Raw genomic sequence first — 511,853 nt, forward strand, 5'->3', positions numbered from 1 at the left:
AGGGAGTCATGAAACAAATACAGTGTGTGTGTAATTTCACATACAGTGTAATGATCAGCATAGCCTTTTCCGGCATTTTCTTTTGCGGAGGAAATCTCTTCAATTGCACATGTATGGGCCGAGCAAAGGGTTGTTGGTCCCTTGCCCACCCCCCAATATCTCTTGTGCATCTAAGAAATGAATTAACAGGCAGAGAAATTCTGCATAGTTTGTGAATGTCTGCCTCTCAAACAGCACAGCTTTTTAAAAAATTGAATCGGTTTTTGAGATGCGGTGGGCATGAGTAAATGGGAGTGAGATGCCTACTGTCTGTGCATACGTGCACCTGGGTTTTTTTTAAAAAAAGGCATAAAAACCTTCCAAACATAATGTAGACCCCCCCCCCCATTTTAAAACTGTGCTCTCCAACAACACCCCTGGCTCATGTTATAAACGAGGAATACCCCTGGCTCATGTTATAAACAATACCCCGGCTCATGTTATAAACGAGGAACTTATAGCGAAGTATTCCATATAATAATGGGCACTTCCAAAAGACCTGCCTATGGAGCATTCATCCCGATTCGTTTGCAGGGAGGTCAGACAAAAGCCAATGAACCTTTCAGCGCATCCGTTCCACAAGAAATCTGAAGACCTCCCAATGGCGCCACCGCAATTTGCGACAGCCTGGAGACCCTCTTAGCTATTATTTTAATATATATAATTTAATATAGGACTTAATGTATTTTTAAATATATTTAAATATAATATATAAATATAAAGTGTATAATATATATATAAAATTATATATTCTCATATAAATGGGAATCTCATCTATATATGTGGGAATTAAACCCAGATTCAATGGGACTGGGATATCAGTCTATTCTGACGCCTCCGACGTGGCGTGCAAGCTGCGAAATGTTCGTGCTCACGAGGAGCACTATAAACACGGGTCTGGAGGCGCCTCGTGTTGCCGGACCCCGAGTGAGGAGGCGTAGGGAGAATCCCGCCCCCGCAGCACCGCTCTTGGCTTTATAAACCCGCCGGGCCCAGGATGAGGCCTGCCTGCCTGCCTGCCTGCCTGCGCGGCGGTTGCCAAGGCCTCGCGCCGGCCGTTGCCAAGGCAACCAACGGCGCGCGTCTGGCTTTGCTCAGGGCCGGCATCGGCGGCGGCGGCGGCGGCGGGAGCCCCGAGCTGAGGAAGGGGCGCCATGAACGCCTTGGGCGACCGCGGCCATGGCGGAGCCGACTCCACCGCTTCGATACTGGCCGAGCTCGACTGGGACGACGGCTTCGCCATCCCCGTGGCCAACGCGGAAAACAAGGCTCTGGAGGACGAGGCGAGTAGGCGGGCCGGGGTGGGGTGGGGTAAGACAGGCCAGGGCGGGTGGGGCGGGACCCCCTTCCTCTTCCAAGCCCCCTTGGCTCCATCTCGGAGTCTGCCTTGGTCAGGCCGCACCTGGAGCGCTTTGTCCCGTTTTGGGGCGCCATCACTGAATAAGGACATGGACAAGCTGGAACACAGGCAAGAGACCAAGATGATGAAAGGTCTGGAAGCCTGGCCTGATGAGGAACGGTTGAAGGATTGGCATATGTTTAGCCTGGGAAAGAGGAAATACAGTGGTACCTCGGGTTACATACGCTTCAGGTTACAGACGCTTCAGGTTACAGACTCCGCTAACTCAGAAATATTACCTTGGGTTAAGAACTTTGCTTCAGGATGAGAACAGAAATTGCACAGCGGCGGGAGGAGGCCCCATTAGCTAAAGTGGTACCTCAGGTTAAGAACAGTTTCAGGTTAAGAACGGACCTCCGGAACGAATTAAGTACTTAACCCGAGGTACCACTGTATATCCACCTTTCACATATCTCCAAGGGTGTCTCATGGAAGAGGGAGCAGGCTTGTTTTCTCCTGCTCCGGAGGGTAGGACTCGAACCAGTGGATTCAAGTTACCAGGAAGCAGATGCCGAAAAATTTCCCGGCAGTGAGAGCTGCTCCATGGTGGAATGGCCTCCCTCTGGAATCTGCGGACTCTCCTTCCTTGGAGGTTTTTCAGCAGAGGTTGGAGGTTTTTCAGCAGAGGTTGCATGGCTATCTGTCCCCTGGGTGCTTCGGATGAGATTCCTGCATTGTAGGGGGTTGGACTAAATGACCCTCGGGGTCCCTTCCAACTCTACATTTCTATGATGCCAATTAAAAATGAGTGGGGCTGTAAAGGCTCCCCACTCCAAATGTTATTGGAGCTTGGAGGAGTGGGATCTCCTGGAAAGTGAGGTGTGGGTTGGGTGATTTTGGCCGACCAGCCCCCCAAGTGCAGGAATTTCCTCAACTATGTGCTTAGTGTGCCACAACCATTGCTGATAGAAGAACTGAAACCAAAGAATCCACCACCCCCCAAAAAAACCCCACACAAAAGTGTCCGCCTGCTTTCTCATTGCATTATGCTCTGGCGCAAAAATTCTTCTGGTCAAACTCTACTTCCAAGGATGCTCTCTGTGTGTGAAAGATGTGTGCCTCATCTTTGCATAGGGTGTGATGGGGACATTTCAGTCTTTCCCCGGTACAAAGATGCAGCAATATGGCACTGGAAGCGAATTTAAAGAAGAGCCTTGCTTCTAGGCCCTCAGTCTCACTTAGGGGTCCATCTAAAACTGAATTCCAAGCAGCAGCTCCCCCTGTGCCTCCCGGCAGCAACTGGTTTTCAGAGGCATATACTCTGTTAGCTCTGGCTAAGAGCTGTTAATAGACCTGCGAGGCTGCTGCTCCATCTCTGCATAAGTACATCTACTTTGGGCTTGCTGCCTTCCAATGCAGAGTGACTAGTGCACAGCAGAGGCGGTTCAAAATAGGAGTTTTCTTCAAGGGCAAGAGCGAAGTGTTCCTGGAATTCAGAGGAGAAAATAAAGCATGCCTCAACTACCTAGGGTTTGGGAAACATTGTGCTGATGCAGTATGGTGCCTCGTAGGGCTGTGTTCTGCTCTTTATATTTATATTTCTGGAGCTGTCCATAATTGGTCAGAAAAGTTGGCTTAGGAGAGCACTGCTGGATCAGAGTAAAGGTCCGTCTGCTTATTTTAGTTCAGCGTTCTGTTTCCTTACACTGGCTAACCAGATGAGGTAGGAACATGAGCTGGGTGTAAAGGCGGCCTTTATTGTTTGTGCCCAGCATATGGTATTCAGAGATGAATTGACTTTGGACATGAAGGTTCCAAGTTAGCTATAATAGCTAATAGGTGTTAAGAGAGTAATTTTCCGTGCATTTATGTAATCATTTTAAAAGGCCATTTAGGCTAAACGCCATGTGGCAGTAAATTTTATTATATATGCATTATGGTTGGAGTTTGTCCAGTCTCCTGCACGAACAAATTTTATATCCAACCCAGCCAAAATCTATTTTTACACAGGGTTAGGATGCGTGTATTGGTTAAACTGTGACAAAGTACGGTAAACAGGGAAGGAAGTAGGGTTAACTTGTCTTTAAAAGTGGATATATTTTATGGATGGCTGCGCTGACTCCCATTTACTGTGTGTTTCCAGTGCTGGGCATTTAATGCATATGTATCCTGAAATTTGGTGTAAAATGCTACTGTTTGATGTATTGTCTCTTAAAACAGCTTCACACTGATTGGATCCTTAAGCCTTTCTTAATTGCTAATTCGTTTCTAACCAAAGTGTAAACACCTTTGCATGGGGTAAAGACATCCCCACCCTGTCAACATACCTTGGTGTGTACACAAACAAACATATCTGATGAATTGAAGATGTGGTGATATAAACAGCTGATAAGGGGAGTACTGTGAAACATGCTGGGCTTCTAGTGGTGAAACGTGAATACACCAATTTATTTCTGAACAAATCACCAAATATGTTCATGTATGAAGACTTTGTGGTTTTTCTTCCCCACCCCTAAATGCAATAGTATCTAAAAGACCTGACCATCTTCTGATCTTCTAATACTTCCAATATTTTGTAACACTAAAATATATTGAATTTTGTTTACAGCTGCAAAAATTGCAAAAAGAAAAGGCAAACTTACAAAATCAGTTGACTGACTTTGAAGACCGTATTGCTGCAATGACATCACATTTGAAGAACGTCAGGCAAGAGTTTAATTTGACACAGGTAGATGCTTAAGAGTGCTTCTTTGAAATACATGTGTAATGTAGTCCTGTTCGTGTTTATTTTGAAGTAAATCCCACTGTGTTCAGTGAGGCATACTCCCAACTAAATTGGCACTGGATTTCAATTTTATCTGAATATATGCATCTTTCTTCCCTTCAAGGTAGTAAACATAAGATTCCATGTGATCTCCCATCCAGACACTAACCAGAAATGTTGCTGTATTACAGCCTTTCAGGCCTGCCATCCTATGCACACTTATTAAGCATAAATAAACTTAATGGAATTTACTTCTAAGGAAATATGCTTAGGATTGTTATGCAGAGCTGTAATCCTGTGTGCGATTATTTGCAAATAAGACACATTTAACTCTGTAGGGTTCGCTTCTGCGTAAACATGCATAAGATCAGGGTACATGAAACAGAAAAGGGGTGTTGATCATTGTTACTTATGTTCATTGTTTATCATTGTTGCTTGTGTTTTGCATTGATTATTTCCAAACATAATTTTTAAATGAGTTGTATTCCTCGTTTGTCAGTAGGCAATGCATGGCGGGTTCATAATATTTACAAAAGAAATGTTATAAGCAAAATGATATCATTGATAGTGTGGGCACTTAAGATTTAATGGATTTTTATAAGTCAAAGGGATTCTAGCAAAAACGAGAGATCTTATAACTGGTTATATTTAATATGCTGGTTCTAGATAAGATTACGGAACTTCTTTGTAAGAGATAGAACATTTTATCTGGAAAAATAAATGATTATTAATCATGACAGTTAATAATTTCTGTCAGTTAATTTATATAGCAGCTCTTGATATTAAGATGTTTGCTGCAGTTATGTTTTTTTGAATGAAATAGACTCCAAATTGGTAGAGAAACCCACATGAATATAATTAACACTACATTTGTTCTGCTCTGGACTACAGAAAAATAAAATAATGGATTCAAAATCTCATTTGAAATGTTTGCATCACTTGGATAGCTAACCGTAGGAAACTGCTTCAAGAGAAGATGCTGGATCTTTTGTTATACAAAACTCGTACCTTTCTAAGTCTCAATGCCTATCAGAAAGGTTCTTGGATATTTACTTAAGTGGAACTCCTTAGCTGTATGTTTTATAAATTTCCATCCATTTTTAACTTCAATTTCTTCTAAAAAGGAAACAAACACAAAAGGTGCCTTTAAATCATCACTGCTTGTTAACCCTGAAAAATAATTAATTGCCTTTCTCTTTAGTCTCTTTTCAGAGCCAGGCAGAATGAAATTGAAACTGAGCAGCATTTTAAATCCCTCGCAGAGAGAGAAGTGGGGCGACTGAAAAGCGAGATTCAAAGACTGGAGAATGAAATGGTTTCATTACGAGAGAAGAAAAATAGTCAAGAAGTATGTTTCAAGTATTTCATCACATATCTGAAAAATATATTCCTAAAGTTGGAAGCTTTCTCTGCTGCTATTCTTGCGCTGAGCTTCTCAGCTGCATCAAACAAAGGACTTCACACAGCAACAGTTTTGATATTCATACTGTTTTATTGCAGCATTCCCTCCTAAAGTATTTTAATGATCCAAGTATTTAAGGTTTTTAATGCAAGATTAGGGTACAATGTGGAAGTGGTTATCTGAACTACTGTCTTGGTTTGGTCACTTTAACATGGTTGATTTGAAACTTAAAAAGTTGTCAGACATTTAGTTCATCTAGCTCAGTTCTGTTTATGGTGACTGGCAGGAAATGTTTGTTGTCCCCCCCCCCCCCCATTTATTGGTTTTCACAATATTATAAATAAACAAACAAATACACACACACACACACACACACACACGACAAACAAACATAGCAAACATAAATCATAGCCTTATTGAAAATTACAGTTATTAACTTTGATAAGTGACTTCCTCGCTTCCCCTTAGTTGAATTTCATTGCATATCCTTTTAACGGTTTTCCAAATCCCAATTTTTATGAAATTTAACTTAAATATTAACATCCTTAAATCTTCACCTTATAGAATTAAACATATTAATTCATCACTTAACATAAATAAAATCCTAAGCCCATTAAGTATCTGCAAGCTATTTCCGGTTAGTTTAACTTAACAAATTTAACTAAATTATCATTAAATTTATTCCATTCTTCCTGATATTCCTCCTCCTTCTGGTCGCGGACTCTTCCGGTTAGGTCGGCTAGCCCCGAAAAATCCATCATCTTCATCTGCCATTCTTCTATTGTTGGTAATTCTTGGGTTTTCCACTTTTTAGCTAACAAAATACGAGCAGTAGTTGTGGCATACAAAAATAATTTAACATCTTTGAATGGCAGGAAATGTTTGGGATTGAATCTGGGACCTTGGGCATGCAAAACATGTTCTCTATTGCTTATCTATAGCCTGTCCCTGCTTATCACTCGATTTTCCAGGAACTATTTACTTGGGGCAAAACTGTACTTAATAAGAAGCAGTCTCTTATTGAGGCACTCATATTGGGCTATTGTAGAATCGCCTTGGGATGTTTTATGAGGTGTAACTCATAAATGAAGTAAGTAAATATTGTTACAGGCCACCCTAATCTTTGCTGAGCAGTAGCAAGAGATTCTGGGTTCTTCGTACTTAACCAGGGTTTTTGATTCCTTGGAAAAATGAGGCACAGCAGAGTTTGTGCGTCTTAGAAATATGGTTTATTCACACATATTCACACCTGAAGCCTTCAGTGGAGGGGGAGTTCACAGTTTTAACATTCCAAGAGGGGCTTGTCCTTCCCAGCAGCACAAGCAATGAGTTCAGAGGCTTAGCTACATAACTTATTCATCCCAACTGAGCCAAAGCTGGGTAACCGAAGGCCAGTGTAAATTCCTCAAATGGGGCAGTTCAGAGGCGTGACAGAAGTGGGACCAGAGAGGGAGGACTTCATCTGCATCCTAAACCCATTCATCTTGGTCACTTGCCTTGGCAACCCAGCACAGAACACTATTTTAAAGGCTTGTTTTCCCTCTGCCATGCTTAGGCAAAGCAGCAGCAGGCCTGCTGCCACATGAGGTTTAGATCTGGTGTAACTTTATGCTGCATTATTTTCCCAGGCTTGCTTTATGTGGGTTTCTTGTGCATAGGATTGCTCCCTCAGTAATAGTTGGTGTTTGGCATGGATTTGTAGTAACAGATGGTTTTATGCATATTATTGGTATGTTATACTGATGTTTTCTCATATGGCATGAGAATCCACTGTGTACAATTCCACTGAACTTGCAGAAGAAGTAAGAAGTGTCAAAAGAAGTCTTTGGATCCCAGCAATGATAATGATCATTTTTATCTCCTCCAAAAGGGTCAAACTAGAGTGACATGTCAGTTGTGCTAGGTGTGTGTCTGCTTTTATGCAATTTCTCCTAGCCAGCTCCAATGCCAGAAACTAGTTGGGTAGAGAGAGAAAATGTTTAAAGCAATATAGAAGTAAGGTTGGAAAAGGGGATTGCTTTTTGTCCCCTTCTTCACTCACCTCTTTTGCTGTAAAGTAGTAGATCCACTTCCAGTTCTGGTTTTTATATGAACACGGTAGATACATGCTTAAAACACATGTGACTGTCCCGCCATGTCTGGTACAAATACACATATATAGGAAAGATTTGGAAGCAGCTAGTCTGTCCCCTTGACGCGGGTGGCGCTGTGGGTGAAACCTCAGTGCCTAGGACTTGCCGATCATATGGTTGGCGGTTCGAATCCCCGCAGCGGGGTGAGCTCGCCGGAGCAGCTTTTTCACGCTGGCCACGTGACCCGGAAGTGTCCTCGGACGGCGCCGGCTCCCAGCCTCTAGAGTGAGATGAGCGCACAATCCTAGAGTCGGTCACGACTGGCCTTCGGGCAGGGGTACCTTTACCTTTTAGTCTGTCCCCTTACCTTTCTTGGAAGCAGTCATGTGAATTAAAAGTCCTTTCAACGTTATAAATACAACCTGTTTTTATTTATTCGGGCCCATCACTCTCATCTACTGTAACTCAGTGTCTTCAGACTAGTCTTCAGAGTAGGATTTCAGATTACTGGAGGGGGGAAAGGCAGAGAACCAAGAGATACACAAAACAGATTCTGACAGTATTTAAACTCCATATTTTCCATAGGTAAGCAGCCTCAAGTTAGCCATAGCATAGTTGTTTGTTGGGCTAATAAAAATATGATATTGTATGGTTTTTTTATTACATCTCCTCCCCCCCCTTTTTCCTTCCTACTATATTAGAACAATATTTTCAAAGTGACTCAGAAGCTGGAAGCCTTAAGATGCCAAATGAACTGGGACCAACAAGCTTTGGAGGCTTGGTTAGAAGAATCTGCACGCAAAGACAACGATGCAGTTGCAATCCAGAAGTATGCACAGCAAGATGATAGCAAATTGCAAGTATGTATATATTTTATTTAAAGGTCACGTGTAACACACCCCCAACCCCAGCCCCCCAAGTCCATATTACTTGCATCATCTGGTTGGATGAGAAAGAGGTGTAGTGCCATACTAAGATATGAGATGCGAAACATGGATGTTTGCAACTATTATTTCTTTATTAACGGAATTTTACAACAAAATAAGACAATATCAAATGTGAAAATCTGGAGTGGATTATGAGGGGTGGGGTGCAGAATGGAGGAGAAGAGGTTTGGTTGTGCAAAGTGGTATTTTGTTGCATGAGCAAAACAGCCACATTGGATACTTCCGATGGGGTTATAAGTAGATGGTCCAGATAATCTTTGAGCTCTTCCTAGCCTTAGGATTTTATGACCTGATGTTTTCTGAAAACATGGCAGTGGTAATGCCTTATTAACTTCTAACTATTTTATAATTAGAGTTCAGTATTTTTAAAAGTATGTTTCATTATCTTTTCAGATGTTAACTCTACAGATCGAAATGCTGACTGTACAATGTAATAACAGACGCAGAATTCTTGACAATGAGCTTACAGAAACCTTGGCTGCTCAGGTTTGTCCACTGGAGAATGGGTTTTGCGGTAATACTTCAAGTGCTTCTTATACCTGGAATACATTGTTATTAGTTTCTACTTCTCTTTACAGATAGAGTTGGATAAAACAGCTGAGGATTTCCGCAGGGTTCATCATGAAAGACAAGAACTTATCAGGCAGTGGGAGAGCACCATAGAACAAATGCAGAAAAGAGATCAAGAAATAGATAAGTGTGCCTTGGTAAACTATTTTCTGGCTTTTTGACCTCTTAAGATATGTAAGTTCATCTGGGCTTCCATTTCCCAAAGAGCTGAATGTCATATGGGTTTTATCATATTGGTCTGAATATAAGCCACCCCAAAATATAGACCGCACTCGTAAAATGAGTTCTCTTTGGAAGGAAAAAAATGTCATGAATCTCTGGCACAATTTTAAAAACACATGCAACCTCTAGACTTGTCTCACACAGAATAATATTGGGGAATCAGTGCCACCTATTGAGAAGGGCAGGTAATCTTTTTACAAAAATTAGTAAAGTTCTCTGTGGTTCCTGAGGCCTCATCTTAAATCACACCTTCTCTACCTATAAGTGCACAACTAAAGACTGTACTCAGGTTTTATACAAGCCAGATTTTGGGGGGAAATGTGGACTATATTCGTACCAATACAGTATATAATTGGGTTTTCCCACCATTAACTGTTAAAGCAAGAAAACAAAACAAACAGTCCCCTGAACAACAAATTTAACTAGCATATATATATATATATATTTTGCAGTTCTTGGTTTGTTGATCCAGCAGCATGTTTACAACTGATTTGTATATTTTTCTGTGCCTAGCTTTTAGCACAGGCAAGGCGGGCAATCCGTGCAAAGGAAAGTTTGCTTAAAGACAAGGTTCAGTTTTTGGCAAATGAGAGCGGTAATAACATGGAGTACGAGAAGAGAATCGCCGTGGCTGATCGGCTGGCTACCAAACTGAGGCTAGATTACCAAAAAGAGGAGGCCAATCGAAATCAGTTCCAGGATGAGGTAATTTTAACATCATATATAGTCTGGAGACTTTAATCTTTTTCAGTTTGGAATGTCACTTTGGAACAAAATGTTTGCCCATGCTGTCATAGCAGAAATATGCTGTAAACTTGAGAAAGTTAAAACGCAGCAAAATGAAGACACCTTTCTAGAACTGATAGTCCCATTATGTATGATGTTTACTAACAGATTCATCAGAAGAAGTTATAATCAAAACTTGTTATGGTCAGTGCATGTAAGGGATATTTATACATATGTATAAATGGCTAGCGGAGCGCTGCATTAATCCCGAAGCTTGGGGCGTGCGGAGCTCAGTGCGCCCCAAGCTTCTGGGTGCCGGCAAGGTCTCCGCTAGCCCTGGGAGAGCCCCGCGACGTCGCGCGGCTCTCCCACGGCTAGCGGACCGCTGCGCTAATCCAGAAGCTTGGGGTGTGCGGAGCACAGCGCGCCCCAAGCTTCTGGGTGCCGGCAAGGTCTCGCTAGCCCTGGGAGAGCCCCGCGACGTTGCGGGGCTCTCCCAGGGCTAGCGAAGCGCCGCGCTAATCCCGAAGCTTGGGGCGTGCGGAGCTCAGCGCGCCCCAAGCTTCTGGGTGCCGGCAAGGTCTCGCTAGCCCTGGGAGAGCCCCGCGACGTCGCGGGACTCTCCCAGGGCTAGCGAAGCGCCGCGCTAATCCCGAAGCTTGGGGGTGCGGAGCTCAGCGCGCCCCAAGCTTCTGGGTGCCAGCAAGGTCTCGCTAGCCCTGGGAGAGCCCCGCGACGTCGCGGGGCTCTCCCAGGGCTAGCGAAGCGCCGCGCTAATCCCGAAGCTTGGGGCGTGCGGAGCTCAGCGCGCCCCAAGCTTCTGGGTGCCGGCAAGGTCTCGCTAGCCCTGGGAGAGCCCCGCGACGTCGCAGGGCTCTCCCAGGGCTAGCGAAGCGCCGCGCTAATCCCGAAGTTTGGGGCGTGCGGAGCTCAGCGCGCCCCAAGCTTCTGGGTGCCAGCAAGGTCTCGCTAGCCCTGGGAGAGCCCCGCAACGTCGCGGGGCTCTCCCAGGGCTAGCGAAGCGCCGCGCTAATCCCGAAGCTTGGGGCGTGCGGAGCTCAGCGCGCCCCAAGCTTCTGGGTGCCGGCAAGGTCTCGCTAGCCCTGGGAGAGCCCCGCGACGTCGCGGGGCTCTCCCAGGGCTAGCGAAGCGCCGCGCTAATCCCGAAGCTTGGGGTGTGCAGAGCTCAGCGCGCCCCAAGCTTCTGGGTGCCGGCAAGGTCTCGCTAGCCCTGGGAGAGCCCCGCGACGTTGCGGGGCTCTCCCAGGGCTAGTGAAGCGCCGCGCTAATCCCGAAGCTTGGGGCGTGCGGAGCTCAGCGCGCCCCAAGCTTCTGGGCGCCAGCAAGGGCTAGCGGAGACCTTGCCGGCGCCCAGAAGCTTGGGGCGCGCTGAGCTCCGCACGCCCCAAGCTTCGGGATTAGCGCTCTGCTAGCCGTGTCTAGGCTGCGGATAGCAGCCTGCTTCCCAGAGCGTCGGGCACCCTGAAAGCAGAGCTCCAGGCGCTTCGGGAACACATCCGCAGCGTGGGGAGCCTTGCAGGAATTCCCCACAGGGCTCCCCACATGGCGGATAGCAGCCTGCTGCCTGGCGGGTGGGGCGCCCTGAAGCAGAGCGCCCCTCGCGCCAGGCAGACATCCGCAGAGTGGGGAGCCTTGCAGGAGTTCCCCGCAGGGCTCCCCACGCTGCGGATAGTAGCCTGCCGCCCGGCGGGTGGGGCGCCCTGAAGCAGAGCGCCCCGCGCGCCAGGCAGACATCAGCCAGCCCCACAAGCTCGGGGGACAGCAGGGAGGCGCAGCGCCACTATCCCGCTGTTCCTCGACCTGGTTCGGTTTCCCTGACCTGCTTTTGGGGGGGAAATAAAGGGGAATTTTTTTTCCTTTATTTCCCCCCAAAAAAAACTAGGTGCGTCCTTTGGTCCGGTGCGTCCAATCGTGCGAAAAATACGGTATTTGAACTTGAGTCACCCAGATCCTAAGATCAACATTTGTGGCCTAGTGAAGTGAAATCTGTGGACTCAGTCCACTGGAGTGGACTTTGTAGTTTATTCCTGCACTTCACAATCAAGTAGCATAAACTGAGAAAAAGCCAATACTATACATGCTTTCATTTCAATAAGGTTTTTGATGGGAAGTTCACAGAGAAATATACATAAAATTTAAAGTAAAAAGGTATGAAAACAAGGGGTGCGCACCTAAAATTGGGAATGTTTGCATGACAGAAATGCAGGTTTTCTGTATCAAAGTAATATTTATAATAGCTAGCTGTTAGTAATAAAAAATAAAGTCTGTGTTACAAATACAAAATCTGTGTTACAATACAAATGTGGGAAGTTGGTGGGCTGCCTGACAGCTATGATTTCAAAATGACCACAGTACTCTGAATAAACACTTATGTTTTCAATATTCATGAAACCTAACCATTAGCTGGATACCTTGAAAGCTACTGTGGATGGAACTGCTTCTGAGTTAGAAGCGATGAGGATGAATGTAGCTAACCTTAAAAAGGAAATCCAAGAGAAAACTTTAAGGTAGGCATTATAAATGGTGAGATGACTGCCATAGTTATTTTAAAAATACTTATGTAACAAGTACTAGAAGAATAGATACTTTAGACAATGATGAAAAGCAATGGCATGGGCAGAGTCACAAATATGACTATTTAACATTTACTGAACCATTTTTTGTTAGCTAGGTGTTTTTTTTTTAAAGACTTAGGGAAACTTCAGGACTTGGAGCATAGTTTAGGACAAGGTGCCGTATTACCTGGACGCTAAACATTGTCTCCCCTACCTCCCCAGCTAGAATTTATTCTCTTGTCTTCTCTTTTCCATACCAATCTGTAGATTCTCTCTGAATGGTACAGTATTCCATCCATTCTCTTCTACATTCTGGAAAAGTATGAGAGTTGACCAGGAAATTCCCAATTCCATTTTTGATAAAGCTTTAAAGGTGTTTCCTGATTCATATCTTAATATGTGATAAGCTATTAAGTGTAATAAAACTATCTGATTTATTTTGTCTTTAAACTATATCAAAACAATGGCTGAAATTTGGGCTCCTTACTAAGTAAGTTGTTAGAGGTCCTAAATAGCAAATTACATTTCTTAGAGTTACATGTAGTTTATATTAATTTGAGGGTTAGGGATATTAGCTCCAGTTTTCTCTTTTGAAAATTATATGTAACTTTCCTTCTCACCCCATAAATCTGTGCTCAGACTAAACGTGATAAAGGACCAGAATGACAGTCTTGCGAGTAAACTGAAATATGTGACAAACCAAGCACTGACTTTAGAAGAAAAAGCAGCCAGAATGGAAGAGCTCCTGAAAGAGAAAGAGAAAAGTGTCAAGGTAAAAGCAAATATATAAAAAAGCATACTTTCTTTCACTGTTACCAGCAGTTTGTCAAAGTGCCATTGGACATGGATACCTTTGACAATTTGGTTTCAGTTTTTATATGTTACTTTACAGAAATATTTGTTGTCCATGTGAGCTCTATCTGATTAATCATTTCCGCAATACTTTGAACTTCCATTAAGAACCGAGATAAACGTATTAAGAAATTTTGAGATGAAAACCTGTAAGATCAGGTGTATGCCAGACAAATGTGTTTTGACTGAATTGGGAATGAGATTCACAGAGGAAAGAGAATCAACAGTTCTAAGGTGAAGGAACTCAAATGTTATAACAAGCACCACAAAAGCAAAAATCCTTGAATCACCCAATGAATCACAGAGGATGTAAGGAAAGTCTGGTCATTATTTCCACATGGGATTTTTTTTAATAAGTAATTTAAGGAAAACCTAGAATAATGATCCTTACAGGAACTGTTCATACGAAGAAGCATGAAAGGTAAAAATGAACGGTATTTTAATAATTGAGAGCCAGTGTGGTGTAGTGGTTAAGAGTCTCGTAATCTGGGGAACCGGGTTCGCGTCTCCACTCCTCCACATGCAGCTGCTGGGTGACCTTGGGCTAGTCACACTTCTTTGAAGTCTCTCAGCCTCACTCACCTCACAGAGTGTTTGTTGTGGGGGAGGAAGGGAAAGGAGAATGTTAGCCGCTTTGAGACTCCTTAGGGTAGTGATAAAGCGGGATATCAAATCCAAACTCTTCTTCTTCTTCTTCTATTCAGTTGTGCAAAGCTTTAATATTCTGGATGACATTTTTTCTGGTCTAAGAGGCTCACAATCAATGCCTGTTATAAAATCATACAATTATAGAGTTGGAAGGGACCACAAGGGTCATCCAATCCAACCCCCTGCAATGCAGGAATCTTTAGTCCAATGTGGGGCTCAGACTCAACGACCCTGAGATTAAGAGTCTCATGTTCTACTGACTGAGCTGTCCCAGAATCTTCATAAGGAACTTGAATATCAACAATCTGTATAGACACAAGAGGTAGATTAGTGCCCTTCCTAGCACTGACAAAATATTTTATTGAAATTACTTAAGATGGGAACACAGCTCAGTTGTCTCCACTCCTTAAGCTTAGCAGACAGTCTTCCAAAATGGCTATTTTTGCATAATGGTACTGATCTTGTAGTATTGGTGAGACAACATGGACCGGTTTGTGACACTGGACTGTGCTCTATTCTAAATGCTATTTTTTTGGCATATGATACTATAACACTAGACCTCAAGTGACTTCATAATTCAACAAGAAGCACTTTAAATTCTTCTTTGAACTTAAGTCTAGAATTTTCTAAATGTGGATTAATAGTAGTTGAATTAAAATAACAATAAGGCAGAGAACCTGAAAGCACTGAAATGAAACAACCTGACTGCAGACTGCAAGAGATTATCCGTAATATTCTTAGGAGGGCAGCTAAACCATGTGCAGTGCTTTTTTCCTTACACAGGAAGTGGATAACCCGAGAGCATAGCAGTTCCACAGCTGAGGGGTGATAGTTTAACTAGGATGAACAATGTCTGTAATGTGTTAGTCATAAGTACGCTTTCCATCAAAATTAGCCATGCATGTCTATTTGCCACATCTATTAATTCATGGTGAAAAGATATGGGCAGGGAATAATGCACTCAAAATTGCTTTCTTTCCACTTGGGCTTCTGTTCCTCAGTGGCTGCCCCCAGTCTCCCTTGTAGGAAAGCAGTGTTGCTGGGACTGAATCTTATTTAACACTGTATGTTTTAGGATCGCTATGTGTTATTAAAATATCTTAATCATTTAGAAAGAATGAGATCTCATTTCAGTCAAAGTGAATTATATTTTTGTGTTCAGTTATGGTAATTGCTAACGGTGTTTGGTAGATCAGTGGATGAATAAGTTAAAACTTATTTTCTTAGGGACATAGTGGTCTGCCCTTTAGGTAGATGAGAGAGATAGAATTGTCTGAGTGGTTGTCTTTCAGGTGACACTTTGCAACAAGTTATAGTGGGAGTGAGAGTGGGAATGGTCTATCTCTAGAAAGAAAAGGGAGAGGCAAGATGGAGGTGTCAGGTAAGGGGTGGCCTGGGTGCCAGAGCAGAATAGGTGCATATCCCAAAGAGGGACAGACCCATCCAAGGTAACTAATCTTAACTCGGGTTAAACTTTAAAGTGCATCCTTGTGTAGTCATTTAAATTCTTAGGGTGCTTTCTGGTTATCACTGTTTCACTGGTAGGATTCAGAATGAATGCTTAATAAATAGCGAGTGTCATATAACCTCCATGCAAACATTCTACAAACAAATTGGTCACCTGGAAGCAACCTTGGAATTGGAAAGATTGATAAAGCAACAGATAGCACAGCATTCACATTTTGAACGTTTTTAACACCATTAGGAGAGAGAGGCACTGGAACAACATCTGCGAGACAAACAGTTCAAAAGAATTAAGGAGCTGCAGAAACTTAAAGACAAGGAGAAGTGTTGCTCATCTGAAATAGATGGACGCAAAGGACAGCTGAAAAACCTACACAGTCGCTTATGCCGGGTGGATGCTGAGACACTCAAACAACAAGAACTCATGTATAAGCAGGTAAGGGATAGCAAGTTTTGTGTGTGTGTGTGTGTGTGTGTGTGTGTGTGTGTGTCTGTGTGTGTGTGTCAGCAAAGGGACATCTGCTGCAAGAGAGGGTTTTTAAAAAGAACGGGAAAGCAGAGGTAGACATTTAAGAACTGGGAGAACACCATGGGCTGAGCACTCCTAATTCTTAAACATTCACTTTTGACAGGTGTCCCCTTCCTGACAAATTTCTCCTTTCTTTGCACAGTCTCCTAGACTTTTGTGATTTGAAATCCAGCTGTGCTGTTGATGATGGTCAAGAAATCATTTTCAGCCTTTCACTGACATACATATAATTGTGTGTATATTTTCATTGTGTAGTTCTGACAAAATCTAAATCAGAAGTGTTTGCAAAATACAGCATTAAGTAAGAGAATATTTATTTGAGTTCAGAGTTAATAAAATTGTTTTACCCTTCAGTTATAAAATATATTTATCTGATAGTAAGTGTCATTGATATTAGAGGAAGCTATTTCTAAAAAGGAAAAAAAAATCCATTTACTTGGAGACTAATTCCATTTACTTCCAAGTAAATATGTTTGGAATGGGATTGTATGATTTCCAAATCAGCTTTTTGCTATGGCTCCTCTGAACCATGGCTGCTTCAGGGTAAATTTTTGAAGCGATACAAGAGATGAACATGCCCAAATCCTGTTATTTGTTAATGGGATTTGTATGCATAACTCCTATGCAGCACTTTGAAAATTTACCCCTTTTTATCAGCATCTACTGGTAGTGGTAAGATTGCTACTCAGCTGTAAGCCTCCCTAAAGCAGACTCTCTCTGGGTTGGGGACTCTTTGTTATATTTTTAGAAGATTACTTGGGAGCCAGCATTGCACACCATCCATTTTAAGACAGTCTACAAATGAGAAGGCCTATAGGCCTGAAACAATTGTACAGGAACAATTACTTAATTAGGTGCCTGTCCTACAGCTAATTTTTTTGTGTTAATGTTTTAGCATGTATAGAAATGACTCTAATTGTTTGCTTTTCAGCCTCTCTGTTCATTTTATTTCTTGCCTAAAATATTTTTAACAGGATTTTTACATACAGCAAGTTGAGAGAAGGCTGTCACGCTTGCATGGGGAGCTTAACACAGATGAGAAGCAAGTTTTAGAAGCAAAAGTTGCTGAACTTTCGAAGATAGCAGAAGAAAAGAAACAAGCATACAATACTCTACAAGCACAGCAGAAGAAACTCCAGGTAGTATGGCTTTTCATCTCATGGGATTGCACCTACAGCGATGATTAATTTATAGCCCACATAATGGTCTAATCAATGTAACTCATTGTTTGGAACTAAGCACATTTGTCCTCAGCCAATATCAGGACAGAGGTGTGGTTGGGAATGCCAGTTCTATAGGGGGAGATCTCATATAGTATGAGCAGGCATCCTTGCACACTTCTCTTTCCTCTTCTCTAGAGGATCAGGGACCATTTGAAGCAGATTTTGGGGGTGCTTGGGGAATGCTGGAGTGGGGAAAAGAGAAACTAGACATCTTGTTGTGGTAGTAGGTTTCTGTTATGCAAGCAGATGGACATCAATAGATGTCACCCATGTTTCTGAGCTTCTTGGACGAAGGAAGGGGTTTAAATGTAACCATAGATGCCTGAGACCTAAATACATTTTGCTCAGGTAAGGATCTGGGATGTGGCAAGGGTCTGCTGATAACAAAACAGTATTTATGACCAAACTAAAAGCAACTCTTTTTTTCTTTCTTTCAGAATGACATCCATTTTATCAAGTTGGCTATGACTAAGACTGGAGAAGAAATGGCTGGCTTGACAACCAGAGTAGATGAGCTAAATCTTTTCACTGAAAAATCAGAGAAGCTACTCAAAAAAGCCAGAGCAGATAAGCAGGTATAAATAAAAAGAATTATTATAATGCTGACCCACACAGATTCTTGGGTTCTTTGCACTGACAGACTGTCCATGGCCCTTGGGCATACCTAAATTGACGTGTCACAAGTTTGGAAACCAAACTATTAAAAAAAAAAAGTTACATCTCAGGAGGCTTTGGATTTAGTGCTGAATATGCTTTTTCTTTTGCCAACTGAAGGATATGTTGATTGAAGATAACCTCCTGAAACTGGAGCTGAAACGTGTAAGAGATACCCTGTACAACAAGGCAGAGCAAGTTCTTTCCCTGGAAAAACGGAAGCAGCAACTTCAAACAGCAATGGAAGAAAGAACTGCGGATATCAAAGTTCATAAGGCAATGATTGAGACACAGATAAGGATAATAGAGCAGGAGCGTCAGACTTTGAGGTATTTGCCCTATGTGCTGCGTGGAGGTGGGAATGGATTTCTCTTTTCCAGGAAACACATGATATTGAAGGAATCACTTTGGAAGACCAACTTTATACTTGCTGCCTTTCTCAGCCTTGGTAGTTAGCTAATTACTGATGTACCTGTGTGATTGGTTGTCAGGAATTGCTATTACTTTGCTGCTTCTAAATTTCCTTGCACAATAACTCTAGACAGAAGCAAACACACTCAATACTTATTCTCAGGCAGGGTTCTGTTACTAGGAGTCTGCTTTTATGCCTGCGTGCTTCCTTGTTTATCGCATTTGTACCCTATCTTTCTATAAAAATGTAAATCAGCAAAGGGCCCAATAAAGGCTAGCTACAGTCAGTTACAGAAACTAAGATACAAGCTGCAAGGGCCTGTTTTCTACAGCTTTAAGAAATCGGGAAGTAAGAATCTTTGTGCAGCGGGTGGTTAAAGCCAAGTGGGAAATGAACACTCAACCAGCTGATTTGGCAGCCCTTTTTTTCCATTCTCCTCCTTCCATCCACAGCCCACGCAATAGGAAATTAGAGTGATTTAGTGTGACTGGAGCTTAACCCCTCGCCAAGCAGGCAGGCTCTGTGTGTTTTTCCTGTGATAATTACATGACTAATTGGCACTTGCATATAATTTGATTTGGGGTTGCTTCCTGCTGTTGCTTATTCTCTCTGAGCAGTGGCAATATTAAGATACAATCAGCAGGGGGCAGCTTCTGCAGCTGTAAGACTGAAATGCCAAACCTTTAAATATTTGGGTAAGGTTCCTTGGATGGCGGCTCCCCACAATGCAGGAATTTGCAATGTAATGTTGAATTTGTCTCCTTCTGTGTGTGGGGATTTGAGACAACTGTGAGTCAGGAGGACTGGGTACCAGCAGCAACTAGAATAGATGGGTATACCACTAGCCTAAGTACTGTGCTGTCTGTTTTTAATAGCGACATCATCCACTTTGCTATAGGGTTCACACACAGTCTCACTCACTAAAGGGAAGAGGTCCCTCAAGGATGCATCTAGATGGGTAGCATTTGGAAAGTCTTTTACCAAGGCAGCACAGACTTCATCTCAATCTACAATTGTTAAATTTAACAAAAGAAAGGTAGCTTTGAAATAGGGCAGTTCTCTGCCCCAAACCATCTCCTCTCAAAGCAGCTTCTCACTAGATGAGCTGACTGCCAGGATTTTGTGCATACATTTGTGTGTAGTTTGTAGCCCTGCTCTTACTTGGCAGTCACAGGAAAATCAAAAAGACATTTCAAAGAAAGGATCACATATGTCTGTGGAAGCTCCATGGTCCAGGTAGGAGGGACTGCCGGGAAACCCAATCTCAGTGATGCACAAAGGCTTTCCCCTCTAGCCTTCAGCACTGTCCATAGGTTCTATGGAAATGGATGGGCCTGTAGGTTTAATAGCCTTTTTTCTCTCCTGATTGGAAAGGAGGATGCTTTGAGCTTTCTTTTGTATAAAGCAAGTAATAAAAGCAAAACATGATAAAATAATTACTTTCAAGTCAATTCCCTGTTCCCCCAAAAGGCCAACAGGTGTACCTGGTTTCTTAGGAAATGTCATCTCACATATTTATGACCATGAGTTAAATGATTTTCTTTCAAACCTGTTAGTCAGTTTCTCCTATTCTTCTCAAATCAGTTCTGAGTTTCATGAGCGACTGGGTAAAATTGAGAAATTGAAGAGCAGATATGAAATCATTACCGTTGTCATGATGCCCCCAGAAGGAGAAGAGGAGAAAACTCACACTTACTACGTCATCAAGGTAAACTTCCAGCTCGGATGCTGCCCATGAGCTTGTTGAATTATCCATACTTCATCTCCAATCTCTGCTGTTTTCATTACTGGGTATCCTGCATCTATCCAGTGTGAGATTGGACTATGGGTTGGTTCCTAACTTCCTGATCTGCCACTTTAATTTAGAGATCACTCAAGTAATCTCATGAATTTGAGGGATTGTGCAATCATCCCAAGTGTAAATGAGAGAAAATATCCACAACCATCTTCAAAATCAGAAGGAATAGACAGGGAGGTGGGCCAAACAACTTTTTGTAGTATTTCTGACTACACTTGTTAGTGAAGAAGGAAAATGTGGCACTTTTGACATTGGCCTAGGAAGCAGAAGTGTGTGTTGCCATTCAGCCTAATCTTTCCACTGGTGGGCAGGGGATGTTACAATTTCAGTGCCATTTAACAGTAAGGGTGTTGCTTTATAAGAAGAGTCTGTGGTCAAAACCTTGAGAGAGGTTTCATGTGACCATGTGCGTGGTGTCTCAGAAAAGGCTGTGGGGGGGGGAACTAAACATGTTTGTTTTAAGAAGTTATGAACCATAACAAAATCTCCATCACTCCTCCCCTCCCCTTGGATCAACCTTTTCATTGGGTCCTGATCCAAAGTTGGTAGACCGGAGTCAGATAAAATGACTTCATTGGCCACTGTTTGACCATAAACCCACACTTAGTTAGGGCTTGTTAGCAGCCCCTTCCCCATTTAACTGAACTCTGATTTATTCAGCTGTTTTAGGCATTCTTTTGAACTGAATAGGTTGCACATTCTCTCCCCCTGCTTTTTCATAGCTTCCTCACACACTTTTCCTGCATACCTCATTCAAAACATGCTGGGTACTATTCATAGGGTTTTAGCTGCACTTTCGCCTGCCCTTCTGCAAAGTTGTTTTTAAGAAACTATGCTGCACTTTGTTCCCATGCTGCTCTTATTATTATTTAGGCTTGGAATAGGTTTGAAAAATAAAAGTATCTATTAAAGGTTGAGTAACTGCAGCCTATTCCACTCCTTAGGTTCTGTGGCCTATGCCTACCCTACCATTTCATGAGTCCTTTGGGGTGACAGGCAGTACAGTGGTACCTATGGATGTGAACGGGCTCCATTCCGGAGCCCCATTCACATCCAGAGCAGAACGCAACCCGCGTCTGCACGTGCCGCGATTTGCCGCTTCTGCACATGCGTGACATCATTTTGAGCGTCTGCGCATGCGTGAGCGGCAAAACCCGGAAGTAACCTGTTCCATTACTTCCGGGTCGCCACGGAGTGCAATCTGAAAACACTCAACCTGAAGTGACTTTAACCTTAAGTATGACTGTAGTTTTAGTGGAAAACCACAGGGTTGCTGGGTGGCCCTGTTAAACATTTTCACAGGTGATTCACAGAACCTTCCTGTTGTTGAATTGCCATGTATCAAATGTTCAGCACATTTGCTGTTGATTCACGCAAGCCTAGAAATCTTTGCATATGTCCAGATTTTCATCCAGGATTGAAAACAAGCAGTGTTATGAGGTGTTATTAGACAATATGCACTTGTGCTTAACTACTTACCCCTTTCTGATAGAGGATTCACAAACCCTCCAAGTGTCCCTATTTTCCAGGGACAGTCCTGGATTTACAGAAGCTGTCCCAGTTTCTGATTTGATCCCAGAATGTACCAATTTTTCTTACGACGTCCCTATTTTCATCAGAGAAATGTTGGAGGGTATGGAGTTATGTGACCCCCGAGCCAAGGAGATAAGTAACTATACAACCTTAAGAAGACATCTGAAGGCAGCCCTGTATAGGTTTTTTAAAAAATGTTTAATGTTTTATTATGTTTTTATATATGTTGGAAGTCACGCAGAGTGGCTGGGGCAATCCAGTCAGATGGGTGGGGTATAAATAATAAAATTGTTGTTGTTGAATAGGATGTCCCTCTTTTCATTGGAGAAATGATGGAGGGTATGGATTCTTTAATAAATACCCAAGTGTAATACTGCAGTGTAAGGCAGATGGGGACTGGGTATTAATCTTAAGATTCTGAAATCTGTCAATACTGATTTTTCTTCTTTCAAGGCTGCCCAGGAAAAGGAAGATCTTCAGCGTGAAGGAGACGATTTGGATGCAAAGATCCAGCTAGCTGAGAAAGAATGTATTGCCCTTGAGAATACTATGCATGTGCTTAATAACTGCAACAGCAACTATCGAGACACATTCAAGGCAGTCACAGAGAAAAGTAAGTAGGGTAAAAGGCTAAAGTCCAAGAGCAAAGGGAGATCAGGAAAGGACTCTGCTTACTAACTGCTCTGCCACAAACACTGCAATGTAATTTACTTTTTTAGTCCTTCTAGGCTCAGAACATGCAATCTTTTCCATGTGATGCAGTGAAGTTATGGATGAAGATGATCAGAGTTACAATCTTTGCACAACCATGAGCCTCGCTGCATCACCTGGGGCTGGAAATGCTTGAGCCACCTAAAAAGATGTTGGATCATTGGGACTTGAAATGCAGGTTGCATTAAGCAACACAGTTCCTTCCAGTGATTTCAGATGTGCCTTTTTCTCAGAAGCAATCGTTTCCTAAGTATAAAAGGCAGGTTTAATTACAACAGAAGTAGGCTATGCTACTTACACTGAAAGTGTAGCAGACTATAATATCACAGTACAAACTAGTTTGGAAAACAAACTAAATTGGAACTTTAAAATCTCCCCCTTTTATTTGTACCTGAATATTAAAATAGTGTTTTGATGACAGAGAAAGCATTTGCAGTTAACTTTTGCTCCCTCTGCTGGCTCTATTACTTTATTATTATGCCATCTTCATTAATCAGTTGTGAGGATTTTTGAAAAACTGCCATGTTAGGCAGTTTTAAGAGAGGAACTTCTTTAGCATTTATTAGATAAGGCATTAAAATGTTATTTGAGTTGACCATAGAGCTGGTTCACACAACACAGTAAGCCATGCTATGATTTAGCAAGACTGAACATGCAGACTCCCAGGGACCCAGGAGTTCACAGATACTTTGTTCTGCACCAATCCCTTTTACCACCCTGAGACGTGATGTGTCATCTGAATTTTGATTTGCAGTTAGGGTCTCCCTTAACTAATTACAAGCTGCAACCAAGAACAAACCTAGAAAGGACCAGAGGGGAGCAAAGCAAGAACAAGCACCTATTGGGGAACCTGCATATTCACACAGAGGCATAGTCTCCCTAAGTCAGTTTCACTTACTATGTTGTGCGAACCAACTTATGACTACAATCAACACTGAACCAGGGTTAAGCAATGTCTCACATTAGGTCTGCATTAGCCCATAAACTTTTCAGTCAAGCACACTGCATAATATTGTCATTCAGATTAGTATAAGGTACTGTAAAAGAGAATTTGTGTAGATCTGATCACTTTTGACGTCTCATTGCAGACTAAATGTTTTGAAATGCATCAGTTTTGTTATGCTGGAAACGATTCATGCAGTCTCCTTTGCTGGAACGCATATCCTTTCCACAGTCCATCATTAAATGAGTGTCCTAGACCTTTTAATAATTTAAACATTTTTAAATTAGTGCACAACTTTAACATCTACTTCTGTTTCTGATCATGTGTACGGTTGATTGTGCCTGTAGCAGTGTGGACTTTTGCCACTTTAAAAAACTCTTGCTTAGTTTACTGTAGTTGGTTCCCTGTATTTAATAGCTGTATTGGACTAGACTGGATGTTTTAAAAGTAATTTTTCCTGTATGTTGCCTAGAGGTAAGGCAACCAATAAATTCAATAAATAATTGTATTTTTAATAGGTGAGGAGCACCAAGAGAAGCTGAAACTGGAAAACGAGAAAAGAGCTGCGGATGAGAAATACAGATACAAGAGAAGACAGATCAAGGAAATCCAGGAAGATATACAGGTAAAGAAACTTCTGTCTTAAGCTAAGGTTTAAGTCACTCTATAATCCTTATCCAAATTTAAAATTTGCTAGCAACTTTGTTCTTATATCTATCCACTTCCTCACACTGTGAAGTGCCACCTTTGCTTTTTAATTGGACAGGAAGAGGTGTAAAGGGAAGAATAGAATGAAGCAAATTCTGTGCAAATATCGTAGGAAGGGTATTTATTCATTCCATCCCTCACCCCCTCATACACTGTATTTTTGCTTTCAATGATTTTGCAACTGTCACTGTCTTTCTTACCAGTTCTTCTGAAGTTGTGTAGATTTTAAATTGCTTTATATATTATGGCAGGAGAAAATCAGGACGGCACCCACTTCCTCCAGCCCACGCGTTGGGTGTCACAAAACACAGGGACCAAGCCCTCTACAAGTCAGTGTTGGTGATGCTATTGGTGATAAAACCACATCTATGCATTTGATTACACAGATAGGACCCCTGACCATTAGGTCCAGTCGTGGCTGACTCTGGGGTTGCGGCACTCATCTCGCTTTATTGGCCGAGGGAGCCGGCATACAGCTTCCGGGTCATGTGGCCAGCATGACTAAGCCACTTCTGGTGAACCAGAGCAGCACACGGAAACGCCGTTTACCTTCCCGCTGGAGTGGTACCTATTTATCTACTTGCACTTTGACATGCTTTCGAACTGCTAGGTTGGCAGGAGCAGGGACCGAGCAACAGGAGCTCACCCCGTCGTGGGGATTCGAACTGCCAACCTTCTGATCGGCAAATCCTCGGCTCTGTGGTTTAACCCACAGCGCCACCCGTGTCCCTTACACAGATAGAGGCTCCTCTAAAAACATTAGAAGTAGCAATGCCATTTGAGAGTAGAAGTCGGAGGAAGGCATATTGTTCCAAACTACACAGCCCCTACTAATTGTGTTACCCTTTGTGCTTTTTTATTATGGAGTATGTCTTACCTGGTATATGACCCAGAAATTTGCAAGGGTGGAATATAAAGGAAGTAACAAGTAAATCACTAGTTCCTTGAGCTTTCTTCTAACTCTGATAACATACTGTTGTTCTCATATTACAGATCTGAGTTACAACTCAAGAAAGAATGTGCCAATGTATATTTTATTTTATTGTGTAGCATTTATTTATTGTTATGGATTTTTAAAATGGCTTCAAAACAGGTTTATGTACAAACTTGTATTTCTCCAGACCATTCAGGGTAATCTTGATACTCTTTTGAAAGAGGAGGCTCTCTGCAGAGAAAAAATACAAGAGAAAGAAGCACAAGCTTTGCAGTTAAATAAAGACATAGATGACCAGAAGCCAAAACTAGAAAGAGCCACAAAACAGGTTAGTTTAAATGAAGATAGCACTATCATTATTAAATGAATTGTTTCAATTTCAATTAAAAAAGATAAACATTGTCCGTTACTGCTAAAATATTTACTATATAAAATCTGTTAACATGAAATCTAATTGTTACCATAGCAGCATCGATTAAACAATACTTGTAATACTTTCCTGTCTAAAAAGGTGGCCCGAGTAACTAGAGAGATCCGAGCATTAAAGAGGACTCAATCAGAAACACAAGAAGAACAAGATATCGAACTTCGTTCATTGAAAGAGTTCAGCAGATCAATTGATACAATGTTGCACGAAGTTGCAGAATCAGATCCAGATTTGAACACAATACTTCAGAGATACTTCGAACAGGTACTCTCTCGTGTTGATAAATCTGCTTCCAAAAAACACCACTAAAAACCTTCAGAGACTTGCAGACCTTAAAACCAAACCACAAAATACGGCCATTTCAAAGTAATAGCCTAATATGAACTCGGTATGGTTGTTTATATCCAGTAATGGTTAATACCACAATACTTTTTTTTTAGGCTTCCCTCCAGCTTCAGATTTCTTCTCGGCTTAGCTTTCGGTCATCTCTTCACAGCTCATCCTCTTCAAATATGTAAGTGCTATTATAAAAATGTTTTAATCTTTGTTACTGTATAGTGACCACAACATTTATCCAAAGAGGATGGGGGAAATGGTCTGTATGCAAGGTAACTAATCTTTCCTGACTGACCACTTGGCAGGAGCTGGGAAGAGAACGCACCAGTGACTCACAATTTCAGTGGGGAATAAAGGGGAGAGTTGATTTGTTACTGGTACTCTGCACACAAGCTGTCACTAAATACAGCAAGTAGAACTTGATGATCTACTGGAAAAGGAGCCCCACTTAATTTTGGCCCTGACTTTTGACCAAAGAACAGTCGTTCAGTGTTTATGGAGCTTACTTTTTCAGCTAGAGCAAAATACAACCATATTCACACTAGTATGGCACTTAAATCACCCTCATGGGAGTACTAAGGAAAGGAGCTTTAATTATTTTGTGAACCCCCCTGAGATCTTTGGATGAAGGGCGGTATACAAATTTAATTAAATAATTAGGCCAGGCATAGGCAAACTCTGCCCTCCAGAAGTTTTGGGACCACAACTCCCATGTTCCCTAGCTAACAGGACCAGTGGTCAGGGATGATGGGAATTGTAGTCCCAAAACATCTGGAGAGCCAAGGTTGCCTACGCCTGAATTAAGCCTTCAACAGCATCTAATATCTGGCACACTTTTCCCTGTGGATGGACTTCAAAGGCAGGAGCAAAGGAAAACATGGCAATATTCAGTGCTAGAGAAAACCCATTATCATTGAAATTTGTTAGTCACTTAATTTTTCCCAAGGCAATCCAAAGCAACTTAAAACCAAACCAACACCCCCCAAATGCATTAAAACCAAGGGGCGGGGAGCGGACATTAAAAACATCCCACCCACTTCTAAAAGGCCACAGATAAAGGCCAAAGGCCTCGTTATAAAGTTTTTACCTGGCACCTAAATATATGTAATGATGGCTCCACAAGAGGGGAGAGCATGCCACAAACGGGGAGCCACTGCCAAAAAGGCCTGCTTTTATTTTCCACCCTCCAGACCTCTCATGGAGGGGAACACATGAAGAAGGAAGGACCTCGATTATGATTGCAGGGTCTGTGTCGGTTCATATGGGAAGCGGTGGTCCATGTGTGACAAGCATTTGATAGCAGTAAAAATAAGCTCATTTCAACGATCCTTTTGAATGTGGTGTAAAATGGACTTTAAGGGGCCATTCTTGGCCTAATGCTTTCGGAGTGTAGTGGTTAAGAGCGGTAGTCTCGTAATCTGGGGAACCGGGTTCGCGTCTCCACTCCTCCACATGCAGCTGCTGGGTGACCTTGGGCTAGTCACACTTCTCTGAAGTCTCTAAGCCCCACTCACCTCACAGAGTGTTTGTTGTGGGGGAGGAAGGGAAAGGAGAATGTTAGCCGCTTTGAGACTCCTGAGGGTAGTGATAAAGCGGGATATCAAATCCAAACACTTCATTCATTTAAACATACTGAGCTCCTTTCAATAAGCTGTTTCTTAGCGTGTGCTGAGGTCATCTCCTTTTGGTAGTGGTGGGGATCTTGACTGATTGGAGCAAGGTCTTGCAACAGTCACAGCAAGTACTGAGAAGGGATCCACCGAAGACACTATGGAATCAGATAGTAGGGGCCGGTAGAGCAGTGTTGGCCACCTGCCCTGCGTGGTTGTTGGCTACCAAGAGAAAAGGGAGAAAGGTAGCTGGGGGCTTGGCGTGGGTATAGTGGCAGGAGTGCCCTGCCGCTGTGCACTCCCTACTGCCATGCCCTTCCCTCTTGGTAGTAAGTAGCAGTGCACAGCGTTAGGAAGCAACGTGAGCAGCACTGCCTCACTGGCCGCAACTGGAATCAGACAGTAGCAAAGGCAAGAACCTCACATGCCAAGAAGTATAGCAAAGATAGGGAACAGCACCAAGAGTACTTTAGGGGGGAGGCCATGCCAAGTTTACCACCGAGAAGACCCTGTCTTCTTCCCCTGCTGCTGGGACAAGTGCTCAGGGAGGTTCATTAATATCTTCCTGTACTGCTTAAGATAATCATGTAAGATTCAGAGGAGGGACCAAGGCAGGGACTTCTCTTTACATTAAAAAAAGAAGAAGACAGGATTTCCCCCCCTGCTAATATGGATGTTACATCGTATTGTTTTCTGCAATATTCAAGATACATTTATAGTGTGACATCTTTCCTTTTGTCTTCTAGGTCCCCCAAGAGTTCAGCTTCATCTGGTGCTCAACTCAAAGTTGTATCTCTGACTTTGAGTCCCAATGCAGAAACTCTTTCACGTCCTTCTAGCCAAAGCAGCTTTTCTGGAACCTCTCGTAGCAAAAGCCCCAATTAGCTTTCAGTGTTATACTGCAGAGAATGTCTCAGAGCTTTTTAAGACATAAATGATTTAATGTTTTATCCCCCTATTTAGAAATACTAATTTGCTAAACTGCAGTAGAGTTTCTTTGTGGATAAGTAATTTAAACATTGTTTACTTTGGTTTATATCAAACAAGCTGAGTTACTGGAAAATAGAATAAAAGTTTTTTTAATAAAAACCCTCAATGAACATGAAGTCATTTAATAATTTCTGTATCCTAAGAATACTCACTTTAATGTTTCACATTTCTTCAGCTTTTTTAAAAAGATTCTGTAGCTTTAGCTAATGGTAATCTTTAGAAAACAATATCAAACTGTGCTCCCCGCCCTACCCATCTCAATAAACTTCCTCTATTCATGACTTGGCTTAAGTAGCATCTTTCACTTAAAGATTCTGAGAGTGTTAGGAAAACTTCCCCAAGTCTTCTTGCTTAAGAGGCCCCCTCTTGGCCCACCCCCAAAAATGATTCAAGTGAAAAAGCCACTGGATGATCCACAGACATTAAAGAAAACCAAGGAAGTTTTATAAAAAAATTAATGGCAAGACAGGCTATTTACACACTAATGGCACATGTATGTTTTTATTAACAATACAAAGTTAACAGTCATTGATGCCTTGGAAATATTCCTTCTGTAAAGTGCAATTTAGATGCCATTTAAGCACAGGTGGCAGTCTTAATAGTAGTAAAGTTTCTCAGCCAATCACGCTATCACATATTAATATCCAAAACAGCAAAAGAAAATCTTTTTTTTTTAAAAAAAGATATGATGTAACTCTTGCATATTCGCCATTCCCTAAATCAATATTAAGTAGAGGGAACAGAAATACACACACCCCTATTTTTCCCCATTAAGAGTACAGACTCATCAAGTGATTAGAAGCTGAACTATACTTGCACCCTTTTTTTATTAAAAAAAAAAATCACTGGTTTTTCTGTTTACTTCCCTTTTCTCGCTCAAATTCAGCAATCTGATTAAATATGTTGACCAAATTCTGAGGCAGTTGTTTCTTAGCACCAGTTCCTGACTGTCCTTTACCATTGAGTGTTGCTTCTTCGTCTCGCTCCTTGGCTTTTGTGGTTTCCCTTTCCCCGCTCTTGGGTTCTCTCTCACCTTTAAGCCACGCCAATTCAGGTCTGTTGTCAGCACTGTACCTACTAGGCTCATTTATCCATTGGCTAGTATATCGGTTGTAGTGTTCAACTGATTTTGTTGAGTAATCGGACCCTGTTGGAGAAGTGGAATACTTTGTTTGGCTTGGGCTGTGCTTCTGATAATGCTCCTTCTTTGATTCTTTTTCTAATTTTCCTGAATATCTCATCTTGCTCCTGTCATCAGGCTTTCTACGATACGAACCTGTACTATCCCTCCTATCGGAAGAAACTCTATCTAACTTACCCTGTTTTTCAGTTGTGTTACTGTTTGCCTGAGTCTTGGAACTGCTGTAGGACTCTCTGGAATCTTCAGACCTACCTCCATAAATATCTTCAGCAGCAGAAGTCCTTGATAGAGAGTGATCTCTCTCTCTTACCTCTGTCTTTTGATAGATTAACCTGTCCTGTCTCTCCAGCAGTTTCTCCATTTCATGCTTTTGATTAAGGAAGGAAGCAGAGGTATTGGCTGGAGGAGAGTAGCAGTCATCTTTCCTACTTTGATGTAAGAAACTCCTAGACGTGTGCTTTTTAGAGCTGCGTGAGGTCTCGGACCTGTTCCGATTCCTTTTCTTACGCTTTTTGTTATCAGAAGAGGAAGAGGAGGAAGGCGATTCATCTGATGAAGAACTGCAGGAGGAAGAGGAAGTTGACCTTTTCTTTTTCTTCTTCAACCTAAAAGTTTTAATTAACCATGAGGTAATGCCGTTAGCATTAAAAATGCAGTATTTGTTGGCAAATCTTTCCTACTTAGCTGCTGAACTACATACATTTTATGGTTTAAAAATTTCCTGGTAGTCAGGTTCAGAAGTTTGACTATTACTCCTCATCTCATCAAGATGACCAAAATTACCCACCAAGTAGCAACACTAAAACAGGCATCACTAACCTGCGGCCCTCCAGATATTTTGGCCTACAACTCTCATGATCCCTAGCTAACAGGACCAGTGGTCAGGGATGATGGGAATCGTAGTCCAAAACATCTGGAGGGCTGAAGGTTGGGGATGCCTGGACTAAAATGTAAAACAGTATTTGAAGACCATGCAGCTGCTGTAGGAATTGCTTTACCCTCCCTTAAAAAAATAATCAACAGTGGATTAAGTTCAGTTGATAGTGTCTGATTTTGCTTACCAACACTCATTAGATTCCTAACTGAAATGCCATATACACTTCCTTTCTTGCCTTGCCTTATGTTCCCCCTTCCTCAAAACTAATATTTTTCCAATAAAGTTTTGCCTCAACCCCTTAATCTTTAAGCTCTGATATGTGGAACTCTATTTCCTCACATTCATCTCATACTATTTTTGTCTCTTCCCCTTCTCTTTTCTGCTTTCTTCACCTGGGTCACAACATAGACTGTAACCTTACAAGAGTATTGACCTATGTTTATTCTAAAGTACTATATACATTTATGGTACTGTATAAACCATTTTGGCAGTTATTCAGCTTTACCTATGAAAGACTAAACTGAGTGATTCAATACTGGTGCCTAAAGATTTGAAATTGGGAAAGGTATGTTTTGCTTCTTCACCTTAAAACAGATTTTCAGGACTAAAAAGCATTTGGTACACAAATCAGAAGCACACAAGGTTTGCTTGCAGCCTAAATATAGCTGGAAGTCCCACTTATTTCAGTATCTTTAGACTGACACTTAAAATTGCAGTGGGAGAGATTATGCTCTTAGAAAGAATTAGCTACAAAAGAGACAGCCAAAACCAAAATTTTAGTTCTGATATTAAGGAATCAACTAAATAGAGAAACGAACACTGATGGATCTGTTCTACACAAAATGTCTTAATTGTATCCAACTAAGTCAGAACAACTTCTACAACTTCCATTTCCCTCTCATTTCCCTGGCTTGCCCACAAATCTGGGTTCCCCCACTAACCCTCTGGAGCAGATCCATGTGTGTGCGCACAGCAGACATAGGAGAAAAGAGAGGGGAAGTTCTGAAACAAGAGTGGAAATCATTCTGTCCAGCAATGACTTAGTAGTTGGATTCAACCCCAACAGGTACAATTTGCGATTCACTGTGTGATACAGAATTGCAGTACTGTTGCAGTATGGTTATAATAAGCAACAGTGTTACTAACAGAAGGAATACAGTGGCACCTTGGTTTTCGAATGTAATCCGTTCCAGAAGACCGTTCAAGTTCTAAAACATTCAAAAACCCAAACTCAATAGCCAACAGCTAGGCCTCAGGATCTTGTAGTCAACAGAAGCCACGTGGCATGTTGGACTTCTGAGGCGTGTTTGAAAACCGAAGCATTTACTTCTGGGTTTATGGCGTTCGAAAACCAAAATGTTCGTCATCAGAGACGTTCAAAAACTGAGGTACCACTGTACCTCCTAACACAAGTAACCTATAGTTCCTTGACACAAAATGAGTCAGGCAGCAGATTCTCTACTGCTGAGCTACAACACAGTTTGCTTCTGGGCTCAAATTCAAAGTGCTGGCTTTGACCTGCAGAGGTCCTCTCTTGATTATATAACAGGGTTTATATTTCGTATCTGAAGAAGTGTGCATGCACATGAAAGCTCATACCAAGAACAAACTTAGTTGGTCTCTAAGGTGTTGCTGGACTATTTATTTTTTAAATATTTAATGATTGTGTTTTAATAGTGGTGGACTCAATCCTAATATAGACATGAGTGTAATGACTGCACAGGTTGTTTCTGTTTAATTTCTGTCAGGTTCCCAAGGATTGTATGCTCCAAGAAACAAAAGGTTGCATATGGTGAATGGTACAAAAAGGAGTAGGGCCAAAGGAATTTTCTTTCCATTGTCTTCTATATATTATCCTGTATCATCAATGCAAAAGAGTACAAGACTTGCTTATAACCAGATATTTTGTATATAACAAGAGGTCACATTTTCCCCACCCTCTGTGGTTAAGATTCCTTAATGTCCATGTTCATGTCACAGTAAGCCATAATGGGTTACCACGCATGAATTACTTGCACTCACTTCGCTGCTCCCCAATACCACTAGAAGGAAACAAATGACGCCAGATTTCATGGTTAGTTTCATTCCATACAAGCCACTGTAAGTCTAGGCTTGTTCATAGTGTACTGATTGCTGTAACCCTACAATGCAATCTGACTAGATGGCTAAATACCTGGTTAAGAGCAACCCATTCTGTTCTCTTATGAAATGTGAATAAAATAATGCTTAGGGCATTCAAAACCATGCCTCAGAGTTCAGCTGTCATTACAAAGGAACTTCATGCTTTAATCTTCCTCATTTATTCCCTGAGACTTTAAAAAAAGAAATAACTCTTGTGAAGGTTCTCATTAGCTTTTCCCACTAGTAGGGAGACACACTCACACACGCGCCACAAAATCAGCTCACCAATAACCATGAATGCCTTACTATACTTACAGTACCAACAAGGCTCTATAGAAGGTTGAATATAATGGAGGTTACCTTTTTTCTTCTTTTAAGAGCTTACGCAGTTTTTCTGCACTTGTTTCTATTTTCTTCTCTTTTTGTCTCTCTTCTTTCGCAGCTTGTTTCTCTCTCATTTCCAGAGATTTCTTTTTTGAATCCCAACATTGAAAATATTCCATTAACAAGCCAGTGTTGACCCAAGGTTTCCCCCCCAAATTCCACCCAATATTCACACAGTTTACACCAACCCCAAGGTATCAGATCCAAAAAGAAAGGTATTCAAGGCAAAATAATTGTGTTCAAATGGGATGTTAAGCATTGAGATGAACAAGTATGGCATTAAGGACCATATTTGCAGTTTAAAACCCATACATTAAAAGAGAATAATAGTAAAAGGACCAAGATGGGAATTAGCATCCATTGCCCAATACAATGACAGAAGGCATAAATGGAAAAAATAGCAAAGTGGTGGGCCATACAGAATTAACCAAATACAGAGGCATCAAGGAAATAATCATTATTTGGATTTTTGCGTAAAACGTGATCCAAATTAAAACATAATTGGAAGAGGCCATGTATGAATACAAACCATATGGCAACCGTATCACAGCCCAGTTTGATGCATGGTTTACACACGTAATCATATTCCAATGGGTTGTTGATGAGCAGCACCAGAGGTCAGACACAGCAGCAACAGTTCCAGTCCAGAGGAAAATGCATTGAAGAAAAACATATCATCAGTATTACAGGAGGGCAACTGTTAAGTCTCAGCAGTAACTCAAGTCAACTTTGCATGTGCTTGTTTAGATTTCCCCCCTCACTGTCGGATGCTCCCCACCAAGGGGAGAGAGGTGCATATACGAAGGGGGACACAGAGTCTATTTTTAACAAGCTTCCATTTACAGGCTGCTTTTTGCTGGCATGTTATGTGGAAATGTCTCGGTAAAAATAGACATGGCATCCCGCTTTGCATGTATTCTTCTCTGCATGACGGAGGAGAGGCAGCATGTAGAGGGGGAAAGCCCAATACTGGCACGTACAAAGTGACCCTCAATGTGTTTCAAACATGCACGCTATAAATAAATCTCATCTGGAAAACTTTTATTACCAAACTTTGAGGGCATGCTAACTAACCCTGTAGGTTAAGGATCTCTGAAAATTATATTCAGTTGTAGGTAATCAGCAAGCTCATGGCACAGGAGGAAAGCTGAATCTAGTGGCTGGATCAATATCCCAAGTTATTGGCACCAGTGCCAAAAGAAAAGGCAACCTTTTCTTTTGCAGGATTTATTTTGGTTCTGCTGGAATCAAGTTCTTGTAAGCCTCCCTGTGCCAACCTTGCAATCTGATCCCAAGCATACACGTGCTTCAGAAACAAGCTTAATTCCAACAACACTTATTTCCGAATAACTGCTCTAAAGGTTCACTTAACTACTCAATACAGGTAGGTCCCGTTGGCAGAACTAGTCTGATTGAGGCATCTTGAATCTAGCTTCAGTGCCATATTTTACCTCTTCACTCAAATCATCCCCCATCCCTGACTTAGCAGCAGTTCAGAAACTCCGCACACATCCAGTTTGATAGCTGCAACCATGCTCCCAGTAAATGACCCATGGAAGCTTGCAAGGACAAAAAGTAATGCATGCCTCTTGATGCATTTACCTCAGTCAACTAAGAGAAAGTAAAGAATCACCTGCATCTGCTTACGAAGTTTCAACAAGGCATCCTCGGCTTCTTGAAAGGTCTCATCTATGTTTAAAGCCTTCTTGTAGTAACTCTCAGCATTCAACAGCTTATCTTCCTCTTCTAACCTGGCAGATGATTTTATATGACATGTAAAGTATTCTGACTACCACAGTTAGCCTCAGCTACATTTTTAGAGTGAGATCACTTTATGCTTAAGAAACGCTGACATCCTTTGCGATCAATCCATCAGCATTATAACAATGTGGGAACATGTTCCCATGTACCTCCCGCCATGCAAATGCCATTGGGCTGAACCTGCGCACAGCGAGGCATAACAAATTTCATAGCAGAGGTGATTGTGTGACATGTTACTGCACTAAATAATCAAGCGACTCCTAGGTATGGTTTAGTTAAGAAATCCTTAGGAAGAGATGGCAGTGAAATGACAGTTCCGCTATTTGAATCCAGCATTTTGCATGATAAAAAGAAGTTACATTTAAAACAAAGGTTAGGATGCAAGATGCAGCAGATGCCCACAACCATATAGTAGGAAGGACAGCAACGAAAAAAATAGATGCCAAGGTATGGTGGGTATGATTGGAGCTGGGTTTTTCTGGCAAACCACATAGTGGCATTAGTAAAAGGCACCTGTGCCTCAATCCCAGCCCTCTAAAACAGCAAGTTTTGTTGACACAGATAACTTTTCCCACCTCTCCTTTGTCTTTGAGATAGTAATGAATGTGTGTGAGAGTCGGAAAAAGCACTGACTTCCCTGAGCACGACAGCTTTGGCTAAGGATCCTGTAAGTACAGTACTGCGGGGGGAAATGAAAGACGCTTATATGTTTGGCCCAGTCACAAGGCAATACTTACTGTCCTCCCCGTTCAACAAGCGTTTGGCAAAGGTATTTCCTGGCATTTCTGTGTGTTGGACAGTTTTCTAGAGCAACCTGAAAATCATCAATTGCTTTATTTAAGCTTCCTTTTGTTGCATACCTAGAAAGGGGGGGGGGGAAACCTTGTTAAGTACAAATATTTTAAATTTGCTCATAAAATTATTTAAAATTCTGCATTCCAGCTACAAATCAAACAGACACTTACAGAGCTCCACGGGCTACTAAGGCTTCAACATTTTGCACATCTATTTCCAGCGCCTTGTTGTATTCATTCATAGCATCCACATGGCGGCCTTCTTTGAAATAATCCACACCAATCTTGACACTAAAAAAAATGGCAGCATGAATATTATGGTTTCTATATGCAAATCAATAATTGGGTAATTTTCTGCAGTAGTTTACACTTGATAAGCTGTGAAGGCTAGTGACATTCCTAATTTTCTTTAGCTCCTAAATCTGCCTAATGCACTTTTTCTCATTATCATTGCAGATTTTCTCCAAATTCCTTAAAAATCAGTTTTAAAATGCAGTGGAGTTTCCTCAAGTTACATGAAGATAAGGACAAAATTCTTTGGGGACTAACCTTATTTCTCATCTATCCTCCATGGGGAACAAAGTAACATTGAACACTTTTATCCACATGTAGACAAACAGCACATGCAATGATAGGAAAGCTCACTCCAGTCTTGTGAGCCAGAAGTACATGATCTAGAAATATGGCTAAATGGGAAAACTAGTTAAGTATCAACACACTTAAACAATTTTTAAGTGCCTCCTTAAATATCTACGTTCTCACATTACAAGCACCTCAGCATGGTTCCCAATCATCAACCAGAGGAACTTGACAAATAGCTAATGTCCATTTCAAGCAAATATCACGATCCTGGGAGGAAAATGATAGTTCTTTCCAATCTTACATAAAACATTTGCCTATCAATATGAAGAAGTGCGTACCATTTTAAGGCCCAGGAGGCTGATTGTTTTTTCCTCAAAGCAATGGCAAAATCTTCTTCGTTGAAATTTTTACTAGGGGAGAAAAATAAATCAAGGAACATTTAAATCACAGATGCCTAAAAGCTGGAAGGTACCTCCCAGGGTCATCTAGTCCAACCCCCTGCAATGCAGGAATCCCAACTAGATCATACATGACAGGGGCCATCCAACTTTTGCTACAAAACCTTCGAGGAAGGAGAGTCCACCACCTCTTGTGGGAATCTGTCCCACTGTCCAACAGCTCTGACTGTCAGAAAGTTCTTCCTTTCTTGCAACCTGAATCGACAACACCCTTCTTAAAATCAGTAATCTTTACATAGACGACTCAAAGCTAAGTTTTGGCCCCTGAGATGTCCCCATTAATTCCTTCTTTATTTCACCCTGCCTTTAGGCAGAAAGGTAAGTATCAGAAATATAAAGTGTGGTAGGTGAAACAGAGGTCTTTACAGAATATGGGACCTACTGCTCAAAGGTAAACTGATCACTAAAGGAGGGCTAAAGGAAAATCTAAAAAACCTGTACCCTAACTGGCTCCAGCTGCAGCAGTCTTGTTTGTCCGCAAAACATTTAGAATGAAAAGCAAAAGGACTAACGGTATTTTAATTGATGTGTACCAAGTCTCACTGCTTCATTGATTTAGTGTATGCTTGTGGAATATTATATGGGAAATGCAAAAATGTTAACGTTTAGTATGTGAGGCCAAAATAGGCAAAGGAGGACCTTGCCACTAAAAACGTCTTTATCTTGCCTTCAATAAGTTTCTCGGAAGGTTGTCCTCAGGTGGCATTTGACTTTGATTCACTTAGCAAAAATCAATAAATCCTTATCCTCTCTCTGCTGGAGGGGCTGTGGTAATTTTGGATCCCATTTCCATGTTTTGTGGGAATGCAAAATTGCTCATGTGTTCTGGACCACAGTTTCTGATATTATTTCTAAGATTATTTCCAAATCTGGCTTTAGCTCGGCTTTCACTAAAATGGATTCTGACCTCACTATCTGATAAAAAGATTTAGGGTTCTTTTTATTGACAGCCGCACACTTGGTGATAGCACGCTTTTGGAAATCTAAGATTCAGCAACATATGGGAGATGGTTATTTCAGAGTAACTACTCAGGCACAGAAAGGTAGCAAAAGGTATAGCAAAAGGTACCAAACGATACATTTATTGAAACTTTTGTCTCCTTTCTTTTTGTATGTAAGGGCATTCCACCGACTACCCAGATTTGTCTATGGAGAGGCTATATTAACCATTAATGTATTAAGAGTATGTTTGAGATGACACCACACAATTAACGTAATTTTAAGTGGATATAGTATTACGTAAGTAGACTTGTACCCAATTCTTATTACAGTTTTGTTATTTTGGAAAATAAAAAAAATATTTTAATTTTATGCTGTAAGCTGCCCAGAGTGGCTGGGGAAACTAGCCAGATGGGTGGGGTATAATGATGATGATGAGGTTGTGTGGTGGAGGGAGGTGATGTACATGGTTTTTTTCCCACCTCTTCATTTAATTCCCACAATAACCCTGTGAGGTAGGTTAGGCTTTATGGCCGAGGGGGAATTTAAACCCTGGTCTCCCAAGTCCTTTAGTCACTAACCCACACTAGGTGGCTGAATTAGTTTAAATCTGGTTGTGGATCAGAACGTTAACCTGTTGCCCAATATAAACTATTTGCTTTGTTTGTTGAGGAAGTTTAATAATAATTTAGTTGCAAATGGAAAAAGAGCTTTTCCTGCACTCTTTTTTGTTTTTTTTTAAAAAGTAATGGAAGTTTCACTTTAGTGAGCAATCTCAAAATAAAGTAAACCTGGAAGCTGCCTAAGGTTTAAAAGAACTGCAATACTTTCTGTGAAGAGGTGCCTTATATACCTTTGTAGTCCTCTCATTAAGGATGGTGGGCTGGATTCATTCAATCCTAGTTTTCCTACTAGAAACTCAACTACAGCTGGATTGGCAAAGCCCAAGGAATGATGTAAAACTTTATCATATGTTTCCAAACTGCTGGCTATTTCAACACTTTTCCTGGGGAAAGAAAAAGAGAGGTAGCAATTATGAGCATTCTGTCTTTGGTTCCACCTTGACAGGGACATATTTCCCATTCTATTTCTAACACAGAACTGATGAGGGACAAGCCTAAAGATACATGGAAAATTTGCCAATGGAATATGGCCAACTCACCCACCTCCTCAAGGGCTACTGGCACAACCACAAAATAGTTACTTTGTGAGGAGTTGCTAGTCATAAAATGTTCGTAGCACTTCCTGTTCTGTGCCTCCATTTGTTTTCTGAGGGGAACAAACACAACTTCTCTGTCTCCATTGACTGGATAGGGCAGCCTGCCTCAATCTAGCATTTAGATACTGAATGTAAAATGTTTCTCCTCTTCACAATGAAGTGAATGTAAAACTCATTAATGGGCTAGAAACACACTGCATGTATCTAAGAAGTCACTGCATGAAGAATGAGAATGTGCCACATTAAATATTTTGCCAGCTGCTTCTGAACTTGTGTTCATCCCCAACTCCTATTGCAAGGTCAAGGAAAACCTTAGAAACTTTTGCTTTTAGATAACCATGGGTTCCTGTTGTCTGACTGGTAATAATGGTCAGTTACACAGGCCAGCTTCAAGCCACTGGTTGTGAAGTTGGCTTGTTTAAATTAATGATAGTGATGACTAGTTTAGACAAAAGGGCAAAGTGTCATTAACTAAAAGGAAATGAAAGCTTCAGAAATCCTCCTTCTAAACTCACAGGAGGAGCAGAGGGAAAGGGACAAAGTGTGAAAGCCCAGAAGACTAGGATGACTTATGTAGTGTGAAACTATGGTTTAACATTATGTTCAAATGTGGCTAAATATTTTATTCTATTCAGGAAAGCCCAGCATGTGCCAAAGAGTTTATTGAGCCACTAAAGAAGGAAGATGCAGTATATTACTGTTTCATACCTGTAGTGCAGAGGCAGATCTTCTGAGCTGATTACTCCTAATTTGGTACTTGCTAGACTGGGTGATAGAGCAGAGCTGTGCAGTGATACTGTGAGCTTTTCATGGTAGCGATCAATATCCTTGATTGCAGCTATTAAAACACAAAAAGGCTTGATTTAAGCAGCAGAATATCCTGTCAACATATCCTGAAAATAAATATTAAGGGGGAACCTAGTTGTGAGGCTAAGTCAAATTAACTTGCCTTGGATAAGGTCACCTGTTTGATAGTATGATAACGGGTCACCATGGCTGCTCTGGGAAGGCACATCCCTCAATGGACAAAGAGCCTGAAATAGAAACCAAATGACCAAAAACTTTAGCATCCTTTACCAGACCAGTAAATGTTCTTGCTGGGGCAAGGGGAACACATATAACTTGTATAAATGAATACTCAGGCCAGCTATATTTATTGTAGGGAGGGGTTCACTTAGGAGAAACCATGTTGGTCTGAACTTGCTGTAACGGCAACACTGAAGATTCAGTCCTGCTGACATTTTAGCTCCAAATCACAAGGGGAGGGAACAATATGCGCAAGGGAAAACATGGTAAGAGAGGTGGATTTGTGTTTTCTTCCTATTTTTGCAGTGTTCACCAGTGCGGCTGTTGCTGGTCCACCCCGTAATTCTTCCAGTGTCCCACGTAGGTTAGGAATTGCTGTAAAGCTGAGAAGCTCTCAGTAAAATGAGAACGTGATTTGACAGAGAGCCTTATGGTAAGGCAGTGAACATGAAGTCACCTGCAGATCCCTCTTTTTATGTTTACAGGGCCTCATGAAAATCTTTGGCCTCTCCTCCAGACGAAGCGGCGCTTCTCCAAGCATAAATGCTTCTTGCACATTTTCCAGTAAGATACATACAACTTACACTTTTGCATAACACCCTTGAGCACAGAAAAAGGAAGCAGAATTTGAAAACAAATTCTACTCAGCTATTGCAAAGCAAAATGCATAAATGCTTGCAAGAATGTCATTTTGAGATGTCTCCCGTTTTAAAGAGCCGCACAAATGCTATCAAAACTGCAACAGAGTTCACTTGAAGGCTTTTATGTCGTCAAAATAACCTTTAAACAGAAAAAATGAGAAACATTTTGCTGAGGTAGCGAAACAACTTCTAGCTCACCACTTTTCAAGGCCACACTACAGTAAAAGCTTTAAACTACTGACTGTCCCACAGAACACATTTACTTTTCCTGAGCAAGCAGCTCCCAATTTGTTGTACAAAAAGCTAACACAAAACAAAATGATCCATCAGAAGGTGTCTTCAGCGCAAGAATTCACATGTGAATAGTTATCATCAGACTTACAGTGATCTCTAGATCTGCTATCTCTCGAGTGACGCCACTTCGAAGGCAGAACAGCACCATGAAAAAACCAAATTCACGAATGGAACTAATCCTTCCAATCACTATGTCCCCACGCTCAATATCACGGAAAAACAGCTCTCTCCTCTCTGCACTGGGAACATCCATGAACTGCTCCAAAGGTGGCATAGTAGCATAATAATCTTCAATTGAGATAAAAAGAGTCATGTTGAAATAAAATATTATACAGTTTTTAAAATATGATATCCACTGTATCACATAAAACATTTTAAATCAAAAACTGCCACCTTACAGTGTAACCTTTCATATGCCTACTTCAACGGGACTAAAACTCACAGTTAAGTGGGTTTAACATTTCACTCTTACAGAACAATCCTAAACATGCCTACTTAGAAGGAAGTTCTAATGAATTCAGAGGGGCTCACTCCCAGGCAATTGGGGTTAGGATTGTAGCCACAGCTTCTTACAGCTATTCACAATTTTGACACACAGGCCACTTAGCACACTCCTCCCCTGGCCCAAATTAGTTTTTAAAGAACTTGTCTACTTGCACCAGAGCTGGGGCTTGACCCCAAAGAGAAGAGATCCCAGCTCTGGTGCATATATTAAAACCACATTTATTATATAGTGGGACAGAGCACAGAATAACGGAGAAAATACTAATAAAACTATTTCCCCAATGAAAATTGGTGTCTGAAAAGGATCTGTAGTTTTTAATTCAAAACATCCACTTTCAAGCTTCACAAACTTCAGAAAATTGAAGATCTACACACACTGAAAACCAAGTCCACCTGTTAGTATGTTTCTTGATGATATATGCATATATTTAAACATTTATTGATTTGTTTTACTTGATATAGGAATCCTAGGCAAGTGAGAAGCAACAGACATCAAATGATGTGTTGTGCAAAGGCTTTGGCACTATGAAGCTACTCTGTACTCTACCACATTTGCAAATACTATTCCAACTACATCTGAAAAATGTTGCTTAGCATATTACTGTTGACTGGAATACTAACAATGCTTGAACTCTAAATCAAGAAGTAATGTGAACGGATTATAACAGTACTGTTTTCAAAAACTGCTTTAATAAATATTTCACTTCTAATACTTAAAAGAGCAAAATATTTCATATGAAGGTTTTCCTCAATTTTTGTAGGTGAGAGAAGAAAGATAAAAACATTAAGGAGATGCACTTTTCAGCACGTACCACTAATCACAATATGACTTACAACTTTTGCCTTGTCTTAGTAGAAATCTTACCTTCATTCTCTTCATTTGCTTCTGTTGCTGTTGGCACATTTGTTTTCCAAGCATGAGAAAAAAGGAGATCAGCTTTTTTTGCAATGAAATGCTGTATCTCAATATTTTCAAGTCCTCTCTCTTTCCTGAAACAGCAAAGAAAAGAGATTAGCACCTCCTAAATCAGGGCCCACCAACCTGGGGTGACACCTCCCATGCTACCCACAGAAAGGTCTCTTTACATTGATAAAGGTACCTCTGACCGTTAGGTCCAGTCGCGGACGACTCTGGGGTTGCGGCGCTTGTCCACAGACAGCTTCCGGGTCATGTGGCCAGCATGACTAAGCCGCTTCTGGCGAACCAGAGCAGCGCACGGAAACGCCATTTACCTTCCCACTGGAGGGGAGCTCGCAGTGGTGGCTCGCAAGACGAAAAGAATCCGTTCCACGATTCTCTTCGTCTAGCGGTTTTTTCGTCTTGCGAAGCAACCCTATTAGCGGCTAAGCGGATTAGCGCTATTAGCGGCTATTAAAAGCTTAGCGGCTTAGCTGCTAAAAGGCTATTAGCGGCTTAGCGGCTTAGAAAAAGGGGGGGGGAGCGGGAAAAAAATCGCAAGACTTGCAAGACGTTTTCATCCTGCGAAGCAAGCCCATAGGGAAAATCGTCTTGCGAAGCAACTCAAAATTGGAAAACCCTTTCGTCTAGCGGGTTTTCCGTCTTGCGAGGCATTCGTCTTGTGGGGCACCACTGTACTACTGTACTTGTACTTTGACATGCTTTCAAACTGCTAGGTGGGCAGGATCTGGGACCGAACAACGGGAGCTCACTCTGTTGTGGGGATTCGAACCACCGACCTTCCAATCGGCAAGCCCTAGGCTCTGTGGTTTAGACCACAGCGGCACCCGTGTCCCTTCTTTACATAGACCTGAGTAAATGTTCCCTCAAAAGCCACTCTCCAGCCCCAGGAGCCTTCATAAGGGAGCCATTTGCAGAGAAAGAACTGAGGGGAGAGAGACCCTGTATTGGACAGAGGGGGTGGTGGGTTTCACTTGTGCTGCCCCACCTCCAGGCCAAGGAACCTTCAGAAGGGAGTTGCTGCCACGGGCATTATGTGTATTTTAATGAGCTGAATAGAGTAAAACATTATGAGTTGTGGGTGTGTGGAGGGAGTGATGTATGAACTTAACAGTGCTTAGTTTATTTTATGGCTGCTATTTTGTTGATGTTGTCAATATTGTTTTACGGATTATAAATGCTGTATTGATTTGTTAAGCATACAATGTGACTTTTGCTTTAACTGTGATGTTTAACTTATTTTTTAGTTGTTGTTTTGGTAACAGTGTTTTATAGATTGTAATTGTTTCACTGAAGATTTGTTAATTGTTCTGTATGATTTATGCTATACGGGCAGTGACTTTGAGGTGCGTATGATATGTGTGCAACCGCGAAGCACATCACGCCGAACCCAGAAGTGACCCGAAAATGTCACAAAAGGGGGTGGGGAAGGAATGGCGTGTTTGTAGGCTTTTGCAATGGGTGTTCCAATTATACACGATTTCACGTAAGCGTGCAGTGCCAAGGCATGCAACCCCCACGCAAATCGGTCACTGCCTGTATTTGTGATGTTCTAGTATGTTCTATCATGTTGTTATTATTTACTGCTTATAAGCTGCTTTGGGATTCATTTGGATGAAAAGCAGCACAGAAATGTAATAAACCAAATCAAACTCTCTGCTTTTACTGCTCAATTCCTGTCTGCACTGACTCAGCCTTTCCTACTTGCAGCATGCACCCTTCAAAACGTGCAGGTTTGGAAAGTCAGACCCCCCTGCCCCGCTGTGAATGGAGGAAAGGTGTAAGGAGTTTCTCCCTCTGACTGCAAGGTGGCTGATGCAAGTGCTTTCCCCACAGACGAAGCAGGTGATGACAGGGGCATATCCACACTCTTTTGTGGTCCTATATATTTTTCCTGCTCTTTCAGATGTAGCAGGCTTGCATTTCCTCAAAGTTTCAAAAGGTTCCCTACCCCTGCCCTAAAGGAACACTGTTCCAAATGAGCACTTGGCAACTTGATTACTATAAAAGCATTGTAGATAGAAAACACACCATCTCATTCTAGTAAGTCTGCTGTAAAGTGCACAACTTTGCTCTTCCAGCTGATGCTTTGTAATTATATGGTTAGGAACATGATTGTCTAATTCTGCCTTGAGCCACTTTTGCATTCAAAACACATTAGCTCTTAGTCAGCTACCCTTTCAGCCTTTAGCATATCATTAAACATGTTTCTTTCTTGATGCCATTAAACTGATATCTGTACAGTCCTCAGTATGTTTATTCAGAATTCCTATCCAATTTAAAGACGCTGCTGTCCTATACGTTCTGGAGTCTGACATAGCTGGTTGGTGACTGCCAATGCTATATATGTACACACACACCCGTATATATATGCTCGTGTGTGTTATTTGTTTATAAAAATATTCCTATGCCACTTTATCATAAGAATATCAAAGCAGCTTACAGTAGTATCTATATATAATAAAAGCACATAAAAATTAAAACCAGAGACCATCAGTTAACTGTTATGGAAAGATGTGTTCTTAATTGCCTGCATAAGCTTGGCAGAATAGAAGTTTTTCAGCAGACATTTAAAAGTTTAAATAGATGTCCCTGCTCAAGTTCTCATCATTACCACCATCAACATTTTACTTGTATGCCACCTTTCCATAGTTAAAACCATGCTCAAGGCGGCTGAATCTATTGACACCAATATTCCACAGGACTGGGCCAATGACACCAGAGGCTTTGTTTCATGTTAATGTCAAATGACTGTCACCAACTCATAATAAAACCAGCGTCATTCCTGCAATGATCTTAAGTGATCAAGCTGGGATATGAGGGCACAGCTGGATGGCACAGAAGTACTAACATCTAACTGCTGTGCTGGAGGAGGATTGGGGCGTTACATCATACAACACAGAATGCCACATTGGGGGGGGGGGGACGGACATGTTTATGTTGTGGAAAGAGGGAGGGTGCTCCAGTGGCAAATTTCTAGAAAGACGCTGAGCAATGGAGCAGGTGCGTTGATCACAGAAGGCCCCGTGTTCAAATCCCCAGGTAGGGCTGGAGAAGAATCTTGTCTGAAACCCTTCGGTCGCTGCCAGTCGAGAGCCACCCACTTTGAACTAGATGCACCAACAAGCTTGACAGAGAATAAGGCAACTTCCTACAGCTACAGCCTGCTTTCAAACCTTATCAAGCAAAACCTGCTATGATATATTTAAGGTGTGTGTGTGTGTGTGTGTGTGTGTGTGTGTGTGTGTGTGTATATATATATATATATATATATATATATATATATATGGTACAGTGGTGCCTCGCAAGACGGAATTAATCCGTTCCGCGAGTCTCTTCGTCTTGCGGTTTTTCCGTCTTGCGAAGCACGGCTATTAGCGGCTTAGCGGCTATTAACGGCTTAGCGGCTTTAAGAAAAAGGAAACAAACTCGCAAGAACTCGCAAGACGTTCCATCTTGCGAAGCAAGCCCATAGGGAAATTCATCTTGCGGAATGACTCAAAAAACGGAAAACCCTTTCGTCTAGCGAGTTTTTCGTCTTGTGAGGCATTCGTCTTGCGGGGCACCACTGTATATGTTTAATGTTTAATAGGTTATTGTATTTTAGTGTTTTGTTGGAAGCCGCCCAGAGTGGCTGGGGAAACCCAGCCAGATGGGCGGGGTATAAATAATAAATAATAATAATAATTATAAAACCACCTACACATCTTCAGAGGCGCTCTTTCATGGGATAATACAGAGCCTCAGGGGCGGGCTGCAAAATAAAAGCAAACCCTGGGAGAGCTCAGGCGGCCAGACTCTTCCTCTCAGGGTCGCGGGTTCGAATCCCACGCCGGGCAAAAAGGATTCCTGCACTGAAAGGGGGTTGGACTAGATGACGCAACACGCGCCCACCCAGAGGCCCCGCCCCCTCCACGAGGAGCCCCGCCCCTTTCCTCTCCCCCCCCCCCCCCCAGCCAAGGCAGGGCCTGCTCACCTGGCTGGCGGCAGCGCCTCCAGGCCAGGCCCGCCAGGCGGCAGGAGGCCTCGGAAGTCGGGGTTGTCGTGCTGCTCTGTGCGGAGCAAGGGGAGCAGCGCCGGCCCGTGAAAGCCGAGCGCCTGGCGGAGCAGGTCCCGCTCCATCCCCCGCGCAGTCGGCCCGCCTGCTCCTCCCCCTCACGCAGAACGATCTACGCGACCCGGAAGGGAAACCTTTCCGTAGACTTTCCCTCACGCCCTTCTCCCCGCGCTGAAGCGGCGAATTCGGCGCAGGCGCAGAGGGGAACCCCGCTCGTCAGCATTAAACTCCGGTCGCGAGGAAGGGGCGGGGAGGCGGAGCTTCGCGAGGAAAGGGCGGGAAAGGCCGTTGCTTCGCCCTATTTACCTCACGAAGTGGTCGCGCCTCAGTAAAAAGGCGAAGTGCGTTTCTCTGTAGCTTCGCGAGGGGAGAACGAAGTTGGCCTTAAATAGAATAAAATGAATTTTTCTTGTCCTTGTGAAGTTTCTTTCTTTCTTTCTTTCGTGCAGTAGCCTAATGTCATTCAGAGACTCATGAAATACGACAGGCGCGCGCACTCTGCACTTTCCAGAAACAACTGAAGACATTTTTGCTCCCCATAGGCTTTCCCAGCTGGGCATGGGTACAATCCTAAGGATGAGAAACCAGAATAGAATAAGATTTTTTTTTTGGGGGGGGGGGGTAGGTGGAAATTCCTGATCTAAACTCCATTGAGGAGTGGCTGAGGGGGCCTAAACGGGAGCATGAAAACGAGCCTTTAAAATAGAGTTTCGTTTCGTAACGTCCTTTTCGGTGGCTTCAGTTGAGGCAGGTCAGACCATGCTGACTTGGTTCAGGGTGATTTCAGCCTAAAGCCCCTTCCTGTCTAGCCACAAATTTGGGGATGCCCTCCTTTCCAGGACTTAAGACAGTTTAAGATTTGGCAGGGCAGATGCTAAATTAGAAATCTCCAAGCACAGCTGGAGATCTGCTGGATCCCAACTGCTCATCCTGGTGGATCTATTCTAGCCTTAAGGTTGTGTCCTAAATGGGTCTTTGCCATGAGTGTCTATTTTGGATGATATTACTGGTAGTTTTGCTTTCAATGTTTATTTCTCTCTCTTTTTTTTTTTGCTATTTTTTATTGTACATCACCTTGAGATGTTCACATATAGGCGATTAATAATAATAATACATTTTATCTGTTTTTTTAAGTAGGGGTTTTTGTATATATTGCTGATAACATTTAAGTATTGCTGCAAACATTTCTGAGATCATGGTTTTTTTCCAGCTAGTGGCTCTTGTCCAGGTTTGTTAATTGTCTTACTTTAAATGATGTGAGGATCCTATGTCCTTTTAAAATGTGTTTTTTGGGAGGTGGGGAGTTACTGGGTTGTTTTTATTTTAATTATGTATTTTGTGGTTTTATATTTTGATTTTATTCTGTGAGCCGCTCTGAAACCTCCGGGTATAGGCAGTATATAAATAATAATAATATAATAATAATAATAATAATAATAATAATAATAATAATAATAATAATAGTAATAGTAATAATAATGGTTTGTGTGCTGTACCAGCAGGCGTTGCAACCTTCCAACAGCTTGATCTCATCCCCAAAACGCAAATTCTTCCATTGCCTCCTGAGACTGGTGGATGCCAGGACATGTATAATTAGACTTCGGCACCACCTAAATAATTTTTTTTCAAGCAAATGGTTTGTAAATTTCCAAAATAAATAAATAAATGCATAATGTAGGCAAAAAAATAATAATCAGAGAGCTGATAATGAGATAATGGGTTTCATCCAAAGCTCTGTGAGCAGCATCCTATTTGCACAAGGGGACTTCATCTTCTTTGAATCTGCCCCAGAGGGTCCCTGCTGGTGGGGGCCAAAGGAGAGAGGTTGGGGATGTTGCCTTGCACTAGTAGGGAGCCTGTCGTGCAAGTGAAACGGCAGGGTCGGATGCGACCTGATAGATATCATAACGATTTTTGAGAAGCAGGACGACGGTCCAGGAAAAAACACTTCCACGCTTCTCCCAATAGTAGATGCATCTGTAGGATCAAAAGCCCCTTTTGTAAGCACAAATAACCTATTTGAATTCTACCCACTGTCTTGTATCCACAGCCATGGAAGCATTAGAATGGATCGGCTTGTCTCCTGCAAGAGCACCCACACCTGCCAGCTATCTCAGCCAGCCCACACAACTTCCATCTCAGCTAGTGAGGCAGGATGTCGAGGAAAATGGAAGATTTAGCCTGGCGCTGTCCAACTGTTGCTGATGCTGCCTGCTATCCCGGTCACCCAGGGCTCTGTGTTTATTCTGCCTGGAGGAGGCTTTGGAAAGAATCTCAAAAAGTACTGAATTTAGTTTGCAGTCAAGCCACTGAAAAAAGAAACGCATTGATAACTGGCAGGGCATTTTTATTTAAGAAAAATGTCATTTGCATTTGTTGTTCGCCTCTTTGTTTTCCTGTGAAGAGTGGGATAAAATGTTCAACATCAATAAGGAAGTTAAAGAATGCTGTTCCTGATTGTTATTTTGTTTGATGAATTTGTAAATCACTCTGCCCTAAAGATGTGTAAATATTAGGAATATATACAGTACACACACACACACACACACACACACACACACACACACAAACCAGCTATCACATTAATACTTTGCTGTTCTAGAGATGATGAGAAATATACAATGGTATAACTGAATTTCAGATAAGCTACAAAACTTCATACATTTACTAAATTACCAGGCAATATGGAAATGAGAGCTGGATCATAAAGAAGGCTGATCGCCGAAGAATTGATGCTTTTGAATTATAGTGCTGGAGGAGACTCTTGAGAGTCCTGTGGACTGCAAGAAGATCAAACCTCTCCATTCTGAAGGAAATCAGCCCCGAGTGCTCACTGGAAGGACAGATCCTGAAGCTGAAGCTCCAAGACTTTGGCCACCTCATGAGAAGAGAAGACTCCCTGGAAAAGACCCTGATGTTGGGAAAGATGGAGGGCACAAGGAGAAGGGGACGACAGAGGACGAGATGGTTGGACAGTGTTCTTGAAGCTACCAGCATGAGTTTGACCAAACTGGGAGGCAGTGGAAGACAGGTGTGCCTGGCGTACTCTGGTCCATGGGGTCACGAAGAGTCAGACACGACTAAACAACAAATGCCAACATCTGACATCCCAACTTGCTAATTCTGAAAGGCAAACATGGCCTCCAGATTTTATAAAGCTTGATCTTAAATGGATTTTATCAAACTTTACAACCAGAATGGAAACTTTTATCTTCCTGCGAGGTTTGGTTTCAGAATAGGATTGAAGCCTAAAGCACAATGACATTCAGGGTCCTTGAAAAATCTGCAATGTGCAGATATTCCACTAGAGGGTGAAACAAGATCATGTGAGTCTAACCAACTGACATAATTTTTTTTTAATAAAAAAAAATACCCTTATTTTTGTGTATAGTCTGTAAGTATGTTCGGTATCTTTGTATGTGCAGATAGATACAGTACATATATGTTTCTATCTACTGAATAGATAGATTTCTACCAAATGTTTGTAATATGGATTCCAAATCTGTATGTTATTGTTGCAATCCTGCTTCTAGTCATGTTTTCACACATCTGACTCAGACTTAAATATCAATAAAAATATTGACAGGACACCTTTCTGAGTGCAACTCTTCCAAGACGGTTTACATAATACTATAAGGATACCAACAATACAAAGTTAAAGATAAATCTACTACAATCCACCCATAGTTAATGCTGTTCCATTTATCAATGAAAACAGTGATTGCTATAACATCAATAGTTCAAAACAAAACATCCCAGTTGAAAAAGATTGCCATCGGAAACGGATCTTCATAGCCTTCTGGAGATCCTTAGATCCTATACACAGTCAATAATAATTTTTATATCCTGCCATTCCTCCAAGGAGCTCAATGTAGCATGCATGCTTCCCTCCATCACCCCCCCCCAATTATCCTCATAACTCTAATGTAGAGATAGTGAGAGATAGTGATTGGGGTCAAGGTCACTTGGTATGCTTCATGGTTGAGCAGGGTTGGAACCTGGGTCTCCCCAGCCCTGATTCAACATTTAATCACTGCATCACTCAAGTTCTCAGTAAAGGGCGATTGCCCTTGTGTCCTGCTCGTGAACTTTCAGAGACATCTGGTTGGCCACTGTGGGAAAATAGGATGCTGGATTAATGAACCATTGCTCTGATCTAGCAGGGCTCTTTTTCTGAACGTGAGCTCCATTGAACACAGTGGGACTGGCTCCTTTGAGTATGCCTTGCCCGTCTTGGTCTTAATTCACTTGAGGATGCCTCTGCAACCTTCTGCAGAGGTTTTTAAGTATTTCAGAGCCCCAAGTAGCTTTTGGGTTCATTCACCCTTGAGCAATTAGCATTTTTTTCTCCCTGCCTTTGTGTTGGTTTAACTCACACCCCCACTTTCACAGCATGCATAACCAGTAGCCTCTAAAGAGCAATTAAATCCAAGTGCCCATTGAACATTTAATGAAGCAGAAGCTCCTATCTTGCCCCAAAGTCATTAGCAACCCCCATTCTTGTTTGCTTTAAATGGTATTGCGGTTTAAATTATCCAAAAGCAAAATAATAATAATCAAAAATCTAGAGAACACGATTAGTCTGAATAACTATCAACAAGAGGCAGTATTTAAGTTGTGGAGGAAATGAAGGAGGCACAAATTAACTGATATTTCAAATTCCAGACTGGTAATTGTCGAGTTACAGCTCGGCATCCAGGGAAAAATCAGTCTCACACCTTATTAGGTTCCGAAATATGGCTGCTCCCTAGGGCTGATGCAGCACAGCTTTTATTGTGTGAAATCAGAAAGATACAAAAAATACAAGTCAAGCAATTTGTTCTAGCAAGCAGATAAGGACCTTCGCACTAGACTTATGCGAGCATCAGGCCATGCCACATTAGCCAATCATAGGACAGCACGAGCTGTTCACGCGCTGTTCATGCTCCAAGGATGCTTCTAGCTATGAAATCACCCTGTAACAATAAGAACTTTGCTCATGCTCTCCTGTACAAGCAATCATTTTCCCACATGTCCCCTTTTCTTGTTTATATTATTTAGAGGAAAAGAGGGACCATTAGTCCAAATCGTACACTTCATTGCCTAAGCGTCTACACTTTGCAACATAAATTCCTCTTGTAACCCCTGTGGTGGGCCGTGGTCGGTACCACCATGCAGTGCATTGGGAAATCAAAGAGGGTATGCATTGAATGCAACAACACACCATAATAAAACCAACAATACATGCAATTACAATCAATAATACTTTTCTTAACCATACTCCATTGGGTAACCAAGAAGACAACCACTCCCATGGATCAAAAACTTCAGGTGGATTCAAAGGATTATGGGCTATCATTTGTTCCATATGATCAATAGTAGCAGAGATATTGGTCGATTGATCAGTTATATACATGCAGCAATGAGAATAAATTAAGGCACAAATTCCACCTTTAGAAGCAAGGATCACATCTAAAGCGTAATGATGTTGAAGAACTACATTTCTTATTTCTGATATTTCTTTGTTAATCATTTTTAAAGCCAAAATGGTGGAATTAAACAAATTTTCTGTCCAGTTTGCCAATTTATGTAAATCACGGTAATTCATGGCTGCACCTAAAGAAGGCAGAAGGGACCTAGAGATGGCTGTCCCTGTATATTGAGAAATAGGTGATTGTACTTCCCTTCTGTTACGCAAACGAACCGCTGGGAGCTTATCTATTTTATACACCAAGGGTACTACTATACCTAACGTGCAGGTACCAGAAAAGGCAGAGGGGATTTCTTTGTAGGCATGTGTGCCACAAAATAACCATAAGTCAGATTGAAGCAAACATGTAGTTCTGCTGCTCTTTCTCATCCAGTCGAACCAAACATAAAAGTCTCTACACGCAGCTTGTTGTTCATAGGTCATGTAAGTTGTAACATTATTAATTAAAACCTTTGGTCTGCCACTCATGGTTGTAACATTAAGAAAACAAGAAGATCCATTAATGTATTCATATGTCCAATTACAATATGGATAATGACCTAAAAATTTTTTGCTATTGTGATTAAAATGAAAACAATACGGAGCTAATTCTACAAGCGATAGAGATACAGGAGGTAAACTTATGCGATTGTCTTTCATATTATTGCTAATCTTATATGAAGCATTTATAGGAATACCATGTAATAAAATGCCAGATCTTTTTGATTGAGGAGGGATATGCATACACATCCAACAATCAGAAAGGTTAAGTATAGAAGCAAAATGATTAATGTCTCTAACGTAAGTATTGTTAGTCCAAATCTGATGATAAAGTTCAGGCCTCCTGGCCTTCTGCAAAAAAGCAGCACGACGAAAGCGGCGTTTTACAAAGTTCACGGAGAGGCTCCATCCGTGTGAAGTGGAATTGTGGGGCCACTCAGGACGATGCCATATTGGTTGCTCGGGGGGGCAATAAGGGTGAGAATGGTAAATTATTCCAATAGCTGTTTCCGAGCAACCTGCGTGATATTTCGTGGCTCGATTATTGGCATGTAAAAACCACAATCCAGGAGAAGCCACACAGCCATTTCTGCAGATACAGGAGCCCCTTGTCTTCTCAGGCCTTGATAAAGAAACACACACAACCTGCCCTCTGTCCGGGAACCATGCCAAAGCACAAGAATGAAACAACTGGAACACACTGAAATCCCCTCACCCCCTCCCCTGCCAAGAGTCCACAATAGTTCCAAGACAGCTTTCTGTACATGCTCAGGGGAACACATCATAGGGCAGGAATCCTGAGGGAGGAGAAAGGAAGAAGAGATCTGTGGGGTAAAATCCAAGCGATGCCAGTATAGCCAGGCTCACTTCCCAAAGAAGAGGCAGCAAAACTGTAATGATATTTGATGGTTGAAGTGGCTTGCCAGAGAGAAAGGGGGGCCAATGCGGTGGAGATGAAGATGGTCTTTCAACGTGCCAAGAAACACTAGAACAACTGTGGAAGGTGACTTTATCCAGGGCACATCAATATGGCGATGTCTCCAACTGCAGTGCAGGTTGAGATTAAGTGGGAGGTCCTCAGGAAATCAAGGGAGTTGGACCCTTCCACTGTGGATCTGGAAGCAACCTGTAAGACACTAAAGGACGCTGCAATACTTCTTCCTTCCAGAAATGAAGTTCAGCAGGCGTAAAATTCTTTTTGCCAAATAACCAGGGTGACCAATACGTGATCTAAGATGTGCTTCAGAAAATTGACAAGTCCTGGCCTGTATCAAAGATGGGGCACTTTGTGCTGGAGTGACATTGCTGTGCGGTAGATCTGCACTGTGCACGAAAATAGTCCACTTTGCCACATCCAAAGCAGGTTTTATCCTTTGCAGGAGTCTGGGACACGGTGGAGGACAAAGCTGTGGCTAGCAGGCAAGCTTTATGTGTCTCAGTGTCCACTGACTGGCGGACAATCAGTTCTTGGGCTGCTACGTCCTGAACTTGCCGCTTAAGAGTGTTATCCAAGCGATCGACAAATTGTCCATAGGGCTTTGTAGGGCCCTGTCTGATGCTGCCACCGCTCTCATTCTTGTCATCAGGAACAGAGGACAGGGCTTCTTGGGCGGCAGCAGTAGTAGCTGTCCAATACATGGAATCAAGGGCCAACTGTTGGGCAATAGTAAGAAAATTGCCTTCGCCAGTTAAGCCATCAAGAACATCAGTTTGGTTCAGCATAATGGGGGCTGGGGGTGCAGGGCCATTGTCCTTGGCAGAAGAATACAGTTCCTTTATGAATCTCAAATCAAACTGTTCGTGCCGGGCTGGGCCTCCCTCCGGGGCGGCAGGAGCAATCACAGGAAAAAGATTAGGAGTTGTAGAATCAAAAGCCAACAACGGAGCAGCGGCACGGAGAGATTCTTGGAGAGGAGTAGTAGAAGCAGTGCCAAATGCCTTGGGCGGAGGAGGTGGAAGAGCGGGGGGTGCTGCAGAATTTGAAGAATGCAGGGGAGAGACAGGAGTAGGCGAAGGGAGAATGTCCGGCGGTTTAGGAGGTAGGTTTGAGGCAGGCAGAGCGGGAACTGGGAGGGCGGGCGAAGAAGCTGTTTCAGCAGCCAGAAGAATGTTTGAAGGAGTTAAGCATGACATAGCTTTGTAGACGTTACCCCAGGCATGCAAAACCTTGACATCAATCTGAGGATGATTTTGAAAGAAGTGTCCAATTTTTTTCCAATCGTCTAACTCCCAATTTCCGTCCTGGGGGAACCAGGGACAGTGAGTGTCCAGGGCTTTTATAAGGGACTTAAGGTCAGCTTTCCGAACAGCAAGGTTGTTACTGGCCAAAAGGAATTTAAGGTCTTTAAAAATTTTTTTCTGTGGTGCAGAGAGAGACTTTCCCATGATTGCAAGAGTTGCAAAAAGAGCAGGGAGCAACTTACCAGGGATCCTCGGAAGGATGAATGGCGCCTGAAGCCCTTGCCGGGCGAGGTAAGTGCTGATAAGTCCGTAACGTAGTCCAGAATCACATTCACACGGGAGCTCTCACCGGGGATCCACTACGTGGATGAACGACGCGTCTACAGCCCTGCCGGGCGAGGTGAGGCTGAACGTTGCAAAACAGCATGAAGTCCGAAAGAAATCACACGGGAGCACTCACCAGGGATCCACTACGTGGATGAACGACGTGTTGGTGAGTGCTGAATAATGAAAAACAACGTGAAGTCCGAAGGCAGTCACACGGGGTAGCAAGGGAGCACTCACCGGGATCCGAAGCGGATGAAAGACGCGTGGTGAGCGCTGAACGATGAGAAGCAACGTGAAATCCGAAGTCAGTCACACGGGGCACCAATTGTCGAGTTACAGCTCGGCATCCAGGGAAAAATCAGTCTCACACCTTATTAGGTTCCGAAATATGGCTGCTCCCTAGGGCTGATGCAGCACAGCTTTTATTGTGTGAAATCAGAAAGATACAAAAAATACAAGTCAAGCAATTTGTTCTAGCAAGCAGATAAGGACCTTCGCACTAGACTTATGCGAGCATCAGGCCATGCCACATTAGCCAATCATAGGACAGCACGAGCTGTTCACGCGCTGTTCATGCTCCAAGGATGCTTCTAGCTATGAAATCACCCTGTAACAATAAGAACTTTGCTCATGCTCTCCTGTACAAGCAATCATTTTCCCACAGGTAATAATTCACGTTGCTGCAAAAACAGCCTTAAAAGCAGTGGTGGAGCTTCATGCTCCGGCACCGGGGGGCAGAGAGCAGGCAGGGAAGGGGCTGGCATGCGTCCTGGGGGTGTGGTGTGCCGCCCGTAGGGACGTGGTGCACATCTTGGGGGCATGGCGCCCAGCGCGGGCAGGGGGGGCAACCGCGATGGCACCCCGCCGGGATTGCGCTGCCGGGGGCGGTGTGCTCCCCCGCACGCCTCTTCCTCCACCAGTGCTTAAAAGGTAACAATTTCATAGCATAACATGCACAAAGTGCTATACTAGGATGCCAGAAACATAAACACAAGTGTGTAGTATATAAAAAAGTAAGCGATGAGGTAAGAGAGAAATGAACTGCCAAAATTACGGACTGTGATACTAAAGTTCAAATGTATGTAAAATAATTGAACATTGCTTTTATTAGATATTATATTATTGGTACCATTACAATCATCATCTTGTCATGGATGGGTTCAGTGCTAATTAAATTCAATGGTTCAAGTTGTGTCCACATGGCACTGGACGGTTCTCTATTAGTGCTGCAATCAATAATGGATGCTTAAAAACTTTGTAAACCAAAATTTCCTGCTGGATCAGACCTGCGGGAAACCTTTTGGTGTTTGTTGAGGTCTTCTTAAAAAAAAAAAAGCTCCTCTTTTAAACTTTTTGAAATATGGCAACCCTAATGATGTTGCCTCTTACCTTTTCTCCAAACTAAAAAATCCCACATGCAGCAACCTTTCTTCAAATGGTTTCATTTTGGTTTCCCTTTTCTGAACCTTTATCAACTCTACAATATCCCTTTTGCGGTTAGGTGACCAGAACTGTAGTCAGTATTCCAAATGTGGTTGTACCCAGTGCTATTTTTCTAGAAAAAGAGGTGCCAGAACTCACCATGAATGCCACCTTGTTCTCTTATAATGGCAATGATGCCCACCTGAGAGGTGCCGGAACTGAGTTTTATTGCAGTTTTATTGCATTACTATAGGAACCTGCTTTATACTGAGTGAGATGGTCCACCTCGTTCATTGTTGTCTACACCAGGAATGGGGAACCTGTGGTCTGCCAGATTTTGCTAGACTACAACTTCCGCCATCCCTAACCATTGGCCATGGAAGCTGGGGCACTGCTTGGAAAAGACACATATCAAAGCTAAGGTTTCAGAGAGATCTGCAACGCAAGCAGAAAGAAAATGAGTTTTAGATAAAGCAAAAAACAAACACAAAACAAAACCATCAAAACCTTTTGTTGTTGTTTAGTCGTTTAGTCGTGTCCGACTCTTTGTGACCCCATGGACCAGAGCACGCCAGGCACTCCTGTCTTCCACTGCCTCCCGCAGGTTGGTCAAACTCATGCTGGTAGCTTCAAGAACACTGTCCAACCATCTCGTCCTCTGTCGTCCCCTTCTCCTTGTGCCCTCCATCTTTCCCAACATCAGGGTCTTTTCCAGGGAGTCTTCTCTTCTCATGAGGTAGCCAAAGTCTTGGAGCCTCAGCTTCAGGATCTGTCCTTCCAGTGAGCACTCAGGGCTGATTTCCTTCAGAATGGATAGGTTTGATCTTCTTGCAGTCCATGGGGCTCTCAAGAGTCTCCTCCAGCACCAGAATTCAAAAGCATCAATTCTTCGGCGATCAGCCTTCTTGATGGTCCAGCTCTCACTTCCATACATCACTACTGGGAAAACCATAGCTTTTACTATACGGACCTTTGTTGGCAAGGTGATGTCTCTGCTTTTTAAGATGCTGTCTAGGTTTGTCATTGCTTTTCTTCAAAACCTTTAAGCAGGGGCAATTTTAACGAAGCAAGGGAAACTTTGCTGCAAGCACACTTCCCTGGCATCAGTTGATTTCCTGTTGTGGCCTGATGTCTGCTATAACTCTCCTATTCCAGAAGTCGTGGGGGAGAGAGTACAGCTGCTAGGCTTGACTGTCATGTTTCCTGTTTAGCAGCTGCTCCAGAACACATGCTGCTACTTAGAGCAAGGGAAAGTAGAGGCATCAACAGAATGACACAGCAATCTTATTCTTTGAAAAGCTAAATATGATTGCATCCTCCCCTCCACACAGTTAACTCCTAAAGAATGCACAGTGGAGGCAAGGAAAGGACAATCCATTGGGCCGAGAAACATACCTTCTTTCCTAGAATCCTTGATCCATATTTCCTTGAGACAGGAGTTTGCAGCCACTTAATTCTGCAGGCAGTTTCAGCGGGAGAAAGGGAAACCATTATGGAATCAATTGTGGCTTTCTATGATGAGGAAAATATACAGCATAAGCAGTTCAAAAATTTCCCCCTCGGTGCACTGTGCTGTCGCACAGTTTATCCACATGACACATCATAGTGATTAATGCCAACTGCATGGCAAACCTCCAGGATAAACACAAATTGCACATTTTCAACGGAGAAATTGACAACAATCACATCCTCTGGGATTTGTAGGAATCAGTCTCCAGCAGCTGGAATTGTTTTGTGTTACAACATCTTCCTTGCTCCTCTCGCTGCTGCTTTAGCACTGTAGGGTTGTCAGTCGCTCATAATTTATGGCTTCTTCGTACTTCAGGAGCTAAGAATGGAAGAAGAACCTGCTGGATTAAGCCAGCGTCCCATCTAGTGCGGCATTCTGTTCTCACAGTGGCCAACAAGATGCCTATGGGAAGCCTGCAAGTAGCTCCAGATTGCAACAGCATACTCCCCACCTGTGATTTCAGAGCAGCTGCCAGTCAGTCCCAGGGTAGCCAACGTGGTAAAGATAACTGCCTAGGTAGGAGAAGTGATTGACATTTTCCAACGTTACACCACTGAGTTGGATTTGTGGTATTGCAGAGGGGTTATTTTGTACTTGTTGGTACAGCACTTTGGTTTTTTGGATGTTGAGCGAGCAACAAGCCAAGCTTTTCATAAGCTTCTGCGAATATATTTAGGATGGTTTGGAGGTCATCCTCTCACTACGTTGTCATCAGCATACTGAAGCTCTATGACGGAAGTTACGGTGACCTTACTCTTTGCTTTCAGCCTGCTCAGATTGAAGAGCTTTCCATCTGTTTGATATATGATTTCTCCCCCAGTGGGGAGTTTCCCCACTGATTCAATGATTCTTCAACATCAACTTCGTTGGACTGGTCATGTTGTGTGGATGCCTGATGATCGTCTTCCAAAGCAACTACTCTATTCCGAACTTAAAAATGGAAAGCGTAATGCTGGTGGTCAACAAAAGAGGTTTAAAGACTGTCTCAAGGCAAATCTAAAAAAATGTAGTATAAACACCGACAACTGGGAAACACTGGCCTTCGAGCGCTCCAGTTGGAGAACAGCCTTTACCAAAGGCGTCATGGGCTTTGAAGACACTCGAACTCAGGACGCAAGGGAGAAACGTGCTAAGAGGAAGGCACTCTTGGCAAATCCACACCATGATCAACTCCCGCCGGGGAACCAATGTCTCCACTGTGGAAGGACGCGTGGATCCAGAATTGGCCTCCACAGTCACTTACGGACTCATTGTTAAAACCGTGTTTATGGAAGACAATCTTACTCAGCTACGAGTGATCGCCAGAGAAGAAGAAGAAGCCAACATGGTGCCCTCACCAGATGTTGCTCCCCACATCCCTGACGATTGGCTATGCTACCTAGAAGCTGGTGGAGGTTGTTGTACGACGACCTCTGAAGGGCACCCCAGGATTAGACAACAGTGTGCTAGATAGTCCAGTGTTATAGTGCAGCTTTTTATGTTCCTAAGAAAAGGGAGAGAGGGAAGAAGAAACTCAACAGCATCTGAACGTTTCCCCTCCTGATTTTTCTTAACATTACCTTTAAAAAAACCCCTCTATCCACTAAGGAATAATTACACTCCTTTGCAGTGTACTTTTGAACTAATTATTAATGAAAACACCAGCTAATTAATCCCTGCAGCTCTTCTGCCCACCGGGCCTCTCGGCTTGTGTGCCAAAAAAGGAACTGAGGAGGCTGATGGTTGACTGGGCAGATGGAGGAAGCTTTTAATGATAAACTCTTTAGCTTCTCTTTCGCTTCTTTTTTTGCTTTTGCAGTTTAGTTTTTTTAACAAAATTTAGTTTTTTTAAATTATTATTTTTTTAAATTATTCTTGGGGGCAGGATGTTGAATGTGTAAATTTTGTTTTTAGGATTGTTGGAATCAATTTGAATAAAAAGTGAAATATGTAGGGAGACTCATGTGCACCTCAAAATAGTGTTTTCTCGGGAAACCGTAACAGCAGCCACGCAGGGTAGGACCCCATAAGAATAACCCCAATGGGGTACATTGGGACAATTTTTCCTGTCCCCCTCCTGCCCCACCCTGCAGCATGCATAGGCTCTTAGCTCTGACAGAAGGGAGGGAGAAATTGTGAAGGATATTATACATATGCACAGACTTCCTATTCTCCTTCATGTACATGTGTGTGCAGAGGAAATAACAGAGCTCTGTCATATTGTATGGGCATTTCTCCACACATGGGTATAGTGCCCATTCAGGGAAAAAGTGCAGTCCTCAACATGCAAGTTGGCAACGGTATGGACTCTACAAAATTCCTTCTTCACTTGTATGGCTTGTGCACAGCAGAGATAGGGAATCTGTGGAGCAGCAGATGTTGCTAGACTACAAATCCCATCATGAACGGCCGCTGGTCATGCTGGATGGGGGTGATGGGAATTGGAGCCCAACACCTGGAGGCCTGCAGGTGCCTCATCTCTGGTGTGTGAACTGTTGCTGTTTTGTGGGAGGGATTCAAACAGATGGCCCCCCAATTCAGGTTGTGCAATTGGAGCCGATTTGGCACTTCTGGGCAACTAATCCGCTTCCAAAACAAATCATACTTTTTTACAGTAAAGAAAGGGAAAGGAAATTTCACTAAAACGTGCAAGATAAAAGTGAAGAAGCATGTAGTTGGGGTTTTACTTATGCAACTGTTTAAGCCCCATTTCACTGTGTTTGGATGAATCAGGGAAAGTTAAAGGGATTTTTTTAAAAACAAAAACTATATCAGTAGCAGCTACTGCTTTCTTTCTCTTTTAAGCACACATGTGGATCTACTGTATCTGGGTTACCCTTTGCTCATACATTTATACTGATGCCTGGTTCTGTTTTTAACTCAGTTTCTTGTTGACATTAGAGGGTAACACCCCCCCCAGCAGCAATCAATTTTTGTATGTGTAGATAGACTTTTCACAGTATGATCATTATTTCTTAATTACTTCATGCCAAGCCCTGGGAGAAAAGAAACGTTCTCCTGAAACATCAGAAAAGCAAATGGCAAGTTCTTTAAAAATAAAAAGCATAAATAAATAAATTTGTGTGCAATTCTGTAGAATACTACACTCAAGGGAGGATTAGGGTTGGGTTTCTAAGTGCTGGTCTTCATTCTGAGCCATTTTCACGATTCAATGCCACGTTGGTAGGAGAAAATATAGGTTCATAAAGCTTTAGCTTTCAGGGCTGTAGGTGGGGTACAAAACAGACCATCTCGGAAGATCCTGAGTTCAGGAGTACAGAATCATCTCCAGTATAACATGAATCTATTTGCCGAAACAAAATTCAATTCAGTTCACATTTAAAGGCAAATCTTCCAAATCTACACTTTCTGAAATAAAACACAAACACATCCATCCTTGGAAATGTGCCCTTCTGCGAATTTTGTAGTGCAGTTCTCCTGCCAAGTAATGTGTACAAAAATGCACATATTTGGGTAAAGTGTAAAAAGAAAACCACATATTTGTGAACATAACATGCAAAAAGCGTTGCCTACAAAAAATGTGCACCTAAGGAGAAAATCACACTAAGATGCTGTTGACAATTTTTATGAGGATTATTTTTTAAAAAATTGCAAACTGATGTGGAAATGTGGAGAACTTAAAATTGGAAAAATGAGAAACTTGGAGAAACCAACATTGATAGATGTGCCCATCCCTTCACAGGAGGAAGATTTATTGTCATATTTGTCATATTTGTGTGCATAAGGCACACAAAACAATTGTTTAAGGGGCTGTGACTCCAGGGCCCACTGGATTTCTAATAACATAGAATCTCTAGCTAGGGCACATGGTACCCCAAGAGAGGGAGTGGGGGCTGAATGCAAAAATGGCATAAATAAAATTATGGGAGGAATTCAACATTGCATTATTTGGATTGTTCTGTTACCACAATCCTTGCCAGACAGAATGATTCATGCTATCTTCCTCCCCAGTTATGTTTTGCAGGTTCTCCTGGCTGTCCAGATTGGATTTGAGGGGAGGCGTGTGTCTGGGGGTGCTGGGGGAGGAGAGGCTGGGAAAGCCCCTTTGCACTAGTGGAAGTCCTTGTGCCGACTTCTCCTAGTGCACCATTGTAGGAATGAAAAATCACAGGAGACGAGAGAGGCAGGTGTAACATGAGGCGTCTGGTCAGGGCGGACCCTGGGAGCCTCTTTTATTGAATATTACAAACATTGGCACAGGTGTGCTTGTCACTGATTGGTTGATACATAAGCATAAGGCGGGAATTACATGTGAGAGGTGGGGATTACGTGTGATCATTTATTATCGATGGATTAAAGGCTGGGAATCGAAGCTAGAACTAGACAGGCATGAAGCCTCCTAATTAAATTGTAACTAGAGATTAATATGGCACGAAACAATATAACAATCAAGTTCTGTAGATGTGGTCAGCTAGGCATAAAGAACAAGTCATCATGAACTTAGGGTGGACTGAGCAAGGAAAAGAATGTCCTGGTGTTTGGAACAGTTTTGTACAGTTTGTGCAGAAGCAGATTGTAAGTGAGACTTTCCAGAATGCAAGAAAAAGAGGTGCAAGGCTTCCCCAAAATGCAGCAGGTATGGGCAGAAGGAAAACTTCCCTTTATCTCCCCCTTTCTTTTCTTGTTTGTGAGGCATTCTGGGTAAATAAAGCAAAAATATTTCAGGATTAGTGGTGTGCCAACAAATGCCCAAAATAAGTTCGCCAGGGTCAATGGGACAAAAATATTTCGGGATACGTGGTTTGCCAGCGCATGCCCAAAATAAGCCCGTCCACATCTCACCTTAGGTTTACTGTTGGTGTTGCCATTTCGCAAAGTAGGCAGCAAGGAGTTTATTAGGTGGTTGAGGGGGAGAGAGAAGCCGAGAGAAAAGACTTATGAGGCCAGGAACGCATTGGAGGAAGCAACATAACAAAATTAAGATGCATATAATGACAAGGGCATATTGAAAGAGATTACGAAGCCAAGTAAGATTAGGTAGCCAAGCAGTAAGACACTGGGTGAAAGAACCCCAGAGGCCAGAAAATCCAACGTCTTGTTTAATGTGGTGTGTAAGATTTTGTAAATGAGAGATCTGCTTTTGGATGGCTTTGGAATTATCAGTAATATTAAAACAGCACATGTTGTCCACTTGTTCACAGCCATAATGATGAGGCATCAGCAAATAATCTATAGCACAATTTTGTAAAAGTCCATTATGTAGTCCACTCTGTTCTTTATTCAAAAGGTGAAGAGCTTCTGAAGTAAAATTCAGGGCTTTTTCTGCAGAACAAGCTAAAGAATTAACGTTCATACGATTCCGTACAGCCAATCCAGGGACTCCTAAGAGAGAAACAGCTAAAAAGATATATTCAGACCTACTGAGAAAAGAAACAAAAGCATCACAATCGTTAGTAAATTTTTCAGAGCGGCGATATCGAGAGCGGGATAAATGATGCTTCTTGGGTAAAATGATGGACAAACGGCTTAAACAGCAAGGTGTGCCATGGCTGATGTATGCTGGAATGTAATTAAACGTATAGCCAGGACACGACCAGAAGATTTCCAGTTGAGGGGAAGTGCAAGCTTACTCATTAAATTGAATGGTAGCTTGTAATTGTTGCAATAAATCTCGTCCCCACAGATTGAGGTGGATTTTCAGCACACAGGGTTGGATGTATGCAATGGTTTCAGAGCTATCAGGCAGAGAAACAGGCAGCCACTGTACGCTTTTGGAAGAGGTTTGGGGGCCGCCCACACCCCAAACTGCAGGAGCAGACTCAAGGGGCCACGTGGGGTCCCAGCAATCACTGGAAATTACAGAAATGTCTGCGCCCGTGTCAATCAAGCCTTCCAACACAATACCATTGATTCTATACTTACGAAGAAGTTTCTTCTCACCAATCCTCTGGACTACAGTTAAAAGCTGTGGAGGGAAAAAAGAAAGCTCGTGCAAATTAATATCCATAATGGAAGCAGTAGGATGAGAAGGGAGCACCACCAAATGCGCCCAAGACTCACCCTTTTTTAACTGCATGGGCATATGGCTCCAAAACTGAACCATTATTGTGCCCACATAGTCAGGATCCAGAACGCCAGGAATAACCTGGATTCCTTCTTTTGCCGCAGAAAATTTGGGTAAAATTAAACCTGCGACTTTAGGAGGTAGGGGGGCTTTCAATTGGGAAGGCATGAGCACGATTTCACCAGGTAAAACAGTGTCTTTGGTTTCCTGATTAATTAAGTCGATGGTAAAATCAGAGCGTGTATCCTTTGAGATGGTTTTAATAGTGGAGACTAACGGCGGGGGGGGGGGCTCCCTATTTGTCCTGGCCCGGGAGTGGGGCCCCTAAGGAGTTTCCCGAACTCCTGCACTGATTTGCCCAATGATAGCCTTTACCGCATTTTGGGCATTTTTTGGAAGGTTTAGCCTTATTGGCATCACCATTCCTGTGCGCCCCACCGCCAGGTGCTCTGCATTCTTTAGCAAAATGTCCTGGGCGCTTGCAGTTGAAGCAATTGCCTGTTGGCTTGTTGCCAGCTTGGATGGCGCCAGCGAGCAAGGACATCGCATGACTCTGGCTTCCAACATCCGCACATGCTTTTATCATATCCGCCAGGTCATATTTAACACGTTGGATGACGGACTGTAAAGCTTTTTTGCAATCTGTGTTAGAATTAATCAAATCTATATCTTTCTGAATTTGATTTTTGGCTGCATTTTTAACCAGAGCTTTTCAAATCAGCAGATTGCTTCAATCTTTTCTGGAGTTGCCCACAAGAACTTTTGAAACAGCTTCCTTTCGATAGCTAATACCTGACAGCAAACCAATAGAACAAGCAAATTCCATGCATATTCATTGGCCTCTCCCTGCCTTCCAAATTGTGTCTTTTGAATCGGATTGCCATATTTCTGCTGCTTTTTCCATCATGTTGCCATACATCCAGGTTTTCCCTGACGTTTTGCCAATTTAGCCATTTTTACACCGAAACACCACGACATGCCAAGAATTTTCCTGAACTATGGCAAGTCTACTTTTGAAGTTATTTTCATGCATAATGGAACCAACATTCAGTTGTCTTATTCTGTGTTAAGAGCACTCATAAACCTTTTAGTAGCTTGGTAAGATTCCCAAATGTGTTGAAGGTTGCTTCCAGACAGAGGCTTCATCTGCAAACAGGTCGATGAGAGATCACATGGTGTATGTGTGTTTCTTTATCAGATTTCTCCCAGAAAGAGGAAATCCAGATTATATGGTGGGAAAGGGGATAAAGGTTGGCATTTTTATGCCAATGAAATGCAGATGCTGTGGGGGGAAAGCCACAATTTTTAAAAGCATGAGGACCACTGAACTACAATAAACACCCAACTGGAAGCATCCTAAAAAAAAAAGGCTTTGGGTTTTTTTTTTACAGCCTAAACTCAAATGTCTGAAATCCCAAGCATTTAGCTACAGTGAATGATTAATTTTTGACTCTGAGACAAAGCACCATATTCAAGGAAATACTTGTGCATTCCCACTAATGCAGGCTTTCTCAACCTCGGCCCTCCAGATGTTTTGAGACTACAATTCCCATCATCCCTGACCACTGGTCCTGCTAGCTAGGGATCATGGGAGTTGTAGGCCAAAAACATCTGGAGGGCCGAGTTTGAGGAAGCCTGCAATAGGCCTTTCCTTCCTCTCCTCCCACCCCATACCTCTCATCTCCTTTGGAGGGTTGGGGAAGCCTCAGAACAGAGCATGGGGGAAGGAGAGAAGAGATCACGCCATTGGGCAAGCAGAAATTGTAGCACTGATGGAACAATCTCCCTAGCACGTTGTTGAATACAACCCAAGGAAGGTCTTCCTCATGCTGAAGTTTCGATTGTAAGCTCCTCTGGCCTTTCCTCTTTTATTTAATTAAGCAACATTTATATTCAGTACAGTGGACGCTCGGGTTGCGAACGTGCTCCATGCGGGAGGCACGTTCGCAACCCACAATGTTCGCAACCCGCAGCGCCGCGTCTGTGCACGCGTGGGTTGCGAGTCAATGCTTCTGCACATGCGCATAGCACGATTTAGCATTTCTGTGCATGCTCGAGCGCTGAAACCTGGAGGTAACCCGTTCCGGTACTTCTGGGTTCGGCGCAGTGCACAATCCGAAGATGCACAACCTGAAGCATCTGTAACCCGAGGTATGACTGTACTAGGGACGCAGGTGGCGCTGTGTTCTAAACCACTGAGCCTCTTGTGTTTGCCGATCAGAAGGTTAGCGGTTTGAATCCCCACAACGGGGTGAGCTCCCGTTGTTTGGTCCCTGCTCCTGCCAACCTAGCAGTACAAAAGCACGCCAAAAAAAAGTGCAAGTTGATAAATAGGTACCGCTCCGGCGGGAAGGTAACCGGCGTTTCTGTGCGCTGCTCTGGTTTCACCAGAAGCGGCTTAGTCATGCTGGCCACATAACCTGAAAAAACTGTCTGTGGACAAACGCCATCTCCCTCGGCCTGTGAAGCGAGATGAGCGGCGCAATCCCAGAGTCGTCTGCGACTGGACTTAACTGTCAGGGGTCCTTTACCTTTTTTATATTCAGTACTGGATCAAGTCCCCACCCTGGAAAAGCTGGGATCCCAATCTTCTCCCTTCCCTTCCCAAAATACGATAAATACTATTTATCAAATGACAGCAACATCACCTAGTATCATAGACAAAGCCACAAACTGATACCCTAGTTCAAAGCTACCTGCCTCCTCCCTAGGTCTAGATGTGCTTGTGGAAGTCTACGCTCTTTTGCCTTACTCACAGCTGTGAATTACTCACAGCTAATTCAAGGACACGGGTGGCGCTGTGGGTTAAACCACAGAGCCTAGGACTTGCCGATCAGAAGGTCGGCGGTTCAAATCCCCACAACGGGGTGAGCTCCCATTGCTCGGTCCCTGCTCCTGCCCACCTAGCAGTTCAAAAGCACATCAAAGTGCAAGTAGATAAATAGGTACCGCTCCGGCAGGAAGGTAAACGGTGTTTCCATGCGCTGCTCTGGTTTGTCAGAAGCGGCTTAGTCATGCTGGCCACATGACCCGGAAGCTGTATGCCGGCTCCCTCGGCCAATAAAGCGAGATGAGCGCCTCAACCCCAGAGTCGGTCACGACTGGACCTAATGGTCAGGGATCCCTTTACCGTTACCTTTAATTCAAGGATGCAAGCCAGTGAGGCAAAGAGGCAAAATTTGAGAGTATTGCAACACAGACTGTTCCAGTAGGCGGCGGCACCAAATTGGGTGCATTGCAAACATTTCAGCCAACAGGTGAAAGTAGCAAATACTATATATTCCTTCCAGCAGGTGGCAGCAAAAAGGCTCCTATACTTCCTTTTGGTCTCTGCAGATCTAGCCAATAGCAAGTGCCAAAGCAAGATCTGCTAGCGTGGCTCTCAAATCTATTCTGCTAGTGGTTTCTAGGGAAAATAAGCCTAATTATTTGCAATTTCCAGCAACAGGGATTTTTTTGCCTAATGCTGTGGTGATCCTTTGGCCATAAAATGTTGAAATGTGTCAGACATATAGGCTATTTATAGCAATTAGAGGTGTTCCAGATTCGTTCCACCAAACCCGGAGTAGCACTGCTTCATCTAAGTCAATTTTTGTCCTCGTTTTAGTCACCTTATGTTGGAAGTTCAAGCAATTATTTTAGTAATGCAGAACGGGTGACCAAACTTGCCTTATCAGGTTGTGCCCCTCCCCAGCCCCCGAGTCTTTAAATAGAACAGCTGGTACATTTGCAGGTTTGTCCACAGCATTTCCATATGGACTGCAAGAAGATCAAATGTATCCCTTCTGAAGGAAATCAGCCCTGAGTGCTCACTGGAAGGACAAATCCTGAAGCTGAGGCTCCAATACTTTGGCCACCTCATGAGAAGAGAAGACTCCCTGGAAAAGACCCTGATGCTGGGAAAGATGGAGGGCACAAGGAGAAGGGGACAACAGAGGACGAGTGGTTGGACAGTGTTCTCGAAGCTACCAGCATGAGTTTGACCAAACTGCGGGAGGCCGTGGAAGACAGGAGTGCCTTGCACGCTCTGGTCCATGGGGTCACAAAGAGTCGGATACGACTAAACGACTAAACAACAACAACACAGCATTTACATATATTTTTCTGCAATGGTGAGCTAGAGTGGCCATGCTCTCTTCCTCTTGTGTCTTGCTTAGATTGTGAGCCTGGGAGCAGGGCCACTGCAACCCGCCACTAACCACTAGCCACTCTTGCCTTGGGTCTTGGCTTGGGAGCAGCACACACACCTTGCTCCAGAAAGATCGTAGAATTCCGAGCTGCCAGGTAGCCTTTTCATGGGAAAGAAACACAGGGCAGCATCGTCTGCCAGAAAGAAAGCTAAGAGGAAGGATGGGGATGCGGTGTGGCTTCCTGAATAAAAGTGCATTTATATCTGATGAAATAATAAATTATTATTATTATTATTATTATTATTATTATTATTATTATTATTATTATTATTATCATCTTTGCAGCATTTAAAAAAATATTCTGGCAGCATGCTGAACTGCCTGTCAATCCTGGGTGTCGTAAGTGAAAAGGCCCAGCCAATAATAATGTTGCAAGCCAAAAATGGCCTATCATCTGAGTTTACGCCAATAAAACTCAGAGACAAGAGGAGTAAGGAGTCCATTGTTGTTTGTTGCAAGGCAATAGTTTACAGTCGAATTGCTTTGCAAAACTGCAACCCCGCCCAAGGGTCCGGGCGGTGGTATTTATAACATTTCAAACCAAGGATTTCAATTTTCACCAACCATGTACATCATTACCTCATTTCATGTTTAATACACATGCGCAATAAGCGTTAGCAATTTCTGCTGATTCAGCTCTGATTCCCACCGCTCTGTTAAAATACTAATTTCTGTTACATTGTGTTAGTATGCATGTTGGCAACCTGTGTTACGCATAGCCATTTGACCATGTATCAACTTATGTTCTAGCTTATGAGCTGTATCTTTGTGATTCACATATTAGCTGTACTTCTGCCCCAATGCGGGGCGGCAAGTTGCAAAACCATCAGTTTCATAAAGCAACAGAAGAAGAAGAAGAAGAGTTTGGATTTGATATCCCGCCTTTCACTCCCCTTCGGGAGTCTCAAAGCGGCTAACAATCTCCTTTCCCTTCCTCCCCCACAACAAACACTCTGTGAGGTGAGTGGGGCTGAGAGACTTCAAAGAAATGTGACTGGCCCAAGGTCACCCAGCAGCTGCATGTGGAGGAGCGGAGACGCGAACCCGGTTACCCAGATTACGTGACTACCGCTCTTAACCACTACACCACACTGGCTCTTACCCTAACTTCTCTATAAGAAGCACACTCAAGGATTTATAGGGGTTCATATTATCACATTTATTGTGGCCCTTTGGGCCACCACCACAATAATAATAATAATAATAATAATAATAATAATAATAATAATAATAATTTATTACTTATACCCTTCCCATCTGGCCGGGCCTCCCCAGCCACTCTGGGCAGCTCACAACAAAACACCAAACCTTAAAAACTTCCCTAAACAGGGCTGCCTTCAGATGCCTTCTAAAAGTCAGATAGTTGTTTGCTTCCTTGACATCTGACATCCACAGGGCGAGTGCCACTACTGAGAAGGCCCTCTGCCTGGTTCCCTGTAACCTCACTCCTCACAGGGAGGGAGCCACCAGAAGGCCCTTAGAGCTGAAAGGTGGGGATGGAGACACCATTAGGGATCTCTAATGGCAAAAGGAGATTAGGACATAGTAACCTGAAAGACTGTCTACTCCTGCACAGACCTATAAAATCATTTAGAATATCTGGAAAATTTTGACATGCCTCATGCCCTACAGATTATCATTGGGCGGTGACTCCCAAAACGGGCAATTTTTTCTGTGGCCCCTGTACTATAGAATGCCCTTCTCTCTGCCATACATGAAGCAGCAATCAACTGTTCCTTCAGACCATATCCACACCCAACGTACATTTAAAGCACACTGAATTCACATTTAAAGCACATTAAAAGGTAAAGGTAAAGGGACCCCTGACCATTAGGTCCAGTCGTGACCGACTCTGGGGTCGTGGCGCTCATCTCGCTTTATTGGCCGAGGGAGCCAACATAGAGCTTCCGGGTCATGTAGCCAGCATGACTAAGCCGCTTCTGGCGAACCAGAGCAGCGCATGGAAATGCCATTTACCTTCCCGCTGGAGTGGTACCTATTTATCTACTTGCACTTTGACATGCTTTCAAACTGCTAGGTTGGCAGGAGCAGGGACTGAGCAACGGGAGCTCACCCCGTTGCAGGGATTCGAACCGCCGACCTTCTGATCGGCAAGTCCTAGGCTCTGTGGTTTAACCCACAGTGCCACCAATGCCCCTTAAAGCACATTGCTTCCCTCAAATAACCCCAGAAACTGTAGCATAGAGCTATAATTCCAGCACATTTAACAAACTTCATTTCCCAGGATTCTTTATGGGAGGCCATGTGTGTTGGATGTGCATTGGATGTGATTTAATCATCTGGATATGCTGTCTTGAGTGGTGGAATACACGTCACCAATATAAAGAAGACCTTGGGAGGTTAGCCTAGCCCCCACCCAGAGATCTGCTTCTGGCTGGTGGTTGTTGTTGTTTAGTCGTTTAGTCGTGTCCGACTCTTCATGACCCGATGGGCCAGAGCACACCAGGCACTCCTGTCTTCCACTGCCTCCCGCAGTTGGTCAAACTCATGCTGGTAGCTTTGAGAACATTATCCAACCATCTCGTCCTCTGTCGTCCCCTTCTCCTTGTGCCCTCCATCTTTCCCAACATCAGGGTCTTTTCCAGGGAGTCTTCTCTTCTCAGGAGGTGGCCAAAGTATTGGAGCCTCTGCTTCATCCCTGGCTGGTGGTACACACACACACAAAATCTCTTCCAATTATTCTGATACTGCTTGGAAGGAAAGGACGGGAGAAAACACTTTTTAGCTCTAGGGGGAAAGAAAAAGGAAGCGATCAGGAAGGAAAGAATCGTGATAGTGTGGAACAATGGGGCAGCTTCTGAAGGCATCGGCAGGGGCTGCTAAAAAGTGAGGTCACAGCCTCCAGGCCAGAGGTTGCCCAGCTGTGCTACAGAGATAGCAGAGGTAGAAGTCTGTTGTGTATGCCAGGCCCAAATCGATCACGAAATTTTGTTGATGGCGCCACAGCCCATTATATTCCTCCAAAGCGCCTTCCCTACAATATACAAATAGTTATATTGCAGGGATAAATCCTCTAATTTACATGCCTTCCATGAATGCTTTATACATCCTAAACCTATTTTTAAGCTTTGGTGCCACAAAGATCACAACTATTCCGTCAGTGGGTATCTTAAAAAAAAGTAAAGAAGAAGCACACATTCAACAAAGATACGACGATATGTGAATGTTCAGCTTTGGGTTTTCAATCGTTCTTCCTCTCGGCTTGGTTGCCGATGTGAATGAAAATTAGTCTGGAAAGCATGGGGTGATAAAAGCCTTAGATGAATGGTAATTAAATTGATACAGCCCTGTAGCTGAGCCCTTCACTGCTCTTAAGGTTCCGACTGACACCGGCTGAAATATTCTCTGCTAACTCATCTGCTCTTTAGTATTTAAGTTGCATGAACTTGCACATTAATTCTAAGTGGCTCAAAAGGTGGCAATGGAGTTAGTGTTGAATGGGGATTCCATCTCCTCTGACTCCATGTGGTTCTTTCCCCCTGTGTTGGAGGAAGCTGCCTTGTATCAGGCCAAGTGTTTGCCCAGCCAGCCAGCATTGTCTACTCTGGCTGGCAGTGGTTCTTCAGGGTCTCAGGCACTATAAATGGATAAATGTGGTTTAAATGAATGGCGGATGTTAGACAAGGGGCTGTCCTGCATTTTACTAGCACATTGACCTTGGGTCCTTTTCTGGAAAAAACACATGTTCTCGCTCTGAAGAAAGTCATTAAAAAAAAATCTTTCATTTATTGCAAGCTGTCAGAACAAGCACAATGCGATCTGATGCGATCTCAAGGCCTTATATCAGATGATTTGTATTTATAGGAGACCATTAAGAGAAAATACAAGAGATCAGGAGGCTGGGAAAACAAAGCAGAATATGTAGGAGAAACTCTCTAAATGCTTCAAAGATACTCCCAAGATTCCTTGCATGATAACTTGACAGTGCTTATTGTGTGACATTTTCTGTTTTGCATGAAGAGGTGTCATTTTTGTAAGAAAACAGTAATTTATTCTTCGCTTATGTATGAAAGGAAAATATTAAAACCAGCACAGCTTTAAAATTGGGCAAGTGGAGTCATGGATAGCTGTAACTCAGAGAAGGGGAACATGTGGCGGCCTTCCAGAGGTTGTTCGACTCCAATTCCCATCAGCCCCAGGCAACATAGAATGATGAATGGCCACATCCAAAGGCAAAAAGTTCACCATCCCCTCTGTAACTGATTCTAGTACAGTTGTACCTTGGTTGATGAACGCCTTGCGACTCGAACGTTGTGGCTCCCGAATGCCACAAACCCAGAAGTGAACGTTATGGTTTGTGAATGTTCTTTGGAAACCGAACGTCCGACGCGGCTTCTGCGGCTTCCGATTGGCTGCAGGAAGTTCCTGCAGCCAATCGGAAGCTGTGCCTTGGTTTCAGAACGTTTTGGAAGCCGAATGGACTTCCGGAACGGATTCCGTTCGACTTACAACAACTGTACAGCAGGAAATGATATAGCTCAGTGGTTCTCCAAGGGTGCAACACAGCACACTACTGTGGCAAGAGAGGATGGCAAGTGTGGCGGAAAGATTTAAGGACAATCAAAGAAACATTAAAACATTTCAGTGCTGTATGGTATGGTATATACCATTTTTTTATTTGCAGAGCATGGATAGATACCTTTTCAAAATGAGAGCATCAGGGACAATCCTGAGGACCATCCTAGTTGTGTTTTCCAATGTATTTCTTATCAGTGAAAAATTCAGCGTGGCACAAGCAAATTTATATTCTGAAAGTGTGGCCCAGATAAAAAAAAGTTTGAGAATCACTGGTATAGCCTGCTTCTGAGTGTTAGCCTTAGGGCAGAGCCAGCATCTTAGCTTTGTAAAAACTAGGTGCTGTGTGACTAGATGGTGATACAAGACAGAATATGACTCTGCCAGTGACAGATCTATATTCAAATTTTATATGTGCAGCTATTCGGCTACAATCTGCATTCAAGAAAAATCAAGCTTTTTTAAAATAAATAACATTTATATGCAGGAACTCAAGGCCCAGCACTCTGTGTGGCATTCCAACTAATTAAAATTCAACTCCACGCCGGGAAGAGCTGGTGGATCAAGTGATATGCAGGTCTTGTTTCCCAGCAGCAATTCCCTGTGATCTTACAAAATAAACTCCTGAGGGTAGGAATTGCTTCTTAGTGCAACATGCATGTACCTCACAGGGTAGCTTTGAAGAGGAATGAGATGCAGGTTACAAGAATGCCGGTGGTTGCCACACATTAAGCTCGCTTATCTGAATGAATGGTTATCTTATTATTTCCTGGCAAATAGAAGGGGAAGAAATGGAGGCAGTGAGAGATTTTACTTTCTTGGGATCCATGAACACTGCAGATGGTGACACGAAATTAAAAGACGCCTGCTTCTTGGGAGAAAAGCAATGACAAACCTAGACAGCATCTTAAAAAGCAGAGACATCACCTTGCCAACAAAGGTCCGTATAGTAAAAGCTATGGTTTTCCCAGTAGTGATGTATGGAAGTGAGAGCTGGACCATAAAGAAGGCTGATCACCGAAGAATTGATGCTTTTGAATTATGGTGCTGAAGGAGACTCTTGAGAGTCCCATGGACTGCAAGAAGATGAAACCGATCCATTCTTAAGGAAATCAGCCCTGAGTGCTCACTGGAAGGACAGATCATGAAGCTGAGGCTCCAATACTTTGGCCACCTCATGAGCAGAGAAGACTCCCTGGAAAAGACCCTGATGTTGGGAAAGATGGAGGGCACAAGAAGAAGGGGACGACAGAGGACGAGATGGTTGGACACTGTTCTCGAAGCTACCAGCATGAGTTTGACCAAACTGTGGGAGGCAGTGGAAGACAGGAGTGCCTGGCGTGCTCTGGTCCATGGGGTCACGAAGAGTCGGACACGACTAATCGACTAAACAACAACAAAATCTGAATGAGATGCACGTGCAAAGATAGAGATATAGACCATCTTTGCAGGATAATTTTGGGCTGGGACGAAAGATTCCCCAAGTGATTTGCACATTCAATGTACTTAAGTAAATTGGTAATCTTCAGCATGAAAGCAAGTTTTGTTTGGGTGCCCTTTGTTGGACACATATGTTAAGACCGTTACCGAACTCTGATCTCCTTATAGAGTTGCCATATGTCTTCTTTTTCCAGAACATATCCTCTTCTTCATGGGCATGTAAAAGGAGAGTCATCACAGCGATCCATACTTAAAAGTAGAAGTCATCAAATGAGTCCTCTTTTTTGCTCTCCAAAATATGGCAAGCCTACGAGTCTTGTGGTGATGAATGCGAAAACTATTACAGATACACAGCAAAATCACACCAGGGCCAAAAATACAGCTGCCATTTAATAAATAATCTCCCCATAAACTTTTCCAAAGTGAGCAGAAAGGGCTTCATCAAGTAGGTGGCTGTAACCGTAAGAAGAAATGTCAGGTGGAAGGAGAAAATTATAGTTACCATATATACAAAAATCCAATAAAACCTTTGTGGGCCTTATTCAAAGCATTTGAAAGTAAGCCAAATGTCTTTAGTTACATCAGTGGTCTAATAAAACATCAGACAAGCCAAACACGAAAATCAATCGGATTTGACTCTTGCATATAAACTTTATAAAGGAAAAAGTATCCTTTTTCAAATCTCCACTGTAAACAGCCCTTTTTCACACACAAAAACATAAATATCTATGCACCAGAGGCTTTGAAGCTGGAGGAGGAAAATGAATAGTTGTGTATGGAGGAAGTTTTATTAATTGTCCTGGAAACATTTGTATTGATGGCTATATTGTACAACAACAAATTATTTCAAATGGCTTACGTTGAAATGCACTATATAAAATTTGACTTACCAAGGTTTTATTATTGGAGTGCTTGTATGTATAATAATTACTTTTGTAATGAAGAATTTTATACTCACCCCCCCCCCTTTGGGCTATATCCAATGTTAATCTTACTCAGAGTAGACTCATTGAAAATAATGGAAAGAACTAAACGGGCAATCCTATGGCAAGATCTACTGGAATGAACAGCTTAAGATGCAGTAGATCTTTGGCTCAGCTGGCTGATCCCCTTCTTGTCTGAGTCCCTTACTTTGGCACATCTAAACATATGTTGTCTCAGCTGAGGAGGCCAGTGTAAATCCTAAAAAGGAGCACTCCAGGGGTGTGGCAGGGGCAAAACCAGAGCAGGGACTGGATTCTAAACCCATTGGACTTGGTTACGTGAGCTGGCAACCTCACACAGAACACTATTTTAAATGCTTGTTTTCCCTCTGCCAGGCTTAGGCAGATGAACAGAGTTTGGATCTGGTGTAACTTTACACCACTTTCTTGTGCATAGGATTGTTTTCTAACTTAGGTCCAGTAATTTTAGTGGGTCCTCTTGGAGTATAACTTAGTTGGATGCAACCCTTTGCTTTGGGCTGCCTAAGCCTGCTTGGAAACAGATTGTGCCCTGGTTGTCTGAAGTTATCTACAGCAACACATCTGATATTCAACATTATGCAAAGCAACTATAACAAAAAAGGCTGGCACAAAATATGGATGAAAAATGTTGGGGTTCTGTTACTCGGCTGTGTATTCATCTGAAAGCTTTGCGCAATTGAAAATGTATGGAAGAGAAATGTAGAAATTACACACATCACTGACTCTTTTCTTCAATTACAGGTTCCATTCCCATCCCTTATGCTTCTGCGATAATGAAGTGTCAGAAAATGTCAGCAGCATATAACTGTGATATTGTTCGGTCCTCATTGCTTACCAGTTCATTTTGGGGCACAATTTGAAATGCTGGTTATTACACATAAAGCTTTAAGCAGTATCCTGCCCGATAATAATAATAATAATAATAATAATAATAATAATAATAATAATAATAATTTATTATTTGTACCCCGCCCATCTGGCTGGGTTTCCCCAGCCACTCTGGGCGGCTTCCATAGAAACCAAAAACCCCACTAAAATATCATACATTAAAAACTTCCCTGAACAGGGCTGCCTTAAGATGTCTTCTGAATGTCAGGTAGTTGTTTATCGTTTTGACATCTGATGGGAGGGCATTCCACAGGGCAGGCGCCACTACCGAAAAGGCCCTCTGCCTGGTTCCCTGTAGCTTTGCTTCTCGCAATGAGGGAACCGCCAGAAGGCCCTCGGCGCTGGACCTCAGCGTCCGGGCAGAACGATGGGGGTGGAGACGTTCCTTCAGGTATACTGGGCCGAGGCCATTTAGGGCTTTAAAGGTCAACACCAGCACTTTGAATTGTGCTCGGAAACGTACTGGGAGCCAATGTAGGTCTTTCAAGACCGGTGTTATGTGGTCTCGGCGGCCGCCCCCAGTCACCAGTCTAGCTGCCGCATTCTGGATTAGCTGTAGTTTCCGAGTCACCTTCAAAGGTAGCCCCACGTAGAGCGCATTGCAGTAGTCCAAGCGGGAGATAACTAGAGCATGCACCACTCTGGCGAGACAGTCCGCGGGCAGGTAGGGTCTCAGCCTGCGTACCAGGTGGAGTTGGTAGACAGCTGCCCTGGATACAGAATTGACCTGTGCCTCCATGGACAGCTGTGAGTCCAAAATGACTCCCAGGCTACGCACCTGGTCCTTCAGGGGCACACTTACCCCATTCAGGACCAGGGAGTCCTCCACACCAGCCCGCCCCCTGTCCCCCAAAAACAGTACTTCTGTCTTGTTAGGATTCAACTTCAACCCATTAGCCGCCATCCATCCTCCAACCGCCTCCAGGCACTCACACAGGACCTTCACCGCCTTCACTGGCTCTGATTTGAAAGAGAGGTAGAGCTGGGTATCATCTGCATATTGATGGACACCCGAGACAGTCTGCTCACCACAATTCCCACCAGAGACCCTGCTTCATATGATATTATTTATTTCGCTGAAAATCAGTTATAAAAGGCTTCATATTTAAAAACATCTAAGTGGTGAAAAACTTAAAAGCAATAAACAGTATAATAAAAAAATCCCCAACATAAAACAAGTAAAGCAATAATCTCTCACCACTCAGTAATTGGGGTGCCATGTAACAATGGCATTAGTAGATCAAATGAGCCCATATTCTCAACACATCCGTTACATCCTGTTATGTACTGAAGTTCTCACCCTGGGCCAGCAGGGGGATACTGTAGATAGTTATGCAAATAAGGGATCGAAAGTGATGTTCAGTGATTGGATAGTTTTAGAAAATTGTTACAGTTACATTGTACTGGAGCTCTATATAAGCAGGCTGACCGAACCCTTCAGTTCAGTTCTGTCCTGGCCTGTGAATAAACAAGAGCTGTTTGAAGAATCGCTGTGTCGTCTGATATGTTCACCCACAACTTAACACATCCTATGATCAACAATACAGTACCAAAAAGTGACTTTGGATTCACTCTAGTATTCCTATAAAGAAGCAACAAAGAAGCCTAGAATGGATTTTATACAAAAGCATATCCTGCTGCCTCCAAACCTAGGATTTCTTCCTGCCAATGATGATGCTTATAAATGTGTGTGTTGCTGCCCTGGAACTAGCTACAATTTTGCAGAATTGTCTTAAGTCACCCTGCTTGGAAAAGGGATGAGATATAAGAATAATAACTGGTCAAAATGTTAAATGGGATGAGCTCACAGGTTGAGGAGATGATTTCTCTTACAAATCTTTTACAGTAAACATCCATGCAAAGGAATATTTAATTGAAGTGCTCTTCAACAGAATGTCTCACCGCAATCCTTGGAACCCAAGCCAAGGAAAAGAAATTAATGCCGAATGAGTGGTAGTGGAACTTTAGTGGAAGAAAAAGCCCTGGACTCGGTTCATGCAGACAAACAGCGCATATATATATATATATATATATGTTTTGGTGTCCTCGGGTATCTTCCCGTGTAAAAGTTGGGGTGTCTAGGCGACGTTTCGACGAGGTCTCACTCGTCATCTTCAGGCTGGTGCTTTCGGCTTCTTGTTACTGGAACAGACCTCTGTTCCAGTAACAAGAAGCCGAAAGCACCAGCCTGAAGATGACGAGTGAGACCTCGTCGAAACGTCGCCTAGACACCCCAACTTTTACACGGGAAGATACCCGAGGACACCAAAACCTGCATTCCTGTACCCGTGAAAATCTACGAAAGCATATATATATATATATATATATATATATATGCAGGTTTTGGTGTCCTCGGGTGTCTTCCCGTGTAAAAGTTGGGGTGTCTAGGCGACGTTTCGACGAGGTCTCACTCGTCATCTTCAGGCTGGTGCTTTCGGCTTCTTGTTACTGGAACAGGTAACAAGAAGCCGAAAGCACCAGCCTGAAGATGACGAGTGAGACCTCGTCGAAACGTCGCCTAGACACCCCAACTTTTACACGGGAAGACACCCGAGGACACCAAAACCTGCATTCCTGTACCCGTGAAAATCTACGAAAGCATATATATATATATATATATTCCTGTATATTCAGGATTGTGTGAATCAATATATTATGTGGCTCAGCCCTCCAGAGATGCACTCTTGCTTTGTATGATTTATTATTTATCCATAGCAAAGGTCTCAGCATAAAACAAAGGTTGCCACTAAAATCTTATTTTTTTTAGTTAGTCTGTTTTCATTTTGCTTTTGCCAAGGCTAAAAAAAAATATGTTTTTATTAGTAAAGTGCCCAACTTTATAATGGGGATGAAATCTGTATTGCAAGTTCCTCTTCTTTCACTTGCAGACAAATGTTGCACCTACTTGCTTTCACTGCTAGGCTAGAATGCAGAAAGCCACCTTAAAGCAGGGCAAAGTTTGTTGCTCCATCTAACCCAACATTCTTACTGACTGCTCAGCTGCTCTTACTCACAAGAACTCACCAGGATCTTGGGCAGAGAGAGACCTTTCTCCTTGTTTCACCTGAGAATGCCAGGAATTAAACTAGGCATCTTCTGCATTGCAAAGCATTTTGCTCTACTACGTCGGGTCCTCCCTTAAAGAGGGCATGTATTGCGGTGAGACCTGGACAACCGACACCCTGTGTTGTGGGTGGGTATGTTTGCACAGCCACAACACCCGATTGGTAGGTCCCTCTAAGCTGAGTGCAATCTGGCCAATGGGATCTATTTATGCCCATGCACATGACCCAGAGCTTCCTCTTTCAGAGCGTGCATTCGGAACACCTGCCCACCTCTCCCTACTTTTAGGGCTTTGCGCTTGACCTTGCTATGCTGTCGTGTGTCTATCGTTGGGACAGGGGCATGGCAGGAATTTTCCCCACTTGGCTGATTGGCTGTTGCCATTTGGGTTTCGCCTGCAGCGTAGCAAATCATCACAACTTGTAAGGTTGCAGATAGACTCTGGTTCAGGTGATAGGGATGGGAGAATCCTCTCGCCATCCCTATGTGAAGGGTATTCCGTTAAAGGAATCCAGGGACTCGATGGTTTGGTCAACCCCTGAGAGGGGGTTGTGCCTGTGCCTGAGTCCAGGGGGACATTTGGGTGGTGGAGTTAGCCCGTTCCCGGCCTTCCACTTATCCAGGTGTTCACCCTTGGCTGACCTATGCTGGAACCCTGGGTCAGCGCTACCTGCATGGCGGGAAGCTAGTCGAACCAGCGCCTATGCAACCAGTCACTTTCTGTAATCAGTAAAGCTGTGGCCTAAATTCTACGAAAACCAAAAATGTGAGTCATGTGTGAATTTATTTAGGGGGGAGGTTTCTGGGTCTGAACACGCAATGAGTTATGGTTTGGATGCAACCCCATCACGAAAAGACTTGTTTATTTGGTATACAGGCGTCTCGCCTCTTACCTGGGGGTTACGTTCCTGGGTACCGTGTGTACAGCGGGGAATACCATCTAAAAATCCTGTAAACACCCTCTGGAAACCCTCTGGAAACCCTTTTAAAAAACCAGCAGCACTTACCAGACTGGCTTAAATGGTGGCAATGGTGGCTCTCGGTCTTCCTCATCACTGGAAGACGACGTGGAAACTATGACAATGGGGCTACACCGGTACCTTGGTTGTGATTCAAGATAGGCCGTGCCATTTTTGAAATTTTGCTGCTCTTTTCAGGCTGTTTTTACCTTTTCATGCTTTCCCCCCAGCTCCAATCAATTTTTAAAATTATTTTCCGTTGCTGTACGCATACGTGGTCGCACGAGTTGAAGGCACATAAATTGGGAGACGTCTGTATTTATGTCCTGTAGCATGAAGGAAAGTGAGGCAACTGCCTCAGGTGACAGGATCTACAGGGGCTGCAGCTCCCGATCTTTGTTCCTGATGGAGATCTTCCTCACCCCTTCTTCCATGAGGCCATTTTGTGGACTGCGTCAGGTGGTAGAATGTCTTGGGCCGGCCCTGCCCTGCAGGCAAGAAACCTTTGGCCCTTCAGATGTTGCTGAACTACAGATCCCATCATCAGGGGCCATTGTTCATGCTTGCTGGGAGCAACAGGAATGGTAGTTCAGCAACAATATGCAGCATCAAAGGAACCAAAGCTCAGAAACTGGAAACTTCAAGGCCAAAATTTAGAACAAGTCTCGAACTATAAATATTTAGGAATGGCGGTCCAGGCATCAGGAACCAACAAAATTCACATTAATTCAAATGGGAGTACTGGAGCAAGATCTGCAAATGCTATCCTTAAATTTTTTAGAACTCAAGGGGGTTTTTATGTCCCCGCGGCACTAAAATTATATTAAGCCAAAACGTTGGCACAGCTCCTTTACGGATCCTTTTTGGGCCCACCTCCCTCCTCGTTCATTCCCCTTGAAAGAGTGCAATCCAAACTCCTCGGAACCCTTCACCAAGTTCCCAGATGCGTTTCAAATGCATAGGTCAGACTAGAAACAGGCATGATGAAAGTCGAAGCTCATATTAGCCTAACATCAATATATAAGTGGCTAACTCTGAAACTGCCTCCCTGAGGAATAGCCCCATTGATTCTGAGCGACCAGTTTCAGTCTAGCTGGCAGACAGCAGTCTTAAACACGCTTCAGAAACTGGGCCTTGCTCCCCAAACCCTCATAACTATGGGCCTGGGCCAAGCTAGATCCGTGCTTAGGCAAAGAATCCTGGACATAGAGAGACAACAGGACAACAAATCAGGTCTTAGTTCTCCCACTTCATTTTTAAACTCTCAATTCAAAAAATTTCAGGGCTTCTATGGCTGCTTTTGTTTCCTTAGGTTCACTGCCTTGGTTTCCCTTATTCTGTATTAGCTATATGCTTAATACATTTAAGTAGCCTGTTGGGGGAAAACCAATACATATATCTTAGGGCCTGTTTCAAAAACATGAAATAAATCACAGACCTCAAATTCTGGCCAAAGTGGTGAAACTGCACAGAAGATGGCTTGGTGGTTATTTTTAGGAATGGAAGGGTATGTCAGCAAGATTTGGGTCCAAGAACGGGTTTAATTAAGTGAAATAGAAATTTGTAAAATGAAGCACTTGCTAATTGGGGCAGCAAGACGAAGCAACAAGAATAACCATTATTAATTGCTCATAGGCTCTCTCATTAATGGATTTCTTGCTCCGCGCACTGATTCCTGAATTGCTTCTAACATTCTGCTGATGAATCAGCAGTAAATTGGACACTTTATGTTGAGCTTGCCTAGAATTATGTAGGAGTGTTTGCTCTAAACAGCCAGATATGATGAAATAAAATGTGAACAGGATTTGGAGTGATCCATTGACCAGCCAACACTAGACACTTAGGCTGTGTTGTTGTTATGCAAACACTTAGCATTTTGCTATGACTATGAGGATATGCATGGGACTTCTTTCACACTAACATTAACTGCCATGGGTGTGACCACAGGGCACGATCCAGTTCTTTCACCCATTGTCAAGAGCAGAACATGAAATTCTCTGATGCCATTTGTGGTAAGTCACAGAACTATAGTTTTGGGCATCTCCCAAGGCAGTGAAGTATTCTCTGGCCCTGGATTGGAACTTGCCTGTCAGGGAACTGCCATCGGAAGGACAGGAGGTGGAAGGGCTCACAGAGGTTAGGAGAGACTTAGCAGCTGAAGAGGGAACCAGCAGGGGGAGAGAAGGAGCTCCGAGGGAAAGTGAGTCGGAGGGATGGCTCAGAGACACTTCCAGCGAAAACAGTGGGGAGGTTTCAGGACCTCCTATAGGGACACCCACTCCTCGCCGGAAACTGTCGCGCCGGGAGTCCAGAAGACGTGTTTCCGTCAAGGAGCTTTTATGTTGGAAGAGATTCCGTAAGCGCCCACTGTCGGATTCTGCTAGCGACTGACGGAGCCATGCTGGAGGGGCTCCGTCGTAGGCAGAGGTTTGCGGACTTGACCAAACTCTGAGGGACTAGGATTTTACGCACAAGCAGCTCATCATCCCATCACATTGCCCATCCAGGCTCACCATTAGACAGGAAGCACTATAAAAGACTTCCTGTCTCAGCCAAGACATTGCCAGAGCAACAATGGCCTTCCTGTCTCTGATGCGTTCTGGCATGTTCTTCAGCCCTGATTCCCTGGGAACAACTCCTGGTTTCCTTTCTTAACAGCTGCTGATGACTCAGCTCTGATTCTCACATGTGCACTGGGGATGTGTGCACGTGATAATATCCCTTTACCCATTCATACATTCATTCATTTTCATTTCCTTCATATTTTGTGTCACCTATGAACAGCTGCATTATTAAGCACCTAAAATTACAAAGAGTTCTACAAAAATTCAAAATATCACAGGTCCCTGCCTGCAGGCACAGCAGTTTAAAGCCCACCAGGTCCATTTTAACAGAGGAAGGCAATGGGGACAATTGCCCTGGGGCGAGATCGTACACACCAGCATTGACAAATGGGATATCCCAACTGAAAAGGGGGGAAATACATTGACAGAGGGTGCTGTTGTGAGTAGGAAGCATGCATTTCAACTGAACATTCAGTCTCCAGGTCAGGGCCAGCCCAAGACACTTTGGCACCTGAGGCGAACCACAAAATGGCGCCCTCCCCTGGGGTTCTTCTGAACAGAAAAGGAACCTATTCCATTATAACAGGACACAAACTGGCTTCGTTGCTGCGCTGTGCAACTCAACTGCTGTGACAAATTGTAAGTCATGAAGTCCTAAAGGCTGCCACTCTGATGGTTCATCAAAATACATACTGTGTTTTAAGACATGTTCCAGTATGGTCGCACCTCTCTGCTTTCCATATAACTTTGCATGCTGAAAGGCCATTTGAATCTTGCTCCAGAGAGGTGGGAAACACAGAGAAGGAGCTGAGGGACCTACTTTTGTGTTGTTACATAACAACTCAATCCCTGCTGAGTGGTAGCAGGATTCCAGCGGTTCCACAGGGGGTTGTGTTTCCTTTGAGAGTCCAGACATGGCAGAGGCTGTAGCATTTTAAGATAGATGGTTTATTTTGCACCTGTAGAGACCTAGAGTCTTCCACGGAGAGGGAGGGAGTTCACAGTCTTACATCTCCAGCAGACCTTGTTCCCCAAAGCAGTGCGATATTACAGTCCAAGGTATCCTGCACACCATTCCTTTGTCTCTCTCACAGCCTCCCAAGGTGCTTCTGCCCTTCAGTCGCCTGCAAGGAGTTCTGCCTACTTCCCTACTTCTTCCCAGAAAATCCTTTGCCCAAAACCCAGGCCTCCTTCCTGCCACCTCATACCCCTTCCTGTCACCTTGGCAACCTCTGTTTTGCACAGACCTGGGGGGATTCCCCTTGAGATGATATGGATTGTCTATTGTTTCATGATGATTTACATCCAGCTATTCCAGCCAGGCTACTTTGCATAGCCTACACCCAGGAGAACTGCTGCACTCTGTACTTTCCACTTCAATATCCCAGATATTAGCTATATACTGACATGCATTGATTTATTTGGTTTAGGGGGGCTTCCCTCCCCCCAGATTTATAACAGTATGAAATATTCCCATGGATCATGCTTAAAACCAAATAACATGTGTTTTCCAAATAATTAATTGCAGTGGGTCAAATACTCATCCCTTAAATCATTCATTTTCAGAGATTCTGATCGCTTCCCTCTTTTGCATAACTTACAGATTTGAAAATAAGGGACCAGCAGCCTTGAAAATAAGGGACCAGCAGCCAAAATAAGGGACCTGCAGCCTCACCTGTTCCACGCACTCCAGTCTTCCTGTCCTCCTGCAGTCTGGTCAAACTCATGCTGGGTAACTTCGAGAACACTGTCCAACCAACTTTGTAACCAGAGGTTCAACTGAATAGAATCTGAATCACATGCACCACAAGGCCTATGCAGCCTCAACTTAAGATGGCTCCCCGGCCTGGCTTTGCACTGCAAAGTTTGGAGCAGCACGTGCAACAAAATGGTGTCCAGCATTCAAAAAAACCCTCAGCTTGCATTAACTAGCCACACACAAGGCATGCAAGCTCCACCCCCCAGTCGTTCTTAGACTTCTTATTGGGTGAGCAACACAGCCAAGCAACACAGTTGGAGCCTCCCTCCTCCCTGGCCGGCAGGGAGGGAGGGAGGGAGAGGAGCTGCTTCCTTTGAAATTTAAGGGACATCATTTAAGGGACATCCATCAATAAGGGACAGCAGCGGGACATGGCGCTGGAATAAGGGACTGTCCCTTCAAATAAGGGACACTAGACAGCTATGCTTTTGTGAGTCTTGGAAGCAACAACTAATAGTTCAAAATGTTCATTTCAAGCAAGGCATCTACAGATTCCTCTGAAATATTTATCTATTGTTTCTCTGACATTAACAGATGCAAGTGGAAATTTAGCATTCTGGGCAGCAAATACTGAACAATTATTATTAATCACTCAGCAAATTTTTCTTTTAGTGCAACATGTCTTAAAACCTCCATCTTTTTCAGATTCACGGCAGTCCTGTTGAAAAATCTGTTAAGGGATTAAGTAAGTTGTTGTTCATTAAAAGGATCATTGTCCTATCTATTGTGCATTGCAGAATTATGATAGTACATTAAATCATATATTTGGCCGAGAACTCCATGTAATCCTAGTGCAGCAACATAAATTCAATGGGCAGCCCATCATAAAAATAATTGCCTGACCTTTATCCTCTCAAGATGAGCTTTTATTTTAGAACTTGTAGCAAAAGACCTCTTAGTGCTAAAGATGAGGTGATCCACCTAAAACATGAATTAAATTTTTAGTGCAGCTATATTTGAAGGCAAGATACTTGCTCATGCTGAATTTGGAGGCTTGATCTTATGGCTTTCAAATACTAATGCAGAATATTTTGTGTTTTGCTGAATATCATGGGTGGAACTGCAACACTTCTAAATTCAGGGCGTTGGCATATATGTATATATAGACATTGTGGAGGGCATGTGTACAATCTTTAAAACAACATCATCATAATAAACAACAACAGTATTTCGGGCACAACTGACAGGAGGTCCTACACACGAGTAGGAGTCCAGCAGAGACACATGCCCGGCTGGCATGTTCTCTCCCTCCTGGTCGTTCGTTGGGGTTTTTTTAAGCTTTCTTCTGCCCGAACATCACAGCGACTGATACCAAGAGGCATCAACACACTTCAGGATCAGCAGACTATAGGCAGTCAGCGTTCAGACTCAGTAGCGCAGCAAATTTGGCTAAACTACGTTTATTTACATATACATACACCCAAAGCAACGTAACTTAGCTCCTTCCTCCTTCTCATCAGACAGCAAAGAGAAAGAACAAAGGACAAAAATCCTCCATCATGGAAACACAGTAATAAAAGCATCCTGTCTCCATCACTTCCCACAATGTGGAATGAAAACATACACCGTCATGTGATAAAAACAATCCCATGACTGCAACATGGGAAAAGAATCCTAACAACAACCACCCAGCTGTGGTACCTGATATCATTTTAACTAGGATGGATGACCTGTGGCCCTCTAGATGTTGTTTGTTATTGACATGATCTCTCCTGAGTGCCCTCTCCTGCCTCGTTGAGCCTGCTTGAAAATTCAGAAGGTTACCTATCACTTCTTAATTATTTCTATTATTATTATTTCTATTATTTTTAATTGTTTATTAAATTTGCATTTTAATAAATGTAATCCAAGTATAATTTAAAATGTTGGTTTTCAGATGAGAAACCTCATTGCATTGCTCATAACATTAAATCAAAAAGTTTAAAAAGAAGATCACAGTTACTGGATTTTAATGTTGATGATGGGCTAAAGTAAATTGAGCATGAATTTCCTTGCACATAAGAGTCCTGATTGATCAAACCAAGGGCTCATCTAATTCAGCATTCTGTGTCTAACAGCAGGCTGCCAACTGGAAGCAATTCCTGCTTCTGTGTCTCTGAATATAATGTATTAGCTCTTATTATAATGACTCAAAGTTGTTGAGTTGTTGTTGTTTTAATTCCCTTGAATATGAACTGATGGTTCCCACTTTAAATGCAGTGGAAAATAATGGCATCTTGCTGAAAAAGCCACAGCAATCCTTGAATTAACACTATCCACTTATTTCATGGCCATGAAGGGAAGATTGGATATGTTTGCTTCCAGTTTTAAACAAACCACAGTTCCCTGTGACACTGGAGTTCTGTGAATGGTGCGTTAATGAGAACAAGCCAGAATCAAGCTGTGATTTCTGATTCTGGGTTGTACTGAAACAATGGTTTAAACAAACCACAGTCCCTCGGGTATGGAAATCACAGGGGGTTGTGGTCAGCTTAAAACTGGAACTGGATGATTCCAGTTTCTTCTTCTGACACATGAAAAGTATGGACCAATGCCTGTATTTGCAAGAAATACAGGTTGACACCTGAATGGATTTGTGTATTCAGTAGGAGATGGTAATTACCTATCTCTGAAAAATAAGCCCTTCTGCTTTCTTTTTTAACCTTCCCCCCCCCTTGCTAAGGAATAATAGGTTCCATGTACTAGTATTTTCCTCCTAATTCCTCCTAATTGCTGAGATACACTGAACACCAGAATCTCCTTTCTTGCTGTGATTTGTGCTAAGCAGAATTTTAAAATAAGATGTTCCATTTATACATTTATGGCTCAAATCTTTATTTCAGTGGTTTGTTCACATGAACTTCCTGCTGCTCGGAGAGCAGAAAGCGAAAGATGGCTATTGAAATGTATTATCTGAACAGTCTTCTCTGCTGTGTTGGAATTAGGAGGAAAATATTAGTACATGGAACCTATTATTCCTTAGCAAGGGGACAACAGGTTAAAAAGGAAAGCAGAAGGGCTTATTTTTCAGAGATAATTTCTACAACTGCTTTCTGACTACATGCCTATAAATATATTGAACTCCCCAGAGGAAAATAAGAATGCCATAACTGTATTGGTGAGAACTGAATGGCAACCCCTGTGGAGTGCCACCACTTTTCAACGCTAATCATAATGTTCCATCAAAGAGGAAGATGAGGCTCCCTTCTGAGTTTTTAGCATGGGCAACATCTTCTCTATCACATGGGAGGGGATGGTGATTATTTTATCCTATTCTTTCTAGCACAGCCTGAATTTGACCGTTTCCATGGGCACAGAGAGGCCTTCTCTATCCTTTTCCACGCACGTTGTCCTTCTGTCGTTGGATTAAAGAGGGAAGCAAGTCGAAGAGCATGATCAAGAGCAAAGGAACACCAGGATCCAAGTGGGAAAATGTACAACACAGCCTGGAGAATGGGTGCACTGACAAAAGCCCAGTGATAAAACATTAACGGCTGAATGAAGGGTTATGGAGTCATCGTAAGCTTTCTACAGGTCAGGTAGACTGTAATATACGCACTTGGAAAATCATACTTCTTGGTGATCTCAACAGAACTCACTTTCTAAATTGCACCCATGCAGACAGACCCTGTGCATGTTTACTTCTAGAGATCCAGGCGCTCTGATGTTCTAGATCCGTTTCAGTCGGGGTCTAGGTCTGGTTTTGGCACAGAAACTGCTTTGGCTGCCCTATGCGATGACCTCTGTCAGGAGAGAGACGGAGGGAATGTGTCCTTGTTAATTGTCCTTGACCTCTCAGCGGCTTTCAGCACCACCAACCATGGTAACCCTCTGGAGTGGCTATCCAAGTTAAGGAGGTGGGTGGCACCACTTTGCGGTGGTTCCAGTCCTACTTGAAAGGTCGTTTCCAGAGGTTGATGCTTGGGGAGTTCTCTTCAGCCCTGTGGAGCTGTCAATGTGGGGTTCGTAAGGGTTCAATTTTATCTCCCACACTGTTTAACATCCACATGAAACAGCTGAGTGGGGTCATGCAGAGTTTTCGAGGACATCATTAGCGATATGCTGATGACACTCCTTTATATCTACTGGTGTTGCGGCACTGGAGGCACTCCCCAGGAAGGCTTGCCTGGTGCCTTCGTTACAGATCTTTAGGTAATGAAGCGAAAACATCCCTCTTCTCCCAGGCATTTGGCTAATTAAATGATCTTTAAAATGGTGATTGTGTTGGGGAGTTGTTTTTGTTTGTTATTATGGTATGTATTTTTGTGCTTGAATATTGTAAATCGCCCTATAATATTCAAATGAAAGGCAGCATAGAAAACAAACAAACAAACAAACAAACAAACAAACAAACAGTCCCATTGTTTTCAGTGGGGCTTTATCCCACGTGAGTGTGCATAGCTTTGGTCCTTTAGAGTGTAATGGAGATATCAGGGAGGCTGATTAATCACTCTTTTGTCTGCTTTGTCATTTTGCAATTAGGAAAAATCAAAACAATGTAAAAAAAAGGAATAAATAAAGTTTTGCAGACTTACAAACAATGAGAATCAATTCTGGCGGTATTTGCTCAACTGATTTCTGTTCTTGCCCACAGACAAACATGCAAACTGCCGTACTTTCTGCCTCCTTTTCCATTTTCATCAGAATTGTCTGACATCTCTATTTGGAAGCTATGGTTGTAAGCATTTTTGGAAAAGGATTTACTGTACTGCTTCTCATGAGTATGTAAATGCTCTGACAGCACAAGTAAGCTTTATTTAACAGGTACAAAAGGTTATTTCTGCAATTGCTTCACAGGAAGAGTAACTTGGTGCATTTATATCAACCAACATTTTCAAAAATTAAATGTGCAGTACCTGTCATACATCTCTCCTTATGTTACCTAAAGTGTTCATTTTCTGTATTTTACTATTGATTGTCATGGTTGAGAGCAGTGGTGGATCTACATTTGGGAAGCCTTGAAACTTGAGCTGTCATCTTCTTCAGTGGGGTTGTTCCATGACAGATTGCAACACCTTTACAACATCTGTGCTGCTGACATTGTGGAAGTGCTGGAAGCCAAATAAATATTGGTTGATTATTATCACTATGGTTGATGAAATATTTCCAGTAGATATAGTTGTTGATTCTTTACTGTGTCTTCTGAATTATGCTGACAGTAATATGATATCCAGACAATTCAAAGTGCAGATATTATGCATCCTCACATTGGCAAGAATCCTCTGCAATAAATTTTGGAAGAAGAACTAGAAAGCAAGCAAGTTGGAATTGATCAGGGGTTCATTAAATTAACAGTTTAGTCGTTTAGTCTTGGGGGCAAAAGCCTCCCTTTAAAGAGCGGTCTTGGGGGCTTTTCCCCGAGGAGGGAGAAGGGCAGCCCGTCAGTGATCCCCAGTTATTATGGGATGCATGCAGGCTCTGCTCAGCGCTCCCTTTAAAGAATATTTTTTTTCTTGCATTCCCCCTTTAAAAACTAGGTGCGTCTTATGGTCAGGTATGTCTTATGGAGTGAAAAATACGGTAATTTCCCATATGAACTTCTAGTTGACAGACCTGCCTTCTACACAGAAGTCACTCAGAATTCCAGTACACCTCTGATTTTTCACTCTCAGCTGTGGGTGGTGGTGGTGAAGGAGGAGTGGGGGTGTTGCCAGGAAAACAGTCTCCCTCCTTTACGGTCCCCATCTGGATTGGACTCCTGTGATTGTTTTGGAGCTGAATAAGGAATAATAAGGGAACCATCTACTTTTTATTTAGTATTTGTTTTGGGAATTTCAAACTGTTATGCATTCAGAAAACACCCAAGTGGTATACAGAAATAGAAAACAATATAGCTATTAATGCAAGCTGCTGTTTTAGAGTAATTTGCTTGCAAGTCATGATAATGGCATCATAACAGATAAATACCATTAGCTGTTAAATGAAGGAGGCAGGATATATATCTCGACAGCTATTACGCATCCCGTAACTTTCCTAAGTAAAGGGTGCAAAACCTCATCAGTTCCTGAAATTTGCAGTGTGCGCACTGCCTAGACTCTCAGTGCAGACGGATGCCTTTTCATTTTCCACCAGCACAATACTTTCAATTTTTAAAAAAGCCGTGCTATTTAATCCAGAAAAGTGTTGGCTGCACGGTCATTATAATTACTTTTGAGAACAGCTTTGTCTGCTATGTGAGTGATCTAGCAAGCATATCAGAATAATATTATAATGTTCCATTAGCACTCCATTGTGCTGCAAAGGGGGTGCGGGGAATGTGGGCCAGGACGTTCCGAAGCATTTTCGCAAGCAGAAAAATGAGCAGAGGGTCAGGGGAGAAAAGAGAAAATGCCAGGTTTGGGGATTTTTAATTACAGCTTTCCACAGGAAAATGTGAGGGAGAGCACAGGAAGGATAGCTAGCCTGAGTACCACCTGATGCTCAAATACCAGGGAGCTAAAGCACCTTAGGTAAAGGTAAAGGGACCCCTGACTACTTGACTATGGGGTTGCGGCGCTCGTCTTGCTTCAGGCCGAGGGAGCCAGCGTTTGTCCACAGACAGCTTTTCTGGGTCATGTGGTGAGCATGACTAAACCGCTTCTGGCGCAACGGGACTTTGTGATGAGTGCCAGAGCACACAGGAATGCTGTTGAGCAAATAGAATCACTAGTGAGCCCAGAAACTCGTTTTTTAAAAAACCTTTCTGGACAAAAGCTTAAAGATAAATTCCAAAATTGATTGGGTCAGGGAAACATCATTTGTAGTCAGCCTTGGCATAGAGACTCCTTGGCCAGCATGATTAAATTTAAAACTTGGATGATGGACCTAAAAGGGCACCCTATTGTACTGATGGTTGACTGGACGGCATTGCCCAAGGTCTTGTCCAATGACATCATCTCCATTGAGGTGACCTGTTTAACTCCTTCCACTACTTTCCCCATCAAGACGGCCTCTTGCAGCCTCTTCCCTTTTGCTGAAAAGTGAACCAAACTGAAGTCATTCTTAAAACCCTATAGGCAATATTGGAGTGGACTGTCTCCCAGGCTCTTCAGCAGCATTCAAAGAGCTACCAAATCCCCACTTTTAGGAGCCTAAGATGATTTATTATTTTTCCTTACTCATAGCCAGAGCTTGAAGCTCTTTTATGCTGCCAGGCCCTCAATACCAGGAGCTGCAAGAATTGTCAATGAACCATGAAACTGAAGAGGTCATATTTGTCTTAGTCAGATATAAAAATGGGTGGTGGATCAGCTATTTATCCTGTGCCAGCTTGTCTTTTCACAGAGACGGTTCGTAATAAGTTTCTCCATATAACATTAACCTTAATCTTTGGCTTAAAAGAAAAAGAGATCAATGAATGTAGTGTAGGGTCCATTAAGCTTTCAGCATCACCAGTTCCTGTTGGAGGAATGCAGTATCTATTTTTATATTTTAAAAAAGAGCTGCATTGGGTCACTTTAAGGCCATGCGGCTGGAACCAGGAAAAGAAGGGGAGATGTAACAAACGCCTGACACGAAGCTCCAAAGAAGGAATGTTAAGTCAAGCATTTTGCAGATTCCTTGTACGTATTATGGTGTACACATAATGCATTTTTGAGAGAGAGAAAGCAGGCAGTCCTGACGGGAGAACACTTTTGTCAGTTACTCCTACCTTTTGAAAATGGCTCCCAGGTCCAGACCTGTAAACTATCTGTAAACTGAACACAATGGGATTCAAAGTCCTCCACTGGATTTGGACTAATCTTGAAAACACTATTTAAAAAAATACGCTATTAAAAAAAAGCTCCCAATGCAAGACAGATCGCTGCTGTACAGCGCCCTCTGGTGTCACATTTTTATAACACATTTTTAACGTTTTAACTCACCAGTGTAGATTAGTCCCTCTTCCACATCCCCTTAAAGAAATAAATAGCTATGTAGTTAGCAGTTTAAACATTTGTTAGTCTCTAGATCAAACTGTGCAACTTTTTGTGTAGCACTGCAAATTTAATTGTACTTATATTAATGGGTATATTAATAATAATAATAATAATAATAATAATAATAATAATAATAATAATAATTTATTATTTATACCCCACCCATCTGGCTGGGCCTCCCCAGCCACTCTGGGCGGCTTCCATAGAAACCAAAAATACACGAAAATATCACACATATTAAGTCGCAACTGGACTTAACTGTCAGGGGTCCTTTACCTTTACCTTTATATTATCTGCAGCTGCACCTACTATATCCAAACTCTGGAGGACAGCGGACCTGAAGTTGATCTGGCAGCAACTACACTAGAACTTGGCTTTAAACTTGGCTCAGTTTGAGCATGCTGAAATAACCAAATAGATAATTTCTACATCACCACCAATTTCCACATGGGCTATTGAATCATAGAACTGTAGAGTTGGAAATCCCCCCAAGGGTTATCTAGTCCAACCCTCTGTAACGCAGGAACCCTGCCCATAGCCGCCCCTGGCTGGGCTTGAACCACCAACCTTCTGCTTAGCAGTCAGACGCAGTAATCCATTGTGCCATTAAATGCACAGTTGCAAATGAGGTTTCTCCCTCCAGCAATGCATGAGAATCTGTGGCAGGTCACTTATAGCTGGAGTGTCAACTTGTGGGGGCCCAGGTACGCCCCGCCCCACATAATCAATCTCAAGATGCAGTGTACACACCCCATTTGAATGGCAGTGCCCATCAACTTGTGCCCATCAACTTTGGGGGGCCCAGCCCCCCAAACCTTTTATGGGGGGGACAGGGTGAAGCTACTTCAGACCCTAGAAGTTTGTGCCTATGCTTATAGCTAATGCAAGTGATGTGATTGTCTTCCTTGCACAAGATCTTGTGGAGTACAGGATCAGGTTTAAGGTGCTGGTTTTAACCTTTAAAGCCCTATATGGCCTAGGACCCTCATACCTAAGGGACCGCCTCTCCTGGTACGTCCCATGGAGGACCTTACAGTCTTCAAACAGAAACACCTTGGAGATCCTGGGCCACAGGGAGGTTAGGCTGGCCTCAACCAGAGCCAGGGCTTTTTCGGCTGTTGCCCCGATCTGGTGGAACGCTCTGTCACAAGAGACTAGGGCCCTGTGGGACTTGACATCTTTCCGCAGGGCCTGCAAGACAGAGCTGTTCCACCAGGCCTTTGGCCAAGGCACAGTCTGACCCCCTCTCTCCTTCAGTAATCTTCATAGAACTCTAGCCCAATGGTTGCCATTAATTTGATTCTGAACTGATTTTAGAATGTATTTTAATTAATTGACTGTGATTTTATGCAAATTGTGCTATTTTTACTGTTGTTAGCCGCTCTGAGCCCAGCTTTGGCTGGGGAGGGCGGGATATAAATTAAAATTTCTTCTTCTTCTTCTTCTTCTTCTTCTTCTTCTTCTTCTTCTTCTTCTTCTTCTTCTTCTTCTTCTTTTGCTGGACTCCCCAGAAGAGGAAGTCAAGCTCTGGTGTTCATCTACATGACACAATAAAATTAAGTTCTTCTTCTCTAGGACGGCTGACACTTCGATGGCTGCTCCCAAATTGACTTGGAGAACGAAGTCCCAAGCCTGGCAGGCAAGTGCCCAAGTCATAAAGGACATTCTTGCTGACAGCCTTCACCAAGAAAGGCTCAGGAATGGAGTTGTGTCCTGTCATTTCTTGAGGCTGGTTCCTCTGGGTCACACTTGAAGCCAGAATGGAACAGTGAGTAGTGATGCTTCTTCCACAGCTGTAACATGTGTTTTTTCTCTTCCCTTTTCCCAGCAATGAAACCAGACCTCAGGCCTTTAGGCTGTCAATCCTGCTGCTTTCAGGAGCACCAAACCTCCACAAATTCATGAAAACACAGGGAGGAAAGTCACTTAAAAACCACCATGAGAAAAGAATGGATAGTCTCTCTAAGACAGCTTGCTTACTTAATTTTTTTTCTTATTGTGTAGGCTGCCCACTAAAAATCTTATGTTTCATTTTGTTTTTAAATACTGATGCAAAATGATATCTGAGAAGAGGCAGGAGTGTATTAGCTATCTGTACAGTGGTGCCTCGCAAGACGAAAATAATCCGTTCCGCGAGTCTCTTCGTCTAGCGGTTTTTTCGTCTTGCAAAGCAACCCTATTAGCGGCTTAGCGGATTAGCGCTATTAGCGGTTCAGCGGCTTAGCGGCTATTAAAGGCTTAGCGACTTAGTGGCTAAAAGGCTATTAGCGGCTTAGCGGCTTAGAAAAAGGGGGGGGAGTGAAAAAAAATCGCAAGGCTCGCAAGACGTTTTCGTCTTGCGAAGCAAGCCCATAGGGAAAATCGTCTTGCGAAGCAACTCAAAAACGGAAAACCCTTTCGTCTAGCGGGTTTTTCGTCTTGCGAGGCATTCGTCTTGCGGGGCACCACTGTATTAGCTATCCCCACAAACCCTCTTTGTGTGCTTTTAATGGGTCAACATCCTTAGTAAGGGATCAAAAATTGATCTAACTAATTCATACTTCTCGGTTACAACCAAAGATCAGCTGTCCTCCAAAATTTTCATTTCTTTGAATTTTGCAGTGCAAATCTCCAACAGCAAAAGTGTGAAAAAAATGCAAATATTAGGATTTTTTTTAAAGAAAGAATAGGGTCAGAGACAGACAAAGAATTACTGTATTTTTCTGTTTATAAGACTAGGTGTTTTTTTTTACCAAAAAATTAGGTTTAAAATTGGGGCTCATCTTATACATGGGTAGTGCTCCAAATTTTCTTAATTTGGAGTCCCCCAAAATAGGGGGCCTCTTATACATGGGGGTGTCTTATACACGGAAAAATCAATTATTTGCTGATGACAGCCAAAATGGCCTAGATGTTTCATCTTTCCAGGGCATTTAGGAGCAGGAAGAATGGTGGCCATTCCCCCCCCCTTGTTGCAACTGCCATTTTTTGCCCAGAATGCTCTGGGATGATCTTGGAAAAAGAAAATGGTGACTGCTTTGGGCAACATTTTCGCTACCACCTTTAAAAAAAAGGAGTCCCACTGTCATTTGGCAGTGGCCTGTTGCCTGCCCCTCCCAAGTGCCGAAACCTCCAGCCCTCCCCCAATATACTGACTTAAAACGGAAGGCCAGTTTTGGCTCAGCCTTGAATGTAGCAATCCTGTAAGTACAACTGCCTGACTGCCTTTATGTGAGTAAGGGCATTTCTATGTGCACATGCATCTTTTGTTTGGGTTTTCTTTATTCCCTAGATTTTCTTTCCTTTTCTGTTAATGTAGGCAACAGAAGAGATTTATTCCATCTGTTACCAAGGTTACTTCTGATCACTTATGTTAAAATGCCCTTCTTTTTCTTAATATGCTCCTATGCAGCAAGGTTGAACAATCCCAAGGGCATCGCAAGACATTTCCCCTCCGTGTGATCCGCAAGCCTCATAAGCAAAAATAAAAAAATGGGTAGGACCTCAAGATTTCATTTTATAAATATTTCATTTTATAAATGTGGGGCTGGTGGATTGGCACTCGCCAGAAGTTAGAAGAGAGCTGCCACCCCACCTGATAATTCCACTGCCAGTAGCTATTTCATTGGTACAGTGGTACCTCAGGTTAAATACTTAATTCGTTCTGGAGGTCCGTACTTAACCTGAAACTGTTCTTAACCTGAAGCACCACTTTAGCTAATGGGGCCTCCTGCTGCTGCCGCGCCGCTGGAGCCCAATTTCTGTTCTCATCCTGAAACAAAATTATTAACCTGAAGCACTGTTTCTGGGTTAGCGGAGTCTGTAACCTGAAGCGTATGTAACCTGAGGTACCACTGTATATGTAAAGCAATCCCCATTCAACTGGTATAGGGTGGTTTACAATTTTGTATAAATAAATACATGGTTTTGTTTTGTTTTTGTTTTTTAAACACCTGTGCCAGGGATATAGCTCCCCTCCCACTGCCAACAGCCAATGCTGTGAGGCAGTGTGTGGAGACCACGTGCAGAATTCTGGTGTCCTATTCCAGGTTGAAAGATATTACGAGGAAGAGAAAAATTAAAAGGTAAAGGCAAGTCCAGTCAAAGGTGACTATGGGGTTGCGGCGCTCATCTTGCTTTCAGGCCAAGGGAGCCGGCATTTGTCCACAGACAGCTTTCTGGGTCATGTGGCCAGCATGACTAAACCGCTTCTGGTGCAACGAAACACCGTGACAGAAACCAGAGTGCACAGAAACGCTGTTTACTTTCCTGCCGCAGTGGTACCTATTTATCTACTTGCACTGGCATGCTTTCGAACTGCTAGATTGGCAGAAGCTGGGGCAGAACAACAGGAGCTCACTCCATTGTGGGGATTCGAACCACCGACCTTCTGATCAGGAAGTCCAAGAGGCTAAGTAGTTTAGACCACCAAGAAGGCAAGATTGGCACAATGGCTCCATCTATTCCTCTTGTAGCATCTAGTTTTGCCCTGAGACTTTAAGGGAGACGGTGGGGAGACAGTCATGTAAAACAAGCAATGCAGGGATACAAACAAGGGCTATAAATAAAATGGGAAACAGCTGGCAGGTGCATCATCCTAATGGCAATCAATGGGGGTGGTGAGGTATCATTTAGGCAAGGGATAAAATGAATGCAATCAAGTTGAAACCAGACCGGGCAGAGTAAAAATGCCACAAACACTATATATTGGTACCTCGGGTTAATAACTTAATTCGTTCCGGAGGTCCGTTCTTAACCTGAAACTGTTCTTAACCTGAGGTACCACTTTAGCTAATGGGGCCTCCCGCTGCCGCTGCATGATTTCTGTTCTCATCCTGAAGCAAAGTTCTTAACCCAAGGTACTATTTCTGGGTTAGTGGAGTCTGTAACCAGAAGCGTCTGTAACCTGTAGCATCTGTAACCTGAAGCGTCTGTAACCCAAGGTACCACTGTACTCTACAGTGAACCAAAAAAACCCAAGTTTATTTTACAAACATTAACAAGTTTATGGTTTCTCAGATAATATTCCTGTCAGTATTTTATCTTTAGTTTCTTTACCGGCCTATACCTTCCTAATAGTACGCGGGTGGTGCGGTGGGTTAAACCACAGAGCCTAGGACTTGCCGATCAGAAGGTTGGCGGTTCGAATCCCCGCGACTGGGTGAGCTCCCGTTGCTCGGTCCCTGCTCCTGCCAACCTAGCAGTTCGACAGCACTTCAAAGTGCAAGTAGATAAATAGGTACCGCTCTGGTGGGAAGGTAAACAGTGTTTCCGTGCGCTGCTCTGGTTTACCAGAAGTGGCTTTGTCTTGCTGGCCACATGACCCAGAAGCTGTACGCCGGCTCCCTCGGCCAATAAAGCGAGATGAGCGCCGCAACCCCAGAGTCAGCCACGACTGGACCTAATGGTCAGGGGTCCTTTTACCTTTACCTTTACCTTCCTAATACCTTCTGACTGATCATCTCAACTGTTTGACTGATTCCTCTTAACAAATTCTTTCACTCTCTCACACCAGACTAGCCCAACCCACAGACTTATCTTCTCTGTCTCTTCTAACTCCAGACTGTCTTCTCAACCACCCTAACTCTAACTCTTCCAAAAAACCTCTTTGCTTAAACCTTATACACAGTTAGCTCTGCCCCCTTGGGTTCCCATTGGTTAGTCATTTTACAATTAGTTAACCCTTTCCTTATGAACCCAGTATGATGTCACACCCAGTATGATGTCACACACCTAGGAGGGCAAACGCCACGCCTGTGGAGCAACGTTTCGCCATAACAATTCTGCGAAGGGAAAAGCGGGTGCAAAGAGGTAGGAATTGGCCTGTTAGTGGAAAGAGACAAGCAAAGGAACCTCGTTGAACATAGAATTAATGGCCTGGAACACTCCAGCAATGCTGCTTGCCAGAGAGAGCCATTTATTTCACAAACAATGAGACACAGGGTGCTTATAGCTTCACCTCCAGCATCCCTTCTGCAGAGGCACAAAGAAAACCACACAAATCAGGCCATTTGTCTTGCATCTTTCACCCTCTTAGGCACCGGCATCCAGGCTCAAGAAAACGTGGGACTTTGGAATACGAGCTCATGAATGGATTTCGAATGAATGACATACATAGAACGAGAGGTCGGTCTGAGTTGTTGCTGCTGTTACGGCTGCTGCACTCTCTGGGTCAAAGAGGGTGAGGAGGGCAAGACTTTGAGCATCGCCAAGGTGTGTACATTTTGAAAGCAATGACTGATTTTCATTCATTGTCATAAATCAAGATTGCTCTCCCATATGTCTGCTTTGCTCAGCGGACTTGCTCTCTGCCTTTGGTGTGGTCTGGGTTTATTTGCAAGTTGGGGGTGGCAAAGAGATGAATTTTGCAATACAGTTTTCCTGCCACGAAACCAAAAATGCATACACTAAGGCAAAAGCATGGGATGCAGGTGGTGCTGTGGGTTAAACCACAGAGCCTAGGACTTGCTGATCAGTAGGTTGGCGGTTCGAATCCCCGCAACTGGGTGAGCTCCCGTTGCTCGGTCCCTGCTCCTGCCAATCTAGCAGTTCGAAAGCACCTCAAAGTGCAAGTAGATAAATAGGTACCGCTCCGGCGGGAAGGTAAATAGCGTTTCCGTGCGCTGCTCTGGTTCGCCAGAAGCAGCTTAGTCATGCTGGCTACATGACTCGGAAGCTGTATGCCGTATCCCTCGGCCAATAAAGTGAGATGAGCGCCGCAACCCCAGAGTCGGTCACGACTGGACCTAATGGTCAGGGGTCCCTTTACCTTTTTTACCTTTAAGGCAAAGCATGCACAGAAATTGATAAAGTAATGAAATTACTCAGGATTTCACTTTAAGCATAATTTGTTATTCTGGTTTTTAAAATAGCTTTTTACTGGGTTTTATAAGCAAAGATCATAGGAATAACAAATGATACAAATAAGTAGACCAAGTCTTCTCATGTCATTTGTTTATCACAAAAATTGCACAATAAATTTGTACTAATATCTACAACAGGGATGCGGGTGGCACTGTGGGTTAAACCACAGAGCCTAGGACTTGCTGATCAGAAGGTTGGCGGTTCGAATCCCCGCGACGGGGTGAGCTCCCGTTGCTCAGTCCCTGTTCCTGCCAACCTAGCAGTTCGAAAGCACCTCAAAGTGCAAGTAGATAAATAGGTACCGCTCCAGTGGGAAGGTAAATGGTGTTTCCGTATGCTGCTCTGGTTTGCCAGAAGCAGCTTAGTCATGCTGGCCACTTGACCCAGAAACTGTACGCCGGCTCCCTCGGCCAATAAAGAGAGATGAGCGCCGCAACCCCAGAGTCAGCCACGACTGGACCTAATGGTCAGGGGTCCCTTTACCTTTACCTTTTAATATCTACAACGTTATTAGACGTCAATGTAAAGGTTCTTGGTTCGTGAGTTGGCTTATACTTTATACAAAAGAAAAGAAAAGAAAAAAAGGGGGTGGGACGGGACAGGATAGAACAGAATTCACAGATAACTTTCCATAATGCATAGCTAAATGCCAAGTCAGAAACCCTTGTGATTGTGCTTAGATCAGTTATGTGCAATGGTCATTTTTCCTCTTATGGTAATTCATTATTCTGTTCACTCAAATGGGTGAAACGTAAATGTTGGATAAGTCAAGAGTTTCAAGCAGCTTGGTTTAATCTAATAACCCTGGATTCCTACATAAAGATCACACACACACACACACACACACACACACACATTAGCATAACAATTATTAAACATACTTTTATATCTTATACAATTTTTTGACTTCCATCAATCACATCTGAAAATTTTCCAGTCTTTTTCACTTAATTTACATTTCTTACTTTTACTATTACATTTAAATATCAAAACTAATATCTCTCTCCTTTCTCTTCTTTGCAATATTTCATATATTCCTCCTTACAAAACTTCTTGTAGTCCTACTAGCGTAATTTGTTGATTACAGTTGCTCTTCAAATAGTTTGTATATTTCTTCCAATCTTCTGTAAATCTCCGGTCCCGCAGGTTTCGAATCCTTCCTGTCATTTTGTCCAATTCTGCGTAGTCCATTAATTTCGTCTGCCATTCTTCTTTTATCGGTTGCATAAAGATCTTCTTAAGCAACTGTGTACAGCAGTGGTTAGGTATAGCTACATGATATAATGTGGTTTTCATTATATGCTAAAGACGTAGCTCTTTACCCTGGCATTTGACATAATTTGTTTTAAACAGTGTTTTTAATATTGTGTTTTTAGATTGTTGTAACCCACGCTGGGAGCCTGTGGTGAAGGGTAAGTAAAAAATCTAAAGAATAATAATTTCAAGCTCCTCAAGCAACTTTCTGAGCAGCAGTGGACTGAGAACAAAAAATGGGAGCCCACGATTATGTACAAACTTACTCAGCAAGTGCAGCAAGCAAGGAATTCCAAATTTAAAAAATACTTCATTGTGCCAGCACTTTTATCTCATATGTGGAAGCTCTCCAAGCTTTTGATCACATTCCAGATATATATCTATTTCTGAATGTGACTCAGCTACGTAGCTGATAGATCAAGTCTCTCCCAAATTTCTTTCCCCTCTTTTCCTCTTAAATAATGAACTTGTTCCTGGTGCTTTTTTTTTTTTTTTTATAAAATTTTTTATTGCGTTTCTTTCCATAGTTTTGTACATTGCAGACACATACAATAGATACAAGAAACATTTTTTCTTTTTTAGCAATACAAAAAGCACAGAAAAAAATAAAGAAAAAGAAAGAATTAGATACATTTGGACTTCCCCACCCCTTCCGGATCTGCGTTCTTTAAATTAACCATGTCAGCAATTTGTTACCTTATTTCATACCTCACTGTAACTTTCAATTGTTATGTATCCAAAATCAATGTATTATATCTCAGTTTTAATACCTTTAAAATAAACATAACGTATTCAATTCAATTTGTCTCCTTTTCTCTTTTATCACTTATTTTACCATTTACTTAATCATAATTGCTAAAGCGTAACATTTCCTGATCGTGCACTATCTTAAGATTCGTACAGTTTGTAATATTTTTGCAAATAGTCTTTAAATTTTTTCCAGTCCCCCTCTTGTTCCTGGTGCTTTTGAGGACACCTCTGCTGTCTGCAAAGCCTTTGAAACACCCTCCCATTGTCATTTTGTGTAAAAGCAGGAACATTCACACCTTGGATTGATGTTTTTATGCTGTTGGCACAAAACCGAACCTGCGATTTCCTCCCTTGCGCAGTCTTCTAACATAAGCTTGAATCTGAGAGGGCTTTGTGAAGGACCCTTTGTGAGAAATCGTGCAGATTTGTGGGCATCCGTTTTAATTCTGTGCCTCCAGATTTTACCAAGGCCCTATAGAAAAGTAAAGACTATGTGTACACATGCAAACACACTTTCCCTTTTTACATCTGTTGAGGGGAGGAAGAGGTCCCAGGAGGATGAAGAAGCAGCAGCCTGAGATGGTGATGCCCACAGCAGTTTCAGGAGTCCAAACATCGGTGACCAATTGTAATGTGATGTTCTTCCTGCAAACGACCGCAGCGCCTAGAGACAGTCAGATTGTGTATCTACAGCAGTGACTGGAAGAGGAATGACCGCTGGGAGGAGTGCAGAGAGAAGAAACGTCATGGTGCATCTGCAGCAGCACAACTGTTATGTACTGATCACCCTGGGCCAGCAGGCGGATACTGTAGATAGTTTTCACTCAGGTCCACATATGCAAATAAGGAATTGAAAGTGACGTTCAGTGATTGGATAGTTGCAGAAAGTTGTTACTGTTGCTTTGTAGTTGAGCTCTATATAAGCAGGTTGGCTGAACCCTTCAGTTCAGTTCTGTTCTGGCCTGTGAATAAACAAGAGCTGTCTGAAGAATTGCTGTGTCGTCTGATATCTTCACCCACAACTTAACAACAACCATGTCCCTTCTTCTGCCCCACCTACAACAAAACATGACTCTCCTATATTGATCTCTACAGCCACAGCAGGCGCTGTAACTCTCCAGCAGTTTGACTTTGCCCCTGAAGGCACAGTCTTCCACCATCTTTTGAGACAGACGGATGCCTACATTTTCTTTTGTTCATTTTTAACTTTATGGCTTCTTAAAAGCCATTAAACTGCTTAGAAGCCATTTTGGCAAGCACGTGGTGTGAATAATATTGCAAAATTAAATGCTGTGTTTGTTTTTAAAGATAGCTTTGCAAAGTGGAAGCTCTATTGCAATGGTGCACCATGCAAATGACCCTGGGAGCCACCCTTTTGTGGGGTGCCACGGTTGGGTCCGGTCCTTCTCAGTTCCCACATCAGCCAGAACATTCTTAGAGGGCTGTCCCTTTTCTGCCAGCTTCCTCCATGTTTATTCTGAGCGGGAACAGCAGAACGGGTTAGTGCCAATGTGCTGGAGTAGACCATTGTTGGGCAGGTCCCACTCTGGTAGGCAAGAGTTTCCCACACTAATCAGCTTTGACAATACAACTGTTTTCCTTCGGCCTCTTAAGACTCTGTTGTCTTTTGTTTGAAAATGTGCTGGAGCTCCAGAGTTGCGTCATGTGGTGCAGCGATATTGAAACATTAAATAATTGTGCCACCTACAAAATTAAAGAGTCGCTTTTCAGGAGCTTAGCTATGCAGAGTACTGATGCATTGTTGTGTAATAACAAAGACCCAGGACAGATAAAAGAAAATATTTATTCACACCATGCATAAACTAGGGAACTCGCTCCCGCAGGAGGAAGTGATGGAAGATGAGGCTTTCAGTAGCAGTCAGCCATGATGGCTGTGCTCTGCATCCATGTTCAGGGGCAGTGATGCTTCTGAATACCAGTTGTGGGGGATTCAGCAAGAGAGGAAAGGGTTCTTGTGCTCAGTGTTGGAAAAACACCCTGGGAAGGCTGCAAACTTCCCCAAGTCTTCGGAGCGTTCCACGCTGGCTCTCTCTCTCTGGCCGTAAATCTTCTTCAGTCCAGAGCGGCTGGTAATAAGCGACTCTTCTCTCCTGAAAAGAGCACGCCAGTCTTCTGGCAGATCATAGCAGAAGAAAGACTCAACTGTAGTTCTAAAACTACTTTATTTACAGTCTTGAGTCTTGAGCCAGTGGTTAAGAGCGGTAGACTCGTAATCTGGTGAACCGGGTTCGCGTCTCCGCTCCGCCACATGCAGCTGCTGGGTGACCTTGGGCTAGTCACACTTCTCTGAAGTCTCTCAGCCCCACTCACCTCACAGAGTGTTTGTTGTGAGGGAGGAAGGGAAAGGAGATTGTTAGCTGCTTTGAGACTCCTTAGGGTAGTGATAAAGCGGGATATCAAATCCAAACTCCTCCTCCTCCCCCTCTTCTTCTCCTATACAGAGACTCCATCTGTACATATGTGCTCTCTGAACACCAGTACAGAACTGCAACACACACAGAAGTGAAAACAACTTCAAATAGTACTCAGAAGGAAGAGATAACACAGACTTCCTTTCTCACGCTCACTCAGACACTCACATGATGTATGCAAATCATAGTACTACTCGCTGGAGCAGCTCGGATAGATAAAAATCCTAACACTCAGGTCCTGCCTAAGTGTGATGGCCTGGGAATCCGATTCAGAGGATGAACCGGAGGAATCCCAGCCTGCACACGAGTCCCCGCCTCCAGGGCCGGCTGAACTGGGGCAGGGCCTTGATTCTGAGGCGCCTGCACCTGTGCCGGATCCTCAGGAGCAGGCACCAGGTGAATCCATTCTGGCTCCAGAGGTGGTTGAGGACTCAGTGCCTACAGGTGAGTCTCCCCCTGGGCCCAGTAACCCTTCAGCCTCTCCTGAACTGCAGAGGCTCAGGGCAGAGAGGTGAAGGGAACTGGTTTCTCCCAGGAGGAGTGCTCGCCTTAAGGCCAGGAGAGGCAGGTCTCCTGGGGGCCAGGACCGCCCCTGGCCTCAGAGAAGATAAAGGCCAGTCAGCCTGGTCCCAGGTTGCGGGAGAAACATCGTTGTTGAGTACCTGCTCCTGTCCGGACCCAGACCTGACCCTCCAGTGTTCCTGTCCCCGCTCGGCTTCCTGCTTCGGACCTCGCCCCGCTCCTTGTGAACTGTTTCCAGGCCAGTGACCCAGGACCGGATTTCGACTACGTCAACGGTAACCTTCCCCCCAGGACCAGCACACTAAGGGTTTCTCACAGGCATCAGGTTGGACACTGTGAGAACTGGATGCTGGACTAGATGGGCTAAGAGGTAACTTCAATTTTCACACATTGAAGAAATGGCCACTAGTCACTGCATCTTATCAATCTCTTCTTTCAGCCTTTGCTCGGTGAAGCTCATTATTATTCATGGCCAGAAAGTTCTAATCATCTGCCTGCTCTGCCTTTGGTGTGAATAAAAAAGTTTCAGATGCTCATTCACATGTTATCAGGCTCAGGCTTGTCATAAGCTTGGCTCAGTCACACCTACTGATGAGAAAACGCTGTTCTGTTGCTTGTGTTCTGCATTGGCCCTGCACAGTTGTGACGTCGGCTCTGGCTTCTTTCCAACATTTTGTTCAATCTGACAGAGGGTTGGAGAAGGATTCATTATAGGTATAATAATAATAATAATAATAATAATTTTTACTTATACCCCGCCCTCCCCAGCCAAGGCCGGGCTCAGGGTGGCTAACAAGCAATAATGGAAAAAAAGTTGAATGAATACAACTTAAAAACAAGATTAAAATACAACAATTAAAATACTGAAACATTAAAATATTAAAATGCAGCCTCATCACAGGAGGAGAAAGGAAAAAGAAAGAAGAAAGAAGAAAGAAGAAAGAGGGGGAGGGAATCAAACTGGCTCCAAGCCAAAGGCCAGGCAGAACAACTCTGTCTTACAGGCCCTGCAGAAAGAAATCACATCCTGCAGGGCCCTGGTCTCATGAGGCAGAGCGTTCCACCAGGCCGGGGCCAGTGTTGAAAAGGCCCTGGCTCTGGTTGAAGCTAATCTAACTTCCTTTGGGTCCGGGGCCACTAGGGCGTTGCTATTTATAGACCTTGAGGCTCTCTGTGGGGCATACCAGGAGAGGCAGTCCCATAGGTACGAGGGTCCTAGGCCGTGAAGGGCTTTAAAGGTCAAAACCAGCACCTTAAATCTGACCCTGTACTCCACCGGGAGCCAGCGCAGCTGGAAAAGCACTGGGTGAATATGTTTCCATGGCAGAGATCCCATGAGGAGCCTCACTGCTGCATTCTGCACCTGCTGGAGTTTCTGGGACAGCTTCAAGGGCAGCCCCGCGTAGAGCGAATTACAGTAGTCAAGCCTGGAGGTGACCATCGCATGGATCACTGTGGCAATGTAGAAGACATTGTAGAAGTGCACATTGCCAAAAATGAGGACTTGTATCCCCAATAAATGTTTAAATGTATTTCTCATTTCACTACTACTTATCCTTTCTTTGACTTGTGGATCATGTTTTGCATACATACCTGACACTTATCTGTGTCAACTCAGGTGTTTTCTCCACTCACTTCAGTGGTGTGGCACTTAAGTCTTATTCTATACCTAGCTTTCCCCCCATCCCATTTGTCAAAAATCCAATGGCTTTTAAAAGTTTATCTTCTAAAACAGAATTTATGAGGAACACAAAGTCATCACTAAGAAGACTCAGGAACAATGAGCTCAATTATATAACCTAACACTCTGTTTCTATTACAGCAGGTTCCCCATAGTTTCTCACTCTTTCTCACATACATACTGTTCCTTTAACTAGACCTTCCACTTTCTAGATATTTCACTGCCCTGGATTTTAAACCCTGTGGTTTAATTTAGTGGGCATTTAAAAACAAACAAGCCCTGTTCTTAACCTGGTGCTTTCATACAATCCCAGCTAACACTAAGTAGCAACTTTTTTTTTTTTATTTGTACCCCGCCCATCTGGCTGGGTTTCCCCAGCCACTCTGGGCGGCTTCCATAGAAACCAAAAACCCCACTAAAATATCATACATTAAAAACTTCCCTGAACAGGGCTGCCTTAAGATGTCTTCTGAATGTCAGGTAGTTGTTTATTGTTTTGACATCTGATGGGAGGGCATTCCACAGGGCAGGCGCCACTACCGAAAAGGCCCTCTGCCTGGTTCCCTGTAGCTTTGCTTCTCGCAATGAGGGAACCGCCAGAAGGCCCTCGGCGCTGGACCTCAGCGTCCGGGCAGAACGATGGGGGTGGAGACGCTCCTTCAGGTATACTGGGCCGAGGCCATTTAGGGCTTTAAAGGTCAACACCAGCACTTTGAATTGTGCTCGGAAACGTACTGGGAGCCAATGTAGGTCTTTCAAGACCGGTGTTATGTGGTCTCGGCGGCCGCCCCCAGTCACCAGTCTAGCTGCCGCATTCTGGATTAGCTGTAGTTTCCGAGTCACCTTCAAAGGTAGCCCCACGTAGAGCGCATTGCAGTAGTCCAAGCGGGAGATAACTAGAGCATGCACCACTCTGGCGAGACAGTCCGCGGGCAGGTAGGGTCTCAGCCTGCGTACCAGGTGGAGTTGGTAGACAGCTGCCCTGGATACAGAATTGACCTGCGCCTCCATGGACAGCTGTGAGTCCAAAATGACTCCCAGGCTACGCACCTGGTCCTTCAGGGGCACAGTTACCCCATTCAGGACCAGGGAGTCCTCCACACCAGCCCGCCCCCTGTCCCCCAAAAACAGTACTTCTGTCTTGTCAGGATTCAACTTCAACCCATTAGCCGCCATCCATCCTCCAACCGCCTCCAGGCACTCACCCAGGACCTTCACCGCCTTCACTGGCTCTGATTTGAAAGAGAGGTAGAGCTGGGTATCATCTGCATATTGATGGACACCCAAGTCCAAACCCCCTGATGATCTCTCCCAGCGGCTTCATATAGATGTTAAAAAGCATGGGGGAGAGGACGGAACCCTGAGGTACCCCACAAGTGAGGGCCCAAGGGTCTGAACACTCATCCCCCACCACCACTTTCTGAACACGGCCCAGGAGGAAGGAGCGGAACCACTGTATAACAGTGCCCCCAGCTCCCAACCCCTCTAGATGGTCCAGAAGGATGTTATGGTCGATTGTATCAAAGGCCGCTGAGAGATCCAGCAGAACTAGGAAACAGCTCTCACCTTTGTCCCTAGCTCGCCGGAGATCATCAACCAGTGCGACCAAGGCAGTTTCAGTCCCATGATGAGGCCTGAACCCCGATTGGGAGGGATCCAAATGGTCCGCATCCTCCAGGCGTGCCTGGAGTTGTTCAGCAACCACACGCTCAATCACCTTGCCCAAGAATGGAAGATTTGAGACTGGGCGATAGTTGGCCATACTGGCCGGGTCTAAAGATGGTTTTTAAAGAAGCGGTTTAATGACCGCCTCTTTCAGCGGATCTGGGAATGTTCCCTCACAGAGGGAAGCATTCACCACCCCGCAGAGCCCATCGCCCAGCCCTTCCCGGCTTGCTTTTATTAGCCAGGATGGGCAAGGATCAAAGAGACAGGTGGTTGGTTTCACGCGTCCAAGCAGCCTGTCCACATCCTCGGGGGTAACGGATTGAAATTGGTTCCATGCAACTTGACCAGACAGAGCTCTAGCACTCTCCCGCCCCAGCCCTGCTCCCACGGTGGTGTCTAGCTCCTTCCGAATATGAGTGATTTTATCTGCAAAAAACTTTGCAAAATCGTTGCAGGAGATCTTGGGGTCTTTACAAGGCCCCGGTGTTAAAGGTGGTTCCGTCAAATTGCGGACCACCTGAAAGAGTCTCCTGCTACTATTTTCTGCAGATGCAATAGAGGCGGTGAAGAAAGTCTTCTTCGCCGTCGCTATCGCCACTTGGTAGGCTCGACGTTGAGCTCTAACCTGTGTCCGGTCAGATTCGGAGTGAGTTTTCTGCCACCGACGCTCTAGCCGTCTCAGCGATTGTTTCATCGCCCTCAGCTCCGAAGAAAACCACGGGGCTGTCCGGGCTCCATGCAATCGGAGAGGGCGCTTCGGAGCCAGACAGTCGATAGCCCTGGTTAACTCCACATTCCAGCGGGCCACCAGGGAATCAGCTGAAAGGCCATCAACATGGGATAAAGCATCCCCTACCACTCTCTGGAAACCATTTGGATCCATTAAGTGGCGGGGGCGGACCATCCAAATTGGTCCCACCTCCCTGCAGAGGGGAAGGGTCGCGGAGAAGTCCAGTTGCACCAGGAAGTGATCTGACCATGGCACTTCTTTAGTTTCACTTTTACTTAGTGTCAGATCACCCACGTCACTAGAGGTGAATACCAGATCTAAGGCATGTCCATGACTATGAGTTGGGCCCAACTTATTCAGGGACAGCCCCATGGAGGCCATGCTTTCCACGAAGTCCCGAGCGGCCCCTTGTAAGGTCGTGTCGGCATGGATGTTAAAATCCCCTAGGACAACCAAACTAGGTGTCTCCAGGAGAACATCCGCCACGACCTGAAGCAGCTCGGACAGGGAATCCTTGGTGCAGCGGGGAGGTCGGTACACCAAAAGGAATCCTGTACTGCCCCTATTGCCCAACTTCCAGAACATGCACTCAGAAAACTGGGTCTTCCCAGTAGGACGCCTGATGCAAACTAATGACTTCCTAAAAATCACTGCAACCCCCCCTCCCCGCCCACATGACCTGGGTTGCTGTGCGTAAGAGAAACCTGGTGGGCAAGCGGCAGCAAGGACAGGCCCATCCGCTTCATCCAACCAGGTCTCTGTCACACATGCCAAGTCAAATCCTCCATCCACAATCAGGTCGTGGATGGCAGTGGTTTTATTCATCATTGACCTGGCATTACACAGCAACACCTTCAGGTTATGTGGGTTTCCCCTGTTGATTCCAGTATCCATCCGGTCAAGGCCAGACCCGGAGGCAGGGATAGTCTTCAAACAACGACTAAACCTGCCTCCTCGGTAATGACATGGTCTGGTCTTGGCGTAACTCCGCCTCCTGCCCATGATCACCGAGATCGGATGTCCCAGTGCTTCCCCCCCTGTGGAACTTGTCCCAGCCATCGTGTTGGCTGGGGCCCCACTCCCAGGCAGCCCTGATCCCGCCCCTTAAAAACAAAACGCAAACTATACAAAACCAATAAAACAACAGAAAACAAAAACAAAACAATTATACTAAAATTAATCCCCAACCAAATATCCATCCCACCCACCCACCCCCAACAAGGGAAAAAAGGAAAAAAAGAAATACAAATTTAAATTGCCACCGACTGCTTGAGGACATTTTAAAACACATTGGAACAGGGAAGCAATTGCAGAACACTTCCCAGCTTCCCCAAAAGTTTGTTCCAAATAAGGGCCTGGGCCACGCCCCCTGGGCCAGTTGGAAAAGGCCCTGGAAGGGAGCAGGCCCTGCAGTCCTCACCCAGCCGATGGTCCGAGGCCTCTCCGCAGCAGGAGTCCCTTTATAGCCGGGAGAGAGGGCCTGGGCCACGCCCCCTGGGCCAGTTGGAGAAGGCCCTGGAAGGGAGCAGGCCCTGCAGTCCTCACCCAGCCGATGGTCCGAGGCTTCCCCACAGCAGGAGTCCCTTTATAGCCGGGAGAGAGGGCCTGGGCCAGTTGGAAAAGGCCCTGGAAGGGAGCAGGCCCTGCAGTCCTCACCCAGCCGATGGTCCCTTCCTGGATTCACATCAACTTCTGTTAATCAAAGGCGAAAGCCATTGTCTTCCGATGATGGTAACTTCAGGGTTAGCCAATTCTGGCAAGGTTCATTGTGCTACAGCCAACTTCCCAGCTAATCCAGTTAAGAGTAATCAAGCATCCCGCTTTAAGGCATTAGGCGATTGTCTGTGGCTGACGAGACATAATTACTGACTTCTTGCTAAGTTGCACATGGTCAGCTCTCTGCGCTGTGAGTTGTGGGAGACAAGGAAGTTTGCTTTATGGATTTTCGATTAGATTTTCAGTACACAAAGTCTTTACAGACATTGCAAGTACTGCCAAAGTATGCATAAAGTAATGCTACAAGGACCATGTTTTAGTGCGGGTGGAAGGGTAGAAGCTGGATATATTTGATCCCTCATTAATGCCTTAAGAACGCAAGTACAAAAGAAAGCCAATGGCCCTTCTAATCCAACATCCTGCTCTCCCAGTGACCAACAAAGTGTCTGTGAGAAGCCTGGAAGCTGAAGCTGAGCACAACAGGTGAGGGGAGAGACTCCATCAGGCAAGGCAGGTGGAACGAGGCCTTGCCTGATGGAGTCTCTCCATCTCTATAGGCAAGGCCTCCTTCCACCTGCCTTGCCCCACCCTCCGACCCTAGGAGTCCTCATAAGGGAGCTGTTTCTGGACGAAGAACTGTGAGGGGAGAGACTCCATCAGGCAAGGCCTCTTTCCACCTGCCTTGCCCCACCCTTTAGCCTCTGTTTTTCAATTTGTATTGTATTATTTTATGTACTGTGGCTTGCTGTTGTTTTATTGATTATAGTTTAGAAATTATTTATTGTAACTGTTGAGTGGATTTCTGTTTAACTTTTATATGTTATTATTTTTCAATACGATTCTAATGATTATTAAATGTTACCTTTTGACGTAGGTTGCCTATTTTAAAGTTATGTCTTATTATCACATTTTTGTATTGCATTAAGTTGTTATAAGATGTACATTTTTTGTTTCTTCAGCTTGTAAACTGCCTTGAGTATTGTAAGAGAGAAAGACGGTATACAAATTAAAAATGATGATGATGATGATGATGATGAACAGCACTCTGCCCCCCTGTGATTCCTAGCAGTTGGTATTCAGAGGCAGAATGCCTCTTGACTGCGGATGTAGAACAAAGCCATCATGCCTAGTAGCCTCTGATAACCTTGTCCTCCACGAATTTCTCCTTTGAATGTTGTTTCTGCTATTTGACATTAGGGGAGTTTAAGTATAGCAATTAAATTCACGAATATTGTAAATGCTCGTATGTATTACCATGTGTTTAAATTTGATCGGTTGGTAACTGAATTCTAGAGAGTTCTCCAGTAGTTCTCATGTGATTGGCTAATGTTGGTCACATGGGAGGTATCTGGCGAAGGAGAGACATATTTTTATGTGAAGCAAGGTGACTGTGTTTTATAATCCACTGTGAACACTGCTAAGATGAATAGAGCGTTGGAGTGCCTATTCTCTGCTTGGAAGAAAAGAGAGCAAAGCTTCAGGAGAAGGTAGAATTGGAAATCTCTCATAGGAGCTGCAAGGCATGGCCTAACTAAGATACGGAAGACTGAGTGCTGAGCTTTGGAAAGAGGAAAATACAGTTGCTTGGAAGTTGGAAGAAGAGACTTGGAGAAGGATGCTTGGGGAAGGATGTGACTGTAAATATTATGTTTTAATTCATCTATAATTATAAGTTTTTGGAAGTAAAGTTTTTGAACATTAAAGTTTGGACGTTTGTTTAATTTCCAGAAGAAGGGTGTCAGTCATAATATGATTTGAGCTTCTTAGCTGCAATTTTGCTACTCTTACATGTGAACAAGTCTTCACTCAAATCGCCTTGTGTATTTGGAATAGCGTATAAGGCAATTGTTAGGCTGTACTGACCTGCCCCATGCCAAACTGCCTGAAGGGGTAGCCATGTCCCCCTCAGTCATAAGTATTTTAATGGAATGAGGAAGAGGCAGAAAATTTGTTTATTGCTCCTTACCTAAGAGGAACCTTGAGCAGATTCAAGTTGGGGGATGAGTGGCTTACAAAACATTAACTATCACCACCCCCCAGATGCTATAGCTATATTCAGACTCCACTTCCCCTCTTCCACCCACCTCTATTTGGAAAAAGAACAAAAATAACACAGAACTTCCATATTACATCCTATTTGACCCTGATGTGTCTATTGCCTGAGGATTAGGGTGATAAAATGTTTCGGCAAATAAAGCAGGGACTTCTCATTTATTTCTACTCCTCCATTAAACAATTGTCAATTAAAGGTGAATCAAATTACATCTGCTTTGACATCGGCAACTACTTCAAAGGATTTCTAAATTGTGCTTTCAGAGCCACTTACATCTCTGATTGAGATGGAACTCTCTATACACACACAATTAGACAATTATTTCTCTTATCAGTAGTAGCACTGCTGCTGTCAGACGTGTGCCAGTCACTATAAAAGGTAAAGGTACCCCTGCCCGTACGGGCCAGTCTTGACAGACTCTAGGGTTGTGCGCCCATCTCACTTAAGAGGCCGGGGGCCAGCGCTGTCCGGAGACACTTCCGGGTCACGTGGCCAGCGTGACAAAGCTGCGTCTGGCGAGCCAGAGCCACACACGGAAACGCCGTTTACCTTCCCGCCAGTAAGCAGTCCCTATTTATCTACTTGCACCTGGGGGTGCTTTCGAACTGCTAGGTTGGTAGGCGCTGGGACTGAGCAACAGGAGCGCACCCCGCCGCGGCGATTCGAACCGCCGACCTTTTGATTGGCAAGCCTTAGGCGCTGAGGCTTTTACCCACAGCAAGAATGGTTTGCACAGTTTGTTGTATGGCCTGGGACTGAATTTAGCCCTTTGAAACTCTTCTATGTTTTTCTTTGATCAAACAGTTTTCCAACACTGATTTTCTTCAAAATGAATGTTATATTTATATTTCCTTTTCTAAAAACAAGCATAACAAGCTGATTCCCTGTGAATAAATCACAATACATTACTGAAACCTTTCTTTCCTTGTTGATGACCCCATTTTCCCATCCAATAGTTTCTTTCCATAACTGGCCATGGGTGAGTGGCAGCCATGCTCTCCTTGAGGTGCACAGGCAATACATAAATGCCATGTATCATAAAATTTGTTTTCTAGTGTCCGAGTTCTCATTGCCCTCACTTTTTGAGTAAGCTTTTCCATGAGAGTCATTGTCCAAGTCTGATGATGCTGTTCCTCAAGCCACGTTTTCCAGTTTTTAGCTAAAGTAGGTCTAGCAGCTGCTAATAGAAAAGTCTGGTTGGATAGTGTTTTTCGAGGTTACCAGCATGAGTTTGACCAAACTGCGGGACGTAGTTGAGGGCAGAGGTGCCTGGCGTGCTCTGGTCCATGGGGTCACGAAGAGTCGGACACGACTAAACGACTAAACAACAACAACAACAACAATAGAAAAGTCAGTAAGCCTTTGTGCAATCCCATCCTCCTTTCCTCAAATCTCAGAAGCAGAGCCATATTAGGATCTGAAATCACCCATTATTATTTATATAGCATCATCTACGTACATGGTGCTTAACAAGGAACAGATGCTGCTGAAATCCAGCTCCCATAAGCCCCAGCCAAAATGGCTAATTGTCAGACATGATAGGAATGGTAGTCCAGCAACATCTGCAGGGACACAGGTTCCCCACCTTGGTGTAGACGAGCCTTCCCACCTGGGTTTCCTCCAGAGGTTTTGGACTACAGCTTCCATCATCCTTGATCATTATGCTGCTGGCTGGAGCTGATGGGACTTGTAGTCCAAAACATCTGCAGGGCACCAGATTGATTTAGACAATACTGAACTAGATCGACCAATGGTCTGCTCTAATACATGGCAGTTTCCTGTGTTCCCAAGTTTATCTCACAATATATTCATTTTAAGCTGTCTAACGATTGTCTTCACAGGGCTAGTTGAGCTCCCTTCCAGCTCCACTGAAGCAAGGTGGAAGAAGAGACTGCAAAATGATGACTCAGTCATTGCCTTTATCCCAGGGCAATGGAAACTGGGGGTGCCCTTGGTTCAAGGTTGCAAGCCAGCTGGTAAAAGTCAGATATAGGTGCTGGAGGGGCACAGAGGACCTTCCTGGTAAGCAGTTTCATAACAGATAATCTGGACACATAGTACAGCTGCCAGCAGATGGGGATGATTATTCAACCAACCTTTCTCGGGTGGGGAGGGTGTGGAATTATCCAATCTTCAATATAAGATGCAAACAAGATTTTAAGCACTATCCATTCAGAGGTATGATTGTGCAATGAAAGGAGAAGAGGGTTCTAAAGAGGAAGAAAGGAAGTTGCCTTCCACTGTCAGGGAAGATCATCCTAAATAGGAGCGTAAGGTGGTGCATTTTATTGAGTCAGGCTATTGGTCCAGGATTTCAGGAAGTGGTCTTCCCCAGCCCAGCTTGGAGATGCCAGGGATCAAACCTGGGGTCTTCTGCACACAATACATGTCATCTACCACTGAGCTACAACCCTTCCCTAAATCATGACGTTTAAGAAGAGATAGGCACCTCTGAAGAATGCATGCTTTCCGTCTTGTCACAGGAAGATTTGTTTTGTGACTAGAGGTAAAAAGCAGAGACATCACCTTGCCAACAAAGGTCCATATAGTTAAAGCTATGGTTTTCCCAGTAGTGATGTATGGAAGTGAGAGTTGGACCATAAAGAAGGCTGATCGCTGAAGAATTGATGCTTTTGAATTATGGTGCTGGAGGAGACTCTTGAGAGTCCCATGGACTGCAAGAAGATCAAACCTATCCATTCTGAAGGAAATCAGCCCTGAGTGCTCACTGGAAGGACAGATCCTGAAGCTGAGGCTACAATACTTTGGCCACCTGATGAGAAGAGAAGACTCCCTGGAAAAGACCCTGATGTTGGGAAAGATGGAGGGCACAAGGAGAAGGGGACGACAGAGGATGAGATGGTTGGACAGTGTTCTTGAAACTACCAGCATGAGTTTGACCAAACTGCGGGAGGCAGTGGAAGACAGGAGTGCCTGGCGTGCTCTGGTCCATGGGGTCACGAAGAGTCGGGCACGACTAAACGACTAAACAACAAAATAAATTTCCATATGGTGAAGAGAAAGTAAGCTTATGTCTGTTCTGGGGCTCTAAGAGCTACAAAACAGCAGCAGCAGCAACAACATACCTGATTAAAATATGAAACACCACAACTACCCACATAATGGGACATGTAGTTCAAGACCTCTGGAGGTCAGGAGGTTGGAAAAGTCTGCATGAGATAAATACAGAGCAGAACAGAATCTTACAGCTTGCTGATGAGTCTGCAAAGCACACATAATATACCTGTTCATATGTACCCCCAATTGCTCTCTTCCACACCTGACTCCATTTCACCAGGAGATGGAGAGGGGAAAAGCTTCCTATTTTCATATCTTCTTAAAACCCTGTGTATTTTAATTCAGTTCCCTTCCTCAGATTGTTTGCTGCATATGCATGATGCCTTTCAACATAACAGCCGATAAGTAATTTTATAGTGCATCTCATTTGCAAAGTAAAAAATCAAAACAAGCTTATTGGGATGGGAGTGTGTGTTGGAGGGATTGGAGCTGTTCTATACATTGTGCAGAATGAGTTTATAGAATTCTAGGCTGTACCACTTCAGACCGTAGGGCAGGTGTGAGGAGTGAGGAATATGCCATGAAAAGCTCCCCCTATGTGTAGCTCCATCCCTTGACATTTTAAAATAGGCCTCAAAGACCCATCTCTTTTCAGAGGCAGCAGAACGTAAATTGGGCAGCAGAAATGGTGTTGTGATTTCTTTACGCTCCAGATGTTTTGGACTCCCATTAGCCCCAGTCCAATACATCTGGATGGCACCAGCCTGCAATGACTGATGTACATGATGTAGATACATTTTGTCCCCTATCGCCCCCCCCTTAACAAAAACAATATGGCATGTAACAGGCAACACAGGATCCATGATTGAAAGTAAAGCAATGACTGTAAAGAGAAACAGTACCAACATAATACAGTAAAAAGTGAACTTTTCAGGCAGACATTATTATTTATTTTGAAATTTTTATTCATTTCCCTGTTTCCTTTATTACATACATATCATATCCATAAAATTTACTTTACATTTCTTCTTCCCTCCCCCTCTGGGCTTCCCTCAACTTCTGTTTCTGGTTTGTTTCTCCTTTCACCCACTTTGCTGCTTCCTGAAATAAAATAATACTAATAACATATTTATACAACAACATCAAACCTTCTCCCACACATTTTCTAATGCTAATGATGTGGATGTTTATTTAAATCCTGCCATCGAGTCTATAGACTTTCTTTGTTTCTGCAAGTATAATATAAATGATTCCCATTCTTTTTCAAAGTCACTGTTGTCTTTTCTGGCAGACATTCATTGCCACTCCATTGGAAGGCATGTGTTGTTGGGGGAGGATAATTTGCATTTGACCTTCTGGGGTCTCCCAGCTTTGAGCAATCTCCAGGCATGCTGTAGCCAAGAGCAGGGAAGCGCATTGAGGGTTTGGTTGGGCTTTCAGCAAGTAGCAGTGCTGCCAAGGAATCAGGTAACAAGTGCTGGAAAGTGATATTTGATGCCAAATAATTTGATATCTTTTTGGAGAGGGAATTATTTCACAAATTGGACCTACATGCATGGAGTGGATGTAGTGTAAGACTGGAATGAGCTTTTAAACCACCAGATGTCTGGAATGAATTGGGGCTGAAATTTAGCACAGCTCTGAGTTGCGGGCCAGCATTAAAAGGCTTCATTCCAAGTGGCATTCTGGGGAGGAAGTTGGTGGTTGCCAGTTAAGTGGAACTGTACAGGACCTCCAGGAACCCCCTTCAATGCACCTAACACCCCAAAACATTTGGCGTGGTAGTCCACAGGGACAGATCAAGACCTTCGGTGGCCTTAAGCACTAGAAAGGCTATGGAAACCTCCCATATGTGATTCAAAATAAAAACTGTTGAATAGTGGGTAGACATAGCAGACGACACAGCGATTCTTCAAACAGCTCTTGTTTATTCACATGCCAGAACAGAATTGAAGGGTTCAGTCAGCCTGCTTATATAGAGCTCCAGTACAACGTTACTGTAACAACTTTCTAAAACTATCCAATCACTGAACGTCACTTTAGATCCCTTATTTGCATAACTATCTACAGTATCCCCCTGCTGGCCCAGGGTGAGAACTTAAGTACATAACAAAAACAATACTAAACTGTAAAATAAAAAATTACTTTTTGAAGTGACACAAAACTTCACAGAATCACAGACTTGTAGAGTTGGAAAGGACCACGGGAATCTTTCAGCCAACATGAGACTCAAACCCACAACCCTGAGATCAAGAGTCTTATGCTCTACCGACTGAGCTATCACTCAGGGCTGATATTAAAATAGTTTCTAGATTTTCTAGATGACAACTTTAATGTTTGGGGGACGATGAATTTTTTTTGGAAACATCAAATTCTTCTTCTTTTAACACACTTTTTGTGCCCTTGCTTTGCTGGTGCCCTAAATGCATGCCTAGTCTGCCTATTGGGTAATCAATCACTGCTGGTTGACCATGTTTCACTCAATAAGAGGCTCATTGAAATGAATGCACTTAACTTAGTCCTGTTCATTTATTATTATTATTATTATTATTATTATTATTATTATTATTATTATTAAATATTTTTCATTTGATTTTTGCAAATTCATTTACACAAATAGTATTATCACAAATATTAAACTTTACCCAAGATCCTTCCAAAACTGAAGGCTTCGCTCCTCCCCTCTATGGGTTCTCTAACTAACTTTTCAAAACTGCATATTATAACTCTATCTAATTTATCACCCTTCATTGTATCCAAAGTCTATGGATCATTGGAAGAGTTATTTAAAGCCTGCCAAAGAGTTCAAGTGTTTACAGTGGTTTTTCAAGTACATTGCATATTTATCCCAGTCTTTGATCCTCCTGGTTTCTGATTTCCCCAGTTAATCTTGCCATCTCCCTGTTCATTTGTTTTAATTGATTTGCTCTGAGTTAAAAGTCAGTTGAATACCAGTCTCAAAATCCTCCCTCCCATTTAAACAGCCTGAAAATGGGACTGTGAAATGCGGGAAGGGATTTTGGATCAGCTATGGTGCTATGATACATTGTTATGGGGTGGACAGATGCACATGTGTGCATGAACCTTCAACCTGCAAACAGTGTCATTGGACAGATTACTGTAATTAAACAGCCACTTCATTCTTGCCTGAAACAAGCATGGCTCAGATCAGGACTAGTAACCTACAACAATCTTTCTAAATCATCCTTTATATATTAGGATTGCAAATTCCATTAACCAGCTAGTAATTCACACAGCGCGCCGCTTAAGACTTCTTTTCCTAGCGGACAATATACGGGAGTCTAAAGCTGTTCCAAGTTAAACCAAAATGAATTGCCACTGGCTATATATATAATTTTGCGCTGTGGAGCTGGGGACATGCCTCCCCACCCCCGGTGATTAAAGATCATCCAAATCCATTCATACTTCCTCTCTGTGTAAATGATGGATTTTTCACGTTAATGAAAGAGCCATCGGAGCCCTCTGGGGTGAGCTGTTCTATTTTTACATTTTGGCATTTTAGCTGGAGCAGCAATAGGCTATTCATCTTTCAGAAGGAGACGGGGAAACTTTACAACCCTGGCTCATCGTCCACACGTGAGCCTCATGGGCCTCCTTGTGGGAGAAGGGGATGAGCTGTTCCAGAGAGAGCCAGAGGAGGAAAGACGGGACCATTGTTTGCAGTAAGCAACTCATTTCACTCTCCCCTCCCCACTTTCTCTTCCCATTGTCATTGTCCAAAGCAAGTTTTGCAGGGGGTGAATTCCTATAAAAATTAATAATTGACAATAGAATTAGGAGAGAGGAAATTAGGAAACAGCCTTTTGTTAATATATAAACTGCCTGATCAGGGATGGTGAGCCTCCAGATGTTGCAGGAGTACACTTCCAAACATGCTTGATCACTGGTCTGGGGCTGATGAGAGCTTGAGTTCAAGAACAGCTGGAGGCAGTGGCATAGCATGGGTTGGCAGTGCCCAGGGCTGCACGGAGTGTAGGGTAGAGAGAATGGGATGGAGTAAACATGCACATTCAACTGCCTAACAGCGTCCACTTCACCCAGGAGATCGCAGTCGCAAAGATGAGAAAAGAAGAGTCGTTCTGTTGTCTGGAGAGGTCACTTCCTGGTTTCCATGGAGAAGCCGTTTTCAACTGAGCCCAGCGATGGAAGGGCCCATTTTGCTCCCGGGGCAACCACCCCACGCTATGCCACTCACTGGAGGACCGTGGATTCTCCATTCTGGGACCAGGTGGGTCTTTGATGTAATCCAGGATGGTAGTTCTTAAGGTCTTTTGAAGTTTTAGAAACTGAAATAAATACATAAACACCCACAATGAACTTTATTCTGCTTATTTATTTTCTGGCTTTGAAGTTGTCATCAAACGGCCACCATTTCCGAGACACTTATGGCACCGTCCTTTGAAGATGCTTATTTATGTCACTCTTTCAGAATAAAATAGGTGATTACTCTGATGCGTCGGAGGCTTTGCTATTTAGATTTCTTCCACCCACACTGAAATGAAACAAAATCTTCCCCAAAATCTGCCTTGCTCTTTGTTCTAAGACTTCTCAAAAGCAATGAGTAGAGAAAGTGCTTCAAACGATCTTTGTAGCAGTGACAGGAAGTAACCAGTCAAACTCTCAGAAATAGGTTGCTTTGATTGTCTGCTTGCCTGTGTTGATCAGGCCATGTTACGTATCTGAAGAGAGAAGCACTTACAGTTCTGCTCAAAAACTATACTCTTTGACCAGGAAACTTCCCCGCTGGAAGCTTGCAGTGGTGAGGGAAATGAACTTTTTCAGAGCGTTTGTCTGTCTGCCAGACAGCCAACACTGGTCACAGACCCTCCAACATTTATCTGGTGAAAACAGGGATGTCCTATTAAACAATAACAACAACAACAATTTTATTATTTATGCCCTGCCCATCTGACTGGGTTGCCCCAGCCACTCTAGGTGGCTTCCAACATCTATAAAAACATAATAAAACATTTCACATTAAAAAAAACCTTCTCCGTACAGGGCTGCCTTCAGATGTCTTCTAAAGGTTGTATAGTTACTTATCTCCTTGACTTTGGGTGTTTCTTAGTACAGAAAGTATTGATCTGATATGTAGAGATCTGTCCTATTCTAATTCATTCAAGAGGGTTCTGGAAGCTTCTCTGTGTGAAAGAAATAAGAAGAGGGTTCATGATGTTTGGGTTATTCCTTCAGAAAGGCTGAGTATCGCTGGTTTAAACTGGTTCTGTTATCTCTTTCAGTCAGGTCACGCGGACCATAAAAGTAAGACCAGAAGGAGCCTGGGTTTCACATTCTCCTTCTATCTCTCTTCCTTCTGGTGTGGTGTTCTGTACATAGTATGCTTAGTGTTAAGGTTTAGAGTTATTATAAGTTATTGTAAGATTAAGTTAAGTCTGCTGCAACTGGATTTCTTATAGACAGTGCCAATCCTGAACGTATTGGATTTGTTTTCATTATGCTCATTTGCCTTCAGTAGCAGTAAAGCTCTGCTGGATGAAATACAATTGCCTCTGGTCTATGTTTTGAGAATCCTGTAACGTGTTAACGTTTTTACTCTGCTAACTATACGTCAGAGTTCTACTCTGGATCAATATTGGGTAGAATTCCATGCCCTCCAATGTTTCTCTGATGAAAACAGGGATGCCCTAAGGAAAAGAGGCACATTCTGGGATCATATCAGAAACAGGGACACTTGGAGGATCTGTGATCATAATCAGAGTAGACCCACTGAAATTAAGGGACTAAAGCCCATTGGTTTATTCACATCTATTTTGAGTATGGCCAACATTAGATATTAGAGTGCTGAATATGTATGGTTCACCAGATGTTGTTGGACTACAGTTCCCATCAGCCCTGAAAGTTGGCCGTGCTGGCTGGGGCTGATGGGAGTTGGAGTTCCACAACAATCATGAGAACCACAGGTTTTCCCCTTCCTTGTGATTCCATATATTAGACTGGAGCAACTATTGACTCACACCCTATGGGGGGAAAGGTGGCAGAGAGGGTTGTAGCGGGGCAGCTGCAGGCCTTCTTGCATGACCCAGGTTATTTAGATCCATTCCAATCTGAGTTCAGGCCTGGCCACGGGACGGGGTCATCCTAGGTCATCCTGATGCACTCAGGCAAACTCCCTGCCACTCTGCTTAACATGAAGGCCAAGGGAGTCATCCTTTCTAGTTTACTGAAGATCTTGCTGGTGTTCAATTGCCTTGTTGTTGTATGTGAGAAATGTGTAACAAGCTTTGTTATCTTCCTAGCTAGCAAATAAAGTGCCCCATCAGCATTTAACCACCAGTGTGCTGGTGGGACATTACTTGTTCTGTTGATGCCTTGCAAATCCTCCCACCTGCAGGTTTGGGAGAATTGCTGATTGCTTGTGACCTGGGACCTCTTTTGCAGCATCTGAGTGATGTTAACCCCTAACATCACCACCACTGTAAAAGGCCTGTCCATGGGTTCCTATCCTCTGCTCAGTTTGCCATATTTCTACATCAGGTTCCAATTTATTTATTTATTGTTGTACTGTTTTATTGCTGTTAGCCACCCTGAGCCCGGCTTCGGCTGGGGAGGGCGGGATATAAATAAATATTATTATTATTATTATTATTATTATTATTATTATTATTATTATCCCCCTACACAAAAAACCCACCAGCATTTTTGTGTGCCTTTCTCCCAATATCCATGTTTTGTACGCAATTCTATTTATCTCATTTATGAATAACTTCCTAGCTAACACCTCCAACTGATTTAACAAAGCATCGATAAAACAATAAAACAATTTCATATATAAAATTCATTCAAACCACTTCATTGAAAACAAGGTCAGATCCAAAAGAGATTCGTTTTTCCTGATACACCCATTTTTGCAAGCTACGTTCTCTAATGTAGTGGATTCCAATGTCGTTTTCATTAATATGTGCATCTGTAGGAATATTTTGACCAAATATGTGCATTATTGTACTTTTTTTGTTTGTTTGGAGAATTGCACTCCAATATTTGCAGAATGGAAAGTTTTGAGAGTAGCTGCATTTTGTTAGCAAAGTGACTTGAATACAGCAAATGGAGTCCAGAAAGGAAAGAAAGTGATAATACTCCCCTAAGGGAAACTGAACACAAGGAGAAATAAACAGAGGCACTTTTTTTTGTCTTACTTACAGACCTTGAGAGCAGGGAGACATATTCCAGCTCACCTACAGGGGGAAAACTCCATCAGAACTATGCAACCTATCAGAACTCAAGTTACCTCAGCAAGGATCCTGCCACTCTGATTGGTTACTAGGCAATACCTACACAAAAGCACACATGCTCTTCTTGCCTACCTAAGTGTCAGCAGAATTAACCTGTAGGTTACTGACTGAATGATCCTTGCTGTTGTACTTCCAACATGTTTTAGTTTGCACATTGTTTTGAGAAGTGCAAATGGGGCAGATTCCTGTTAAAGTCCATATGGAACCTCATTCCTCCCCTATCCCTATGTTCTGGCAGGTAATTCTTGGCACCAATCAGAGCACAGGGACGGCAGCAGCAATTCTCTTTGTGAGTTAGCAAATGGAGCACATGTAAAATTGGGGGCAAGAGATTTGTGACAGTGGGGTTGCTAATACCATGGGAACTGACGTTTCAGCATTTAGATCAGGGGAAAGTCAGCAATTCCTGACTTCCCTGAGTTCCTCAGCCTCTTTGTGCCTCCTTGTTGAGTAATGATGGTTTCATTGCACAGTTGAGGTTGTGCGTATAGTTTTTGCCTTGCAAAGAAAAGTCCTACCCCCTACCCACCCTCCTTCAAAGCAATTACAACTCCATGCTGCTCCGATATTTATTACACATTATTATTTGAATGCCCATTTATGAGGTATAATTAGGACTTTAGCAAGCTATAAATAAGACAGATTTGTACTTTCTGGCACATTCGTTAACATGACTGATTACCCTTGGCAGAAAACTACACATGTGTGAGCCTCCTAAATAAAACCTAAACAATGATCTTTCCCCATCTGTCAAACTCTCGTAATTAAAGGCATCAGCAGTGCTTAGAATTAGCACCTTCGTTCTCAAGTCAGGATGGCATCTATCATTAGTTTGACAGATGGCATTATTTTCCACCAAACCACCATCTTGTTCTCACGTATTTGGTGGTACAAAGACACCTTGCGGGAAGCCATGCATTACTTGAGTAAATTATATTCTCCACTACACCAAGAATTATTATTTTTTAATGGGAGTCATTTCATTTGTGCCATATATGCATATTGCATTTGAATACTTGGTTGCTATGCCAGCAAGTAATCGGAGCAATTGCTACGGAACAAGCTAAGGACACAGGGCAGGTGAATCCTGATCTAGGTTTGGAAGGAGTCTTCTCCAGCTCAGAGTCCCTGATGCCTGAAAGTCTTGTTTTGTTGGTGCAGGAAAAGGAGAAGGCCAACCTGTTAATATTTAGACCAGGGCTGGCCAATCCAAAGGCTTCATACTCACAAAGGGGTGCTGTTAGGTGCCTAAAATACACAGGTCCGGGATAAATATGCATAAAATTTCCATATGCTAATGTGTCAATGTTCTACATCCACTGCCTCTGAATCATAGCTGTCAACTTACAGATTTGAAAATAAGGGACCAGCAGCCTCGAAAATAAGGGATCAGCAGCCAAAATAAGGGATTTTCCAAGCACAGGTATGTTCAACTTCTGAGCCCCTCCGAGCCAAAGGCAGAAAGCCCAGCCAGCAGCCAAACAAAGCCTCAAGCCTCAAGGAAAACCACCGTCATCTCTCCGCTGGGAAGCACTGAGCAAAGGCGAGTCCCCAGGCAACGCAGCCAATTTGATCAGCACAGGGCATGCAAGCTCTACCGCCCAGTCGTTCTTAGACTTCTTATTGGGTGAGCAACGCAGCCCAGCAACACAGTTGGATCCTCCCTCCTCCCTGGCCGGCAAGGAGGGAGGGAGAGGAGCTGCTTCCTTTGAAACCTGGGAAATTTAAGGGACATCATCAATAAGGGACAGCAGCGGGACATGGCGCTGGGATAAGGGACTGTCCCGCCAAATAAGGGACGCTTGACAGCTATGCTCTGAATACTAGTTGGTAACAATGCAAGTGACTCACACAATTAAATGTATGCTGTGATTGTTGTACTAGTTGGAAACTTTGCACAGCAGCGGAGCCTCAAACACCTCTGAAACATCAGCCTATGAATGCTTCCATGAATGCTTGGGCATAAACCCCCAAGAAACCTTGCTGGAAATATTATTGGAACTCTTTAATAGACCTATTCACAACAATGGCCATGTTATACCTCCACTGTCATCGGAACTATGTCTCTGGATGCCAATTGCTGGGAATCACAAGTGGGGAGTGGGCCGTTGTGTTCAGGTCCTCCTAGCAGGCTTCCCATGGGCATTTGGTTGGCCACTGTGAGAATACTCACCTTCAAAAAACCAACATGCTTAAGTCAAATTAAAGCATGAAGGTGTTAATACCATAGAGTTAGCTGCACTTCTAGGCTTAACTTTGTCCTCTTCCTCTCACCTCAGGAGGAACTAGGTAATTAAGCCTTTCTTCTACCCCAGACTACTCAAGGAGCTCAGTGAATGAAGAGGTTTGAGCTGGTTGCTTTAGCTCAGACAGCATGGCTCTCACAAGCCACTTTTGAGTTCCCATACAAAAAATATATTCTAGGAACATTCACCACAGCCACGTTTTACTGCCTGTGCAACTATTCTGAAGCACATGAATGTGACCTTTGGAGGGTTTGTAAGTAAACTTAAATTTATTTATTTATTTATTTATTTATTTATTTATTTATTTATTTAACGAAATGTGTGGTCATTTTTGGAAGAGCATATTTTAAAGGTCTAACAGCCTATATTTCCATACTTTACTTTGCTGTATATTTTGTGATGTTAAATCTCTGCTGGGCTTCTCTGACCAAAGGTTACTTGCCTCAAACCTGGATCTTGGCATCAAGGGAATACTCTTTTATACCTATTTTTCCTCGTACCAACAGATACACCCTTAGTTCATGGTGAATTGGTGCCAAACCTATAGGGTTCCAGGCTTGAGCCTTACAAAATATGACAGCACCACACATACGTTCATCAGATGTCTTTAAAGATATGGAATTCTGACTGTAATAGAATTTCCCTTGTTTGGAGATCCATGAAAATGAGTCAGTGTTGTTAGTTTAGGCTGGAATTGGGGGTTTCAGGTTAAGCCAACAACATTCTAGGGGATTTGAATGGTTTTAGCTGATTGAATTTTGTTCTGCCTTTGTGGGGTGATTTGAGATTTTTTACGATTTTTTTAAAAAACCAGGTTCTCTCTGGCCCATGCAATAGAGAGATGTGTGTTTAATGATCATGCCATTTTTCCTTTCGCAGCCGCCACACAAAATCAGCTTCTGATCTTGCACTGATTGTTAAGAGCTTAGAAATAAGAGATTTGTGAATCGGTCATCACTGAAGTGCATAACGCGAAGGAGTATGAGGTTATGAGGCTGTTTCCTGAGCCTAGTTCCACCTAGATCAGTATAGAAAGATTATTTGCCGTTGCCATTTCTCCCATCTTTTGAATCTGATACCATATGATCTTTCCTGGCGACGGCTTAGAGCTATTGTAAAATTGCCCTTTTCCCATCTGCCGCTAGCAGACCTCTTCGCGGGTTACTGAGGCCAGGATATACTTCACCCTTAAAAGCCAGGAAAGCAGGCAGATCAAGCCTTGTAAACGTCAGAGGACACAAAGCAAAAGCTTTTCCATTTCTTCCTCCCTCTTTGAGAACATATATCTAGGACCTGATAAGCTAATCTTCAGCCCATACTGTCATTTCCCCTCTGAATTCTAACTCTCTTGGCATCACTTAAATACTCCTACTCATTCTAGCAAGGCGAAGAAGGAAAAACAAAAACCAAATGTAGGATGAAGATGAAGCGAGGTTTTAACAGAACCATTAGTCCAAACCCAATCCATTTGCAATGGCCTGGCATCTGTTTCTCTTTAACACGTTGATTGTGAATTTGAAAAGAAAGGAAGAATCTGCCTAAACAATGGGAATAACGTTTCCATTAAGCAACAAAGTAAAATACATTTTGATCCTCAATTATTCCACAGCATGAAAGTTATAACATGGGGAGAGCCCAGTTTTTAGCAGTGCACATGCAAGTCACTCCAACACCTTGGTTTACCTGAAAGTAACCCATCACCTCCTGGCAAATAGAAGGGGAAGAAATGGAGGCAGTGAGAGATTTTACTTTCTTGGGCTCCATGATCACTGCAGATGGTGACAGCAGCCACGAAATTAAAAGACGCCTCCTTCTTGGGAGAAGGGCAATGACAGGCCTAGACAGCATCTTGAGAAGTAGAGACGTCACCTTGCCAACAAAGGTCCGTATAGTTAAAGCCATGGTTTTCCCAGTAGTGATGTATGGAAGTGAGAGCTGGACCATAAAGAAGGCTGATCGCCGAAGAATTGATGCTTTTGAATTATGGTGCTGGAGAAGACTCTTGAGAGTCCCATGGACTGCAAGAAGATCAAACGCATCCATTCTGAAGGAAATCAGCCCTGAGTGCTCACTGGAAGGACAGATCGTGAAGTTGAGGCTCCAGTACTTTGGCCACCTCATGAGAAGAGAAGACTCCCTGGAGAAGACACTGATGCTGGGAAAGATGGAGGGCACAAGGAGAAGGGGGCGACAGAGGACGAGATGGTGGGATAGTGTTTTCGAGGTTACCAGCATGAGTCTGACCAAACTGCGGGAAGTAGTGGAGGACAGAGGTGCCTGGCGTGCTCTGGTCCATGGGGTCACGAAGAGTCGGACACGACTAAACGACTAAACAACAACAACAAACGTTCTATGGATTTCAGAGAGACTTTCCAGATAACATTTCCAAATGTGGTAGAGGGTAATAATAATAATAATAGTAATAATAATAATTTATACCTCACTCATCTGCAAAACATTAGACATTAAAAATTTCCTGATATCCAACTGTGGAGGCAGAACGTAGCCAACTATGCACTGTGTGAAGCAGTACCTTCCAGTACAGGTTCTACACAGGAGGAGATGGGCATGTGTAAACTCTTTCCTTAAGACGAAAGCCTTGCAGAGCCCAAGCATCTCATGTATCCAATTTTGCTGCAAGAGAAGTCCTTCATGGGGCATTCAAAGTCACCAAACTTGGGTACAGGCCAAGAGAAAGCTTATGGTTATCAGCTACCCTTTCCTAAAGAGACAGATTGTCTCAGAGCCACTGTGTCTTATAGGAGAAAGCTTAATTACCCTTAGTGGGAACTGGAGGTGGCTCTGTGTCTCTCCCTGCTCTGTCTTTGCTCCTGCCAGATGTGGAATAAAGTGGAACAGCAGATATAAGGAGATTGTGAAATAATTACACCCAGATAATTTGACTACATTTCAAAACTGGGCAACGTCTTTTACATCCAGGCTCCGGCATGATAAATGACTCTCTCTTCTCTCTTCTCTCTTCTCCACAGAAAACCCTCCCCACTTTCCATCTGCTAGTAGTTTTGTATCAAAAGTAGGATTAGTTCAAGGGGGGGCACTTAGGCAAAAGTGCAACAGCTGGAGGACACGAGATTGGCGGAGGCTGCTCTGTGGAGTATCATTTATCATTGTCGTGTCACCTCAGCCATCAAAATGTCTTGGGTCAGCCCTGAGAAGAACAGCTGGAACGCTCTTGAATGAGAACCAGTTGCTGAAAAACACGGGAGGGGAGCATGTCTTTGCGCTTGGCTTTTCCATAGACACACGGTTGTCCATTGTGACAAGAAGATGCTGACTAGATGGACCATTGGCCGGATCCAGCAGGCTCTTCTTACGTTTGCATGTATAGGGATAGTTTTTCATGTAACAAAATGCTGTAACTTATACAGTCATACCTCAGGTTGAATGTGCTTCAGGTTGAGCGCTTTCGGGTTGCGCTCCGTGGCAACCCAGAAGCTACGGAGTGTGTTACTTCCGGGTTTCGCCACTCACACATGCGCAGACATCACGTCACACACATGCGCGGAAGCGGCAAAACGCGACCCGTGCACACGCAGACGCGCCGTCGCATCTTATGTTTCATTCAGGATGCGAATGGGGCTCCGGAATGGATCCCATACGCATCCCGAAGTACCTCTGTACAGTGGACGGTCAGGTTGTGAACGTGATCTATGCGGGATGCACGTTCACAACCCGCAGCGTTTGCAACCCGCAGCGGCACGCCTGCTCATGCGTGGGTTGCAATTTGGTGCTTCTGCACATGTGCAAAGCACGGTTTAGCATGTTTGACCGCTGAAACCCGGAAGTAACCCGTTCCAGTACTTCCGGGTTTTGGCAGGTGCGTAACCCGAAAAACACAACCTGAAGCGGCTGTAACCCGAGGTATGACTGTACTGCATTTTTGAGCTGGAATGAGCTAAAGACTCCAGTAAGGAGTGTAATCCCACCCAATGAGGGGCTTTTGGACTTGTTCAATAGCCATACAACCCTATATCTATTTTCAGCTTACTGCCATTTGTCACAAAGAGACAGACAGTAGAAATGGCAGGAAGAAGTCAGAAACAACTCCCAAATAATGATCAGCTCCTTGGCGTGGTTGTCACTTGGAGGGCCAGGCACCTACTGGCCTAAAGCTTTTCGTTTGGATTCCTTCTTGATCCCAAATATGGCAATGAAGGAATGTGCAAAAGCCACCACTGGTTTCCCCATCTTTATAGAGAATGGGTAGGCCAGTGTGGTGCCCTCCAGATGTTGCTGAGACACAACTCCCATCAGCCCCGGTAACCTTGGCAATGGTGAGGAATCCCTTGCAGTCCAGCACCATCTGCAGATGACCATGTTGTTGGCTTCCCCTGCTAAAGAGTCTGCTCTGTTACTCTCAAAAATACAGTTCTCTCCTCTCTCTCTCTCTCTCTCTCTCTCTCTCTCTCTCTCTCTCTGTGTGTGTGTGTGTGTGTGTGTGTGTTTAAAGCGATGTCCTTTTATCTAATCTTTGTTATGCCCACAGATCTCTGCACACGTTCATTTATTGCCAGTTCCTGCATTGAGAAGCAACCAGAGAACACACATTTTACATTTCTGCCACTTCCAACAGCCACATCATTTGCGTATCATTGGAGGACAGTGACACAAAACACACTCTGTGCAAAAAAGTGTGTGAGTGAGTGGTTGGATGTGTGTGTGTGAGAGAGATGTCATGTACATGGATAGATGTACCTCTGAAATGAAATGGACAGAGGAAAAAGAAGGAATGGGAAACAAAGAGAATGAGTGACACCAAAGTAAATTACATTTTTTTTAAGGGTTGAGATTCTGGCATGTTTAAAACCACCCTGACCTAAATGAATCCTATCAACAACAGGCCTCAGGCATTACTTAAGACAGTTTGAGTCCAGAAGGTGGAAGCCAAGCGGAGCTTGCAATAATACCGAATGCTTAAATGAGGCTCACTTTTACGAGGTGTGCTTACACACACACACACACACACACACGTTTCTCAAGCACTTGGTGTGGTACACAGAGGCGGAGGAAGGGGGTGCGGTGGGTGCGGTCCGCCCCTTGGGTGTCACCACTGAGGGGGGTGACAAAATGCCGAGTGGCACTCACTGCAGGGCCTGCAGGGCACCCAAGCCACACGTCTCTCCTCGGAGAGACACAGTGGTTGGGCGCATGCAGGCTCTGTGCTGCCCAAATGGTCTGCCCGCTGCCTCTCCCCCAGCTGTAGGGCGGCTGAGTGGGAGGAGGCAGGCAGACTCCAGAGGCCCCATGGTGCACCCCACCCCTATGGGTGGCTCGCCCTGCCCCTTAGCGCACCGCCCCAGGTGCCCAAGTGGTTTCCTCTGCCACTGGTGGTACACCCAGACAGCAGCTGTATGACATGACACTATAATGCTCAGCTTTCCCCCTCCCACACAAGCACCAGCCAATGTCTTCTATACAACCTTTACAAGACTTCTGAAGGCAGCCCTGTATAGGGAAGTGTTTTTTTTTTAAAAAATGAATGTTTAATGTTTTATTATATTTTTATATATGTTGGAAGCTACCCAGAGTGGCTGGGGCAACCCAGTTAGATGGGCAGTGTATAAATTAATAATAGTAATTAGTATATTGTTATTATTATCATTATTATTATTGAATAAAAAAAGGTAAAGGTACCCCTGCCCGTATGGGCCAGTCTTGACAGACTCTGGGGTTGTGCGCCCATCTCACTCAAGAGGCCGGGGGCCAGCGCTGTCCGGAGACACTTCCGGGTCACGTGGCCAGCGTGACAAAGCTGCATCTGGCGAGCCAGCGCAGCACATGGAAACGCCGTTTACCTTCCCGCTGGTAAGAGGTCCCTATTTATCCACTTGCACCCGGAGGTGCTTTCGAACTGCTAGGTTGGCAGGCGCTGGGACCGAACAACGGGAGCGCACCCCACCGCAGGGATTCGAACCGCCAACCATGCGATCGGCAAGCCCTAGGCGCTGAGGCTTCTACCCACAGCGCCACCCACGTCCCTATATTATTATTGAATAGGACGTCCCTATTTTCACTGGAGATATGTTGGAGGGTATGAACTCACCTACAAGGAAAGGTTACAACATTTGTTTTTTTGGGGGGTGTTGCAGTTTAGAAAGGCGGCAAGTAAGGAGGGCTGCTTGAATGAGATGTACAGAGGTACCTCTGGTTGCGAACGGGATCCGTTCCGGAGTCCCGTTCGCAACATGAAAAGAACACAACCCGCAGTGGCGCATCTGCGCACGCATGGGTTGCAATTCGCTGCTTCTGCACATGTGCGTGACATCATTTTGCTCTTCTGGGCATGCGCCAGCAGCGAAACCCGGAAGTAACTCTTTCCAGTACTTCCAGGTCGCCGCGGTATGTAACCTGAAATAACGTAACATGAAGCGGATGTAACATGAGGTATGACTGTATAAAATTATGTGGTGGTGGCGGCCCCCAACCTGAATGGCTTTAAAAGAGGGTTAGATAAATTCATGGAGGAAAAGGTTCTCTACCTCCACTGTTAGAGACCATATGCCTCTGGGTACAGTCATACCTCATGTTACGTCCGCTTCATGTTACGTTCTTTCAGGTTACATCCCACGGTGACTCGGAAGTACCGGAAAGGGTTACTTCCGGGTTTTGCCATTTGCGCATGCCCAGAAGTGCAAAATGATGTCACGCACATGCGCAGAAGCAGCGAATCGAAACCCGTGCGTGCACAGATACGCCACTGTGGGTTGCACTCTTTTTATGTTGCGAACGGGCCTCCGGAACGGATCCCGTTCACAACCAGGGGTACCACTGTACTAGTTTCTGGGAACCAGAATTGGGGGGGAGTGCTGTTGCAGTCTGGGGCTGCTTGTGGGCTCCTCATGCGCCTCTGGTTGGCTACTGTGTGAAAAGGATGCTAGACTTGATGAGCCTTTGGCGGGTGTCTTCTTTTGTTCCTATACATATTTCTTAATCTGATCATAAGCCAGATCCTTTTTTGGGTTAAGGGGAGTAGCAAAGTACCTCTCCCCCCCCAAAAAAAAATGTGGTAAGCCATCTAACACCCACCATATGCTGGACACAGCTTTTATACCTTTTCAGCAGAAAAAAAGAAACCATAACCAATCAGACCCTCTGAAAATAAAGACGAGGAAATGCATATATCCCCTTAATATGTGCATTTTTTTGTGCATTTGCCAAATGTTGTTTCAAAAGAATGTAAAGAAAACTGCTTACGAGAAGAGAATCTTCTAAAAATGATAATTAACTTTTAAAAAGTATCACATCCTGTGCTCTATTATCTTTGTACCGGAGAGGAACATTGAACCAAGGAGGGACTGAAAAAGAAAAATCCTTAATCATCAGCTAACTCTTCAGAGTAAAATGCTAATACTCTAACTGCTTAGGAACCATAGCTGCATTCCTTCTGAAGCAAATCAGTGTGATCTCATCATAACAGTGTTGAATAAAATTGGGATGTTCCTTAATTTCACTGTCTTACATATCTCACAACACATGGGTAGACCACCTGCAGCACAGGTGCCTCAAGTGGCAAAATAAAGGTAAAGGTACCCCTGCCCGTACGGGCCAGTCTTGCCAGACTCTAGGGTTGTGCGCCCATCTCACTCAAGAGGCCGGGGGCCAGCGCTGTCCAGAGACACTTCCGGGTTATGTGGCCAGCGTGACATCGCTGCTCTGGCGAGCCAGAGCCGTACACGGAAACGCCATTTACCTTCCCGCTTGTAAGCGGTCCCTATTTATCTACTTGCACCCGGGGGTGCTTTCGAACTGCTAGGTTGGCAGGCGCTGGGACCGAACGACGGGAGCGCACCCCGCCACGGGGATTCGAACCGCCAACCTTTCGATCGGCAAGCCCTAGGCGCTGAGGCTTTTACCCACAGTGCCACCCGCGTCCCCCAGTGGCAAAATACAGCCCTCCAATTCTCTGGGTCTGGCTTTGCTTCACATCCATAGTTTTTGCTTAGCTGAAATGGACCTGCTTTTATCTTATTTTGTAGGGAGTTGGCAGATTTGCCCATCCCCACTAACCACTACACCACACTATCTCTCTGTGGCCAGCCTAGCAGCATCCAGTTCTGTAGACATCAGCTGCAGACACCTGGGCTCTCTTGAACTCCTTGCCAAACCCCTTGCTGATAGCCTGGCTTTTCAGCAACTGAAGCTGTTTGCATAAAAGGCATCACCTTACCGACATTGTCTCTCATTCTTTTAGACGGAGCACATCAATAACAACCTCTGCTATTCCATCCCAAAGCGTCAGCTTACCATCTGTAGCAAAGTGTCCATTGATGGATTTATGCTGGATAAATGACCCGGAAATGACATCTATTTACTACCTTGTCTTCTTTTGGGTTGATGTAAAGATATAGCTCAAAAACAGCCGTATATCTTGCAGCCAGGACACATTGTGCCTAATGCCATCTATCTACCTATGAAGATGTATGAGAGAATGTTTGCTAAGCACGTTAATGTTTCGGATATTCACATAGGATCCTTTTATCTCCACAATAGGGATGTGATTTGAATTTCCTGAGCGACTGAAACAATGCAAATCCAGCCCCATCACAGAACGTGAACAAAAAACAGATGGAGACAATAATCTTTAGCAATTGCTTCCTTGCCCAGTTCATTCAGGACCATGAGAATAGACTGTTTTATACACTAATCTTAAAGGAAACTGTCAGAAAGGCTTTTTTTTTTTTTACGAAAACAAAACAGCTACACATGAAGCCCTAGGTAATGACTTCCCATCAGCAGGAAGGAGGTAGCAATCAACCTGTTTGTCTTTAAGGAGCTGAAAAAGAGACGTTGCAAAATGCATGCTGACGGGGGTTCCTCGCCACCCCTACCCCGTTCCAATCTCTGGCTCGAAATTCAGAGAGCAAACTCTTAATTGGCAAGCGTTCATCATTCCAGCAACTATTTATGTCTTGGTCTGATTCAGCGCAACATTTATTCCCTCGCTTGACTCCATGCAGGGGAAATGAGCTTCTGGGAAGCACTTCTTCATATGATTGCCCAGGCAGGATTCTCTGGGGATGTCGTGGGGTTTTCTTTGGTGCCTGGATAGAGTGTTTGCAACAGGTCCTGTGCGCCTGAGGTAGAGGGGCCTCCCCTTGCCTCATGGGTAGAGCAGTCCTACTCAGAAGGGACCCTCACCTGTCTGTGCCACCACTTATGGCCCTCCCCGATAAGGAGTCCGATTTAATTTTAAAGAAAACTTACTAATTTTTAAATCACCCATTTTTACTCACCTTGGTATAAGACAGCTCCTCGTTCATTGATATTGGGCAGATCAGGAATAGGAGAAGGTGGTTTCAACCGTGCTGTGCTTTGTACTGGTACAGAGAGCCATGAATCCCCCAAGTGATTTGAGAAGATTGTAGTCACCCCTGATCCCTAAAATAGGCATCCTATGCTTATTATGAGTCCCCAGTGGGTGGTTAAAGAAATGAAGTATCTTGATCTCACTTGTATCAAATCCAGGAGCCTGCCCAATGCTGGAAACATGAATGACCAGCTAGAATGGGAGCTCTCCAGGTGAGGGAAACTCTTATGACACTGGTTATCATGTGTGCTCCTGGCCTGATGCATACTTTATAGGTCTGTGGTTTAAGAAGAGAAGAAGAGAAGACTTTGGATTTGATATCCCGCTTTATCACTACCCGAAGGAGTCTCAAAGCGGCTAACATTCTCCTTTCCCTTCCTCCCCCACAACAAACACTCTGTGAGGTGAGTGGGGTTGAGAGACTTCAGAGAAGTGTGACTGGCCCAAGGTCACCCAGCAGCAGCATGTGGAGGAGCGGGGAAGCGAACCTGGTTCACCAGATTACGAGTCAACTGCTCTTAACCACTACACCACAAAGGCTCTCTTTAAGCCTTTGTATGCTTTCTTTCCAGTGGCGTAGCGTGGGGGGTGCAGGGGGTGCCGGCCGCACCGGGCGCAACATCTGGGGTTAGGGCAAATCCACAGGTTAGGGGGCGCAAATCCACGGGTTAGGGGGCGCAAATTACTTGCCTTGCCCCGGGTGCTGACAACCCACGCTACGCCACTGTTCCTTTCTACCCATTGGTGACCCATTATACTGTTTTTAAGGTTTTAAAAATTGTGGAAGAGCAAACAAAAATACAACAAAAACCAAACACAGCAGCAAGATTTAAGTGACAGCAGCAGACAACTGAGCCAGGCATTGTTTAGCTCAGTTGGTAGAGCCTGAGACTCTTAATCTCAGGGTTGTGGGTTTGAGCCCCACGGTGGGCAAATAGATTCCTGCATTGCAAGGGTTTGGACTAGATGACCCTCGTGGTAGACTTTCAAGTCTACAGCTCTATGATTATTTTATTTCGGGCTATTCAAGAGGATCCCCAAAGACTTTATGGGGTGCAAGGGAAGGTCTTAAGCAGGCAGTTCCTAGAAGGCCATTAGGAGCCAGACACTGCAGACAATAGTCACTGCGGACTATTTACCTGTAATGTGGGCCATTTCCCTAATAAAAGTTGTGCCTAGAAACATTGCCATTGACTATTAAGAAAGTTTCAAGTCATCCTTCCCACTCCCGTTCCTTCCCTTTTCAAACATACGCAACACAACCTTGTCTAACTAAAGTGCTGGTCTAGGGCTGACATTGATGCTGAAATCCAGCATTGCCTCAGCTCTGCGAGTGTAACTTTCTCCTGATTAAAGTGCAGAGTGTTTGAGGACCAGGACCAGGACATTTGCAGGGAAACCAAAATGCTTGTTTCCAAAGTTATTGTGCTACTAACCTTACTGTATGCTTGTGAAACATGGACCACTTATAAATGCCATCTCCAATTCCTCAAAAGATTCTATCAACAGTGTCTCCAAAAAAATTTACACATCACTTGGGAAAACAGGTGAACTAATGCCAGTGTACTGGAAGAAGCCAAGATCACCAGTGTTGAAGCAATGATTCTTCAACATCAACATCAACATCAACTTCGTTGGACTGGTCATGTTGTGTCCAAACTTTAAAATGGAAAGCGTAATGTTGGTGGTCAACAAAAGACTCTCTCAAGGCAGATCTAAAAAAAAAGTAGTACAGTGGTACCTCAGGTTACATATGCTTTAGGTTACATACGCTTCAGGTTACAGACTCCGCTAACCCAGAAATATTACCTTGGGTTAAGAACTTTGCTTCAGGATGAGAACAGAAATCGTGCAGCGGCGGCGCAGTGGCAGCAGGAGGCCCCATTATCTAAAGTGGTGCTTCAGGTTAAGAACAGCTTCAGGTTAAGAACAGACTTCCAGAACGTATTAAGTTCTTAACCCGAGGTACCACTGTATAAAAGCAACTGGGAAACACTGGCCTGTGAGTGCTCCAATTGCAGAACAGCCTTTACCAAAGGTGTCATGGGCTTTGAAGACACTCAAACTCAGGATGAAAGGGAGAAACATGCTAAGAGGAAGGCATGCTTGGCAAACCCTCACAATGATCACCCGGAAATCTATGTTCCCACTGTGGAAGAACTTGTGGATCTAGAACTGGCCTCCACAGTCACTTACAGACCCACTGTTAAAACCATTTATGGACGACAATCTTACTCAGCTATGATTGATCGCCAAAGAAGCTGATCTAGAAGAAGCAGAATGGCAAGTTTGTGAATGCTGTAGAACTGCAGCTTAGAAGCAGTTTGGGGTTGAATTTGGTAAAGTCAGCCGTCATGTTTCTTGTGCATTTGCTGACTGCACATGGCAGGAGGTCACATCACCCAGGGTTGCCTTTTAGTAGATGGTTTTGGGATTAAATTAAGTCCCATAAGAATGTGCTAAGTGTTGAGCAGTGCAGAACTAATTTAGCATTCTGAAGTCGCAGTTGGTCTGGGAAGAAGTTTTAAACATTCCAATATCTTGAATGAGACTTTAATTTTTAACTCAGTGACCCCATGTGGTTCTGGACGCTCCATCAGCAACTCCCACCGCACTTCATAATCTTGCCATCCTCATGAAGGTTTCATAAGCATAAAGAGAAAGCACATCTTTGGTTCAGAAACTGTAAGCTTGTCTGGGCAGGGACCTCGCGCTTTTACGCTCCTGCAAACACCAGAAGCGTCTTGGGCGCCCTCTAAATATTGAATGCTGACAACAATAATGGATGAGGAGCTGCAGTTGAAATGCATTGAAGGATATAAACTACAGGACCAAGGTTACTTAACAAAAGCTATAATTCATAATTCATTGTGTGGTTTTTCAGAACAGAACTCCAAAAGGGAAGAAGTTTTTGAAGCTTACGAAACCAGTCAAGTAAAATGTGCAATACAGAACAAAGATGATTTTCTAATTATAGGGCAAGAGACTGTGTAATTATAGGGCAAGAGACTGTGTGTTGGGAAGCCAGAAGGCACAGGAGAAAAACTGAATAGGGTAGAAAATCATAGAATTATAGAGTTGGAAGGGACCACAATGGTTATCGAGTCCAACCCTCTGCAATGCAGGAATCTTTTGCCCAGTGTGAGGCTCAGACCCTTGACCCTGGAATTAAGAGTCTCATGCCACCACTTTGAGTATGTTATGTTATAATCTACAATTTGTACTGATGGGGCTGTCAGTAATCATAATCAAGGTAATGGGAGAGTGTATACAGTGGTACCTCGGATTAAGTACTTACCGTAATTCGTTCTGGAGGTCCTACTTAACTTGAAACTGTTCTTAACCTGAAGCACCACTTTAGCTAATGGGGCCTCCTGCTGCCGCCGCGCCGCTGGAGCACGATTTCTGTTCTTATCCTGAAGCAAAGTTATTTTCCTGAAGCACTATTTCTGGGTTAGCGGAGTCTGTAACCTGAAGCGTATGTAACCTGAAGCGTATGTAACCTGAGGTACCACTGTATTGCATTTGTATTGTGATGCTCACTGAACCTTTATGGCCAAGAAAGGTTGCAAATGGAATGAGTGCGAGAGTATACATATTTAACCAAGGCAGTTCTTCCAAACTGTGAATGAATGAATGAGTGAGTGAGTGAGTGAGTGAGTGAGCAATCTTTACTGGAATCACAGAGGATTTTTTTTGGGGGGGGGGTATGAGGTAAATGTAAAGCTTGAAAACAACCTTCCATTGATTTTTTTTTTAATTTTAGTTCATAGCAAAAGTATTGGGATTGCTCGCAAAAGAACAGAGGCTTTAAGCAGACTTGGAAGCATGGAAGGATTTCTTGACATTTCTTCAGTAAAGCACCAACCGAGAAAGAAAGACAGAGAAAGAGATAAAGGATGAAAGGAGGTTTCTCGATCACCTGACTTTGCCAGGCTAAGAGAGCAGAGCAAATGAGAGAGGAATGGAATGGAAATTGGGTGAACTTTATATAGAAGCTTGATGGGAGACAAAGGCGTCATACGAAAAGCAGACCCCAAAGCAACAAATAAAAACCCTTATGTACAGTTTTATTAACCTTCAGATAGATAAACCACATCTCTGACACAGACTTAGTTAGAGTTCCCCTCATGAGTAAAGAGTTTACATTTTATTTTTGACAAAGAAGACAGCAAGTGTCTCAGCAGCGGCTGGTGGGGGACTGAACTTACAAATGCATGCCAGAAGGACAACATTTTGTCCACCCCAGGAAACAGGTACACACACACACACACACACAGCCAGTTTCCTTGGCAACCAGATTCTACTACAGATACTACCCATTCTTGACTGGCCACAAGTCATGTGTGGGTAAATATTTGGGTAAGTTTATTTTTCACCAAAGAGAAATGGACTAGGCATTTAAAATCAGGTAAGAAGGGAAAATGCCTACTCTCTATGCAACTGTAAAAGAACTTTGTGAAATATTAGGTTCTTCCACACCCTGCTAAGTTCCTCTGAAACTAGGCATCCTTTATTGACTGATTGCTAATGAAACAGCCAGACAGCATTCCTGTCAAAGTGTTACACTCCAGTGTTTTCTGTGCTCTCTGCTTTCTTCTTCCCAGAACTGGTTTTTGTTTGTTTGTTTTTTATAATAAAAGACAAGTGTGGACAGGCAAAGTGCTATTTTCAAGGGTCAAGTATCTTTACATTAAATACTTTGGGTGGTGTTCAACTGAGTTTTACTCAGAATCGATCCACATGAAATTAATGAACATGGCTAATCTAGGTCCATTAATTTCAATGGTAAAACTTGCTTGAATGTAACCCTTTCTCTTTGCAAATTCAGACCATTTTATTGCTGCCTGTAGTTCCTGAGATTTGAAAGCTGGTATCTGTACATGTTTTTCAAACTTGGTACCATCTGTATTGCATTCAGATTGCACTTACATTTGCGTGTTGTTGCTTTAAACTGCCTTGGGTGCCTTGGAAGAAAGGCAGGATATAAATGCAAAGAATTAAATGTATGTGTGTATCACATGCATACATATATACACAATTGTTTTTATATGCAAATATTTAGCCATCTTTACTTACACAGTTGTTCTGCATATATTTTTACTGCATTGTAAATAGCTTTGGGATGTCTCAAGGGCAGTGGTTAATAAGAAATAATGATAATAATGATAATAATGATAATAATAATAATAGTAGTAGTAGTTAAGTTGTGGGTGAACATATCAGATGACACAGCAATTCTTCAAACAGCTCTTGTTTATTCACAGAACAGAACTGAACTGAAGGGTTCAGCCAGCCTACTTATATAGAGCTCCACTACAACACAACACAACAGTAACAACTTTCTGTAACTATCCAATCACTGAACGTCACTTTCAATTCCTTATTTGAATATGTGGACCTGAGTGAAAACTATCTACAGTATCCCCCTGCTGGCCCAGGGTGAGAACTTCAGTACATAACAATAATAATAATAAATAATGTGATAAAAACTCAATAACAAAAACAACGAAATGTGTGCATAAACTCCCTTGTTATCTTGTGCCCTTTCTCTTTCCCTTTGCAGCCAGCAAACTCTTAGTGTATTAAAACTGAGGCTCACACCCTACAGGGGTGGGGCCAGAGCAACCACTTTGAATCCACAAAGCCTCAAGGTCATTCTGCACCAATCAGAAGGCTCAGTTAGCAGGAGATGGTAAAGACCTTCTGCTGAAAACTTAAAGAGCAGTTGCCAGGTGGGCAAGACAGACAACTAGGCTGCCCTAGTTATAGAGCAGTTCTCAACATTTTATTTAATCACACTTACAAAAATGACATTTTTAAAAAATAACCACAACCACACAGACACACACACACACATTTTCAGATTGTTTTTTCTTTGAACTGTCTCTAGAGATTGACCTGGATGGGGGCGCAAGAAGGCAGCAACGGATGAGCATAGGCAGTTAGCAAGTTCAGCGTAGGAGTTATAAGAACAGGATAACAGGAATCAAAAAGTCAAGGAACAGCTTGTGTACATTTGCCTTAAAATTAATGTTATTCGTCTCGTATGCCTAATTTGTCTCAACTCAATTAATTCCGGCGTCTGGAGTTCATTTTAATTAAGAGTCCAAATGTTTGAAATTGGGTGTCATCAGTATATTGACAGTGCCTAGCTCTCTTTTCTTTTGCGCCCACACAAGAGGAGCAGTTGACCAGTCTGCTGTGGTTGAATAAGTTGCAGTTGGATCCCAAAGGAGCAGAAACGATGATGGCTGGAGGTTCTGGATGTCTCTGAGAAGCAACCTGCTCGTTACAGCTACCATTTCTCCAGTGATCTTGGTGGATAATTAGCAATTATATCTGATTCATAGGCCACTGCTCTTTCAGGGTCTCAAAGCCTTGCTGAATTAAGGACCTCCCCTGCATGCAAAGCCAGGTTTGGGCAGATTGAGCATGCAAGACCAGTGGTGGGCCCAACAGTCAAGATGGCGGTTACTGCACAAGCTGTAGAGGGAAAGGAGGGGTCGATGGGGCTCCTCAACCTGGGAAGGTAGCCCATCTAGGAGAAGAAGAAAAACTCTGATCCTAAGCCTCTGCTGCCTTGCGGCTATACTCATTTGTGAGAAAGGCTTCAGGAATAAACCCAGAAGGAAAATCTGTACCCACTGCCCTGCAAGGCATCTTCAAGAAGAGAGAAGGCTAAAAAGTAATGGTTGGAGATGTGGGGACCAAACAGGCTCACTGTATCATATATGGTGGCAATGTAGCAAAATAAAGAAATTTTGGGAGGAAATCCACTTTGAACTAGAAAAAATGTTAAGAATCTCACTTATTAGGAAACCAGAGGCATATCTGTTGGGCATTACTGATTCCTAAAAAAAATTAAAGACCTTTTTTTGTATGCAACAGTGGCAGCGAGAGTTCTTGTAGCTACAAGGTGGAAGAGTGACATAATTCCTTCTAGACAAGAGTGGATACAAAAATTGACTGAACATGCTGAATTAGATAGTCTGTCTGAAAAAATAAACAATAAACCGAGAATTGAGTTTGTATCAAAATGGGAGGCCTTCAGAACATACCTTAAACAAAATTATACCGTGTTAAAATCTGTAGCAGCTTTTGAGTGATCCCAGCAGTTTTTATTCATTGCTTATATAAATATAAATATTTATAAATTGTGAAAATATTAATATAAAAATAGCATTTTGATATGGCAGTAAATTTATGTTAAAAGAATTAAGTAATAAATGGGAGGTTGGGTATAAAAATAATGAGATTTTTATTGTAACATGAAATTGCAATCACAAATTTATGTCATCATTTTTATCTTATTAACAGATTGTGTAAACTTTATTTTCTTTCCTTTTCCCTCCCCTCTTAAGTTGTACCCATTTTTGGTGGGGTTTTTTGTATGTAATAAGCATGGAAATAAGCATGGAAAAAATTTAAATTAAAAAAGAGAGAAAAGAAAAGGCTAAAGAGGAAACCCTGCACAAATGTGGATTAGAGTCCCTAAGAAGGCATCTTGTACGCCACTTTCCAGCAACCTTGTATGCCTACTTCAAGCAACTCCTGCAGCCAAGATGGCGCCAAATGGATTGCTCTGGTTTCCTTTGGACTACATCAGAGAGGCTGAGAGCAGGGTGGTATTGTTGTCTGGGCAGCCCAGGACCTCCATAGACACTGCCCAGGCAGTATCTGCAAAAGCAGATTTGGTGCAGATTCCAGTGTGTCATTGTTATGTACTGAGTTGAATAGGATCCAAAATGCAGCAGTCTGATTGGTCCTAGAACAATGCAGCAGTATGCTGGTACATGACCCCAGTCAAGCTCGCAAAAATTTACCATTTGCCCAATAACAAATGTTGGAAATGTAATGAGACTGAAGGTACCTTTTATCACCTTTGGTGGACCTGCCCGAAGATTAAAGCCTTTTGGGAAATGATCTATAATGAAATTAAGAAAGTCCTTAAATGGACCTTTTGTAAGAAACCTGAGGCTTTTCTCCTGGGCATGGTCGGCCAATTGGTGTCAAGGAAGGATAGGACGTTTTTTATGTATGCTACTACAGCAGCAAGAATTCTTCTGGCAAAGTATTGGAAGACACAAGAACTACCCACTCTGGAAGAATGGCAAGCGAAGGTGATCGACTACATGGGACTGGCAGAGATGACCGGCAGAATCCGCGACCAGGGGAGAGAGACAGTGGAAGAAGACTGGAAGAAATTTAAAATTTATCTTAAAAATTGTTGTAAAATTGAAGAGCGCTGAGATGTTAAGGTGTTAAGAAATAGAGAATTGCAGCTGTAAACAATAAGTTAAGGAAATAAGAATGTAATGAAAGTGAATTAATTAATTAGTTGGAGAGTTGCTGAAGAAAGGTAAAAACAAGGATGCAGAAAAGGGGAGGTATGGGGAAGTCCGCGAAGCAAGGTGCATGAAAATAAGATTATGAAATTATACATGTTTATATGTTTGTATGTTTTGTTCTGTTTATTGTTTGTCTTTATTATGTGTTTGGAAAATCAATAAAAATTTATTAAAAAAATAATAATAGAACAATGCAGCAGTATGATTGGTCTGCAGGAGCCACCCAATCCAGCTCCAGATGGAAGTGAATCCACAACCTGATTGGCCTACAGGAGAATTCCGGAATGAGCCAATCACGTGTAAATAATGTTTATAAAGCAGATACTTTGAGGGGACTTTCATTCCTCCTCACCACTATGAGCTGAATAAAGAGCATGAAATCTACTCTCGACTCTGAGTATATTTCAGTCATGTGGATTCAAAATGACATCTAGACCCAGTGGCGTAGCGTGGGGGGTGCAGGGGGGGCCGGCCGCACCGGGCGCAACATCTGGGGTTAGGGCAAGTCCATGGGTTAGGGGGCGCAAATCCACAGGTTAGGGGGCGCAAATCCATGGGTTAGGGGGTGCAAATTACTTGCCTTGCCCTGGGTGCTGACAACCCACGCTACGCCACTGTCTAGACCACATCCAAACATACTGTAGATGAAAACCAGCACCTCCACCCTGGGAAACCTCATGGCAAGAAGCATCTGAGAGGATAGAGAACAGACAGGCAGACAGAGAATTTTCCAAAATAAGTAGTAGACTTCTGTTTTTATTTTCTTTTTACAAAACAGGATAACAATCAAATAAAACAGTTATCTGAAAGAAAAGGTGGCAAAAAGGAAATTAGCACACACAGACCCCATTTCAGTTGGACAACTCATCCAAGCAAATATCCTGTCTTGTGTCAAACAGCACATTTCCTACAGCGTCATTACACAAATGCAACATTTCATTTCACTCCAATACATTTTATTTTGTTTCCCCCATGTTGCCGTTAACCGTGTCTTGCAAGTGGTGGTGGACGTTTTTCACTGGGACCCTAGTATGCAGGGAGTAAAGCTTTAAGCCTTCCTTTCGCAGCCAAGAACTGCACAAATCCACCCCAGTGCAGCAATTATCTTTGGGAAAGAGTTCCCATTGGTGCAAATGGAAGTACCTCCTCATTAGAGTAACTGCAGCCCTGGGTGGGGTGGGGGGAAAGGCAAATTTCATGGGGATCACAGCTGAAGCAAGAAGGATAAACCTCTCCTCCCTGATTATTGTGGTCCTTATGAAAATCAGCACTTGCACTCTGTATTATTATTTTTAAAACTGCTACTGATGCTGCATTTAACAATATATGCATTTAACAATATACAGTGGTACCTCAGGTTAAGTACTTAATTCGTTCCGGAGGTCCGTTCTTAACCTGAAACTGTTTTTAACCTGAAGCACCACTTTAGCTAATGGGGCCTCCCACTGCCGCTGCGCTGCCGCCGCACGATTTCTGTTCTCATCCTGAAGCAAAATTCTTAACCCGAGGTACTATTTCTGGGTTAGCGGAGTCTGTAACCTGAAGCGTATGTAACCTGAAGCGTCTGTAACCCGAGGTACCACTGTATTGTTCAGGTTTTCAGACCATGAGATTCTCCATTCCCTGAAGCTTACGGGTTGCATCTCTTACTGAAATCAATGGGGACAACTAATTTAAGTCCACAGTATTCAGTGGATCTGCTCTGAATATGAGTTAGCTGGATACAACCAAAGGCAGTCTTATTTATGGAGAGTGCATTGCTGGAATTAAGGTGTCACCAGCCAGTGCCTGCAAATTTGTCCTAGGGTGTGCATGCAGGGTCTCAGTAAACATACCCTCAAAAATGCCCTACACACAAGAGACTGTTTGTGCTTCCTGCTCAGTGCCTGCTTGCACCAGTTCTGCCTCTGCTGCAGGCAACAACCCCTCCTGAAACATGTCCACATTTCACTGAACGCCAGGATTGGACTCCCACCCTCCAATGCATTAAGAACAATGGAGAGGTGCCAAAAAGTCAGTCTCTCTCTCTCTCTCTCTCTCTCTCTCTCTCTCTCTCTCTCTCTCTCTGGCAACCATTTTGTCTTATGATGCCTCTACTGCAGCCATTTTGTGACTGCTGCCCATGGCACTTTCTCAAACTTCCAAATGCACCCACTGGCCCTAGAAGGCTGGTGAGCCTACAATAATCTGCTGTATTTCACAGGTTACAAGGACATAGCTTTGTGTTGCTGGGCCCTGATTTACTTGATAATTGATATGCAGCTTAATTACAACTAAGCAGCGTACAAGAAATTGGTTAAATTGGTTGAAAGTACAAGATAAGATTTCAGCCGAAATGTCTGCTGGAACAATAGCAAATGTCTTCAGTATACACTGGAAATTCAACAGAGACAGGGCCTGCTTGACCTCAACTGGGAGTTCCAGAAAACAGGGCCCACAATATTGAACCTAGTAGATAGAAGCCAAGGGACGCGGGTGGCGCTGTGGGTAAAAGCCTCAGCGCCTAGGGCTTGCCGATCGAAAGGTCGGCAGTTCGAATCCCCGTGGCGGGGTGCGCTCCCGTTGCTCGGTCCCAGCGCCTGCCAACCAAGCAGTTCAAAAGCACCCCCGGGTGCAAGTAGATAAATAGGGACCGCTTACTGGCGGGAAGGTAAACGGCGTTCCTTGTGCGGCTCTGGCTCGCCAGAGCAGCGATGTCATGCTGGCCACGTGACCCGGAAGTGTCTCCGGACAGCGCTGGCCCCCGGCCTCTTGAGTGAGATGGGCGCACAACCCTACAGTCTGTCAAGACTGGCCCGTACGGGCAGGGGTACCTTTACCTTTACCTTTACCTTAGATAGAAGCCATAAATCCAAGCCGCCCGGGATCACTAACTGTGACTCCACAGCAGACCTGAGTGATCAGGCAGGGATATAAGGGATCAGGTGATCCTTGAGGCATCCTGGACCCAACTTGTTTAGGACCTTGTAAATTAATACAGGAACTTTGATGCTCAAAGAAGGTTTGCAGTTGGTTAATATAAGAGAGAGACAATATAAAGCACCCAGGAGCCTCCATCAAGAAGGCAATTGTCTTTTGTTCATTGGGTTAAATCAATATATGATGGGAGAGCAGAAAAAGAAGCTTTAAAAAAAGAAAAGAAAAAGAAGCTTTTTTTAAAAAAAAGAAGCTTTTAAAAAAATATTTAATCTATATATTCATATCCTGACAAAAGCTCAGGAAGTAACAAAAATGGTGATAAAAACTAGTGCAGCTAGCAATACTGCAGACGCCAGAAATTATATCCCTCTCTATATAAAACACCACAGTTCTGTGTTTAATTGCTGAAGGACCCTTTTGCTTGAGACATTAGATAAATGGCTAGCCTTCAAATTCAAAACTGCCATTTTGCAGCAGCAGAATATTAATTGGGGATTCTTTTCCACTTAACGTGTTTTTCATAAAGGTCAGACAACGTTTACTCACATTCCTGATGCAGGCCCAGTTGTCTGTTAATCAATTTTAAGCCTCTGGAAATAGCAATTTGGAGCCTACAAATTCTGATGCATCTTAATTATGATTTGTTATCTGCTCTAGATATGGCTTCTGCTTTATTGACAATGCCTGGATTTGGGGTTGCCTTCTTTCAACAGCCTTGATAGAAATATATAAGGTCTGGGCTACATGCTACGTGGATCATGGGGATTGCCACCCCCAGAGTGAGTCCCCAACCAACCAGACTGTGACAGGTACAAATGCTCATCTCATTGCATAATTCCATCAAGAATTTCTCTGTCTCTGCTTCCTGCCATACCTACGGGAAATTCCGGACATCTCCTAAAATTCATTTTTTCCCCTAGGACTCCATATTAGGCACCGATTTCCTGGCATGTCCAGAATTTTCAGGTTGTATGGCAAGCCTAGTTTAAAACGGTATGACACTGCTTTAAATGTATGGTGTGAATGTGGTCAGTGGCAACCCCTGGCAGGAGTGGGGAAATGCTGAAAGTGAAGATAACATTGGATCTATTATGGCCAGTTTGGAATCCTTATGATAAGTATAAGGTGTAGCCCAGCCATAAGTCTTTGAATGCTGTCTCCTATCTGGAAAATTATAGTGTCTTGATATCTGTTGTTACTTAAGGCCAAACTTAACACAGCACTAATTGTGCAACTGCATATTTAGCGTCTCATGACCCCGAAGTCCAGCAGTGGTCAAGACTTGGAATCAAGGGCTGCTGACTTTCCAGCTATGGAGACAAACCAAGTGCAGAGGTCTGAGTCCAGTGCTGGAAAGGTTGAAACAACAGAAGCCAAGGAACATAAGCTCCCAGAAACACTTCCTGTATCTGCATGGCCGGATGCTGGAGTCTCAGGCACCTTCCTCTGAAGAACCAGTGACCTTCCCCAGGACCTCACCAGTCCAGAGGCACAGGGAGCACACCATGCAGGAGGCTAGGAAACAAAGGAGGAGGGCTCATAGTCAAATCAGAGGGTTGGCCCTTTAAGAAACTATAGTTAGTCACAAGGGGGTGCAGCCTGAGAGAGGTAGTCAGAGAGCAAGTGCTTAAAAAAACTCAGCTTGCTCTCAATCATTATTGAAGCAAGTGGCTTACTTGGAGCTATCCATGGTCTTGAAGCTTTTGTCTTCTTGTCTGTAGAATTCAGCATTGGACCCAAAAACTACAGAGAGCCACCATAACTTCTAGCAAAGCTTAGTTGCATCTGGTGGTTACTAGCAAAAGCCAGGGATTATGAGAGTTGCAGTGCAGTAAAATCTGGAGGGCCACAGCTGCTCTGTCTCTGAGTTATGGTAATATCTAGTTTGGCCTTCGTATTACTTGCTGCACTCTAAAATGTAAGTCCATTATTGTGGCAGACTAAAATATAAATTCCTAACTGATAACTTTCCCCCTTGATTGTTTCATCCATTATACTCTTGATCTGTTTTTCCATTATTTTTATTTTTGCATTCACAAATAATAAATAAAGCCATCTATTTTTTATCTGGAATCCTTAGAAATTCTGTTACGCATACTGTTTGGGGATCCATTGTGCTGTAACTACTGGAGTCACATTGAGCATTTTAGAAATATCACATCATTACGACTTATGTAAACAAGGACAGTAACATCCCAGAAAACCATTAAAATCAAATCTCATTAGTGTTTCTATTGCATAAATGCATCTGTTTAAATAATGGCTACAGGAACACTGTCAGATTCCAACCTGAGCCCAGATGCTGCTGCAAACAAGGTCAAAAGCAAGTGCTTAGTTGTCATGGGCAGAAATGTGGCCTAGAATCTCAAATTGCACAACCAGGAAACCAAAGCTCTATACAGTTCTACTACAATGTGTGCATTTCACTACACAAGGAACCTTTTCTTCCTATTTCCCCCTCACTGTCTACAAATGTCCAAAGCTGCTCTGAAAATATGTGACTCCATTTCCTAGGTGAATCAAATTTCAACCTCGTTCTTCTGAGATTATGCCAGAGCCCACAGGAAACCAAGTTGCCAGAGGGCGATTGTAGTCAAGCACGATGGTCAGCGCTGGAAGACCTTAGATAGCTCCTAATGAGCAACTTGCTCTGAAAAGGTCTGGAGTCCAACTGCAGCGCCTACATTTCATAGCCCAGACTACCCCTCAGGTCCTACCCCAGTCCTGGAGAATGGTGACATCTTCCTGGCTTCCTGTAACTTCACTTCTTGCAGTGAGGGAACTGCCAGAAAGTCCTTAGAGCTGGATCTCAGTGTCTGGACTGAAGAATGGGGATGGAGATGCTCCTTCAGGTATATAATCCAGAATGCGGCAGCTAGACTCGTGACTGGGAGTGGCCGCCGAGACCACATAACACTGGTCTTGAAAGATCTACATTGGCTCCCCCGTACGTTTCTGAGCATAATTCAAAGTGTTGGTGCTGACCTTTAAAGCCCTAAACAGCCTTGGTCCAGTATACCTGAAGGAGCGTCTCCACCCCCATCATTCAGCCTGGACACTGAGGTCCAGTGCCGAGGGCCTTCTGGCAGTTCCCTCACTGCGAGAAGCCAAGTTACAGGGAACCAGGCAGAGGGCCTTTTCGGTAGTGGCACCCGCCCTGTGGAACGCCGTTCCACCAGATGTCAAAGAGAACAACAACTACCAGACTTTTAGAAGACATCTGAAGGCAGCCCTGTTTAGGGAAGCTTTTAATGTTTAACAGACCACTGTATTTTAATACTTTGTTGGAAGCCGCCCAGAGTGGCTGGGGAAACCCAGCCAGATGGGCGGGGTATAAATAATAAATTATCCTTATCCTTATTCTTATTCTTAAGGGGCAAGGCCGTTTAGGGCTTTAATGCTAGTAGTTATTGAAGGATAAAGCTATCAATGGCTACTAGCCATGATGGTTGTGTTTTGCCTCCACAGTCGGTAGTAGCAATGCTTCTGAATACCAGTTGCTGGAAGCCACAGGAGGGGAGAGTGCTGTTGTGCTTGGGTCCTGCTTAAAGTTTTACCTCAGGCATCTGTTTGACCACTGTGACAACAGGCTGCTGGACTACCGTAGATGGGGCATAGGACTGGTCTAGCAGGCTCTTATATTTTTGTGATGCAAATGTAGAAATAATAGAACGCTCTGTCACAAGAGACTAGGGCCCTATGGGACTTGACATCTTTCCGCAGGGCCTGCAAGACAGAGCTGTTTCACCAGGCCTTTGGTCAGGGTGCAGCCTGACTCCCTCCTCTGGCAATCTCCACAGAACTTTAGCTTAATGGTTGCCATCAATTTGATTTTAATTAATTTTTATAATGAAATGTTTTTAGAATGTTATACTATTTTATTGTTGTTAGCCGCCCTGAGCCCAGCTTTGGCTGGGGAGGGCGGGATATAAATAAAATTTATTATTATTATTACTATAATTGAAATACAGTGGTACCCCGCAAGACGAATGCCTCGCAAGACGGAAAACCCGCAAGACGAAAGGGTTTTCTGTTTCGGAGGCGCTTCGCAAGACGAATTTCCCTATGGGCTTGCTTCGCAAGACGAAAGCCCATAGGGAAATCTCCGGGGACCTGTTTTAAATTGCTGGCGGTCGGGAGCAAAGACTTTCGCCCACAGCCGGCCTTCAGAAGAGGTCCTGGACCTCTTCTGAAGGCTGGCGGGGGGCAAAAGTCTTTGCTCCCCCCCGCCTGCCTTCCCGGGACAGCGGAGACTTCTCCGCTGCCCCGGGCGATCTTAAAATGCTGGCGGGCGGGAGCGAAGCGTTCGCTGCCGACCCCCAGCATTTTAAAATCTCCCCGGGACAGCAGAGAAGTCCCGCCCCGCTCGGGATGGCGGCGCAGAGCTGTCTGCCGTCCCGGGATCAGCGCAGCTCTGCGCGGCCATCGGGAGCCGGGGGCGAAGCCCGCCCCGCTCCAGATGGCCGCGCAAAGCTGCCTGCAGTCGCGGGATTGCAGGCAGATCTGCGCCACCATCCCGAGCGGGGTGCTAAGTCCCGCCCCACTCGGGATGGCGGCGCAGAGCTGTCTGCCGTCCCGGGACTGCAGGCAGATCTGCGCCGCCATCCCGAGTGGGGCGCTAAGTCCCGCCCCGCTCTGGATGCCAGTGCAGAGCTGTCTGCCGTCCCGGGACTGCAGGCAGATCTGTGCCGCCATCCCGAGCGGGGCGCTAAGTCCCGCCCCGCTCTGGATGCCAGCGCAGAGCTGTCTGCCGTCCCGGGACTGCAGGCAGATCTGTGCCGCCATCCCGAGCGGGGCGCTAAGTCCCGCCCCGCTCTGGATGGCGGTGCAGATCTGCCTGCCATCCCGGGATCAGCGAAGCGTTCGCTGCCGACCCCCAGCATTTTAAAATCTCCCCGTGTCCCGGTGAGATTTTAAAATGCTGGGGGTCGGCAGCGAAGCCCTTGTTCCCCCCCAGCCCCCCCCAGCCTTCAGAAGCCCTTGTCCCCCCCCCCCAGCCTTCAGAAGAGGTCGGGGGAGAGACTGTCCCCGGACCTGGTCTGAAGGCGGTTTCCCTTGGAACGCATTAATTGATTTTCAATGCATTCCTATGGGAAACCGTGCATCGCAAGACAAAAAACTCGCAAGAAGAAAAAACTTGCGGAACGAATTAATTTCGTCTTGCGAGGCACCACTGTATAAATATAAACAGAAATACACTACATCACATTGTAGTGGGGAAGGCAGTGGCTAGGTGATTTATGTCCAGCACTGTCTTGCGGTTCAGGTCCTAACTGTAGACAGTCAGCTTCAAGGCTCTAACTGCTCTCCCTTTATTTGGTTATCTTTCAACTGGATGAGCACCAGACAGCCTTTCAAACAAAGGGCTCTCCTTTCTGATGGAGGGCCCTTGGCCTCCTGCAAACCAGTTGCTTCCTTGGTGCTAGTAGCAAGTCAGGTAAATTAACTCGTGGTAGCATAGCTGTGTTGTAAAACTGTAACATGAGTGGCCTTACTCTAGCCCAGAACAAAGACCCCCATCCCCAAATGCTAATTACTAATGGGGTTATCCTCAACATAATTTATGAGCTAGCTCTCAATTAACCTGGCGAGTTCTCATTTCAGTGGGGAAATGTCTTATTATTTCCATGATTAATTTTCTGAAGAGGGGAGATAATTCATGTTAAGAATAAGTGCCAGATATTCCATCTATTATTAAATTAAATTTAAGAGCATAATGCAAGAAGAGTTCTGCTGGATCAGACCCTACCAAGCCCAGCATCCTCTTTCTTTCAGTGGCCAACCAGACACCTGTTTATTTATTAAGTATTGGTACCATTTCTTCTCAAGATCTGTAGCCAAAATAGGCTCCTATAAGAGACACTTACAAATACCAATAATAAGGCCTCAGGCTTGCAGTCTAAAAGACATGACACAAAAGGAAAAGACAATGGGAGAAAGGAGAGTGGAGAATCAAACTCAGACAGTAGTTCATAGTTACAGAGTTCATGAAATGACCAGTTGGAATGGAAAGAGAGAAAAAATTTGCTGGTGGCTCAGCTGTGGTGGTAGAGAGGTTCTGCAGCACTATCTCTCTGTCTTCTATAGGCTGGTGCAATTGGCTATTACAGTGGTACCTCTAGTTAAGAACTTAATTCGTTCTGGAGGTTTGTTCTTAACCTGAGGTACCACTTTAGCTAATGGGGCCTACCGCTGCCACCGCCGCACGATTTCTGTTCTCATCCTGAAGCAAAGTTCTTAACCCGATGTACTATTTCTGGGTTAGCGGAGTATGTAACCTGAAGCATCTGTAACCTGAAGCATCTGTAACCCGAGGTACCATTGTACTAGTCAATAGCAGAGGGCAACAGGCAATAGCCCTCCCCAGCAACTGGTACTGAAGGTGGCCATTCAGTAGCCATTGACAGCCTCCACATCCATGTATGTGTCTAGTTCCCCTTTAAAGTCATCTGAGTTTGTGGTCATCATCACATCACTGCCTGCCCTGAATCTCCCACTGTTCATCTCTGTTGGATGAGCTCATGATCCATGAGAGAGGAATGAAAATATGATGCATAATTTTAAATACCTCTATCATGTACCCAGGGATGTGGGTGGCGTGTGGGGGTTAAACCACAGAGCCTAGGACTTGCCGATCAGAAGATCGGCAGTTCAAATCCCCACGACAGGGTGAGCTCCCGTTGCCCGGTCCCTTCTCCTGCCAACCTAGCAGTTTGAAAACACATCAAAGTTCAAGTAGATAAATAGGTACCGCTCTGGAGGGAAGGTAAACAGCGTTTCCATGTGCTGCTCTGGTTCGCCAGAAGCGGCTTTGTCATGCTGGCCACATGACCCAGAAGCTGTTCGCCGGCTCCCCAGCCAATAAAGCGAGATGAGCACCGCAACCCAAGAGTTGGCCACGACTGGACCTAATGGTCAGGGGTCCCTTTACCTTTACCTATCATGTACCCACTTACTTGCCTTTTCCCAACATCAAATGTTGCAACTTTTACCCTGTGAGAGAGTTGTTCCGGTCCCACAGTCATTTTGGCAGCCCTTTTCTTAACCCTTTCCAGCTCCACAGCATCTTTTCTCAACATGAGGTGACCAGAACTATACACAGTATAATTATAAAGGCATTGCATGATTGGCAGCTTTGCTTTCCGCCCCTTTCCTAACGATCCCTAGCATGGGATTTCCTCTTCCACAGCTGTCTCATACTGGATCCAAGTTCTCATTGAGCTATCCCCCATGCCCCCCCCTTCCTGGTCAATCACTGACAGCTCACACCCCACCAGGGACCAGGATTTATTTAATTATTTTGCCTTACTTCCACTGAACCGCCACACTTGCCGTTTTCTCATTTTATTACATTGCATTGCGTTTTTATGTGCACTTGGCGTCTTTAGCTTAAGCCAAACTGTGACCTATAAATCACGGCCAGAATATATGATATCTTGGAATGCCTACAATTTAATTCACTTAAGCATTTTGTTGTCATACTGAGCTTATAGACTAATGCGCTGAATGAGTAGAGAGTTGGTGGCTGCAATCCAGAAAAATTGTGGGCATGGCGAGATCCCATAGCTGGCTATGAAAAAGCCAAGAACGGGCCTTTACCCTTCTGTAATGGTGGCGCTGTGGGTTAAACCACAGAGCCTAGGACTTGCCGATCAGAAGGTCGGCGGTTCAAATCCCCGCGATGGGGTAAGCTCCCATTGCTCGGTCCCTGCTCCTGCCAACCTAGCAGTTTGAAAGCACGTCAAAGTGCAAGTAGATAAATAGGTACCGCTCCGGCGGGAAGGTAAACGGCGTTTCCGTGCACTGCTCTGGTTCACCAGAAGCGGCTTAGTCATGCTGGCCACATGACCTGGAAGCTGTATGCTGGCTCCTTTGGCAAATAAAGTGAGATGAGCAAATAAAGTGAGTCGGCTACGACTGGATGTAATGGTCAGGGGTCCCTTTACCTTTTAATGGACAACAGCAACCCTGCACTCTGTGTGCTTATGGCCAGGATTTTTTTTAAATGGAATGAGCAGTGCAATTTGCATAGGACCAGCTCATCCATCGAGTGAATGGGCATTTGTCCTGAGCATCCACCCATCTGCTATTTGGGCAAGCATGTTGGGATGCTTCTCAGGGTTGTGTGGCAGAAACAGCTGGAGACACACAAGGTTGAGTGAAGGGACACTTCTACTGCATTGAAACCTCCTGCCGTCTGGCAGATTGGGGGTTTGGATTGCTCTGGCAAATGTTCCAAACAGGGATGGTTTGAGGCAAAACAGAAAATGGTGTCACTGTGTCATTGAGGCTAATGTGAGTGGTCTGGCCCTGGTTACAAATGCTTTAGACTGTTAAAAAAAATCATAATAATTTATCTTCAAAAAAATAAACGCCCACAACTGCGAATATTCACAAGAGGAAATAAACATATCCAAAATGCTCAACTTATTTGAAGAGGAGAGAGAAGAGAGAGGAAAGGAGGCGAGAAACAGATAAATGGGAACACATAGTGTAATTATAATAATCCCAACAATATTTGTGGCTCAGCATTCTCCTGTATTTCATTGCACCAGTATGTGATTAAAGGAGTCCACCTTTAAACAAAATAATTATCCAACCGCCTACCCTTACCCTAGTAATATTCATAGTTTCTTTCTCCTTCAGGCCTTTTCAGGGTTAACTTAAAAAATTTAAATCCTGGCGTTAGCCTTTATAACATGGTCTAAAACTACAAGATGGTAAGTAGATGTAATAGTGAGCTTTGATCTGCATCAGAATCCTTGAAAAACCAGACAATCTCAGTCTCAATTACTTATTTATAAAGTGGGAATAATTAGTAATCATGGATAAAGGAAATGATGTCACGTTAAGAGTGCTGAGGGATAAGGAAGGCCATCAATCTGGAACTAAAAATACCATAACGTTAATTAAGGCTTAGATTCAGAAAAGTCTTACTGTCCAGAAGAGGCACTTACTGAACCCCTTCAATTTTATAAGCATATGAATAATTCTTACCAAATGCAGCAGTCTATTCCTGAATAAGGATCTAAGGGTTGCGTCTTAACCACTTCCATGACTTCTCCAGCAAGACCAATGGCTATTAATGGCTGGAAGGTTCGTTAATTTAAAATACACAGCCTTAGTCACTGTCAACCACTGCACAACAAATCAATAATACTTCATGTTTACTTCCTCCTGCCCACTTTTGAAGGTTTTTTCGATGGGCTTCAAATCTTCCTGCGTTTTGTACATGTTCTAATTAATTCTGAGAGCTTCCTTGAGTCCTTGTGGAAAGGTGGGATTAAAATGTTTTAGGCTACCAGCCTGAACACACTGTATTTTTTCTTCTTCTTAACATAGCTAGAGCTAGCGATCCTCAAATGAAGCAGAATGATTGGAGATTTAAGACAAAAGAAGCGCTTCTTCACACAGCACATTGTGAAAACTCTGGAATTTGCTACAGCAAAATGTGGCGACTTGGACAGCTTGAAAGGGGGATTAGACAGATTCATTACCAAATGGCAACTAGTCATGATGGCGAAGGTCACAATTGTTTCTCCAGGACCAGAAGGAGTATGCCATGAAGTAGGGATGGGCACATCTGTGGAGAGCCAGCATGGTGTAGTGGTTAAGAGTGATAGACTCGTAATCTAGGGAACCGGGTTCGCTTCCCCGCTCCTCCACATGCAGCTGCTGGGTGACCTTGGGCTAGTCACACCTCTTTGAAGTCTCTCAGCCCCACTCACCTCACAGAGTGTTTGTTGTGGGGGAGGAAGGGAAAGGAGATTGTTAGCCGCTTTGAGACTCCTTAGGGTAATGATAAAGCGGGATATCAAATCCAAACTACTACTACTACTACTACTACTACTCTTCTTCTTCTTCTTCTTCTTCTTCTTCTTCTTCTTCTTCTTCTTCTTCTTCTTCTTCTTCTTCTTCTTCTTCTTCTTGTTTCTCTCAGTTTCTTCTTTTTCCAAGCTTAAATTCAGTTCTCTACATTTCTAGATCAGTTTACTATTTCTTTTTTTAAAAATGATCCTCCTGAAAATTCCTCAGCACTTTAGTATGAATTTCTCCTGCTAGGTTCATTTTTGCGAAGCAATTCCTACCATATAATATGGTTTTTTCCCTTCTGTATGTTATTTTCAGTAACATCTGCATGTTTTATCTGAAAGTGTGTGTTTTCTGTACACATTGCTTGGCTGGAGAACCGCACTGCAAAATTCAGAGAACTTGGAAGGCTGTCTGTGTTTTGGCCCGTTTCCGGAGAATTAGGTGAGTTCACCTTCACCTTCAAAGGTGAACTGAGTCAAATTTCTCACCCAAACCTTCTGAATACCAATTACTGGGGAACAGGATTGGGAGAATGCTGTTGCACTCATGTCCTGGCTTGTGTGCTACCCAGAAGCATTTGGGTGGCTAGTGTTGAAAACAGGATGAACGGCCAAATGGGCTTTCGGTCTGTGCTTGAGTGTAGCACTCCGTAGAACAGTGGAGGGGACACTGCCCCCCATACCTCAGTTGCCCCAAGCTGGCTTCCACCTGCCTATCTCCTTAATTCCAACCAATTCAATAGGTGGTCATAACTTTCAGCTCCCTCCTCCTTACACCCAGTATTGCCCTTGTAGAACTTAGCAGGGAGGATGATGGGGACAAAATGAGAACTCGTTGCTTCTGCCTCTGGCTCTATCTACTGTTTATTGGCAAAACCTATTTGGTGTTTCGCAATTTTCTGACAAGTTGCAGGACCTTAGCCAGACCTAGCAGAGTACACGGAGAATCCATGGAAGCAATTGGCAACTTGGCTGCAGACTGGATAGACGAAGCAGGAACCAGGAACTTGTAGTTAGGTGTTTATTATATACAGTGGACTATTTACAGGAACAGAACACGAATCTTTTGCTAGCTCTCTCTGACACGACTCACGACTCCTACACTGACACAGAACTCTGAACTCACAAACACTGAACTCTGAACTACCAGTTAGTAGGCCATTAATTATCACTCCCTTGAGAGAGCTTGACCAATCAGGGAGCGATCTCCATGTCTCTGTTATCTCCAGGCAGACTTACTCCTTCAGATTGCCTTCTGGCTGTCTGCCAAACCTTAATAAGTAGCTGCACATACAGTTTCCCAGCAGTGTTGGCCTCCCTGCCTTCCACCCTACCATCCTCAATGAACACCAGTCACCAGCACCATAGGATCAAGAAAATATCCTGCGGATTTGAAAAGCCATTCAGTTTGGGGGAAGGGGAGAACTACCCCAAAGGCTATTTTGTTTCTTCCATGCCTATCTCCCAGGTTAATTAAATATGGCCTCTCTCTTTTCAAAAGAGGACCCAACATTTTCCATTCCTGATTTGTTATTGCCCTCCATGTGATTTTCTTCCTTAATAAAGCTGAAAAGCCAACGACATCTGTGCCTCAACTAGCGGTGCTGCCATACCAGGAGCAAACAGCAGCAAATGTTTCTTTCAAGTACAGTCTTGAAATAGAGCCTTTGACAAGTGCAGCAACATCCTTGGAGATGAAAGAGTTGTTTGCATTTGAATCAGGAGCAGGATCAAAATATCACGACGGAGGGTGAAGATCCTTCAACCCTCTACTCAAAAAACCAAAACCAAAACAAAACCCCAACCTAGACTTTCTTGTTGAACAACAAGGTTGCATAACTCTAATGCTCCCCACCCCACTATGAATTATGTATTTAAATATCTTTCCATCCATCCACCCATCCATCTATAATGCTTTGCAGATGAAGAATAAAATATGTATTCATTTCAAACCAGGGACAGATGGAGAAAGAAAAGATCTTGACATTCATGAAGAAAGGCAAATTTGCAAAGAGATATGGCAGTGAGTGAAGGAACAAAGTGTACAGATGCTTCCTCTCCCCTTTGTATAAATACATATTTACAGAACAGCTCACGTGGAGGAGGATGTGCCATAAGGCCAGGTGAGACAGGGTGATGGATGTAGGGTGGCATTAAGGGCACCAGCATGTGGGAAACAGGCAGATCTATCTTTCAGAAGGAAAGGGCATGTAGCTCAGCAGCCTTTCAAGCAAGAGGTCCCAGCTGCAATGCCTGGCATCTCCAGGGTAGGGTTCTTTTCTGAAACCCCGGAGATCCGCTGTCAGTGTAGACAGTACTGAGTTAGATGGACTAATGGGAACTTATTCAGTATAAGGCAGCACTCTAAGAGCCAGTGTGGTGTAGTGGTTAAGAGCGGTGGACTCGTAATCTGGTGAACCGGGTTCGTGTCTCCGGTCCTCCACATGCAGCTGCTGGGTGACCTTGGGCTAGTCACACTTCTCTGAAGTCTCTCAGCCCCACTCACCTCACAGAGTGTTTGTTGTGGGGGAGGAAGGGAAAGGAGAATGTTAGCCGCTTTGAGACTACTTTGGGTAGTGATAAAGCGTGATATCAAATCCAAACTCGTCTTCTTCTTCTTCTAATTTCCTACATGTTCCAAAGGAGAGAAATGCGAAGGAAGTGATGTATGGGTGCCACAGGTAGCACAGGAAGTGAGAGTTTGTGGCACACCTGGACAGGAGCAAGGCAGGAGCCTTTGTACCTGGTTGTAGCACAAAGTCAAGTGTACACTCTCTGGCTCTCCTGCCCCGTGCTGGCTGTAGTTTGATTTGTGAGTCGAGAAACCGAACCCTCGTGGTGGTAAATAAGAGACAAGGATGCAAGAATTTCAGGTTAATGGGCTGAAAAAGGCCACAACTGTTATTGGTTACAGCATGTGAGTGGTATTGGCTTAGGCATTGGATAAAACAATGTATACATGACCCCACCTGTGCAGCGGGGAGTCTTTTGAAGGTTAACAAACAGTGGGGGGAGCTTGTTGATGCAAATACAACTGGAAGCTTCCCCTGATGTCACCGGGGGTCGTGCCATGGCCCTAGCCCTAGACAGGGCATCGGAAAGGATCCACGACCGCCGGATTCCTTTAAAGGAATACCCTACATTTTACTGCATGTTTGTTTGCTTGTTTACAGGATTTATAGCACACTCGTTATTGAATGTTTTCAATACCAGAGCGGGGAGCAAAGTAATAAAACCGAGAAAAAACAAAATACTGAAATACACAGAAAATACATATTCGTATATACAGGGCTAATAAACAACACAACAAATCTGTCACAAGCTGGTCAAGCAAAATTACAACAATGTAAATCAAAAATTCCAATTTTTAAAAAATACAGGTTGGTTTTTTTGCTTTGTGGGCCTCTTAGAGAATTCCCATTATGAGCTTTTTGTTATACAAAGTCAGTTAATTAATTGAATTTCTATATAAATTCTGGCAACAAGTCCTCTTTTGGCATCACATCTAGTTCTGCCCTTGGGAACAACTCTTAAAATTTTCAGACAACAAAGAGAGTATGGACAGTTTAAAGACTTATAATGCAATCCTAAGCCTGTTTATTATGTTCACTGAATGGACTCAGGGATCCTTTCTCTCTAGTATGTGTAGTTAGGATCGTAGCCCAATAGATTTATCATGGCCTAAACTTTCATGGGCTAAAGCGCACTCCAGCAGATGCACAGAATGTTTCTGTCAGTGGAGAGATATATGTGCACATGACTATTGAGAAAAAGCAACAACATTGCAGGCAGTGGAAATTCTATAGAAAGCCGAAGGTAAGTAACATCCATGCCATACTCATGCCATACGTGGAGGATTGGGGGGCAAGCTGCACACCCGCCAGCCATATGGTTGACGGGGCACAGCTGGCGTGCACGCAGGGAAAGGGGAGGCCTCCGGCAAAGCCGTGCAGCTCCCCCACTCGCTGGGTCGCCCCTGAGAGGCCGGCACCCTGGTGCGATGCACCACTAAGCTGTATGGGAAAGATGGCTCTGGCCATACTTTTAAAGCTCATGCCTTCCCCCAAAGAATCCTGGGAACTGTGGTTTGTTAAGGATGCTGGGAATTGCAGTTCTTCAAGGGGTACACTGTAGGCTTCTTTGGGGAAGATGTGATCTTTATGTGTTAAAATTCTAATGCTGTTACCACAAGCATGGTTACTTGGAAAGAAGCCACACTAAAATCCATTGGACCTGCTTCCAAGGACACATGACAAGGATTCGGAAATAAACCTCAAAAACAGGAGCATACAGGTGTGTAGCCACTGCTGTTATAATGAAATATTAAATTCAACAGATTCCTGTTTAAGGGTTACATGTCAAGCAACACCAAGGAGAAGGCCTGACCTGCCTTGATGCCGCCACATATGCTGAAGACATCCCCAACTAATGCACGACTGTCTCTGTCTGAAAAGAGCTGTATCAGCATGCATGGGTTTTCCTCCACTGGGACAGAGTAAGAGGGGGCATGATACAGCTTTATAAAATTGTGCAAGGTGAGGAGGATATAGATAGAGAAATGCTTTTCCCCCTCTCTCTAGAACTCAGCGTCATCCAGTGAACCTGAATGTTGGCAGTTTGGAATGTAATCCAATGGGAGCAGTCAAATACAACATTCCTTGTTTTCCTAGAGTGGACATGCAGGGCGCTGTTGGCCCAGCCAGTCAAACTTCCTGTTACACCTGGCTGGAGCATCCTTCCTTGCATGTGACTAGTGGGTGGGCATGACCTTTCCAGACCTGGTAAAAGGCTAAGGCATGCCGACACTCTCTCTCTTCTTCCATCTTGCTTTCGTCCTGCGAACTTCCTGGACTGAACCGCTGGCTGCCAGCCAAGCAGTCCCCCAGGTCATCTCCCTTATGGGGTAAACCTGTTTGTATATGTTTGTAACTTTAAGCCAAAAGCCTGCCTTCAGGGATCACACTGTGCTCTGCCTGATCGTGAGTAAACTTTCTTTTTATTGCTTATGAATTAGACTGTGGTGTCTTTATTCTTTTAGGAGGGATTCAAGGAGTCTTACCAGGAAAATACTAGAACACATTTCAATCTGGACAAGCCAGATCAAATTGCTTATTGTCTTAAGAAACTCACACGAGTTTGCAACGCCCTCCCACCAGATGTCAAAGAGAACAACAACTACCAGACTTTTAGAAGACATCTGAAGGCAGCCCTGTTTAGGGAAGCTTTTAATGTTTGATGTATCATAGAATTTCAATATTCTTTTGGAAGCTTCCCAGAGTGGCTGGGGAAGCCCAGCCAGATTGGGGGGGGGGGGTTATAAATAAATTATTATTATTATTATTATTATTATTATTATTATTATTATTATTATTAAACCAGTTTTCTGCTGTGTAAAGTGGGAATGCACTCTGCTAAGTAAAGGAGCTTGCTGGTGCAAGTTAGGAAGGATATTAATAAATAATATATCCTCTCCTGCCACAACATTCCCACAGGAAGATTGAGGACAGACAAAAGAAAGCAATTCCTCACATATCACAGGATTAAAACCTGGAATAACTTTAGAAGAGTAGAGGAATTCATGTAGGATAAAGCTATCTGTGACCACTACAGTGGTACCTCGGGTTACAGACGCTTCAGGTTACAGACTCCGCTAACCCAGAAATGGTACCTCGGGTTAAGAACTTTACCTCAGAATGAGAACAGAAATCATGTGGCGGTGGCGCAGCGGCGGCAGTGGGAGGCCCCATTAGCTAAAGTGGTGCTTCAGGTTAAGAACAGTTTCAGGTTAAGAACAGACCTCCAGAACGAATTAAGTTCTTAACCCAAGGTACCACTGTAGTTATGTTGTCTAGTGGTTTACCTCCACTGTTGGAGGTAGCATGCCTCTGAATGCCAGTTGCTGGAAACCACAGAGCGGGAAAAGGGCTCTTGTTCAGCTTATGGCCCTGGTTCCCAACATGGAACACGTGCCCCACGGGGGGGGGGCAATTTGACTTTTAAGGGGGGCAATTCGAGAATGAGTTATTAACAGTTAATGGCCTTTAAGGCTTCCTCCATGTGAACAGGAGTTGACTTTTTGAATAATAAGAATTATATGTCATAGGAGGGGGGCATCAGGATTTTAGAAATGCTTAGGTGGGGCATGGCCCAAAAAAGGTTGGGAACCACTGGCTTATGGGCTCCCCAGAGGAATCTAGTTGGTCACAGTGAGAATGGAATGCTGGACTGGATTGGCTCTTCCTATGTTCCTCATTCTGACCAATCAGAATTGTTGTGTTAGATAACCCTTCAGATTGAGTCACTTATGGGATAGCTGGGGACTGTGACCAACACCCACATCATCGGGGGTAGGGACATTGTCCCATATTTCTGGATTACATGTTTAGTTCCCATGGGTACAGAACACCTGAGTAGGAATTGTTTCCCTGATATGTTAGTTTACTCCAGGTAGGGTGGGATGTTTTTCAAAGTGATAGAAAATATGACAGACACACACCCAGCCCACACAACTGAAGTGGTATATTCCAGCATTCTACCTCAGCCAGCATAATGTTGCGCCTTGGGAATGAGATGGTACAAGCCTGAGGTAGCATCATGGAATGTGCTACAGCAAAGTACAAAGGGGTATCATATTTTTTGCATTGTTCCCTTCTTTAAAACCAAGTCAAGCAGACCCAATCCTCAAAACTCACCACAAGCAGAAAGCTAAAACAACAGGGGTAGACTGGGCTAGGACCTGTCTTTCCAATTTGCTGGTCTTCTCCTTGTGAGGAGCTTCCATTATTTTGTTTACGTGAGGTAGTGCAGTCCACTGTCCTTCCTTAGGATTTTGCCACCTTATTTTGTAGCTTGCGCAGACCATATGGGTGAGGTACACATACCAACAATTCCAGCATTGTATTCCCCACTGCCCTCTCTCTCTGTATGTGTGTGTATGCGCAGAAGTGGGTGCATCCACCATTCTTAGTAATTGGTTTACTGAGAATTATTTGTCCACTAATGCAATCCAGTTTGATGACTTCTTTGGTAGGTCCAGTGGCTGCTGAGCTAGCAACTCTGCAGTGCTATTGAGTCTTCGTGCATTTATTTCTTTCACAGAGAAACCAGACCAGAGATTGCTCATTTTTCTTTGCATATGCGAATCTAATTTGGGGTATAGGAATCTAAAATGGCCAGCTGCCGAACGCTGACTCATGTTCTCCACCTCCCCATCCATCCCAATGCTACACTTGCCAGTTTGCAACACACCTTTTTTTAAAAAAATTTGGAAGTTTAGTTAATACAAACATTTCAGAAACTGCAATTAAAAGACGGCAGACTCCACATGCTATGTAGAGTGACACTTCTTTTGAAAGGCTTTGGTGATATCTAAGCTCAGAGCTCTGTATGCTGTTTCACAGAAAGTTGTGGTGGCAGAAGGGCGGGAGGAGGGAGAGAGAAGTGAAGAAAGGGAAATTTGTCACAGATCCCAGCTTTGTGAGAATCAAGTTTCAATTTTATTTTTTTAAAGCAAGTTTCTAGCCTTTATGATTGAAAGCTTGAGGGCAATGCCAGCCTCTTGCATTAGCTCAGTGTTTCCCAAACTTGTGCCTCCAGCTATTTATGAACTACAATTCCCATCATCCCTAGTACCTTCATCCACAGCATCAAGGACTTGTTCATCTACACGTGTTCCAATGTGATACATGCTATATACCCTTCTGCTTTCTACAGGTTTTTGCAGGCCACAGGTCAGTCTCCTTGCAAAGGAATATTTGTTTTTATTTATTTATTTATTTATTTATTTATTTATTTATTTATTTTTATACTGCCCTCTCACAATATATCAAAGCAGTGTACAGCATCATTATTAATTTTTTTTTAAAAAAACCCCAAACATAAAAAGCAGTACAGAATCAGGCACTGATTTGACATCAGAAATGGCAACATTCCAAAACCACAAAAGCAACACAAACTCCCCTGGGACTTTCTACTGCTGACCTCAACGTCGCCCTTCTCCAAGAAGTTTGTAAAAGGAAACTCCACCCTAGCGCTGCTGAATGATAACTATCCATAAATTTGATTCTGTCTGTTTAGGTTTGAATTGTGATAATGGTTTCCTGCCCGATTACAACACTTGGCTCAACCCAACAGTGTTGGGGTGACTATGTATGGAGGAAGCACAGAGGAGTTTCAGGAAAGGCCAGCTGTTGGGGTTTGCACACAGCTCAAGCACTGATTCTGGTCAGTCATATATACAGTATAGTGCAAGGACCAACATCGCAAATGATGCCCTTAATTAGAGCTGTTTGGCCATGTCCTTAACTTCTTTGGTTTCAGCAAAGCCCTCAGAAGAATTTTCCTGTCCCGACCAGAATTATAGCCTCTTGAAAGGTGCAAACTGGAAAACCCTCCCTTTCACCTAGGAAAGCTATTTTGCACGTGCTCAGGAACACTTTGCCTTAAAGTTCTTTCAAGATTTCTCGGGGAAGCCAGGAACTCTGCACGAGCTCAGTCAGTCCTGCGTTTGCCAACAAAAGAAGGCAGACGGATCTGCATTGGCTACTCCATACAAGAGGCGTTTGGTGCGTCCGGCGTGTTCTCTGAAAGCACCCAGAGCCGAAGAGCTGGAAGCGCCTGGGCTCCCAATGTCACTTTTGCACTCCCGTAGAAACAGGTTTATTCTTAGTAATATTATATATAAAGAGCAGTGGAAGCAGCCAGACTCAGTCAGCTTGGCTTAAGCCCGGAAGAGGGATCCTGCAAGCTGGAACAAACAACAGAGGGAGAGACAGAGAGGGAAACGAGGCTTGCCTAACGGCAATGCCCGCTGCACCTTGCAGGCTATGCAGTCAGGCAGTGGCCGAGCGCGCGCTGGTATTTCGAACGATCCCCGGATGGCGCGCGCTCCGCTCTTTGCAGAGGGAGGGAGGGAAGGAAGGAAGGAGGGAGGGAAGGAGGGAGGGAGAGGGAGGAGGGGGAGGCTCCTTCTCCGTCCAGCAGCAGCAGCAGCAGCAAGAGGAGGGAGGAGGAGGAGGGGTCGCTTTTGGAGAGGAAGCGAAATGAAGGAGCCAAGCAGGAAGCCCAAAAGAGTTCGCCTGAAAAAAGAGACCAGCAGAGTTATAAAGGCAGCGGAGGCGGCCAGAGTTTGCTTGCAGTCCTCCCCGGGTTTTGCCTTGCAAAAATAAGAACAGTCACAGCAGCAGCAGCAGCAACAACAGAGCTGCATCCCCTCCCCTCTTTGCCTAGCTGCCTGCTTCCTCTTCCAGCACCCCGGGGGAGAAGGACAGCTCCCTTTGCCCGTTGGCACACTCTGCGCGCGAGAAATCCCCGGCAAGCCGCCTTGAAGGGGAAGGAGGAGGCGGCGGAGGTCACCGGCGAGCAACAGACGCGGCGAGCTTGCCGGGCACCTAACTCAGCCCTTGCGGGCGCCCGAGACTCCCGCTTCCTCCAGAGCTCCGCTCTCACCTTGTACCTGCTTGCAGTTGCCTAGTCGGGGAAGACGACCCCCTCCTCCCCCAGTCCCACAACCTGTCGGCCTCGGGGGGTGGATCTTGAAGAAGGCAAAGCAGAATGTACCAGGGACACATGCAGGTAAGAGGAGGCAGCAAGAAGCGAGCTTTGCAAAAGGTGGAAATCCAGGCTCCGGTTAAGTTTCTCTGGGGTGGTTTGGGGTGGGCAGGGGGACGCATAGCCTGCGCCTCGCGCAACAGGTGGACCGGGCTCTTGCCTCACTTCAAGAAAAGGAGGCCGGTGGCTAGAGGTTGCAGCAGGTGAACTTTGCAACTAACTTCGGGGTCTTGCCCCTGGACGCCGGTTGGACCGGTGACCTTTACGCACCAGGTCAGCCCTTCCCGGGAAGACAAAACCGTCTAGGAAAACAGCTAGTGGAAATCCGACAACGCCCCCCCCCCCCCCACTACCTCTCCTTTCCAGCGCCTGCTTTCAAGGCATCCTTGCATGTATGTCAGCTGAAGGGCAAACAATAAGAGGCGCTCTCCCTCTTTACTTTTTTTGCGTGGTGGTGGGCTTGGCTTTCCAAAACCTCGCGCGCAAACTCCGGCCCCTGTGCATCCTCTTTCCCTCTGCCCCTTTGTGGACGGAGGTTCTGCGCCCTCAGAAGCGCATCTGGTTCCCCGGCCGCTGTTTGGGGTGTGCTTGTTTTGTCTCTCTCACGCACACCGCCGAGCTCCTCTTCCTCTTCCGCCTCCTCTCCACGTTAAACGGGCGGCGCCTGATGTGGCCCAGCAAAAAGAGTGAATGAATGAATTTGGGGGCGGGCGGGGGGGGGGGGCGACGGAGAGAGAAGCACAATGCTTTTTGCAAAGGTTGGAATTTCAAACGCACGTCTTCCAGCATCTCTAGATAGAATCGCAGCCTCCGACTGCTATCGATCCATGTATATAGCCCTGAAAGCGGAGGATGCTGTTCTCCCTTGGTACGCTAGGGATGGTGGCTTTAACCTTGACTCCCTCTCTTCCTTCTTCACGTGGTCCTTTTCCCTTAAAGAAAACAGGTCTTATTGTGGAGGGAGTGCTGAAATATTGAGCCCATTGCTTGGAGCCTTTTTTCCTTATATGCAACCAAATCTAATTTCTTGGTTAACCTCCCTCCCTTGCTCAACTCCCTCTGCCAAAAGAAAACATCAGCAACAACCCACTTTTAAAATCACCTCTAGTATGTATCCAGATCGATATCTTAACATGCGTGAATAGGAAGGATAAGGACAGAGAGCAGAGAGGGAAAATCCTTGCCTTTCCCCCTATTTTCGGTACTTCTGGCTGATTTCAGGGCTTGTTGATCAGGCTTTTGCCCACGTCAATGTCAACCATAGGAGTGCATATGTAATGTGACACATGAAAGTTAAATGAGCATCCTGACTCAGCACTTCTTGCTTTATAGAACTAGATGCTGTAAGAACTCTTCATGGTCACTGAATTGGCTCTGTAATTAGTATATATATATAAAAAGACTCTGCAGCTCAGCAATATTTAAGAGCTAGGGAAGGCTTGGATCAAGAAAATCATGCACAGTTTAATATTAAAGAGCACAAATAAATGTTGATTTCACTCTATGCCTTAAATGAGGGGAAATGCACATTGCCCTGACCACTGAAATCGTGTTACCCACCAACCTGTACCTCTTTAGACTGATCTACAAGATAGTTAAGGGTTAGTTCGTGGTTTTAAGACTGCAGTTCAAATCAAGGAGTTACAAGGAATAACTTGCAATAAAGTCAGTGCACAAGATCAGGTCGCAAACTAATTTATGTTAATTTCATTTCAACAGGAATAAAGGTATTTTCACTTAACTGGACTTAAAGATTGGGTTCAGCGCCTAGCATTTGTTCATCTACAAACTTTGCGCTGGCATGGTATGGATTCTACTGGAAACTGCACACTTCATATAAGTGCAGAAAGGAGGCGTCACGTTAATTAATAGTAACGTGCTCATTTGTTTAATCAAGAAAAGCTCGCTTAAAGCTTTCCTTTACGAGATTTGCATCTAGGTGTGCAGATTTGGAAATTGTTCAGGCTAAAAACAGTTGGTAATGATGAGCTGTTTCAAGTCATAAAATATACTCCTAAATAGGCATTTGTCTGGTATCTAGAATAGGCTCAGTGAACAAATGTCTAATTAAATGATTAGAAAAAGTTTGCTGGCCACTTGTCCTCTTTAGTTTTATATATTAGGTATTTATGTAGACTTATAGGCAGTGATCCTTGACTCCTTTATTTGAAAATGAAAAATATTTCTGAATAATTTTGTTCCGAGCAAATATGCTTAGAGTCCCAGCTTTAAGTACTTCCCTTTCTTATGGTTGACCCAATGTAAAATGTTTTTTAAAAACCACAGCAGTTTCCCCATCCACCCACATACGTACATCATTTTTTTGTATATAGAATTTCTCCTTTTTGTGATTAACACAGTGTGTATGGGGGGGGGGGAATAGGCATAGCAAATTAATCTATAATGTGATATTTGCTTGAAGGTTTCTTTTCCCATCATTTCCACCTTTCCCCATCATGTCCACCTGTGATGTTGACAGTAACAAATCTGTAAAGCCTTCCTCTGTTGTTGTTATTTGCTGAGCTTTGTTAGCCAGCTACAGTTTTTCTTTGAAAAGTTTATCCAGTTCCTCTTTTCACTTAATTCACAGTTATGTCTCCTGTTAGGAAAAATTAGTTGTGGACCTTCAGAACAAGAGGGTCCAAATCAAAGGAGGATTGGGAGTTGAGGGTTAAATGTTTGGCTCCAAAAGCCGTTCAGCAAAGGAGTGAAGGAGAGCAGAGATGTTGTAGAAGATTTCAAGCAGGGTAAGATAAATTGGAATGCCTTGGGTATAAAACCTGATACATCTGAGCTTAACTTACAGTTCAATGGCCCGCTTTCTAAGCCTGTCTTTCTGGTCATGTTGAAGCCAGCCAGATCAAATCGGCTTACATTGCCTTTTGGAGCTCTTAGGCTCTTTCATTAAAAAAAAGTGTCCTGGTTTTGGAGAGAAAGGCAGCTCACAAGTTCCACAAGAGCAGTCAAGTTTTGTTTTTTGTTTGCGCTGATGCTCTAGGGTCAAATTGCATGTGATGCTGGATATCTGTAATTGGATCTCCTGGCGTTATTTAAAAAAACACACCCCAAAACTTAAAAGGTGCTGTGGTGTGCCATCGGCTTGGGTTGGCTTGCTCCCCTGCAAGCAGCTGTTAGCCCCACTGGGATGGGAGGGGTATAGATAGATAGTTATAATGTACATAGGAAGCTGCTTTAACTTTAATAGTGCATCAAACTATTGGTCCATCTAGTTTTGTGTTGTCTACACTGGCTGGCCAGAGACTCTTCAGGATTTCAGGCAGGGCTCTTTCTCAGCCATAGCTGGAGATGCCTGGGACCTTCTGAATGTAAAGCAGATACTTCACCACTGTGGCCCATCCCTAACCCTTGTTATGGCGGTGGATGCATTAGCAGCTTTCGGCGGGAGGGATTTTGATTGGCAAAGCAGTACGGAAGGATAGAATCAAACACTCTCTTTCCACAGTCCTGCGTCAACTTACTCCCCTTTCCCCATCGGCTGCTTTTAAGCCTCCTGAAGGTGTTGGGACTGCTGATCATGGATTTATTACATTTTCCATGACCTTCGTGTTGGGGTAGGTGTGAAACACTTCTGTGGGGCTATGAAGTTGCTCCAGAAGTTTTGTTGTTGCAGCAACTGATTGCGGTGTGTGCGGGAAGCTGTTTTGGCGTTTACTATGAGCATTTATGCAATTGTATCTCAGCTTAATAAAATGAGATACAAAAGCCTTTTACCCTGGCATGCAGCCCTTTTACTCCTCCCTTTGTGGCATGCCTCGATTAGCCAAGGAACCATAGTTTCCTGTGTCATCTGAACTAGGAAACCATGGTAGCCAACTTTGGGACAACCTAGGATCTTACGCCGTAGGTTGAAGTCGGTTTAAGATCCAGGCTTGCTCTGAAGTTGGTAGTCATAGTTTCCTGGTTCAGACAAACTGAGAAACTGTGGTTAATTAGGGACCTGCAGTAACGCAGGTCCAGATTTTACAATCAAAGCCTTACAGTGCATATTGGCATTTTGCCTATGGCCGTTTCGCCGATTAAGTCCCTGGTTGTCTGGGAGACATGGGGCTTTCTTGGCATGACAACATAAGTCTGGCAGGCCCCTGGTGGGGCCCCCAGCTGGCTTAGCTCTCCAAGACCTGGGGGAAGTGTACCCAGCTGCACCCCCACCCCTGAACAGGCTTGTTGGCTACACCTGTCCACACCAGCATTTTGCAACCAGAATCAGCCCCTGGACGCTGTGAGTTTAAAGGGCTAAGCAGAGGGACTTGCATGGCCATCCTCCCTCTGACCATTTTCTGGTTCAAAATAGCTGCACTCTCCTTCTCCCTAATCTGCTTGTCTGCTTGCAGTGGGAAATAAACACCTAACCACCCCACTCCCCCATAGAAATGTACCTTGCATGAGGTTGTCAGTTCTGAGCAGAAAGAGGGGAAAGAGTTAGGCACCCACTCCCTTGATGAAGCCTTACATCACCAATTTGGGTTGAAAAAGTTCTTGTGAATCGCTCTGGCATTTAGAAAGGAAGGGTGGAATAGACATCTTTAAAACAAATGAACAAATGTCAGGGTAAAAAGACATACACTGCGTCAAGTTTGGGCACCACAATCTATTCCAGTCACAGAATCATGTATACCAATTTCCTCATGGTAATTCTGCAGAGCAAGGACCAGGCAATCACAGCTCATGCATTGGGAAATACATTGTGCAGATCAGGCAATCACGGATATGTTTGTGATTGTGGCGGCTAAAGAAAGTGCTGCTACAATTGCAAGAAATTACTGCTGGCCTTACCAGAGATCAGCCAGCTCGCACAATATGATTCTGCATTTGAAATAATGGCTTTCTAGTCCTCCTTTGCCAAGGTGCCTTCACAATATACCTCCAGCCTTCTCGACTTGGATTCCAAATACATCACTGAGTGTCATCAAAACCAGCAGGACTTACTTCCAAGCATACTTTGGATCCTAAGATGTTAACTTAGGGAAGTTTAGGAGAAGGAAAGACTCTCATCCCTGTCTCTTCTCTGGAGCCCCCTGCCAAGTCTCTCTGAAGGGCCAGGGGCCCCTCTTAAACAATATGAGGACTGCTGGTGGAAGGAGGAATTGCCCCAAATCATGCAAAAACAATCCATATTGTTCAAGAGGTCCCTCATCCCACACGGTTGAGGAGGGTCCCTTGACCCACTGAGGATGTTCTTCTGGGGGTGTAAGTGATTCCAGGGGGAGGAGGAGATGTGAAAGTTTCCTTCCATGAAGTGCCTTATCTGAAGATCCAAGCCAATGTGTTTCAGAGCATGAAGCATAGGGCATTTCATAGGGCATTTATGAATGCCCCAAGCTCTGGGCAGTGTACTTTGGTTCCTCTCTACAATCAAAGCTGTAGACCTTTGTTGAACCCTCAACTCAGATTTATCAGACCTTTTAACTTAGGGATGGCCTGTTCAATTCAGTGGGAGTTCTTTAAAAAGAGCTCTTGGCTGCATTCAGATGTCATTCTTTGGATCTTGCAAGCCATGGTTAGAAGGTTCATGAATGAGCTTGGTGCTCCCTCATCCACTTCCACTTCCCTTCTCCTCTCTTCTTGCACAGGGCTGCAACAAATTACTCTCTGGTTTAATGAAACCACATTTTGCATTATGCCACAAATGTAGAGCTAACCCTGGTTTGCAATCCCAGTTCAGAGGACTTGCTGAAACCATGGTTTGCCAGTTCAGCTTTAAAAGCAAGCTATCATTTCATTAAACCGGGAAGTTGTTCATCAAGCTGTGTGTGAGGAGAGGTGAAGGGGAGGGGAGTGGGAAATAAAGGAGCACAGCTTGTTTGTAATCCTTCTAACCATGGTTTGAAGGACCAGAAACCTGATGTCTGGATGCTTCTGTTGACACTATTGCAATCCTTTTGTTTCCTTAAAGATCTTTGGAATCTTTTCAGTATGTTTCCACAAGCAGCCATAATGCACTGTTAGTTTAGAGAGACAATTAGTGAGACAATTAGTGAGACAATTTGGTAGGCTGAAAAGCTGCACCTCGAGATATGCAGTAGTGTGTACAAACCCAGTCTGTAGTCTCCAAGTAAACAGTACAGATTTAGCCCACAATGATCCTGTAAATATAAGGAGCATAATCCAGCAAGCCCCAATGAAAGGAAGGGAATAGGATTTTGCTGTGTTTGTGATTAAATTAAGTCCGCTGGTTGCAACAGGACTTGCGTCATGCCTAACTTTTGATGATTCTGTCATGCATCAGGAACATCACTTTCTAAACCTTTATTATAAATGTTGCACAGCAAGCAAACACCTGATTCTTGCCAGGAAGCTGTGGACCACCCTGAGATCTATGGGTGGCATACAATTGAAAAAGCAAAATGGAAGAAAAACTCCAACTGCCTCTGTCTGCTGCTGTTGTTGTTTAGTCGTTTAGTCGTGTCCGACTCTTCGTGACCCCATGGACCAGAGCATGCCTGCTCTGCTAGCTAAGAATAAAATAGCAGGTAAAAGAAAAACCACCCGGTGCATTATCTGAGATGGGGAGTATTGAGTTTTTATTGAATTCAATTGCACTTACTTACTGAGTATACTGATTAGGACTGCAGCCCCGCTACATATAGGTTGCCTCTAGCAAAGAAACGACTCACACTCACAGTCCACGAACAACAATTATATATCAAGGAATATGTAAAAAGCACACATTGGAAAGCAATGTGCATATCTGTTTGCATATAATGTGCATGATAAAAACTTTTGGTGCAGAGAACTAAGGCAAAAAGCATTCATAGCAGGAGTCCATGCCTTGGTGGGAAGTCTGCTTCATAGTCTTGTTTTCAGCTGTTCCTTTGACATCCAGGGGGGGGGGGAGAGAGTCACACTTAAATATCCAAATGCTCCCATAGGCCTTACAAAGTTGATGGCCCCTGGTGTGTACAGTAGAGAACAAGATGGACAGTCTGGTTATCTGACCTGGCCTAAGGCAGTTTCCTATGTTCCCAAAGTAATATGAGCAGATGAACTACAGATACAATTGAGAAAGAATTTCAGCCGGAGATCAGACTAGGGTAGGCATGTGCCCTACTTAACAGATGACCGTTTTCTGTTTCAAGGGCTGTCAGGGGACAGTCCTCTATTTGAAGAGCTGCATGGACTCCTTCAGTCCTCTGCTGGAAGAGCTGTCTGGTCTTGTTTAAAGATAATGTAGCATAAGAAAGAAGAATAAGAACCTTGAAGTTGCCCATCAACAATAATCACATGGACTGAGCAAGCAGAGACTTCCACCTTTTCACGTTTTCCCCTCACTATGGTGAGCAGGATTATATTTCTATTTCTATCATATTGATTATGTGCAGATCTGTGCCCTCTTTTTTTGGTGACGCATCGCCCCACCCTTTTGGCAATGCACAAGTGGCCACCCTAAATCATAGGAAGGGATTCTTGGAACTCACCCCAAAGCCTAAGGATTATTGTGGAAAAGGCTCCAGTTCCTTCTGTCCACTCCAAATCTCTCTCTCTCTCTCTCTCTCTCTCTCTCTCTCTCTCTCTCTGGATGATGGAACTCAGAGGGGGGGTATTTCCTACCTATTAAAGCCAAATGATTAGTCTTCACACTTGAGACTCCACTGCTGCAGATGTACTCTCGGTGATGGTCTGAGCAGTAAATTGACAAGAAATTCCTGGTAGAAAAGTGTACTCTTAAGGCAGAGGACTGTATAAAATCCAACTTGTGTTGATCTTCTTTTTAAAGAAAAACAACAACCAAAATGACAGAGGCCTCAGCTGTCTGACTAATGGTTTGAGAAATAGACTTGGACATGGAACCGACTACATAGTTAAATGAATGTAGTCTTCCCTGCAGCAGTATCTATGTGTGTGTGCATTTTTAAAGGTGTCATAAAGAACAAGTTGGGATGCGGGTGGCGCTGTGGGTTAAACCACAGAGCCTAGGACTTGCCGATCAGAAGGTTGGTGGTTCGAATCCCCACGACGGGGTGAGCTCCCGTTGCTCAGTCCCTGCTCCTGCCAACCTAGCAGTTCGAAAGCACATCAAAGTGCAAGTACATAAATAGGTACCGCTCCGGCGGGAAGGTAAACGGCGTTTCCATGCACTGCTCTGGTTCGCCAGAAGCGGCTTAGTCATGCTGACCACATGACCCGGAAGCTGTACGCCGGCTCCCTCGGCCAATAAAGCAAGATGAGCGTTGCAACCCCAGAGTCGGCCACGACTGGACCTAATGGTCAGGGGTCCCTTTACCTTTTAAAGAACAAGTTGCTGCAAAAAAAGATAATAAAAATTAAAAAATCACACAGACCCAGAGCAAAATCATATCTTTGAAAGCTATAACATAAGCCTAAACAAAGCTCTAGAACCAAGCGGCCCTGAGAAATCTCGAGTAATGACTGGAAGGTGTCTTTGCCAATCCTTAATAGCAGGGATTCATAAATTCCAAACTCCACTAAAATTTTCTGCATCCCATTCGTTTCTCTTCGAAGCACTGGGAGGTGGCGGGAACAGCTTGAAATCGCTTCATGTCCCAAGACCATCTTCACACAATTACTTCATTTCGACAACCACTTAATGCACTTTACTTCCCAAGGGATCCCCCTGAGAACCAATTCAAAGTTGTAGAAAGAGTAGGTGTTTGCTATGGCCACACATTAAGCTGCATTTCTAGACCATGTTGGGAATCTGTCAGTGGGTGGACTTGAAGCTGGCTGGGTTATGTATTTGCTCTTTGTCTGCATGAGCTCTATGGCTCTGTTCAGCGATTCATTTTTCATTTGTTTTGTTTTATTTAAATATTTATAAACTGTGCTCTCATAGAAAACAGAACCGGGAGATGTACAACTTAAAAACACAGTACTGCAGTAAAACCATCAACAAGAAAAAGATCCACGTTTCCAAAGGTCTGCCTGAATAACACAGTTTTTAAAAGACACCAACCTCTGCTTAAAAACCTCCAAGGAAGGAGAAGTCCACAAGGTCCTGAGGGAAACTGTTCCACTGTTGAACAGCTCTTACTGTCAGAATGTTTTTTCCTGATGTTTAGTCAGAATCTCCTTTCTTGTAACTTGAAAATATTGGTTTGGGTCCTTCCCTCTGAAGCAGAAGAAACGTGCTTGTTCCATCTTCCATGTGACAGCCTTTCCGATATTTGAAGATGGTTATCATATCTCTTTTCAGCCTCCTCTTTTCCAGGCTAAACATATCCAGCTCCTTCAACTGTTCCTCATCAGGCTTGGTTTCCAGACCCTTCATTATCTTGGTTGCCCTCCTCTGCTCACGTTCCAGCATGACAAAGATGGATCAAGGAGTTGGAGAGGCACTGAGGGGAGAGTGAGGGACTGTCCTCTCTAAAGGAGGACAAGTGGCTACCCTACTAATATGTGGGATAGTCCTAAAGAATGTTATTTCGTTGAGGTCTCTCCCCTCCCCCAACTCCCTGCAATGGATCTCCCTCTGTGCCTGAGATTAGTATTTCTAAGCAGATCCCAAGGTAAGGTTACCAGACATTCTAAGCATCACTGCTTGCAGTAATTTGTCACTTTGTGGCATGTATTCCATGACCAAACAAAAAACAGGCTCTGAAATATTCATGCTCTGGCCAGTGCTTCTTATTGCCTTTGGAGTCACCGTCCTCCATCTTTATTTTGTTGACCTTCGTTAGTGATGGACAGGGTAGGCATAGGTGTGTGATCAGGAAGCAGCCTCTTCCTGTTGTAGTGGCATTTTAGAAGATCAGTTATTTTGAGTCTGAACTGTACCATTGCTGCATTCAGAAAAAGGTTGCAGTAGGAGCTGATGCGTGGCATTGATGGATGAGAGTCTTTAAAATTTACACTCTTTTCGCTGGCCTAGTTTTCACTAGAGTGAACCCTTTGTCTGGGTTGTAGCACTTCAGGCAGAAGATAGCTCAGTCGGTTAGAGGACAAGACTCTTAATCTCTGGGTTGTGGGTTCACGCCCTATGTTGGGCCAAAGATTCCTGCATTGCAGCGGGGTGACCGTCGTGGTACCTTCCAGCTCTACAGTTCAACAGAAGGTGGAGGGAATCCAAGGTTTTTCCATGGAATAGAGAGATTCTTATGCATAAAGATTCATATACATAGAAAACTGTGTCAAAAATAAGGCTAGGCTAAAACCATTCTCAGTGTACTAGTTTCCCAAATGGGGATGGATAGATTGTGTGTGTGTGTGTGTGTGTGTGTGTGTGTGAGAGAGAGAGAGAGAGAGAGAGAGAGAGAGAGAGATGCTCGCCCCCACATTTATTGGTATGTCCCGCAGAAGACATGAATCCATGAATAATAATAGCTTAAAGGTCCTGGGCCCTAAGGAAGCCAGACTATCCTCCATCAGGGCCAGGGCCTTCTTAGCGATGGCTCCGACCTGCTGGGCCCTGCAGGACTTAATCTCCTTCCACAGGGCATGTAAGACAGAGCTATTCCGCCTGGTCTTCAGTTTGAATTAGCCTGATCCTCTATTCCCTTTTCCCTTTCCTCTTCTATGAAGAAACCCTTTCTGGGACCCCACATTTAAATTCTTCCCTGGTAGGACCAACTTGGCCAGTTAGCCCTGCTGAGCATTCGATGTCTACGGACTGGCCACCCCCCCAAAAATGACCCCTGAATTTTAGAATTTTATTGATATTGATGCTGCATTTTATGTTGTGTTTTATGATGTTTTATGCTGTTTTTAAGTCGCATTTTAATCAATGTTTTATATTTTCTGTTAGCTGCCCTGAGCCCGGTTTAAAAACCAGGAAGAGCAGGTTATAAATAAAAATTTATTATTATTATTTATTATTATTTGTAAGGAAGAGCATTCATTCCCACCTGCAGTCTGAAATGCTTCAACCTATAGCAGGTTTATCATCTCTGTTGTGAGACAGGATCATCATAATCATCAATTTATTTGTATGCCGCCATTCCATAGCTAAAACAATGCTCAAGGCGGCTTATAACATGACAAGATTTACATACAGTGGTACCTCGGGTTAAGTACTTAATTCGTTCCAGAGGTCCGTACTTAACCTGAAACTGTTCTTAACCTGAAGCACCACTTTAGCTAACGGGGCCTCCTACTGCTGCCGTGCCGCCGGAGCACAATTTCTGTTCTCATCCTGAAGCAAAGTTCTTAACTATTTCTGGGTTAGCGGAGTGTGTAACCCAAAGCGTATGTAACCTGAAGCGTATGTAACCCGAGGTACCACTGTAATTACCAACATAACAAATGTCATAAGCAATAACTAAAACACATCAAAAAGTACACAATCAAATGGAAAACAATTTCCACATAAATCATAAAATCTAAAACTAAGAATACAGCACAATTTAAAATAAATGCAATTTAAAAAACAAAAATGGAGCCCTCTCTGCCCAGCAGCAGCAGCAGCAGCAGCAGCAATCGTTTATGGAGCCCGCCAGGCCCCGCTCCAAGCCAGGTGGAGAGAAGCAGGGCAGGGCCCTTCAGGCTCCCAGCAGGTCAGTCCTGGGCAGCGGCATGGTTGAGGTCCCTTCTTCATATCTCACCTCAGCCTTTTAATCTCAGCCCATCACTCCCATCTCTATAATGCAATAATACCAACTTACCCAACAAGTTTGTTGGTAAGGATTACTAGGCCAATGCATATGAAGTTCTTCGAACAATCTAGAGCACCATGTAAACACTAAGCCGGGCAGCAACAATAATCAACTAAAAGACGATTGATTAAAATGTATGCTCAGTTAAATTGTAGATTTAAATGAATACAATGATAAAAAATACATCACTGTATTAGAGAAGATATCCCTCCTTCCTTTTAGTTGCAGGAAAAGTGTTTTAGATATTGTGGCTCTCTAGATGTTGTTGGTTTTCAACTCCCATGATCTCTGTCTGTTTGCCATGCAGGTTAGAGCTGTCGGGAGATGGAGTTAAATAACTTATGGAGGAGCACAGATAATCTATCTTTGTTTTAGGAGGCACCTAGTATGTGCATGAGGGGCGCGGGTGGCGCTGTGGGTTAAACCACAGAGCCTAGGACTTGCCGATCAGAAGGTCGGTGGTTCGAATCCCCACGACGGGGTGAGCTCCCATTGCTCGGTCCCTGCTCCTGCCAACCTAGCAGTTCGAAAGCACATCAAAGTGCAAGCAGAGAAATAGGTACCGCTCCGGCAGGAAGGTAAACGGCATTTCCGTCTGCTGCTCTGGTTCACCAGAAGTGGCTTAGTCATGCTGGCCACATGACCTGGAAGCTGTATGCTGGCTCCCTCGGCCAATAAAGCGAGATGAGCGCCGCAACCCCAGAGTCGGCCATGACTGGACCTAATGGTCAGGGGTCCCTTTACCTTTACCTTAGTGTGTGCATGTGTGCACATGCGCACATGCACAGAATCTAAATACCTTGTCTTTCCTCACATGCCAGTGTATGCAGATTTAGCAATTGATTGCAATTAATGAATATAATTAATGTAAGACATGTCAAATTGAGTGACAGCCTTGATGCATGTTATTTTGTATTAATTTTAAACCGTGATATGAGCATTTTCGAGTAAGCTAAGAGAAAGTCCAAAATAGATGTTTGCAGAACCTGGTTTAAACCGCACTTTTCATAATGCTGCCTTTAGTAATGATGATTCATTTAAAAGGATTGATGTTTTAAGGTTTCTCATATTAATTGGGGTATTTTGTTCAACTCTAGTGAATCTACCGACCAGTTACTCCATATGGCTGTATGGTCTATTTTTAAAATAGCTGACATAAAGGAAATGGACTCAAGTAGATGCCTTGTTCCAGATCAGGTGGCATAAATGCAAATTAACAGAACTTCTTCTATAACAACAAATTTTCCATCTCAATGTAGTTTTCATCTCTGTCTAGTGCCATTATTAAGCAAGCTATTCAAGGGCGATAAAGACCCCTGTTCAGCAAATTCTGTGACAGTGACAGAAAACTCTCAGAGTACCATTAATAGTTTGTGCCAATAAAATAACATAAACAGGACAGCACTTGAAATACTAGGTCAAGTTCAGTTAAGAGCTGGTTCAGACAATTTGTTGGCCACTTTGTTCGCCCTCTGCATAAGAACTGCAATGTGAAATCAGAAGAAGGAACTTACATGAGATCATGGAAGATCCTCTTACATGTTTAGAAACATCTTTTTAGAGGGAAAGGCCTGATCTTGTATGCCTGACCATCTTGTCTGCGAGTCCTGGAAGACCTGCTCCCTGCCTTGAAGGCCTTTTCCCACCTGGGAGGGCAGCGCCCTGACTGACTCCAGCTACAAAAGTTAAGGCTGCTGAATGGACTCCTGAGCTGTGGTATTGTCTAGGGCAAGCATGGGCAAATTTGGGCCTCGAGCTGTTTTGCGACTACAATTCCCATCATCCCTGACCACTGGTCCTGTTAGCTATGGATGATGGGAATTGTAGTCCCCAAACAGCTGGAGGGCCAAATTTGCCCATGCCTGGTCTAGGCGGTTTTGTTGGAGGTGGGGGATGTTGCTGTTAATTCTTTGTACAGTGGTACCTCGGGTTAAGAACTTAATTCATTCTGGAGGTCCGTTCTTAACCTGAAACTGTTCTTAACCTGAGACACCATTTTACCTAATGGGGCCTCCCGCTGCCGCCGTGCCACCACCGCACGATATCTGTTCTCATCCTGAAGGAAAGTTCTTAACCCAAGGTACTACTTCCGGGTTAGCGGAATCTGTAGCCTGAAGCGTCTGTAACCTGAAGCATCTATAACCTGAGGTACCACTGTATTTTTATTTTGGGTCTTCCATAAATCATGTGGAAATTGTTCAGTTTGGTTGTGTACTTTTTGTTGTGTTGTTTATTGTTTATGACTACTTTTGTTATGGTTATAGTTACATAATTTTTTATATGTTGTAAGCTGCCTTGAGCTTGATTTTAGCTTTGGAAAGGTGACATACAAATAAAATGATTGATTAATTGATTGTCCAGTTATTTAGCTGGTTAATGAAGTAATTTTGCTGGTTGTAAATTCGTTGTTGTAAATTCGCCGGTTGTAAATTTGACAGGCTCAAAAGTTACCTTCATGCAGTATCATATCTGGATATCTTCCATAATAATATTCTAGATAACTGTACACATTTTTTCTGTCTGTCTACTAGTATGAGCAGGCAACATGCCACTAAAACAACCAGGAGAGGTAGATAAAGCTGATATTGCATGTGTTGAGGAACTAGGGATAGAAGGATCTGTCCATTTCAGTTCTTCCCATTCCTCATTTTTTCCAATTCAGTCCTCCACATTTCTGCAGTGGTTCACTGGAAAAAAAATGCTAATGAAAATTCACTAGCATTTTAGTGTGAATTTCCCCTAGCAAGCACATTTTTTGTATTCAGTTTTGAATAATGTACACGTTTGTGCAAGCAGTTTTTCTTAATATAATGCATTTTTGTATTTATTAATGTTTATGCAGACTTTCCTCTAACACATTCATTTTTGTCAACATTGGCTGGCTGGGGAACAGCATTGCAAAAAATTGGAGAAGTGTGAATTTCAGTGGATTGCTCTGTTTCAGTTCTCGTGTTGTTTCAGAAAGTTTGAATTTGACAGATTTGCCTTTGAATGCAAACCAAATCAAATGTCTCCCCTGTCTACAACCTTTCCCCCGGGTGAAAGTTTCCCAAATGTCTCTTCAGCTTAAGAAAGGTACATGGGAATATTGCTGCTTTATGAAGGCACCAGTACCTTGGACATCAGCAGTCTTGACACCTATTCCCACCTGCACTTCAGTCCTATTTGCATGCCTAGCAACCAAGGGACAGGTTTTTGTTTATAAGCCTGGGAGCAAAAGGACAACAATAAATGTGGTCACGCAGCAACAAAGGAAAACCAAACATTCATCTAGCTGCTCAGCTGCCAGACCATTTTTATGGGCATATTTCCCCACATATTATGGTCATGTGGTAGGCATTTCACTAGCAGTTCCATGAGAAGAAATTAAAAGAAAGCAAGATTAATAAATCCAAAAACTTGTTTGTTCCAGCTTTGTTGGGCAGAAATTCCCAGGCTGCCTCCCTGCCTCTGACCATAATAGTTTCCACTGTTTTATCTCTCAGAACAACCTGTTATTTACTCCTGCTTTTAATTAACTTGTTTGTCCTTTTTATAGCCTTGATTTGGTTTGGCGTTTACCTTTGCCGCTCTGAGCAAGGTAGCATCTTGTGACACTTTTATTAACTGGGGCAAATCTACCACATATCATACTTCCAAATGGCAAAACTAAATGGTGATCTCTTGCATCTCTTTTTATTTATTTATTAATATTTATTACTTTTACAACAATTTAAACACTTACAAAAAAAACCAAGAAAAAACAATACATTACAATACAAAAACACTACATAACACTAAAAACATTAAACTAACAAGACAAAACAAAAACAATTTAAAAACACATTAAAAAAAAGAAATTTCAATATCTTATCTTTCTTTCACATATTTCCACGACCTCCTCTCACCTCCCTTTTTGTATTCCACTTCTATTAATAATTTCAGCAATTCCTTTCCATCTCCCCCTGTTTTCTGTCCTATAATTATCTTAACACATTTTAACCTTATTTTTCCTTTAATACTCTATTAATCTATTTGTACTTAATTCCTTATAACCTTTCTACTAAAGCCATATCACTTCATTCCAACATTCTTCTAGCATTCATTGATTTTACAATATTTCTGTAAATAGTCTTTAAACTTTTTCCAGTCTTCTTCCACCGACTCTTCTCCCTGGTCCCGGATTCTGCCAGTCGGTGATCTCTTGCATCTCATCCCGCCTGTGCTAAATCAAGTAAATGAGATGTTGCACAGAAGATCTGTGTATCAGCCTGCCAGCAGTTTTTTAAAAAATAAACAGATGAGTAAATTTCTCTACTGCTAAGGATATAGGACTTCCGCTTATATGCATGCACCCTGCGCCCTTCCTAAATCTGGGTGCAGGAATGGGTTTAGTGGGGAGGGGGGCAGAATATTCCATTGCAAAAGCAGAAATCCATGCCCTCACAGAACGTTCACATAGCAAACCCAGATTTGGTATAAAATGAAAGGTAACAACATAAAAAGGGAAAGATCAGAGGAACGTAAGATAGATGACATGGCAAGGGCAACTTGTGTAAATCAAAATGTTTTAAGCCAGCATCTAAGAACAAGCATAGAAGGTGCCTGCCTAATATGTAGAGACAACGAATTCCACACTATAGACACTGCTAATGACAATGATAATAGCATGTTGCCCATTTGACTGGTTGCCACAGCCACTTACAACAAATGAAAACATCAAGCACAGTAAAACATGAAAAACTTCCCTATACAGTGGAACCTCGGTTTTCGAAAGCCCCTGTAGTCGAACGTTTCGGAACTTGAATGGCAAAAACCCAGAAGTAAGTGCCTCAGTTTTTGAACGTGCCTCAGAAATTGAAACATGGCTTCTGTTATGAGTTTTCCATGTTGAGGATTGCATTTTGAGGCTTCTGCCTTTGGTTTTTGGTTTTTGAACTCAAACAGACTTCCGGAACAGATTATGTTTGAAAACGGTGGTACCACTGTACAGGTCTGCCTTCAGATGTCTTCTAAAAATGGCCCGTTCCTCTTGACCACTAAACAAATATAAAGGATAGTTTCTTAATGAAATGAGTGACAGGTGAAGGAGACATAAAACCTTTTCACTTCTGGCCATTTCCCCTCTTAAATTAACTTCCAGCACACTAAGGGTTGTTAGGGGACCCCTGTCTCCCCCTCCTCACAGAGCTACAATTCATGGAGTGGTTTAACAACCAATCCCCCCTCCCAGGGAACTCTGGGAGTTATAACTCTGTGAGGGGAATAGGGGTCTCCTAACAACTTAGTAACCTTAACAAATGGCAGTTCCTAGGATTCTTTGGGGAAAACCATGACTGCTTAAAGTGGGTTTAAATGTCAAGTGCAGACAGGGCCTGATGGAACCAAGAAGAAGAAAAAGTTGGCATTTTGAGAAGTTAGCTTTCCTTTCCAGTCACAATAAGTATGAAAGATGGTTGCAATTCTCCTTCTCCTGCTTTAAACTTTATGTCAGCTGCAAAAAGCCCTGACCAGACAGAAGTTATTCTTGGCAACAACCAATATGCTGAGGTAGCAATTTGAGTCAGCCCTTTATTTCCATATTTAATAAAGTTGAGAGATCCATGAGGTCACTGTAAGAGGAATGATCTGATTAGCCCAAAGTCACTGGGGCTAAAACAGACCCACCCCGGGCTATTATAAGACTAGATTTTCCATTAAATGTGGGCCTGGTCTCCACTGAAATACTTCTTAGGGATATGTGTGAATTCTCAACTATGGGCTGTGTGAAATGAAATATTTGCACTAGTGTAAGGATTAGCACTAGTGCAATGGGATTTACACACACACCATGCTGTCTTCAAGTCTGCTTCAGAGGGGTGGTGGTGGGGAAAACCCCAGAACAGATTTAGGGGGCATGGTGGGGAGGAGAAAGGGAGAGCATTTTGCTGTGCAAAGATATCACCCACTTATTCTCTTGCCCACTGCTTTCCCCATCTCAGCATTTTGTCCTGTTTTTTTGCCAGTTGGCCTCTAAAATGGCAAATAAGCTGAACTAGAGGAATAAGAGGCTGCAGGAATTTGTCTGAGGGGGAGAGGATTAAAATGCTAAAGGTGGGAGCAGGTTAGTGTCTCAATACAAAAAACAAAGAATAGTGCCTGTGCATTTTGCCTCATACCTCAGTTTCTGCAAATCCTTAAAAATTTGATCTTTAAGAGAGAGAGGGGGGGTAAGTTTTTTAAAAATGCTGGGTGTCTATGTGTGTGTAAAATGAATGTGTGGAGGGAATTTGTAAGGAAAATGCAAGCATGAAGGAGACAGTGAAGCACCTCATTCCCTGCCTGCCAAATCTCCCTTGCAAATGCCCCTCTTTTCCTCATTTAGCAAACACAGGATTGGAAACCTTGATTGGGTGATGTTAAGTTACACTCAAGAGTAGACCCATTGGGTGGTATTCAACTACTGTGTCCCTCAGTGCAAGGAGTTAGGTCTCACCTCCTTCCTCCCCTCTGTGTACCCCATACCCATCCCAAAGGGTTGGGGGAAACCCCTACAGCAAATTTAAGGGGCACACAACAGGGGGAGGGTAGGAGGAGAACATTCCACTGCACAAGGAGAAATCCTTGTCCTGGCAAAATGAGAACTGAGTTCCATTCATTTCAGTGGGTCTACTCTGAGTAATGTTGGATATCATCCACTGTGACTGACATAATGGCCGCATTTGGATGAGATATGATCGTCCAAACCCAGCCATGTGTAACTCTGCCATTAGCCTTCATGGCTGAGAACCTGTTTCTTGAATGATAAGCCATATTTCAGGCACTCTTGCTTTCTTGTCATGCAACACTATAATCTTGTTCCAGACAGAATATGGAACTCCTGTGATAACTAAGCAACACCCACACCCACCCACACTGTACTTGCTTTAACTTCGTGTTTTAGATAGGAAGTATTTCCTTCCTCCTATTTCTGGGTAGCTTAGTACTATGTTCTGCTGATTGCCTTTCCAGGGAGAAAGAAAATCTATTGGTCTTGTTTAAGTAGACTGAAAGTTCGGTCGATATATTCCGTAAAAGGAAAGTAGCTGGTGGCAGCACATCAGTAGCTGGTGTGCTATTGGGGTAGGGTAATGTTGCAGATGGTGACAGCAGCCACGAAATTAAAAGACGCCTGCTTCTTGGGAGAAAAGCAATGACAAACCCAGATGGCATCTTAAAAAGCAGAGACATCACCTTGCCAACAAAAGGTCCGTATAGTAAAAGCTATGGTTTTCCCAGTAGTGATGTATGGAAGTGAGAGCTGGACCATAAAGAAGGCTGATCGCCAAAAAATTGATGCTTTTGAACTATGGTGCTGCAGGAGACTCTTGAGAGTCCCATGGACTGCAAGAAGATCAAACCTCTCCATTCTTAAGGAAATCAGCCCTGAGTGCTCCCTGGAAGGACAGATCGTGAAGCTGAGGCTCCAATACTTTGGCCACCTCATGAGAAGAGAAGACTCCCTGGGAAAGACCCTGATGTTGGGAAAGATGGAGAGCACAAGGAGAAGGGGACGACAGAGGATGAGATGGTTGGACAGTGTTCTCGAAGCTACCAGCATGAGTTTGACCAAACTGCGGGAGGCGGTAGAAGACAGGAGTGCCTGGCGTGCTCTAGTCCATGGGGTCACGAAGAGTCGGACACGACTAAATGACTAAACAATAATGTTGTTTACCTGGCTTCCCAGTGCAGAGGTCACTGCTGGTACCCAACACTGTATGTAGAGGGATGAGACAGCAGCGAGTTTGGTGAGGTGCAGGTGCAACAGCGGAAGTGTTGGATTGGCTCTGCTGCTGCACCTGCACCATGCCAACCTCCCCACCACCTTGTCCTTCACCATATCAGTTGCCAGCAGCAACCTCTACGTTGGGCAAGTCAGGCAAGCAATGGCTCCCCACCCTTCTCCGCCCCACCAGACACTACTTCAGCATATGTTCTTGGGGTTGAGTTACGGTGCTCAAAATCTGGGGAGCAGGTCCTAGAGTTGTGCTGGAGTGAGGGAAGGTGGATACCCATTTGGGATCATTGAATTGTGTGACAGGCAAAGGGAGCAAAACTGTGGCACAGCATTCATGTTGAGGTATGATAGTCGTCCATTATTGGTACATTTGCGTTGATGAGCTTTCTCCACTGGCTCAAAAAGGCCTCTACTTTGGCCATTTCTTATGTATTGTTTTAAAAACTGTTAAGTTGTGGGTGAACATATCAGACGACACAGCAATTCTTCAACAGTTCTTATTTATTCAGAGGCCAGAACAGAACTGAACTGAAGGGTTCAGTCAGCCTGCTTATATAGAGCTCCAGTACAACGTAACTGTAACAATTTTCTAAAACTATCCAATCACTGAACGTCACTTTCGATCCCTTATTTGCATAACTATCTACAGTATCCCCCTGCTGGCCCAGGGTGAGAACTTCAGTACATAACAGAAACTATTTTGGGATCAGGGGTTGCACCATTTTAAAATCTATTTTAGCTGTTCGTATAATATGACGGTAAATCACATTGGAGACATATATGTAAAAGGCAATTCATAAATCAAGAAAACAACAACAACTGATTAGAAAAAGCTGGCCTGCTCTGTTTTTGTGCCTTCAGCAGCTCGATCTGTAAAAATCAGCAGGCGACATGCTTCACAACTGTGTGGAATGAAGCCATTATCACCTGCTAATGTCCACAGTTTGTGTTTCTGCTTAAGACACATCTATAATGGCCAGTTCAAAAGCTGGGGACTCTATTCCTAGGAGAACCTGTTTCAATTTTTGGAGTTGCCAGAGATCCTGCCAAAACTTTAGTTTCTTGCCTTGATTAAGTTTATCAGTTGTTTTCTTTTTCCTTTCTTTGTGCCTGACACAGAGAAATGACCCCCCCCCCTTCCTGGCATGCAGACAAAGTAATAAGAAAGGCTCCATGTACTGAATTTCAGGCTGCTGAATGAGCAAGTTGACGTTAAGGGACACAGGAGCAGGGCCACAATAAAGGTGACTATCCTATTCATTCGGCTTGCCTTAGAAAGATCCTGCAGTCCTGGCTTTATAAAATAACTTGCCTCACCAGTTTGTATTTCAGTCCATTAAAAGGCCTCCGCTTTTGTTTGTTTACTGCAGTGAAGAAGTCTGTAAATGGAACACTATTTACATAAAAGCAAATCAGAAGCAATCCCCTACTGAAAGTTGTTTTTTGCCCTCCGCCCCTCCCATTACCCCAAAGAAAATGCATTCTTCCAGTCATGCCTTCTTGATGCACTTCACTGTATAGCAATAAAACAAATCTGACCTCCTGAGAATTTCATGTTGTTAACTCAGGTGCATGGACACACACAAAAAGCTCCCCTATGGTCTTTAAAGACATTTACTCTTGCAAGGTGATGAAATAGCCAATAGTGTTATCCAGGTGTACAATTTGGAGTAACTTGCTTTAAAGCAGTTTTGGCAATGCAATGAAACACCTGAGGTGTGTACAAAGGGACCTGAATGATTCGGGCTTGGCTACTGTAATTTGCTCTACGCTGGGCTGCCCTTGAAACTGTCCCACAAACTCCAGCGGGTGCAGAATGCTGCAGCGAGGCTCCTCACGGGGTCCCTGCCATGGGAGCATATTCACCCAGTGATTTACCAGTTGCACTGGCTCCTGATGGAGTATAGGGTCAGGTTCAAGGTGCTGGCTTTGACCTTTAAAGCCCTTTGTGGCTTAGGGCCCTCGTATTTACGGGACCGCCTCTCCTGGTATGCCCCGCAGAGGACCTTAAGGTCCAGGAATAACCATAGTTTAGAGGTCCCGGGCCCTAAGGAAGTCAGACTATCCTTCACCAGGGCCAGGACCTTTTCAGTGATGGCTCCGACCTGGTGTAATGCTCTGTCCATTGAGCATTATGCACTACTGTCTATTGGAAACATCAACATTTTTCTTCTTAAAAAAAATCATTTATCCATGGGCAAATGTGACAAATTCACACAGAGAAAAATTAGACCAGCGTGACCTGCCTATGTGCTAAACTCCACTGTGTGGACACAAGCATGAAAGTGGGACTTTCCTCATGCAAAGCAGATACTCTGGCTCTGAATTAAATCCCTTCCCCAGGCCTGCAAGGTGCAGCCTTAGAAAGATTCTGCCTCTCAGCCTTCTCGCCTTGCTTGCAATCTGAGGAGAAAAATAATGTTGTGAGCATTACTAAATTAATGTACGTGAAGTGTTTTGAACACCGAAAGCTACGAGAATGCTAAGTATTTCTTATCCTGATGAGTATCATTTATCATTGTTCATGTTTTCCTTTATTTCTTTTTTTGGTAAGCTTTTCGGAAAATGCAAATGCAAAACAAAAGGGATGCAAAAGGGTAAACATGGCAGGCTAAGACAGCTCTGTAACTAGATACACTGATAAACTTAACACTTTCTGCTGAAAAATTTCTTCATGGGGTTTTTCTTTAAGGGTTTTTGAGATGAAGGGGAAATAATAGGTCCATAGTCTAGAATGCAGTGTGGGTGGAGAGCAGACATTAACCGTTGTTGTTGTTGTTGTTGTTGTTGTTGTTGTTGTTGTTGTTGTTGTTGATGATGATGTTCATGTTCGTAGCTTCGAGAACACTGTCCAACCATCTCGTCCTCTGTCGTCCCCTTCTCCTTGTGCCCTCCATCTTTCCCAGCATCAGGGTCTTTTCCAGGGAGTCTTCTCTTCTCATGAGGTGGCCAAAGTATTGGAGCCTCAGCTTCAGGATCTGTCCTTCCAGGGAGCACTCAGGGCTGATTTCCTTCAGAATGGAGAGGTTTGATCTTCTTGCAGTCCATGGGACTCTCAAGAGTCTCCTCCAGCACCATAATTCAAAAGCATCAATTCTTTGGCGATCAGCCTTCTTTATGGTCCAGCTCTCACTTCCATACGTCACTACTGGGAAAACCATAGCTTTAACTATACGGACCTTTGTTGGCAAGGTGATGTCTCTGCTTTTTAAGATGCTGTCTAGCTTTGGCGAAGGGGCTTGAATAACTCAGAGAAGCTATGAGCTATGCCATGCAGGGCCACCCAAGATGGACAGGTCATAGCGGAGAGTTTTGACCAAACATGATCCACCTGGAGCAGGAACAGGCAAGCCACTCCAGTATCCCTGCCAAGAAAACTCCATGGACAAAGACAACAGGCATTAACCATTACACTTGAATAATAAAGAAATGCTCTCCATGCTTTCTCAAAGAAGTCCTTAAACTTTTGTCCCCTTAGTTTTTCAGTCAGTTTCTCATTGCCAAAAAAATGATGCTACTGGTCAGTATTTATGTTCTGAAACATCTTCCAGTTCCGAGCCACAACTTATTGTGCAGCTGAAAGTGAATGACGCAACACGCCTTTGTGATTAAGATCTAAATTTCTATCCAGAAACGTCTTTAACAACACCAGTGTTGCAGATGGCTGTGTCCATTGGCCAGTAATCTTATTAATCTCCTTAATGAAATTATTACTTTTAACCGTTGCAGTTGCAATGAAACTGCCTGTCTCTGCCTTTGTCCGGCCTGATTCATATGACATTTTAGGCATGTTAGCTTAATGTCCTACAAATTGTAATGAAATCCAGCCCCTCAAAGGCTCTTTGTGCACATACAGATTTGATGGTGTCTAGTGCAGATAAAAAAAATAATGTTCTGTGGTTCTGCACCAGCATTTCCTGGGAAGAGTCAAAGCGGCCCTAATGGACACCATCCTTAGAAATGAAATGTAGCTTTCCCCCTTCGACAAGTAGGACTACAAGAGAGCACTCAAGGCAGCCTGTCTTGCCACCCTTACAAGGAAATTTCCCCCATCGACCTAATGAAAATGTTTTCTGCTAGTACTACAGGAACACTCCTTTTTTTAAAAAAAAGAAAAGAACATGAATCTACTTTTCTGACAATGTCATTTGCTGGAAACCCCACGGCATAATCAAAATTCATAATATAATTTAAGTTTGGTTCTCATTGATTGCTGTGACATTTCGGACCTTGCTCGTCTCATTTTGCATCTTCAGAGCATGCAGAATAACCCAATGCAGGTCACTGTTTAAGAACAGCACTCAGTTTATCCCTTCCCAGGTGGCTGGTGTTTCTTTCCCCCACTGGAATTTCTATTTGCTTATCACATTGCAGACATTCAACAGCTATGCCAAAAAGTGACTTCGAATATATGAGATCAATGCCTATTGACTTTTCATGCTTCTGGCATAAGTCTAGTGATAAAAAGACTTCCAATTTATTAAAATACTAATTTCATCCTGCACATGTCTAGGAGGCTGGGTCTTTCTGAAAAGTTCTAGTCTCATTTTTCTGTTCAGCAATGGTAGCAAGAACCATTAATAATAATAATCAGTTATTAATGAAGCAAGGTGCAGTTGTGGAACCGCAGTAGCGATGGATAGAAGGATCAAACTGTTTCTGGTCTGAATCACTTATTCATGTGTTCATTCATGTGTTCATTCATAAGTCTGTTCCATCCTGTTTCCACATTAAGCTGCTGCATTTAGTTTTTTTAAATCTGCACCAAAAAAATCAACTTTAAAGAAGTAGGTTTAAATGCATACTTGGAAACTATTTTCTCTCAAACGATGCATCTTTTCTCAAAACACATACTTCTAAACTTGGGAGAACTGCATTGCAAAATTCAAAGCTGTACGAAATGTAAAGGATTACTATATTCCGATCCATGCACCCGTCAAGGAAGCGAGGATTAGGCCAGTTGATTTTGGAATTCACAAAAATCAAATTCTTCAACCATCCCCAGTTGAATGTGTTACACATCTGCTGGGAACCTGCAGTTGTCATTTACAGCTGAATTTCTTTGCTAAGTATATAAAGATTCATTTGTTGGATCAGTCCAAGGTCGACTTGTCCATCATTTTACTTCCAACAGTGATCAGCTAGAGGTGATTGCAAGCAAAGTACAAAGCTGATGGCAGAAGCCTGCTACCAGATGTTCAGAGGTATACTACTTGTGCACATGGAGGTTTTTTGAAGCCATTGTGGCCAATAGGGTTTGATAGGTCCACTATTTCTTATGAGTGTGTCTAACCCAGCCTTCCACAAACCCTCCATATATTTTGAGCTACAACTCCCATCAGCCCCCACAAGAACCCTGTGAGCTAGGTTAGCCTGAGAGGCAGTGACTGGGTCAAGGCCACCCAGTGAGCTTTGTGGCTAAGTGGGGATTTGAACTGTGGTTTCCAAGGTCCAAGTCCAACAGTATAACCTCTATACCACACTAAGCAGTCAAAGCCTACAGCACCTGGAATTCCCAGGCAGTCTCCTAGCCAAGTACTAAACAGGCCTTGCAAGCTATTTTTATGGCTGTAGAATATCTTTTGCTTGCTTCTTCTGTGCTGACAGTTATGAACAAATGCACTCGGAGGCACTGGCTCTCCCTTTGCCAGTTCTCGGTAATAGGATTCTTGGTTGGTTTGCCAAGATCCAGATCTTGCCGAGCTTTGTCAACAATTCAGGAGCTGTCATGTTTGTGAGAAGGAAATGAAGGTGTAAATGAGGGCTTTCATTTGGTTCCTACCAATAATGCTGCATGCTTTCTGAAGCTACAACAGCTCAGTTTGAGGGCCAAAATAATATCACTTTGTTGTGGCAGGTGGGGAGTCAAATTCAGGCTGGTTAGAAGCAAGAGATGTCATTATGAGTTTCAGCAGAGCAATTGTGTAATTTAATGAGTGGGTTCTTCTGGTGATCCTGTTGACTGAGGAGCCCAAAATTCACCAGCACAACCTTCCACCCCAAAGTTGTGTGATGTTGACTGCTACGTTCAGCCTTGCGCTGGTCTCACTGCTCTTTAAATGGAAGCTGTACATTTAAAAGTCCACACAGAGCTGACGGTACTGTCAGCATCGCTCTTGAGCCAGTGCCACCAACTGGACTCACACACTTCAGCCCCGACTGGGCCAGGCGAACTGGGTAGCACTTCCAGAGACCACCTTCTGCACAGGAACTGGTCAAAGTGCTGTGGACTCACAGCTTAGAGTTGTGAGCACCGGATTCACTTCCACAAGAAGACAGTCGTCGCACAGCAGAGTATAGCAGAGCATAAATGACTCGGAGAGCAGCTCTGTAGAATATATTCTTTATTCTATCTACAACTATAATACACAACTATGTACAGAGCTAAATGAGGTCTAAACGAAAAATGCTGAACTGCACTGAGTGTCTGCAGCTGCTCTTAGCAGTAACCTTATCTATACACAGGATCTCTCTCTAACACACTCTCTCTCTCTCTCTCTCTCTCTCTCTCTCTCTCTCTCTCTCTTTGATGAGGCTGGAGCGAAATAAGTAGAGAGCAGAAATCGCCCCCTCCTCTCTGGAGAATCAGCAGAGAACATCAGCAGATTCTTGGATATGGGAGGGGTGAAATCTCCTTAGGTACCCGAGACATATGTCCATGATATGGAAATGCATTGGTTTTGATGCATCGATGGATTTCATCCCAAACTTTGACTACCACCCAGAAATGCAAGGGTTCCACTTGTAGTCAAGATGACATGGGTGGGAGCTGCCATTTTGAATTTGTTTGTGCATGCCCAGTGGAACTCCTCAAATGGCCAGCTAACTCAACAAGAGACTGGTTTGAGTTTTATGGGACAATCAAATTCATAATGGCTAGCCATTCTGAGCAGCAAAAGTAGACTTCAAAAACTGTAGAGATGAAAGGGGACCTTGTAAGCTATTAACTTCAACGCCTTGCTTGATGTTGCAAGGAATCCAGAGCAAGGGTACCTTAGGTCCCATCTGCACCATACATTTAACAGTCAAGAAACGGCCGTAGCTCAATGGCAAAGCATTTGCACTGCATGCACAAGGTCCCAGGTTCGATCCCTGCCATCTCCAAGTAGTGCTGGAAAAGACTCCTTATCTGAAAGCCTGGAGAGCTACTGCCAATCAGTGTAGACAGTACTGAACCAATGGCCTGAGCCGGTATAAGAAATAATAATAATAATAATAATAATAATAATAATAATAATAATATTTATTACTTATACCCCACCCATCTGGCTGGGTTTCCCCAGCCAATCTGGGCGGCTCCAACAGGAGATTAGAAATACATTAAAACACCAGTCATTAAAAAACTTCCCTAAACAGGGCTGCTTTCAGATGTCTTCTAAACGTCAGATAGTTGTTTATTCCTTTGACAACTGGTGGGAGGGCATTCCACAGGGCGGGAGCCACTACTGAGAAGGCCCTCTGCCTGGTTCCCTGTAACTTTGCTTCTCTCAGTGAGGGAACTGCCAGAAGGCTCTCGGTGCTGGACCTCAGCTTCCTATATTCCTACAGAGAATCCTGGAAAGTGTAGTACAGTTCCCAGGATTATTTGGGGGAAGTCATGTTCACTGAAGTGGTACAAGGATGCTGTAAATGCATGGTATGGATGTGACTTTCAACAGAGAGTTGTCCAGCCTCTGCCTGAAGACCTTCAGTGGAGGAGAGGCCCCACCACCACCACACTTACCATATTTTTCCGTGTATAAGACACCCCCATGTATAAGAAGGCCCCTTGTTTTTGAATCCAGAATTAAGAAATCAATATTTTAAACACGAAACAGAACAACTTTGATATTTTATTAAATATTCAAAGCACTGGTGTAGCAACCACCGCTGATGCCTGGGGTGGCGGCGGCAGCAGGGGGGGGTGCAGGCGCGTGGGCAGCGGAATGTGCCCCACCAATACCTGAGATCGCCCAAAATTGTTGAACTTTTTGGGGGAGATCATCGGGCACCCGGGAGGGACGGTGGCTCCAGCAGTTCCTGCAGGTTCTTCATGGCAGCAGTGGGAAGGTAAGTAGTACCATCAGTGTTTAAGATGATCCCCAAGTTTAACAAATGTAGAAAAAAACACCATTGTCTTATACACAGAAAAATACGGTAATTATAATAATATATGGTTCCATTGTCAAACTGCACTTACCAGTAAGAGGCTTCTCCTAATGCTCAAGCGAAATCTATCTTCCTGTAGCTTAAACCCATCAGAACTAGGTCTATCCTTTGAATACATGACAGTAGATGACGATGACAATGACAGTTACATTTATATCCCACCTTTACTCTAAGCTGCTCAAGATTTTCCCTCTGACTTGAGCACCCAGTTTTTTTATCATTCTAATTATTTTAGCTATTACTCTGTTCTAATGGGGTTTTTTGTTATATATTTTAATTATGGATCACTTTGATGAAATCGTTGTACTACGTGTCTTACATATATTGGTAGCTGTATTCTTATGACCAGTTTTCTTCTTATTAATTGTTTTTGCCTTTTATTTGTCTTTTTATGTGTGTACCACCTGGTATTTCTACTCAGAATGAAGAGGTGGTGTATACCTCCTTTAAATCATCCTCATCTGTGATGTTTGGTTCATTCACGCGTGCAAGTTGTTGGCTGATGCTGCAGCCATAAAGTGACTAACTTGCTCTCCATTGTATGTGATTGCAGGGCTGTGATCGCAGGGCTTAGTATTATGGGAAGTGCCGTGGATCAGTGCTAGTGCAAATACGGAGAGAGAGAGGGTTTTTTGGATTTGATATCCCGCCTTTCACTCCCTTTAAGGACTCTCAAAGCGGCTAACATTCTCCTTTCCCTTCCTCCCCCACAACAAACACTCTGTGAGGTGAGTGGGGCTGAGAGACTTCAGAGAAGTGTGACTGGCCCAAGGTCACCCAGCAGCTGCAGGTGGAGGAATGGAGACGCGAACCTGGTTCCCCAGATTACGAGACCACCGCTCTTAACCACTACACCACACTGGCTCTAGTTCAGTGGAGCTAGTTCAGTGGAGCTAGTTCAGACAAATTTTGGAGGACAACTACATCCTCAGCAAAAGTCAATTCAAAAGTTTTTGCAATCTTCACAGCACACTGATGGCCTCTGGTTTGAATCAAGGCTGACCATTCTTGTAGGGTTTGGGGCTAGGGAACACATCTTGGAGACCCAATACGTGTCCTTCCTTTTCCTCTTCCTTCAAGCCTATGCACACCAGCTTCCATAAATTCACACAAAGGGTCCATTGCAAAAATTTCAGGTCTCTGAAAATGCATGTGAGCAGGCACACACAAAAAAGAAGGCAGTGTTTGCTCTGACCGCTTCACTTATCTCTGCTAGGAATGCGCTGGGGAGCCGAGCCATTGCAAAAATCCCAAGTCCTTTAAGGCATGCTTGTTCAAAAGCTGTTTAAGTCCCTGTGCAGTAGTTTGCATCTATCACTTCTGACAGGCTGCCTTGAGTGTCTTGGCTTCCTTGCAAGATCATCAGTTCTAAAAAAGTTGCAATCCTATTTGGCAATATCAGCAGGGGAGGAAATAGTTGCTCTCGCTGCATTAAAACGTCTCCTGGATGTAATCAACAGGGAGAGGCAAAACCCAGCCACACTCAAATGGGAGGCTAAGACAGTGAGAAGCCGCAGTGTGGTACAAATGCTAACTGAAGAAGAATGGCTTTGCTCAGAAGCCTAGAAGGGGTTCCATTTCTTCTCCTCCGTTTCTCCATTCCTGATCCCATTAGCAGTGGCATGATCACCAAGTGAACCTCTCTGAGGAGGGCATTCCATAAAAGGGGTGCCACCACAAAAAGGCCCTGTTCCTCATAGCTCAGTGAGGGCAGCAGGAGAGGCTTCCACAGTTTCTTATCCTCTTCATACCCTGCACAAATGAGAGATGACCCTTGCCTCCCGCTGCAAGTCCTCTGCATGAGCTGGAAGACTTGAGGGAGTGGAGGGGATTGATGGCTGGCTGGCAAGCCACCCCAATATTTATGGGCCCTTATTTTTGTGGGCTTATTTGCAGACATTTCATCTTAGCAGACTCTGGACTGCTTATCTGCTTAATGTGTTAAATTTTTTGGAAGCTGCCCAGAGTGGCTGGGGCAACCCAGTCAGATGGGCGGCATATAAATAACAAATTATTATTATTATTATTATTATTATTATTATTATTACTCAGTCAGTAGAGCATGAGGGTCATGGGTTCAAGCCCCAGGTTGGGCAGAAGATTTCTGCATTGCAGGGGTTGGACTAGATGACCCTTGTGATCCCTTCCAACTCTATGATTCTGTGGTTCTATCTTATTTTCTGCTTCTGTGTTTGCTGGGTTTGGATCCATTTTATCTCTGACTACTCCCTGGTGGTCCCTAAGAAGATCAGTTCACCTGGGCCTCTGAATGCCCTACCTTTGAAGCTGATATTAAACCCACAGTTGGAGAACCCAGCGGAAAGTTCGCTGCCACCACCGACTGAATATTGGGCAGTAGGACACTATTTTAGCTTTGCTGAAAGGCCCAAGGCAAGATAATACTAGCTGTATGGGATCCCCTTGGATCAAATCACAGAAGCTGTACTTTAAACAGACCGGTTTGTTTTCTTAACAAAATAAGCAGAACGTGGAATTGCAGTGAAACAAACAATGAAAGGTTGCATTTAGCTTCTAAACTTGCCCTGCTTGCTAACATGGGCAGGTACCTTCTCTTACATGCTGCGGGCCTAGATCAGCCTAAAACCAGTAGCCTTTCCTCCTTCTGGAAGAAGACCAGCCTGGTAGTTTCCCCCAGCTAACTCCCACTGAGGGCTGGGTTGTACTTTTATGGGTGTTTGCCTGTGAAACTAACACATTGGCCTCTACTGCATCAGGATGCCTGGCAGGGCTGAAACAAGTGTCACAAAGACGATCCTTGGTTGCTCATTTAAGGAGGAAGGGGTGCAGGACATGGTCTTGGGGCGCGACAGAAGATCAACATCAACATTTTAGGCATTTTCTAACCTCCCAGCTTTCTATGACTGCACTGTACTCTGCTCTTGGAAACGTTTTGTTGAAAAATGGATTAAGAACAATTCTGGCCGCTGGATCAGACCAAAGGTCCATCTGGTCCAGCACCTTGTTCTCACAGTGGCCAACCAGAGGCCTATGAGAAGTCGGCAAACAAGACCTGAGTCCAACAGCATTCTCCCTACTTGTGGCTTCCAGCCACAAGTAGATAAATAGGTACCGCTCCAGCGGGAAGGTAAATGGCGTTTCCGTGCTTCTCTGGTTTTGGCAGAAGTGGCTTACTCATGCTGGCCACATGACCTGGAAAAACTATCTGCAGACAAACGTTGGCTCCCTCAGCCAGTAAAGCGAGATGAGCGCCGCAACCCCAGAATCGTTCACGACTGGACTTAACTGTCAGGGGTCCTTTACCTTTTTAATATACACACTGTGTGTGTGTGTGTGTGTGTGTGTGTGTGTGTGTGTGTGTACAGCAATCGCTTTCAAACATCTTTGCTAACCCTAATGAAACTACTTTTGGACACTACGTTGCTACTCAGTGTCAGCCGTAGTTACAGAATCTGAACCTTAACATATCCATTCAGAAATTTGCTTTATTACATGAATTCGTTGCAGCAATTAGAAGGTGCTGGGGACAGCAGATAAAAGATGGAAAGGTCATTAGCAAGTACTTAGTGACAGACGCAGCAGATGATTGTGAAGGAATGCTTGACATCATTAATTTTAAAGAAGAACTGAAGGTCGTTTCTGTGGTTGGGAGCCATTATCTCCCCTACTGCCACAGCAAGAGAGAAGCACGTGAAATACTAAGTGGCCTTTGCAGCCCAGTTGTTGTTTTTATAAGTTATTGACACCTTGAGTCTTTAAGAGTGGACCTTTTCGTATATCACTTTTTAGAAAGAAAGAAAGAAAGAAAGAAAGAGAAAGGAAGGAAGGAAGGAAGGAAGGAAGGAAGGAAGGACTTGAAATTGCATGTTGTAAGGGTGTGAGATTGTGAGACTCAGATCATTTACTCCAGATTGGTTGTATTGATTTCATTTGGAGTGCTCTAGAGCAGGACAGAATTAGCCACTTGGTAAAACTAACTGGTCCTGCCAACCTAGCAGTTCGAAAGCACTTCAAAGTGCAAGTAGATAAATAGGTACCGCTCCGGCGGGAAGGTAAACAGCGTTTCCGTGCGCTGCTCTGGTTTGCCAGAAGCGGCTTAGTCATGCTGGCCACATGACCCAGAAGCTGTCTGCAGACAAACGCCGGCTCCCTCGGCCCATAGAGTGAGATGAGCGTGCAACTCCAGAGTCAGTCATGACTGGACCTAATGGTCAGGGGTCCCTTTACCTTTACCTAAAACTAACTGGAAGTTCTGGAAGCATGCAGGGCGCTCTCTGTCTTTGGAGACAAAAGTGCAATTCCAGGGTCTCCATCAGAGGGTCTTTCACATCCCATGGTGCTAGGCTTTCCACAGATTAAATGCGGGACCACCTGCAGTCTGCGACTGAGTTATGGCTCTGCATTTACTTTCAAGCATGCAAATGGGTTTCAAGCTGCATATAATGTATAACCATTGCAGCCTGTTTTAATCAATATATTAGTCATCTAAAGCCTTTGCTGATTAATGGGTGGGTGCCAATTTTAATTAGGGGTGGGAAGTTTTAATCAATGGCTATGCTTAAGGCGCTTTTGACTTTATTAAAGTTGCCCTTTCCTTGTAATAATGAGCGGTAGGTTTAGTAATTTGTTTGTGACACACACACACACACACAGAGAGAGAGAGAGAGAGAGAGAGAGAGAGAGAGAGAGAGAGAGAGAGAGAACAAGCTTCCTCAGCTATATCCCTAACTGGATTCTGAAAGGCATACGCAGACTCATGCTGTATCCAAAGAGCCAGATCAACAAGCAAAATTGTAATCTTTTATTGCCAGAAATCTGTTCAGAGAAAGTGAAGGGTGAAGAATTCGATCCTTCTTGCCTATTCTCCTTCCACCCAAACAGATGTCAGGTACCATTGCCAGTGTTCTGTGGCTTGATCCGGCATCTCAGCCAGGACAAATACATGGACGGCTGTCCATTGTTGTGTGTGTATAATGTTGTGTCAACGCCCCGTTCCGAGGGAGCATGCAGAACACATTTTCCACAAGGCATCCTGCCACAGTGTGCAGGGAACCAATAACCTGTGCCAGGCGTGGGATACCTTTTTCAAGCCAAGGTCCGCATTCTGGAACGCTTCTAGTTTCCACACCTGCCCACACACCCCTCTATACCCTCTATGGTTTTCCTCACCATTTGGCAAGCTTGCCAAGTGCTTCCAAACACACTGAATGGTAAATGGCCCTCTGTACGGATCCTGTCTGAGGTAGCATCAGGGATGGTAGACAAACGTTCTGCCTTCTGAGATTAATCTGTAACAGGCCACTGAAACATACAAATCACCACTTAATGCTATAGGCAAGGAGTGATGAACAAACTTGTATAAACTGATCTTGTACTGTTCAGTTAATCTTTTTTCCTTTTTTCCAATGTCAGTTCTCCTTGTATAAAACCTCAAACTTTTGTCAGGTAATGTGGCACTTACTATAATTTTTTTTAGAATAATAAAATCAGGCCTGGCCTTAGCACCCAGCTCCCTCAGGCAGCTGCTAGGTCCCAGATGTAAGCTGCCATTTTGAATTTTTCTCAGTGCCTTCAAGTTAGCATCACTCTGAACAGACTGGGAAATTCAAAATGTTGTCTTGTAGCTGCCTGCTACCACCACAGGTAAGTCCAGGGCTGGTCACCCACCAACATAGGCCTGAAACCTGAAGTTCAAAGATCTTCTAGTCACTCAGCTTCAACACAAAACTTTATTTTTAAAATGTTCTTAGACAGGGGGATGATTTGCTGAGGTGCTTACTTTGGGAAATGACCCCTGTTGATTTCACTTGGGAAATTAGGATATATTGTGGTGGTGCATAGTTTGCCGTAGCTCTTGTAAGGCAGGGTTGTGATCCAAAGTCAGAAGAGACTCCCTGTGCTCATTTGACACCTGCTCAGAAAACATTATTGGATGCTTCCCAGCCAGGTTAAAGAGCTGAATCTTACACTGCATGCAAATCTGTCTGGAGGCTTCTTAGTAATAGCAAGGCAGGAAAGGGGGCTTGAGCTGATAATTGATCAGTGGTTTGCGTTAAAACAACAGCCACTGGGGTCGCAGTTGTGTGGACTGAGAGGGCTTCTGGGTGGAAATTTACTGCAGAATCATTGCTGCTCTCAGACATAATCCCCCCCCCCTTGTCCACATGAAGAAGAAGAAGAAAAAGAGTTTGGATTTGATATCCCGCCTTTCACTCCCTTTAAGGAGTCTCAAAGCGGCTAACATTCTCCTCTCCCTTCCTCCCCCACAACAAACACTCTGTGAGGTGAGTGGGGCTGAGAGACTTCAGAGAAGTGTGACTGGCCCAAGGTCACCCAGCAGCTGCATGTGGAGGAGCGGGGAATCGAACCCGGTTCCCCAGATTACGAGTCTACCACTCTTAACCACTACACCACACTGGCATTGTCATCAAAATGTCTACCCATTCGTGCCAGATTCATTCATTCCACATGAAATTCAATGAGTGAAAATAACCTGTTCTAAATCTGCATTCAGTGCTAGTATCCTAGCTGCTTTGAGACATTGGGGCAGGGCAGTTTTTCATTCATATGCTGGTGTTGGTGTGGGTTGCATGTGCTGCCTCAACTTTCCTTCCATTTCCTCTGCACCTGCGTGAGAAGGGGTCCACCATAACTTTCCTGCCAGCCTTGCTTTCTGAGGAGGGGATCGAGCGATTTTGTGTAAAGTGGCCCAAACCAATTCCCACAAATTTTCCAGGCATGTTCACATTTCAACAGCTTGATTCAGAGGAGCTGCCCTCACATGATCTCCACCCAGTTCACATGAGTGATTACTCCTTGAAGAATGTCACTGTATACATTGATCTTTTTTTATTTTAAAATAAACACTTAAGTCTTCCGCATGGCCTCTGCACCACGCAAGGCTTATTCCGGTAAATATCAGTTCTGATTGATCTCAGTATTATTATTTCTTTTTTAAAGGGTATCTCCCAACCCACCGCAAAAGCACAAGCCAGCGGCGAGACTCCTTACAGGGTCTTCGCTGCGAGATCACATTCATCCGGTGCTACACCAGCTGCACTGGCTCCCAGTGGAGTACAGGATCAGGTTTAAGGTGCTGGTTTTAACCTTTAAAACCCTATACGGCCTAGGACCCTCGTACCTATGGGACCGCCTCTCCTGGTATGTCCCACAGAGGAACTTACGGTCTTCAAATAAAAACATCCTGAAGGTCCCAGGCCACAGAGAGGTTAGGCTGGCCTCAACTAGAGCCAGGGCTTTTTCGGCTGCGGCTCCGATCTGGTGGAACGCTCTGTCTCAAGAGACTAGGGCCCTGCGGGACTTGACATCTTTCCGCAGGGCCTACAAGACAGAGCTGTTCCACCAGGCCTTTGGTCAGGGCGCAGCCTGACTCCCTTCTTTGGCAATCCTCACATAACTTTAGCTTAATGGTTGCCATCAATTTGATTTTAATTAATTTTTATAGTGAAATGTTTTTAGAATGTTGCACTATTTTATTGTTGTTAGCTGCCCTGAGCCCGGCTTCGGCTGGGGAGGGCGGGATATAAATAAAAATTATTATTATTATTATTATTATTATTATTATTATTATTATTATTATGTTTTTTGAAAGAAATACTTGTTCCCATGCATAGAATAGAGAAAGATGGTGGAGGGTGAGGGAGGAACAACCATGAGGAGAACCCCCCAAAACCAGTATGGATACATTCTGTCAAGCTCTACTGACTGGTCTTGATGGAAAGCAGCAGAATAGCAATGAATATAGTGTCTGGAAAAACTGGAGTTTGTGGGTCAATCAAATACAAGCCACTTAACTCCTGCAATGTTCACAGAACCTAAATGGAACAAAGGAGCTATTTCCAAATAAAAGCAAATCAGGAAAACCAGGTTTTGTCCGGAGTGTAATAGACTCGGCATTCTCAGGGAACGGTCGATGGCACGGTAAGGTGTTGACAGTTTCAAGGAAGCAATGTGCTGCGAAGGCTAAAATTTTACACACTAAAGAAACCCGAGCTGTGTGATGGCTAGAGGTGACAGGTGGCACCAGAGATTTGATGCTAAGGGTTTTGTCTCAGACTTCAGGCAGCTCTGTTGGTGAGAGGGAAGGGATTCTCTAGACATATCAAGTGACATCTATTCCTTTTTCCTATTTAGCAGAGGCTTTGAGAAAGTTTTGGCCTTGGAGTAGATTCTGATTTTTTTATTTAAAAAATTGACTTACGGGCGACTTGAAGATGCCTGCTTTGCACTTCTGTGGAAGGAGTTAAGAGTCAAATAATTTCCTCTGCAAGCCATCGCAATGGGTGAGATTATTCATTGGTGAGCACACTTGCATCTCTACATAATTGGCCCTAGCCATTGGGGTGGGGTGGGATTCATTTAGTTCATGTTTTAATGCAGACCTACTTGGTTTTCTCAAATACAGCTGTACTCCAAAATCCACATTGCTCTGAATCTCATGATGTAGTTCTGCAATGAAAGTGTTACATGAAAACTGGTATGCTAGTGAAAACAAAATTAATAACTATCATCAGTGAAAATAACATACACAACCACATTGTATGGCAGAAAATGGCTTGCAAAAATACAAGCTTCTCATTCCCCCCCCCCCATCTTAAGTTTACTTCTCCACATTTCCACATCAGTTTGAGACTTAAAAGTCCTATGAAAATTCACCAGCATTTTAGTGTGAATATCTCCTAATAATACACGTTTGCAAAGCAATGTCCTCTTCTATAATGGATTCTTGTTTGCTATTTTCACTAATATATATGTATTTTAATGCATATGCTTCCCCAGTACTTGCATTTCGTACACATTCCTTGACTGAAGAACTGTATTGCAAAATTCAGCGTTGTGTGAATTTCAAGGGATGGCTCTGTTTTGTTTTGTGCATTGTTTCAGAAAGTGCAAATTAGGTAGGTTTCACCTTCCAGAGCGAATTTCGCCCCCATCTCAATTCAGAACGCTTCAAGACCAGCCACATTTGGGCAAACCTCAGGGTCACATGACTGAAGGAGGGGAGGTAAACTTTCCCCTAGACTCCATCAGTTCAAGCGCACCAGTTCTGGCACCAAGAGAGGAAACAATATCTCCCCTTGGCAAGCGAGCGATTCGGTTTGCAGGTACCCGCTTTTGAGGGAGTAGCAGGACCTTTACGAAGGTCTTAATTTCTACCAAGAGCAAAGGAGTTCTAGGATAGAATAAGGATGCATTGAACTACATGAGGTCGAGAGATAAGTGGATGGCAGGTTTCACAGCCCTGAAGCAATTCTGCCTGGGTCACAGGGGTCCCATGAGCGTATTGTACAGACAAATCTCAAACCCAGATGCTGGAGGAGATGCTATCTAAATTGAGTGCGAGCTAAAAGATCTGGCAACAGAGCCGGGATTCTGTTACACTGAGTGCAGAAATATGGAATGTGCTGCTAGCATCTTAAAGCCATTAAGAGCGAAACGATTGTTAAGATAAAGCAAGGGAGTTGGCGGCGGGGAAAGGGTGAGGAGGGAACAGAGAGTACGGCTGCCAGCTAGATTTCGGTTAATTTTTCATGTGAATTTATTGCTGGGTCTAAGAGCGATTGAATTAGTAGGACTGGCAGGAACTAGGCCATGGTAAAAGCTTCCTGCTCTCAGTTTAACTCTCCGCCCATATGGAGCACGGCCTCAGCTGTCTACAGCAGCCTTGCTGCACTTAGATTGTTAGGGCGGCACAGCAAAATAGCCTGCTTTCCTGCGGTGAGACAGGTGAACGAGAACGAGACTCCCGCTGCTGCTGCTGCCGCTGCCTCTTCTTATTCTTACCCAAAAAAATTGGGGACTTTACTGGTTTTACCAGGTGGTTTCTCTCAGGACGCAATCCCAAGCTGCAGGTGCGATCGGATGCCCTAGCATGCTTCCAAAATATTGCAAGGTAAGCCACTGGGGGTGTTGCTACAAACAAGCGCCTTGGAAAACAAGGAAGGAGGAGAAATGCAGTGCAGAAAGGGAGATCTTGCTAAAAAGTGCATGTCCAAATGGAAGGGTCCTTCTTCATGGGCAACCACAGGGCAATGGCTTTCCCTAGAAATGTCTCGTCTGTTCTGTAAGGCCTACTTCGTATGCTGTTGGGATGGCTTTAAAGCCAAGGTCGGTTTGCCTGGTGTCTCCTGGCAGGTTACTGGGAGGGGCAAGGTCTGGGCTGCACTGGTGAACCTACGAAGCAAATATAAGTGAGTGTTTTCTCTTTAGACTCCATGGCAGTATTCAGAAGGCGTTACCTACTCCTGTGGGTGGAGAGCAAATGCACAGTCATTCAGAACTAGTTGCATCAGTTGCCACTGGAAAGAGGCAAGCCTTTTTGAAAACTTCATAGTGGCTTGCCTTTTCTGCAGAATCAAATTCCATAGCAGAAACAGGAAAGCACACAGCAGGGTACAGGACATTGTTGGTGTTTGCAATCTCCTTTGGATTGCTGGGTCTGCTCTCTGCTTTCCTCTGCAGTCGTAGCCATGCAGTTCGCGTCCAGATTATTAGCTGGGTTGAGTTTTGCTCCCCCCCCCTATATCATTTTTTAAAACCTCCTTAGAGAGTCTATTTGTAAATTTCATCAAAGATAACATTTATAATTCATCTAGCAATTTCAGTCACTTACTAACATAATTTCCACATTTCCCCCGTTTATTAAGTTTATTTCACTTCCCTGAAGTTATTTCACTTCACTTTCATCATCCAGTTTGATGAATTCCAGCATAGTCTTCCCTAAAGAGAAGATTAAAAATCTGTCCGTGTGGCAGGCAGACAATGAGGGGAGGGGGAGGGTGGGACTAAATGCTAATAAAATTACATTCTAGTAACATTTAGCAGTAGCTCTAAATAAAAAGAAGGTAGTAATGCAGCTGCTTCAAAGTTCAGACACCAGGACATATGGAGTTTAGAGGGGTTTTTTACTGCCATTAGCTTTCCATGCTGGTGTATGTGCAAACAGTCCCATTGCTTGGAATTAATTCAGTTCATTTCACTGGTCCTTTTTCAGTACTGTGTAGAGGACTTTCAAAAAGTTTAAGGGAGAAGTTTCAGTTGTTCAGGATCTTATTATTTTGCCTATTCTCATTATTGAGAGGGTATGTGAAATTGACTTTAGCACATTGTACTGTTCATGTTTTTTATGTGTGTGTGTGTGTGTTTTTAATGAGCCAGTTGGAGACGTATTTTAAATCAGGATTTCCCAAACTTGAGTCTCCAGCTGTTTTCAGGTTTCCCATCATCTCTAGCTAGCAGGACCAGTGGTCAGGGATTATAGGAACTGTAGTTCAAAAACAGCTGGAGACCCAACTTTGGGTCTCTGTTAATTGGATGTAAAATGCAATTCTATGCAAGTTTACTCAGAAGTAAGTCCCATTATGTTTAGTGCAACTTACTACTAGGTAAGCATGTGTATTGCTGTTGTTTAAAATATATAGATATAGACACACACGCACAACACTGGTGGGTTAGTGCTGTGAGGCCACTTTAGCTGCGGAGAACAATCGCTGGTAGCAGCTGATTTTCTGAGGGAGAAGGAAAGTTACGCTCAAATGGATTTGTTGCTTTAGATTACCGTTTGTTTTAACAATGCACCCGTGAATCCTTTCTAGGGAAATGCCCATTATCAGTGCTGTTTTTCTAGAAAAAGAGGTGAACGCCTCCCTTGTTCTCCTAGAATAGCAAGGGTGCCCACCTGAGAGGTGCCGGAACTGAGTTCCTGTGAGTTCCCCCTGGAAAAAAAGCCCTGCTCATTATTAAAATGGGTAGGGAATCTGTGTGGATGTGTAAGGAGGGTTTGTACAGCTGGCCACGGTGGAGAGAGGGCCACAGCATCAAAAAAAATTCTAGCTGTAGGAATTCTAAAGCAGTTTATGAAGTAAATTCAAACCAAGTCATCAGCAAAACAAGAGTAAGGGGGATCCAACACAATCTAGGTAAAGGTAAAGGGACCCCTGATCATTAGGTCCAGTCGTGGACGACTCTGGGGTTGCGGTGCTCATCTCGCTTTATTGGCTGAGGGAGCCAGCGTACAGCTTCCAGGTCATGTGGCCAGCATGACTAAGCCGCTTCTGGCGAACCAGAGCAGCGTACGGAAACACCGTTTACCTTCCTGCCGGAGTCGTACCTATTTATCTACTTGCACTTTGATATGCTTTCGAACTGCTAGGTTAGCAGGAGCAGGGACCGAGCAACGGGAGCTCACCCCGTCACGGGGATTTGAACCACTGACCTTCTGATCAGCAAGCCCTAGACTCTGTGGTTTAACCCACAGTGCCACCCGCGTCCCTCCCAACACAATCTCCTGCTCCCCTTTTTACCAACGTCTTATCAGCACAATTAACCATCTTTTTTACATCTTCCAATAAGGAAGGCAATTAGATTTTTAGCTTAGAACAATTTCTTGGTGTTCACATAAGCACATAATAGAAGCTGGCTCTCCACGAGGTAGTCCAACCTATAGAGGGCCATCTCTGGCTTTGCATTTGGGGACTCAGCCTTGAACTCCAGATGAAATCAGTTGCGCATGTTCTTTTGTACTGCGCCGGTATCAGTTGGTTGCTAGTAGGGAATGGTTTTCAGATGAATGTAAGGTAGCCTTCCTTACATCTACTCAGGGTTGGGACAGGAGGGAGAGAGTAGCCAGGTTTCTGCAACACGCAAGAATTCGTGAGGATTCATGAATGCTATACAACACTAACTTAAGTGTTAGATGTGAAATCTCCCCCCCGCCCAGCACTCCATTATCACTAAAGTATATGAACAACAAACTCCTTTTTCTGCTAACCATTCTTGTTATACTAATCAAATCTTACTGAACAGTTTCATGTCAACCCACTATAATTACTTGCAGGGCCGGCCTACCCACTAACCGCATGGAGACCTTTGCCTGCTGTTAGATTTTGAACAGTATTTGCTGCTTCCCAAGCAAAAACAGTGGCAGCGCAGGTGTTCTTTGGGGCCACCTCACCCACAGGCAAGGCATTATTGACTGAGAAGATGGCCCTGGAGAGCAGCTAAACACCACCAACAACATGAGGAGGAATCAGAGAAGGTTGTGGCACTGGTCTTCAGTCAGCAGAATGTTGAGTGCTGCCCCTGATTCCTTGTGGCTGTTTAGCATCCTATTTCCTCCATTAGCATAGCCTTGCAATACAATGTACAGTCTTCTTCTTCTTCTTTGTTCTCCCTTGCGTCCTGAGTTCGAGTGTCTTCAAAACCTATGACACCTTTGGTAAAGGCTTTTCTCCAACTGGAGCGCTCACAAGCCAGTGTTTCCCAGTTTTCAGTGTTTATACCACCTTTTTAAAAAATTGCCTTGAGACAGTCTTTAAACCTCTTTTGTTGACCACCAGCATTACGCTTTCCATTTTTAAGTTCGGAATAGAGTAGTTGCTTTGGAAGACGATCATCAGGCATCCGCACAACATGACCAGTCCAATGAAGTTGATGTTGAAGAATCATTGCTTCAACACTGTATAGCTAATCTATCCCTTACATACCCAATAGGTCACTGTGGTCTATGGGAGAAGTTTCCAAAGATATAAGAAGCAGGGCTTTCCGTGTGGCTTCCCCTGTACTGTGGAACAGCATTCCTGTCAAGATATGGCAGGCACTTTCCAGAAACAATTAAATACACTTTTGTTCCAAGAAGCTTTCCCAGGTGGATGAAAGGGTCTTTGCCATGGGTGTCTATTTTGAACTGTATTGTGTTGTACAGGCAAAAAAACCCCATTTACATGGGGGTTATCTTCTGGGTCATCGCACATGTTGGTGGAGTGAGCATAACCCCATTCCGCCCCCATTCCACTATCTTCTGGTGCCAAACAGAACATGTGCATGCGCAGTCGCATGTGTGTATCAAGTGTGCACAAATTGAGAGTTGTTTGTATTTGTTGTATTGTTTTAAGCATATCTGCTGTGTGTGTGTGTGTGTGTGTGTGTGTGTGTTCTTAGCTGTTTTTAATGGACATCACCTTGAGATGTTTGCATGGAAGGCAATTAATAAGTGTTTATCATTAGCAATAATAACATCCCCCTCGTTTTTCTTCTTCTGGATTTGCAAGTTTCTCCCTTCTTCCATCCTCAAAGGCCATTGTCACTTGGAGCTCATCCACACTTTGTGATCTCTAGGCATGGGTCTGAGAGGTTTTTCTTTCGTCGTCCCATTTCCGCTCAGAAAACTCTCTGTTGAACTGGAACAAGCGTCAAACAGGTTTTCTGTGGATTGACATCTGTTCTGATTCAGCAGCAAAAAGCAGGTTTGCTGGGGAAAGCGATGGGAGTCCCACCACAGGACAAACGAAAAACATCTCAGACCTGAGCCTTCGATCTCTCTTACTGAACTTGGATATTTCTCATTTCAGTGTCTCTCACCTTTTTGGTTTCAATGAAGTAGGATGATTGCAGCCATTTCTCTTCCCCAGTTTGGTAGCTAACACAGGTTCCCTGGTGTACAGATTAGAACCAAATATATGTTTTCCTCTACCTTGTGACAAAGGAAACACTTGGCTCACTATAGGGAATTTTGACCGCTCACTTGACTTGTTTATGAAGCACAGCCTGTTCGTTTTATTTAGATGAAGTCTCAATAGGTTTGAGTAACTCTTAGCATGTCCTTACTTGGTTGCGTTCCATCTCCTGCTGTCTTGGATACTTGGTTGGCCACTGCTGGTTAGGTTTGAGGGGTGTGTGGTGCAGAGTGGCTGATGTTTCGGGGCTTAGACCTGATAAATGTGGACTCATATTTGTGATCAGGTCCATAGCAGTCTTGGGTGGGCTTGGACAAGGCACTATCAACTGTGGATGGGAGAGTCAATGCAGTTCTCATTTAAAGGTAAATCTGCCTGATTTGCTCTTTCTGAAACAATGCACAAACCAAAACACAGCCATCCTTTGAAATCCATACTTCTCTGAATGTTGCTATGCAGTTCTACAGCCAAGCGATTTGTGCAAAAATGCAAATCCTAGGGTATAGTGTGCATATGTTGGTGAAAATAACATGCAAACGTGCATTATATTAGGGAGAAACATCTTCGCACAAATTTGTATTTTTTGGCAAAATTGCATACAAAAATTTGCAAGTTGGGAGAGATTAGTGCTAAAATGCTGATAATTTTTGAGAACTTTTGTTTTTTAGGGGGAAGCAAACAGATGTAGAAAGGTGGAAAAATGAGTTTAAGATAGAAAAACTGAGACAAACCAAAACTGACAGATTTCCCCACCCCTACTGTTGACCCAACCTACCTAGAACAGTTGTTGTGACAGAGAACCAGCCACCCATATTACTAGAAGACAAATTTTGGTTGGTGACTGAATGTGCAGTCAACAAGCAGCTGCAGCCAGCCACAGCTTTCTGATGAGTACAGCTTGTAGGATATATCTGTTTGAAATCCCATATTTATTGCATACACACTTTCTGGTTTGAGGTGGGCATTTAAAATATCTTAAGTGTGTGCTGGGGGCGGGGGGATGCAGTGAGCGAACTGATCCAAAGTTGTGGAGAATGGACAACTCAACTACCTCCCAATAAGTTCTGCTATTCCTACTGAAATCTTCTTGTTTCCTTTCCCCTTTGCCTTCCAATTACCTGGAGGAAGGGCTTCTTGTAACTGATGACTTCTTGTAACTGGTTGTAACTGGTTGACCACAAACTTGACATGAGCCAACAGTGTGACGCGGCAGCTAAAAAAGCCAATGCAATTCTGGGCTGCATCAATAGGAGTATAGCATCTAGATCAAGGGAAGTAATAGTGCCACTGTATTCTGCTCTGGTCAGACCTCACCTGGAGTACTGTGTCCAGTTCTGGTCACCACAGTTCAAGAAGGACACTGACAAACTGGAACGTGTCCAGAGGAGGGCAACCAAAATGGTCAAAGGCCTGGAAACGATGCCTTATGAGGAACGGCTAAGGGAGCTGGGCATGTTTAGCCTGGAGAAGAGGAGGTTAAGGGGTGATATGATAGCCATGTTCAAATATATAAAAGGATGTCATATAGAGGAGGGAGAAAGGTTGTTTTCTGCTGCTCCAGAGAAGCGGACATTAGGAAGAACTTCCTGACAGTAAGAGCTGTTTGACAGTGGAATTTGCTGCCAAGGAGTGTGGTGGAGTCTCCTTCTTTGGAGGTCTTTAAGCAGAGGCTTGACAGCCATATGTCAGGAGTGCTCTGATGGCAGGGGGTTGGACTCGATGGCCCTTGTGGTCTCTTCCAACTCTATGATTCTATGATTCTGCAGTGATCAATATTTTCCGTCACATTTAAGTTTTTTCTCATTGTTTACTATTTTTATGCAAGTGGGACCTGCAACAAAATGCTCCTTTTCAGTCAGCCAACCATGCCCTTTCCCAGGATACTACATTCCACCCCACCTTTCTGGCTTTCTTCCTGTCAAATATCTATGTCAAGAGGAATCCCTCTACTTCCTATGGGAGCTAGGGCTGAACTGCAGAGGCAGGCAGAAAGATGCGGCTGTCACTCCTTCAGTTTCTGCACAAATGCAGAAAACAATGCATTTGCTCCCGTGTGATCATGCTTGCAGCGATGCATGTGAAGCTTATTGAGTGCAACATGCCATCTAAAGCAGTGTTTCCCAACCTTGGGCCTCCAGCTGTTTTTGAACTACAATTCCCATCATCCCTGACCACTGGTCTTGCTAGCTAGGGATGATGGGAGTTGTAGTCCAAAAACAGCTGGAGGCCCAAGGTTGGGAAACACTGATCTAAAGGATAAGTAATGTGAAAAGATTGTCATTATTGTGATTTCTTATGAAGACAGGTGCTGTGGCCCACGAAGACACTTCAGTATGATACCAGAGGCCCTCTGTAGGTATACACTCACCTGTGACTTTTTTCAGAACAAAAATAACTACTCTCTGGAGGAACCCCGTGGCAGGCTGATTTGCGTGTAGATAGTAGGAACCAGCTGCTCCAGCGTCAGAAAACAAACAGCATCGTTCACCTGGGAATCCTGCTTAGTTCCGCTGCTAAACATTTATTTGTTTCGCAGAGATTCTGAGTCTCATTTTCCATCTTAAGCGAGCGCTCAAAATGGCACCGCGTCTGATAAATGATACGGGTGACACGGCGAAGCGATAAAACCATAGAGTCATAGAATTGTAGCGCTAGAAGGGGCTCTGAGGGTCATTCTCATTGCAGCATTTGTGTGCACTGCCTTAATGGTGCCTTTCGTTTATGCTGCCTTTCGTTGAACATCTTCCGCTGAAATATGAAGCTGTACCCCCAAAGCATTATAAGCGTAATGGGAACCCCAGGATTAAGCTAATGATGGCGCTTTTCCCAGGAAAAAAAGATTAGCAAGTATTTTCCTGAATTCCCCCATACCTGTAGTGGCCACTTCACTGGCAGCATCTGCTGGACTGCAGAGAATTTGACACCTGGAGTTAGATAACAGGGACTGTGGGATCTGAGAGAGAAGGCTTGTCACCAGAACACGGATGGTTGTTGAGTTGAAGGGTTTAAGTCATAGGTTTGTGTAGAAAACGCATAATTGAATTTGCATGCAATTTTTCTGTGTGAACATAGACATTCTTATTGGACTGGTTGAAATGAACATATTTATGTGTTGTATATATATGGAAAATGAACAATAAAGCACTTAAAACTTAAAAAAGAGAAGAGTTTAAGGGTGCACAGCATGCAGGTGACTGGGAATAATGGCAAAATAAGCAACACCTAAATATTTTCTTCCAGGAGCTTAAGGTGGTATACATGACTACAACTCCCATCATCCCATCCCATTGTTGGCAGGGGCTGATGGGAACTGGAATCCAACAACACCTGGAGAACAGAAGTTCTCTCATCTTTTCCTGGCCTCAGGGCTGCATTCACCCTTGTCCGACCCAATGGCAAGAGGCACATTCCAGTGGTGGGTGTGGCCTAGGTGGGTGTGGCCACAGCCTCCATCTCAGGTGATCCATGTAGATGAGCTGAGAGGGAGTTCTTGCAACCTCCCTGCTCATCAGAGGATCAGTCTGATGACCAGGATATGGGGCAGTTTGCACCCCCATCAAGGTGCTGTGGTAAGTGAAGTGTAAACTTCTAGAAAAAATGTCAAAATTGTCTTTGGTTTTTTTAAAAAAACTTTTTCTTGCCACCATCAAAATTGGTAGGCTCTTGCAATGGCGGCAACAGTTAAAAAACAATTCCTGGGAGGCTGGATGAAGCCCCCAAATTGAGGATTTGCTACCCTGGATCTGTTGTTGTTGTTGTTTAGTCGTTTAGTCGTGTCCGACTCTTCATGACCCCATGGACCAGAGCACGCCAGGCACCTCTGTCCTCCACTACCTCCCACAGTTTGGTCAAACTCATGCTGGTAACCTCGAAAACACTATCCAACCATCTCGTCCTCTGTCGCCCCCTTCTCCTTGTGCCCTCCATCTTTCCCAGCATCAGTGTCTTCTCCAGGGAGTCTTCTCTTCTCATGAGGTGGCCAAAGTACTGGAGCCTCAGCTTCACGATCTGTCCTTCTAGTGAGCACTCAGGGCTGATTTCCTTAAGAATGGAGAGGTTTGATCTTCTTGCAGTCCATGGGACTCTCAAGAGTCTTCTCCAGCACCATAATTCAAAAGCATCAATTCTTCGGCGATCAGCCTTCTTTATGGTCCAGCTCGCGAATAATCTGATATAATAATACTGATTTCATACTGTTCCTTATATTTATACACACACACAAAGCTTGATACATTTTTTTAAAAAGCTAACATTTAGAAAAGGCTCCTGGAATATCCTTTAGGAGGTTAGGTCCCCTTGTTGGCCGCAGCTCTCTGTGGGTGAGATCCCAAAGTATATTAGATATTGCCCCTACAAATGTCAGATGCCAGCAGCGCCCTTGGTTAGTAGAGGAGGCCTCCTGCTGAAACCCAAGACTTTTCTCTCGGCTGTTTGCTGGCAGAAGTTTTCTAAAGGGCAACTCTCTCGCTTGAAGCCATTCATAGCAGCCTCAGCGCATGTGGTTTTGAAGTATCCGGCCTTTCTTCTCAGCTGGAGGCTTACAGAAGAGTCGCAACCAGGAGTGGTTCATGTGTTAGTGCAGAGCTTTCCAAACTGTTCTTGTTGGGGACACACGTTTTAGACGTGCATCATTTTGTAACACAGTCATTCAGTTTTACTAGCAAACCAGAGGTTAAACTGACCCCTTTCCAGCTTGGGGAGTGTTTGCGTGACACACCTACACACTGCAGCCGACACACTAATGTTTCATGATGCACAGTTTGGAAAGCTCTGTGTTAGTGGGACAGAAAACTGGGGTTCAAGCTGCCATAGAATCATGCTCACCCCATTTCGATCAGATTTACAATCTTCTTTGCAGGATCAATAGGAGTATAGCATCTAGATCAAGGGAAGTAATAGTGCCACTGTATTCTGCTCTGGTCAGACCTCACCTGGAGTACTGTGTCCAGTTCTGGGCACCACAGTTTAAGAAGGACACTGACAAACTGGAACGTGTCCAGAGGAGGGCAACCAAAATGGTCAAAGGCCTGGAAACGATGCCTTATGAGGAACGGCTAAGGGAGCTGGGCATGTTTAGCCTGGAGAAGAGGAGGTTAAGGGGTGATATGATAGCCATGTTCAAATATATAAAAGGACGTCACATGGAGGAGGGAGTAAGGTTGTTTTCTGCTGCTCCAGAGAAGCGGACACGGAGCAATGGATCCAAACTACAAGAAAGAAGATTCCACTTAAACATTAGGAAGAACTTCCTGACAGTAAGAGCTGTTTGACAGTGGAATTTGCTGCCAAGGAGTGTGGTGGAGTCTCCTTCTTTGGAGGTCTTTAAGCAGAGGCTTGACAACCATATGTCAGGAGTGCTCTGATGGTGTTTCCTGCTTGGCAGGGGGTTGGACTCGATGGCCCTTGTGGTCTATTCCAACTCTATGATTCTATAATTCTATGATCGAGCTCAGAGGAGGACAGCTGTGTTAGTTTCCAAAGAAGCCAGTTGTGTGTAGCCCCAATATGTAAGGCTCTTCTTCTTCTTCTTCTTCTTCTTCTTCTTCTTCTTCTTCTTCTTCTTCTTCTTCTTCTTCTTCTTAAAAAAGAGGACATGTGAGGGGAGGAATGAAGGAGATTTAGGTCACATCCATACCACACACTATTAAAGTAAACAGCTTCTGCTGAAGAATATTAGTTTACATATTCAGGTTACATACGCTTCAGGTTACATACGCTTCAGGTTACAGACTCCGCTAACGCAGAAATAGTGCTTCAGGTTAAGAACTTCGCTTCAGGATGAGAACAGAAATCATGCACAGCAGCACGAGGCCCCATTAGCTAAAGTGGTGCTTCAGGTTAAGAACAGTTTCAGGTTCAGTACGGACCTCCGGAACGAATTAAGTACTTAACCCGAGGTACCACTGTACTGTTATGTACTGAAGTTCTCACCCTGGGCCAGCAGGGGGATACTGTAGATAGTTTTCTCTCAGGTCCACATATGCAAATAAAGAATTGAAAGTGACGTTCAGTGGTTGGATAGTTACAGAAAGTTGTTACTGTTGCCATGTAGTTGAGCTCTATATAAGCAGGTTGGCTGAAGCCTTCAGCCCTGTTCTGTTCTGGCCTGTGAATAAACAAGAGCTGTTTGAAGAATTAATGTGTCGTCTGATATGTTCACCTACAACTTAACAATTACCCCTCACAAAGCTGCAGTTCCCAGCGCCCTTGGAAAACTACAGTTCCCGGGATTATTCGGGGGAAGCCATGTGTATTAAATGTGCTTTAAATGTAGAGTGTGGCTATGAACTCAGTGCTGGATTTGTAAGGGAGTCTGTGTGTCAGTAAAGGCATGAGGAATTCACCCAGTAGCAAGATAACTGGACTGACTCTTGATTGCATAGATGTCAATAAGTACCTGCAAGGTCAGAATCAGGTTCTGAGTCTTCCCCGTGGTGGCCTGCAGGTCATTCTCTCTAGGACTGAAAGCCTCTGACAAGTGGCATAAACAGCATTTATGAAATCAGGCTCTGTCCATATTGTGTGCAAGCTCATGTATGAACAAACCTTTTGAGAAGTGCGCCGAAAGCAAAGGAGATGCAAATAGTAAACTGTGAGTAATTACAATGCAGCCAGGCAAAGCTGAAGCAAAGCAGGTATCGCAGTACTATCATCTAATATAATTACACTACAGAAAGAAGAGAAATGCAAACACGTTCATGCATTTGTAAACCCCAGGGGCTTACGAAACAGCAGACTTAAATTTCATGGCTCTATGGGTTAGGCTTACTAGGCAGCTTTTGTTTCCAGGGATGCTTTTGTTTAAAGTTCCCTCTTAACCAAGACCATCAGGATACAAAAGAGAATGGATGCCACCTTATTTTTGGAAATCGCAGCATTATGCAACACACACGAGCCTTCTCTTCTCCTTCCCTCCCAAATGCTGCTGCTCTGGTATATGCCATGTTCTAAGTGATTTTGGATTTGTCCGCCCTGTGTTTGCTGAATAGCCATGGCATTTTATCAGAGACTGATTTTTGGTGTTGTGCCAGCCTGGGAAAACACCTTGCCTTCATGTCCCAGGCGGGGTGTTCCGTCCCACAAAGGCACCCGACCTTGAAGGTGTGCATCGTTATCAAGCAAAGAGAAATCAAGAGATGTCGTTCCCTGCCTAAATTGTCCCGATCTTTTATCCCACCACTCTGTAATCCCACCGCTATTCCTGCAGGTGTGAATGTCTCTACACTTTTATATAGGAATGTCGTGCCTCTAGACCAGGCATAGGCAAACTCAGCCCTCCAGATGTTTTGGGACTACAACTCCCATCATCCCTAGCTTACAGGACCAGTGGTCAAGGATGATGGGAGTTGTAGTCCTAAAACATCTGGAGGGCCGAGTTTGCCTATGCCTGCTCTAGACCTTGAAGCCATTGTGTACCTGCATGGTATTTGGCACATGACATACCGATCTTTCCAAATGACTTTTAAATACCTCCCCAACCCGCCCGGTTAATCAATTTGTACGGTAGTCAAAATGCAATTTTAGGGACTTATTAACATCCATATAATTAACCTTAGTTTTCCCAGCTGCCTCTCTTTTAATTAAACTCACAGATAGGATTCAAACTGCCCTTTAAAAGCAGAAAGTTCCTTAATTATTTTCTGCATTAATTAGCAGACCGGTAGGCTTTTGTTATATATATAGTTGAATGACTATGCTTTGTAAACAAGTTGCATGAATGCGATGCATTGGAATTACTGCAATGATTAGCGATGAGGGCAGAGTCCGAAAAATTCAGGTGGGTACAGAATTTCACAGGTTTGCTCCCCGGTTCCTTTAGAGTTGGACCCTTAAATTCTCCAAACTAAGGGCATCCAATATTGTACCCTCCCAATGTTGTCGGACTACGACTCCCATCAGCATTAGCCAGGATAGGCAATGGTGGGTAGAGTAAAACCCACCCACCCCTCTTACTACACTAGAACACATGGGCATGCCATGAAGTGGAATGTTGGGAGATACAGGGCAGATAAAAGGAAGCACTTCTTCACACAGGGCAAAGTTGCACCAAGGAACAGGAGGCAGTGATGCTCACCAGCTTGAATGTCAGGGACCGGCGGGATGAGGCAAAGTGGTGGGAGCTCCAAAGATGACACATTCAAGCCTGGATCCTGGTGGTGGGACTCTGCGGAGCAGTCAGCAGAAGCGGCGAGCTGGGAGCTGATAGAAGCAGGAGACTTGAGTGATCAAGGGTGGTTGGGAGACCGCCAAGACCACATAACACCGGTCTTGAAAAACCTACATTGGCTCCCAGTACGTTTCCAAGCACAATTCAAAGTGTTGGTGCTGACCTTTAAAGCCCTAAAGGGCCTCAGCCCAGTATACCTGAAGGAGTGTCTCCACCCCCATCGTTCTGCCTGGATGCTGAGGTCCGGTGCCGAGGGCCTTCTGGTGGTTCCCTCACTGCGAGAAGCCAAGTTACAGGGAACCAGGCAGGGGGCCTTCTTGGTAGTGCCACCTGCCCTGTGGAACACCCTCCCACCAGATGTCCCACCAGATGTACTAGACCTTTAGAAGACATCTGAAGGCAGCCCTCTTTAGGGAAGCTTTTAATGTTTGATGCATTACTGTATTTTAATATTTTGTTGGAAGCCTCCCAGAGTGGCTGGGGAAGCCCAGCCAGATGGGCGGGGTATAATTAATAAATTATTATTATTATTATTTATTCTTAATATTAGGAGAAGGAGGACCCCCCAGGACAGGATTAGAAGCTGAGAGTCACAGTGTACAGGCAGACAGTCCCCGTCCTGATGACTCTCCTCCCCCTCTGACATAGGATGGCTTTAGGAGGGTCCTGCATGTTGCTGAGCAATGTGTCAGACAGGCCCAGAGGAGGAGCCCACCCCCTCGACGTAGCCTCCGTCTGCTTGGGAGGGATCCAGAGTGAAAAGCTAGAGGGGGGAAGCGGTGCCTAGAGCTTAGCTTCAGGAACGTCTCTGTTGAGTGAAGGCGAACCAGGGACACTGCTGTGTTGCTTTCTGCTAGTAAAAAGTGAATTGCATTCCATGCCTTCTCTCTCTCTCTCTCTCTCTCTCTCTCTCTCTCTCTCTCTCTCTCTCTCTCTCTCTCTGTGTGTGTGTGTGTGTGTGTGTGTGTGGAAACATAATAAAAAAATTCCTTCCAGTAGCACCTTAGAGCATAGCTGTCAACCTTCCCTTTTTTTGCGGGAAATTCCCTTATTCCAGCGCTGTTTCCCGGTGCTTCCCGCTGCTTTCCCAGATTGTTAGATATCCCGTATACTGTCCCTGGGACAGGTGAGGCTGCTGATCCCTTATTTTCAAATCTGAAAGTTGATAGCTATGCCTTAGAGACCAACTAAGTTTGTTATTGGTATGAGCTTTTGTGTGCATGCACGCCACAGGGATGCGGGTGGCGCTGTGGGTAAAAGCCTCAGCGCCTAGGGCTTGCCGATCGAAAGGTCGGCGGTTCGAATCCCCACGGCGGGGTGCGCTCCCACTGCTCGGTCCCAGCGCCTGCCAACCTAGCAGTTAGAAAGCACTCCCGGGTGCAAGTAGATAAATAGGGACCGCTTACTAGCGGGAAGGTAAACGGCGTTTCCGTGTGCGGCTCTGGCTCGCCAGAGCAGCGATGTCACGCTGGCCATGTGACCCGGAAGTGTCTCCGGACAGCACTGGCTCCCGGCCTATAGAGTGAGATGAGCGCACAACCCTAGAGTCTGTCAAGTCTGGCCCGTACGGGCAGGGGTACCTTTACCTTTTAAGGTGCTACTGGATGGAATTTTTTTATTTTGTTTCGACTACGGCAGACCAACACGGCTACCTACCTCTAACTCTCTCTCTCTCTCTCTCTCTCTCTCTCTCTGTGTGTGTGTGTGTGTGTGTGCGCCTGTGCCTGCCCTGTGGATGACCTGACTCCTGGACAGCTCCTTGACATAGGATGGCTTTTCCAAAGGATTTAGACGAATTCAAGGAGGAGAAGGCTATTGATGGCTACTAGCCATGATGGCTACATTCCACCTGTGGAATCTGTGCCTCTGGGTGCCAGTTGCTTGAAATTACAGGTGTGCAGAGTGCTGTTGCCTTCAAGCCCAGCTTTGTACTTCTATTGGCACCTGGTTGGCCACTCAGAGGACAGGATGCTGAACTAGATGGACACAACGGAACTGCCAGTCCTCAGAGGAGGGTGCCCATAGCATCTCTGCATGAGTCACGGTGCTGGACTTGCCTCCCTTCAATCAGGAAGCATGCCCAGTACAGTGATTCACACAGAAGTATTGGGAAGTGGTGCCCTTGAGGGTAAGCAATTTTTACTCTTAGGGCCCAAACAGACATGCATGCACGCTATACATTCAAAGCACCTTCCCCCTCCCTACCAAAAGAATAATGGGAACTGTAGTTTAGCTCTCAGAGATTTATAATTCTCAACACCCTTAATCAACTATAGTTCTCAGCAGTGTGGAAATGTGCTTTAAATGTGCTGCAAATTTATGGTGTGTGCACAGCTAATGGAAACTTCCCTCCTGGACTAATTTAAGCCTTTGGGTAACTTTCAGCCTACTCTGGCAGGAGAGAAAGAATTAACATCCCCTTCCCCATTTGGAGTTAAAATGGGGAGGAGACACATTAAATGTTGCTGTGTGTTTAATGTCACACCTGTTTTTGACCCTTACAGACTCTAAAACTAAATATTTTTCAAGCAGGCTGACAGTTTTAAATCAGAGAGGGAAAGAAATCAAGAGTTTGGCAGCTGGAGTTCAGTCTGAAAGGAGCTTGCAAATGAGACCTCTTCATATTTGGCAGGTCTTGAAGGCTTTCAAAGTCTCTTTTTTGTCTTGTGGTTCTCAACCGCACACAGACTTTTTGCTTCTTATTCATTGCCCTTAGGTCTGGGAACTTTTGCCACTAGCGTTGTAATGTCACGAATTTTACAGAACATGTGTTTAGACATCACATGTCTGCTCTCTGGAAAGGGTTTTTTTCCTTCTTCTTTTTTTGCAGAGTCATGCCTAACTGAGCAGCTGCCAAAGGGCAGCTACCGTGTGCTGGATTCTGAGGACAAATTGTGCGTTTTCAGTTTCCCAGCTGCTTATTCTTTCTCGGGGAAGATAAATTAAACTCCCTGCTTCATCTCTAAACGAGCTCATGTTTGTTGCCTACTTGCAGGCGAGGTTGTATAATTTCACTGACACACCTCTGTAGGGAGCGAGAGGCTTTCATAGAATCACATAATTGTAGAGTTGGAAGGGACCCCAGGGGTCATCTAGTCCAACCCCTGCAATGCAGGAATCTTAACTAAAGCATCCATGACAGAGGGCCATCCAACCTCTGCTTAAAAACTTCCAAGGAAGGACAGTCTGCAACCTACGGGACCGCCTGTCCTGGTGTGCCCCGCGGAGGACCTTAAGGTCCACAAATGACAACACTTTGGAGGTCCCAAGGCGCAAGGTGGTTAGATTGGTCTCAACTAGGGCCAGGGCCTTTTCAGTACTGGCCCCGACTTGGTGGAACGCTCTGTCACAAAAGACTAGGGCCCTGCGGGACTTGACATCTTTCCGCGGGGCCTGAAGGCAGCCCTGTTGAGGGAATTTTTTAATGTTTGATGTTTTATTGTGTTTTTAATATTCTGTTGGGAGCTGCCCAGAGTGGCTGGGGAAACCGAGCCAGATGGGCAGGGTATAAATAAATTATTATTATTATTATTATTATTATTATTATTATTATTATTATTATTATTAATGTGGAGCTGCTGCGACTGTAGGCAGGTGAACTGAGAGTCATGAATAGCTCCTCCATGGTGAACTTGCACCATCTCTGGACCAGTGAGGGAACATTCCCTCCACAAAGGAAGTGGAGGGAAATAATTTGTCCTCAGGTCCTTGCGGGGGGGGGGGAATGTTTCACCTTTAGGTGAAAGAATTCTGTACCTGCTCAGAGGTGCCCTGCCTGAGACACCGGGCTTTGGGCTCTGCATAATCTCGATTGTGTGACTTCACAGTGGCGACTTCATCCTTCACTGTACTAAATAATGTATAGCAACGGAGAAAGCAGAGATGCTTAAGCTTTCTGGAATCGGGAACTTTTAATAGCATGATGGCTTCAACGCTGAGAACGCTTTAAGAACCATTTCTCATTACGGGAAAATTCCCGTCAGTGCTGTTGTGTTCTTTTTCCTCTTTGTCCTCTCTGTTTAATGATACAGTAACATTAGAGGTCTTATTTCTCTTTTGAGATACACAGGCACCTGACTGTGAGTTGGCTGTTTTATTCAAAGGCTCCCCATGGTTGCTCCCGCTGAAGGAGAACAAAGCTGCCATAGAAAACAACCGCATATGGCATATCCAGTACAGAGCGGAAAATTAATAATGGATAAATAATTCAGGGTGGGCATAAATGGGGTGAATGTACCAAGACCAGAGGTGCCTGGCTCCTGCTATCATGCCACACAAGCAAATAATGCCAGCATCAGGTGGAGAAATCCTTTAAAGGAAAAGTTTCTAGCTTTTGAAAAGAAGTTTGAAAGTGAGCCATGCCTGGTGCAATCTCACTTTGTGTCTGTTTGTGTTTGTGCGTTAGCAGTGCAGATGGAGGGGGTTTTTGTTTGGTCTGCAGTTTTAAGAAAAGTAACCTAATTTTCAGCTCCAAGACTAGTGGGTGCATTGCAATGTAACTTATACTTTGGAATTTGCACGGCTCCGAATTGTGCGATGCCGCCCCCAGCTCAGAAAAGTACCAAAATGTATCTAGAAAAAATACATATTTAGAAATGCATACGTTGAGGCAAAATTGATATTTAAAAGTGTCGTTTGTGTTAAAATACTATTTAAATATGCATTTAATCTTAAATTTTCGTGCAGATGTGTGGGGGGGAATCAGAGATTTATATGGAAATGGGATGGAATGGTTTTATGAATGAACACGTGTAATTGACACGAATTGGAACTAGACTGAGCCTTCCACCCTTGGTAGGTTTTCTGGCATGCAGCTAATGGGATACATCAGTTGTTTGCAAAGCTCTGTGCACCACGATTAGGGGAGTCAACTTTGCAAATCACAGAACTTCAATAATTTCATTATAGGAAACTGACATAAACCAGGTTTATGTCAGATGGCTGCCAAAACACTCATTCATCTATACCCCAACACTTTGAAACACTCTTGGAAGCCACCCAGAGTGGCTGGGGAAACTCAGCCAGATGGGCGGGGTATAAATAATAAATTATTATTATTATTATTATTTATTTGAATTCCCAGACTCATTGACGTCTGCTGAGGATGTAGTTGATCTCCAAAATCTGTCTGCACTAGCTCCGCATTCGCATTAGCGCTGATCTGCTGCTCTTCCCATAATACTACTTTCATTCTCGGTAGCAACTATATGGAATCACTTCAAGGGTCAAAAAGAGAAAAGGCTAATAATCTGCAGGAGACTCTGCTAACTCCAGTGTAAATCACCAGCGCTAATACCAGTAGAGGCATGTCATTTCCCCTCTGGGAAACCTCCTTTCTTCTTTTCCCTGCACAGGCAGGTGAGATTAAAGTCCTGGAATTAGTCGCTTCGTGTGGGGAGGTGAGAGCCTGCCATTTCAGAATGGCTTGATTATCTCAGGATGTGTTCAAAAGGAAAAACATATACAATTTCCTGCCAGAAATTGTTTTGTTCAGGTTGCTTCCTTAATGCTGGCAACTTTCTGCAGAGTGGAAAAGCCACTGTTCCACTTTTCAGTAAGAAAAGAAATGCTACATCATTCACACACACACACACACACACACACACACACACACAGAGAGAGAGAGAGAGAGAGAGAGTAGTAGTAGTAGTAGTAGTACAGTGGTTTGATTTCACCCCCAGAAGCACACTCCATTGTCTCTCGAGACAGACGGATGCCAACAATAACAAAGGAAATGGTAGCACTGATGATTGGTTTCTGTTTTATCTATAAGGTAAAGGTAAAGGGACCCCTGACCATTAGGTCCAGTCGTGACTGATGCTGGGGTTGCAGTGCTCATCTCGCTTTATTGGCCAAGGGAGCTGGCGTGCAGCTTCTGGGTCATGTGGCCAGCACGACTAAGCTGCTTCTGGCGAACCAGAGTAGCACACGGAAACACCATTCACCTTCCCGCCAGAGCGGTACCTATTTATCTACTTGCACTTTGACGTGCTTTCGAACTGCTAGGTTGGCAGGAGCAGGGACTGAGCAATGGGAGCTCACCCTGTCGCGGGGATTCGAACTGCCGATCTTCTGATTGGCAAGTCCTAGGCTCTGTGATTTAACCCACAGCGCCACCCTGACCTATTCTAGAGAACATATCTTAGGGTTGCCTTATCTTGAAGAGCAAAAAAGAGGACAGCTTGGCTGCGGCCGCAGCATGCAGAGCAGACTGAGCCTGAGCCTGAGCCCGAGCCCCGACCCACCCACCCCCCGAAATAAAACCCAGACATTTCCTTTAAAATGTAAAAATCTGCCCAGATGGGCATGTGAGCCCCCCAAAAGAGGACAAGTCTGGGTTTTCCTGGATGCATGGCAACCCTGCATATCGACACCGGTCAGGACCAGCCTTGAACTTCAGCAGTCACCCAGGTCTGGGAGCCCAGCTCTGTGCTAAATGCTGAAAATCTCATAAGCGATTTCATACGTATGCGGGATCTTTTCCTGAAATGTGAACCTCTGCAAGGGAGTAATAATTATCCTTTGATCACCTAGCGTCTGGTACCCAGTCTAGGGTGAACATGTACGAAAAAAGGCTAGCAAGTGTGTAGAAGGGGAAACTGCAGCCAGAGCTTATCTGCAGACATTACCTTTTCTACAAAAGTGTTAAAGGTGCAGAAGCCATGGCCCCTTTTGCATTTGACCACACTAATCCAGCAATGATCTGAACATCAGTCACTGTTATTAGCATCACCGAGTTATGCATATTCCTGTGTGCCATACGTGGTCTTCCAGGATTACTGAGCTGTAGAAAGAAAGGGTGTGTGCAGATTTGTTTCAATACACTGAGTGAGTGAGGATGTCCGGCCAGTTCCTATCACTGTGTAAGAGGTGATATAATCATTATATTCAGTACCTAAGCAGCATACAGCCTTTGTGCTTCCTACTTCTGTTAGAATAACCAGAATATTCAGAGCCTTCTCGCAATTCCAATGTATCTGCAATAGGTGAGAGCTGTTGTTTTGTAATTGGGTCCCCTCTAACTGGCATGTGTTCAGGCCCTTTGGTTTCTGTTATGTCAGGGGTCAGCAAACTTTTTCAGCAGGGGGCCGGTCCACTGTCCCTCAGACCTTGTTGGGGGCCGGACTATATTTTTTTTTTGGGGGGGGGGGGAGAATTCCTATGCCCCACAAATAACCCAGAGATGCATTTGAAATAAAAGCACACATTCTATTCATGTAAAAACACCAGGCAGGCCCCACAAATAACCCAGAGATGCATTTAAAATAAAAGGGCACATTCTACTCATATAAAAACACGCTGATTCCCGGACTGTCCGCAGGCCGGATTGAGAAGGCGATTGGGCCGGATCTGGCCCCCAGGCCTTAGTTTGCCTACCCTTGTGTTATGTCATGGCACTTTATTTGCCTGACAAATACTTTTCATTTTCATTTAGGCTAGCCTAAAGATAGGAGGCGTGCCAAAAACACTGATAAGTCTTGACGTTTCTTTGGAAGTTGCCACTTAAGTTATAAAGAAAAATGGTTGAGGTGGGGAGAAATGATTCTTGAAATGTCTACCCTCATTATTTCTTCCCCGTGCAAACAATTAGAAACAGCCAGAACACACTTCGTTTGCTCTGAGGAAATTTTGGATTTAGTGGAAGAGTGCCATGTCCCTGGAGGCAAAATCTGTAAATGCTTGAGTAAAGACATTCCCTCTGCTTCAGTAAATTTCGAGACTTGCTGGGTTATTGGCAGAATAAAGCCCCTGTGAGGAGCACTGGAAACTTTTCTGAATAAATCTTGAATTCTACACATAAACATACTCTTGAGTGATTGTAAAAGGCACTGTTCTCTAATGAGTCTTCAAATGTTTGCGCGAGGCAATTTTCACTTGAGGATGTTTCTATGGGAAACGATTCACAAATGGGATCAAATGAATGAATGAAGTAGGTTGCCATGAGTAGCTGCGGCATGTAGTCTGAGGGGTGTATCCGGAGATCCCTTGCCTCACCCCAAGGCACAACTCTCGAAATCTGAACTGCACATTCCGACACGGGAAGCAGCTTGCAAGTTTGCAAAGGGAGAAGTCCCAGGAAGTCAGGCCCCATTGGTCCATTGATCTCAGGAGTCTCTTCAATGACTGGCAATGCGCCTCCAAGGTTTCAGGCAGGTTTCTCTCCCAGCACTACCTGGAAATGTTGCCAACGATTGAATCTTTTGTGTACAAAGCAGGTACTATGGCCCTTACCCTCTGAAATCAGGCACTGCACCTCCCTCACGCAGCCCTGCCAGATGTGCTGCACTGCATGCATTCATGTTTGTGCCAGCACTGCACATGGATAAAGTGCCTACCCGTCCTTTGGACGGCTCGGACGCTTCTCCCAAGGGTCAGTTGACCTTCTAGAATGCACTGAACCCTCAGTTTCTTGCTGCCTTGGCCACACCAGCTCTTCTTCCACCCCAAGGTCTGCCGCAGCAGTGCTTCAGCCCAGGTCTAACTGAGTCCAAAGAAAAGAAAAAGTTGCCGTTGTTTCCCAAAGAGAAACACAGTCCCATAAAGAGAACTATAAGGGCTTCTTCACATAGTTTGTTGAGGTGACAGCTCTCTTGCGATAAGGATTTTGGTATGCTTGTTTCCATTATCAGACGGTGCATTTGTTCGATCTAGCAATCTGCGATTGGAGTTTTACTTTCCCCATCTTATCCTGATGTGACTCAGCCCAAAGATACTGTTCCTTGAAGAATGACTCACCTGGAATTGCCGCAGAGAGGGGGCTTTCATTGTTCAAGCTAGGAATGAGCTCACAATTGCAGGCGCATCCTACCAGTGTTGGATCAGGTCAAAGGACCATCTTGTCCTGCATCCGGTTTCCATTGTGGCCAACAGCAGAACTTAGGGCCAGACTGCAACAGAGCTCTCCCCACTTAATAATTGTGTGGGCACCATGTAGGTGACCCCTGACATACCCTGGCTGTCTGCAGTTCTCCGTGGTTTTAGGCAGGGGTCTGTTGCAGCTGTCCCTGGAGTTGGCACGGATTCTGTAAGTGAAGTGTAGGGACTTATCCACACTTCTTGTTGTCCCGCTGCTTTCCCCCGGGGAAACTGCTGTTTCGCTCTCAATCGGAGCAAATGGCAAATTCCACCAGATTGCCATTTGTTCTGATCTGTCACTAAAGAGTGGGTTTTCCCTTGGAAATGAGTGGGGCAATGGGGAAACCACTCAGACCCATGCCTAGAAAGTGCGAGCCAAGCAGAAAACTGCTCGGACCTGTGCTTTCTAGGTGCAGCACAAATGAAGGTGTGAATGAGCCATGAATGTAGCTCTTGGTTTCCTGTATTCTTTTGAAAGAAAGTACTTCTTCAAAAAGGGATGCGGGTGGTGCTGTGGGTTAAACCACAGAGCCTAGGACTTGCCGATTAGAAGGTCAGTGGTTCGAATCCCCGCGACGAGGTGAGCTCCCGTTGCTTGGTCCCTGCTCCTGCTAACCTAGCAGTTTGAAAGCACGCCAAAGTGCAAGTAGATAAATAGGTACCACTCCGGCGGGAAGGTAAACGCCGTTTCCGTGCGTTGCTCTGGTTCACCAGAAGCGGCTTAGTCATGCTGGCCACATGACCCGGAAGCTGTATGCCGGCTCCCTTGGCCAATAAAGTGAGATGAGCGCTGCAACACCAGAGTCGGTCATGACTGGACCTAATGGTCAGGGGTCCCTTTACCTTTACTTACTTCTTTAAAAGGAAAGCACTTTTTCATGCAGTGTATTGCTAAATTATGGAATTCGCTCCTACAGGAGGCAGTGATAGCTGCAACATGAATGACGATGAGGATAAATTATATGACTCCCATCTGACTTTGCTGCCCCAGCCACTCTGGGTGGCTGCCAACAAATTACACATATTAAGCACAGTAAAACACCAAACATTAAAAGCTTCCCTATACAGGGCTGCCTTCAGATGTTTTCTAAAAGTCAAATAGTTGTTTATTTCCTTGACATCTGGCTGGAGGGCGTCCCAAGAGTGGGAGTGACTACCCAGAAGGCCCTCTGCCTGGTTCCCTATAGCTTCACTTCTCGCAGTGAGGGAAACACGGGTAAAGGTAAAGGTAAAGGTAAAGGACTTGTGGACAGTTAAATCCAGTCGAATTCATCTGTGGGTGTGGCACTCATCTCCACTTTCAGGCTGAGAAAGCTGGTGTTTGTCCGCAGAGAGCTTTCCGGGTCATGTGGCCAGCATGACCGCATGACTAAACCGCTTCTGGCGCAACGGAACACCATGATGGAAACCAGAGCACACAGAAATGCTGTTTACCTCCCCGCCGCAGTGGTACCTATTTATCTACATGTGCTGGCATGCTTTCAAATTGCTAGATTGGCAGGAGCTGAGACACAACAACAACAATTTATTCTTCATTCCCCAGCCACTCTTTTAAAACAGTTTTAAAACAGTTTCAGCTCAATTAAGGGAATCCTCTTTGGAACTTGTTGTTGTTTAGTTGTTTAGTCGTGTCCGACTCTTCGTGACCCCATGGACCAGAGCACGCCAGGCACTCCTGTCTCATGGTCAAACTCATGCTGGTAGCTTCGAGAACACTGTCCAACCATCTTACTGTGCTGGTCCCGGGGGGAAGGTCACCGTTGACGTAGTCGTAGTCCGGTCCTGGGTCACTAGCCTGGAAACAGTTTGCAAGGAGCGGGGCGAGGTCTGAAGCAGGAAGCTGAGCGGGGACAGGAACACTGGAGGGTCAGGTCTGGGTCCGGACAGGAGCAGGTACTCAACGACGACGTTGCTCCCGCAACCTGGGACCGGGCTGACTGGCCTTTATCTTCTCTGAGGCCAGGGGCGGTCCCGGCCCCCAGGAGACCCGCCTCTCCTGGCCTTAAGGCGAGCACTCCTCCTGGGAGAAACCAGTTCCCTTCGCCTCTCTGCCCCGAGCCTCTGCAGTTCAGGAGAGGCTGAAGGGTTACTGGGCCCAGGGGGAGACTCACCTGTAGGCACTGAGTCCTCAACTACCTCTAGAGCCAGAATGGATTCACCTGGTGCCTGCTCCTGGGGATCCGGCACAGGTGCAGGCGCCTCAGAATCAAGGCCCTGCCCCAGTTCAGCTGGCCCTGGCGGCGGGGACTCCTGTGCAGGCTGGGATTCCTCCGGTTCATCCTCTGAATTGGATTCCCAGGCCATCACACTTGTCCTCTGTCTTCCCCTTCTCCTTGTGCCCTCCATCTTTCCCAGCATCAGGGTCTTTTCCAGGGAGTCTTCTCTTCTCATGAGGTGGCCAAAGTACTGGAGCCTCAGCTTCAGGATCTGTCCTTCCAGTGAGCACTCAGGGCTGATTTCCTTAAGAATAGAGAGGTTTGTCCATGGGACTCTCAAGAGTCTCCTCCAACACCATAATTCAAAAGCATCAATTTTTCGGCAATCAGTCTTCTTTATGGCCCAGCTCTCACTTCCATACATCACTACTGGGAAAAGCATAGCTTTAACTATATGGACCTTTGTTGGCAAGGTGATGTCTCTGCTTTTTAAAATTGTATTTTTTTAAAAAATAAACCTAAGGTAAAGGTAAAGGTACCCCTGCCCGTACGGGCCAGTCTTGCCAGACTCTGGGGTTGTGCGCCCATCTCACTTAAGAGGCCAGGGGCCAGCGCTGTCCGGAGACACTTCCGGGTCACGTGGCCAGTGTGACAAAGCTGCATCTGGTGAGCCAGCGCAGCACACGGAAACGCCGTTTACCTTCCCGCCAGTAAGCGGTCCCTATTTATCTACTTGCACCTGGGGGTGCTTTTGAACTGCTAGGTTGGCAGGCGCTGGGACCGAGCAACGGGAGCGCACCCCGCCGCGGGGATTCGAACCGCCGACCTTTTGATCGGCAAGCCCTAGGCGCTGAGGCTTTTACCCACAGCGCCACCCGCGTCCCTAAAAAATAAACCTACTTTGTTATAAATCCCAATTTGCATCCCACAGCAAGTAGTTTATTAGTGTTGATTTTCTCGGGAGCTGAGATTGCTCCATGCACTATGACCTGCAAAGGAATAATGAAACACATGCAAGGGTTCCCTGCTTGGGTATCATTTTTCTTTTGCAGAACAGATGACACCTGGGATATAGGAGGTCAGTTTAATGAGAGTAAATGAGATGGGGGAAAGCGAAGAGAGGTGTCGTCATTATTTTTGACAAATAGCATCAGGGATTTAGCTCATTTGTGACTCTTTATTTTGGAGTGTGCAGAATTAAAATTGCTAAAAATAAACAGATAAAATGTGGTCCAGCTAGCTTGCTCTGTTACTTCCCTTCCTGATAACCATCCTTCAGTGTTGAAAGACTTCAGTTAACTGATAAGATATTAATCACTAGACGGCAAGATCCCTATAGGGATTGCTTGCTGCTATAGATCCAGTGTCTCCTTTTACGTATACCCACACTGACATTGCTGAGGATTACTGTAGTACCCAGAAGGCAGAGGGTGCTTTATAGAGCAATGTAAAAAAAATATAGCTCCCTGCCCTGAGCAGCCTACAGCTGAAATTTAGATTTTCCCTAATTCTGATAACATAGCTAGATTCTGCAAATGGAAAGTCCATATGTTAGGGATAGGGTTTTATTTATTATACTCATAATCCCCCTTGATTCCTCCGCCCCTTGTTCTTGATTTCTTTTTGGAAGGGGTGTTTTGATATGTGGGAACATGTATTTATTTACTTAAATAAGATGTATAGCATTCATAACCCACCTGTTCCTCCAAAGAGCTCAAGTTGGTGTACATGGCCTCCATCTCCCCGTTTCATCCTCACAACAACCCTGTGAGGTAGGCTAGGCTGAGAGACAGTGACTGGCCCAAGGTCAGCCGGTGAGCTTCATGGCTGAGTGGGGGATTTGATCCCTGGTCTCTCCCAGGTCCTAGTGCAACACTCTAAGCACTACACCACAGTGGCTTCATGTCCTCTCCGCCTGCATTGTGAAATCGTACATAGTCCATGAACTATTCCATATGCTTTTCCTGTATGCTTAAATTGGATTTGAGGCAGCGGAGATGAAAGGATACCTTTGTAGCTACCAAAGACCACATCAGGTGCTCAGGAACTGGCTCTCTCTATATAAACCTACCCAGACCCTAAGATCATCATCTGAATACCTTCTTAGTGTGCCTCCTCCATGAGAGGTCCAGAGGGTGGCAACATGAGAACTGGCCTTTTCTGTGGTGGCTCCTTGTTTGTGGAATGCTTTCCCCAGAGAGGCTTTCTTGGCACCTTCAATATGCACCTTTATATGCCAGGCGAGACATTGCTTTTCAGCCAGGCCTTGGACTAATTGACACCCACTACCTTTTTAAATGTGCTGTGGGAGAGGGGGTTATTGGTTTGTTTTTGTTCTTATTTTTATTGTGTGTTTTGTGGGTTTTATATTGTATTTTTACATTGTGAACCACCCTGAGATCTACGGATGATGGGTGGCATATGAATTTAATACATGCATACATAACCCAAAGAAGGTTATCAAAGGCTCTCTGCTCATCTTCTTTTCTACTTCAGCCTCAGAGTTTGTGTCCAACAGACAATCTTTCCTTGTTTGCAGGAGGAAGCATTGCAGAGCAAAAGCTCCGCAATGATGAAGGTGAAATATACTGGACAGACCTTATTAAAATGATCAGCAGTACCTGCCACTCAGCTGTCCCATTGCTGTCAGGGCTCAGCAAGAAGCAAATGCAGCGCTGCACATTACATGAGGCTGTCGCTGTGCGAGACAACTTGCATTGCCTGCCTGTTCCTCCAGCCCTTCCCCTCCTACACACACACACAGACAACCCACCGATTCAGTGTAATAATAAACAGCACTGTCAGACGGACATCATATGTGCATTCTCCATAGTTCTGGTTCCTGCTCAGATGGGCATCCGAAATCCCAAGCCTCTTTCCATGACAGAAGAAATCTGGTGGATGACAGCCTTTTTGCATTCCATTGAAGAGAAATGATGGCGTGCAAATTCCCAGGTCTGCTTGGGGCATTTGGAACAATTCCTGTTGTTGGTATTGAGCTGGGCAATATTTGGATTGCCCTGCGTTATTTTTTTAGCTGGAGGCAGACACTAGTTTGTTTATTCCCCCTCTCTCTCTTGGAGGGTTGAAGGAGGTGGGTAAAGGTGGTGACTGCTGGTGATGGGTACTTTTGTTTGTTTGACAGGTCTTGTTTGGTTTGACAGGTCTTTGTATTGCTTCAAATACTACCTTGATCAGAGACAACAGGGGGTGCACCCCATGGGAAGTGACGCCTCTTCCAACACCCATCTGTCCCTTGTCTTAATATCGTAGGCCACTTCTATGACTGAAGAACAAAGTAATATGTAGGGGTGACTGGGTGCAATGACTGCAGTGACTGGGTGGCGGGGGGTGAAGCTTTCCAGGGGGAAATGAGATCATTCTTACTGCAGGTTTGTGACTAAATAAATGGCCTCTTCCTCTATGGCAAGTAGGGATGCTTGATAATTTCATTTGATCCAGGCTGCATCTACAGAAGTATAGTGTCCCAATCAAGGGAAGTCATGTTGTTGTTTAGTCGTTTAGTGGTGCCCGACTCTTCGTGACCCCATGGACCAGAGCACGCCAGGCACCTCTGTCTTCCACTACCTCCCGCAGTTTGGTCAAACTCATGCTGGTAGCTTCGAGAACACTATCCAACCATCTTGTCCTCTGCCGTCCCCTTCTCCTTGTCCCCTCCATCTTTCCCAACATCAGGGTCTTTTCCAGGGAGTCTTCTCTTCTCATGAGGTGGCCAAAGTATTGGAGTCTCAGCTTCAGGATCTGTCCTTGCAGTGAGCACTCAGGGCTGATTTCCTTAAGAATGGATAGGTTTGATCTTCTTGGAAGTCATAGTACCACTCTATTCTGCCTTGGTCAGACCACACCTGAAGTTCTGTGTCCAGTTCTAGGTGCCACCATTTAAGAAGGATATTGACAAGCTTGAACGTGTGCAGAGGAGGGTGACCAAGAAGATAAAGGTTCTACAAACCAAGCCTTATGAGGAACGGTTGAGGGAGTTGGGTATGTTTAGCCTGGGAAAGAGGAGTCTGAGAGGAATATGATAGTCATCATCAAATATCTCAAGGGGTGTCACAAGGAAGATGGAGCAAGCTGGTTATCTCCTGCTCTGGAGGGTAGGACTTCAACTTCAAGTTACAAGAAAGGAGATTCTTACTAAACATCCGAAGAACTTTCTGACAGTAAGAGCGGTTCGACAGTGGAACGGACTCCCTTTGGAGTTTGTGGACTCTCCTTCCTTGGAGGTTTTTAAGCAGAATTTGGGTGGTCATCTGTCATGGATGCTTTAATTGATATTCTGGCATTGCCTTTTCTTCTTCTTTTTTAAATGGAGAGGAATGTATTTGAACTGGTTGTTGTTGTTTGGCATGTGTCACAGGTGGGTTTTTAGGCTTTTGTTTTCTTCTGGCTTTTCATATTTCATTTTAACGTTTGTGTTATATTTGCAAGTTGCTTTGGGTTGCCTTTTGTAAAAAATAAAAATGCAACTTAAAATGTAATAATAAACACATAGCTTCTCTTATGCACGCCTAAGAAATGCATTTCCATTGCAATATATCGCTCCCTTTAATAGAAAACTTCGATGGCGAGTGCTGACAGGAAAGGAGCTAAAAACAAACGAACAAACAAGCCAAATTGTAGGGAGGAAAGGAAAGAAGCTGTGCTGCAATCACGGCTAATGGTGAGTTCTGGAAACTGTTGTACAATGTCTAATCCCCCCGGGAGAAATTCTGTGAAATGTGCCCCGTCAATTTCCCTGTCCAAAAGCAGAGTGGCAGAGTTTTGAGAGGCCGTTTTTACACAGCAGTCTTCCTATCATTCTCACTCCATATTTAATCCAGCTGCTCCCACCAAGCTGCCCTGTCTCGTTTCCTTATTGTGTCTATTCATTCACATATTGCCCTGTTATTCAGAATATTAAACCCATAATTCAAGCTTGTCTTCTTTTCCCCACTCATTGCTTATCTCATGAAGAAGCTAGTAGTACACATGCCAGAAGCAGAATTATGTGCTTCGATCCCTGATGGAAAATGTGGAGTTTCCGAAATGAAACAGGTGACTTTGTTCCAAGGCTGCCGCAGCTAATATAACACAGAAAGTTATTCAAAATGCAAGATAAATATACTTTTCAACCTCAGCCATAGCCATCTGGCACCTCGGAATTTAAAAACAAAACAGAACACTCAGGTTCTCAGGAGATATTCTGTTTCTCGCACAAAAAACAGGATAAAAACACACACAGAAGTGTAAAAACATTCAGGCCATTAGTACCAGCCTCCTGCTTAAAGACATAACACTGAATAGCTCCCCCAACCCGCAAAAAAATAATAATCTAATCTTCTTTATTCTTTGAGGGAGCAATCCTATGCACAGGAAGCTGGCATTAAGCAAGTTTGCGTAAGTTAAGCAAGCATAAAGTTACGCCAGATCCAAACTCCATTCAGCAGTGGGGCTGCTGCTCTGCTTAAGTCTGGCAAAGCGTGTTCTCCTTCATGGAGAGCACGTGTTGCGGTGGGGGCCGCCAGGACACTCCAAAGTTGGGGGCGGACTTATTGATCGTTGGCCACTGATGCGATTGGGGCTTCCCTTGTTGTTGGGAAGAAGTTAATGTTGCCATTTGTTGACTGACAGCCAGAAATGCTAAAACTCCTTGCATGAGGCTAGGGCTTCCTCTTTTTGACCGTGCAGCGGATTGCCCGCCCCCCCTCCCTAGAATTAGGGTTGTGCGCTTTGACCTTGCTATGCCTGTCATGGGGTCGTCTGCTCTTGGGGCAGGGGCCCTGGAGGAATTTTGTCTATCTGATTGGCTGGGGCCATTTGGTTTTTGCCTACTGCGTAGCAAATCGTCACAACTTGTAAGGTTGCGGTTAGGCATTGGTTTGTGGTTTGGTTGGTTGAGGGGCAGTGGTTGAGTGCCTGCCCTTGGTAGGTTGAGTGCCTGCCCCTCTAATGCTGCTGCTGCGAGGGATTCCATTAAAGGAATAATAATAATAATAATAATAATAATAATAATAATAATAATAATAATAATAATTTATTTATACCCCGCCCATCTGGCTGGGCCTCCCCAGCCACTCTGGGCGGCTTCCAAGAGAATATTAAAATACATCAAACATTAAAAGCTTCCCGAAACAGGGCTGCCTTCAGATGTCTTCTAAAGCCTGGTAGTTGTTGTTCTCTTTGACATCTGGTGGGAGGGTGTTCCACAGGGAAGGCGCCACTACCGAGAAGGCCCTCTGCCTGGTTCCCTGTAACTTGGCTTCTCACAGTGAGGGAACCGCCAGAAGGCCCTCGGTGCTGGACCTGTGTCCAGGTAGAATGATGGGGGTGGAGACGCTCCTTCTTGAGACGCTCCTCCTTGGGGGCTAACTATTGCTTGTCCACTCTGTCAAGGGGGCTCGGGCCATAGCAATGAGCTCCTGGTTGCATTTGGGGTGAGGGCAGGTTCCCTGCTCCGTCGTTACCCCCAAGTGTATTCCCCTATTCTGACTTTCGCATCGTGCGGAATGTCAATCTGTCCCCCATGGTGGGGGCAGATAGTCGCAACCAATGCCTAAGCAACCACTCACAAATTTGTATTTTAATAAAGTTGTGGCCAAAATTATGCCAACAATCTTAAACAAAAAATTCTGTGTGATGTGTGAGTTATTGGGGTGGCCCTGGGGACCTCGACACGCAAAAGGAAAACAAGTGCTTAGTGTCAGGTCTCCAGGTCACATGACTGGAGTCAACCTAAGTCCCGCCTCTCTGCATTTTTGTGTGCATTGCCCCACCCTGTTCCACCCCCATTCTGTCTTTTTCCAGGTCCTAAAGGACCCGAGTGTTGGCAATTGTGCCTAAAATGGTTGTCGCCTGTACTGCGGGAGGGTGTTATTGGGTTATTGGGCTGTTGTTTTTATTTTGATTATGTATCTTGTGCTTTTATATTTTGATTTTCTTCTGTGAACCGCCCTGAGACCTCTGGGTATACAGCGGTATATAAATTATATAATAATAATAATAATAATAATAATAATAATAATAATAATAATAATGCTCTTTTCAGCAGCTGTTTTTTGTTTAGGCAAAACCTATCCAGACATGTTGACGTATTTTCATCTGGACTTAGCTTATTGTTGATTTTAATGATTTTCTGAATGTTTAAAATAGTTGCTGCCCCTTTTCACTTATATTGTTTCATTCTTCTTGTAAACTGCTTTGAGATTTTATTACAATCAAGCGGTATATAAAATTCATGCAATAAATATATCAATAAGTAGATGGATCAGTGAGAAGCATGAGAATGTGGGAAAGTTCCCAAGGGAATATGTTACTTGTCTAGTAATAACTCCAGCTGACACAGGAATGGCTCAGTGTAGCCAACAAGCGCTGAGCTCATCTATATTTTACACCCCAAAGAGATGGTAGAGTTCTGGGCCGTTCCTCCAACAAAAGCTCCCTGCAGGGGAGCAAGAGAGCACATCATGGAAACAGCTATAGTCAACTTTTCTGTGTGTGTTATTACATGCAGGGAATTAATGTTGTTTCATGAGGCAGTTCAATTAAAAAAGCACAGAATTCAAGTCACGGCTGCAAAGGAAGGGGCCTCCTGATTCTTCCTACCTTTTTCTTTGGTTTAACTTTCCTGCTCCTGTTACAGATAGGTAGCCGTGTTGGTCTGCCATAGTCAAAACAAAACAAATTCCTTCCAGTAGCACCTTAAAGACCAACTAAGTTAGTTCTTGGTATGAGCTTTCGTGTGCATGCACACTTGTGTATCTGAAGAAGTGTGCATGCACACGAAAGCTCATACCAAGAACTAACTTAGTTGGTCTTTAAGGTGCTACTGGAAGGAATTTTTTTTTGTTTTTCCTGCTCCTGACACCATATGGCATCAAACAGATTGAATTCAATGGGATTTACTTGTTTGCCCTGTGGAGAACCATCTATATGTACCTTGATTTGTATTGGAGTCAGTCAGTTGGTGAAACTCAGTGGGTGTTTGGTTCCTTCAGCCTTTGCTGAGTCCCTGTTAAAATTCGTTACCAACTATGAGGTTTTCCTCTCCTGAGTGCAGAGCTGCACTTTTTAAATATATATATATAATTTTTATTGAATGATTTTATGTTACAAAAAATTACAACCATACTACCACTAAATATAACTGAGAAATAAAAATTACATACATCAATATTTAGTTTATTTGTTATTTACCATCTTATTTCCTCCCAAACATTCCATACAAAACACACATATGTACAGACACACACGCACAAAAATGATAATAATGAAAGTAAATATTTTCCCCCTTTTATCTTACAAAATGTTTTCTTCAATTTTGACTTCCTGTCAAGTCCCTTTGCATATGTTTTATCTTACAATCGAATGTGCACAAAACAATAAACCTTTCTATATAAATTTTCCAATACATTCTGAAAACATAATAAATCCTTAATTGTCATCCAGCTCCTTTTACTTCCTTTGTCACTCAAATGCTAGCACGGAGTCAAAACTATTATTGTATTTTTGAACATATCTTCTATAACCATCCCATTTTTCTGCAAGTTTTTGCTTTGAGTTTCTTCTGAGTTTGCTGGCCACAAGTATTGCAGTTGCATACAAGAATACCTCTCTTAGATTTTTTTTGGTATCTCTTTATCTAAAATACTTAATAGAAATGCCTCCGGTTTTTTAGTAAAAGTTATCCCTATCATCTTTTTTAATTCATCGTATATTTCCCCCCCCCAAAAAAAATCTGCACTTGGCATGCATAGGAGAGCGTTGGCTATTCATAAATGTTTTCTAATTTCTACAATTTTTTTTGTTAAATGTTTTTATTGAAAGTTTTCAACATAAGGTACAATAAAAGCCAAACAACTAATCTAAAAGAAGAAAAAGACACTGAAAAGTCAAAATAAGAGGGAAAAACAAAAAATTGAGAAACAAGAGAGAGGAGAAGCTATAAAAACCCTTTATCACATTTGTCTCATATTCTTTATCCAGCTACAGAAAAGTAGAGCTGGGAACTTCTGTTTCTTCCCACAGCCTCCTACCCTGGGGGATCCTTTCTACCTGGTCTCCCACACAGGGACTAGAATATTTTCTATATTCTAAAGAGAGGGAGAAAGTATAAACAGGCCTGCTACAGAGCTTTCAAAGCATGGTGCGATAATGTAAATAAAATAGTGGCTATTCTGACCCCGGCAACAAAATGCACACTGCAAAGCGTATTGTTCCCCACAGCTAGGGGAGAAAAATTGGCTTTGCTGCAATAAAGGTAAATTGAAAATGAATCGACTCTTCAGCTTGTAGATCATTTACTTGTGACAATGCGTTAAGAAAAAAGGAGACTTTGTCAGGGCTGTCTTGGATCTGTGGCACGGTGTAATAAATGCCCTGCATTTTGAAATTCTGGCATCAGAGCTATAAATGAACCCATGAGGAAAATAATCACGTTGCTTCCTGCTCCGAAAATATTCTCCTTTATTGTGAGGAGGCTGAGGCTTAATAACAGAAAGGAAATCGATTGCTTCTAGTAAACTGGGATATGCAGAGATGCCGCATCCCAGAGAGTTCACCTTGTAATTGTATTTGAACTATAGCAAAGGGGAGAGTACATAGAAACTTCGCAGCTGCTTTATAGCAAGGCCATTATAGCACTGGTCCATCAGTCTCAGTACTGTAGACACTGGCTGGCAACAGCTCTCCTGGGTCTGAGATGGGACATTCCAAGTCCTACCCTGGAGATGCTAGGGTGAGTTGTGGGACTATCAGCATGCAAAGCAGATGTTCTACCACTGAGCTGCAGCCCTTTCCTTGAGTGTTGGGCATCACGCAATGCGCTCTACGTGGGGCTACCTTTGAAGGTGACCCGGAAACTGCAAGTAATCCAGAATGTGGCAGCTAGACTGGTGACTGGGAGTGGCCACCAGGACCATATAACACCAGTCCTGAAAGAACTACATTGGCTCCCAGTACATTTCCAAGCACAATTCAAAGTGTTGGTGCTGACCTTTAAAGCCCTAAACGGCCTCGGTCCAGTATACCTGAAGGAGCGTCTCCACCCCCATCGTTCAGCCCAGACACTGAGATCCAGCGCCGAGGGCCTTCTGGCGGTTCCCTCATTGCGAGAAGTGAGGTTACAGGGAACCAGACAGAGGGCCTTCTTGGTAGTGGCGCCCGCCCTGTGGAACGCCCTCCCTTCAGATGTGAAGGAAATAAGCAGCTATCTTCTTTTTAAAAGACATCTGAAGGCAGCCCTGTTCAGGGAAGTTTTTAATATTTAATGCTGTATTGTTTTTAACACTTGATTGGAAGCCACCCAGAGTGGCTGGGGAAACTCAGCCAGATGGGCGGGGTATAAATAATAAATTACTATTATTATTATTATATATTCAGATAATGAACTCCCTGATCACAGTGATCAAAACAACCTCAATTTACCAAGGCCATCAAAAACTAACTAGATTTTTTAATTTAAAAAATTACACCTATTCTAGGAGATGTTCATACTCAAGCTTTGGCAAGTTCCCAGTGAAAGGAAATTCTACAGTTGAGTATCAACCACCAAGGCTACCTTTCTGTATGCCTGCGTAACCTTGACTTGATGCACTCAAAGTGTGTCCCCAGTCAGAGCTAGTTTGTGATGGAGCCTAAGGATGGAGGTAGCATTGTCAAGTATCTTTTAGGCCCAGAATGTCTAGGGAGGAAGGTATGATGGGGGAAGGATCACTGGCTTCATTGTTACAAGGAGCTTAGCTAGCAAATTAACTGTGGTTGTTGTGTGTGTTTTTTACTGGTTCATTGCCATGCTTTTGCAGTAGCTACTTATCACTCAGTTGCATTCATAATCCGAGAAACTACACAAGACTGAACATCAATGCACTTTCAGGCGTAGTTCCTTCTATCAAGTGGATGCAAATTGTATTAGTTCTTACTTGTTTTTAAAATACCTTCTTCTGAACCAGATGGCACATTTATAGATATGCTATTTTTATGTAACGCTAATACTTTCAGTACTAGGTTATTTAAACATTTCTCCCATTATGAGTCATTGCATGAAGCGGTGCTTTTTAAAATAATAATAATAATAATCTCCCACGGTCCTAGGTATGTCACACAATACCTTGGGGCTAAGATAAACAATGATTTCATATTACCAGCGGCTCATCAAAATTGGATACACTTTCAAAGTAATGCGTACAATGCATCTGCTGCGTAATCAGTTCCCAAACCAAGCGGGGTTGGGGGTGGGGAGGTAGAAGGTCCCATAATGAAATCTGCGAACGTCATCCACTGACTTGCTCAATTTTAGCCAATCATGCCTGTTATGTACTGAAGTTCTCACCCTGGGCCAGCAGGGGGATACTGTAGATAGTTTTCACTCAGGTCCACGTCAGTTATTTTAGGCGGGAAACCCTGGGTTGTTGTTGCTACAATGTTGACAGCCGGCTGCCTATAAAAGCAGGCCGGCTGAGCTGTTTGCTGTTCAGTTCTGTTCCAGCTTACAAAATAAAGAGCTGCTTTGGAGAAATCGCTGTGTCGTCTGCCATGTCTACCCACTATTCAACAATGCCTTCCCTTATTAGAATAGTAGCCCCCCTATACTACGCCACTGATTGGATGTCCCCCAAGTTGTAGTATTATTGGGGAGGGGCTTATCACTGTTCACTTTCTTCACAGAATGCATAATTTTATATACCTCTTTCATGCTCCCTCTCGCTTTCCTTTTCTCTAAAGTCCGTCACAATACAGGTATTATGTTCACATGTGGGGAAAACCAAAGATTTGCTTCTTTCAATAAAATGTTTTTTCGTGGTTGTTCCTTTCCATTCCATACAGTCATAGGTCTCTGGTACCATTAACCTTGTAACATGTCAAAAACGGCTATATTGTGATCTCTTTTAAGCAGAAAGATCGTGACAGGTGGCTTGCAGAGCAGGAAATCGGACAAAAGAAGAAGCCAGCAGCAACTAAGGAGCCCATTGAGGAAAATACCTGTCTAACCAAGGGAAAAAAGGACTCTACCTGCCTGAAAATAGATGAGCACAGAAGTAATGCCATGTTAATCATGGGCGGTGGAGGGAGATATACAGAGAAGATAGATGTGATGGTAACTTATTACTGAACCAGCTTCTTTTGTGGTGGTGACTGGTATTTTGCAGAATCATTTCCTCTAGTACCAATTTTCAGAGTGAGTGATGATCCTTCTGTAGCAATAGCTGGCTTGAGAATGCTAAGTAGCTGTTGCGGGAAGTGGAGGGGAATGGGAGAATGAAACTTTTTTTGTTGCAGCTGGTCCAACTTGTGCTATGTTATCCCTAAGCCTTAACATGCTGAGGGAGAGATGCTTTAGAGTGGTATCAACATCTTAAGCAGTGAAAAACTCCTTTAAGTTCATTTAAGGGAGATTGAGGATTTGGAGTGAAAAACAGAGAAAGCTGGGGTGTGTTAGGCGAAGCGAGAGTAAGTAATGAGTGGAGGTAGTTAAGAGCCTGGTAGAGTCAGTGTAAATGAATTCAGGATTAATTTGTTGCTCAGTTTGTTTCAATAATCATTCCTATATGATAATGATTGTCTCTGCTCTTCTACAAATGAAAAGGAAATTTGCACCAGTTTCTTGTTAGTCCTTGGACATGAGAATTACTTCACACAGGATAATGCTGATATATCTTGGATACATACTCTGCAGTGGTATTTGCAGAAGATCTAGAAATGTGTATTTTCTGCATCCTAGAAAGACGAGCTTTTATGTTCATCTCCCCAGTGTGGTATAGTGGTTAAGAGCGGTAGACTCGTAATCTGGTGAACCGGGTTTGAATCTCCACTCCTCCACATGCAGCTTTTTGGGTGACCTTGGGCTAGTCGCACTTCTCTGAAGTCTCTCAGCCCCACTCACCTCACAGAGTGTTTGTTATGAGGGAGGGAGGGAAAGAAGAATGTTAGCCGCTTTGAGACTCCTTCAGGTAGTGATAAAGCGGGATATCAAATCCAAACTCCTCCTCCTCCTCCTCCTCCTCCTCCTCCTCCTCCTCCTCCTCCTCCTCCTCCTCCTCCTTGTCTTCTTCTTCCCCACAGCCCCCAAATGCAAGTTTTTAGCCATCAAGACTGCAAAAATATTTTAAATTTCAGCCCACCCTTCCTCCAATAAATTCAATGCAGCTTTCAGGGCCTGTTGTTGTTGTTGTTTAGTCGTGTCCAACTCTTCGTGACCCCATGGACCAGAGCACACCAGGCACTCCTGTCTTCCACTGCCTCCCGCAGTTTGGTCAAACTCATGCTGGTAGCTTCGAGAACACTATCCAACCATCTCGTCCTCTGTCATCCCCTTCTCCTTGTGCCCTCCATCTTTCCCAACATCAGGGTCTTTTCCAGGGAGACTTCTCTTCTCATGAGGTGGCCAAAGTATTGGAGCCTCAGCTTCACGATCTGTCCTTCCAGTGAGCACTCAGGGCTGATTTCCTTCAGAATGGATAGGTTTGATCTTCTTGCAGTCCATGGGACTCTCAAGAGTCTCCTCCAGCACCATAATTCAAAAGCATCAATTCTTCAGTCATTAGCCTTGCAGAAGCCCCGTGAAGTGGGTTGAACACAGACAGTAAGCATTTCTGGATGAGTTGGGATTTGAACTTATGTCACCTTGGACACTGACCCAATATCCCAGCCTAAAAGTAGCCATCATAGTGCCCGTCATCTCTGACTATTGTCCAATCTGACCAGGGCTAATGGGAGATGGTGGATTCCTACAGCATCTGAGGGGAACCACGTTAGCCACACCACTCTGGGTAGGTTTTTGGTACATGGAAAGATAGATAGTGAATGGATGGCAAAATCAAGAAGCTGTAAGAGGGACTGGAGATAATTTCCAGTAGTCGAGGGAAGAGTGGGACGCGGGTGGCGCTGTGGGTAAAACCTCAGTGCCTAGGACTTGCCGATCGTATGGTCGGCGGTTCGAATCCCCGCGGCAGGGTGAGCTCCCGTCATTCGGTCCCAGCTCCTGCCCACCTAGCAGTTCAAAAGCACCCCTAAGTGCAAGTAGATAAATAGGGACCGCTTTATAGCAGGAAGGTAAATGGCGTTTCCGTGTGCTGCTCTGGTGCTGGCTCGCCAGCTGCAGCTTCGTCACGCTGGCCACGTGACCTGGAAGTGTCTTCAGACGGCGACGGCTCACGGCCTCTAGAGTGAGATGAGCACACAACCCTAGAGTTGGACACTACTGGCCCGTACAGGCAGGGGTACCTTTACCTTTACCTTTACCTTAGTCGGGGGAAGAACTTCAGTACCCTGGACAGCTCTTTGCCTATCCAGTGGCATTGATATAATTATTTTTATTTTTAACATGTCTTTTGTTATGTATACTAGCAATCTGCAAAATAACAAAGCTAAAACATGTGTAGCATTTGTTCCAAGAGTTTTACAGACTAAGACTGGGGGACGCTACTGAGTGGCAAAGATAGCACAAGTTGGACATGAGCAAAAGCAGACTGTGGATGCTTTTCTGTCCCCAGCAGAAACAAAGCCTGGCACATGAGGCAGAGAGCCTCGAAGGAAACAAATCTTCTTATTTGTTACTGCCGGAGGGGCACAGAGTGTTTTTAAAATGTTTTTAAAAAAATTTCTTTTGGATTTTTTGTATGTGGGGGGTGGGGGTGGGATGGATGTTTGCTTGGGCTGGGGGAATTATTTTTTATTTTGATGTTTTTGTAATTTTTACATTTTGTTTGTTTGTATTGTTTTATTGGTTTTGTTTGTTTGTTTAAGGTCTTATTTTGTTCTTAGGGGGAGGGGTCAGGGCTGCCGGGGAGTGGGCCCCAGCCCACAAAATGGCTGGGGCATGTTCCACAGGGGGGGGGATGCACTGGGGCAACCGATCTCAGTGATCACGGGTAGGAGGAGGAGTTACGCTAAGACTAGACCATGTCGTTACAGAGGGGGCAGGTTTAGTCGTTGTCTGAGGACTATTCCTGCCTCCGGGTCTGGTCCTGACCGGATGGATACTAGAATCAGCAAGGGATACCCACATGACCTGAAGGTGCTGCTGTGCAATGCCAGGTCAATGATTCATAAGACCACTGCCATCCATGACTTGATCATGGATGGAGGACTTGACCTGGCATGTGTAACAGAGACTTGGTTGGATGAAGCAGATGGGCCTGTCCTTGCCGCTGCTTGTCCACCAGGTTTCTCTTACGCACAGCAACCCAGGTCATGTGGGCAGGGGGGGGTTGCAGTGATTTTTAGGAAGTCATTAGTTTGCACCAGGCGTCCTATTGGGAAGACCCAGTTTTCCGAGTGCATGTTCTGGAAGTTGGGCAATAGGGGCAGTACAGGATTCCTTTTGGTGTACCGACCTCCCCGCTGCACCAAGGATTCCCTGCCCGAGGTGCTTCAGGTCGTGGCGGATGTTCTCCTGGAGACACCTAGCTTGGTCGTCCTAGGGGATTTTAACATCCGTGCCGACACGACCTTACAAGGGGCCGCTCGGGACTTCGTGGAAAGCATGGCCTCCATGGGGCTGTCCCTGAATAAGTCTGGCCCAACCCATAGCCACGGACATGCCTTGGACCTGGTGTTTACCTCTATGGATGTTGGTGATCTGACACTAAGTAAAAGCGAAACGAAAGAAGTGCCATGGTCAGATCACTTCCTGGTGCAACTGGACTTCTCTGCGACCCATCCCCTCTGCAGGGAGGTGGGACCAATTTGGATGGTCCGCCCCCGCCACTTAATGGATTCAAATGGTTTCCAGAGAGTGGTAGGGGATGCTTTATCCCATGTTGATGGCCTTTCAGCTGATTCCCTGGTGGCCCGCTGGAATGTGGAGTTAACCAGGGCTATTGACTGTTTGGCTCCGAAGCGCCCTCTCCGATTGCATGGAGCCCGGACAGCCCCATGGTTTTCCACGGAGCTGAGGGCAATGAAACAATCGTTGAGACGGCTAGAGCGGCGGTGGCGGATAATTCATTCCGAATCTGACCGGACACAGGTTAGAGCTCAACGTCGAGCCTACCAAGTGGCGATAGCGACGGCGAAGAAGAATTTCTTCACCGCCTCTATTGCATCTGCAGAAAACAGCAGCAGGAGACTTTTTCAGGTGGTTCACAATTTAGCGGAACCACCTGCAACATCGGGGCCCAATACGGGCCACATGTTCTCCTGCAATGATTTTGCAAAGTTTTTTGCAGATAAAATCGCTCAGATTCGGGAAGAAGTAGACTCCACCGTGGGAGCAGGGCCGGGGCGGGAGAGTGCTAGAGTTCTGTCTAGTCAAGTTGAGTGGGATCAATTCCAATCTGTTACCTCCGAGGATGTGGACAGGCTGCTTGGACGAGTGAAACCAACCACCTGTCTCCTGGATCCTTGCCCATCCTGGCTTATAAAAGCTAGCCGGGAAGGACTGGGCGATGGGCTTCGTGGGGTGGTGAATGCTTCCCTCCATGAGGGAGCCTTCCCAGACCCGCTGAAAGAGGCGGTTATTAAACCGCTTCTTAAAAAACCATCTTTAGATGCGGCCACGATGGCCAACTATCGCCCAGTCTCAAATCTTCCATTCTTGGGCAATGTGATTGAGCGAGCGGTTGCCGAACAACTCCAGGCACGCCTGGAAGAAGCGGACCATTTGGATCCCTTCCAGTCGGGATTCAGGCCTCATCATGGGACTGAAACTGCCTTGGTCGCACTGGTTGATGATCTCCGGCGGGCTAGGGACAAAGGTGAGAGCTGTTTCCTAGTTCTGCTGGATCTCTCAGCGGCGTTTGATACCATCGACCATAACATCCTTCTGGACTATCTTCAGGGGCTGGGAGCTGGAGGCACTGTTATACAGTGGTTCCGCTCCTTCCTCCTGGGCCGGGTTCAGAAAGTGGTGGTGGGGGATGAGTGTTCAGACCCCTGGGCCCTCACTTGTGGGGTGCCTCAGGGTTCGGTCCTCTCTCCCATGCTTTTCAACATCTACATGAAGCCGCTGGGAGAGATCATCAGGGATTTGGGCTGGGTGTTCATCAGTATGCGGATGATACCCAGCTCTACCTCTCTTTTAAATCAGAACCAGTGAAGGCAGTGAAGGTCCTGTGTGAGTGCCTGGAGGCGGTTGGAGGTTGGATGGCGGCTAACAGATTGAGGTTGAATCCTGACAAGACAGAAGTACTGTTTTTGGGGGACAGGCAGGTGTGGAAGATTCCCTGGTCCTGAATGGGGTAACTGTGCCCCTGAAGGACCAGGTGCGCAGCCTGGGAGTCATTCTGGACTCACAGCTGTCCATGGAGGCACAGGTCAAATCTGTGTCCAGGGCAGCTGTTTACCAGCTCCACCTGGTACGTAGGCTGAGACCCTATCTGCCTGCGGACTGTCTCATCAGAGTGGTACATGCTCTGGTTATCTCCCGCTTGGACTACTGCAATGCACTCTACGTGGGGCTACCTTTGAAGGTGACCCAGAAACTACAACTAATCCAGAATGCAGCAGCTAGACTGGTGGCTGGGAGCGGCCGCCGAGACCATATAACACCGGTCTTGAAGGACCTACATTGGCTCCCAGTATGTTTCCGAGCACAATTCAAAGTGTTGGTGCTGACCTTTAAAGCCCTAAACGGCCTCGGTCCAGTATACCTGAAGGAGCGTCTCCACCCCCATCATTCTGCCCGGACGCTGAGGTCCAGCGCCGAGGGCCTTCTGGCGGTTCCCTCATTGCGAGAAGCAAAGCTACAGGGAACCAGGCAGAGGGCCTTCTCGGTAGTGGCGCCCGCCCTGTGGAACGCCCTTCCAGCAGATGTCAAAACGATAAACAACTACCTGACATTCAGAAGACATCTTAAGTTCAGGGAAGTTTTTAACGTGTGATATTTTACTGTATTTGTGGTTTTTATGGAAGCCGCCCAGAGTGGCTGGGGAGGACCAGCAGATGGGCGGGGTATAAATAAATCATTATTATTATTATTATTATTATTATTATTATTAATTATTATTTTGCAAATTTGCTTACTTTGCCTAATTTATGTAGGTCTCAAAATTTTTATTAGTGCAAACCCAATCCACGATGGTTGAGTTTTCTGAAAATGGGCTTCCATGACAGTGATATTTTTGGCCAAGGTGTTTGCCTGCTTGCCACTCGTGCTTTAGTTCACAGCCTTTTCAGATTTTTCAGCACTTCAAAACAGTGTGTTGACAAGAAACAATGTCAGAACGAAAAAGGAGACCTCCTGGATCAGGCAAAGTCCCACCCACTGAAGTATTTTCCTTTCTAAAGTGGCCAGCCAGATGACTTCAGGAGGCATGAATCCAACACACATGTCCCTGGCATCTGGTATTCAGAGGGACTAGTTTACTCGAAGGATCACCTCACTCCACAGGAGTCCATTGAACTTTACAAATACCATGTAATGTTTCTTCCACTCTTTCAAGAAATTAGCTCTTGAATGTGGAGCACCTACAATTTGAAACTCCCTGATATTAGGCAGCCGCCTTCACTATATTGTTTTCAGGACCTGCTAAAAACATTATTTGTTCCAGCAGCACTACCGAGGCACGTAATTTTAGCATGAACTTTTAACAAGTGATTTTTAGTGAGGATGAATGCTGGGGTTATTTAATATTTTAAAATACAGTGGTACCTCATGTTACATACACTTCAGGTTACATACGCTACAGGTTACAGAAATAGTACCTCAGGTTAAGAACTTTGCTTCAGGATAAGAACAGAAATTGTGCGTCGGCAGCACAGTGGCAGTGGGAGGCCCCATTCTCTAAAGTGGTGCTTCAGGTTAAGAACAGTTTCAGGTTAAGAATGGACCTCCAGAACAAATTAAGTACATAACCAGAGGTACCACTGTACTTATGTAGCCTTTTTCTGATCTTTGTTTTTTATTGGGTTTTTTAAAGGAAACTTTTAGGTGTCTGTTGTAAGCTGCTTACAAGACTTTTGCTCTATTAATCAATATATATGTAAATCATGTCAAATAAAAATAAGAGATACACTACCTCAAAGCCTAGGTGTACATGAATCTCTGTCAAAATGGAAATACCTTTTAATATCACAAATCTTTAGCGCATCAAATTAAAAAAAAATAATTATCAAGGAGTTACTGCATTTGGAGGCGGCTGCTTCCCCAATGCATAGAGGTGCTGACAGTGTTCTAGATACCAACCTTGTGGCCATCTTATGGTCCTAACGCCTGGAGCCTGAGATCAGCCACCTCTCTCTGAAATGCATTAGTTCGGCCTCTCCTTGGAAGGAGTTGTCGTAATAGGAATGTTCCAGTGATTTTCATGGAATTTATTTCCACAAAATGTACTTAGTGTCTGGAGAAACAAGCGCTACATTTGATTAGTGTGTGTATTTTATAAAGCCTCACTTCAGGGCCTCGCTTGGGTTTTATGATCATGACAGAGTGCATGCCAAGGATGTTTCTGCAATGCCTTTCTGTTCCGTTATGTCTTCCGCTTATCAAATGGGTACCAGGTTCCTTTTTCACCCCCTGACATCTTAACTATGTTTGCGTGCCTACAAACTGCAAGAGAAGCGGGGCCACCAAGACTTTGTCATTCAACAGAAGTTCAAATGCCCGCAGGGAGCCAAAACGCAAAAGTCAGTAATTAAAACCGTGCAGTCTATTTTGCTGTTGTCTGAGTGTTTTGACTGAAACAAATGCCTTGTGCATTAAACGGGAATTGTATTTGCACCCGCATTTGGGGAATGGGGATCAGGGACAGGAAGATCGCTGGACTGTTTCGGGAGCTGGTTTGAAATTTAACAAGGCAAAACACAGCACTCTGCCCTGTTCCCTTTTTATAAAAGCAGCATCTGTAATATCACTAGTGTAGGATGGAGGGCACAAGGAGAAGGGGACGACAGAGGACGAGATGGTTGGATAGTGTTTTCGAGGTTACCAGTATGAGTTTGATCAAACTCCGGGAGGTAGTGGAGGACAGAGGTGCCTGGCGTGCTCTGGTCCATGGGGTCACGAAGAGTTGGACACGACTAAATGACTAAACAACAACAGCATGGTGTAGTGGTTAAGAGCGGTAGTCTCGTAATCTGGGGAACCAGGTTCGCGTCTCCGCTCCTCCACATGCAGCTGCTGGGTGACCTTGGGCTAGTCACACTTCTTTGAAGTCTCTCAGCCCCACTCACCTCACAGAGTGTTTGTTGTGGGGGAGGAAGGGAAAGGAGAAAGTTAGCCGCTTTGAGACTCCTTAAAGGGAGTGAAAGGCGGGATATCAAACCCAAACCCAAACAACAGAAGGGATGTTGGCAAATGAGTGGGGACCTCAGTGCCCCTTTCCTGCATTTCCAAAGAACCACACAATCAGAGTGTATTAGTTGAAATTAAAGTTAACTGAGCCATCAAGAGAAAAGGTGGGTTTAAGCAATTGCTTGAAATTAACTTTCCCATCAAAACTGCATAATACACTTCCCGAAAAGCGGCATAAATGTGACCGCTAATACTTACTTGTTTCTTCTAATGGGGAGGAGGAGAACTATGTATAGCACCTTGAGTTTCTTGGAAGTAGGATATCAATGTAAAATAATAATAATAATAATAATAATAAATGAGGCAAGCTGTGAACAAAGTTAACCGTGTTTCATTCCTGTTGATTCCAGTGGGGAAATTGGGGAAGCGATTCATTCCCTCTTGCTGAACTCAAAAGGACTTAATGCTGGCTGGACTGCGCCTTTCATAAATGCTTTCTCCTGTGCTTTGGCTCACTGGGTGCCCTTGTGGTATAAAAGATGGACTACAGGGAACCAGGCAGAGGGCCTTCTCGGTAGTGGCGCCCTCCCTGTGGAACGCCCTCCCACCAGATGTCAAAGAGAACAACAACTACCAGACTTTTAGAAGACATCTGAAGGCAGCCCTGTTTAGGGAAGCTTTTAATGTTTGATACATTACTGTATTTTAATATTTTGTTGGAAGCCGCCCAGAGTGGCTGGGGATGCCCACCAGATAGGCAGGGTATAAATAACAAATAACTTCTTCTTCTTCTTCTTCTTCTTCTTCTTCTTCTTCTTCTTCTTCTTATTATTATTATTATTATTATTATTACATGAGATTGGAAATGAACAATCCTAGAATCCTAGAATTGTAGAGTTGGAAGGAACCCCAAGAATCATCTAGGGGACCACTTCTTATTCTTCCTGTTGTGAAGGATGAATCTATCAATGGATCTGTGACTACAGTGTGGCATAATGGTTAGAGTGTTGGACTATGGCCTGGGAGAGCAGGGTTCGAATCCTCACTCAGTCATGAAACTCACTGGGCGACGTTGGGCCTGTCACCATTTCTTAGCCTAACCTACCTCACAGAGTTATTTATGAGGATGAAATGGGGGGGTGGGAGAGAAAACCATGTACACCACCTTGAGCTCATTGGAAGATAAAGGGGGTATACAAATGGAATAAATATATAATAAAGTAATAAAGGAAAATAATGCCTTCTCAGTGCCAGTTTCCCATTTGTGGAATGCCCTCGCTGGTGAAGTGCCGCTGTCTTACTTACTGTTATATTACAGGAGGAATTTTAAAACATTCCTATTTACGCAGGCATTTAATGGCTGAAAGCTGCCATTCCTGGCAACCCTGAAATCATTGGCTGAGAGAATGTGGTTGTTTTAAAACGTGTTTTAGAATGTTTTTAATAGTTCTGATGTGTTCGGCTCCCTGGGATCCTTTAAGAGGATGTGATAAATAATAATAATAATAATAATAATAATAATAATAATAATAATAATAAATAGTAATAATAATAATAATTGCTGAAGAGCAACAACAGCAAAGGGCTTTTGCTTTCTTGTCCCTAGGGGCTACCCAGAGATGTGCAGGTAGCCATTGTTTGCATCAGGAGTCTGGACTAGATCTAAAGGTAAAGGGACCCCTGACCATTAGGTCCAGTCGTGACCGACTCTGGGGTTGTGGCGCTCATCTTGCTTTACTGGCCGAGAGAGCTGGCGTACAGCTTCTGGGTCATGTGGCCAGCATGACTAAGCCGCTTCTGGCAAACCAGAGCAGCTCACAGAAACGCCGTTTACCTTCCCGCTGGAGTGGTACCTATTTATCTACTTGCACTCTGACGTGCTTTCGAACTGCCATGTTGGCAGGAGCAGGGACCAAGCAACGGGAGCTCACCCCGTTGCGGGGATTCGAACCGCCGACCTTCTGATCGGCAAGTCCTAGGCTCTGTGGTTTAACCCACAGCGCCACCCGCGTCTAATCCAGAAGAGCTCAGCTTATGTTCTTATGGCAGGTGTCACACAGGGAGGGATAGCTTGCCCTTCTTCTATAGGAGAAGCACAGTTAGATTTTTCCCCACCCCACGCATTACAAGTAATGCTCCTTTGCTCTAGCTAATGATTTGCCAGCTTGGCAAATTTGAAATGGCCCTGGAAGACCCAGGTGCTAGCAAGGTCTTAAGCTCTTTCAATGGAAACCATGGTATTCCCGTGTGACTTGCTGCCCTGATCACCTGAGCGTTCTTTAAAAAGCACCTGCAGAATTTATAATGAGCAAGAAGGCCGCGGAGCCACACAGAGCTGTGTGCCAAGAGACCCAATTAGTTTCCAACGCAGCTGAAGAGCAGGATAGAGCCATATATAAAACCTTGGAGGAAATGTGAAAAGCAGTGTTCTGACACGTTAAAAATATACCTTGCGTAGCACCTCCATGATGAACTTTAATCCCAATCACTGCTCTCCATCTCAGAAAGGACCTCACTAATGTACCACCGACAAAACCTGCAAAATGTAAGGAGTGTGGATGACCCCGTGTCAGCTTACAATGCTGGTATCTCTGTTTCATTTTGTACATGTAGCCCAAAGAGTGTGCCATCTCTTTGAGAAATGAAAGCAGATAAAGGGCTTTGTATCCTGTTCCACCAAGCCATTCTTGGGACCACTTTGTAGGTTTCCATGCTCTCAGATGAACAAAGAGTTTTGTGATGCCTTCAGGACTAACACATCTGTCATGCCATAAGTTTCCATACAGTCCATCAGCAGATGAAATTGCTTATACCCTAACAACAAAAAAATATTTAATTTGTCTGCAATATCAGGGATCTGGTAAGGGGAGAGAAATTGCATGCTGGTTAGTTTGACATCAGTTCTGCGAAAGCTGGAAAGCATAATTAATGACAGAAAGCTGAAGGACAGAGAAGAACAAGTCTTGCTGGGAAAGAATCAGCATGGCTTTTTCAAGAGAAAGTCTAGTAAAACTACATTTTAGAGTTCTCTGAGAGTGTCATTAAGTATTGATAGCAACTATCTGGTAGACATTGTGTATTTATTTATATATTATTTCATTCATGGATCATTTCCTAAGAAGCATCTTTATGATATACTGACATTATATAAAACAGTTATATGTATGAAAGCAGTTTAAAACAATTGCATATAAAAACTATTTAAGAAATAGCTAAACTATAAACAGTTTTAGACAACAACACGTATCATAAAATCACTGCTACCAATGGGGATTTATTTATTTTTAGAAGGCTGGTTGAAAGAGGAACTTCTTTAGACGGCGCCAAAAACAGAGAAGTCTCCTGTCTGATATGAAATGGATATACTTAGGGACCCTGCCAGCTTGGGTTTCATGTGAGACACTTTATATGATGCATTCTGTGTAGTTGGTTGCATTGTACCTTTTGCACAAAGGAATACACAAAGGACCTACTTTTTTCTTCTCATTTATATAATAGCAGGCAATAGCAGGGCATCATTTGCGAATTGCAAACAGGATCAGTAGGAGCCTTCCTATGGATTCTCATCCATGTGTGTATTTTGGGGAAATGCCAACAAAAATTAGGGAAAGCGAAATGTTCCGAGCGGATTAGAAAAAAGAGAACACGTGAAAGCGATAGCAATACAGGGAAGTGATTAAAAAGTGCCAGTTTTGTTCTGTGTTTAATGTGTGTTACTTTTTTTATTAAAAAAAAGACTGTAGCAGGAAGATCAAGCAATTAAAACAAAGCTGCATTAACGAAGGTTGAACATTCATTTGTTTAAATGAGGATGGTTTGGGATAATGATCCTTAAGCTGTAGAAAGAGGGAACATGCACAGGAAGAACGGGGGGACTCCGCAGATGGCAATGTGAGAATATTATGTTCTAGCAATAACAGCTGGAGGAAACGATGCCTGACCAGCTGCAGCTTAAAACTCCCTTCTGTTTTGAAGAGGGCAGGGGGCATCAGGGCTGGGGGAAAGTTCCTTTAAACTCGCTATCCTCGTTCGTTGCAGTTCATGGAAATGTTGCGCTCTCATCCGCCACTCTGAAATCCTCAGCTCTATGCAAGATTAAGAGCATAAGGATTGCCTTGCAGAATCAGAGCGATATCCACTAGGGAGCCCATGTGGAAAGGTCAAAGCTTTGCATACTGGTGGTCCCAGCAATTGACACTGTATGGCTGCGGCTCTGCAGGGATTCAGGCAGAAGTATCTTACCTGGGGGAGTCAGTGATTGAACCAGAGAGCTTCTGTATGCAAAGTTGATACTTTACCATTTTATAGAATCACAGGCTTATAGGCTTATAGAATTGGAAGTGGCCATGATGATGATGATGATAATAATAATAATAATAATAATAATAATAATAATAATAATAATAATTTATTATTTATACCCCACCCATCTGGCTGGGTTTCCCCAGCCACTCTCGGCAGCTTCCAACAAAACACTAAAATACAATAATCTATTAAACATTGAAAGCTTCCCTAAACAGGGCTGCCTTTAGATGTCTTCTAAAGGTTTGGTAGCTATTTTTCTCTTTGACATCTGGTGGGAGGGCGTTCCACAGGGCGGGTGCCACTACCGAGAAGGCCCTCTGCCTGGTTCCCTGTAACTTGGCTTCTCGCAGTGAGGGAACCGCCAGAAGGCCCTCGGCGCTGGACCTCAGTGTTCAGGCAGAATGATGGAGGTGGAGACGCTCCTTCAGGTATACTGGACCGAGGCCATTTAGGGCTTTAAAGGTCAGCACCCACACTTTGAATTGTGCTCGGAAACGTACTGGGAGCCAGTGTAGGTCTTTCAAGGTGTTATATGGTCTCGGCGGCTGCTCCCAGTCACCAGTCTATCTCATGCATTTTGGATTAGTTGTAGTTTACGGGTCACCTTCAAAGGTAGCCCCACATAGAGCGCATTGCAGTAGTCCAAGCGAGAGATAACCAGAGCATATACCACTCTGGCGAGACAGTCCGTGAGCAGGTAGGGTCTCAGCCTGTGTACCAGATGGAGCTGATAAACAGCTGCCCTGGACACAGAATTGACCTGTGCCTCCATGGACAGCTGCGAGTCCAGAATGACTCCCAGGCTGCGCACCTGGTCCTTCAGGGGCACAGTTACCCCATTCAGGACCAGGGAGTCCCCCACAACTGCCCACCTCCTGTCCCCCAAAAACAGTACTTCTGAGAGTCATCTCAAGCCTCAAAGACTTTTAGAGACTGAGCACGCAAGCCAGCAGAGATAAGAACTCTGCAACAGAAGTAGCAGACAGAGACATATGTAAGCATATTTACAATCATTTATTCAGCAACAGGACAAAGGAAAACTATGTCTGCTTCCCTTCGTGTCCAAGCAAACAGCATTGGCAAAAGCTATATACAACAGAAGGTCCCAGCAGACTGTGCTGGAAGTAAACAGACATGTGACATACAATAACTCCACATGCCTGTTCTAAAGGTGGAACACAACTGTATCCTAACAGTCTAACCCCCTGCAGTGCAGGAATCTTTTGCCCAACATGGGGTTCAAACCCACGACCCTGAGATTAAGAATCTCATGCTCCACCAACTGATCTATCCCAGTAACTAGATGTGCTTAGCTGCAGCTTTTCCATAAGTGGCAAAGTTCCTTCCTCAAAGATTGATCCAGTCTTTAGAAGGGCATTTTCTAGACTGAAGTTTGAAAAAAGTGTTGGTCTAAACACTTCGTCCCAGCTTCAAACTGAAGAAGAGAAGAAGAGTTTGGATTTGATATCCCGCTTTATCACTACCCGAAGGAGTCTCAAAGCAGCTCACACTCTCCTCTCCCTTCCTCCCCCACAACAAACACTCTGTGAGGTGAGTGGGGCTGAGAGACTTCAAAGAAGTGTGACTGGCCCAAGGTCACCCAGCAGCTACATGTGGAGGAGCGGGGAATTGAACCCGGTTCACCAGATTACGAGTCTACCGCTCTTAACCACTACACCACACTGGCTCCTACTGAACCTTTGGCGAGTGCTTGGGCATCTGAAAGATGTTTGCATCATCCAACAATAAGGGAGTCACAGCTGCCGAGCACTTATACTCCAGCACAGCATTACATACAAATATGCACATTTATATATTACGTACATTTTGAATCTATGGAAGACATGTGATATTAAATGAACCTTTCTGAACAATGCTTTGGGCTGCCACCTGAACAAAGGGATCAGTTATTTGTTTTGGGGGCCAGATCTGGTGCAAAGCTTGCCAGACACCCATCGCTGTCCGAAAGTATTTCATACTTTACAATCTCTTTCATAGAATCATGAAACTGTGGAGTTTAAAGGGACCCCGAGGGTCATCTAGTCCAACCCCCTGCAATGCAGGAATCTTTTGCCCCATGTGGGTCTCAAACCCATGACTTTGAGATTAAGAGTTCCATGCTCTAGTCTACTGACTCAGCTACCAATCTTCTCTTCCTGTTACCAAGGATAGAGCCCCAAATTATGTTACATTTTGGCTGCAGTACTGTACCCATTTAATTGGGAGTAAACGCCATAGAACTCAATAGGACTTATTTCTGAGTAGATTGTTCTGTGACTTTTCTGGTACTTTAAAGAAAGTAAACAGCATTGATTTTCTTTCTTTCTTTCTTTCTTTCTTTCTTTCTTTCTTTCTTTCTCTCTCTCTCTCTCTCTCTCTCTCTCTCTCTCTCTCTCTCTCTCTCACACACACACACACACACACACACACACACACACACCAGAAAAGTAAAAACAGAACCTGCTAACATTCTCCTGTGCTTCTTCCTCAAGGCTACCTAAGGCGAAGTTATTCAGCATCTTGAAAGGCCTTAACGCCTGGATAAACTATATAAACTGCAGGTTAAGAACAGATTAACACAAACTGTCGCACAGAATGTGCTGTCCACAAATAGAACATTATATTTAGGTCTTAGGATTTAGCCTTTGGCTGGACTAGAGAAGAAAAGAAAAGCATAATTGGCTCTCTAGACATGCTAGATTTAGGCTTAAAGAGCCACGTAAGGTGAATTCTGTACTATAGGTTATGGGTCTGGTTTCTGCATTTTGAACGTTTACCTTATATTATGCTACATTAATATATAGAAAGAGGGGTAAAGAGGGCTGTGTGAGGTGCACATTCAAATACATGAGCAGTAGGGATGGGAGAGAAAGTTGATTCAGTTCACATTTATAGGCAAATCTATTAAATTCTCACTTTCTGAAACAATAAGAGAACTGAAACAAAGCCATCCTTTAAAATTCACATTTTTTCGGATTCTCTTATGCAATTCTCCGGCTCTATAATGTTGAAAAAAGTGCACATTTTAGGGGAAACTGCGTGTAAAAATGAATATATGAGTGAAAAATAACATGCAAAATTGCATTTGATTTGATTAGCAAAAAAAAAAAAAAGCTTGCAAAAATGTATAAATCTGTCGAAGCTGCAGATAAAAATGTGTTTATCAGGAGAAATTCACACTAAAAGGCAGAAATGTGGAAATTGAATTTAAGATTGGAAGAATCAGAAATGGAAAGAACTGAAACTGACAGATTTTTCCATTTTCCCTGAACAGTCAGGTCTGCACAAAAAAAGCACGAACAATTCATTATTGCTATGTTTTATTTTATTAGTAAACGTTACAGAGGGTTATGAGGATGCCATTTTCAGTGGCATCACTGTGTCTCCCAAAATGTGGAGTTCCATCTTTAAAATTGGTTTCATGGCCATTTCCTTTCCCCCAGAGCATCTTGGGAACTGTACTCCCACGAGGGACACAAAAGACCCTTGCCGAGCGACAGCTCCCAGAATTCTTTTGGAGGAAGCCATGACAGTTAAACTAGCATGAAATGGTGGTAATGTTTTAGTGCAGATTTATACTGTGCACATCTTGTTTGCCCCAAAACGTTTCCTTCAAGATAGCTTGGGAGCAAAGTTGATTGTGTGTCCCCTGTAGATTTCCCCATGACAGCTTTGACCATTTTCTTTTATTTCCTGGGCATTTCTGTCACTTTTGCAATGGGTACAAGTCCCTCAAGTCTCAGTGCCTATTGGGCTGGGTTTCCATACCAAACAAGCAAAGTTAATAAGGGGCAAAGTTGCATGGGAAAGGTTTTCTCTGCTTCCAGTCCTTACCCAACCGTACGGTTCTATAGGGAGACGCCATCAAAGTCAGCAATCTCTCAAGACCTGCGTGGCAAAGATTTTCTGCCTTCCCATAACAGCTAAGAAATCTCTTTACCTCCCTGTGGCCTTGCTGTTTTTCCACGGCCCTTTCAGCTTGCTCAGAGAACTCTGGTGAAGATGAGCAGTAAGAAAAGAGATATACTTTGAATGCTCCTTTCCACGAATGATGTCCCCCTGGTAACCACTCTTTCAAGATAAACCTTTCTCTGGGGTTGAGGCAAGGCAGAAAAGCAGGTGGGGATATGCATGCCAGGAAACTCTCCCACTGAATAGGAGTCAGTTGTTAGAATCCCATTGTTATTTTAATTTTTTTTATTATTATCTCCTTCTTCAGCTTTTCCTAGACTGGGACTCAAGGCCCAGAAGCAAATGTGGGTGGGGCAATGAATGCAAATTATGCCTTTGTACAGTAGGGTAGTTTCTGCACAGACTCACACATACCCAACTCCAGGGCTGGCCCTACCATTGAGGCTGAGTGAGGCAGCTGCCTCAGGCGGCAAATGTTGAGGTAGGGTTGCCATATTCCCAGAGTTGTTGAGTAGTTGTTGGTGGCGGTTTTTGTTTTTGATTTTTGTTTTGTGGAGAACATCTCCCCCCCCAAAAAAAGCTTTCCTTTTAAATAAATTATAAATAAAGAACACCCCACTTGCCATACGTCCAGGTTTCCTGGACATTTTGCCAATTCTGAGGAAAATCCACCTGGACACCATTTTCAAGCCCGTTTCCCGGCTGTGTCCGGGAAAATCTGAACATATGGCAGCCCTAATTGAGGGACCGTGAGTGGAGAGATCTCTGTGCATGCACCATACATCATGTCCTGCATCCACTAAACTAAGCCACTGCCCTTGGCGTGCCATGGAGAGTGTTGAGGTAAGAGCCAGTGGTCTACTGGGGTTTCATACATGGGACTGGAAGAAGGCAACTTCTTGCCCTTTGCTTCAGGCAGCAAAACCCCTTGGACCAGCCTTGCCTTTTTCTATTTTACCTGTAGTGTAAGGCTGCTTCCTAGGTTCTGATTGTGTATGGACACCCAAACAAACAGAGAATGATGGCAAATAAGACCTGTTGAATTTTTGTTGTTGTTGTTTAATCATTTAGTCGTGTCTGACTCTTCGTGACCCCATGGACCAGAGCACGCCAGGCACTCCTGTCCTCCACTGCCTCCCGCAGTTTGGTCAAACTCATGTTTGTAGCTTCGAGAACACTATCCAACCATCTCGTCCTCTGTCATCCCCTTCTCCTTGTGCCCTCCATCTTTCCCAATATCAGGGTCTTTTCCAGGGAGTCTTCTCTTCTCATGAGGTGGCCAGAGTATTGGAGCCTCAGCTTCACGATCTGTCCTTCCAGTGAGCACTCAGGGCTAATTTCCTTAAGAATGGATGTGTTTGATCTTCTTGCAGTCCATGGGACTCTCAAGATTCTCCTCCAGCATCATAATTCAAAAGCATCCATTCTTTGGCGATCAGCCTTCTTTATGTTGAATTTAGTGATATGCATCTCCAGGCATTTACCTGTATACCTAGGATTGTATACCTGTATACCTAGGTAGCCCAGTTCAATGTACTTTTCCCCACGGAAGTAGGCCACACAAAATTTGGGGTGCTTACTACTTAAGGCTGGAGATATATATGGAAGTGAATTATGCTTAAGTCAGTAGGATTTCCTTCCAAGAGGCAGCTCTCCCAAGAGGGGGAGGCAAAGAAAAATGGGAGGTGCAGGGAGCTAATCTGACACTCCTGTGCTAGGCAAGCTCCTTGCATCTTGCATCTCTCGCTCTTGGCAAGTCCCCCCGATCTGATGCTTTGGAAAGTCAGAAAAGCAGCAATGCCTCATCCACACCACCTCAACAGCCGCTACTACTTCCAAGATGTGGTCAGGATGGGATGTCAGGAGCTCGTCCTACTCTCGAATAGGACTCTGACAGAGACTCATGCCCGACTGGCATGTTCTCTCCCTCCTGGTCTTTCGTTTGGGAGCTTCAAAAGCTTTCTTCTGCCCGAACATCACAGCGACCGATGCCAACAGACATCGGCACACTTAGGGATCCGCAGAGTCTTCGCAGCTTGGGTAACAGACCTCAGCAACTCAGCATTTTGGCTAATCTACTTTATTTACATAGAAACACACATGGAGCACTGCAGCATGGCTCCCTCTCTCTCTAGCATCAGACAGCAAAGATAAAAAGAACAAGGACAATAGTCCCACTTCACGGAACACAGTAACACAAAGATCCTGTCTCTGTCACTTCCCACTCTGTGGAGTCAAAACATATACCGTCATGCGATAGACAACAATCCCATGACTGCAATCATGGAGCAGGAATTCTAACATGGGATGGGGTATTGGCAGCTGTTGTTTGTTATCCATATTTTCTCAACACTCATCTGTTGTGACCTTGCCTGTAACATGCCGTCACTTTTTAAAAAGATGTCCTTTGCAATTGCTTAGCAGAATTCTTATTGCAACATCTGACTACGCCTTAGCCTGGATAAGCTTTTAGATGAGATAAGGTTTTATTGTGTTGTACTCCTGACCTCATCTAAGAAGATACTGAAACTCAAGTGTATTTGTAATATATTCTTGGAGCGATTAAAGAACGAAAAGATTGAGTCCTCGCAACAGGTTGGCCTTGCAGATTCCACAAGTAATGTGTACACACACACACACACACACACACACACACACATTGCGGTGGCATATAGGCATGCTTCCTTTCAACACAGCTAGAATTTCCTGTACAAATGTAGCCCCTATAAGAACTCACTGCAGTACAAGTAAGGTACTCAAATTCATTCTGTCCTATTTTGGTAGAAACCTTTTTCCTTCCCTCCCTTATATCTCAGGGAAGCTGTTCTTCATAACTGTTTGTTCGAGCCAAGGGATTCAGCAGCAACCAGCAAAACCAAAAGAACTGTATAAAAAGTAAAGAAAATATGCAGATTCACATGATATTTACAGATTGGGGGGGGTTAATTTTTTTCTTCTTGCAGAATTTTGCTTGCCTTTGCACAGGTAGCTTTGCTTACTGCGTGCATACCCCAGTTTGCTTGTGTGAAGTTGGACAACAATTGTGCTGCATTCCCTTGATTCCAGCACTCAAAAATTGTAATTCAGAACTCCAGTTAACTTGCAAGATAAAAGTTGTGTTTTTCTGAGAATCGCAACTCATGCTACTAAAGAGGAGCGATGGCCAATAATCCATTGGAAATCAAAATCATTCTCAGTCTTGGGCAGCACTTATTGAGTCATGTTTCCATTATTGGTAGAACAGGAACTTCAAAGACATGGAGTTGCTCTCTGCTGCTTTCAGTTTGCAAGGATGCGTTCTTGAAAAGAACATTCTGTGATGTGCAAGGAAATGAGAAGGAACACCAAAACAATCTCAAATAAATTTATTCCTGTCATTGCAGGATTAGTAACTAAAGCAGCCTCTTTTTGGCCAGGAACTGAGCAATCGAGTTGCATTGTGTGTGCTTTTCATGCAGATCTTACGAAATGCTGGTCCTGCTGTGAATCATTTAATGGAGCAGTTGTTTTCAAAACTGTTCCAAGGAACCCTGGAGTTCCTGGGAGGATTGTCAGGGGATCCTCAATGCAAAAGTCAGTAATGGTGGGCAAACTGTCTCTGAAAGACAACTTGCCCACCTGTACTCATCTTCCCTGGGCAGTCACGGGGATATTCCTAGAAAAAAAGAGAGCATAATAATCTGCTTTATATGGAGTAAAACCACTGTATGCACTGACTAGCAGTGACTCTCCAAGGTTCCAGGCAGAAGTCTTTGATGCCCCTACCTGGACATTAGGTCTCAGACCATCTACATCCAGAGCATGAATAAGCCCTGGGTTCTGGCTTTCCCCCTTAGGCTATTGTGTGCAGGAGTTCCATTTGTCAATTCAGATATCATTGAGATAATGAAGACATCAGGTAAACTCCCTTCCCCACTGCTGCTGCTGCTTATACACTGAGATCCATCACCGAGGGCCTTCTGGCGGTTCCCTCATTACAGGGAACCAGGCAGAAGGCCTTCTCGATAGTGGCCCCCGCCCTGTGGAATGCCCTCCCATCAGATGTCAAAGAAATAAACAACTATCTGACTTTTAGAAGACATCTGAAGACAGCCCTGTTTAGGGAAACTTTTAATATTTTATGAATTATTGTATTTTAATCTTTTGTTGGAAGTCGCCCAGAGTGGCTGGGGAAACCCAGCCAGATGGGCAGGGTATGAATAATAAATTGTTGTTGTTGTTGTTGTTGTTGTTGTAAAATGAAAATGTTGGGAGAGCCTCAGATAAGGAAGGCAGCGTGTTATAGGCTGGATTGGGACCTTGAGCCTGTGCAATTGCTTATCCTTACTCTAGCTGAGGAATTGGGCCAGGAATTGAAGATTTACTTCAACTGGTATTGAAGTATTAGTCTTGTAGTGTGGGGGATGAGACCGCGTGTCACACGTGTCCACAGGATTGTCATGAATGATGAAATTCTGCCATCTGGCATGGAACTTGGATCTGCAAAAAGGTCAGCCTTCAGTCTTTTGCAAAGAAACACAGCAGGCTTCTAACATCTCTGCCCACAAATTTTTCTAGCTTTGTTCTGCAGTCAGTCAAGGCCTGGCGAAACTCCAGGTGCCAGAGGGGTCTAAACAGGGAGGCTTGTGATATGATGGCGTGACTTTAGCAACCTGCAACAGCTCTGCATTCCCTCCACTGCGCTTACATTCTGGCTCTTTCCACTCCAGCCCACCTCTGCAATCTCCAAATCCCCAATTCTTGACCAAAATAAATAAATAAACACATTTAAACTTATTTTTGCAACTGTAATTTTGACAGCAAAATAAAGTAAAATAGGCAAATATGTTGAGATACATTTAATGTGAAGGAACACCTTATGGGAAAAGAAGGTGAGTTCCTTGAATATAGAATTTGGAACCACACTTTTAAAGGGTGTTGGCAAGTTCAGACATGCTACCTGGGGCCATGTACAGTGGTACCTTGGGTTAAGTACTTACCGTATTTTTCCCTCTATAACACGCAGATTTTTCTCCTAAAAAGGAAGGGGAAATGTCTGTGCGTGTTATGGAGCGAATGTGTGGTCCCTGGAGCCAAAAAATCAGACAAAAATCAAATCGCGAGTCACGGAGAAGGGAAACCTGAAAAGAGGAAGTGGCTGCTTTCCTGCATTCTGCCTCAGGGTCTTACTGCCCACCCTTCTCTGTTTCGTTGCTGTGTTTGCTCAAACGGAACAAAGAGCAGGGAAAGCCCCTCCCCTCCAGGCAAGCAGAGGGGAAAGCAGAGTGTGTTCCTTCTAATTCCTCTCTGTGCTCCGGTGCTGCGTCTAGGGCAGTTTTTCCCAACCTTTGGGCTCCAGCTGTTTTTGAACTACAACTCCCATCATCCCTAACTAGTAAGACAAGTGGCCAGGGGTGATGGGAATTGTAGTCCAAAAACAGCAGGAGAACCAATGTTGGGAAACACTGGTCTAGGGACTAGCAGGCAACATGCAGGTGGGGGAGAGAGAGAGAGAGAGAGAGAGAGAGAGAGAGAGAGCGAGCTGGCTGGTTTAGGTGCTTGGGTGGGGGGAAACTTTTGTCTTTCTTTCCTCCCTCCCGTTAAATCCCTCTCCTGCATTCTTAGCCAGCTGCTTCTCTGCACACCCCTCTCATGCTCCTTTTCCCTTCTTTGTTTTTCCTTCCCTCCCCACTTAAAATGTGGTTACAAAGCATAGATCCACATGGATCCTCAGGATCTTTGCATTGGGTCACCCCAAATTCACCATCAGATCACATAGCATGTCCATGGCTACAGCCTACCCCCCAAAAATCACGCACCCACTGTTGCCTGGGGCTGCAATGGTGCAAAAACGTGGTTAAAAAGCATGGATCCACATGGATCCTCAGGATCTTTGCATTGGGTCACCCCAAATTCACCATCAGATCACATAGCATGTCCATGGCTACAGCCTGCCCCCCAAAAATCACACACCCACTGTTGCCTGGGGCTGCAATGGTGCAAAAACGTGGTTAAAAAGCATGGATCCACATGGATCCTCAGGATCTTTGCATTGGGTCACCCCAAATTCACCATCAGATCACATGTCTGTGGCCACAGCATGAAGCACAAAAATGATACATCCACTGTTTCATTCAGAATGTTTTTTCCCTTGTTTTCCTCCTCTAAAAACGATGTGCGTGTTATGGTCAGGTGCGTGTTATAGAGCGAAAAATACGGTAATTCATTCCGGAGGTCTGTACTTAACCTGAAACTGTTCTTAACCTGAAGCACCACTTTAGCTAATGGGGCCTCCTGCTGCCGCTGGAGCACAAATTCTGTTCTCATCCTGAAGCAAAGTTCTTAATCTGAGGTACTATTTCTGGGTTAGCGGAGTCTGTAACCTGAAGCGTATGTAACCTGAAGCGTATGTAACCCGAGGTACCACTGTATTCACTAAGCAGCATAATCCTATGCATGTCTTCCCAGAGATATGTCCCTGGATTTCAGTGGGAGTTGCACATGCATAGAACTACAGCCTAAGTCATTCCTTGTTAAAAGGCACTCTTTGGTAAGCAGGTATGTTTATTTTCTTTATCCATGCTTGTGTGAAAGGAGTTGTTCATTTTTGGCATGCGTTCTATGGGGTAATGAATGAAGAACATTTATTTGCACTCTGCTAAGTCTTCAGGAAATATTGTGTGTGGTTAGCACTCTACCAGTTGAAGACAAAGCCTTATCATACACTGCATGCCTGACTTGAGGCAAGCTCTGTTTCAAGGGGAATGGCTGGGCTGTATGGACCCTGGCTTAAAATGTATGCAGCCAGTCTTACTTGCTTCTGGGCAAAACATTTGGCTTTGAAGCTCAACACTGCCTCCAACTCATTAGGTCGCCGCTTTTCTTTCCTAACAAGCAAGCAAGTTGTGATTGTCCGCAGCTATAGCCACCAGCTCCCTCTTGACCAGAATTGATTTTGATGGATGAGAACAATGTCTTCTGAACAAACCTGCTCTTGCAGAAAGGCTCAAAAGCAGACCGTGTAGGACGCAAGTGCCAGGCTACGCTAATGGGAATTTTTGCTGGTGTTTCGTGAGTGCCTGAAGAGAAGCCAGCCTGACAACTGCTGTCACACAATTTAACCTCCCACACTATAGATGATTATGTCTTGAACTGTAGAGAACATTTTAGAGTTTACTCTTAACTACATGGGACAAGCCGTTGCCTGATTTGTCATCCTTGTTGAGGATTCTGCTAATTAGAGCTCCGGTTCATCGGAGGGATTTTCCATGTACTGTAATCCAATTTGGAAATACAAGCAGTATCAGTTACATTCCAAGAAAGCAAAGCTCCAAAGAGGCTTCCTGGCAGGTTTAATTGCTGGAATATCACAGGTCCGTGAGATAAACATAGCCAGCTCTGAAAGCCACTTCCAATGTTGCAGCATGTATTCTCTGTTTCCAATGTATGGGTTTCTGGCCAATCTGTTCGATTCCTTCAGAGGTCTGTAGGCCACAATTCTATTCACACTTCATTGAAGATACTTGGACTTACTCCCATGTGAAAATGCAATGAATTCACTGCCAATGATCTATAGCAGGGGTATTCAATGTTTCTGCCCCATGGGTCCACTTTCTAATGGAATTGGGTCTTGGCTTAATGATAGAACATCTGATTTGCATGCAGAAGGTCTCAGGTTCGATCCAAGTAGAAGCCAGTGTGGTGTAGTGGTTAGGAGCGGTGGACTCGTAATCTGGTGAACCAGGTTCACTTCCCCGCTCCTCCACATGTAGCTGCTGGGTGACCTTGGGCCAGTCACACTTCTTTGAAGTCTCTCAGCCCCACTCACCTCACAGAGTGTTTGTTGTGGGGGAGGAAGGGAAAGGAGATTGTTAGCCGCTTTGAGACTCCTTGGGGTAGTGATAAAGCGGGATATCAAATCCAAACTCTTCTTCTTCTCTTCTTCTAAAATCCTGGAGAGCTGATGTCCATCAGTGTAGGCCAGGCTTCCTCAACCTCGGCCCTCCAGAGGTTTTGAGACTACAATTCCCATCATCCTGACCAGCTAGGGATCAGCTAGGACCATCGTTCTGATAGCTAAGGATCATGGGAGTTGTAGGCCAAAAACTTCTGGAGGGCCAAGGTTGTGGAAGCCTGGTGTAGGCAATACTGAATCAGATGGGCCAGTGGTCCAACTAAATATAAGGAAGCATCCTAAGTTTTTTTCCACCAATGGCTAATAATCACTTAGGCCCACCTGTCACAAAATGGTGGCAGATGGATGCAGAGTTTGCCACAGTCAGCTGGCAGTTGCTGATATCATTTTTGTTAAGTTGTGGGTGAACATATCAGACGGCACAGTGATTCTTCAAACAGCTCTTGTTTATTCACAGGCCAGAACAGAACTGAACTGAAGGGTTCAGCCAGCCTGCTTATATAGAGCTCCACTAGAACGCAACAGTAACCATTTTCTGTAACTATCCAATCACTGAACGTCACTTTCGATCCCTTATTTGCATATGTGGACCTGAACTATCTACAGTATCCCCTGCTGGCCCAGGGTGAGAACTTCAGTACATAACAATTTTCTACATGTATCAAAGCCCCCTTTGGAAATTGGTAGATTATTTGCCACAGTGGGGATTACCGTTTTAGACTGTAAGCTTATCAGGGCAGGAAACTGCCCTCTTGTACTCTATAAAGAGCCATGCACACTGATGCAGCTATATTGATGATGACGTTGTTGAGATGTTTCTAACCAATAAAGCCCCAAATTCTCTAAGAATCACTGGTGGAGTGATTCACGTTGTTTCTGGGCTTTGGACTTGGATGCAGTGGGGTGAGGTGGGCTAGAAACAGTGAGAGTTGTAGTCCACAACATCTGGAAGCCGCCCTCTTGTAGGTTTGACCCAAGCTCTAAAAATGGAAGACATTAAAAGTCTAGAAGGTGCAGGTTTACATGCAGCATAATGTATTTATTCTTTCAGATAAAACACATGGGATTTCATTCCGACATACGCAAGAAAAATAGACTCAGAAAAGATTTGCTAGCATAGAATTCTCATCATCATGTAAAAACTGGGTCTCTTCCTTATTCTCATGCAAGTTTTATTATTCCCCACCTTCCTTTGTATTTCTAAATTTGCAGCATATAATCCATTAGGACCCGACTGAATAGCCCACAGCCTTCTTCAACAAAAGCATGAATCGTAACTTCCAAATCAGGCTGGTTTATTATGTGTTATTTCAATACTGAGCCTTCATCATCTCAATTTAATTAGCATGACAGACTCAACAAAGACTTCAATCTTCCTGGGCTTTTTTATCTGATAAACTGGAATAATAAGTGGAAGACACACAGGTGACAGAATCCACTGGGGGTGGGAGGTGGGGAAGAGAGAAAGACATTAGAAATGGCATGATTGCCTTTTACCAAACTTATACCAGTGAGATATACCGTATATTAAGAGATACAGTGACCAGATGATTTGGGTTCTTGATTGCGCTTCATTGTGGATTGAAGTCACCTAGTGATTGACTCTGGTAGCCAACCCCACCAATGAGAATGTCATGACCAGGGGCATACCTAGGTGTAGGCCAGATTGGCCCCTGCCAAGGGTGCAAGCCCAAGGAGGCGCAAAAATTGTGTCTCACCACACTGGCTTGGAGTGGCTAGGAGCCTGCTCACCTGCCTTTGCACTCCCCTGGCGACTTCTCCACTGTTCTGGGTGCCTCGGTGTAGAAATCCAGTCATTGGTGTGGGGCACCACAACAGCCTTCTCCTCAGTCGGCCAGCAGTGCTATTACACACACACCAACATGGTGGGGCCGCGCAATAAGTACCCCTTTTAGAAACCTTCTCTCTCCCCCCCCCCTGCACTACAGCTCAATTGCTGAGATATCGGGAAGGACTCTAGTAGTTAGAAAGTGTTAAAACTCTGAAGCCTGTGAGCACTTTCTGAAGTCCTTTCGCATGCTACTAGGACCAGTCTTTTCACCTTTGAACTTCTTCAGTGATGCACAACTTAGCAGAGTAGTGCAGCTTTTCCTAGGCAACAATAGTAACTTGATTTCATAGTTTATTATATAGGGCAGTAAACTCACAAGCTAGATACAAGTTACTATATACAGACACAAACTTCATCACACTCCAAGCACTCCAGATTACTCCTTACTAGCCAAACAATGTCATAGGTCATGCTGCCTATATGAGAGACCTCAGCCAATCACCGAGCTGTTACTAGGTCCTCTTATCTCCAGGCAAATTTCTCCCGTGCTCTGTCTCCCTAGCCCAGGCATCCCCAAACTCGGCCCTCCAGATGTTTGGGGACTACAATTCCCATAATCCCTGACCACTGGTCCTGTTAGCTAGGGATGATGGGAGTTGTAGTCCCAAAACATCTGGAGGGCCGAGTTTGGGGGTGCCTGCCCTAGCCTGTAGTCAAAACACTAATTGCTCACTTGCCAAGCTGCATGTAGACTATGAACTCCAACAGAAAGTGTGTCATGTAGGGACTTGGAGCAGGAGGTGGTGCTTTGCTGTTGAGTTGCAGGTGGTTTTTGTTTTATTCTTTTGCATTTCCTAAGAGGGGAGGCTGGGACATGGGTGACGCTGTGGGTTAAACCACAGAGCCTAGGACTTGCTGATCAGAAGGTCGGCGGTTCAAATCCCCGCGACGGGGTGAGCTCGGTCCCTGCTCCTGCCAACCTAGCAGTTCGAAAGCACGTCCAAGTGCAAGTAGATAAATAGGTACCACTCTGGTGGGAAGGTAAACGGCATTTCTGTGTGTTGCTCTGGTTCGCCAGAAGTGGCTTAGTCATGCTGGCCACGTGACCCGGAAGCTGAACGCCGGCTCCCTCGGCCAATAAAGCGAGATGAGCGCCGCAACCCCAGAGTCGGTCATGACTGGACCTAATGGTCAGGGGTCCCTTTACCTTTACCTTTAAGAGGGGATGCTTAAGGCTTTCAAATGGCTCTGCACTATAGTACATGAAGATGAAAATAAGCACAGAAGGCAATACTGTTTGTTGCGTTCCTGGTTTGTTTATGAGAAGCGGATGCCAAGATAGTGGCATCAGCAGCAGTAGTAATGGACACAGTCGTGTCAGAAGACTCAGCAGATGTAGGAGAAAAGGGCAATTTTCAATAGCCCAGGACATAAGGGTCAACGAAGAATGGTTCTTGGCCCTTGGGGAAATTGTGGAAATGGCAACAAATCAGTGCTTAAAGGGGGGGGCACCATTTTGGAGATAGGGTTTTGACATTTCTGTCCCTCTGAATCCCATATTAGGATTTTTAGAAGGCACAGGGTTGGAGGCAAGCAACTTCTACTCAGGGTAGACAGAAGGTAGCCATTCTTATTAATTACAATGGGTTTACTCTGAGTGTGCCTTGCATTGGATACAGCCCACGTTTTCCAGCACATACTGTATGTACTGGAAAAAATAAGCCCATTACCGCTGAGAGATGAATCTCTTCTGTACCAGGGAAAGTCATCCTTGACAGATTATAAAACACTTCCTTTAAAAGGAGATTGGCAGAGCCTGGTTGCCCTTACAATAAAGTCACTCAGAAAGATGAGCGTGTGCTAGAAGCGAGACTCATTTTGCATTCCTGCTTTCTGGAGAAGCGTCTTATCGTTTTAACAAAGACATTGAATATTGCTAATTTTCTCGACTCATTTTCATTCATCAGAAATTCGTGACTGAAGTAAAAAAAAAAAATAGATCCCTGCAGGCTTTTAAGTTTATTGTCACTTTGTTGTTGTTGGGTTTTGTGTTTTGTTTTGGTTTTGGTTTTGGTTTTTTGCTGTCGTGAGGTACTCACCTCTAATTTATCAGTTTAAGCTATAATGTAGCTACAGTATTATACAACTTGAACAGCATTTCTTGCTTAACTAATACAAGGTTTTTAATTATAGGTTATGTCCAAGCCCAATTGATGTTAGAAGTGTTAAAGGGTTTGTCCTTCTGGATCTTGAACGTTTTTGTGATAGGGCTCAAATTTAATCTTACTGTGTATATTTAATCTTATGAGGAAATTTAATCTCATATGGGTATGTATGTACATATACAGAAACATATCTCTATTTAAACTTAAAGAGAATAAAAAGCTTTAATGTGTCTGTGAAACTGTACAAATGGACACACTTTGGAATGAAACTTATTGGTGATCGTGGAAAGGGAACTTCAGTTTACATTTAAAGGTGAATCTATCTAATTCACACTTTCTGAAGCAATACAAGGGCCGAAACACGGTCATCCTTTGAAATTCTCACTTTTGCAATGCAGTTCTCCAGCCAAGTAATGTGTAAAAACAATCTATATCAGGAAAAATTGCTCTGCAAATATACACACACACCAAAATTGCATAGAAACGTGTATAAGGAGGAATTTTCACGGAGATACTGATTTATTTGTTTAACAAAAATTATATACGAAGTGATTGGAATAACACATCTAAACAGTTAAAAATTATCAATATGATAATTTGACAATTGATAATTATTGATAATTGATAATGATAATTTGACAGTAAGAGCTGTTCGACAGTGGAATTTGCTGCCAAGGAGTGTGGTGGAGTCTCCTTCTTTGGAGGTCTTTAAGCAGAGGCTTGACAACCATATGTCAGGAGTGCTCTGATGGTGTTTCCTGCTTGGCAGGGGGTTGGACTCGATGGCCCTTGTGGTCTATTCCAACTCTATGATTCTATGATAATTGATAATGATAATTATCAATATGATAATTTGATGATTTTCTTTTTCTTTGACACAAACAGATTTGGAAATGTAGAGAACTGAACATGAGATTAGAAAAATGAGAAGCTGACAGTCAAAGTCACCCACTGGAAACATATGGAAGGTTTAATTGATGATGAAGTAGGGTGACATAACCTGTCTAGGAAGAAGGGTCATAGCTCAGTGGTAGATCATCTGCTTTGCATACAGAAAGTCCCAAGTTCAATCCCGGGGATCTTCAGGTAAGGCTGCAGGTGTCCCTAGTCTGAAACTCTGGTGAACCACTGCTGGTCATTGTGGATAATACTGAGCCAATACTGAGAACTTGTGTGCCAGTTCTGAGCCAATGTTCCTGAGAGAGTTCCAAGACATTGACCCCACCACTTCATCAATTAACTGCCTCAGGATTGCATCCGGTGCTTTTCCCCCTAGAAAAATAGATGCAGGAACTCCCATCTTTCTTTTTTTCTTTTTTTTTGGTGGACAACCCTAAGTTGTTGAGCTTCTTTCAGGAGGAGATATTTTTAGGAAGTGCCAAAGCTGTTTTTAGGGAGCCGCCAAAAGCATGTGCCACATAGCCTCCCGTAAATAGCTTCTTTCAGAAAAGAAGCAAAGCTCCAAAAATTTGTGGATGCACCAACTTGCACCATCAGCGGGGGCCAAGCTCAGGAGAGGTGCTGCAACTAAGTTCCGGAGTGTTCCGGCTGAAGAAAAGCCCTCATTGTATCTAGTGGATATTGGATATTCAGTGGTATTTAGTGGTTTATAGAAAAGTGTCTGGAGGTTGGATAAAAGAGATACTAAAATAGGACAAGGAAGAATCCAGTAGCATAATAAGTTATGGAGGAGATGTGTGTACATGAGCGAGAGATCCCAGGATGGAGAAAAGAGGTTGCTCTATCATAATATCTTGGACTGACTCTTTTTAGAGAAGCGGAAAGGACTGCGTTAGAGCTGCATTATCATAGCAGAAAAGGCTCACCATGCACAGCCATAGTTATTTCAAAAGGACACTGAATGTAACGATTGGTTCTGCACAAATCTGTCATGAATAGCCTGCTTAATTGATACATTAGGTGTTATATCAGCCTCCCGGAAGGATTTGAGTTGCTACCCAGGCGCACAAAAGGATAAAGCACAGGGAAGCTTAACCTGCTTGCGTTCCTGGAATGAAAGTGTCTTAGGAAGGATTCCCTTCACATTAAGCTTTCATGAACCCTTCTGCAAGCTGAGCCCTGGAAGAGAAGATGCTCTCAAGGTCTCTCTGCACTTTCAGGGAACCTAACAAACATGGATAACTAACATGCCAAGGAGAGATTTTGCATAGGCAGGGCCCTGTCAAATGGGTGGTCCTCCAGCTTTTCTCTGAGGCCCATTGCTCTGAGAGGTTTGTACCACATATCTCATTGAATCACAGACGTGTAGGAAAAGGAGCAAGTAGGAGATCAAAGTAGGTCAATGAAGACCTTTGTGAGCATATTCAATGCTGGAACCCAGATAGTTCCTTTTATAAACCATAGCTACCAGAAGATGTAGCGATGGTCATCAACTTGGATTTAAAATAGCTTTAGACAACTTCATAGAGGATAAGTCTATCAATGGCAATCAGCTGTGAGGATCATGTTCTACCTCCACTATCAGATGCAGCATGCCTCTAGATACCAATTTTGGGGAATCACAAGCAGGGCGAGTGCTGCTATATTCAGGACCTGCTTCTGGGCTTCCCATGGGCATCTGGTTGGCCACTGTGAGAACAGGATTCTGGACTAAATGGGCCTTTGGTCTGATCCTATTGCAGATATTAATATTGTGTAGTTTGAAGCAACTAGAAGTATAAGAACTGACTCCTTTTGGAAGATAGCATTGCCCAGACCCATAACAATATTATTCAAACTTTTACTCACAGAACTCTTTAAAAACAGTACACAAGCCCCAAAGATATACCCAAAATATCCATACAATGTATTGTGCTGTCCAGAACAAGCTCAGTGTCTTAGAAATAAAAGATAACATCAAAAATCAAAATGCCCTTTCAAGATGGCGGATTTGCAGCTCAGTACCTTTGTCACCTGATCTAAGGTTACAACACTCACATGTTAGCTAGCAGAAAATTAGTTAATTATCAACTCAGCAAGAGCTCAGAGACCACTTAGAAAAACTACTGTGGGAAAAACTCCAGTGTTAGCAATACACATTTAGCCATTTTCCATTTTAAACCTTCATTAATATACAGGCACTTTCATTTCTGTGTCAATTAAACCAATTATACTTAACAGATCCTGCAGGGCTCTTCTTAGGTCTTTATAACTAAACAGGGATTTCCCATGTTTGCTAGCTGGACAGTTCAGATGTAGAAGGAGTCACTTCTAAGGATACTCCTGAATTTGACCTAGGCTTGAATCTAGGAAGGGATCTCAGGTGGAGGCTAAAAAATGGATTCATTTTAAAAAATATATATTTATTTTTTTGGCCCCAATTGAAGATGAACATTCCTATTCCGATCTTTCCAAAATTATACCCAAACCAAAACATAGTCATTTTTGCTTGGAAGCTTCTGTTCCACTGTCTTCACATTGCATTTTTTACAGTTTCCCGCTGTATAAAGAAATGCTTCTCAGTGCCAGGAAGCCCATTAAAGCTGAGTGGTGGTGGGAATGGGGCATGCCTGATCTCAGAGAGCCCTGATAAAAGATGAAATTGTTTTCCCCCAAACAAGTCAAGAGTATGAGATTTCTCACTCTGAAAGTTGTGCCGTATTAAATGGCCTTAAAGATTAAAGGCATTCTGAGATCAAAGAAAGCGAACGCGATAGAGATCTTGCTTTATATATTTATTATATATATAAGAAAAGACAGGCATTGATTTGTTGGCTGCCAGGGTCTCACTGCGAATACACAGTCCTCCTTCTATTCATTCTACCTCCCAGGAACTAGTATCAATTTAAGCCTATCTGGTAGGATATCACTATCGTGTTGTTGCTTCTGTTTTAGCAGTTAAAAGGACACAATACATTATTGAGTAGGCTTCGAGAGTGCAAGTCAAGATTCTTTTAAAATGTTAATGTGGTCCATACCAACAGATTTGCGAAGGTTATAAAAAATGGAAGGCTATAGGAGGCTAACGCTTGGGTTTATTTCTCACTTTGCTATTCTGAAAGCTTTTTGGCTTGGTTTTGCTTTTCTTCTGTGCTAGATATTTGTCATTTCTAGACTATACACAGACCAAGAACACAATGAGGACTGTGGAATGATTTCATTTAATTGTCCCTTTAAACAATTCATTGATTGAAAACCAAAGCTTAAACAAATTGATCAATAAAATGACCGTGTATAACATGCCCCCGTGTATAAAATAACCCCTGTTTTTTGGGACACCAAATTAAGGAAATGGGGGGGGGAGAGAGATTGCCCTGGGTTGTTGTGCTTTGGGGGGGTTGCTGAAAAGCCCTCACCCGCCCGACCGCCAATGCCAATCTCACGCCTCGCTGAAGCCACCTGTCATCTGCACGCTTGCCGCCAGCAGCCACCAGTCGCCCACCCAATTGCCAGAACAGCAGCCAATCATCAGCAGGCCTTGCTGCAGCCACCAATCACTTGCCCAATTGCCGCTGACAATCTTTTGCTCACAGCTGTCACCAATCGCCTGTCCCCCTCTGCACTATCTGTGTATAAGGTGACCGCATAAAAAAACATAGTCTTATACACGGAAAAAATGCGGTATGTTTCTAAGTTTACAGCCTTGGCTGAATTGGCTGCCTAAGCCTAGCAGAGGGGGAAAGAAAACATTTTTCATTTGAGTTTGAGTTTTTGCTGGGTTGGCAGGTCGCATCACCTAGCTGAACTGGCTAAGGATCCACCCTAAATCCCTCTTCTGGTCCCACCCCCCACCACACCCCTTTTTAAGGTCTTACTCTAGTTTAATATTCAAAGGGCTTGGATCAGCTAGCTGACCCCAGCAGAGCCAGGATTCGGAACAACATATTTCTGATGGAGCCAGGGATCTCCTGGTTTAGGCGAAATCCCACTGACTCCTAACTCAACTCATTGCGTCACAGCTAGCCTTAGGGTTGCACCCTTTTACTAAATAAACTCTCATGTTGGTTTATTTATTTAAAAATTAAGCCTCGGGGGAGGGGGTGTAGCCCCAAATGTGTGCAGCTGTAACTGGGATTCCATCACTGACTCTATGAAACAGCGCTGTTAGTGGCCCAATATATCTGGGTAACTTGTTACCAAATATATCGGATCAAAAATATTCTGCAGAACATGACCCACTTAACGAAACCTTTGGATATCAGGAATTTTAGAAGTTTCTAGGTATCGACTGTGGTCATGTGTCTACACTACTTCCCCTTTTTTTCAGATTACATTGAATTATCTGCCTAGATCAAGACAGCAGGGAGCAATATTTTACATGCAGGATGCATCAGTTTTAATCCCTGGGCTCTCCAGGTAACGGGGATAAGGTAGCACATGGTTTGAAAGATGTATGACCCCAGAGAGAGAGAGAGAGAGAGAGAGAGAGAGAGAGAGACTCAGTCAGAGCAGACAATGCCTGGGCTAAATCACCATAGAGCTGGTATAAGGCTTTGCTTCTACATCGTGCAAATTAAGTATGCCAGTTCAGTGGTTTTCTCGGCAAGAAGATCTGGAAGGCTATGACAGGCAAGCTTTCCTGAAAGACAGCTTGTCCGCCCACGACTGATTTTACTGCAGCTTCCAAAACTTACTGTGATGTACAGACACAGGATAGTGTTGGGTATATAGCAGAGTTAGCAGGCGCAAGGGCAAGGCACACCAGGCCTGGCCAGGGTCCCATGTCAGCTGAGCAGTGGAAACCAGTGCAACACAACAGCTTAGAGCAACATCGCACCCTCCAGCCCTACCTCAACCTCTGCACATTCCCACTGAATGGAGCCTATGGACATATGGTCCCTCTCTCTCCCTGCATGATTGGGATCCTCTGTCTGAATGCCCAGAGGCTGCAAGCAGGGGCAGAGGTCCTCTGTGTCTCCAGTGAATGGGACTATGTCATGAGAAGAGCCTACAGGGAATCTGTGGAAGATGTTCAGGGGTTCCTTGGGAGATCAGACCGTGTGGAAAAGAAGAAAGCTTGAAAGCCAATGCCTCCCTTTAAAGTTTCATTGCCTCGTCTGGCTGCAATCCAGAGAGCTGCTACTCAAGCCATGCCAAAGCTCTCTTTGAGATCTTTTCTCAGTGCAACAAACTGCTTTTGAAACAATCCTCCGTTTCAACTGTTGCTTGCCGACATATAGCATATAAGCTTGGAAGCTGCTTTTCAGGACACTCACATCCAAGTCCAAAGGTTTTCTATAGTGGTTTTTTTTATATCCTTGCATGATATTCAGTGTGGTCTGCCTCAGGCAGCCCCAAACTCAGCCCTCCAGATGTTTTGGGACTACAACTCCCATCATCCCTAGCTAACAGGACCAGTGGTCAGGGATGATGGGAATTGTAGTCCCAAAACATCTGGAGGGCCGAATTTGGGGATGCCTGGTCTACCTGCTTGTGCTATGGAATTTGAAATATACTCGGAGACGAGTGTGGATTTCATGCACTTTTTTCAGCTCATAGTAGTGAGGAATGAAAGTTCCCCCAAAATATCTGCTTTATATACATTATTTACACAATGGGCCGCACGTGATTGGCTAATTCTGGGATTCTCCTGTAGGCCAATCAGGTTGTGGATTCACTTCCACCTGGAGCTGGATTGGGTGGCTCCTGCGGACCAATCATACTGCTGCACTGTTCTAGGACCAATCAGACTGCTGCATTCTGGAACCTATTGTTCTAGGACCAATCAGACTGCTGCATTCTGAATCCTAATGTTCTAGAACCAATCAGACTGTTGCCTTTTGGATCCTATTCAACTCAGTACATAACAGAATTCCACTTGTGCAACAGGACTTCCGGTTCCTCTTGTCCTTCCTGCAGCTCACTGCGTGCCCCAAAAATCTGAGTCAGTCCTCCCAATCCCTTCCGAAGCATATTATGGCTGCTTCAGTAGAGAAGGAGAAGAAGCCTTCCTTTGCATGAGAAGACACTTGCTCACACTATCCTGGAATTCACCCCGTATTTCCAAGCTAGAAATGCTGAAAAGAGTTTCGAATTATTTGATGGCCATTGCTAAAGTGGCAGAATGTCAGTAAGGTTAGGAGCACAGACCTGGTAGCTACGTCAGACTTTGAGGAAGTGGCTCTGCACTCAAGGAAGTTTAAAGCAAGGCTGGTGGGGTGTGTGGCCTGCAGGGAGAGGATGTAGCTAGAGGTGTGTGGCCTGCGAACAGACCCAAGTGGCAGATTGAGAGTTCCATAAAGTAACATTTGACCCCTGGGGCTGAGGCATTATCTCTCCCCTTCGTGGTTTTTCTAAAAGGCAGTTTTGGAAGGGAAAACATGAGGTGACCTTTGCTTCTGCTTTGTGGGGGTTCAGATGACATCTGCTCCTGCTGACACAGAGGTATTCCAGGGCAACCATTTCTGCTTTGGCCCTGATGATCAAGAGAGAGGGTAACAGGTGTTATATATTCAGTGGTCTGTGTTTGCCTGAGCTTGAGTCTGGACTATGGATTCTGAGCTCCTGTGTTCTGATTCGATACATGATGTCCAATCACAGAACATTTCAAGATTTGGGCCTCTGCCATTGGCCCTTGAAATCTGAGTCGTGATTTGCAGCTTGGAAGTTTAGACAGCCAATCATGCTGGGAGTGGGAGTGGCCCAGGTTTTCAGGAATGTATATAAGCAGATGCTTTGCCCCTGTTTCCCAGTTATGTAGTTCAATAAAGGTTCTTTCTGTTATCGCTGTGTCTTGCCTCGTGGGAATCCACCTATACTTCAACAGAGGACCCACAATTAACTTTCTTTGCAAAGACCCTAATAATAGAGAATTGGGTTGTTGTTTTTTTGTTCTTCTTAAAATGTGCTTTCAAATGAGATGCCCGTATGCCAAAATGCTTTAAGGTGGTTGGGCTTACAAGCAAACAATCTGAGCTCTTGCTTATAAAAACATATTTTTCTATAGTCTTTCTGACTGGCCAGCTGGCTGTGGTGATAAGCATGAAAATAAGAGGCTGGCACCAGATAAAATCTCAAAGCGGAGCTTCAGCTCTTCAGAGGATGGGGTGCTGTTACTTTGAGAGGTCCATGACCCTCACCTAGGCAGGATTGGGAAGACTCTGCAAAAAATAAATAACTGCACGCACATTGGCTTGATCTGCAAAATTTATTCAGGCTTGCAGGATTTCACTTTGCTTGGCAGAGAATTGAGGTCACTGTAGTGCAGAATGCTATTTTCTCCTCTGGGTTGGAGATTTGGATATTCGGCCTGATGTCCCAGAAAATTTCTAAGCCAGGCCTTCAAACCTTGTGAGCCAACAAGCCAAATGCAGCTTTCTCTGCCTTGGAGAATGCGGCAGCTAGACTGGTGACTGGGAGTGGCCGCCAGGACCACATAACACTGGTCCTGAGAGATCTGCATTGGCTCCCAGTACATTTCCAAGCACAATTCAAAGTGTTGGTGCTGACCTTTAAAGCCCTAAACAGCCTCGGTCCAGTATACCTGAAGGAGCGCCTCCACCCCCATCGTTCAGCCCGGACACTGAGGTCCAGCACCGAGGGCCTTCTGGCGGTTCCCTCATTGTGAGAAGTGAGGTTACAGGGAACCAGGCAAAGGGCCTTCTCGGTAGTGGCGCCCGCCCTGTGGAACGCCCTCCCTTCAGATGTGAAGGAAATAAGCAGCTATCTTCTTTTTAAAAGACATCTGAAGGCAGCCCTGTTCAGGGAAGTTTTTAATATTTAATGCGATATTGTTTTTAACACTTGATTAGAAGCCGCCCATAGTGGCTGGGGAAACTCAGCCAGATGGGCGGGGTATAAAGAATAAATTATTATTATTATTATTATTATTATTATTATTATTATTATTGGAGGTGATTATCATCGTCGTTTTTTATCATTATTATTACATATACATCCCATGTTTCCTCCAAGGAGCTCAAGATGGTATATGTCGTTCTCTCCCCATTTTATCTTCACAACAGCCCGGTGAGGTAGGTTTGGCTGAGAGCCAGTGACTGGCCCCAGGTCACCTCAGTGAGTTGTGTGGCTGAATTGTGATTTGAACTCTGGATCTCCCAGGTCTGAGTCCAACACTCTAAGCACTACAACAGACTGGTTCTCCTTCAGTTAGCAAGGAGTTTAGGGCAGCGAAAAGGAAAGCCCAGAGTGAACAGCTTACTACAGCAAAGAGTGAACTGAAGGCTTTCATTCTCTCAGGACCAGATCCTTCCTTTCAGGGTTTGCCCTCTTGCTGGAGGAATGGAAGGTCTTAAAGGGACTGGGCTTCAGGTTTGAGCCTTAGCATGTTTCTTCCATTCCTTTCAGTAGGACTGGCAGATTGACAGGGGGGGAATATCTCCAGAGTGGAAGGAGCTGGTTCCTCAGAAGAGGAGGAGGAGTTTGGATTTGATATCCCGCTTTATCACTACCCAAAGGAGTCTCAAAGCGGCTCACAATCCCCTTTCCCTTCCTCCCCCACAACAAACACTCTGTGAGGTGAGTGGGGCTGAGAGACTTCAGAGAAGTGTGACTAGCCCAAGGTCACCCAGCAGCTGCATGTGGAGGAGCGGGGAATCGAACCCGGTTCACCAGATTACGAGTCCACTGCTCTTAACCACTACACCACACTGGCTCTGGCTATGGACACCAGAGGTCTGGATTCATCACAGTCTTAGGCTCAGTTCAGCAGGCTCAGATCCACTGAGCTCAGGCCCGGCCGTGATGCTGGGTCCAGGGTTGTTGGGTGCTGGTGGACTGGAGAATCAATTGGGCTGCTGGATCTAGCTAGATCTTGTTAGTGTTGGGAGTCCCTCTTCCATGTGACAGCTCTTGAGATGTTTGAAGATGGCTATCATATCTCCTCTTTTCCAGGCTAAACATACCCAGCATCTTCAACCGCTCCTCATAAGGCTTGGGTGAGGAATCTGTGGTCTTTTGAAGGTTGCTAGACTACAGTTCCCACCATCCCTTTCCACTGACCATACCAGATGGGGCTGATGGGAATTAGAGTCCAACAACATCTGGAGGGCTGAAAGCTGTCTACTTTGAGGGATTTGAGAACCTTATTTGTAAGACATCACTTTGTAAGAAAGCAAGGCAGTTTTGCGTATAAGAGTGATTCAGCTCCCCAGCTTGTTTCCTTTAACCTAAGTGCTTCTTGCATTCTACTAATATTAAGTTAATTCAAAAGCAAATTCCAGTTTGACCATGTTCACATTTTTCTCATGCTTGCCTTATATTAACATTAAAGCACTCAAGACTGAGTAACATGAATATTTATGAGAATGCAAATCTTTAAAGTCAACTACTTGAATATTCATGTTCACCAAAAGCAAATTTGAGATCACACAATAGATGACAGAATCTATGCCCCACCAAGTTATTGGACAGAAATGCCACCCACATAGCTTACAAAATTAACTTGTGAAGTATTTGCAACTAAATTATTTTCAATTAAACTCTTTACATTTTTCTTTCTGTATGCACGTGAAATTATCTCAAGGAAATGCAACATTTTTCAATTATTTTCTCCTCAGTCATGTCAGGCAGTGCTTTTTTTTTTCTTTAAAAAATGTTTAGGGTTACTTTCATTTCGACTCAAGAAAACCACCATTTTATAGTTCAAATCGGGGAAAATAAATACAGTAAATGGACAAAAGTACAAAGATTCACAAAATATTTAGGGGTATGCGTACCACTGCATTCCCCCCCCCCCCCCGGAAAAACCCCCACTGATGCCAGGCATACTAAAGATGTTAGATTGTGGAATTTAGTTCTAAGGATTGAGACCTGTTATTGGGCCAACCTAGGTAGCCATAGAACACCAGTTTCTCCAAGGGAACTATGTTTGTCACAATGTGACTGAGATTCCCATTCAAGCTGTAGCTCAGTGGTAGGGCACATGCTTTGTCCCAGGTTGATTCCCTCATCTCCAAGAACAGCTGGTAGAAACCGCTGTCTGAAATTCTGGAGAGCTGCTACCAGCTTCTGAGCTAGCTGAGCCAATGGCCCACGCTTCCTGTGTTAGGTGTCGCAGGCAGATGCATGCACGCATTGGGAATGAGTGCATAGAAATATCTGAAACGTTGAAATTGACAGGCATTTCTCTGCTTGCATTGGAACACCATGTGTGCATCTGAGTTGTAGCCTGGTGCAGAACTTTCAGCTGTTGAAGGACCCTTTTAATGTTTTAGATATGGAGATGCGTCACTGCAGAATTATTAGGAAGGTGCAAAAGAGAATTTCTCTTAAGATCTAGCCGCAGGTCAATCAGTCATTTTATTTGAATGCTGCCTTTCCAAAGTTCAAACCAAGCTCTATAGGGTTGGTGTATTTCAAAAAGTCAAAACCCAGACACAAAAGTTGTTGGGGGGGGATAACACTTATGATGTGAGCTGCAATACAGCTGGGTTTTCCTGGACATTTCTGCCAGTTTTAGGAAGTCCCGCCAGGACACCATTTATGACGGACGAATCCCGGCAATGCCCTGGAAATTATGGGCGTATGGCAATCCTACATAACTACAAACATTAAAAAAGTAAAGTTAAAGGTACCCCTGACCATTAGGTCCAGTCATGGCCAACTCTGGGGTTGCGGCGCTCATCTCGCTTTATTGGCTGAGGGAGCCGGCGTACAGCTTCCGGTTCATGTGGCCAGCATGACTAAGCCGCTTCTGGCGAACCAGAGCAGCACACGGAAACGCCGTTTACCTTCCCGCTGGAGCGGTACCTATTTATCTACTTGCACTTTGACGTGCTTTCGAACTGCTAGGTTGTCAGGAGCAGGGACCGAGCAACGGGAGCTCACCCCGTCGCGGGGATTCGAACCGCCGACCTTCTGATCGGCAAGTCCTAGGCTCTTTGGTTTAACCCACAGCGCCACCCGCGTCCCAACTACAAACATCACATAACATAAATACTTAATAAAGGACCCATAGGTGGCATCCTAAGTGTGGTCATGGAATAGCGCCTGTAGCAAAGGTTCCCTGCTCATCTAAGAGCATGCAGTGCAGTCGGGTGAGAGAAAGGGAAGAGCAGGCCCAGCAGCTGTGGAAACTAAGAGTGGCGAGAGGAAAGTAGTGAGATTTTTTAAAGGCTTCACAAAGTGGCCAAGATGCTTCACGCCAGACCTGTTCTTTGCAACCAGCGTGTTCCTAAAGGTTTTGAAAGTGTGCAACAGAAAGTAAGTTCAGGTGCTTGAGTACTACAGGGCAGATTTTGTATATATATTTTTCCTCATTTTCTTTGATTGGAGTTCCTGAGTGATGAATTACTTTTGCTCAGCGAGGAGAGCACTCTCAGATTGCCTCGTAACATCACATTAATATTCTGTGGCAGTAGCTTAATTAAATCCTCATTAAGCAGTACCATATTTCTTGCAAGTTCTGCAGCTTGGGCTGAAATTAATTGTGAGCTGTTATACAGAGGCACCAGCTGCTAGAAAAACGGAGTTCCCCGCACCCACCCAGTTGAATCCTGCAGGAATGTTTTCGATTAGAGTTGAGCAAAGGTCCACTGGGCAGTTTCAGGTGAGCTGCCTAGTTTTGACTCCCTGTATTTTTGCAAAGAATGCTGAACCAGACAGACCTGAATGTCTCTTTCTAGCACATCTGTGTTCTTAAGCAAATAATGCCTTTTGGGGACTACTTAGCACAAATTAATTACATTTTTGTTATAGCAGCTGAGAAATCCTAACCATGTCCCCTTGCTTGGTAAATCTAAAATGTACCAGCAGACCACGAGGATTCTATTATCATCATCATCATCACTGGTCATGCAAGAAATAAAACCAGCCCACCCCCAATTTACATGGTTTGCAAATATCAGGTTTTTAAAAGTCTCTTCTGCCTGGCCCACAACAAAGTGTTCTGCCAGTGTTCATAACAAAGCAATTATAACTAATAGAAGTGCCAACATATTTCAGAATTACTGGTTTAATCTAACTGTCTCATTAAGTCTCTGGCTCAAGGCAGCTTCACACACAACATTCTTTCTATATGAGTAGAGTGGGGAAACACTGTAACTATTATGATGGTGGTATGACAATTAGTGCATGGTTTCTAAAGGCTTGGTGCCATGCTAAGCCCTTCTGGAGATGAGCTGATGCTTGAGCTAAGCCATAGTTCGAGAGCCAGTGTGGTGTAATGGTTAAGAGCAGTAGATTCGTAATCTGGGGGACCAGGTTCGCGTCTCCGCTCCTCCACATGCAGCTGCTGGGTGACCTTGGGCTAGTCACACTTCTCTGAAGTCTCTCAGCCCCACTCACCTCACAGAGTGTTTGTTGTGGGGGAGGAAGGGAAAGGAGAATGTTAGCCGCTTTGAGACTCCTTCGGGTACAGTGGTACCTCGCAAGACGAATGCCTCGCAAGACGGAAAACTCGCAAGACGAAAGGGTTCTTTGTTTTTTGAGCTGCTTCGCAAGACGATTTTCCCTATGGGCTTGCTTTGCAAGATGAAAACGTCTTGCAAGTTTGTTTCCTTTTTCTTAAAACCGTTAATACAGTTGCGACTTGACTTCGAGGAGCAACTCATAGCACGCAGTGTGGTAGCCTTTTTTGAGGTTTTTGAAGACTTTGGTGATTTTTGAAGCTTTTCCAAAACTTTTCCGACACCGTGCTTCGCAAGACGAAAAAAATCGCAAGACGACAAAACTCGCGGAACGAATTAATTTCGTCTTGCGAGGCACCACTGTAGTGATAAAGCATGATATCAAATCCAAACTCTTCTTCTTCTTAGTGTGTCACATGAACCCGGGCTCATGATTTAGCTCTCTCCAGAGTCCAGACTCATCACAAGCTGTAATCAAGGTGTGTCTTGTGGTTTGTCCAGGAGAGCTAAGCCATGAGCCCAGGTTCAGACAACACACATAGTCAAACTGCAATTTAGCTCATGTTATAGCTGCATGGTATAGCTGCAGATCAGCCAGGCAGGAGCAAAGTGGGTACAATGTCCTTTGCTGGGGACTGTACACTTGTGCATTCATCCTAAACTATGGTTTGGCTTAGTGTGACATACAAATAAGGATGGAAAAGAAATTCCAGGGCTGGATCTACACTGATCTGTTAAAATGCTGTAAAAAAGTAATATAGCTCTCAATGCAATTTCCCATGGACAATGGGTCGCTATTCTACAGCGCCCTCTGGTGTCACATTTTATAACACATTTTTTATGTTACAACCAACCAGTGTAGATTCACCCCAGATTTAAATGTGAACTTTAAATTTATGCAGCTAAGCAATGTGTACACAAATGCATATAAATATGCACAGTGGTAAAGAAAAGCATACAAAAATGCATTATTTTATGGGAAATCGCTTTGCAAAAATGTGTATAGTTAGCAAAATTAGGTACAAAAAGCATGTTAGAAGGCAAGTAGCTTTGCACTTTTTATGCAAAGTAGATTGAGGAGCAATATGATTACATCCATACAGTGTTCCCTACTTCAGTAACTTAATCACATTACTCATTATCTGTACCTATAACCATAAATAATAATAGGATATAAAGGAGACAAACTAAAATTAGAACGAAAACGGTAACAGTTTTGAAAAAAACAAATATATGTGTCATTTGGGTGATACATAACTCTGGTGAAAAAGAAAGACGTTTCTAATCATTAAATTAGGACCTGGTTATATATTGGGCCCCTGTGAAACTATTGGAAAATCTAGTCTTTCTTCAATTAGATAAATAGGAAGATGAAAAATACCGTAATAGCAAGAATAAGATAAAAGAGAAATAAGAAGTGATGAGAAATAAGGATGAGGTTGTGGTTGAACAAGGAGTCTGATTCGCAGGACACAGCAGTTGCTGTTTGGCTTTAATCAAAGCACTCTAAAAGCTTATCCCAACATCCCTGTAGTGTTGTATGGAATAATAAATATTTTGTGAAGAGATTTCTGTGGCAAGTGGTTTAATACCACAGCATGCATGTTACTTCATTTCTTTTACAGATTTATAATCTGCTTCATGCCCTGAAGCCATCTAAGCAGTGCAAAAAAACCCAAACCTAACTAACTAACTAACACAATTTCTACAACAATTAATATTCCATATAATGACTCGGTCACACTTCAGGGAAAGACTTCTTGAACAAAAACGTCTGTTAAAATATTGAATATTAAATATTGAAAGTTCTGTCCTTCTGGCTAGCTTTCAGCTGAGGTGTAGCTTATAAATAAACCCAGATGCCCAGTATCCTGATTATGGAACTGCATGTTTCAGGGCATCCTTTGATTTCGTGCCACATTGGACATTACCATTTTTGCTAGAACCACAAGTCATTTCCTGGCATCAGCTAGTAAATCCAACATTGGTATGCTGTGATGTTTCTTGGGCTTTTCCAACATTACGATTTGACCCTCCTTGCGAACCCCACTGAATGAAAACTGGAACATTAGAAATGGCTGTTAAATTCGCTGAAAGTAGAGTTTACCCTGTCCCACCTCCCTGTAAAAGAAGCCTTGCCCAATCCTTTGAGCATTGCATTGTGTGTTATGCATGCTGATCTTAAAATCTGCACACTGCAGACCAAATTTGTATTTGTCAAGCTCATCCACCAAGTCCTCCGAGGTGCTGCATTTATGAAAAAACCAATCCCCTTGTTTCTCCAAGCAATGATGAGCTATTCATTATCAGAAACTGGCAAGTGTAAAATTAGTCATTTCAGAACAAAACAGGTAAAAGGTAGAGGAAGCCAACCTTAATGGAAAATATTTAGCACTAGAGAGCATCTGAAGCAAAAAAGAAAATTACAGCTAACTCCATTCTTCCATGGTTATTGATATGGGCACCATTAGTTTTTAACAGCAGCATCAAACAGATGATCAGTTGTGTTACATTTTCCAAACGTTGATGGACTAATCCTTTATTTTTGGTGATGGTCCTAGAAAGACTGGCTCAGTTCACACATAGTAGCTAAAACATGGGCCATGACTTGAGTTGGCACACTCCCTCCTTTCTTGCACAGTCTTGATTTCTTTCCTCACTTTCTGATTTGGGCAAACCATGGTTTACCATTGCATCCAATTAAAGCCTGTGTGGCCACAGTTCCTTTACACAAATACAGCCTATGGGCATTCAGCAGACATCCCTCCTTTCTTGCACAGTCTTGATTTCTTTCCTCACTTTCTGATTTGGGCAAACCATGGTTTACCATTGCATCCAATTAAAGCCGGTGTGGCCACAGTTCCTTTACACAAATACAGCCTATGGGCATTCAGCAGACATGCCTCCAACATGTGAACATGATGTGGGTGGCGGTGGCTTAGGATGTGACAGTTAAGGCAGGGCAAGTGCATGCAACCCTGCTCTCTCTCTGTGAGATGTTAAAAGACTGAGTAGGGGAGCTGTTTCACATGCAACAAATCCAGTTTTGGAAACAAGGACACATCTGGCAGAGATCCTAAGCTAACCCCGGCTCTCTGACATGTGTTACATTCACTCATCAAGTGTTTAGTGGTACATGAAAATATCTGAAGGGTACACCTTTAAAAAAAAAAAAGGGGAATATGAAGCATCCTCAAGGTTGTAATTATATGCATAGTTTGCTAAACCTCATTGATTTGAATAGGATTTAAGCACCCTGACTGTGCAATGGGTTGCAGCCCAGTTCTTTGAAGAAATGAGGCCCAAGTTTCTCTGTGCAAAATTCATATGTGATTTGGATCAAAAAAGAAAAGATGTCGCAATCGGTTGCTAAGCTTTTGATGCAAGATTTGTAGAAGATGGGGATTTCAGTGTTTGTTTTAAAAGATTAATCATGCAAGGCTTCCTAAGTCTCAGGCTGCCCATAAATGAAGCTCTTGAACACTGCGAAGAAACACTCATGCTCAAACATGCTGTGCGGTGTGCTCTCTTCCCCATTAGTGTCTAATCTTTGGAGCATCTAATTGTTGGAAGTCTAGAGATACTATAAACACGTAAGAGTCCTGCCAAAGGCCTGTCTTTCCCACTGATCTGTCTCCAAAAGTGTCCATTCAGATGCCTCCTGGAAACTGAAAAGCACAGTCCACCTTTTGCCATTTAATTTTGTTAGGTCACCCAACAGAATTTCTATCTGTTAACTTTCTTCATTATTCTTCATTGTTATAACCTGACAGATTTCTATAATTCTTTTCATTAGGCTGAAATGCTGGCTGGGGCTGATGGGAATTGTAGTCCATAACACTGAGAGGGCACCAGCTTTGGGAAGGCTGATTCCCCAATTGGAAGGTGCTTCCGCTACTCTTTTTCTGCATATTTCCCAGTGCTTTAATATCCCTGATCTCCTCTATAACCACCCGCTTAACTACTCTTCCTGGTCCATCTGTAAAACCAGTATCACAATAGCTCAAATTAGAAGAGTAGACCTTGCAAGAGGACAGTGGCTCATTTTAAATTTCTTTGTGTTATCCTGACTTATAGGGCTGATTCATTCAGTCCACTATTCCTGTTTTAGCAGCTACAAAATGGACTCACAGCTGTTCCTAAGTGTCTAGAGAGACAACTGCTGTAGCACAGAGCTTCTTTTCCAGCTACTCTCCCCTGTGTACTAGTAAACCTGCTATAAGGGTTTATGGATGGCTGCAAGTTCATCATCATAATAATAATAATTTAATACGGTCAAAGACCAGCTCGAAAAGCACAACTAGGACAGCTTTCACAAGGGCTAAAAAGGGCTGCAAGTTCTCTTCCCTTACCTTACCCCCCCCAAGCCCCCTTGTGACCAAAGTAAAGGGGGGGTCTCATGTCTTAAGATTGAGATAGCAGTGGAAGGTTTTGTAGTGTTATGATCGCAACCGTCCAATGGATTGATCATTTTAGAACCTGATATCAGGCACTAACATGGGTATCATAACTCTTTTCAGGCAGTAGGTGAGACCTTGAAGAAAAAGTGGCTCTGGCTTCAGAAATGTGAGCTGACCTTTGCCTTGGTGGGTTTTTTCCTCCCGTGCAAGAAGTAAAAGGCACTGCATGTTTTGTTTTTACTTCCTTTCTCCAATGCATCCTTCCCAGCTGACAGAACTTGCTTCATCCCAACATTCAGCACGAAAGGACTAACTTTGCCAAAGTCGCATGATATTTACCGCTAGCCCCACATATCATGTAAGAGGATGCTGTCACAGGTTGATTGACTGAATCACAAATGGAATCGTGCATACTTGGCCAGAGATCTTTTGTTATGCTTAGCAACTAGAATGTGCTTCTCATCAGATTAAAAACACCATTATAAGGCATTTTCTTTCCGGTTCTTCGGATATCAGTGGAGTGTAAAGGAACCAGCATGCTTATTAAATTGCCCGATATTTGGTATGAGCATGTCCTGTAGGGTAACCACACAAGCACTGAATGAATATGCTGAAATTTTTGCTTTGGTTGTAGATGTTTCCAGAAATCACATCTCTATGGGTGCATTTTACAGATATGAGAAATAACATGTCTTATTTTGCTCTCCATGGATTGAAAGAGTTCTGCATCGTAACCTGATAGGTAGATGCCAACAATGACGTTTTAGATACAACAGGCCCCAATGTCATTTTTTTTAAGCCCTCAATTAAGTTTGGTACCCCTTCCCCAGTAATAAATAACTGTTTCCCTTGGAGAGAAAAAAGCCAATTGAAAAGATGAAATACTGGAAAATAAAAGTCTAAACTCTGCTCATCTGAAATCTGGTTATGCAGGTTTTATGTATAAAAAACTACAGTCAGTTATTATAGCACAGTACAAATACAGTACAGTGGTACCTCGGGTTACATACGCTTCAGGTTACATACGCTTCAGCTTACAGACTCCGCTAACCCAGAAATAGTACCTCGGGTTAAGAACTTTGCTTCAGGATGAGAACAGAAATTGTGCTCCAGCGGTGTGGCGGCAGCAGGAGGCCCCATTAGCTAAAGTGGTGCTTCAGGTTAAGAACAGTTTCAGGTTAAGAACGGACCTCCGGAACAAATTAAGTACTTAACCCGAGGTACCACTGTACAAATACAGTATATGAATCCACATATTACCCTCTCCACCACAAAGGAGAGTTGTTTTTCCACCATGCTTTCCCAATACAGTGGTACCTCTGTTTATGAACTTAATTCATTCCAGAAGTCCGTTCTTACACCAAAAGCATTCTTAAACCAAGGCACGCTTTCCCTAATGAGGCCTCCCGCCGCCAGTGCCCTTCCACCATTCAGCTTCCGTTCATCTTCCGGGCCAAAGTTCGCTAGCCAGAACACCTACTTCCAGTGTTGCCGAGTTTGTTTCCTGAATCGTTCGTTAACAGGACTGTTCTTAGACCGAGGTACCACTGTACGTTGTCCAATCCAGGTGTCGAGCCTTTGATTATGAACATCACTACCGGCTTCCATCTGCATTCTTCCCCCCAGTTTCCTTGCATGGGGGGGGGGACCAAGGCAGCTGTAATATCCCCACATATTTAACCCCATGAGGCCCTTCCCACCCATTCTATCCTTTCACCAGCTGAGCCACAAAGAGACACAAAGCTGTGCAGTCATCTTGATGTCCAGTTCTGATGTATCATTATCTTTTCCACGCCTCTAGAATGAGCAGTGTGTGTGGTGTTCTGCCTTTCCACATCTACACGGTTTAGGGCTGTTTTGACATGTTCCGTTACCGCACCAATCTCAACCCTGAAGCCATTTAAAAACAACTGTGTATAAAATGCAGTGGTACCTCTAGTTACAAACTTAATTCGTTCCGGAGGTCCGTTCTTAACCTGAAACTGTTCTTAAGTAGAGGTGTGCTTTCGCTAATGGGGCCTCTTGCTGCCGTTGCGCCGCCGGCACACGATTTCCGTTCTCATCCTGGGGCAAAGTTCTCAACTCACGGTAACTCTTCCAGGTTCCTGGAGTTTGTAACTTGAAGTGTTTGTAAGCTGAGGCATTTGTAACTCGAGGTACCACTGTGTTCTCTTTTTTTTCCTGGTAATGTGAAAGGCAAACATAGAAGGTGCTTTAAAAGGTGGTGCAGGCAGCCCATCTGAGCAGAAGAGGGGAGAGGTCAAAGTGCAAGTCAATCCAAAATTTGACTGCATGCATCAGGCAAGCTGCAAAACAAGAGTTCACACCAAGGAACCCATTTTTATTCAATCTGTTTAATTTGCCGTCACCTAAGATCACACTGGCGAGATCCAATGCAACTTTGAAACCTTGGATGATAGCCCAGAATGCCTTGAGCTGGAAGAGATATACCTTAATGCAAAGGATGACTCAGCCATGGTAGGAGGTGCTTGAAGAAGCCATTTTGTCCATCACACAGTTTCCTCAGAGGACCAGGCTGATGTGGAGCTAGTCTTGGCACTGATGTGCCTCTATGAAAAGTGTATTTTTTTCAGGAGAATACCAAATAATATCATCAAAGTATTCGGGGATGGGGGGGTTGGTTAATATATGTTAAACTGGCAGGTTCTCAGTGCTATAGATACACATTTTAAGGTACACAAAAAAAAGGTTGGGTTTTTCCCCCCAGAATGCTATATCAGAACTGACTCAAAACTGACAATACTGCTTTTTAAAGAGATTCTTCATTGCTCAGATGCTTCTCTGTGAATGTGTATGAATGGCATTATGTCAACTCTGAGTTTACCATATTCTTCTTGAGCTTTTAAAGAGAAATTATACATCCTTTGAAAGAAGTGCTTTGTTTGATTTTCAATTGACATTCATGGTGTGAATGGATTCAGTCTCCACTTGCATTGGGGTGTTAAAACCAATGGGAGTTACGACAAGCTTTTTTTTACTTCTGAGAATTTAGGATCTCCTCTTGACCAATGCACTCTTCTGCATCTGACAGTAATTTTAAAATTCTATTTATTTTATAATAACTTTTTTCTTCTAAGGCGGCTTGTGTTGCTACTGTGACTTGCTCTTGTACTGAAAGGAGAACTGGTTCAATTTTCTAGGGAGAAGATTTTCCTCAAAGAAATAGGATTTTATTTCAAAGAGGTTTCTTGAAATTCTCTTTGGATACCGCTAGTTTTTGCATCAACTGTTAACTACAACTAAACGCTTCTTTTTAAGAATTCAAAGTTCGGAAGCAACAGGCAGCTTCTGCCTCAGTGTGAATGTTCAACTCCCTGTGCCATTCACTTGATAATTACAGTAATTGCATGATAGCCTGGCTGTTTGAAGCTTTTGTCACATGGTGACTTCCCGTGAGATTAATGTTTTGTCTTTTAAGAACAGCAGCTATCAGTGGGGTAAAGTAGATACCTGATGAGATTTTATGAGCATGTAACTGCATTGTTACAGACTGTTTGCATTCACCCCAAAACTACCAACAATGAATGAGGTCGGCTTGATGTCGTTTGCAAATGAAAGCTAGAAAAACTGTTTATGCCACTTGCTTTAACATCTCTTATAATTAATACCACACATGATGCTCAATTCTATGGCTTTAACTTCAATAATGCAAGGCCCAGTCATTCAGTTGGTAATAATACAGTTTTTTAGACTGTTCAAAGAGCTTAATGTGAACTTTACAAGAACCTGTAAGGTTGAATAATACAATAAGTTGCTTCAAATTGTTTCTAATGTGGTAACTGGCCCTGGGACCTTAGGGTGAAGGGCAGATAATAAATAAATTAATGATCAATTAATAATAATGTTATTTCCATATTACGGTTATCGAGTAAGTTCATGGCCGAAGCAAGATTCAAACCGGAGTCTTGCTGATTTGTAGCCTAGTCTGATACTTGTCCTGCACTAGGCAGGCCAGCAATTAATTCTGGGAAACAAAACACTGTACAATTGGCATTCCAAGAGTGGCTGGAGAAACCCAGCCAGATGGGCGGGGTATAAATAATAAATTATTGTTATTATAAATTATTATATCCCAAAGCTGAATGTCACTATCTGGCTATGTATCAGTATACCCGACATAATACACTGGATTTCTGTGGGGACCTGAGGAAAAACCACAGATCCCATGGCTAATGCTGATATGATATTGAATGGCTGTTATGAAGTAAGTGTGTAGCATTGGGCATCATATATCTATTCGTTATCACTATTAAGTACTTTACACTTGTTGTATTGATTGCAAAATTCACAGTTTTGTTTACAGTGACCGAAAATTGCTTTTTCTCCACTTGATGCCTTAGTTTAATTTTGTGTTGTTTTTAGGGGCTCAGTACTAATGATAACCATAATAATAAGCTATTTCTATATCTGTAACAGGTTGCTAAGTTTCCTCCTGACACGAGTCATTGTTGATTTCACTGTTATAGGGGAAAGGCTCTAGGGCGGCAGATAAGGCTGTTGCCATGGTGATGAAGGAGATACCGAGGGAGGAGCCTGCCGAGGAAAAGCCCCTCCTTACTATGAAATCACAGGTGGGCAGAATGGTAGGATTCCGAGGAGGAAGCTGACATATGTTGATTTTCATGGAGACCAACAATGAGCCGAGAATGATTTCTGTTCTTGGAGTCAAATGTTTCATAAGATTGAAAAACAGGGGTTGGGAGAGATATTTATGTAAGGCCACTTTCCACCCCAAATTACATTGGGGGCGTATTGGGGGGGGGGAGCCATTGTTTTTCAATAGTTAGTACTTCGGCTGATGCATTTTTATCTTTAGCTAATCGACTTCAGCTTGGTCTTTTAGAAAACCCAAAATGCATAATACGTAAAATACAGAAAGAGAGAGTGAAAGAAATCACTTTGTGTTTCCTGATCTTGTGTATTAGGGCTTGGGGCTTAAAAACCAAAAACGACAGAGGAGTTGAGGAAAATGATTTACAGAACCACAGTGTACATATGTCAGTTACCAGTAGAGTGTCTAAAACCAATTGAAACTGTCAACTGTGATTCATGCTGTCCATACTTGCATAACAGAGTATATATAAATGCACATTCACAGCAAAAGGTATGTTGATAAAACTTTATGTAACATCTTCCCCATAGAGGTGTGTGTCATTTTGCAAAATATGTTTTAGTGCCTGTAAAACACTGGACCTCCCTCATTTCAGTTTGAATCCCTTCTCACGTAACGAGTAAAAGTCAATACGTAGACCCATAGTTTGAAACGATTGCTGTGAAAGCGTAGAGAAATTTTAATAGGTTCTTCTGTAAACAACAACACACCCAATCAAATGAAAACTTGTTTTGTTGAAACTGTGTGCCTTTGGTCTAGCTGTTGCCAACATATGAGATTCTGGCTTCATTCAGATGCAGTATAACGAATGAGCTTTGCGCTTGTCAGCTCTGCTGTCTCCTCCTTTGGCACAACTGCGAGCAAGGGACTGAAACTTTCTCTTCTCTTTTTATCTAATCGCAGTTTAGTGTTACATCTGAACCCAGACAGTGTTTAATCTTAAGTACTGATTGCTGATGCAAGCCAGCTTCAAACAACCATGGTTGTTTTAATAAACCGAAGTTAAGATGAACTGCAATTTAAAGTTTGGGCATAAGCTCATATACATAACATTCAACCATAGTTTAGCATTATATCCGAACCAGGAATAGTGTAAATTACACTATTAAACATGAATTGGATGAAATGGCAATAACCATCCGTTTTGATCTAAGCTGTGATGCTTGTCACGTGGAGGCACTCTGTACTCTGTCACTCAATTTAGTTGGCAACTAAATTTAGAATATGCATGCCTGCTTGGTGATAGTTATCTTCCAGTGATATTTATCTTACTATATATCACACAGGAGCATAAGTTAAATACATTCTGAGTTGAATGCCATATCGGAGCATATGTGTAAAATAAAAGTAATGATTTTAAGCATACTACCCACAAGTGAGCAGGGTGGTCGATAGCCCCTGATAATCAATAGTTTAAAATTTTATTTGTATTAAAATTCCAAAATCATTTCCACAGACCCACTATTCTCTAAATACTGAATGGTTTATTTGACAAATCTAGGATAATTACAAAAGGTCAGCTCAAAATTTCCCCCTGGGTTGTCCAGATTGTATGTTCATGATCCATAACAACTGCCAACGTTATCCTATACCTAAAAATCACTTTCTCTCGATTGCTCTTACAGATTTGCAATGCTGCATTATATATACAGAAACTCAAAATGTCCCGTGTTTAGATTGCATTACACAGGGCAGTTTTCCTACATGGATTACGCTGAATGATGTGAAGATTGTGGCAGTCTGGGCTTCTTATGTGCACATGCCTTGGGAATCCACTGCCCACTGAGATTCCCCAACATATGAGACACATGAACAGTCTTCTTACATGGATGTACCCATGTAGAAAAAACATCCTGTGAAACATCTCTACACTGGGACATGACTGGGTGATGGAATAGGATGCTCTCCTTTCTTACATCCTATTTGGATTTTACATAAATCAGCTTATGAATCGTACCTGTCGAGACACCTGATTCATAATGTGTTTTGTGCCCCATTTGTATTGGTTGTATGTAACAGTTTGCCATAAATCATTTGTGAGACACTCCTTCAAAGTAAAATGTTGTATCTGTTAGTCTGTGTACACTTTTTTCTCACTGTGTACCAGTTGACTTCATCCTTGTAACGCACCAGTTGGCTACACAAAGCCAAGAGAAGGCAAAACCAAGTGGATGAGTGAGTATTTTCAATAATTGTCTCCACATTGCGTGTGCCCACGTTTGCAGTAGGGTCATGTTGCCTTTCTCCCTTGCATACCTGTTATATAAATGTCTTGCTGTTTTACGATGCCTTTGTCCTTTGCCTTCCCATGTGCACCTTTTGTTCAGAACATTTGTCTGGTATAATGTAATACCGCAGGGGAACCTGCAAGACCTGGACCCAATTTATGCATTCCTTTTGCAGCAAGGAACCCACACAAATAATGCTTTCCTGTAGCAGGACTCCCGTTTTGCATTAGTGATGTGTATAAGCATTGAACCAATGGGTTGTTTTGGTAATGTGACTATTTCCTGTGCCAGCTTGCCTCCTTTGGAGTTGTTGTTGTTGACTTGGGAAGTAACCAAACAATCCAAATGACTAAAACGATTCACAGGAAAGCTGTTTTTCAATAGTTCCCATGCCACAGTGGTATTATCAGGAATGAACCTGTGGCCCTCTAGATGTTGTTAGACTCCAGCATACCTCTCTCTCAGCTATGGAATGATGCGGGTTTTCTTTCAACCAAATCTGGAGGGCCACAGATTACCCAACCCTGGTTTAAATTGAGCCTTGGAATTATAGAACTGTAAGAATGACTAGTAAGTCCCAACTGTCTGCCCAAGGCAGGATTATCTGCCAAGTACTTTAGTGTGTTTATTTTGATTTCTGCATAAAATGAGGCCAACAAAGGTTTGCCTGCCTAGATGGCAGAATCTTAACACTGAGAACATAGTACGCAACAGGATTTCAAATATATATTTCCACCCATTGCAGAATGGATGCCGGCATATTTTCTAAGTAAGATCAGCTCATAAATATCAGGTATTTTGTAGTAGGGTATGCCCATTTGGTTGAGGGAGTGAAATACCATCTGTCAATTTATCAAGAACGTCCTTGTTTTGGAAACTGTGTAATACTTAAAAGTGTCACTTGTACTATATGATACAGCAGCTACATAATGGACAAAAATAAACAATAGTTTGTACATGGAATAGTTGTAGGGGAAACTACTACAACCCTGGCTGAATATACACTCCCATTAACACTGTATGCAGTAAGCTATCACCACTGGCTTAAAAAGTGGTGTACAAACAAATCTATTTCTAGCCTGTAGCTGCCATGTTGTTTCTTGTGGAATACTGTGTTTTGATACATTTTCCTCCAAACCAGCTTTGATCCAAATTGAGGAAAAGGATGGCCTATTTGTGTTTTAAGCCGGGAATGTGTATTGCAGCCCCCCGTGGATCTGCTTAAACTGCCAGATGTTATGTTGGTTATTTCATTTATTTATTTAAGGAAGGTCTTTCCCACTCTTCAGGTAAAACCTCTCTGAGTAGCTAAAATAAGGAAGGACTAAAACCATGGTAAAATGTGTTTTGGAAGACCCAACAGGAACGACAGAAAGCCAGGCGATTATGTTATATAAGAACTCGACGTCTGAGTCAATAAACAGGCCTGCACATCAGAGACAGCATCAGGCAAGACTCCTAAAGGGGAGCATTCCAGAGTCCATATTCCAGAGGAATGTGGTGCAACCGTCCAATGGGTTGCAGGCATCAGCACTGGCCAATGACATTTTGCTGCCTGAGATGGAATAGCAAATGCACACACACACACACAAACACACACACAACCCCACCTCAAGGTGAGTAGTACTCGAGCCTGGCCAAGCTATCTTGTACCCTGAGACAGGAGGTCTCACAAGCCCTTCTATAATACTATAATTATATTACATAAAAAATTACGGTAACCATTTGCCCTTTCATGATACCTAAAAGTAGCTGCTCGAAGCAGTTGCTTCCTTCTGCCTAATCGTAGAGATGACCTTCCTTGCTCTGAGTTTTGATCCTTGTTCCTCGTACGCCTAAGCAAACCAGATTTGTAACATAGCTTGAAAAATCATCTCTGGGCAACTGCCAGTCTCTAAGAACTCTTAAGCCATAACAATTAACAGATAACCAGACAGTTTGTAAGTTAATGTTTTATTGCCTCTTTTACTTATTTTTCGCGTATAATTTCTGCCAGACTATCCCCATGAGAATAATTAAAAAAATAAAATAAAAACTGCCTTGAAGAAACAGATTTCAGAAATTGGCTGGCTGCCTATAAGTTGAGTTGCCTTCCCTTCATATAAATGAAACAGATTTTTCTATTAGCTGGTTTTTATCATAAGTAAGCGTGAAAGAATGAGAGTCAAAGAACTTCAATTTAACTTTCATACACACACACACACACACACACACACATATAGTGACTCTTGTTCAACTAGAAGGAAAAACACTGAGCTGCATTTTAATATGAGGCTGTGTATTATTATTTGTACTTATTAAAAATACCGTATTTTTCACTCTATAGGATGCACCGGACCATAGGACACACCGAACCATAGGAGGGGGAAAACAGGAAAAATAATAATTCTCCCCCTCTCTGCTCAGCACCCCTTCAGCAAAGCGGCAGGAGAAACGGAGCCCCTTCCATTTCTCCTCCCACTTTGCTGAAGGGGTGCTGCGCAGAGAGGGGAAACTGCAGCGCCTCTCCAGCGAAGCGAAGCCTGGAGAGCAAGAGGGATCAGTGTGCACTGGCCCCTCTCGTTCTCCAGGCTTCAGGAGGCTATCCGCAAGCCTTCGGAGTGCAGCTGGAACTCCTGCTGCGCTCCAAAGGCTTGCGGATAGCTGCCTGAAGCCCCTGGAGCGCAGCGGGAGCTCCCGCTGCACTCTGGGGACTTCAGGAGGCTTCACAAAAGCAACGCGAAGTCTACAGAGCACGGGGGGAGCTCTCCCTCTGCTCTTCGGAGGCTTCACGTTGCTATCGGTGAAGCCAAGGAGCCTGCATTCGCTCCATAAGACGCACACACATTTCCCCTTAATTTTTGAAGGGGGAAAAGTGTGTCTTATAGAGCGGAAAATACGGTAATAATGTAAAAGCAGAACTGCTGAATCAAAGTAAAGGCCCGTCTAGTCCAGCATTCTGTTCTCACCAAGGCTAACCAGGTGCTCACAGGAAGCCCACAAGCAGTGTGTGACCCTAATAGCAATTTCAATTGCGTTTCCTAGCACACTGCCTCCAATATTGAAGGGAGCAGGCAGACATTATGACTAATGACCTTATCTTCCACAAAACTGTCTAGTTGCCTTTTAAAACCATCCATCCTGGGGTAGCAAATTTCATACCTTAACTATGCACTGTATGAGATAGTACTTGCTGAATCTTCCAAAATTAGGCTTCGTTGGACGGCTGTGGGTTCAAGTATTATGAGATGAGGAGGAAAACGTCTCTCTGCCTTCCTTCTCCATCCCTTGCTAGGAGTGGCTGAGGGTTCTCCCCAGCACCAGTGGTGAAGTTGACGCTATTACTTATCAATTTATATACCACTTTATGCCAAAATAGGCTTCTAAGCAGTTTACAAGTATAAAAACCAGTTACACCAACTTGAAAATACAAGCGCCCATAATTAATATGCACAAGGAAACAACCCCATTTAAACAATAGGAGGCTCAGGTTGAGAGATCAAAGGAATGCTAAAAATATTTTTGTTTCAGACAAGCCTACCCGGAAATGTTGAATGTGTATTTTAAATTGTTGTTTTTAACTGCTTTTACTGATAATTCTATTGTTTTATTCTCTTTATAAACTGCTTCAAGGTTGTCTTTACAATCAAGCAGTGTATACATTTTATGAAATAATAAATAATTTCCAGTACAGTGAATTGGGGCAGGAGGGTATAGGGAACGGGAAGCCCGTCAGAAATTCGGCTTCCGAAAAACGTTCGCAAACCAGAACACCCACTTCAGGGTTTGCAGCGTTCGGGAGCCAATTTGTTCGGGAGCCAAGCCGTTCGAGTACCAAGGTACCACTGTACCTTTGTTCCTTTTATGCTTAACCCAGGCTGCAGATTGCAAGCGATGAAACTTGAACCACTCATCAATTAAATAAATAAATCCCAAACTACAAATCCATTCATCCAACATAAACAAAACAACGGGGTGGAGCAAAACCTCACAGAATAATTATCTTTATTAATTGACAATTTACAACTTAAGGGAGGCTCACCTACCTTATCTTTAGGCACCAGGGTTTTTGTTGTTGCTGTTTTTTAAATCTTTTCCACCAGGCTTTCCTTTTATCAGTGGGTGGGCTGTTTTAGTCCTGCCTTTTAAAAAAATACGAACATATTTTACATGTTATTAGTTTTATGCCGGTTTTTAATGTATATGTTATTTATTTATTTGTTGCCGTAAGCCACTTTGAGCTACTTTTGCTTTTGGTTTTTTTTAAGTGACTAATGACTTCAATTACTAATAATGAATCAGAATAATGACATCAGTGTTCGTGCTCATAATGGAAAGTTTTTGACATCAGGGCATTTTAAGCTTAGAAAAGGACGCAAGATACTTTCGCAAGATGGCCTCCGTGCCCTTGTGTGGGTCACGTGACTCATGTGGTAACACAAAGAGGAAGATGTGCATCCCAGTTTGGGGAATCAAGGTGTTGGAGGGTATGCCATAGCATAGTAGACATTGCTGTCTAGCTAGACCACACGGTATTCTGGTAAAGTCTATGTACAAATTCTAAAAAATGTAGCTGTACTGGTCTGTTGTAAGAAAAACGGGAACGAGTAGTTAACAACATCTGTTCCACTGGCCTGCAAGGTTGAGGGGATCAAAACACTCTGAGGGGGCATCAGGAGATGGAAGCACATCCTTGTCAGGGGTTGGGCAGTTGAGGAGGACTGGTGGAGACTGCCTCCCCAGGAGCTTTCCAGAGAGGAGGAAGGGGCAGAGAGTATAGACCTACAAGCATGGTTTGAGACAGGAAAGGTAAAGGTAAAGACCCCTGGATTGTTAAGTCCAGTCAAAGGCAACTATGGGGTTGTGGCACTCATCTCGCTTTCAGGACAAGGGAGCTGGTTTTTGACCACAGACAGCTTTCCAGGTCTTGTGGCCAGCATGACTAAACTGCTTCTGGCACAACAGAACACTGTGACGGAAACCAGAGCACACGGAAATGCCGTTTACCTTCCCACCACAGCGGTACCTATTTATCTACTTGCAGTGGCGTGCTTCCGAACTGCTAGGTTGGCAGGAGCGGGGACAGAGCGACGGGAGCTCACCCTGTCATGGGTATTCGAACTGCCAACCTCCTGATCGGCAAGTCCAAAAGGCTCAGTGGTTTAGACCACAGTGCCACCTGCATCCCATGAGACAGGGCACAAGCTAGAAGAAGATAGGAGTTGGGAAATAATCGGTGGTGGAGAGTAGGAACAAGGTGGCATCAGACAGAGACAGCCTGTGCAGCAGCTAAATGACCGGCTGTCTCTGGAGAGTCTACCAGAGCCCCCACCTTCTCCAAAATGAGACGTTCGATGTGAATAGCTGAACAGAGAGCCCAAAGGAAGTTTGCCCTTAGCAGCCACCATAAGCAGCAGGAGGAGTCTCATTGATAGGGAAGTAACATTGGTTCTGAGTAGGTGCATTTCTTAGGCTTCTTTGAGTTGCTGAAAAGCTTGCTCTTTCTCTGCCTCTCTGATTTCCTGGGCAATTAGCCAGGAGCCACTGACAAGCACACTGACAATCCTTCACATTTTGATCAGGGATTGGTAATTTTGAAAAACCTGGGCCAAATCTGTCACTTCCCCAGCCTCCAGCCTTCTCTCCCTCATCTCATGGTAGACCGTGCCCACTTAGGCTGGTGGGGCAGAGGACTGGTAGAGAGGCCAGCAGTAGATGGTGCCAGAGGCAACGACAGGCAGAGGCAACTAGTTTTGCCCCCATTCTCCTCTCTGCTGGGTTCCACAAATGGCAGCACTGAGACTGAAGCAGGAGGAAGCCAACAGCCAGTGGGCTGAATGTAAGTAAGATGGTGGGCGGTGGGAGGCCTAGCTGAGCTTGGTGGGGCAGTGCCCCATCAGCTGTGATGGACCAGCATCACAGCTCCCATCCACAAGAAGCAAAGATGGGCCTGCTGGAAGGCGCATTGCAGGGTCTGAATGGACTGGTCCCACCTTGGCCAATGTGGATAGGTTTTCCAGCAAAGCTAGTTGGTGATTGAAGGCGTGCCTCAAGCATCTCATTTGGGAAATTCATATCTGTTGCAAGTCACCCCCTTCCTCCAACCAGTGCAGGTTAAGGGCTCAGGATATGAGCAATGAATCGTGTTACATTTGTACACAGCCCAGGGTTGTGTTGACATTGTTGCTCAAGCTGACTTCCATATTGCCCTCTGCACTGGTATCCCTCAGGAAACTCTCTTCGCTATCTTTACCCAAGCCATTTCCCAACCTTTCATTTCCTCTTAAAGGTAAAGGGACCCCTGATCATTAGGTCCAGTCATGACCGACTCTGGGGTTGCGGCACTCATCTTGCTTTATTGGCTGAGGGAGCTGGCGTACCGCTTCTGGGTCATGTGGCCAGCATGGCTAAGCCGCTTCTGGCAAACCAGAGCAGCGCACGGATACGCCGTTTACCTTCCCGCCAGAGCGGTATCTATTTATCTACTTGCCCTTTGACATGATTTCGAACTGCTAGGTTGGCAGGAGCAGGGACCAAGCAACGGGAGCTCACCCCGTTGTGGGGATTCGAACTGCCGACCTTCTGATCAGCAAGTCCTAGGCTCTGTGGTTTAACCCACATGCCACCCACGTCCCTTTCATTTCCTCTTACCCAACGCTATTTTTCTAGAAAAAGAGGTGCCGGAACGCCCTTGTTCTCTTATAATGGCAATGGTGACCACCTGAGACATGCCAGAACTGAGTTGCAGCGAGTTCAGGCTGAAAGAAAGTTCTGCTCTTACCCTTGATTTATGCAGCCCATAGAGTTCCACAGTAGAGCTAAACAGTTGTTTTTCCACCTCAAAACATGGCATTATTCATTGTCTCTCTAGCATTCTTTATTTTATTTTTGAAATGGCAGAATTCCGTTAAAGTTGCGGATAAAACTGTTGTCACTCCATCAGCAGATCTGTTTATTTTTAAAAATGCTTTACAAACAACAACAGTTGGCACCTGGTGGCAAACAGTATCATGGTACAACAAATTTCTTCTAAGATGACCTTTCAAAATAATATATTATCTGGTTATGTTCACTCATGAGATGAAGCAGTTATCTTAATTCAATAGCCTCAGCATAGTGCCACAAAATGATTTATTTTAGCCACTTAATGAGTTGAATAATAGATTGAAAAGTAGGACAGCTAATCAATGAAAACTCAGAAGCAGGTTGAGGGTTCTCAGTAAACTCTGTGTTCCACATCAGGGGGTCTGGTGTGGCCATGTAGTTTCATAGGCATAAGGAATGTCGCAATTGTTTCAGTACAATTACATGCGCAGAACATTTATTGGCCCTGAAGTGAGCAATGTAGCCACCATTTGCCCATCCAAATTCCCACATGTGCACTGGAGCTGATGGTTTAGCACATTGATGTGCAATCCAGAGCCTGATGGGTGTGCAGGTCACCCATGGATGGTAACAGGAGGGAGAGATTGATGTATCCTTTTTCTTCCCATCTACGACAGCAAATCTCCACAAGGCATTCACAGCCTGTATACATAAATATAAAGGATTGCAATGATCACAGGCAAGTGGGGACTGTGAGAAAATGTTGCTGTGCGGAAAGCTACTGTTTGGGATTCCAGGCAGGATCTTTCCCCATGACACCCTAATTTCCTGTATCCTCCGCACCCCACCGGTACATAGAGTTGCTTGGTCAGTCCACTGTGGATTGTTTTTGAGGCTCTCACCCCCAGTCCCACCCCTTTAAAAACAAAACCCCAATGGTCCTCTTGCAGCTCTTTAGCTCTTCCCAAGCCTGGTGGCTTGTGTGAGGATGGTCCCATTGTCCCTCAATAAGGATCCACACTCAAAGAATGAGTTTGGCATTTGGCTCTAGCAAGCTTTGCCAACCTGGTGCCTTCCAGATTTACAGTCCGTGGCCCCGTATGTCTGCCATTGGTGTTGAAGGACTGGAGTGTCCTAGTCAAGCGGTCCTTGAAAACCCTGAAAGGGGGTTTCTGAGATCTGCTGAGCTGCGTTCACAGTGTACATTTAAAGCCCATTGCTTTCTCCAAAGAAAGAGTTTGCCCCTTGCAGTACTAAAATTCCCAGCATCCTTAAAAAGCTACAGTGTCCAGCATTCTTTTGGGGAAGCCATGTGCTTTAAATGTAAGGCATGTATGCCGTCTTCAACATACTGTTCAGGGAAGTTTTTAATGTGTGATATTTTAGTATATTTTTGGTTTCTATGGAAGCCGCCCAGAGTGGCTGGGGAAACCCAGTCAGATGGGTGGGGTACAAATAATATATTATTATTATTATTATTATTATTATTATTATTATTATTATTATATGGATTGCATCCCCAACTCTTTGCTTGGTTATGCTGCTAGGAGTCCCTGGTTTGCTCTCCACCCAGCAGTTAGTCAGGTTTGACCCTACTTTATATCCACTGGTGTTTTGCTGCCCTTTAAGGTAAAGGTAAAGGTACCCCTGCCCGTACGGGCCAGTCTTGACAGACTCTAGGGTTGTGCGCCCATCTCACTCAAGAGGCCGGGGGCCAGCGCTGTCCGGAGACACTTCCGGGTCACGTGGCCAGCGTGACATCGCTGCTCTGGCAAGCCAGAGCCGCACACGGAAACGCCGTTTACCTTCCCGCTAGTAAGCGGTCCCTATTTATCTACTTGCACCCGGGGGTGCTTTCGAACTGCTAGGCTGGCAGGCGCTGGGACCGAGCAGCGGGAGCCCACCCCGCCGCGGGGATTCGAACCGCCGACCTTTTGATCGGCAAGCCCTAGGCGCTGAGGCTTTAACCCACAGCGCCACCCGCGTCCCTTGCTGCCCTTTAGCTCATCTCAAATGTCCTCAAAGTCCAAATTGGAAGCTCGCTTTTTGTTTACTTAGGCAATTGTACAGCTAAATTGGATGAGGGGAAAGCCGCAAGCACATCCCTGCCCCCATGGTCACATCCACACCATGCAGGATGCTGGGAGTTGTTGGAAAACATATCAGAATTACAACTCCCAGCACCCTTTAAAAACTATAGTTCCCATTGTCTTTTCTTCTTTTTTTACAGGGGGAGCCATAACTTTTAAAATGGTATAAAGTGTTTTAGATGTATGGTGTTGATGCGACTCTTCTTTTGCATTTCTAGCCTGAGTTGGAGGACTTCCTGAAGTTTCTCTCTTAATCTAGAGCAGCGTTCCCCAAGTTGGTGCCTTGCAGATGTTGCTGTTGGGCAAACAACTCTAACCTGGTGCCCCCCGTTGGCCATATTAGCTGAGGCTGATGGGAGTTGTGGTCCAACAACAACTGGTGGAGGAAGGTCACTTCAGACGCAAAGGCATGTTACAACACTGACTAATTACCAGGTGGAAAATAACAAATACAAAAATGTATCTGCCAGCTACTGAAGTGCCACGCAAAATCTGGGTTAATTTGGTCATAAATTGTGTAAAACATTTCTTTCGAATTCTGAATATAATGCTGAAATCTAAAGTTGAGTGTCGTAGGTATTGCTTAATGGTGTCTCTCTTTTTATTTGCTGCCTCACACCCAATTGCTGTATCCATTTTGTTTTGTGCTTTCGAAAGACTTCTTATGCATAGTTCGGCCATTCGAGAGACTCACACACAAACACACACATCCACTTTTGCTTTTCTGTCACTAGCTGGTGAATGAGCAACAAGAAAGCAGACCCCTCCTGAGCCCCTCCATCGATGACTTTCTTTGCGAAACCAAATCAGAAGCCATTGCAAGGCCTGTGACGTCAAATACAGCAGGTAACTGAAAGTTCTACTACTGTTGGTCATGTTCAAAGCAATTCTTGGATGTTGTCTGGCATTTAGCTGTTCCCCTACTCCACCACTCTTCAAAAGCTCATGAAATGGAGAGTTATGAGTGTCCAGCATAATCCTAATAAGAAAGGGATGCAAACACACACACACACACACACACACACACACACCCCTGAAGGCTTAATTCAAGGAAGGGCAAACTGGTGTTGTTAGCAGAGCCACTTGCAGGCAGAGTCCAGAATGCAAAAGAAACTGATAATATTTTGCTGGGTAAAAGGAACAAAAGCTGTAGATAATATGAAGGCCTTGTTCACAGCAGGAAGACTTACAACTACACGCACAGGAGAAAACTCCGTCAGAACTACACAGCCAATCAGAGTGTGCGGTACCTCAGCAAGTATCACGCCATTCTGACGGGTTCCTAGGAAACATCTCCACTGTCACCACCTCTCTTGGTTAGCTCCCTGTCAACAAAATTAACCCTTAGTTTACTAAGTGAATGATCCCTCTGTTAGGCTTCCAACAGTTGTCAGACTCTTGCCAGCACCAATCAGTATGGCCAGTCATTAGGCATTACAACAGTTGTAGTCCAACAGCAATTGAAAGGCCATAAGTTCCCCATCCTTGGTCTAATTGCTGGTCAAACTGCCCTTGAAAAGGAAAAAGTGAGGCACATTTACATCTGTCTTTTGACCTACTTTCATATTTTTAGCCTTTCATCTGACTCCCATCCTTCGCCATAGTCCTCTGTTCTCTGTGTCTTCATGTGTTTGATCTTGACTTAATCTTCTGCTTCCTTGTCCAAATATATCTGCTGTTGCATCATCTTCTTCTGCTAACTTCCTGGTGCCCATTGCTTCTTCTCTCCCTCGAAAGCCATTTATCAGCTACCTTCTCTCCCTCTACGAAGGAATAAAAGCTGTTTTCAAACAGAATTTTTACCTAAGAGGGTTGAGGGGCAAGTCATCACTTCTAAAACATCTATAAGTCTCCATCAGAAGACTGCTTTGTGCCGCTGAGTGCATCTCCCCCAAGAGCTTTTATTGGCTGCTACTGGAGACGATATTCCGGGCTGGATGCTTTATTTGTCTGACCTAGGAAGGCAGTTCTTATGCTAAGTAAAAAGAAGAAGAAGAAGAATTCACTGCTGCTTTCAAGAATTCAAAATAGGCACCGAGGAAGGGGAGGATCTGAGCAGCACAACCTTGAGGGCTGCAGAGTCCGAACATTGACAAAGGGTCACTTGGCATACAAGGTGTCAGGGCCAGACTAGAAAAAGATGACCTAATGTTTAGGCCAGGAAGTTCACTTCCGGAAGAGGAAATGCCCATAGCTCTGTGATAAACCATATATATTGCATGCAGAAGGACCCAGGTTCAGCCCCTGGCATCTTCAGGTAGGTGGGGAAGGGTCTCCTGTCTGATACCTTGGAGAAGAGCTACCATCCAACAGGGGCAATATCCAGCTAGATGGACCAGTAGTGTGGTTTAGTATATGGCAGCTTGCTTTGTCCTTAACATGGACTTCAGTAAACCTTTCCATTGTTGTTTATCTCCGTCTGGGAGAAACAGGCGGCTGCATTATGACTGGTCAGGCAAATCGCCTAGTGTTGTCTGCTTTGATTGGCAGTGTCCCTCCAGGGTCTCTGGAAGAGCCCTTTCATGTCACTTACTACCCTGGCATTTTAACAGGTGTTGCCAAGGACTGAATCTGGGGCCTTCTGTGTGCATAAAAAGTGCTCTGCTACTGAGCTGTAGCCTTTTTCCTTTTCGTTCAGGTGAGTGTTTCTTAGGGAATGTAATTTATCACTGTTTCTTTGAGATAGATGATAGATAGATGAGGGAGAGGGAGAGGGAGAGAGAGAGGGAGAGGGAGGGAGGGAGGGAGAGAGAGAGAGAGAGAGAGAGAGAGAGAGAGAGAGGATAGACGATAGACGATAGATAGATAGATGATAGATGATGATGATAGATAGATAGATAGATAGATAGATGATAGATAGATAGATAGATAGATAGATAGATAGATAGATAGATAGATAATAGATAGATGATAGATAGATAGATAGATAGATAGATATAGATGATGATAGATAGATAGATAGATAGATAGATAGATAGATAGATGATAGATGGATAGATAGATAGATGATAGATAGATAGATAGATAGATAGATAGATAGATAGATAGATAGATATAGATAGATAGGTGATAGACAGACAGATAGACAGACAGACAGATAGAAAGATGATGATAGATAGATAGATAGATAGATAGATAGATAGATAGGTGATAGATAGATAGATAGATAGATAGATAGATAGATAGATAGATGATAGATAGATAGATAGATGATAGATAGATGATAGATAGATAGATAGATAGATAGATAGATAGATAGATAGATAGATGATAGATGATAGATGATAGATAGATGATAGATGATAGATAGATAGATAGATAGATAGATAGATGATAGATAGATGATAGATAGATAGATAGATAGATAGATGATAGATAGATAGATGATAGATGATAGATGATAGATAGATAGATAGATAGATAGATGATAGATAGATAGATAGATAGATAGATAGATAGATAGATAGATATAGATAGATAGGTGATAGACAGACAGACAGATAGACAGACAGACAGATAGAAAGATGATAGATAGATAGATAGATAGATAGATAGATAGATAGATAGATAGATAGATGATAGATGATAGATAGATAGATAGATAGATGATAGATAGATAGATAGATAGATAGATGATAGATAGATGATAGATGATAGATGATAGATGATAGATAGATAGATGATAGATGATAGATAGATAGATGATATAGATGATAGATAGATAGATAGATAGATAGATAGATTAGATAGATAGATAGATAGATAGATAGATGATAGAGATAGATGATAGATAGATAGATAGATGATAGATAGATAGATAGATAGATAGATAGATAGATAGATAGATAGATGATAGATGATAGATAGATAGATAGATAGATAGATAGATAGATAGATAGATGATAGAGAGATAGATAGATGATAGATAGATAGATAGATAGATAGATAGATTAGATAGATAGATAGATAGATAGATGATAGAGATAGATTATAGATAGATAGATAGATGATAGATAGATAGATAGATAGATAGATAGATAGATAGATGATAGATGATAGATAGATAGATAGATAGATAGATAGATAGATAGATGATAGAGAGATAGATAGATGATAGATAGATAGATAGATAGATAGATAGATAGATAGATAGATAGATGATAGATATAGATTAGATAGATAGATATAGATAGATAGATAGATAGATAGATAGATAGATTTTAAGTGTGGTGCAGTGGTTAGTGTGTTGGACTAGGACCTGTGAGACCAGCCTTCAAATTCCCCACTGAGCCATGAAGCTCACGGGGCGACCTTGGGCCAGTCACGGTCTACCCTACCTCACAGGATTGTTGTAGGGGTTGTCTGAGGAAGGGTTGGACCATGTAAACCAGCTTGAGCTCCTTGGAGAAGAGGTGGGGTAGACATGCAGTGAACAGATAATATTTCTACTCTGCACTTTCGTAAAGCTGACCGAGGCAGCTCACAACATACAAAACATAATAAAGCCAGCCTATAAATAACCATAAAACATAATAAATCAATAAAACAGGTATCAGTTGGTTAATAAGAGAAAGTCATATTGTGAAGGTCTGTCTGAACAGTACAATTTGAAGGGAGACAGTTCCTGCTAAACCTCTAGTGGCAAAGTGTTCCACAGGGCAAGCCTGCCATACTAAAGGCTTGACCCCCTAATCTGTATATTTGGGGATATTGTTGCTTTAATGTTAAATTTGATGGTTGCATTTTAACTGTGTCTGTAATTCACCCAGAGATTTGCACAAAGTTGGGGTAACCCTAATTGACCTCTTCTCATGTCTATCACTGGGAAAAGAGACATTTGCATTTTTGATATATAAAGGTAAAGGTACCCCTGCCCGTACGGGCCAGTCTTGACAGACTCTGGGGTTGTGCGCCCATCTCACTTAAGAGGCCGAGGGCCAGCGCTGTCCGGAGACACTTCCGGGTCACATGGCCAGCGTGACAAAGCTGCATCTGGCGAGCCAGCGCAGCACACGGAAACGCCGTTTACCTTCCCGCCAGTAAGCGGTCCCTATTTATCTACTTGCACCCGGGGGTGCTTTCGAACTGCTAGGTTGGCAGGCACTGGGACCGAGCAACGGGAGCGCACCCCGCCGTGGGGATTCGAACCACCGACCTTTCGATCGGCAAGCCCTAGGCGCTGAGGCTTTTACCCACAGCGCCACCCGCGTCCCTTTTGATATATAGCCAATACCAAAATGACCACAAAACTCTGGTACACCACAGATCCATCCAGCCCAGCATCTATCTATATTTTTGCAAAAAGGAAGGAGATGCCACGAAACATTCAGACGTCTTCCATCCTCTGTCAGTCACTCCCCATTTTTCTACCAGTCCCAGAGGTTTGGGGACATCCTGTATACGACCTCTATATCCTCTTTTCTGCTTAATAACTGTTGATGCCTTTCATGAGCTTGTCGAAATCCTCTTACGAACCATGTATATGCCAACTTAGCTAAGCCACACTGACACAGATGTTCAAACACGTTAAAGCCGAGCGAGTTGGGAGGGGAGGGAATAAACTCACAGCATCAGCAAAACGGGTAGGGGAAACAGCTTCAGAATGTCACCTAAAAGAATCCCACACAGCTTCATTTTTTTCTGAATGACACTGGGGCCAAGCAAGTGGGGTTTTGTCCAACAGTAGTATACTCACCCCCCCCAAAGAATCCTAGTTTGTTGAGGGTACTGGGAATTGTAGGTGTCGAGAGGGTGGCTCTACCTTACTGGACTTGCTTACTTAGTGATGCTCGCTTAGAAACACAGCTGCTTAAAAATAAGTCCCACTGGGGAATGAATACCAGTCGTTTTGTTTAGGATTTCAATGAAGGGCTTCAATTCTACTCTAGTTATTTACAGGCGTGAGGGTGCATATCACCCTCTATGTCACAAGATGCATCCATTCGGTTGCCTGGGACCTAGGGCTCATCCACCTTTCTGTTTGTCCTGTACCTAGGAAGCATGGGTCCGAGTGGTTTCCCTGGGCATGAGTCCCAGCAGAGAGCCAGTGTGGTGTAGCGGTAGACTCGTAATCTGGGGAACCGGGTTCGCGTCTCCGCTCCTCCACATGCAGCTGCTGGGTGACCTTGGGCTAGTCACACTTCTTTGAAGTCTCTCAGCCCCACTCACCTCACAGAGTGTTTGTTGTGGGGGAGGAAGGGAAAGGAGAATGTTAGCCGCTTTGAGACTCCTTTGGGTAGTGATAAAACGGGATATCAAATCCAAACGCTTCTGCTTCAGTTCTCCATTTGCCTTGCCACACCGGAAAACCCACTTTTTAGAGCTAAATCAGAACAAACAGCAATCCATGCAAAACCCAATTAGTGGGGTAGGAGAGCTGGGGGGGGAATCACATCTGACAATCAATGTACCCCTTTGGTTTTAGATAGTACATGGGTATGAGTCTAAGAAGCCCAGCGCACAATTTTTCATACGCTTCCAGAGTTATTAAAAAATTGGCTTTATAGACTCATCTACCCATGTACTATCTGAAACCAAAGGGGCTCATCGGTTGCCAGATGTGTAATATATTGTCTTTCCCCCCCCCCCAAGTTCTCCTACCTCACTTAATTGCTGTTTGTTCCAATTTAGCGCTAAAGATCGGGTTTCCCCAGAGGAAAGCAGTGGGACAAACAGAGGTGATGAGAATGCTCATGAATATCTTCATCCACATTGGTTACATGTGGTCAGATCCTCCTTACTGGACCAGGGTACTGGTGTTCACAAAATAGGCATCGCATGAAGCTGTTTGCGAAAGTGCACAATCTGCACAGCAAACAAAACGAAAATACTCTGGTGTTGAGCATGCCTTCGAATGACAAACAGAATTTGGTATCTCCTTAAAACTGAGGCCACAGAGGTTACATAGGAATACAGGAAGCTGCCAGGGTCAGACCTTTGCTTCATCTAGCTCAGTATTGTCTATTAGCAGCGCCTCTTCAGATCTCAGGCAGTGCCAGTGGAGTCACTCAGCCCTGCCTGAAGATGCCAGGAACTGAACCTCTGCTCTTCTGCATGCAAATCGGATGCTATGGTGCAACCCTATGGGAAAGGCCAGCCAAAGTTAAGCCTTCATAGGTTTCACTGATTTGAATAGCAAAGTTAACCACATGCCTTATATCAGGCATGTCCAAAGTCTGTTTCGGAGGCCTATTCCAGCCCACCGGTTGGTTTATTATTATTATTATTATTATTATTATTATTATTAACAATTTCAACATAACAATGTATCAAAACATATCATATACATTATTTTTCTCCTTTTTTCCCATTCCCCATCAAACCCTCCCCCCCGAGACTTCCCTCAGCTCCTCCGTCTGATTTCTCAGCACATGTTATTCTCTGCATATTATAAAAATATATCAATCCTTATATTATCTATCTACCATGTTATTCAAGGTAAAGGTAAAGGTACCCATGCCCATATGGGCCAGTCTTGACAGACTCTGGAATCCCCGCCGCGGGGATTTGAACCGCCGACCTTTCGATCGGCAAGCCCTAGGCGCTGAGGCTTTTACCCACAGCACCACCCGCGTCCCTCACCTACCATGTTAACTAAATTTGTGTATGTTTATTCAAAACCTGCCAAGGAGTCTGGTCCGCCGGTTGGTTTAACCTGGCCCCTGTGGCAGTTTATTTCCTTAATTCCTTAATCCTAAAAAAAAGGTCGACAACTTCGGTTGGCCCTTTGGTCTGCCCTCACGGCCCTTCACTTCATCAAATCTGGCCCTCTTTGAAAAAAGTTTGGACAACACTGCCTCATACTCTTCCACTGGAGTTATTGTGTCTTAAGAGTGATTATGCCCAAAGATTTCTGAGTTGTTTTTACATTTTTTTAACCCAAAACCCCCAATGTATAAAAGAAACACAAACAATCCCAATGGAGGAGACAGGGAAATCCAAGGTTAAAACGTGCATCAACTCAAATGGCTAAATACACCAATTCTGATATTGGGCCGGCTGATTATGTATATCTGCATCCCTAATTAATGCACTCCCCTAAAACAATATGCAGAAAATGCAAGATTTAATTAAACACAATGCTCACAATCATTCCTATTGTCATATGGAATCTAATAACTGTTTCTTAATGAGCCCTCGAGTCTCATTAACAATGCAGTGTTTTTACAACGATATTTTCCAATTCATTTTGAACGCCAAACCACTCCACTGCTAATCCTTGATATGGAAACACAAACTAACTGCAAGGGAAACTGATTGATAATCAAGGCTGATGTCAGTGGTTGGTAACATCAGACACCTGCTAACCCCTCAACAGGGATCTCATTGCTGACCCTCCTGGAGTTCCCCGGTCCAGCCCGTCCTCTTCCTTTTTGCCACTGCTTCTTGGCACCCCTTCTGTCTCCAGGGATTCAGGAAAAGACAGGAGGCAGCAGAAAGGGTAGCAGCCTCCACTTGCCTTGTCCCTTCCTTCTGGCCAGTAGCATGGATTGGGTCCATAGGTAAACAGGTGGACCATGGTGGCAAAGGTGGCAACTTTCAGGACACACCAAAAGTGTGTTGCCCATGGGTGCACCTCGCCACCCAAATATATAAAATGCTGGAGTTTGGCACGGTTGTTAGTGCAAATGGAAGAATGATGGTGGCTGCAGCTCCACACCTGCACCAAGCTATAATTCCTCTGCCTAATGTCCAGTCTAAATGTGCAGAAAAAGCATATGGTTTCGCTCTTCCACTTTAGGCAGCAAGAGAGGGATTACATGGTTGAATGCTCCACTTTTTAAGAAACAAATGAAAGTGGAAGTGGGCAGACGCATGGAACCCTGCATCGTGGTGTGTTTATTTTCTCCATGCAGAGAACTTTTCATGCCAGAGAAAAGTAATCCTTCACTGCACCAGTACAGACTCAGGAGAGCTATATGGTATTCCATATGATTTGGCTGATCCCATTGTTTGACATTTTAGTTCTGCTTGTGGAAAATTAAATCAGCATTTATTTAACAGTAGCCAGAGAAGCAGCTGATTTGAATCAGAATAGGGAGAAGGATTTAGCCCTTAACACACACACCAACCCTCCAAAATTGATTCCCTGGTGTAAATTGTCCCCATGGAGCTGCTATTAGCTGTGAAGTCATATTAGATATGATACATAAGCACACCCTTATTGTCCTTTCAATTTGGACAGGGCAGACCACCCAGTCCAAATACAGGAGATGTGTAATCCCCACTCACCTGTGTGTCACATATAGCTTGACTTGCTCTAAGGCCTGAGAATTTGATTTACCCTTAACACATTTCTTCTTAAGACGCTGGAAATGCCACATCAAATAAAAGCAAGTGCCTAAAACGGTTTCATTATGTTGGGCCTGCGATAGTTTTGTCTACAGGGCTGGATCTCTTGGACCTGAGCGAACCAGTCTCCCAAACCCAAAACAAAGTGAAAAAGCTGGAGAATTCCTCAAGAGGGGAAAGCTTGAAGGCTTCAACTCACAGGAAAAAGCCAGACAATCCAGACCTTATCAGTGTGGATGCTGAGCAGAAAATCCAGCCTGCCAGAGCTCCCGAGAAGTCGTCATTGGATTTAGGTACTTAGCATCTTCGATCACCAGCTACAACTTCCCCATTTTTCACATGCTTTGCTTTTCCCTCACTCTTTGAGGCCTTGCTTGAGTGCAGGGCTTGGGCTTCAGGAAGCCAGGCTGGAACACAGCCAGGTGAGCTACGCATTGCATGCAGATGTGGGGTGCCTTTGGCCATCCAGATGTTGCTGAACTACAACTGAGTAGCTGGAGGGCATGCAGTAGTGGTACGTGATGTTGAGCCCTCTGGTTAGTGAGTGGTAGGAAGCCTCTGGAATTGCTAAGCCTGATACAAGGAATCAGAGCTAGGGGATGGTAGACTAGAGGTCTTGAAGCAGAGAGTGGATAGCCATCTATTGGGGACACTCATGCTCTGGATTCCCTGCATTGAGCTGGGGGCCTTAGACTGTACGGTCTGCAGTGCGCCCTCCTGTTCTATGGCCTCATCCACACCATATATTAAAGCAGTATTGTACCACTTTGATCAAGTATAGCTTTCCCCAAAGAATCATGGGAGCTGAAGTTTGTAGTGCTGAGAGTTGTTACGTGACGCCTATTCCCCTACAATTCCATGATGAATCCCTCTTCTCAGAAAACTCTGGGCAATAATAATAATAATAATAATAATAATAATACATTTTATTTATACCCCCCCCCCAGCTAACACCAATAAAATTACAATAAAAACATAATGGGGGGGACCAATTTAAAATACAGGTTAAAATGCAATTTAAAATGCAGCCTCAATTTAAAAGTAGCCCATAGATCAAAACCATTAGGGGAAGGAAACATAAGGGTCAGACTGAGTCCAAACCAAAGGCCAGGTGGAACAGCTCTGTCTTGCAGGCCCTGCGGAAAGATGTCAAGTCCCGCAGGGCCCTAGTCTCTTGTGACAGAGCGTTCCACCAAGTCGGGGCCAGTACTGAAAAGGCCCTAGTTGAGACCAATCTAACCACCTTGCGACTTGGGACCTCCAAAGTGTTGTCATTTGTGGACCTTAAGGTCCTCCATGGGGCATACCAGGAGAGGCGGTCCAGTAGGTACGTGGGTCCTAGGCCACACTGTACCTTTGTGTGGGGAATACGGGTCTCCTAACAACTCTCAGCACCCTTTACAAACAACACTTTCCAGGAATTGGGGGCTGGGGACCATGATTGTTAAAGTGGTGTGATAATTCCTTAAATGCATGGTGCAGGTGTAATGATACAATGATCCCTACTTAGTTGAAAGAGCAGTACTTTCTGCATTGATTCCTGCATTGCAGAGGATTGGACTAGATAACCCTTGGGATCCCTTCCAACTCTGTGATTCTGCTAGCCTCACAGCAGACATCCAGTTCAATTCCTCCAGGCCTTTATTTGGAAACAGCTGCTCACAGCGCCAGCTTGGCCCTAGAACTCTTTTTCATGTAGTTGCACTTTTTCTTTAGCTTTACTTTCTGCTCGGAATGCTTTTCTGCCAATACCTGCTGTGCTTCATCTAGTTCTTTAAAAGCTGAACACCTTGGAAGGTACTTGCCGTCACACCTACCCTCAAGGCAAGGCCCACAAGGAAACACTCTTGAATTTGGGAGCTAAGCTGGGAAAGGTTGCTAAAAAGTCTCCGATAGGCATTTGAGGGTTGTGATTGTATGTGTCTGTCCCAATTTGCTTTGTAATTTCTGGCTTGAAATTGGAGCCATCCTAGGGAGAATTTATAGAACTACCGCCTGCCCTGCCTCACCATTTTCCTTGTCATGCTTCCATGAATCCCAGTTAGCGTTACCGAGCTTAAAAATGAGGGCAAGAAGTATCGCCCTCACTCTGAATGGCTTCAGAGCAATACAGTCGTACCTTGGAAGTCAAATGGAATCTGTTCCGGAAGTCCATTTGACTTCCAAAATGTTTGGAAACCAAAGCATGGCTTCTGATTGGCTGAAGGAAGTTCCTGCAGCCAATCGGAAGCCACGGAAGCCCCATCGGATGTTCAGGTTCCAAAGAACATTCGCAAACCAGAACACTCACTTCTGGGTTTGCGGCATTCGGGAGCCAAAACGTCCGAGTACCAAGGCGTTCAGGATGCAAGGTAAGACTGTATCCTGCCAGTTAAGAGTGAGAACAAACAAACAAAATTCCCTTCATTATTGTAATGGGTTTAGTGATTGCTCGTGCGTAAGTTGCCGCCACTCCTGGCTAGGTTACCTGGTTAACCCTTTCTGACTGAACAGCCTCCAGCATTGTGACTGTCTCAGTCGCTGGCAGAATCCGTCAGTGGGCGTTTCTTGAACCTTTTCCAGCATAAAAGCTGTTTGACGCCAAGTCTCCTCCTACTCTCCCTGCACGGAAGTCTTCTGCGCAGGGAAGGTGTGGGCAGCGGAGTACCCGTACTCTCTCCGCTGGTCTCCGGCGAAGAGTCCTGGAGCCTCCTCTCCGATTCCCCCATCTGCCCCCCTTCTCCACTGGTGTTACACTGATTTCCTTCCCCAGCAGCTGGGCTGCCTCTCTCCCTGCTGGGACCCTCTCCGGCATCCCTCTGGAGCCTTCCCTCCGCCTCTAGCTCCGATGGCAGTTCCCTGACAATTATGCATTCTGCTGGTTCAAAAAATTGACAACCACTAGAACATTGGTATTCCTGGGAGTGTGATTGTCGTTGCATGTTTTTGCATATTCACATACATCATTATCATCATCAAAACGCTCCCCAGCTTCTCAGCATGCAAGAAAGGGCGCTGAAAGTAGGAGAGGCTTTTGAGTTAAACCCAATTTTTGTAAAAGAGACAGATAGCAACAAAACACACACATGTCTCCAGTCCTCTCTCCTCACAAGGAAACTGTCCCTGTAAATCTTCCCCATCGCTTAGGAAAGTGGCAGGTGCAAAAGCTATTTTGAATGAAATGACCTTTAGCAAAGTCGCAGTGATTTCCCAAAGTGTCATGTCTGTGTGAAATGTGACCATTTGTGCAAATGTATTGTTGTCTCTCAAGCTCGTCTTGTCCTTAGCTGTAACAAGACTGATAACAATAAGAGCAGCATATAGCTTGGAGTGGATGAGATTTGTTTTTTAGCTCCACAGAGTGACTGTTTTTCCTCCCTGAACTTGTTTGGCTCTGGAATGAAAGCAATGTATTCCTGAGGCCTTGCGAGAGATCTTGTTTTCTTTTCTCCTTCTCAGTCAATATCCAGGCGCAGCTAGAGAAATGGGATGATGTGAAGTTTCATGGAGACAGAGCCAGCAAAGGCTTCCCAGCACCGGAGAGAAAACCTTCATCTACTAGAGCTCCATCAAAAGAATTTCTATGGTAAAACATACTTACCAGCTTTTGCAACAGGGCCGGCCCTGCTGTTGTGCAGGGTGAAGCATCCTGCCTCGGGCAGCAGGTTCAGAGCTACCATTATTATTTTTTGATTATTATTATTTTCGGGATTTTTACATACGTTATATTATCTCGTTCCAATTTTAAATTTTCCGTACAGTTTTTTCCTTTCCCTCCCCCCTAATAATAATAATAATAATAATAATAATAATAATAATTTATTATTTGTACCCCGCCCATCTGGCTGGGTTTCCCCAGCCACTCTGGGCGGCTTCCAACAAAGATGAAAGATACACTAAAATGTCACATATTAAAAACTTCCCTGAACAGGGCTGCCTTCAGATGTCTTCTGAATGTCAGGTAGATGTTTATCACTTTGACATCTGATGGGAGGGCGTTCCACAGGGCGGGCGCCACTACCGAGAAGGCCCTCTGCCTGGTTCCCTGTAACTTGGCCTCTCGCAGTGAGGGAACCACCAGAAGGCCCTCGGAGCTGGACCTCAGTGTCCAGGCAGAACGATGGGGAAGGAGACGCTCCTTCAGATATACTGGACCAAGGCCGTATAGGGCTTTAAAGGCCAGCACCAACACTTTGAATTGTGCTCGGAAACGTACTGGAAGCCAATGTAGGTCTTTCAAGACCAGTGTTATATGGTCTCGGCGGCCGCTCCCAGTCACCAGTATGGCTGCTGCATTCTGGATTAGTTGCAGTTTCCGGGTCACCTTCAAAGGTAGCCCCACGTAGAGCGCATTGCAGTAGTCCAAGCGGGAGATAACCAGAGCATGTACCACTCTGGCGAGACAGTCTGCAGGCAGATAGGGTCTCAGCCTACGTACCAGATGGAGCTGGTAAACAGCTGCCCTGGATACAGATTTGACCTGTGCCTCCATGGACAGCTGTGAGTCCAAAATGACTCCCAGGCTGCGCACCTGGTCCATTGGAAGGGTTCAAACTATTATCCTCAGCCACGGGCATAGCGTCTTTAGTTTCCACCAAATGTCTTTTGTTCCAGTAGTTTTTATCCATTGAAGATAGGGGTTCCATCTGTACCTTATCGTGGTGGACTTGACCTTCCACGTTGTTTCCTCTGACATGACTGCGACAATGTCCGACTGAATAAGTTCAAACAAATAACTGTTCCATGCCTCTACTGTCCTTTTTTCTCTGTCTTTCCAACCTAAGGGTATCATTACCTTTACCTCTGGGCATTCCCAGTACATATGGGGAAACCATCCCTTGGCTTGTTTACAGTGCCAACAATTAGAATTCAGTCCTGCTACCATATTAGCTAGCAGAGCTACCATTAAAGGATAGCAAGCTGTCATGTATTAATGGCAGGGATGGCCAATTCATCATGCACCCATGGCTTTCTTGGCATTACTATTCCCAGAGGCAGGAGGGCGAAGATGTTCATCTGCTGCTTCCAGATTTTGCAAGCACTCTTTCCTAGGAAATGAAAAGGTGCTTGTAAAGAGATCACTGGGGCAAGCCTCACAGCAGCAAAAGGAACAACTTTACGATATCTTTCAATGTTTTGGGCATTATTCCTAATTGAATTGCATTTAAGTTCACACCCACGCTGTACATTTAATGCACTCTTATACCACTGTAAGAGTCATGGTTTCCCTCTGCCCCAGTATCCTGGGAACTGTAGTTTGTTAAGGGTCTCCTAGCAACTCTCAGAAGTGAGAGCTGGACCATAAAGAAGGCTGATCGCCGAAGAATTGATGCTTTTGAATTATGGTGCTGGAGGAGACTCTTGAGAGTCCCATGGACTGCAAGAAGATCAAACCTATCCATTCTTAAGGAAATCAGCCCTGAGTACTCACTGGAAGGACAGATCCTGAAGCTGAGGCTCCAAGACTTTGGCCACCTCATGAGAAGAGAAGACTCCCTGGAAAAGACCCTGATCCTGGGAAAGATGGAGGGCACAAGGAGAAGGGGACGACAGAGGACAAGATGGTTGGACAGTGTTCTGGAAGCTACCAGCATGAGTCTGACCAAACTGTGGGAGGCAGTGGAAGACAGGAGTGCCTGGCATGGTCCATGGGGTCATGAAGAGTCGGACACGATTAAATGACTAAACAACAACAGCAACTCTCAGCAGCCTTAACAAACTATAGTTTCTAGGGTTCTTTGGGGAAAGCCATCTCCCTTAAATTGATGAAAGATTGCTTTAAGCATATGATGCGGAAGCAACCTCAAAAAGCTTTTCTTAAAACAAAATGAAAATCCCACCTTTGCTACTGACTTTGTTCACTTTCACAGAAACACTACTGTTACTCCTCGCTACAACTTCTACAACACCTGTGTGGACAGAACCATTTCTCTCTCGCCGCAAGCCTGGGAATTATAACAAGTTGTGCCAAAAGCAATCATATCACTGGCCTTTCTTCCTCTATTCACTGTTTTGCACATACCTAGGATGCAGGTGGCACTGTGGGTTAAACCACAGAGCCTAGGACTTGCCGATCAGAAGGTCGGAAGTTCGAATCCCTGTGACGGGGTGAACTCAGGGTTCAGTTCGAATTCAGTTCGAATCCCTATGACGGGGTGAGCTTGGGTGAGCTCGGGGAGAGCCACTGTGGTGAAGTGGTTAAGAGCGGTAGTCTCGTAATCTGGGGAAGCGGGTTCGTGTCTCCGCTCCTCCACATGCAGCTGCTGGGTGACCTTGGGCCAGTCACACTTCTTTGAAGTCTCTCAGCCCCACTCACCTCACAGAGTGTTTGTTGTGGGGGAGGAAGGGAAAGGAGAATGTTAGCCGCTTTGAGACTCCTTAAAGGGAGTGAAAGGCGGGATATCAAATCCAAACTCTTCTTCTTCTTCTTCTCGGTCCCTGCTCCTGCCAACCTAGCAGTTCAAAAGCACGTCAAAGTGCAAGTAGATAAATAGGTACCACTCCGGCGGGAAGGTAAACGGCGTTTCCATGCGCTGCTCTGGTTTGCCAGAAGCAGCTTAGTCATGCTGGCCACATGACCCGGAAGCTGTATGCCGGCTCCCTTGGCCAATAAAGCGAGATGTGCGCCACAACCCCAGAGTCAGCCATGACTGGACCTAAGGGTCAGGGTCCTTTAGGATCATGAAGCATGCATCCTATGATGTAGGCAAGACTCTGTGTGCTTTTGTCCCGAGTGCATCTGCTCTGCCGTTGTTGCAGTGACGGGATCTACAAATCCTTTCCCTCCCTTAGGTCTGCAGAGAACAGTTCCCAGTCAGAGCTGGCCACTGTCAAGACCGCACTGGAATCTGACTCAGCCTCGGATATAGAATTAGTGCCTGCTCCTGCACTTGCACCAAAGGTAAGAGGTCGACGTCATTTGGGCAAGTTCTGCGTCCAAGGAAGGCTTTTCCAAGCTGGTGCCCTCCAGCTGCTTTGGACTACAACTCCCATCAGCCCCAGCGGGAGAAAAGCAGCTAAATTTATTTCTTTGGCGGGGGGATGGATTTCAGCACATCACTCCCTCTGCCTTTTCTCTGCTCTGAACAGAGGGAGTATAATAACATCCATGCTTAGTTAGTTGACCATTAGTAATATGTACGTTGTATCAATAATCATTTTAATTTCTGGGGATTTATAGGAATTCAGAGGGAGAAAGTATGTTGGGGCAAACATTAGCGTAGCGGGTGGTGAAATGTTCTTTGGTCAGGTGGCAACCCCTGAACAACTCTCCTGGGCACACATGCCAGCATGTGTGTGGCCACCCTCCCTCTCCTGAGAATACTCTCATATGCATACATGAATATATACAATACACACACAGGATCTGTGCACTGTCAGGCAAGCACACACACCCTCAGCTGATTGGCACAGATAAGCAGAAGAGGGAATTAACCCGCCCTTCCAGACATCAAATGATCAGTCTGATGACTGGGGAGCAAAGGGATTTGCATCCTCCTTCTGCCCACCCCAGTGCCTACTTTAATTTTTGTTCACTTTGCTACTGCCACCAAAACCATGAGAGGTCATATCAGATCTTTGGACCAGGGTTTAGCCACCCACTATGTAAACCACTGAGCCTTGGGCTTGCCGATCAGAAGGCCGGCGGTTTGAATCCCCGCGATGGGGTGAGCTCCCGGTCCCTGCTCCTGCCAACCTAGCAGTTCGAAAGCACGTCAAAGTGCAAGTAGATAAATAGGTACCACTCCGGTGGGAAGGTAAATAGTGTTTCCGTGCGCTGCTCTGGTTTCGCCAGAAGTGGCTTAGTCATGCCGGCCACATGACCCAGAAGCTGTATGCCGGCTCCCTCGGCCAGTAAAGCAAGATGAGCGCCACAACCCCAGAGTCAGTCACGACTGGACCTAATGGTCAGGGGTCCTTTACCTTTACCTTTTATGTTAGAAGGAGGAGACTTAGGACTATCTCTCTGTGACATGAATCCTACAGATGACCAGGATTTGCCAGTTTGTTGTTGCTTCTATCATCCGTGTGCTGCTTCACATAAGGCTCTGGAAAGTCAATTGCAAGGTGGGCGTGGGGGGGAGATCACCACCAGTTGGCTGTCGGAAAAACATGAGATTTTTTGACACAACACTTCCATGCCATAAATACTCTTATGGGCATAAATCAGAGCGACTGCAGCTCAGCTCTTGCAGACATGCTGGAAGATTGATAGTGCAGTAAAAAGAAAAAGAGCACTAAAAAGCAGAAGAAATAAAAAAAGACCGCGTAACCAAAACATTGGCCCATTTCCTAAGCGGTAAGCTTTTTAACGTCCGGTACTTAAATTCATTTTAAGGGCTGTGGTGGGATTTTATTGCTTTTAATAGAACTAAAATTCAGGCTGCTTATCATACAGGTCCAAGCACCTGATGGTCACAGCACAGCATGGCCAAGGGCAGCACAGAGGACCATGGGTGATCAGCTGTGCCATCACACAGAGGAGTGGGCTTCTACTTTCTCTTTTTTTAAAAAAAAAATTATTTATTGCGCATTCATATCACATCTCTGCTCCAAAGAGCTCACAGTGGTATACGCAGTTTTTCACCCTCCTTTTTCCCCCCCTTACAACAACCTAGTGAGGTTGCACAACAGAAGCATTCTGGGATAGATCTGGGTGAATAATTCCTGGGATAGTTCCTGGATAATTCCAGGCCTTTCCTCCTTTTTGTATCCGTACATGACTCACAGAAAGGCATTCCATTTGCTCTTTTGAAAAATTCACATACAGTGGTACCTCGGGTTACATACGCTTCAGGTTACAGACTCTGCTAACCCAGAAATAATGCTTCAGGTTAAGAACTTTGCTTCAGGATAAGAACAGAAATCTTGCTCTGGCGGTACAGCAGCAGCAGGAGGCCCCATTAGCTAAAGTGGTGCTTCAGGTTAAGAACAGTTTCAGGTTAAGAACGGAAATCCAGAACGAATTAAGTACTTAACCTGAGGTACCACTGTACAGTGGTGCCCCGCAAGACGAATGCCTCGCAAGACGAAAAACTCGCTAGACGAAACGGTTTTCCGTTTTTTGAGTCGTTCCGCAAGACGAATTTCCCTATGGGCTTGCTTCGCAAGACGAAACGTCTTGCGAGTTCTTGCGAGTTTGTTTCCTTTTTCTTAAAGCTGCTAAGCCGCTAATAGCCGCTAAGCCGCTAAGCCATTAATAGCCGCTAAGCCGTTAATAGCCGCTAAGCCGCTAATAGCCGTGCTTCGCAAGACGAAAAAACCGCAAGACGAAGAGACTCACAGAACGGATTAATTTCGTCTTGCGAGGCACCACTGTATTCAGATCTGCAGGTAGAAATTCTGCTCAGAAACCCGGAGGGAAGCTATCTCTAAGTTCAGGGAACGGGTTGTTGTTGTTGTTTTGTCCTGTTTATTTAAGGGGAATGTAGGCTTCTCTTATCACTAGCACAGAATGGCTGCAGAAATGTGGCAAATGTAAGAATGGAAAAAATTAGGAACTGATAGAAACTGACAGATTTGCCTACCCCTCCCCTTAGCCATGGAGTGGGGGGAACAATTCCCCCTTAGGGAGTGGGGAACTAAACCTCACCTCCCCAGGCACCAAAATCCCAGTGTAAAGACAAAAACAGACTACATGCTACACATCTAGTTTGTTGGGCAATTTGACCATCTTTTAACACCTACCGTGCTTCCTTTTTCAAATCTTCAAAAGGACCTCGTATTAAATCTTGAGCATTTTTATTAATCTTAACAGTTTAAAATGCCACGAACGTTTAAATTAATATTAACAGCTGATAGAATATTATCAAAAGGATTTTAATCCAAGTATTGCTTATCAGATGCCAGGCCTAGTTGTGACTCAGTAAGGTTGTAACTCGGAAGTAAGCCCCATTGAACTCTCTGGGATTTACTGCTGAGTCGCCATGCAAAGGGTCAGGCTGCCAGGCCGTAATGCTGTCCATGCTGGTTAAATGCTATTTATCTCTGTGGGATTTAAACTGCCCAACCGTGAACGGAATTGCAGCCTTTTCCTTTGGAGTGAGACAGGGCCTGCTATATCTGGCACCCACAATATGGTGTTGCTGTGACAGATTCGAACTTTGCAGCTTCCGTTGCGTAACTGAAAAGATTCTCTGACATCTTGGCTGCTTAGAAACACTTTAAATGATGCCCTCAGGGTCTCTGTTTCTCAGATTGTTCGTCTGCATGCACAAAGCAAATCATACCCTTCATATTTAACTAAGGTCTCCAAGCTCATGCGTCTGTCATCTACCTAATCCAGACTTCCTCAACATGGTGGCCCCCCCCCCATCTACTTTGGGCTACAATTCCCATCAGCTCCAGCCAGCATGGGTGGTTGGGGGCAGCTGAGCTAAGTGCTAGAGTTCATCTTGTCAAAAATTCCACAGTTCCGCATGTGTGGTTCCTTTGAGATCATCTTTGCCATTTATTCTTCACAATGCTCAGAGATGCCACATCTTGCTTAGTAGTAATAATAATAATAATAATAATAATAATAATAATAATAATAATTTATTAATAATAATAATTTATTATTTGTTCCCCAGCCACTCTGGGCGGCTTCCACAAAGACCAAAAATACACTAATATGTCATACATTAAAAACTTCCCTGAACAGGGCTGCCTTAAGATGTCTTCTGAATGTCAGGTTGTTGTTTAACTCTTTGACATCTGATGGGAGGGCGTTCCACAGGGCGGGTGCCACTACCGAGAAGGCCCTCTGCCTGGTTCCCTGTAGCTTTGCTTCTCGCAATGAGGGAACCGCCAGAAGGCCCTCGGCGCTGGACCTCAGCTTCCAGGCAGAACGATGGGGGTGAAGACGCTCCTTCAGGTATACTGGGCCGAGGCCATTTAGGGTTTTAAAGGTCAGCACCAACACTTTGAATTGTGCTCGGAAATGTACTGGGAGCCAATATAGGTCTTTCAAGACCGGTGTTATGTGGTCTCGGCGGCCGCCCACAGTCACCAGTCTGGCTGCCGCATTCTGGATTAGTTGTAGTTTCCGGGTCACTTTCAAAGGTAGCCCCACACAGAGCGCATTGCAGTAGTCCAAGCTGTCCAAGCTTAGATTACAGGAATAAGGAAATCCAAGCATGTCATCCTCCCGTTCTGTCTTTTAAGCAACTTGGAAAGTGTATGGAAATAATTGTGGTGGCATGTAGTGTTGTGGTAGAGTTACATACCTGCTCTCCTGACACCAACATCACCAGGAAGGGACAGATAGTAGTAAGGTCTGGGCCCCATAAGTGCTCCAACGGGAGCACCAGATTGTTCCCACTGATGCACTCACACAACCTTGACTTATTGGCCCCTCTGCCCTGCCACTGGCCCATCCAGGTAAGCAACAGTTCTGGTGTCAAGAAGGTAGCTTCACAGCTCTGCCCCAACTACTGATTTGTCTTTTATCATTTACAAAGACATGATCCATCATCCCACCTGTGGGAAGTCCCATAGAGCTCAGTGAAGCTCTTTCCCCTCCTTCTCTTTCCATAAAAGCCCTAAGTCTGACACAGAACACATGGCCATCATCTATGCTCCTCTCAATAATACTTAACAGTTCTATATATTATCTCCCATGTTGTGCGGTGGATGGGGGGGGTGACTGAATCTGAAAGAGATTGGCTTGCCTATGGCCACCTAATGAGGTCAGGGCAGAGAAAAGATATGAACCAGAGACTTCCTAATTTGTAGCTCAGTCCTTTAGTCGTTACACTGCACCAACTGTCTCGTTCCTCTCCAATGCCCTGTGTGAAGGTTACCCATATTTAACCTGTGCAGTGGCGAGGAGCAGACTGGCCAAATGTGATGGGCGTGCATAAAGAGAGCTCATGCCATCATTTTGTAAAGGAAAGGTGTCAGTGTCATGCCTGAGCTTAATTCTCTGCCAATTCTATGTTCCGCGGGAGAACCAAAACCATGCAAACACCAGATGTCCTCAGCTTTTAGATTATGGATCTTAGATAACCTGCTCAACACACTGTATGCTTTGCTTATATAAATGCTGCAAAGCGATTTTACTCCGAGACTATAATTTCAGTTACAGATAGGTAGCCGCATTGGTCTGCTGTAGTAAAAAACAAAAAAAAACCCCTTCCAGTCGCACCTTAGAGACCAAGTAAGTTTGTTATTGGTATGAGCGTTCGTGTGCATGCACACTTCTTCAGATCTAAAGAAGTGCGCATGCACGCGAAAGCTCGTAACCAATAACAAACTTACTTGGTCTCTAAGGTGCTACTGGGGCGTGGGTGGCGCTGTGGAGGTTGGTTGTTCAAATCCCCGCAACGGGGTGAGCTCCTGTTGCTCGGTCCCTGCTCCTGCCAACCTAGCAGTTTGAAAGCACACCAAAATGCAAGTAGATAAATAGGTACCGCTCCGGCGGGAAGGTAAACGGCGTTTCCGTGTGCTGCTCTGGTTCGCCAGAAGCGGCTTAGTCATGCTGGCCACATGACCAGGAAGCTGTACACCGGCTCCCTCGGCCAGTAAAGCAAGATGAGCGCCGCAACCCCAGAGTTGGCCATGACTGGACCCAATGGTCAGGGGTCCCTTTACCTTTACCTTTAAGGTGCTACTGGAAGGAATTTTTTTTACTATAATTTCAGACACGCTTACCTGGGAGTAAGTCCCCCTGAGCTCAATGGGTTTACATCTGGGTAGACACATATAGTACTGGACTTTAAAGTGATCCTAGTAGGGATTGCATTGCATGTACACTGGTAGCCTTAACATCCTCTGACCACTTCCTCTTTCAGTACTGTTCAGTGCAAGGTTGATGGACACCTCCTACCCCCCACCTCCCCCCAAAATCAGTCTGGACTCATTTTAATGCAACAGAAATTATAGCCAGCATGAAAACAGCTCATTGCAATTGAATAACCCCCAAGGATAATAATAATGCATAATTATGTAAGTGGAAGCTGTTGTGATCTGCTGTTGGGCAGGCATCTGGCTAATGAGTTTAACCTCAGACAAGTGTGGGGTCAGGAGCTTAGCAGAATCGAGGCTTTTTAGGTCATTGCACTATTTTTCCTCCCAGTGAAAGAGGGTGTTTCTTTTCACTGTGATCATGAATTCAGAAGTTTTTTCATGAAAGGGTGCTTATAAACTTGCATTGTACTTTCCCCATGGGGAGAACACTGGGAAGGAAGCTGAACAAAGGAAGCAGCCAAGAATAGCAGAGAAATGACAAATCACTCCTGTTCAGGCAAAATGGAAAGTAAACGCAAAAAACTTTGCTCCATCAAGCAAGCTCAGGTGCTTGGAACGTTAAGATGAACTATTTCAAGTTCATCCTGTACCAAAAATGAACTAGTTCAAGTTCACCTAAGTGAACTTTTTAATTCATAAAATAATGAATCAGCAGAAAAGTTTTACTTCGGTATTCTGAGTGTTACCAGCTGCTGGGCTGAAGTATAGGATCAACAACTAAATCAGGGACCACACACAAGGAATATGATCTCTGCCGGACATAATTTCAGCTAGTGAAGCTATGATTCTAGTATTTCCATACTAGAAAACATTGCTTAATTTGTGCCAGGCACACAACTGTTAAAGGCACAAGACACCATTCAATTAGTTCCTATTTGTATACTTTTCAATTGCAGGGAAGATACAGGAAATTCCTCCTATCCCTTCCTTCTGGTTGCTTAGCAATAATGACTAAGTGGTTAAGTACCCTTAGCAACAGCAGCACCTCCGGATCTGCCTAATAAACCTTGGAACACTCCACTACGTTTTGTTTTATAACTTATAGGAGTCCGGTTGTCTTACTTTTCTTTATTTACTAAAAGCTAAGAGACCAGGCCTCCTACAGGGTGGAGCAGATAAACTTGAAATTGTTCAAAGTTCTACCCCAGAGTGAACCTAATGCACCTTTAGTTCACCTGGCAATTTTGAGAACTACTTTCAGGTGTAATTCAGAGATTCTTGAAACAGCTTAGGAAACTTCATTTAAGTGAACAAATGTATTCCAAGCACTTCCAAACGTCTACCTTGGTTGGTTTTGTCATTTTTTGAAAGGATTATCTGACTGGTAAGAAGTGAACAAGTGCACGGCCACGCTAGCTGGGGCTGATGACAGTTGTAGCACAAAATATCTGGAGAGCACCAGGCTGCTGAAACTCTTCTAGATATTGTAATGGAGTGACAACTGCAGCAGACAGGATAGCATCTGCAGTAGACAGCCTTTAAATATCAATGGGCTTCTGTTGAATATTGAGGGCTGAATGACATCATGCATGTTCCCCTCTGCTGAGGGTTTGTTGACTTTTTTGTCTGAAAGGAGCTCTCAGGAAATGGCGTCAAGTGAAGATCAGCAATTGAAAATCACCGGTGTCAGCGAAGTTAACTCTTTATTCAAAGAAACCAAAACAGTGCAGGCTTAGTGATCCCAGCAGCTCTTCCCAGTGTGGCAATTATGAGGACTGAAGGTTCTTCCCACAGCTGCCTAAGTCCCCTCCTTTCCAGGGGTTTTTCGAAGCAATTGGAGACTGTGTCTGTGTGCAACCAATCCTCTGCTCTGCTCCTTTCATTTCTCTGTGTGTTCTGGGAGACCAGGGGGAAGGGGAGCTGGTCACAGCAGGAGGGGGAGATTCCCTGGATTCTTCAGCAGTTTGTCTTAGTCTCCTGACTCCCCTCCTCTTCTGCCTCTAGGTTCTGGAGTGCTCTCTGTCCAAGCTTCAGTTTGTTCACTAAACCCTGCTGCCTCTTCAGCTTCTGACATTTCCTTCTCTCAGTCTGCTCCCTCTTCTCCCTCTGACCACATATCGCCATCCCACCACCAACCCCCTGGCTCTGAGCCTTCCTCCCCTGGGGGTTCTCCAGCTGGTACCTCCCACTGCTCCTCTCCAGCCAGTCCATGACATGATCCTATGATCAGGAGCAAAAGAGTAGCCACATGGGGCTGAAGGTTTTCCTTCTGGGCTAGTTGCCTACTCAAAATCTTCTCTCACAATTTCAGGGTTGGGCCATGGGCAGCTGAGGTGAGCCAGGGACCAGAAGCCTTTGGACATGTCAGTGTCAGGAGTTCAGCCTACACTCGAGTAGGACCCTGGCAGAGACACATGCCCGACTGGCATGTTCTCTCCCTCCTGGTCTTTCGTTTGGCAGCTTCATAAGCTTTCTTCATCCTGAACATCACAGCGACCGATGCCAACCGACACCGGCACACTTAGAGATCCGCAGAGTTTGCGCAACTTGCACGTGACAGACCTCAGCAACTCAGCATTTTGGCTAATCTACTTTATTTACATATAAACACACACGGAGCACTGCAGCATGGCTCCTTCTCTCTCGCTAGCATCAGACAGCAAAGAGGAAAAGACAAAGCACAATAGTCCCACTTCATGGAACACAGTAACACAAACATCCTGTCTCCGTCACTTTCCACTCTGTGGAGTCAAAACATATACTGTCATGTGAAAGACAAAAATCCCATGACTGCAATCATGGCGCAGGAATTCTAACAGTCAGAACTACGGTTTTATGTGTACTGCATAGAGATCAGTTTTATTTAAAAAGTTGCTTAAATAAATAATACACTAGAGGACAAAGCAGGAGGCAGGACTGAGGAACAATCCAGATGTCAGGGGTAAACTCCAGTTCGCAGAGGTTTTTTTGTGGGAGAAGCCATTTGCATTAAATATACATTATGGATATACGTCTGGCTGTGCTGGCTCATAATGCACGACATTGACTCTCAGCAAATAATGTTCTGTGCTGACTGCATTTTATTTTACTTTTTCTTTTAGGCACGATCAACCAAAGAGCAACGTTGGGGAGGTGCCCTCCTCTCACGAAATCATTCTATGGAGGAGGAATTTGAAAGAGCGAAAGCAGCTGTTGAGGTATTGTTTGACGTCTTGGAAAACGTCCCACCTGAAGTCGATCTAGCAAAGCAGCCTTTTGTTTAATGCAACAAAAGCACAACCTGGCATTAGGCAATTTGAGCTAAATGGAGCTAAAGTGATTGTGTTTCCATTGGAAAAATAATGGCGTGATCCTCAGCATGTTTCTCTGTGACATGGTTTCAAGTAGATGCGCTTAGGAGTGCCACCAAAGGGGAGCTTCGAGCATAAACAGTTTAAAGCACAGGAGTGTTCTTGCTAGCCGTTCATCTGAGTCTGGGGTAAATATTCAAAAAACATATGTGTAACTAGGTGAGCAAAAGACCTAATTTCAGGTATTTCTCACAGCAGGTTACCAGACCCCCCCCCCCAATCAGTAGAAGGGTGGTTTCAGACCATTGCAATTTTTCTTTGGGATCCCATCACATTTTACAAAGTTCGGGTTGCACAATTAAAGTTTGGGTGGAGCTTTTGCACCACAAACTTGCTTCCTCCACATATTGTGAAGGAAGTGAAGGAAATAAGTAGCTATCCTATTTTTAAAAGACATCTGAAGGCAGCCCTGTTCAGGGAAGTCTTTAATATTTAACGCTGTATTGTTTTTAATACTTGATTGGGAGCCACCCAGAGTGGCTGGGGAAACTCAGCCAGATGGGCGGGGTATAAATAATACATTATTATTATTATTATTATTATTATTATTATTATTATTATTATACCTTTTAGGCAATGTTAGCTGTTTAGTGAGCGTTCATTCTGATTTGTTTGCGAGAAGTTATTTGATCTTTAAAGTGTATTTGTTCATTTCATAAAGTTTATATACTGCTGGATTGTACAAAACCTCAAACCTCACATGGAGCAATTGTCACCTCCATTTCCAATATGTTCCCCCTTCACTTTCCTTATTACAAAGTCTGCTTTTTTGTAAGCTGGGGAGGTGGGGAGAGTTGGTTGTGTCAGTATGCGATTAAATCCCACTCGAAAATATCAACCGTCTGGAAGTGCCCAGAGAGAATGGGCAACGAGAATTGCACAAGCAAGAGAGAAGAGGGGGAACGAACCTTTCACACACACACACACACACACACACACACACACACATTGAAACATGCACCCAGCCAGTTCAGTGTGAGTCCCTGGTGAGGATCACGAGGTTGATGCAAATAGAGAGACACTCAAATCAGCTGTGCAATTCGGACCCTGGTTATACACACAGCTTTCCCTTGCTGTGCTGGGATATTTGGATCTCACATTCTTCTGTTTCGCATTTACAAAGGGTGCCCTACCCCAGGCACACACACCCCAGCACAAAAAATATCGGTCCTGACAACCAACGTCAGACTACAGATCTGCTCCAAATCCTCCCTTGAAATTGAATTTGGGAAGGAGCCTTGAAAGATAAGTTTATTCTGTGTGTGGTCTCAGGAGCTCAGCCAGAAGTCTCTTGTATTAGCAGCATGCAGTAAAACCATTTATCCCAACCAACGGCTGCAAATCTAGGTGAGGAAGAACTGCTGTTCTCTCATTTTTATGCAATTGCATTTGCTTGTTTATCTCCAGCTTGATTCCAAAAGACTGAGAGATGGTGTTGTGGCTCTGTTTTCCCCATCTTCTTCTGCCAATCTGCCTTCAGCCTTTCCTCCAAGATCTTTGCCATTCTATTCACATTCCCCTTGACTGACAGCATCCCTGACACTCCAAAGCTGGGCTTCCTTTTAGCACAACGTGAAATGATTTAGCAGCTTATATGTGGCTTGGGATGAATTTTTACTGTACTATTTTCAGGGACCTAAGTGGGATCCGGACAATGTCCCTGTTCAATGCAAAAAGGCTGGGCCTGGCCACTAAGAGATCTGGACTGTACCTAGGGAGACATTTTCAGAAAAGCATAAGGCAAAACCTAGGCAGTTAAGTCAGAGCATTGACTAAGACTAAAACTCTCAGCAATTCGCACAGGCCTTGGGCAGCTGTTTCCACATTCAGGACAACTGTTTGTGACAGCGCTTCAAGGACTGTACCACTTCATAATGCAAACAGGCATGGGATGTGTAGCAGACTGACCCCGCTAACTGCCCCCAATTAAATATAGTAGACACACTGCACAGTACAACAATTAAATGGATTTCTACAATTTACCACAGGCTATCTTGCCTTGTCTTATGTGAGGGAAACTTCAGTTCAGAGTGTCTCGGGAAGGAGTTGATCAAAGAAGAACAGTTTTGTTTACAAAAAAGATAGAGAGTTGGTGAAACAAGGTTGGGTCAAGAGATGCATTCTTTCAGGTAGAAGTTAACTTATAAGTTAACGCCCAGTATGTTTCCAAGCACAATTCAAAGTGTTGGTGCTGACCTTTAAAGCCCTAAATGGCCTTGGTCCAGTATACCTGAAGGAGCGTCTCCAACCCCATCGTTCTGCCTGGACACTGAGGTCCAGCTCCAAGGGCCTTCTGGCGGTTCCCTCACAGCAAGAAGCCAAGTTACAGGGAACCAGGCAGAGGGCCTTCTCGGTAGTGGCACCCGTCCTGTGGAACGCCCTCCCACCAGATGTCAAAGAGAAAGACAACTACCAGACTTTTAGAAGACATCTGAAGGCAGCTCTGTTTAGGGAAAATTTTAATGTTTAATAGACTATTGTATTTTAATATTCTGTTGGAAGCCGCCCAGAGTGGCTGGGGAAACCCAGCCAGATGGGCAGGGTATAAATAATAAATTATTATTATTATTATTATTATTATTATTATTATTATTATTATTACTTAAACACAAAGATGTCACAGGCTTAAACACAGTAGTAGAAGCACAGCTTTTCTTGAAATTCATTTACTCAGAAATCAGTTGTTACACCAGTTTCTGTTGTTGGGTGTGTGTTTTTAGGAAACCCTCAAATTTGCTGAGTGGAATTCTGAGGGAATTCTGGTTTGGCTCTGCTGCCTGTCACTGGGTGTCACATGACTGAAGTGCCCGCAATGCCTTTGGAAAAGTAGCTTTTCAGGAAAGGCGGTCTGCATAGCTTTCTCCCTGACATGCTAGCTTTCTGTGTACAATGGCTCTTTGATATTCCTAATATTGAATTGCATGCTGGATCTTGTGCACTGCCTTGTGCTAGTCCTCACTGAATCATCCGAGTGGCACAGCTGGCAGGAAGAAGAGTCTGACCTCTGGCAAGAAGACTCAGAAGAGGTGAAAGCATCTAGACCTCATGATGTTCCCAACAATGTCTTTGGGAACACAATAGGACCTTGAGGATTTGTGGATCTGCTGAGCTTCACTTTGGAGGCTGCAGAGTTCTTTTCCCCCTGGGAAGTTGACATTTAGGAGGGTGGAACTGATACACACACCTCCAATTTTGGTGGGCAGATCCAAACCCAATCCAGATCAGCCCTATTACTAGTGACATTTATACATTGCCTGTGTTTCAGGGCCACGTTAAGCATTATTTACACTGCCAGCTCCTAGTAGACTAATGCAGAGTAATGGCGCTTTATGAATCATAAATAAAATAATAAGGTGTTATTGAAGCCATTCCTGCAAAGTGCTTTGAACATTTGAAATGTGCTATATAAATGCTAAGTATTTTTTCTTATTATTCCTTAAACCCACAATTTGTTTTCTAGTACAGATCATGCGATTTTTGTGGGTTTTCTGGCTATTTAGCAGGGAGTGGGGAGGAGACTTTATTTCTCTTTTGAATAAAACTCAGGCTTCAAATATGCCTAAAATGCTGGCAGCTATGCTTTTCAATTATGAAACATTCTGCACAAAGTAAAGAGACTCTTTTTAATAGCATCCTTTCTCTAAAACATTTCACCTAGAGAGATAATTAAAACATATTCATATTATGGCCAGGGGTGGGTGGGGGGTGGGAGTGAAGCAGCTATTAGATTGGAATGTAATTAAAATACAGCTTACTTAAATTTGGGGTGTAAAATGAAAAGAAGATCAGCTGTATTGAATTGCCACTGCAATATGACCGAAAGGGCAATAAGGCTATGATTTGATTGTTTTCTGATGATTAGGCCTACTTAGATTGTATCCTCATGCCATCTCAACACACTCGTCAACTGTCCTGGTTTGAGCAGGACACCCCAGAATTTACAGAAGCCACTTGTTCTTCTGATTGAATCACAGAATGTCTCATTTTGGCTCTTGCAAGAGGGTGGCCTCAGAAGAAACTCATTTTATGGGGGAAGTGTACTCAACATGAGTCACCTGACTCTGTTGAGAACGTAGCCCCCCAAAGTCACATGTTTTGGGGGACCATGCTTTAGTGTGAGTCACATGAATCGCGTGGGAATGTCTCCCCGAAAGATTTATCTCTGCTGCATGTTGGAGGGCATGTCTCAGCACCTTCACTCGAATTAAGATGGGGAGGCATGTACCCTTTGTCTTACCACCCCCACCTCCAACACACACAAACACTGGCCTGGTTTGCATATGACAATAAACCATGGCTGATTAAACCTTGGCTTGGTGTTATGTGTGATCCCTACTCAGCAGATTAGCTATGTGATTTTTTTTACTGCTAATGAACCACAGTCTGCAGCTATGGTTTGTTGACTTGTGAACTTTGGTTTGCTTTAGCTATGGCTTGGCTTTACACATGAGTCCAGCACCCATCCTTAACCATGGTTTTTTTGTCCGTCCTATCCCAGTCACTTGCCACACTACAAATATATGAAGCAAGAGCAGTTGGAACACAAACCAACCTTGAGAAGCAAGCCATGTTTACTTTGATGATCTGTTGGACAACTTGTGGTTAACACATAGTTTATTATACCGTGACTTAGTGTTATGTGTGAACCAGAACCTTGTATGTAGAATGTAGCAGCTGAACCAGAAATTCTTTGCTTCTTTGAATGCTGATTCTGTGAAACAGACATAATCCAGATAAAAATTGTGGATAGCTGCCCTGATCCATTTGAAAAGAAAAGAAAAATCCAAAAGCAGCAGTATCATAATCCATTTATTAAAACCGAGGAAAATGTCACAAAGTAGTGAGCAAGCTTTCAAGTGTACCAGAACCTTTATCCAGTCTGACTGTTGAGCAAAAAAAGCAGGGGGTGAGGAAGAGAAAATATATTGCTGGGTGTGGTGGAAAAGCTCTGTCTGCAGTTTATAAGTGTTTTAAGATTGAGTGCATGCGGTGTTATGTAGACTTAAACAGGTTAACCTGTGTCCAAGTGTGACATACATCTTGGGTTATACCAGAGGCAACTGATTTTAACCAAATTTTGCATGATTGTTCCTGAGATCAAGGCGTAGATTTGCATCCATGTTTGGATACAGTTGGACGCCATTTTGAATTAAGGTGGTGGGTTGAACTTATCCAAATGGCATTGATTTTAACCACAGATTTCAAGACTGTGCTGGGGGTGTTTTTTATTCCTTAAAATTCCCATGCAATGCTAAATGCAAAGCAGCTAGTAGTCAATATATTAGCAAAGCTCAAGATTAATTGGACGTGATCCAGGCAACTCACCACCTTCAAAGGCTACATACATCACAAGGTCAAGAGGATAATGGATTTATTTGAACATGCTCTTTCTAATTTCAGCAGTTCTATTCCATGCACAATTCAAGGAGCACAGATGAATTGAAAAACAGTTCTCCATCTTTCTTCGGGTACATAGGTTCTACAGAGTATTATTCACGTAGGATCTTTGAGGGTTTTTTCTCTTTTTTTACCAACTGCTGTATGTTTTCATGAATGGAGAATGGTCTGCTGCCCTCCTCCTGCCCCAGATTTATTTGTAAATTTGCATGCAGAGGAGGATGTTTTCAGAAGGGGGCAGCTTTCCCTGCACTCTCATTTCATGGAATTCTCTGTAACAGTTAATTTTTGTTGTCAGCAAAATGCAGGCTAAGCTACAGCAAATCCAGCATCACGGGGAACAGATGCTGCCTGCAAGATAAAGGTCTTTTGGCTAAAGAAACCCAACTCCAGTATGTGAGAAGAAACATTAATTATAGAGACCTCGGACCAGTTGCCCTTCTGCTGAGGAGTTGTTTCAGTTGGCTGTTTATTCCTGGGTCAAAGAAGAGAAGCGGAATCCAGCTCTAGTGGTGCAGCTTGGATGGAATATCCCTGAAATTAAATCAAAGTGCCCAGTGAATTAGCATAGGCGCGACGGGGATATGCAGATCTGAATGAATTCGCCTTGCCAAGTCTGGACTTTGAGAGGGCTCTTGCAGAGCTAGATAGAACTGAGAGTTTCACATGCCATGTGAAAAGAAACCAGAGTTATGATTGTTCATAACTCTAAAGGCTCTGTCCCGACAGTCAAGAAAAACTAGAGATCCTTGTCTATGTCAACGTATTATTTTATGTTTACAAAGTATGCCAGCCTTCAGCAACCTGGTGCTATTCAGATGTTTTGGACTATAATTTCCATTTGCCCCAGCCCACTTTAGTTTTAGTCTAAAACTGCTGGAAAACATGAGGATGAACAAAGCTGGGATACACAATATAACATCTCCTTGCATCTTATCATATTATGTTGTGTGCATTTTTAAACTCTCTAAAGCTGCATACACACTATGCCTTTTAAAGCACATTTGAAACAACCCTTTTCCTCCAAAAATTCCGGGCAGCTTTTTTCCACCACTAATTGCAGCAGGGGGACCAAATCCCATCAAGATCAAGGCTGGGGAGGGAAGGAAGCACCTCAGATTACATTTTAAAATAAGCCATTGAATTAATGTACATGGAATTAATGTGCCCTCAGCTGCACTAATAACCAGAGCAAAAGCAAAGTGAAAACATCCCTCCCAGACCCAAAATGTAACATGATGAATCTTTAAGGGAATCTGGATGTTAGCTGAACCAGCAAAGTGTTTGTGTTGTGGATGCTGGTTGTTGAGATTGCCAAACTTAATTAGGAAGCAGTTATAATTCTAAGTACCCACAATGCTGATGGATTATTCCTGGGGCTCTGGCTGGTGATTTAAGACAATCCTGTTTATGATTTGCCTTTTTCATTTTGCATCCAGGAGAAGCAGAGCTAAGCAGACAACAGACACAATAACCTCACGTTGTTCCCCAAAGTGCCCACATAAAACTATATTGCTTGGACTTTATTAAGGAGGAAGTGCAGAGAGCATAGTCCAGTTTTATTTGAACTGCTCTTTGATAAGCCCCTGGGAGGACTGTCAGACTGTGAATTCAAACCAAATCATGTTCGCTAGCAGGCGGACAGAGCCTGCCCTGCCTTTACAGTTTGGTAGCGTTCGGAGCTAAATTACCTCTAGATTCTAGATATTTCTTAGGTGTTGCAAAGTCCAAGTCACTTAAGTCTAGCAACTTAGCTGAATTTTAGTAGAAACAGAGACATCACCTTGCCAACAAAGGTCTGTATAGTAAAAGCCATGGTTTTCCCAGTAGTGATGTATGGAAGTGAGAGCTGGACCATAAAGAAGGCTGATCGCCGAAGAATTGATGCTTTTGAATTATGGTGCTGCAGGAGACTCTTGAGAGCCCCATGGACTGCAAGAAGATCAAACCTCTCCATTTTGAAGGAAATCAGCCCTGAGTGCTCACTGGAAGGACAGATCCTGAAGCTGAGGCTCCAATACTTTGGCCACCTCATGAGAAGAGAAGACTCCCTGGAAAAGACCCTGATGTTGGGAAAGATGGAGGGCACAAGGAGAAGGGGACGACAGAGGACGAGATGGTTGGATAGTGTTCTCGAAGCTACCAGCATGAGTTTGACCAAACTGCGGGAGGCAGTGGAAGACAGGAGTGCCTGGCGTGCTCTGGTCCATGGGGTCACGAAGTCGGACACGACTAAACAACTAAACAACAACAACAATTCCTCCCCCTCCCCACTTCTTAGGAATCCTGGGGGTTCTATTCCCTCTCATTCCCTTCCCAACTCCCAAAACTCAGGCATACCCTGACTCACCAAAAACGTTAGCAATCAAGCAGAAGGGGGAGAGGAGAAATTCAATTCAGTTCACATTTAACGGCCAAATTCGCACTTCCCGAAATGATACGCAGCCATCCTGCAAACTTCCCATTTCTCCAACCTTTGCAGTGCAGTTCTCCAGCCAAGTAATGTGTCCCAGAATGGGTATACTAGGGTGAGAGAGAACAGCCTTTACCAAAGGTGTCATGGGCTTTGAAGACGCTAGAACTCAGGACGCAAGGGAGAAACGAGCTAAGAGGAAGGCACCCTTGGCAAATTCACACCGTGATCAACTCCCGCCCGGAAACCAATGTCCCCACTGTGGGAGGACGTGTGGATTCAGAATTGGCCTCCACAGTCACTTACGGACTCATTGTTAAAAGCGTGTTTATGGAAGACGATCTTACTCAGCTACGAGTGATCACCAAAGAAGAGGAAGATACCAGAGTGAAGTGTGCATAAGCATGCAAATATTAGCAAAGAGAACATACAAAAAATGCATTATATAGAGCTTTCGGGGGGGGGGTTGTTGAGGTTGTTTGGCAAAAGTGACGTTTTTGAGCTATTTTAAAGAGAAATCAGCAAAAATGCCACTGCCAACAAGGGTTGCCATACGTCCGGATTTTCCTAGACATTTTGCTGCTTTCTGCCCAGGCACTGCTTCCGACTATAGTATGTCCAGACATATGGCAACCCTACATTATATTAAGGAATATTATTTAGCAACATTTGCTAAATTTGTGTATATTTGGCCAAATGTCCACCTTATGAGAAATTTGCTTTGATGAATTTTCATGAGGACAGTGCAGATGGATTTGGAAATGTGGGTAATTGAATTTAAGACTGGGAAAGTGAGGCACTGAAATTGACAGATTCATGCATCCCAGGCTTGAACCGCAAGGCAAAACTAGAGGCGACAAAGACACAGCCTCAGAGCTTGCATTTCATTAAGGTGCATGGAGTGAAAAAAGGTGAAAGCCAGCATTGCATAGTGGCTAGAGCCTTGGGCTGGTACTGGGTTCAGATCCCCCCTCAGCCATGAAGCTGTTTGGGTGACAGTAGGCCAGTCACGTTCTCCCTGCCCAACCTACTTCGTTCGTAAAGGTTTCCAGAGTGGTTCTGTTACTCTGCTGCTGAAGAATAAAAAAAAAATAGCTTGTGGTGCCTACACTAACAAATTTGTTATGGTATAAACTTTCATTGACTTATGCATGTAACGAAATCGACCGTAGTCTACAGAAACTTGTGTCATCATAATAAATATGTACCCTTTTTACGGTGCTGCAAGACCTTGTTTGTTGTTTTATTTTGCAAAGCTACAGCGATAGGGACGCGGGTGGCGCTGTGGGTAAAAGCCTCAGTGCCTAGGGCTTGCCGATCGAAAGGTTGGCGGTTCGAATCCCCGCGGCGGGGTGCGCTCCCGTTGCTCGGTCCCAGCGCCTGCCAACCTAACAGTTCGAAAGCACCCCCAGGTGCAAGTAGATAAATAGGGACCGCTTACTGGCGGGAAGGTAAACGGCGTTTCCGTGTGCTGCGCTGGCTTGCCAGATGCAGCTTTGTCACGCTGGCCACGTGACCTGGAACTGTCTCCGGACAGCGCTGGCCCCCGGCCTCTTAAGTGAGATGGGCGCACAACCCTAGAGTCTGTCAAGACTGGCCCGTACGGGCAGGGGTACCTTTACCTTTACCTAGCGATGAAAAAGTGAGGGTGGAGGGGGGAGTCAGATGTGCTGTCATGAGCACTGTAGATATAATTTTTAAAAATGCATTGGGAAATCATCCGTTGGTGACTGTACTGTGTATGCAAATGTTCAGGCTTGGTAATGTTCAATTCTTCCTCCCTTGACTGCTCACCTGAAAGACTTCTGCCCTCTCATCAACAGGTAGTCATCAGCATTACTTTGCATTTTTATTTGCCGTTTTAAACAGGTGGCCTGGGATGAACATCCACCAAGATCAGCTGGAGGCATTAGGTATTCAGAGTTTGCAGTTTTGGAAACAGAAAAAACGAAAACAGAAGATGCTGTGAAGCTGAAAGATGTTTTTCTCTCATGCACACACTTTTTTCTTCCTCTTTTAAATCCTGCTTTCCTTGTTTTCCTTTTGATTTATCCTCTCCCTAGTCAGACACAGAGTTTTGGGATAAGATGCAAGCAGAGTGGGAAGAAATGGCTCGCAGAAACTGGATCTCCGACAGCCAAGAAGCACAAGGCCAAGCAGCCGTCTCCATTAATGAGAAGGTAACGCTGATGTTGTGGAGAGAGAAGGCTTGTAGGGCCGCTGGATTGCCAGGGGCAACCATGGAAGCTTGACTAGGCCAAAGCCCTTGCCAGTAGCTAGAGGAGGGTGAAATAATTTGGCAAATGCCTTTTTAATTTGTTCCAATGGCAGCTTTTAAGCACCAAACCAGGGATGCAGGTTACCGCCCGCCACATGGCAGTGGTCCCAAGGTGCCTGCTGCCTCTCTCCTCTGTGGCATTTAGTAAGGCAAAGTGAGGGAACTCACAAGACGAGGAGAGGAGTTGCAGGGCATTATTCAAAGAGTACGTAATGTGAGCATGAAAAGGACTGAAAAGAGGACGAGTGAGTCCATCAAGTTCTGCTGCTGGAAATAACTGCTGTGGCTTGGGCTGATGGGAGTTGTGTTTCCAAACATCTGGAGGGCTTCGCCAAGTTGGCGAAGGCTTTATTATATTATTTAATCAACTTTTTATGCTCATGTACTGCAAAAAAAAAGACAGGACGAAGGTTCATTCAAGTGGTCTGTGGGTTTGTGGTTGAACATGGGAGATGACCTATCACCGCATTAAATGTTTGTATTGATTCTTATTTGTATTAGAAAGGAAAGCAGGAATTAAAATGCAATTAAAAATCGCACCCCATTTCGCACAGGCATTTATTACCATTGCTTTAATAGGCAGAAAGTTGTCCACCAAGACCTTCAGCTGTTTTCAAGTGGTGCAGGAAATGAGCAATTTAATTCTAGGCTGTTTTCACCTTTTGAGGTACTGTGCCTCAATGTCACCACACTCATTCTCTCTCCTAGGGCTATTATTTTCATACAGAGAACCCCTTCAAAGACTGGCCTGGCGCTTTTGAGGAAGGCCTCAAGAAGCTGAGGGAGGGGGACTTGCCCCTGGCCATCTTATACCTGGAAGCCGCTATTCTCCAAGATCCTCACGACTCCGAGGTATCCGCTCTGGTTAATATTCTGAAACTGGAATGCGTTGGCTTGAACTTATTTGCTAATACAGTGGCACCTCGGGTTAAGTACTTAATTCGTTCCGGAGGTCCGTTCTTAACCTGAAAATGTTCTTAACCTGAAGCCCCACTTTAGCTAATGGGGCCTCCCGCTGCCGCTGCGCCACCGGAGCACGATTTCTGTTCTTATCCTGAAGCAAAGTTCTTAACCTGAAGCACTATTTCTGGGTTAGCGGAGTCTGTAACCTGAAGCGTATGTAACCTGAAGCATATGTAACCCGAGGTACCACTGTAATGGAAATAAAGCCTTCAGCGGTCATGTTTAATATCATGATCGACATGATGTCTCCAGTACTATCAAGCTGGATGGGGATGCACCATTCTATTAAAAGGGGAAAGTTTACAAATTAAGGATAAACCCACATTTCACATCCAGTACAAAGCCTGCAATAGATATTCGGTTGCATCAGATGTTGTAATTGGCGTAATTTGACCAGGAGTCATGTGATGAGACTGGATGAGAGCCAACAAACTAAAGCTCAATCCAGATAAGACTGGATGGGAGGTTGCCTGCTCTTGTTGGCATTGCACTCCCTCTGAAGGAGAGGGTACACAGCTTAGGGGTACTCCTGGACCCTTTGCTGTCACTTGCAGCTCAGGCGGCCTCAGTGGCCCAGAGTGCCTTCTATCGGTTTTGGCTGGTGGCCCAGCTGTGCCCCTATCTGGACAGGGATAGCCCAACTTCTCTTGTCTGTTGTTTCGTTTTTGTTTCTTGTGTATTTTGTGTTGTGAACTGCCTAAGCTGTGATATTTGGATGAAGGGCAGTATACAAATTTAGTAAATTTAAATAATATGCATTGGCATTCTGCCAGCTTTTGAAGACGCGCCTTTGAGCTCTCAACTGAAGTCTCCTGTTTTAATTTTCTGCTGTTTTAAGGGGACCTGCTTTACTAAAAGTTTCACTTACGAGTGTTTATACTTTAATGTTTCTGTAACTAATTATATACTTTGTAAACAGTTTAAAAGCCTAGTTGGGCAATAAGTGGTGTCTTCTTCTTGTTGTTGTTGTTGTTGTTACAGTGGTACCTTGGTTCTCAAACGTAATCCATTCCGGGAGTCCGTTTGACCCCCGAAACAATTCAAAAACCAAGACGCAGCTTCCGATTGGCTGCAGGAACTTCCTGCACTCAAGTAGAAGCCGCGTTGGACGTTCGGCTTCTGAAAAATGTTCGCAAACCAAAACACTTCCAGGTTTGCGGCGACCGGGAGCCGATTTGTTCAACAACTAAGCCATTTGGGAACCAAGCTACCACTAAAAATAATAATACCTTTATTGTCATTGTACATCCTGTGTACAATGAAACTAAACCACTGTGTTGTTGTTGTTGTTGTTGTTGTTGTTGTTGTTGTTGTTGTTGTTGTTAATTCCTATGTCACACTTAGGTATTTCTAATTTGTTCCCTGGCCACTAGCTGTATGGATGTCTGTAAGGCACAATGGAAATCCCCCAAATTATATTTTCAACTCTTGCTTGCATTTCTTTGGTTTTTCTGGACTGGACTTTTGCAAAATGACTTGCAAAGCAACTTTTTATTATTATTATTATTCATTCTTTATTAAATTTGTATACCACCCTTCATCCTAAGATCACAGGGTGATTCACAACATAAAAATACAAAATGAGAACACAAAATACATAAGAAAACAAACACACACCAATAACCCTCCTCCCACAAACCCAGTTAAAGGGGCATAGAATCTTAATCAGCCAGAGGCCTGGTTAAAGAGAAACAGTTTCACCTGGTCCCTAAAGATATGCAATGAAGGTGCCAGATGAGCCTCCCTGGAGAGAGCATTCCACAAATGAGGAGCCACCGCAGAAAAGGTCCGTTCTCATGTTGTCACCCTCTGGACCTCTCATGAAGGAAGCACATAAAGAAGGACCTCAGATCATAATTGCAGGGTCAGGGCAGCTCATATTTGGAGAGGAAGTCCTTGAGGTATTGCAGTCCTTTCAAAACACAGCTGTGCAGTAATCTTACCATTTTTATGTTGCAGGCCTGGCAGTACCTTGGGACAACACAAGCTGAGAATGAAAATGAGCAGGGAGCAATTGTTGCACTCCAAAGGTAAATGGTGTTAATTGCTGCATAGAGAATCTCGGCTATAATTTTTAAAAATAATAATGATGAAGAAGGCAAGTTTCTAGCCCTTAAGGCAAGGAAGACAGACTTTAAATGCCTGGTCCTTGCCCCTCCCCATCAAAACAAAAGTATATGTAAGTTTGCTTTAATTTGCATGGGTGTGAAACGGTGGTGTGCCAAATTTGAGCCACCTTGGTGCAGAAACAATTATTATTAATATTTAAGCTCACACAGCGCAGAGGCTTATGTATCCTTAAAGGGATCTGCAAAACTTAATCCGGTATGTTATTGAATCAAGCAAATGGGAACGTGGGAAAAGGCAATGTTGTCGGGCAAACACAACCAAGGAACTCTGCAAACAGGAGGCCTGCTTGGTATTCCTGGCACTTGCGCACTTTCTAAAAGTTTATCTCTTCATTAGAAGTGCTCCTTAATTGAGCTAAACTCAATCCGACAGCCGCATGTTAAGTATATGGTGATCGTTTCTGCTGCTGCCTCTGTTCCAGTACTAGGCAGATAACGGTCGTGCCACATTTTCTAATGCTAGTTATTATTCTCTGCTTGTGCTCAGAAAGTTAGCTGCATCATATTCATTTTCTCCTCACACTGAGTATATACTCTCCAAACCTAATGATATTAGCTGTGTTAATAAGCTAATCCGTTTATCTAACAATGCTTCCATTACTGTAGCCCTTTCACAGGTCCCCTCCCGGCATACAATAAATAAACTGGAGGGGTGGGAAGCAACCATGCGCATGAATCCTGCACCCCAACACCACCAAAAAAACCTTCCATTTACGAAGGGGGCTTGTAGGCTTGTGCAGCACTGGATACAACCCTGCTGAGTTTGTAATGTTTTGTATTCTATCCAGTGCTTTTTTGCTACAAAAAGAGGTGCCGGAATTCATCATGAACACCTCCCTTGTTCATATATATATTATTAAGTTTCACCGATTTTTAACATATACAGTCAAAACACAATTTCGTCTTTTTTTCTTATTTTTGTTGACTTCTTTTGTCGCCTACCTGAGAGGTTCCAGAACTGAGTTCCAGCAAATTCTGGCCGGGGGGGGGGGGGCAGCCCTGGTTCTATCTTATTTTACTGTATACCACTTTTGGTTGTGAAGTGGTTTATAAATCTACAAACAAAGCCATCCCACCATCCATCCCAGGCTGGATAGTCATATCATTTGACCTTAAGATGCCCAATTTGGACCCCAATGAATTGCTAGGATGCATCTTCTGATTCCAGTGGTGATACTGAGGTCAGCAGTTGTTATGTGAACTTCACTGCCGGCCAGTAGAGGTGGTTTTTAGGAACCAAGGATGGTTAAGCCAAGTCTGAAATCCTATGTATACTTGACAGGGCAATCCTAATTATGTCTACTCAGTCCTGCTGAAGTCCATGCACCTTACTCCCAGCTAAGTGGGGTTAGGATTGCAGCCAAAGTCTGCAGACTGGGACTTTGCTGCCAAGTAAACCTGCATTGTTAATTATAAACAAACCAAAAAATAATAAATGTCTAAATATTTTGTTAGCGAAGTCCTTTGTTGGCTCAGCTTAAGTGTTGCATTCAAATGAGCAGGCCTTATGCCAACGCATCGAGAGGGATCTAACTAATACGGGTTTCCGCTATTCTCTTCAGGTGCTTAGAGCTCCAGCCAAACAACTTGAAAGCCTTGATGGCCTTGGCTGTGAGCTTTACAAACACCAGCCACCAGCAGGAGGCTTATGAAGCGCTAAGAAACTGGATCAAGCAGAATCCTAAATACAAGTACATCGTCAGGAGTAAAAAAGGATCCCCGGCACTTACCAGGAGAATGTCCAAGGCAGCAGAAGAAAGGTAACAGAAGGTCTGATAAATGGGCGTTATGAAATAGATTTGGGAGTTCTTAAAAGCAGTCACAGTAATTTAAGAAAGTCCTGCAGATGTTACAGCCCTGTTTACGGAAGCTTTTAATATTTGATGGATTATTGTATTTTAATATTTTGTTGGAAGCCACCCAGAGTGGCTGGGGAAACCCAGCCAGATAGTTGGGGCATAAATAAAAAATTACATTTTTATTTATTTATTTATTTGTTTGTTTGTTTATTTATTTATTTATTTATTTCTGAACTAAACCTCCCATCATCCTAGACCAGGCTTTCTCAGCTTTGGGTTCCCAGGTGTTGTTGGACTACAACTTAAATGGCTCAGGACTGCAATACCCCAAGGATTGCCTCTCCCCCTATGAACCTACCCGGACCCCGAGATCATCCTCTGAGGCCCTTCTTCATGTGCCTCCTCCACAAGAGGTCTGGAGGGTGGCAACACAAGAACGGGCCTTTTCTGCGGTGGCTCCCTTTTTGTGGAATGATCTCCCCAGGGAGGTTTGGCTGGTGCCTTCATTATACACCTTTAGGCGCCGTGCAAAAACGTTCCTTTTCAACCGGCCTTGGGCTGATTGACATCGCTTTTGAACATGTCGTGGGAGGGGGGGATTTGGGGTTTGTTGTTATTCTTATTTTTACTATGCATTTTGTGGGGGTTTTAATGTTGTGAACTGCCCTGAGATCTGCAGATGATGGGAGGCATACTAATAATACTAATGACTACTGTAATTCGCTCTACGCGGGGCTGCCCTTGAAGCTGTCCCAGAAACTCCAGCGGGTGCAGAATGCAGCAGCGAGGCTCTTCACGGGGTCCCTGCCATGGGAGCATATTCACCCAGTGCTTTTCCAGCTGCACTGGCTCCCGGTGGAGTACAGGGTCAGATTTAAGGTGCTGCTTTTGACCTTTAAAGCCCTTCACGGCCTAGGACCCTCGTATCTATGGGACCGCCTCTCCCGGTATGCCCCACGGAGAGCCTCAAGGTCCATAAATAGCAACACCCTAGTGGTCCCGGGCCCTAAGGAAGTTAGATTAGCTTCAACCAGAGCCAGGGCCTTTTCAACACTGGCCCCAGCCTGGTGGAACGCTCTGCCAGTTCAGTCTGACATATGAGAATTTGTAGAACTGGTTTCAGCAGGGTTCACACACACACCCAAGGCACAAAGAATGGACCATATGATGGCCGTTTCACAAATCCTACACTGCTCTTAAAATGTTACACTTGCCTTTGTCTTGTGCTGCTCTCTTATTCCAGTTCACTGCTGGAAGAGGTGAAGGAGCTATACCTGGAGGGAGCCCATCAGAACGGGGAGATGATAGACCCGGACTTACAAACAGGACTCGGCGTGCTCTTCCACCTGAACGGAGAATTCAACAGAGCAATAGATGCATTCAGCGCTGCCCTCACAGTTCGGCCTGAGGTAAGTTTTACACTTCTGCATTAACAGGCTTTTGACACTCTCCTCTTCTGTCTATTCTTAAAGTCGGGCCTGCATTAATGAGCTGTCACTCCTGCCATTAATACTCTGGTGCCTGAAATAGAAGTATTAATTGCAAGGAGAGAGTCCCATTTTCAAGAAGTTCTATTCCTGCCCCATTTCTGACTGGCCTGCAAATGAATCAAAGTTGTTTTATAGGGAGTTATCCACAGCTACGAGACATGTTCTCGTGTTCTATGCCAGTTAATGGAAAAGTCAATTAATTCTAATTCCACCCCCTTCACCCTCCATTCCACCAGTCATTAATTTGAGGCTGCTGGCAAAAAGAGAGAGAAAGCTATATGTGCAAGGATTGCACCAATACTAGAAAGCTGCCGTTGTGTTTGCCAGGATTATTCATTGTGGAACCGTCTCGGTGCAACCTTAGCAAATGGAGATCGGAGTGAGGAAGCCGTAGAAGCTTACACGAGAGCACTGGAAATCCAGCCTGGCTTCATCAGGTCCAGGTACAATTTAGGAATAAGCTGCATCAACCTTGGAGCATACAGGTGAGAACAGTTCAGCCACCCTTTACATGGAACAGCCGGTTCTTCCCATAATTCTATAGTGTGACCATGAAATGGAGTCTAGAATGGGGCCATGCAAACTGGAGAAGGGTTGATTTCCAATGGCCTGAGTTGCTAGCTGACCAGAAGCAGAGAAGGGACCACCCGAGACCATATACTGTTAACATTTGCCACTTGGGGACACAAGTTGCTTTATTTCCACCTACACCAGGGGTGGGGACCCTCCAGATGTTGTTGAATGGACGCCTCTCCCATCAGCCTCAGTCAGCATAGTCAGGAGTGATGGGAGCTGTCTTCAAGCAACTTCTGGAGGTCCACAGCTTCCACATCCTGGTCCTACAGCCCACCTGCCATGCTGATGACCGTTTTGCTAGCTTATGGCTCAAAGACTGATGTCTAAAGAAGGAATGGGGGTGTGTTCTTAGCCCTTTTCTGAATACTTGTAAAAATGAGTTCAAATGAGCCTGGTTCCAGAGGTTTGGGAGATTGCTTCTCTTCCCCACCTGGCTATGGTCCCCTATATTTGAGTAGAGCTTCTCCAGCAGATCTCCAGTGCAAATTGTGGCTCATGTAAAGAGGGACACCCTGTTAGATAACCCAAAGAGAGCAGGTTTTTCCTGTGTGCTGATTAGAAACACAGGGATCACTGCTTCCAGACACAACCCATGAAGGCCACGGGAAATGGGAGCTCATGCATCACCCTCAGAAAAAATGGCCTTTCCCCCAAGCAGTTTCAAGGGGCTTCTCATTTTCATAACATGCCATTGCCCTGCAAAGCTGGTAGGCCAGAGTGTACTAGGCCTCCCTTGGTGGAAGAAAGGTGTCTTAAATTCAAAATGCATGGGATGGCAATTTCTTAGATTTATTGGCAGTGGCAGGGCTCTGGATATTTGCAAGTGATTGACCTCTTCCAGATATTAGACTGCAACTTCCATTAGCCATATTGGGTGGGGCTGATGAGCCAGAGCAATTTTGTTTTAAAGGGATTGCATTACCTGAGGTGATTCTGGAAAGAAGTGTAGAAAAATGAGATTGCTGAATATGATTCATGCCAAATTGCTGCTTCGGATTCTTGTTCTGCAGAAGTGTTGGCCCCAGTTTTTACACATCTTCTCTTCTACCCAACAGAGAGGCAGTCAGCAATTTCCTCACAGCTCTCAATTTGCAACGAAAGAGCCGGAATCAGCAGCAGGTTCCTCACCCTGCAATTTCAGGTAATATCTGGGCAGCTCTCCGGATTGCTCTGTCTATGATGGACCAGCCGGAACTTTTCCAGGCCGCTAATGTGGGCGATCTGGACGTCCTACTAAAAGCTTTCAACATCGAACCCTGATGCACACAGGGAGAGAGAAAGACTCACACAGAGAGACACTTAACCAAGCCCTCAAAAGAAAAAAGAAAGCCCGACCCATCTAGTTCTATACAGAAATAGAAATATCTTTGAATTCCCTGCTTGGACTGAGAAAGACGACGTGGACACTTTGCAGCAGAAAGGGTTCTATGGGATGCCACCAGATCTCCAGAAAATTAAAAGCACAAAACCTTGTAAATATCACCTTGCGCAAGTCCACATGGGAACAACAGCTACTATGGTGCATAGGGGAACTGGACAAAACAACTTCACCTGGATATTCCTTACGACATGTACTTGTACAAAGATAATGGGTTTTGAATATCATGCTACCATGTGCACAGAAAAGGTGTCGGGTAGCGTTTCCTAAGGAGCTCCTCTGTCCCTCAAATACAGCAGAAGAAGGGAGGATGGATAGTTTCTCACTTCCATCTTCCACAGTTCCTTTCCCACATCTGCGGCCATCCATATGTAAACGTTGGAGTAGCTGTGTTTTCCCCACCGTTAGCAACCATCTACGGCTGAAACGTTAATTGGATTTTGATTCTGGAGTCTGGATCCCGTGAAGCCCTCCAAAGCAGAGATCTCATAAGATCCGAGAAGTCTACGCATGGAGAATTTGAAGGTTGAATCATATGCTGTAGGGGATGGGTTGTGCAAACAGAGGGCCATTTCTAATGCTGCAGCACCGCTGATGCAGGGGGTTTCTGTATGTGCAACAGAACTTCCTCTCCCTCTCTTGTTCTCTCCAGCCTCCTGGGTGCCCTCAAAACCAGCTCTAGATGGTTTGGGGAACCCTCTGGGGCAGATGTTGAGGGTGCATGGGGAGAGGAAACGGAAGTTCTGTTACACCAGTGGAACGGTTCTGGCGCAGCATTAAATACAGCTGCTAAGTTGCAATTTGCACTAGAGGTTTTTTGGGGGGGGTATGCATGGGTAGGGCTGGCCCCAACTGTTTGGGCACCCTGGATGGGTACCTGGGTGCACCTCGAACCCCTTTCTGAATCCACCAATTGTCTCTCAAAACCCCATGCCCCTTTTCCTTAGAGAGGTAAACCTGTTGCTAAGAATGTAGCCTACCAATGTCTGTTTTCAGTGATTCTGCAGGGATGTTGCGGTCGAAATTGTGAGTTGGTACCTAGCAGTGCAGGAATGTACCTGAGATCACTTCCCAAGCAGTCAGGGAGTGTTTTGTGCAGTTGCTAGGTAGCTGCCACGCAGGTTTCCTTCCCCTCCATCAAGCAAGCAGACACTGTTAGCGGGTGATGGCAGAGTGTTCAGCAGCAGGCTGCCCAGTGCTCTGGTCAGATGTCCATTGTGGCCACTGAGTGTTGTTTTGAGCAGAGCTCGCAACAGGACCACGATCAATGGGTTCATTTGCACTTTAATCTAGCTTTTCTGTTTTTATTTGTAAAGGGGGGGAGAGAAAATATATATAATACTTTTTACACATATGGAGAGAAATATGCAGATTCAGCCATGCTGGCAAAGGACCAATAAGGAACTTGACACAAGGCGTAGCTTCCTTCCAGGCTGTTTAAAAAATGCAAATAGGAGCCATAAATTACAGTCAAGAAATGGGAGAGGATATAGCACGGGTGTTAATGGGAGGCAAATGTCAGCAGTCGAAGGACAGGCATCTGTTCCCTCGCCCTTTTGGAAGAAAACAAGCAGATGGGCTTGCAGCCCCTGGTCTAGCAAAAGTGCTTCAGCTGATGCTGAACTATTTTGAGAAGGGATGGCAAAATTCTCCACTCTTCTTGACGGTACACGATCAGCTCCAAAATCTTCAAACTCGGTGCTTGAAGGAATTAAAAAATCCACTCAAGGTCACCAGGAAGTGAGCGAGCCCCATTTAAATGAATGGGGGTCACTCTTGAGCAGAGGAAGAAACTCTTGATTTCAGTGGGGTTTACACAGAAGAAATGTCCTGATCCATTGGGTCCCAAGGAAATAAAGTGCCCTTTAATTCCAGTTGATTTCAGAAGTAGACAAAATGCTAGATTTTTAGATGACATTAGACATTTGAATGGAACGTTAAGTGCCAGAGATAAGGCACACAAAGAACCTTCCATCCAAGATGGATTATCAGGATGTATCAATAATTCCATTTTCTAAAATGGTGAATATTTGTAATTTTCTTTTTAAAAAATATATATCACAAACTATGGTATAAAAACGGGGAAAGGGAGGGTATACAGCGTTTCATACTTAGAATGTTATACACAGGGTATCGCTTGGACTTCTTGAAGCCTGATCGCTTTGGCTTGTTTATCAGTGCTGGTGACTTGGCTTAGCAGGCAGTCTGTTCTCAAACCTCATTGAAAACATGGATGTGCTGGCACAGCCCAAGTGAAGAATGTTTCCTAAATGTAATGATGTTCTTTTAAATGGTCACCCAGAACCATGCCCATAAATGTCAGATGTGGCTGAACAGCATCTCCCATCATCCCTGCTGGCCATGGGCCCATGCTTGCCAGGGCTGATGGGAGTTGTAGTTCGGCAACATCTGGTGGGCCAGCAGTCCCCCCACCCCTACTCTAAATTCAAGGCACCTTAAGAATTGCCTTGCTAGCTCAGACCAAAGGTTTATCTAGGCCGGCAGTGGGCAGAATAGTTGAGGATCTGCTGGGAGAAGTCTGGCAAGTAGATTGGCAAGGGTTTCCAACTCCCAGTCGTTTAACAATGGCAAAACAAAATGGCGCGCACACCCTCATCCACTGTATCATTGTTGGATGAGGCAAGAAGGAGCAAGGCAGGTTACCTAGGATTGGATTTTAATGTGAAAGAACTGTGAACTCAGTTAAGTTATGGTATCTAAAACAAATTTCTGGGTTCAGAATTATTTTAATTTAGAGTGTACATCATTTGTCCCTGGCCCTGGTTGGTCAGTCTCAGGATTCTAGTAAATAAGCAATTAAGTGGGTCCTGCGAGCCTAACGTCTAAAAGCCACTGCTTTAGAAGTCTGTTTTCGGCATTAAGTGGTATATAAATTAATTCTTCTTTGTCATCGCTGAAGCCAGCACTGCTGATAGCTATATGCTCCAGGCAAATTCATAAACGGGGATATGATAACTGACAGCCTTTCCCTGGCACTTGTCCCCGGCTGAAAGATATATTGCCTAAGGACATGGAGGTTCTGCTCAGCTGTCATCGCTAATCGGTAGGCCTACACACAAGGTCCCAGAAGCAGAGTGCATTCCAAGAAAAAAAATAAACCATTCAGTAGTAATAAGCAAAGATCTTTACACAGATAGCAATAAAACCTTGGATGTAAATGCCCCAATCCATCTTGCCATTCTTTCTCTGCATGCAGCGATGCTACTAGTGCGTATCTGGTGGAAACGGCCATTTATTTTTATGGCTTACGAACAAACACCTTTGCTGTCTCATTGCTCACAATGTCCAGATGCAACAGTTCATTAGCAACACTGGAAACCATTCAGAATAGTTTGTTGCTGTGTAGCCTGTTGGACAGGGCAGATCTGAGTAGAGCTGGGAGCCAAGGAGCACAATCTGGTAGGGATGTCCTCCAGCACCTTTGAAATGGACAACAGTTTGGGTCAGACGACACACAAGTGGCATCTACTTTTTAAAAACAAACAAACTGTATAGTCAACCAGAACTGATGGCGGTGGTGGTTTTCAACAGTACCGAGAGACGGTTAACCTTCCCTGCCTCCTTGTGGTTCTAAGAAAATAGCTCCCCTCAACCCCCAAGCCAACAGGGTGGGCAGCTCATATCATTGCTGATGGGGGCTTCTGAATGAATAGCAGCCTAGGGTGGGAAAGTGGATTATTTATTCTTTTTCTTTTTCTTACAGGATTATGGTGCAAGCCTAACTCTTGCATCTACACACCACCATGCTGATTAAATCACAGGGCAGTTACTGACCAGTGGTTTCTAAAGGATGCATGCTACAAAAGAGTGTAATTTAGCATCATGTGCATTTCGTCCATAGAAGGGATCTACTGTCTGTTGAAGGAAACCGAGACTTTGCTCCTTCCAGTAGTAGCCTTAAAGCAACTACTTCTGCTGCCCTGCTGATTTCTGTCCTCTCCTGTGTACTTCACTGTGGTCCCATTAACACCATACCTTTAAAGCACTAGGAAACCACAAATCACAGCTTCTCCCAAAGGATTCTGGGCACTGCAGTTTCTTAAGGGGGCTGAGAGTTGTTTTTTTAGGAGACCCCCTATTCCTTGCACAGAGTTACAGTTCTCTCAGAGTTCCCTGTGATTAACTGCTAAACCAATCTGAGAATTGTAGCGCTGTGAGGTGAACACAGGTCTCCTAGCACCTCTCAGCACCCTTTGCAAACTGCATCTCCCATGATTCTTTGAGGGAAAGCCATGACACTGTAAAGCAGCATCATAGCGCTTTAAATCCATAGTGTGGATGTGGCCAGTGTCATTTTGCTGCTCTCTTCCTGCTCTTGCGGAGGACAGGATGAAGACGGGTTTCCTCCTCACACACACACACACACACACCGGTGTGCTGCATCCTAGGAAATAAGCAGCTGCTTAAAGGAGAAAAAGTGCACACATTGTCCCCTGCCTCCATCTTTCAGGTTCACTTTTAGTGCAAGCTTTGGAACTCATTGACACTTGACATTATAAGCTGTGTCTCCATGGTAGAGCTACTTGCAGTGGACAATGGAGGATTGCCGCCCAAAGTGACATCCCTGTGTCAACACATCTTCTCCTTTCTTTTAGTCAAATGTATTATGTCGTTTTCCTGCCAGTGATGTGGAGCGACAAGGCGGAGCGAGAGCATGGGCACATCTGACTAAACTGTACGGAAGCAGGAAGAGAAAATCAACATGGAAAGGGGGGAGAGAGAGAGAATTGAACACAGGGATACCATTTTTGGCAGCAGCCCTGTGTCAAGTGCCACATGTAGATCAACTCTTGCAAATCAGAGGGTGGTATTCAGCTAAGGTCACACCATGCCTTTAAAGCACTACAATGCCACTTTAAACAGTCATGGCTTCTCCCAACGAATTCTGGGAGCTGTATTTGGTTAAGGTTGCTGGAAGCTATTCCCCTTCCAGAACTACAATTTCCAGAATCCCCTGTGAAGAGTGATTGATTGTTAAATCACTCTGTAGGCTGTAGCTCTGTGAGAGTCTCCTAGCAACTTCCAGCTCTCTTAACAAACTACAGCTCCCAGAATTCTTTGGGGGAAGCCATGACTGTTCAGAAGGGTATCATACTGCTTTAATTGTGTGGTGTGACTACAGCTTTAGTCATGGTCATTAATTTCATTGGGTTTACTCTTGAGTAAAACATAGCTGAATACCACCCATAGTATCTGCAGCTTCAAATTTATTCTAGCAGAGCAGTTTTAAAAAGGAGCCTCCCTGTTTCAACAAAGCCTTCTCTTCCTGCAGTTTTATATATATCAATGTTAAAAAACCACTTCCCTAAACTTTTGTTTTCTTCTTTCTCATTCATTGTTTTTATGGCTAGTTGAGAAACTATATCTACATATAAATACTGTTCTTTGAGTTAGTATATCTATCTATCCCTCTCTTGATATATATATATTTAAGGGGGTTTTTCTAATAGCAGTGCAAGTTTGTAAATATATATATATATTTTAAGAAATTACATAGCCTCAGGTAGCAAAGTAGTGCATGCGAGCTGTATTTAACACCAACCTAAAATGCGCACTACTGGCATAACGCATGTCAAAAAGCAACAGTTCTTTTAAACGTAAGTTTATGCTGTGCATGACTACATCATTAAGATAGCAAAATCAACACACCAAGCTGCGGTTCACTTCCCTTAGGTAACTGGGTTTGAAAGATACATCAGGTTAGCTATATAGTCTTAAAATGAGGGGACAGCGTTATGTTACTTTGGAGTTATAAGAGGTGCATGGATGGCAAGAAACACTCCTTGACCCTGTCATTAGCCAGGGTAGCCATTGGTGAGCCAGCTCCTTACTTCTGCGCTCCTCTGAGGATTCACACTAGCCTGCAAATGGACATCTCCCCTCTCCTTTTGCAGACGGGGTTTGAATCCAAACCCTGCCTGCAAAGGGACACTGCAAGGGCTGGCAATCTGCTGATTGTCAGCACTTACAAAGGCGCAGGCAGACCCTGCTTTGTCACATCCTTACCTGCCCCATGCCTGAAGTCAGATACAGCATCAGGTACAGGGCAGATGGGCACAGCTTGGCAAAAACAGCCAAATGGAGGGGCCTGCCAGGGTGGCGAATGGCCAGGTATTGCAAGTTTTGCTACCAGACTGGGGGGAGGGGAATGAGTCCCATTTAGGACTCCTCCACCATAGGCACCATCATGCCTTGGGACCAGCTGTGGTCCATTGCTTACAGATTTGCTGATATTCTGCATGGCTCACAAATTGGAGGAGAGACTAAGATGACAGGCTTTAAAGCGCCGAGTCCAAAAGGAGCACTGAGCCAGGAAGAAAGGAGTCAAAAGTGGGATGCAGTCACTGCTAGCAAAGGAGGGCATGTCATTAACCACCACAGGAATCAAGGGGCCTGCAGAAGATATGGGGTTGTTACAATGGGGATATTGGGGCACAGTTACCTGGAGATATATATTCTTCCCATGCTGGGGCAGAAAGCAGTAGCTGAGGTGGGGATACCAAACTACTAGCGACAGGCTAGGATAGAAAAACACAAACCCTTGGCCTAATTCTCTGCAAAGGTCTTGCACTCTTTGCTTGCCTCCTTTTACAGCTTTTTCCCCTCGGCTCAAAACATGGTCACTGTTCTTGCCTAACATGTCAGTGGAACGGCAGCTGCACTTCCAAATGTAGAAAAACATACCATACTATTCTATTGCACAGACTGCATAGAGGTTCCATGTGAGTCATACCACGTAGTGGGACTGAGGGAACACAAACCCACTCATGTGCTTTAAGACTACCTCTGAGTAGAGGCAGAGGAAGGAGCAGGGCCTCTAGGTCAGAGGATCTCCCAGAATGCAGCAGAGCATCAGGATTCCCACATCCATCAAGTCAGCAAGTCAACAAGAACAGGAAAGCAAGGTTGGCTTGCCCACCATAAACTGTCATAGTTTTCTTCAGTGGGCTGTAAGGTAAAGGTAAAGGGACCCCTGACCATTAGGTCCAGTCATGGCCGACTCTGGGATTGCGGCGCTCATCTCTCTTTATTGGCCGAGGTAGCCGGTGTACAGCTTCTGGGTCATGTGGCCAGCATGACTAAGCCGCTTCTGGTGAACCAGAGCAGCGCACAGAAATGCTGTTTACCGCCGGAGCAGTACCTATTTATCTACTTGCACTTTGACGTGCTTTCAAACTGCTAGGTTGGCAGGAGCAGAGACCGAACAACGGGAGCTCACCCCATCGCAGGGATTTGAATCGCCGACCTTCTGATTGGGAAGTCTAGGGTTTGCAATTTTTAAAATAGTAATAAAGCCTTTATTCTCACTGGCTATTTTTGAGGGGTGTGTGAGAGAGGGAACCATGACAGTTAACACAGCTCGAGATGGTGGTGTAGACATGTCTGCCATCTTGGGAGCCCATACATCTACAACAGTCACTTTGACACATATGAAGGCTTGAAGGTGGATTCCCCACTCTCCTAGCAGGAGTTTGGTCAATATTCTCATCCAACATCATCCACCTTGGGTCTGAGGGTGTTAGGTCAAGGATGTTGAACAATATCTCCTCAGAGGGAATCTGAGCCCTCATCTCAACAGGGATGTGCTGGAAGGATTGTTATCCCATCAGAAGATCCACAGAGAAAGTGACTTCAGGGAACTGGTTGTATGTGGGCTGAATGCAGCTCAGGATGTTTTCAAATCTGGGCTTCCCTACCTCCCCACCTGGCAATTAAGATGTACAAAGTAAGCAGGGACCGTTCTTCCTAGGCCAAATTGCAACACAGGGATGGGATTCCCGGGGGCAGCAGCTGGGGAAGGAAGGGTTAACTGCACCCTCCCTGTCCCTGCTCCCCACCCAGAACCACATCCCTGGGCTGCCATTAAGGCTTAGAAGAAAAGATATGTCTGCACAGTATATGTATATCTGTTATAGAGGTGGGTGAATGACTGCCAAAGACATTGAAACTAGAATTTATTTGTGTGTGCACGCTGCAGAGGTGAGAATTGAGGTCACAATGCTCTTCCTATTCATACTCTCCTTCCAGCCTTTCTCTGCCATAGGAGAAAAACACGTACTAAAGGCCAGCTCCTAGCTCTGCTGACACAAATCCATGGCTCGGTTGTATTTGGAAGACCTTGGCCTTACTTCCTCTTCCTCCGTTTGCATAATTTCCTCTCTGTGCATCATGAGTGGGCTGAAGATTGCATTTTACGTTCACAGCTTTTAAAAAAATATCTGTACTATTTATCAACTGTAAATTTAGGGGAAATGTTTATAAATATATATTTTTTATATATCAGGTGTAAGGTTAAATAGATGCAACTAAGAGCATATATAGTTTTGAACAGAATATTGTGCTGCCTCTGCTACACGATACGTTTCGAATTTTCAGTATCCTGAAATAAGTCTGGGTCTTTTTTTTTATTTTAAAGCTCAAGTACAGTCAATAATAGCTTACGAGTCTGCAGCTCATTTGCATCTTGGCGGGTAATTTATTTTGTGGAGGCATCAATCCTGCAAAGATTTACAACAACAAAAAAAATATTTATTTTTTTGAGGGGTCATTTACCAAAGGATCTTATTTCTCATGCAAACCTATATCCTAAAAGCAAACCCATTTTCTAAGTCTGGATCCTTATGTGACCAAAATGGTATCATGAAGGAGGTGGTAGCAAAAGGCTTGAAGAAACTCCAGATTTATGGGGGTTTATAAATACTTTAGAAATCGGGGCATGAAAACAGACTATAGAGAAAGGACCTGGGACCTTCTACTTGTGGATTCTCCATACAATGATGGCAGGTCAAGAGCTTTTGCTGAAAACATCTGTGTTCCAAATTATAAGAAGTTTGAAGTACGGTCAGAATACTGACTTTCGCAAACTCTATTAGGTTCAAAATTCCTGGAGATAAAGGCAAACACGAGAACGACTTTGCAGGATGCGGAGCCTTAAAATATGAAAGATGCCACTGGAAACCAAATAAATGGTTGAATGTTTACATTCACTTCCAAGAGAAATCCAGTCTGAGGAAAACATCTATGTGGTTTAAGGTTAGCCTGCAAATAACAAAACATTTCTGCCTCTAAATACTTAGTGCATTACTAGCCGCATATAATAGTTAAAGAAACAACAGTTCTATAGTTTAATGAAGCTTCAAAGTGACGTTTCCGTGCTCTGCTCTTTAATGTAACCTATGCTTTTAACTTGGAACTGTATGGATATTTAGTGTGTTTTATTTATAAGGCTGGTAAGATAAAAAATTTGCAGAGCACCACAGTAAATGTATTTTTGTACGGTAATGGAAGCATGCCTTCCTTTGATTCTTTTTCCACTTATTAAATTGTATTTATTTTCCTGTATTTATAAAATCGTGCAATTTTTAAATATGTTCTAAAATAAACTTTGTCTGTGGCTTCAAGTTATTTGTTGCCTGGAGATTTAGAAGGATTTATTTCTGCCAGGGTAAAAGCTATTTCCTCCTCCATACATAAAGTTGTTTTGTTGTGTTAATGGTTAAGAACCAGAGTTGAGCTTCGCTTTTGTTCATCCATTCCCCAAATGCATCCAGGATTTGATGGAAGACGCAAGCAACCCTGTCAAATCATCTGGAAATCGTGAGCACACAAAAAGTGTGTTTCTGTGTGGAAGAGACAACATAAACCAACACATGCAAAATAGTTTTTTTGTTTTTTTAATTTAAAACAGTTGCAACCATCTCATTCACATCCCTTCTTGTGGCAGACAGATTCTCTTCAAACGATGATTAGCATTTCACGCCGACAATTCGGAACAGTGCAAAACTCATCCAAATTGCAAACATTTCCAGGATACAGTAGTTAACCTCAAATGATTCGTACAGTAATCTGATCCAATGTGAGAAGCAGAAAAGGGAAGGAGTCTGTAAGAGATTAAAATTAAAAGGCACAGCCAGTTCCACCATAAATTTGCATAGTCGTTCAATGCCTCAGAAATCAGGAGGGTGGGACCTAGCAAAACTGCCACAAGGATGGAAAACAAAGGATATAAACTGGAGATACATTTTAAGATACAGTTTGCCTTACTGATCTGCAACACAATGGCAGATTCAGATACTTTTAAATACGCCACATCCATAGTTACAACTGCAATGATTGAAGAATGTGCCGCGGCACTTGTGGGCCAAACACTGCACTCACAGGTGCTGCTGCCATGAAGTGGTACCTGCAATAGCACTCATCCTGCACCAGATGCAACTTTTCCCATGGGGTCACTTGGGCCCCATACACATAATAGTAAGCCATAGTTGCAAACAAACCATGGTTTACTGTGAACCAACAGCATGATGGTACACGCTGCTCAAATACTGCCTGCCCTGTGTCTCCCTTTGCAAACAGACCAGTGTTGGCTTAGCATTATTTGCAAACCAGCCCAGTGTTGGTGGCTTGATTTCCTCCATATAAACCTCAACAGGGTGGCAAGAACAAACCTTGGTTTCCTCCCATGACTGGAAAGAGAAAAAACTACAAGTAGTGGTTCACACGTCACGCTAAGCCAGCACTGTAATTTGTGGGACGGACACAATCTGAGCAGCGTTTACCAGCATGGGATTTTAACGCAGCTGACATTAGGCACTCGGGGCATGAACACTAATCTTGTCAGCGCATTAAATGCGGGAAAGTTACCATGAAGCAAGTTATCCATGGAATATTTTTTAAAGGAGAGTCCCTGATGTGCAACAGGAATGAAAGGTTCCACTCGCAGGATTGCCCTCCAGAAAAGATAACTCCTGGAGATGTAATTTTCATACATGTGTGCACTTGCTGGATCATTTCAACAAACTGGCTCTTATTTGCCAACAAACAGGATGATGTTAATCAAGGAGACATTTAACCCCATTAACAATGGCTTATTCCAATGTAACATTTGGTACACAGGTCTCATTTATTAGAACCATACTGTTTGTTGGCAAGGAAGAGCAACTCTCCTAGATTGCATATGATTAACATTGACAAGGAACAAATTGGAGGGAAGAGACCAGCTCCCGTGTCCAATAAAGATTAAGTTTTGATTCTTTGTCACTTGAGTGTTGCCAAATTGGTGTTCAAAATGTGGACATCAGCCATCACATTGACCATGGTGAAAACAAATGGAAAATAATACTTTGGGGTTTCTTCCTCGGTTTACAAATCTACAACAAAAGTCAACCGAATTCTAATCCAAGTAAATTATCATCCTCTTTCTCTTAAAAGACAACAACTAACTTTGCAGAAGAATTTGAAATGTGAAGCAGTCTTTTTATCAAACTTAATAGAAAGTGGAAGCAAAGAGGTCCTTATTCCTATTGTATGGCTCCGTACAGGATCCAATGGGGCTTGTTCATACACAAAGGGTCTTCTTCTGCTGCTCGCATTCATTTCAATGCCGCTCTTGCAGGGAAACATCCCAGCGGATTGCACCTTTTTGGGGAGGGGATAAAATCAATGATGCGATGGAGTAGTGAAAAAAATGCTGTGCTTGCCAACTGCACACAGGAGGAAATGCTGCTAGGGACCCCATTTAGCAGAGAAGACAACTAAGGTGACATCCAAACCATATATTTAATGCCCCCCATTTATACCACTTTAACAGTCACAGCAGGCTATGGTTTTCCCAGTAGTGATGTATGGAAGTGAAAGCTGGACTATAAAGAAGGCTGATCGCCGAAGAATTGATGCTTTTGAATTATGGTGCTGGAGGAGACTCTTGAGAGTCCCATGGACTGCAAGAAGATCAAACCTATCCATTCTGAAGGAAATCAGCCCTGAGTGCTCACTGGAAGGACAGATCCTGAAGCTGAGGCTCCAATACTTTGGCCACCTCATGAGAAGAGAAGACTCCCTGGAAAAGACCCTGATGTTGGGAAAGATGGAGGGCACAAGGAGAAGGGGACGACAGAGGATGAGATGGTTGGATAGTGTTCGCGAAGCTACCAAGCATGAGTTTGACCAAACTGCGGGAGGCAGTGGAAGACAGGAGTGCCTGGCGTGCTCTGGTCCAGGGGGTCACGAAGAGTCGGACACGACTAAACGACTAAACAACAACAACAGTCACAGCTTCTTCATGACTTCTCCTGTAGTTTGTTAAGGGTGCTGAGAGTTGTTCTGAGTCCCTTCGCAGAGACACAGTTGCCAACACACAACAGCTTCCAGCTTTCTTTGGGTGGGGTGTCATGAATGTTAAAGTGGTACAAAAGAGTATAGCATGGGTGTTGACCCAAAACAGATCCCACAGCCAAATTCTCTAAATTTCCCAGTGGGTGAAAAAAAGCCCCATTGTTTATATTTAGCTGGGAGTCTTTAGGCTTTAATCCCAGATTTAAGGGAAGTGCCCTCAGCTGTCCATCACTAATAACCATGTACTTGCCATGCTGAACGAACTGCCCTTTCATCCTAGCTCAAATGCCAATGGACTGAGGAGGAGGTGCTTTTACAACCAAAGTCTTGCCTTCATCCTCCAGAGTCATGCATGTACCTATTTCATTGTCGGCACTCCCCACTTTAGTAATTACACAGCAAGAAGCTAAATTGGGTTGGCCCACAACCTTTATGCGCACAGGCCCGGATGTAAAATGATGGAACCATCCACCGAAATCCTCTCTCTGCAAGCTCTGTCCAATGAATTTAAGCTGTGAACCGCCCTGTGATCTTCGAATGAAGGGTGGTACACAAATTTAATAATAATCATCTGTGCTTTTGATCCCATTTCATTTCAACAGGGCTTATGAGGAAGACCTGGTAGGTTGCATCCAGAGTTTATCTGCATCCAAGATTCAAATTCCACCAAGATATACAAGCCTATTTACTGACCCCAAACATAGCCTGTGTGAGGGAGAAGTTGAGGACTTGGAGGAAAACGCAGCTCCCCCCTCAAACCCCACCCCCATATCTCAACTACCATTGAATGCTGTTCTGTCAAGTTTTTCTACCCTGCTTTTTTAAATTGTCTCGTGCATATGCACACAAATGTGTGTGGAGCTTTGTGCTAAAGAACATTCCAAAAGGAGCAGCAGGGAGCAAATGTTTGATAGTAAAGAAGCAGATAATACCTTAAGCACCAATGCCTGAGCTTCTCGGCCAGGGGTCAGCAAACTTTTTCAGCAGGGGGCCGGTCCACTGTCCCTCAGACCTTGTGGGGGGCCGGACTATATTTTGAAAGGGGGGGGGGGAATGAATGAATTCCTATGCCCCACAAATAACCCAGAGATGCATTTTAAATAAAAGCACACATTCTACTCATGTAAAAATACACTGATTCCCGGACCGTCTACGGGCCGCATTGAGAAGGTGATTGGGCCGCATCCGGCCCCTGGGCCTTAGTTTGCCTACCCATGTTCTCGGCTGTTGTTCTTTGGGTTTGGATACTGTGCTTTGCATGCATTCATGTCTCACTCTCATATATAAATATTCACAGAGAGAGAGAAGGCTATTTTAGATCAGAGACTCTATACAGGCAGATAGCTTAACAAGTTTGCTTCTGGGATATTGGCTCCCAGATTCAAGAAGGAACACACTGAGAGTTCCCATTATTTACACTTAGATACAGGATGCTGGCATAGCAGATCTCGCCTGCTTTGAACTAGCCCTTACACGTCCACAAGGTGGAGGAAAGACCACTTTGCTGAATTTTCGCAGGCACAGGAGACCTTGTTTAAATAAGCACATCGTGACAAATCCAGACTCTGCAGAAATCATCAGAATTAGACAAATATTCCCCCAGTGACACATTCTAAGGTAACAGCAAATAACAGCAGATCAGCCAGCAAATTTTGTGGTACATTCATAGTGACTTGAGAAGCTGTAATTGAAGGTAGCCTGGGACTAGGTTGCGAGACAGATCAGCATTCTAACATGCCTGTAGCAGTGCTGTAAATAAAGCAAAGTGGTGGTGGTAGAATAGACCCCAAGATATAGGCTTTGGATTCACCACTCGCAGTGTTGCTGGGCTCGAAAGCCTCTTTCTGCCTTTTGTGGCTGTTGATTTGTAGAATCTAACCTGACATACAAGGTCTTAAGCTGCATCACTAGTGCCTCAAATGATGCTGGCTCCAAGCATAAATAGCCGCAACACCGATCTTTCCATAAAGAAACTCTGTGTATGTGCATGTATATACACACGCACACACAAACACACACACACTGTAATGTCTCCTGAACTTCTGCGCAAGTAGTATGTCATTTACTGAAGATTTATACTTGATACAGGTTTGTCTGCTGTTTTCTATGGTAACAGCTGCATTTGCTTGACCCAAATCAGTAGGCACCACTTTATTTGCCATTGCAAATTCCCTAACAACCCAGTAGTTCAACAAAGGCAAAAAAAGTAATAAAAAAGAACTTACCAGGCCCATGAGTTCACACAATGAATTGAAACAAACAAACAAAAATACACACACACACACCTTTTACGCTTGTAAAGCCATAAAATAGCACAGTGAAAATAGTGTGAAACTGAAAAGAAGACATTGGAGGCAGTGGGGAGGTTTGTTAGAAAGGGATACTTGGCTCCTTTGCAAACTGCTGACAAGTCAATATGATGGTTTTTAAATGGGAAAAAAAAATCAATCCATCAGCAGGCTATTTCATGGGAAGAAATTTTAAATAATTAAACAAGCTATGCCAGAGGAAAAGGGCTGTCTGCATATTTGCTAGACACGGTTCCTCTAGGGAGCGTCATTGCCAGGGAAAGTTATATATTTTAGCTTCTCCATAAAGGGTCCCTATCTTTAAAATATTTTTGTGGGAAATACTAGAGCGGCATAAAAGTGGAAGGAAAATCAAAGCAGACTGACTTCGGGTCCAGTACATTTTACGACCCTGATGAGGTCTTCTTCTGTGGTAAAGGATTCCCAACCGATCCACAAACATCTGCATGTCCTCACCATGTGACTCTCCCCCATCCTGTCGCCCTAGCAACTCTAGTTCCTTTGGTTGCCGTGGAAGGGGAAGAAGGTGGGGCAAGAGCTAGTCACAAGGTGAGCCCTTGTAAACGTTACGAAGCAGGATGGGAATACTTGTCATGGGGACCCATGGAGTGGATTCCCTTTACAGTATATGCAAAAGCATGAATAACCGAGGAGGAAGAACAGCCAAGCTGCAGTTTGCTGATCCACAGCCCTACATGAACCCTGAGGACTACACAGAGCTTTTGCATGTGTGAGCATTTATCTCACAATGGGAGAAGCAGACTCACGCACAGACACAAATGTGCATACCGATCCACTGAAATGGGTGAAATGAGCCCTTTCTTATAAAGCGAGTTCTCAAACCATCAGCAATTGCTAGGTCAAGGCATAGAAATGGAAGGTATGTTTTGAAGCCACCCAAAGCACCGTTTTCTTAAAACAAAAAAATGAACACCCAGAATTTTTTGTTTGTTTGGCCAAACTGCAAGCTCCCTTGGCTGCAGTTATTAACCTTGATTTCACACGCTGACATCTGCAACATATTCTGGGCTGTTACATCCTGGAATAACACAGTGCTATTCAAAAAAGGAAAAGGAAAAAGGAAATCTAACCAGAGATCACAACTAAGCCACTTTTTCAGGCTGGCAAACAGATCTTCCACTAAACATTCCCTTCAGGGTGGTGGTAAACTCTCCAGTCAAAGGCAGTGGCTTGGCTACCATCACTGATTCCATAACAGTTGTTGAGGGTCGAAACTGACTTGCGAGGTAAGAAGGTGGGTGTTTCAGAGTTTGAGAGCAGTCTCGTGTTCTCCAGTTGCTTGTTGCAATCTCGGCTAGTGATCAGAACAGCCTTGAGGTCGCCACAAAGTGTATACATTTTTTTCCCCAAAATCCTAGAACGCACTGTGACCCAACAGAAATTCCTCCGCTACAGTGTTAAGAAGGCATCAAATGACTGATCCTGATTTTAAGCTATAAATAGTACCCAAATGTTTTCCTTTTTGCTCCTTTTGGCAGTCCAAAGGCTTTGCTTGTTTGAAACGACTTTTTGGCAGAATAAAAAGGCTTATGGCTTCTTAAGGCCAAGGGGCGTTTACTAAGGCCTAACTTGGTATCCTGCGGTAAAAGTAAATATACCCCAACTCCCTGGGTGGTCGCTCAGAGGCACAGACTTTGAGGTCATTGTAGATCACCCACCTGAAACAAAGAGATGGGAGGAAAAAGAAAAAGGCAATGAGTGCATTGAGAAATCAGGCTTAATGCCCAATCCTGGGGTCAGAATCCTACCCTTATCCAGCATCCTTTTGTCTGGATTATTAGCCTGGAGAGTTCTCAAACAGCAAAGGAATTTACTGCCCAATCTGGATACCTCTTGGTCTTTTTAATATCATTTGCTGAAAATCTTGGGATTCTTTTTCTGCTGTAAACTGGGGGTTGCAGACTGCGTCCAGGGATCCGCTGGCACATGCTGTATTTCATGGGCAGGATTAAAGCCACGTTCAGATTGGAGTCCATGTCAGCATTTGGACAGAAGCAATAAGCATGGGCCCAACATAAAGGCAGGTGAATCTTGCCAGAAAGGACAGAATGTGAGGGGGAATAGTAGAGCTTAGGAGACAAGAGCATGATTGGATTGAGGCAGGTGGAAAGGAGGAGAAAGAGATCAGGTAGCTCCAGCAATGCGAACTTGGAAGCCTGCCCTAGTCCTTTCAGTGGAATCTGCTTCCACGACAAAGTGGTTAGGACCAAAGTGCCAAGCTTTGCTCAAACCTGGTAGTTTTACTAATTTTATATTATCTAACAGTTCCACCTACTCACCTTCCCTCCTTTTTGAGATGACAAACATAATGGCCACTCATTGTAGATGTTCCCATGTGACTGATGAACCCCAAAAGTTCATATCCTGTGCAAGGAAAATACCAAATATGAGAAGCAGGGATGTGAAGAGATGTCCTTAGCAAGCCAAGTCCAGCAGTCGCATCATGTTAGTTATCCATTCGTTCACTCATCATATTTTGAACCTTCCCCTCCCTCAGGGGATTCAGGGGGACATACTATGCTTGTCTGTTTCCCCCCACCCAAGAAATCCATTTTTAAATGACACAGACATCTGGAAAATAGCACGGAACATGCATGTAGATAGTCTCTCATGTTCTTCTCTTGATGTAAACACACACCCGGAAGTAAAAACCGGGAATGGTCTCTCTGTCCCCTCTACACCCCATGCTTGTGCAGAGAAACAAACTGAAATGTAATAGGGCTGGTGTAGCAACTGTTATATGAGATTATCTACCATGTGTTTTGATACTTTGTCCTGCACAAAGAGGAGCCATAGCACAATCTCAACCACACCTAATCTTCCCTGTATTATAGATGGGATTAATGGGATTTTGAATTAATGAGAAATTGTTCAAATGTTTGATATTATATTTTATAGCTTGTTTTTTTGAATATATTTTAAACTGATAGAACTTGCAACATTGGCGTTATCACCACTGCGCTCCAACCAAATAATTATTATGATGCCCCAAAATACACTTTCATATTCCAATTATGCAATATACGATATCTTTATTGTCATTGTCCCATGAAGGACAATGAAATTTAAAAACTACATAAAACAACATAAAAACTACATAAAACATTCAAAAACCCCTAAAAACTCTGAAACCCCATTTTAAAATACACTATACTATAGAGACTCCTTATGCTGCATTTAGAACCAGAATTGCTTTTGCGTAGAAACTGTTTCTCAGGCGGCTAGTCCTGGCCTTTATAACCCTATACCTTCTTCCAGAAGGCAGAAGCTGAAAGAGATCATTTCCGGGGTGCGTACTATCCTGCGCTATCTCTGCTGCTTTCTTATGGCACCTGGCAGCATAGTTTTGATCCAAGGTGGGAAGAGTGCACCCAATTATTCTCTCTGCAGTCTTTACAACCCTGGATAGCATTGTTTTTTCCCTGGCCGTGCAGCTCCCAAACCACACACACAGACCATAAGTTAATACGCTCTCCACAGTGCAATGGTAAAACGCCATCAACAGGTCCTTTGAGAGATTGTTTTTCCGGAGGATTCTCAGAAAATATAACCTCTGCTGTGCTCTCTTCACCAGGTCTTTGATGTTTTCTCCCCAGGTTAGGTCGTCTCTCAACTCCATTCCCAGAAATCAAAACACCGAGACCTGTTATTCACGTGGCCCCGCAAAAACCTTGTGAGAAACAGAGCCAAGCACTATTTGCTACTTCCAGGCTTTCTAAGGTGACTGTGGTCTACTTCTTTCTGCTCAGTACTCTTCAACTGCTGTCCAACAGCGCCATCCTGTGGCTGGTTTTAGATTTCCCCCCCTGCAAGGATCATTGTCACCATCAAGGTAAAAAACGAAGCAGATTATCTTTTGTTACAGCCAGATATAAAAATGAGGAGAAAACGTGAGTCTAAATGTGTCCCAGCAGCACAGAGAAATGTCTGCTCCCTCTGGGCATCTGTATCAAAAGCTGCTTCAAATCAATAGTCCACACAGCTTGCGCTATCTAGTCTAACTAGGGCTATGGGATCTTAAGACAAAGGCAGCCTTGCCACCAGAGTCACTTTAATGAGAGTTGCCAGGGGCTAAACCTGAGGACTGCTGCACACCAAAGAGTTGTTTCACACATTACACACAGTAACAAGCCCAGGTTTGCCATCAAACATACATTCAACAGGGGGCCTGCAGTGAATCCTGGCTCCTTAACGAGCGCATCGTTACAACGAATATTGTACATTTGCAGGTGTGCTTATGAAAATGTTTCTTCCCATTCCCTTTTTGCATCAGGAAGAGGTCTGTAGAAATCAAAAGCCAACTTGCTGATTTAGGGTTTTTAGTTTGCCATAATTAGAATTCTTAAAAAAGACTAAATATGACTTTTCTGCATTTTTTTGGTCTTACTCAAGCAGCACAAAATAACCCCATTTGTCGAATAAAATAGACAAATGAACCTATCCTTCCTTGCTGACCTTTACAAGGTTGGGCAAAACTTAGCCGTTCTGACAGGCATTTCAGTGTATCTTGAAAGGGTTTGGGGATTTAATACTGCTACTGTTGATCTTTAGCCATTCAGTTCGTGTTGGCAGTTTCAGTGAACTGATTTTGGTATTTGTCATTTTAAGACTGACTGATAATTGTACGTTTTGTACATGGTTGTATATCACCGTTTCCGTTGACAGTGGAGAAACGATTCATAGCCGCAGCAAATACATTTGGGAAAAGGGAATAAGATATGAACAACCAAAGCAAAGTGTCTGTGGGAAACTTACGCCCAGAGCCGTCTTTGATCCTGGGTCCTTCTGGATCAGATTCTGCAAGGATGTTGGCATTCACATGGTTCTCTAGGTCCATGGTTTCAGAAGCCGTTTCGTTCTCCTCCTCTGGCTCTGGGTGACTGAAGATCCAGTCTAATGCATGCTCCAGGTTATTATTCTGCCAACCAATAGGAAGATAAAATAGCCAACAGCCATCAGCATCAGTACAACCATTGTGGCTTGGGTGCCTTTTCCCAAAAATAAAAAAACCTGTTGCTGCATTGTTCCCTTTGTATGGGAAACACAAACAAAAGGTGGAGGGACAAAACCTGCTGCAAATGGAAATATTCCCACTGCAGCAGAGAGGCTTCTTCATCTTTACGCGTCTGAAGCTCACTTGAGTTGATTTAAGCACCATGGACAGTGACAACCTCAACAGAGTCTCCTTCAGTTCAGCAGAGCAGCTGTATTAGGCTGTGCAATGTGGTTGCCATAATCCCGTATTTGCTCCTATGTCATGTTTAACTTCCACCCACATAGTCTGGACAGATTGTGTTGGTCTGGTACCAAACTAAGGATACCCTCCCCTAGCTGGACAAGTAATCCTCTATCTTAACTAACGGGAAGAGCAAGTGTTACAAATATTATGATGCCAGGGGAGGGCAACAAATGAATGGAGCCTTCAGGCTGCTGCTGCAGCAGTAATAAAAAATGCAAGCTAACTTAATTCAGCATCAGCTTTTGCAAGCTACAGTCTACTTTATCCATGTCATTCATCTAATTAGGTCAGCTCATGCCCATCAAGGGACGCGGGTGGCGCTGTGGGTAAAAGCCTCAGCGCCTAGGGCTTGCCGATTGAAAGGTCGGTGGTTCGAATCCCCGTGGCGGGGTGCGCTCCCGCTGCTCGGTCCCAGCGCCTGCCAACCTAGCAGTTCGAAAGCACCCCCGGGTGCAAGTAGATAAATAGGGACCGCTTACTGGCGGGAAGGTAAACGGCGTTTCCGTGTGCTGTGCTGGCTCGCCAGATGCAGCTTTGTCACGCTGGCCACGTGACCCGGAAGTGTCTGCGGACAGCGCTGGCCCCCGGCCTCTTGAGTGAGATGGGCGCACAACCCTAGAGTCTGTCAAGACTGGCCCGTACAGGCAGGGGTACCTTTACCTTTACCTTTTATGCCCATCAATCTCAGGCCCAAATAACTTTGTCCTTACGATTCTATAAGCCTCTTATTCAGTTCACTGCACATTTCTGAATTTTCCGCTCCAGCTCTTTCCCATCCTCACCAGGTGAGAATGCCTTTTGCATCAACCTGCTGGCTAGTGTACTAACTTTTAGCATGAGTTCCAGGGAACCCGGAGACGGGGGCTCCTCAGTGAGGAGTCGCCACAAGATGAGCATTTCTGAAAGCATCCGTTGCAACCAAGAATGACAGGGTACCAGGTTGAGGAAGGGTGTGCTATAGAAATAATAAATAGGCGCCTCAAACAGAGAAGTCCTGAGTATTGGTCAAAGAGTTGCCTTCTCTTTAAAAGTCTCAAGCCAGTCCTCCTAAAGCTGCTTCCCAACCCTCAATAAGCTATTGGCAAAGAAGATTTTGCAGCCAAGATTTCCCCCTGACCAGTACCTATGAACAGGATGCCGCCTAAACTTAATTCCCCAAAGGAAAAGTAGCGCAAGGTCTTCCTTTGTCAAATGTCCTGCTGCCACTGCTAATGGCAGAAAAAGGGCCTGTTCTGCTTCGGATAATGACATTAATTTACCATACCAGCTTTTGAAAGTCATATTTGATGAGGAAGTGGAGGACGTCTGCATCTGCGCTAAAAATAGACCCCAAATAATTTGCCGGACGACTCACTGTTGCCCGTAGAGCGTGGAAAGCTATATTCCGCTGAAAGCCCATAGAGGTAATGATGGCAACCATTTCTTCTGGGGGCTGGTTATCCAGCCCAACAACTGCTGCTCCACCTGCCCCAGGAAAAGCGGCTCCTCCGTAACCAGGGATGGCTAAGGGCTCTGCAAAATCTGGAACATAAGCGGCAAATATTTAAATCTCTGCAAAGAAATTCAGCGCCTATTCCTAAACCAGGAGAAGCTGAGTTCCAGCAACAACAAGAGAGGGCCTGTTCCTTTTATGCCTTGCTTGTGGGCTCCATGGGGGGGAGCAGAAACTTTGAACTAGGTGGATGTTTGGGACTGATCAAGCAGGCCTCCACTTATGTTCATACAGATTTATTTGCAAGGCAGGAAGCAAATGGCTAGATACCCGCAAAGTCCATCCCACACCCATGATTCTGCAACGATAAGCTAATCTAGGATGGAACAGTGAAGGAAGCTGGTGAGGCTGTGGGTTGCTTCCAATTAAAAGGAATACAAAACAACAAACCCCTGTGTTGCAAACTAAACACAACAAACAATACAAGCAACACTAAGACCAGTATACTAGATAGCACTGCAATTCTGTGTGAAGTTTATATAGTTTTCATGTACACAGTTTCATATTTGAATTCTTTTGTAGTTGTGCTGAAGAAGATTCCAGCGAAACAGTCAGATTATCCGGGATCACTGTCCTACGTTGTTATTCACTTACTACTTCGGCACCATGTATTACCGCTTAGCCCACAGGATAGCATCTATTACTTTCTTTCAACTATAGACTTATTATACTTCTACGAACTTTCAAAGATTGACAGACGTGTGTTCATTTGATTTCAAATATATTAGAGAATTTACAAGTGTACACATTTTGTTTTGCTTGTACTAAATCATGTATATCATGCAATAAGAATTGCAGTGCTAGCCAATTAAAAGGAAGAATAGAGAGCACAGAACTATCCTAGCGGGCATGGCGATGTCTATTGCAGACATATGCGCACCCAATCAGATTACAGACCTGGTTCTTCCATGTGGGCAATGATCCAGTTGAAAGCCACCTCAGCACCCATGTTGCCTGTATAGTAGACAGCCTTACGGCATGCTTCCAGTGGAAAACCCATCTCGGCTAGCTGCATCACTGAGGATTCATCAATATCTGGAGCTGGGAGAGAGAGAGAGAGAGGACATTCCCAATGTGAGAAGCTGTCAAACAAAACAAGAGCAAAGAAAAACACCATCCTACCCCATCAATGGACAGGGCTTTGTGTTTCAACTGTGGCACAAAATGTGCAGTTTTCATAGAATTGAGAACCTGCAATATGCTGCCCATTTCTAAACCTTTCTGGCCTTCATAACTGTAATAAAAAGGTTGAGGCAGCATCTGTTGGAAACTCCAACTATCCAGTAAAAAGAGAAAGACGGTTAACTTTACATCTCTATATCCCTTCCCATGGCTGCCACCATCCTTACTCTCACCTCTAATATTAATCACTCATCTTTTTTTCCATTTCTGAGCCCAGTCCTGATTTTGAGGTTTCCAAATGCCGAAAATGCCTTTTAATTCTCACACACTTTGCATGCTTAGCAGATCTGCTCTCCTGTTAATTTGTTCAAATTGTAACGTTCACGCTTTAAAAAAAAATCTTGTCCAGAACACACAACCCTAGAATTAGTGTGCATGGAATGTCACATTCAATTTTATACTTGCTAAGACCAGCAGACAACTGAACATCTGTGCAACTTTCTACAATGATCTTGCATTTACACAGGCTCAGTTTCGCTCTAAAGAATAACACAGCATAAATCACTCAGAGAAATATGGACACGCACTACTGAGATGCAAGCACATAAATGGTTATGAGAGCCTACAAAGATCATTTGAGGCATTTGCTATTCCCTATGCTAAGACAAAGGAACATTTCAGAGGGTTAGCAACGCTAGCTTCCCGAGTTTTCTGTACCACAGCTACTCCAAATTTTAAGGTTTACATTACTGGAGTCTCAGCAACAGATTTGCCACTAAGGTTTGGCAAAAGGGTGAGCTGAAGGCAATAGCTTCAGTCAATTTAAGCTCAGACAGGATTGCCAATGTCCACAGGAATCCGCAATTCCATTGTGGGATGTATGTGTGTAAGGCAGAATGCAAAGTGAGGGCAACTTCCAATAGTCTTGGAACCATAATCTATTGCACAGCTGGAAGCAGACATTTCTTAGGACACTCTGGCCCTTAGCACTAAAAGCCAGCCACTTGAGCAAATTGGCATAGGGAATACAGAATGAAGACCATAATATTAGCTTCAGGTGAGCCATTAACTGTCATGCAAACAGCCCCAATATTCCAGGTGCAACAGCAGTGCTCTGTCTACTAGACAGCTAAGGCTGGAAGTCTTCAAATTAACGCAGAGCGAGGGACCTCTAGTCCAGAGAACATTCCCATCTCACCTCTGGGCCTCTCCCCAGTCGACCCTGCCCACTTCCTCAGTCCCACAATGCTTTTCGCAACCCTTTGGTGTTAGGTTTAATGTTTTATATTTCTACTTGCTGGGTTATGTTGGCATTGGGCATCCCGGTTGTGGTGTGCCCCTCTCTAGAGAGGCTCACCTTGAAAGTTCCTTGTGGTTATTTTCACACGATGTAAAGTTTTTTTAAAAAATTCTCAGGACTTTTTTTAAAAACCTGCAATATTTATGTTTTGAATCACTGCTTGAATAATGTTATTGGGCAGCCTATATAAAATACCAAAAATCAACAATTATTTTTTTTTAACAATCAATTATGCAATTCTCCCACCACCATATTCAGGCACATTCAGAAAATTAGTATTCCCAAGCCTTAAACCAATTGTGAAGGAGTAAAGATGAAGATGTTTCCAACACAGGAGAGCAGTCCCTGATGTCTCCCTGGTACTTTTCACGTCTTCCACCAAATAATCAAGCAAACATTAAGAACAGGTTGGAAGACATTCAAAACAATGGCGCAATTAAAGGCCCAAAGAGAAGAGCTTCCATGCATCTCTCTACAGACAGAGAGCCCCTTGTGCAGCAGCAAATAAGTTCACTAAAACAGCCTTAAAAATAAAATAAAGCCAACATAATGAAATGAAATACATACGCTCCATGAAATGGTTCGTCATGCCATCTGAAAGTGAAGAAGGCAAAGTGAGGGAGTGTGCATTGGGATGGCGAGAGAGAGGAAGCTGGCCAGTTCTGCGCTGGGTGCAAACACTAGATCCCATCGCTGCTATAGAGTCAAGGCCTTGTTCGGACATTAGATGTGCTTGTTTCCATAGGACATGGGCTTCAGATCTGGCCATGGGGATCTGTGCCATTGGCCTAACCAATTATGCTCAGCCCACCTTCCCCTGCTTCTTTGCATGGGTGTGTGCACACACCTGCAGGCTGACCACATCTATGCATCTCCTCTAAATCAGGTCCTCGATCTTCTATGTACTTTGTGGCCCACCAGAACTACCCCAATCCCTATGCTTGAGTAGGCTTCGTTGATCCTGGGCTCCCCATTCTCCATTGCTTGTTCCTCATATTACTTCCAGATTGGGTCTTCGGAGCTCAGTCTCAATTCCTGCCTGCACACCGTGCAAAATTTTGTCAAGGAATGGAATCCCACTTACTAAACCAGGAAACAGGCCTCAATTCTATAACTGGCTACTTCTCTCACACCCATGAGCCCAGCGCCCAATGGCTGCGGTGCAAAGGATGTGCCATGGAGATGTTGGAGCTTGTCGTCCCAGAAGAAGTCCCATATGAACAGGTAGGGAGCAAAAGTGACAAAGGAACAGAAAAGAAGTTCAACTAACAGTTGTGGTGGAGAATGGTGGGGGAGTAGAGATCCTCGTGGTAGCAGGCAGTACCTTTGGGGTCATCAGGAATGATAATGGGCGGAGAGATATCTGGGAGCTCCTCCTCTCCTGGTTGGAGGCCTGTGGCACGGAGGTGGCTGATGTCCAGAAGATCTGGCATGTCTATGGAAACATCTGCAAACACAGCAGGGCAAATAAGCCTATAGATGCACAGCTAATACGTTACAGTAACATGGGGGGGAGGCTCAGTTAATTTTATTGTACACAGGTTGTACATTGACAATAAAGTTATTATTAAAGCACGCTCCTATACTCAGCTCCCCAAACCCAGTGCTTTAGTCCTAAACCAAAAAAAAAAGTAGGGACTGATTCTCCATAACAAGGGTTTCTGTGCTCTCAGGGAATCCCAGGAAACCTTACAGGAGAACCCAGGACAATTGAATATAGAACAGAATATTCAGAGCACATACCAAGCTTCTTAGGTATCCAATCCAAGCCAAAAGTGAACTTCTTTATCTGTACTACCAGGTACTCGGGAAATGAGGCAAAGCGAGAGGTTCTGGAAACAAAAGCAATTTCAAGTGAATGAAGCTGAGCCATAGGAATGCAAAACCAAAAGAGTGCTGCACTCAAAAACAGATTCATGCTGGAAGAATGGAAGGAGACTGAAGGATCCGTATTGGGACCAGTGACTTTTAATTTGTTCAAAAGCAATCTGGAGTCTGGTCTGATCCAGGAGGAATCCTCTTATGTAGCTGGGAGTGGGGATTTGGAGGCAATGGGGAGCAAGGAAAAGCCAGTCCCCACAAACACAGATACAAAGGTTCCTGAATTTAATCCTGTTTGTATTTGTATTCCCCAAGCCATTCAGGAGGCTGCGATTGAAGCTTCTTAAGGACATCTCACTCTCTTAACATGCATACCCATGTATAGGACAAACTGCACTCACTTAACTCCAGCAGACTTGGCTTGAAGGGCACTGCTCCAGAAGTCTTCTACATTATCTGGTTCTGAAAAGGCCTGCAAACAGGCACTAAAAGGGATTTTGGCACGTACAAGCTCCGGCAGGGGCCTCCTTGCAGTTTCAGCTTCTCTCCTCTTCAATTCGTAAGCAATCAGTTCATCTAACCAGGAACACAAGCAACAACAGAGGACCATTGCGTGTGGAGAATGGACAACCTTATGTGAAGCACTGAGATAATAAACACTGCATTCTCACATGCAGCCTCCTTCAAGTTTCTCCCCTCACTAACCATAAGCATGGTTTGTTATTTTGATATCTAGGGTTTACAGTTCAGGTTGAAGTTGGTTAGGAAGACATAGTAAGCTGCCTCATACCAAGTCCAGGCAAATCAGTTTTGTCTACACAGATTGGCAGTAACCCTCTTGGTTCCAGGTAGGTGTCTTTCCCAGCCTTACCTGAAGAAGCCAGAGATGAGTTATGACCTTTTCCCAGAGGTCAGTCAGCGTGGACAATTCTGAGCTGGATAGACCAATGGTCTGACACAAGACAAGGCAATTTCCTGTGTCACCATTCCCCCATGATGCAATATACAGAACAAAGGGGAACGTTGGGTGAACTCAACTGTCACTTTGAACAGGTCAGCAGTGTTGCCCAACAGGCCTAACTAGTGCCATGCATGAAAATAATCCTCTGTAACACTCTGGGATTCCATCTCAGCTAACACAGAAGAGGTTCCCTCAATGTGCAAATTCCCACTGATCGTCATGAAGCATTCCACTTAATCCATCTGGTCTCAGACTTTCAGGATATTTTAAAGGACAGCATTTCAGGTATTTTGCATCACAGTAAAACTAAGGATGGTATCACACATGCATGTGTGTGGCGCTGTGGGTTAAACCACAGGGCCTAGGACTTGCCGATCAGAAGGTCGGCGGTTCGAATCCCCACGATGGGGTGAGCTCCTGTTGCTCGGTCCCTGCTCCTGAAAACCTAGCAGTTCGAAAACACGTCAAAGTGCAAGTAGATGGTACCACTCCGGCAGGAAGGTAAACGGCATTTCCGTGCGCTGCTCTGGATCGCCAGAAGCGGCTTAGTCATGCTGGCCACATGACCCGGAAGCTGTACGCCGGCTCCCTTGGCCAATAAAGCGAGATGAGCGCCGCAACCCCAGAGTCAGTCACGACTGGAGCTAATGGTCAGGGATCCCTTTGCCTTTACTTTAGAGGCTGGGTGAATGAACTGGTTTCTGTCTCTCTCTCTCTCTCTCTCTCTCTCTCTCTCTCTCTGGGCAAAGTTTTATCTGTGAAGTTAAATCTAGTTAAATCTGTAAGGGCTTATTCACACATGCAAGCCATTGTGATGCAGAAATAACATGCATGTGTGAATAAACTGAGCTGAACCCAGAAGTTTCTTCTGGGGGACGCAAAAACCAACACATGCAAAGTAGCCTAATTCCCGCCTAACCTTTGTTCACTGCAGCTTCCATTGCTACAGGCAACTGCATGAGATAGTCCACCCTCTCGGTATATCGGACTTTCCTGGACTGGCAGCACTGTGTACGTTCTTCCACCAAGAACCGGAAGACATCGGTCGGGTTTTCTGAACCAATAGGGTTCCTCTGAAGGGAGAAAACAGGTCAGACCTCTTGGACAATCATGACAGCGCAAGAATAACCAGGCCACATGCGAAGATCCAAAGTACATCTCCTTGTTGTCCTAGTTTCTCAGCTGGGGTGATGCTGACAAGAAGCTAAGGAGAGCCTGCTGAATCAAGGCAAAGGCCTATCTAGTCCAGCATCTTGTTCTCACAGTGGCCAACCAGATGTCTGTGGGAATCTAGGGAGCAGAACATGAGCACAAGAGCACTCTCCCCTCCCGTGGTTTCAAGCAACTGGTATTCAGAAGTGTTGCTGGTGATAGGAAGGAGTCACACTGAAGCTGTTCCCATATTCTCACAATAACATAGGAAGAGTAGTTTAGTTTTAACACTCGAAGCACTAAGACATTAAGAGTCCAAACTGACATACTACCTCTTCAGCGTGAAATTTCAACAGCCATATTGAAAACTTGCAATTGTCATGACTGATACCTATTACATTTTAGGGGATGTTTTATGTCTCAAAAGCATCACACAGAGTACAAGACAGGCAGAAATTTAAATTTCTCACACTCCAAAAGGAAGAAATGATAAGAAGAGCCTGCTGGATCAAGGCCAATGGCTCAACTAGTTCAGCATCACAAGTTAATCCTGATCATTAATTTTAACAGGTCTACTCTGAGTAGGGGGACGCGGGTGGCACTGTTGGTTAAACCACAGAGCTTAGGACTTGCCGATCAGAAGGTCGGCGGTTCGAATCCCCGTGACGGGGTGAGCTCCCATTGCTCGGCCCCTGCTCCTGCCAACCTAGCAGTTTGAAAGCATGTCAAAGTGCAAGTAGATAAATAGGTACTGCTCCGGCGGGAAGGTAAACGGCGTTTCTGTGCACTGCTCTGGTTCGCCAGAAGCGGCTTAGTCATGCTGTCCACATGACCTGGAAGCTGTACGCCGGCTCCCTCAGCCAATAAAGCGAGATGAGCGCCACAACCCCAGAGTCAGTCACGACTGGACCTAATGGTCAGGGGTCCCTTTGCCTTTGCCTACTCTGAGTAGGACTCGCATTGACTACAACCCCTACCTTGCAATCAAGTAGTACCGAAACAACTGGATGGTGGGAAATAATCTTTTATTTCTGCACTACAATGCTCTATGGGCACAACTGTGAAAGTTTCTCAGGCTTTGTCATCAGTGTCCAAGGAAAAAAAGCTTTCAGTAAGTACTTATCTCCCATGTCAATACTTAAGAGGCTCATGAATCGATTTTTATTAATTTATTTCATGGAACTCCTCAAGATAAAATATGATAAGGCACTACACGTCAATTCACTCAATTGATTTATCTGAAAGGAAATGTCCCGATTTCGCTGAATTAGTTGCTGGAAATAGACTCTGCTAACCCAGCAATTAATTATTATTATTATTATTACTATTATTTTGTAAAGATCAAAGAATCATCTCCCTTTCTTCCGTTGTCTTCCCTACTGCTGTGGCTCACCCTGGGACCTGGTGGTGAAGTCCGCGTAATAAATCTAACAGCAGCTAAGCAAGATTTCCAGTGTAAGCTCCTTGGGGCAAGGACACGTCTTATTTTAATGATGTAAATCTACAAAGGTGCCATGTACACCTCTGGTACCACACCAATCGATCCATCATTTTACACCAAAACTACTATACTATACAGTAGGAAGTAGGTGGCTGTGGGTTAAATCACAGAGAGCCTAGGGCTTGCCGATCAGAAGGTCGGCGGTTCGAATCCCTGTGACGGGGTGAGCTCCCGTTGCTCGGTCCCTGCTCCTGCCAACCTAGCAGTTCGAAAGCACATCAAAGTGCAAGTAGATAAATAGGTACCGCTCCGGCCGGAAGCTAAACGGCGTTTCCATGCACTGCTCTGGTTCGCCAATAGCGGCTTAGTCATGCAGGCCACATGACCCAGAAGCTGTACGCTGGCTCCCTCAGCCAATAAAGCGAGATGAGCGCCGCAACCCCAGAGTCGGTCATGACTGGACCTAATGGTCCCTTTACCCTTTACCTTACTATACTGTACAAGACTAACATAGCATTTTTGTCTGATACAAACAAAGACAAGACAAGTAGTGGCTAACCCTTGCTCACCTCTATGAGATGTATAAGGTGCAGGAGAAACTCCTGTGCATCTTGCTGCCGACTGGAGGAGAATTCAGGGTGCCCTTTGCTCACAAAAGCTTTGAACATGCGAGGAGAGATGCCATTGTGCTGAGGCTAAAAAAAACAGAATAAAATATGTCATGACGCTTTGTAATTAATGCTTTGGTGCATGTGACAAAAACGGCGTTTGTACCACTGTTATGACCCTCCTTCCCATCTTTCTCCGTATCAAGTTACCCAAAGAGCTATTCCCATTGGGAGAGGAACAGATTTAATTATTAACCCAATGGTACACATGGGAAGTTTAGGGATGAACTGGTGCAATTCACAACACCGCTTCAGGTCTTCAGGTACCCCCACAATCCCAGAAAAAGACGAAATGTCATGCATGTGTGACTCCAAATGTACATAACGACATCACATAATTTGCAATAAAGCAGGGCTATTATTAATTTTAGTTTAGTTATGGTTGTTTTAGGTAACACTCCTCCTGCCCATCTATTAAATGGACAGGGAGCAGCCTGCACCAACACACCTTACAGGGGTTGTCTTTACATTTCCCCATATCTATGGAATGATTTCAGGGAGGTGAAGGGAGATACTGGGAATTCTGAAAACTATTTTGGGCAGTACGCATATGCCCTCCACTGCCTTGCAGACAGAAGTCAGAACAAAACTCCAGCTACCTTGTATGCTGCTTAGTTCTGTGTCAGAAAGCTTTAGAAAAAATAATATAATATTAAAAAATCAAACCTGCCAGGCCACAGGCACCATAGGTCAATGCTGCTTTCACGCAATGCAAGTAGGGCAGCATTATTTATCTATTTCGTTTCATTTCTGAATGAGGCATCTCAAAGCCATTGACAATATAAACACATATAGCAAAAACATTTAAAAACATGTTTAAAAAATGATTATAAATATAAAAATTGGAATGGCACATACACAAAAATCAATCCAAAACACAAGGCAAGGTAACAGCCAGGATAAAGATTTCAGAAGGTTTGTTGAAAGAGGGACGTATCAAGATTCAAGGGTTTTTAGGTAAGCCAGCATGGTCAGTGATTGGAGATGGTGGGAGCTGTAGACCTTGTCTTCCGGAAAGCACATGGGTAAGGGGCAGGAGGAATGCAGATGGGCCAGGAGAACTGGGAACCTGGGCAATGCAATATTGGACGCATTCACACTATGGGCTGAAACTGATTTAATAGCCATCCCCTCTTGTGAAGCCTGTAGTTTTGGTTGCATGAGAGAAGGATAAGAACACGTGAAGAACTCTGGCAGATCAGATCAAGGGTCCATCTGGTTAGGGCATGAAGGCTATTGCTCTTCTGCCATGTTTGCTCTTGCTCTTGGTATTGACACAGACACATAAGATGCTGGCTGCAGCTCATGAGAGGTGTAATCCAACATCTTGAGGGCACCATGTTTGCTACCCTTGAACACTCCTCTCCTTATACCACCCTCCCCCAAATCTCCTGTTTATTATTTTCTTTGGTAAAGCGTCCTCTATGGAATTTCCTTCTCCTGCCAAGCTAATCTGCTGCAGTGCACAGGCAGATTTTAAAGTGTGTGTGTGTGCATGTTTGTTTGTTTGGTTTTGTGTGGGAGGGGGAGAGAGAGAGAGAAAGAGTGTGTGTGTGTGCGTGCGTGCGCGCACACACACACACACACACACACACACTGAGAGCAAACGAGAGAAAATTCTGGCAACGCTTTCCCCATCAACAGTTGCAAAACCGTTTAGCTAAAAATAAGCTGGGTCAGATCATTCAATCTCTCACATGAATGCTTTGGGCAGGAGGCGCCCAATGACGTCGTCCAATGATGGATGGATTCCAAAGATGCAAGAAATTAAAATATACAGCAGCTCTCTATGAAGTGTGTTAACAGGCACCATGTAATGTGACACGGTATCAGTGTGAAAAACAAGGTAGATATATCTGAATAAATCTGATGGACCATTTTTACACTAAACTTGGCACTGCCTCTCAGAGATAATAAATTATTATTATTATTATTATTATTATTAATACCCCACCCATCTGGCTGGGTTTTCCTAGCCACTCTGGGCGGCTTCCAGCAAAAATATTAAAATTCAATAGTCTATTAAACATTAAAAGCTTTTCTAAACAGGGCTGCCTTCAGATGTCTTCTAAAAGTCTGGTGGTTGTTTTTCTCTTTGACATCTGGTGGGAGGGTGTTCCTCAGGGCGGGGGCCACTACTGAGAAGGCCCTCTGCCTGGCCCCCTGTAACTTGGCTTCTCACAGTGAGGAAACCACCAGAAGACCCTTGGTACTGGACCTCAGTGTCCAGGCAGAACTATGGGGGTGGTGACACTCCTTCAGGTATACTGGACCAAGGCCATTTAGGGATAAGAGTGTGAGGAAGAAAATGTAAAATTAATCACTGCTATGACACTTCTGTTTCGACTGCATTGCCTCTCATGAGGCAATGAACTAAAGCTGAAATGTGCTCCTTTGTTAAATAGGTTTTGAACTTATGTTTTTCATGGGGCGGGGGCAGGCAAACAGGTAGTTCCACTGAGACGGTCAGAGAAAGCAGTTTGCCCAATATCCCAATATCCGATAAGTTACTCTGGAGTCACACATAATATGAAAGTCGTGATTTTGTACAGTGGTGCCCCGCAAGACGAATGCCTCGCAAGACGAAAAACTCGCTAGACGAAAGGGTTTTCCGTTTTTTGAGTAGTTCCGCAAGACGAATTTCCCTATGGGCTTGCTTCGCAAGATGAAACGTCTTGCGAGTTCTTGCGAGTTTTTTTCCTTTTTCTTAAAGCCGCTAAGCCGCTAAGCCGTTAATAGCCGCTAAGAAGAAGAAGAGTTTGGATTTGATATCCCGCCTTTCACTCCCTTTAAGGAGTCTCAAAGTGGATAACATTCTCCTTTCCCTTCCTCCCCCACAACAAACACTCTGTGAGGTGAGTGGGGCTGAGAGACTTCAAAGAAGTGTGACTGGCCCAAGGTCACCCAGCAGCTGCATGTGGAGGAGCGGAGACGCGAACCTGGTTCCCCAGATTATGAGACTACCGCTCTTAACCACTACACCACATTGGCTCTCTCCGTTAATAGCCGCTAAGCCGCTAATAGCCGTGCTTCGCAAGACAAAAAAACCGCAAGACGAAGAGACTCGCGAAACGGATTAATTTCGTCTTGCGAGGCACCACTGTACAGGTAGCCCGAGAGATTGGGGCAGAGGGGGCAGTAACATGGAGAGAAAGGAAACCATCCTTCAACTGCAACACAGAGAATTGGATGGTGAAGCTTTGCAAAACATCAGCAACGGGATTTGCATTTGTCTTGTTTTGTTTCTGTAGGTTATATAGGCAGAAAACACTTTGGCTGCACTGAGTTTGGGAGTTTGGGCACCCCAGCCCACATTTGTTAGGAGGCTCCGCTGGTGCCTCTCATCCAGTCCTCCGCCCATGTCCAAGTCAAAGCACCCTTTACTCCACCAATCACACAGAGGCTCAACACTTTCCTCATCAATAATAAATAATAATAAATTTTTTTTATTTATATCCCTCCCTCCCTCCCCAGCCGAAGCCGGGCTCAGAGCAGCTAACAACAGTAAAATAATACAGCATTCTAAAATCATTTCATTATAAAATCAGTTCAAAGCAAATTAATGGCAACCATTGGGCTAGAGTTCTGTGAGGATTACCAAAGGACGGGGTCAGGCTGTGCCTTGGCCAAAGGCCTGGTGGAACAGCTCTGTCTTGCAGGCCCCGAGGAAAGATGTCAAGTCCCGCAGGGCCCTAGTCTTTTGTGACAGAGCATTTCACCAGATTGGAGCCACAGCTGAAAAAGCCCTGGCTCTGGTTGAGGCCAGCCTAACCTCCCTGTGGCCTGGGACCTCCAAGATGTTTTTGTTTGAAGAAGGTAAGGTCCTCCGTGGGACATACCAGGAGAGATGGTCCCGTAGGTATGAGGGTCCTAGGCCGTATAGGGCTTTAAAGGTTAAAACCAGCACCTTAAACCTGATCCTGTGCTCCACCGGGAGCCAGTGCAGCTGGTATAGCACCGGGTGAATGTGATCTCGCAGCGAGGACCCCGTAAGGAGTCTCACTACAGCATTCTGCACCCGCTGGAGTTTCTGGGTCAGTCTCAAGGGCAGCCCCACGTAGAGTGAGTTACAATAATCCAGTCTGGCAGTGACCGTTGCGTGGATCACAGTGGCTAGGTCAGGGCAAGAGAGGTAAGGAGCCAACTGCTTAGCTTGGCGGAGATGAAAAAATGTGCCTCCTCATCGACGCAGCAACTCCACCAAATAGTGTGACCCTTGGGAAAAGGCTACTGTAAACATGATGTTGATCCAAGGCGGGAATGACAAGAGTGGTTTTACACTGCCACAAAACCCCGCTCTTGGCCTAACTTCAACAACACAATTGTTGTGAAGGTAAAACGGAATTCCATGAATGTTACTCCAGAGTTACTATCAAGAGGATAGGCAGGATACAAAAGTGGGAAGCAAAGAGGCATGCATGCCCATAACTTCTCTCTCGTGCTGAAAGACAGGGCAGCTGTGGTTTCTCCCATTCCCCCGGCCTCAGCCATTGGCTGCAGGGGTGAGCAAAACAAGAATTCTGCGCTTGCCAGAAGGCAATAATAGGGGGTGGATGAAGAGTAGTAAAAGAAAACCCATTGAGAAAGCTCACCACTACTGGCTCCCATCCTGGCTTGAGCCAGTCGTACACATGTTCTACTATGCACGGGGTTCAGATTTTGGAGCACCACTAAAAACAACCAAGAAGCAAGATGTGAACATCAAAACATTTCATATGTTGGCAGAGGCAACGCAGCCACCTCATCACGGACCAGGAGCTAAAATGCACAGGCTCTCCCTACAACTAACTTGAGCCCAGTTGGTGGTGTGAATAAGCTCCAATTCTCCCCATCTTCTTTAGGGACTCTATAAACTGAGGACTGCTATTAAAGAATTGTTAGCTAATCGATAAACCAACAATGTTTAAATAAATTTTCGTTTTAGCAAAGCCTCCATACAGCTGCTTTTCTTTGGATCCTGAGGAGTGCAATAGCTTAGACTTTAATAAAGAAAAGCTGCCACTATCATTTAGAAAGGAAATGCCATCTTTGGGACCATCTCGCTGCTAAACAAATATACAGTGGTACCTCAGGTTACAGACGCTTCAGGTTACAGACTCTGCTAACCCAGAAATAGTGCTTCAGGTTAAGAATTTTGCTTCAAGATGAGAACAAAAATCGTGCTCCAGCGGCACGGCGGCAGCAGGAGGCCCCATTAGCTAAAGTGCTGCTTCAAGTTAAGAACAGTTTCAGGTTAAGAACGGACCTCCGGAACAAATTAAGTACTTAAAGTGAGGTACCACTGTAGCCCTAATTAGCAACTTGGATGGGTGACCACTAAGAACCCAGTTCAGGGAAAGATGTATTTTTAATAATAATAATAATAATTATTATTATTATTATTATTATTATTATTATTATTATTATTACAGGAGGTGAGTCCTTTAAAAAAAGATGGGGGTTATGCCATCTTTAAAATTTTATATTTAATCCCTTATTTAAGCAGGAACATACCAGAACCAAAACAGCCTCCCAAAAGCAGAAGGTGCATATCTTTAACTCTTGGCCTTAGCCCATTAGAATTTGCCTTAGCTGACTAAAATTAGCTTTGAGTAATTACTCAGTTCAAAGTTTTAAGCTTCTTTTAAAAAAAATGTGTTGCAGATTTAAAATGATTTCAAACAAATAATTACTCTTCTGGTTGAACTTGCAACCCTGCTATAAATACACCACTGCGTTTACTCTGAGTAGTTCTTCCAGGAACAAAAATTCCTCTCCAGCTACTGCATCTCCTGTATCCATTACATGGTGACCTTTCCTTTCCAAACACACCACCTTAGAGAGGGAGAGGCAGGGTGGGGACATTGTGAGTTTCCAAGTTTTAGGGTAACAAAAGATTGACAGCGACACAAAACGCTAACTGGACACAAGCTGAACTATGTCAGACAGTGTCCTAATAAAAGCAAAGATTATACAGCAGGCAGCCATAAATATATCAATTTTTTTAATCCCCCAGTGGGCCAAACATACTAGCTGCAAGCACTGCTTCCAGAATGCAACAATACTGCCTCAGTAAAGGAAAGATAAATAAAAGGCTGTCCTCAACCGCTCAGAGGTGCTAAAGTCAAATCTGTGCTGCGTTCCGTGCTGTTCTTAAAAATATTCAGATTTGTCCTGTTTCTATACGCATTTACTCTGGCTAGGACTCTGGGCTGTTTTTTGGGTATATCTGCCACCAGCAGTTATCAGGCTTTCTGCCTTCAGGGCTTCATTCCACACTGAGTCACCTTGGCAAGAAACCACAGCAGATTTGCTACGGCACTGCCAATGCATTATAGATTGTGTCTAAGAACATGTTCTGGGGAGCCATGCTCAGCTGATGCAGGGCACAGACCAGATTTGTCGACAGAGGCGTAGCTAGGTGGGAGGTGCCACAACATGGCGGGCGGCACTTACCGCAGGGCCTGCAGGCACCCTAGCCACGCATCTCTCTTGGGTGGCTTGGGTGCCTGCAGGCTCTGCGCTGCCCAAAACAGCAGCATGGGGCTTGCGTCTGCCCGCCTCCCCCCGGCTCAGCCTCCCTACAGCTGTAGGTGAGGTGGCAGTGAGGCTCCACGCAGCATGCCACACCCAGTGGGCAGCTTGCCCCACCCCCACGGGCAGCTTGCCCTGGGCACCCAAGCAGCTAGCTACGCTGTTGCCTGTATGCCTCTTCTGTTAGAATTCCTGCTCCATGATTGCAGTCATGGGATTTTTGTCTTTCACATGACGGTGTATGTTTTGACTCCACAGAGTGGGAAGTGACGGAGACAGGATGTTTGTGTTACTGTGTTCCGTGAAGTGGGACTATTGTCCTTTGTTCTTTTTCTCTTTGCTGTCTGATGCTAGAGAGAGAGGGAGCCATGTTGCAGTGCTCTGTGTGTGTTTATATGTAAAGTAGATTAGCCAAAATGCTGAGTTGCTGACTTCTATTACGCAAACTGCGAACACTCTGCGGATCCCTAAGTGTGCCGGTGTCAGTTGGCATTGGTCGCTGTGATGTTTGGGCTGAAGAAAGCTTATGACGCTCCCAAACGATCGTCCAGGAGGGAGGGAACATGCCAATCGTGCATGTGTCTCTGCCAGGGTCCTACTCGAGTGTAGGCTGAACTCCTGACATCTTCTACCTAGTTATCAAGCTGTGCATGCTAGGTAAATACCTTGTGTTCTTCTTTCATCACCTGTTCAATGAGGTCAGATTTCGTAGGTGGTTTAGAGTATTGGCCTGAAAGGAGGCCATGTCCCAATTTAGCCCTGTAGTAGAGGGAGGGGGGTAGGGGTGGGGTGGGAGTAGGGAAGGAGAGAGAAAGCACACAAAATGTTTCCCACCAGACTCAGAGTAGGGAGAAAACAGCAGGAGGGTGAAAGTAAGGCTAAATGTGGCCCATCTGTTAACACACACACTGAACACACAGACTTACTATGATCTACCTAAGCTTCTTCCCTCTTGGCCCCCCCATTTCAAAAAGCAGGAAGTCATACAAAATAGTGTAGCATTAGCTATGTGGGAGAAAATACTCTCCATACCACATAGCTATGCTTATTACAAACAACAGGACTACTCTGGCGAAAGTCCAGGTCAAATCAAAGACAGCGATCAGATCAAAGTCAATCAAGCACAATCATTTCTCAAATGTCACAGGTGGTTCCAAAAATAAATTAAATGAAAATTGTAAAGCAGCAATATAAATACTGAACAAACAAAATCAACAAATGCTTGGCACTATCCACAGAATGGAAACAGCTAAAGTCAGCTTTAGAATCAATTACATCCTATAAGATAAAGCTACCGTGAATAATTGCCGCTGCAAAAAGCCGTGCCACTAACCAAGTTCAAAAGAAAATCTGTCATTTAATAAGAATGCCAAAAGGCAATTAGTACATTTTCCCCCACGTCCAGAATGGTGTTTGTCTGGGTACCTCATAAAGGTTATTAAAGCAACAAACCATGTGGGCGAAATAACCATTCAGAGAAATCTGCTGCTTAATATAAAACCTGCCACTTACATTTGTGTGTTGAAATCTTGTGTTGGGTCTAGAGGGGAGTAGTCAAAGATTCTTGGAAGGTTTCCCACGTACCTATCCAGAGAGAATTGTGGGGGAAGAAGAGAACATTCAAATAGAGCAGATTGTTTTCCATTGACATAATTTGCTGAGGAGACCATTTGCTCCCATACAGTCTTGCCTAGGCCTTAAAATCTACTTCAGAGGTCTTGCTCTTGTTGCCATCTCAATATCCCCACTGTGACAAGAATGAGAGGCCGGGTCTTTTCTATAACAGTGCTGAGGTCCCCAAGTCAAAATCCATCAGTCAGACACCATCTCCATCTCTATTCTGTCAGAAACGGAAGACACCTGACTCAACTGCTGTTGGTTTTTTTCTTTGAACTGGTTACATTGGGTGGTATCCAGTGCTTCCACACTATTGACAGAAGGCATCCGGCAGCAGAACGCGAGAAGGAGGAAATGTTCACCCGTTCCTCCTTCCCATACACTTCCTCAAAATCTGCTCTGGAGGACTGGGGGTCCTTCGGAACAGATTTCGGAGGCAGAGGGGGCTGCAGAGAGGAAGAACAGGAATCACTGGAAGTTCCTTCCCTCCCGTTTCGTCAGCAAAGGGGAAGGATTGAATACCACTCATACGGTGTAACGATCTGTCCAATTTGTATATTTATAGTTTTAGTGCTCTGTTTTTATCCTTATTGCTGCAAAGCCACTCTTAAGCACAACAGTAGAAGAGTGGTGTATAAATAAATGAATGCTTATCCTCAAATTTTGGAGGTTAGAATTGTGAGACACCTGCTAGAACTCCACAAGCAATACAGTTCCTTCTGGGAGCAAAACAGCAGTTGAGGATCCTCTGTCTCCCCATCTCCATTTGGCTGAAGGATGGAGTGGATTAGTTCCTAGGACAGCTATGCAGACCCTGTTGCTAGGCAGAGTGTGCAGGAGGAAGGGATTCTAATGAAGAGCCATCCCCTCTGGCCAGGGGTCTCTCAGGGGAAGTATTTATATATGCACTCAATAAACAGATGGTTGCTGCAGGGGTGGGAATAGTGGATGAAAGGTACCCCTGCCCGTACGGGCCAGTCGTGTCCGACTCTAGGGTTGTGCGCCCATCTCACTTAAGAGACCGGGAGCCAGCGCTGTCCGGAGACACTTCCGGGTCACGTGGCCAGCGTGACGAAGCTGCTCTGGCGAGCCAGCACCAGCGCAGCGCACAGAAACACCGTTACCTTCCTGCTATAAAGCGGTACCCATTTATCTACTTGCACTTGGGGGTGCTTTCGAACTGCTGGGTGGGCAGGATCTGGGACCAAAAGACGGGAGCTCACCCCGCCACGGGGATTCGAACCGCCGACCATGCGATCGGCAAGTCCTAGGCACTGAGGTTTTACCCACAGCGCCACCCGTGTCCTAATGGATGAAGGATCCCTATAAAATCCAGCAAGCTTAGGAGTGCTTTCAAAAAAGGAGAGAAAATAAAAATAAAAATAAAACATGGGTTGGACATGTAACTATTAGACTCACTTCACATCTAACAAAATATGTAAAGTGAGAATGCAACAACTACATTCACCAAGGGACAGGCATACAGTGGTGCCCCACAAGACGAATGGCTCGCAAGACGGAAAACCTGCTAGACGAAAGGGTTTTCTGTTTTGGAGGCGCTTCGCAAGACGAATTTGCCTATGGGCTTGCTTCGCAAGACGAAAATGTCATGCGAGTCTTGCCATTTTTTCCCCGCTTCCCCCCCCCCCTTTTTCTAAGCCGCTAAGCCGCTAATAGCCTTTTAGCAACTTAGCCGCTAAGCCGTTAATAGCCGCTAAGCCGCTAAACCGCTAATAGCGCTAATCCGCTTAGCCGCTAATGGGGTTGCTTCGCAAGACGAAAAAACCGCTAGACGAAGAGAATCGCGGAACAGATTCTTTTCGTCTTGCGAGGCACCACTGTACTTCCCAGGAAGTCCCAATTAACCACAGCTCCCTGTTGGGGATAAGCACTGGGGCAGACCTGGAGTCTGCCATTCTGTACTGTAGCGAGCCTTAGTAGTGCAATGAGGAACATAAGAGGTTCTAATCTGGTTGCCGCAAAACTTCCCTAGAATGACTTACGCTCTCTGAAATTCAGGGATGCTGAAAATGGCTTGTAGGACAGTGTTGACATAGCAGCTGTTGCCCAGGTTTTTCATGCCCGTGTATCCTGGACCATACATTGGCTTTAGCTTCATGCCAGACTCTTGGATCACTTCCCATTCAGAGACTCTGGGTTTGATGTCGTTATCTCTCGAGCCATTCTCCGTCTGAATGCAAAAAAAAATAAATCTAAAAAAGGCTTTTAAGAAGCAGCAGTTTACAAAAGCGTATGTTAAGATCTTATAAAGCAGGTGTGTTTAAATAGAAAAAAAGAAGAAAACACCTGGTTCTGAGAACTTTCCCAAATGAAACACTCAGCAATAAAATAGCTTGCTTTCTGCTTGCTGAGATACAAATGCAATAATGTCTCCACCTGCTGAATTATCTAAGCAACTGCAATCACAACTTACTCCCACTTTTATAGCCGCAACACAGAAAGATCCACTGCTATAGCCATAAAAAGCTCCCTCGTTTTTCTGTGGAGCTTCACATGCAATATGTGGTTAAAAAAAAATAAAAATGGAGAGTCTGATTTGCAGAGACTAAACTTAGGGATGCGGGTGGCGCTGTGGGTTAAACCAGAGAGCCCAGGACTTGCCGATCAGAAGGTCGGCAGTTTGAATTCCCGCAACGGGGTGAGCTCCCGTTGCTCAGTCCCTGCTCCTGCCAACCTAGCAGTTCAAAAGCACATCAAAGTGCAAGTAAATAAATAGGTACCGCTCTGGCGGGAAGGTAAACTGTGTTTCCGTGCGCTGCTCTGGTTTGCCAGAAGCGGCTTAATCATGCTGGCCACATGACCCGGAAGCTGTACGCCGGCTCCCTCTACCAATAAAGCGAGATGAGCACCGCAACCCCAGAGTTGGTCACGACTGGACCTAATGGTCAGGGGTCCCTTTACCTTTTTAAACTTTGCAAAATGTGACTGTACGGTTCAATCCTGGGCAGGAGGGCAAGCGTAGCCTTGGTTTCCAAATACACATATATTGTACATCAGGGTTGGGGAACCTCACGCCAAAGGCAGCATTCCAGGCCTCTGTATCGGGTCCTAAGTTTTCAATCATAGTTCCAACCACTTGCAAGCAGCCCCCAAAAGATTCCCCAGAAGGGAATGTGGTCCCTGGGCTGAGAAAGGTTCCCCACTCCCTTCTCACTTCCCATTCTACATGCTCAGAGTCTTACCGAACTCAGAAACAGCCTGGTGTCATTTTATTATAAAAAAAATTCCTTCCAGTAGCACCTTAAAGACCAACTTCAGATATCTGGTATCTGAAGAAGTGTGCATGCACACGAAAGCTCATACCAAGAACTAACTTAGTTGGTCTTTAAGGTGCTACTGGAAGGAATTTTTTTTGTTTTGACCATGGCAGACCAACACGGCTACTTATCTGTAACTGTCATTTTATTATGTTATCAGATGCCTTTTAGCAGGAGAACATAAACTGAAAAGCAGATTATATATTATAAAAGAAAGAAGGATCTCCCACAAGAATGGAAACTGTGCTTTTCCAATTGAGGCACTGATTTCCCCCGCTATTTTCCATGACTGCTGAAGATACAGATCCTGAATAAAAGGAAAGCCACTTACTACATGCATTTGGAGCATATCAATGCCAAAATGTGCTAAGTGTTTGGCTATGTGTGGGTCCAAAACCGCCTCCTCTTCATCAAAGGAATAGACATCTGCAGAGAAAAGAAGAAAAAGGACTGCTCACCGAGTGTTGCCCATCAGCGTTATTTCACAACAGCATATTCTTGAAGCTTTACCACCTACGTAATACGCCAAGCGATAGTAATTTTGCTGCACACATGCCAGCGCAACTATTAAGCAAATTCTGGACATTCTGTTTGCTACCAAGTTCTCCATGTTATAATGGTTCCATTGGCAACCAAGAGATCCCTATTCGAAGGTGCCCTTCAGACATTGCTGCAGCAGCTTGGTGTGCCACTCTTCTGTGGCTTCATCCCACATTGCCCAGCCTGCAGCAGGGGCGATTTGGGAGGAGCAGAACAAGGCAACCGGCTCTGTCCTTGTGGCAGTGAGCTTTCAGGTGTTAGAAAGAAGGTCACACCTAAGAGGCAGAATGAATGCTTTCCACACAGTAATTCTCAGGTTCAATCCCTGGAATCTCCAGTTCTTTTAAGGCAGGGGTGCCCAAACTTTTTTCAAAGTGGGCCAGATTTGATGAAGTGAGGGCCGACCATAGTTGTTGACCTTTTTTAGAGCTTTTTTTAGGGTTGAAGTTGTTGAGCTTTTTTTAGGACCAGACACCAATTACCGTATTTTTCGCTCTATAGGACGCACCCGACCGTAGGACGCACCTTGTTTTAGAGGGGGAGAATAAGAAAAAAACATTTCCCCCTCTCTGCGCAGCGCCCCTTCAGCAAAGCAGCAGGAGTAACGGAGCCTCTTCCATTTCTCCTCCTGCTTAGCTGAATGGGCACTGCACCTTAGCTGAAGGGGCATCTACCCTTCAGCGAAAGGAACCCGAAGCCTCCGGAGCGCAGTGGGAGCTCCTGCTGCACTCCGGAGGCTTCAGGCAGCTCTCCAGGCTTCAGTGAAAGCAACGCAAAGCCTACGGAGCGCAGCAGGAGCACTCCCACTGCGCTTCAGAGGCTTCGCATTGCTATCGCTGAAGCCAAGGAGCCTGCATTCACTCCATAAGACGCACACACATTTCCCCATAATTTTTAGAGGGGAAATTGTGTGTCTTATAGAGCGAAAAATATGGTAGCTGCCATAGGGGTCTGGATTAGACGGACTTTGGACATGCCCGTTTTAAGGTATCAGAGGGCAGACTTTCTCTGCCTTGAAATTAGAGTGCTACTGCCAGTCAAGAATAGAAAATGCTGGGCTGCATGAACCAATGGTTTAGTATAAGCTCACTTTGGCTCTATCCACTGGCCAGAGCATCCATTGGCCAGAGAACAAAAAGGCCACTCAGAGGTCGTCTCTTGCCTGAAGAAGGAAGGGTTATGAACCCTGCTCCACTAAACCCAGAGGGATCCTCCCCTCCAGAAATTAAGAGAGACAGGGATTGTGGGATCGCTTTTCTCCACGAAATCAAATCAAGGCAACTGGCACACAGGTGCTCTCTCTTGTTCCTGGTCAGAGTGGCTGCCTACCTGAAAATGAAGAGCCCCTGCCTCCCCACCAGGCTGCAAGTAGCTCCTCTGCCTAAAAAACTGTTAGCTAAAAAGCCAGGGCGCAGCACAGGTCAAGCCCTGCCTTTCAAGAGGAACATAACACAGAAGGGAAGGACTGCCTTGTTCCTTCATCAGCAAGAGAAAGAACAGCTGCTGAGAACTTTCCTGCTCCACCTGCCAGGAAGAACACTCTGCTCCAAATGCTACACCCTTGTGCAAATTAATTGAAACAAGGCATGTTTTCTATCTTACTTGTAATCCTGTACCCCCAACAAACACAAAAAGTCAGTTGATCGTTATGGTGTTGGAAGCCTGCAGCCAATAGAAGGAATGATGCTCTGGCCACAATATATCGAGGTTCTACAAAAGAGAGTTATTCCAGAGCTGGAAAAGAGGTGTCCTGATGGCACTGGGATATTGCAGCAGGACCTAGCCCCCAGTCACACATCGAAAGTGGTGAAGAAATTCATGACAGAGCAGCAAATACAGGTATTTGATTGTCCAGGGAATTCCCCGGACGTAAATCCCATTGAGAATTTGTGGGCTATATGCAATAGTCGCCTCCGTGCTGTAGACTGTACGACTATGGAGAAGCTCATTCAAGCGCTGATTCAAGTGTGGTACAGGGATCTGAAAACAGTGACTGTTCGAAACTAGTAGACTCCATGTCAAACCGTGTTCAAATGCTGCTTAAAAACAGCAGAGGTCATATCCGTTACTAATGTACATATATGTGAGTTTTGTACAATAAACTACATTGTTTGTTTCAATTAATTTGCACAAGGGTGTAGTTGCCCTGGGGCAGAAGAACCTGGGACTGCACTTCAGCTATGAAATCTGCTGTCAGAAGATGCAGTAGTGATCACCAACACCATACTGCCTCTAATGCTGGAGGTAGTATGTAATCAGCAGGATTAGTAGCCACTGAGAGGGCAGCTGTGTGGGCTGTTATGTACAAAATAAGAAGGCAGACCCACTCCCCACCCCCCAGGTTCTTGCATAGCCTGCAAGGCGAAAGCAGACAACATTTCCCTTGATGGCACTAGCAGCCCAAGAAGCTAGTTAAAAAGGTGTGTTGCAGGAGATGAGATGACCCTCTGGGTCCCTTCCAACTATATAATTCTATGGTTCTATGAAGCCTTGGTTTACCAGCAAGTTTGAGGTACCCAGAATTCCATCCAAGAAGTGTGGGGTACAATTGCAAAAGACATCAGAAGATGCCAGATGTGCCTCCCCACAAATCCTCAGTTGCTCTCCTCATCCCTGTAAGTAACTCCTTGTGTGCTCCCCCAATCTGAGAGCATGTGCTTACTACACATAGTATTATAAGAAGAGAAGAAGAGTTTGGATTTGATATCCCGCTTTATCACTACCCAAAGGAGTCTCAAAGCGGCTAACATTCTCCTTTCCCTTCCTCCCCCACAACAAACACTCTGTGAGGTGAGTGAGTCTGGGAGACTTCAGAGAAGTGTGACTGGCCCAAGGTCACCCAGCAGCTGCATGTGGAGGAGCGGAGACGAGAACCCGCTTCCCCAGATTACGAGACTACCGCTCTTAACCACTACACCACACTGGCATGGTGTGGATATAGGTGGATATAGGTGTGGATCCAAACTTTCCTTTCCTGCCTCTATTTTTCCTCTGCAGACCCCTCTATGCGCACACGCGAACACACCCCACAAAAATATGGTGCTGGGGTTGCAGGAGCCTTGGGAATGGTGTGTGGCATATGGTGTCATGGGCTGCAGGAGGTAGGAGTTGGCAGCAATTCCTCCCAAACCCCCAATTGCATGGATGGAGGAGCAACTTAGGATCTAAGCTGTGGCATCTAAACAGGCTGGCAAAGATGTTTTTCTCCATGAGGAAGAGCCATTAAGGACTCCTATGTCTGTTTGTTTATATTTGTTTAACCATCCCCTGCAGGAGGTTGCTGGGCTACCTTATTCCTTGAATCAGGCAGGCATCTCTGGCCTTTGGCAACCTGTCCATGTCTCCTCTTCACTTACAGCACAGTATGGAACTAGTTCATCTGGGTTTTAACTGTAGCGGATTTAATGTTCAGTGTACGTGCGGCAAAACAGAAGGATGAACAAGACAGCGAACCGGGAGATTAAAGCACTGCACTTGAATCTGAAAGACCTGCATTCAAAACATACCGTGTGCCTTTGGGGCAAGTCATCTCATAGCTTCCCATCTGCTAAGGAATATATTGCCATCTGCTAATGCTGATATTGCTAATGAGGGTATGTAGTTCAAAGGATTTCCACCAGGGTCATGAGGCAGTCTGATGTAGCCACCTCGGGTGGTAGAATCCAAGGGGCACCTCCATAGGCACATACCATGGCCAGAGAAGTGGATGCGGTGGCTTTCTGGTTCCAGGGAAATCTCACAAGAGCCCTGCAAAATCACGCAAGAGCTCCATGAGGTTGTGCAGAGCCTCGTGCACCCTTCCCAAGATGCTGGTAAGAGACAGAGTGCCTTGATTACCCAAGATATTGAGAAGGTTGTATGAGGCCTTTGTGTGATCTCATGGGGCTGTTGCAAAAGCCCACCAGAAGCCAGAACTCCTGAAGAATGAACCCAGAGGCCATAGGCATGCGATCCCGGTAAATGAGGTTTTGGCAGGGGCAGAAAGGTGAGGAACTTCCCATTTTGCCTCAGGCAGTGAAACGGGATAGGCCATCCCTAATTTCCACCCTCTTTATTTGAAAAAACGATAATACGAATGACCTCTTTCTCCATAGGAACAGTGGAAGGAGAAACTTAAAATTAGCTGGAATTTCAGATCTGCTACTGCTGCTAAATCACCTTGTAATCCTAATTTGGGTTCAAAAGCAGCATACTAAGGTTTTAACAGAGCTAAAACCGTGAGCATCATCCAGCCATATAATTTCTGGCCTCCTAAATCCTGCAAGGCAAAAACAGGAGCAGTGTTCCTCTCAATAAGCGTTGCGATGTCCAGCTGATAAAGTCCAGCATTCTCTCCGCCAGTGTCTGCCAAGGGTGACCCTGCTGACATTTATGGATAGGCATGGTGCCCTTCTGCTGCCATTGCATGCCAAAGGAGTCTCTGTTTCCAGGTACATGTTATTGTTCCCCTCTGTAAACAAGAGCTCAGTGTTCTCGTGCTTTTCCAGTTAAGTCACAATGCTGTGCGGCACCTGGAAAAAGTTTGTGTGCTTTATCAGAATCACCTTTATCAGAGCCACCTAAATGAACCTTGGGTAACATCCGTAATAGTATTTGAAGCATTTCACTTCAGCTGGAAAAAACATCCATATGGATGTCTGACTAGAGATAAAACAAAACAGGGACAAAACAATAACATTTGAAACCTTAAGTCCATGCAAATAAGCCACTCCGAAGGCCAGCTGAGGTCAACTTTAGAAGTGCTGATAGTCATCTAAGGACACTTGGATACAAATCTTTGTTTGCCTTTCATTGCCATTTTACTCCAACTTTTACATTACCTCCATGCCAACTGAGGATTACATTTCATATCTCTGATAAAGAAGGCTCCAAGCTACAAAAGCTTACAACATAATATAATTTGTCAGTCTTTTAAAGTCTTACAAGATTCTATGTTGTTTTCACAGAAACAGATTAAAAAGCAACCCCTCTGGATATTTTTAAAATTTCTTCTTTTTTCATTTGAGTTTGCATTCAAGGAACCCTGGAAATGCAAACTACACTAATTCCTTTTAGCAGTTATAAGAATGGGATGCAACCAAAGCTTGCAGTTCTCCGCTGAAATCAAAAGATCAATACACTTTAAAATCTGAATTTTTCACAATACTGACTGCAAAATTGTTTCATATTTCCTTTTGTATTTAGGACCCTTTGATATCTAACTGATCACAAATTAGACAAAAAGAAAATATTAAGGATTAGTAAACTGCTCTTGTTTACTGTAGGCAGGAATAAAACACGTTGTCTGGCCTATTGTGTTTTTCAGGGGGGGACACGAAGGGAGCAAAGAGTACACAGAGAACTTTTGTCCCTCCTCCCCTCCCTGCTAAAAGAATTGTTTGCAAGGATGAATGATAAAGATTTTAAAGGTAACCTAGGATACTTAAAAGACTACGTGCATGTTTAATTCTCTGCTAAGACTCTGTTCTATTATTAACCAACTGAAATCTGTACTGTTACGCAAATTCCCACTGCAATATGTCGGTCCCCTTAATAGCCTGCTTTGGGCAAAATATTATGCAGGTGACTCAAGACCAGAGCCTTTGATCCCCACCCCACCCCTGGCCAGATGGAAGCCCTCCAGAGCAGTATGTCAATCGTGCATCATGATGGGCACATAAGCCTCATTAGCATCCCTTCCTCTAATAAATTTTGTCCCTATGCCCTCAGTGCACAACCATTAACAATGACAAGAGGCCACTCTGCCCTTTTCAGTCGCAGCCAGAAGTTCCAATGATTTATGTGCTTCCTGACGCTGCATTAATTCTACGGTAAGAGTTTGGGGGTGGAAGGAGAGCTGTAGAGAGCCGCCAGCTGAGCCACAGGGCCCCTGGGAGCCGGGTAACAAAAACGTGGCTATGCTGAAGGGGTCTGCAAATCCCTTTGTTCTAAACGTGCAGCCTCCTCCTCGGATGTGGCACACTCAAGCCAAGCACCAAATCTGTTTTGCCGTGGCAATGCTGAAAGGATGTGTTTCCCCGCTTTGGCTAGCTTTGCAGCAAAACTGTGTGCATGGGCAGGAATGAGAATCCTTTGAGTTGCACAACATGGCCTGCCTTTGTTGAGAACAGTCAGGTGTGTTCTTCCTTACTGGCCTTTCTGTGCGATTCCAGTATTGTTCGAAGGACGTACCCCGTCAACTACAGAACATAGCAAACTCAATGTTCAAAACTCTGCTTGGTCATTAGGCCCAGTTCTCCTGCGGCCCAGAGTTGCAATGTAGAAAAGACATTATCCAGGACACTTGTGCATATCCCAGTTATGTGGGAGTGCAGAATGTTGTATCTCGTCCCGAATTCAGCTTCTGTAAAACCCCTGCTTACTTCCTCATTTTCCTCTTCTGTGATAAAACCAAGAGACAGTGATGATGTGGGCTACCTGATAACAGGTACTCACTTTCCAACTGACTAACCTGCACCATCGGGAGTAATTGTTCCAAGCTTCACTGCTAAGGGATAACCCATCTCCTTATAGTGTTCCAGCGCATGTCCATTTCCTCCACTGCCGTAAAAGAACCACTTTCCGCACAGTACTGACCCATCTGTGAGATTCAGCCAAAGATTCTCCCGCAGGTCGCATTTTGAGCATTTCCAGCCACTGGAAAGCAAGAAATATTCAGGGGTTAGATTGGCAGTACTGGGGAAACCTGGGTCTACCTCCAAAACCAGCAAGTGGCCAAGATTCCCAGATTGGATTAACCATAGCGTTCTCCTTGTCAACTGCCAATGGGAGAACTACAATCTGCTGCCATCTGAGTAGCCCCACATCACCAATCCTCAAAAACTGCTGCTCTTCATTAACGATAACTGTACGGAGGAAGAAATTCAGTACTGCTCTGTTACAAATGTTTTCTTAACATAAGCGTTTCTGCTTGCCTGATGAAACAAGCCTCACCTTCTTATGGTCACTCCTGAGCTGCCCAGAGCCAACTGGGGGACATGCAGGGGAGCTCTGTTGTGCAAGGAGAAGTCTACTAGGAGGATCTGTTAGTTGAATCTGGTCCATGGTGCTATCAATTTACCGTATTTTTCGCTCTATAGGACGCACTTTTCCCCCTCCAAAAATGAAGGGGAAATGTGTGTGCGTCCTATGGGGTGAATGCAGGCTTTCGCTGAAGCCTGGAGAGCGAGAGGCGTCGGTGCGCACCGACCCCTCTCGCTCTGCAGGCTTCAGGAAGCTATCCGCAAGCCTTGCGTGCCCGGCAGGAGGTCCCACTGGGCGCGCGAGGCTTGGGGCGGCAGCCTGCAGCCCGAAGCACGGGGCGAGCAGCGGAGCCCGCCCCCTGCTTCGGGCAGATGTCCGCAAGCCTCGCGCGCCCAGTGGGAGGTCCCGCCGGGCGCGCAAGGCTTGGGGCGGCAGCCTGTTCTGGGGGCTGGGGGAAGCTCAGGCTTCCCTGCGCCAGCCCCCGCGCATGGGGGGGAAATAAAAAATTTTTCCTTTACTCCCCCCCTAAAAAACTAGGTGCGTCCTATGGGGCGGTGCTTCCTATGGGGCGAAAAATATGTGCGTCCTATGGGGCGAAAAATACGGTATATATATATATATACTGTATATATACAGACCAACGTAAGAAAAGGAACACAACAGACATTCAGCTCTAGGAAAACTTACAGCCAACATTTCGGTAGTGGAGGAACAAAAAGATGGAAAGGCAGGAACAGGGAGGACTGGGTAAAAAGGGATTAATGTGAGCAAACTGTCCTCCTCTACCGAGTATTCAATAACAGAACATTCAATACAAATGTGCCACATAAAGCAGAAAGACCTGCTAACGGTTTAAAACATTGTATATTAAATGTTATAAAACCATATAACGTACTGCAGAGCACTTTAGAATCATTTAATTAACTTTAATGTCCTTTGCGTGAGGCAGATAATGGATTAATGCAGTGTTAATGGGTATGAAGAAAACGTAAATAGCTGCCAACAGGGAACTTAATGGCTGCTGCAGACAGAAAAGGAGAGGAGTGACAGATAAGATGGTTTCTATAAAAGTGTTGTGCTACATATCTATGTGCTATGGGGTGGGTGTGGGGCCCTCCTGGAAGGTCTTACCCAAGAGCTCCTTAGCTATTTCTCTCTATATCACAAGTGTGGTTTTCTGATCCTGTTTTTTAACCAGGCACCTATCCCAACCACCCATCCCCAAAGGCATCCAATTGGTTAACATGGGATGCAGAAGCTGGATTAGGTGGGTTCTGGGATCTGTTCCACAGGGCAGTTCTTAGGTAACAAAGTGAAACAGTCTCACCTGGGAGGAATCCTGACTCCATTGTCCATCTGTACAAGAGTGTTGGCATGTTTGGAGACTTGCAGCTCCTCTTCCCACGAATCTGGGTCTTGCTTCCTATAAGGAGATTTCGAACTGAGGACTGCGTCGCAAGCTATCGTAACCTAGAGGTGGGGGGGCAAAGTCAAACTGAACATAAAAGGCAACGTAAAAAACCAAAACCAAAAGACAAAACTATCCCTACGTTATAGTGTTTGCAACCAAGTGCACGAGTAATGATAAGCAATTAGCTTTCATATAGCACTTTAGAATGATCACACTCTTTCCGTAGTCCTCACAAGAGTGCTGCAAGGCAGGTCAAAAGTATCCCTATATTGCAGAGGAGGGGTGTTAAGACTAAAAGACAACATATTGCCCAAGGCCATCAAGTGAGTTCAAGGCTGAGTCAAGATTTCAGTAAAGGACTCAGCCATGCAACACATACACTCTCGGCCATTATATTCCACTGTTCTACCAAAATATAAGGATCTGCCTTAAAAACCTACTTAAGCTCAGCGTGGCCTATTCCAGCAGTTCTCCAAGGTCCCACAAATAGGTCTTTCCCAGGCTTGGCACCCATGATCCTTTAAGAGTGAAAATTAAATCAGTTTAAATCCCATTCTTTGTCTGTTACCCACACTTACCAAAGCTGGCAACTCTTCTATGTTGGGTAAAGGAATTTCAAAGTGGTCTGGAAATATGACAAGTTTAGCTTCATCCTCAAATTCATAATCATCGTTGTTTAAATCACCATTGGATTCTAGGTCTGCAAGAGGGAGGGAGGGAGAGAAAACTCAGAGCATTAAAATGATAACAGGTAAAGATACTAGACTTACACCAGGCTTTGCTTGGGGAATTCCCAGGCACCTAGTTGCTCAAGTTAACACTTTTAAATCAATTAGCAGTACAACAAAAGTTCAAATGTTAATTCAATAAACCATGTACTCTCAGGCAATATTTTCTCTCTCTCTTTAATTAAGCCTCTTGAGGAAAATGTCAGTTTTTTAAAAAATGACAGCTTGTTTATTCATTACATTCCAACCTTTCTTCCTAGGTGGCCAAGGCTATATACGTGGTTCTCTCCCACCCACATGTACCCAAACTGTGAAATTTTATTTATTCATTTCATGAATATATATGGGGATGTATATATACAACACTTAATACCAAGGCAGCCTCTTGGCTTGCTGGAGGAGAGGACTGGAGTGAGAGAGAAACACCTGGAAGACTTCAGCATATTTTCTGAGCTTATGTTTGCTTCTCCCACCTGTCAGGTATGTTCTTATGGGAGCCATCGCCCAGAGGTGCAAACCAAGGTTTCATCCATCAGCCAAGCAATCCCTGTTGGCCCTAAACAGTGAAGACTTCTGGTTCCAGTTGTGGGTGGCTGTTTTAGTATAGCTGGTGCAATGGTTTGTGAACTGGACATTTTAAACTATTGATTTTTTACTGTATTGTTTATATTGGCTGTTTTCGACTGTACACCCTTTAGGGTAGCACCAAGGATTCCCTGACCGAGCTGCTTCAGGTCGTGGCGGATATGCTCCTGGAGACACCTAGCTTGGTTGTCCTGGGGGATTTTAACATCCATGCCGACACGACCTTACAAGGGGCCGCTCGGGACTTCGTGGAAAGCATGGCCTCCATGGGGCTGTCCCTGAATAAGTTTGGCCCAACTCATAGCCGCGGACATGCCTTAGACTTGGTGTTTACCTCTACAGATGTTGGTGATCTGACATTATCTAAAAGCGAAACAAAAGAAGTGCCATGGTCAGATCACTTCCTGGTGCAACTGGACTTCTCCGCGACCCTTCCCCTCTGCAGGGAGGTGGGACCGATTCGGATGGTCCGCCCCCGCCACTTAATGGATCCAATTGGTTTCCAGAGAGTGGTAGGGGATGTTTTATCCCAAGTTGATGGCCTTTCAGCTGATTCCCTGGTGGCCCGCTGGAATGCGGAGTTAACCAGGGCTACTGACTGTCTGGCTCCGAAGCGCCCTCTCCGATTGCATGGAGCCCGGACAGCCCCGTGGTTTTCCCCGGAGCTGAGGGTGATGAAACAATCGTTGAGACGGCTAGAGCGCCGGTGGCGGAAAACTCATTCTGAATCAGACCGGACATGGGCTAGAGCTCAACGTCGAGCCTACCAAGTGGCAATGGCAACGGCGAAGAGGGCCTTCTTCACCGCCTCCATTGCATCTGCAGAAAACAGCAGGAGGAGACTTTTTCAGGTAGTTCGCAATCTATCGTAACCACCTGCACCACCGGGGCCTGGTAGGGACCCCAAGATCTCCTGCAATGCTTTTGCAAAGTTTTTTGCAGATAAAGTCGCTCAGATTCAGAAGGAGGTAGACTCCACCGTGGGAGCAGGGCCAGGGTGGGAGAGTGCTAGAGTTCTGTCTGGTCCTGTTACATGGGATCAATTCCAATCTGTTACCTCCGAGGATGTGGACAGGCTGCTTGGACAAGTGAAACCGACCACCTGTCTCCTGGATCCTTGCCCATCCTGGCTGATAAAAGCGAGCCGGGAAGGGCTGGGCGATGGGCTCTGCGGGGTGGTGAATGCTTCCCTCTATGAGGGAGCCTTCCCAGACCCGCTGAAAGAGGCGGTCATTAAACCGCTTCTTAAAAAAAACATCTTTAGACCCAGCCAATTTGGCCAACTATCGCCCAGTCTCAAATTTACCATTCTTGGGCAAGGTGATTGAGCGGGTGGTTGCCAGACAACTCCAAGCACGCCTGGAGGATGCGGACCATTTGGATCCCTTCCAATCGGGATTCAGGCCTCACCATGGGACTGAAACTGCCTTGGTCGCGCTGGTTGATGATCTCCAGCGGGCTAGGGACAAAGGTGAGAGCTGTTTCCTAGTTCTGCTGGATCTCTCAGCGGCCTTTGACACCATCGACCATAACATCCTTCTGGACCGTCTAGAGGGGCTGGGAGCTGGGGGCACTGTTATACGGTGGTTCCGCTCCTTTCTCCTGGGCCGTGTCCAGAAAGTGGTGGTGGGGGATGAGTGTTCAGACCCCTGGCCTCTCACTTGTGGGGTGCCTCAGGGTTCCGTCCTCTCCCCCATGCTTTTTAATATCTATATGAAGCCGCTGGGAGAGATCATCAGGGGGTTTGGGCTGGGTGTTCATCAGTATGCAGATGACACCCAGCTCTACCTCTCCTTTAAATCAGAACCAGTGAAGGCGGTGAAGGTCCTGTGTGAGTGCCTGGAGGCTGTTGGAGGATGGATGGCGGCTAACAGATTGAGGCTGAATCCTGACAAGACAGAAGTACTGTTTTTGGGGGACAGGGGGCGGGCGGGTGTGGGGGATTCCCTGGTCCTGAATGGGGTAACTGTGCCCCTGAAGGACCAGGTGCGCAGCCTGGGAGTCATTTTGGACTCACAGCTGTCCATGGAGGCACAGGTTAATTCTGTGTCCAGGGCAGCTGTCTACCAGCTCCACCTGGTACGCAGGCTAAGACCCTACCTGCCCGCAGACTGTCTTGCCAGAGTGGTGCATGCTCTAGTTATCTCCCGCTTGGACTACTGCAACGCGCTCTACGTGGGGCTACCTTTGAAGGTGACCCGGAAACTGCAATTAATCCAGAATGCGGCCGCTAGACTGGTGACTGGGAGTGGCCGCCGGGACCACATAACACCAGTTCTGAGAGATCTGCATTGGCTCCCAGTACGTTTCCGAGCACAATTCAAAGTGTTGGTGCTGACCTTTAAAGCCCTAAACGGCCTCGGTCCAGTATATCTGAAGGAGCGTCTCCACCCCCATCGTTCAGCCCGGACACTGAGATCCAGCGCTGAGGGCCTTCTGGCGGTTCCCTCATTGCGAGAAGTAAGGTTACAGGGAACCAGGCAGAGGGCCTTCTCGGTAGTGGCTCCTGCCCTGTGGAACGCCCTCCCAGCAGATGTCAAAGCAATAAACAACTATTTTACTTTTAGAAGTCATCTGAAGGCAGCCCTCTTTAGGGAAGTTTTTAATGTTTGATGCTGTACTGTTTTTAATATTCAGCTGGAAGCCGCCCAGAGTGGCTGGGGAAACCCAGCCAGATGGGCGGGGTATAAATAATAAATTATTATTATTATTATTATTATTATTATTATTATTATTATTATTATTATTATGACTGTGTACAGCCCCCTGTACACTGGTGTAATATATAAACAAATATATAAACAAATGTTTATATATTTTATATAAACAAATGTTAACAAATAAGCTGGTTACAACAATACAATACAGTGGTACCTCGGGTTACATACGCTTCAGGTTACATACGCTTCAGGTTACACACTCCGCTAACCCAGAAATAGTGCTTCAGGTTATGAACTTTTCTTCAGGATAAGAACAGAAATTGGGCTCCGGCGGCGCAGCAGCAGCAGGAGGCCCCATTAGCTAAAGTGGTGCTTCAGGTTAAGAACAGTTTCAGGTTAAGAACGGACCTCCGGAATGAATTAAGTACTTAACCTGAGGTACCACTGTATCCCTATCTATAAATACTGAGACTGATGAACTACAATACCAAACAAAATTTAGAATCCACAAAAAGAAAAAAAAACATGGCACCACATTGCGAAACATCTGAAGAGCCAGGGATCCCTCCCCTCTTGCCAAGGCCTGACTCACAACATGCAGCGCTCAGCCCCACCCCCACAAACACATCATATCCAGAATCCCTCTTAAATACTACTAATTTCCCTACGGCAAAACCACAAATCAGACAATACTCACAAGCTCATCCAATGTCACTCTTCCTGCCAATGCACACCAAACACTCCAATATATCTTGTCAATCCCCAGGCTACAGTCATTCATCGCTCCATTCACTCTGCTAGTAAATGTGCTGCAAAAACAGTACATTCAGTTTGGGTTTCCCCAATACCAGTTCAACACGAACCATGCAGACGCTCAAGGTCAGTTCTCTCCTTTGCCCACTCTGCCAACCACCCCTTTCCTATACCCCCCCAGGCTCTCCTACATACAGTGGTACTTCGTGTTACGTACCATCCCCCTTACGAATGCTGCGGGTTATGCGCTCCGCTAACCCGGAAGTAGATGGCCCTTGTTGCAACCTTTGTCCCGGGATGAAAGGGAAGTCGCGCTCCGGCGGCACGGCAGCAGCAAGAGGCACCATTAGTGAAAGCGCGCCTCATGTTATGAGCGGTTTCGGGTTACAAACGGACCTCCAGAACGGATTAAGTTTGTAACAACAGGTACCACTGTATAGGCACTTTGGAAACATCCATTGCGTGGCAAGGCCCTGAACTCTCCCCCTTAGCTGGAATAAAGACACTTGACTCAAGTATTTTAGGTGAATGGGCTAAAAAAGGCCACAACTTTATTGGTTACAGAATGTGAGTGGTATTGGGTTAGGCATTGGAACCAAACAGACTATATCTGACTCCTGACCGCCTACAGGAAGTCTCAGAAGGGTTAACCACCAGTAGGGGGAGCCCTGTTGATGCACATCAACTAGGAACTCCCCCCCCCCCCCAGGGTCACCAATACAGCCAGGGGTCGTGCCATGGCTGTACCAGGAATCAGTCTTAGGCTTCTTCCAAGATCACAATGGCTGCAACAACTCCAGACAGATGCAACCAGAGTAATAACCATGGCTCTCTCCCAGTTCACACTCATTGATTGAATTTCAATTCAGTCCTTCACCTGAGGCTCACGGAGCAGTTCACAATATAAGAACACAAAGTACGTAACACAGTAACAATCAAAAGCCAATTTAAAAAACCCACAGTTTAAAAGACCATAGATTGTTTAGTTCGCCAACGGCCCATTCCCATACACAGGTGGAAAATCAGAGAGGAAGTCCCCAGCTCACATGTAGGAAAGGATGCTCAATCAGTTATTGGGGAATGCAATTACAGAATCTTCTCCCAATTGCTAAAACTAATCATATTTATTTTAGCCAAAAGGTAATGATGAAACACCATACCTAATAGAACAAATATCTCCCACAATTCAACACTTACATGCAAAGCAGAAAATATACACAAGTGTGTATACACTTTTAAAAAAAGTTTTTATTAATGATTTTATTAATGATTTGAGTTGAATTAGTTTTATAATGGAATGATTTTAGAATGTTGTACTATTTTATTGTTGTTAGCCGCCCTGAGCCCAGCTTCGGCTGCGGAGTGTGGGATATAAATTATTATTATTATTATTATTATTATTATTATTATTTACTTGGGTTTCAAAAGTACATACATTGTCTCAGTTTTCAGATCAAGAAGTGCTTTTTATAGATCAGTTATATTTGATGTGAGACTTTAATGTTGTATACAGTATAAGATTGGGGAAGAAGGGGTCGAGAAGGCGGGTAGTAAACTTTCCTTCTTTTAGAGAGAGGAGATCCTGAGCTTCAGTGTCTAGACTGAAAGGCACAGCCTGCCTCCTAATCCTAGGTGTTGAGTCAGGCTGTGATTTAGGGCTGTGGGTGAGACAAAAGACAAATAAATAACAAAATCTGTACTTGCTCAGAAGTACTCTCAGTCTCACGCCTGCCATTGCGAAGAGAGTTTCTGGGTCTAAGCCCTGGTGATACTAAACAGAAAACAATTCTGCCATGGAGGAAATAATAGCATTATGTTGTGTAATTGGGGGGGGGGGGGTCCTTCACAACACAAACTGAGTCATCTAGTCCAGGGGGCTGCAACCTTTAAGACAAAAAGATCCACTTGGATCCGTTTCCGAAGAAAGAAAGAAACTGGGAGCCGCAAAACCATTGCAACATTTAAAACAAATATATCTCCGGAGCCGCGATCTGACAGTGGGTGGGAAGGTGACATCGGGACGGTGCGTGACTAACGCACGCACCGCCCCCATGCGACGTCACAGCCAGTACAGTGCCCGCCACAGTGGGGAGTGTCGGGGCGCACAATGCGCCTCCTCCCCTCGCTAGTATCCGCCCCGGAGCCCCGGCAAAGGTGTAAAAGAGCCACATGTGGCTCCGGAGCCGCGGGTTGCAGACCCCTGATCTAGTTTGACCCTCTAATTCACACACAATTCCAAATAAGCTGCCAAAAATTCAGACACCTGAATTACATGCACACCCCTTCATGAACAATCTCAGATTTAAAGTATGGAATGAGCTGTATGTGGTCAATTTACCCAGAGGAACAAGAAACTTTGAGACTGCACACCCTTTCCCTTGCCTTCCACACATTGTTTGACCTAAAAGAAGGGAAAAGATGAGATTGCTCTCTGCAGCAAGCTCTTTTCAATCACAATGGCCAATATTTTTATTTCTTCACTTCATTAACCACTGAGGACAATTCATTATTGGCATAACGCACCCATTACAAAACGTGGGTCTATTCCAAATGGAAACATGGGAATTTCACCTACTTAAAGTCAGAATACTTTCCAATAACTGGATGTTAATTACTTTGCTGGCAAGAATGACCCCCATCAGGAAGTGAAGCAGTGACCTGGAGTTGAAAGGTTCTATTATTTCAGTCAACTAACTAATCCCTTGAATTACCCAGCAATTATGGGAAATTAGGATCTTGGTCTTCAAGTCTCAAGCAGCATTTCAGTTATTTTATAAATGCCACAGCGTTGTCCTTTCTGACAATTTACAAGTCAAAAAGTCTAATGGAAACAAGTGCTTCATATGGAACTCCTGGGTTCAAGTATTTATTCAATGCAAGCAACTATTTCCTGGACCAGATGAGTTTGAGCAATGAGCTTAATGATCTCTTTCACAGGGTTCTTTTAGAAGGGAACATAAAACTTCTACAATATAGTTTTAATCATGCTAAAGGTGCTAGGGAAATAAGACTTTCATTGAGGAAAAGCTGTATCAAGTTTCAGGAAGCAGGCCACGTATTTGGAATTGACAAAAGTGCTTTTAAAACTCTACAATATTTCAATACTAGAAAAATTCCTGGTGCCCAGCCACGCAGGTGACTAGTAATCTGAAACCTATATTTTAGTATTGGTAGGACAGATCGTGAAGCTGAGGCTCCAATACTTTGGCCACCTCATGAGAAGAGAAGACTCCCTGGAAAAGACCCTGATGTTGGGAAAGATGGAGGGCACAAGGAGAAGGGGACGACAGAGGACGAGATGGTTGGACAGTGTTCTCAAAGCTACCAGCATGAGTTTGACCATGAGGCAGTGGAAGACAGGAGTGCCTGGCGTGCTCTGGTCCATGGGGTCACAAAGAGTCGGATACGACTAAACAACAACAACAACAACAACCACCTAACAACACCATGCTCGCTCCTGCAAACAAGGACGCCTCAAAAACGCCTTAGCCTGAACCTGATCTGGAACCTGATCTCCAAGATCTTCCCCAAACTGTGTGTAATGAGGAAAAAGACACTCTGCACATTTTCACATAAATCACTTCACATAAGCTCAGCATGAATGTTATGGTAGGTCTCTTTGATTTTCATCTATTTTGCAAAATATCTGATATTTGTGCAGAGGATGATACAAGTGTCCCTTTTACACATCAGAGATGGCTGCATGATCCATCTCTTTTTCCTTTAGTATAAGGTAGAGCTTTTCAAGCCAACCTTTTAGCACAGAGGTGAGGAACCTTCTTCAGCCTGAGGGCCGCATTTCCTGCTGGGCAATCTGCTGAGGGCCACATACCAGTGCTGGGCGGAGTCAGAGGTGGGTGGAGCAACAAATGTAAACATTACCCTTGCGCAGTAGGCTAGTTTCGACGGACTTGCAGAGAGTCCAAGGACCAGACAGTGTGGCCACATTTGAGGGTCATGGCCTGAGATTTCCTGCCCCTATTTCTGCACCTAAAGTGTGAAAATCAGGTACTCAAGTTTTCCTTGCTCAAGTAAGGGCGTAATATAATTAACCTTAATCTATGTTTACAGGATTCCGCTCTCTGGGAATTCCCTGCTGAGCCCTGCAATATTTTCTAGTTTATGAAGGGATAGATAGAAGAGACATGAAATAAATTTAAGTTCACCATCCCTTAAAATGTGTGTGAAGTTGGCAGAGCATGAGACTCTTAATCTCAAGGTCGTGGGTTCGAGCCCCATGTTGGGCAAAAGATTTTTGCATTGCAAGGGGTTGGACTCAATGACCCACATGGTCTCTTCCAACTCTACAATTCTATGAAATGGGTATCTTTCTTTCAAAATGCTGGAATAGAAAACTGAACAATTCTCTGGATGTTGCTGTCCTTCTATGACACAGAAGCCATCTTGATAAAGAACTCTCTTCCAAAACTGATGAGCACTTCAAGGTGTTTGGGTAGCACTGAGAGGATCTCCATTGTTCCCCTTCAGCAAGGACTCCAGCTGCTGCCAGATAAACTTATTAAAAGGTTTGAAAAATGGATGGATGGCGGCTAACAGATTGAGATTGAATCCTGACAAGACAGAAGTACTGTTTCTGGGGGACAGGTGGCGGGCAGGTGTGGAGGATTCCCTGGTCCTGAATGGGGTAACTGTGCCCCTGAAGGACCAGGTGCGCAGCCTGGGAGTCATTTTAGACTCACAGCTGTCCATGGAGGCACAGGTTAAATCCGTGTCCAGGGCAGCTGTGTACCAGCTCCATCTGGTACGCAGGCTGAGACCCTATCTGCCTGCGGACTGCCTCGCCAGAGTGGTGCATGCTCTGGTTATCTCCCGCTTGGACTACTGCAATGCGCTCTACGTGGGGCTACCTTTGAAGGTGACCCGGAAACTACAACTAATCCAGAACGCGGCAGCCAGACTGGTGACTGGGAGCGGCCGCCGAGACCATATAACACCGGTCTTAGAAAGACCTACATTGGCTCCCAGTACGTTTCCGAGCACAATTCAAAGTGTTGGTGCTGACCTTTAAAGCCCTAAACGGCCTCGGTCCAGTACACCTGAAGGAGCGTCTCCACCCCCATCGTTCTACCCGGACACTGAGGTCCAGCACCGAGGGCCTTCTGGCGGTTCCCTCACTGCGAGAAGCCAAGTTACAGGGAACCAGGCAGAGGGCCTTCTTGGTAGTGGCGCCCTCCCTGTGGAACGCCCTCCCACCAGATGTCAAAGAGAACAACAACTACCAGACTTTTAGAAGACATCTGAAGGCAGCCCTGTTTCGGGAAGCTTTTAATGTTTGATGTATCACAGTATTTTAATATTCTTTTGGAAGCCGCCCAGAGTGGCTGGGGAAGCCCAGCCAGATGGGCGGGATATAAATAATAAATTATTATTATTATTATTATTATTATTATTATTATTATTATTAAAAAAGCTAATGCAGAGAGTACGTTACAATTCCCTTCTATGGGGCTGGAAGCTCCGTGAATCAGAACCACAGTTTTAAAACAGTGCGGTCATCAGAAGAGTCACAACCGAAGGTCACCAAAACCGCACTTTAAAAAGAATAGGCGAGAGCAGGCAAAGCAAAATAAGCGATGGTGTAAGCCTGCGGGGAAGGCGGGTGAGCACAGAGGGAGAGAAGACGGGCCGAGAAGCTGTTATTTTTGGGCAAGCAGTCAGTAGGGTAAATTTCCTTCAGATGCCATCTGGCCAAGTTCAACGAGCACGTCACTCTAGTGACGGACGATGACAAACACTTGGCCACCAGCTGACTGAAAGCAGCAGCTGAAGCCCAGCTGCAGGCAGACAAGGGAGCCGTAAGCTAACACGCTGGAAGGGGAAAGAAAACGGGGGGCTGCTTGACTAGACATGCCCAGATCAGATTTAGATGTTACCAACTGAATGTGCTATTAATAGCAGTATAAATCGGATCCCGAGCTGGGCTCCCAAAGAGGATGCCCACTGCACTCAAGGAAGGGAGATAAGAAGAGGATCGCGCACAAGTGCGGACTTCCCTTTTATCTCTGTATTTCATCCCATCCCAGAGGGTATGAGCTGCTGCAGCCTTGACTGAATGAGAAAGCTGGGAGGCGGGGAGAACCCCATTCCATGTTCATTTGCTCATTATTACATATACCATAGGGACGCGGGTGGCGCTGTGGGTTAAACCACAGAGCCTAGGACTTGCCGATCAGAAGGTCGGCGGTTCAAATCCCCACAATGGGGTGAGCTCCCATTGCTCAGTCCCTGCTCCTGCCAACCTAGAAGTTTGAAAGCACGTCAAAGTAGATAAATAGGTACCGCTCCGGCGGGAAGGTAAACGGCGTTTCCGTGTGCTGCTCTGGTTCGCCAGAAGCGGCTTAGTCATGCTGGCCACATGACCCGGAAGCTGTACGCCGGCTCCCTCGGCCAATAAAGCGAGATGAGCGCTGCAACCCCAGAGTCAGCCACGACTGAACCTAATGGTTAGGGGTCCCTTTACCTTTACCTTTTACATATACCATATTTACATGAATCTAATGCGCCATCGAACCTAATGCGCACCTCCATTTTCAAAACAGCAAAAAAGTATTTGCTGGTGCCATCAAATCTAATGCAGCAGCAGCAAATAGTCCAGTTAGAAACATACAAACATCCAACAGCCTTGGTATACCAACTGTATACCTCTATATACCAACATGTGGGAAGGGTCATTTGATAAAGGGGGGTCTTCATCTGCCAGAGAAAACTGATAAGAGACCACCATGAAGGTGGATGCCAAATCAAAGTCAATTTTGGTCTGCCATACAGGATTGTTGAAAGAATTATTATTGGGTAGCCAACATGTTCTTGGAATTTTTTTAATTTAGCAAAATTCATATACCACTTAATTCGCAAAAGCCTCAAAGTGGTTTACACAAAGCAACGCCTTGATTTATTTTATTTAACAAAACGTATATACAGTACTGCTTGATTGTAGTAGAACCTCTAAGCAGTTTACAAGGAAAATGCAACATTCATTAAAGGATACTGATAAAACTAAACATTAAATATACGTCAAACTCACATTGCCCCAATCACTTGACATACTGACTGGGGATGGTGGAAGTTCAACAGCATCAGGGCAGGGGGAGGCATAACAATGGGTTTTGTTGTTGTTTAGTTGTTTAGTCGTGTCCGACTCTTCATGACCCCATGGACCAGAGCACGCCAGGCACCTCTGTCCTCTACTACCTCCCGCAGTTTGGTCAAACTCATGCTGGTAACCTCGAAAACACTATCCAACCATCTCGTCCTCTGTCGCCCCCTTCTCCTTGTGCCCTCCATCTTTCCCAGCATCAGGGTCTTCTCCAGGGAGTCTTCTCTTCTCATGAGGTGGCCAAAGTACTGGAGCCTAAGCTTCACGATCTGTCCTTCCAGTGAGCACTCAGGGCTGATTTCCTTAAGAATGGATGCGTTTGATCTTCTTGCAGTCCATGGGACTCTCAAGAGTCTTCTCCAGCACCATAATTCAAAAGCATCAATTCTGTAAATTATTGTTAACTCCACTGCTAATCAGCAAAATCAGGTGTTTGAGAAAATGGGATCTGCCTGCTTGGTCAGAATTCAGGGGAAGAAAGTTCTATTTGCAGCAAATCAAGCTTATAAAAACTGACCATGAATAATATATGCACTCTGGGAACCATTATCTGCCTGCTTGGAAAAACGAGCTTACAGGGCAATTTAGGGTTTATGATGCATCTTACCAGAATCTGCTATGCTGTTAACTTTGGAATGGGTCACTTTAGCCAGGGCCCTGAGGCCTAATTTTATGGCGAGACACTCACGGCATTGTGGCATGCATGCAACAGCATGCACCTTTAAAGACTCAAAATGAAATAGAAACAGGGAGGGGGGAGGCGGGTATCCCAAGCCAAATAAAGTGTCCCAACCAACAACTGACTACTGCATCTTTCCAACAGTGCAGCAATTCAGATAGGTTTTACTTCATTCACGCTGAAAGCAACCCTATAAGTGAGACACAGCGTCACTCTTCCCATTTCACAGATGGGGGAAATGAGGCTTTGCAATGAATCTATGGCCAAGCTAAGGCTTGGCTGAGATTAACTCACACTACAATGTCAGCCGTAGGAAATGCCTGCACATATTAGCTCCCAGCCCCTGGATAGACAGCTAGGATCACGCACCATGATGCAGAGGTTTCAATTTTTAGACCAGCACTGCAAATGCCTGAGAAACACCGTATGTGGTGGTGTATCATGACTGAAGCCCTCTCCACAAATACAGGCAGTAGACAAGAAATGGGAGCCACCGCATATGGAATATTTGAAAAAGAAACCTCCGCTCTGTCTTTGCAATTGCTTGCTTGCAAATTTGCATAAGGCGATCAATTAAGGATGCTTCTAATACAGAAGGGATTGGAGGGAATTTAATGTCCTTAATAGGTTTCTACCTCAAAGAGCATTACAAGCAAGAATGCAACAAATGTTCAAACAGGATTGGCAGGCTGCATTTGCGGGTACCTTTTGATGCGGGATTAAGTAAGGCTGAATCTAATTGCATAGTGCTTTCTGTGCTAGTCAATCCATTTCTGTTTTACTCACACGTTGTGATTAGTTTTATTTTCTCTTCCTCATTGCTATTTTTGCAGTGAACGTTGGGAACTTTTCCAAGCCTGCAAAACAGTCATAAGCAATGCTTTTTTTCTGGGGGGACGCAGGGGTATGCATACCCCTAAACATTTTTTTAGGGGAAAAAGCACTGGTCAAAAGCATCTATCCCAGCTAAGTGAAATAACTAGTCCCCAACTGTCTTATTTGTTCATGTTGGAAATGGTTCAGGGAAATTGAAGATGTGCATATATAAGACAACACTTTTTCAATTCCAGGTTAAACTCACATTTGAAATAGGGATAGAAAGTGTTGTCGCTTGCGTACGTGAGCAAACCATCAACCAGCTGTAGGAAAAATCTTCAAGATAATGATACAGCTCACTAGGTGGGGATTCAGAAGTTCAAAATTGCTACTGCCTCTCTGCCACAGCTCCTTCATTTAATAAAAAGCAGGTCACTTAAACCGTTACATATTTTTATTCAATCAAATTTTCTTACACAGCCCCTGTCAGACTGGATAATACAATTGCTCATCAGTACCTTCAACATTAGTGATGTATGGAAGTGAGAGCTGGACCATAAAGAAGGCTGATCGCTGAAGAATGGATGATTTTGAATTATGGTGCTGGAGGAGACTCTTGAGAGTCCCATGGACTGCAAGAAGATCAAGCCTATCCATTCTGAAGGAAATCAGCCCTGAGTGCTCACTGGAAGGACAGATCCTGAAGCTGAGGCTCCAAAACTTTGGCCACCTCATGAGAAGAGAAGACTCCCTGGAAAAGACCCTGATGTTGGGAAAGATGGAGGGCACAAGAAGAATGGGACGACAGAGGATAAGATGGTTGGACAGTGTTCTCAAAGCTATGAACATGAGTTTGACCAAACTGCGGGAGGCAGTGGGAGACAGGAGTGCCTGGCGAGCTCTGGTCCATGGGGTCACGAAGAGTCGGACACGACTAAACGACTAAACAACAACAACCTTCAACATCTTATACATTCACTTAACCAGAAACCTCCTTGCAATAACCTGCAGTCAACCTGCGGCTCTGTTCACACATCATTTTGATACGTCATCAGGGGTACATAAAATGATAAACAAGGCAAGACCACTTTCCCATCTTTACCAACTGCAATGGTAGACTACCAGTCTGCCTGTCCTTCTTAGATTAATCTACTGCTTTTTACAAGTTGGGGGGGGGATTTCAAGTACTCCTAAAAACCACTGCATTTTTGACAGAAATAAAGCACCCTCCCCACCTCCACCCCATGCTATGCTATGCTACTTATTCAGGGGGTACTTTAAATCACCAATATTCAGCACTCTTCCCTGTTTCAGACAATAGCATCTCTATTTATGGGCTTAAGCGCTAAATGAGTTGGGTAGTAGGTTGAATGTTCACACCCCCCACAAAAAACCCACCCTATGTAACAGAGGCTATCCCATTTCTGTCAATTAGACATCACTTAGATGTCACTCTGTGGCAGCAGAAAAACACAGGTAGACGCAAACATTTCTCTAAGCTAAAAATGTGGGTTGCAGAATTGTGATGCTTATGTTGGTGCAGCGGGAATCTCATCTATACTCACAATTGGGCTAGTTGATGAACTGGAAAAGAATAGATTTTCCCAAAAATAAATTGTGGTGATGTGGAAGGAGAGAAATCATTTTATAAAGTTTCAGTTGCATTAATTTGGCTCAATTGATTTTCCAAAAAAAAACCCTACTCTGAATGCTGGAAAAATAATAATAAAGGAGGTGGCATCAAAAAGGCAGGACAGAGGATGATTTCAGCTACTGTGCAGTTGTGATAAGAGTCACATTCCATATATCTAGGTTTCTCAGATGAGGTACTAAGCTATTGTTCAGATCAAGCCAGCGGGAAATGTTTTTATTTGGGGGGGGGGTTAACCCCTCCAGTACGGACAACACAGAAATCCGAACAGCTACTTGTGCCTCTGTTATTTTTCTCTGTGGAACTTGTACACACACACACACACACACACACACACACACACAAAACTGGAAAGGAGAAGACGTCCAACTGGTCAGAAACAATAAAGCAGAGCCAGTAGGACATTGTGATCCTAATGAGTCACCTTCTCTACACTAAAACAGAGTCGCCGTCATCAACAACAACAAAAGAAGTCAAGCCATTTGGAACCATCTATTTAAAGGAAATGCGAATAAGAGAATGAGGAGAGAGCTTCATGAACAACAGTTGGGAGAAGGACATATTAGTTGAGTCAAAGCCAGTTCACCCATTGGACTAATAAGGAATTTGTCCCTAATGGTAACCCTAAAGGCTGTGCCAAACTGACAGCTTGCCAGGCATTCCCAGAAGCTGCTAGCCTGTCCTTGACCATGCTGCTGACCGCCAGGCCGCATTCAGCCTCAGTCAGCCATTTTGACAGCTCTAGGGAAGCAGTAAGCTGAGCTGCAGTTGCTAGGCAACCACAGGCCCCCTTCTCAACCAAAACCTGAATCCTAATAACAGGGGAGGGTTCATTCTGGGACCAAGGGGCATTGGAAGGAGGGGAGGGGGCTTATTTGAACCCACTTATGTTTATTCATTATATTCGTTTTTGTAAATCATGATTAAATAAAATAAAATCTGGCTGTTTCGTTCTAGTTCATTTGAAAGCCGCCTTGAGACTTTTTCTTGTAAGACTGAAAAAGCAGTAAATAAATGAAAACACAGAGCAAGGTCTTATTCAAAATGCACACAAACAAAAAAAAGGTATCGCTGAGCTCCCTCTAATATTTATCACAATACACATCACAGAGCTAGTTTTGGATCAACCGCTGGGGATCAGTTTCACAACACCAAAATATGACTTACTGGTTCAGGAAAGGGGATAACATTGGCCAAACAGAAGCAGCAGCAGCAGCAAAACCATGAAAACTGAACTATTTGATTTTTGTAACCCATACTTAAAACTACTTAGCGGGTGCCACCTTTCCCTGAATCATTGCTCAGATCATCGGTGGGTTTTGCAAACCTATGCGCCTGGAGGAGAGACAATTTGGCTAAAATTGAGGTGGAGTCAAAGGAAAGGGCTCATCTTTTTCATTAACAGACCCCCTACCTTCCTCCCTGCACTATGTGCGTTCACTGAACCGGTTGAGTTGTATTTTAAAGCACCTAAGACCTGTAAACCAAACAAAAATGACTCAATTTCAAATTAAAGTCTACAGCTGGCTCCCAGTCTTTTGGCTTCTAAAGTACGTTTGCCTAAACACAGTCTCAATGTGAGTGGGACCCCCAACTAACTTGTTTCCTCACGGTTCCCCCTCATCCCTTCAGATCTGTACTTCTTAAAAGGCTGAGGAGCTCAGACAGGAAAAAAGAGTCGCAAGTCTCACATACATATCACATGAACTGATATGCGAACACATTCACATATATACAAATGTGAACACTTACACGTGCGCAAGTCCCATTGATTTTAGCCAAACGAATGCACACACAAATCAGATTCAGACTTCCACCCCAAGAAAGCGGCAATAGATTTCTAACCAAAAAAAAAAAAGCAAGTCTTTTTACTGGAAACCAATTGAACTCGCTAACTCGGTCCGTCTTATGAGAGAACAAAAGCCTTGTGGCCAAACAAGCAAGGGCAACTCTGGAGTCAGGAATTCAATTTCAAACTTCTTCCCTGACCTTGGGGCCTAACGCTGTCTCCACCGTTCAATTTCTTTTCAAGGTTTAATTTATTAACACATGCAAAGGGTTATTAGGACACAGATGGGTGCAGAAAGAAAGCAGGAGAAAAAGCATTGGAAAGATTTTATTTTTTTTCCAAAGCAGTCTCCATGGGTTGCAAGCTTATAACGAGAACTTTTTTAAAAAATTTGATTTTAAAAATGCTCCCCTTATCATCAGAATAATGTATGTTCGATCTGTGAAAAAGAAACTTCAATACACAAAAGCCACTGGAACGCAAAACAAAAACAAGAAACCCACCTCAAACATGCACCTGTGTTAGTTAGTCAGAACAAGGTTTGAAAACGGCTCTTTACAATACCTAAAAATAGCTTGGTGTTTCTCCTTTTAGGTAAAGCTCCACCAGATGCCCCTGTTATTTTCTGGAAAGAAAGAGAGAGAAAAAGGAGATGGAGAGAAAAAGAAGAAGAAAGGTTAAAAGTCTAACTCACGTCGTCACTACAAGAAAAATAAAATACTCAGAAAAATAAAATAGGAAACTGGAATCAAATCAGTCTAGTGCAAAATCTGCATGGCAGTGAATCCTTTCCCACTTTGCACTGTTGTTGTAAAGGCAAATGTAAAGTGTTAATCATCATCAATCATAGCTGACAGTGCAGCCAAGGGTATTTATTTTCTATCAGGCTTTAACAGATAGTTAAGAAGAGGGGATTTCGGCAGCTGCAATTCCTCTTATCCTTGCCTGTCAAGCAACACCTGCTAACACTCTTTCTCCTATGCACCTGTTTAAAGGGTACCTGAGCTCTTTTCTCCTTTGCCTTCAAGTACCCTAGTCGACAATTAGCACCTTGAGTTGTTGATCAAAGCTCTGCCTCCAAGATTCATTCTGAGGAAGCCACGCAGCACATTAACCAGGGTTAACAGCAATTCCCTTTCACCATGAAATCATGGTAATTGTACTTCTAGGGCAGCCTTTCTCAACCTGTGGGTCCCCAGATGTTGTTGAACTACAACTCCCATCACCCCTAGCTAGCAAGGCCAGAGCTCAGGGCTGATGGGAGTTGTAGTCCAACAACATCTGGGGACCCACAGGTTGAGAACCGCTGTTCTAGGAGAAGTAAGGGTCCACATGCCCTCCAATAGGCACGTCCTATTCAATAATAATAATAATAATAATAATAATAATAATAATAATACCCTGCCCACCAGACTGGGTTGCCCCAGCCACTCTGAGCAGCTTCCAACATATATAAAAATACAATGAAACATTAAGAAACCTCCTTATACAAGACTGTCTTCAAATGTCTTCTAAAAAGGTTGCATAGTTACTTATCTCATTGACTTGGAGGTCATATAACGCCATACCCTCCAACATTTCTCCAATTAAAACAGGGATGTCCTAAGGAAAAGCGGGTCATTCCAGGATCAAATCAGAAACTATGAGGGCTTCTGCAAATCCAGGACTGTCCCTGGAAAGGGAGGGTCTGGGTCTGTAACACAGAACACTGAACACTCTCACCGAACTGAAGTCAATGGGATGATTTGGGGGAAGCCAAGACAGACACACTGGTAAGGAAACAGATATATATTTGTAGTATTGGTATGGCCAACGTCACATCCCTAGATGCATAAGACTTGGGTGCCAAACCCCCGATCTACTGGGTCGAGTATTGCATCTCATTCTCTGTTACCCTAAATTCAAGCATTTTCATTTAAATCCTTCCAAAAGCTCAAAAGGATTGGAGTCTAAACCAATTTTTCGATGGACATTATGGCAACTGGTAGGTTTTCGAAAGAGGGCCATCCCAAAAATAAATAGAAAGCAAATAAAAAACCCTCGACCCCAAAACCCAAAGTCCATCATGCTTAGCAATGAAGATGTTCCAAGTTCTTATAACAACCAAATCATATGTACTGCTTCTCCAACCATTCCATTGCTACATCTGTCAGCTATCACACTACTCATTGTTAAAAGGGGGGGGGGGGGGACAAACGAGGGGAAATTCTGCCAAAGTGTGAAAACATATCCAGAAAAATGGAGGGTCTGTACTGAGGTTCTGTTGCTATCCTGAGACAGCTACTTGAAGCAGTGAATTCTTGCGCACACCTTCAGTGTGTAATTTCCAGATCATTAGGTTTTTGTGTGTGTTTTTAATGGAACACTATTCCTAGAGATAGGGATGCGGGTGACGCTGCAGGTTAAACTACAGAGCCTAGGACTTGCCAATCAGAAGGTCGGCAGTTCGAATCCCCGTGACGGGGTGAGCTCCCGTTGCTCGGTCCCTGCTCCTGACAACCTAGCAGTTCTAAAGCACGTCAAAGTGCAAGTAGATAAATAGGTACCGCTCTGGCGGGAAGGTAAATGGCGTTTCCGTGCGCTGCTTTGGTTCGCCAGAAGCAGCTTAGTCATGCTGGCCACATGACCCGGAAGCTGTACGCCGGCTCCCTAGGCCAATAAAGCGAGATAAGAGCCGCAAACCCAGAGTCGGTCACGACTGGACCTAATGGTCAGGGGTCCCTTTACCCTTTACCTTATTCCTAGAGATATCATCCTTGCTATTTATCCCAGGATAAAAGGGGTAGGGCCCTCATCTATCGCTGACTCTCCTTCAACTTTCAGTTTTCCTCTTGAACATGTAAAACAAATGAGAGCTGCTGGACACGTCGCAAGCAAACAGAAATTCATGTGTTTGGTTAAATGCATGTGGACTTAAGATGAACACAGTTTGGTGCCTCTCCATTTCATGTGACTAAACTGAGGTTTTTTGGGTGCTAAGCGGTTGCTCTAACACTGATCCCCAAGCCACAGACAGCCCTTCTCACTTTAAGTCCACACACTTTCACCCTGAAAAGGTGAGCAGGGGCTCCTGTGCCAACCACATTTCCCCCCCCCCCCCTTAGTTGAAGTGAGGATAGGATGTTGGAAACTTGCTCAAAAGTCTCTATCAGTCTCCACTCCCAGGCAATTGTTTTCTGCCCCTTCGAAGATTGCAGAACAGATCTAGGGGTGCATTATTTTCTGTAAAGTGTGAAACAGCTCTCAAAGACTGATGCAGGTTCAGTAGGTGTCATCACCAAAGGATTTGTTGTTTAGTCGTTTAGTCGTGTCCGACTCTTCGTGACCCCATGGACCAGAGCACGCCAGGCACCTCTGTCCTCCACTACCTCCCGCAGTTTGGTCAAACTCATGCTGGTAGCTTCGAAAACACTATCCAACCATCTCGTCCTCTGTCGCCCCCTTCTCCTTGTGCCCTCCATCTTTTCCAACATCAGTGTCTTCTCCAGGGAGTCTTCTCTTCTCATGAGGTGGCCAAAGTACTGGAACCTCAGCTTCACGATCTGTCCTTCCAGTGAGCACTGGATATCACCAAAGGATAACCGAACACATAAGCAGGTGTTCTTTATACAAAAGGCGATACGCTGGGTCCAGAGAACAAGGCAAAGAGCGCAGGGCAAAAGGCCGCAGAGATCAATATCTGGAAGGCCAGGCGTATGCAACATCTCAAGTTTAAAAAACTCATCGTAAGGAAAACTGAAATCCCAGCAACAGTTTAGCGAGGCAGAGAGATGGATAGCCTCATTCTCCTAAGAAAGAATTGTAGTGTTGGAATGGGACCACAAGGGTCATCTAGTCCAACCCCCTTTCGATGCATAAATCTCCAACGTGGAACTCGAACCCACAACCCTGAGATTAAGTGTCTCTTGCTCTACCGACTGAGCCATCCCGCAGAGCAAAGTTGACAGCCGATTCATGTATTTTTAAAGTCAATTCAAACGGGTGATGGTCTAATCACAAAACAGTCTGCAAATTTAAAAAATACACCTGTTATTCCACACAGATATCTTCATTTCAAGGCCTGTTTGGGCAGACTGCAACCATGGCTCGTGAAACCAAGAGTAAGCATATTTGAAGGGGGGGGTAGAAACACAACTTTGATACCTCCAATAAATCCATATATTATCGTATTTAGCGTGAGGGGTTAGTGGGGAGGTTCAGAGGTGGAACCTCCCTGGTACAGAGTGCAAACAGCTGTGTTTACGTGGTCAACGGGGCAGCAGAAGAACACACGGGCAATCGGAACAGGGTAACCAACTTTGACCTATCATTGCTGGGACAGCGGCTATGTTAGCCTCCATTGCCAGGGAGGGCTGAAGAGGTTACATGTCTTGTTGACATGTAAACAGTCTTTGAAGCCAAACTTACTGGTACATGTCTTCAGTGCATACCTTCAACCTGCTGGAAAGATTTCCCTGGGAGGTCAGTGCCAAACACTAAAGCAGCACCGTAAATATTTATCCACGAGACCGGTTGTTGCCCAACGCTCATTATGTGCACCAGAGTTACTACGATTTCCCTCCCAAACTACTTCCTCGCCTCCCCATGCATACCAGAACAAGCCTTTTAAAAATTAGGATCGGCAGCACCCACAGCACTGCTCCATGTTAAAAAATACAGTGCTATAGCTGCTGCTCTGAGAGTGCACTGTTTCTGGAAGAAGCAGGGCAGCAAACCGTTTCTCTAGAGGAGACCAAGCACAGTGCATTAGGATATATTCTCTTCCTCCTGCCGTTAAAGTGATGCTTGGTCTTTTCAACTATAAGTCACCAGTCCATTTTTTAGAAAAAGAACCTGGAAGTGGACTCAAAACAGTGTTGCTGTAACAACAGAAGCAATTTTTATGATTGGTAGGCAGCAGTTGTAAGGGATAAGGATGTGCAGGGGCAATTACAACTCAGCAATGGGAAGCAGATGAGAGGACAAGTAGAACACTTCATGGCAACCCGAAAAGGTTCTCAACTGCGCTTTGCAAGGGCGATTTTCCCCATCAGCTGAACTACTAATGATAAATATGCCACAGTGAACTTAGCATAGCCTTCCCCATAACCACCCCACGTAGTCCTTTACATTATCAGGGGCATTCAACCTCACAACTTAAAGTGGGGATGGGGAACCTGTAGCCCTCCATATGTTATTGGAATACGACCCCCAGCAACCAACTTTAGATACCAGCATCACCACCAGGGCCGGATTTAGGTTTGATGATGCCCTAAGCTACTGAAGGTAATGGGGCCCTTCATATGTCCATCTGTCCGTTGTCAACAACAAATTGTCACTGTTTTTTGTGTTGAATATATGCTATAGTGGTACCTCGGGTTGCAGGCGCTTCAGGTTATGTATTTTCGGGTTGCGCACCGCGCCGAACCTGGAAGTACCAGAATGGGTTACTTACTTCTGGGTTTCGGCGCTCGTGCAGAAGCACTAAATCACGCTTTGCGCATGTGCAGAAATGCCGAATCGCGACCCGCGCATGCGCAGAAGCAGCACTGTGGGTTGCGAACGCTGCAGGTTGCGAACGTGCCTCCTGCACGGATCATGTTCGCAACCCGAGGTTCCACTGTATATGGTAATTTATGGACCTAACATGTATCTAAAGCCATTTGCACATAACAAAATACGCATTTTATCAAAGTAATTGTTGAACTTGTCTTATATTTTGGAAATGTACATCAAGTTTTCTGTCCTTTAAATTTTTTGGGTGGCCCCAAGAGAGTGGGGCCCTAAGCTATAGCTTGTTTAGCTTATACATAAATCCAGCACTGCCACTGAGAGGGTGGAGACTACAGCCCTCGTGTTCTGCTTGTGGGACTTCCTGCAAGGATCTGGTTGGGAGAAACAGAATGTTACACTAAGACAGACTTCTTTTCTGACCCAGGAGAGTTCTCAACAACCAACGCCCATTGGGCCATTATGCAAAAGCCGCCAAAAGCTTCCCAGCAAACCAATTGCGTACGCGCATTGCTTACACAAGGTACTGTCTACAGCTGGGAGTCTCCAAATATGCCTGCCTGAACTACAAAGCACAAGCCCTAATACCAATCTTCAATTATTATTTTCAGGCTAGCTGTTTTAATTCTCAAATAGAAGGAAATAGCTTTCGACGGAGCCTTCAGATGCGTGGCCCCAACAGCACCTACCTCTTTCATGTGCCGCTTCAAATGCATGTACACACACTGACCCGTCTTCCGGTAGTGCCTTTCCACATGTTCTCTTCCGAATCCCAGAAAGGTGTTCATGCACACATAGAGGCCTCCTTCGGAATCCTGAAGAGGAGAAGAGAGAAAGAGAGCGGTTACATCGTGAAAGAAACCCAATTGGATCCTTCGGCATGAAGGTAAGAGCCCCTACTGGATTAGACCAAAGGCCTGCCTAGTCCAAAGAAGTGTTTTCACAGTGGCCCAACAGAGGCCTATAGGAAACATGCACGTACGACCAGAGCATAACAGCACTCTCCCCTTCTGTACCAGCTCCACCTGGTATGCAGGCTAAGATCCTACCTGCCCGCAGACTGTCTCGCCAGAGTGGTGCATGCTCTGGTTATCTCCCGCTTGGACTACTGCAACGCGCTCTACGTTGGGGCTACCTTTGAAGGTGACCCGGAAACTGCAATTAATCCAGAATGCGGCAGCTAGACTGGTGACTGGGAGCGGCCACCGGGACCACATAACACCGGTCCTGAAAGATCTTCATTGGCTCCCAGTACGTTTCCGAGCACAATTCAAAGTGTTGGTGCTGACCTTTAAAGCCCTAAACGGCCTCGGTCCTGTATACCTGAAGGAGCGTCTCCACCCCCATCGTTCAGCCCGGACACTGAGATCCAGCGCCGAGGGCCTTCTGGCAGTTCCCTCATTGCGAGAAGTGAGGTTACAAGGAACCAGACAGAGGGCCTTCTCAGTAGTGGCGCCCGCCCTGTGGAATACCCTCCCTTCAGATGTGAAGGAAATAAGCAGCTATCTTCTCTTTTAAAGACATCTGAAGGCAGCCCTGTTCAGGGAAGTTTTTAATATTTAATGCTGTACTGTTTTTAACACTTGGCTGGGAGCCACCCAGAGTGGCTGGGGAAACTCAGCCAGATGGGTGGGGTATAAATAAATTATTATTATTATTATTATTATTATTATTATTATTATTCAGTTTCCAGCAAGCAGCTTCGGAGGAAGAACACAGCCGTCATGGTTCGTGGTCATTAGTAGCCTCATCCTCCGTGAATTTGCCCTGTGCTCTTTAAAAGTCATCTAAATTGGTGGCCATCATTGCATTTTATGGGATTGAGTTCCATAGATTAACCATGTGTCGCATGAAGAAGTACTTTCCTTGCCTGTCCTAATTCTCCCAATATTCAGCTTCATTGGAGGTCCTCGAGTTCTAGTGTTAAGAATGAGGTATCTAACTGTTGGAGATGCAGTAGGGATAATGCTTCTCTAAAATGTATGGGTTTTTTTAACTGTCCTATATTTAAAGATTTTTGGCGGAACGTAACTGAAACTATCGACAGAACTTTATGGAACAACCTTACATTTACAGAGCAAGATATCCTCTTGAGTTATATACCCAGCACATGGAACCTTACGAAAGGAGAATACAAGTCACCTTCAAAGGTAGCCCCACACAGAGCGCATTGCAGTAGTCCATACGAGGATCCTCACTATGATATTCCAATAAATCAGTGCAGATAAGAATGTCCCTAAATGATCTGGTCCACCTTTTGCCTAAAATTGGTAAATTTTAACAACCTGGAATGTGGGAGGTGATATGCCAATGTTGTTTAATAACTCTTGCAATAGAGGAAGATAAACAATTATACTCTATAGAACTGAAAATCCTGTTCTGTTCATTCTTGGGTTTCGATACCAACAAACCCTGTCTGTAAATTATTTTAGCCCTATCAAGGGCTGTTTGAATTATAGTCTGTAGATAGCCTCTATTTCTTAATGAAGAGGAAAGATGAAACATTTTTAAAATTTTAAATTTTTTAAAAAAAGGATTCAAGAGAAGAATTTCTTTTCAATCTAATAAATTGACTGAATGGGAACCTTATATCCAAAGGGTTTGAATACTGAATTCCATCTGGGATGCTATGTATGAGTTAATATGTATACTGTTGTTTGGTTGTAACAGAAAACTGATGCTGCACCTTTAACCATGTAATCATGTGATGATTAATTCTATACACCTGTACTGTATTTAACTGCTTGTTATGAATCTGAACACTAGCTGTGCCTGTGAATACCTTCTTTATCCTGAGCAAACTGTTTTGTATGATTGGGTAAGGTATAGTATGAGACTGATATTTTCAAATTTTTATGGTTTACCACACATTGTAATTGGAGTGCTGTTTTGTATCACGCAGCTTTTTGGACTGATGAAGCGTGTAGCGAAACCTGTAATATATCCGGAGTCTCCTTTTGCTCACTTGCGTTATTCTTACCAGGCTGGTGGCTTTGATTTGCCTTCCCGTGATTGATCCATGTACACGGCTTTGTGTTTCCAACTCAAGACCCATTGAAGAACATCTCATCCAGTTCAGTCTTTGAAAAACAGCTTTGAAAAACTTTTTCATATTCTCCAGTGTGCTACCCTTGCCGTTGTGGCGGCACAGGTTTGCCGTTCCGTGATTGGACTGAGGCTACTTGTTGAACAGTTCATTTATCCAGTCTGTATAATGTTTACTGTACATGTACCGTATTTTTCGCTCTATAACACGCACCTGACCATAACACGCACGTAGTTTTTAGAGGAGGAAAATCCGTAGGCATGCCACCCGTAGGCATTCCCTCCATAACACGCACAGACATTTCCCCTTACTTTCTAGGAGGAAAAAAGTGAGTGTTATGGTGCAAAAAATACGGTAACTTATGTACTCCATGTTTACAGTATCTCCAGGCTTTGTCTTGCACATGGCACCTTAGTATGTTTGTTGTTTGAATGGTTATAAGTCTATCTCTATTCTAGCTATTATTCTAGTAAATTTGGTTTTATACTTATAAGCCAGTTTGTGGTGTTGTTGTTTTGTTGTGTTATATGTTTGCCCCCACAAGCAACCTAGCTGCCGTGTTCCACACCACCTGCAGAAACATCTCTTAAAAGATGGGTTTCTTGACAGCAAGACCTCCCTGTCATTTTATTAATGGGGGGAAAGGAAAAGAATGCCTCAAGAAACAGGTATTCGAGGAGGGCGAGTCAGAGAAGCAGCAATTAGTTTGGAATAGTTACTCTTAAGCAGAAAGCATCTGGAGATGCAAGATTATGTAGGACTGTGGCTTTGCTGCAAAGTAAGAATGTTGAGCTGTGCTCTCCCATTTTTGCTCAACTTTTATTTTTGAAAATAAACTCAAATATTGTGGAAAATTTATAGCTATATAGGGATCTCACCTTCCAAGGAAAACCAAAGCCAGGTAGGAACCAGGTCTCCTTACCATTCAGGGAAATGGGATGGGTATAACAATGTGAAGGCCAGGCTAGTAAAAGGTTTTATATGGGGGTTTTTCCCCCCCTGAAGACTATTTGTCAGCCTGTTTGACACATTCATGCACATTAAATGCCTCTATGGCATTACATAATAGTCTATTTTCTTCCATCAAAAACCAATGGGTTCCATGGATGGGTCCAAGCCTACTATCAAAGGCTTGCTGGGATAGCCAAGTCATGTAAGCATCGTAGTGAATCCTGCATGAAAGCAACACACCGCTCATTCAAGCTAGCCAAAACACATCAGGAGCCAACATTTTAAGGTTCATCAATTTGATGCCTATGTAATCATTGGTACGGCTCTAAGATGGAACATCTAATCTTTGAGGAAACACCATGGCCAGAGAAATCAGCCAGAAACTACAGTGCAATTGTTGCTATTAAAATATGATTGAAAATTAAAGCAGATCAGGCAATTGAAGCAACTGGAATTTGCTCTGACAGGGCTGTAAAAAAGACACTTCCTTGAATTTGCAAAAAACGCATGAGCAAAATCTGTAGAAGGTACAGAGAGCCAAACTGCATCAAGTCCAAGTTCTATAGATTTGTCAAGCAAATGACCCTTTCCATGATTCCGAAAAAGAAGCTTGAGGACAAAAGAGTCAAAGTGCATAACATGGACTGCATGTGCAACATTGGAAAAAGAAGGACATGTGAGTGAGGTCCATGTGAAATTAACATAGGAAGCCACATTATACCGAGTCAAACCATATTCTCTATACAGTCACACCTTAGATCCTGAACGCCTCACGAGTCAAACATTTCGGCTCCCGGACTCCGCAAACCTGGACGTCAGTGTTCCGGCTTGCAAACGTTTTTTGGAACCCGAATGTCTGATGTGGCTTCTGCAACTTCCAACTGGCTGCAGGAGCTTCCAGCAGGCAATTGGAAGCCGTGCTTTGGTTTCTGAACGTTTTGGAAGTCGAATGGACTTACAGAACGGATTCCATTCAACTGCCGAAGTACCACTGTACTGATTCCCAGCCCTAACCTGGAGATGCTTCCAGTACGTTTCCGAGCACAAATCAAAGTGTTGGTGCTGACCTTCAAAGCCCTAAACGGCCTCGGCACATTATGAAGGAGTGTCTCCAACCCCCTTCTGGTGGTTCCCTCATTGTGAGAAGTGAAGCTACAGGGAACCAGGCTGAGGGCCTTCTTGGTGGTGGTGCCCGCCCTATCCCACCCCCATCAGATGTCAAGGCAATAACTATACAACCTTTAGAAGACAGCCCTGTTTAGGGAAGTTTTTAATGTTTGATGTTTTATTGTGTTTTTACTACAGTATTCTGCTAGGAGGCGCCTAAAGTGGCTGGGAAACCCAACCAGATGGGCAGAGTATAAATAATAAAATTGTTGTTGTTGTTGTTGTTGTTACTATTATTATGATGCTGGGGGTTGAAACTGGGACCTTTTGCATGCAAAGCAGACGCTCTACCGCTGAGCTAAAGCCCATTCCCCTAGTCCTAAGCAATCTGTTCCTCAGAAATATCCAAGAGCTCAAAATGGCATCATCTAAAAGTATCAGCCCTCAAGAAGGCTGGTGGAAGGTCCGGCCACACTTGGAACACCGTGTGGAGCTCTGGCTGCCTGGTCTTCCCATCACAAGATTGCAATCACAAAGTATTTCAGCCCTGCAGATATTGATCCCCACAAATAATTATTATAAATAGGATTAATACAAGATAGCTTACCTAAAATATGGGCTTACATGCAGTGTTAGAAATTACCCAGGTGCCAGGTGCCTTTTGCAACTGGCGCGGGTTCAAGTGCGACCATGTGGAGATCTCTGGATGCCTGGTTAGCGACTGGCATCTCCACCTAGCTGGTCCCTCCAGCTTTCTTAAGGTCACCTTGGAATCAGGCAAGGTTCTATCTCAAAGGATGTCCCCAAGCGCATAACTTTACTACTGGCTATTCACTTGCTGATGTTAAAAAATTTAAGCTGTTTCCTGTCCACCTAATGGGACTAGCGCTGCCGTTGAAGCAAAACCTACACAGAACACCAACACACAGTGCCAGCCTCTGCCCCAAGGGATCTGACAGTCACTGTGTAGTTCATGTCATGCACAGCGAATACTAAAATCACAGCGCCCCTGCCTCTCCATCCGCACCTGCCATCCATCGTAAGGGCATACATTTTCCTTATGTATAAATATAGCCCCAATCCATTGCCTGGAAAATTGGACTGGACTGCGACACATTTTTGTCCCATTTAAGCGAATGGAAACGGGTCAGAGGAAGTTGCCTTAGCAAAGTGGTAGCCTGAGCATTTTGCAAGGCAGGAACTTCCTCCAGCTGGTCTACCTTAAGTATGCAAATCTTGACACTGTTTTGGAATTTTCTTTGGCCTTTCCTAATCAGTGTGAGTCTCTGCTCAGAGAGCTGCTGGGCGACACTTGAGATCTAAAGTGTGTGGGTTATAAAAAGAACCTGCCTTCCACTGAGAGATGATAAGCACCAGGCAGCTGAGTCACTTTTGAATCCCATATAGATTCTCGATCAAAATGTCACAAAACAAAATAGAAAAAAGAGGGCGATCAAACACCTCAAAAAGTCGGATGAGTCTCGTACTAGCACCTCATTTTTTAATCCAATAAAAACAAACAAACCCACTGTGTGCAAACCATTAAATTATAATGTATGAAATCTGGAGAATGACAAAATGCACAAGTGAGCACAGACAGTCCAAAATGAACTCAAAGAGAGACCAGCGAAGTGACAATTTTGAACCAGTGAAGTAGGGAAATAATGTGTATTTTGGGGAACATTCAAAATTCACATGGAATTATGGGTATCCACATGTGTGTGAGAGTGTGTATAATTTCCTTGCCCAATCAGAGCCTAAGTCAGCATGGGGTGCCCTCGGGCAGTTGCTGGGAAGCCAGCAAACCAGCAAATATATTTAGTGAGGCTGCCTTGGGGCCAACACTCGGCCAGGGGCATTGTAGGGAGTTAAAATGCTCAGATCAACAGCAGCAGCATGCCTGCTGAAGCCCACAAGCACAGATAGAGCATTGGGGGGGGGGGATTGGCTAAGGAGCCTGTCCAGTTCCCAACTTTGCTGCACTCTAATGTGACTGATCATCAGGATCCTGGGGTTATATATATTGAACCAGGCTCAATTCTTAATCGCTGGTGTCACAAATTGCCGGGAATGGGCCTAAATCCACACTAGTGATGTCCCTGAATGAACCCTTTCCCCTATTCCCATTAAGTGAATTGAGAAAATTCGCTTCTAATGAGGAGGAAGTAACACACCAAGCTGCAAATGAAGCATGGACAAAACCTGCCTTCTATCCCCAATGCTTGGGAGACCACAGTTCCTCCATTTTCATTTCACTGTCCCCTTCCCTCCAATATTCACAAACCACCAACCAGGGCTGTCTTACCCATAGGTGCTAGGGGTGCAGGGCACCGGGGTGCCGAGCTCTCAGGGGCACCAGGGCCCAAGAGTTGAGTCCGGGGAAGAGCCCAACCATCGGTCAGAGCGCCGTGGCAGGCTCTTCTGCTGCGGGCGGCTCTGCGCCACAAGTTTGGGGGCAACCGAGCCAGTGAGGCACTGAGGCGGGCAGCCGGCTCCGCCCTCCTGCACGCCTGGGACTGGGCAACCGGAGGGGGGGGACCAGGTGGATCTTTGCACCCTGGCGTCGCATATGCTTAAGACAGCCCTGCCACCAACACAGTTTAGGAATAGTAGAGCAGGAATAAGCATGCATTGCAAGATAGGAAAGTAACTGTCTATTTTTAAACCATCTGTATTAGAGCGTATTCAGATGTATCAGACGACAAAGACTACAACAATCGTAGCTGACATTACATTACATGGAGAGGCATTACAAATGAGCTGCTTTTCTCCTCCTGTAGTCTGAAGTGGTGCAGTCCTGGAGGACTGGACCACAAACTTTTTCCATATGAAAAGTGCATGTAAGCTGTGGTTGAGGCAATAGCCATTTTACCTTAAGAGACTTTGCATATACGCCGTTCAGTGCTTGTCGGAGCCACTGAAATCTTGTGACAGGTGTTGCCCAACTTAGATGCCAACAGAACACTTTCAGATTATGCTGGGCCTGCTGTTGTCTCCTGCGGCAATGCAGACAGGCCGTTGGACACAGTAAGCTCAAGACCTGTAAGGATGTGCTGAATAAGGACAATCAAACCAGCACAGAAAGTGCTGGGCAAATATCTGCGGACAGGTAAATTAGAACCCTGAACTTGTGATCACTCAGTGTGGACACTTTAACCAGAATTCTGTACATGCAATCCAGATCAATAACTAATAATAAAGAAGGTATTTCACCCAACTCCAAAGTATTTATGTAGCTTCTAATACATAATCTGTTGCCGGATTTCTAGGCATTTTAATTTTCATTTAAAAGCAGCTAACAATACGTCGTTCCAAATTGGACTGATGCAGGGGTGCAGCTGGTTCAACACATTCCCAGAGCTATATCACCCCTGCAAACTGCTGTTTGCCACACTAAGACAGGCATGCGCGCGCGCACACACACACACACACAAGCAAATTAGGAACCAGGGGAGTGATCAAACATAATCACAGATTAATTAAAAGGAGCATAAGCACTGTGTGCCTATCTGTGTGTTTATTAATTAGAATTATATTGGGCCTGTGAATTGTGCCACTCTCCATAAAAGTGTGCAAGTAAGCACTGTACAGAAGGCTCTGCCAAGTTACAGAAGGCCGGCCAGAAGGCTAGCAAGAGACCCCAGAGGATGAAAAAGTATCTGTGTCTAATCAATTATTTCAAAATCCCTGAGGGAGGAAGAACACGAGGTTCATATGAAACCAGCCAGCAACATGCCCTCTGTTCAGCTGTGACAGACTAGCTGTAAATCAGGATCGCAAAGTAAAATAAGAACGCCAAACTTGGAGACCCAAGAACTTTGGAAAACTTTTTTCCTGGAGAAGTAAACCTACTCAATATCCACTTTGTGGTCTTTAGTTTCAGCTGCACTGGAAAAGCAAGTCTGGTTCAAGCTAATTTTAAAAGGAGAATTTACACCTGCAGCCCTAACTATCCCAAGCCACTTGTACTTTGCAATGCGATGAAACGGGGCGGGGGGGGGGGCTTCAGGAAATCCCAGTTGGCAGTTGCACAGTTGCTGCATCCCGCCCACCCACCCCCCACTCCCAAAATACAAACACTTCTATGTTGCTAAATCCAGCAGCTCCTAAATGTAGACATACAAACACTGCACTCCAGGCAGCATGAAAGCAGCTTTATCACTGGGAAACGGGGGCGAATTTCTATCTTCCAAGGAGAAGGGCTACCTGGAACTCTTTCAAACATTGCAACATTTGCAACACAGAAAGCAACTGTGCATGCGTGCATCCTAAAACATAACACAGCAAAACATACACATGTTCAGTCATCACATGAAACAACCCAATCATGGATTTGTATGCTATTTGTATGCTATTTCCTGCACAGAAACTGCCTTCCATCTAAACCTTTGCTGTCTGCACTGACTGGAAGCAAGCATTCAGATATGGTTCTTTCCTATCCAGCTCTGGAGGTGCCAGGAACCTTCTGCACACAAAGCAAGTGTTACAATGGGCCATTACAAGTGTGTGAATCCACACTATTCCTGTGACTGTGATCTGTTTAACTGTTTTTAATTGAGTTTTAAAACTGCTACAACCTTCCCTGGGACCTACGGGTGAAAAGCAGGCAATGAATGCAGCAACAATAATAACACAGAGTTGAACCCCAGCACCTGGTTTTCAGTATCCGGCTGCCACTGAAGATGGAGGTTCTATTTTGTTATCAAACCTAAAATGTTTTTCCAGTTTGGGGGAGAATATTAAGAGAGAGCTCCCTAAGGGTGAATTAAAGGGGTAGGCTTTCAGGTAAGGAGCAAAAGTGGATTGGGGATGGGGGGGGGATATTATGTAGTCAAGGAGGAGGAGGTCACAGACTGGCAGCAAAAGAGTGGTGCATTCTGGGTTAAGTAACCACAGGCAGGAATTATTTGAGTTGCCATAGGTGGGGGAGACATTGCAACAGGTACCAATTATGGAATGTATGGGGGGCACTATTCAACTAGCCTAGGCACTGGAAATTGGGGTGCGGTTGGGGAAACAGGTGGAATTGGGAAGTGAGAGACCGGCAACCTGAATATAACAGAGGACACTCCATGAATCCAGGGAGATGCTGAGACACAGTTTGCAAACTCCCATGTTCAAGGTGGGAGCTGTGAAAAAAGGGAGGTTTGTTAAGGGGCAATGGGGACCATGAGAGGTTGAGGGACAGTACAAAGGCATGGAGGGAGTAACCCATTGACCCAGATACTGAGGGGGTGTCAGGCTGAAGTAAAGGTAAAGGTAAAGGGACCTCTGACGATTAGGTCCAGTCGTGGACGACTCTGGGGTTGCGGTGCTCATCTTGCTTTATTGGCCAAGGGAGCTGGAGGACAGCTTCCGGGTCATGTGGCCAGCATGACTAAGCCGCTTCTGGCGAACCAGAGCAGCGCACGGAAACGCCGTTTACCTTCCCGCTAGAGCGGTACCTATTTATCTACTTGCACTTTGACGTGCTTTTGAACTGCTAGGTTGGCAGGAGAAGGGACCGAGCAATGGGAGCTCACCCCGTCGCAGGGATTCGAACCGCCGACCTTCTGATCGGCTTAACCCACAGTGCCACCCGCGTAGCCACTGCTAAATCCGCCTCTGGACCCACACGGGAAAGACCAAGATAGTAACAGTGGAGCGTTAGACATTGGGGCAACAGGCCTAGGCGCATCATGAGAAGATACAAAGGAACCAAAGAGAAAGAGCTTGAGGGTCGACAGCAACGACAGACCCAAACTTGGGGAACTAATTGTCAAGGGGGAAAACCTATGGCGCTATGGGGTGGGGCGGAAGGCAGCACAGAGCTCCTTCAGAATACAGGCCCTGATGGGAAGAGGCACCCTACAAAATAGAAGACCTGACCTGCTAACAGAAGGATGTGAGGAATGGGGGGAGACCAGAGGGATATTGAGGGGGGGGCAGGCACCCTATTAAGCAGAACCGGGGGAATAAAATATTGGGGAGGGGGGCAGGCAAGCCCTGAACCACATAATCACCACACACACAGACACACTATTTGAACGGCAATGGCCATCAACTGGGGTGGGGTACCTTCAAATGTTTTATTGGGGGAGGCAAAGGGACCTCAGCCCCTAGGAGTTGGCTCCTATGCACCCTACTAAGTAGAAGGAGAGGAATATTGGGGGGGGGGGAGCACACTACTAAGTAGAAGAGAGGGATATGGGGTAAGGGGAGAAGCACCCTAAGTGGAAACAGACGGGATATGGGGTGATGGGAGGGGGCCCTACTAAGTAGAATAGAGGGACGTGGGAGAGGCAATGGGGGCGTCTTCTCTGGGGCTACCGGGAGCCAACGGGGCACCCTAAAAGGGGGATTGAGGGTTAAACAGCGCTGTGGGGGGGGGGGGCTGAGGAAGGATGCCAATACTCTGTGGGGCCGAGGACCCTATGAAAAGTGGGGAGGGGAGGAAGTAGAGGGCGGCGGAGGAGCCTACGATAAGTGGGGAGGGGGACGGGTGGGAGGTCTCCCCAGGAGCCTGGTGAACTTTGGGTGGGGAAGAAGATTAATAATAATAATAATAATAATAATAATATTAATAATAATAATAATAATAATAATAATAGTGTGGGGACTTGGGGGCGCCAGCGAAGAGGAAGAGCAGGAGGGACCCCCTTGCCGGGCGAGAAGCCTCACTTACGGGCGAGTCGTAGGAGAAGGAGCACTCGGTCTTGTAGACGCGGTCGCCGGCCTTGGGCACCCGGATCGTGGGCATGTAGGGCACCAGTAGCTCTCCCACGTCCCCCGCCGCCATCTGCGACCCCCGGCCGCTCCCCGAGAGCGCGCCCGGCTCCAGGCTCCCGCCGGTGGGTCAGCAGAGAGGAGCGCAGCCGGCCGAGCCCCGCGGAGGAGCAGGAGGAGGAGGCGGAGAAGGAGCGCAGCCCAGGCCGGCCTGCCCGCCCTCCCGGAGGGGAGGAGAGCCGCGCCGAGCCGCTATTTTTAACCCAATGGCAGCGGCTGGGCCGCCCCGCCCCGGGGGAATCTCTCTCGGCGGAGAGGTGCCGGGGCTCGCGGAACCAGCTGCGGCCACGCCCAGGGAATCCCGCTCTCCGGAGCTCTGCACATGCCCCGAGGCGCCCTTTTCCTCCTCCTTCTTCAACCCCAACCCAGGGCAATGGGGGGCGGTTTAAGGAGACTTTGTGCTGCCCATCAGGCAATGGCTGTTTCCACCTGCCCAAGGAGCCTTTCCCAGACTTTGGGAACAGCGGAAGCAGCTGGGAAGAGAGGAGTTCAGGGATTATTATTTTTTAAAAATAATAGTTTTGCAAGTTGTGCCTCCTTGTTTCTCAGTTGGATCCTTTTCCATGGCTTTGGATGTTGTGTGGTATGTTATGTGTTGTGACTTGCGGTCATTTTCACTGACTATAGTTTCGTAATTTTATTGTAACTGATCAATGTAAACTGTTTCATTATCGCTTGCTGATGTTTAATTTATTTCGTTGTTGACTATGGATTGTTGAATGTGGCTTTATTTTATACAAGTTGTTTGTTTTAAAGCCATCGTGACTTTTGGGCATTGGGTCAGATTGTTATGACTTAGGTGGTCTTTGCTGTCTGTTTTGTTTCGTTTTGTTTTTTAAATTATTTTTATTCAATTTCCAATATAAGATTTAAACATACATTTCAATATTGTCACAAATACATATTTTTGACTTCCGTCAGCTCATCCGTGAATCTTCCGTTTTCTAATCTTCTATCCGCAATTCTAAATTTAACATTGCCTTTTATTTTAAATAAACCTATTCCCTTGTTCCCTTTTTTACAGTGTTTCTAATATTATTTCTTCACAAAGCTTCCTGTAAACCCACAAACGTTATTTGCGTATCACATATGCTTTTCATATAGTCCACAAATTTACTCCAGTCCTTGGTAAACTTGTGATCTCGTCGGTTTCAGACCCTTCCTGTTAATTTATCTAATTCTGTGTAGTCCATTAATTTCATTCTCCATTCTTCTATCGATGGTAATTCTGCCTGCTTCCATTTTTGGGCCAGTAGTATTCTTGCTGCTGTTACTACATATAAAAATAATTTATGGTCCTTTCTATTTATTTCATTTCCAACCATTCCTAACAAAAAGCCTTCTGGTTTTTTAACAAATGTATATTTCAACATTTTTTTCAATTCATTATATATCACTTCCCAAAAGGCTCTCACCTTTTTACACTCCCACTGTCTATTTTGTTGTTTCTTTCAGCTTGAAAACTGCCTTGCATATAGTAATACAGAAAAGGTGGTAGACAAATTAAAAGAGAACAAATGAAATGAAGTGAAATACCCGCTTGGTTAAGTATAGGAAGAAAAAAGCCAATGCAATTCTGGGCTGCATCAATAGGAGTATAGCATCTAGATCAAGGGAAGTAATAGTGCCACTGTATTCTGCTCTGGTCAGACCTCACCTGGAGTACTGTGTCCAGTTCTGGGCACCACAGTTCAAGAAGGACACTGACAAACTGGAACGTGTCCAGAGGAGGGCAACCAAAATGGTCAAAGGCCTGGAAACGATGCCTTATGAGGAACGGCTAAGGGAGCTGGGCATGTTTAGCCTGGAGAAGAGGAGGTTAAGGGGTGATATGATAGCCATGTGCAAATATATAAAAGGATGTCATATAGAGGAGGGAGAAAGGTTGTTTTCTGCTGCTCCAGAGAAGTGGACACAGAGCAATGGATCCAAACTACAAGAAAGAAGATTCCACCTAAACATTAGGAAGAACTTCCTGACAGTAAGAGCTGTTCGACAGTGGAATTTGCTGCCAAGGAGTGTGGTGGAGTCTCCTTCTTTGGAGGTCTTTAAGCAGAGGCTTGACAACCATATGTCAGGAGTGCTCTGATGGTGTTTCCTGCTTGGCAGGGGGTTGGACTCGATGGCCCTTGTGGTCTATTCCAACTCTATGATTCTAGGAAGAGGAAAAAGGTGTGGGGAACCCAGGTCTCATAAAGGGAGGAAAGCTTAAAAGGTGACACAGTTGTGGGTTGCCATCATCGTCGTCCCAGCTTTTGGAGGTTTGGGGGCCAACCAGTGGCTCCTGGGAGAGCCTTTTCGGTGGTGGCCCCAATTACACATCTCCAACCCTTTTCAGTTCCTGTGGCTTGCTGAGGGTTCACCAGTTTATTCTGGCCTTTGGGCACTAAAGAACTGGTTGCGGGGTTTTCATGGAGAGTGCCCTCCACAAAACCTGTTGTATAGATTGCAATTCGGAATTGCTGCTCACTGTTTTAGGCGTTGTCCACACTGTGCATTTGAAAGCAGAATTATACCACTTTAAACAGCCGTCGTGGCTTTGCCCAAAGATTCGCAGAGTTGCCTGGGAAGAGGGGTTGACTACCAATTCCGGAAGGGGAATAGGGGTTTCCAAACAACTCCCAGGATTTTGTGCTGAATCACGACTACTGAATGCGACATAATACTGCTTTGGATATATAGTGCAGGTGGCGCTTTAATTGCGTTTTTGTATGCAAGGAATGAGCCCTTGGTGAAGGGTGGGCTGGAAATTCAGTTAACAAAATGAAATCCTCATTCTCATGTTGATGTTGTTATTAAGCAATGAGTAATGTTTTACCAGAGAGGAGGGCTGGAAGAGAAATCCTGTTGAGATAACAGACTGTGCTTTTTATAGCCTCTTTTTATGTGATTTTTAAAAAACAATCAGGAAAAAGGAGGAAACTCTGGGACACCCTAATACTCAGTAATCTGTTGTTGCCAAGATCTCAGCAAGATCCACACATACACAGAAAAGAAGCTGATGCAGTAATTTCAGGCTATTGCTGACCACAGAGACACTTAATTCTACAGATTATAGGTAAACACCAAAAACCATTATAGGTCATGTGATTTTGCCTGCGCACTTGGTTGCTGGATCAGCGCTGGGCAATTCTCAGCCAAATGTGTGAACTCTTTCCATTGAAAAGCATTGGCTTGGGACATAACATAATGATGGCTGACTGGGAACAGTTATGGACCACAGGTATGAAATTCACGGCATGTAATGCCCTAAGAGAAAATTTAATGAAAATGATTTATAGGTGGTACATGACACCAGTCAAGCTTGAAAAAATTTACCATTTGCCCGACAACAAATGTTGGAAATGTAATGAGACTGAAGGCACATTCTTTCACCTTTGGTGGACATGCCCAAGGATTAAGACATTCTGGGAGATGATTTATAACGAAATGAAAAAGGTATTCAAATATACCTTCCTGAAGAAACCAGAGGCCTTTCTCCTGGGCATGGTTGGCCAATTGGTGTTAAAGAAGGATAGAACTTTTTTTATGTATGCAACAACAGCAGCAAGAATGCTCATCGCGAAGTATTGGAAGACACAAGATTTACCCACCCGGGAAGAATGGCAGATGAAGTTGATGGACTATATGGAACTGGCGGAAATGACTGGCAGAATCCGAGACCAGGGAGAAGAGTCGGTGGAAGAAGACTGGAAAAAGTTTAAAGACTATTTACAGAAATACTGTAAAATTAATGAATGTTAGAAGAATGTTGGAATGAAGTTATATGGCTTTAGTAGAAATGTTATAAGGAATTAAGTATAAATAGATTAATAGAATATTAAAGGAAAAATAAGGTTAGAATGTGTTAAGATAATTATAGGATAGAAAACAGAGGAAGATGGAAAGGAATTGCTGAAACAATTAACAGAAGTGGAATACAAAAAGGGAGGTGTGAGGAGGTCGTTGAAATAAGTGAATGAAAGATAAGATATTGAAATTGTTTGATGTGTTTTAAATTGTTTTTGTTTGTTTTTGTTCTGTTTTGTTAGTTTAATGTGTTAGTGTTATGTAGTGTTTCTGTATTGTATTGTATTGTTCTTTTTTTCTTTTGTAGTGTTTAAATGGTTGGAAAAGTAATAAATATTATTAAATAAAAAAAAAGCATTGGCTTGGAGCTGATCTCCCAGGAAGCAGAGTTGTGCAATTTCTACCTACGGTGATCAATGTGTGTGACACACTTGTGAAAATCACTTGCTGCTAAAGCCAATACACGTGTTTGCTATTGGTCCCTCAGTTGTACCTCGAAAGCAGCCTGTTCCTTTAAGGAGAGACACAGCTGATTAACATGTTCTGTTTCGAACAGTAATAAAATCTGGTACAGGAATTGCATTGTTGGAGGGGACATCTTCCCCTGGGGAGAGCTAGTATTTATTTAATCCGCAAGAACAAAGAATGCTAGTGTATGAATTCTAACGAAATAATAACCATGCCAAATGATGGTAAAATTCACCTTTGTTTGGTTTTAGCACATCAAAATATAACGTGAACTAGACTTCATTCTGACACAGCTTATAAATTTAGAGGAGTATACAATGGCCTGATTCGCAGTTCATGTTGAGCAAAAGCATACATTAGCACGATTATATGAGCTCTGGGAGATTGCAGCTGCTTTGCTTCTCCCCAGTTGTTTCGCTGCTACAATATGCAAAGTATGGTTTATTAAGCCAAGAATCCATTACATGTGAATGTGGCCCTGTGTCCAAAGAGCTTACCTGTAGTTTACCTTTTTTTTTTCCAAACCTGTAGTAGTAAGCCCCTCTGCACATTTTGGCTAAAGCTCTCTTTACCACTTAAGAGCAGGAATCGGGAACTTCTGGTCTTCCAGATTGTCTTAGCCATGCTGGTTGGGTTTCGTTTATTCATAGGCTGTATGTGGCCTCCCCTCTGCCACATGACTGCACAGAGGGTTAGGCACATGGTGAGCAGTAACAACTTCCACCACCAAAGCTCTGTGCAAAAAAAAGTGTGCCTTGACGTGATGCCAACATGTATACAGTAACACCACCACATGCATCTCGGAGGGAGAGCATGCCACACTCGAGGGGCCACCCCAGAAAAGGCTCTCACGTGCCTCCAAACCATGAACCTCACATGGCCGCGAAACTACCAGCAGGGCCTCCCCTGTAGATCTCAGCCCCAGGGCAAGCAGAATCAAGCAAAAGTTGGGAGGGACCCCAAGGGTCATCTAGTCCAACCCTCTGCAGTGCAGGAATTTTTAAACTGGGGCTCGAACCTACAATCCACAAATTAAGAGAGCCTAGGGCTTGCCGATCAGAAGGTTGGCAGTTCGAATCCCCACAAGCTCCCATTCCTCGGTCCCTGCTCCTGCCAACCTAGCAGTTTGAAAGCACGTCAAAGTGCAAGTAGATAAATAGGTACCGCTCTGGCAGGAAGGTAAACGGCGTTTCCATGCACTGCTCTGGTTTGCTAGAAGCGGCTTAGTCATGCTGGAAGCTGTATCATGACCTGGAAGCTGTATGCCAGCTCCCTCAGCCAATAAAGCGAGATGAGCACCGCAAACCCAGAGTCAGTCACGAGTGGACCTAATGGTCAGGGGTCCCTTTACCTTTACCGACTGAGCTATTCCAAGTTGGGGGTCTAACAGCATCAGGAGGGCAGCTGACTTAAGAGGACACAGGTGACTCAACTAACCTGGTATAACAGAGAGGCTACTGAAAGCACCTATTAGATAAGGCCCCTATGGCGTTACATATATTTAATCCCACCTTCCTCCAGCAAGGAGTATGCATACATTGTGGGGTCTTCCGCTGCCTGTGCCCCGGTTGATGTTATCCCCACAAGAATCAGGGCCACTGAGTGAGCTTCATCGCAGAACATGGATTTGAACCCAGACTCTCCAGCCAAAATCAATCACTCTATACAACCCTGCTTGTCTGTGGAGTGTTATTTGTTTTGGTACAGGCTTGTCCATGTGAGGAGCAGGGCAGGTGATGGAGAGGGAACTAGGCAAGGTCTGCGTAGTTTGTGAGAGAGAACAGCAATGGCATCAAACTTTGGAAAGGATGCAGGTCGCACAGCCATAGTAAATAGTGTGGGGCAGGGCACAGCAAAGGCTGGAGAGCTTCGCCTTGTGAGGATTGCCCTATGCTGTTGTTATTTTGGCCATGCTGTGATGTAGAAAGACAGGGCTGCCCTCTAGTGGTCCCAAATAACCGCTACTAGCCTCTTCCTACAAAAGTAGGCAAAAACATCACACTTAGGAGGCAGGGCTAAGCTATGCATTTCATTACACGGAATGTGTTGGAATTCTGGGCAACAGCATATTTTGAATGCTGCTCTCACAAAAACCTCAGCTGAGATTCCTACATTGCAAGGGGTTGGAATAGATGACGCTTGAGGTCCCTTTCATCTCTACAATTCTGATTCCAAGCTTGCGCCGGAAGCTGCAGTTAGCGTGAAACTCTGCAGCTCAGAGTTCGGCACTGGTTGCTGATTCCCCTACTGGGATGAGTTATGGGGCGCCGGTCAACAACTTGGGACCAGTTTACCTACAAGCCTGCCTTACCCCCTATGTGCCAACTCAACCCCTTAGACTGGCAGAATTGGCACTTTTACAGGTGCCACATAATACCCGCAACCGCATCTGTAAGGACTCGATTGTTTAGTGTTGCAGGGCTGACTCTTTGGAACTCCCTGCCTATTGATGTCAGGCAGCAGCCTTCACTGTTTTCTTTCCGGCACCTGCCGAAGACATTCTTATTTAGAGAAGCCTACCGCCCAAAGTCACAGGTGACTGGGAGACCCCCCAAAGCAGATTTTGCGTGCATGGAGGAGGGGCGAGGAAAGAAACCAGAAGCCAAATCTTTTTTTATTATTATTTGAATTACAAAGTCAGATATATATATATACATTACATAATTCTGCTACTCTTTTATGGGTGCACACCTCTGAGACAGGTGGATAACCAGCTTAGTTGTCAGGTGTTGCTTTGTTAGAATAATCAATAAGACTTGCGGGGGTGGTTTCATAGAAATGCCACGGTCCATCCCCCCGCTGTTGCATTAGCCTGCGTGCTGTCTTCTCCTGCTTCCTATAAAAGGAAAATAGCGGGATGAGGAAGGAGAATCAGGAAATTAAGACGATCAAACAGTTGTACAAAGGAGCTGGCTCGCACGTTACGTTATACCATACTTAGAATAAGCTGTGGTTTAATGTGAATGCGCAATGGACTAGTGAAGACTGCTGGAATCGTGGACACATTTTTCACCCTCTCCTGCCCCCATGCCAGGAAACAAGCCACAATATTAATATTAATATTAATATTAATATTAATATTAATATTAATATTATTAAACATAATGTCTATATTGCTTGATTGTAGAAAGACCTCTAAGCGGTTTACAGAAACTGATTGATTCTTAAGTCATATGAACACAAGGTTATGGTTTGCTTCCTCCCCAAAACAAACCATGAGCAGTAAGCCAAAAGCCAGCCTTTGTTGCCACTCATGGTTTGTTTGTAAGGAAACCATGAGCCCAAGTTCGGACTACACAACAAGCCGGATCATGGCCTGTTTCCTGGCAGAAGCAGGAAGCACCTGTGATTTCATATTTCACCTGTGATTACGGTAGCATTTTGCTTGTTCCCATTAAACCGAGTCTATTTTAACCGTGTTCCAAAGGGACTGATGAGCCATGCCAACGTTATCCATTGTTCAAGCCAAATACAACCAGTCAGGCCAACATTTTAAAGCAGCAGAGCAGATGGATCTGCCTCGATGTAGAATTTGGCAGGCGGAGGCTGCAACCCATATGCTATTTAATACCCATGTGCCTGGATACTTAAGTTGGTCAATTAGGTCAATTAAGGCCAGCTCACAGTGCCAAATTCCTCCGCATGAGCCCATACAAGGGAGCAGGTGGAGAAAAACTACCATGCACAAGAATGAACATTTGGGGGAGCTTGAAACTTGTAGCCACAATTATGGCTCCTGGAAACCGTTCACCTCCAGGCTTCTGGAAATGGCCACCGGTTCCCTGCGCATTCAGGCTAGCCTTTCTCCGTGTGGCTGTGTGCTTGCCTGCAGGTTTGTGGGGAGGAATTTGGCAACAGGAGCTGAACCAGTCCTGGCAACAGGAGGGACAATTGTATATTCACCAGGGACAGGCCCATAAGCAATGCTATTCACTACACAGAGATCAGCTGAGGCCCGCAACTCAAAGGAGAGAGTCGCAACTGTTCATTCCCTTTTGCCTCTGACCCTGACCACTTTTTGACTCTGGCTCCCAGGAGGGAAAAGTCCCTCCCCTGCCCTGCTTGGATGTCATTTCACAGCATGGGGTGGGGGGGACTGGATTAGATGGATTTTCCCCCCAAGGGTGTTGGCAGACGTTGGCCAACGAAATTATCAAAGAAACATCACGGCTCAGCATCTCCAGCAACAAAACACAAAGTGGACCACAGAACGATGAGTAGCAAAAACATTTCCAATTACCGTATTTTTCGCCCTATAGGACGCACTTTTTCCCCTCCAAAAATGAAGGGGAAATGTGTGTGCGTCCTATGGGGCGAATGCAGGCTTTCGCTGAAGCCTGGAGAGCGAGAGGGGTCGGTGCGCTCTCCAGGCTTCGCACACCTCTCCGCAAGCAGCGGGAGCCCAGCGCTGGGCTCCCGCTGCTTGCGGAGAGTTTCCTGCATGCTGAAGCCTGTGCGCGCTGAGCTCAGTGCGTCCAGGCTTCGCGGACCTCTCCGCAAGCAGCGGGAGCGCTCCCGCGGCTTGCAGAGAGCTGCCTGTTTGGGGGCTGGGGTTGGGGGAAGCTCGAGCTTCCCCCGCCCCAGCCCCACGGCTGGGGGGGAAAATAATTTTTTCCCCTTTATTTCCCCCCAAAAAAACTAGGTGCGCCTTATGGGATGGTGCGTCCTATAGGGCGAAAAATACGGTAACTGCAAGAAGTCTGTCTTTCAACCCCCTGCTTGACTTTGGCTCATGCCTGAAATGACAGTTCAGCAACAGTTCAACACAACTTTAGAAAGAGCTGTAGCTCAGTGGTACCACATCTGCCCTGAAGGTCCCAGGGTCGATCTCTGGCATCTCGAGGTTGGGCTGGGAACGTTCAGTGTCTGAAACCCTGAAGAGCCTCTGCTTGGCCCAGCTCTACCTCTCTTTCAAATCAGAACCAGTGAAGGCAGTGAAGGTCCTGTGTGAGTGTCTGGAAGCGGTTGGAGGATGGATGGCGGCTAACAGATTGAGGTTGAATCCTGACAAGACAGAAGTACTGTTTTTGGGGGACAGGAGGCGGGCAGGTGTGGAGGATTCCCTGGTCCTGAATGGGGTAACTGTGCCCCTGAAGGACCAGGTGCGCAGCCTGGGAGTCATTTTGGACTCACAGCTGTCCATGGAGGCACAGGTCAAATCTGTGTCCCGGGCAGCTATTTACCAGCTCCATCTGGTATGTAGGCTGAGACCCTATCTGCCTGCGGACTGTCTCGCCAGAGTGGTGCATGCTCTGGTTATCTCCCGCTTGGACTACTGCAATGCGCTCTACGTGGGGCTACCTTTGAAGGTGACTCGGAAACTACAACTAATCCAGAATGCGGCAGCTAGACTGGTGACTGGGGGCAGCCGCCGAGACCATATAACACTGGTCTTGAAAGACCTACATTGGCTCCCAGTATGTTTCCGAGCACAATTCAAAGTGTTGGTGCTGACCTTTAAAGCCCTAAACGGCCTCAGTCCAGTATATCTGAAGGAGCATCTCCACCCTCATCGTTCTACCCGGACACTGAGGTCTAGCACCGAGGGCCTTCTGGCGGTTCCCTCACTGTGAGAAGCCAAGTTACAGGGAACCAGGCAGAGGGCCTTCTTGGTAGTGGCGCCCTCCCTGTGGAACGCCCTCCCACCAGATGTCAAAGAGAACAACAACAACCAGACTTTTAGAAGACATCTGAAGGCAGCCCTGTTTAGAGAAGCTTTTAATGTTTGATGTATTACAGTATTTTAATATTTTTTTGGAAGCCGCCCAGAGTAGCTGGGGAAGCCCAGCCAGATGGGTGGGGTATAAATAAATTATTATTATTATTATTATTATTATTATTATTATTATTATTATTATTCTTAAATGGCAAACCCATGGGCACCCAAGTGTGCTTGGACTAGGACTCCCATCATCCCTGACTACTGGCCATTCTGACTGGCGCTGATGGGAGTCAGAGTTCAGTAACAACTGGAGGGCCACAGATTCCCCACACCATACTGCAGCAGGTGAGCCAAAGGCCCGACTCCGTATACAATAAGTCAGCTTCCTAATGTCCCTAAGTTTGGGAAACCACCAAATTACCTGTTGATTTTCCCTACCTTAATTCAAGTTTCTCGGATTCAGCATAAAGGTAAGCCAACCCCTTTTCATAGTCCTTTTCAGGAGGGTCGAGCAGATTGCGAGCAATCCACCTTGTTATCGGATGCTGGAGAAAAGCAAAGCAAGGCATCACTAAGGAATCGTGAGCACCTGCGTGCATATACAGCAGAGAAGCCTCAGACACGGATTGGCTTGTCTGGTGTGATGTCATGGAATCTTCAAGCTACTCGGGGGGGCAAAGCTGTCATTAACGAAACGTCCTGTGAGAAGCAAATGGAAGTAAAATTCCCAGTCTGACTGGGATTAAAATTTTGTACACACCCCAAGGAAAGAGGAGCTGTTGTGAGGCGGGCTAAGGGTGGAGAGCTGATTGGCAGGAGGGCCTAAAAGGTAGGAATCTAAGGGATCAGGAGCCCAGAGAACCAACTGCTGAAGGAAAGGGGATGAGCAAGCAATGGAGCGAGATACAGGAATCTAACAAGATGGGCAGATGGAGGAATCGGGGGGAAAATAATTCACTGGAAGACCATGTACCTAGTATGCATGATGTTCCTGGATCAAATCCTAACATCTCTAGTTGCTAGAACTTGAATCCAGCTGTTAACGGGACCTGCAGGGGTTGGGGAATGTCAGGATCTCGCCCGACTCAATCCAGTTCCACCAACCCTGTGCTAGAGGGACGGGGAGAGGCGCTGCTCAGCAATTCACGCTTCCAGAATTCACAGCCCCTTATTTCCCACCCTCCAAATATCTGCTCTGGAGGTTTGGATCAGCATCGGTGGTAGGATTAAGGAGCAAAAGAAAACTGGCAGAAATTGCCACCATCCTCCTGCCTCTGGTGGAAGCTTCCAATGGACCCAACTCCCTTCCATGAACAAAAGGAGTCCTTTCATCTGCAGGCAGGCAAGACTGGATGCAGCCCAGAAAGCTCCTTCCCAAGCTGGGATTACAATAAGCACTCAGCTCTGTACATCGTTCTGCCTGGACACTAAGATCCAGTGCTGAGGGCCTTCTGGTGGTTCCCTCACTGAGAGAAGCCAAGTTACAGGGAAACAGGCAGAGGGCCTTCTTGGTAGTGGCACCCTTCCTGTGGAACACCCTCCCACCAGATTTCAAAGAGGAAAACAACTACCAGACTTTTAGAAGACATTTGAAGGCAGCTCTGTTTAGGGAAACTTTTAATGTTTAATAAACTATTGTATTTTAATATTCTGTTGGAAGCCAGCCAGATGGGCGAGGTATAAATTTTAAATTATTATTATTATTATTATTATTATTACTCACACGATAGTACTCCCAGTGCTCTGGGACATAACCTTCAGGGATTTCAGCCAGTTCAGCTTTACCTGGTGAGAAAGAAGAAGCTCAGTTCAAATGCAATAGACTTCCAAAAACACTGTCAAGAAAGAATACTGTTGCCAGCCACAACGTATTATCTTCAAAATAGGACTAATTCAAAGTTTGCTGTCCCGTCCTTAGCATGTTTGCTCAGAAGTAAGTCCCACCAAGTTCAAGGAGATGTACATTCAAGCAAGCGCACACACAAAACTGCGGAGAAACATGCAAATGAGGGTGGGGAATTCCTGTCCCTACAAACACAATTCATGCCTTGTACTCCACACAACAAATAACCAACATTAAAAATTCTCAGTTTTACAGGTAGCAGATATGGCATGAAAACAAACTGGCTAAGAGACTCATTTCTCTGGTTAAGTGGTAGTTATTCAAAAAGTTTTAACACCTACAGGTTTTTTTGTTTTAAGCGAACTAAGATAATGGTTCGCACCATCCACTGAGGCCAGAAGAAAGGAGGACTCCTTGAGACCATTCCTTCCAGGGGATTTTGAAAATTCACCTCGCAGTTCTTTTACTAACCCAAACCAGATTTAACGTCATTGAAAAAGAGCAGCTCTTTAGGAGAGATGCAACTGCTCGCTTTTCTTCACAGTTTCTTATGTCAGCCCTTCAAAATAGGATGAAACCTGCAGAAATACTCACCGATAAAGACATTGACAAATGTTATAATTAGAGCAACTGGGATTCCGGTGAGCAAAATGTAGAACCTCTGTTTAGAAAGTGAAAGGAAACGAGAAGCAGCAAGATCATTACGTGGCAAAAATACACAGTACCCTAACATCTTCATCAAGCCCCAGTAATTTTAGAACCTCTCAATATGTAATTTTTATTTATGCATTTTTCAGTTGTTGTTTTTTCACATACATTTGTCATCTTACCATGCTCCTACACAGACTTCCCAACCTATCCTTCATTGTCATTCCTTGTTCAAAATCTTTGTTTCGCTGCCTCACTGTTATCTCTCCACCCTATTTCATCCCTTCAATTAATTCATCTTGTCTACTGCTGATCACATACACATCCCTACTTCTAAGGTAAAGGTAAAGGGACCCCTGACCATTAGGTCCAGTCGTGACCGACTCTGGGGTTGCAGCGCTCATCTCGCTTTATTGGCTGAGGGAGCCGGCGTACAGCTTCCGGGTCATGTGGCCAGCATGACTAAGCCTCTTCTGGCAAACCAGAGCAGCACACGGAAACGCTGTTTACCTTCCTGACGGAGTGGTACCTATTTATCTACTTGCACTTTGACGTGCTTTTGAACTGCTAGGTTGGCAGGAGCAGGGACCGAGCAACGGGAGCTCACCCGTTCGTGGGGATTTGAACCGCCAACCTTCTGATCGGCAAGTCCTAGGCTCTGTGGTTTAACCCACAGTGCCACTTGCGTCCCCTACTTGTAGATTAAGCTAAATGCCATCTCTTTATAAATATTCTCCAAAACATTCCCACACGCTTCTTATCTTCTTTTCATCCCAATTTCTTATTTTGCCGTCATGCTTGGTAATTCTACAAATTCTATTAATTTATGCCGCCTGCCAACCTAGCAGTTCGAAAGCACCCCCGGGTGCAAGTAGATAAATAGGGGCCGCTTACCAGCGGGAAGGTAAACGGCGTTTCCGTGTGCTGCGCTGGCTCGCCAGATGCAGCTTGTCACGCTGGCCACGTGACCCGGAAGTGTCTGCGGACAGCGCTGGCTCCCGGCCTCTAGAGTGAGATGAGCGCACAACCCCAGAGTCTGTCAAGACTGGCCCGTTCGGGCAGGGGTACCTTTACCTTTACTAATTTATGCAAACTTTGATCCTTTGTTGGAGTAATTTTTTTTCTTTCCAGCTCCTTGCATAGACTATTCTTGTGGCCGCTGTTGCATACAAAAATAGATTTTTGACTTCCTTTGGTATCTCCTCTCCTGTTATTGCTAAAAGGAAGGCTTCTGGATTTTTTTGAAATGTGAATTCAGACATTTGCTTAAGTTCCTCATATACCATCTCTCAATATTTCTTTGTGTGTTTATATCACCACAAAATATGTATTAAAGAGCCTTCTGCTTCTGAACACTTCCAACACTGAACCTCTCCCAATACAAACACTACAATCTGGACTATTAGGATATATTTTCTAGCCTAATATTTCAGACAATAACATTCCTCTTCTATCTAATTAAACAATCTATAGGCTTTTAAACTTGGGGGGGGGGAGGTTATTGTTTTTGTTTCTTACTAAATTATGTATTTTGGTGTTTTCATCTTGTAAAATATAAAACCACTGTGTGATCCTTGGATTAAGAGTGGTTTAGAAATAATAACAGAAGAAGAAATGGTCATTTATTCAGAACTTAAAACTCTTGAATATTCAGATACCACTTGGCGTTTTATGTGAAAAGACCTCTAAATGAATGTACACCGTTCACTCTGAAATATCTTATTGTCTGTTTATGGCAATGATCCAAAGAAGTAAAAAGCACACAAAGAGAGATAAGAATCCTGAATTTCATTTATTGTTTTTGCTGGAGCACTGTTTTAAAATAAAACTACTTCTCTTCATTGATATGGATACCAGCTGCTGAAGAGGCAAGCCACTGAACAGAGACTTATCTCTTGGGCAGCAGGAAGTGCTGCCATGAAAACAAATGAGCAATTCTTTGGTGCATACATGGATCCCGACCTAAACATGATGACCCCAACCCAATAGTTCTGCCGATGATACAATAATCCCAGCATTGTAGCTGGGCTCACGTCCAACCTTGAAACAAACAACAGTCACCAGAACTGCTGCAAAGTTGCAGCCACCCTTATCCCACGGTAACAGGTTGTACAAGACAAAAAAAATTCCTTCCAGTAGCACCTTAAAGACCAACTAAGTTAGTTCTTGGTATGAGCTTTCGTGTGCATGCACACTTCTTCAGATACCAAGAACTAACTTAGTTGTCTTTAAGGTGCTACTGGAAGGAATTTTTTTTGTTTTGACTATGGCAGACCAACACGGCTACCTATCTGTAGGTTGTACAAGGGCTCTCTAGGAAAAGTGGAGTTGATACTGCCCCCTTTCTAATCCTATAGTTACCAATAAGCTAAAAAAAATCCACCTGTATATCGTATATCCTCTTGCAAAACAGAAAGGCGACTTTTATAGTCCACAGCAGTGCCGGATTTACATATAAGCTAAACAAGCTATAGCTTAGGGCCCCACGCTCTTGGGGGCCCCCAAAAAATTAAAGGGGGGAAAAGCTGGATGTACATTTCCAAAACATAAGATAAAAAACAAATAAAATAAAACCTACATACAGCGAAAGTGTTTTGTGTTATGTAGGCTCCTATGATGTAAGTAATGGGCCCTGCCTACTAGTCTGAGAGCCAGTGTGGTGTAGTGGCTAAGAGCGGTACGACTCGTAATCTGGTGAACCGGGTTCGCGTCTCTGCTCCTCCACCTGCAGCTGCTGGGTGACCTTGGGCTAGTCACACTTCTCTGAAGTCTCTCAGCCCCACTCACCTCACAGAGTGTTTGTTGTGGGGGAGGAAGGGAAAGGAGAATGTTAGCCGCTTTGAGACTCCTTTGGGTAGTGATAAAGCGGGATATCAAATCCAAACTCCTCCTCCTCCTCTTCTTCTGCTCCCTAAAATATCACATATAAAGGGCCCCATTACCTTCAGTAGCTTAGGGCCTCATCAAACCTAAATCTGGCCCTGGTCCACAGGTATCTCTGCTCTGCTTACAAAGCTCAAGAAGCCATCTCTAAGGTAAACCTTGGGCTTAGGAAGACTGAATACAGTAGCATTTAGAACACAGAATATCACAGAATATCCTGTGTGACACCTTTTGGTTTCCTACAATTCCTCCCTCCCCAAAGAGTGGAGACTCACCAACAAAAGCAGGAATCGCCTGTCATAAAAATCCGTCGCCTGGATGACAAACATTCTTTTCCCACCTCCACTGCCATGGCGTACTGGAGCTGCAAAAATCAAATCCACGTGTTAGCGCAAAGCCAGCTGTGGTTTCTGTGACCCAGTCAAGCCGACAAAGAGACTTTCGGTTGTGTTCTCCTGTTTTTGCACATTCCCACATAGCTATTCTTGCAAAGCAAAAAACCGAGACTGTGGGGTGTGTGTGTGTGTGTGTGTTTGGGGGGGGGGGCTATTGGGCTGTTGTTTTTATTTTTATTATGTATTTTGTGGTTTTATATCTTGGTTTTATTCTGTGAACCGCCCTGAGACTCCTGGGGTTTAGGTATATAAATTCAACAAATAATAAATAATAATAATAAAGGGACTTGTCCAGCTCTGACCCAGCCGAGACAGGGTTGCTTTGCTATTTATTTTCATCATTGGCATGCCTTTGAAAGCATACCCTTCCTCCGAGAAAAGTAGCCCTTGGGGGAAGGACTGCGATTGAGTGGCAGATGCCCCCTGTGGAACGCCCTCCCAGCACATGTCAAGGCAATAAACAACTATTTTACTTTTAAAAGACAAGTGAAAGCGTTCCTTTTTAGGGAAGTTTTTAATGTCTGATGCTGTATTGTTTTTAATATCCGGCTGGAAGCCACCCAGAGTGGCTGGGGAAACCCAGCCAGATGGGTGGGGTATAAATAATAAAATTATTATTATTATTATTATTATTATTATTATTATTATTATTATTATATGCATGGCTGGCCCAAACCAAGCAGGTTAGGAGGAACCTTCACCAGTTGAACTTCTGCCTGCGCAATAGGTTTCCCAGGCAGTGGAGTCACGGCAATTAGATATAATACGATTAGATATTATATGTAAAATTATTATTATTGCACATATATGGTGGCAACGCCCCCCCCCCACAGACACACCGTAAAACTCAGCGATTGTCCCAAATCCTCAAGGTCAACCAGACGGGAAACCCCCCACCCCACCCCACGGATCCCCCCCGTCCCCTAGGGAAGCCATACCGATGAGCACAGAGCGGCCAGCGGCCCGCGCAGGCAGGGAGAAGCGACCCCAGAGACCCGGGCCGGGAAAGGTCCTCCTGGCCGCGAAAGCAGCCGCCGCTCGGAGCAGGAGGCTCATGGCCGCCATGCCTGCGACTGGCAAGGTAACAGCGAGGGAAGGTGACTCGTGTTCGGCGGGCGGGGCTGAAGGCACGTCGCCGCCATCTTTAGAACGGGCGCCAGGGCGGCGCGTAGATTCACTAATAGAAGACTGCCACGTAGAGCCGGTTTCCGAGTTCAATGCGCCGCTCGCAGAACCCGACGGGGTTTCTCTATTAGATGCTCGTAGGAAGTGCAGTTGCGACTCTTCCCGTCTTTCTCCCCCAGGCAAAAGATAAGCGGCAAAGAGTTGTTGTTGTTTTAATTCGGGTCCTATTCACGAGCATAGTCAGGATTTTTGTTAGGGGGCGCAGAACCGACGTGATTGGTCAGTTAGTTATGTTTTACTATGGTTTTACTTGATCTAAGTTGCCCCACGCCCACAGCCTTGGCAACGCCTATGGTCCTATTGCATGCAAAATCCTTTAAAGGAAAAAAAGGCTGTATTTCTCCAGTAAGCACCACTGAATTCAAATAGGCTTACTTCCGAGTAGACACTGTAAAGACTGTACTGGATAAGAGCGTAAGAGCGATTCATGCAAGTGGTTGTTTGGTTGTAAGTCGCTTTGGGTTGCCTTGCGCAAGATAAAGCGACATCATGTTGTTATCATCATTATCATTATCATCATTATGATTCCCTGCAACTCAATCCACTATTCATATTGCACATTATAAATCAGAGCCCAAATCTCTTTTAAGCATCAGCTGGATGCTCTGTTACACAGAGTTACACTTCACTGACTTGCACCAATAATAATAATAATAATAATAATAATAATAATAATAATAATAATAATAATAATAATAATAATGGAGGCCTTGAGCAGTGTTTGCATCTGAAGAGTTCATTTGTGAATGTTTAAAAAGCTAAATCAAAGCAACCCCTCAAAAATGAGATCTGAACAAGAGCAGGAAAGGCTCGCTATGTTTCGTTTCTTGGCGGAGTCCAGCCACTGCTCAGTGACTGTCAACGGTAAAAATCCTGAATTTCTCAATCCAATGCGATTTTCACGTCAGCCAAAACGGATTTAAAAATACACGATGAGCTGGATTCATTTTCTTGCTTATAGTTCACGAAAGGCTGCTCGTGGTGTCGCTTTTTAAGGTGCCCAAAGACCGACGTTTTTACTGCGGAAGGCGACCTCGCACGGTCGCCTCTTCGATTTTTCTTGTATATGCGCTCGAAGGCAAGGAGCGTTGTGGGGAAAGGAAAAGTTAGACACATAGCGCTTCCTTCTCAAACTGAACCGTTTCCCCTCCACCCTCTTAAAGGATAATAGGGGAAGGAGGTCCGCTCTAGGAATGCTCAGCGCTGCGGAGGGTAGACCCTGCTCTGAACCCAAAGGAAACCCCAAGGAAGAGCGGCTTCCGACCCAAACCGGAAGCTAGGCCTGCGTGCCCCTGCGTACTTCCTTCGCAATCTCTATGGGCCTGGGCCGACGCCTTCCGGCGGCGGCCGATGAGCATTGTGGGAAACGGGAGATGTCATGGCGGTGGCGGCGCTTTGCCGGCCGTTCTCGAAGCTCCTGAGGTTGGCTGCAGCGACCTGGGGCGGCTCGTCGGCGTCCTCTCCTCCCAGGTGGGCAGTCGCCGGGCGGGAGGAGGGAGGCGCCCTGCGACCTCCGCTTTACCGTGTGCCTTTTATTCCTTGAATTCCCCCCGTGCCGAGTTCAAGCCAAGCTACTTTTTCAATGCTTAATGTTTCATTACGTTTTTTATATATATTATATTTATTTATTTATTTATTTATTTATACCCCGCCCAAGCTACTTTTTCAATGTTTACTGTTTCATTGCGATATATATATATATATATTATTTATACCCCGCCCAAGCTACTTTTTCAATGCTTAATGTTTCATTACGTTTTTATATATAACAACAACAACAACAACAACAATAATAATAATAGTAATAGTAATAATAATAATAATAATAATTTATTTATTATTTATACCCCGTCTATCTGGCTGGGTTTCCCCAGCCACTCTGGGCGGCTCCCAATCAAGTGTTAAAAACAATACAGCATTAAATATTAAAAACTTCCCTGAAGCCTTCAGATGTCTTTTAAAGATAGGATAGCTGCTTATTTCCTTCACATCTGAAGGGCATCCACAGGGCAGGGCCCTACCGAGAAGGCCCTCTGCCTGGTTCCTTGTAACCTCACTTCTCGCAATGAGAGAACTGCCAGAAGGCCCTCGGCGCTGGATCTCAGTGTCCAGGCTGAACGATGGGGGTAGAGATGCTCCTTCAGCTATACAGGACCGAGGCCGTTTAGGGCTTTCTGTTGGAAGCCGCCCAGAGTGGACAATATGGGATTGGGGGGGCAACTCCCATCTCTTGCGGGGGTGCAATTAGTACCAGCACCGTCCATTAAGAGTTTGGGTGTAATCTTCGCCACCATCCTTTCCACGGAGGCGCAGATTGCAGCTATAACAAAGGCGGCATTTTTTCATCTCCGCCAAGCTAAGCAGTTGGCTCCTTACCTCTCTCGCCCTGACCTAGCCACTGTGATCCACACGACGGTCACCTCCAGACTGGATTATTGTAACTCGCTCTACATGGGGCTGCCCTTGAGACTGACCCAGAAACTCCAGCAGGTGCAGAATGCCGCGGCAAGACTCCTTACGGGGTCCTCTCTGCGGGATCACATTCGCCCAGTGCTATACCAGCTGCACTGGCTCCCGGTGGAGTACAGGATCAGGTTTAAGGTGCTGGTTTTAACCTTTAAAGCCCTATACGGACTAGGACCCTCGTACCTACGGGACCGCCTCTCCTGGTATGTCCCACGGAGGACCTTATGGTCTTCAAATAAAAACATCTTGGAGATCCGGGGCCACAGGGAGGTTAGGCTGGCCTCAACCAGAGCCAGGGCTTTTTCAGCTGTGGCTCCAATCTGGTGGAATGCTCTGTCACAAGAGACTAGGGCCCTGCAGGACTTGACATCTTTCCGCAGGGCCTGCAAGACGGAGCTGTTCCACCAGGCCTTTGGCCAAGGCACAGCCTGACCCCGTCCTTTGGTAATTCTTCACAGAACTCTAGCCCAATGGTTGCCATCAATTTGATTTGAACTGATTTTATAATGAAATGATTTTAGAATGCTGTATTATTTTACTGTTGTTAGCTGCTCTGAGCCAGGCTTCGGCTGGGGAGGGAGGGCGGGATATAAATAAATTATTATTATTATTATTATTATTATTATTATTATTATTATTATTACCAATTAAGGAATCCATGGGGGAGGATGTTGGTTGACTGTTTTTGTATTTTTAACTCCCCCTTTCTCCAACTTGGCAATCCAAGTACTGACCATTCTGATCTCACAGGGTGGCAATAGGGAAACCAGTAGGCTCACCAGTCTACCATGTTCAGTGAGGTAAATGAATCATAGAATTTCAGAGTTGGAAGGGACCCCGAGCGTCATCTAGTCCATCCCTCTGTAATGCAGGAATCTCAGCTCAAGCATCCGCGGCGGACAGCCAGGCAGCCTCTGCTTTAAATACCTCCAAGGGAGGACAGTCCACCACCTTCCAATAGAGACCGTTCCAACCGTCCAACAGCTCTTACTGTCAGAAAGTTCTTCCTGACGTTGAGTTGCCATCTTCAAATATCTCAAGGTTCTGTCCCCATGGAAGGATGGAACTGGCTTGTTTTCTCCTGCTCTGGAGGGTAGATCCATACCAATGGCTTCTACGTTGCAAGAAAGCAGATTCCGACTAAACATCATTGCAGGGGCTTGGGGTCCCTTCCAACTCCACAGTTCTATGATGTTATGTTATCAAAGTCCAACTGTGTTCAGGGAGTTCGATTTGATTTGTACATAATTAGTTGCAGCCTTCTCTAGGGGAAAAAGTGGGCTTCCATAGTATAGCTGTTACATAGACTAGCTTGCTAGAGGGGTCACCCACCATACAGGGTCCAGATCTGAAGTCTCTTGAGTGTTTAAAGAAATATCTAGGTTTCCTCAAAAAGTGATTTTAGTTCAGGTATTCGGTTTTCAAAAACCACTTAAACACTTCGAACATTTGCTTTAAACTAGGTAAATTTGATATGAAATTGTAGAATAGGAGGGTACTTCAAAAGTCACCTAGTCAGTCTCCTGCTGATGCAGAATATTCACTGCTACAGCATCCCTGATAGGCTTTTGTGTGTGTGCCTATATCATTTTGTTGTTTTTTTAAAAAATCCTATTTTATTGTCCTTCAGATTCATCCTTAACAACCTGCACAAGAATGCCACAAAAGTAGAAACAGTCTCTCCCTGTATGTTGCTTCATACCTCCTTGCCTCGGAATGGGCTGGAGGAATTTTTTGATGACCCCCAAAACTGGGGAAAGACAGAAGTCAAATCTGGTAAGATACTCAGAATCTGTTTATTTTGACTCCCCTTCTGGCCTCCCACTTTGTGGATATGTAAGCTAGGTGGGATTGTAAAAGTTCAATAGCAGCACATTCTGTGCTAGCATATATCTTCATGTGTCTGTAAAGTCACTGTTCAGGTGTACACTCTTATTCAGAATATGTCACCTGAAGATATCATTATGTCCAATAATATGTTAGCATTATTTATATTTAATTCTGTTCATTTAAAAATATTTGATTATACATGATAACGATTATACATGATAATGTTGAAGAATCTTTTGTATCACCTTTTCTAACTCTCATTTTTTGGTGAAGCTTTCATGAGTGCAAAGCAGATTTCAGTCTGGTTGGGTCCTTAGAACAGTTCCCCATATAGATTTGAGCAGTCGTTGTCCCCCTGCCAAAACACTGATGTGCTTTGTGGATTCCACAGGGGATTCTTGGACAGTAGAACAGCTCCGAGGCAAGAGCAGTGAGGATTTGCACAAACTTTGGTGAGTATATTTCAGTGTATCTAATGGCTTGTGTTTCTTTAAAGTTACTGTACTCGTTTCATCCTTATGCACAATATTTCAAGAACTGCTTGGTCATGATTTCAGAATCCAGGAATATCCTCCTCAGTCCAGTTAAAATCAACACTGGGGAAAATCTCAGTGTTAACCCATTAATATTATTGACTCAGATTGCTTCCAAAATTCATAAGCTTGCTGACATTCCCACCACATGTGTAATATAGTTGTGCATTTACAGCCAGACACTTCAACACTTAGCATTTGTTTCCATAAACATTCTATTCAACCTGGCAAGAGTTAAATATTGGTGCAATAAAAGCTTGTACTGTATTTCCCTTATTGATAAACTTAGTGCAGATTTTTACTGTATGCCAAATCTTAAATCATCTCAATTCTGGCATAGTAAATCCCACTTCTTTTTCTCACCTTATCCTGAAGACAGACTCCTTTTTACTTAGGTCAATCAGTAATTTGTAGGTTTTTGCCAAGAGGCCTTTTGATTTATTAGCTGCCATTGTGATTTCTCATGTTGTCATCTTCCTTACCATATACTCGACAAAAGATTCCTTAATTGAAAATTCTGAAAGCATGGAGTACCTAGCCTCCTGTTTTTTTAGCTATCTCATTCCATGTTAGCAAACTTTCATCTGTTAAATCCCTAAATTTGTGTGCACCCTTCCCCCAATTTACAAACTCTGATGGCTGATTTCTCGTTAAAAACATTGAGTGACTTTAAGATGAATGCTAAGAAGGGAAACTTCTGGGCCTGATTTCATCCTATAATTATTCCAAGTTTTCACCGTTTGTCTTAGAAGTAAAGTTCATTTTAACTTGTCTTTTTCCTCTGCTAGTTGTGACACTCACTGTCCCTATATCATTATAATTTAGCCAAGAAGCAGTGGGCAGAGGTGGCTGGACAAAATTTCACATATTTCAGAAAGCTCTGTTGAATTGCATGTGGACAGCCATAAGGAGCATTTTGAGAGCTTTTGCTTCCACTTTAGTTTAAACGTAATTTCTCATATGACCCAGAACCAACAAACTCTGGTTACAGTTAGCCATAGTTATTTTCAAACATACCCATTTCAAATCACAGTTTAAGCAAACCACAGTTAAGATTAACCACAGTTCTGGGTCCAGCCAACATGGTGAGCAATAGTTAATCAAAGGCAGAAGCAAAAATGTTCAATCTTCACCTCCAGCTACATGGGAGGAGGAAGAATTTCAGCCCAAGCTTCTCATTGCTTATTGACATAACACTAAACTATGGATAGCATGACCTGTGTGTAGGGCAAACGAGTCCCAGTTAACAATCTGTTAGTACTTACCAACATGTTCTTTGACTTAGGTATGTCCTGCTTAAAGAGCGAAACATGCTTTTAACGTTGGAGCAAGAAGCAAAACGGCAGAGGCTGCCAATGCCAAGCCCAGAGCGATTAGATAAGGTAACATGATGCTGAGGTCACTGCCAGTGTTCAAAACTCCTGTTGTCCTAGGCGCATTTTGCGACAGGGAATTTCATTAGCGCAAGCAGTTTCTGAGCTCTGAGTGCAGTACTGCGGCTAAGATTTCAGATTAAAACTACGAAGTGGAAGGAAAGAAGGACCCTTTTCTGCCTCCCCACTTCCAGCTACTCTGAAGACTGGTGAAGAGACCCTCTTAAGAATATTAGGGGGGTGGACAGGGGAAGGACTAGACCATGTGAAAAATGAACATCATATTTTAGCTGCAGCTCATTCATTTTAAGCTTTGTATACTTGTTATATAAAAAGGTGTTCCTAGACATTCTGTTGCTGCACCCATAACCTAGGTTTAAGGTGCCATTTAGCTCCTAGCTTTCATATCTCAGTTTCTAACCTGGACATGGGCAACCCTATGTTCTTTGTAAAGGAGGCAGCATTTGCAGTTCTTCCAAAGACTGTTTACAGCTTTTACCTACATTTATGTAGGAGTCAAATAAGATGAAGCAAGTCTATAAACTTTCCCTAATTCTGTTAGGCTCCTTAAACTCTTGATTTGCCCTCACCCTCCTTGTATTTTGCCACCAACCCTGGCTGTGTGAGCCCTGGCAGCAAGGGAGGGGGTGCAGGATTCTGAAGCAGTTTCCAGTTGAATTATTTTCTGGTGCCAGCGCACATAGTAAAATGAAATAAGTCTGTAAGTAAGGGATACGAGTCTCAGAAAGCCTGGTTGTAGTTTCTGGTGGAGAGGTTCCACCCAACAGCAGTGCTGCCCAGCGACAGTGTAGTTATGGTTCAGGTTGTTAAAGCACAATCCATTGGCAAGTTTTTGGCGCAGACTCCAAGGAAAGGGTTTTCTATATATTTCATAGTTCTCGTTCCAATGGGCCTTTCACAAACAGATTTCCCAGCAAAGTGTGGTTTAGTTTGTAGGGACAATCAAAACCTGTTACAGTGGTACCTCAGGTTACATACGCTTCAGGTTACATACACTTCAGGTTACAGACTCTGCTAACCCAGAAATAGTGCTTCAGGTTAAGAACTTTGCTTCAGGATGAGAACAGAAATCATGCTCCGGTGGCGTGGCAGCAGTAGGAGGCCCCATTAGCTAAAGTGGTGCTTCAGGTTAAGTACTGTTTCAGGTTAAGTACAGACCTCCGGAACGAATTAAGTACTTAACCCGAGATACCACTGTATAAGACTGCTAAGCCCATGCACATTCTACAACAGAATGCCTTCCATGTTTTGGACTACAACTCCCATCAGCCATGACAGCTGTGCTGACTGGGGTTGATGGGAGATGCAGGCCAAAACATCAGGAGAGCACCAGCTTGGGAAAAGCTAGTGTCTGGAGTTCCCCTGGGCTCAGGCTCTTTCGCGTGGATTGGTGGCTTTGGAGCTGAAACTCTCTTTTTGTGGTCTTCAGGTGAAAGATTCCATGGATAGAATGGACCTTGTCATCCAGGAAAGGGAAGACGCTTTGCGGCTCTTACAGACTGGCCAGGAGAAAGAGAGACCAGGCGAATGGAGACATGACTTCTTGGGCCGCGTATTTTGGTACAAGGAAGAATTATTGGTGTTTATTGAGCAGCATTTGTGTAGCGGGGAGAGCAAATACCAAGCGTGGCTCCATGTAGAGCAGACACTTTGTACAACATTCCACCTTCAGTCCTTGGCCTCTCCATCTTTTGAGCTAGCAGAGTTAGGAAAGACTTCCACCTGAGACCTCAGGGAACCACTGCCAGTCCGAATACAGTGCCACTGGGACATGCAAGGAAACGCTAAACAATGTGGAATGTTCCTTTTCAGTGTCAGTCACCCGACATTTTTTTTCTAATCCCTCTGCCAGCAGATTTAAAAATATTTTTTCCAAACATCCAATTAGCATTCAGTGGCCAGTGAGCATGCTTAATCCTCACTGGGTTTTGAGTTGGGGAGGGGAGGCTTGTTTCCTTCCCTTTAGTTTTCCTTTTCCCCCTAAAGTTTTATTTTGTACTTCTATAAGCCTGGTCCTTGGGAGCAACTCAAGACATTTTGCTGCCTGAGGCCAAGGACAAAAGAGATGGTGCCCTGCATCCCATGAGCAGATGCCAACTGGATTGGCAGTTGAATCTTACCTCCACACTGGGACAGCATCCTTCATCACACCTGAGGGCAGCAGGCTAGCTTTTAAGGGCAGTAATTGCCCGACTCTGCCTAATGGTAGGGCCGGCCCTGCTCATGCTGCTGCCTTGTGTGTAGTTGCTGCCTCTTTGACCACGTAAGAATCCACACCTACTTTAGAAATATGAGGGTATGAGGACTGAGCTGGATGGACCAATGACGTGATGTAGTGCAAGGCAGTTTCATATATTCAAGCAAAGCGTATTGTGGAAAGAACTCCCCGTTTAAGTTAAGAGCGAACAAAAAAAGGTCTCTTCTACCATTTGACGTTCTTAGCTTTCTGGCACATTTTCTCTGTAAGCTATTCAGAGCGGGAGGGAACTTTCAATGTATGGGGTGGAGCCTTCCATTATGTGCTTTGCAAGCAGGTGAGGGCTGCCTTTCACGTACAGCCAGTTCAGTTTCTAAAGGGCAGTGGAGGCTTGGGAAGACTAGTTATCACTTTGGCTTTCCTTAGTGAAAGTGGTGGCAAGGAGGGGGGAGTGCTGCTACTACCCTAAAATAATTAACCTACCATTCTGCCTTTATCATCTGAAACCACCAAATAATTTGCTAAGATAAGAACTGGTCAGGGCAGATCAGCTACTGACGGTGAACTAGGGACTGATGCTTGTATGTGCGCTTTGATGTGTTTTAGCTAAAAATAGGCTCTAAAATGTTGTGTAATGTATCCTGAGGTTTTGGGGTGGGAAGAGGCGGCTAGACATAATTATGAGCTTTTCAAAAGAATCTCATCTCACACATTCCCCTCGTCTGTCATTGGCAGGTACACTTTTAGGGAATGGCCAATCCCTTGGTACCTAAATGCAAAGCATAAGAGAAAGCGGTTCTACTATTTGCCAAATGTCAATCGTTTTAACAGGTAAGACCAGCAGCCTTTAAAACCAGACCCTTTTATATGTCTTCTTACCATTTGTCCTCCTTTGCTGATTGTCTGGGAGAGCTACGAGATCGCCTTGCGCTACATGTGCCTGCTCGACCACTGCGATCGGCAGAATCGGCACCACTGCAGGTGTCACACAGGTGTCTGTGTTTGTAAGAACGTGTTTAGTGTGGCAGCGGCTGTACTTTGGAACTCCCTACCTGTTGAGCTCAAGCAGACGCCTTCACTGTGTTCTCTTGGGCACCTGCTAAAAACATTGTTGTATATACATTGTTGTATATAATTGTGAATAAAACAAACAACTTATACGCTAACTTACACTGGTTGGTTTTCTCCTGCAGACTCAGACTTGAACAATATTTGCGCAATGAATCAAGGAAGAGGAATATGCAGAAGCAGAGAGAGAAGCGTTTAAAGAAACAATTCCCTCATCTTGGTGCTCAGTCTGAAAGTCAACGTGAAGTTGGCAGTGTTTGATGGAATTGTTGCATAAACATTCCTCCTGAACTGCTTGTAAATGGACAAAGAGTAAGGCAAAACATACCATGTGATGTAAAACAAGCTCATTTCCGCTGCTACCAAAATAAAGTTGTTTCATCCTTCTTGTAAAATATTTGTCCTTTCATAGACTTGTTTGTCAACAACCATTTAATTAACTGTTTTCTATGTCATGGCACATAGTTTGTAGTTGCAGTCACAAAGAAACAGGTGTGCTCTAATTAAAATCCAGATTGGCTTTTGTAAAAACCAGTTTCTAGTCCTCATGTTGAGTTTATTTAGCAATTATACTTAAAAGACAGGAAGGTTTCGGGGGTCATGCAGAGCTCTCTGGCCCATGAGATGATCAAAAGTTGCATAAATATGCACGATTTATGCAGCTGGGCTGGATTTGGTTCAGGTCTGTTAATATTAACCCCAGTTTATGATGCAAGTAGCATGAGCACCAGGGAAGCAAAAAGTTAAATGATTCCTGTATCAAGGACCATCCCTCCAACTCACACAAATAGAACAATACTACTGCAGATCTAGCACACAGTAGTATTAAAGGCAGGGACTAGTTCAACCAAGAACTTGAGTACCATCCATTCTCCCCTCATTTAATGAGTTGTGTGAATGTAAAACAGAATTTCTCTGAAACAAACACAAAGGGACTCTAAGACAAACTAGAGGAATTTATTAAGGCCAACGTAACAAGGAAGACTAGTCTGAAAGTAGACACATTTCTCAGAAAGGCAGGAGATTACATCCACAGTTTATAGCTTTGTTTCCAGTGGGGGGACGGGAATTTTGCAGAAAATATATATCTATACAAAAATTATAAAAAGAGTTTGTATAAGAGTTATTGCATTTACAAGGATGCGGGCATCCATCTGCTGTGACAGAATAATGTTGGCCTTTTAAAATACCTATGGTTTGTTAAAAATGGGAGATTGCAGAATGCACAAAAAAGTATACATTTCCTACAAAAGAGACACAAAACTTTGGATTCCTGAGTATGCTAAAGCTATCCAATATTAGAAGCGCTGGGGAAGGCAGCTGTCTTTTTTAATAATAAAAAAACCAGGTTTTTATGGGCATTTTCTTTCTACACATTGCTTCCCTCCTTCTTCGTATTCTTGCTTGGAGATCCACATCTGCTGGAAGGTCCCCTGCAAGAGACAAAACCAAAGATGGTAGCCTTTTCTTCGAAAGGATAGTGCAGAGAATGAAACGGAAACCATAATGACAGGAAGCTGAAAAGAGCTACAGTGGTGCCTCGCAAGACAAAATTAATTCGTTCCGCGAGTTTTATCGTCTTGCAATTTTTTTCGTCTTGCGAAGCACGGCGTCGGAAAAGTTTTGGAAAAGCTTCAAAAATCACCAAAGTCTTCAAAAACCTCAAAAAAGGCTACCACACCGCGTGCTATGAGTTGCTCCTCGAAGTCAAGTCGCAACTGTATTAACGGTGTTAAGAAAAAGGAAACAAACTTGCAAGACGTTTCCGTCTTGCGAAGCAAGCCCATAGGGAAAATCGTCTTGCGAAGCAGCTCAAAAAACAAAAAACCCTTTCGTCTTGCGAGTTTTCCGTCTTGCGAGGCATTTGTCTTGCGAGGTACCACTGTATTGTTCTCATGTTGGGCTTGTGGTACTCTTAGGTGTCCAGCTGGCCAGCTGGAGTCCCACAATATCCACAGGGAACCACATTGGTTGTCACTGCTCTAAAAACAACAAGCAAGGAGAAACAAGGCAGTTCAGGTCTGATCTTGTTCCTCAAGGCGGCGTTTTGAAATAATAATCGTGCCTATAGTAGTTTCCAATGGGGAAATTGCTTTACCACACACACACACACACACACACACACACACACACGGCATCAGATTTCTCCCCATTAGCAATCTCTCCCCACTGGTGTTAAGTCTCACCCAAATCTTCTTGGGTAACATTTTTGCGCAGCGCTGCTTCCCCACCAATCAAGCCTTATCGATCTACTAACCAAAGAAGCCAAAATGGATCCACCAATCCAGGAACTAAACCTTCGCTCTACTGTTGTATTGTTAGCTATCAACTTCAGTCGCATGCTCTGAAATCAAAAGAGAAAAAAATATTTATTGTCATTTTAAATTGGCCCAGATCCAAAGGGCTACCTGAGGAATGCTCAAGCTACAGACTTGTATATGCCTAGAAGCATTATCTTTCTCTTTGAACTGGTAGCAGTTCACCGGTCTCGTGTTTGGCAGGAGCACTGCTCCAATAGCCAAATACCTGCACACATTTAAGAAGTACAAGGAAAACGTTCACTGTTTGGTAGCCACTCACCGGAGGTGTTTTCTGAGACAGTTCTCTATTTAGTCTGTCTGTAAAGCTCTGTAGTAGGGTGTTCCCTCCTGCTACAATCACACTCCCATAGAGACCCTGGAGAACAAAGGCAGAACTCATTATAATGGTATTTTTTCCTCTGTTGCCCTTCGCAACATAGATACATATATTGAAAGAAACAAGTCACAACTTCAATAAAACTGCTAATAAAACAGTATAAGAAAAAAATAACTAGCATGCTTAAGACCTGTGAGTGGTTCCAGTGCAGAAGACACAAGAAATGAACTTTCCCACTAGGTAAATTCTTCAAAGCTACATAGGAAGTCTGGATAATTCCATACTAAAACCCACAGTTTGGCAGACGGGAATACCTAATTGACCAGAAGCCTGAGAAATGAATCTAGCATGGACAACGTTAATATCTATTCATGGACTTTCTACATTTGTTCATTCTTCTGGGCAAGCTGCTGACAGAGGTGGTGAAGATGACTGGGGGACAAAGCACCAATACAGAATGTGGGTATGCAGGGAATCAAGCTGTGTTGGACCATGGCAACCCCAGCCCTGTTTATTTTCTGCCATTTCATGGAAAACGGCACTACAGGGAATCCTAGCTTCACATTTTACATTGTGGTCTTAGGCGCTCTTACTCAAAAGCATATCTTATCTGTTGCAATGGGAGTGAGTTGCAATATACAGGGCTGCAATCCTCAAGAGAACAGGATCAGCCTGACCACCTGAGACATAGGAGGGCCACCTCCTTGCCCATGAACCTACACACACGTTTAGATCATCAGAAGCCCTGCTCCATATCCTACCAGCTGGCAGAGTTATGGCCTGGGGCAGGGCCTTTCAGTAGTGGCAACCACAGGGCAGAGTAGTCTGCCCATTAGTCATTGCCTTTAGATGTCAGGTCAGAATGCCTGGGTGGTAACTAACCATCTGCCTGGGTTTGCTGCTTCTCTTTTTGAATGTTGTCGATTGGGATTTTGTTCATTTTCAGGTCCATTTAAATGTAGTAATTGATTGCTAGGGTTGCATGGATGGAAAGGTAGGGTAAATAATTTCAAAACTACCAGAAACACAGACTTTGGCTCAGTGGTTAGAGCATATGTCTTGCACACAGCAGAACCTGGGTCCAAGCCCTGGTACCTTCCCTTTAAAAGGTTCCGGTTATCTTCCTGGTCAGATGATAAACAAGCTCGGGCCACCTGGACAAATAGCCTGACATGGTATAAGGCAGAGTTCTACATTCTTAATGTATTATCAACACACACCAGCTAACATTTATGCAGTGTTTTAGAGGACATGCAAAGCACTTCAACATTATCTTACATCAAGTCAGTGTGACCACCACTGCCTTGCAGATGGGAAGGGCTGAGACTGAAAGAGCAGTAGCTCCCCTAAGGTGACAAAGCAAGTTTGTTGCCAAGGCAAGACATTATACCAGCTTTCCCTTGAAGAATGCAAGCAGGCTTTTAACAGCATTGTGTGGAGCAGATCACTATTCAGGGCACTTTGAATTTTAGCTAAGGAAAAGGAATCACTCCCTGGTCTATTTTCTATTAAACCACCATGCCTAACTAATACCTACTGGCCTGATGTCGATATCACACATCCCGACACTTGTAGTGACCACATGGCTCACGCCAAGCATTGTGTTGCCAGATAAACCCTGGAGAGGGAAGGGGAAAAAAGGCAAGTTAATGCTATTATACTAGACTCAAACTGATAACAGTGTGATAGAATATGCCCTGTATGCATTTTTTTTCAGCCCCATAGACAGGAGGTACATTGGTTGAGGAGGGGGCTGTAGCTCTTGGGAATCCTCACCTGGCCATATCTTCTCAGTGTGTGAAAGTTTGCCCATTTTTTAAAAAAATAGCACAAAGCCCATGAAATCTCTTGCACAAGCAGTGGGGAGAAGAAACTGTTGCAAAATCAGAAAATGCTGTTGAGGAGTTCCAAATACTGTTAGTGTGTACCTTACTGCCCATTCACCGAAATTGTTATAATAAAAATAAAATCTTTCTTCCCAGCTTCTTATCCAGTTTAGAACTGCTACTAAACTTATTTCCTTTCAACAGTCTGCTAACAATGGATTTTATCAGAGGGCAAGTCATAATGGTCTTGCGTGTGGGTATTTCTGGGAAAGAGAAAGTCTTCATCAGAGCAGTACAATATATGACCCATCAAACCAACCCAGCCGACCACCCATATACTGTATTTGCAATCCCAGGCAGAAAGCAAAACCACAGAGGTTTATCAACCTCCCAATGGGCTGCAATACATGGCTGGTGAGCTGTGCTAGCGGGGTGGCCGACCAGTTCTACAAAACAGTGAGGATATGGGGGAAAATATACCACTTGTAGGAGAGGATGCTTCATGGTCTGTCACTCATATAATGCAAGGATCCAGCTGGCAGACCAGATCCTTCCTGCTCCCATCCCACCTCCCCCAATCGCCTGTTGATGACCTGGCACTATTATGGAATCAGGTGACAAGCTGAAAATGGCATCCATTTGCAAGTTGTTTCAACACAATTTCAAAGTGATGGCAGCCACGCCTTCACCTGCCTCGCACCTGAAGTCACCTGCAATTTCAGAGGCAAGACAAATAGACGTGACTTGGAGGAAATGGCCTCATGGGTCAAATTAGGACCCCTGCCAGATCTAATGTGGCCCAGAAGCCAGACGTTCCCTACCCCTGGTGTGATGCTATGAGAAATGTAATGCAAGACACATTCTGGTTCATCTGAAGCTCCAAATATCCTGCTATTTCTTATCTTCCCCAAATCATTTAAAACAGTTAAAAAGATCTCAGGACATTTAACTTTACGGACTCCTATATACTTCCATAACGTAGCTAGATGCTTGCACACAAAATGCAATCTCACATACTGTCCTACTGAGTTTTACCTTTACATTGGAAGGGTCAAACAAGCCTTCAGGAATTTTTAGCCGCTCAGCACCAAAGTCACAGTTGTAACCATTGGGGAATTCGTAATGTACCGTGGGCATCTGTGCAGCCACCCTAGAGGGCAGAAACAACTCGTTTTTAGAAGGCACTCAACCGTTGCCAGGTTTTTCTTTCCCAGTTCTCATGCACAACACAGCAAATTGCACTTCTTACCAAATTTTTCTTGCAACAATCCCAGGAAACAGGGAACTGATAAAGGCCACCCAGAGATCTTTGTGGCATGGAAGGGATTAGAGCAATGTACCCCTCCCATATCCAAACAATTCCCTTCCCCTCTCCCAAGATTTCCATGTTGCCCTTGTTTTTGTTTTCCTTCCTTGCTCTACAAGTTCTTTTCAGTGTCTCATCCCTTCACCACTAAGAGACTCTGCCCAACAGTTTCACTAGCTATTAAAACTGGAACGCTGGGAAGGAGGGGTTGGCCTGGCTGGCTAGCTTGCATCCCTTACACCTCTTTAGCAACAAAATATCCGACTCTAAACCACTGGTATATCACAAGTGGACTCTTTATTTACTACGCTTGCAATTGTTCATGATAAAATCTATTTCGGAAAGAGAAAAAATGAACACTGAACCACTGACATATTACAAGTGAACTCTTTATTGTAATTGCTTGTAATTGTTTAAGATAAAAGCCTATTTAGGAAAGAAACCACTTTTGCCATTTTTATGGATGTTTATTGTTGGGTTTCCCACAAGCACCTGGGTGCTGGACTAGACGGGCCATTAGCCTGATCCGACAGGTTATTCTTATGTTATGTTTGTTTATGACATTTATATACCACCTTTTCTTCCAAGGATCTCAAGGTGGTGTACATGGTTCTCCTCCCCATGTCATCTGCACAACAACCCTTTGCAGTAGGTTCGGCTGAGAGGCAGCAATTAGCTCAAGGTCACCCAGAGTGTTTCATGGCTGAGTGAGGATTCAAACCCTGGTCTCTCAGGTTCTAGTCCACCACTCTAAGGGGACACTGGCAGAGCTGTCAATGTGAACAATGTCTCCTTGATGCCAAGTTTGAACAGCTCTGCATGAGGTTGAAAAAAGTCCTTCCGTCTTTTTAAGAAACTGCTTGCTTGCTGGTTGTCTTTAAGCAACTTTTACCTGCCCTAAATTGTTGTTATTCTCAGCTATGGTTAGTGAAAACAAGTCAGCTTCATAAACCATGGGTGGCACTCAACTAAGTTTCACTCACAAGTAGACCTACTATTAATTTCAATGTGTCCACTCTGAGAAAAACTTAGTTGAGTATCACCCTATGGTTTGAAGTTGGTTTGTTTTCATAGCCAGAGTTAAGATTAACCACAGTTTGTCCAGTGTTGACAACATGTCAAGTTGCAGTTAATCAAAGACAGAAGCAAAAGCTTCCAAATTCTTCCTTACACCCTGCTGGGGTGGCATGTAGGAAAAAGTACAAGCCCAACAAGAGGAGAGGCTCATTCTTGTAATGCTAAACAATAATTTAGTATGATGTTCACAGGCAGGTTGGAAACCACCCAGGTACTTAAGTTAGCCATTGTAAAGTGGAAAATAATTTTTAAAGAACATACTGTTCATCATAAGTTGAATCAGACACTTGGAGGACAGAAGCCTGGAAGTCCTGAATCACACACTGTGGAGGAGAAAGTATTGAAAAGAAACAAGTATGAGGTTACACGTTCCAAACACCAGAAGACCAAAGAAAGGAGGGACTGTGGACCATACAAAAGAATCCAAGGCAGACAGAAACATTGACATATATCTGTAATATCTCAACGACTCAGAGTAGATGACCTATGGAGAGTGGAGAGTCCCCAGAAGAATCTGTGAAACAGCAGACCTGGTTCAGAGTTACAGGAGGACAAATCTTAGCAGGGAAATGTCTGCATTAGCTACAAATAAAATGCCACAGAGGTTTCTCTTCCTGCCCCAACAACAGTACTTCCATCTTCAAAATTAAGGCTATTCTTAGCAGAACCTGTAAGGTATACTAAAGCAGACCTAAGAAATGAAGGCTACCCACCCCTGGGATAAACCTTCTCAGTAATCAAGCTGCGATATCCTGCAATTCTCAAGTTTCCACATTGCTATACGTGGGAACTACAGGATGACAGACATTTTTAATTTAGAACAATAATGACCTAAAACAAGAGATTCCATCACACCATCATACATAGGCTTTATTATATTACTGCTTTCATCTTTTCTCTCCCAGTGACCTGCATACTACGTACAGTTCCTGTTGCCTGACCTCAAAAAATATATTGTTGGGTTGGAAAAGGTTCAGAAAAAGACAACCCAAATGATCAAGAGGGTGGAGCAACTCCTCAAAGAGGAAAGGTTACAACATTTCGGACTTTTCAGTTTAGAGAAAAGATGAGTGTCAACACAATAGAAGTTTATAAAATTATGGCATGGGGAAGTGGCTAGAGAAAAGTTTTTTCTCCCTCTCTTGTAACACTAAAACTTGGGAACATCCAATGAAGCTGAATTTTGGAAGATAAAATTCAGAACAGATAAAAGAAAATACTTCTTCATGCAGTGCATTATTAGACTACGGAATTCACTCCCACCAGAGGCAGTGAAGATCACCAATATGGATTGCTTTAAAAGTAGACAAGTTCATGGAGGAGAAAGCAATCAATGGCTACTAGTCATGATGGCTATGCTCTGTCTACATGGTATGCTTCTGGAAAACCTATTGCTGGAAACCGCCAGAGGAGAGAGTGCTCTTGTACTTGGGTTTCCCACAGGCATATGGTCGGCCACTGCAAGAACAGGCTCGCAGGTTTTTCTGCCATTCCCCATATTTTTTAAAGCGCTGTTCCTGATTATGCAAACCTAACACATTCACGAGTGCTAGTTATATCTGAGTTTATTTAGGGCAGGGCAGGGACCCTATGCTCCCCTACCCACCCAGCCCCAAGATGTTGTTTGACAACTCCCATCATCCCCAACCACCGGCCAGCTGGCTGCAGCTGATGAAAGGTAGAAGTCTTGAGAAGACCTGGAGGGCCACAGATCCCGCATCCCAAGTTACCTCTAGCAGAGGAATCCTATCTAGCGCAAGGCATACTTCCCAAATTATTTTCTTTGTAGACCTGGAAGAACATACTCACATTGCACATGTAATTGTGCCACGTTCTTGTGACTTGTGGCAATTTCTCTTTTCTCTTCCAGTTTGCTGGAGAGCCCTCACGAACTGCTTCCTGCAATAGCAAATCAGGGTCAGTTCAAAGTGTTCACATTCCAATACGTTAATTTACAAAGGCCAAGAATACAGGGTCTGTATTCCAACTTCTTTGTTGCCTTTCCACAAATCCACAGGATGAGCCTTGGTTTCATGAGTTTTTTCAACCAGTCAAGAAGGGAGCTGTCCCTCCAATTCTCACCTTCCCGTGTTGGCAAGCACTAATCAGCCCTGTCCTTAGGTGCTACATGACATTTACTTCCAACACCCTTCGGCCCTCCTTATTAGAGAAATTTCCCTTCTCCTGTCCATCTTTCCTTCCTTCCCTCTCTGTTACTCTAGGGTATTAAAAGGGAGTACAATTTGTTGTGAAAGTTGTTTAAGCACAGTGTCTGGTTGAACCTTTGTTCTGTTGATTCTCTCTAAGTTGTCTCATCTTGAGTATCTAGAGAACCCTTGTTGATTTCATTTCCAATGGGACCCACAAAGACTTTCTTCAATTTCACCATACAAGTTTCTAAATTGGATTCAGGCTTTTGGCTTCCTACTGATTACGCAAGGGATATTATTCTGTGTGCCAGATTGTTTGATTTTATGCTACGGGCCTTGATCTGAGAGAGACAAGGGGGAACTGTCTGGAGCTCACTCAGCTGGCAGTGCCTCTCCTTGCAACTTTTGGTGACAGTTGTAAAGGAGAAAGGAGTGTGGTTCAGCAGCCTGTCTTGCGGGTTTGTAGGATGATTCCTTCACAGCTGCCTTACCAAAAGTCAGACCGATTGTCCACCTAATAATAAGTGGTGGACATATTATACCCAGCTCTCCAGGAAGTCAGTCCAGCCCTAAAATCTAAGGGGTGGCTCACACGCACTTGAGCATTCCTCACTGAACATTTCTCAGCCAAATGATCTGAAGGCCCTGTATAAATGAGAGACGAACACGCATGCAAACTGTGTATTGTTGGGGGCCCTACAAAGGCAGAAGTTCAAGAGGTGCTCCCAAGTTCAAAACACTTGAGAAATACTGCCTGGACTGGAGGAGAGGCTCACAAAAGCAGCCAACATACACACATAGCAAACAACCCCTTTCATTCTTTCCAGTATAATCTATTACCTTTGATGCGATCATATACGGAGGAATTATCTCCACGTTCATTTCCTGAAACAGTTCTCTGCACTGCATCGTAATGAAATCTCCAGCCAGAGGTGATTTCACAATGCCTGCAAATGCAGAACACAAGTGGGCCACCTAGAAAAGGTTTCAATCTTCCAATATCACATTTTGCATGCAGGAAGTCACCCCCCACCCCAAATAAACAGAGCTATTTCCTTAGTAGCAGGCCAACTGGCTTCTGCATTCTCAGGGACCTCTGTTCTCCAGTCCAATGGCAGACTGGAAGAGCATTCTGCTACACAAACCGCCCCCTTCCCCTTCAAGAGCAACCAGGCTGCAGAATAAAGATGGTAAGCGACTTCACAGAGCAAGTGCACTCGGACTCAGGCAAGGGGTGACATGCAAAATGCAAACGGAAGATGTTACATTAAAGTGTAAGGTATCTGTTTTGTAAAGTTTGAATACATTGGTCTTACGACAATAACAGGGGGGAGGGTTTGGTGGTGGTGGTGTTTTTTTAAAAAAGAGTGGATTGAGGCCTCTAGTCCGGCACTCTTTCTTTAGCAGAGGCTCTTAGATGCCCCTGCACAAGCACACAAACAAAACATGAAAAAGATGACCCTTTTCTGGCCTTGTTCTTTAGCGTCTGGTACTCAAGAGTATACCTACGAAGGTTGAATTTTGGCTTATATTGATACCTTAAAAATAAGCTCATGAAGGACAGATCTATCTAAGCCGGCAACCCATCACTACATCTTTGTGGGGGAAATTCCTCAAATGATTTAATCCTGTGTTGGGCAAAGGAATCCTCTCATCTGTTTGTCCTGAACCTCACTTATTAACGGGGCAGCCAAGATTTCTACCAACTCCTCTGGAAGAATGCTTACCTTGCTGGAGAACGTATCCATCATGCACTGGGATGGCAGTGGTGTGGGTTGCTCCGCTATCCAGGATCAAGCCTGTGGATCTGCCATTAGCAAAGCTAGTTGGAAGGGTTAAGGAAGACAATGGGATTTGGGCACAACATAAACACAAATGGCACTGCAGTTCATTTTGCTCTTGGACCTGATAGGGCACATCCTTTCTTGTCAAAATTACATGCAGCTTTTGGGGAAGGCAGCCAAGAAAAATATATACCTACACTATGGTTGCAATTCTATCCATACTTGCTGGGGTGTAAGCTCTACTGAACTCAAGTGGGGGGGACCTGCTTCTAAATAAATATGCATAGGATTGAGCTGCATTATTGCTTGAAACACCAATCTCCAGTTCCTGAAAGGATTATATCCTTACCATAATTCTTACACCATCTGAATGGGCAATTTATTCCTCCTGTTGAGTTTTATTCATACATTCATACATACATATATACAGTGGTGCCCCGCAAGACGAACGCCTCGCAAGACGGAAAACCTGCTAGACGAAAGGGTTTTCCGTTTTGGAGGCACTTCGCAAAACGAATTTCCCTATGGGCTTCCTTCGCAAGACGAAAGCCCATAGGGAAATCTCCGGGACAGCGGGAAAGCGCAGCGCGTCTTCCCCACTGTCATCGGACCTCCTCCGAAGGCTGGCGGTGGGGCGGAGAGACCTCCTCCCGCCGCCAGCCTTCGTTTCTCCGCTATTTTGAAGGCAGGCGGGGGGGGAGCAAAGACTTTCGCCCCCCGCCGGCCTTCAGAAGAGGTCCAGGACCTCTTCTGAAGGCGGGCGGGGGGCGAAAGTCTTTGCTCCCCCCTGCCTGCCTTCCCAGGAGAGCGGAGAAACGCAGCGTGTTTCTCCGCTGTCCCGGACAGCTTTTGAAGGCAGGCGGGGGGAGCATAGACTTTCGCCCCCCGCCCGCCTTCAGAAGAGGTCCTGGACCTCTTCTGAAGGTGGGCGGGGGGCGAAAGTCTTTGCTCCCCCCTGCCTGCCTTCCCGGGAGAGCGGAGAAACGCAGCGTGTTTCTCCGCTGTCCCGGACGGCTTTTGAAGGCAGGCGGGGGGGAGCAAAGACTTTCGCACCCTGCCCGCCTTCAGAAGAGGTCCTGGACCTCTTCTGAAGGCTGGCGGGGGGCAAAAGTCTTTTTTTTCCCTGCCTGCCTTCCCGGGGGCTTTTAAATCGCCCCGGGACAGCGGATAAGTCCCCCGCTGTCCCGGGGCTTTTTAAAATGCTGGCGGGTGGCAGCGGAGGCTTCGCTCCCGCCCGCCAGCATTTTAAGATTGCCCCGGACAGCGGAGAAGTCCCCCACTGTCCCGGGGTTTTTTAAAATGCTGGGGGTGGGAAGAAAAGCCCTTGGTCCCCCCCCCCCAGCCTTCAGAAGAGGTTGGGGGACAGACTGTCCCCGGACCTGGTCTGAAGTCGGTTTCCATAGGAACGCATTAATTGATTTTCAATGCATTCCTATGGGAAACCGTGCTTCGCAAGACAAAAAACTCGCAAGAAGAAAAAACTTGCGGAACGAATTAATTTCGTCTTGCGAGGCACCACTGTACATGGATACCATAGAAGGGTCTTTTAATATCCCCCTTCCTCCCAATATACTCTAGAGGATTGAGGTAATCACTGGAAATTGTGTCCCTTCCAGCTGACAGAAGCCTTAGTATCAGCCAAGAGATAACTTTGGTTACAACCCAATAAATATAACCAACCCATCTTTGAGACTAGCACAGTGACAACACCTTGGTTTAAATGTTAAAAACAGTACCATATTTTTCCATCTATAAGACACCCCCATGTATAAGACTATTTTGGGGGACTCCGATTTAAGAAAATGGGGGAGGATGGCCCCCGTGTATAAGACGCCCCCCAATTTTGGACATTATTTTTAGGGGGGGGAACCTAGTCTTATACACAGAAAAATACGGTATGTTTGTTTTTTTCTATAAAAGTGCAAAAAGCTCTATAATGATGTCCACTTATTCATTAACATGTTTGGGATACGCTGTGAGAACTGCCGTTTTGCACAAGAAGAAAGCAGGGATATTGTAATGTTCAAACATCAGCTCCGTCAATTTCTCACGCTTGGCTCTGGTGTTCCACTACAAGAGTGCAAAGATAAAAAACAAAATTCACCTATAACTTGAGCAGAAATATGTAACACTCAGAACAGGTTGTTTAAATGTTCACAGTGCAATAATATGTCAGGCAGGAAAGTGAGTTACTTCCTTATTTACAAATCAGTGGGCAGATTCATGCACTTATCGCACTTGAGCCTAATGCAGACAAAATATCAGCTTCCTGCAAACTATGGCTTGAAATTGGAACCTGATGCTTTCTCTCATGTGACTTCCTTCCCAGAGTAGACCACATCTCATATTATACGTGCATCAATATAACATTTGAGTCGTAAATCACAAGCTAAAACTATAGTTTACAGTGGCTTTTCAAACCATAGTTAAAAGGGAAGAAACAGGCTAAGAGTAGGAAGGCAACAGAAAGAAATCACTAGAGACAGGAAGGGCTTGTCTACACTGAGTTTACTTTGTGCTCGCAGCTGTCTGTGTCCGCATTTAATTTGAATAATCCACATAACATAACCCTTAAATAACCCCTGCCTTGATGTTTTCCCCCTGCACATTCAGGTTTACAGGGATAATCCAAAAAGTTGTGAGAAATCAGGCTCCAAACCTCTCCACTTGGGGATGCAGACTACTTGCTTTGGTGTTTGGGGTGGGTAGATAGATCATCCCTTTTTGCTACTCCCCTTTCCATGCCCACAAGTTCCTCAGTGCTGTCATTTCTTCTCTGGCAGTGCTCATAACCATTTCTAGCATGTCCATACAGGCAATCTAGTCACAGATATTACAGTTCATCTTGATAGGTTCTTTTACCAAGTCCTGGTTTCTGAGTTATTTGCTTTTCCCCCTTCCACCCCCACGTTTGCAAGCTTCACAACAATCAAACTGCCTTCTATGCTTCAAAATTTGATGGGCTATTTCAAGGAAAGAAACTGGGCTTTTACTCACTGGCGCTTCAGACATTAGAACGGGATGCAAAGCAGCTTCAGATTTAATGTGCATCTTGTAGGTATGATCCAAAATGGCTTGGAAGCTGTCCCAGTCCTCAACTGTAACAACATAAAAATAAATTAAATCTGCTGATTTTGCTGGAGGAGCTGCTCTAAGTTTAGGCATGTATGCAACGTGAAGCACATTATCAGTGCAAGGCTGAGCATGTGGACAGTACAGGAGACAGGAAGGAGGATGTGGGATCCTAGTCAATCTTCCATCCTTGCACCAGTGAAACCAAAGCATCAAAGTACACAGCATTCAAGCCAATCTCACAGCCCTAAGAGATTAAAGGATTCTAACTATACTACATTGTAAGCACTGGTGCAGGAATAACCCTATGAAGGCAACTGTACAATCAGATTATTTAAAAACGTACAAGACAATCTCCTTACTAATTGACAACAGTTCACTTTCAAAGAAATACTGGTCCTCTGCAGACGCAAAGCTTAATAATAATAATAATAATAATAATAATAATAATAATAATAATTTTTATTTATACCCCGCCCTCCCCAGCCAAGGCCGGGCTCAGAACGGCTTACAAGCAATAATAAAAACAAGTTGAATGATTACAACTTAAAAACAAAATTAAAATACATTAAAATATTGAAACATTAAAATATTAAAATGTAGCCTCTGTGCAGGAGAAGGAAAAGAAAAAAGAAAGAGAGGGGGGGAATCAAATTGGCTCCAAGCCAAAGGCCAAGCAAAACAACTCTGTCTTGCAGGCCCTGCGGAAAGAAATCAGATCCTGCAGGCCCCTGGTCTCATGAGGCAGGTGATGGTTTGTATTCCTTACAGGGAACCATGGCTTGGTTTAGTGTTATGTGCAAACCAGACGGTTGGCTGGAAATTAGGATGTGAAACTAATATGAAGAGGGTTTGCAAACAATATTTGCATTATACATGATTAAGCAATACATCTGCATTTTTAAAAAAATGCCATGGGTCAAGGAAGATTCTCCAACTCTCCAGATGTTCTACCTTCAGTGTCCCATTGGTGCCTTTTTGAACATGGTTATTTGGAGAATGTCCTAGTCAAGCACACTAAACCATTGTTTCACCGTGCATCTGGCATCTTGTTAGGAGTGAGGTAACAAACCACGGTCACTGATAACTATGATTAAGCATGGTCTCTGCACTTGGCTACTGCCTTTCCAAATAAGTACAATATTTGAAGAAAAGGGAGAATAGATTGGACAGGGGAATATTTTTCAAAACACACTGCCATTTAAGCAGTTATATTCTTCCCATAACCAGCTTTACAAACTAAACAGGAAAACCTATTTCAAAACAGGTCAACATAAGCTAAAGGGAATATCCACAGCTTTTGAGTAGATCTAGAAAACTTTAAACGCTTGGCCCAAAAACCATTAGAATAAACTTCTTTTCAACTCCAGATCAAACATTCTCACAAAGCAGGACAATGCCATTTTGTGAGTAAAAAGGTTAATGCTTTGTGATGTGTCTGAAATCAATACTCAAGATTTAAGAAAAAAGAAAAGGAAAATGCAAAGCACCATACTCATTCCATTTTTCAAAGGTAAAATGGCTTCCATGTTCTCCCTTGGAACTCGCAATGCATTAGTGTCTATGTAGTATGTTGGGCCTCCTTGTTTGCTTTTGTCACCATCAATTTCCATCATGGAGCTCCCATCATCCCGGTCCAGTACCACGCCAATGGCAGTGGGAAAATCAACCTACAATGGGAGATTTGGAAACAAAATGCACAAAGTTACATAAAGATTGCCTGTTTGCATCAAGCCTAACTAATGGGGAAGCGAGAGTTATCACTACTGCCTCAAATTCCTACAGCATGTTAGGCATGTCATGCCTCTATTCTGTATGGGGCATGAAAGGATTAGCTAAACACCGAGGGGGAAATGAAAATATAGCTACACTCTCTGATACATCAGGCTTTCCATTATCTGGCTCACTTATATAATGTGCACATTATTTAAACACTTTTCGAGAAAGATTTCGCATTACAAGTGGAGTGGGGGGAAATCTCTGGAACTGCATTTATCGTTGAACTGCTTATAAGGCTCTGTCTTACACTTGCCCAAATCCCAGAATATTTTACTACAAGAGCTAGCAAATCTACTTGAGAAGGTGACATGGCCAAAACATGTCACTGAGATTCACAGCCAAGCAGAGATTTAAACATAGGACTCCCACATTTATCCATCCCTCTGGCCCGGGCCATCTCACCGTAACATTCCCCTCAAACCAGGACAACCTCTTATTTAAAAAAAACTCTGACCTTTGTCAATATATTCCCCTAAACATATGGCCAAAACATGAAGTAATTGACGGAAGAATTTCTAGGGAGCCACGTCAAATGAAGACTACTTATTCAAAGGAGAGGAAAAGACCAAAATTACTTAGGTGAAAATTGCAGGGCAGGTAAAAGAAAGATGATAGGTAGTAAGTGTCTTAGGAGAGAGAAATGTTGATATTTTCACCCCCTCCCATTGCGAGAATCTCCTGATATGATGTTTTCAGAAAGGAGGGGGCAAACTGCTCTTCGCTTCTTCCGCTCCTGCCTGACTCTGTGAGGAGTCTGTGTGTTATCTATGCAGAGATTAGATGGCTGAATGAGAGCTGTAACACTCATGCAAGCCAGTAGCTCTTTAGTTTTTTAGTTTGCAGTACCTATTAGAAATAAAAGAAGTTATACTTCACAGCATTCTGTTTATACTCTGCTGAGTTTGGTGCTCACAATGGACAGTTGTGGGTCCAGAGCACTTAGACCTGATTTCCAGGAGTGGAAGGTCTTTAGAAATGCTCCAGTTCGCCTAGCCCAGTTGGGGCAGGAACCAGTTGTTGAGCCCAGTCGTTGGCATCGGCTCAAAGGTGTACTGACAAGAAATGGCTCAGTGTTTTGCAGAAACATGATACCAAGAAATTGCAAATGCTACTATTTAAAATGCAGAGGGGAACGAAACAGCTACTGCTGATAACCTCTCCTGAGCAGAGGTTCCAGCAGACGAATTTTTGTGTACATTTATACATGATCTTCATATACATATTTTATTGGATTATCATTCATTGCTCAAGGGATTTCAAGTCCCTTGCTATAGCATACAGAGTTATCCCACAATATATACAAGTATTTCAGGAGTTCTTTGCACAGGAAACCCAAATTCTATTGATCAATCTACCGTCTCACTTCTGCTCTCACCTTTGGGCAGTCCTCCCCAGCATAGCCAGCTCTGACTGTATAGGAGCCGATGTCGAACACCAGAGCGCCAACTTCATCTGCAAACACAAATTCAAATTTGTGTCGATTTAAAAACAAAACCTTATCAGACATGTGTTTATTGGTAAAAGGCTAAATCTCAAGACATCGAAAGAGAAGAACAACAGTGGGACACCTAGAAAAGGTTTCAATCTTCCAATATCACATTGGGACTGCAGGTTGCTTCCAAAAATCTACGCACAGAATTAATCTGCAAAGTGTGCCATAGGCTATTGTAGATTAGGGCCACCTTTAAGATTTTAAAGGCACACAGTGCTCTTTCTACAGATCCCTTTATGATAAATACCGTATATCCTTCTAACATGGCGACACCTATTACCTATGAGATAGCCTGCAACCATATGTGCCACTCGACTACAGTGGTACCTCATGTTAAGTACTTAATTCGTTCCGGAGGTCCGTTCTTAACCTGAAACTGTTCTTAACCTGAAGCACCACTTTAGCTAATGGGGCCTCCTGCTGCTGCCGCACCGCCGGAGCCCGATTTCTGTTCTCATCCTGAAGCAAAGTTCTTAACCTGAAGCACTATTTCTGGGTTAGCGAATTCTGTAACCTGAAGCATATGTAACCTGAAGCGTATGTAACCTGAGGTACCACTGTACTGCGGTCGGTGGAATTGGCACTTTTATAGGTGCCACATAGTATCCACACGGCATCTGTAAGAACTTGGGTCGTTTAGTTCGGTGGCACAAACACTATGGAACTCCCTGCTTATTGATATCAGGCAGACACCATCACTGCATTCTTCTTGGCGTCTGCTGAAAACATTCTTATTTAGATGAGCCTACGCAAGTGTCCAGAAAGTTTGTATGAGTTTTAATTCATTTTTGTCTATTCTACTGTGGCTTCTTACTTTCTGTTATACTAGATTTAAGTACCGGTAGGTAGCCGTATTGGTCTGCCGTAGTCAAAACAAATTAAAACAATTCTTTCAAAAGATAAAGACTCTTCTTAAAAACCTAAAAACACCCTTAAGTCTTCAAAAAAGTTGTATCATCTAAGAAACTCTTTGAAAGAATCCTTCCAAAAGAATTTAGAAATTATAATGTAGCATCTTAGAGACCAACTGAGTATTTTTAGGTATAAGCTTTTGTGTGCATGCACGCTTCTTCAGATACACTGAAACAGAAGTCACGTTTTAATGGTTCTGAAAGGTTGTGGGTGAGTTGAGTTTGCTTGCACTCTGGCTGAGAGAACCTGGAAGCTGCAACGGAGGGGTACCCCAGAAGAAAAATGAATTGACATTGATTTATATACAGTGGTGCCTCGCAAGACGAAATTAATTCGTTCCGCGAGTTTTGTCGTCTTGCGATTTTTTTCGTCTTGCGAAGCACGGTGTCGGAAAAGTTTTGGAAAAGCTTCAAAAATCACCAAAGTCTTCAAAAACCTCAAAAAAGGCTACCACACCGCGTTCTATGAGTTGCTCCTCGAAGTCAAGTCGCAACTGTATTAACGGTTTAAGAAAAAGGAAACAAACTTGCAAGACATTTTCATCTTGCGAAGCAAGCCCATAGGGAAAATCGTCTTGCGAAGCAGCTCAAAAAACAAAAAACCCTTTCGTCTTGCGAGTTTTCCATCTTGCGAGGCATTTGTCTTGCGAGGTACCACTGTATAACTTTGTATTAAATGCAACATCTTTATATGCAACTCTGCATTTTTGTTTAAGCTGTCTGCTGTTGCCACAGCTTTCTGTACACCCGTTAGAGATAATTATAATATAGTGAGCGGTAGAAAAAAATAAATAATCAAGTGCTTTATTAGTTAAGTGATCATTTAATTGTTTTTCTCTTTTTTGGTAAACCGCTTTGAGGGTGTGGGTTGTTGTTTTTTACAACCAATTTCATGAATTGAGTATTAACACAGGAATCCCTTTTTTAACATGAAGGCAGACCTGCCAAAAGCTTTTCTCCTTCAGGCAAACCTACCCAGATTCATAATGGTTATCTAAGCCCGTTTCTTTTTTTTAAAAAAAAAACCGTTCACATATTTCCTACATTCAGATTTAAAATAACAATAATAATAACGTTCGGTTTTTTAAAAAGTTTTTAAACTTGGTAAAGTAAATAAATATAGAGGGAAGCTTTCCCCCTCGGCGCGTCAAGGTGCGGGGAGAAGCTGCCCAGGGCGAAATTCTCCCTCCCGTCGCCCCGTCTTAAAGGGACAGGCGCCTTTTCAGGCTCTGCCGGACCAGCGGCGGCGGCAGCCTCCCCCTCCCCGCGGGGAAGAGAGCGAGTCGGTGGAACGCGCAGCCCTAACGGTCCAAGGGGGGGAGGGGGAGAGAGAGAGAAAGAGGAGCAGCCCCTCCCACTCTGAGGAGAACTTACCCCCTCCGTACACGCCTCCGCTCATGTCCGCTCCGGACTTCACCGCTCGGCCGGCGGCGACACACAACACACCACACAAAAATCACCTCAGGCCGCCCCCGACTCTCTCAAACCCAAGCTCCGCCCGCTCGACCTACCTTGCTAACAGCCGCCCTCCTGCTAAAGCCAGCCAATAGGCAGCGAGGCCCTTTCCTCAGCCGGCCTATCGCGGCGCAGAAGGCGCCGTCGAGCCAATCGCCGGCGTCCGCCTTCCTTGGGCGGGACCGCCGCTGCGTTTCTTCCCCTTGGCTTCCGTCCAGGCGGTTGTAAGGTCGCGAGGGGAGTCTCGGAGTGTGGCTGCGGGGAAAGAAACCACGCTCGGTTGCAGATTTTCAAAGAGGGGCGGGGCGGAAGGCGGAGCTTGGAGGAGGGTTGGAGCTGGTCACGTGATTGGCGGCAGCCGGCTTCTTTGATTGGCAGCAGCCAGGTTGCTTTAACCTGGAGCAAGTCCCAATATGTTCAGTGGGGCTTTACTCCCAAGTAACTACGTAGGATTACAGACTTTGCAGTGGAAGCCTGTGCAATTCGGAGGGTCTTTTTCGGGCCATTTGATGATTTTTCTGCCCGTTGCAGCAATTGCAAATGTGCTCCATGACTTGCTGGAAATTCTATCATGTATTATGGATTGTATTTTATTGTTGTCTATTGATTTAATATGCATACTGCCCTTCATCCGAGAACTACAGAGCTGTTTAGTTATAAAAACACAAAATAAGTAACATAATATCAGACAACACAATCACACTGCCATAAACAGACACACCACCCAGTTTAAAAGGCCATGTTGTTGTTGTCGTCTAGTCGTGTCCGACTCTTCGTGACCAGAGCACGCCAGGCACTCCTGTCTTCCACTGCCTCCCGCAGTTTGGTCAAACTCATGTTGGTAGCTTCGAGAACACTGTCCAACCATCTCGTCCTCTGTCGTCCCCTTCTCCTTGTGCCCTCCATCTTTCCCAACATCAGGGTCTTTTCCAGGGAGTCTTCTCTTCCCATGAGGTGGCCAAAGTATTGGAGCCTCAGCGTCAGGATCTGTCCTTCCAGTGAGCACTCAGGGCTCATTTCCTTAAGAATGGATGGGTTTGATCTTCTTGCAGTCCATGGGACTCTCAAGAGTCTCCTCCAGCACCATAATTCAAAAGCATCAATTCTTCGGCGATCAGCCTTCTTCCATACTTCCAGCTCTCACTTCCATACATCACTACTGGGAAAACCATGGCTTTAACTATACGGACCTTTGTTGGCAAGGTGATTTCTTTGCTTTTTAAGATGCTGTCTAGGTGTGTCGTTGCTTTTCTCCCAAGAAGCAGGCGTCTTTTAATTTGGTGGCTGCTGTCACCATCTGCAGTGATCATGGAGTCCAATGAAGTAAAATCTCTCACTGCCTCCATTTCTTCCCCTTCTATTTGCCAGGAGGTGATGGGACCAGTGGCCATGATCTTCGTTTTTTGATTTTGAGCTTCAGACCATATTTTGCGCTCTCCTCTTTCACCCTCATTAAAAGGTTCTTTAATTCCTCCTCACTTTCTGCCATCAAGGTGGTGTCATCTGCATATCTGAGGTAGTTGATATTTCTTCCGGCAATCTTAATTCCAGCTAGGGATTCATCCAGCCCAGGCTTTCGCATGATGAATTATGCATATAAGTTAAATAAGCAAGGAGACAATAGCAAGTCCCAATATGTTCAATGGGACTTTACTCCCAAGTAACTACGAAGGATGTTCTGGGACGCGGGTGGCGCTGTGGGTTAAAGCCTCAGCGCCTAGGACTTGCCGATCAAAAGGTCGGCGGTTCGAATCCCCGCGGCGGGGTGCGCTCCCGTCGTTCGGTCCCAGCGCCTGCCAACCTAGCAGTTCAAAAGCACCTTTGGGTGCAAGTAGATAAATAGGGACCGCTTACCAGCGGGAAGGTAAATGGCGTTCCGTGTGCGGCTCTGGCTCGCCAGATGCAGCTTGTCACGCTGGCCACGTGACCCGGAAGTGTCTGCGGACAGCGCTGGCTCCCGGCCTATAGAGTGAGATGAGCGCACAACCCTAGAGTCTGTCAAGACTGGCCCGTACGGGCAGGGGTACCTACCTTAACTACGAAGGATTACAGACTTTGCAGTGCAAACCTATGCAAGTCAGAGGGTCTTTTTCGGGCCACTTGATGATTTTTCTGCCTGTTGCAGCAATTGCAAATGTGCTCCATGACTTGCTGGAAATTCTATCATGTATTATAGATTGTATTTTATTGTTATCTATTGATTTAATATCCATACCGCCCTTCATCCGAGGACTACAGAGCTGTTTAGTTATTGATACGGAAGGAACGGGGGGGGGGGTACCCATCCTTCCCCACCGCTCCCTGAAGGGGTCCGAGGCGATGGCCCCTGCAGTGCCCAGCCGGCCTCGAACCCTCAGCCCCCGCACCATTGCATAGGCACCACACTGTACCCCTGCCTTGTAAATAAAAGGCTCTCTTTCCTGCCTTCACGCGGGCGGAATAAGCCCCATCTTTCCTATGCCTTTCTCTCGCCCTATTCCTAATGTGAGTTGACCGTATCATACTGCGTCCCCATTCACTATACTGAGCCCCGCTTTAGCCAATCACAGCCATGCATTCGCCCTGCAGAAGCTAGCTCAGGGAGCTACTGCACGCCTCATTTCACTCCTGACAAGCTGCTGACGGCCCCCCCCCACTGTGAGAACAATGGATCCGAAACCAGAGACCTCGTAAAACTGTCAAAATCCTGTTACAATGTATCCATTCTTGCAACAATATATCCGTTCTGTTTCCGATCTTGGTCAACGGTACGGAATGGGTCAGAAGGCATAGAAATCTTTGGAAATTGATATAAAATCAACCATAACTCCGATTTCTTTGCTTTTGGTGTCATTCTACTCAGCTCCCTTTGGACTCCATGATGTGACCCCTACCTCCATAATCCCCGAAGCGACAGGACACGTACACAGGAACTTCTTAATCCTGTCAGATCGCTTCGCCTAACCCTTCCTCCGGGCAATATTAGGTGGCAGACGATGCATATCTCTGGCCCATTGTCTTGCCACCACCGGTATTCAATAAATGTTTACCCATGTATATCTCTCACTCTGCATATTCCCCCCTCCCTTATCTCAAATGTTAATTAGTGTAACCCCACCTTTCCTCTGAGATATTCATGACGTGTGTAATATATTCATGATGTAATCCATGAAACCCAACCTTCCCAAAATGTATTCATGACGTTTCGTGCACTGTATTCTGGGACTTGGAGGGAACTTTTAAAAGTCTATGTCGCCCCATTCTCGGGGTTCAATCTCGCCTTGAACCTGTTGCGCAATAAACTTGGATCTTCTACAGTTTGCTCCTGCGTCCGGCTGAGCTCATTTTCTTCCGCAGGGACCCACGGACTTAGTCCGATGAGCTGGGTGGCAGAGCAGCCTCGCACCCAGATTTTTCCGTAACAGTTATAAAATCACTAAATACGTAACATAATATCAGACAACACAATCACACTGCCACCAACAGACACACCACCCAGTTTAAAAGGCCATAGATTGCTTAGTTAGCCAAAGGCTTGGAAGAAGAGGAATGTTTCCGTATTTATTTTTACATGAAGGAATAAAGGAAGCAATTAAAAACCAATGTGAATATTTAATGCAGTGGATGTGCCCACCTTCCCAATTCCACACCTGGTACTGTTTTTATTATTATTTATCACTGGCTTTATTAACGGCCTTCTAAATAACTGCCTCAAGGCGGCTTACACTAAAAAAAAGGAAATGGAAAGCACCTTAAAAAAGCGCCTAAAAAAAGTCAAAGCGGCAGACTCCTGGTTAAAATAAAGCGGGGCGGCAGTTCCACTCTCCATCCAGCAGGGGCCGCTGCCGTTCCCTCCCTCGTTCCATCTTCATATTACCTATCAACGTCACTTTCAAGAAAGGAAGAAAGGAACTCCCTCGTCAAGAGGAAATGACGTGAGGCTGCATCCGCTTCCTGGTTTGCGCACGTGCGGGGTGGGAAAGTGGCGTTCTCTTCCGCACACAGTGGGCGCGATGGCGGCGGCGTCTTCTTCTTCTGTGGAGGCGACGAAACCAGCGGCCACCCTGGCGGCTCCCCCTCTCCTTTCCCTGGACCCGGAGAGGCAGAAGGAGTTCCAGGCCAAAGTGCACCGCGTACGCAAGGCGGCTGCCCAGGTGAGAGCGAAAAGAGGAGAATAATAATAATAATAATAATAATAATAATTAATAATAATTTTTTACTTATACCCCGCCCTCCCCAGCCAAGACCGGGCTCAGAAGAAGCGGAATTCGGCGGGGAGGTGATGTGGGATTTGGTGTCCAGGTGCATCAATGTTGGGCTACAACGACTTCCATCTGCCCCAGCCTGTGGCTCCCTTGTGGCCATGCTGAGACCCTAGATTTCTAGATTTCTCCACTTGTTTCCTAGGAGTAGCTGTCAAACGTGCGTGTGGTAGTTTGACAGAAGCTAGAGCAGCGGTTGGACTACAACTCCCATCATCCCTGAGCTCTGGCCTTGCTAGCTAGGGGTGATGGGAGTTGTTGTTCCACAACATCTGGGGACCCACAGGTTGAGAAAGGCTGAGCTAGAGTTTCGGTGCTCGGAAGGTGGAGCTTCCTGTTGCTTTTGACGTGACTCTTTTATTTTTCTCCTCTGGAGCATTAGGCGTCACATCAAAGGTAACCAGGAGGTCCTAACCCCACACCCCCCAGATAATCTGACTCCATGGGGTTGTTACTTTACCCATTTGAAAAAAGTGTGGGGAAGCTTCTTCGGACACTTTTTAATCATCGCTGTTTCCATGGTGATGGAAGCCTCTTTCATATGTTCCTGCAGTACCACAGAAATAATTTACGATGCTCCTATTATTTTTATTATTCATTAAGTTTCTATGGCGCCCTTTATCCGAGGCGCCCTAATGGTTTTGTGTGAGTTTCCTTGAGAGCAGGCAATAGAAACTGAAGTTGAAAGGCTTTTGAAAAATATCCATGCTTAACAGTTCCAATCCGTGCTTAACAGTGCCAATATTCAGGATGCTGTGAGGAGGCAGCAGCATCTACCAACCCAGACCATTTAAGGTTATATACCCACTGTGCATCTTTAACTGTCATCATGCAGATTTGTTGTTTTTTCATTTATTACTTCTATATCATGTTTTTCTAGCATTTTCGAGTTCAAAACAGCAGGCTCAGATGGTCTCCTATTTGGGCACTGCTCCTGTCTGCTGCATGTTGGAGTTTCAGGCTGTGCCCCGGGGAATGTTTTTGTCTCCCCACTACCATGTCTCTGCAACTGCTCTGCACAGGGAGATCATCAGAGATAATGAACCAATGCGCACGAGGTTGTATTTTGAAATGTTAATTAATTCCTTCATATATATTACAGAATCAGAAGCTGACGCCTGGTGTCATTTACTTGGGTCATATCCCAAAGGGTCTTTCTGAACCACAACTTAAAGAATACTTTGATCAGTTTGGGACAGTTACAAGACTTCGACTTTCAAGGAGTAAAAAGGTAACATTGGGAGGGGAATTATATCTTGTTTTTCTTTCTCCCTAATAAGGTAAAACACTATAAACACTGTAAAACATCAACACCCAGCTCACAGCACCCTGAAGAACTAGGAGGGCACAAAAACTTAAATAGAAAAGTTTGAACTACCCTCCATGCAGTGAAGGATTTCTGGTGGGAGGGCTGCCACAGAAAAGACCCTCTGGTGTGTTGTTACTTTTCCATATATTCTTAAGGGTAACACTTCTTAAAATGCTTCACTTAAGTTCTTTCCCCTCCAACCAGGCCCTATCACTCCTTACAACGGGCAGTTGTAGTTTCTGGAGTCATTTACGTTGGTCTTCAGAACAATATCAATGTTTGTTTGTTGAATTTATATACCACCCTATACCCAGAGGTCTTAGGGCGGTTCACAGAGTATGTAATTTAACATGTAGGCTCCCTGTGGTCATTAAATTAAACCAATGGGCATGTCTGTATATTTGTCTTACTTTAAGAAATATGTTTGCAGTAAAAGTAGTTCATTGGGCTCAGAAATATTTTTTCTCTTAAGATCCTTCAACCAAGAAAAAATAGTGTTCAGCACAGATTCATTTTAGCATGTAGATGTATTTCAAGGTTTATCTCCTTAACTTTAACAGACTGGGGGCAGCAAAGGTTATGCATTTGTGGAATTTGAATATGATGAAGTTGCTAAGATCGTTGCAGATACCATGAACAACTACCTTTTCGGTGAACGACTTTTGAAATGTGAGTATGAATGAGTTTCTTGCCCAAAAGGAAAATTGAATGTGGCAGTTCTGAAGCAGCAACATCAACCAGTTTCCAAACCTTGCCACAGTCTGGTTTACAGAGTATCATTTCTCTGAAAACTGTCCCCCAAACCTGCCTGTTACTTTGTCTTTTCTCTCAAAGTCCTTGAATCTCTTCCCCCACCCCATCTGTCTTTCCCCCCCTTGGTACTTGGCAGATACCCTTTCTCTCAAAGAGAGCAATTAACATACAAGGCCCTCCTGGAATACCCTGTATTAAGATAAGGTGCAAGCTGCAGTCACCTTTCTCAGGAAACTGCCTGTTAAACCACATTTGCAAAGGCATGAAAAAGGAATTGCGTACTGCTTAGTAGGAATTTCCTCCCTTCCCAGCACTTGCCACAATTGTGTGGTGTGTTTTTGAAGTGGCTCCCAACTGCATAGCTCTCTGTAGTACATTGGAATTGCTATTGTTCATGGTGACTCTTGGCTTGAAAACAGAAAAGGATGAGTGAGTCCTGTTCTCTCAAGCAAGTTTAACTGAGCTGGACCGATGGGAGAGTTGAACACCTGAGAAAACCTTGTTCATAATTCTCTTATTAAAGATTCAGACATAGCTTCAGGATGAATTTCTGTGAGGCAGCCTCCCCAGTACTATTAATGAAGCAGCCAAACAACGCTTTCCACTTAATTATAATTCAATTCCAACAGATGATAGAATTGTTCTGAGAGCTAGGTGGACACAAGTGACAGTCATTGAAGAAGCCAGCCCAAGTGCATATGTAAGAGAAGGTGGAAAGCTATTGGAATATCAGCCAGATGCTAAAAACTCTGTGCCAGAAATAGAGGTCAAGGCAGGTGGATGAACATGACTAGGTGCTTCTCCTTGTGTACTGAGAAGCCTAAAACACAGCAATATTTTATTCCTGCCGGGTGTAAAGGACGGTTTAGATATGGGAGTTGAGAGTAGTGCTTTTGTAGTGATCCAGAGCATATAATTGGGGAACACGCAACTTAACATTCAGATTTCCATGCTTTGGTAAATACTGCTCCATTTTTCAAGGCTTCCATATTGATTTTTGGTGTAACGTGTTTGTGATGCAGGCCAGTTTATGCCTCCTGAAAGGGTGCGTGAAAACCTGTTCAAAGGTAGCGAGAAAATATTCAGCAAGCCGTCCTATCCAGCAGTGAAACGCTACAACCGGAGGCGAACAACCCAAGAGAAAGCAAAGATGGTGCAGCGGTTGCTGAAGAAGGAACGGCTGTTGCGGAAAAGGCTGGCTAAGAAGGGAATCGATTATGATTTTCCTGGCTTTGTAAGTGAACGCCCTGCCTGCTCCCCCAAAGGGATGGAGGTTGACATACAAACGTGTTAAGTCAAGTGCTAATTGCAAAGTATGTGCCTTAAACAGGGATTGTGAATGGAAATATTGTCATTGAGCAAGCGAAAGATCTGTGAATGTTTTACTCAGTAAAAGAATGGAGTCTCTGGGCCTTTTCACAAAGGACACAGAGGCAAACCCTGGCTTGTCCGCCAGTGTGCATCCAGCACAGATCGACAGCTTCCTGAAAGATGGTCACCTACCTATGTGATACATGTGTCTAGCCTTCACTCTTAACACATTTTGGTCTACCAGTAAAAGAACTAAGGTCAGACATGTAAACAGCCACTTATCTAGTCTCTGATGGTGAGTAACCATTACTTCCAGGTGAACAAACAGGAAAGCTTTCGTAGAATAGATGAGTTTTTCCTATCAGGTTTCTGACGTGTCACAAGTAACTACAACTGGTATGTGTCTTGTTAAGCCCACAAGGTACTAGTCTGCCCATTAAAAACACCTGAAATTAAGCAATGTGTGAAGTGGCCCTAAGCTGTCATAACAGATTTCAACTAAGCTGGAGTTGGAATTGGGTTTTGTAGCCCTTTATTGCTTATTAAGAAAAAGGCACAATTCTAGGACAGTGTTTTAATCTTGTTTTGATGGCAGGATACCATTTTGTGTGTTTGTGTGTGTTGTATAAATGCATGGTATTTTAACCATACTAAATGCAGTGGGGTCCACAAGGGACATTTTGGCTGTAAATGCAGGTTGCACAGGGATCACGTTGATGCTGAGCCTCTTTTCCATAGGCCGCTGAAATGCCTCGGATTAAGAAAAAGAAGCTTTCAAAACCAGACTCGAGCATGAATGTGTCTGTGAGCAGTGAGGTAAGTTAAAATGTTGATCTTCCCAAAGAGTACAGTCATATCTCAGGTTACAGACGCTTCAGGTTGCATTTTTACGGACCTGACGAAACCCAGAAGTACTGGAACGGGTTACTTCCGGGGTTTGGCAGCCGTTCATGCACAGAAGCGCTAAATCACGCTATGCACAGAAGTGCCGAATCGCAACCCGTGCAAACGCACCACTGCATTTTGCGAACGTGCATCCCACACGGATCGCGTTCGCAACCTGAGCATCCACTGTACTAGTAAGAAAGGGTTTGGGTTTTGTAGTCAATTGAATTCCTGTCATGGTCCTATCTCTGGGAGATGAGGTGTGTGGGTGGCCAAATAGGAACAAAATTATTGGACCTCTGCATAGCCTTCATACAACCCCTCTAGAGAGTCTGACCCCTTTGTGTTCACTTTGTGCCTTCCCTTTGCTTCCACAAGTCAGGCCTCAATTTTGTCTCATTGCATCCCATCACCGGCCCTTTCCCCTTATGCAATCACCTGGTAGGATGGGACCCTGGGGAGCAAATTGGTAGCCGCGAGGAGAGGGAAGCTAAGTTCCGTTTCATGAGCAGAGGTCTGCTCATGCAGTGCTGAGATAATGCCCTTCGCCGTTAACATGGTGATGGCCCAACAGAATTTAGCAACATCCTTATCTCTCATATCCAGGATCCTACCCCAGTGTGTACCCCATCGTTTCTTGAACGGAGAAAATCTGAGCCAGAAGATAGCGATGACAAAGAAATAACTTTCAAACTACCACCAGCAAGTATAAAGACTGCTGCACAAAAAGCCAAAACAGCAAAGCTGCAAAGAAAAACAGCTGGCACGAAAAGGAAATGCAAAACTTAAAATATTTCTTCAGCCAAAGGACACATTAATTTCACAAGGAGTTTCCAAGCAGTCCTGATTTTAGAGTCTTGCGTAGTTACAATAGTTGACCCTCACATCAATCTCCAATCAAAACTCTATTTCCTAAGTATAACAAGTCCAGTATCACAAGGAGAAATAGTTTTAGATTCTGCCGACTTGGACCTATTTCTGACCTACTGGGTGGGAAGGAGAGCTGAAATGTACTGTCTTAAGCATTTTAACTAAAATGTGTGGCTAGTATAAAAAAATGTCACAGATGACAGGGGAGTAAACATGTATAAATTGTCAGCAGAAACAGGATATTGAGGAATATTTTGTTTTTCCCAACTATGATTCATTTGAAATTAAGTTCAAATAAAAAAAATGTTGAAATTAACTGGTGTGTGTTAAATTATTGAAAACAGTGGTTATCAGCCATATAAATAGTTTCCAGTACAGTGGTACCTTGGTTCTCGAATGGCTTAGTTGTCTAACAAATCGGCTTCTGAATGCCACAAATCCAGAATTACGGTAAGTGTTCCAGTTTGCAAACATTTTTCAGAAGCCAAACATCCGCCGTGGCTTCCGCTTGAGTGCAGGAAGCTCCTACAGCCAATCGGAAGCCGCGCCTTGGTTTTCAAACGGTTTCGGGGACTCCCGGAACGGATTAAGTTCAAGAACCAAGGTACCACTGTATACAGAATTGGAGAAAGGTAGTGGCTCAGTGAGGGACGCGGATGACGCTGTGGGTTAAACCACAGAGCCTAGGGCTTGCCAATCAGAAGGTCGGTGGTTTGAATCCCTGCGACTGGGTGAGCTCCCATTGTTCGGTCCCTGCTCCTGCCAACCTAGCAGTTTGAAAGCACGTCAAAGTGCTAGTAGATAAATAAGTACCGCTCCAGCGGGAAGGTAAACGGCATTTCCGTGTGCTGCTCTGGTTCGCCAGAAGCGGCTTAGTCATGCTGGCCACATGACCCGGAAGCTGTACGCCGGATTCCTTCGGCCAATAAAGCGAGATGAGCGCCGCAACCCCAGAGTCGGCCACGACTGGACCTAATGGTCAGGGGTCCCTTTACCTTTAGTGGCTCAGTGACGGGGCACATGCTTCAGATGCATAAAGTCCCAGGCTCAATCCTTGTCCTCTCCAGGTAAAGCTGGGAATGGCCCCTGCCTGCAACCCCTGGAGACCTGCTTCCAGTCCGTGTAGACTAGGTGTGGGGCCCTCCAGAACTTGCTGCAGTCTACAACACCAGTCAGGCCCAGCAAGCATGGCCAGTGGCCAGGAATGATGGGAAATGCAGTTCATCAACATCTGGAGAGACTTAATTCTCCACACCTGGCACAGACAACATTGAGCTAAATAAGTCAATGGGTCTGACTCTGTTTAAGGCAGCTTCCTTTGTTCTTTGTCTGCTGGGTTAGTGCCACTGCAACATGCATTGCAGCATGTCAGTACAGTGGTGCCTCGCAAGACGAAATTAATTTGTTCCACGAGTTTTTTCGTCTTGCGATTTTTTCGTCTTGCAAAGCACGGTGTCGGAAAAGTTTTGGAAAAGCTTCAAAAATCACCAAAGTCTTCAAAAACCTCAAAAAAGGCTACCACACCGCTTGCTATGAGTTGCTCCTCAAAGTCAAGTCGCAACTGTATTAACGGTTTTAAGACAAAGGAAACAAACTTGCAAGACGTTTCCGTCTTGCAAAGCAAGCCCATAGGGGAAATCGTCTTGCGAAGCAACTCAAAAAACCAAAAACCCTTTCGTCTTGCGAGTTTTCCGTCTTGCGAGGCATTCGTCTTGCGAGGTACCACTGTACCACTATTCTGCCAGGCACCATTTCTGCCATTTGTCTGGTAATTTGTGGAGCAGACAGCAAAGTGGCGTCTCTTACACCTGTCCCAGTGTGCCCAAAGGTGCACTGTCTACTACTTAGAGCAGTGTTCCCCAACCTTGGGCCTCCAGCTGTTTTTGGACTACAATTCCCATCATCCTTGACCACTGGTCTTGTTAGCGAGGGATGATGGGAGTTGTATTCCAAAAACAGCTGGAGGCCCAATGTTGGGGAACACTGACTTAGAGCACCTCGTGCCACTGCTTAGTTACATATGGCTTGGCAATTGGGACAGTTTTGATGTTCATTATTCATCAAGGTGGGCAAGATGGTATGGGTGGTGGTTAGGGCGTTGGACGAGGACCTGGGAGATCAGGGTTCAAATCACAACTGCTGCAAAGCTCATTGAGAGACCTTGGGCCAGTCACTGCCTCTCAGCCTAACCCACCTCACAGGGTTGTTTGTGGGGAATTGAGGAGGAGGACCATATCTGTCACCTTGAGCTCCTCGGAGAGAGAAAGTTGGGATGCAAATGCAATAAATCCTCTAATTCTAAAGGAACATGCATTTGTTGTCACTTGCCTGCTGCCAAGCAGCTGTTGATAATTGTTGCATTCTGCTATAATGCTGCTTTTTATTCCATCACCGTGGGAATACCCTACCTGGTAATATATTGGGATGGTAAATATATATACCGTAATTGCTGTGCCTTGATGTGCAAGAAAGTTATCTAAGATATTTATTGTATCTGTTGCCTTCCAGGCAGCTGTTGTTTATACACAGGCTGAGGTTGCAAGGAACTAGCACCCAACATTGGGAAAAGGTGTTTGTGGGTGTACGTAATGCATAAATGTGCCATGCCTTGAAAGTTTTTACTCAAGGATTCAGCCTTCTGTCACCGTCCCTACTCCAGTTATGTGCTGAATTGGTAAAAAAATGAAGTATTCCCCCCTTTTTTCAAACACATTGCATTTAATCACGATATGATAGCATTTTGAAAGGAAGAGGACACAAAATACGCACATTTCCACAACGAAGTGAGGGTGTGAATAAGATTTACGGGTGGCGCTGTGGGTTAAACCACTGAGCCTAGGGATTGCTGATCAGAAGGTCGGCGGTTCGAATCCCCGCAACGGGGTGAGCTCCCATTGCTCGGTCCCTGCTCCTGCCAACCTAGCAGTTTGAAAGCACGTCAAAGTGCAAGTAGATAAATAGGTACCGCTCCGGCGGGAAGGTAAACGGTGTTTCCATGCACTGCTCTGGTTCACCAGAAGCAGCTTAGTCATGCTGGCCTCATGACCTGGAAGCTGTACGCCGGCTCCCTTGGCCAATAAAGCGACCCCAGAGTCAGCCACGACTGGACCTAATGGTCAGGGGTCCCTTTACCTTTACTTTAGTTGAAGGTAACAAAACTGCCTTTAGTTTTCCTTCTGCAAAAAAAGAAAAATATTGCTCATCACAAGGGGGCAGGATTTCTTGCGAGCTTAGAAAGCCAGGTTTCCCTCCTGCATTCATGAATGGTGCTTCTGGTCTTTGAGCTCAGGGAGGGTTAAGCAATTACTTATTCAAGAGCAGAAACTGGAAAAGGGGAATTGGCGTTCTGGGTGAGAGAGAGAGAAAGAGAAAATGAAAGCCCTTTCTGAAAGCAGAAGATGATTGTTTCAGTAGCAGGCGAAGCATACAATCAACGAGACCTACCTGAGAAAACAAAGGTTGGTCGTTTTATGCCTTGACCTACAAAGGTTCTTACATCTGTTATCTTCAACTTGTCTTACTACATAATGTTATTAGGCAAGACATTCTAAAGCAAAGTTTCTGCCATGCGGAAAGATCAACCGCTAACAAATGCAAACATTTCTAGAACACTATTTGGAAATGCAGCTTTCACAGATCAAAGCAGTCGAATAGGCATTGCATAGGAGCAACTCGCGGGGACGCAGGTGGCGCTGTGGGTAAAAGCCTCAGCGTCTAGGGCTTGCCGATCGAAAGGTCGGTGGTTCAAATCCCCGCGGTGGGGTGCGCTCCCGTTGCTCGGTCCCAGCCCCTGCCAACCTAGCAGTTTGAAAGCACCCCTGGGTGCAAGTAGATAAATAGGGACCGCTTACTGGTGGGAAGGTAAACGGCGTTTCCGTGTGCGGCTCTGGCTTGCCAGATGCAGCTTTGTCACGCTGGCCACGTGACCTTGAAGTGTCTCCGGACAGCGCTGGCCCCCGGCCTCTTGAGTGAGATGGGCGCACAACCCCAGAGTCTGTCAAGACTGGCCCGTACGGGCAGGGGTACCTTTACCTTTACCTTTTTAGGAGCAACTCAAGCTGTGTCCATTATTGTATATATGATGCAGAGAAAAGATCAAATTTCTAGAATTTATCACTAATTTGATTAAAAGGACTGTGGCCACATTGCTACAGGTGGTACGGGCTCAAGTCTGCATAGTACTTAATGTAAGTCACACTAATTAAACCAGCCTTGTGTATACTTGAGCACGTTCCACGTGGATCAAATACTAGGATCCATCTCTTGAGTAAATAAGTAGTGGCATATGTGTCACTGCAATAATCCAGTTTGCAGGATCAGGCTGTCACTGTGGCTCTGTCAGAAAATCTGTCCCACGGAAAAATTGCATCCCCCCCACCAGCCCCTGTATTTTACAGTAAGCCTGCAACTTATGCACATTTAAACTTGTGCACATTCAGATTTACGTGCTTGGCACGCACACAAAATATTAATAATGAAAGTTGTGGACATCCAGGAAAAACGACTTTGGCAATCCCACCTGCCATTGCACCCAATGTCTTTTGCCTACCTGCGATTTTGGCTTTAGGCGTGATGCCAGGAACGTAACTCCTGAGTGCTTACTGTATTTAAAATGTTACCTCTAGGATTAAGGCTACCATAACTTTAATTGAAGAGAATTTTAGGAGGTGACTTTGGCAGCTTAAGTAGCTCATGGGGTGGGGGTTGCACGGGAATTATTATTGAACGCTAATGTCCACGGCTAACATAAGGCACTTCATTTCTCAGTAAAGATTTAACAGCAGAGGAAGTGATGTCACAAGACCTCGTTTCATGAAACTCAATTTATGTCTGAAAAATAGACTACTGGGCATCACTTAGCGCAATGTGGTTATCAATAATTAAAACAGGACATCCCTTCCTAAGTAGCACAGTTGGCCCACGTACAACTCAATGGCACATTTCCTCGCAGCAGCTTCCTTTCATGCATTTGTTGCTTTGCCAAAGCCAATAAAGTGCAATTCACAATAGATTCCCACCCTCCACTGCCCATTTGGTCTTAGAGACACATTATTCTAGTCACCAACTGCAAGTTGAGACTGTGTAAAGGTGGGAATCCCACTGCCCACCATTAAAGAATGCTTAAATTAATTAAAGAATGCTTAAATTAATTAAAGAGAGCCAGTGTGGTGGTGTGGTTAAGAGCGGTAGACTCGTAATCTGGTGAACTGGGTTTGATTCCCTGCTGCTCCACATGCAGCTGCTGGGTGACCTTGGGCCAGTCACACTTCTCTGAAGTCTCTCAGCCCCACTCACCTCACAGAGTGTTTGTTGTGGGGGAGGAGGGGAAAGGAGAATGTTAGCTGCTTTGAGACTCCTTAGGGTAGTGATAAAGCGGGATATCAAATCCAAACTCTTCTTCTTCCTCCTCCTTCCAAGTGTCTGAAAAGTAGGGATGTGGACATCTTTATTTTAAAAGTCGTGGAAGTGACTGCCCACATGCAACTATGCTTTAAAGTAACCTTCCCAACCTGGTGCCCTCTAGAAGTACAGCTGAACTACAGTTCCCGTCAGCAGCAGACAGTATAGCCCAACTGAGATGGAAAGTCTGATACTACTGTATCTGGCAGTCACCAGACTGGGGAAGACTGCTTTAAAGTCAACATTAAGGATAAAGTCATTCTCTCTCATGCTATATTTATTTTGGTGTATGGCTATTATTGGGACGCGGGTGGCGCTGTGGGTTAAACCACAGAGCCTAGGACTTGCTCATCAGAAGGTCGGCAGTTCAAATCCCCGCAACAGGGTGAGCTCCCGTTGCTCAGTCCCTGCTCCTGCCAACCTAGCAGTTCGAAAGCACGTCAAAGTGCAAGTAGATAAATAGGTACTGCCCTGGCGGGAAGGTAAACGGCATTTCCGTGCGCTGCTCTGGTTCGCCAGAATGACCAGGAAGCCACATGACCCAGAAGCTGTACGCCGGCTCCCTCGGCCAATAAAGCGAGATGACCGCTGCAACCCCAGAGTCGGCCACAACTGGACCTAACGGTCAGGGGTCCCTTTACCTTTACCTATGGCTATTACAGGTAACATGAAGAGAAGCCTTCTAAGAGCTGGAGATAGCAGCTATGGCTTGTATCTGAGCCACGCTCATTGGACCCCTTGGAATAGGCTATTGTAACTTGCCCATTAGTTTTAACAAGTCTACTCTAAGTATGCCTCAGTTGGGTACAACTGTGGGTTGTATCCAAGGACTTCCACTTGCACAATGTCACTTCCCTCTCTGCCTCCCATGCACCCCTCTTTTCTGGGGGTTCTCCCAACCCTGTGAAGCAGATTCAGGGGGAGGGGGCGCAGGTATAGATAGGAAGGGGAGGAGAAATTATGTTGCGTAAGTAGAATTCCTTGCATTAATGGAACGGCTTTGTCTGATACAACCCCCTGTGTTTAAATATAATAATTCATGAACCCGTTGTCCCTGATTAATCACTAAATATTCTTTAGGTAGCCAAGAGGTCAATTGTCCATTCCAAGGGTCGACGTGCACATCTGAGAGAAGCGAGTGAATAAATATCTCAACTTTGTGTCCTCCTTTATGCCAGTTTGTGCTTGTTGTAGGTTTGCCTCGGGCTTGTGTAACTTACAATCCACCAAACCAAGCACCGTCCACTAACCCCATACTGTGGTTGGTTGGACAGGTATCTGTACAGGTGCCTTGTTTCAATTTATTTTCCTCCCTACTTGCCCAGGTAGATTAGCACTGCTGTAAAGTGTGCATGTGCTTTATGGATAATATCCATAGCATAATAAAAATTTGGTTTAAAAGGGACAGAGGGATGAACAAACAAACAAAAAATCCAGCTCTCTCTCACACACACCTGAACAGGACTAAGCTACAGTAACAGTTTTACAGGAAGAGTTAAGCGTTAAGAGATGGTGCCCACGTTAATAACTGAAATCAGGAGCGTCCATTCTGCTGCAATTAAACGCTTGATTATCTCTTCCCACCTTGCTTTTGGTACAATAACAAAACCATTAGGCTTTTATTAGGAGAGTTTATTATTTGCCTTTGCATATCTGCAGAAACCGAAGGCCTAATGGTACTAATATGAAGCCGTGTAAGAGTGCAGGTTCCTAGAATTCTGTATAATACAAGGTGCTTTTTCCTCCTTGAAAGTTTCCTGCTTTCGTGATGTCAGCTGCTGCTTTGGCTGAGGATCACCTCAAGCAAGCAGCCATATTGCATGAAAGTGGCAGGGAGATTATCCTGTCCCACAGCATGCAGGCAAGGCGTGAGCAGCATTCAGCTGCAAGGTAACCATTTATCTGGGCTCTTCTTAGAATCCCGAATGTCCCCAAATTTTGCTAGTCCTTATGAGTAAATGCTTGCTCAAGGAAACCCTTCCCACCGCAGCACATTCACACGTTCTTGCTTATATGTTGACTGTGAAGAAGCTGGGCTTTGTTATTGTGGGCTACTGGTATGGACTGTTATCTCTAATAATAATAATAATAATAATAATAATAATAATAATAATAAAATTTATTTATATCCCGCCCTCCCCAGCCGAAGCTGGGCTCAGGGCGGCTAACAACAATCAAATAATCAAACAGTCAAATAATCACACATTCTAAAAATATTCCATTATAAATATTAATTAAAATCAAATTGATGGCAACCGATTAAGCAAAATTCTGTGCAGATTGCCAGAGGAGGGAGTCAGGCTGCGCCCTGACCAAAGGCCTGGTGGAACAACTCTGTCTTGCAGGCCCTGCGGAAAGATGTCAGGTCCCGCAGGGCCCTAGTCTCTTGTGACAGAGCATTCCACCAGATTGGAGCCGCAGCCGAGAAGGCCCTGGCTCTAGTTGAGGCCAGCCTAACCTCTCTGAGGCCTGGGACCCTGAGGATGTTATTATTTGCAGACCGTAGGTTTCTCTGTGGGGCATACCAGGAGAGGCGGTCCCGTAGGTATTTCCCGTAGGAAATAATAATATTTCCTTGTTCCCATTAAGCCACGACTTGGCTTACACTTATGTACAAACAAAGTCACTGAGGTTCTTCCTAGCTCAGTGGCATAGCTGTCGGAACACGCTGCGGGGGGGGGGCACACGCAGCCCCCAGAATGAGACAGACCTCTCTGGGCATCTTCCTGTGTGGTGTAGTGGTTAAGAGCGGTAGACTCGTAATATGGTGAACTGGGTTCGCGTCTCCGCTCCTCCACATGCAGCTGCTGGGTGACCTTGGGCTAGTCACACTTCTCTGAAGTCTCTCAGCCCCACTCACCTCACAGAGTGTTTGTTGTCGGGGAGGAAGGGAAAGGAGAATGTTAGCCGCTTTGAGACTCCTTTGGGTAGTGATAAAGCGGGATATCAAATCCAAACTCTGATGATGATGATGAAGCACAGCCTGGGACGTTCACAAATCAGTCCCAGTGCGCACCAGTGACGCATATCTAAAGACATGTGCACACTCTATGAGCAGAGTATAGCAGAAACGATCACGGAGTATGAGTGTAGCATTCTAAGTGATTTATTAAGCAATATATACAGGACAAGGGACGCGGGTGGCGCTGTGGGTTAAACCACAGAGCCTAGGACTTGCCGATCAGAAGGTCGGCGGTTCAAATCCCCACGACGGGGTGAGCTCCCGTTGCTCGGTCCCTACTCCTGCCAACCTAGCAGTTTGAAAGCACGTCAAAGTGCAAGTAGATAAATAGGTACTGCTCCGGCAGGAAGGTAAACGGCGTTTCCGTGCACTGCTCTGGTTCGCCAGAAGCGACTTAGTCATGCTGGCCACATGACCCAGACGCTGTATGCCGGCTCCCTCGGCCAGTAAAGCAAGATGAGCACCGCAACCCCAGAGTCGGCCAGGACTGGACCTAATGGTCAGGGGTCCCTTTAACTTTACCTTATATACAGGACAAAGCAATCATGGCGTCCTCTCACATCTTCTCCAAGACAGAGAGAGAGAGAAAGAAAGGACAAAAGTACAGTACAGCGGAAGAGAGATAAGACTGACTTCCGTTCTCACACTTTCCAAGCCTAGAAAGTCAGCACTGAAAGTAACAATCGCACATCAGCATCGGAGGAGTTAAGTGCTAACAATAGCATGAGGGGCCACAAGGGCGGTTGGTAGAGGGTGCAGATTGGTAGAGGGTGCAAAATTTCAACACCCAATGCTGCCTCAATACAACTGTGTAGTTCCGTCGCTGCGCTCTGTTGAAAATGGCTTCTCCATGCGAACCAGGAAGTGGCTTCTCCAGACAATGGAACGACTCTTCTTAACTGTGATCTCCTGGGTGATGGGATGCTGTTAGGCAGTTGAATGTGCATGTGTACTGTGCCTGTTCCCTTCCCACCCATCCCCTTCTGCATGGCCCTGGGTGCTGGCAAGCCACGCTACGCCACTGTCCTAGCTAACGTCTCACCTCTTGTTCATTTTTCATGTGGATTTCCATATTTGCATTGGGACATCTAGGTACAATGGTGCAAAGACAGCTTTTGAAGGATATGTCAGCCCTTCCTGGAAAATGCCCCATTTTAAAAAACGTGTTTCCTTCACAACAGAGCATCTCTCGTTTGTAATTTTGTGAATTCCCCATTTGTGCCCCAGGGCAGCATTTCATACCCTCCAACATTTCTCCGATGAAAATAGGGACGTCCCATTCCATAATCATAATTTTACTATTTATACCCCACACATCTTACTGGGTTGCCCAGCTTTCAACATACAGTATATAAAAACATAATAAAACATTAAACATTAAAAAAAAAAACTTCCCTATACAGGATTGCCTTCAGACAGCTTGAGGGTCAGATAACTCCATACCCGCCAACATTTCTCCAATGAAAATAGGGGCATCCTAAGGAAAAGTGGGGCATTCCAGGATCAAATCAGAAACCAGGACGGCTTCTCTAAATCTGGGTTGTCCCTGGAAAATAGGGACACTTGGAGGATCTGGCATTTTTCTGTTACACGTGCACACACTTATTTTTATGACTTTTGGATAATGTTGAAATGTTGATTATTGCAAAAGACCTCATAGGGCTGCAATCCAAACCTCACTTTCTAGGCAGTAAGCCTCACTGAACATGGTGAGACTTAAGGTAAAGGTAAAGGTACCCCTGCCCGTACGGGCCAGTCTTAACACACTCTGGGGTTGTGCGCCCATCTCACTCTATAGGCCGAGGGCCAGCATTGTCTGGAGACACTTCTGGGTCACCTGGCCAGCGTGACAAAGCTGCATCTGGCGAGCCAGCGCAGCACACGGAACGCCGTTTACCTTCCCGCTGGTAAGCGGTCCCTATTTATCTACTTGCACCCGGGGGTGCTTTCGAACTGCTAGGTTGGCAGGCGCTGGGACCGAGCAACGGGAGCGCACCCCGCCGCAGGGATTCGAACCGCTGACCTTTCGATCGGCAAGCCCTAGGCGCTGAGGCTTTTACCCACAGCGCCACCCGCGTCCCATAATGGTGAGACTTCCATTCAAGTAAACATCTGTAGGATTGTGCTCTAAATACATTTTCTGGGTCATAATATCTCTGCTTGACAGAATTGACCTGGATATTGCCAGCACTTCAACTGGTCTGTATAATTGTCCCTTTAAGAACAGTACCCGCTGTTTGATTAGCCAGTGATCGTGTGTAGTGCCATGCCTTAAATTGCTTCTCCTGCTGGTTTCTGCATATCAAACTCGTGCTCAGAGGAAAGGAGCAGGCCAAGAACTATTCATGGGGTCTTTCTTCCTGTCCACTTGACAATCTTATCAATTAGCCAAGAAGCAGTTAAGCTTTCCTTACGTGGAACCAGTGTGATTTTTGTGTGTGCGTGGAACGGACCTGGTAACACCGAAGCCACATGGGTTATTGTGTGTTGTAATGAGGTTGCTGTGTGCTTCCCAGCAGCCATCCCACTTGCTTTCCCAGAAGCAGAAGTGGCAACAGAGCACTTAGCAATTCAAGCTACTTCCCGTTTCTGCGCTGCCATCTGGTCTAAGCTACATTTCTGCACAAGGATGACCCCTGGGGATTTCAGTGGCTCCCAGAGAAACCTCTTAGTGCAATTGAGATAGATAGATGATAGATAGATAGATAGATAGATGATAGATAGATAGATAGATAGATAGATAGATAGATAGATAGATGATAGATGATAGATAGATAGATAGATAGATGATAGATAGATGATAGACAGATGATGATAGATAGATAGATAGATAGATAGATAGATAGATAGATAGATAGATGATAGACAGATAGACAGTCAGGAGATGATAGATGATAGATAGATAGAGATAGATGATAGATAGATAGATAGATGATAGATATATAGATAGATAGATAGATAGATAGATAGATAGATCATAGATAATAATAATAATAATAATAATAATAATAATAATAATAATAATAATATTTTTATATTTATATCCAAAGCCAAGGCCAGGCTCAGAGCGGCTTACAAGCAATAATAAAAACAAGTTGAATGATTACAACTTAAAAACAAAATTAAAATACAACATTAAAATATTAAAATGTAGCCTCCTCGCAGGAGGAGAAGGAAAAGAAAAAAGAAAGAGAGGGAGGAAGGGAATCAAATTGGCTCCAAGCCAAAAGTCAGGTGGAACAACTCTGTCTTACAGGCCCTGCGGAAAGAAATCAGATCCTGCAGGCCCCTGGTCTCATGAGACAGAGCGTTCCACCAGGCTGGAGGCAGAGTTGAAAAGGTCCTGGCTCAGGTTGAAGCCAATCTAACTTCCTTAGGGCCTGGGACCACTAGGGTGTTGCTATTTATGGACCTTAAGGTCTTCCGTGGGGCATACCGGGAGAGGCGGTCCCGTAGGTACGAGGGTCCTAGGCCATGAAGGGCTTTAAAGGTCAAAAGCAGCACCTTAAATCTGACCCTGTACTCCACCGGGAGCCAGTGCAGCTTGAAAAGCATATGCTCCCATGGCAGAGACCCCGTGAGGAGCCTCGCTGCAGCATTCTGCACCCGCTGGAGTTTCTGCGACAGCTTCAAGGGCAGCCCTGCGTAGAGCAAATTACAGTAGTCAAGCCTGGAGATGACTGTCGCATGGATCACTGTGGCCAGGTCGGGGCGGGAAAGGTAAGGGACCAACTGCTTGATGCGGCGAAGGTGAAAAAATGTCGCCTTGGCTGTTGCTGTAACTTGCGCCTCCATGGAAAGGGAGGCGTCAAGGATTACACCCAAACTCTTAACGGAAGGCAATGGCACTAATTGGTCCCTCATCCCCATGTCATCCCGACCCAGCCATAGGACCTCTGTCTTCGAAGGATTTAGTTTCAATCGGCTCCCACGAAACCATCCAGCCACAGCTTCCAAGCATCTGGTCAGTGTGTTCGGGGCCGAGTCGGTGTGGCCATCCATCAGCAGATAGAGCTGAGTGTCATCAGCATATTGGTGACAGCCCAGCCCAAAGCTCCGGATAATCTGGGCAAGGGGGCGCATAAAGATGTTAAAAAGCATCGGGGAGAGAATTGCGCCCTGTGGCACTCCACACACCAAGGAGTGGCGCAACAGCATTTCCCTCCCTAGTGCCACCCTCTGTCCCCGACCAGAGATAAAAGAGCACAGCCAGTTACGGGCTATACCCTGTATCCCCACGTCTGCGAGGCGGTGGTCCAGAAGATCATGATCGACCATGTCAAAGCTGCTGACAAATCTAAAAGGATCACCAGTCCTGACCCGCCTCGATCCAGTTGTCTACGGAGTTCATCTGTTAGGGCAACCAGAGCCGTCTTGGTCCCAAAACCAGGACGAAAACCGGACTGAAATGGCTCTAAAGCCGATGTTTCCTCCAGAAACCTACCAAGCTGATAGATATAGATAGATATCCTTCCTTCAATTCTAAGGCAATTTGGGCTCAGAGACAGTACACCATAAAGTGCCCTATTTTCTGAGTCTGATTTTTCCTTCCCACCCTCCACAGGGATACTACAAGCGGATGGTTCAGGAGTATAGCAGCATTAAGAGAGGGTTATTAGCTCAATGGCAGAGCAACTGCCTGCAATGCGCACAGTCCCAGATTCAACCCACAGCATCTCCAGGCGAGGCCAGGAATGCCAGCTGCCTGAAACCCTGGAAAGTCATGGCCACCAATCAGTAGATGATCCCAAGCTTGGCAAACCAATGGTCTGACTTCCTGTGTTCCAGTGAAGCTTCCATTTTACCAGATCAGGCTGTCAGCCTATCTAGCTCCATACTGTATGCTATGGCAGCAGCTGAGGGTCTTTCCCCTCCATCACCTGCTGCCTGTTTCACTTAGAGAAGCAAGGATTGAACTTGAGACCTTCTATATGTAAATTGATGCCTGCTTCTTGGGAGAAAAGCAATGACAAACCTTGAAAAGCAGAGACATCACCTTGCCAACAAAGGCCCGTATAGTTAAAGCTATGGTTTTCCCAGTAGTGATGTATAGAAGTGAGAGCTGGACCATAAAGAAGGCTGATCGCCGAATAATTGATGCTTTTGAATTATGGTGCTGGAGGAGACTCTTGAGAGTCCCCTGGACTGCAAGAAGATCAAACCTCTCTATTCTGAAGGAAATCACCCCTGAGTGCTCACTAGAAGGACAGATCCCAAAGCTGAGGCTCCAATATTTTGGCCACCTCATGAGAAGAGAAGATTCCCTGGAAAAGACCCTGATGTTGGGAAAGATTGAGGGCACAAGGAGAAGGGCATGACAGAGGAGGAGATGGTTGGACAGTGTTCTGGAAGCTACGAACATGAGTTTGACCAAACTGTGGGAGGCAGTGGAAGACAGGAGTGCTTGGCGTGCTCTGGTCCATGGGGTCACGAAGAGTCGGACACGACTAAACGACTATACAACAACAACATATGTAAATCACCAGCTCTATCACCAAGCTGTGGAACTTCTCCAAAAGCCAAGATCAACCTCCCTTAACCTTTGCAGCAGTTGTGGAAGATTTGTGGCTATTTTTGGTGCCAGTTAGCAGAACTCGGTGCGCTGAGTTGAGTGGCAGGAGCCGTTTTGAGTGTCTCCCTCAGTATTTTGCCGAAACGGCAGAAGATCAGTCTAGATCCGGCCATTTGGGCAGGGAGCTGTTACACAGGGAAACCCACTTTAGACAGAATTCCCTTTGGTAAACCTCGCAGATAAATTCACCTTGCTTTTATCAAGCTATTTTAAAATGCCATCTGTATGGGCATCCACATCTGCAGCAGCAGCAGCAGCAGCAAAGCGCCCAGAGATTGTTATCTGCTACGAGGAGTAGAAACGGGCCATTGATATGCAAGTAGCGTTACATCTACAAGCCGAGAAGCTATTTTTAGCTTCAAATGTAGCTTAATATAGCAACAGCAGCTCAGTCCGTTTCTCATCTCACCCCCTGAAGCCTACAGATTTTCTTTTTCCTTTAAACCCTGTAATGATCGCAGATGGTGCCCAAAAGAAGGATAAAGCCAGATAAAGGTCACGACTGCCGAGTGTGAAAGTCTATTTCTTTGAAATTGTTGCAGTTTGCTCCTCACTGAATGTGGTGTGTGTGTGTTGTGCTGTGTTGGGAAGAATGCACAATTACATTTTCTTCAGAAGAATAGAAATGTTGAATTTCTGAATGCTGGTTGTTAAATAATGGCTCAAGCCGCTTCATAACCCAACATTGCTACTTTGCGGGCAGAATTCAAACACATACCAGAAAATTCAGGCTGTGCAATTAAGGTGGTTTTAGAACACCTGAGCAGCAGAGTCATTTCCACCCCAGGTTGGTCCTTTTTGCGGGAAGGAAACCGCATCAGTAAGTGTGGGACAACAACTTATTGATGTGACATTGTATAACCTCCACGCAAACAAACCAGGATGAATGCTCAATAAACAAGCCATCCAGAAGTGACCCAAAATGAATTGATGATGTGATATATCTCTATTTTTGCATATATGAATCTACTATGCAGAGGGAAGGGTTAAAAACACCTCACCTTTCCTGCAGTTCCTCCACATCTGCCATATATATATGATCATTCAAAAGCAAGCAGGTAAAGATAAAAAGGTAAAGGACCCCTGGACGGTGAAGTCCAGTCAAAGGTGACTCTGGGGTGTGGCGCTCATCTCGCTTTCAGGCCGAGGGAGCTGGCGTTTGTCCACAGACAGCTTTCCGGGTCATGTGGCCAGCATGACTAAACTGCTTCTGGTGCAATGGAACACCGTGACGGAAACCAGAGCGCACGGAAACACTGTTTGCCTTCCCGCCACAGTGGTCCCTATTTATCTACTTGCCCTGGTGTGCTTTCGAACTGCTAGGTTTGCAGGAGCTGGGTCAGAGCAATGGGAGCTCACCCCGTGGCGGGGATTTGAACCGCCAACCTTCTGATCAGCAAGCCCAAGAGGCTCAGTGGTTTGGACCACAGCGTCACCTGCTCCCTACAAGCAGGTCCTGACTGTTGACCATGGTGGTTTGAGCTAATGGGCTTTGAAGGCCAACAACATAGGGGAGCCAAAGGATCCCCATCCCTGCTATAGACACTAGTGAGCTTGATGGACCAATGGGCTGACTTGGGTTAAGGCTGCTTCCTGCTATTGCACCATACTGCTCAGCTGCAATCCTTATATGGCAGACGTTCTTATGGAACATCATGGGACTCCTCTTCCAGGCTAAGTGTGCATCAACTTGCTTTGTAAACGGCAGGCATCTCCTCGAAAGGTCCGTCCACAGTCAGCTGCCAGCCTTCAACTCTCCTGGTCGAACAAAAGTGCCAGGCCCCCCCTCAGGCGTTCTGTTCATATTTTCCTTTTGCCCTTTCCGCCTGGTTTTGAAGTCCTTGTTGTCTTTGATGGCGAAGCAGCGCCATGACAGTTTCAAAACATGTTCTTCTTTCAAGCGCCCCCCCTCAGTGAGCAGCAGGTCTCCACCCTCAGAGCCGGCAGCACTTTGCCATTCATTTTCACTGCTCCCCACCCCAAATCAGGGCTTGCGGCTAGCCTTTTGGGCCTCCCAAACCACCCCTTTCAAACCATCCCTTTGACGTCAACGCACCTTTGGGGGAGCAGTTGCTATTTTCTCCATGGCTGATAAAAGCAAGGCTTCCTGATATAGCTTATCAAAGGACAAGGGGGTTGGCGGCTCAGTGGGCTTCTCAAGAGGATGCCACTTTTGATGGTTGAAAGGGACCTTTTCGTCCACACGTTAATAGTTTCAAGAGGAGCCACAGCTGTGTCTTACATGCCTTGGCCTTCAGGAAGAGTAATTAGGAAAAGCTTAAGGCAGGAACAGGAGGGGTGAAAGCAAACATGTCCTATTTCGTGATGGGGCCAGGTTCAAGGCTATTGTGTTAATTTACAAGGTCCTTCAAAATTTGGGCCTGCCATACCTCAAGGACTGCTTGAACCCTTATTTCCCTGTCTTATCACTGAGGTATTTCGCAGAGTGGCTGTTCGTGGTCCCCCATGGCTTGGGTTCATGGCTAGCTCAGTTGGTTAGAGCGTGGCACTGATAATGCCAAGGCTGCAAGTTTGAGCCTCATATTATTCCTGCATATTCCTGCAATGCAGAGGGTTGGATCAGAAGATCCTCAGGGTCACTTCTAACCCTATGATTCCACCAGGAGCAGTGGCGTAGCGTGGGTTGTCAGCACCCGGGGCAAGGCAAGTAATTTGCGCCCCCTAACCCGGGGCAAGGCAAGTAATTTGCGCCCCCCGCTGCTCTGTCCCTCCCCCAGATAGTCCCTCGCTCTCTCTCCGCACCGCACGCCTGGCACCCCCCCCCCTCCACAGTGGGCGGCGACCCGGCGGCAGTGAGAGAGAGTGAGTGAGCCAGGTAGGGGCAGAGAGCTGCGACTGCGAGTGCGCCCCCCCCCAGATGTTGCGCCCGGTGCGGCCGGCCCCCCTGCACCCCCACGCTACGCCACTGACCAGGAGCCACGTGTTCAATATTGTGGACCAGATTTTATGGAGCTCCCTTCTAGGTCAGGTAAAGGTTAAGGACCCCTGGACGGTTAAGTCCAATCAAAGGCGACTATGGGGTTGCGGAGCTCATCTTGCTTTCAGGCCAAGGGAGCCGGCGTTTGTCCACAGACAGCTTTCCGGGTCATGTGGCCAGCATGACTAAACTGCTTCTGGTGGAACAGAACACCATGATGAGTGCCAGAGCGCATGGAAAGGCTGTTTACCTTCCTGCTGCAGAGGTACCTATTGACCTACTTGCACTGCCATGCTTTCAAACTGCTAGGTTGGCAGGAGCTGGGAAAGAGCTGCTAACCTTCCAATTGGCAAGCCCAAGAGGTCCAGTGGTTTAGACCACAGTGCTACCTGCCTCACTTCTAAAGGTAAAGGTAAAGGGACCCTGGACCATTAGGTCCAGTCGTGGCCGATTCTGGGGTTGCGGCACTCATCTCACTTTATTGGCTGAGGGAGCCGGCGTACAGCTTCTGGGTCATGTGGCCAGCTTGACTAAGCTGCTTCTGGCGAACCAGAGCAGCGCACGGAAATGCCGTTTACCTTCCCGCTGGAGTGGTACCTATTTATCTACTTGCACTTTGATGTGCTTTCGAACTGCTAGGTTGGCAGGAGCAGGGACCGAGCAACGGGAGCTCATCCCATTGCGGGGATTTGAACCGCTGACCTTCTGATCAGCAAGTCCTAGGCTCTGTGGTTTAACCCACAGCACCACCCGTGACCCTTACATCTCTTCTAGTCATGGTCAAATAGGCCTGCACCCTACTGAACTTCCAGCCAGAGGCACACCTAGTCTCCCATGAGCAGGAATATTTGCATGACACCACATTTTATTTGGTGCCAGATGGGCTCAGAGGGAGTTGCAAGCCAAGGGGCGATTGCAGAATGTGTGGGAGGGCAAGGGTGCACTCCGGGGAGAGAGGAAATTGGACACATATTGCCCTAGGGCCACCCAGCTTGTTCCAGGAGAGGAGAGGGTACATTCTGACTTATTGCATTTCGATCCCAGTTCTTTTCTCCAATCTGTTCAAGGTGGCGGACATGGTTCTTTCCTCGCTCCTCATTTAACCCGCCCCCCCAAAAAAAACAACAACCCTGCAAGCTATGTTAGGCTGAGAGGCAGTGACTGGCTCAAGGTCACCTACTGAGCTACTCTGCCAAGTGCGGATTTGATCCCTGGTGTAGTGGTTAAGAGCGGTAGTAGTGTAGTGGTTAAGAGCGGTAGTCTCGTAATCTGGGGAACCGGGTTCGCTTCTCCGCTCCTCCACATGCAGCTGCTGGGTGACCTTGGGCTAGTCACACTTCTCTGAAGTCTCTCAGCCCCACTCACCTCACAGAGTGTTTGTTGTGGGGGAGGAAGGGAAAGGAGAATGTTAGCCGCTTTGAGACTCCTTAAAGGGAGTGAAAGGCGGGATATCAAATCCAAACTCCTCCTCCTCCTCCTCCTCCTCCTCCTCCTCCTCCTCTTCTTCTTCTTCTTCCCTGGTCTCACAGGCCCTAGTTGGCCACTCTGACCACCGCAGCACAACACAATCTGCCTTTCTCTGCAGAGGTTGCTTTTTGTTGTTGTTTAGTCGTCTAGTGGTGTCCGACTCTTCGCGACCCCATGGACCAGAGCACACCAGGCACTCCTGTCTTCCACTGCCTCCCGCAGTTTGGTCAGACTCATGTTGGTAGCTTCGAGAACACTGTCCAACCATCTCGTCCTCTGTCGTCCCCTTCTCCTTGTGCCCTCCATCTTTCCCAACATCAGGGTCTTTTCCAGGGAGTCTTCTCTTCTCATGAGGTGGCCAAAGTATTGGAGCCTCAGCTTCACAATCTGTCCTTCCAAGTGAGCACTCAGGGCTGATTTCCTTCAGAATGGATAGGTTTGATCTTCTTGCAGTCCATGGGACTCTCAAGAGTCTCCTCCAGCACCATAACTCAAAAGCATCAATTCTTCGGCGAAAGGTTGCTTTTGCCTTCCCCCAAAGACGATGGTGGATTTGAGCCCGGCTCCCCCGAAAGCAATATGGCTAGCCAACTCACAGGCATGGTTTTGCCATCTGGAGAGATACAGAAGTGTAAATAAACAGATAAATGAAATAACAAGTGTTTAAGTCCATGGGGAGGGGAGGGAAGGCTGCTCATAGATGACACCCCTAGTGGGAAACACAAGACACCATCGTCATTAACTGCATGGATATTTCACGTACAATCCTATACTTTAAGTCTTAAAGCCAGCCACTCACTATGGCAACCGCTGTAGTCTGCCTGAACGCCCCCCCGGCACACCCCCACACTTTGTACAGACACCCACCCACACCCACACTTTCCTGTTGCAGGAAAAGGGCTGCATTGCAAAATGTAAACTTCCACCGGTGAGAATAATTTGGGCATTTCCTAACCACTTCAGAGGTTGCGTCCAAGAGGTTAGCGGAGGGGCGAGAGAGGCCCCTCCATGGGGGTGAGTGTGCAAAAGAAGAATAGGAATTCTGAAAAGCCATTAAATTTTATTCTGAAACGGCCTTTCATGGCCAGTTTAATCTCCCCACCCCAAACACACACACACACACAAAACTTGGCCACATAAAATAAAAGGGGAGGGAAAGATAATAACATACTGAGTTACAAGAAGGTTGCCCCATGCTATCTCTCTCTGTGTGTGCATGTGTTCTCAGGTTTGCGACTGCTATTCCTTCCTGCTTCTTTTCCCCATCTAATGCTACTGTTTTTGGACAGCAGCTCAGTGGTAGAGCATCTGGTTTGCATGCAGAAGGTCTCAATGACCAGCATCTCCTGAGAATGACCCCTGCCTTAAACCCTAGAGAGCTGCTGCCGTTCAGTATAGACAATACCAAGCAAGATGGACCAGTGGGAGGACTGAGTAATGCACATTCCTGTGTTCCTTGATTCTTTTGTCCTCTCTTACCTTCTGAACCCTTTCCTTGCTTCAGCTCAAGAGTGGTGCACGAAAGGACTGAAGGGTGAAGACAAGCAGAGGACGTTCTTGCTTTTTCACTTCCAGATGCTAAGGTGCATTTAAAGGAAATGTCCGGGAAGTCATTAACAGTGCAGAAGAAAATAGCAGCTTTAGGGATGACTGTGACAGGTCCCGCTGTAATGATATTGCTTTCACCTATTTCATAGAATCATAGAGTTGGAATAATAATAATAATAATAATAATAATAATAATAATAATTTATTTGTACCCCGCCCATCTGGCTGGGTTTCCCCAGCCACTCTGGGTGGCTTCCACAAAGACCAAAAATACACTAAAATGTCACACATTAAAAACTTCCCTGAACAGGTCTGCCTTCAGATGTCTGGTAGTTGTTGTTCTCTTTGACATCTGATGGGAGAGCGTTCCACAGGGCAGGCGCCACTACCGAGAAGGCCCTCTGCCTGGTTCCCTGTAGCATTGCTTCTCGCAATGAGGGAACCGCCAGAAGGCCCTCAGCGCTGGACCTCAGCGTCCGGGCTGAACGATGGGGGTGGAGGCGCTCCTTCAGGTATACTGGGCCGAGGCCGTTTAGGGCTTTAAAGGTCAACACCAACACTTTGAATTGTGCTCGGAAATGTACTGGGAGCCAATGTAGGTCTTTCAAGACCGGTGTTATGTGGTCTCGGTGGCCGCCCCCAGTCACCAGTTTAGCTGCCGCATTCTGGATTAGTTGTAGTTTCCGGGTCACCTTCAAAGGTAGCCCCACGTAGAGCGCGTTGCAATAGTCCAACCCCCTGCAATGCAGGGTCTCAACTAAAGCCATCCAACCTCTGCTTAAAAACCTCCAATGAAGGAGAGAGCCCACCACCTTCCGAGGGAGTCCATTCCACTGTTGAACAGCTCTTACCGTCAGAAAGGTTTTCCTGATGTTTAGTCGGAATCTCCTTTCTTGAATCCTACCTTCCAGAGCAGGAGAAAACAAGCTTGCTCCATCTTCCATGTGACAGCCCTTTCTTCAGCTATCCTATTTCTTCTCTGACTCCTCTGTCTTTTCCAGGCTAAACATACCCAGCTCCTTCAGCCATAAGGCTTGGTTTCCAGACCCTTGACTTGGTTGCCTACCTCTGCGCATATTCCAGCTTATCAATCACCTTCTTAAATTGTATTCCCTGCAACTGGACATACTATTCCAGATTAATTCTGCTGGAAGTGGCTAGAGAGCATGGCATCTACAGCGCTTGCTAAAAAATCCAAGTGCTTCCACAGCCCTAAAAAGTTTGGCAACCCCTGTCCTTTTGGAATTGCAACTAACCTCACCACGCTATTGGGAGAATTGTGCTTTTGCAGTACATATATGCTTCTATGTCCCATCCACACAAATGCTGTGGGCTCAGGATGAGAAGGTACAATTAACCTGAGCAGCCATTTTGTAATCATAATAACAACAATAAGCATTATAGCAGTTTTTAAATTAATACATCATTCCCATGGCATATATATATATATATGGGGGTTCTTGATGTCTGTGACCGGAAAGGCAGTGGTGTGTTTTCTTAAAAGAAAAGATCGTGTATTTAATTAGCAGTATAACACGATTTCATCTGAGTGCTATTGCACTAACGTTTTATATATCGTCAAGAAAGTGTTAAGTGCTAATTAAAAGATCAATTCAGATAAAACACACGGGGTGATAAAGTAGCATCAGCTGGAAAGGCATGTGCTCCAAATGGTGAAACTACGTCACTGCACATGGGTGAAGCTGTAAATATTGGTCAAGGTGGAAGATTATCTCAAAGTAATCTGCAACAGAGCCAGGTTTCACCTGGATTGAGAAAAGATGGGGAAAGGATGGAAGCATCCAGTTGAAAGGAGAGAAAAGAAGAACAAATCTCAAGAGGGTGAAGAGTAATTCACTTTCTATTAATGCCTCTGTAACAGGAGGACTAAGAAGATGGCTACCTCTGTACAGTGGGACCTCGGGTTACAAAGACCTCGGGTTACAAACACTTTGGGTTACAGACTCCGCTAACCTGGAAGTAGTACCTCGGGTTAAGAACTTTACCTCAGGATGAGAACAGAAATTGCATGGTGGCGACACAGTGGCAGCAGAAGGCCCTATTAGCTAAAGTGGTACCTCAGGTTAAGAACGGTTTCAGGTTAAGAACGGACCTCCGGAACGAATTAAGTTCATAACCAGAGGTACCACTGTACTTTCAGTCTTTTTTAAGTCCATGGCTCGCTTGACCAACTACATTATTTCTGCGGCTCCCCAGGGGGGGAAAAGCACTCTGAGCCTCAGAAGTTCAGTTATGTCACCCCTTGCTTGCAGAGCCAGCATCCCCTCACCCCATTTTGAAACCCCCCCTCCTTCCTCTTCTCTCCCCTCTCCTTGGGAGTCCTCTGGGCAGCACCCCCACCCCAAAGAGAGGTGCCTCCCTATGCCGCTCCGTAGGGGCCTGGGAAGAGGATGCCCCCAGCCTTAGCAGTCTGACAGAGACTGGTCAAAGGTGAACCTGACACCAGCACCTTATTCCAAGGTCACCACAGCTCCTGGCAAATAGCACCCCCAGGCCATCCCCAGAGGCACCATTCGCCTGGGGGGCTTGTAGCCGGGGCTGCTGCAACAAACTGCCTCGCAAGCCTTTGGGAGGCAGAGACACAAGAGGGTGAAATATACTCGGAGTCGAGAGTGGATTTCATGCTCTTTATTCAGCTCATAGTGGTGAGGAGGGAGGAATGGACGTTTCCCCAGAATGTCGCTTTATATACATTATTTACACATGGGCCCCACGTGATTGGCTAATTCCGGGATTCTCCTGTAGGCCAATCAGGTTGCGGATTCAGTTCCACCTGGAGCTGGATTGGGTGGCTCCTGTGGACCAATCAGACTGCTGCATTCTGGATCCTATTGTTCTAGGACCAATCAGACCACTGCATTTTGGATCCTATTCAACTCAGTACATAACAGAGGGCATCAGAGGAGGGAGGGAAAAAAAGGACAGAGGCCAGTGTTGCCCGTGGAACCCCTGACTATGGCACACTGGTTGAAAAACACTGCTTTAAATCTATAATAATAATAATAATAATAATAATAATAATAATAATAATAATAATATCTTTATTGTCATTGCCCCCTCTCGGGGACAACAAAATTACTTAAGTACACACAGCCTTATCCCCATTGTTCCAAGAAGGCTACCATCCCCATCTGCTGAAATGGTGAGAACTCCTTTAGTCCTGCCACTGAGTTAAGACTAATGCAAAAATAGAAAAAAATAGAAAAATGTATTCCTTTTAAAATCACACCAAATGTCCTGAAATATGACAAAATTATGGGTAGAATTTTCTTCATGGGAAGTGTTTGCAAAGGCAACTATTTGGCCTCCCTTGCTAGTCACATGTCACTAAGTAACATCCTTCCATTGATTTAGAGTATTTGACCATGAAAGAAGATGAACAACACACACATTGTATCCTGCCTGGGGGACGTACACAAGCTAACACAAATTAGCTTGCATGGAGCTATAGAGAGCTGTGAGTAACCCATGCAGCCTTGCTGGGTTGTTTAGCAGGCATTTAGAATCCAATCAGTGCTACAAAGCATTGGCACTATACAACAAACTTCATTAAGACTAGTTATTTAAAAAAATAAAAATGCAAATCCTCTCCACTCTTGTCAGCGTGATTTGGGGTACGTGAGTTGACCTCAGAACACCAGGGCAAATGTGGCAGCCTCTTAATGCATTGCCAAAAAAAGAGAAAGCACATCTATTAAAAAAAAGAGGGTAAAAGAGGACACATATCTGCATAGAAGTTACATATTCTACATCTCTCCATAGTGGGGAAGACTGTGACTGTGAGCAGTTTGCTGTCCAGGAAGCTCCCTCCTGATGGGCAACTTCAAGGTCAGCAATAAAACACCCAGTGTCAATGAAGTTAACTCTTTATCCAAAGAAACCAAAATGCTGCGGGACTAGTTCTGGGCTGCATCAATAGGAGTATAGCATCTAGATCAAGGGAAGTAATAGTGCCACTGTATTCTGCTCTGGTCAGACCTCACCTGGAGTACTGTGTCCAGTTCTGGGCACCACAGTTCAAGAAGGACACTGACAAACTGGAACGTATCCAGAGGAGGGCAACCAAAATGGTCAAAGGCCTGGAAACGATGCCTTATGAGGAACGGCTAAGGGAGCTGGCCATGTTTAGCCTGGAGAAGAGGAGGTTAAGGGGTGATATGATAGCCATGTTCAAATATATAAAAGGATGTCACATAGAGGAGGGAGAAAGGTTGTTTTCTGCTGCTCCAGAGAAGCGGACATGGAGCAATGGATCCAAACTACAATAAAGAAGATTCCACCTAAACATTAGGAAGAACTTCCTGACAGTAAGAGCTGTTTGACAGTGGAATTTGCTGCCAAGGAGTGTGGTGGAGTCTCCTTCTTTGGAGGTCTTTAAGCAGAGGCTTGACAACCATATGTCAGGAGTGCTCTGATGGTGTTTCCTGCTTGGCAGGGGGTTGGACTCGATGGCCCTTGTGGTCTATTCCAACTCTATGATTCTATGATTCTAGTGGTTGCAGCAATTCATCCCAGTAGGTCTTGCCCCAATGAGGCGGTTGGCGACGACTGAAGGTCCCTCCCTTCCCACCGCTCTCTAAGGTGCCTCCCCTGGTTCCTAACCCAGCAACCTAAGACCCTGTAGTCTTGTCTCTCATTGCTCCTCTCTCTTCATTCCTCTATGTCAGGCATCCCCAAACTTGGCCCTCCAGCTGTTTTGGGACTACAACTCCCATCATCCCTAGCTAACAGGACCAGTGGTCAGGGATGATGGGAATTGTAGTCCCAAAACATCTGGAGGGCCGAGTTTGGGGGTGCATGCTCTATGTGTTCTGGGAGACCAGGTGGGTGGGGAGCTGGTCGCAGCAGGAGGGGGAGATTCCCTGGCTTCTTCAGCAGCCTGCCTCCACTCTGCCTCTTGACTCTGCTGCTGCCTCCGATTCTGGACTGCTCTCTGTCACAGACTCTTCCTGCTCACTAAACCCTGCTACCTCTTCAGTTTCCAACACCTTAACCTCCCAGTGTGTTCCTCCTTCTCCCTTTGACCACTCATGGTTGTCCCACCACCTCTCCCCTGGCTCTGAGCCCTTTCCCTCTGGGGGTTTCCCTTGAGGGTTCCCTAGCTGGTGCCCCCCTCACTCCTCTACCTCCAGCCAGTCCATGACACCTCTTGATTCATTCGCACCCTTCCCAGCCTCCACAGAGGCTGTCCCCTTTGCAAGAAGTTCCGAGGGGAGAGCCAGCATCCCCACTCCTCCTTCCAAAGCACCCCTGAAATAGAGGTGGAAAGTGGAGAGCCCCCCTCCATGTTCTGGCAATTCAGCACCCCCATTTCTTCTTCATCATCTTCCTCTTCCACCTCCTCCTGCATCAGTGCCTGTCAGTCCAAGCCCAATATTGGCAGCACTGTGGAGCTCATGATGATACCTTCTAAGGTGGTCTATCTATGGCCGATCCACTGAGCACTTCTCTTTTAACACGGTGGTGTTCAATCCGAGTTGACATTTTTCCCCCGTGGATTTCAGAGGAATTAATGTATGTGCAGGCTTTGAGAATATCATTAAATGTGGCTAAAACTTAATATTCAGAATTCAGCTTCTACAGCTCAACTCAAAAGATTAGCAGTTATATCCTCCGGTGTTTCATATGATAATCAAGTTGTCAGGGAACAGGGTTTTTTGTTAATGTAACTGTCAAGATGACAGGATGGAGTGCGGGGAGGGAAAGAGTTGCTCAGTATTTAAGAAGTTGGTTTTTAGCAGAAGAAGAAGAAAAAGCAATCTAGTCCCTTGCTTGCATCATTTAATCCTTCAGTTTTCACCTGCTGAAGTTGAACTAACGGGATTCATCAGTTGTGTCTTTGTTTAGACCTACCTGTCAACCCCAACCATCATCTGACCTGAAAGTCACTCACTCCCATTTCGGGTCGGTTTTGTGCATAACCTCATGTGCATTACCGCAACAGTTTTTGCTTCATGACACTACTCATGTGTGAAACTGCTGTCCTCAGTAATTACATAACCAGATCATTGGCTTCCATCACTTTCCCTCACCTTCTCTCTACAAGTTGCTTCCAGATGGGGACTGAGACTGCATACACACAAATAAAATGTTTTAAGTGTGTTGCAAAGTGCATTATACAAATGTGACACTAGATGGAGATGTTGAGCTATGGCAAATTCACTGTGTTTTTCAAAACGTTTTTTTAAAAAAGCATTTTCACAACGCTTTTTATGTGTCTAGATTCCACCTATACCTTTAAAGCACACTTGAAGCACATTCCCCACCCCCAAAGAATTATGGGTACTGTAGATTGTTAAGGATTGCTGTGAATTGTAGGTCTGTGAGGGGTGAACTACAGTGCCCAGAATTCCTTGAGAGGAAGAATGTGATTCAAATGTGCTTTAAAGGTATAGTGCATACGCAGCAAAACTACACATTCACATATCTCAAACTGCTGATTGGTGGCCTTTTTGTTTACCCCCTTAAGCACACCGGAGAGGGTAAATTCAAATTAATTGAGTTGTGTGAGGGGTTAGATTGGCATTTTGATGCTGATGGCGTTGTGGGGGTGCTGTGAAAAAATTGCATGCTATGAAAAACTTTAGGCATGAGTAGCACTGATCCCACAATAAAAAAACCCACCTAGAAGTGTCCCTTTAAAGACAGCAGTCCCAATCTAAAGAAAGCTGCAAGCTGACTTTATGCGTGCTTACCCAGATAACAGTCCCATTGAGATCAGTTACAGTTCCCATGAGTCTTCTGCTGTAATTGTGATGTTTCTCATATTTTTTAGTTACTGCTTTGCTAATAGTGTTTTACAGATTTTAATTGTTTTACTGAGCTATCCGGTTCCAAGCAGCCACAGACATCAAGGGAGTGGAAATAAAAGGCAGAACCTATAAATTAGGGCTCTTTGCAGACAACCTAATGGTCACAACACCAGACTCCATAAACACAGCAACCTCCCTAATCAGAGAACTCAACACATTTGCAATGGTGTCGGGCCTACAGGTAAATTTTGCAAAGTTAGAAGCTAACTGCTTCAGCACTCCCCCTCACACCCCAAAAGAATTCGTCAACATCACCAAGATAAAACTTTGGCGCACTGTTATGTACTGAGTTGAATAGGATCCAAAAGGCAGCAGTCTGATTGGTCATAGAATAATAGGATTCAGAATGCAGCAGTCTGATTGGTCCTAGAACAATAGGATTCAGAATGCAGGAGTCTGAATGGTCCTAGAACAATAGGGTCCAGAATGCAGCTGTCTGATTGGTCCACAGGAGCCACCCAATCCAGCTCCAGGTGGAAGTGAATCCTCAACCTGATTGGCCTACAGGTGAATCCCGGAATTAGCCAATCACGTGGGGCCCATTGTGTAAATAATGTATGTAAAGCAGACATTCTGGGGGAACTTCCATTCCTCCTCACCACTATGAGCTGAATAAAGAGCATGAAATCCACTCTCGACCCTGAGTATATTTCATGCACCAAGTTCAGATTCCAAGGGGTACAAATAACAAGAAACCTCAACAAATTATACCTCCACAACTACAACCCCTTGTGGCGACAAATCAACAAAGACCCAAAGAGATGGAACAACACCAACTTCACCCTCTCAGACAAAATGGCCATGATCAAAAATATCACCCTCCCAAAACTAACCTACCTATTCCAAACCCTCCCAATCTGGATTTCCCCCAGCCCAACTTCGCAAATGGCAGAAAAAAACTACATACACTGATTTATCTTCTCACACAAAAAAACAAGAATAAGCCCCAAATACCTGCACCTCCCCTCCTCAGAGGGAGGATGGGGAATTCCCAAGACCGAAGCATATTACATCGCCAACCAAGTACGCCACATAATCCTGTATATACCAGAAGATGAGACAAAACAATGGGTATACCTGGAGAGGGACACAATTGAAAATAGATGCACCACAGCATACCCATTCCTCCCAAACAAACTAAGGAAAATTCCTACAACTAAACAGGTTCACACAGACCACGCTTAAAGCATGGAAGGCAGAAATAGGTGAACTGTCTCCAACCCCATCCCCACTAATTCCCCTGGCACATCACCCATTAAACCAATAAATCTTGAATGAAAAACGTGTTTACATAATAATAATTGTTTTACTGATTACTTACAATTATTTTACAGATTATTTGTAATTGTTCTATGGATTATTTGTTAAACATTTTATATCATTCATGTTGCATTTGTGATGATCTATTCTGTTTTACTCTGTTATTGTTATTTTTTTTGTTTATAAGCCGCTTTGGGATTCATTTGGACCAAAAGCAGCATAGAAATTCAGGAAATCAAATCAAATCTATTATTTGGCAGAAGCCATGCATCCTTTAAACATATATCATGGATGTGACCCATGAGGACTGGGTCATCTTCAGACTGTTTTGAGTTCTCTTCTCTTCCCCATAGGTGGTGGTTATTCTGCAAATGTCAGGGTTCCCATGAGAAAGTGGATACCTATTTATGTTTTACAGGAGCCCTTTGGCTAAATAGCCATTGGCACTTACTGCCTTTGCAATTAGCTCTAGCTAGCTAGCTGTCATGGCACTCAGAGTCTATACAGGCGGCGGCCATTTTGCGCATGTCCAGTTGATGTGTGAACACTGATGTGTGGGTCCTTCTGGACCCGGAAGAGGGCAGAACAGGGATGGAAGAGGACACAACAGGACATAACCATGGATCCGCAATAATTTTTGAAAAGCATTGAAAGTACTTAATTAATGTAGGTTCTGGCCCCCCACCCCAGAAGAAACCTGCCCCCTGTAATGTCCTCTTTTGGGGAGCTTCTGCGCATTCTGTCGGCGCACAGGGGGGAGGAATCGAATCTTTGCACAAAATAGGCCACAAGAGTACTTTGACATGGAACCTGTGGGCTTCACGCTGCCTTGTCATCTGCAGTGGGGGGGGGACCCAAAATTTAATGCCCCCCTTCACACTACCTTCCCAAAGCTGGTAAGCAAGGCGCTGGGTTTTGGGAAGGAGATGTGAGGCTCTGGCAGGGTCCTAGAGCCCTCTCACCTTTTCCCCAAAGCTGGAAAAGTGCTAAGTAGTCTTTGGGAAGGAGGGAGGAAGACTACAGGACCCAGTCAGAGCTCTCACACATCCTTCCCAAAGCTCAGTGCCTCACTTTCTTGGCTTTGGGAAAGCTGTGGCGGGAGGGACATCAAATATTGCTGAGAGACACCAAAAAAGGCATTGGGGGCCCTCAGGCTGTGTGTTGGACTGCCCTGGTCTATATTCTGTGTACATGTATTTGTGTTATCTACTGGGAGCATATGAAGGAACAGTGTGCCTCAACCCTGAATCCTAACTAATAATAAGCTATAACAGAAATAGATCATAAAATGTATACTCCCCTTTAGATGCCTGTGAATCAGGACTGTAATTAGAGGGGTCCTAATACTGAGAGCTGTGAAAAGTTCAGGCAAGGGAAGGGAGAAGTTTTATTTGGCAATGGTCTGAGGGATATTCCAAAGGCAATTGCAAGAAGGAAATGAGAATACTTTTCCTGTGACAATCCTACCGGAAACTGAGGAGTTCTGGGAATTGAAATTGGTTTGAGAGAGGCTTACGTAGCCAACCTGTGTATTCACTGACTGAAACCTTCTACCATGTGCGTGAATTCTTTTTGCTGGCCTCAGTTCAGACCCCCACGAAAACAACATGTGTCCCTCATATTAAAGCAAAGACTGCTGCAATTTGCCCCTTCTTACCTATCCCACATCAAAATGGGGCTGAATTAGCTACAGAGAGCAATAGTAATAAGGGTATGCCTTCGGGGATAGAGGGCTTCATTACTGATTGGGATCTGTAGTGTAGACAATATTTATTCCTACTGGGTCCCTGCAGAGTTGGTTTATACTGAGAAGTTACATTACAGTGGTACCTCAGGTTACATATGCTTCAGCTTACAGACCCCCTAACCCAGAAATAGTGCTTCAGGTTAAGAACTTTGCTTCAGGTTGAGAACAGAAATCGCACGGTGGTGGCACGGCAGCAGCGGGAGGCCCCATTAGCTAAAGTGGTGCTTCAGGTTAAGAACAGTTTCAGGTTAAGAACGGACCTCCGGAACAAATTAAGTACTTAACCCGAGGTACCACTGTATTTTTATTCTGCACTCCCACCATGGAACTCACGGCAGCATGCAGAAGTAACTCTTGAAGGGAAATCAAACTGGAGAATTCCTTTCAACAAATCCAAAGCCATCGGCCATGCTAGCTGTGGCTTTTGGAAAC

The 511,853-nt window shown here is 44.5% G+C and overlaps 9 protein-coding genes across 16 annotated transcripts; 4 read left to right on the forward strand and 5 right to left on the reverse strand.

Annotated features, from left to right (window-relative positions):
• Positions 1-1,089: 1,089 nt before the first annotated feature.
• On the forward strand, positions 1,090-29,255 carry CCDC39 (coiled-coil domain 39 molecular ruler complex subunit). Its single transcript, XM_077929748.1, has 20 exons — positions 1,090-1,322; positions 3,987-4,106; positions 5,344-5,490; positions 8,318-8,476; positions 8,957-9,049; positions 9,142-9,270; positions 9,869-10,060; positions 12,506-12,609; positions 13,297-13,429; positions 15,863-16,057; positions 17,125-17,289; positions 17,811-17,948; positions 18,148-18,356; positions 20,024-20,147; positions 22,224-22,383; positions 23,943-24,049; positions 25,254-25,394; positions 25,578-25,757; positions 25,934-26,007; positions 28,186-29,255. The coding sequence occupies exons 1-20, from the start codon at positions 1,194-1,196 to the stop codon at positions 28,322-28,324; spliced, it is 2,838 nt and encodes a 945-aa protein (XP_077785874.1). The 5' UTR covers positions 1,090-1,193; the 3' UTR covers positions 28,325-29,255.
• A 9-nt stretch (positions 29,256-29,264) lies between these two features.
• On the reverse strand, positions 29,265-46,319 carry TTC14 (tetratricopeptide repeat domain 14). Of its 4 annotated transcripts, none has more exons than XM_077929749.1 (12): positions 46,066-46,317; positions 42,036-42,160; positions 40,755-40,954; positions 39,655-39,739; positions 39,414-39,543; positions 38,340-38,492; positions 36,428-36,499; positions 35,679-35,798; positions 35,451-35,573; positions 34,586-34,703; positions 32,929-33,038; positions 29,265-30,175 (listed from the first exon to the last, which is right to left on the reverse strand). In XM_077929749.1, the coding sequence occupies exons 1-12, from the start codon at positions 46,209-46,211 to the stop codon at positions 29,272-29,274; spliced, it is 2,286 nt and encodes a 761-aa protein (XP_077785875.1). In that variant the 5' UTR covers positions 46,212-46,317; the 3' UTR covers positions 29,265-29,271. The 4 variants fall into 4 exon arrangements, 1 of the variants encoding a protein (XP_077785875.1); XR_013393109.1 differs by having other exon boundaries at positions 30,080-30,175; positions 33,482-34,703; positions 46,066-46,319; XR_013393110.1 differs by lacking the exon at positions 32,929-33,038 and having other exon boundaries at positions 30,080-30,175; positions 33,482-34,703; positions 46,066-46,319.
• A 4,857-nt stretch (positions 46,320-51,176) lies between these two features.
• LOC144327944 (endogenous retrovirus group PABLB member 1 Env polyprotein-like) lies at positions 51,177-52,719 on the reverse strand. Its single transcript, XM_077929750.1, has one exon. It carries the CDS (start codon positions 52,343-52,345, stop codon positions 51,203-51,205), a length of 1,143 nt encoding a protein of 380 aa, XP_077785876.1. The 5' UTR covers positions 52,346-52,719; the 3' UTR covers positions 51,177-51,202.
• Positions 52,720-163,344: 110,625 nt separating this feature from the next.
• On the forward strand, positions 163,345-347,293 carry PEX5L (peroxisomal biogenesis factor 5 like). 3 transcript variants are annotated; one of them, XM_028731634.2, is made up of 14 exons: positions 163,345-163,948; positions 287,376-287,480; positions 299,378-299,489; positions 308,018-308,227; positions 311,373-311,499; positions 314,706-314,814; positions 323,684-323,779; positions 333,806-333,922; positions 334,729-334,872; positions 336,943-337,013; positions 338,675-338,872; positions 340,155-340,320; positions 340,729-340,886; positions 342,033-347,293. In XM_028731634.2, the coding sequence occupies exons 1-14, from the start codon at positions 163,928-163,930 to the stop codon at positions 342,235-342,237; spliced, it is 1,839 nt and encodes a 612-aa protein (XP_028587467.2). In that variant the 5' UTR covers positions 163,345-163,927; the 3' UTR covers positions 342,238-347,293. The 3 variants fall into 3 exon arrangements, with proteins under 3 accessions (XP_028587467.2, XP_028587469.2, XP_028587468.2); XM_028731636.2 differs by lacking the exon at positions 308,018-308,227; XM_028731635.2 differs by lacking the exon at positions 287,376-287,480.
• Positions 347,294-352,034: 4,741 nt separating this feature from the next.
• On the reverse strand, positions 352,035-426,633 carry USP13 (ubiquitin specific peptidase 13). Of its 3 annotated transcripts, none has more exons than XM_028731629.2 (21): positions 426,375-426,633; positions 415,296-415,421; positions 409,681-409,741; positions 392,917-393,038; positions 392,255-392,397; positions 390,416-390,600; positions 383,756-383,850; positions 382,150-382,337; positions 380,042-380,113; positions 379,195-379,288; positions 371,918-372,043; positions 369,675-369,828; positions 368,196-368,370; positions 367,717-367,805; positions 367,244-367,420; positions 366,541-366,567; positions 364,449-364,592; positions 363,414-363,580; positions 361,576-361,738; positions 359,100-359,184; positions 352,035-358,478 (listed from the first exon to the last, which is right to left on the reverse strand). In XM_028731629.2, exons 1-21 carry the CDS (start codon positions 426,486-426,488, stop codon positions 358,385-358,387), a joined length of 2,601 nt encoding a protein of 866 aa, XP_028587462.2. In that variant the 5' UTR covers positions 426,489-426,633; the 3' UTR covers positions 352,035-358,384. The 3 variants fall into 3 exon arrangements, with proteins under 3 accessions (XP_028587462.2, XP_028587464.2, XP_028587463.2); XM_028731631.2 differs by having other exon boundaries at positions 367,298-367,420; positions 426,375-426,539; XM_028731630.2 differs by lacking the exon at positions 366,541-366,567 and having other exon boundaries at positions 426,375-426,539.
• A 6,695-nt stretch (positions 426,634-433,328) lies between these two features.
• NDUFB5 (NADH:ubiquinone oxidoreductase subunit B5) lies at positions 433,329-443,260 on the reverse strand. Its single transcript, XM_028731628.2, has 6 exons — positions 443,102-443,260; positions 442,044-442,132; positions 438,832-438,898; positions 438,118-438,179; positions 436,833-436,939; positions 433,329-433,568 (listed from the first exon to the last, which is right to left on the reverse strand). Exons 1-6 carry the CDS (start codon positions 443,226-443,228, stop codon positions 433,448-433,450), a joined length of 573 nt encoding a protein of 190 aa, XP_028587461.2. The 5' UTR covers positions 443,229-443,260; the 3' UTR covers positions 433,329-433,447.
• Positions 443,261-444,660: 1,400 nt separating this feature from the next.
• On the forward strand, positions 444,661-453,231 carry MRPL47 (mitochondrial ribosomal protein L47). The gene is made up of 7 exons (XM_077929751.1): positions 444,661-444,818; positions 447,445-447,590; positions 448,036-448,096; positions 449,463-449,559; positions 451,001-451,131; positions 452,504-452,599; positions 452,962-453,231. Exons 1-7 carry the CDS (start codon positions 444,727-444,729, stop codon positions 453,095-453,097), a joined length of 759 nt encoding a protein of 252 aa, XP_077785877.1. The 5' UTR covers positions 444,661-444,726; the 3' UTR covers positions 453,098-453,231.
• A 541-nt stretch (positions 453,232-453,772) lies between these two features.
• ACTL6A (actin like 6A) lies at positions 453,773-472,395 on the reverse strand. The gene is made up of 14 exons (XM_028731623.2): positions 472,245-472,395; positions 469,843-469,919; positions 468,184-468,358; positions 466,614-466,714; positions 465,589-465,686; positions 463,560-463,654; positions 462,673-462,779; positions 461,492-461,581; positions 459,944-460,005; positions 458,335-458,449; positions 457,011-457,091; positions 455,417-455,512; positions 455,094-455,180; positions 453,773-454,269 (listed from the first exon to the last, which is right to left on the reverse strand). The coding sequence occupies exons 1-14, from the start codon at positions 472,267-472,269 to the stop codon at positions 454,189-454,191; spliced, it is 1,290 nt and encodes a 429-aa protein (XP_028587456.1). The 5' UTR covers positions 472,270-472,395; the 3' UTR covers positions 453,773-454,188.
• Positions 472,396-476,254: 3,859 nt separating this feature from the next.
• NIFK (nucleolar protein interacting with the FHA domain of MKI67) lies at positions 476,255-482,008 on the forward strand. Its single transcript, XM_028731622.2, has 6 exons — positions 476,255-476,458; positions 477,669-477,797; positions 478,436-478,544; positions 479,651-479,862; positions 480,678-480,755; positions 481,431-482,008. Exons 1-6 carry the CDS (start codon positions 476,318-476,320, stop codon positions 481,611-481,613), a joined length of 852 nt encoding a protein of 283 aa, XP_028587455.1. The 5' UTR covers positions 476,255-476,317; the 3' UTR covers positions 481,614-482,008.
• Positions 482,009-511,853: the final 29,845 nt, after the last annotated feature.

The sequence above is a fragment of the Podarcis muralis genome, chromosome 6 (genome assembly GCF_964188315.1).
Source record: "Podarcis muralis chromosome 6, rPodMur119.hap1.1, whole genome shotgun sequence".
NCBI classification, from domain to species: Eukaryota; Metazoa; Chordata; class Lepidosauria; order Squamata; family Lacertidae; genus Podarcis; species Podarcis muralis.

Coding starts and splice junctions, on each gene's coding strand:
- CCDC39 (XM_077929748.1), top strand. CDS start 1,194: ATGAACGCCTTGGGCGACCGCGGCCATGGCGGAGCCGACTCCACCGCT. Junction 17,290..17,810: donor CACAGCAGAAGAAACTCCAG/GTAGTATGGCTT, acceptor TCTTTCTTTCAG/AATGACATCCATTTTATCAA. Junction 22,384..23,942: donor CAAGGCAGTCACAGAGAAAA/GTAAGTAGGGTA, acceptor TATTTTTAATAG/GTGAGGAGCACCAAGAGAAG.
- TTC14 (XM_077929749.1), bottom strand. CDS start 46,211: ATGGAGCGGGACCTGCTCCGCCAGGCGCTCGGCTTTCACGGGCCGGCG. Junction 39,544..39,654: donor AACAGGTGACCTTATCCAAG/GCAAGTTAATTT, acceptor GTGTTTTAATAG/CTGCAATCAAGGATATTGAT. Junction 33,039..34,585: donor AACTTCGTAAGCAGATGCAG/GTGATTCTTTAC, acceptor GATTCAAAAAAG/AAATCTCTGGAAATGAGAGA.
- LOC144327944 (XM_077929750.1), bottom strand. CDS start 52,345: ATGTGTATGCATATCCCTCCTCAATCAAAAAGATCTGGCATTTTATTA.
- PEX5L (XM_028731634.2), top strand. CDS start 163,928: ATGTACCAGGGACACATGCAG. Junction 299,490..308,017: donor TGTGACGTCAAATACAGCAG/GTAACTGAAAGT, acceptor GGCCTGCGATAG/TTTTGTCTACAGGGCTGGAT. Junction 340,321..340,728: donor CCCTCACAGTTCGGCCTGAG/GTAAGTTTTACA, acceptor TGTGTTTGCCAG/GATTATTCATTGTGGAACCG.
- USP13 (XM_028731629.2), bottom strand. CDS start 426,488: ATGGCGGCGGGGGACGTGGGAGAGCTACTGGTGCCCTACATGCCCACG. Junction 367,806..368,195: donor GCCAAGTCTGCTGGAGTTAA/GTGAGTGCAGTT, acceptor TTTTGTTTCCAG/AACCTCTCGCTTTGCCTCAT. Junction 361,739..363,413: donor TCCACGCTCTACGGGCAACA/GTGAGTCGTCCG, acceptor ATTGGTTGGCAG/AATAATAACCTGGAGCATGC.
- NDUFB5 (XM_028731628.2), bottom strand. CDS start 443,228: ATGGCGGCCATGAGCCTCCTGCTCCGAGCGGCGGCTGCTTTCGCGGCC. Junction 438,180..438,831: donor ATTTGTCAATGTCTTTATCG/GTGAGTATTTCT, acceptor CTTTCTCACCAG/GTAAAGCTGAACTGGCTGAA. Junction 433,569..436,832: donor TCCGAGAAACTTGAATTAAG/GTAGGGAAAATC, acceptor TTCCTTTTATAG/GAAGCAGGAGAAGACAGCAC.
- MRPL47 (XM_077929751.1), top strand. CDS start 444,727: ATGGCGGTGGCGGCGCTTTGCCGGCCGTTCTCGAAGCTCCTGAGGTTG. Junction 448,097..449,462: donor GAGGATTTGCACAAACTTTG/GTGAGTATATTT, acceptor TCTTTGACTTAG/GTATGTCCTGCTTAAAGAGC. Junction 449,560..451,000: donor GCCCAGAGCGATTAGATAAG/GTAACATGATGC, acceptor TGTGGTCTTCAG/GTGAAAGATTCCATGGATAG.
- ACTL6A (XM_028731623.2), bottom strand. CDS start 472,269: ATGAGCGGAGGCGTGTACGGAGGGG. Junction 465,687..466,613: donor TTCTAATGTCTGAAGCGCCA/GTGAGTAAAAGC, acceptor GCACTCTTGTAG/TGGAACACCAGAGCCAAGCG. Junction 463,655..465,588: donor AAAACGGCAGTTCTCACAGC/GTATCCCAAACA, acceptor CCTTCCAACTAG/CTTTGCTAATGGCAGATCCA.
- NIFK (XM_028731622.2), top strand. CDS start 476,318: ATGGCGGCGGCGTCTTCTTCTTCTGTGGAGGCGACGAAACCAGCGGCC. Junction 477,798..478,435: donor GACTTTCAAGGAGTAAAAAG/GTAACATTGGGA, acceptor TAACTTTAACAG/ACTGGGGGCAGCAAAGGTTA. Junction 479,863..480,677: donor ATTATGATTTTCCTGGCTTT/GTAAGTGAACGC, acceptor TCTTTTCCATAG/GCCGCTGAAATGCCTCGGAT.